General features: G+C 41.6%; 4 protein-coding genes and 1 non-coding gene across 7 annotated transcripts in view; 2 read left to right on the forward strand and 3 right to left on the reverse strand.

Moving 5' to 3' along the window:
• Positions 1-19,445: 19,445 nt before the first annotated feature.
• RBM45 (RNA binding motif protein 45) lies at positions 19,446-41,066 on the reverse strand. Of its 3 annotated transcripts, none has more exons than XM_075284008.1 (10): positions 40,716-41,066; positions 39,324-39,446; positions 37,320-37,446; positions 35,843-35,968; positions 34,414-34,593; positions 32,788-32,917; positions 31,406-31,502; positions 27,771-27,937; positions 27,325-27,532; positions 19,446-19,687 (listed from the first exon to the last, which is right to left on the reverse strand). In XM_075284008.1, exons 1-9 carry the CDS (start codon positions 40,992-40,994, stop codon positions 27,340-27,342), a joined length of 1,422 nt encoding a protein of 473 aa, XP_075140109.1. In that variant the 5' UTR covers positions 40,995-41,066; the 3' UTR covers positions 19,446-19,687; positions 27,325-27,339. The 3 variants fall into 3 exon arrangements, with proteins under 3 accessions (XP_075140109.1, XP_075140110.1, XP_075140108.1); XM_075284009.1 differs by having other exon boundaries at positions 31,463-31,502; positions 35,834-35,968; XM_075284007.1 differs by having other exon boundaries at positions 35,834-35,968.
• A 1,834-nt stretch (positions 41,067-42,900) lies between these two features.
• Positions 42,901-47,938, forward strand: LOC142216288 (cytochrome c, somatic). Its single transcript, XM_075284017.1, has 3 exons — positions 42,901-43,050; positions 45,455-45,643; positions 47,350-47,938. Exons 2-3 carry the CDS (start codon positions 45,475-45,477, stop codon positions 47,496-47,498), a joined length of 318 nt encoding a protein of 105 aa, XP_075140118.1. The 5' UTR covers positions 42,901-43,050; positions 45,455-45,474; the 3' UTR covers positions 47,499-47,938.
• A 34,821-nt stretch (positions 47,939-82,759) lies between these two features.
• Positions 82,760-419,688, forward strand: PDE11A (phosphodiesterase 11A). Its single transcript, XM_075284005.1, has 20 exons — positions 82,760-83,919; positions 150,992-151,150; positions 247,945-248,034; positions 249,988-250,128; positions 255,174-255,238; positions 263,489-263,621; positions 268,407-268,482; positions 271,309-271,376; positions 272,869-272,961; positions 276,025-276,075; positions 326,490-326,636; positions 326,759-326,866; positions 338,753-338,862; positions 343,180-343,270; positions 364,734-364,834; positions 386,915-386,992; positions 388,264-388,327; positions 392,647-392,721; positions 394,783-394,866; positions 418,366-419,688. Exons 1-20 carry the CDS (start codon positions 83,143-83,145, stop codon positions 418,549-418,551), a joined length of 2,697 nt encoding a protein of 898 aa, XP_075140106.1. The 5' UTR covers positions 82,760-83,142; the 3' UTR covers positions 418,552-419,688.
• LOC142217759 (U6 spliceosomal RNA) lies at positions 357,560-357,666 on the reverse strand. The gene has a single exon (XR_012717405.1). It is a non-coding gene; the product is annotated as a U6 spliceosomal RNA (small nuclear RNA).
• Positions 419,689-480,501: 60,813 nt separating the features above from the next.
• AGPS (alkylglycerone phosphate synthase) overlaps positions 480,502-533,522 on the reverse strand; it is a 149,755-nt gene continuing 96,734 nt past the window's right edge. Inside the window, exons 13-20 of the mRNA XM_075284006.1 lie at positions 530,576-530,652; positions 525,794-525,906; positions 517,780-517,849; positions 515,996-516,057; positions 515,043-515,132; positions 502,772-502,871; positions 502,311-502,368; positions 480,502-481,425 (exon numbers count right to left, since the gene is read on the reverse strand). Coding sequence (XP_075140107.1) covers positions 481,304-481,425; positions 502,311-502,368; positions 502,772-502,871; positions 515,043-515,132; positions 515,996-516,057; positions 517,780-517,849; positions 525,794-525,906; positions 530,576-530,652 — 692 coding nt within the window. The 3' untranslated portion in view covers positions 480,502-481,303. The remainder of the gene's footprint in view (positions 481,426-502,310; positions 502,369-502,771; positions 502,872-515,042; positions 515,133-515,995; positions 516,058-517,779; positions 517,850-525,793; positions 525,907-530,575; positions 530,653-533,522) is intronic.

Raw genomic sequence — 533,522 nt, forward strand, 5'->3', positions numbered from 1 at the left:
GACAGGGGAACTTGGGGATCATTAGAATGATTATTGGTTACCCAACACAAGACAAATATAGACAAATATACAGATAATTGTTATGGGAAGATTGACATAATATAAAGTGACTTCAAATATAGAGACTTAAAATGTGTCTTCCTATGTATATCTTAGAGTAGTACCACTATTATGTTTCATTGCATACTAATACCCCAGTGATATGGTTATATTAAATAAATACCCCCAAGGGTATTAAGGCTCTGGAGTCTGGATTGGTTTGGCGGTTTATTTTATGTTACTTATAATATCAGCACCATGGATATTATTTATAATTTATTTATCATGCTTACTTATATAGCGACATCATATTCCGCAGTGCTTTACAGCATTGACATGATATTACTACTATATGGACACTATGGATGGTATACAGAGAAACCTCTTTGAACCCAACACACCAAACAAAAAAAAAGGTCTGTTATAGAGAAAACTGACCCACATTATCCTTACCTGCACACCCATCCTTCTACTATCCCCAATTATATAATATATACCCATAATGAATAATACTCCCAAGTGCATCTTTAAATTAATAATATCCGTGTGTACCTCCTTAATAGTGCCCCTTATTAATAATGCCTCATGTGTTTCCTAATAAAAAGGTTAGTCCAGGTCATCAATAAAAAATATCAGTGGGGTTCCAATACCCAAGACCCCCAGCTGATCAGCGTGGTATCTGTGTAAGTGCCATGACCTCGTATCTGTTTACATAGTGTCATACATCTCAGCTGCCATGTCATGTAACTACAGCATCGTCCTATATATGTCTATGAGACAAGACTGTAATCACATCACAATAAACTATAAACAGAAAGTGTGTGATATAAACCTGCGCCATGGCCCCATCAAACTGCTGATCAGCGGGGATTCACTTATCTCTTATTGATGAACTATTATCATATATTACTAAAATTATATGGAAAACTCCTTATATTAAGTAAATTAATTGCCTCATTATATTCTGCCCCTGATTCCTCCTGACATAGACACTGCACCCCTAATGGCGTCTTATATAGATGATGTCGCCTTCTATTTATAACACCCCCTAATGAGCCCTTTTTTATAAATGACCAAACCCTTAGCGTAAGTTCACACTGAGTTTTTTAGTCAGGATTTTGAGGCCGTATTCTCCTCAAAATTCTGACCCATTGATTTCAATGGAAGCCGCTCAGAAAAAGAAGTGAGGTGCTCATTCTTCAGGCCACTTCGCCTTGAGATTCGGCCTGAAGACACACCCTCCTCCCGATTAGGCTCATTCATTGGGCCTAATCCGGAGCAGAGTGCACGGCTGGATGCCGCTGCAGTGCTTTCAGTCGTGGCTACCCAGCTTTTGGATCGGAACCTGTGACGGCCTTTAGTATGACAGCCAGGAGCCTATTAAAAGCTCCCAGGCTTGTCTCTTACTGACTTTTATTGCAGGTTGTGCTAGTATTTCAGTGCATTGTATTAGTGATCAGTAGAGATGAGCGAGTAGTGCTCGATCGAGTAGGTATTCGATCGAATACTATGGTATTCGAAATACTCGTACTCGATCGAGTACCACTCGCTATTCGAATGGAAAAGTTTGATGCAGAACCAGCATTGATTGGCCAAATGCTATACAGTCGGCCAATCAATGCTGGTTCTTCTCCTACCTTTAGAAGTCTCCTCCGTGCAGCTTCCCCGCGGCGTCTTCCGGCTCTGAATTCACTCTGCCAGGCATCGGGCCTGGGCAGAGCCGACTGCGCATGCCCGCACTACAAGCGGGCATGCGCAGTCGGCTCTGCCCAGGCCCGATGCCTGGCAGAGTGAATTCAGAGCCGGAAGACGCCGCACGGAGAAGACTTCTAGGAGGATCCAGCCCGACCCTCTCTGGTGGACTTGGTAAGTGTAATTTGATCGAACGTTGCCTACCCCTGAAACGAGCATTTTCCCCCCATACACTATAATAGGATTCGATATTCGATTCAAGTAGTCGAATATTAAGGGGCTACTCGAAACGAATATCGAATCTCGAACATTTTACTGTTCACTTATCTCTAGTGATCAGATGTCCTGCTCTATGTTTGACCTTTGGTTTGTTGCTAGGAATCTGCTTGTCTTCTGATTTTGGATCTGACGTCACCTCTTGGACTGACCTTCAGCTTGTTCATCGAAATCCACTAGATTTGGCTCTAACATTACCTCTCAGACTGACTTGTGGCTTATACGTTCACTCTCCTGTTTCATACTCCTGGTTTTCATCTGCCTTGTAAGTTTATGTGGGTTTTGGTTTGACATCAGATTGTAGAACCCCAAATTCCGCACAAGTCCATCCGACTTTGCAGCTTGCGCTGGTGAAAGCATCTTGGTGCCTGGGATCTATCTCTCAGCGCTGTGTAAGGGTGCATGCACACTGAGTAACGCCGGGCGTGTATGAGAGCCGTACACGCCGGCATTACAGCAGACTGCCGAACACTTCCCATTCACTTCAATGGGAGCGCTCGTAACAGCGGCGTTTACGAGCGCTCCCATTGAAGTGAATGGGAAGTGTTCGGCAGCCCTGCTGTAACGCCGGCGTGTACGGCTCTCATACACGCCCGGCGTTACGTAGTGTGCATGCACCCTAAGATTTACAAAGCAAGTTCTCTGTTGTCAGTCGTTTCCTGCAATTTCTGATATTTGCTCCAAAGACACAAAGATCATAACATACTTATCCTACATATAGTTTGTTGTGGATAAAAAATGCCTTCATCTAGCATTGTCCAGGGACAAATCAAAAAGTTTGGTATTGCTTTTAAAAGATGGCAATGCAAAACAAAATGTTTTCAATAAATGTTTTTATTAGAAAAACATAAAAATATAAATTAGGTATTGTTATAATCATACTGACCACCATTAATTATGTTATATGGTGAACTGTGCAAAATTTTACTGTAAAATAATATGCCTACATTGGAATTTTTTTTATCACCTCGCCAGAAAGAGTTACATTAGGTTCACACAAGCATTCGGAAACTCTGTACCCCATGGCTACCATGTCCTGGAATAAACAAGCACTACATTAATAGAAAAAAAGTTTTGTCCCTTCTGTTTGTGTCTATTGTGATGTTTCTGAACAAGTTACAGCTAGCTTCATTGTGAAGCTATATGCTCCCCTCCGGAGCGCTGCCACTCTGCTTCCTGTATGAACAAAAGGTCAACCTCACAACTCAAGTCTAAGGGAGTCAGACTAAGAATCTATTAGACCACATGCAAGAAAATCATTTCAAGATCCTCTCGAGGTGGTACAAAACACCTGAATGGATGGCTAGGCGTGGACTAAGCGATAATCCCCATTGCTGGAGGTGCTCCCAACAGGTCGGCACGTATCTACACTTGTGGTGGACTTGCCCAGCTATCGCGGATTATTGGTCGGATGTGACTGACCGCATTAGAACTGTCATTGAGGCACCCTTTGACCTTACGCCTGCGACACTGTTCTTGGCTCACCCGAACCCTACCTATAAACCTGAAAAAGATAAGCTCGTCACGCTACTGCTTGCTGCGGCCAAACTCCTGATTCCAAGGTACTGGCTGCAAACCGCGACACCTCCCTTGTCGCTTTGGGAAAACACTGTCAACGAGATCTCGAGGTTGGAAGAACTGCTCAGCTGGTCTCGAAGGACACATGACAAATATGTCAAGGTTTGGAAGCCATGGCATAATTACTGGAAAACAACACACCCCATCTGCGGTTGATATACCCTGAAATGACTGGACTTTTAGGTTTGTCCATAAATATGACCCCTTTTGATTTTGGCACCTCCCTCCCCCTCCTCCCCCTCCTCTCCTCCTCCTACTCTCTCTCTTTACTTCGCATGGGCGCTTACACAGTAGGACTATCTAGACTGAATCTTCCTAGGTTTACAGTTGATAGTTATGTATCTTAGGTTTGCTTTACTTAGCTTTTCACATGTTGCCGTACACGATGTATGTCATATGCGCCTTGAATGTGTTGTTAGCTATTGATGTTGCACCCTGTTCCCCTTCCCCTTTTCTTTTTTCTGTATCCCCATAAAACTTTTGAAAAACCAATAAAACTTCTTGAATTAAAAAAAAAAGAATCTATTAGACCGACATTGTGATCTTGACCTACCATTATACAGGAAACACTGTAAAATATTTTATATTCTTTGGCTCACTAACTTATCACCTAACATGGCATGTCATACTGGACACATGGATAATCATTGCAAGATCATGAAAATCCTCAAACACATGAGCATATTAATTTAATCATACCATGGAAAAAATATGTTTTGTTGCTCCTTTTCTGCCAGGCCTATGGCCATGGCTCTGGGGTGCGTCTTGGGATTTGGCCCCAGCTCTAGATTCATGGGTGAAGCACTCTACTCTCATTTACCTATGAATAAAATGTGATTTACATGAAAATGGGACCCCAAAGCTGAATATCAGAGGTATATATGGGAACTGTAGAAAGGTCTCTACAAGGTACTGGGATTAGGTTTATAACAAATTGCTGCTGACAGGTTCCCTTGAACCTTTACTGTCAGCAGCCATAGTGCTATATATACTATTTTTACTAATATTATATAGTTTCACATTGTAGTAAGAGGCATCTAAGCTCATTGTTAATATACTTTTTTTGTTGCTGGATACCAATTTTTGACCTACCTGTTGTCTCTTCTTCTCACTTCCTGTATTTCTTTCCCCCTCCCCCTATTGCTGAACGGGAAGATGAAGTCTCACAATACTTATGCAGATCAGATAATATGCAGATGCTTGTACAGAATGGACCCTTTGTTATCTGTGTGTCTACACAGAGAAATTACAGACAAGGCTTTATCAGCAAACTGCAATTAGCTGAGCTGATTGCCCTAGAGAGTGACATCACTTGTCCTATCTCATAGGTCCGTTGTTATGGTAACGCAGTGTAAACAATGGGAGGAATAAGGTCAAATAGCAGGCAAACAAAGCAGCATTTCTAAAGCAATACATTTAGGAAAAGCCTTCAATTTACATAAGCTACCAGTATAGATAGGATCCTTGAGATGGGGCAGCCCTTTAAAAAAAATTAAGTAAAAAAAATGCTTACAGTAGTTCTTTAAGTATCATGAGAAGTAAATTGCTATGTTATGTGTGAGCATTATACACATTAATAGTCTAATTCTAATATCAATAGGATTTTTTTCCGTAAATTTTTGCATACTTTGATGAGGCTTTTCATATCAGCCGGAGACACTTTTGATATCTGATATCAGAGGTTTTACTGAAAGTAAGTAGGCAGCATTTAATTCACTATAGTTATTACTCAGCAGGATTCTAATTAATTTTTGCAGTCACGTATTTATTATTGAGGAGATAAGTAATATATTGCTATAAAGTTTATTTGTAGCATTGGGTTTGTGTGAATAGATATTCTATGTGGTTTAATGTCACTTTTTTTTTAATGCAAAATGCAATAAATGTTATATATTGTCAGAATTTCTGTAGGAGTACATACACAGTCCAGTCATGTTAATGTGACCACCTATCAAAATCCAGAATAACCACCTTTGGCAGAGCGGAACGTTGCGAGACGTGCAGGAACAGAGGGGATGTTGTGATGATGTCACTGGGATGTTAAGCCATGCCGACTCCAGTGCCGTGGCCAGCTGCGTTAGGTTACACGGTTGAGCATCCATGGCCACAGATTCTCAATTGGATTCAAGTCCGGGGAATTTGCTGGCCAAGGGAGTACGGTAAACCCATCCTGGTGCTCCTCAAACAATGTGCGTACACTGCGAGCTTTATGACAGCTGGTAGATGCCATCGTCCTGAGGAAAAAAATTTCACATGTAGGGGTGAACATGGTCCGCAAGGATAGATGCATACTTGATCCATCGTGCCTTCCACAATGATGAGTGCACCCAGATGGCTGATAACACGTGCCTTCTGCGATTGGTTATTTAACCCCTTAACAACTGGCCCATAGGAAAACTACGTTGGCACTGACAGGTCCTTCCTGACTGCCCTATAGTAAAACTACGTCGGCAGTCAGAGAAGGATTCCCCGTCAGTGCAGATGTAATTGGAGCAGATTGTAGCTGTATCTGACAGCTAAGACCTGTTCCATAACCCCCCCATTGGAGGGGTCTCCGATGGGGTTTTTTTTTTAACACCTTCAGTTCCATGATCAAACATGATCATGGAACTGAAGCGGTTCCGTGATGGTGCCGGTGTTATCAGCACCCCCCGTGGCGAGATCGGGGGGTGCCGATATACAAAAAATGCAGCCTGGGGTCTGGCCAGTGACCCCAGACTGCTTGAGCCCCCCGTTACCTGGTTGATCCTACCAGGTACTAAAGGAAGCCAAGCGATGCCTCTGCATCGTTTCCTGTTACAGACTGGAGACACGTGCAGCCTATAACATTGATTCAGCAGTGAAATAAATCATTGCTGAATCAAGTGTCCTAATAGGCACACATAAAAAAGTGAAATAAAAAGTGAAAAATAAATAAAGCGTTTGAAAAAAATGAATAAAGTTATAAAGCCCCAAAAATCCCCTTTTTCTATAGAAAATGAGTTATTAAAAAAAAAAAAAAAAACTGCTATAAACAATTAAAGTGATGGATAGGACTGTGGTCAACAAGTTTTGGGCCATGAAGCCCAACTTGCTACCCGTTTAGGTGCCCTAGATGTGTTGACAGCTTCTTTTTAAGGCCCTTGAACACAACTAATAGATCCAATGTAGAAAATCCAGCATCAATTCCATGTATAAAACTTAGCCTTTATTGTAAAGTACTTTAGAACATCATAAGTTCCATATAAAATTCAATATCAAAAGTCCATGATGGCAGAGACAGAAAAAAAGGGAAGCGTCTGGCTGACGCGTTTCGGAGCGTTAATGCAACCCCTTATTCATAGCCAACTAGGTGAGTGTGCTATGTGGATTTTTCCCGGATAACACACTGACCTATTCATTTCTGTCTGCCCATGCACATGACCATGTATTACACGGATCAGTCCGGGCTGCAAAACTCATGACAGGTCCTATTCCTGCACGGTTTTGCGGCCGCGCTTCCATGGCCCCCATCAATTGAATGAAAGCAAGGCTGGTGCATGGGCAGCACACGGTAGACATCCATGCACTGGCCATGCTGTTCAATCACAGCAGCCGGTCCTGTGCAACGGGCCTTACAGATTATTATGGAGAAGGGCTTTGGACTAGCTTACGATCTACAACTTATCTCCTACATATTGTATGTACTTGTATTTGCAGTCAGACTTCTTTACGGGACCACGTACATGGGTAAGTGGTGGAAATCTAAGACACACAATGTTAGAAAGGATCTAATATTCCTGCAGTGAGCAGAATACTTTTAGGTATTGTCCTTCTGGGTTTGGCAGCTTTCATAGTAAAGATTTACGGACGTTACATGTGGGTCTTACAATGATTAATTGACATCCTTTTAGCCATTATGTCTGCTGGCGGAGCCTACATTAGATTTGTTGCCTATTAACTGTGTTGTAGAACTAAATAGCCACATATACTCTATACACATTTCACAATTCATTTGGTCAGATAGTGCTCAAGACTGACGTCTACTTCCATTCTTATTGTCATGTAGATATATTTCTTGAACAAGACGATGTTGATTTTGTGGGAGGATTTTTTAAAAAAATCTTTTATCATGGCCAGAGCTCAGCTATTTGGTCATTCCATCAGGATAGAGAATAGTCACAGATATGGCAGCGTGTCTGTCACATTAATGTTCTATGCTGTAAATTAGAGGGGTTGTCTAGGGAGGAGGATCAGGTTTGGGAGCTTCAAAAGTTGTACAAGTTCCAATCACAGCTGCTATGAGGCCCAAAAGCTAAGTGATACCTAGGGGGAAATTTGTGATAACTATAGATAATGGATAGACATGAGCGAGTACTGTTCGGATCAGCCGATCCAAACAGCACGCTCGCATAGAAATGAATGGACGTAGCCGGCATGCGGGGGGTTAAGCGGCCGGCCGCCGTCAAAGCGGAAGTACCAGGTGCATCCATTCATTTCTATGGAGTGTGCTGTTCGGATCGGCTGATCCCAACAGTACTCGCTCATCTCTAATAATGTAAGATGTAAAAAACTCAACGCACCTCCATTACTTTACTGGAACATTTGAACACCTACATGTGATTTGATGTCACAGTACAGGGTTAAATCCCTCTACGGCATCACAGCACAGGGATTATACCGTGACATCAAATCACATGTAGGTGTAAGGGCTAGTTCACACGTAAAAACCACCTGGCTTATTTTGGTCCTGTAAAAAACACTTCCTAATTAGGAAGCGTTTTTTTTTTTACCTTGAGACATTATTTGGAAAATGCCAGGTGGTTTTCCCCTCCCCTAAAGTGAATGGACTGTGTGTATTATCCCTGTACTGTGACATCACTGTGTGTATTATCCCTGTACTGTGACATTACTGTGTGTATTATCACTGTTCTGTGACATCACTGTGTGTATTATCCCTGTACTGTGACATTACTGTGTGTATTATCCCTGTACTGTGACATCACTGCGTGTATTATCCCTGTTCTGTGACATCACTGTGTGTATTATCCCTGTACTGTGACATCACTGTGTGTATTATCCCTGTTCTGTGACATCACTGTGTGTATTATATCTGTACTGTGACATCACTGTGTGTATTATCCCTGTTCTGTGACATCACTGTGTGTATTATCCCTGTACTGTGACATCACTGTGTGTATTATCCCTGTACTGTGACATCACTGTGTGTATTATCTCTGTACTGTGACATCACTGTGTGTATTATCCCTGTACTGTGACATCACTGTGTGTATTATCCCTGTACTGTGACATCACTGTGTGTATTATCCCTGTTCTGTGACATCACTGTGTGTATTATCCCTGTTCTGTGACATCACTGTGTGTATTATCCCTGTTCTGTGACATCACTGTGTGTATTATCCCTGTTCTGTGACATCACTGTGTGTATTATCCCTGTACTGTGACATCACTGTGTGTATTATCCCTGTACTATGACATCACTGTGTGTATTATCCCTGTACTGTGACATTACTGTGTGTATTATCACTGTTCTGTGACATCACTGTGTGTATTATCTCTGTACTGTGACATCACTGTGTGTATTATCCCTGTTCTGTGACATCACTGTGTATTATCCCTGTACTGTGACATCACTGTGTGTATTATCCCTGTACTGTGACATCACTGTGTGTATTATCCCTGTTCTGTGACATCATTGTGTGTATTATCCCTGTTCTGTGACATCACTGTGTGTATTATCTCTGTTCTGTGACATCATTGTGTGTATTATCCCTGTTCTGTGACATCACTGTGTGTATTATCTCTGTACTGTGACATCACTGTGTGTATTATCTCTGTACTGTGACATCAATGTGTGTATTATCCCTGTTCTGTGACATCACTGTGTGTATTATCTCTGTACTGTGACATCACTGTGTGTATTATCCCTGTTCTGTGACATCACTGTGTGTATTATCCCTGTTCTGTGACATCACTGTGTGTATTATTCTTGTACTGTGACATCACTGTGTGTATTATCCTTGTACTGTGACATCACTGTGTGTATTATCCCTGTTCTGTGACATCACTGTGTGTATTATCCCTGTACTGTGACATTACTGTATGTATTATCCCTGTTCTGTGACATCACTGTGTGTATTATCCCTGTATTATCCCTGTACTGTGACATCACTGTGTGTATTATCCCTGTACTGTGACATTACTGTGTGTATTCTCCCTGTACTGTGACATCACTGTGTATATTATCCCTGTACTGTGACATCACTGTGTGTATTATCCCTGTACTGTGACATCACTGTGTATTATCCCTGTACTGTGACATCACTGTGTGTATTATCTCTGTACTGTGACATCACTGTGTGTATTATCCCTGTTCTGTGACATCACTGTGTGTATTATCCCTGTACAGTGACATCACTGTGTGTATTATCCCTGTACAGTGACATCACTGTGTGTATAATATCCCTATACTGACATCACTGTGTGTATTATCCCTGTTCTGTGACATCACTGTGTGTATTATCCCTGTACTGTGACATTACTGTGTGTATTCTCCCTGTACTGTGACATCACTGTGTATATTATCCCTGTACTGTGACATCACTGTGTGTATTATCCCTGTACTGTGACATCACTGTGTATTATCCCTGTACTGTGACATCACTGTGTGTATTATCTCTGTACTGTGACATCACTGTGTGTATTATCCCTGTTCTGTGACATCACTGTGTGTATTATCCCTGTACAGTGACATCACTGTGTGTATTATCCCTGTACAGTGACATCACTGTGTGTATAATATCCCTATACTGACATCACTGTGTGTATTATCCCTGTACTGTGACATCACTGTGTGTATTATCTCTATACTGTGACATCACTGTGTATATTATCTCTGTACTGTGACATCACTGTGCGTATTATCCCTGTACTGTGACATCACTGTGTGTATTATCCCTGTTCTGTGACATCATTGTGTGTATTATCCCTGTTCTGTGACATCACTGTGTGTATTATCCCTGTACTGTGACATCACTGTGTGTATTATCTCTATACTGTGACATCACTGTGTGTATTATCTCTGTACTGTGACATCACTGTGTGTATTATCTCTGTACTGTGACATCCCTGTGTATTATCTCTGTACTGTGACATCACTGTGCGTATTATCTCTGTACTGTGACATCATTGTGTATATTATCCTTGAACTGTAATATCACTGTGTGTATTGTAAATTACAGATTGCAGCTGATTTGGGCTCCATCAAGGGATCAACCGGTAATTTATGGGGGACTCTTTTTGGTAAGTAGTCTATGAGAAATAATAGCATGGTAGGGATCCTTCTTCTTCATTCACAAAGCATTTAACTGGATCTGAGTCCTAAAAGTCCTTGGGGCCGGCACCACTACAGGGGGGTCTCTTTTAAAGCGACAGAATGTCACCCCTGTGTTTGATCTAAGGATAGCATGTGAAAGCTATGGAACATATGAAGGGAGCATTCTGCCGCTCCTGTCTCCAGAGACTGACAGAGTATCGTCATCTCTATTATAATACATCATATTTTCTGTGTCCTTTGGCTATGAGTATAGATCTAGAGATGTAATAAGCTAGAGACCTAATACATATTCATATATGACAGATATACGTTACAGCTAGAAATAAGGAGATAATAAAAAAGTAGGGGCTAAATAAATGGCTTCCTGTCTGCTCACACCTGTTATCTATACTATTAACACCCTAGGATATTAAGGTTATTAGGTAGAGTTGCTTCATAACACAGTGCCACCTGGTGATGGAAATATAGAAAGCAATAAACACTAAAGACTAATGGGAGCATAGCTTGTATTTTTGGGGGGACACTATGAAGCTAAATGAAAATTTTAACTTCCTTCCATTTGCAAATTCCTAAATCTGCGGAGGCACACATTTTTTCGGTATTGGACTTCCCTCTTGGACTATTTTTGTCCAGTGACCCTCTTATTAGGCTCCTGACATTCTCTAGACTAGGGAGTGGATCTCTTATCTCTGTTACCAAGATCTGACGATGAGCCGCACAGTGACAGTAAGGAGACGAGGCCTGGGAGGGAGTCTAGTAATGGCACATCTACGTCCTCCTAACTATTCTTACTATCGGTAATCCTTATATACAGAGGCCCACAACCAGTGGTTGCGACTAGAAGCTCGCATAACCATGGCACATCTTTGGTGCATCTTGTTTGGACTAAACATTTTCCACTTGTTAGACATGTCAAAAAGTGGAGTTAGGTTTAAATGCACAATAATGCGACAAAATTGTGCCATAAAATTCTGGCTCATAATAGGAAAAAAAAAATGGTTGTGTAAACTTAGACTAGACAGTCTAAATATATACCAGACTTATCATCCAGCATCAGTCACTGTGATAAATTTGGCAAAAATTCAGACTCCCTGTCTAAGTTTACACTGTCTAGTAATAAATCTAGGCCAGAGTCAGTAACGTCTGTACAGATAGATTTAGATGTGTCTGTAAGTATAAGTCCACTTTTATAATGTACAGATGTTGCAGAGGTAGGGCCCCTTCACACGGCGTAAGCGCGTCAGTCATTTAGACACGTATACACGTGTCCGAGCGCGGTGCTTCAAAACAGAGCCCATTGATTTTAATGGGAAGAGCGTGTATATGCCAATATACGCATGCTTCCCATTGAAATCAATGAGCTCTGTTTTGAAGCACCGCGCTCGGACACGTGTGTACGTGTCTAAATGAGCGGCGCACTTACGCCATGTGAAGGGGCCCTTACCCGACTTCTGTAGAGTGATATCTTATAACAGAAGACAACAAAACACAATATAAAGTCATTGAACAATGTTTTTTCCAATGATTTCATTGTTTTTTCATGGTCTTCTTTGATAAGGTATCACCCAGCAGCGGTTTAACTAGTTGTAGAAGTTTGTGCTAAATCTGCTACATCTGTATATGTCTATGGTAGAATATATATATATATATATATATATATATATATATATATATGTTTATTTATTTAACACATCTGAAAGAAATTTGCACCAAAAAAGACATGATTTGCCACATATTTACTTTAGACACTTACTAACCAAATTTTGGTGCATGTTCATGTTTTGCCAACTACAATGATAGGAGGTGTAATGTTAGAATATTTGTTTATATATAATTTATATTATGTACCCATAAATAAAACATATTTCTAAACCCAGGAGATATACATATACTTGTTCCTTGCGCCGTGTCTGTGATTGTTTCGGCATCTCAGCAGCTCGCTGGGACAGCATATAATGAGCGTGTTGTTGGTGTTGTTGATCCGCCTGCTCCGGCGTTTTGGCTGCTCTAAGAGCCGCTTGACACCTAGCTTGCTCAATCCCCCTCAGCTCAACTTGAGGAGAAGTCTGTTTACTTCTGGCTACCTTCATAGCTTTAGTTTTTGGAGAATTGTGCGACACATTAGATTTTCCCAGCATGTTTAAAATTGGGAAACTGCCAATTTGGATTAAAGGGGTTTTCCCATCTCAGTGTCTCAACATGCTGACTAGTGTGTCTGCTTCTCACTTCCTGTATTTGTCTCCCTCTGGCTGAATGGGACACAGAACACTTATGCAGATCAGATATAATGCAAATGCTTGTACACAATGGACTCAATGTTAGTTGTGTGTTTACATAGAGAGATAACAGACCTGGCTTTATCAGTAAGCTGCAATTAGCTGAATTGTCCTGCTGGCAAGAGCATTTTAATATAGTATAGTATATTAACATAAACGGAACGGATCAACGTGATTTAGTTTACAGCAGCTCAGAACCGAGAGACTGTACCATATACAGTACAGTCTTCCTCGATTCCGAGCCACTGCTCACTAAATCACGTACTGTACAGGGAGAGCTGGCAGCTTGCGTTTATGCGGGTGCTTACTTTTTCTCATAGGAATGCATTGGCCATCCTTGATTGGCCAGTGTACAGCATTCGGCCAATCAACGCTGACCAGGAGGCGGAGTCTAATATCAGACCACAAAGGAGACTGCTGTGGTCCGATCTAAGACTCCGCCTCCTCACAGATGAGCCTCCGGCAGAACCAGCGTTGAATGGCCGTATGCTGTACACTGGTCAATCAACACTGGTCAATTCATTCCTATGAGAAAAACTAAGCTCCCTTGTAACAACAAGCTGTCAGCTCTCTTCCGATGAGCAAGGACGAGCCTGCTGCAGAACCAGCGTTGATTTGCCGCAGGTTCGTCCTTGCTAGTCGGGAGTGCTGGCAGATTTCTGTTATGAGGGAGCTTTACTTTTTAGCTCATCTCTAGTCGTAGCCATGAACCGTCATAACCCGAGGACTACCTGTATACATACAGTGAATATTTACAATTATGTATAAAATGTATTCAGACATCTCTGTAGGCATTTATGTAATCCATATCTCTATGTACCATGCTTATTAACTCTCCCCCAAAATGTCTAGAAGGCTTCCTTAAAGAGGAGATGCCTTCCAATCTGATGGAAGGCGGGAAAATCTCCTGGGCCCAACAGAATTCACAAACCTGCTGGTATCTCTCTAATTCTATATGTGACAATTTATGTGCAGGTCACATCCCACAAGGCAGCATGGCCAACACACTGTTGCGCATGTCATAAAATAGGGTGTGATGGGCACAAAAGGCAGGGCCAGCTTTCGGTTTGTGTGAGCACATCATTGACAGAGCTTCAGTGTTTTTTCTAAGGCGGACCTACTGGAGTGGACTGTAATACAATCCATTCCATATAAGTAGATTCAGGCATCAGAAAGTAATGTGGAATTTGAGGTGGACATCTGTCTCGGAGTTCTCTTTTTTTTTCTGCCCCCCAGTCCACTGTAGTGGACGCACTAATATTTTATATACATGTAGGGCAGGAGATATCCTTCTTATATACTCACTGTTACCATGCCATCTGTAAGGACTTGATCTCTGGGTCTTGTCTGTAGGGGGGGGGATCCAACATATATCGGTAAAATCTTAGTGTAGAGAGCCATCCAAATGAGGTCACTGTGATGTGGCAGATGGGCTCGCAAAATTTAACAAACTCTGTGCTAAGAACCTCAGATTTGTAACTGTAGTCAGTGATACATGAAAGTGAAGTCAAAGAATTTTAGCATTGAAATCTCCGCACCAGAAACATAATCTCACTTGTCAGAACTGGGTCTACCACTTTTGAGTCTGTTATTCTGACAGATACAGATGGTGTACCCTCCTCACACACAGTGAGCCTATCTAGAGAATGATGAGGAATTGAAAACCAAGTCCTCCCCCTTAGGCTCTATTCACACACTTAAAGAGGACCTTTCATGGTTTGGGGCACATGTTCCATATACTGCTGGAAAGCCGACAGTGCACTGAATTGAGCACACTGTCGGCTTTCACGATCTGTGCCTCGGGTAAAGAGCTATCGGTCCTGGTACCGTGGCTCTTTCCAGTCAGAAGGGCGTTCTTGACAGTCAGTCAGGAATGTCCTTCTTCAAAGCAGCGCCTATTGCGCTGTACTGTGTGAGCGGGGAGGAACACCCCCCTCCCTCTGCTCACAGTGCTTTTCCATAGACGAATATTATCCGACGGGGAGGGGGCATTCCTCCCCGCTCACACTGTACAGCGCGATGGGCGCTGCTGGGGAGAAGGACGTTCCTGACTGACTGTCATAAACGCCCTTCTGACTGTAAAGAGCTGCAGTACCAGGACCGCTAGCTCTTTACCCGGGGCACAGATCGGGAAAGCCGATAATGCGCTGAATTCAGCGCACTGTCGGCTTTCCAGCAGTATATAGAACTGCCTGTGCCCCGGACCATGAAAGGTCCTCTTTTAGTGTAGGTTGGATGTATGAACTAAGAAATGCTCAGTCTTCATTTATATGCCCAACACATTCATAAATAAGGCTCAGCTTCCCAAGGACCCACACAAAACAGAAGCTGCCCCCACTTTTAATCTCCACAAAAGTCATTTGGCCCCACCCAAATTGTGGGTTTTAGTTGACACAAGTCTAACATGTACAGCACCTTTATACAGCTCATAGTGCTGTACGGGAGTGTATATAATACACAGCTGCACTCTTCTTGATATTCAGATTAGATCACCCGTACATGGTTTCCATTATAGTAACGTCTTTGAACCTATAAGGCATACTTGGATCGTTGGTTATAATGACCGGTAAATATCCATGGCATATATTTATAATGCTTATTATGACTACATTGTAGGGTTTATCTTCGACAGTCCGTACATTTTAATAAAGACAAATTGGAAAAGACCCAAAATATTATTAGCATTTTACGGTAATGAGTTGTGGTATAGAGAATGGTTATTAGATTATTTATCACTGTCATGGGAACCAATACAGCCACCTTCTATGTGATTACTTATCATGTGCTAAGTGGACCTAAAAATATCTCTATTAATACATGAAAATTCAGGCATTTGCTTTATAACTCTCCAGAAAACCCATTTCTCATTTAGGGAAGTCAGCTGTCACTGTAATAAGCGTTTGGCCGAAAGCTAATATGTATTAAAAGATACCTGTTGAAATACGTACAGGGTCTTCTCTGCCTGTATACAGTAAACCTGCATACATGGTGTCCTATTAATTTTTATGTCTGAGGTTTGGGATATGTACAATAAGGAGCATTCTGTCCCCCACCCTTTTGCATCCATCACTACTACTACTGGTTTCCTTACATGTAATTCTACCATAAGCAACTGTTAAACAGCAAACATATAGCAGAGAAAAGCCTAAATATTGGGGATGCTAAACTGCAAATCCAGGTTATAATAAAGTTAATAAGATCCCTGACACTACAAGAGATCTTGACGTTGCTCACCATCTATAACTAACACAAGCAGCCAGAAATAGATACAAGATGACAGTAGAATCTCATTACATTGTAAGCAGAGATGCTGAGGACTCTTTTCAGGGCAGTGTCTAGAGAAAGCTATGTGCAAGCTGCGAGGAGAGACCAACCCCTCCCCTCTTCATTCACTGTGTGATGAAAACCAGCCCATCCTTTTGTAAGGACGAAACTTTCCTATTAACAGGAGCAATTTGGCTAGAAGGGGGAAACCTAGTGGCAGAAACTCTAGAGAGGTTTTCAGACTGTGGATAAGAGATAACGTGCTCAAGTGGGAAACCCATTTAAACCATATCTGACCTTTCTACAAACTTTGCATAAATGAACTCTAGAACTGAACTGAATAGGGAGGAAAGAGTAAGCTGCTGCCAGATACCTCTATCCAATGGTTTGTGGTTTCCAGTTTTATTACAAGAGTATGACGGAGTGTCTGTATGCTCTTCATATGCTGAGGTTTATGTTCTGGTCCCAAATCAAATGGATTCCATGATATACAGTATGTGAAAATCAGTCCAAAGCAATACAGATACAGAGTAACTATTTTAATGTGACAGCATTGTATTTATAAAATGCATACAAACCTTCAAACCTCAGCTCATCCTGAGCCAATGCTCTTCCCATGGTGAAAGTCTACTTACAGTGCATTATTCCCAGTGCCGCCACTTATGTCCCATCCTTCAGCAGTGTGCTTGTAGGATAATGCCTCTTCAGGTCCTCACTGTCTACACTTCAAGCTCCACATCTTACAATGATGTGACATGATCTCTCTTTAGCTACATAACAGTGATATTTCTGTCATTTTAGGTACAATGTCATTATGAACAAGTCACGACTGTGTCAGACTCCAGAGATTTCTCTGTCTGGTATCAGTACAATGGCAACAAGAGGTGAGTTGAAGACTTTAATACGTGTAAGAGAGCAATGTAGCTTTGTCCAATCTTTGTTCTATAACACACAAAGTGCTTACACCAATTTTGGTGCACCACCGATTTAGTCATTAACATGCCTGAAGTTAGGACTATTTGGTATCCTTGAACATTTCATCCACACAAAAAAAAAAAAACCAATAGATTTTGGGATAAGTATTAAAGGTCATATCAGTTTATGTAAATTCAAGAGTTTTTCTAAATAGATTGCTGCTTTGTTTGACTGCTATGTGAAATTATTCCTCCCATTGTTTACACATTGTTCCCTTGGTCCATGTCCTATATCTGATAACACAGGTTGGGAAGATGAATCACTGCTCTCTGGTGGAGCTGAGTTCCTGAGTTCTCCAGCTGCTCTGCTGTTAGGACAATCAGTTCAGCTATTTGCAGTTTGCTGAGAAAGGTTCGGACAGTCTCAGATTTATTTAGAGGAGCTTTCACATCCTCATCAATGTGTGCGGTATTACACAGTCCAGTCATATTAATGTGAGCACCGCCTACTTTTGACGTCAACATTAAAAAACCATTCGCAGAAGGCACGTGTCATCAGCCATCTGGGTGCACTCATCATTGTGGAAGGCACGATGGATCAACACAAGTATGCATCTATCCTTGTGGACCATGTTCACCCCTACATGCAAAATGTTTTTCCTCAGGATGATGGCATCTACCAGCAGGACAATGCAATGTGTCATAAAGCTCGCAGTGTACGTGCGTGGTTCGAGGAGCACCAGGATGAGTTTACCGTACTCCCTTGGCCAGAAAATTACCCGGACTTGAACCCAATCAAGAATCTGTGGACCACCTCCATTGGACGAGCTGTGCGAGGGGGCGTTCCTCCCCGCTCCACAGCACAGCGCGATTGGCGCCGCGAGGCAGAAGGACGTTCCTGGCTAGTGGTCAGAAACGCCCTTCTGACCATAGAGCACTACGGTACCGGCACCGTAAGCTCTTTACACCGGGCACGGATCGGGAAAGCCGACAGTGCACTGAACTCAGCGCACTGTCAGCTTTCCGGCAGTATATAACACTGCATGTGCCCAAAAGTGGTGAAAGGTCCTCTTTAAGGAAAAGGGAGGATTTCACAAACCAGACTGGAGTTAATGTGGAGGCAGTTTCAACAGGCTGAAAGGTAAAAGTGTTTTTTCTTTCCTTTTCCTTGAAATTTCTTAAAGAGCCCCTGCAGACCGCCCCTCTGCTGCATACACAGAGTGGTTTAGTAACCTGTGCTATATAACTAGGAGCAATATGTAATGGAAATCAGCTCTCCATACTGCCAACCAAATCAGCCTGGATCGGTCTAGTGTTTACAGACAGCAGCCAATCAGAACACCAGCCTAAACCAATGAAGAGACAGGGGGTGTGGTCAGACTCTCTCATATTCCCTTGTAGGCATGGTAGTAAAGGTGTAGTCACAGATCACAATAAACTGCAGGGACAAACAGGCAAGTCATTTTTGGGCACCTGCTTTCCATAATTAAATCATGCACCAGTGTGTGCCAAATAATTTAGCACACACTGGAGCGGGATTTTGTTTCGGCTGGTACAGCAACCAACCTTTGGATCTTACTTGTAAAACATCTGGATCAAATGTGGCGGTTTTGTGTAATACCTGTAGCTTTGGTGCCCAAAATATGGATATCGTCTTCTCTACTTGAAAATCCATCTACTTGTTCACCATTTCAACTACCCTATGTAGTACTTGGTGCTGTTCTTGCTTTTCTATTGTCACAAATAATGTAAAAGGGGTATTCCAGTTTGGGGGTAATTTGGTGTTTTGCACAGCATGAACCACTCCATTCACTTAAATGGGGAGAGGAAGAGGTAGTCAAATGCTTACTCACCTATCTACAGCAGACCCATTCAGATGAATGGACTGGCATGAACTCCAGTATCTGGAGCTCCGGCTGGAACTGGTAGGTGTCCCATCGGTGGGACCATCACTGATCAGCACGTTAATCCCTATTCTATTCCATAAATATGGGGCTAACCAGAATACCCCTTTAATTCTATTATACTTGAATTATTCTGATTTGTAAAATGTGAATAGCGTCTTACACACACGAATAAAAACGCAACAAATCTCATTTTGTTTTATTTCATAGCGTAAATCAACAGTACACACAATAAAAGAAAAATAACAGTTGTAGATGCACTGTACTTGTTTTAAAGGGTTTAAAAATTAGCTTAAAACATTCGATATCAGATTATTTCGGTCCGCGAACAAACAACGCACAAAAGTTTCCTAAACCAGTACATAAAAGCTGTCTCCTGTCACGTTTCAGTCAGTCAGGTGAGGGTCATGTCATAATTTAGTCTCTGTTCTGTAAAAAGAGCACAATACAATTATGAAAACAGTTATCTGAAGAAAAGTCATTGAAAATCATCAACCAAGGACTACATACAATAACCGTCTGCAGGGGCATGAGATTCCAGATCGAAGAGGAGAACAAACAGGCATTCACCCTAATACCACTGCTTCTAGTTGTAGAACCATGTGGGCACCATATGGTGACACCTATCGGGATCTCATGGTGCTACATGCACAGCTTTGCTGGATTTTCCTTCTGCCCAATGGTCTCACAATGTAGAAGGCAATACCCGTGGCCATTAGTCATGGCAGGTGGATGGTGTTTTGGCCATGAGCACTTTCTGCAACATAGAAACCCAACCTAATACCCCATGCAACCATAGATAAAAGTAGGGACCTGTTCAACACTATGGCCCCAAACACACACCCGTAATTTTTATGGATGTGTGTCAGGGCTGTATATGAGCCCCGATCAGCTCGATCAATTCCTTGTGTATACGTTAGTAGCATGTGGATATCTATCACAGAGTCATCTGTTCTGTTTTTCCTGACCTGCACTGCACATGGTTATGTGCATGGAGCATTAGAGTTGACCTGAATAGACTGGTCTGTCCATCAGATATAAGCGGAACTGATCTAATGGGGTTGTCCAGGGAGTAGGTAAATTCTTATGGGTTCTATTTGGACAATACCTTGGGTTTCCAGGCTGGTTCCATTCCTGTGTCACATGATCAGAAGCAGCACCTGGCATCAGATTCGATCACCCTCCTTCATCCTCTGCAGATTAGTTGCCTATACAATGGGGGCTGGTGTTACTAGTATATGATATGATATAGTCTTCTGGCCTCCACAGTATAGGTAACTAGCAGCGAAAGACAAGGGAGTGAGGAGAGGCTCAGGTACTGATTCTGATCATGTGATCCAGGGTCATAACCAGCATGGAAGCCCAAGGTATTATCCAAACAGACCTGGCAAAATTAAGTACACTATCCCTGGAGAAGCCCCCAAGGCTGAGGCCACAATACTATGCAAAAGGCATTATTTTCGGCTTTTGAAGAATTTTTTTTCTTTAAAGCTGCAGTTCACCACATAGCATGTGATACTGTGATCCACAGACTCTCTGGGCCGCCATGACCTCCATTTTCTGGTGTCATGCTCTGGGATGGCCGTCCAGCCAGTCAAAAATTCGGCAGGGACCCAAGTAGTCTGTGAAGCAGTATGGCAGGATATAATTGAGAAGTGAGTAACCTTTAATTATTTTAACATGTCCCCTCTTATACACTTAGTTTTCTGTGGCAGGAAAGCCCCTTTAGACCTCATTCACACGGGGCACGGGACCACATATTTTGGTCCTGATTTTGATGCAGGAAGCCGCATCAGAATTGGACCAAAATGCGCCCGCCACGACTGTCGTGGCTTCCCGTTCCGAAGTAGGCTCAAATGAATGGGCCTAGTCCGGAAGGTGCTGTCGCGAGGCGGACTCCGGGGCTGACTCAGCCGCGGAATCCACCCGAAGAAAGGACAACTCGTTTCTTTTTTTCCGTGAGCTGGGAGATACCGCTCACAGAAAAAAAGGAAGCTAGTGGTCTACACATATCTCTATTGTGAGGGGGCGCATTCTGAAGTGGATTCAGCGTCAGAATCCGGCCCCTCTTGCCCCATGCAAACGAGCCCTTAAATAAGTACTCATATTTCCAACTGCAAAAAACATACCTAGATAAAAGAGTTTATGGGTTAATGAAGTAAATACATTATATAGATCTCTAAATTCTTAATATTCTCAGAATGAGATTTTATATACGTTCATATGTCCACAGTCCTAAGATCAGCTCGGAGACTTAACTTGCAGAATTTTCTTAAAAAAATAAAACAGATACAATAGCCCATCTTCCTTTATCCTGCGCTACCTCTTGTGACATAACGCAGGTTTTCGAGAGCAGTCACATCGTGTCATGACTCTGTGAGGATGCCATTATAACCGCTTACTTACAATGCCTGCCGCACATTTTGTATTACTGGCTGCTTCTATTTCCATTTACAGGCAGATTCTGACTTGGCATGCTGTTATCTGTAAAAGGTTATCCTGCACCAAGCAGTTACACATCCAGCTCACAAAGCTCCCATGGATTAATGGTTATGTCACCACAACGACCGGGGCTAAGTGTCTTATAACACTACAGCTAAAAGGGATCTCTATGAAAAAGATTTCCTAAATCTAAAAAAATACATAAAATGCTATGGTTGTCATATACATTTTAGGAAACTAATCATGGGCGTGTTATACAATGCTAAAAAGTGCGCTGAATTCAGTGCCCTTCCATAGCCTTGTACTGTCAGGGGGACATTCCCTCATAGCCAGGCCCAGCTAGAAGGCTGAAAGGCTAGAAGGCTAAAACTAACGGCACGGATAACTTTGCAACTAGGACAGGTACCAGCACATGGTGATGAATTTAGCGTACTCTCAGGTTTCTAGCAGCCAACCTTTTCCGCCGTGTGAACTCTCCGCGCGGCTAGCCGTGACGGGATGCCGATGCAGTGCACCGGCATCCCGCTTCAGATTAGGCCCAAATGAATGGGCCTAATGGGGAGTGAGTCTCGCGCCGCGGACGTCATGGCTGTCTCAGCCACGTATTCCGCCTGAAGAAGGGGCATGTAGCTTCTTTTTACCACTAGCAGAAAAAAAAGCGATGTCTCCCATTCAAATGAATGGGAACCTTTTTTGCAGGTGGATTTTGAGGCGGAATCCGTGTGTGAACAGACCCTAAGGCTGCTGGTGGACAGTTAGAATGTGCAGCACCGCTTCTACTCAAGTTAGGGCTTGTTCACACAGGGGAAGTGACCGCATATTTTGGTCCTGATTTTGGGCGGGAAGCCGCATCAGAATAGGACCAAAATGCGCCTGCCACAACTTCTGACAGTCGCGGCTTTCCGCTTTGGAGTAGGCCCAAACGAATGGGCCTAGTCTGGAGGGTGCTGTTGCGAGGCGGACAACGCAGCTTGATTCGCCGCGGAATCCGCCTGAAGAAAGGGCAGCTCGGTTCTTTTTTGCGTTGAGCGGGAACACACCGCTAGTGCAAAAATGAATGCTAGCGGTCTACATAGACCTCTATTGTGAGGGGGTGGATTTTGAGGTCAAAATCCGCCCCTTCTTGCCCCGTGTGAATGAGCCCTAATATTGGCGGCGCAGCAGTCCCATCCACTGCATAGTGGCTGTTCCGGTGAACTGCAGCGACTGTCCTATTACAACCTGGAAACTGCTAAAATAGTAGATGGGTGTGGAAACAGGCCGGCAGAGCACATACCGATGACCTTATCCTGTGGGATCCTATAGGTCACCAGTATGAAAATTGGATTTGGGGCCTGGCAACCCCTCACAAACACTGTCAAAAATCAAAAAAGTTTAGATTTGCTTGATGGTGTTGCACTTTTTATTCGGCCCTTTCTCACTGCTTCAAGGGGTAGCCCAACAGGAAAAAAAACTTGACGAAATAAAAACTTGACACACCCAGTATATGTCTGCCAGTCACTGACTACTACTGGAGTAAGTGACCTACCTCCACCAGTGACTAGCTGAGGAGACATATCTGACATTGAGACGGGACCAGCAAGGACCTAAAAGTATCTAAATTGAAGCGGTGGGGGATTTGTGAGAAGAGTACTAGTTTTCTTGGATTTTTAGCTTAATGTGAACCTGCTGGACGCCCCTTTAATTGGATACTACTAGATTTGTATCCAATGTGATGGCTGAACTGTGGAAGTAAATCGTACAAGATTTTGAGCTAGACGTAGTTAATTTCAGGAATTTCTCTGTAAACTGGCATACGGTGTTAGGTTATTAACCATATCACGTTATGTATACAATCCTCAGAGAATGATGGAATAGAGTCCTGCGTCTTGATGGTTCTTCTCATTCCCACTGTGTGAATCACAAAAAAACCCTGGCAGACGGTAGGGAGGGAGTGCAGCGAGAATACATTTCACTCTACCAGTGCAAAGACTGAGGCTATGCTGCAATTTTAGCCAATAAGCAAACCTCCTGCTGATCTTGATGGTATCTTGAGGAACAGCCAGAGGAACACACTCTATGTATATAATGCGAGATGCACATAAACCATGTACTTTGCTCTACGGGGATGTGCAGAAGTTTATACTTTAATAAATAATTAGAAAATAACAGGAATGCTATGTTACAGGCAATAATGTGCCAAGATAAGGCAGACAGCTAGGAAGCGGGGGAACAGGGAGATCTCTCCTCTTACTCACAAGTCTGTCTAGCGGCAGAAGAAAGCCAGCTGGTCTAATACAATAATCAAGTCTATGTAGTAAATACACCACATGCCGCTCCAACACATACCCTTACTGGGGTAAATCACCAGCCAGGTATAATTGGTTTGCAGTTATTGTTCATTATTTTTAATACAGTATTTACTCCGACCCTGTCGTACTCTTCATTCTGTCCCTTTTTTTTTTTTTTTGCTCTTTTAATTTTTACGGTTGGAAACAGCCTGCACAGTATTGTAAGCGGCCATTCTTCTTGTGGCCAGTGGGCATGCGCAGTCGGCTTTGCCCTAAGCCTAGAAGTTTGAAGCCAACCCCCGGAAGAAGACCTGTTCCTGAAGAAAATGGAGGCGGCGCTGGACATTTCTCTCGCAGCATTGGGGACGCCCCCAGTGCTGTTTGAGCGCTGGGGCCCGCTCCCAGTGCTGCTAGAGAACTCATTTGCATACCGACAAAAAACAGATTATATACCGAACGGCGGCCCGGAGAAGACATCTACAAGTAGGAGACGAATAGCCTTTCTTAAGACTATTCCTACACGTTAGGGACAAAAAAATTACTTAATGATAGGATCCCTTTAAACGCCTATTGTGTAGACAGGTGATAAGTTGAACATTTTGTACAACCCCTTTAAATATCACGAAACGGTCTCTGGTCAATAAGGGTTAATGCTCCGCTAACATAACGTCCTAACCATAGATTGGCGGAGGTCAGACTCCTAGGGTGGCAGCACAACAGCTGTTTCCCTGCTGGAATGAATTGCAATTTCCATGCTATACTTTTAATAGTAATGACTACAGCAGTTGTCCCATATACGTGCTTGCACCAGCATGGCAAAAACACTGATCTGCTGGGGATGGCTAGCCGTTGGACCCCTGGTGATCTAAAATCTATGTCATATTAGGTTTTAAAAAGCTGTTTTAAAGGGTTAAGCACAAACATCTCCCTGGCACTGCAGTTCTAAAACCACAGTATACCATGCCAGGCCTACAAATTCCCACAATCCACTAGAGACCCATTACCTCATATCAAACAGTAAAAATAGCTACTGTTTCCAAAACCAGAATCTAAGGTTCTGCAAGCGATTAGAAATGACAGACCACAAAGCAGCAAACAACCTGTAACACGGATGCTGCATGTAGGCCGGAGCCTCCCACGTGGTAAGCTACTAATTGGGATATAATGGTGACAATCAGAACGTGACGCTACGAGGCGGCAATCACGACGCTCCTCGACAAATTGCTGGCTGGTAATTGTTAAAGTGCCCAGGAGAAAATGACAGCAATGTAAAATAATTCTGCCAAGCTGGAACCATAAGAATGAAATGCTGACTGAATGCCAGGGCGACATGGGAGCTAAATGCTCTGCTAACAAGATACCTACTGAATTATTTCTTTTCATTCTTGAAAGGACTGGAATAAGAATCACGTTCTTTGCATTTTATGGGGTTTCTATGGTTTTATGCATATAGGGGAAAAAAAATTAAAAAAACCCAAAAACCCTGACTTACAGTGTTCTCCATCTCCAATATACTGGGGGAAATTTGCTAAGCTAAAATGACCAGAATTCTGGTTTAAGGTATGTCAAAAAAATTGCTCTATGTGTGGTACACCACATTTATGACCGACAAGAGGCGTGGCTTAGCATGAAGAGGGTGTGGCTTAAAATGTTATACTAGGTACCACAATTTTGATGCAAAATTCTGGTACACAGATCATTGTCCTGGACAATCATATACAAAGATGTCCAAAGATATTTAATTTCTAAAGCAACCCTGCTAAAGAAAACTGACTATAACATTCACCATGTATAGCGTACTTACCTGGGCCCTCCTTTTCTCTATTCAGCTCCCTGTCTGTTCCGCTGTCACAGACTCGGGTGATAGACGCCTTGCTGAAGGCTCAGGGTGTATGTCTGTGACTTACAGATAGTGCTACAGAAGAAGTCACTGGCCATTTTATCATAGAACAGACGAAAAGACAAACAGGGGAGCAGAAGGAACAGCACAAAAGGCACTATGTAAGTCCACTATACAGGTTTAATATATGGTCAATTTTCTTGAGCAAGTTGGGGGGTGTTAAATATTAAATACTTTTGGCTATATTCACACAGACCCGTGAAAACTGGTCCATGAGATTGTTGGATGTCCCGGGAGAGAGACTCCTAGCATTATAAGTAGGATGTACTGGGCAATGAAGAAGCACCCTGGCAGTGCAAGAAAATACAAGTGCAATGGGGGCATCTACCTGAAAAGTAACATTGTTGGATACAGCAACGTGTGGGCTCTTAAAGGTGTGTGGACACGAAAGCCCCTTATTAATAGCACTGGATTTATCACACGGCATCAGCTATTATGATAAATCGGGTGCTTTTTAAGCCCAACTTGTCTTCGTATGGTATGTATGATCTAAGAATAAGGATCAGTGAAGTCTTTCTGTTTTTGCTGCTGGAGAGCATCACAAGAGACAGGTCTGTTTACGGCAGGCATTGGCATAGAGATCCTTAAGAGTGAATATCACAACTATTATAGGGCTCAATTTTCTAGTGGAATTCTTTTCCCCTAAGAAATCTATGGTAACACCCCCTAATAAAGATTCCTAATGAAAGCGTTTTTCCCCCAGCAGAGACATGTATGACATACTAGTTTAATATACCATTAATATTTCATAAGTTGGGGCTCCCCAACATCTAGTTCATCGTTCAAAGCAGGCCGAAGGCTGTAAATAGACCATGCGTTCCCTTTGCGGTTTCTGTAATACTTATTACAATGGAGAAATCTCCCTGGTAGAAAGAAGGGGCTAGACGTCAACCAAACATTTAGTGTATGTCACATGGGACATAGATGCTGCAGATTTCCCATTGTAGTGTAAGTCCTCAGCAAAATATAAAACGTTGTGCATATGAAATATGCAATAAAGTCAATTAATGTTGTGGATTTTTTTCTGTTGCATATGGATGACATTTGCTTAAACCTCATCCACTCTGCTGCTGATACTGTAAATGCTGAGGATTTTATGGATCTGATTCCATAGTGTCAAAGCCACAGAAAATACATCCCCATGTGGACATACCCTTGTAATATATCAATCTGGGGTGCCAGATGTGTCTTTGGTAGGAAATTGGTTTAATGTAGTAAAACAAGCCCCAATTTCTATAATGCTCAGAACACAGTTTAACAGGTGGTCGTCTTGTATATAGGTAGCATGTATAGGTGTTAAGTAGAAATCTTAACAAAAATAATAGTACAAAGCATAGGCAACATCCATTTCTCCTTGCAGTGTAAACCATATAGTAATATGTGGAAGTAAATTTTATTTTCAGTATACAGTAACTATGGAGGCTCCAGAACGGGCACCCTGCATTGGTACTTACCTGAGATTTATAAATTCAGTATGTTCTCTGTCTCTTGTTAGACTCATCTTTTGGAGAATCTGCCTGCATCACTTTCAGCTTGACGCCATTGACCATCTTTCCATGCAGAACAGATATGGCGTCATTTGCGCTGTAGACTTCTGAATATCTAGCATACGCAACGTTTTTTCCCGGGACAATGTAAACTTCTATCAGATTCCCAAAACGGCTGCAACAAAGCAGTAGGATTATTATTTGTATTGAAATACAGAGCAATAAAGGAAGGGTCTTAAAGGGGAACTCCAACAAACGGCATGTGAAAGGCCCTAATCTGTCCTGAAAGCGTGAAAGTTTCAGTGAAGCACTATAGCGGATGGCACATAGATGTAGTTTGTGACTAGTCGCTTATATAATCCCTGCGTAAGAATCAGTAGCAGGTACTATAATGGGCAGAGGGCCATACATACCAGAAGACATCTTCCATCACATCCAAGCTCAGAGGGTGAGGGTTGAACACAATGAACAGTCTCTCCTTGCAGTGAGAATCAGCGGGAGCCTTCTTTTTGTATGCTGGAAGGGTAGCGTCTGTCTGAAGCTGAGAGGCAACAGGGGAGGCATATGGTCGATCATAGGCCTGCAGACAAAACAGATTCACTGTGAAAACCCTGCTGAATACTGCAGCGCTGAGCAAGCATGTCAAACATAAAATACACTGAGACTCAAAACGTGCATCCTAAAATTTAACCCTGTACAGGTAACCTGTCCCTTTGTCCGCACTGCTGGTTATACTAGATAACTATCTCCGCATGACTATTTCTATTTTTATGTTGAATTGTTCTCTAATAATTAGGAATAAAATAAGAATCCAGGGTGACAAAAGGGTTAATCAATTATTAGGGAGTTAGTCAGTCTCCTCAAACATCCTCTGATCACAGAGAGATGGTGGGGTAGCATCGGATACCGGGCCCACAAGTCAAGATGATCATTTGGAATCTGTATGCGTTTTTGAGGATCAAATTGATCACCGTAAAACACCTTAGAGGCCGGTTCCATTCAGGCTCCCTACAGAAGATGATACCGAGTCCCCAGTATTAGGGTGGAACCAAGCATACATTTTATGGAGTTTGGGAAGCGCTCTGACACTAAAACCAACAAAGCACATGTCTACAAAGGGTTTAAGCAACAAGAATCATCCACCGATAGACATCTTTGTCTATCCAGAACGGTAATAGGTTTTTCCCAATAGTGAGTTGCCCAGATATCAGATTTTATGGCCAATCCTTGGTATAAACAATAAATATTTGATAGTGGGAGATCGCCAGCCGGCTTCCACACAGATCAGCTATATGGGGCTGCTTCCGGCACCCCTATTATACAACGCTGGGCCAGGCGCCATCACTACAGCTCAAACTTAGGTTACTTCAATGAGAGCTGAATGGCAGTATCAATGCCCTGCCACTATATAGGGTGCAAAGCCAACTGCTTTTGTCCCCATTCTGTGTTTAGCACGGGTGCCAGAAGCAACCCCATATAGCTGATCAATTCGCGACCCTCATTATCAGAAATTTATGGCTAATGCAGAAATAGGGCTAAATGGAATCAAGATGGTATAAAAAGATTTGCAATGTATTTCAATCTTTGGCACGGCACATGCATCTTTGTTTAGCAGTTTCGATGCCATGAGAAACATCCCCTCGCAACAATAGCCTCTGCTGGCGACACATGTGAATGCACAAGCGCCTCTACTATCTCCATTCTGCTCAATAGGAGATCCTAACCTATGGACGGGAACACTTTTTTGAGCAATGCCATCCATAACAGAGAATTTTCATGTTCGCAGTTGTGAATAGCAGCTTCATAGGGCAGAATGAGTACGTTTTTACACAGAGGCAGGGGGGCAGTCTGTTCTATCTTTATAGAGGGTGAAGCATTCACAGTATAAACGTCTCATACTAAATGTTAAATGTATTCACTGCCAGTAACAAAGACTTCATGAATATCAGTGTTATGTCCAGCCCAAGCAAGTGCTGCTTATTTTCTTCTCAAGAGAACAATCTCACCAAACAGAATAATCTCCCTTTTTGGATATTTTGCAAACATTTGGTGACATTAAAAGATTTAACAGTGTAAGGGAAAAATAACTAATGATTAGAAGGCGACAAGTGTCGTGTAAAGAGATTCATAAGAATAGGAAATGGAAGATATTGGACATAATCTGATTTTAATTTTATAAGGGGCTATGCCATGAAAAGTAACTACCCTCTATCCACACGATAGTGGATAAGTACCTGATCGGTGGGAGTCTGACCGCTAGGACCCCACAAATCCGAAAAAGAGGGGTGCACAGCCAGGCTGAATGTTGGCGTAACTGGGGGTGGACGGTGCACCCAATCACTTCAATGGAAAAGAGTGCTGTACTTTAGCTATCTTGGGTGCTCCATCCACCACCAGTCATGCCTATTTTTGGCCTGGCTGTGGTCAGGCTGAATATGCAGTGGAAGGAATGTACCCCCCACTCAGGAGCGGTGGATGCCTCAGCAATCAAAGCCAGGTATTGATTTATCCCATGGACAGAAGATAAATACTTTTCACGCCATAATAAATTGATCTCCCCCTGGTGTGAAAATGAGCCTGTGTGTAGTTCAATGTTACTTAAAGAAGACCCTTCACCATCTGGGGCAAATGTGTAATACACCGCTAGAAAGCAGACAGTGTGCTGAATTCAACGCACTATCGGCTTTCCCGTTCTGTGCCCCAGTAAAGAGCTATTGGTGCTGTAGCTCTTCACCATCAGAAGGGCGTTTCTGACAGTCATTCAGGAATGCCCTTCCTCACAGCAGCGCCTATAGTGCTGTACTGTGAGAAGGGTTGTTGCTTACCGCTGAGTGGTGAGGCGTTCCTCCCCGATCTCACAGTACAGCGCTATAGACGCTACTGTGAGGAAGGGCTTCCTGACTAACTGTCAGAAACGCCCTTCTAACAGTGAAGATCTACGGTACCGGCACCGATAGCTCTTCACCGGGGGCACAGAACGTGAAAGCCAATAGTGCGCTGATTTCAGCGCATTGTCAGCTTTCTAGTGGTGTATTAAACCGCATGTGCCCCAGATAGTGAAAGGTCTTCTTGAATAACGATGATGTCAGCAATCCATAAAAGAATAAATCTTTATAGTATCTGGTTAAAAAAAAAAAACACATTGTGCAAAGTTTGAGTCTATTAAGAGACCACTTGGGAAGTGCAAGGGCCAATAAAGATTCACTATTTTACGTAATGCTGATGTTGAATGACGAAGGTGCCATTCCCATTCCTATCCTTACCATAAAATGATTTCTAATGTGAAGTTATGTGCTTCTCTCCTGAGCACTGACCTATTCGCTCCTCCGAGGCACAGAATGCTTTCTGTATGAACAGGAGATTAGATTATCAATGCAGGTCTATTAGAGTTACATTCTGACTTTGACCTCCTGTTCATACAGGAAACCATGGGACAGAAACTAGTAACTGTGTAAGATTTAGAGAGTGGAAAGTTAGACTAGACAGTCTTAAGCTGCTCCAGATTTTATAAATGTGTCAAAGGCGATTTAACAATACGGCCCATTTTTAGACTGTCTCAACTAACTTTATGTCACATTAGTTGTCTTAGTATCTGATAAATAAATGCGCAAAAATCTGGCACATTGTCCAATATTGTTACGCATTGTTACACGTATTAGGCTGCACTACCTTTTCCGATGACTCCCACCCACTCATCAGAGGCACAGAAACTGTTAGAAAGTGTCTAAAGCACATAGAAAATAAGGTGTCAGGCATGTACACCAGTTTTGCTGTTACGCAACTTTACACCAGAATTCTGATGCATAGATTTCAGCTTATATGTCCTAATGTGTGCATCAGAAGAGTGAAGAGGATATCCGTGCTCCAGAGGGGAGCATACAACTTCACATTAGTTCTCACTGAATAACTTACCAACTAAATTACACTAAACACAGGCTCAAATTGTTTATCTTCTATCCTGGGGAAAGGTGAGGATTTATAATCTTGCTACGATGTCATGATGACAGATTATAATACTATCTATAGAGATACAGATTTAAATACTTACAGCCCCTGTTGGTGGGTATTGTTGTGCAACCTGGGCACCCCAAACCATTGAATTTACCTGAGCAGCCACCATGTTGGAGGCCATTTTTTTAAGAAGTCTGGGAAGAGAAGAAAAGGAAAAAAAATAAATTGGCATTAGTCCATTTTTTGAGGCAGAGAAACTTCTGGCTGCCTGCCGACACCACTAGGGGGACCGGATTGCATATAGTGTGAGAGTTTAATGTACAACAAGTATGCCATAATCATCAAAGCTCCCTCTAAAGGTGGAAGAAAGTAGGAAGAACAATGTGTACTGACTGCTATAAAATATATTTTAAATTAATCTGCACAGAATTCTGAATCTACAGTATTTTTCAGATGATAAGACACATCTGACTATTAAAAGCACAGAGGTCCTATTCTTCTATATGTGAATAAAACCACAGATTCCCATGCCTGTTGTGCTCCATTTAATTCTGTAGGACTGCCAAAGATAACCATATGCTGTTACTTTGGCGATCTTTGCCAGTCTCACAGAGATAAACAAAGCACCATGGACATGAAAGACTTTTGCTCTATTCATCCACAGATGAACAAGACTCCCCTTCTCAAAATCAGTGACCCACCAGACACCACAAAATAAAAAAAAGTGTCTATAGTGGGACATACAGTTAGAATATACTGTCACCACAACCTGAGGGGATCATGGCCTTCTGAAATCCAATGTGATTGGCAAGACTGCACTCCCTTCTAAGTTTTCATGAACTTTATGAGGTTAGCCATAGTCATTGACTGGTGACTGGAAGTGCCTGTAGTGAACAGTAACATGAGGACTGATGTGCTACACCATCTTTATTCTTAGGACTACTGGTGGTCCACAATAATCAGGTCTGCACGGATCATAAGGTAATGGCATTTTGCCAGGATATGCCATCACTTTAAAAGATGGAAATACTCCTTTAATAAAACAAGCAACGATGACAGTCCATGGGCAATACTACCATAGTTAGATCACATCTTACCTCTTAAAAGGGATTTCCAGCTTTACCAATTGATGAGCTATCCTGTGCACTGCTTCTGCTTCACAGACTATGTGACATCATGTTCATTAGTCACATGACCCGTTTAAAGCTCAGTCTCAAGTGAATGAGGCTGAGCTGAGATACCAAGCACAGCTGCTATACAAGTGTATGGTGCAATGCTTGGTAAGTAATGTAGAGGCTTCAGCGCTAACCAGAATGTAATGTACTGACCATCGTCAAGATCAAGGATTGGTCATCAGTTGATATTGATATTGCAGGGGATGGACACACTGGGTGTGATATGGACCTCACCTCATATAATGACAATAGCAATTTGCATTCCTGGGAAAATACTGGATTGTCATTTCAGTAATATACTCACTCCGTGCCATCACCTCCATCATTTAGATAAGTCACACCAAGCCGATTTCCAGGAGGATATTCAAATCCATGTAGCTTGAATTTGGCATATATTGCAGATGAGATATTCTGATACTGCACCACTGCATGCGCTGCCCAAAGAAAAACAACAGGTAGATGTACAAACAGAAAAAAGATGGTTTTCTTGTACTTGCATGTCGAACATACCAATTCAACGCAGTAAAGACTTATTGAAGCCAGATTTTAGTGCATACTATCATTAACATACCTCAGGGGGTTTGTATATCCAAACACAAAGTGTGACCCTCTCCAGGGCTGTGACACCCCATCCTGCCATATGTGATGCTTTTATGTGGTATAGGGAGATGGAAGTCAATGACATGAGGACATTGTCAATAGAACCAAAACCTTAAAAAAACTCTGGGCCAACGTACTTACCCTGTGGCAATGGCATATATCTGCATGTGGCCAGCTAGCATTGATTCCCTGGCGGATAGTGGCACATTATGTATCGGGTCCCTGGTGGTAAATGGAACAATAAGCATCTGGTGCCTGCTGGTTAGTGGTACAATCAGCATCTGGTACCTGGTGAACAGTGGCACAATCAACATCTGGTACGTGGTTGTTAACGACATAGTCAGTTTTCGTCCCTGGTGGTAAACAGTACAGTCGGCTTCCAGTCCTTGATGGCCAGCAGTATTGTCAATGCCCACTATTGCCGAAGGTCAGTAAGAAGGTCAATAACTAGTTTGAGGTGGTCATCTGTTCAATGAGGCTTTGGTACCGAGTGACAAAAACAAAAGAGCCATTATATTTTCCCTGGTAGTGAGGGGCAAAATCAGCTCCAAGTGCACAGCAGAGCATTGTCGATTCCCATGCTGCTTAGTGGTACATGTAATACATGCTCCCTGGTAGTCAGCAGTACAGCCAGCATCCTATCACTGATGGTCAGTGGTATAGTCATCGGTGGGTAGCAGGCGATCATTGGATGTGGTCTCAGGTAGTCAGCAGTATAGTCAGTAGCAGTTATTATCCACAACCTGGATCTTCAATTGTACAGTCAATGGCTGTAAGTGCAGCAGTCAGTATCCGATTCCTGGTCAAGGCATAGTCACTGCCTGATCCTGGTTGGTCAGTGGTACAGTCAGTCTGATACCAAATGACCAGTGGTACAGTCGGCATACAATTCCAGGTAGTCAATGGTACAGTCAACTTCTCTTTATCTGATGGTCCATTTCAAAGTCGCAATTCCCGGTGATCCAATAGGGTGTGTCTTATAGTGCCAATCCAATGGAAGGGGGTAGTTGGGAGAATTCAGTATCTTGTAGTCTACCGAGACAAGATTCTGTCCACTAGCAGATATAAGTCCAACACAAGGCCGCATAACCCTATCATTGTTGGGCCCAGCACTGCATGTTCTGCAAGCAACACCGTTGTCTAGTCACAGTACCGACCTCTGTGGTCTATACTTCCATGCCACTATGCTGTGATTATTATTAGCTCAGTTTTACAACTACAGCCACCTAAAGCTGAACACTTTCAACAACTAGGAATACATAATGTGATCTAAAGCTAAAAGGATAAAACAAGAGCAGCTTTCTCCAAAAGACAAATAAAACATCCTTACCAAATGTTGCATACATGTCCCGCTGGACTTCACAAAACTCAAGACCTGGAATAAGATCGAATAAACTGTACAGCTGATCCTGGACCAAAGGAACCCGTGACACAACCGTCAAACGTTTGGAAACACCTTCCTGGTTTCTTGCATCTGCAACCTTGTCATAAGAGGAATAGTCATATTGTTCTGAAAAGCAAAAGAAAAGGACAAAACAGTCCGTCAGTATTTTGCTATGCATCATACAAGCTTACACTTATACACTACTTTACCTTGATCCAATAAAGGGGTATTCCAAACTTGGAAATTTATAGCATATCCACTGAGAACCAAACCAGACTGGTGAGGTGGACACACACATGCAAGATTATCTCCATTCACGCCTAAGGCCTCGTTCACATCTGCGTTGGTATTCCGTCCGGGGAGTCTGCATGAGGACCTTCCCGAACGAAATACCAAATGCAACTGCAAGCGCTGTGCCAGTGAAAGCACACGGACCCCATAGACTATAATGGCGTCCATGTGCTTGCCGCCAGATCTCTGCACAGAACATGCAGACAGGAAAGTAGTTCACCATCTACTTTCCTGCCCGCATGATTCGTGCGGGCAGCGTGCGGCAAGCACACGGACGCCATTATAGTCTATGGGGTGTGTGTGCTTTTACTGCACAGAGCTTGCAGTTGCATTCGATATTCCATTCTAGGAGGTCCCCATGCAGACTCCCCAAACGGAATACCGAACACAGATGTGAACGAAGGGTAAGGGAGCTAGAGAAACAGTCAAGCACCCATAGAAAACAATGAAGAACACAGCCCCTGGGCCACTTCTACAATTCTCTTTCTGCAATGTCCTTATGAGATGGCTCACAGAAACCCTGACCTCCACATAGAAGCAGGCCCAAGAGGTGTGACTCACACCTACATCTATCCTATGAAAAAGCCATAAAGGTACAAGACAGGTATACCCCTTTAAAACATCATGCAGCATCACAGTACAAAACCACTGGGAATAATAGGTTCCCTTCCGTTATAAATCCCCTCTCATACATTGGAAAGTATGGATAAGGAAGAGCCAAAATGTCATCACGGGTTGTCTTTGCTTTAGACAATGCGAGGAAACCTGACAATTTCCTTGTAGCACCTCCACAAGGGAAGTCAGGCATTGCTCAACTCAAGAGTCTGCCTATGTAATGCTGCATATCCTCGTACATCCTCCAGAGAAAGAGATACTTACTGCAGCCACTTTCCACCCTGGCCAAGATCCTGCACAAGAATCAGAGATCCCAAATAAAATGTACAGATTGGTTCCACGGAGCAAGAAAGTGACAGCCAATAAATATGAGAATAAAGAACAAAAATCTTCTGTATATCCTCATGCAAGGAGCAGCATTGGCGACTATTATTTCATCAATCACTACAACAATACTAACCAAACTGACCGTAAGAATACATAGAAGGTGAAGGGTCATGCATTAGTGCCTCTGGCTGCCGAGAAGAACTGTGGTAGTCTAGGGATTCTGATGTGGAACCTTTGTTTCTGGGTTCTGCCAGGATTGCTTTGTAACCTACAAAAGTAAATGAAAGTATTAGAAATGTATCACAATTATGCATTAGGATCACATTCAATGTCCTGCCAAACACAGGAGACGCCCCATTCTCTCCCCATCACCATTCTGCTAGGTGATCAGGGATCCAAATGTGCCACGTTGCCTGCATAGTATATGGGACAGATGCACGACACAAGCCCATTCAATCTATCACATCTATATTTGCATTTGTAACACTACAGGTCTCAGTAGTAATAGGACAAATCCAGGAAACCTGCTGGCTGTCAAAGGCATATGTTTCCAAAAATGTGCATCAGTGGGACCTGATAATGAGTGTACAATTAACTACAAAGATAAAATTACTGCTCCTAGTGTCTGAAAAATTATCCAGGATTATACAAATCTGCCAAAAAGAGTGTTGGCACCCGTCGCCTCACTGTGTCTTGTATTAAAAGTCGGTCCGATTCACTATAAGGAGGAGATCCAACACCAGACACAACCCAAGGACAAGTGTGACATTATTTTTCATAAAAGTGTCATATTATTCTGATTCTGAAAACACCTTACAAAAGGGACTTCTCACTACTTATGACCAATCCATAGTTCAGGTGTCTGATCACAACGGGCTCCGCCAGTCACAAATGCCGCCATATGAATAGAATAAACCTTTCTTATGAGGAATCAGGTCAGTCATTGCCAAGTGTGTGATCTGACTATCATATGTTCTATCATCAGTTTTGTGGAGTGACATGGAGCAAGGTATATTTAGGATAGCTATAATAGTGAGGGGTGGTCAATACATTATTTTATTTTGTGATGATAGACTTATTCTTAATGCATTGGGTCTTTGGTAGCTCTGTATGGTCTTTTTTACTCTCTATACAGATCCGTAGCACTATAGTATTTCCTTTCCGTTTTATTTGCATGCAACTCCTTGCATGTTGGTGGTGTTTTGAGGTACACATTAGAGATGAGCGAACACTGTTCGGATCAGCCGATCCGAACAGCACGCCCCTATAGAAATGAATGGAAGCACCTGTGACGCCGGCCGGCCGCCGGCAAAGTCAGCATCACAGGTGCTTCCATTCATTTCTATGGGAGCGTGCTGTTCGGATCGGCTGATCCAAACAGTGTTCGCTCATCTCTAGTGCACGTATAGTAATTACTAGCAGATCTACTATCCCAGTCATTCTATAGAGATGAAAGGAGCCGTGGCCACTTATACTCACCACCACGTCACATACACGAAGCATGCAGAAGAACTTTTAGGCCTACGTTCTGGGAGCCCGAACAATGAAGGGATAAAAGTCGCTACGGGATAACCCCTTTATATGTAGAAATCAAAATACAACCACTAAAATCCACTTACTTCTGTCACAATTTTCAATTGCCAAGGCAGCATGGGAAGGCTTCTGGAAGCGCACATAGGCCAATCCTTTACTCTCCCCTGTGGTTTTATTTTTAATAATTGAACAGTATTCTACTTGACCATATTCCTGGTGAAAGAGAAAAATGTGTGAATTTGAGAAAGCAAAAATCCAGAAGACCCATGAATATAGCGTCAGGAGTCTGTTGTGTAGTGGCGGTGTCATGTGTCAATTATCAAAATGGAGTGAATGAACAGAAAAATGAAAAAAATCTAAATCCCATCAATATTTGGTGTGACCTTTGCCTTCTATCAATTCTTCTAGCTACATTTGCAGACAGTTTTCGAGGGAACTTGGCAGGGAAGTTGTTCCTGCCATCTTGGAAAACTAAGCACAGATCCTCGTTATCCTTGCTCCAATCCTTCTGTGTCCTCATGTAATCACAGACACACTGGATGATGCTGAGATTCAGGCGCTGTGGGGGCCAAATCATTACTTCTAGGACTCCTCCAAAAGGCAAAGGTCACACCAAATATTGATTTGGTTTAGATTTTCTTTTCTTCAGTCACTTTGCATTTGTTACACTATTAAAGGGGATGTCCTGGCTTAATTTTTATGGGGTTTTTTGGCCTATTCTCAGAATAGACCATAAATACCTGATCGGTAGGGGACTGGGTGCCAGCACTCTGACCGATCAGCTGTACAGAGCCTCTCCTGTACACAATACAGTGCCGCAAGCAGTAAGCTCCGTCTCCTGTATAAAGTGGCCAGGTGCCATTGGTGTAGCTCAGCTCCCATTGAAGCCGAGTTGCAGTTATGATACTCGGCCATTATACAATGGACAGAGCTTTCTGGCCCCGTTCTGTGCACAAGACAGATTCGGCATAGCTGATCTGTCTGGGGGTGACTCCCGGCCCCCTATTGATGAGATATTTTTGGCCTACCCTTAGGTCATAAATTAAAAAAGCCAAGACAACTCCTTAACAATATTTGTTACTATGCATATTTCTACACCTGCCTAAAACTTACACACACTGCTGTAATTCTCCTGGCAATTTATTTCTTTATATGCAGCACTGCTTCATGTTCTATTACCAGTAGAGATGAGCGAGTACGAACAGCACGCTCGCATAGAAATGAATGGACATAGCCGGCACACGGGGGGTTAAGCGGCCGGCGTGAAAGCGGAAGTACCAGGTGCATCCATTCATTTCTATGGAGCGTGCTGTTCGGATCGGCTGATCCGAACAGTACTCGCTCATCTCTAATTACCAGTAGTCCCTTGGGTTGCCAGCAACATGAAAGATCTGCTGAGTCTTATCAGAACTAGGTCTGCTCTGTGACAAATGACATTGCTGCTGGCTATAGTCACTGCATATGGGACTGTTAGGCAGAAATTTACATTGTCATCATATAGAGCATGGGTAGGGAACGTACGGCTCTCCAGCTGTTGCAAAACTACAACTCCCAGCATGCATACTTCCTCTGCTGTTCTTTGAACTTCCATGAAAGTGAATGAAGCATGATGGGAGTTGTAGTTTCACAGCAGCTGGAGAGCCGAAGGTTCCCTATCCCTGATATAGAGGGATGCTGAATGTATGAGAATTTATTGTTACAGGGGTCCAATTGCCATCTTTTTAATTATGAGTCATCTAAAACTATGTTCATACTACATTAGGATATAAAGATTTTAGATTGTCGCTACTGTGTGTGTGTATGGGGGGGCGGAAGTAACATGAAGACTGACATATAGATTCTACTTAATTCCTCAAAACTCAGGTGCCATATATAATACGGTGGCCTGTCACCACAGAATGTGGAATCATCTGTCTTGGTACACTAAATCGCAGCTGTTCTCTGCTGATGCCCTTGTGGAAGGTCTGACTTTACCTGCAGGTTATTACTTGTGCTTCGTCGCCCTATATAAATGAACTACTATACGGTGTCACTTTACATTATGATCAGGTGCTGAGAAATACATTTATGGTGCAACTCCTATAGCGTACCTTAAACTTGTTTTTAACATCATCTTCTGTATACGATTTAGGGATCATGACAAAGATTCTGGTCAACTCTTCATCTTCCACTTCTCTGTGACTTGTGGATCCTCGTGACTGAGCTATAAATACCTAAAACACGTGTTTATTAAACAAGGTACAAAGATTCCTACAAATTATACAAGAACCCCTGAAATGTCCCCAAAAATAAACTTTGTAATGCACTAACTTAAAACTGTGCTTCAGACCCCCATTACTGCTGCTCCATTCCCTTCTATTGGACTGATGTGGCACTGTATGTCCCATAGAAGAACAAGGGGTTCTTCCAGCCCCTAAATGCATGATTTCATATTGGCGTCTTACCCTTAGTTCACATCTGCATTTGCTAATCCGTTCGGGGAGTCCGCATGGGGACCCCCCCCAAACACACTGGCAAGCGGTGTGCAGTGAAAACACACAGACCCCACAGACTTTAATGGGGTCCGTGTACTCTCCTCACGAATCATGCGGAAATGAAAGTAGATCACAATCTACTTTTCTGTCCGCATGTTCTGTGCGGACTCTGTGCAGAGAGCACACGAACCCCATTAAAGTCTATGGGGTCCGTGTGTTTTCACTGCACACCGCTTGCCAATGCGTTTGGTATTCCGTTCGGGTGGGGGTCCCTATGCGGCCTCCCCCGAATGGACTACCAACGCAGATGTGAACGAGGCCTTAGCAGCCACAAAATAGGTAGTCAGGATTTGAGCTGTGCAGGGTACGGGTGTCAGACGCAGATCAGCTGCTCCGGCAGATGCAACAGTGGACAGGGAGCACGTGAGTTCTTGCTTTGATTCAAGTAATAGGAGAAGCAATAGTAGTAATAGGAAAAGACCTGCAGCTCCCAAGAAACCACCGCTATACAGGGGAAGGGGCTACATCCCTGCTCCTAATATTTATATAGAAAGGGCCTGCACACGCTCCCTGTCCACTGCAGCACCTGGAAGCTGACAGGACAGCCCATCGTGCAGATACTGGTTATCAGACCCCAGATATCATATACTATTGGTCAATCCTGTGGATAAGTTGTATATTAGGCGCCAGAAAATTCCCTTGAATGGAATGGCGGCCATAGTTGCAGGCTACAGCTCCATTCACACATTTGTCCCCTGATGTCAGTCATAAAACCCCTGCACACATTGTTTATAATCTGGCTGGTTGCAATAAAACAGTTTACCAGGAGAAGCCAATCAGATTACCGCTTAGATGTTAACGTTGTGACAGAAAATGTTATCTGAAACCTGATTGGTCGTTGAATGAAAAGCTATCAACACCGGCAACCAATCACGTTTCTCCAGAGCTGACTGTAACATGAAAGCTGCGCACTGATTGGTTGGCGTGATTATCTCCTCAGCTATGTACCTTGATGGGCTTGGCGTTGTCGTTGAGGCAGCGGCCGTGCATCTCCTCCCGGGCCCGGCACGCCTGAGAAGACTTGGCGTACTTCACGAAGGCGATGCCTTTCGACTCCTTGGTGTGTCTGTCCTTCACCACCCAGATGTCCTGGATGTCTCCGAACTCGGCGAATTTCTCCCGGATGACATCCTCGGTCAGTAACTTACTGACGACCAGGAACACGCGGCTGTTAGGGGGATCATCCAGATTCCAGGCTGATGGGCGAAATCCGCTGCTGTCCTCCATGTCTTAGGTGAATCCTCAGCCACAAACAAATCACCGTTACGGCTGCGCTGCACAATAAACCCTGCCTCTTCCGGCGACTTACTTCACTAGACGTCATACATCCGGTTTCGCTTTGCTTAGAACAGCGGCCTCTAGTTGTTGGAGGCAGTACTGCATGCGGCAGAGTTCTAACATTCCAATGGCATACAGAGTGATATTGGGCTTGTTCCTCAGTATTGTACTTTGGGAAGACTTCAGAGGGTCACAGGCATAGAGATTATTGCAGAAATAGTCCATGTGTACACTTCACACTTCTGTCAGGGATTTATGTTGTATGTGACCAGAAAAATAGTGCAATGTATATCCCTATCCTTCCTGTCAAAATAAGGCCCTGTTCACATCTGCTGCAAGAAGTACTTTTCTATCTGCATGATTCGTGCGGACACCACACGGAAAACACACGGAACCCATTATAGTCTATAGGGTCCGTGTGCTTCCATTGCTCACCGCTTTCTAATGCGTTCGGTATTCCGCTCGGGGTTCCCCAAGCAGACTCCCCGAACGGAATACTGAACCAGGCCTAAAGGTATGTTCACACAGAGTTTTTTACAGGCTGAAAATATCTTCTTCAGGCTCAAGCGCCCTATAGCGAGACACAATAAAAAGATGTTTTGGAAAAAAAACCGTGGTGGAAACACATTCCTTCTTCCTGCTGCATTTTTCACAGAAAGTCCACAAAGAAATAAAATCTGCTACACTTCCCGCGTCGTTCTCAGGCCCAAAATCCGCCAATCCGCTCCCCGTGTGAATGGGGCCTTAAGGCACAAAAATGAGCAAAATAAAATACAGCCTTAACAACTGGAGGCGGACATTAAACGACATTTCACGTGGCTCAGTGGTGAGCACTGCAGCCTTGCAGCATTGGAGTCCTGGGTTCGAACCCCCCCAGGAACAACATCTGCAAGGAGTTTGTATGTTCTCTCTGTGTTTGCGTGGATTTCCTCCCATGCTATAAAGACATACTAATAGGAAAAAGAAAATGTACTATATGGGGCTCACAATCTACATTAAAATAGAATAAAAAAATAAACTACATTTCGCCTGCTCCCTCCAAGCTGCCTTCAGGAAGCAGGCGAAATGTAGTTTAATGTCACCCTCCAGCTGCCCCCACAGTTTAATGTCTTTCTCCAGCTGCCCCAGTGTTGCCCCCAGTTTAAAGTCCCCCTTTAGTTGCCCCGTTTAATGGCCCCTGGTTTAATGTCCCTCTCCAGTTACCCCAGGTCAATGCCCCCCTCCATTGTAGGCCCCCACAGTATTAACATGTGGCTATGTAGCCCTAGCTTCAACAAGTCAAGTTGCAATCGCATATTTCTATTGATGTCTGTGATGGAAAAAAAGCTTTGTGTGAACCGCGACCACAATCCAATATAAGGAAAATATCTGTTTTTGTACCATGTTAGCCAGTGGATAGGAAATATAAACATTTTATATCACAATCCAGCAGTACAGAAGTGTAGCATTTTGTCTGTTTTTCATGCCGTTTCTATCCACAGTCATGTGATTACAACATAATAGAAATTCTTTAGTAAACTAGCGCCACCATAGCCTTCAGGCGATCAATGAAATTACAAGCGGTATTTTACAACGAATTTTTCTTGTTAAATCCATTTGTATTGCTTTATAACCCAGATATAACTGTATATAAGCTCCTCTGTCTGCTCCAGCCGTTACTACAGCTCTCGTCCTTGTCCTGCTGACACTTGTAGTTCTCTTCACCTTTTCCGGATATCTCGTAAATTTCTATTTAAGGCAACGTTGAAGACGGTTCCGCCCCCTGCACCGAGTCTACCAATCACCGCTCCGGATATGGAGAGCAGTCTAATATGCTAGGATAACGTGCGCGGGGCGTGGCGCCCGGCGAAAGGACTGCAGTGACGTCAGCACGGTCTCCGGCGTACGCTGATTGGCTGAGGACCGCAAGGTTATGTGACGACTTCTTGGGGTCACGCTTGAGGTGGTCGTCGTGAGAGCCATAGCAGAGTCACCCGTGGGCGCCGACAAGTAACCGAAAAGTCCGGTGAGACACAGTGGGAGAGGGTTCATAGGGACTGGGTATATGAATGGTGGGAGGAGGAGGCGGCCATACATATTGCATGCACCGCACCTCATGTAGAGACAAGTGTGCTGCACTGGAATATTAGGATTGTGTTTTGGATAATGTTTCTGCTGCATCTGGTAAAAAAGAATCCCCAAAACTTTGTAAATTGTAATAACTTGTATAGCCGTGTCTGAGGGTTTACGTGTGATGTCATAGGTTTGATGTCATATGACCACGTGTATAGCTACAGCTGCTGTATCAGATGGGGTTGTACCACTGGGAGGGGGTAGACTATGTCAGGAGTATATACTCAGGTATGGGATATGGTGACTATTTAGATGCACCAGGTTTTTATGGGTTACACGGATGACTTTAAGTAATAACAGTGTCTGCCTAAGATTTATTGGATCTGCTTGTAAGGCCCAGTTCACATCTGTGTTCAAGGAATCCACTTGTGGACCGACCCCCCCCCCCCCCTTCCCTCCCTAACGGTAACCTATACACATAGAAAAGCAGTTACCCGGGAAAACACGTGGACCCCATAGACTATAATGAGGTCCGTGTGGTTTCCATTAGTTTCCCGCATGAAACGTGGAGAGGAAAGTCCCTCTACCAGCACTTTTCTCTCCATGTTTTGTGCGGAAACCACAAGGACCCCATTATGGGCTCTGTGTGTTTCCTTAGGTAACCGCTTTTCTATGCGTATAGGTCTCTGTTTGGGGGACCCCCAAGTGGAATCCCGAATGCAGGTGTAAACCAGACCTAAGATGCATATTGTATTTTTTTTCCGGTATGTGAACATGCCTCAAAGACAGCGAAGGTTATATGGCAGTACGAGTAAATAATACAAAGGCAGCATAGGTTATGGTGGTGGTACATGTTACAGAAGCAGCATAGGTTATATGGTACCAAGGCCGCATAGGCTATATGGCAGTATATGGTACCAAGGCAGCATAGGTTATATGGCAGTATATGGTACCAAGGCAGCATAGGCTATATGGCAGTACATGGTACGGAGGCAGCATAGGTTATATGGCAGTATATGGTACCAAGGCAGCATAGGTTATATGGTACCAAGGCAGCATAGGTTATATGGCAGTATATGGTACCAAGGCAGCATAGGCTATATGGCAGTATATGGTACCAAGGCAGCATAGGCTATATGGCAGTACATGGTACGGAGGCAGCATAGGTTATATGGCAGTATATGGTACCAAGGCAGCATAGGTTATATGGTACCAAGGCAGCATAGGTTATATGGCAGTATATGGTACCAAGGCAGCATAGGCTATATGGCAGTATATGGTACCAAGGCAGCATAGGCTATATGGCAGTACATGGTACGGAGGCAGCATAGGTTATATGGCAGTATATGGTACCGAGGCAGCATAGGCTATATGGCATTGCATGGTATGGAGGCAGCATAGGTTATATGGCAGTATATGGTACAGAGGCAGCATAGGTTATATGGCAGTACATGGTACGGCGGCAGCATAGGTTATATGGCAGTACATGGTACGGCGGCAGCATAGGTTATATGGCATTGCATGGTATGGAGGCAGCATAGGTTATATGGCAGTATATGGTACAGAGGCAGCATAGGTTATATGGCAGTACATGGTACGGAGGCAAAATAGGTTATATGGCAGTACATGGTACGGAGGCAAAATAGGTTATATGGCAGTACATGGTATGGAGGCAGCATAGGTTATATGGTGGTACATGGTACCGAGGCAGCATAGGTTATATGGCAGTACATGGTACAAAGGAGATTTTAGGTTATATGGTGGAATAAAGGTAGCAGAGGTATATGGTGGTATATGACTACATGCACATGACAAGAATAGGATCTGCTCCAGAATCTATGGATAGTTTCCACAGTCTGGACATTGATCAGTAAAAACTCCAGGTGTGTATGGGGTCATAGAAATGAATGGCTACGTATGCTACATTGTATGGAAAATAATTACAGTCGTATGCATGGGCTTTATATTTCATCATTGGAAAGGTGTAGAAAAAATCTCATCTCTGCTTCCATCACCATAGAGCATCCTAGGAGGTGTACAGTATGTCCTGTCTATCTATATCTGACGTGTAGCCTCCACTTATGTGGGTAACCCTCTGTATGGCATTGCAGGCAGTCCTATAGACGTCTGCATTGGCTGTATTATAGCTCTTTTCAACTTGAAGTCTGTACCCTGCTAAAATACCGCACTGTGCATGAGGTTTGGGTGCATTCAAATGAACAGATAGCGTAAGGAAATAAATTGTCTATATAATTGTCTTTTATTATTGGCCTTACACACTTGATACATGTTGGCAATCCCTGCAACCTAACATTTATGGGTTATTTCTGAATTTTAATTGTCTTCTTTCTTTTCAGAGTCCTTATCCCAACTCAATATGGGAGATGTAGAGAAAGGAAAGAAGATATTTGTGCAGAAGTGTGCACAGTGCCATACTGTCGAGAAGGGTGGAAAACACAAGGTGGGACCAAACCTGTGGGGACTGTTTGGTCGTAAAACAGGCCAGGCTCCAGGGTTTTCTTACACTGATGCAAACAAAAGCAAAGGTGAGATACAAGTGAAAGCTCGCTCTCCTCTGTCTTGTCCTTGCAACATTTTAGAATAAAGGGGCCATTGTTTTATATGTTCTTATTATTTTATAATCCTTTGACATGTCAGAGGTTTTTGTAAGTAGGGGCCTGGGTGCTGCACGCTCTGTTCTTCTCAGAGAGAGGAACAAGCAGTGTCCCCTTGTTTTGGGATCTAAGGGCGTTTTAACACCCAGATCTCTATATCAAAGGGTTTTTAACATGATAGATATCTTCTCAAGTCCTACTCTATGGCTTTCAGGCTTCTGTAGCAGTTGGAAGTCCCAATCATTTCAATGGCATCTTCCCAGGTGTGGCAGATGCTTTTGAAGTATCACTATGCCAGATTCTGGAAATATCTGATCGGTAGGATTATAATCTTGAGAAGACAACTCTCTTATTAGGGCTGGCCAATTATATCTTAAATGAAAATTGTGATTAAGTGTTGGACGAACCCTGCAAGATTCATCTTGTGAGGTCTGATCTTACGGAAACTACTATTATTTAAGTGTGGGGTTTTAAGAACCCAGCGTAAGTAGAGGCCCCGGGGAGGTGAGGAAACATAATAAAACCAATGTTACTAACTTCTCCTGGTATCCATCGTGACTCCCTTCTGCCATCGGTGCCTCTCTGATTTTAGAGACCACTGTTTGAGCCACGTGACATCAGCTAGAAGCGCCAGAGACAGCAGGGAGTCGTGCAGGAGGACAGGAGAGATGAGTAATAATGTTTTTTATGTTTCTTCACCTCCCCTGGGCCTCCGCTTATTATACTGTGGGGTCTCTTCAGATAGACAATAGTAGCAGTTTTGATTTGATTCAGTCTGAACAAAACTGCAAATATTGAATTAATCGACATGAACAGAATGAGGCCACTGCTTAAAGGGATTCTACCACTAAACCAACATTTTTTTCTAATTACCACGTCGGATTATCCTTAAGAAAGGCTATTCGTCTCCTACCTTGCTCAGTCGCCTCTGGCCCGCCGTTCTGTAGAAACACTGGTTTTAACCGTTATGCAAATGAGTTCTCTCACAGCAATGGGGGCGGGTCCCAGCGCTCAAACGGTGATGGGGGCGTCCACACTGCTGCCAGAGAACTCTCTCCAGCGACGCCTCCGTCTTCAACAGCAACCGCGTCTTCTTCCGGCTGGGGTGACACTCCACTCAGTACACAGTACGCTCCTGTAGTTCTAGAACTACAGGAGTGTACTGCGCATGTGCGCAAGAGCAGAGTGTGACCCCAGCCAGAAGAAGACGCGGTTGCTGTTGGAGGCGTCGCTGGAGAGAGTTCTCTGGCAGCAGTGGGGACGCCCCCATCGCCGTTTGAGCACTGGGACCCGCCCCCATTGCTGCAAGAGAACTCATTTGCATACCAGTTAAAACCAGTATTTCTAACGAACGGCACCGTGGAGACCACGTCTAAAGGTAAGAGACGAATAGCCTTTCTTAAGGCTATTCCGACGTCTAAAGCACAACAAAAAAAACCGATTTAGTGGTAGAATCCCTTTAATAAATCCTGGAAAACTGTGGGGTTTTGTTTTGGGGTTTTGTTTTTTTTAACTAGAAGATACATTTTAACTTTTTCCTTCTATCTATCTATCTATCTATCTATCTATCTATCTATCTATCTATCTATCTATCTATCTATCTCTAATAATTTGCTATTTCTCTTTGGTTTTCACAGGAATTGTTTGGGGAGATGATACTCTGTTTGAATATCTGGAAAACCCAAAGAAGTTTATTCCTGGAACCAAGATGATTTTTGCTGGCATCAAAAAGAAACAAGAGCGTTTAGATCTTATTGAATATTTAAAGAAAGCCACTTGTGAGTGACGTGTTTAGCTGCAGAGATTCCCTTTTAAGCCATGAAAACTACACACTCAGATCATGTCATTGTGGGGGTTGTGACGGTCATCTAGCAAGCTAAAGTATGGTATTTATGGGGAAAGGATTCACCACTGCGTGGACCCTGTGTCAGGGCTCACACAGTCTGGTGATTCCAGGTTTGTCTCGAGCCTTATTTTATTTTTTTTTTCGTCCTCTGGTTAGGATTCTAAATAGAGAAGGAAAATTGTAAACTTCTCTCTTTAAGATCCACGTGTAGTTTTGGCTTACAAATACATGAAAAGCGTTAGAAAAGCGCATTGTGAGAACTTAGTGTCAGTGTTATGTATGTTTGACTGCAGGGATGTTTATGGGAATCTGTCATTAACTAATATATTTATGAAACTGATTTTATTTCACATATAAATGATAAATTACTACAAAGGAAATCTCTGTCCTGTTCTCTTATTCATTTCCTGTTACTTATAGACTTTTCGGTCCCTGGTCCCAAGTCAGAAGGGGTTTCCAACATCCTATATAATAAATCATTTCATTGTATAGATCATAAAAAAGTTTTCCTTTTGCATACAGTTACAATATTAGCCAGTCAAGAGTTGCAAGTAATACGGCACCACCTGGTGTTCGAAGTGCATAGTAATGTGTATTTCCTCCTAAGGGGTGCTGGTATAAGCCGTGTACAGTCACTCTGTCTGCAGCTAGGTCTCTGCATAGAGATTCAATGTTCATCACAGCCAATAGAAATTTTCTGCCCTCTGTACCATAGCTGTATCGGTAAGTAGACTTCTACAGCGGTAGAATATGCAAATCTGACTTCCTTGATGTGATTAGGATGCCAATGCCTCAAGTAGGCACACCAATAGAGGGCGCTGACTGAGTATGTGCAAGTTTATCTTCCATGATGTAATTAGGAAGACAGAGTCTTAGTCAAGCAAGCCTATAGAGGGCGCTCTCTTTAACATCATGCCGACCTTCTCAGAGGCCTTTCTTTGCAATGATGTTGGGATTATACCAGATACAGTCTTCTCAGCCAAGGACAGCTGCTTCGATGTACTTGCATCTTGTCAGCTTGGCGCAGAGAGGACTGATCTGGTAGAGGTGAGAGGCTTAGACAGGGTTAAGGGGATATCATCACTCCATAGGGAGAGACCACCATATAGGGGTAGTCAAACTTATTCTGTTGACAGCTTTCCCAAGTACACGACTGGTCTGTTATCGTTTCGACAGACCAGAGCAACAGAAAGGCAATGCTAGTGTGAACCTAACCTATGTTGACCAGTCTCCTTCATTTGGGGCTGATCAACCAGGGGGCGGAAATCCATAGAATGAATGAGCCCCAACATGACGAAATAGAAACATGAACACAAATTATCCAGTCTAAAGATCAACTTTTTGACAATGTCGTTGGTTGGCATCTGTTTCTCTGGTTCTTGTCATGAAAAGGCACCACGTGTTGCAGAAAGGGAGTTTTTGGCCGCTGGGGATGCACAAATGTTAAAAATGCTGTGCTTTAAAGTCTGAGCAAGGTGAATGGAATTTCATTCAACCTTACCCACAAATTTCTGGAAAACATGTTAATTTAACAGTAAAAAAAACAAGTAAATCAGGATCTTTCATCCATGCGAAAATGATTCTCAGATATACACACCAAGGTTATGGTAAAATACAAACCTGAAGAATAAAGAAAAATGTGCTCCAAGCCCCTTTTGTTTTATTTCAGGAAATTCACTAATTTAGGCTGGATTCATCTGTGAAACATGATCCATGTATTGATCGGATTTACTGACCTGAACAATGTGCAGACAGGGGGACTCCTAGCATTCTAGTTATATATGCTGGTAGGAGTCCCTGCCTCCCAGCGACATACTGTTCTGTAGTGATTACGGTAAGGGACAGGCACATGGCATTGCTGGAGGGTGCCAGACATCACAGAGGAGGCGGAGACAGAGGACTAGATGCCTCTAGGAGGCCCTAAAGAGGTAATGATGGGTGAACCTTTTTTTTTTTTTTTTTTTTTCACTCCTCCCTGCACTTGCACCTGTTATACACTGGATCTGAAGAGCCCCTAGAGCAGTATTGGCGAACCTTTTAGAGACCAGAAACCACAAAGCAATCACAAAGTGCCAACACAGCAATAATGTGCAGAACCTCAATTGTGGACAATTACAGGTCCCGCAAAATATAGTTGCGTGAATGGGGCTTTACAGAGCTTTCGATTATACAGACAACGTTTACTGCATTTGGTATCATTTTGAAAATTAATGTTCACTATTTACATCGTACAGATGTTTTATAGGACTGTGCAATGTTTTTATGAGCTGTAATAATATCATGTCTGTTATAAAACAGTTACTGTGTGATATAAATGGGGAAGGGCCCCCACACAGTCCAATCTGCTCCACAGTGGCCCCCACACAGTACAATCTGCTTCACAATGGCCCCCCACATAGTACAGTTTGTTCCACAGTGGCTACTATACAGTATAATCTGTTCCACAGTTGAGTGCCACCTCTGGCACCCATGCCATAGGTTCGCCATCACGGCCCTTGAGTATGTCATTTTTTCACTTTATTATATCATTAGCTGTATTTGCCTTAAAGAGCTAGATACTGCAGAGATAGGTTCCTGGGAACCCTGGCAGTGTTATACACTATGTTTTATAGATAGGTTCCTAGGAGCCCTGGCAGTGTTCTACACTATGTTTTATAGATAGGTTCCTAGGAGCCCTGACAGTGTTCTACACTATGTTTTATAGATAGGTTCCTAGGAGCCCTGACAGTGTTACACACTATGTTGTATAGATAGGTTCCTAGGAGCCCTGACAGTGTTCTACACTATGTTTTATAGATACAATAGGTTCCTAGGAGCCCTGACAGTGTTCTACACTATGTTTTATAGATAGGTTCCTAGGAGCCCTGACAGTGTTCTACACTATGTTTTAAGCCAATTTAAGGTACGGTTCATTCCAAACTTGATCAATGTGAAATTATTCTTGAGAGGTTTACCCATCACTACTGAGAACCCATATACGATGGGTAGAATTTCCAATATTGCTCATTCATCTCAAATATGCAGGGCTAGAAAATGGCTATAACCAGAGGTGCATTATACCATTAGCGACTTTTGACCACATGTAACAAGCTGGTGAATAATACAGAAATGGTTTTATCGTTTAAGTGAAATAAACCCACCCCTCCCCCATCACTACTATAAGACACTACTGAATAATTGAAGAATGATAAAGGACAGCATCCTATTAATGGGCTAGGTTGGGGCAGTTCACTCTAAATGCAATAAAAAGGCATTGTTAAGTTTGTTGCTGGTCACATTACTGAAGCTGGTAGTATCTGAAATATTTATTATAAACCTGGAACTACTAATATAAATGTCACAGGAACTAATGATATTGGGAATGTCTCCGCCAAGCTCTGCAGGTTACACTTAATAACTACAACATTGTAATACAGCAACCACTGCAGATTATGCCCATAGAATGCTTTGTTATATGCCATGGTGTAACCATACACTATACATTGGTCACAAAGTACCGTAAATAAATTACTATATTGTATACTTGTTTTGTGACGGGCCATTGTATAGGAAAGCGCAGTGTGTTTTCCTATACAGAAAAAAATAGATTTAGCCACGTATTTTGGCCTGAGAATCCACTTTTTGGGTGAGCCATATCTACAGTGTTAGCCAAAAGTATTGGCCCCCCTGCAACTCTGTCAGATAATACTCAGTTTCTTCCAGAAAATGATTGCAAGCACAAACTCTTTGGTATTAATATCTTCATATATTTTGCTTGCAATGAAAAAACACAAAAGAGAATTTAAAAAAAAAAAAGTCAAATCATTGATCATTTTACACAAAACTCCAAAAATGGGCCGGACAAAAGTATTGGCCCCCTCAGCCTAATACTTGGTAGCACAACCTTTAGACAAAATAACTGCGAACAACCACTTCCGGTAACCATCAATGAGTTTCTTAGGATGAGTTCACACTGAGTATATGCCAGCTTATTCTGAACGTAAAACACGTTCAGAATCAGCGGCGTATAAAGCAGTTCCCATTCATTTCAATGGGAGCCGACATACGAACGCTCCCCATTGAAATGAATGGGCTGCATTTTTCACTACGAGTGCTCGCGTGTACGGCTCGGCATGAGCAGAGGTAGCCGTACACGCCGGCACTTCCCATTCACTTCAATGGGAGCGCTCGTAGTGAAAAATGCAGCCCATTCATTTCAATGGGGAGCGTTCGTATGTCGGCTCCCATTGAAATGAATGGGAACTGCTTTATACGCCGCTGATTCTGAACGTGTTTTACATTCAGAATAAGCTGGCGTATACTCAGTGTGAACTCACCCTTACAATGCTCTGCTGGAATTTTAGACCATTCTTCTTTGGCAAACTGCTCCAGGTCCCCCCTGAGATGTGAAGGGGGCCTTCTCCAAACTGCCATCAAGAGATCTCTCCTCCCCCACAGGTGTTCTATGGGATTCAGGGCTGGACTCATTGCTGCCACTTTACAAGTCTCCAGTCCTTTCTCTCAAACCATTTTCTAGTGATTTTTGAAGTGTGTTTTGGGTCATTGTCCTGCTGGAAGACCCATGACCTCTGAGGGAGACCCAGCTTTCTCACACTGGGCCCTACATTATGCTGCACAATGTGTTGGTCGTCTTCAGACTTCATAATGCCATGCACACGGTCAAGCAATCCAGTGCTAGAGACAGCAAAGCAACCCCAAAACATCAGGGAACCTCCGCCATGTCTGACTGTAGGGACCGTGTTCTTTTCTTTGAAGGCCTCTTTTTTTTTCTCCTGTAAACTCTATGTTGATGCCTTTTCCCAAAAAGCTCTAGTTTTGTCTCTTCTGACCAGAGAACATTCTTCCAAAACGTTTTTGACTTTCTCAGGTAAGTTTGGCAAACTCCAGCCTGGCTTTTTTATGTCTCTGGGTAAGAAGTGGAGTCTTCCTGGGTATCCTACCATACAGTCATATCTAGGGAGGTTAGCCCCAGTGCCATGGGCTTTAAACTTCTTGATGACACTTCGCACGGTAGACACAGGAACATTCAGGTCTTTGGAGATGGACTTATAGCCTAGAGATTGCTCATGCTTCCTCACAATTTTGCTTCTCAAGTTCTCGACAGTTCTTTGGTCTTCTTTCTTTTCTCCATGCTCAATGTGGTCACACAAGGACACAGGACAGAGGTTGAGTCAACTTTAATCCCTTTCAACTGGCTGCAAGTGTGATTTAGTTATTGCCACCACCTGTTAGGTGCCTCAGGTAAGTAACAAGTGCTGTTAATTACACAAATTAGAGAAGCATCACATGATTTTTCAAACAGTGCCAATACTATTGTCCACCCCCTTTTTTATGTTTGCTGTGAAATTATATCCAATTTGGCTTTTTGACAATTCTTTTTGTGGGTTTCCATTGAAGACAAATTAAATGAAGATAATATCAAAGAGTTTGTGCTTGCAATCATTTTCTGGAAGAAAATGAGTATTATCTGACAGAATTGCAGGGGTGCCAATACTTTTGGCCAACACTGTATATGGTATATATTCTAGGTTCTATCCCCAGGTGCTACACTTAGAGCTCAGACATAATGTGCACAGAGCCGTATTGTTTGCAGAACTGTGATTTCATTTCTAAAACTATATTTTAATAATTCATTAGTAAGACAAGATGCGTAGTTTTAAATATTACATTGTCCTAGTCGTCTCCTTTTGGGCTTATTTACTTGTGGCAGATTTATTACAGAAATTTCTTCAAATGAAAAAAAGTTATGTTTATCTGAATAGGCCATCCTGCAACAATTTCTGCAACAAATCTGGTAGATAAAAAGTATCTGTGAATATACTTTTAGGCCTCTTGCACATGACAGTGACGTTTTTGATGGATCTAACGTACGTTAAACTTCTAAATTACCAAAAATCTATATTTACCTAGATAGTTGTAGTAGTCATGTGACCGTCCCAGGCACACTTTCTGATTTTTCTGGTGACATTCCGTTTCCGGAAATGGAACCTCACCAATACTAGAACCCCATCATACTAGCCTCACTTCCTGTCTGGATCTTCTGGGCACGGAACGTCTCATGTTCAAGGTCGTTGGCACTCTGGCTCCATTTTGCAGGTGGCCAGAACCTCCTCTTGTTGTCTACCCATGCCTGTGCGATAGAGCCAAAGTGCCTGCCACACAGAAGTCATGATGTCCTGTGCCCAGAAGGTCCTACCCAGAAGACAGGTAAGTATAATAAGGTGAGGGATAAGTTAGCCAGTGCTACCATGTTTCCCCGAAAGTAAGACAGTGTCCTACATTCTTTTTACCCCCAAAAGTTCCACTATGTCTTACTTTCGGGGTATTTCTTATATTGGAAAAAAAATGACACGGGTTGATGGATTGAAGCGGCGGCACGCAAGGAGTTAAGCGGCGGCCGCCGGCCGCTTCCATACATTGCAATGGGAGCGTGCTATTCAAATAGTATTCGTTCATCTCTAACTTCAATTGTAACTTCTTACAATTGAAGTTAGAGATGCGCGAATACTATTTGAATAGCGCGCTCCCATTGCAATGTATGGAAGCGGCAGGCAGACTTTGCCGACGGCCGGCGCTTAAAGGGATTCTACCATTAAAAGAAGTTCTTTCCTCTGACCACGACGGAATAGCCTTAAAAAAGGCTATTAGTCTCCTACTTTTTGCCATAGCCAGCGCCGCCTTCTTCCTGAGCTGCGTCCGCCCCGTCTGTGTTGTTTTCTTTGGGCGTCATGGATGACGCTTGCGCAGTCGGCTCTGGCTGCGAGAGCCTGTTAGAGCCGACTGCGCATGCGTCATCCATGAGGCCCAAAGAAGACAACACAAAAGGGGCGGACGCAGCTCAGGAAGAAGGTGGCGCTGGCTATGGCAAAAGGTAGGAGACGAATGGCCTTTTTTAAGGCTATTCCGACGTGGTCAGAGGAAAGAACTTCTTTTAATGGTAGAATCCCTTTAACTCCTCGCGTGACGAGCGCTTCCATTCATTTCAATGGAAGTGTGCCATTGAAATGAATAGAAGCGGCTGGCACGCGGGGGTTAAGCGGCTGCCGGCAAAGTCGGCTTTCAATCACATATAAGGCGCACCGGAGAGCGCTGCGCCTTATAGTCCGGTGCGCCTTATATATGAACCTAGAAAGGACTATAAGGCGCTCATGGGTAATGCGCCTTATAGTCCTGCCTAGGTTCATATATAAGGCGCACCGGACTATAAGGCGCAGCGCTGTCCGGTGCGCCTTATGTTTACTACAGTATGGCTTACTTTTACTTTTAGACATTTACTATGTCTTACTTTCGGGGTACGTCTTACATTAGCCCACCCCCCAAAAGTCCCACTACGTCTTACTATCGGGGGTGTCTTACTATCGGGGAAACACGGTAGTAGTAGGTGGACTATCTAGGGAAACAGGGAGGAGGTGTGACTGAGGTAGGGAGGGGGAGGGAATCAGCTGTAAGTGAAACGCTAGGTCATCACGGTAGTTATAGGAAAACAGAACAGGAAGATGCCCCTGTAAACAAATGCAGCAACCCAGAAATTACTCAATACTGCTTAAAGGTATTAGGTTAATAAGTGCAACCAATTGATAGCGCTAACAGACCTTTTTTGAAAAAAAAAAATTGCCCGGAAAACCCCTTTAACTGTCAGTGGAAAAAAACTGATGAATTTCATAGTGGTTTTTTTTTTTTTTTTTTTTACCCAACCCACTAATCATCCTTTTAATGGACATGAAACAGATGACAATCCTTGGAGCTCCTTCCAGCACTGTCCAGTCCATTCATGTCGTCCATCAGAAGTTTCCGCCGCACGTATCTGCTGAGGCCAATTAGCAGCATTAGTGAAGGGCACGTTATGTCACTTCCTGTGATGTCCTGGGTTCTCTTCCTGAGGTCACTGATTGGCCTCAGCGGTCATGTGATCAGCGGAAGGCATCCGGGACATCACAGCTTCGAGAAGACAGCCCAGCAGAAGGATCGGACCGAACTGGGAGGACACAGGGACAGGTGAGTAGGATTTTATTCATCTCCCCGACCTATTTTTAATATATTTTTTTTTTTGCCTGGACAACCTCTTTAAGCTTGTACTAGGACTCCAACTGTGACCTGCTAGAAAAATGTTTGACAGGCCGCATTTCACAACACAGCCACAGGGTGGCCACACCCACATATAGATTAGACGTTTGGTGACAGAGTATCACCAAATCATGTTTTTTTTTCAAAAGCTTCCCATCTTGGGTGGTTCACAGTCAACAGATTGCTTTTATGTAGTTGCAAGATGAGATTGTTATAACTTTGCTTACTGAAATACTCATTGTATCAATGATCGCAGACCTATTAGTATTACTGAATGTCACAGATGTCCGCTGTCATGTCACATTAGTATCGCTGCATCAATCTGCCCATCTGTATGACACCATGAAATAGCAGAAATAATCTGACATTTAGATCAAGGATGATCTGAAAGATGTGCTCATCCTGTGGCCCGATGCAGGCTATGCCGTAACTTGCTTTCCTGAGCTCTTTTGATGTCACTTGGGAGATTTATGGAGAAGCGTTTCCTCATTCCACCTCCTGTCTGTTCACTTGGAATAAATCTGTTTCCTTAATGGGCTGTGAATGTAAAAAATAGATTCACGTCATCTCAATATCCACAAATCTTAACTGGATTTCATTAAACTAAATTGATTTTATTATTGATTAACCAGCGGCCTCTGTAATGGCTGTTACACAACATAGACCGCACCAAACTACTGCCATAAAGTGAGTAATGCAGTATATAAGCGCTATGCTAGAGTGTGTACTGATACATATTGTATATTTGTTGCTTTAAGTTATATACGAATCATGATGTTTTGCTTTTTGGGTTTTTCAGGGTTTTTTTTTCTAACAGAAGTTATCTGGTGTTTGCAAACATCAGCGTTAATCTACACGGGGAACGAGATGCACCATATTGAAAACTAAAGGCCATGATATCATCTGCACTTCTACACATTAGTTTGTGGGATAATATAACATCAATTTATATTGTATTTATATTATAGAGCAATCTGGGTCTCTTCTCCATATACCAAGTGGCTGATGATGATGATAACAGCTGATTGGCAGGTTTCAGACCTTACCAATCTGATATTGATGACCTATCCTAAGGATTCGGTAATTGATATGATTTGCCTGGTATACCTCTTCAAGGCTAAGGCCACACGGGCCGGAAAATGCCGCTTATACGCTGCGGGAACAACCGCGGCGTGAACACATTGCAGTTCTTCCCGCAGCGCTTTGAACAGAAAGTTCACAGAGTTTTCCTCCATGGACTTTCTGTTCCAATTATATCTACGGGGAAGCCGCCGGCGTTTCCGTAGATATAATTGACCTGCTGTGATTTTCAAAACTGCAACGGTTTTGGAAATCGCAGCGTGTCTGCGCTGCAATTTTTTCCACAAAGTGTGGATGGGATTCGCATGAATTCCATCTACTTTGCAAGTACTGTAAAACACCATGATTTTTCCTGTGGCGTTTCCGGGCCGTGGGGGCCCCGGCCTAAAGTGGTTGTGCAAGACCTAAAGATAATGATAGGATAGGTCATCAGTATCACATTGGTTGGAGACTGACACCCAGATCTCATCCCAATCAGCGGTCTTGGCCGCTGGAAGTCGTATGCTAGGTATACAGCCAGAAGAAGCTCTGCTGCTATTCAAGTGAATGGAGGCCCAGCCACTATGGTGTATGGAGCTGGATGCAGTGTATGGAGTCATGTACACTTTAGAACTGCAGCCCCACTTCCATTCACTTAAATTGGGACTGAGCTGTTACCAGCCTTATATCTAGTATATAGTTTCTGGTAGCCAAAGCCATATCCTAGGCATAGGGGCCACTATATCATAATATACTGTATGAGGGCTACTATGAGACATTGTATTGTGTGGAGGGCCACTACAGGACATTATACTGTATGAGGCCACTATGGAACATTGTACTACATGGGGGGCACTATGGGATATAACACCTCATGGAGGACCACTGTGTGACTTTATAATATGTGGGGACTGCTATAGGACATTATTTTGTTACCGAAATCCTTGGCCTGAATGGAGGGAGGGGGGATGCACTTTCTGAACAGCCTGAGGCTCAAGGTACCCTTAATCTATTCTGGTGGTAAGTAATAAAAGCAGTTTACTACTCATTCCTTAAACATTGCTGAAAGTGGGGGCCATTATATTATATGTAGGGATGTTGTGGGGGGCCATTATATTATATGTAGGGATATTGTGGGGGGCCATTATATTATATGTGGGGCACTGACGGAGCCGTTCTGCTGAGTGTGAGGGCACTGAAGGGACCATTACATAATTGCAATTATTGCAATTGTTAATGAAGTCTTCAAATAAAGCCTTATTTTGTTATCATTCATAAGTGATCGCTATTTTGGGGGTACTCAGTTGAGACATCTTCTTACTTGGGGGTGCTTCACTCAAAGTTTGAGAACCACTGGTTTAAGACAATCTGAAGGAGGTGGATGTATCATTGTCAGAGTCTACAATCATGAGATAACTTGATAACTGTAAATCTCGAGAACTTATCTCAAGATTCAATTCTCTGGTAATACTGAAAGAGGAGTTGTCATCAGTTAACCAATAAGTCGTTTTAATATTGATGGAATTAGGGTATATTAGCCAAGTGTGTAGTGACACTGCATGAGAGACCACCCCCCAGAGAAATCCCAGTATTACCGCCCACTTGCCTAGTATACTCTGATATGCACAAACACTAACAGGGCCTTATATCTTTGGAATGGCTGAATGGATTTGGATAAACCAAACACAAAATGTCTGTGGTGACAGCGCTTATTACATGGTGTATGTCAGTGGGCTATTCAGACCTGGTAACGGGTCCTCTACAAATCTGAAAAAGCCACCCAGATCTGGAACAAGTGTCCTTGGACAGATAAAGATCAAGATGAAAAGTATACTAGAATGAAGGTAAGTAAGATGGCAATATTGGGAAGGAATGGAAGAGCTAGCAGTCCAAAACCTACCACATTATCTGTCAGATGGTGGACAAAGGCATGTATAACCATGAATTCTTGGAACTGGGTCACTGGTATATATCGATGTGACTGAGGAATTCTGTAATGCAATAAGCTATATTTTGTGCTCCGATTCGGGCAAGTGTTGCAAAACTGATAGAATGGTGCTTAATGGTATAGCTAAATGATGATCCGAAACACTGCAAAAGTAGCCTGATCTCAATTAACCCACACAATTGACCAATTTGGGTAGGTACTAAACACTGTATACAAACACAGCTACTATTAAAAGTAAACTGCAAAGGACAAAACATGTGAGCTGCTATGATACTGACGTATTTGCAATTGGAAACGTGTCAGTGAGATAGATGCTTGGTCTTTGTACTTCCACTTTATACCATGCTGGTGGACTTAATAGTAGCGATAGATAGATAGATAGATAGATAGATAGATAGATAGATAGATAGACAGATAAATAGCTATATGGTGTAAATTTTGTGTGTTGTGCAAAGGCCCCAGATTTTACTTGTGTTTCACTGTCACTTAAATCTGTTAAAAAAAAAAAAAAAAAAGCAATTCTCTACATTACTATTCATTGAATGTGCAGATGGCCTGCGATGGCAAGTCAGAGTTTCTAAATGTGTTAACCGGCTTCCCTGGATTGTGTCACGATTCAAATATAATGTCAGTCCTCGCTATTCACACAGATTTTCAGAACAATATGTTCCAGTGTGGATGGCGGGTGGGCATGTGTCATGGCACATTTTAAATTCTGCAAACACATGGCACATGCAAAGTACACAAAATATTGCTTCTCTAATGCATCTCCTTCACCAACAATTTGCAGCAAACCGTGAAAAAAAGACGTATTTACCAACAGCTGTGAATATGAAATGTGCATGGAAGCAAAACATAAAAGGTATAGTAATATCAGCATTTGACAATTAGAATAACATGACATACATGGCATTTTATAGCAGTGTGCACACATTAGTTAAATGGCCACTAATTTTTCAGACAGCTTGGTATCATTTCATAGAACATAAGATTTTGTATCGAAATATAATGCGCTATGTTAAAATGTGGCTTCTTTCTGCCTGAAAAACCTGTTCCTGTCACTGGGTATCTCCTTTCTAGCTAATGTGCAGTTTACTTTGTTGTTACCAAGGAAGTCTGTCCATAGATACATTCTATTATGTTTTGTGTGTAGATCAGGTGTAGGGAATAGAGATGAGCGAGTACTATTCGAAATGGCCATTTCAAATAGCACGCACCCATAGGAATGAATGGAAGCAGCCAGCGGCCGGCCGCTTAACCCCCTGTGTGCCGGCTGCGTCCATTCATTCCTATGGAAACGGGAGTTTCGAATAGTACTCGCTCATCTCTAGTAGAGAACCTTCGGATCTCCAGCTGCTGTGATACTACAACTCCCAACATGCTCCACTCACTTCCATGGAAATTCCAAGAACAGCAGAGTAAGTATGTATGGTAGGAGTTGTACTTTTGCAACAGGTTAAGAACCATACGTTCCCTACCCCTGCTGTAGAGGGGCATTCTTTTTTTCTCTTCACACAGTGAATGGAAAGGTGAGGGGTTGATTTTTTTCACATCCTGCACAGACATGTCTACAAACTGTTGCTGTGTGCAAAAGACTGAGGATTCTGCAAAACTCACAATTTACAATGTGAGAAAAGTCTTCTATGTACTTGTATCTACTTGTGGCTGCTTGTGTGATTACAGATGAGGTGATATTCACAGACAGTAAGCAGCTTTACAGACTGTCCTGGATCTTCTATTTTATGGACACTTGGGCTTTTCTCAGGGGTTTGTTTGCAAATATAAAGTTAGTCCTTGGCAAAATGGCAGAATCTTATCAGCAATGAATGGGAGAGTGTGGTATACTGCTCCCTGGCACAGAGACAAAAGCAAAATATGCTTCAGCAGTAATGTGATTATTAGCAGCAGAAATAGCACTCATATATGAAAGCTTATACATTCATAGATGAGACTGGCTAGCAAGGTCCCGCACATATTTCAACTTTTCATGAGAACTCAAGTACCCTTTAAGGAATGTAAATCTCTTTTGACAATTCCTATGCCACTGGTGCCCATGCATCCAAGCCACATGCTGGTGGAGTGAAGAAGGAAGAGGTAAAGCCCCAAGAACTGTACAAAACACAAGGTTTACTAAAAGAAATGCATGGGATAGCTGATAGGTCCTACTTGGCATTGTATGTGATAAATATGTGAAGTTTAGTTACTTAACCCCTCTGTAATCCAAATTCTATTTTACAGTGTAATTTCCTGATCCCTATGTAGTAGGGAATTGATATATTTCTGTACTTCTTTTTTCATCTTATGAGGATTAAAGTTGCCAGTGTATCATGAGATGGTGACAGTGACTGCAGCAATATAACATCTGCATAAGTCATGTCCAGAAGGCAACAATAACAAAGAAGCAGTAAAAGAACAGCTTGTGCTACCAACCTGCCAAGATGGCATTCTGGAGTAAACAGTAACTGCCCACTCTTATAAGCGGAGAATACCCAGTAAAGATAACCTACCAAAATCTTCTCTATAAAGTGTGAATATATTTCCATCATAAAGACAATATCATACATTATGTACGGTAAGGGGATCTAATATTTTACCATGAATCTTTCTTGCTATTTATACAAAGGCTTCAGTGTCATCAATTCCATGATAGCTTACTGACTGTGAGCTGCGAGGGTTTCGTACTGTTCAATTCACAATTTCTGCACCATTTTCTTGCTTTTAAGCCAAAATCAGAACCTATACAGAGAAAGGCATAATGAAAAAAAAAAAAAATGGTAACTCCGGCCTCTTTTGGACCACTCCTGGTTTTGGCTTACAATGCTGATATGTGGAGCAGAATGTGCGGTGTGCCATCAACATAGTGGAACATTTATCCCCACCCACTTCCAATTTGATTCTGCCCATTCTCATCAATTTCTCTTTGTTGTTATGACCCCACATTATAATGTTCCTCTCTGTACCCAAATAGTATAAAGTCCTCTTCCAGCTGCCCCCACAAAATAAACTGCATCTCCTGATGTGCCCACAAGTTAATTTCCCCTTCAGCTACTTCCACAGTTTAAAGTCGTCTTCAATTGCCTGCCTAGTTTAATGTTCCCCTCAGGCTGCCCACACAAGATAATATCCTCCTCTAGCTGCTCCACACAAGATAATATCCTCCTCTAGCTGCTCCACACAAGATAATATCCTCCTCCAGCTGCTCCACACAAGATAATATCCCCCTCCACTTGCCCCAAAGTATAATGTCCCCCTTCATCTGCCACCACAGTTTAATAACCTCCTCTAGCTGCCCCCAGTTTAGTTTCTGCTTACCTCTGCCCACACAGTTTAATATCCCTCTCCAGCTGCCCCCCAATTTAATGCCCCTGTCCAGCTGCCCTCCACAGTTTAATGACCCTTTACTGGTTCCCTTACAAATATTCACATTGCCCTGTTCCCTTGCTTTTCTTCAGGGATCTGCATATGCAATGTAAGTGACATCACTACATTGTGCCCAATACTCCTGTAGTAGAGACAGGGTCTGTCTAAATGGTGAAGCAGGGAGCAGCTGGCTCCCTGCTTCACCATTGTATTCAAGGCATCTATGTCCGGAGGAGGCAAATGGGTTGAAGTCGGGATATACCTCCCGGCAACTCACATAAAGATGCTATGCACCCCTTTGTAGGATTCTGCCATGTACATTCACTTTTATTTTTTATCTGGGGCCAACGGCAGGTTATAGACACTCCTGCTACCACTATTCACATGTATTTTCAATTGGGAGGTTATATCCTGACTAGAGATGAGCGAGTACTATTCGGATCAGCCGATCCGAACAGCACGCACCATAGAAATGAATGGATGCACCTGCTACTTCTGCTGTGACGCCGGCCGGTTAACCCCCCGCGTGCCGGCTACGTCCATTCATTTCTATGCAAGCGTGCTGTTCGGATCAGCTGATCCAAACAGTACTCGCTCATCTCTAGTCCTGACCCTTCAGGTTACGTCGTATTCCTTCATTAAACTTTTCAAGCCATTTATTTCAGTTTTTCTCGTCTATCAGCTTTTATATGGTGCACAATACATAGTAACGACACTTATCCTGTATAAATCAGGAATATAATACAGCATGTGACAGATCTGTATAGGAAAAGGATGAAGTTTGGGATTCGTATTATTGTAACTAGTAAAAATCAGACAAGCACTTCATATTGGTGACGCAAAAGCAAAGCCGCCTGCTAATTTATCTGGTTTTGACAGGTTAATTAAAACCTCCTTAATTGGTTCTATAATTCCTACAATTTACTCAGCTCCACTTGTTGGTAAGGACGGCAGCTGTTTCATTATGTTCCTTTCTGTACACATCTGCAAGAGAAATTTACTTCTGAAATTTAGCTTCCTGCTTCCTAAGTGTCTCACAAAACGTACATGATAACTCTGCAATTGTTATTCTCCGCATAACGTACCCAAACAAGTGCGGCCATACATAACAAGCTAAGATGAATTACTCTGGATCATCAGACTTATATCGGGTCCAAATAACAATATGGTGGTTGGAGAGGACTCCTTTTACAGATTAGTTTTTTCCTCCAAAAGTTTTATCGTTAAGTAAGTCAATGTTATTTAAAGGAGTTGTTGCAACTGTTCTACACATTTTTACAAAAAGCCCCCACATTTTCATGTTCATCCCCTTCCAGGTTGCCCCCACCGATTCATATTCTCCACCTGCCCTGGTTGCCCCAACAGTATCATGTGTTCCCCACCCTCATGTCCGCCTCAGGTTGCCTTCGCAGTCTCATGTCCTCCCACCTCCAAGATTGCCCCTACAGTATGTCCCCCACAGTGTCATGTCCACCTAAGGTTGCCCCCACAGTATCATGTCCTCCTAAGGTTGCCCCCATAGTATCATGTTCCCCTAAGGTTGCCCCCACAGTATCATGTCCTCCTAAGGTTGCCCCCATAGTATCATGTTCCCCTAAGGTTGCCCCCACAGTATCATGTCCTCCTAAGGTTGCCCCCACAGTATCATGTCCTCCTAAGGTTGCCCCCATAGTATCATGTTCCCCTAAGGTTGCCCCCATAGTATCATGTCCCCCTAAGGTTGCCCCCACAGTATCACGTCCCGCATGTTTCCCCCACAGTATCATGTCCCCCCTAGGTTGCCCTCACAGTATCATGTACCCCCAGGTTACTCCCACAGCATGTCTCCTCACACTGTCATGTCCCTCCAGGTTTCCCCCCACAGTATCAAGTCCCTTCACCCCTCAGATCGCCCCCACAGTATGCCCCCCCTTCATATTGCTTCCACAGTTTCATGTCCCCGTCCCCCTCGCTGTATAAAATCAAAGAAAAAAAAAAACAAACCTCAACACTCATCTTTCCCAATTCCTAAATCTTCTATCTGGTCCTGGAGTCTTTAAAGAGCAACAGGCCCGATGTAAGTGATGTCACTACATTGTGTCTCCTGCTCCCAGGACACCAGGAGGAAAGACAGCCGCCATGTGGTGAAGCAGGGAGTGGATGGCTCCCTGCTCATTATTGTCCGCAAAGTAAGGGAAGCCCACATACACTGTGCACACAAATGCAGGACTGTCCTTCTCTCCAAAGGGGGGCCCCGCTACCAATAGTACAAGTGCACCATTGGCCCTATGGTGAAAGTGACCCTGTGCAGGACTGCAGGAGTTTTGTTAGATGAATACTGGTTAGATGAATACGGCCACAGGTCCAATGACTTGAGCTATGGGTCTGTGACACTATAGGTGGGGGCTGGAACAGGATTTTCACCTATAATACAGTCCATAGAATATGGAAGTATTTTAGCCATGTGCATCCATCCTTAGTACTCTAACTTGTGATATGCAGCCTGCATGTACCTACAATATGAGTAATATAGTGCATATACCCATTTACTACAACTGGCAATTTGTATAGATTTATACTTTTGGGTGAACAGACGTTTTTCCCTCCGTAACATTTCCATATTACAATAGTTTTGCATTGCTTTTACGTTTGCTTTCAGAGCAAATCTTCACGATCTGTATTTTTCCAAAGACTGGCAGCTCTACAGCCCTGGCTTCCTGAATGAGCTGTGCAATTCAATATGAGGGATGTTCTGTTGTTGTGAAATGATATGCTGATATGGATCTTGTTGCCAATCGGTCTATTGGAACTAGAGGGTTGTTAGCTTAAAACATTTGTTCCAATTAAAATGCTTTTCTTCATATGAAACCTTTGCCAGGACTTGTCATGACACACATGCTCAGAGCTGTTGTTGCAGTTTGTTTCACTGTAACCCCACCGGTACAGCCAAGAGCGTAGAAGCCTGTCTGTGGATCCTGCTGCCAGAGCAGCCGCGTGCGTTACGTGCCCTGGGCTCATCTTTGAACTTCATGGCATGTACTCTGGACAATTCTCACTGATGTAAGTTGTCAAAGGCCTGACTGGTAGCATTTTGCAGGGAACAGAAGACATTCGATGGAAAAAAAGCGTAGTCAACAAATATCAGATCATCGGTATCCTCCACGCTGCTCTGAAACATCAACACTGTTCAAATGGCAAATCTAAAGAACGGAAAAAAAAAACTAAACTTATAAAACTTATAAAAATGTATTTTCTCCGAACACAAAAAAATGTTCTAGTCAGGCTTAGGATAGGAGCGAAGAACCACTGTCTTACAATTGGATTTGGCTATGCAAGATTGAGGGAATTTTTTAATTTTTTCATTCAAAAATGTTCCTCATGAGGGTCTGGAGGAGAGAAAGTTTCACCAGTAACATAGAAGGCTATGGATGTTACTGCCCTGGATGTGGTGATGGTGGATTCATTGGGCAAGTTCAAACAGGGGCTGGATGTCTTTCTCAAACAGAACAATATTACGGGTTATGGGTTCTAGATTTTGTTAAAGAGGACCTTTCATGTCCTCGGGCACATGCGGTTTTATATACCACTAGAAAGCCGACAGTGTGCTGAATTCAGCGCACTGTTGACTTTCCTGTTGTGTACCCCGGGGCTGGAGATATCTGTGGAGTCACCAATAGCTCTTCACTGTCAGAAAGGCTTTCCTGACAGTCTAGCCGGCCTATGAGGAAAGCCCCTCCTGACAGTACTGTCCACATCCCTGTACTGTCAGGGGGGTGATCCTTACCACCCAACCATGACACTGAGCTGTTAGGAATGTTTTCCCCCTCCTGACAGTACTCATCCAAATGCACTTTTGACAGTGAATAGTTCTCAGTAACTGCACCAATATTTCTTCCCCTGGGGCACATAACGTGATAGCCGAGCTGAATTCAGTACACTATTGGCTTTCTTGTGTTATATGAAATCGCATGTGCCCAAGGACATGAAAGTTACTCTTTAAGGACAAGTTTATCCAGGGTTGGACTTGGCAAGGAATTTTTCCCCCTGACATGGGACAATTGGCATAAGCCTCTTGGGGTCTTTTACCTTTTCTGTATCAACACTGTAGGGTTATAGGTTGGACGTGGTGGACTGGTGAAACTCATCTACTATGTAACAATGTATTGCATGCATGGAATTTATCATAGGTTGCCGAGGTGTTGCGCTTTTGCATCATTGCACTGTTTTGAAGCATATGAGGTTGGCTGGGTGACATGGTTTGAAATGAGGTATATATGGTCACGCTCCAACGCTGTCATACCATCCGCCTGTTGAAATGCTGAGGACGTGGCCAGCATTGCACATGTTCCTGCACTTTGTGAATATTTTCCGTAGAGAGAATTCCACTGCTTTTCCTTTGCCTTTGATATAAGTGGCCAAGGAGTAGCCGCCAGTAGCAAGCACCGAAGGCTAGCAGGTCGTGTTGCAAGGTTTCAGGATCAACAATCAAAAGTCTGGTCATGCAGAGCCGAGGTCAGGCCTGGCAGAGTCCATGCAATACAATATGCAAGGCACAACAGAAATGGTGAATGTTTCTGTGTCCAGACAAGTAATAGTTAAAATCCATTTTATCAAAAAGCATTAAAAACATATGCCGTGCAGCAGATTCTATGATTAAGGACAGCATGACTATCGTCTGAAACGCATAAGATGGGAGGATTTACTGTCTGGCAGTCATAGGATGTTTTCTTTTGCTGTGCTCAGTGTATGTTTTTAATGCTTTTGAATAAAATGGATTATTAACTATTACTTGTCTGGACGCTGGAACAGTCACCATTTCTGCTTCGCCTTGCCCAGAGCCGACCTGGAGCATAATGCATTGTTGCATACGGGGACTGTTGCCAACGTTTTACCACCATATTTTTGGATTTGGTGAAATTACATCTTTTTACCTTTTTTGTACAGATTAAGAAGACATGCAATAATTCATAGATACAACACAGCTTGCATAAGAACGCTTTGGTAAGGCTGAATGAATTGAGACAAGTAGGTGACTACTACAAATGACAGGTTATAGCGGATAGGGGATGTCAGGCTTTACTACACTGACCATAAAAGGCATGTAATGTGAATGTATGTGTAACAAGAATGTATGTGTGACGCGTATGCAGGTGTGTAATGTGAATGTACAGTATGTGTGTGTAATAAAGATGTAGCAAAGATTAACTGACAACTCCTTAACAACACATAACATTAACCCAACTTTTTAATACTTTTTGTTGTGTGTACAGAATGGGAGGGTATAGGGAAGGGCCGCACAGAATCTTTACTCGGCATGAAGAAGTGCCCGGGTTACACCTCTGCCCTATGGACACACAGTCCTCTAGGTTCAATTCAGTGTATGAAATTTCTTCAACTTCACTGACTAATAAAGATTGTCACCAGTGGCGTAACTACCGGGGAAGCAGCGGAGGCAGCTGTCACAGGGCCCGGGACATTAGAGGGCCCGGTGACAGCCGCTACCACTGCATTTTTTTTTTTTAATAGGCCATTACCGGCTGGAGTTACTCTAGCCAGTAACGGGCCCTACTTATTTACCGATCCTGGCAGAGGCTGGGATCGGTAAGTGACACATCATTATTATACACAGGGATCTTTTCAGACCCCCGAGTATAATGATCAGAGGCCCGGGAGAGGTAAGCGAACATAACAAACAGTGTTACTTACCTCTCCATGCTCCGCAAAGGCTTCGGGGCCTACTTGACCGGGGCCTGCATCCTTATGTGTCGCAACACAGGGCCCCGGTCACATGACGTCCCTGACGTCATTGAAGATAGCCGACAGCGGGGAGCGCAGGGTATATGTTTGTATCCCCCTCTCAGTCTCCGATTATTAATGGGTGTCCACAATGGAGCATAATACTGGGTGATGGGGCCACTATGGGGCATAATACTGGGTGATGGGGCCACTATGGGGCACAATACTGAGTGAAGGGGCCACTATGGGGTATAATGCTGTGTGCAAGGGTAACTGTGGGGCATAATAGTGCGCACAGGAATCGGGGGGGGGGGGAGTCAGGGTCTTTGGCGTTGGTCGGGGGGGAGGACCCATGTCAAAGGTTCGCCACGGGGCCCTGACATTCCTAGTTACGCCACTGGTTGTCACATATATTAATTTAGTTTCCAGGTAAGGCTGGGTTCACACCTGCACCTGGTCTCCTCTTGGGGATTCTGTTCCCCATTCCACTTGAAAAATGCAGAGAGAAAAGCACTGCAAACAGCACTTTTCTCTCTGTGTTTTTCGCCTTTTTTGGGAAGAAACCCAGCGGACCACATTATAGCCTATGAGGTCCGAAGGTTTCCAAAGGTAACCCCTTTTCAAGCAGATTAGGTTTCCATTCGGGGGGTGCCCTAGTAGACTACGAACGGAAACCCGAACGCAGATGTGAACCTAGCATAGATAGCTCTTCTTCTTCATGAACGTCCTCTTTACGCATCTTCTACCGGCTCTGGTGGTCAAACTTCTAGGCCTCGGGCCTTGGGCAGAGCCAACTGCGCATGCCCGCACCACACAGTAAGCGGCCATTTTCTTGTGGCCTGTGGGCATGCACAGTCGAATCCCTTTAATTTATTTCACAATATGCAAATGAGCAATCTGGAGCACTGAGGACGTCACCATTCCACACTGATCTGATACACCCTCCTTCCCCTCTCCCTTCTTCAGAGATAAGACCAGGGAGCTATGCTGAAATCTCACCTAATCCCTGTGATCTCACATTCGCACTGGCGTATTAGAGCACTTTGATGCATATCTGCTTGGAGCAACAGAGCCGCCCTCGGTGCTCCACATTGTTCAGCTAAATTAATATCTCAATAACATACATTTTCATGGGAAAAAACTGATCCTGACCTATACTGTATACAGTGTTGCTGGTCTACTAGGCTTTGCCCATCAAAGATAATCTTTCGCTATTGATGCTAACCAGCAGTAGTACGCCTTCAGATTGGGGTTCTGAGCAAGGACCCCCTTCCCCTTTATATAATAGGAGATATAACAAGTTTATACAACATACGTTAAACTGTTGAAGAAAAAAGCCATTAGCAGTTTAGACATGGCGTACACTTTAGAGCTGTAATCTTCCACAGGATTATTATGCAGTGTATGTGCAGCAAATGAATGTTTATTCATTGTTATTCATGGAAACTGCTCGCATAGAAGGGCTATTCTTATTTCCCTCTGGTAATTAATTCTCCAAGTTATTTTTGACTTGACAAAGTTGGCGTCTCGGCAAATGATTACATTCCTAGCTTCTCCAAGACTTTTGTGTTGTATGTTCAATTACTATTCTAATTAGAATCATTTTCTTCCAGTGACTGCAGAACATTTATGAATGAAACGCTTCCGCTAATACAAATATTTACATTTCAATGTGGCGACATACTTAAAATTCAAGGTTTGCGGTGATACCATTTTTTACCTAGAAGACAACAAAACTAACAGTAATTCTTAAAGAGGACAGAATGCGCTAATGTGGTTCCAAGATCTGCCGTTGGTGTAACACGTTCTAGCCTACGGTCTGGGATTATTGCTTTGTGGTTATTATTACTGCGAGCTCTAGCTCTTGTAATGGAGGCGTCTGGACTCTTTATTAGCTCACATTTTTCATGGTAGGAAATCTATTACATATTCAAGTCATAAAATATAAAAAACAAAAAAACTTTGCAAGTTTTTTTGTTTTTTATATTTTATAACCACTGGCTAACACGGTACCAAAACAAATATATTCAAGTCAGAAAGAAAAGTTGAAATAGTTCATAAACCAATAGAATAAGGTCATAAAAACAAGAAATAATAACATAGATTTTGACACATAAGTACGATGTATCCAACCTTAGCTCAAAATTGGTTAAAGGTGTTTTCCAAAAGTTGAATACTGATGAAGTTGATGTTCTTAGCCTGTTAAGAAGAAACAGTGATCAACCAAGTGCCACTTCCACTTCATGCAGTTGAGATGTAGGAGTCTTATGTGTCAGATAGGACCGAAGAATAAGTCAGCAATATTCAGCTCTTGAAGAATCCCTTTAACCCCTTCCCGCCGACGGCATATTTCGATTTTCGCTTTTGACTCCCCTCCTTCCAAACCCCATCACTTTGTTATTTTTCCACTCTCAGAGCCATATGAGGTCTTAATCTTTGCGAGACAAATTGTTCTTAATGATGTTACCATTAATTATTCTGTACAATGTACTGGGAAGTTGGGAAAAAATTCAGAATGGGGGGGGGATTTGAAGAAGTGCATTTGTGCGACTTTCTTATGCCTTATTTATGTAACAAGAAATATGTTATTATTTCTTGTTTTTATGATCTTATTCTATTTCAACCTTTCTTTCTGACTTGAATATGTGATAGCTTTCCTACCACAACCTTGATTTATACATTTACTCAAAGTCATGAGCATGGAGTAAGCTGGTAACATCTTTGCCCGTCCGGGCTTTGGCGTCATCATCCAGTCGCATGCTGCGGCGCAGGAGACGTGTTCGGCTGTGATTTCTTCTTTTGGGTTTGTTTTGCATTGTCTGAACACTGTCCTATTCCTTCACCTTGTTAATTGATTTCCCACCACACTCATCTCCTTCACCTTCATTTCCCTCTGCTCCTCTAATAGTTAACTTAGTCTTGCACTGTGATTGACAACCTGCCTTCCTATCAGATCCAGGGCGGTTTCATCCTCCCTATTTATTCTTGGCTCACATTCACATTGGTGCTTACTATTGCCTTGTGCGTGCTGGCTTTCTCTTGTTGTTTATTCTTGTATTCTGATTCTTGACCTCTGGCTTTCCCTATTGACTACTCTTTTGGATATCGATTTTGACACTGCGTTGCTCGCCTGTTACTGACCCCCTGCTAGCTAACCTCCCTTGTTGTTGTTTGTCTTGTCCGTGCTTTGTGTGTCACATATTTAGGAAGGGCTCGTCTTCAAGTTGTTGCCTATTACCTAGGATACGATCAGCAAGCAGGAAGGGAAAGTGGGGGCTTCCAGATCAGGGCTCACTGTCTCTTGTGTCCCTTCCTCCAGGGTTCATTTACAGCACTGGGGAACTGCTGTCTGGCACTTCCCTAACAAAGCTATCATTAAAACACATTTTTTTCTGCCTACCACGTAGGAATAGCCTTAAGAAAGGCTAGTCTTCTCCTACCTTTAGATGTCTTCTCCACGCCGCCGTTCGGTAGAAATCCAGATTTTCGTTGGTACGCAAATTAGTTCTCTCGCAGCACTAGCGCTCCGCCTCCATCTTCTTCTGGAACTGTCTCTTCACGCGTCTTCTTCTGGCGCTGGTGGTCAAACTTCTAGGTCTCGGGCAGAGCAGACTGAGCATGCCCATAGCCACAAGAAAAATGGACGCTTACAAAGTAAGTAAGCTGTTATTTTCTTGTGGCCTGTGGGCATGCGCAGAGAAGACATCTAAAGGTAGGAGAAGACTAGCCTTTCTTAAGGCTATTTCTACGTAGTAGGCAGAAAAAAATGTGTTTTAATGATACGATCCCTTTAAGTCCTATGATGACTAGTGTCTCTGATATCCATAATCCCGCAAAATTACAGGAAGCATTTCCACAAAATTGATGCCTTCAATATGCAATTAGATTTATTGAGCAACAGGTACACAAACAGCGAACCTGCCCAATCTTCCTCAGACAACAATGAAGAAACACATGGGTTTTGCTGGCACACTTACTATACCATAAAGTTCTACAGTCTCTGTTTCTTAGCCAGGAGACTTTCATGAATAATGATATTGTTCATTGGCATACTGGCTGGCTTCGTCTCCATAAATTAATAAATATTACCGTAGTTAAGTGTCTGATTCATTCAATTCTTTTTTTTCATACCACATGTACTTACAAATGAAAGATGTAGAGAGAGAAATTATTTGTAGCGTCTTGCGGCTGTGGCTTTACCACTATACAGGAATACAATTCCATGAATGCAGGTTGCTATGAAATTGTCTATAAGGCAGGACCTGGCTGATTTCAGAGAGTACCCCCACCAATCAGCTACCTAAATCCTACATTACACTGGGAGACAGAGTCTATAGTTGCACAGGCAACTTCACCAGCGCCCACCGTAAAGCCGGTTGGTCTTTGCAGGATCCGAGGCCCATGTTATTGCCTCAGAAGCTTAGTATAAGAAACAGATGCCATTACAATCTGAAATCAAAACCAGAATCCACAGCAATAGTACAAGTCAAACCAGGAAAGCGGAATCAAAAGAGTATCTAGGTCGAGGTCAATCCGAGAGTTCAAAATCAGAAGACAATTGAGACGTAGTCACTAGAGATGAGCGAACAGTAAAATGTTCGAGATTCGATATTCGTTTCGAGTAGCCTCTCAATATTCGACTACTCGAATCGAATATCGAACCCTATTATAGTCTATGGAGGGAAAATGCTCCTTTCAGGGATAGGCAACGTTCGATCAAATTATACTTACCAAGTCCACGAGTGAGGGTCGGGCTGGATCCTCCGAGAAGTCTTCTCCGTGCAGCGTCCCCGCGGCGTCTTCCGGCTCTGAATTCACTCTGCCAGGCATCGGGCCTGGGCAGAGCCGACTGCGCATGCCCGCACTACAAGCGGGCATGCGCAGTCGGCTCTGCCCAGGCCCGATGCCTGGCAGAGTGAATTCAGAGCCGGAAGATGCCGCGGGGAAGCTGCACGGAGAAGACTTCTAAAGGTAGGAGAAGAACCAGCATTGATTGGCCGACTGTATAGCATTCGGCCAATCAATGCTGGTTCTGCATCGAACTTTTCCATTCGAATAGTGAGTGGTACTCGATCGAGTACGAGTATTTCGAATACCGTAGTATTCGATCGAATACCTACTCGATCGAGTACTACTCGCTCATCTGTAGTAATCACTTTTGAGTCCAAAAAAATTAACCGCTTCTGCAGAGACATAGTAGACCCAGCATCATGGGTTCGTCAGAAGATTCAGAGACAGACTCTATGGCAGGCAGAGTATGTGGGCAGAATAAAACACCATTTTCATAATTGCCCAACAAGTCAGATAGCTAGTGACTTGGTTTCCTCTAATGACGTAGGTTGAGGATAACTAGCCAAAAAGGTCTTTGAGATTTACAGACAAATCTTGGTGATAAATTACAGACCATTTTCTGAATTTGGAGCAATAGTTCTCAACAGAGAGCGTGCCTTGGCAAATTGAATGAAGGGTCGCTTCAGCCTTGTGATCAGGTTCATCATCTAGGAGATCTAAAGCTACCAAAAGGCATCCACAGAATGCAGGGGCGTAAGGATCCAAAAAAAAAAAACACCGAGTCTGAGGATCTCCCTGCAAGAGAGATATGATGATTCCTATAGGTTGTTGTTTCGATTCAGATTAAGCCAGGAGAATGTAATGAAAAGAGCAAACATATCCAGCCCGAGGTCAATCAAGAGTTCACAGTCAGCAACAAAATCAGAAGTTAAGTGAGTATCTGCAAAACAATCATATGTCAGTATAACAGCAACAGGTATAAACAGAGCATAAGACCTTCAATAGAAAGTATTAAACTAATAGCAGGCAACTGGGAAGTACAAAACAGACTAAATATCTCTCCTCAGCTTATGGTGGGGTCAGTGTCACAGAAAGCTTCATATGTTATAATGGTAATCTTAAAGCAACAGTAACAAGTATTGTTGCAGTGAGGAGAATGCACACTAAGGGCTTGTTCACACAGCGGAAAAGTTTTCTGCCGTGTGGCTTTTTGGCATGGCTAGCCGCGACGGGATGGCGATGCAGTGCATCAGCATTCTGTCGTGGCATCCCGCTCCTGATTAGGCCCAAATGAATGGGCCTAAACAGGAGCGTGTCCTGAGCCGTGAATGCAGTGGCTGACTCAGTCGCAGAATCCGCGGCAAGATAGGTCATGTCACTTCTTTTTTCCGTTACTAGCTAGTGTGAAAAAAAAGCGAACGGCTCCCATTGAAGTCAATGGGAGCCATTTTTGCAGGCAGATTTTGAGGCGGATTCCACGTCAAAATCCGCCTGCAAAAAACTCTGTGTGAACCCTAAGAATCCTAAAACACATACTTTCTATTGTTTGGTACTTATCAGAAAGCCAGTCATGATTTCCTTACTGTGACTGGCAGTGGCGTAACTAGGAATGGCGGGGCCCCGTGGCGAACTTTTGACATGGGGCCCCCCCCATCCCAACTGACGCCGAAGACCTCGACCGACCCCCTCCTCCGCACTCTATTATGTCCCTTAGTAAGCCCTGCACACAGTATTATCCCCCATAGGGGCCCCTGCCCACAGTATTATGTCCCTTAGTGGCCCCTGCACACAGTAGTATGTCCCTTACTGGCCCCTGCACACAGTATTATCCCCCATAGTGACCCCTGCACACAGTATTATCCCCCATAGTGACCCCTGCACACAGTATTATCCCCCATAGTGGCCCCTGCACACAGTATTATCCCCAATAGTGTCCCCTGCACACAGTATTAACCCCAATAGTGTCCCCTGCACACAGTATTAACCCCAATAGTGGCCCCTGCACACAGTATTAACCCCAATAGTGTACCCTTCACACAGTATTAACCCCAATAGTGGCCCCTGCACACAGTATTAACCCCAATAGTGGTCCCTGCACACAGTATTAACCCCAATAGTGTTCCCTGCACACAGTATTAACCCCAATAGTGTACCCTTCACACAGTATTAACCCCAATAGTGGCCCCTGCACACAGTATTAACCCCAATAGTGGTCCCTGCACACAGTATTAATCCCAATAGTGTTCCCTGCACACAATATTATGTCCCTCTGTGCACACCTTCTTTAATGACGTCGGACGTCACATGACCCGGGAAGCATGCTGGGTTCATGTGACGTCAGAGACGTTAGACAAAGTAGGACGGAGGCCTGGCAGGATCGCGGAGAGGTAAGTAACAGTTTGTTATGTTTATTACCTCTCCGGTCCTCCGATCATTATACTTGGGGGTCTGCAAAGACCCCCGAGTATAATGATAGTGTTTGTGGGGTCCGCGGTGTCACTTGCCGATCCCGGACCAGCCAGAATTTCCAAGTGAATAGGGCCCGTAACGGCCTATTTTAAAAAAAACCGCAGCAGTAGCGGCTGTCACCGGGCCCCCTAATGGCCCCGGGCCCTACGATAGTTACTCCCCTTGTGACTGGGTTATCATCTAATACATGTAGTGTTCTGACAAGTACTGGTTTCATGGTTATATCCATTGGAAACCTATCAAGACAAAAGACTATCTCCACTAAGATTGTTAGAGAAAATCTTTAAAAGTCTGAAAATTTTTAATTCAAAATTGTTTACAAATTGAAATATGGTTAAAATGCAGCCGCCTATTATGTGAGGATTTAATCCTGTATACCTGTTCTGACTGTTTACAATGTAGATATGTATTCATGATGGGAATTTATTATGTTGTTCACAGTAAATATAGTAAAGGATTGAAAGTAACCTTCTAAGCTCAAGAGAGAACCAGGTTTCAACCATGGATCTCTAGAGGTTTCCTCCACAGGGGTTTTGTCGTCTCCTGAGCGCTCAAGGATGACTCTTTCTGAGTCTGAGGTTTGCCATTTTCTGTCTTCTTCATAGTTACTGACCTGATTTCTGCCTAAAAAAATCACATTTGAGACACTGAATTAAAGAATAAGAAGTCAATTGCTAGTAATGGATTGCAGTGCAGCCAGGACTATGTTATGACCTGTTACAGCTATACCTGTGCTTTGTGGAGTTGTGTGACTTGTGATAAAGCTGTGACCCTTTAATATTCAATAATAGGTTTTGTGTATTTATTTATATCGGGACACCTGATATCTTCACCATCGGGGAACATACCAGGAAGGCCGACTTTCTATTGGTATATAAAACCAGTGGTGTAACTATCGGGGTAGCAGGGGTAGCGATTGCCACAGGGCCCGGGACATTAAGGGCCCGGTGTCAGCCGCTACCGCTGCGGTTTTTTACTTTTCTTAATGGGCCAATACCGGCTGGAGTTACTCCAGCCGGTAACGGGCCCTATTTACTTATTGATCCTTGATCCTGGCAGTGGCTGGTATCGGTAAGTGATGCCGCTGGCCCCACAAACATCATTATTATACTCGGGGGTCTTTTCAGACCCCTGAGTATAATGTTCGGAGGTCCAGGGGAGGTAAGGGAACATAAAAAATCATGTTACTTACCTTTTCACGCTCCGGGCTGGTTCGGGCCTACTTCTGGACGCTCCCTGACGTCACTTTACCCGGGACACGGGTCCTGGTCATGTGACATCCCGGACGTCATTGAAGAAGGCTGACACCACCGAGGACTGCAGTGGAGCTGGAGATAGGTAAGTAACATTGTTTTTTATGTTTGTATCCCCTCTCGGTCTCCGATTATTATACTCTGGGGTCTGAAAACCCCAGAGTATAATAATTGTTCATGGGTGGGGTATAATACTGTGTGCAGGGGTCACCATGGAGCATAATACTGTGTGCAGGGGCCACTATGGGTTATAATACTGTATGCAGGGGCCACTATGGGGCATAATAGTGTGTACAGGGGCCACTATGGGGCATAATAGTGTGTACAGGGGCCACTAAAGGGAATAATAGAGATTTCAGGAATGGGGGGGGGGGTTGGTTGGGGTCTTCGGCAGGTGGTGGGGGGGGCATGTCAAAAGTTCACCATGGGGCCCTGCCGTTCCTAGTTAGGCCACGGTATAAAACTGCACATTGATGAGGACATTAAAGGTCCTCTTTAATTGGTTATGATTCGTTTTATTAGGGAGTCAAGACCACTACTATAGTCACACACAATATAATTTGCTCCGTCACAACTAGGTATAGTGTACTTGTAAAGAAGCCGCCCAGCAAAAACACGTTTTTCTATCACTGCACCACTCACCTGGTTATCTACCACATTCTGGACTCTTATGTATATTGTACTCTATGGAAAACGAGTAAGTACAGTCAGTATTCACAGTCGTGAGAAGCTAGCCATAGGGTCTGCTTTTACTAAAAGCATTGTCACTTTAAGAGGCCATGATTCTGCATTCTACCAATAGATACCGTAACTACTTTTAATAACATTTAATATAATACTTGTCCCAATCTTTGGTTCCCTCTACGTTACGCTCACTAGCGTAGTCACCCTTCCATTTATATTAAATATTACAATTTTTTCTATTGCCCTGTTCCCAAGCAGAGATCAATGAAACTGAATGGGAATACAATTATTTCTACGTCTCAGACTATAGTGAGTAAGCCCACCATCTCCATTTGTTTCTGCTGTTTATTTCCATTGTGTATAGTCTGACAGAAAATCTTTGGGATGGCAGAATAAAAATGGAACTTCTCTATTCATTTTTTCATTAGTTCCCAGAAGTGACATTCATGGACAATTAACCATAAATGCAACAATTACTGTCATGGTGTTTGGTGAATGAGAATCATTTTTTGGACTATTGAAACCAATTTCACTGGGTCTGATACAGGATTGGATCATAGCCGAAGATGAATGATGATCACTTCAACTGCTTAAAGGGATCCTATCTTTGAAACACATTTTTTTCTCATTAACATGTCGAAATAGCCTTAAGAAAGGCTATTCTTCTCCTACCTTTCGTTGTCTTTTCCGTGCCTCTGTTCCGTAGGAATCCCAGTTTTTGTCGGTATGCAAATCAATTCTCTCGCAGCACTGGGGATGGGCCCTAGCACTCAAACAGCACTGGGGCAGTCCCCAATACTGCAAGAGAACTCTCTCCAGTGCTACCTCCATCTTCTTCAGCAACGTCCTCTTCACGCATCTTCTTCCGACACAGGCTTCAGACTTCTAGGCCTTGGGCCTTGGGCAGAGCAGACTGCGCATGCCCACAGGCCACAAGAAAATGGCCGCTTACACAGTATTGTAAGCGGCCATTTTCTCATGGTGGGTGGGCATGTGCAGTCGGCTTTTCCTCAGACCCAAGGCCTGAAAGTCTGAAGCCTGTGTCGGAAGAAGAGGTGTGAAGAGGACGTTGCTGAAGAAGATGAAGGCGGCACTGGAGAGAGTTCTCTCACAGCATTGGGGACGGCCCCAGTGCTGTTTGAGTGCTAGGGCCCATCCCCAGTGCTGTGAGAGAACTCATTTGCATACCGACAAAAACCGGGATTTATACAGAACTGCGGTCAAAATATAGTCCTTTTCAGACCCCAGAGTATAATGATCGGAGACCCAGGAAAGGATGCAAACATAAAAAACAATGCTACTTACCACTCCCTGGCTCCAGCGCACTCCCCACTGATGTCAGCCATCTTCAATGATGGACGTCACATGAGCCAGGCTTGCATCGCTCCGCATAATGGTGCAGGCCCAGTCTACATGACGTCTGGGACATCACCAAATAGGCCTTAAGTCTTCCAGAGTGAAGGAGAGGTAAGTAACAGTGTTTTTTATGTTCCCTCACCTCTCCTAACCCTCTGATCATTATACTCAGGGATCTGCAAAGACCAACAATGTTTCTCTAGCTCAATAAAAAAAAATATTCGGTACACCAGGCAGTCTCATTTCTGTAAGCCCCTCCACCACAAATACAGTTAGCACTTTTGTCTCTGCATTCAGAACGTATAGATTTCTGTTTTGCCACTTTTTTGTCTGTTCAGAACAGATTTGTTCATCCTCCTTATGGCAGAACATGTTTAGCAAACTTTACTAAACCAACTGACCAAACATAGAAAATGTGTGACTGGTGCCATATGTTGGATGGATATTTGGAAAATGAATGCATTTTAGGTGGGTGGTGAAAATCATTTTGTACTGAACGGAGATCGGGTTATTATAAATGTAATATTAATATGGCATGTACAATGATATATAGGATTCAGCTAGTGGCTACCAATATCTCTCACTAAATACTCAAGCAAATAGACAAAGACAAATACAAGACAAGACAAGATAGACAAGACAAATAGACAAATGTGATATCAATTTAGTATTGGCAAGGGAGGTTCGGCCATGAGGGGTCACTCTGATGGCAGTAACTAGACCAACAGAGTAATGCCAGTGGTATAGATCTCCGAATTAAAGTTAAAGAAGGCGAACAAATCACCAAAATACACTAGAAGTCTACAAAAGCGTATATAGAAAAGTTGACGCTTAGCCTATGCAGTACTCTACATAATTTCCAGCCAGATTTTACATGTAAAACAATGGCAATTGTGGGGGGCCACACGGTGGCTCAGTGGTTAGCACTGCAGCCCTGCAGCGCCGGGCCCTGGTGCTCAAATCCCGCCAAGGGCAAAAAACCATCTGCAAGGAGTTTGTATGTTCTCCCCGTGTTTGCATGGATCTCCATCCCATATTCCAAAAAAGACATACTGATAGGGAAAAAATGTACATTGTGAGCTCTATGTGGGGCTCACAATCTACATTAAAAAAAAAAACAATGGCGATTGTGGATTTGCATTCACACAGTACTGCAGGAATTTTTTAAATGTTCAGAAAATTTCTGGCAGAGACCTCATATACAATTGCATTTACCGAACTTTCCAAAATGTCATAACAGATACAGACACAGTTGTCTTTAGCTTTTTGTTAATATGGAAAGCATATATGGCTGCACTGTACCAACACAGCCATGATAGCTCTGTATCACTGCTGGAGTGTTGAGGCAATGTATTACCATCCGAGTCTGGGGGCAGGACATTGTCTAGAAGATTGCTCTGATTAGATTCCCAAACTACTGGACCCCAGGGACTATACACGTTACCAATAGATCACCAGGGACAATTAACTTGTCCACTAAATTCGGATGGATGGATGGATGGATGGATGGACGGATGGATCGAAGGAAGGAAGGATATTAGGTGAGAAAGAAATAAGTAGAAGGATGGATGGAAGGAGTGACAAAAGGAGAGAAGGAATTTAAGGTAAGAAGGAAATAGCTTGGCTCTATTCCATGATTATGCCACTAAGTTTCAGAAAAAAAGTGGCATCGATCTACAGGGAGCTACCTTCCAAAAGGCGGTGCTAGAGCAAGATCCTCTTTTCCACCAAGGAGCACTTGTTTGCATATCCCTTTTCCAGAATTCTAATCAGGGCATGCATGGTCTAATAAGTTCCTGTACGTTGCAAAGTGGCCTATTTTAGGAAAATTCTCCTTAAATAGACATAGTACAGCTTCTGAGCCACATCTAAGACCTCTCACGCAGCCAGTACCCTGTTTTGCACTGAGCAGAGGCAATAACCTTGAAACGGCTGACTGCAGATTCTGGTTTGGCTATATTCCCACTACATTTCAGGAAAACCAGGCATTGATCTATAGGGAGCTACCTTCTGAATGGTGGCACTAGAGTAAGTTTCCTTTTTTCCCCATGGAGGACTTATTTGCATATTCTTTGCCCATGGAAGGAGAAAAGGATGGAAATAAAGAGAGGAAAGAAGGGAGGAAGGAATAAATGAGTAGAAGAAAGTATGGATGGAAGAAAGTAAGCTAATAAGCAAAGAGAGAAAGAAATAAGGAAGGAACAAAGGAAGGAACCAGTGAAAGGAAGAAAAGAGTAGAAAGAAAAAAGTAGTGGAAGGAAAAAAGGAGTGCAAGGAATAAGTGAAGGAAGGAAGGCGAATATCTACAAGGTTAATTTAGTTGCTATGATGTATTGATAAAATAAATGAATGACACATCTCTTATGATGAACTTCCACAACCTCTTCCTTAGAGGACAGGTGTCTGCAGTTATCACTATTCTGGCGTCTTGTCTGTTTCCTATAATCTGTAGATGTGATTGTTTAGATCGGTGTCCTGAGTTCACTGCTTTGTGACACTGTAGCAGATCCAATGATGGAATGCAAACAACTCCTGAATTCTCCAATTAGGGATGGAAATAGATTGCCCCCCAGTCATGCAACATGTAGTGAGCTCTGTTCTGTTTAATGACAATGACATCAGGCGCAGGATAATTAGACTGTAAAATGGGTCAGCCACGTCTTGTATTATTCTCTTGTATCTAAATCAGTATATAGAGAAAAATCATATTTCTAATATCCTGGTCAGTGTTTTGTACGGACGACATATGGCAATAAACTAGAATGCTTTCTCCAGAAATGAGGGTTCAGTACAAAAAAAGCGCTAGTTACATTTTTAGTCCTGGTTCACATAGGACATCTCTCTGGAGCTTTGCTCATACAGTAGTTTCCATGTTATGGACACTGTTTAGTTAAGTGGGGCCTTAGTTTAAAAGAAATTATGTGACTTACATATTGATAACTTGTCCTTAGAATAGGTCATCAATATGTGATCTGTCGGTGTCTGATGCCCACGGCCCCAAAGATCAATTATATCACATTGAAACCCCTTTAACAGCCCCAGATCCCTCAATTTGAAGACAGAACATTAGATACTTGCTTTGTAAATGAGTGGGAACAAGTATAGTTTAATTTTTTTATTATTAGTAGTATTAAAGGGATTCTATCACTCAGACTGTGCAAGCAGCCATTTTCTCGTGGCCTGTGGGCATGCGCAGTCTGCTCTGCCCAAGGCCCGAGGTCTAGAGGTAAGAAGACGCCGCCTGAAGAAGAGGCTGAAGATGACACTGCTGAAGAAGAGGAGTCGGTGCTGGAGAGAGTTCTCTCGCAGCATTGGGGATGCCCCCAGTGCTGTTTGAGTACTGGGGCCCGCCCTCAGTGCTGCGAGAGAGCTCATTAGCATACCGACAAGAACCGGGATTGTAGGCAAACGGTGGCACGGAGAAGACGACGAAAGGTAGGAGACAAATAGCCTTTCTTAAGGCTATTCCGACGTGGTACTTAGAAAAATCATGTCTGAGTGATAGGATCCCTTTAATAATTGAAAAAGGATTTTCAAAAAATACAAAATAGAAATACTGTGACTACCTCAAAAATCAAAGCATCAAAAACTAAGGATATATGAAAATCCCAAAATAGGTATCTAAAACTCAATACTGGAATAATACCCCCCCCCCCCCCAACGGAATACCGAACGGATTGACAAGCGGTGAGCAATGAAAGCACATGGACCCGATAGACTATAATGGGGTCCGTGTGTTTTCTGCACGGTGTCTGATTCATGCAGAAAGAAAAGTAGTAGAGAGGAAATTATAATCTATGGGGTCCGTGTGCTTTCATAAACTCACCGCTTGTCAATACGTTTGGTATTCCGTTTGGGGGTCTCCAAGCGGACTCCCCAAACAGAATACCAAATGTAGATGTGAACCAGACCTAAAATATAATACATGTTAGTAGAGGCAATGGTAATAAGCTTAGCAAACTAAACCAGCAAATCCAATCAGTATAGATCAGAAGACCATGAAAATCACAAAAAGACAAGAGACACAATGTTTATGTCAATTTACAATTTATATCATCAATATACACTTTCACATTGTAACTAAATATTTGCAACTATAATCTGTATACAATCCCTTTGTTGTAACTGAAATCTGCAGCTTCAGTACATCTTTTGCAAAACTGCACAAAGCTTTATGATAGCAGAAGTATTATGTAAGATGATGCCTGAAGAAGATACTAGAAAATCATGGTAAAACACAAAAAACAAACTTGTGTTATTTTGATACACCTTTACAAATATTTGTAAGTAAAATCAATATACAAATCCTATGATACTTCCAACAAGAACAAGGTTCCAATCTTAGCAGTGCCCAATCTGTAGTTCATATAAGCTACCACTAGGGGGAGCGCTTACGTTCCAGCTGCTTGTATGCCTTATGTTCTGCAAGTATTCACTCTGCACAGGCAGAAGGAGGCAGCAGTACAAGGGTTAACGTTAACCTTTTCCTGCACACACGCTCCACCCGGAGCTATTTGCATCACTGGGAGGTTCCATGGCTGCTGGGTGACACCTACAGGAGCAATCTGCTGCTTCAGTACATCTTTTGCAAAGCACAAGGAGAACACGTCTGGATTCCTAGGATTATAGCCTGCTATTGCACAAAGCTTTATGATAGCACATGCACTATGCAAGATGATGCCTGGAAAGGACAACTGGAAATATTAGTTATATAACATTGTAACCATTGCATTAAGTTAGGGAATCCCCAGGAAGACTGTGCAGGGGATTGACTGGGAAGTAGCAGGTGCATTGTGACCTCAGACATTCCTCACAGCATGCTTCTGCAAACTTGAAGTCTACCTTTTTGAAATTTGGTTCGACCAAAGGAGGTGACATTGCCGAGATGTCAGAGCCAGAGTTGGACTTCTCCAAAGTGGAAAGTTTCTTGGACAGCCATCCAGATCTTTTTGAGGATTATCTCATCAGGAAAGGGAAGCACTACATGGTGGAGAAGTGGCTGAAGAGGAACCAGATGTCCAAAACATCTTCTAATTCTAGCACTGATGACAAGAGTAGGGAGTGTTGGGGTAACAGAGGAGATGGCTTGCAGAGGAGAGCATCTCAGAAGGAGCTGAGGAAAAGTTTTGCGCGATCCAAGGCCATTAATGTCAACAGGACCTACGATGAACATGTCAACTCCAGAGCCCAGGAACCCTTGACCAGTATGAGGAGAAGAGCCTTGCTCAGGAAGGCCAGCTCCTTACCACCCACCACTGCTCACATCCTCAGTGCACTGTTGGAATCCAGGGTCAACATCCCCCAATACCCATCCACTGCCATTGACTATAAGTACTACCTGAAGGAGCACAATGAAAGGGAGTTCTTCCTGGAATTGGTGAAGGACATATCTAATGAGCTTAACCTCACCAGTCTTTGCTACAAGATCTTGATCTTTGTGTGCATCATGGTGGATGCTGACAGATGTTCCCTCTTTTTGGTGGAAGGTTCAGCCAACAAGAAGAGTTTGGTGTCAAAATTCTTTGATGTTCATGCAGGTACCACTCTATTGCCTTCCTGCAGCACGGACAATTCCAATGAAGTGCAGGTACCCTGGGGAAAAGGTATCATTGGTTATGTTGCGGAGCATGGAGAAACAGTCAATATCCCAGATGCTTACCAGGTAGGTTAATATTTCTCACCTGATGCCGGTGGGGTGGGGTGGACATCATATGTTGGACTGTGTAGGAATCTCACTAAATGAGATGTTTGATCTTATACACTTCTTGACTGTCCTCATACTGGACTCCAATGACATCTGATGACTCCTAAACCCTTGTAGTCAGTCACTAGTAGCATTTCATGGTAAATCGGTGGTATACACAAACATATTCCGTCTCTGGTTGACAATTTGACAACTTTGGATCCCCACTATTGTTCTCCTATAACAGCTGGTTCTTACTTGCTAAGATGTTGATCTTCATGTTTCATTGGTCCAGCAATATACTGAAATAATAGAGTCTATGTATCTGTCTGACATAATATTAATGTGTATGCACGCCACTTATCTGAGTTACAGGGAAGATCACTTCACAATTTAACCCCAATGGTTGCCCTGGTGTACTGGGAAATATCAGGGCTCACAAAATTACACAACACTACATTAAGATGAACTGATTCCATTCCATCCTCCGAGATATGGCCTGGTTTCACACTCCATGCTATCAGAAGATCTTATCTTTGTAGTATATTACTTTGCATTATTTGTTTGCCGTTATTTTCTTCATCTTTTATTGTTTTGCCTCGATCTATATTATATTTGTTAAAGGGGTGACCGGAGATTTTAGAAAATGGTGTAAAATAACAAAATAATCGGTTCACACCAGGTAAATCCCCAGTGCTACCCATCCAGTGGTCCCCTCTAGTCCTGCCGATGTCCCGTTACAAATATTATTCACGTGACCACTGCATCCTATTGCTGACCTCAGAGGTCATGCTTGCATATACGTCATGTCTGCAGTGATGTATATGACCGGCAGGGACCACCACAGTGGTGGCGCTGGAGTTGCGGGATAACTATTAATTGCTTTGCTATTTTGTATAATTTCCTGGAATTTTTATAAAATCTAAGACAACCCCTTTACACTGTAAAAATAAAAAGCACTGTATTTTGTACTGGCAGTTCCGCATTGCATATATAAGACCACATATTAGTCGCAATAGTGATCACAACTGCTATGAGGCCCATATGCCGAAGGGGCCCACAACTCACGTCCATCATGCTGAGTAAACTTCTTTGACCTCCATTTTGATTTCCTTTGATGGTTGGCAGTCAGTACATTTATTACCACTGCCCTCTAATGCACTGAGAGGAAGATAAGATGATACACAGACTTTCACTGTCAGAAAGGAAAAAATGGATTCTATGGGGGAGTCTGTGGCACTAGACAGACACGGTTACTGTATGGGGGAAGATCACTGATTGGAATGATGGGATGCCTATGTACACAGACATGTGGGTCCAGATAGAGAAGGAAAAGGAAATGTAAATGATGTACATGGATCGACACATGGGAGGGAGCTGATGGTTGTCAAAAGTGGTGCAAGGGGCCCAGCCAGGGATTGTGAGCCTTTACTTACACCCCTGTGCAGAGGTGTAACAAGCAGCTATTGTGTTTCTTCCTAAAACAGAGAGAAAATGCACCATAGTAATAACACAGGACAGTGATAATACACACAGTGATGTCACAGTGCAGGGATAATATACACTGATGTCACAGTACAGGGATAATACACACAGGGATAATACACACAGCCTTCTGTCCATAGTGACGGGATTGATATTGCACTTGAAAAAGGGCTGCTAGCCCGGAACGCGTGGTGCCTAATAAAGTTGTCTTCCATTTATCAAAAAATTTGGTGAGCGCTGATTCTCCGCCTGTCCTCCGCAAAAGCTGGTCCTTCCCTCTACAATACACACAGTGATGTCACAGTACAGGGATAATACACACAGTGATGTCACAGTACAGAGATAATACACACAGTGATGTCACAGTACAGAGATAATACACAGTGATGTCACAGTACAGGGATAATACACACAGTGATGTCACAGTACAGGGATAATACACACAGTGATGTCACAGTACAGGGATAATACACACAATGATGTCACAGTACAGGGATAATACACACAGTGATGTCACAGTACAGGATAATACACACAGTGATGTCACAGTACAGGGATAATACACACAGTGATGTCACAGTACAGGGATAATACACACAATGATGTCACAGTACAGGATAATACACACAGTGGTGTCACAGTACAGAGATAATACACACAGTGATGTCACAGTACAGGGATAATACACACAGTGATGTCACAGTACAGAGATAATACACACAGTGATGTCACAGTACAGGGATAATACACACAGTGATGTCACAGTACAGATATAATACACATGATATCACAGCACACATATAATGCAGTGATGGCATAAAAGAGAAATAGAAAATAACAGGCATAATGCAGAGTGGGGATAAAAAGAATGAGACTGATCCTATTTTCTTTAGCCCCCATAGTTATCCATAACTGACCTTATGTCTGAATAGAAATGAGCCCCTTAGATGCCCCTATGACTGCTCCCCTAGCAGTTTAACCCCTGACACCACAATAAAGGGTATTTACCAGTAAGAACATTCACCAGTGAATATAAATCCCCACATCTGATTCTGGGAAAGCTGAATTTCAACCAATATAGTTGTTATTCCTTCCATGTAATGATTGTAATTCAGCTCTCCCAGTGTGCTGAATGGTTAACTTGTATAGACAAGTAGAAATCTATCTCCTGTTCCTATATTGCTGAATATGTAGGACCCCTGTAAAAGCAATATTGACCACCATACTTAGCAGAATATTTTGCATTGAGGGTCATGTCAAGGCTTTATACTAGCCAGTGATTTTCCTTTATTTTCGGGATCATTGCCCTTTAAGTCAGATTGCAGTTTTATCATTCTGTTGATGCTGCTGTTGGCTAAGCTTGCTGAGCTGATAAGAAGTCTCATTACCAATTCACTGACCCGGTGTTCTTGGGTGCTGCTTCACCACTTACATAGTGTAGAGGTGTCATGTGCTTCGTGACTTGCAGTGTAGCCAGAAAGTATTTGCACCGTCTGCAGACCATTTATTGAAGCATGCAATGCTAGGAAAGCTGCAAATCTTCCTGCAAGTAAGAAAGAGAGCGAAAATTGCAAAAATTGCTTATGTCTTTGATAGTTTTTTTTTTGGGTGGGGGGAACCAGAAGGCACCCCGTGCACTGATGTGTAATGCGACTGTATAACCCTCTATACTTCTGAAATATGGTGTACCATATGATTCTTATGTATTTCTAAATGTCTCCATATAAAGTCACCCAGCGGAATAATATGGGCCAGTACCATCTATGGCCGCCATATTGTGGGCCTGTCTCATCCAAATCCATAATATGGCAATATACATGACACCTTGTTGGTGCTCATGTATATTGCCATATCACGCCGCTATATATACGTGTAAACCTTCTGCATAGGTTTTATATTGTATGTGATGCTCAGTAACATCATATATTATTAAAAAACACTGCAGCAGTGAAACATCTACTATATTACAAGAGAACATAACAGCGAAATATCACATTCCAGGAGTCAGGGCTACTTCTTCTCTTAGGGTATATGGACAGATGACCAAGTTTTTGTAGAAATTCGTGTGACAGTCCCATTCATGTAAATGGGGTTGCAGAAGTACACGTGTTTGCTGCCAAAAAAAAAAAAAATTCATTCAGAAAAATTAGAACTGGCAATAATCTTCTCTGTTTAACTTTACTATATAGAAAATTCTGAGTGTTCTTTTTTAAGGGTAGATTCATATTTTGCAGAATTTTCTGAGAATGTCCCATTCATCAGAATTGAACGTGCATTTGCTGCCAATACAACCCCATGCAGATGAATGAAACTGGTTTTCACTTTCTGGAGTGTAAAGATGTTCCCTTTCAGGTTAGGGCCACGTGGCGATATCATTTGTGCAATTAAGAATCACATTAAAATTGTGTTTCATGACTTTAAAGCAATGCAATACAATTTTGTAGCGATGTCATACAATGCAATTTTGTAGCGGTTGTACAATGCTATTTTGCAGCAATGTTGTGCAATGCAATTTTGCAGCAATGTCGTGCAATGCAATTTTGCAACGATGTCGTACAATGCAATTTTGTAGCGATGTCGTACAATGCAATTTTGTAGCGGTCGTACAATGCAATTTTGCAGTAATGTCGTGCAATGCAATTTTGTAGCGATGTCGTACAATGCAATTTTGTAGCGATGTTGAACAATGCAGCTTTGTAGCGATGTCTCTGCAACATGGCTGCATCAGTGATTGCTTGTTTATCAAAAATATACATAAACTTTAGGATTGTAATAAACTGTCTACACAAGCACAAATACACAGAATTTTTTTTTAAAAAAGTATTAAAAATGTTAAAAAAGGATAGTATGCAAAATTTCAGCTAAGATTGTAAAGGTAGCAGTTGTAGTCATGCACGAGTCGCTGTCACAGGTGATACAGTTGATGTCTATGAGAGCATGTGTCGCATATGACGTTGACCTGTGACAGAAAGTTGGACAAGGTTGGATTTTTGTCTCACTGTTGTGTCTCATGCGACACCATACAAATGAAGCTTTGGATTTTTTTGGCGACTTTAATGTGATTTTACGTCGCACGGCAAATGTCACCATGTAGCCATAGCCCTAATGACCATAACTCCTTTTGTCATGTCGTACCCCTTCAGTTGGTTGCAGCGGTGCCCCTGATTGTGTTAGGACTCGGGGGCAAAATCGCTGTGTTCCTGCTACATGTGGCCCCGGCCCTAAGCTGCTTTTGAGGCCCCAAATCAGTTCTAAATTCACCATAACAATGTAACCTAGGTCCATCCTTTACATTTCCGAGAGCACCAACACAGGAAGAAGATGGGACAGACACTTTACACCTCAGTTATTGGGGGGGGGGGGGATTTATTAAGATGGGCGTTTGTTTTGATGATTATAAGCTATTCCATATTAGTATCAGATGTGCCAAAATTATTCCGACATCCACAGCTATTAGTAATGGTGGGCATCCCATGTGGCCCATCCACCAAGAGCTGGACTCTACACCAGTTAGTGACAGGCGTATATTTCAGCCATTATTTGCACACGTTCCCCTATACAACATCTATCTTTGGAAAAGCATTTTTGGTGCAAAAAATTAGATTTTTATTACACATTTTGTTAAATCTCCCCTATGACAACTCTATAAAATGCACCTTTTTAAGCACATAGAAGTCACAGCTGTAGTGGTGTCATGGGTGACATTTTAAGGCATCCTATATCTTTCTATTATTTTACTTCTTCTTAAACCCAGGATTCCCTCTAGATCGAGATACCAGGCGTTCTTGGCTTCTGTACAAATCCACCTACTGCTTTTGGCAGAATCAGACTTTTTATTTCATATTATACAGCTCCCCCGTACATGAATAAACAGGATGATTTTTATAAAGTCAAGGCAATGTGACCCAAACAGTCATTCCCCCGTGACTTAAAGTGATCTTACCATTAAGACTGGCAATAGATATAAAAGTCAATATGGTTTATAACGTTTTATTATAACGAATTAACCAGTTACAGAATGAAGCATAACATGAGCGTAACTATACGTTGTGGTATTAAATGGATTATCCAGGCTGAAAATCTTGAAGACTTATCATATCGGATTTGTCGCGGTCCGATCCTCAGTGCAAGAGGCAAAACTTGAAGCTTCTGAACCCCAGTTCAAAATCTATAATGGGGTCCATTTGCTTATGCATTAGGAGGTGATCTGTAGTACCGAGTCTGGCCACTGCACAGAGAACAGGGCTGTCTGCTTCCTGCTCCATTCTCTGTATATCAGCTGCTTAGAACTTGAGTGTCAGGTGTCAGACCACCACTAATCTGATATTGATGACCTATCCTATATTTTTATCCTGGACCACCAGTCCAGAGCTTGCTCTCCTCTGTACAGGATATCAGTCTTCACTGGGTGACTTCCTGTGAACTTCAAAATGACATCAACATTTATTAAAGTCTTCCTGGCCCTCATATCAAAGCTCTAAACTCCTTGTTCCTCAGTGTCCTTTCAATGTATAGAGTACTGCTGAGGATATCATTCCTGCCCTATCTAAGCAACCATCAGGGCAGGAATATAATAGGATGCAGTTTTACACTGCTCTTTCCTCCTGCTTGCAAGAGATGACAGGGAGAAGCCTAACTGTTAGGATAACTGATACAGTTCTAAGGCAATAGTGAGAACCAGTACTACCGTATTTTTCAGACTATAAGACGCACTTTTTTCCCCCCAAATTTCGGAGGAAAATGAGGGTGCGTCTTATAGTCTGAATGTGGGTGGAGGAGTGGGTTTGCAGCATGGCCGCGCTACTGCCACCGATGGTTTTCTTCAGCGGCAGTAGCGCGGCAATCTGCAGGCCCCGGCAGCTAAGACAGTCCCCGGCATCTGCTGTAATAGACCGGCGGATGCCGGGGAGTGTCTTAGCTGCCGGGGCCTGCAGATTGCCGCGCTACTGCCACCGCTGGTTTTCTTCAGCGGCAGGAGTGTGACAATCTGCAGGCCCCGGCAGCTAAGACACTCCCCGGCATCCGCCGGTCTATTACAGCAGATGCCGGGGACTGTCTTAGCTGCCGGGGCCTGCAGATTGCCACGCTCCTGCTGCTGAAGAAAACCAGCGGTGGCAGTAGCGCGGCCATGCTGCAAACCCACTCCTCCTCCACAGGTCCCGGCAGTCAGTTAGCCCCCCCCACTGGCCCCATACCTTTAGTGATGCAGGCCGGCTCCTGCACGGCGAGGCCGCAGGAGCCGACCTGTTCCGATGACAGCCGGGAGCCTAATGAAGGCTCCGAGGCTTGTCATAGATATATATTACTATCGCGGCTGGTCTATGACCCTTCGCGATAGTAATGTATAGAATCTCCCATAGACGGCAATACACTTGTATTGCCGTCTATGGGACTTGCAATCAAATGATTGCAGGTTCAAGCCCCCTAGGCGGGGGATAATAAAATAGTAAAAAAAAAAAACAAAAAAAAAAAACACTTAAAAAAATATAATAAAAAATAAAATAAATAAAAGTTCACCTCCTTACCCTAGAATACATATAAAAGTATAACATTACTGTGAAACATACATGTTAGGTATCCCTGTGTCTGAAAATGCCCGGTCTACTAATATTTTTATGTACAGTGAACGTCAAAATCAAAAGTGCTAAACTGCCGGGTTTTTCTCTCTGTTTTGCCTCTGAATTAAATAAAAGGTGATCTAAGCAATAAACATTTCCCAAAATGGTATAACTAAAAAGTACACCTGGCCCCACAAAAAAAACCACGCCCTATACATCCCCGTACAGCTGCAGGGTCACCTGTCAATGTGGCCTTGCAGCTGTTCCAAAACTACAACTCCCATATATAAAATATTTTACCATTTTTTGCCTGAAATTTTTTTTTCCCTATTTTTCTCCTCTAAAACCTGCGTCTTATAGTCCGAAAAATACGGTAGATACACTGATCAAAATGATAAATACGGCACCTCCTGGGCTGAACCAACTCCGACCGCACAGTGATGTTCTCCAGAACCCCAGATGGTAGGTATAGACTATACTCCTAACACTAACACATGCAGGAGGTAGGGGACACAGACTGAAGCTGCATCATGTAAGAACTCACCGTGACTCTAACCCTTTTATCACTTGCTGCCCTTAGGTACGATTCAGTGCAGATCGATTACAATGTGATGAGATTCCATTCTCATTCTATCTGGAAGGCATCATGTGAATTAGCAGACCCATGTCACTATAAAGGCAAACAGTTTTTGCTTGAGTGCTTCCTTAATGGCCGGAATGTTTCACTAGTACTCCTGTCACCTCTGTCTCCTGAGAAGAAGCCAGGATTTTAAAATGCCTACCATAGGATGGGGCATTGTTGAAGGATCTCATACCTCTTACAAAATGTGTCCAGATGGATCAAAGATTGTAATAGTCATTTAAGCTATTGGTCACTTAAAGGGATTGTCCAGGCAAAAACATTTTTTTTAAATCAACTGGGCGTGTGACAAAAAAACAAAATCATACCTTTCCCAGGTACTCTGGTGCCTTCCAGCACGGTCCAGTCCTCGTAGTCCATTGTTGTCTTCCGGGGCAAATCAGTGACCTCAGCGAAGGGTATGTAACGTCACTACCTGCGATGTCCTGGGGTCTCTTCCTTAGGCATCCGAGGCCGCTAATTGGCCAACCATTCAGAATATTCCTGTATTTCTAGAACTAAGTGATTATTTATTTTGTGCCTTTGTGAAATTGCAGATTTTATTTAGAATTATTACATATTTATTTTGTTTTTATGGATTTAAAAATTCATGTAGTCAGATAATAAGAAATCCTCATGAAATTTGTAAAATAATCTGGGATTATTGTCATCAAACAAGAAATAGCGCTGAAAGTTTCCGTGCATCATGTATTAGTTAAAGGTGAAACAGTCACAGCCAGTAAATCTCTCCGGGACAATCTCATTTATTATATTTATCTAGCAGTGACGGAAGAATAGACTCTGATTTTTTAATGGATTTTTATGGATTCCTTCTATTTATTTTAGCATTTGAGGACATGTAGATCTGATAGCCGTTTCCATATTGTTCCAGGGCTTCTCAAACTTTTTGGACTTGGGTGTCACCAGTCAATCGATTGTGATGCTGGGGCCTTGCCATCAAAGATATATTACTATGGAGTGCCAAACAAGTGCCACGGCAAAGCGTATATAATACCCATAGCTACACCAAATACCACATTGCAAGAAGTGGCAAATACCTCTCCTGCTGTGCCGAACAAGATACCTAATCGGAAAGGCTAAATACCATAATACAGCATTACTGGTAGCAGAATTGCCCCCAAACGTTTCCCGCTCCTAATAGCAGGTGTAGTCTTACCCTTACCACCTCTAGCCCATTGGAAACCCCAAATTAAACCTTCCAAACTTGCAGCAAATTATTCCCCAATTCTACATCTCCTACACTGTCAGTGCCCCCATAACTAGCTGATTCCTCCAGTACCGGTCTATGATGCCTCCAGCTGAACTGCTCCTAGGTCAGGGACCTGTAGACTCTTGGTGGTGATGTCATCAAAGGTCCTTCATTCCTTTAGAGTTCCTGCTTTGTGCCTAAGCTGACAATAGTGGGGACCTCCGCCTCACCAGCTCGTGACCTGAAATGTTCTGCAAATCCTAGACTGGGTATACATACTGTATGCATCATAATTTTCAGATTACTGTTTTATCAAAGGAACATAAATATACAATGTCAAAGGGCAGGATCTGTCACAGAAAGGACACCAATGGTACCTGATAGACCCTATTTTCTTATAATGGGGTTCAACGCTACATATTTCTGGAAATTGTAATGGAGGTCTGCAACGAAGACCCTGAAGAGGTCAGATTAGTTTCCAATACATAATATTCCACCAGAATTTAGTAGTATAATGTAATGCAAGGACCCTTCCAAACCTATGCTTGTACACCTACTGCTACTTGCTTTTATGTAAGAGAGGGTAAGGTGAAGAGATAACTTCTTTGTGAAGGGATATTCCAGTCATAGCAAGTCTACAGGGTAGGGAGTAACTTGCTAATCGATGGGGCCATAACCTCTGCCCTTTCCCCCCCAATCCTGAGAACTGGTGTGTTTTGTATTAATTGAGCAGCAGGTCAGAAATACATACCGCCGCTTTGTTCATTTCAATGGGAACTGTCGAGATAGTTGAGTGCTGTACTTTGCATACCCCCACAAATCATAAAATGATGACATATCCAAGCAATGAGAACGCCTCTTTAAAAAGCACCTTTCCTACCTCCAAAAAATCCAACTCTTTTCATCAATTAATACCGGCACAGTTGAAATTTTTTCTCTAGCCCACATCATTCTTGAGCAATCGATGCTGTTAGTTTTGGTGCCTAATATACTCTTTAGTCTCAGGAGGGCAGTGTCAGGCAGGAGCAGATAAGGGGTGTGATTCTGAGCTCTGACACTGGCTGCCTCTGATTGGAGATCTGTATTACACCCCCTGCCTGACACCGCCCTTCTGACATTACAGAGGTTAAATAGCAAATCAGGCACCAAAATTAACTATGCTTGTTGCTCCGGAATGGTGGGGGGCTAGAGAGAAAATTCCAACTGTGCTGAAATCAGTGAAGCAACGCTTATTAACAGATGCTAGTAACAAGACTAAGGCCTGGTTCACATCTGCATTCGGTATTCCGTTCAGGGAGTCTGCTTGGTGACCCCCCCCGAACGGAATACAAACGCATTAAAAAGTGGTGAGCAATGAAACCACACAGACCCTATAGACTATTATGAGGTCTGTGTTCCTTCCACATCATGTCTGCTCAAATCATGTGTAGAGAAAAGTACTTCTTGCAACACTTTTCTCTCCACATGATTCGTGCGGAAAACACATGGACTCATTATAGTCTATGGGGTCTGTGTGGTTTCATTGCTCACCACTTTTTAATGTTTTTGGTATTCCATTTGTTGGGTCCCCAAGCAGACACCCTGAACGGAATACCGAATGCAGATGTGAATCTGGACTTAGTGGAGGTGGTGAAAAGTCCTCTTTAAAATATTTCTTCAGCATTGGCCCATGGAAACATTCCTAGTTATAGTCAGAGACTGAATGTTCACACCGGTGCACTTTGCTACAATGTATCAGCAGGATTCCAGAACACAACAGTGATTTTACTGCTGCTAAGTTTAGCCGAGATATATACATAGTAACAAAGCATTTTCTCATTATGATTAGATAGAATGACATCTCTCTTGTTTGCTGCGGGATGAAACACATGGTTATGACTACAATGGCGTGTTCTGTAGTTCTCGCTTACTTAGCTCTCCACAATAGATTTAATGCAGTTCATTCCAGAGTTTAAGAAACGCCTGAGGGATGTTTTCTCTTCTTCCCCTAAAATGTAATTAAAAATTATTATTTCTGGGTAAATATGTCAATCCCTGCACATTGGCTGTTGTCTGAAATATGTAGTAGCATTTCCTTTGGCTAACTGAGGACACAGTCAGATAGTAACATATCAATAAACCTTTATAGTTTCTAACAGCCTGGAGAAATAAACTCTTGTGTAATATTAGTGAATCTTTCATAATAAAACAGCTATTCACATGGATTAAGTTCTGAAAATTACATGGGATCAAGCAGTGCAGTGAAAGTATGTGCCCCTTATTACCGCTGCCTAGAGTTGTATTGCTCAACATTGTGGTTCGCAAAACATGGCAATAAAGTATTATTGGCTTGGAGTCATATGACGATACTACATGGACGGCACAGGTGAAATAAACATCTCTACCAGGATGGCAGTACACTTCTGTATTGTGGCTGGTGAGATTTATTGGTATGCTTCCCATGCGGTTAAAGGAGTTGTCTCAATAAGACGTCTTTCAGTGACCTTGGTAAGTATTAGTCCAATACTCACCAACCCATCCCATTCCTTCCTTCTTCAGGTCATAGCCAGGCCAAGGGCAGTGGGGTAATTAATAGAGATGAGCGAACAATAAAATGTCCGAGGTTCGATATTCGTTTCGAGTAGCCCCTCAATATTCGACTACTCGAATCGAATATCGAACCCTATTATAGTCTATGGGGGGGGGGGAATGCTCGTTTCAGGGGTAGGCAACGTTCGATCAAATTATTACTTACCAAGTCCACGAGTGAGGGTCAGACTGGATCCTCCGAGAAGTCTTCTCCGTGCAGCGTCCCCACGGCGTCTTCCGGCTCTTCATTCACTCTGCCAGGCATCGGGCCTGGGCAGAGCCGACTGCGCATGCCCGTACTACAAGCGGACATGCGCAGTCGGCTCTGCCCAGGCCCGATGCCTGGCAGAGTGAATGAAGAGCCGGGAGACGCCGCGGGGACGCTGCACGGAGAAGATTTCTAAAGGTAGGAGAAGAACCAGCGTTGATTGGCCGACTGTATAGCATTCGGCCAATCAATGCTGGTTCTGCATCAAACTTTTACATTCGAATAGCGAGTGGTACTCGATTGAGTATGAGTATTTCGAATACCGTAGTATTTGATCGAATACCTACTCGATCGAGTACTACTCGCTCATCTCTAGTAATTAATGAAATAGTAGGGCTGAGGAATTTATTTTTTTCCCCCTATCAGTATGTCTTTGGAGCATGGGAGGAAACCACGCAAACATGGGGAGAACATACAAACTCCTTGCAGATGTTGTCCTTTTGCAGGATTTGAACCTAGGACTCCAGCGCTGCAAGGCCACCGTGCTGCCCACACAGAGGAATTTGAAGCTGAATTTGTCAGGCTGCAAATTTCTGATTCATGAATTGAACCAGATTTTGGAAGCTGATTTTGAAAATTGGCTCTAAAATCTGCATCACAAACAGCTCCAATGTCTGCCCCCCATTAATTCCAAAGGGAGTTTCAGGCAGATTCTACCAGAAGAACAAACAGGATTCTTCATTTTTCTACAAGCTGTAAAAATCTTCTGGCAGGCAGATTTCTGGTGGAAGGTGGAACTGATTTTGAGGTAGAATCTACCTCTAAATCAGTTCCAAATTCTTCAGTGTGAACATACCCATAACTCTCCCCTGTTATGGAGGGACTATCTGAGGGGGCCATTGTACTGTATGCTGACACTTTTAAGATCCATTATAATTTATGGAGACATTGATGGGGGCCCTTGTAATATATCGGGAAACTCTTAAGAGTCTTTATAATGTAAGGAGACACTGAAGGGGGGCATTATAATGTAACGGGACACTTTATGGGGCTATTATAATGTATTGGGACTGTTATAATTTAATGGGGGTAGTGATGGGGTTCATATAAAGTGTATGGCCGGATTAACCAAAGAAATAACTGTGGGTGAAGTAAGCCAAACCACTGTGCTTGTGGGATATGTCGAAGTGCAGCGCATGTTAAAGTATACAGAGGGTGGATGAACCCAACGCCAATGAAGAGCCAAACCAAGATTTGTTAAGACCACCCCATGCACAAAAAGAGAAAAAACGGTCAAATCTTATTTTGCTGGGACTGGTCAACTTTCTTTTGTGCAGCGAGTGTCTTCCTGCGTTTCCTGGAAGAAGATAAGGGAAGAAAGGATCACACATGATTGTTCCTTCAAAACAAGAAGCTGCCACCAGAGATGTCTGAAGTGCCTTACTCTACTCTCCCTATTGAAAAAAACAAGCATATGCATGAGTGTGGAGAAATCGAAGGTAGTCAAACATTTGGTGTACAGACACCCACAGACTTACAGTATATTAGGTGTATGAAACTAAAGATCTGAAACAGGGCAAAGTCAGATCTCAGGCCTTGGTAAACACTGAACAGTATGACGCACGGGGATGGGTAAAATTGGGGCTCATTAAAGTACTGGGTAATAGGTCTGTCTAAATGGACCGGTCAGTGGTCTCCAACCTATCACTCTCCATTTGTTATGAAACTACACCGTGCCTTGGCTGTAAGTCCTTGTCAGAGTTGACTAGAGAGCCCCAGGTTTCTGACCCAATCTAGCAATTTTTTTTTTTATCCTACAATTTTATGCATTGTCCCATATAATTTCCTTCCTATGATTAGTGTGTAAGTATCAGCATGTGAGTACGATCCCGCTACGTAAGTGAAGAAGACTTCACCTGTAATAGATGCCAGTTTATTCTCGTAAACAATACTCAAGTGCACCATTTTTTTTAGGAATCGAATCGTAAGAATTCTAAGTGGTTTTCTTCCACTTTAGTAACATAAACGGTTCCACATTATGGGTGAAGATTGGCTTGTATTGTGCACGCCAGGCAGGATAAGAGCTATGAATGACTTGATAAGCATAGCGCTTCACAGTCAACAGCCTCGCAAGACAAAAGCTTCTTGTGATTGATTGCCATTTGAGAAGATTGTTGTATGCTTGTTTTGATTAAAGCATTAAGGTTGTTGACTTGCCTGCCGCGCTCATCTGCTACCTGCGAGCTCGACGTAGCTGGCGTAGTATTTAAACAAGAGAAGACCCAACAAGTTTAAAACAAACAGGCTTAACGAGGCCGCGAGCGATGTGCGAGGACAGGCGACAGATGTTCCTTTCAGATCATTGTTAAGAGCGCATAATACAGCACTTTAAAAATTAATAGAAAGGCACGGGATGATTTTGTCACTGTGGCTAATGGTGATGCAGGTGTGTGATTTGTCATTTAAGGATCTGTTTGATCATCAGCATAATGCGAAAAAAGGAATGAAGACGGGGTAAGAACATTCTGGAAGGAACATGATGCCTACATTAGGCATTTCGATGGCAAATCATACTAGATTGTGGGATCTTGGTTGTTTCGCTTCTTCTTTATATGTCCTTTGAGAAGCTGACAGGCAGAGTGCTGGAGTCCCAGTATATCTCCCCCAGGTTTCTTACCTATGTGTGGTCCAGGGCAGGTCTTGAGTAGGCCTCAGCCCCCAGTGTGGGCCCTGGGCTTGATAATGGGCCATAAAAGACTGCAGAACCTGCACTTCAGGGCAGTTCCTGAGAGCGAGAGGAAGTGCGTGGGTCTGTCCTGACGCTGTAAGGGTATGTTCACACGGTGGAAAATGGATTCCGCTTGTGAACATACCACGTGGTTAGCTGAGACGGAATGCCAATGCAGTGCACCGGCATCCCATCGCAGTATTCCGCTCTGGATTAGGCCCGAATGAATGGGCCTAATTGGGAGGGAGTCTCGCGCAGTGGACGCCACAGCTACATAGTTACGTAGTAGATGAGGTTGGATAAAGACATCAGTCCATCAAGTCCAACCTATAACCCTACAATCCGTACAGTGTTGATCTGGCTGAGTTAGCTGCAGAATCCGTTGCAAGATAAGTCACCTTGCTTCTTTTTTCCTCTAGTAGCTACTGGAAAAAAGAAGCGAGCGGCTCCCATTGAAGTCAATGGGAGCCATTTTAGCAGGATGATTTTGAGGTGGATTCCGCTTCAAAATCTGCTGCCAAAAAACTCTGTGTTTACTAGCCCTAAGTCTGGTAAGACTGTACTGGGATTTTTGTTGATTCATATGGCTAGTAGTAAGCCACACGTACAGTTAGTGCTTCTTGTCTAGTGAGTGCTCAGACGAGCAGGGTTTTGTTTCAAATTTTTGCCTGAAGTTAAGGCTGTATTTATTTTGCTCCTTTTGTGCCTGACGTGAAGGTTTATTTATTTTGCTGTTTTTTTTTTTTTCTAAATAAATCTGTCAGCTACAGTTTTTGAGTCCCTGTCTCTGACTGGTTGGGTACGCACCATTGCTGATACCAAGCTACCTTCCCCACAGTCCGTATTAATACTGTACTTAGCACTTGGATATAATGTTAGATATATCTTTATATAGCTTGCATTGTGAAGATATAGCTGTTTTTGTCAATATGCAAATGATCTTTTGGAGCAACATGGGTGTTGTCATTGCTCCAAAGAGGTAAGGGCTAACCATCAGAGTTAATTTGTATATTGACAAAAACAGTGCTATTTCAGCAATGGATACACCAGCTAGGGGAAAACATTGATTGACGTGACCTAGCCAGGGTATCATCCTATAATTGAGCCCATTGGTTTCAATGGGGAACATCGTGAACCAAAAACAAACCAAAAACGTTTCCATGACTGACAGTGTATTTATGGAAGTGCTGATTCGGCACCATACCAGGGTAATATTTGGGAACACCCATTTATATTTAGCTAAGCCTGCCAAAATTAAATAACCACTGTACTTACTCAACAAACATTGCATAACCCAATAGTTCAAGCAAACATAAAAAAAAGTAATAATATAGCTTATTAAAGAAAAATGTCTCTATTTCTACTTGCAGGTTTCTTTTGTAAACCTAGTCTAACTCACAATTGGTAAGTGAGCGCGGGAGCTAGCAGCATGTCAACAATGCATGGAGGTACAAAGGAGTAAAAACAGCATGATCTGTGGGGTCCCTGACAGTAGAGCCCCACCAATCTGAAATGGATGGCCTAGCTTCAGGATAGGACTTCAATTTTTTGAAAGTAGATAACCACTTTAAAGGCAGTCTATGACCAGGGTGAAGCATATTAAATCAGAAACATGTATATATAGGCCAGGCTCTCTAAATTCACGACTTTGTTGCTGAGATAATAATTTATTTCACAATATGTAAATAAGCAATTTGGAGCACCAAAGATGGCTTCACACAGATTTCTTGATTTCCTGATCTTTCTATTTCTTTGCTAGGTGTATTTAGCTGCATTATAACATGTATTTGCAGCCCAGTGTTTCTAGATCTGCTATAGTGTCATGATTTGGGGTTTTCTCTATTTGTTTGCTGTAATACACTGGTGGTAATGTGAGAACACTCTCACTCAAAGAAGATAGGAGAGCAATGTGGAGTGTATCAGTTTAGAGCAACAGAGTCACCCTTGGTGCTCCAGACGGCTCATTTACGTATTGTGAAACAAATGAATATCTGGGCAATGGAGGCACACATTTTTACAGTCAAGTGAGCCTGACCTATCTAACTGTGTTGCTGGTTTATTATGCTTCACCCTGATGACAGACTCTCTTTAGGGTTTCTGTTTGTATCTACTGCTGTAACATATATGTTAGATATATAGCCACAATACAATGCTTATTTTTCGATGATCTGTTCAGAGGTCTAGAAGTCTGAATCTTGTCTTCTTGATTTTTAGGGTAAGATTTTTTATAGGGGATTACTTGTTAAGCATCTTTCATAACTCCAGATTACTCATAATGAGACTAAACATGCTCTTTGCTTTGGTTCTGCAGTTTTTCATTGCTTTGAGTCGCACAATGCCTATTTTTAATATCGTTCCTTCTCTTTGTACTGAGCCTTGATTAACATTCCCAGGAATAGATTGAAATGGCAGAATAAGGCCAAGAAAACAAGCAAAAAGAGGTTTACGTATTTAGATTTAGGTTGTTTTTTTACTTCGAAACTTGTGCTGCAGAACATTGTGGCAATACATGATGAATGTTACTATAGCACTTGAGTAATGGTATGTGTGCAGTATTGATCTACCTTCAGAATGTCTTTTCTGTTTTGTAAGGACATATTTATACTCTAACAGTGAGCTATCTGAATATTAAAAGTATTTTCTGGTCCAGAGGCTAATTTTGATGTTTATAAACTTGCCCATAGGATAGAATAGAATAGAATAAAATAGAAAAGAATAGACTATTAGATTTGTGACCCCACTCTGATCAGCAGTTTTAGGTTACCTCTGGTTCTGGAAGTGTTGCAGTACAGACTACTGCCTCCGCTTAGGTATCCACCATGGCTTTCAGTGGAGACCAGAACAGTTGATCGGTGCAGTGTCTCATGTCATGAGTTGTGACCACATAAGTTGATTGGTTAGTTCTTAGGAACCAAATACGGTATATAACGGACAGTTAGTCTTGGGTAACCAGACTCCCCTGCACACCGAGGCAAAAAGGCACTGAGCATCCAACGCCCTCCAATAGAACCAGGCCCCAGAGGTCTTTGCCACAGCTCCTGATGGTGCAGATGGACTGGTAAATTCTGAGACCCAGAAACGTAGCTGACCAGAGAACGTCACATGCACAGCGCACCCCAAGTTACAGTGGAACTAGAAAACCCGAAAACCACTCACCTAGGTGGGTGAAGAAACAGATGAAGCTGGTCAGCGGCATTGAGTGCAATCACGGGAGTTCACGTGGAGATGGCAGAAGCATAAGCTAAGGTTCTTATACTGTAACGGATCCATGACTGAGGACTCTTTGTACATCCAAACAAGAAGTCAGTGCCTAATGTAGCTGAAAGATTTTATACTTTACATGACTTCTGTAATTCATGTTGCATCTTGAAGTAAGTGGCTTCCAACGTGTCATTTGGACATTGTCCCCAAAGGTCCAGAAGACAAGCTTTTTTTGAAAGTACCGTATATACTCGAGTATAAGCCGAATTTTTCAGCCCAGTTTTTGTGCTGAAAAAGCCCCCCTCGGCTTATACTCGAGTCAGCAAAAAAAAAAATATATATATTTTTTTTTTTAGGGGGGGGGGGGGGGGTCTATGGCCAGCTATAGTATCAATGTATAGAATCTCCCATAAAATAGTGCAAACAAACAAAAAAAAAAAAAAGAAGATAAAAAAAATAAAAAAAATAAGAGTTCTAAATCACTCCTTTCCCTAGAATGCATACAAAAGTAGAAAATGACTGTGATACACATACACATTAGGTATCCTGTGTCTGACAGTGCCCGGTCTACTGAATATAGTGTATCTGCAGTGCTCCTCTTCCGTCAGGAAGGGGTTAATAGGAGCACTTCAGATACCCTATATTCAGCCAAACTGAATTCCAAGTGGGGGAAGAAAAAACAGTCCTCAAGCTCAGGGAAGTGGCAGACAGACAACCAAAACACCCCCTCCCCTTCCCCAGCATCTACTGCACCCAAAAACTCCGACCATTTTAATTTTTGAAATTTTCCAGTAGCTGCTGCATTTCCCCCCCTCGGCTTATACTCGAGTCAATAAGTTTTCACAGTTTTTTGTGGTAAAATTAGGGGCTTCGGCTTATATTCGGGTCGGCTTATACTCGAGTATATACGGTAACTTTGGAACCAGTTTCTTGCCACCTGGTTTTATGGGTTAGTTCTTAGTACCAATATGGACAATGATAACAATGTTTATGAAACAAATTAATATGAATGTACAGATGTTCTTTATAGGTACATGGTGAGCTCCTCCAATAGTAGCCTCAATGAGCCCCTATATAAAATTGGTTTTGTGCCACCCACTGGTCTTAGTCTTTGAAGTTTTCACAATAAAATAAGTTGTTGATCAGGAACAGTATCACTAAAACACATGGAAGCGAACCTAAAAGAGAGTCCATATGAACAGTGGCCAAGATGGCGTCATGGGGAAAATAAATTATATGTGCTTAGGCTTTGTTGGACAGTCGGCAGTGATTGCTGAGCCCAAGAACAAAGCCAAGCACCATGGAACTGTGAATAAACCAGCAATGCTCAGTACTTGGATGAAAACCAGGAAGAATAGCCAAAAACTGTGTCTAGAACAAAAACCAGAGACAAACTCAATAATTGTAAGGTGCTGCCCACAATAGGGAACCATTATGTAAGTCAGATGCCATGGCTCGGAAGCCTAATAGAATTCCAATGACTTTTAAGAATCTCTTAAAGCCGTAAATCATTTGGAATTTTTCAAATCAATTACAATATGGCTGAATAAAGGTGCAATGTTACAACTATGTATATAACAATCGCAACGCTACTGCTCAGGTATATGTAGTCAAAACCGAGACAGTGGGAACTGGATATATTTTCCTGAGCCATTCAATTTTAAGGAGTCTAATTCACAAAGCAGACCTCAGGCTGTACAAGAGGAGAGCTATGGACCGTTCAGTGGTAAGTGATAGACCAAGAGAAAAGGTCATTTCCTACAAATCCTCTGGTGGAATAACAATAATGCTGGTCATCTATAAAAACTACCACGGACAACATTGTGGAATAACATAGCGACAAATACTATTATACTCTTGAGGTACAATGGAGAGTTTTGGATATTTATTATCAACTGGTTTAAGATGAAGAATTGTCATCAGTGTAGACAAATATTCTGGTTTTAACCCATCCTCGAGATCCGCCATCCTATGGGACTTTCAACATGGCATATCTAATCATGGTTAGTTTTCAGATGCCTTGGATGCCTTAGTCGATTGCAATGGGTTTCGTTATATTGCTTCAGATAGCTGCCCTTCGGAGTTGGTTACTATGACAACTGTGAGCCTATTGAAGTAGTAGTAGTAGTGGTTGTAGTACATTTCTGTTATATGTTGATGCTGCCGGAGGTAGTGTGTATTATAAGTGAATGGATTTTTACAATATATTCTAGTATATTGTATGGGTGGACCGGGGGCGTAACTATCGAGGTAGCAGCGGCTGCCATAGGACCCGGGATGATATGTAGGTAACGGGCCCTATTTACTTACCGATCTTGGCTCCTGCTCACGAACGCAGGCGCTTCCCCTTCTGCAGAGGTGACTGTGATCAGGAGCCGGGATTGGTAAGTAAGGCCACGGGCCCGTGAACTCCACAAACACTATCATAGTACTTGGAGGGTCTTTTCATACTCCCCGAGTATAATTATCAGAGGCCCAGGGGAGTTGAGGGAACATAAAACACACTGTTAGTTACCTCTCCTGGGCTCCGGCAGGCTTCAGGCCTACTAGGTGACGACCAAGATGTCACTTGGGCTGGGCTTGCGTCCTTATACGTCTTGACGCAAGCCCCGGCTCAAGTGACGTCTCTTCCATCATTGAAGAAGGCTGACATCTGCAAGGAGTGCGCTGGAGCCAGAGAGAGGTAAGTAACATTGTTTTTTATATTTGTGTCCTCCCCTTGGGTCTCCAGTTATTATACTCTGGGCTCTGAAAAGATTTTTATTGCATTGCAATTGGATCTAATTTTGCGGCTTTAAATTTACACAAATTCATTGAGTTGCTTTATTTGGATTGTTTTTTTTTTTTGCAAAGCTTACAAAATTTACCATTTACCTAAGTGGATTCTCCTGTACTGCCATATACTCATATGCATCCATCTAAAAGAAGATCTTTGCACTCTGTTATCAGGTCACAGCAAAGGTGATAGACAATATCACTCCGTATTCATGTCCATTCTCACTGTATCATGCCCCAGATAGCTAAGCACTGAGCATGCAATGATGACACAGACAGTGAATTTTTCTCCTGGTGCGCCTTTATCCCTGGCATATAAGTTTTAGAGCCCTTCAAGCTCTTCAAGCATTAATACGTAATCCAGAATTCTTATTGTTATCACTATAATGTAGACACATCTGATGGCTCTAGTGACCTTCACAGGTATGTGACAACTAAAGATATATCTTGTGATTGGGTCTCCCTTTGTTACCTAGTAGCTGTAATGTACTACGGTTATATTTCTATAATAGGAGGGAGCTATTCTTTGCAAAATGTGGCTGCTGTGGAGGAATATACATTGCAGTACATAGTTTATAGCAGAATACTGATCTGCAAAGGGTCGATGTACTCACAAGATGGTCTAGTTAGCAATACAGGCATAGAAGCCTGGTTTATATTCCTGTCTAGGCACATCTATGTTCTCTTTTCATAGGATCATTTAAATGTCTCCTCCGTGTTCTCGAATGATCCTTGACGTGTTCACCAGCAAGTCGCGCACACATCACATAGACTTGGATTTCCCTATCAGACAGTTCAGTTACATCTCAGGTTAGATTTTATTATGAATTGTAAAATAAAATGTCAGTGTATATAAAATTTAATAGTACCTATTATTAAAAAAGTCATAGTTTAATGCCAAAAAGTTTTTTTTTTTAAACTGTAATTTTTAGTAAGATTTTACAAATGCTTATATATAAGATATAAGCAACAGGGTAAACGCCCAAAATCCAAAAAAAAAAAAAACAATGTGGAAGGGGGCATTAAATAATAAACCAAGAAAAACAAGTTTGAACAGGGACAAATAAAACATCAAACATGACATGGACAAGGACAGGGAATGAGGAGAGGGGAGGGAGGGGGTAAGGAGATCAGAGGCCATGGAGGATGCAGTACGAATCCCATGGGGATCAGATCAATTGGAAGGGATCCATTGTTCTATGGAGTGTGGCAGTAAAATACTCTAGGCTTTGCACATCATTGACATGGGTCACAATGGTGGGACCAGTAGGGGGATGCACACTCTTCCAGTGGAAGGCTATACAGTAAGCGTTTTAGGCACAATGCAAAGAAATGACAAGAGCCTGGAGGACTTTTTTCCAAGGTTTAAGGCAGATTAAGTAGGTAGACCAAAGGATCCAGCAGGAGAAAGAGGTCCTCAGCTATCACCTTAACTTCAGTCCAAAAAGCACAGATCAAGGGGCAGCTCCAAAGACATGATATAAGGTGCCTTCTTCAGAGAGACATCTCCAGCAGGCTCTGGAAATGTGGGGGTTGAGGGTGTTTAAGAGAACCGGGGTTTGGTTCCAAAACATCAGCAACTTATATTGGATTTCACGGAAGGTACAGGTGGATGGTTTAGCAGCACGTAGCCATATAATCAGCCATTATACTGGGCTGGTAGTGCCAAAAAAAGGTATTGGCAAAAACCAGTAGTAATGGAACAGATCTCCAACAAACCCCACACAGGGGCTTATCATGGAAAGGATACAAGTCCCTTATACTATAAGGCTGTAGTACATCCACAGTTTCCATGTTATAGAGTAGGCTTTCATAGAGTCTCTATGGATCGTGGAGATTTTCTCAAAGGTCATCAGCTTAGTGACCTTACCTTGACCTGGACCTCAGAAAGATGGGGGAGGGGGTCAACAATTCATGGCTATATGTATTCAAGCTGTTATACAAGTGGTGGTTTATCTGATAATAGCGAAATAAACAGCTTAGATAGTAAGGTGGCTCTCGAGAAGACTAAGATAATTTGAGACCAACATGATGCTATGGTCCACCATATTTGGAGACAGCTACCGAGCATACTCTTGAAAAGGCAATGTTTTGGGAAAGAATGGGTACCCTGGTTGACACCATGTATATGCTATGTAATAAGGGAAGTTTTGGCCATGTTTACTTGATAACTTTACTTTCCCGGTGCTACCTCTACAGTGTACAGACCCGAATCAGCAGATCGGAGCAGGGTCCAAGTGTCAGACCCCAACCGGTCTCATACTGATGACCTATCCTGTGGCCAAGTTATTAGTATCCATTACTTTCAGATCCTGGACAACCTCTTTAAAGCTTTATCCTGAGCCAAAGCGAGCATCAATCCCACAGTGCACGTAACCCCCGGCTTACACCATGCATGCTTAAAGTGTTTTCATTAACAAAAAAATTATTAATGTTCCCGACTATTTTTCTGCCGGTAACATCGGATTCATCGCACGTTAACAAGAACTAATTCTGTTCCTTGTTATATTAGATGTGACTTTTTGAGGAAATGCTAGATCCGTCTGGAGGAAAAAGTTAAGTAAATCAATCTAGTCTATATAGGCGTGATAAAATTATTATCCGGTTTTATGAGGTTGTACACCATGCCATGCGATAGTAATTGAATTGTAGATGGCGATATAGGCTGCAAAGAATTATAGTCAATAAACAACTTAAATAACAATAGACCTGATTTATAGACAGAATTAAGAGGCTGCTTTGCATAAAAGTACGTTTATTGAATTTTTGCAATGACTGACTCCATGCGACGCGGCTTAGCCATACAGAGGTAATAACGTTCTCGTGATTAAGTCATTTCCAGAGCTGTAAAGAAATCTGAAGATAGTCTTACAGTCTTAACATAATGTTATTGCGGACTGCGCTAGATTGAAGATTAACACATTTGATGTAGACCAATGTTGTTATTAAATCGGATGGGTCCCTGGGCAGATAATGTTGGCTCTGCACATATATCAAACACATGCCCAGAAAGGTTATAGAGATGTCGTTTGCTGTATTGCCAGTTGAGAAGAAAGAAACAATTTACTGTTTGATATTCCACTAATGTCATTGCTTTGCAATGACATCCTACTTACTGAAGGGCAACAAAATTTGAGGACAATCTGTCTTTTAAAGAGCCAGTTTCTGATCACCGGTACATTAAAGGGGACCTGTCACGTAAAAAATGCAGTTTGATCTACAGGTAGCAGAAGGAACTGATCAGATTGATATAATAGCTCCGTCGGAAAAGATTCAGTAGAACTAATAATTATGTCCCCTTAGGGGTCTTAAAGGGAATGTGTCACAGAAAAAAAAATTTAATTGTAAATTTTAGGATTTTTTTGGGAAGCATTTCTCACAGTTTGGGAAATATTAAAAGTAATACAATTTTTTAAATATCTTCTATTGTTGGCCACTAGAGGGAGCATCATCTGTGTACTGTGCCAATGCACATAGCCCATAGGAGAGTTAGAATGGAAGTAGACCCTATCTCCTATGCTGCTCAGTATTAGAGATGAGCGAACACTATTCGAAACTGACGTTTCAAATAGCACGCACCCATAGGAATGAATGGAAGCGGCCGGCACGCAAAGGGTCTGCAAAGTCTGCGTGCCGGCTGCTTCCATTCATTCCTATGAGTGCATGCTATTCGAAATGGCAGTTTCGAATAGTGTTCGCTCATCTCTACTCGGTATCAATTGTGACTTAATGTTCTCCTCCATAAGTTCCTCATTGAGGGTCCTGCCCACTTGACATGGATCTAGTAGGGGAAATGTCTCGGATCTGGGCATGTCAGCTATTAGTCTGCCTGCCTGTCCAGTACAGATGACACATCCTCTGCCTCAGCATTTTTTTAGTGCAGAGAAGGTATGCGTCATATTATGTCAATATGCTTTTCCTAAATTCAACCCTAACCCGAACCTGTCTGGTTTGACCTGGGCACAGGATGTGGTGCCCAATACTAACAGTCACAGGAAGTGAGATGGACACAAAATGGTCCTTAATACTAACAGTCACAGGAAGTGACATGAACATGGAAAGGTCCCTAATACTAACAGACACAGGAAGTGACATGAACATGGAAAGGTCCCTAATACTAACAGTCACAGGAAGTGACATGGACATGGAAAGGTCCCTAATACTAACAGTCACAGGAAGTGACATGGACATGGAAAGGTCCCTAATACTAACAGTCACAGGAAGTGACATGGACATGGAAAGGTCCCTAATACTAACAGTCACAGGAAGTGACATGGACATGGAAAGGTCCCTAATACTAACAGTCACAGGAAGTGAGATGGACACAAAATGGTCCTTAATACTAACAGTCACAGGAAGTGACATGAACATGGAAAGGTCCCTAATACTAACAGACACAGGAAGTGACATGAACATGGAAAGGTCCCTAATACTAACAGTCACAGTAAGTGACATGGACATGGAAAGGTCCCTAATACTAACAGTCACAGTAAGTGACATGGACATGGAAAGGTCCCTAATACTAACAGTCACAAGAAGTGACATGAACATGGAAAGGTCACAGGAAGTGATATGAACATGGGTGTTGCCTAAGTGAAATCCTTACTGAGTATAGCTAGCTGTGTAAGGACCCTTGATGATGCCACCACAGGTTCAAATGCAAATAAATACAGGTTATGCTGAATATTTCTCTATAAAGCTGTATATCACTCTGTTTTGCTTATCCTTGTCGATAGCAGGTGATTCTTTTTTTGCAGCGCTATTGTGCTACAGCCTGTTATGTGGGGCCATAGCCAAAATCTGCATCCAAATCCATTGTATTGTGGACTTGAGCCATGGCCGTACCTGCCAGAGCACTGTTATAGGCTACGCTCGCCACCCATCCCTAACATAAAGGTGTCAATGTGCGAGCAAAGGTGAAAATGTGTGCTCCGACAGGCATAACCCTATCCCATATGCACACAAATTGCATACAGATCAAAAGATGATTTCCTCTTTAAGGCCAGTGTCCCATGTGGCGTAAACGGCATGGTTTGCCTGTTGCAGAAAAATCTGGGAAAAATCTGCAAAACCCACGGTTTTGGAAATTGCAGCATGTCAATTATACCAATGGAAACACCGGCAGTTTCCCTACAGGTATAATTAAAGCAGAAAGTCCACCGAGGAAACCTCTGAGAACATTTTGTGAAAGGCGTTACGGGGAAAGCTGCAATGTGATGCTGCCACAGTTTTTCCCGCAGTGCTTTCTTTGCTGCGGGAAGCCACGTGGTGCCTTAGCCTTGGTGTCCTTATATCAAGGACACAGGTTTCCCTCTTTTCTGCTTTTACTAATCTGCCCTTCTCTCTGCATTGGAAGACATATTCTGTGTTTAAATGTAACTTTTAGATCTCTTCTATGTTTGAGAAATCATACAAAACCTTAATGAAAATGGATAAAAAGTTACCGTAACTTCCTCGGCGAGATTGCATTTTGATACAATAACCACCATATTACGAACAGTCCTTTCAGTAGCATAGAAAGGGTTTAGAAGTTATTTAGGTTGTGGTAGACTCCTTAGACATATGTTTATAATGGTTCATATTCTTAAGACGACCCCAATAGCTCTACTTGTCGAAGAAATTACAACAGTGCATGTTCAGATTTCCTTCTGACAAGTAGAGAACCAACATGGAATGGATTAATGCATAGTACCAAACCAAAACTGGCAGAGTAAAGCTAGGTTCACACCTGCGTTGGGGTTTCCATTCTTTGGTTCCACTTGGGGGCCTGAAAAACAGAAACCCAATCCGCTTAAAAAGCGGTTACCCGCAGAAACCCACAGACTCCATAGCCTATAATGTGGTCCGCCCAGTTTCCACCCAAAAAATGGAGAGAGAAATGTCCTACTTGCGGCACTTATCTTTCCGCATTGATTACATTGAATGGGGGACGGAATCCCCGAACGTTCACCAAAGGTAGGTAACCATAGCCTAAGATGTACAGTACATGTGTGTCCGTCACAGCTTGAGTCACTTGGTGGGCACAACTATCATAGTAATAAAAAATAAGGGGCTGCCGCCATATTTCTATTGAGAAGTTTTCGTGTTCTTTATCCTTACAATATTATTTTCCTGCAAAAAGATGCGTCTGGATCTCTCCGTGGTGCAAGATATAATAACCTGAAATAGAGTTCATTGTGAAGCTGTGAAGATCTTCCTGAAAATTCTCTCTTCCAGGGATTTTTTTTCACAGCTGCTTGAGTGTGTGAGCAGGAATAATTTTTAGCACTTGAATAAAGACAATGCCAGGATGATTCAGAAGATTTCAGTTTGCTCAGAAGATTGAAATGGTTCATGCTAATGTGGAGTTTGACGTTCTGCTTCTTCCAGAACATTTATGACATTGAGATATGAGTTTGTGGTCTTGTTTTCTCCGTCTACCATATCCTTGAAATGTCATCCTGTAATGATTGTCCAATGGACATCTGTAAATACTGGTCAGGGTGGTTATGTAAATGAGTAGGCTATAGTACAGGGGTGCCCACACTTATTCAGCATGCGAGCTACTTATAAAATGACCAAGTCAGAATGATCTACTACCCACTGCCCAGCTGACAAGATAGGTCCTAGCCTCTCTGCTGCCTGAGGCAGACAATCGAAAGACGCACCCCCCTCCCCCTGGAATGACCTGGGGCACAGATTGTGAAAGCAGACAGTTCCTCTTTAATCCTAGTAGGCTTCGGGCCTATATGGTAATGCCCAGACATCACGTGTTCTGGGATATTACCATATAGGCCCGAAGCCTGCTAGGATTACCATCGGATCCCGGAGAGGTAAGTAACATTGTTTATTATGTTTCCTCACCTCCCCTGGGGCTCCGATTATTATACTCAGGGGGTCTGAAAAGACCCCCGAGTATAATAATAGCGGCAGTGGGATCGCGACCTTGCCCAGGCCTATTCACTGCCGGCCTCCGCGGCTTATAGTACAAGGGAAAGTGGGGGCGGCAGTGAGCAGGTACGGGGGGGTTGGTAAATAGGCCGCTACCTGCTGAGATAGAGTGGCCACACATTCTACTCTATGGGCCCCATCTAGATAGTTAAGTGCATCTCTGTCAGTCCCATAAAATGTAGACCAGTAATGTATATGGGTGACTACCCCATCATACAGACGAGGTACATTGATCCATTTTTACTTTTGGCTAAAAGAAAGAAGCAGCCATAAACCACCCTTGAGCGATTTTCTTTTGTCTTTGCTCTAGCTTTGATTTCCGGGAATACAATGTACATGCGTTGAGAATTATGTTGCATTGCTTTATTACTGTTTGCTGTTGGATGTCTTTGCTAGATAAAAACTTCTAAAGATAATAAATGTGTTCATTTCAAGCTCTCATTGTGCTATGAAGAATAATTTCTATAATTTGCTTCTGGCATGTTGTATATGCCGGTCGCTCTGTACATATTATAATAAATATTAAACTACTTTATAACTGCTTTGCAGAAGGTGAGACGGTGACTATAGTGATTTAGTGAGACACTAAAATGTTAGATTGTCCCTACTTTTTTTTTATTATGAAATGCCACTGAGACATGTCAGGAGATGTCATCTTCTCAGGGCTGTGTGCTGGGACCTCCACCAGATATACATAGGGATCTGCATCAGCCGAATTCAGCATTGCTCTATGCCTTCTAAATATCTCAGTCACAAATCAGACAATGGATTAAAGCATAGACCATGACCGGAATACCAATATATTGGTTATGGTCTATGCATGTAATAAAGCAAAAGGGTAAAAGTAAAGAAATATGGTTGTCCTTGTCAGTCTACAACAATGTCTGCATGATCCTGGAAGAAACAGGTCAGATTAAAGGGATCCTATCATTTAAACTCAATTTTTTTCTGCCTATCACCTAGGAATAGCCTTAATAAAGGCTATTCTTCTCCTACCTTTCTTCTCCGCATTACCGTTCGGTTAAAATCACGTTTTTCGCCGGTATGCACTGGGGGCGTTCCTAATGCTGCGAGAGAGCTCTCCAGTGCCACCTCCATCTTCTTCAGGAATGGGGTCTTCACGCGTCTTCTTCTGGCCTCGGGTGTAGGGCAAAGCCGACTGTGCATGCCTGCCAGCCACAAGAAAATGGACGCTTACACAGTATTGTAAGCGGCCATTTTCTTGTGGCCGGCGAGCATGCGCAGTCGGCTTTGCCCTAGGCCTAGAAGTTTGAAGCCAACGCCGGAAGAAGACACAGGGAGACGCTGTTCGTGAAGAAGATGGAGGCGACGCTGGAGAGTTCTTTCGCAACATGGGATATGCTCCCAGTGCTGCGAGACAACTCATTTGCATACCGGATAAAAACAGGATTTTAACCGAACGGTGGCCCGGAGAGGACATCTAAAGGTAGGAGAAGAATAGCCTTTCTTAAGGCTATTCCTATGTGATAGGCAGAAAATATATTCTGCTGTACTGTATCACAGAAGAATACAAAATTGGCTCCTTGTAAGCAGAGACACTTTAACCATAGGGCAAACAGGGCACTTGCATCGGGCGTTATGGTAGCGAGAGCCCCCTTTGTGAACCACCATTGAGCAGGACAGTGAGGGCTCCTTGAGGGGATACTATATTGTGTTTAGCCCTTGAGAGGGGCATTAAATTAGACTAAGATGTTGATGGCCCAATAACAATAAAAAAAAATCCCAGGATTAAATTAAAAAACAAACATTCAACAGATTGAGATGCCATAGAAATAAGCAGATGATATTTGGCTTACGCTCAGGCTCGGATTGCATAGTTCTAACAAATGGAAACCAGTGATCTTTTGTCTACTCCGTTTGTGACTTCAGGGCTTCCGTACCCAATTCTGGAAATGACTTTTTCCTTGTGCTACATATCTGCTATGAGCAAAAAGAACAGAATGGGAGACGATCCAAGGCTGAATCACCAGTTTCAGAGCCTAGAGAAATCTGTTGATACAATCTGTTAAGGTATTCGTTCTTGCAAACTTCAATGTAGTATGTAAATACGAAGTAGTATTGGGCAATGTTAATAGCATTCTAAGAAAAACATACATTTTTTCCCGTGCGAGTGCTTCGGATTGACATGACTTTGAACTCTTTATTTCAGGACTGGTAAACGTAGCGTGTACTATGGCAGCAGTGGAAAGCTCCCTGCGGAGAAGAATTGCTTGCTCTTATACACAGCGACAGCGGGCAACTCTTATCCTCCAATTATGTAGTCAGGCTGTTAGTTTTCGTGTGGCAAGTATTTTAGAAGCAATTAGCTTGAAAAATAATTAAGTTCTGCATGTGCGGAATTGTTCGCCATTCTAACTTGCTTCCAAATATTGTTATTTTGCGGTAAATTCTAGCAGTAATGGAATTTGTTGACTTTTTTGTAGCCAGTGATGGAATTTTTGGAGGTCGGAGGCAGAAAACCAATTATTTCACAACTCATTTCTGACACTTGAAAATTTTCGCTGTATGCAATGTTTAAAGGGAAGATGACGACTTTCAATGAGGAAATGGTCATTTATATGTCGGTGTTACATTAGTTTGGTCATTCCTCCTACAGCCATGTTAAATTCACCTCGAAAAATGTGCAGAAAAAATTATCTCCTTTTTCAGCTCCGTGCTTCCATAATGGCTGAACTGCCGAGCCACAAAAGACCATGGAGAATATATTTCTAGCAGAGTAAGGCTACTCATCCCTGTGGTCAGATTTGCAGCGGGTGGCGAAAATCTATGGGAAATTGGAAGCTTAAAACGTGCCGCCAGTTGTGAATCGCGAACATAGACTTACAGCTGTTTAACTTTTGCATGGATAAAGGGGTTGTACGGTTGTTACCCACCCAAATTCCACAAAATTTTCAAACAGATTATTGTTGGAGGTCTCAGAATTTTATCAATCTAATATTGATAGACTATTCTAAGGTTAGGTGACTATGATGGCGATCACCCTTCCTTCGTAGAGATGAGCGAACACTGTTCGGATCAGCCGTTCCGAACAGCACGTTCCCATAGAAATGAATGGAAGCACCTGGCACGTACACTTTGCCGGTCGCCGTGCCGGGTGCTTCCATTCATTTCTATGGGAGCGTGCTGTTCGGAACGGCTGATCCGAACAGTGTTCGCTCATCTCTATTCCTTAGGATAGGTTATCAATATTACATCAGTGGGGGTTAAACAGAACTACCATCTACCGGATAATTAAAGGGGCTATGTTTGGTCTGTGGCCTCTTCACTGTTTACGAATCACAGCACCAAACATTGTACTGTTTTAGTATTGCAGTCCATGTGAAGTTGTGATGTCACTGGCCTGAGAACCAGAAGTAGGACCCACCCAGCTTATCGGCGGAGGTTCCAGAACTTTATCAATCTAATGTTGATGTCTATGCTAAGCAGTATCATTGTCCTAGAAAACCTCTTTCGGCTAAGGTTCTGTGGAGCCCTGTGTGGGACAATCTGGCCAATTTATTCTTGCCCCAAATATTTCAAATTTCACGTTTAGTTTTTTTTTGCCCATTTGTACTAATTGGTCAGAAAGTGACGTTTTTATGGACACGGGATGTGATAAATATTTGCAGAATGTAGAAATGTTGTAACCCTGAATAAACAGTTCTTGCCAATGTTATCGAGTGCATCAAATGAAATGCACAGAAGGAAACCTGGCAGATAGAACAGATTATTCCGCCCAAGTTGTGTGACATTCCAGCAGGTGCTTTTATTCTGGGATTTCTCTTTTCCCTTCTCCCCTGCTATCTATGACTCATGCACTACAGAGACTGGCAGGCAGCCAGCTGTCTCCGAAACTACAGAAACATTCATGAAGCAGCAGATACAGGTACCCCTTGTACCTGGAGAATTACTGCTGCATCTTATTGTTGGTCCCCAACTGGTAATAGTAACATTAATGGAAGTATCATATGATTCATTGTCATCTCCACTGAGTACATAGGGGTTGCTTTATTATGCATATCATAACGTCCCCTCAGTTCTCTCTTTGAGTAGCTTGTACCCACACAGCAAAGGTACAAAAACTGGTACCCAGAGTTAAGATATTCATAGTTATCTCCTCCGAAAATGAATCATTCCTCTCTTGTTCACGTAGAACTTTATAAAGGAACAGGAAAAATATACAATCATGGCCAAAAGTTTATTGTTCATAGGTTCAAAGGTTATTCGACAAATTTTAAAAGCTTTTTTTCATATAATAGGTAGGAAGTACAGTTTGCAAAGGATAGCGTGTCATGGTTATTAATGTAGAGGTCATACTTACGTATGCTTAATGATTGCATGGACAGTGATGGAAATCCTGGATTGTCTACAGCGACATGCTAAGATTGCCTGGCCCTCGTTCACCAATTCCTAAAATGTCACCAAGTCTACCTGTACAAAGAGTATCTGTATGAAGTACAATGTTCCATGCCAGGGTTGAGTTAGGAGCCCAGCTGGCTCAGTGGCCCAACAGGGGATTGACTTGTTCACCCATCAGCCAGTTTGAGTCTATGTTCAAAGAAGAAAATGCAACCTCAGTATAGATATTGGGCTTAGAATCTAATGTTAGCACTGATCACAAAGTATGGTTTTCTATATGAATGTGAAATACACAGATGGACGAGATTGTTGGTCGCCCTTGTTTAATGAAAGAAAAACCCACAATGGTCACAGAAGTAACTTGAATCTGACAAAAGTAATAATAAATAAAAATTCTCTGAAAATGAACCAAATGAAAGTCAGACATTGCTTTTTGCTTCAACAGAATTAAAAAACAAACAAAACAAAAACTCATGAAACAGGCCTGGACAGAAATGATGGTTCCCTTAACTTAAAGGGATCCTATCATTGGATAACATGTAGGAATACCCTTAAGAAAGGCTATTTTTCTCCTACCTTTAGATGTCTTCTCCGCACCGCTGTTCGGTAGAAATCCGGGTTCTCTTCAGTATGCAAATGAGTTATTTCGCAGCACTGGGGGGGGGGGGGGCAGCACTCAAACAGCACTGGGGGCGTCCCCAATGCTGTGAAAGAACTCTCCTGTGACGCCTCTTTCTTCTGCAATGCCCTTTCCCTGTGTCGTCTTCCGTCCTGAGTTTCAATCTTCTAAGCCTCGGGCAGAGCCGTCTGCGCATGCCCGGGCCACAAGGAAATGGCCGCTTACACAGTAAGCCGGTGTAAGTGTCCATTTTCTTGTTGCCGCTTGCACAGTAAGCTGGTGTAAGCGTCCATTTTCTTTGTGGCCTGGGCATGCGTAGTCGGCTCTGCCCAAGGCCCAAGCCCTAGAAGATTGAAACCCAGGATGGAAGAAGACACAGGGAGAGGGCGTTCCAAAAGAAGATAGAAGCGTCGCTGGAGAGTTCTCTCAGAGCATTTGGGATGACCCCAGTGCTGTTTGAGCGCTGGGGCCCGCCCCCAGTGCTGCGAGAGAACTCATTTGCATACCGAAGAAAACCCGGATTTCTACTGAACGGCAGTGCGGAGAAGACATCTAAAGGTAGGAGAAGAATAGCTTTCCTTAAGGCTATTCCTACGTGTTATCGAGAAAAAAAGGATATCCAATGATAGGATCCCTTTAATATTTTGTTGTACAAACTTTTGAGACAATCACTGCAATGAAATGATTCCTATAACGGTCAGTGAGACTTCTGCACCTCTTATCAGGTATTTTGACCCACTACCCTTTAGATGACTTTTATATACTATTTGTCCATATCCATATTTACAGAATGTTTAATTATTATTATTATTTTTTTTTTTGCATGGGACCAAAGTAAGTATAAGGTGTATGGCCGAGCAGCAATAGGCCAGAAGTAACACTGATATTGTGGTTACTCTAATCCTACAAATGGCACATCGGATTGGCTCGCTGTGGGCACTAAACCTTGCATTTACTTGGAGAAGATGTTTGTTTTTTTCCACTGCTGGAAGGGGCAGTATTAAAAAATAATTTTTTGTACATGATTTGAGTAATCTTAAAAAGATGGCTATCCATCAAGTTCTACCATTGGAGGGCAGGGGGAATATAACCATTTACTCTATTTTTCTCCTATTGACCCATGGTCTTCTTGCTGTGGATTAAGCAAAAAAATGTGAACTGCAAAAAGAAAAAAAAATGGCATTCAAGTTACGAATGACAGGATAATGATGGCGAGGTATTATTTTTGCAAATTGCGGTTGTTTTCACCATTTCTATAAAAGATACATTTGCATCGAGGCATGAATTACAAGTCAGAGACATAAGCCACCTCGAGGACAGGCAGATGCTGGGCCGAGTTACAGCAACCTGATCTTTATCAATTATTGCCTTCCTCTCTATTATCTGCAGCTTTTTACAAAGCCATTAAAACGTCTTGTCTGTGCTGCAGTACTTACATCAGATACTAGGAGGACATTGGGACGTTTGCCTTGGAGCAAAACGGCTTTTGAAAAGTGGCAATAAAGTTATATTTATTGCAATTTATGGTATGATGTCATTACTGCTAGCAAAATAATAAAGACAGATGCGGATCCGTCCACCTTCTGCTGTCTTTGTCTTTTTGACACACGTATATTCAGTGCTTAAAGGAACATTGTAATCAAATGAGAACTGGAATTTGTTACCACGTCCAAGATCTACTTTGGGTTTTCCTAGTCACAAATATAACATTATATACATATATAACTGTGTATACGTGGTGTGGTAGATATATTTTACTTGGTCACTAACTTTATAACTCCTGCCACTAGGTGTCTCCTTCCTTACTAATTTTCAGTAGTCTCCCTGTTACTAGGGAAGGTCTGTCCTTAGAAACTCTTTACAGGTTGGATCCTTAATATTGACACAAAGAACTGCTCTGTGGTTCCTGGATAGATGCTAGAATGGGGTGGGTAAAATTAGGTGCTGCCTTTTATGCCGTAGATCCAGTAGGTGGCACTACTACCTGTGACTATAAGTAGAGGCACCACCTACTGTATCCACATGAAACCAGGTGTATTAGGGTTGCATAGTTAGCCTCAATTTAATTCAATACCCCCCAAAAATGCCAAGGCTCTGGGTTTGAATGCTGTGATGGGCTGGCAGGTGGAGCCCACCACACCGTACAGCTAACACTCCCAGAGTCGAGGCAGCTCCACCTACTGGATCTCACTGAACTAAGTCCCCAATGGCATGTCTCAAGTGCTCTAGAGAAGTCTATGGAAAACTCGGACAAAAACACATACAAAGCTTTGATAAGGTTTTATTATGTAACTTTTGAAGCCAAAACAAGGCTTTGTCTTTTTACTACTTTTATGACCTACACCTTTTTGACTTCAAAAACAGCAACAAAAGAAACCTGAAAAAAATGAGCAAAACCTGCATGTGTGAACATACTCTAAAATGTTACATTTATACAACCTTGCATCGTGCAGCACTAAAAAACACAAATGATAAAAGCAATTGGAAACAGCATTTACAAAAGGATCTGCGGTGTGTGTAAACAGCCTTATATATTCCTGACAGTATTCATAGAACAAGCGTGACCTTAGCGCATATGAAGAATACCGGAACAAAACTTTAAAACTTTTCAATTATGTAAAGTAAAATCCTTGTAACACTGGGTAAGTTCCCTTTGAGTTCATGGCGATGTTTTTTATCTTATAATGTTGGCGTTGAATTCATGTGCCTAGGGAACATCCTGTTGTGAGAATGTAGCTAAACTGGTTCTGGTTTCTGATCAAAACTTATAAAATTTTATTTGTTTTTATAATAGAGCTCAGTTATTAAGGAGTTTCCAACCACAACCAATCAGGTTTCAGAGTTGTAGATTTTCTTATTTTATTTAGGAAATAACTTTATCTCCCAATCTGCATCAACTTGGCTCAGACCATAGATTGTACATCAACAGTATTATACCAAGGTTAGAGCTGTGTATCGCAAGCCATACAGTCTCAATACTTAACACTGAACCTAGGGTTGTATTCAGACAAGTCAATGTGGGATCCATTGGTTTAAAAATTCCAATGGATCCCATCATGGCAATAGCTTTTCAAGAAAAATCTTTTGGAAAGTTCTTTACTCCCTAAGGCAAGGCTAAGGCCCCACAGGCCCTAAATGCAGCGCTAAAGCGCTGCGAGAACAACCATGACGTGAACGCATCGTGGTTCTTCCCAAAGAGCTTTGAACAGAAAGTTCACAGAGTTTTCCTTTGCAGACTTTCTGTTACAATTATATCTACGGGAAAGCCGCTGGCATTTCCGTAGATATAATTGACATGCTGCGATTTTCAAAACCGCGACGGTTTTGAAAATTGCAGCGTGTCCGGCCCGTGGGAGCCTGGCCTAAATAGGTTTAGATCAAATTTTTAGTTTATTATATGGCTCCCATTTTTAGCTCCCTTGTACACAACTGTATGGATAGCCAGTGTGCTATCCGGGTTTTTCCAAGATAGCACACTGACCCATTCATTTTTATGAGACCGTACAGATGACCGTGAATTACAGAGTCACGTGTCCTTGCCGACAGTCCAGACTGCAAAATATGGAATAAGTCCTACTCCTGTTCAATTTTGTGGCCCGGTTTCTGCAGCTCCTATTCATTGAACGAAAGGTGCTGCAGAAACACGGCCAGTGCCTGGGCGGCGCATGGATGACATTTATGTGTCCCGTGTGCGCTGCCCGTTACGTTCATTCATGGCAGCATGGTTAGCACATGGTTGTGTGCAATCAGCTTAGTAGTTAACCTGTGAGAGATAGACCTAGCTTAACACATTTTATGCCTAGAGTTCCATTGTTAGAACTCAAAAATTTCAACGTCCGGCATGAATTGGTTAATGTGCAATAATAGATTGCTAGGATTGGAACAGACTGCCATTGTTCCAATCCTAATAATTCTAGATACAATGCAGACAGTAGTTTTTGAAGCCTACATGATATAACAATTATCTATCTAGGTCTCCAATATTCCACATCTTGAATAATCTCCCATTGTCCACTGCTGTGTAGCATCTCTCTGGTTACTTTGTAAGGTTTTATAATTGATACAATTCATTCAGTCCTTTATAAAAACACAATATCTACTGACAACAATGGAAAAAAATGCATAAAACAATCATGGAATCCACATCCTGGAATAAATTGAGTAGGCTCACTGCCCTAAATAAATCTAAATATATATATATATATATATATATATATATATATATATATATATATATATGTATAGTGGGTTTCCTATAGCAAATACCTGTTGTTCATACAGGGGCTAAAGAGTGAAAACCAGACAATGCTATCAAATGTATCCCCAAAGTTAAGTTAGTTTATTGGCACAGTGGGTCCTCACCTCCCGTGTTACAGATTGGATAGCCACTTATGCCACACTATGAACTTTTCATGCAATTGTTTAGATAGTGCAGCAGACAACAGAGCAGAGCATCATATAAGTAAAACTTACTGTTAACTGCAGCTGACATTATATAACAGTGCTGAACATCATAGATGTGAATAAAGTAAAACTTACCATTAACTGCAGCAGACATGATATAACAGTGCTGAGCATGATAGATGTGAATAAAGTAAAACTTAGGGGGTGTTCACACTACCGTCGGTGTCTGACAAGTAGTGTCCGCTCCTAGTGTCCGCTCAAAATCTGGCATGGACATTAGGAGCAGACACTAGCTGTGTCCATGACACCTGTCATTTATTTAAATGGGCATCGGGTGTGTTCTTTTGCACTCCGTGCCCTTCCTTCCATGTCCGCATGTAAAGATGTCCGACTTCTCAAGCGGACAGAAGAACCCTACATGTCGGGTTTTTCTGTCCGCTTGAGAAGTCGGACATCTTTACATGTGGACAGGGAAGGAAGGGCACGGAGTGCAAAAGAACACACCCGATGCCCATTTAAATAAATGACAGGTGTCACGGACACAGCTAGTGTCCGCTCCTAATGTCCATGCCAGATTTTGAGCGGACACTACTTGTCAGACACCGACGGTAGTTTGAACACCCCCTTACTGTTAACTGCAGCAGCACTTCTGTCTCTCCTTCACTCTTAAAGGGCTCCTTTTCCTGCCTCCTTTCTTTATAGACTTCTATGGGCAGCTGTAATCCAATCCCTCTGTAAGTTGGTAGTTCTTTTTTTCCCAAGACGGATTTAGCAGAGAATTAAGAGTGAACAGTTTAGGAGGGAGGGGAAGAAGGAAAGGAGACTGGTAAGTGGAGAAAGAGGCATTTTCTCTAGTAAGATATATTATAAAGTTTTTGATATTCACTACTAGCATAGATGTACACAGTCTCCGCATAGTAAGAATTTCACTTTCATTGTGGGCATTATGAATTTATAAGAAGTGTGGCAACAATATCACATAAATCATCTCTTCCATAGAGTTCTGTAATAGATCTTTGTATAACGAAGGCTGTAATTATATGGCACGCATATCTCACATATGTCTGTAACATTAAAAATTAACCATTTGGTCACTGTTACTTGTCACCTCTCTATACTTCCAATAGTTTAACTTGTTCAATTTAATAGTAGAATAGAGGAGCTGAGAGACGCGTTTAGTTGCTGAAGGTGATATGTAAATTATTTATGATCCAGTTTCCCTGCTGTTGTGTAGTTGCATTTTCCATTAGTGCATGAACTGTAACAAGTAACTGCCAAGGCTAACTGATAATTGTCTGAGTGTAATATTCATTAGTTTTCTGCAATCATCACCCTACGGCTGCCAATCCCAGAGGACAAGAAGTCCGCTGCACAGCCATTCCTTGGATAAATAGAAGGGAATCGATGACTCTGGGTTGGTTTTACATTGTAAATTCTAGGCAAGTGCAATATTTACAGAACATGTAGATCTGCAAATAGAGACTAAGTTCCTCGGCTACCAATGTGAAATCTGTAACTTCCACCCACCGTAAGCCATTTATAATATGGTCTTCTGTAGGCTTGAGGTCCCAGCTGTGTCTGCTGCAGTACATACAGTATCTCTGTACCCTCAATTACTGCACCTGCCTGTCAACCCCTAATTTAATCGAAAGAAATTTAAGAGTACATGTCTAAAATTATGTAAAGCGTTCCTATTAAATAGTAATTTCCCCCTGAATGGCTCTTTTATTCTGCACACTTTGTGGGCAATGCCGCAAAGGACATTTTATGAGCACTTCTGATTTTTTCTCCTTAGAAAAGAGAGGCTTAGATTTCAAGTTCCATGCTGTATGACTTAAAGAAGCACTCTAGTTAAAGAAATTTTCCCCCGTGATCAGTGGTGTAAATAGGAATTGCAGGGCCCCGTGTTGAACTTTTGACATGGGGTTCCCCTACCCCAATGCCGAAGACCCCTACCGACTGACCCCCTCCCTCCCGCATTTCTGCACGCACTATTATGCACCATAGTGGCCCCTGCACGCACTGTTATACCCCATAATGGTCCCTGCACACAGTATTATGCTCCATTGTGACCCCTGCACACAGTATTATGCCTTATAGTGGACACCCATGAACAATTATTATATTCTGGGGTCTTTTCAGACCCCAGAGTATAATAATCGGAGACCAAGGGGGGTACCAACATAAAAAACACTGTTACTTACCTATCCCCGGCTTCGCTGCACTCCTCGGTGGTGTCGGCCATCTTCAATGATGTCCAGGAAATCACATGGCCCTGGACGCAGGCCCCGGTCATGTTATGTCAGGACTATCAAGTGAGTGTAGAGAGAAATGTGCTGCCCAGTGTCAGAAAGCTTGGTTTCAGTCACAGGTCATGGATCTTGCAACAGGCTAATGACCCAAAACAAACCGCTAAAAACACCCAAGAATGGCTAAGAGGAAAACACTTGACTATTCTGAAGTGGCCATCTATGAGCCCTGACCTAAATCCTATTGAGCATCTTTTGAAGGAGCTGAAACATGGCATTTGCAAATGGAAAGCTTTAAATCCGAGGCAACTGGAGCAGTTTCCTCATGAGGAGTGGCCCAAACATACCTCCTGAGGGGTGCAGAAGTCTCATTGACAGTTACAGGAATCGTTTCATTGCAGTGATTGCCTCAAAGGTTGTGCAACAAAATATTGAGTTAAGGGAACCATCATTTCTGTCCAGGCCTGTTTCATGAGTTTTATTTCTAAAAAAAATTCCATTGAAACGAAAAGCCTGCCCTCAATGCACCAAATACCTAATTTGCATAAGACTTCTTTTTCTCCAAATCTACAAAAGTAACATCCATAATAGAGGTAGGTAGTTTATCACTGTAATGTGCTTTTTAATATGGTGTTAGTCGTTAATCTGCTTGGTGGAGGGGGTAGACTCCCTTTAAATGGCTGAAAAAAATCACACTAAAAAACACACACTCAAAAATCAAGGTCTATTTTATAGATAGTGCATGCAATAAAAAACAGTGTTTTCAACAGAAACCGTTCTTGGAAAATCCTTTACATAAAACATGATCTGACAATTGGAAGAGATATTCAATTAGTGGAGTGAAAGCGGACATCTGACCTTTACAAATCAATGAGTGTCCTTTCCAATGTGTCCACACTAAACCTTTGACTAAGTACTGTAATATAGCTCTTTATATTGCCCTCTGGATTTTGCAGACTGGACTGCACCTTGACAGTATATCTAGACTCACATGCCGATATGCTTACTCTCTGCTCATTATTTATACATTTAATCAATTTTACACCATTGCATTTTCCACAATAGCTAAGCCTACAATTGTTCACTGTTCAGTGGTCCATTATATTTTTGCAAGGTTTGTCCAGGGTGTACAAAAAATTGTCTAACTGCGGGGAATAGGATAAAATTAAAAAAAATAAAAAATGCTATACTCGCTTCCTCCTTCTCTTCTTTACTTCCTTTTTACATGAGCAGGTATATAGCATCTGCTCATGTAAAATGAAATCCAAGATGGTGCACAGAGCAAGCGCTGTACGCTCAGCCACTTTGGTGGGTCAAGTGTACAGTGCATGCGCTGTGCGCCATCTTGGACTTCTTCTTGCACGAGCAGGAGCAGTATGCATGCTCATGTAAGAAAGAAGTAAAGAAGAGGAGGAGGAGGTTTCAACTATAATCATGGATGTGGGTCCAGGCCGATGATGCGGGGGTCCTCGGAGCACAGTGGAATGCCCCAGTGCTCCGTGAACACTAATTTGCATAAGAAGAAACCGTCTTTTTCATGAAAACGCTGGCAACATAATTGAAAAAAAACCATATTCCTACAATAACCTGTCTAAAGGCTAAATGAAGATGGGTTTAGTTAAAATAAAAAAAAATCTCAATGATAGACTCCCTTTAATAATAATGTTTTTTATTTGGATCCAACATTCTTCGACGTTTGATCTTGAGTTCTATTTTTTATCAGATTTTGCAATTTTGTACTCACCATCACCTTGTAAAAATATATCATCTTATCAACATGAAACCAGATCCTTGTAGAGATGAGTTTTTGTAAGGTAAAAGGAGCTTTCCTCAAGTAATTACCTCCGATATCCAAGCAAATGTGTTTCTATACCTAAGGATGATTCCTATCTTTGTGTTTTATAGCACGTATCACTTATCTCTGACGCACTAGAGTGGCTTTCCCGGTTGCTAAGCCATGCAGCACAATGTTAGGCTGATTTGTTACTCTACAAGTCATTTTATTTTTTGCAGCGTCTTTACTTTCCTATTAGAGTGCACTTCTTACATAAGCTGCTCTTGCCTTGTTTTCAAGGCAAGATGTCCTGAGCATGGGAACCGTGGTGGTGACCTCAGTGGTTAGCACTGCAGCCTTGTAGCGCTGGAGTCCTGGTGTTCAAATCCCACCAAGGGCAAAAAACCATCTGCAAGGAGTTTGTATGTTCTCCCCGTGTCAGTATGGATTTCTATCCCATATTCCAAAAAAAGACATACTGATAGGGAAACATGTACATTGTGAGCTCTATTTGGGGCTCACAATCTACATTAAAAAAAAAAAGATTTCCTGAGCATTTTCCCTTCACTTGCTGCAGCCTCACTGGATTCATGGATGTAACTGGTGACCCTTTATCTCAGATGTAATAATTGCCCCCCCCCCCCCATAGACTTCCATGATTGGGAGCCTTGCATTTTATTATGAGGAATATTAATTTTTCATTCCCATACATGGTATTTAGTTCTATCTCCTGAAACTCTGAGTATTGTAACTTTAGGGTTGTTATTAGGCTAATTTGGCACCATTTAGCCTATGAAGAATATAGTAGTACAGGTCTGTCATCTCATCGATGGTTAGTTAAGGCCTCGTTCACATCTGCGTCGATAATTTGTTCAGGGGTTCCCAAGGGGAACCCCTGAACAGACTACCGAAGCATTTGCAAGCGGTGTGTGGTGAAAGCACACAGATCCCATAGACTATAAGGCTGCATTCACACGGAGTAAACGCTGGCGTTTTTTGTGTGTTTTTTGCACATAGCGCCGCGTTTACGCCGCGTAGCGTCGCGTTAACGCCGCGTATACGCCGCGTTAACGCCGCGCTATTTAGCGGTGGCGTTGCCCGGCGTTAACGCGGCGTAAACGCGGCGCTATGTGCAAAAAACACACAAAAAACGCCAGCGTTTACTCCGTGTGAATGCAGCCTAATGGGGTCCATGTTCTTGCTGTGAGATCTCCGCAGGGAACATGTGGACAGGAAAGTACTTCACAATCTACTTTCCTGTCCGCATGACTCGTGTGGAGATCTCACGGCAAACACACAGACCCCATTACAGTCTATTGGGTACGTGTGCTTTCTATGCACACCGCTTGCAAATGCGTTCGGTAGTCCATTCGGGGGGGTCCCCATGCGGACTCCCCCGAACGGATTACCAAGGGTAAGGCCATATATTCCCATGACCATGTCCATTTCTCAACTGTTAAACAGACAAATATGTCATTTTTTTGTATCCGTTACATGTCTGTTTGTGCATTTTTGATGACCAAGTCCCATCCATTTTTAATACGATGTTAAAAATCTAATTATTATTATTGTGTTTTTAAATTTTTTTTTACCCAACCAATTGATCCATTTAACCCTTCTGGCTGCAGCCATTCTTTGATTTTTTTATTTTCTGTTTTACTCCTTGTATTCCAATACACTCTGAAAGTCATTTCAGGGCTTCATTTTTGCATTACAGATTGAATTTAGCAATGTTACCATTTATAGTCCATATGATATTCTAGAAAATTGTAAAAAAATCAGAATGGGCTGGAATTGGAGAAAAACTGCAGTGAAAAATGGACTCATAGACTTCAATGGGGACCATGTGGCTGTCAAAGCATACAAGTATAGAACATGTCAGTTTTTTTGAGTGCTTCTTATGTCCATAAAAAAACCAATGTATTTGCCATTAAAAAACAACCATCACATGGCATAAGGGCTTATTCACATGAACATCAAAAATCGTCTTGTCACATACCTGATTTCAGAACATGTTACCATATTACCTGCTGCCATTCCAAAATGCCAACATTTCAGACAATCACAAGTTACAAAAGGTTTTATTTGCCAAGTTTCTGGCTAAAAAGCTGCACAGGCCTTCTGACTTCTCTCGGCCTAGGGATACTGCAAGCATAGTGTAGTTTGCTTTGGCAGCAGGAAAGGTTTCCAGGCGCAGATCTTCAGTATACAACAATTTATAATAGGAAAAGCGGTGAACCCTACAATGGATTGGAAGTCATGAAAAACAATCCGATAACTGTACGAGACTGTATTATTGTGTATACAGTGCCGGGATTTGTTGTAATTGCTGGAAATCTGGCGATGTACTGAGTATGTAGACAGTCACACTTGACTTTGCATGTGTTGAGGCCGTGCTAATGTCATAGAAAGGTGAAGCAAACTCGTGTTCAGACAATGCTAAAGTGGTTGTAATAGAATACAGTATTAATTTAGACTTAAAGGGACCTGTCATGCCAAATTTACAGTCCAACCTGTGGGTTCACAGTCCAACTAGCATTTGGGTTTCTGATGTTAGGGTCTCCCATGCGGACCCAGTCTGCTTAAAAAGCGGTTACACATGGAAACCCATGGACCCCTTTATATTATAAGACAGAATTTTTCTCAACGCCAATTTTAAGCAGATTCTGCAGTGGAGTCTTCTATGGAGTGAATCCATTCAGAGTAGGAGTAGTTGAGCAAATTGATACATAGCTTTATGGGAAAATATTCTGAAGAATTAGTCATTTCATCATATAGATCTGTGATTACTCTAGGCCGGGGCCCCATGGGCCGGAAACGCTGCGATTTGGCCGCGGCGCAAACGCTGCGGGAAAAATTGCAGCATTTTACAGTACTTGCAAAGTGTATGGGATTCATGCAAATTCCATGCCCACTTTGCGGAAAAAAAATCGCAACGCAGACACGCTGTGATTTCCAAAATTGCTAAAATGGAGTTCCAGAAAGTCACAGAAAACCTCCTTTTATAAGATGACCCTCTGCCATCATTACCTATAGGTGTCAGGTTGGAAAACTCCGTAAGGCTAAGGAACCCACGTAACAAAACACAGCAAAAAAATGCTATGGCGTACGCTTCGTAAGGGTTTTTCATTGCATTTTATCGGAGTTTTCCTCTGTCCTTTTTGCCACTATTATACCTATATGGAAACGCCAGTGTTTCTTCAGGTATAATTGACATGTTGCAGTGTTCAAAAACTCAGGGGTTTTTTTTAAAACGCAGCTTTTACAGAGCGTTTTTTTTCCTGCAATGTGTAGATAGGGAAAAATAACCGTGTGGTCTTTATACTCTGGCAAAACAACACCATGTGCAAGCCAACAGTCCAAGCAGCATCAGATAGGACGTGTCCTATTCTTGTTCTATTTTGCGGCCTGTGCTTTCTTGGCTCTTTTTTAATGAAAGGAGATACAGAAGCATGGTCCATACACAGGCTACACATGGGGACATCCCTGTGACCCTTGTGTGCAGCCAGTGCTTTTAAATCATGGCCAACCGGTTGCAGCACGGTCATCTGCAACCAGCCTTAGACTATGTTCTGCTGCAGGATGTCCTCTGCACTGCAGACACTCCACAAAAGACCCATTTGGTTATATCTTTCAACTGGTCCTGGTTAGGGCATTGCAAAGGTTGAAAAGCGCTGGTAAGCATGCAACACATTTCACTTGCTGCATGTTAAAAAAAAATTGCAGCTGAAGACACTCAGCAGTGCGGGTTTGGTTCTGCAGCGTGTAGATAGGATTTCTTTAAATCCCATCCATTACACTGCTGCTGTACTTTGCTGTTGTACTTTGCAGCAGTTGTGCAAACAATTTCCCAGTGACTAGCCCACTGTAAATATGCAACGCATTTCCCCGACCTAAGGAAGGATTCATTTAAGTAGCCATACAGACTGTAAATGCAGAACATTCCTATAAACTCCACCACATGATCATATTGGGATTGTAACGGAATGGAAAGAATTGTAAGTCATTTGTAATGAGTAAAAGTAACAAGCGGCGCGTTGATAGGATCAATGCTTTTGATTTACCATGTGTCCGGATTAATCCAGCGCGCTTCTAAAACTCTAGACGCAGGAAGAAACTGTAACGATTATGCGGCTCTTAGAAATGCTCCTTTGGTTATTGATCTGAATTGAACCCTGGATAGAGGCTGCTAGAAAGAGACGGCATTATTAAAAATCATTTATCTTGTTTATAAGCTCTATTAAGGAAATGGGCAGCTACTAGGAGCTCCGCATCTCGTCTAGGCGGAGGCCTCCTAACAAGCTGGGCAAGCTGGCAAGATACTAAACCTTATGGGAATGGCCGAAGCGAGCCTTAATATGCTTTAGGAAATGATGTATGATATTCGGATATTCTCATAGTGTTGTGTTCTTTGTAAACGTCATAGTTTTTCTTCTTATTTTTATATAACCCATACGTCTATCCTATACGGAATATAAAGCAAACATTATATATATACCATAAAAAATGTTAGAACAAACTAAAACAGACCCATGACCACATGAAGATAAAACTGAAATGACACTCGGGTTGATCATATACACTGCTATATTAAACTGGTATACAGGCAATTGACCTGACCTCCGCATCCGCAAACAGTTCTCGGGAAATTCAGGAGATTGTTATTGGATATATTGGATATTCAGTCACACGAGGGTCCTTTACTTTTGTACCCTGTGGACTGTATGCCCTGACATACAGCTTTTAGTGTTGTGATCTCGTGGATCGGCCCAATATCTCTTTTGATTTGGCTAAAGAACTGGATAAATTAGACCTAGGGCTGGGTTTTTTGATACAAACACAATAGACGTGATATTATTCTGTTTCTTCTTTCCAGCTTTGCCTATATAAACTGAAAGTGTTACTCTAGCTTAGGCTGGTTGCACACAAGATTGTGTTACTGAACGGCACAGTTGGCGCACAGGCGGTACATGGATCTTTTCTGTGTCCCACCCGTGTATCGGCAATGCTTCCGCGGCCCCATTGATTCAATGAATAGTAGCTACGGAAGCAGTGATGTGACTAGGAATGGTGGTGCCCTGTGGCGAATTTTTGACATGGAGCCACCCCAAGACCACAACCCACCCTCGCATTCTTTCACATAGTATTATGCCCCATAGTGGCCCCTGCACACATTATTATGCTCCATAGTGGCCCCTGCACACAGTATTATCCCCCATACTGGCCCCTGCACACAGTATTATGCCCCATAGTGGCCCCTGCACACAGTATTATCCCCCATAGTGGCCCCTGCACACAGTATTATGTCCCATAGTGGCCCCTGCACACAGTATTATCCCCCATAGTGGCCCCTGCACACAGTATTATACCCCATAGTGGCCCCTGCACACAATATTATCCCCCATAGTGGCCCCTGCACACAGTATTATGCCCCATAGTGGCCCCTGCACACAGTTTAATGTCCCATAGTGGCCCCTGCACACAGTATTATACCCCATAGTGGCCCCTGCACACAATATTATCCCCCATAGTGGCCCCTGCACACAGTATTATGCCCCATAGTGGCCCCTGCACACAGTATTATGTCCCATAGTGGCCCCTGCACACAGTATTATGCTCCATAACTAGAAAAATAGCTACAGCCCTCATCCAAAGTGACATACAATTCAAAAATAGGTAAAAAACCTTGTGCACTCACTCTGTCCGTTTGCTGGTTGCTGTGAATCGTGGAACCTCAAGACCGGTGCCAGGAAATCTCTCTTGGCTGAGATGAGGTCAAATGGAAGCAAATTTGAAGAAAATCCAGGACTGCAGTCAGGTATCCGTATAAAATAAAACTTAACTTTTATTGACTTGTAGTTGCTACATTAAAAAATCTGTGTGCAGCAATAGGAGTAGCAGAAGCCAAACTTTGTCTGCTTTCGTTCCTGTTTCACTTGCATCTTATCGCATGTATCACAGATGTTGCTTAATTAATTAACTTCCTGTCTATGTGCAGATGGGAGGGGCCTGGATTTTATGTGTGTCTCTTTTATTTTTATATAAGATTGCAGCATATTACAGCTCTGTGGCTTCTGCTACTCCTATTGCTGCACACAGATTTTTTAATGTAGCAACTACAAGTCAATAAAAGTTAAGTTTTATTTTATACGGATACCTGACTGCAGTCCTGGATTTTCTTCAAATTTGCTTCCATTATGCTCCATAGTGGCCCCCTGTACACAGTATTATGTCCCATAGTGGCCCCTGCACACAGTATTATGCCCCATAGTGGCCCCTGCACACAGTATTATGCCCCATAGTGATCCCTGCACACATTATTATGCCCCATAGTGTCCCTTGCACACAGTATTATGCTCCATAGTAGCCCCTGTACACAGTATTATGCCCCATAGTGGCCCCTGCACACAGTATTATGCTCCATAGTGGCCCCCTGTACACAGTATTATGCCCCATAGTGGCCCCTGCACACAGTATTATGCCCCATAGTGGCCCCTGCACACAGTATTATGCCCCATAGTGATCCCTGCACACATTATTATGCCCCATAGTGTCCCTTGCACACAGTATTATGCTCCATAGTAGCCCCTGTACACAGTATTATGCCCCATAGTGGCCCCTGCACACAGTATTATGCCCCATAGTGATCCCTGCACACATTATTATGCCCCATAGTGTCCCTTGCACACAGTATTATGCTCCATAGTAGCCCCTGTACACAGTATTATGCCCCATAGTGGCCCCTGCACACAGTATTATGCTCCATAGTGGCCCCCTGTACACAGTATTATGCCCCATAGTGGCCCCTGCACACAGTATTATGCCCCATAGTGGCCCCTGCACACAGTATTATGCCCCATAGTGATCCCTGCACACATTATTATGCCCCATAGTGTCCCTTGCACACAGTATTATGCTCCATAGTAGCCCCTGTACACAGTATTATGCCCCATAGTGGCCCCTGCACACAGTATTATGCTCCATAGTGGCCCCCAGTACACAGTATTATGTCCCATAGTAGCCCCTGCACACAGTATTATGCCCCATAGTGATCCCTGCACACATTATTATGCCCCATAGTGTCCCTTGCACACAGTATTATGCTCCATAGTGGCCCCTGTACACAGTATTATGCCCCATTGTGGACCACCTATGTATAATTATTATACTCTGGGGTCTTTTCAGACTCCAGAGTATAATAATTGGACACCCAGGGGAGAATACAAACATAAAAAAACACTTTTACTTAGCTCTCCCTGGGCTCCGCCGTAATTTTTGGTGATGTCAGCCATCTTCAGTGATGGAACAAACGTCACCTGATTCAGGCCGGCATCGTAACGCATAATGACGCTGGCCTGGGCCACATGACGTCTGTGATATTACCAAGTGTGCACGAAGCCTGCCAGAGTGTAGGAGAGGTAAGTAACTGCATTTTTTATGTTCTCTTACCTCTCCTAGCCCTAGCCCTGAAAAGACCCCACCCCCGAGTACAATAATAGTGTTTGTGGAGTCCTGTGTACCGCTGCTACCCCAGTAGTTATGCCTCTGCGCAGAAGCATGCCTGCAAAACTGGACAGGAATGGGACTTGTCCTGAGTTTTGCAGCCTGGACTGTCAGCCCACACATGGGACAGTCTGTGCGTTTCTTCGAGAGAAATGATTGACCAGATAGCAACGTGGGGCCTCAGCTTAAGACTCCATTCAGATCAAGTTTTTTTTTCACATCCATTTGGCATATCTGTTTAACATATCTCTATGTAAATGGGCGCCCATCCATTTCCATCTGATTTTTGCATATGCTAAATGGATGTAAAAATCATGATCTGAATGGAGCCAGGTATCTGAATCAAGATAACAGAAGTACAGATAAAGGTTTTCAATGACTAAGGGGCTATTTACAGAATTGTGTTCTGTTCAAGAATATGGTCCATGTTCAAGGATTGTGTCTCTCCCAGTCTGTAGATGAACAGGAGGCATCGTACAATCTTCTCACACCACTTGATCAGACTTTTGAGGTTCTATCTGGCTTATATGCGCCTCTCACATGTCACAGATTGGGGCTAGGTGCTTAAATATGTGATCTTAGAGACATCTGCTACTTCCTCGGTAACCTTACAGATTGTCCTTCTTGGTATTACAATTTCATTGCCAAGGAGAGTATATTCCGAGTGCCATCACAATTGTATCTCACACACAAAGAGGCCTTTAATAAGAGCAGAAATCTACCTTTGTGTCCACGAACCAATGAAGCAATATAGAGATAATCATCTTTGTATCAATATGCAAATCAGCCTGCAAGATATTTTCAGCTTTTGCCTGTGTCATAGCCGTCTATAGGCAAATCGGGAAAATCAATCCTGACCCCGATGCACTCGTAGGCTGCTTTGCATATCCATAAAAAGATGATTATCTCTATATTGCTTCATCAGTATGTGCCCACAAAGGTATTTTTCTGCACCTATTAAAGGACCTTTCATTAACTCCAATTCTTTACATCCTTTAATTGATTCCAGCACAGTTGTTATCTTTCCTCTAATCCCCACCTTTCCTGAGCAAAATCAGTGCAATTAGTTGTGATAGCTGATGTGCCAATTAGGCTCTCAACTGTGGGTGGGGGTAAGAAGGTGCTCTTGAGCAGACAAGAGGGTGTGATTTAATACTTTGACAGTATTGCCTTGCTTGCTTCTTCTTGAGACCACCCACTTGACAGTAGAAGACTATTTAGCATATTAGACGCCAAAACGAACTGCACTGATTGCTCAGTGACATTGGGGGCTAGAGAAAAAAAACCCAACTGTGATGGAATCAACAGAGTGATGACTATTAAAGGGTACAAGGAACTGGAAAGATGGTGAAAGGACCTCTTTAAAGGTCCCTACACACCACTCCTATTGGTATGGGAGGCATTTTGGACCCAATACATTCACTTTTAAAGGGGCTCTATCACTGGGAAGTCATTTTTAACTAATCACATCCTTGCATAAGCTTTAGAAAGTCTATTCCACACCTACCTTTAGTATGTAGATTGCCTCAGTGGTTTCTGAATAAGTCAGTTTTTATTCATATGCTAATGAGCTTCCAGCCAGCACAGGAAGTTCCCAGCAGCACTCGTCTCTGCTATTATCTCCTATGTGTGTGCAAACAGGAAGCTGAGTCATCATCAGCAACAGCAGCAGCCTGTGCTGTGCTCATAGGAAACAATAGTAGAGGAGTGCACAATGTATCGTGCACCAGTCTAATTAGCATATGAATAAAAACAGACTTATTCAGAAACCACTGAGGCAATCTACATGCTAAAGGTAGGTGTGGAATAGCCTTTCTAAAGGCTATGCAAGGATGTGATTAGTTAAAAATGACTTTTCCCAGTGATAGAGCCCCTTTAATCTGTTGTTGTAATTTTCCATCAGTTTGTTGCTTACTATATTGGCTAAATGATATCTGACAGAATGTGCCGTCTAATAAATATCATGATTTTGATCACGCTCTATGTATTTAGCATTTACCAGCATGACTTTTGCAGGAGCCTCCTGTGACATGTGGTGTCTCCTTGTTTTTTTCCTACGTCTATTGCAAGCACAGCAAGAAAACAGAAAATCTGCCTAGTAATGAATTATGTCAGGCTGATGATGTAAAGAATCATATGGCACCAAGTGATATTTTACAAGAAAAGCTCAGGTCATGTAGACCAAGTGCAACTTGTCAGAAACCAGTGTGAAATGTAACATTATCCAGTGCCCTAACGTCTACATTCAGCTATTCCCGTCTCATATGTTATGTAAGAAATGACAACTTTGTATCAATCGAGTTGCTGAAACTTTATTAAAGGCTTATTTTAGTTTTGTTCACTCTATTCACTGGATAGGGGACAACTACTATTTTTAGCTGCCTAAAATATCAAAGAGATGCTTTGTCTGACATTTCTATGTGTATAGGCTCCTTAAAGGAAACCAGTTACCCAAAAAATGTATATCATATCAGCTACAGTGTGGGGTAGGAGACACGATGTTGAGCGCTATCATATTTTGGACAGTCCAATAGTTGCACCAGTACCTTGAAAAAAGTGCAGCACACTCATGTAGTTCTATGGAGAACCAACTATAGGGGGACATTAAACCGTGAGGGTAACTGGAGGGTGACATTAAACTAGGGGCAACTAGAGGCCCATATGCCCCCCTCCAGTTACCCCCATGGTTTAATGTCCCCCTCCAGCTATAGCTCCTCTACAGACCTCAATCATAGCAAAATAAAAATACAGAGTGCACCCCTATTAGTAAGCGGCTACTTGCAAAGCACAGCTGCAAATTGTGGAAACGGTCAGGTGCTCAGTAATATTACTAGGACATGAAGCCTCCATGCAGAGTTTCGCCTCCCGTCGCTCTCCTCTTAGGTAAATATTGTATTACGTCAAGGAGACAGAATAAAAAAGGGATTACAAGGACTGCCTGATATCAGATTTGGGATTAACTAGAAACTAGGAAAATGAAACTGTATGCAGCTTCTCAGATGCCACGGCCAGCGTTTGCAGCGGGAAATAATTCCAGTCATCCTATTTATTTTTTCACCCGACACTTACGGCTCATGTACACTGCTGTTATATGGCTTCCGTATTGCTCTCTGGGGACTCAATACTACATTTGTATGCCAACAATTTTACACAAAAGCTTATGAGCCCTTGGAGGAGTTTGAGGCCAGGGTCCAAAATGCTGCATTTTACATATGTGCAAAGTGGATGAGATTCCGGCTAATCCCATCCATACATTGCAGAAAAATATCCACCATGGACATGCTGCAATTTCAAAAACCGCTGCGTTTTGTAAATTACAGCATGTGAATTATACCTATGGAAGCAATGGTGTTTTCCGTAGAAGAAAATTGTGCAGTGGGAAAAACAGCGATGCATTTCTTTGGTATCTTTTCCCGCAGTGTTTTTTGGCTACGCTTTTACAGTCACAGCAAAGTAGATGGGATTTTAGTGACTCCCATCCCCACTTTCCAGGAAAATACCCATAGCAGACACCCTACGATTTCCAAAACCGTTGTGGTTTTGCAAATTGCAGCATGTCAGTTATACTTACGAAAATGCTGGCGGTTTCAATATAAGTGTAATTGAGGCAGGAAGTTTGCAGAGGAAACCACTGCAAACTTTCTGTGAAAAGCACTGCAGGAAGAAACGTGATGCGTTGATGCTGTGTTTTTTCCCGCAGCGCTTCTTTCCCGTAGCCTAAAAAATCTGTCAGGAGGATTTATGCCCCCAGCCAACACCATTGTCATGTATGAGCATAGCTGTGTGTTCATTCTTATTCTTTATAATTAGCTAGTGTTTTCAGTCTTTCTGCATTCTTGAAGAGGTAAGTGTACTTAAGCGCTGGAAATGTTGTGTACAAATGACTTGAACGGATGACTCCAAGAAACTACAGACTTGAGTTTCTAATGTGGATAATGAGTTTCTCGGAATCATCTGCTCGAGTCTATAGTCATGGTGACCGTTCTCTAATAACGCCCAGTCTAGCTTGATGTCCCTTCATCGGGGATGTGTCATCACAATCCAGTCTACCAGAAAAAATATGACTTTACTCCGTATGCAGATGAGCTGTTCATTGCACCTTTGGTGTGACCAAGTCTGCCCAAGGAGCCGTTTTTGGCTGTGGTTACCAAACAGCCCTCCCAACTATCATAGAGACTGACATGTTCCAATATGTGAAAACAAGCAATGCACCGAGCAGATCGTTTTTGCCGATTGTACCGTCTGTTAGGGGAATCTCCAATTAGGGAGACTGTCGCAGCAGCTCGCTGGATACAAAACCAACAGCAGTCGCCTTGGCTTAGTTCACACGTGAAAAAAGCCTAGCTGATTTTGTCACTGATTTTTCAGCGTCGCTTTTTTTGGACACTGTTTTTTGCATTGGACCCTGTTTTTGACGCTTTTTCAGTCACTGTTTTTTTTAAGCTTTTTTTTTTTGCATTACAAAAAAGTACATGATAAAAAACCGCTAGCGGTTTCAGTCACTGTTTTTGCCAAAACAGCTGCAAAAATAAGCGACTAAAAACCGCTAGCGTTTTTTTCAGTGCCCCATAGACTCCTATTCATTTTTTCAGGCGTTAAACGCCTGAAGAAAGGTCATGGCGCTTCTTTTTCTGCTAGCAAAAAAAGCTAGCAATAAAAAAAGCTAGCAGAAAAAAAAAGCTAGCAATTCACATAGGGCTACATTTTATGGAGGCTGATTTGGCCGCAAAATCAGCTGTCAAAATCAGCGTCCATGTCCCCGTGTGAACTAGCCCTTAATAACAACCGGGAAGGAGTAATGACCAAACAATATGACCAGCCTGGCGTCGCTTCAAGAGGAGAGTATTGTGACCCCAAAACGCTAGTGGAAGCGTAATGTTGTAACGTGTCTTCAATAAAGGATCAAACACTCACCAATTTGGTTCTAGCACAGTGGGTTTTTTTCTGGCATACTCTCCGCTTGAAGGGACGCCAGGCTGGTCATATCGTTTGGTCATGTTCCAATATGTGGCGAACACATAGATGATAATAATTACAATGGAACATCATATCCATGCAGATTAAAAGATTTTTCTTAAGATTGCACTTTGACACAAAAGGATATGCTTGCTGTAACCAATAGCCGTTACAACAGATAGAAGTGATTTAGGAGTGATTTTGGTGATGATAGACTCACTTTTTAGCACACCTTTTCAATAATGCAGATACTGAACTGATCATATATATATATATATATATATATATATATATATATATATATATATAGAACACTAGCAGGAGGACCCAGCTTCGCAAGGGTATATTTCATTTTTTGTTTGTGTAGTGGCCCCATAAGAATTGTCCAGTTTAGCACTGGTGTATTTTGTATGTTGTTTGTGTGTGTGTCCATAAGTGTCATGTGATCATGTGTATCTCAATTTGGATATCAGTGAAAAACCTGCAGTCAGTTGTTATGTACATCTGGAGTAAAGCTGTGCGAATGTGACCTTGTATAACAGTGCCATCCACAGGGCCCTGCCTCGTTAAAGCTGACATACAGCAGTGAAGAAGAACCGCTGGATTCCTAAGGAAACCAAGAGTAAAGCTCTGATGTGTGATACTGTGTGCTGAGGCACGTATCTAATTCTCCAGCATGTGGGAATGTGTGCTGAGGCGCATATCTAATCCTCTGGCGTGCGGTACTTTGTGCTGAGGCGAGTATCTAATCCTCCATCGTGTGGTACTGTGTGCTGAGGCGCATATCTAATCCTATGATGCGTATATCTTAGTTTGGATATCAGTGTGGGATTGTGCATGTGGAGTGACCACGTGTATAGCAGTTGGAATATGAGTGAAAGAGTTGTATTGGCTAATGCCAGACATTGTTTTGGGAATACTGTATCTCCGGAATGGTACATCCAAGAGAGTTGAGGCCCAGTCTAAAACCTTTTCGGACACCTGATGTATCCGTATGCCAAATTTGGTGAAAATCGGTCCAGTCGTTTGGTCACACATAAAGAACAAACAGACAGATAGACACTCATATATATATGAGTATATATATATATATATATATATTCTGTCTTCCAATTAGTATTTGGACACTTGTGGTAGAATAGAAAAACAACATTTATCATATTCAGTAGTTGGTAGACCCCAGCAGATGCTTCCTTATCGATGGTATTGAGTGGCACAATACACCCGGATGTCTGGTGAAACTCCTGGTGTATGTGAGCCATCGGTTGGGTGCGGTTTCTCTGGCCAGCACTCGTCGGTCTCTATCTCCCAGTTTCGGGGGTCTGCCAACTCGAGGCACATTTCAACAATCACTGTTCACCTTCCACTTCGTAATCACATAGGCCACTGTCCATTTTGGGTAATTCAGTTTATTTGCTATGTCCCTTAAGGATCGACCATTTCTGTGGTACCCCACAATTACCCCTTTCTCGAAATCGGACAACTCTGCACTTCGTGGCATCTTGCATGTGGCTAATGGCAATGCCCTAATGCCAATGCTGTTTCCTATTTAATGACGGAAGGAGTGATGTACATCACGACCGCAGGTATCTTCATTTGCATGAGTGTCCAAATACTTATTGCTAGACAGTGTATAAGAGAGATATGCGGACAGCTATTTATATACACTATCAGGCAGGGGTGGCGGTTTGGAAGATTCCATTTAATCTAGAGAATTATATTTCTTAGAATATTCGGTCGTCTTACATAAGGTGCCCAACATTTTGTGCGTTAAGGAAATACTTGAAATATATTATTGGAAAGAGATCACCGTGAAGTAGGGCTAGACAAATGTCAGAAGCCAGGTAGACATTTACTGCTGGGTTTTTGGATTGGTTGTTAATTGATGTCTGTAGCCTGGCTACTAAGAAAACCAATTTGGCCCCTTGAGTTGCACTGGGTACTCTGTTGTTCAGGTCCACCAGGGACCCCAATGATGAAGAGCTGAACTGGTCAAACAGTGGTTGCCCATATGGAAACCGCTGGCCCCGATTGACTACAATGGGTTCTGCCGGTTGCCTGCCATTTCCATACTGAAAACGGCAGCAAGAAATACATGCACTGAGGACTTTTCTCTCCAGTGATTTCTCGGTTTCTGCAGCGGAGTCTACAATGGAGATTTCAACACAGTTATTAGATACACCAGAAATCAGCAACCTTTGTTCCTCTAACTATTGTAACACGTGCACACATGCTGAGCTTTTCACAGAACTCCCGCACAAGTGAATGGGCATGCTGGAAGTTGTAGTTTCACACCAGATGGAGTACTGGGGGTTACACCTAGCACAGACTAGCCAGTTGCATGTCAGATGCAAAACCTGTATACCTTAATATGCACATAGAGGTGTACAGTACAGTATGGCTCCATAGATGTCAGATGCTGCAATGATCTATAATGTACATGGATGCAGGAGGAATGAGGGGTCTTTAATAACAAATCTATTTATTAATACAGTTATGGCAGAATGGAGAATCGTGTATGTCACTAAGCCGCATAGACTATGATTAAAGTTTTGTGCATTCCCGGGAGTGTGGAACCCTGACTTTATCGGCTTATCTAAAGGTAATTGAGGAGTAATTGTTATGTGTACTACAAGTGCTGGGAGATATACTGGAGTGGGCAGGGATCACCTCGTAACTGTGTAAATGTAAAAGTTTGTGGAGATCCCCTGTAATAATACAGTAATAGCGGCCTTTGCTAATGGATTTATATGTGCAGGTTTTCATAAAGATTAATTCTGAGCTCTGGGTGAGATGAATATCAGTAAGAACTTGAGTAATATGGTTTTTATCTGGCCCGGTCACATACATAAAATGGAATTACAGACTGTGCTTCATTTGTAACATTTGGTTTGCTGGGCAGATGTCTATTGGAATGGGGTCTGGTGGGAGGTACGTACATCACATGACACCGGGGTCCTTTCCATTAGCGGCGCTGTTCACAGGCAGCAGAGATGAGTGCCGATCTCTGTTGATGGAGGTACATAGTGGCGGTTAGACCAAGGTGGAGTTGCATATAATGCATTACTTAGACGATTTATAGCATTGCTGTGTGCTGTATTTATTGCTCTGTGTGTGAAACTGTTATTTAATAACTGTATGTTGGTATTATTTCAGCTGCATATAGCAGTAATTCATTAGGCTGTTAATCTCAAAGATAAAAAATGACAAAAACACCGAGCAAACCGTAGTGTAGTAATTCTTGGATTATGGTATATTTCTAGTTAAGCAAAGGAGCTCACCTTGGAGGGTTGTGGATCTGAGCCACAACACTGTTTGCAAATGTCAACCCACAAAATGCTTCTCCTAGGTCGAGGCAGCAATGTTCCTAACACCTTGTAGGTGTAAATGATAGGGGTGGAGGACCAACAACTCAGATTCGGTGGGAATCCAGGAGTAAGGAACTGCGCTCTCTTGTTTGGTAAAATAGCAGATTCAATTTTATTTACTTCAAAAACTCTCACACAACGCGTTTCGGGTGCTATACTGTGCCCTTCTTCAGGTATATTGGTTTCTACAATTAAAATATAGGTACAGCACATGTCTGAGCAATATACATTCAAATGCATAAATACACTTAAAAATATAAAACTGCATTTAATATGCATCAGAAATTTGATAAAACGTAACCTTTGAAATATGTAAGCACCCTTAGAGACTAAGGTTCAATTGATCCAAACCCAGTCTGCCTATGCTTTTTCACACTGTGTCTCAAATACTCCGCACCAGCATCCTCTATACCATATGAGGCAATGGGTAAAACTTACTGCTCTGTTCAGGAGCTACCCCCCTCTCTATTTGTGCTAAAATCCAGACTACAGTCTGCATAATCAAATGCCATTATAAAGGACCCATAAAAGCACATACATAAATAAGAAGATTAAATGTCAGTCTTACCTTCCGCTGCTGGGCTGATACCTTGACCGCCCGGCGGAAAGCAAGACCATTTATACCATTGGTGGGAGTGGTGAAAAGGAAGCTACTGCTTCCCGCGCGGGCACATGTGCTCTAAGGTGCACGTGCGCCCGCATCGGACAGATGGATCGTGTCCGTGAAACCACCCGGCGCATGCGCCCATCTCCTTGTTCTGCGCATGCGCCCGCTCCGGTAGGTGCGCATGCGCACTGAAACCGCTCCCGCAAGCCGCCCGATGTGCAGACAGACCACCTAGGGCAGCGAGTGCGCAAGCGTCCGATGCGGCCGCTTGCTGACTCGATTAGAAAGCCGATCAGATACTAGTTGTGATGGCTTAAAAGAATGAATGAGTCTGACTATCTATGAGTGGTTAAAACAAATATAGACACCTTGTCTATAATAGAAGAACCTTGTGAATGAATAAATGGGTCTGGTTCATCTGTAGATAATTAAAAAATAGTTAAAAAATAAATAAACAACTTGGTGCAACATAATACAACCAATTATGGATAATTTTATACAAAGGGATTACCTAAAATCAATAAAACTGGATGAAACACTTGTTCAGCCACAAAATAATATGTCCTATGTGGCACTCCCCCCCATGCTATCACCAGCAGCCACCTACCATATTAGGGAAACCCCACGCCCCATCCACCAAATCAAGGAAACGACCCAATATGGCAAGATCTCCAACTATTACAGTCCGGTGGGTCAAAAAAGGAAAAACAGGACCGCAGCTTCCAATGAAACAAGTGAGCATTTTTTAGGCGAAGGCGGAGAGGCTGCAGAGGGGGGAGGAGAATCAATAAAGGATCAAACGGCGGTCAGTCCTCAACACAAGAGGAACAAAACATAAAATCAAATATTTTTAATCTATCTAGTCAGGTCCTGTCCAGGGCAGATGAGAGCCTTCTATCCAAGGGGCTCTCTTTTTGTCCTGATCAGGAGGTAGACGATCTTGGATTATTCATTGATCTAAACAAATACATTCGCAAGCTCACCTTAGCAAGACACTTTGAAATGGTTCCACCCAAACAGGGGAATGAAGATACTACTTCATTAAAGGAAACCAACAATAGCGATCTCTTACCAATAACAACGAATCTTAAACCAAAAAGCAAGTTCTATCCTCTTCATCATAGAGGGAGTAACATTGACACTTTCTATACATTAGTGGCAAATGAGTTCCGGAATAACATTAAATCTAATACCCATTCCAATAGTAAGAAGAATCTCACTAAAGAGGAGAAACAGGCATTACTTTCCCTGAAAAAGAACACCAACCTAGTAATAAGGAATGCGGATAAGGGGGGTGGTGTGGTCATCCAAGACAGGTCTGATTATATACGGGAAGCACAACGTATCCTCTCTGACATAACCTATTATTCAAAACTTTCAGAAGACCCAACCTCTGAACACCTTACCGAATATTACATTCTGATTGAGGAAGGCTTCCAAACAGGGGTTTTAACAAAACGTGAAAAAGAGTACTTGTGGGTCCAGAACCCCACAATCGCTCTGTATTATCATCTTCCTAAAATACACAAGTCCTTAATTGATCCACCGGGACGCCCAATAATTTCAGGCCTGAACGCCATCAGTAGAAATCTCTCGGAATACATAGATTTACAATTACAGCCTTATGTAACCAAATTGAATTCCTACCTTAAGGACTCCCCCTGTCTTATTAATCACCTGTTACATGTGGTTTGGAAGCCCAGCTATAGATGGCTGACACTTGACGTGACTGGCTTATATAGCAATATTCCACATAAGGAGGGGCTAGAAAACATAGCCCGAATTCTAGGTGAGGATCCAAGGATGCCTCCATCCCAGAAAGCTTTCATTTTAAAAGGTATAGAATACATACTGACACACAACGTGTTTGAATTTGAAGGAGAAATCTTCCTACAGACGACAAGGACCGCCATGGGTACCCGGTTTGCACCGAGTTATGCGAACCTGTATATGGGAGGGTTCGAGGATCATTATATATATGCTGAATCGAAGTGGTCTGTCGACATAGTGTTCTATAAGAGATATATAGACGACCTCATATTAATTTGGGACGGATCAGAATCAGAATGCAATCAGTTCTTGACAGAACTGAATCTTAATACGTGGGGCCTAAGATTTACGGGTTCTTCCAACTCAACAAGTATAAATTATTTAGACCTTACATTGAGATGTGAGGATGACCGGATAGTCACCAGCACATTTTTTAAGAAAGTGGACTGTAACAGTCTCCTTAACTATCACAGCCTACATCACCGTAAATGGAAGGACAACGTGCCCTATGGACAGTTCAGGAGGCTGAGAAGGAACTGCACAAAAGAGTCAGACTTTCAGATTCAGAGTACTATAATGAAAGACCGATTCATAGAAAAGAAATACCCTAAGGGCCTAATACAGGGAGCTCTAGCTAGAGTAATTGATTTAACACAAGAAGAATGTCTGCAGCCCAAAAGCAAAGAAACAAAGTCTGACTTTAAACTTAATTTTTTAACAACTTTTAATGGTCAACATACAATGATAAGGAAGATCTTAAGGAAATATTGGCCAGTTTTACGAGCGGATCCTTTTTTGAAAAAGATACTTCCCTCCAACCCGTGTCTTACCTTCAGGCGGGCACGTACGTTGAAATCTATACTGGCCCCCAGTAGACTAAAGAAAAAAGATCAGGCCAGTGTGAACATCCATGTAGCTACGAAACCTTTAGGAAGTTGGAAATGTCAGGCAAAAAAGTGCAAGTGTTGCACCACTATTATTCATGGTGCAAAAAATATCTGTAACACAAGCACGGGAGAAATTTTCAACATTAAACACCATCTCTCATGCAATTCAAAGTTCATCATCTATGTCTTACAGTGCCCTTGCGGTCTACAATATGTAGGTCGGACCATAAGAACACTTAGGGAGAGGTTAAATAAGCATCGGTCAAATGTACTCAATAAATTCGAGAAGCACAGTATATCAAGGCACGCTGCCCAATATCATAATGGCGAGTTTAAAGATTTCACAATAGTTCCGATAGATCACATTCCAGACACTTATCATGATAGGTTTCAGCTTCTCCGCAAGCGAGAAATGTTCTGCATTTATCGCTTCAACACGTTGGTTCCGTCAGGGTTAAATGAGGCATTGGAGGATATCACCAAGTAGGATTTGTGAGAGCCTCAGATATACAGGCAAGCTATAAATACCTGCCGACAGCAGGGTCGTTTATTGTCATTCTTTACTAGGGGGGTAGGGAGAAGAGGTATTTTACTTAATATTGAGACCATGTATGGGGCCTTACAATAACTGTCACAATGTATGTTGTAATTACCATCTATAACCCGGATTTGTTATTTGGATACATTGTGTCAGTAGAAATACCATCTGTGATCCAGTGTTTTTTGAGTAACTATTGGTAATGTGTTTTCTTCTGGGTGATACAATTTTTCCCCCTTATTAGTTTTATTGATTTTAGGTAATCCCTTTGTGTAAAATTATCCATAATTGGTTGTATTATGTTGCACCAAGTTGTTTATTTATTTTTTAACTATTTTTTAATTATCTACAGATGAACCAGACCCATTTATTCATTCACAAGGTTCTTCTATTATAGACAAGGTGTCTATATTTGTTTTAACCACTCATAGATAGTCAGACTCATTCATTCTTTTAAGCCATCACAACTAGTATCTGATCGGCTTTCTAATCGAGTCAGCGAGGGGCCGCATCGGACGCGTGCGCACTCGCTGCCCTCGCGCGGGAGCGGTTTCAGTGCGCATGCGCGCCTACCGGAGCGGGCGCATGCGCAGAACAAGGAGATGGGCGCATGCGCCGGGTGGTTTCACGGACGCGATCCATCTGTCCGATGCGGGCGCACGTGCACCTTAGAGCGCATGCGCCCGCGCGGGAAGCAGTAGCTTCCTTTTCACCACTCCCACCAATGGTATAAATGGTCTTGCTTTCCGCCGGGCGGTCAAGGTATCAGCCCAGCAGCGGAAGGTAAGACTGACATTTAATCTTCTTATTTATGTATGTGCTTTTATGGGTCCTTTATAATGGCATTTGATTATGCAGACTGTAGTCTGGATTTTAGCACAAATAGAGAGGGGGGTAGCTCCTGAACAGAGCAGTAAGTTTTACCCATTGCCTCATATGGTATAGAGGATGCTGGTGCGGAGTATTTGAGACACAGTGTGAAAAAGCATAGGCAGACTGGGTTTGGATCAATTGAACCTTAGTCTCTAAGGGTGCTTACATATTTCAAAGGTTACGTTTTATCAAATTTCTGATGCATATTAAATGCAGTTTTATATTTTTAAGTGTATTTATGCATTTGAATGTATATTGCTCAGACATGTGCTGTACCTATATTTTAATTGTAGAAACCAATACACCTGAAGAAGGGCGCAGTATAGCACCCGAAACGCGTTGTGTGAGAGTTTTTGAAGTAAATAAAATTGAATCTGCTATTTTACCAAACAAGAGAGCGCAGTTCCTTACTCCTGGATTCCCACCGAATCTGAGTTGTTGGTCCTCCACCCCTATTAGGCTGTTAATGTCATGGCTATTTATTATTTGCATGTGGATGACGGCGACACACTTTAGACCATTGTTTTCTTGGCAAATGAATGGAAGTTTTATATGAACAGTGTATTGTACTATTATATATATATATATATACACATACACAATATGTGATCAAAAGTATCCGGATACTTGGCTGAAAATGACTTACAAGTTCATGGCGCCCTCCATTGGTAATGCTGGAATTCAATATGGTGTTGGCCCACCCTTAGCCTTGATGACAGCTTCCACTCTCGCAGGCATACGTTCAGTCAGGTGCTGGAAGGTTTCTTGAGGAATGGCAGCCCATTCTTTGCAGAGTGCTGCACTGAGGAGAGGTATCGATGTAGGTCGGTGAGGCCTGACACTAAGTCGGCGTTCCAAAACATCCCAAAGGTGTTCTATAGGAGTCAAGTCAGGACTGTGTGCAGGCCAGTCCATTACAGAGATGTTATTGTCGTGTAACCTCTCTGCTACAAGCTGTGCAGTATGAACAGGAGCTCGATCGTGATGAAAGATGCAATCGCCATCCCCGAATTGCTCTTCAACAGTGGGAAGCAAGAAGGTGTTTAAAACATCAATGTAGGCCTGTTCTATGATAGTGCCACGCAAAACAACAAGGGGTGCAAGCCCCCTCCATGAAGAACACGACCACACCATAACACCACCGCCTCCGAATTTTACTGTTGGCACTACACACGCTGGCAGATGACGTTCACCGGGCATTCGCCATACCCACACCCTGCCATCGGCTCGTCACATGGTGTACGGTGATTCGTCACCCCACACAACATTTTTCCACTGTTCAATCATCCAATGTTTACGCTCCTTACACCAAGCGAGGCATCATTTGGCATTGACCTGTGTGATGTGTGGCACCCAATCACCTGACCACGTTCGAAGTCAGTGATTTCCGCGGAGCGCCCCATTCTGCTCTCTCACGATGTCTAATGTCCACTGAGGTCACTGATACGGAGAACCTGGTAGTAGGTGGCAGCACAATGCTCCTAATATGAAAAACGTATATTTTTGGGGTGTCTGGATACTTTTGATCACATAGTGTATATATATATATATATATATATATATATATATATATATATATATATATGGTGCGCCTATTTACATACTATGTGACTGTACATTATATCCATTCATTCTTTTATGTGGTTATGCCATTACACTATGCATTCGCCTTTGCAAAAAAAAAAATGAAAAATTTTAAATTCTACACAAATTAATTTTACCAGTAATAAGCTTAGTGGTAGCGACTACATGTAACTTGCCTGCTGTAAAACAAAAGACTAATGAGAAAAAGAAGTTATACTTGAGAATAAATCAGTCTGCGGAAGACGCGGAACATGTCAGATAAATATATCTCCCCAACTGCCAGCTTTTCGGCAAGTGATTTTATTTTAATTTTCTTCAAAAAGATAATTCTGATAATGAACGGCTAATCTAATGATGATCAAATTTAGACTTAGAAATTAATGCATTTTCAAATGTCTTGTCTACAGAGCACTCGTGAGACTGAACACTTTAATTATCAATGTGGGAATACAGAGTAAACTCCTCCACTTCTCTGATGAACATCAGCAATCTCAGCTAGACCGGGCGATTAACATTCTTATAAAGGGAAAAATGGATTTGTCTTAAAAAGAACGTGACTAAAAGTTCTTTGGTTGGTAGGAGAGTAGCGCGATAGACCTAGAAAGATAGGTAGATAGATAGATAGATAGATAGATAGATAGATAGATAGATAGATAGATAGATAGATAGGACACAGCAGATAGATTTTGTAGATAGATGGATAGGATTGATACAGTAGATAGATATTTTTGATAGATGAATAGGATAGATACTGTGTATAGATATTGTAGATACAGAGATACAGTAGATAGATATTGTAGATAGATGGATAGGATAGAAACTGTATATAAATAAATAGATAGATGGATAGGATAGATACTGTAGATAGATATTGTAGATAGATAGATGGATAGATACTGTATATAGATATTGTAGATAGATAGGATAGATATAGTAGATAGATATTGTATATAGATGGATAGGATAGGATAGATACTGTATATAGATATTGTAGATAGATGGATAGGATAGATACTGTATATAGATATTGTAGATAGATGGATAGGATAGATACTGTATATAAATAAATAGATGGATAGGATAGAATAGATACAGTAGATAGATATTGTTGATAGATGGATAGAATAGATACTTTATATAAATAGATGGATAGGATAGAATAGATACAGTAGATAGATATTGTTGATTGATAGGATAGGTATTGTAGATAGTTAGAAACAATAGGATAGTTATTGTAGATAGATATGATAGGATTGTGTTGTATTGTAAGTATGTAGACAAAGTTGACCCTACATCAGGACCCCCACAACTGCACCTCTCTTTGGTAAACTCTACAGGCACCATCCACAAATGCAACTGCACCTTTTGTATTACTAATTAAATGTTTTGATAGATATGACAGAGATTTGATATACATACTGTAAGCCGATGGCTGGTCAGATAATGGAGGGGGTGTACATCTCACCCAGACTACTCAGGTGGGTGAGATGAAAAACTCCAGAAAGTCTGGTTCTCAGCAGACAACTTTTGTCTGCTGAGCGTTATTTCAAGTTCTCTCTATTGGGGTGGATTTTTTAGGAATTGCAGGTAGGTTGGCAGTGGGACCTGTTATTCCAACCCCCTCCAGTCCACACATTGTGGATGTTTCTGCAGCAAGTCAGCTGCTGAGAATTGTCCTCATCAGTGAGGCTTAAGAGGTCAGCTCCAGCAGCAGACTTTGGACAGAGCTTGGCTGGAGAGCCAGCAGGAAGGTCAGACTGTTGGAGCTGTCCTGGTTGTTGCAATTGACTGTTGAGTCTGCTATTATAGGTAACCTACGTTGAGTTAGAGCCTAGCCAGGCAGGTATTTATTTTTGTATTGTTTTCTTTTGGTGCTGCACTGTTTCTTTTGGAGTGAAAATAAAACTCTACCTTTTTTTTTTTAACTAAAAATCTGGACTTGTGTGTCTATGTCACCCTACCTAGCAACCCCAGACCCTGACATTACATAGATAAATAAACAGATATATCCATGGAACAATAAACAAACATGCAATGGATGAAAGGATGAATGAATGGATAGATAGATAGATAGATAGATAGATAGATAGATAGATAGGCAGACAGATGAATAGATGGGTATGTACGATTGGCAATGTCCGTAAAGCATTGTAGAATATACCTGCGCTACATATAAGTAAGATACATAAACAAAAATAAAATGTATCATTCTTACTTTATAAAATAAAGATCAGTTTCATCAAAACTCATATCTGTTAATAAAATTATAACATAACAATATAAACAAACTTTACAACTCTCCTAAAATTTTTGGACCACTTGAAGAGCATGAGTATAAATTTAATTTACTTATAAATGAATGATTATGGTCTGTGGTTCCCCCACATGTCTTATCCCAACACAGGAGCACTGTAGCCAGTCACTAGCCACGTCACAGATGCCAGTATGTATTGTCCAACATTACGTTATTAATGTAACAGATACCGAAGGCGAGCTATTTATTGTCACTTGGGTGGCAGAGGATTTATAAGCTCATAAGAAGGTGACAGTTTTTCAGAATATGGATTTAGTATTTATGACGTGTTTGTGCCTATAGTTCTATTCTATATTTCTTGTTCTTTTTCAATTTTGGGGGGTTATTTTCAGTTTTGGTTATTAATAAAGGTGGGCATGTTGTCTCATACACCGATGGATTTTACATGTATTGTGATAGTTGGAAACAAGCCGGCTCTTCTATTATTTTGGCATAGCATAAATGACTAAGAATGGAGAGAGAAGGAACTGAAAATACTTTGAGCAGAGGCTCCAAATTCCATATGACGGACTGACTCACGCTCCAGTAAATCAGAAGAAGTATTTTTATAAGAGGTTTCCAGGGATTAGAAAAACTGGGCTGTTTTCTTAAAAAGAACAAAAAATAAAGTAGTTCCACATTGTCCATGGGCTGTGCCTTGTATTACGACATTGAAGTAAATGGGGCTTAGTTGAACTACCGCAGACAACCTGTGGACAGAAGGGGCACTGTTTTTGGAAGATATAGATTGTTAAGATGACCAAGTTATGACATTACGTTCTTATGAATTCTCTAATTTCTTATCATTATTTAATAATTTTCTGTTCTTCAAAAGATAAAGTGTGAGGCCATCTTTCTTAGAGATAAGTTCTTGTTCTTCTTGATATTCAGTGTAAAATCCCATCAGATATCCCAAAACACATTAGTATGGAGGCACGAAGGACTGTCATTGGCATTTGGTGGTAGGTTTCCCCAACAAATAGCAGATTTTGGAAAGGATGGGCATGGCCGGCCAGACATGTAAGTTCCATTACAGATACACCGCAGTTGTATCACTAAAAACCTTGCTATTAGGTTATACTCTTGACAGATAGGCATATATTGTAGATCTACATTTACTTAGGCTGATGAACCTGAAAAGTTGCCAAAATTTGGCCTCAAACTGCCACATTTTTGGTGCACGGTGACATATCTAGGTCGCTGATCCCTGCTTTTCACTTTTTTAGACAGAAATATTTCAGTTAGTGAATTACAATTTTTGTGTTTCAAATATATGAGAATATATGAGAATGTACATGTAGTAATAATAATAATAATAATAATAATAATAATGAATTTTATTTATGTAGCGGCAGCACTTTACAAAATGTAGGGTTAAAGTATAGACAAGATGAGACATTACATAATAATAATAATAATAATAATATATATATATATATATATATATATATATATATATATGTATAAAAAGATGCTAAAAAGCGATGAAACACCAAAGGCGAACCTATTCTCCAAATATAGCTTTGTCCTGAATTGGGTAAGAATCACTATTTGTAGGGAATGTTGTGTGTATTAACATGCTAAAGGGCTTTGGCTCCCTCCCATTTGTGACTCGAACCTTAAGGCTTGAGTTTTTGTTGCCTTTTTGGTGCACATTTTGCTGTGGTTTTATGAGCCCAAACTAGGAGTAGATTCAGTAGTAAGGAGAAGTTTGGGTTTCCTTTATATTTCCTCTGCCTTTCGAATCCAATCCTGGCTTTGGCTCACAAAGACAAAGCAAAAATTTGTACCCAAAAAAGCAATTTAATGGGGGAAATGTGTTATTCTATGCTAGTTTTTTTTTTTTTTTTTATCTTAAAGAGTTGCAAACCTTGGATCTGAGATTTTTTTAAATGGCAGTTGCAACATAAATTGTCACCAATAGTGTTTTGTGCCGCCCATCTCATCTTGTTCATTGTGTTGATAAATATTCTTCTCTCTTGTAGGACAGAAGATTCAGCGATGAAATAGACAAACTAACTGGATATAAGACAAAGTCTTTGCTGTGTATGCCCATACGGAATAGCGATGGGGAAATTATCAGTGTTGCTCAAGCGATAAACAAGACCCCTGGAGGAGCGCCATTTACCGAGGATGACGAAAAAGTAGGATTGACTTTTCACAAATGAAACTCTTTAATGAAATTTATTAGTAACACTTTATGGTTGTTCTTGTTGCGTTTTTATTTTATTTGTATTTGTGGGGTCTTACACATGTACCAGCCATAGTACATACAGTATCATAAAACTACAATATGTATATAGACTCAAACCTTAGCAATGGCCATAGCCCAAAGTGCATATACATATACCAGTGAGATGTGGAGGGTGAGTTGATTTGTCTTTAGGCTGAATATACATGTTGTGGAAAAGCTGCATTTTTTTTTGTTGCAGATTTTGCTGAGCCGAAGAAGGGAGAAGTATAAGTGGTTCTTTTAATGTCCTGTTGAAGTCAATGTCGGCTTTGGTTCAATAAATTGCAGCACAATTTGCAACGATAACTGCAGCCTTTCTGCAACGTGTGGCTTCATCCTCAAAGAGGACATTCCACGTTCTCGTGCACATGCGGTTTTATATAGTGCTAGAAAGCGAACAGTGCGCTAAACTCAGTGCAAGTCAGCTTTCCTGTTATGTGCCCCGGGGGAAGAGATATTGGTGCAATTACCAGTATCTCTTCACTGTTAGAAGGGCATTCCTGACAGTCTAGCTGGGAACGCCCTTCCTGATTAGTACTGTTTGTAGCCCTGTACTGTCAGATGGGGCGTTCCTTACCACCCAACCATGACGGTGAGGAACGCCCCCCAGTACTAGTCTATGGACAAGTACTGTCATAAGGGGATGGAACTCTTGGTCAACATGCTTTTTAGGACCAAAGGAATCAGAGTCTAAGGATATGTAAACATGGCAGATAACCTATGGTAGACCCCCAAGATTGAGCTTTTGGGTTTCTGCTGCGAATACTGCTGCAGGCTTGCAAACTGATTGTGTGTGGCCACCTGCATTGGTTTCAGTTTTTTCTGTGTGAGCGTAAAATTGGATGTGTCTGTCACTAGGTCTTAGAAGCCCAATGACATACATCATCTAATTGGGGCTCTCAATCCATTCAGCCATTCCAAAGATATAAGGCTTTTTAGTGTTGATGCAACACTAGGATATACTAGCCAAGTGTACGGTAACACTGTCGTTTCTCTGGGTACGGGGTCTCCATGTGCCAACAGTAAAAGGGCTTATATCATTGGAATGGATGAATGGGATTGGTTAACCAAACAACCAAAATGCTCAAGGAAACAGCTCCTATTAGGTGAAGTCTGTCATTGAAAGGACAACCCCATGTTCAATACAGCACTCGTTATGGGGGCTAAATCCTTTGAAATGTATGTCGTATCCATCTAACAAAACAGATAAGCAATATCCTTCATTCTTTGTAGCAGATCTCAAATCTGGCTAATAGGGATTGCATATAGGGTCTCCTCTCTGATACTCTCTTGTATCTTGATAGGGTTTATAACTTTGCAGGCCAGACTTACTTGGGCGTATATAAACTGCATATACTGCATTACACTTACTTTCACTGGTCTGTGGTTGATCTTGATACTCCTCAATAATAAAACCTCCATGCGTGTTATTCTCATCCTTCTTACAACGCATTTCAGTAAAAACGGTAACTTTGGGGCCATTAGGAGACGACATTAACTGGTGCTATTGATTCTCAAATGGCACGGGATGCTTCATAGTGTAAGAGCTCCTTGCTCTGGAGAATGGGCACAGATTTGTTATTTTCATGTTCACTTGGAGATAGAATTAGCTACACAATGACAAAGGTGATTGAGTGACAATAGGTAATTGTCCTTAGCGGCAATCCCAGTGTATCCTATTAGTCTATTGTAAGCCTATGTAGACCGAGCCATCATTATATAGATTGTAAAGTGTAATATTGATCCTATAATGACCGCTTCTGCAGAATTTATTATATTTCTAAACAATTGTATTCCGCCGTTTGTCTAAACAGTCAGGTATGAGATATATATATACGCATTCACTGACAGTTCACAGACTACTTCTGGGAACAAGCATACAAAAGAAGAGTAGTAACAATGTGAGGAAGGCTATAATTTTCCCTAACGTGTAAATGAAATCCACAGCAATACAGGAAAAATATTGCAAAAACATCACATACCTTTCTATGGCTGAGCTGCAGTAATGCCAGTATACCGTGTACAGAGCCATCTGCTTCCAGCTGCATACATTGTATAGTATTGTATATGTAGCCAGTTGTGCATAAATACCTATAATTTGATCTATGGTTATTTTAGGTATAAGTTACAACAGTTTCCTTGCAAAAATTCTAATAGAGTTTTTGGGACTAAAGTGACCTGATAAATCTGACTTGACATTACAGCCATTTCTGTTGACTTGTAATGCAGTGACGATGTGCAGTGTCTAACCAATGCAGTCAGTTTCTGGCCTCAGCAGTGATATCTGCATGTATGACACAAGACTGCTGTGATATGTACATGTACAGTATGCCATTAAAGATTTGTTTAGTTTCAGGTGGCTAGGGTCCAAAATTAGTTTCAGTTCGAAAAAGTTTGGTACGAACCACACCTTAAATTTGCACGAAACATATTGTACAAAACTGTCAGGTCTCCTAGGAACCTATCTGTAAAACATAGTGTAGAATACTGTCAGGGCTACTAGGAACCTATCTATAAAACATAGTGTAGATCACTGTCAGGACTCCTAGGAACCTATCTATAAAACATAGTGTATAACACTGTCAGGGCTCCTAGGAACCTATCTATAATACACAGTGTACAAAACTGTCAGGGCTCCTAGGAACCTATCTATAAAACATAGTGTAGAACACTGTCAGGACTCCTAGGAACCCATCTATAAAACATAGTGTATTACACTGTCAGGGATACTAGGAACCTATCTATAAAACATAGTGTATAACACTGTCAGGGCTCCTAGGAACCTACCTATAATACACAGTGTACAAAACTTTCAGGTCTCCTAGGAACCTATCTATAAAACATAGTGTATTACACTGTCAGGGCTCCTAGGAACCTATCTATAAAACAGAGTGTATAACACTGTCAGGGCTCCTAGGAACCTATCTATAAAACATAGTGTAGAACACCGTCAGGGCTCCTAGGAACCTATCTATAAAACAGAGTGTATAACACTGTCAGGGCTCCTAGGAACCTATCTATAAAACAGAGTGTATAACACTGTCAGGGCTCCTAGGAACCTATCTATAAAACATAGTGTATAACACTGTCAGGGCTCCTAGGAACCTATCTATAAAACAGAGTGTATAACACTGTCAGGGCTCCTAGGAACCTATCTATAAATTGTTCAGTTTCATTAAAAAACAGATAATTTGGAATGTTCGGGTCGATTCTCTACGTGTCATCACAAGTTGGGAAACATTAGAGCAGTGGTGCTGAAATTATCATTTAATTGTGATATCCTGATGTGTCAGGAGGGTTTTGATCAATTAGTTTTTCCTATCATAGACATACAGTATATAGTATAGTGGGCTACACAAAGAATAAAATAAGTGGATTATAATCCTTATTAATCCCATGGTTCATTGTAAATACTGTAGCATTTTCCTCGATTTTGCATTTGCATAAATCTGACATTTTTTGAAATTTTTGCAATCGTAAAATTGCAATGTAGAAAAAAATCTATATTTTATAATCCATCGACACATTTACATGGGCAGCAATAATATGCATTATTTCGTGGCAATCTACCTTGATCGAACTGCAATGTAATAACCATGGATCCCTGAATAGTGTATTCTATATGGATTAGGTAATTACTCATTATATGGCTCTGTGAATTGTCAGCCTTGTGCGTATCGACATACCGTGTTTTGTAATGCAATTGTAGTAAAACCAGAGAAGTAAAAGGTTCAGATTTGGATCCTCTGCGATACTTCAAAGTATTATCAAGTGAGTGCACCCGATATGATCAGCGCACTGGTGACACCACATTGTCTTGTATCCTTGACAACGATTGACGTTTGTAAGACAGAATGTGAACACACCTACAGTCATTTGTGATCATTTCAGTGTGAAATATATGACAACTCTGCGTATTTAGCACTTGTATTTCTTCACTGAAACAAAAGGCTTCTTTATTTTTGGAAAGAATATTCAATATACGTTTGTAGCTACTTGACGGCTTCATTTATGATTTGATTGTCGCTTTTATGGCTTTTTATACGCAGGTATCAGGGTGGAATTTGTCTTTGCCTTCGTAATGTCGCAGGTTGCAAAGAAAGACGTTGGATAACACAATGGATATCATTTATCACTTGCACAATTTTTTTGCAACGCGCTTTTTTTACGCCTCATCCTTCTGTGGGCGGGATTTTCCAAAAAGGTGCAATGGCGTCGTAGATTTTGTCGTAGATTTTATACAAAACTGACTTTGTGGAAATTGGAATTCCAATGCTGTTTGATGTCTTGAGCTTTTTTACGTTGCTCGTGTGCATTCATACTTATTTTGTGTGGCATGTTGTGTTGAGAAAAGTGATTGAAAGTAAGCAATACCACTTTTTTTTTTTTACAAAAGCTCAAGATGACGGGGGAGTGATCTTGTCGAGAAAATAGGCCTAAACCATCAATAAATCATGGCAAGCATGAGAAACCAATAAAAATGGCGCAAACGAAGCCAAAAAATTTGCAAACGCCTTGATAAATGACCCCCATTGTGTTAGCAGTAGATGAACGCCCGAGGCAGTGTGATGTAACATAAGGTTTTTATTAAATCCTTCCTTCTATGTTGTTTTACACTGATCTACAATTTTGTCATTCTGTCATTTGTCATGGAAATATGACTTCAGTTATATAAGAAATCAGTTAAAGGGTTTTTAGAAAATTGTAGTAAATTAATTTTCATAGACACAATTAATAAATTAATCATCATTTAATAAAAGGTCCATAGTGAATCCCCTATTCACCAAAATGGAGAGCAGCAACCAAGAGCATCCATCACTCGGGAGGACCTGACTTCTGTTTCATTGGACAGACAACGCACTGATATTAATGAGCACTGTGCAGTGGTGTAACTAGCAAAGACTGGGCCTGCAGCAAACTTTTGACGTGGGCTCCCCCCAGCCCCCCACGCGATGTCTTGCTCGTTCTTGGCCTCCACACAGTGTAACACGTGATATAAAGTCTCCTTTACCGATTCCCACATTGTGTAAAGCCACCTTTACCAGTATTAAGCCCCCTTTACTGGTGCTCACATGTTATAAAGCCTCCTTTACTGGTGCCCACATGGTATTAAGCCCTACTTACCAGCTCCCTCATGGTATAATGCCCAATATACTTGCTCCCACACTGTATAATGCTCCCTTTACTGGCCCCCATATGGTATAATGCCATATTTACTGCCCCATACATGGTATAACGACCTTTATACTTGCCCCACACAGTTTAAGGAACCTATTACTTATCCCCCACATATTGCCTACTTATTGGCTCCCATGCAGTTTGATGCCTCCTCCACTGGCTTCCACACAGTAAATGCTCCCTTTTCTGACTCCCCACACAACATACATCTCCTTTTTGGCCCCATGAAGTATGTGCTCCCTTTACAGTTCCCCCATACAGCATGTTCCACCATAGTGACCTTAGGCTGATACCTATGGGGTCCACAACCTTAAGGATCCCAGTTGTCCCCCTACTATTTTTTTTCATGTTTCTTTAATAGGCCGATACCTGCTAGATAGAGATGAGCGAACACTAAAATGTCCAAGGTTCGGAATCCGATTCGAACAGCCGCACACTGTTCGGCTGTCCCAACGGATTTCGAACCCCATTATAGTCTATGGGGGGTACGCAAAATTCGATAAAATTATACTTACCAAGTCCACAAGTGACGGTCGGGCTGGATTCCCCTTGAAGTCTTCTCCCGGCGCAGCGCCCCTGCGGCGTCTTCCGGCTGGAATTCACTCTGCCTAGGCATCGGGGCCGAGGCAGAGCCGACTGCGCATGCAGGGGCATTCCCGCGCATGCGCAGTCGGCTCTGGCTAGGCCCCGATGCCTAGGCAGAGTGAATTCCAGCCGGAAGACACCGCGGGGACGCTGCGCGGAGAAGAGTTCTAAAGATAAGAGAAGAACCAGCGTTGTTTGGCAGAATGTATAGCATTCTGCCAATCAACGCTGGTTCTGCATCGAACCATAAACTTCGAACAGCTAGTAGTGTTCGATCGAGTACGAGTATCTCGAATACCGTAGTATTCGATCGAACACCTACTCGATCGAACACTACTCGCTCATCTCTACTGCTAGATTATTCCAGGTTTTAGCTACCATTTACTTCCCGATCCCCAATCTTGTTCAGCATCAGTGACATAATTTGGGGTGAACAGGTGCCCCTGGAGGGCTGAAAGGAAAGTACATGTGAAGATGGACATGGGCATGAATGATGGATTAATCTAGCAGGGAACTGCCTGTTAAAAAAATTAAAAAAATTAAAAAGCAGCAGTGAGCTGACATGGCCCCATAAGATTGTGGGCCCTATAGCCACAGCTGCTATGGCAGTAGTTCCACCACTAGCCATGTGTAATGCTTAATTTCACCTCTGGTGATGCTGCAGAGACATGAAACACTGGCAGGTTCACCATAGATTCCGGCTGATCCTTGAGAGTCTCAGCAGGGGGTCACATCAGTTTATTGTCAAGGAAGCTTTCATACATTTCTTAGAAAAGCCTAGAGCTGACTGGTCCCAAGACCTTGTTGATAAATGATACAACCTTATTATTTTATTATCTGTCAGAGGAGAAGATTGCATGTGCAGTAATGCAGAGAACATCAGCAGGGTGTGCAAGAAATGGAACAATTTTCCACTTGGATTGTAATTACCATGGTTGCGGTATCCTTCAGTGTCTGCCCCATTGGTTGGGGAACAAATAATTCCATCTGTCAGCTGTACCAAGTGGGATGAGCAATGAATTAGTGGATGAATTAGGCTAAGGACTCTTGTAGCAAAACACAGCTAAAAAGTGCAACAGAAAAAGAACTCAGCAGATATGCCACAAAAAATCACACCGCACTGGCATTTTTTATTGCTTTTACGCTGCATTTGTGCCTCCCTCATATAAGTCTATGTGAAAAATTCTGCGTTTCTGCAGGTAAATCAGCATGCAGGGTTGTGGAGTACAAGTCAGGACCAATTTTGGGTGTAGAGGGAACAAAGTTACCAACTCTAAGGCTAAGGACCCACAAAACGATACGCAGCAGCGGGAACTGCGGCGGGAACGCATCGTGGTTCTTCCCGCAGCACTTTGAACAGAAAGTTCACGGAGTTTGCCTTCGTGGGCTTTCTGTTACCATTATATCTACGGGAAAGCTACCGGCGTTTCTGTAGATGTAATTGATATGCTGTGATTTCCAAAACTGCGCCAGTTTTGAAAATCACGGTGTGTTCGCACTGCGGATTTTATCGCAAAGTGGGCTTGGGATTCACATAAACTCCAATCCACTTTGCTGTTACTGTATAATGCCGCGCCCACTGCAGCTAAATTGCGGCGTTTCCGGTCTGTGGGGCTCCAGACTAACTCCTTCTTCAAAATACATCTGTGATTATTTCTAACTATTAATTATATTGTATAATGTATTATATTGTAAGGTTAATTAGATACATGGTATATTGCACATATATATATATATTTTTAATTATAGAAATTCAATTACAAGCTTTTAATATCTAATTTTAATTAGAGGAACTTTTCTCTTCTGATCGACAGCCCCAGAGTTGGAGTCAGGCTGAGCCTGTTCTGCTTCTAGCGGAAGATTTCAGCAGCCTTTTGTATTGACTAAAGGACTGGAGTAGGGCCTCAATCTGATAGAATAGTGTTATTGAACTTTGCACACTCTGAAAGGTCAGATGCTAGTTAGTTTTCTTTATTAATTGAGTGGCAGTGGACGTCACGTTTCGGTCATGGTCCTTCGTCAGACGCGTATGCTGCCTTAGCTCAGTGCTAATAGGAATGTGGCTATTCCGCCATGTTAATGGCACCATGTTCTGCTTATGAATGATACCTTTGAAGCTATGCTTGGCTCGTAGAATGGAAACCCTATCCAGTTAAAAAGTGGTTACCCTGACTATAATAGGGTCCTCCGGATTTTCACCTGAAATCAGCATTGAGAAAAGTCCTGCTTGCATATTTTATACGGAAGGAAGACCAAGTCTGCAAATGGTCACCCAACGCAGGTGTGACCATAGCCTTCGTGGTTTTGGCCTGCTGACCCTACAGTACACTTTTTCACACCATTGCTTTTTCTGTAATGTGGGGATGACTTTAATTAAAATCTCATAGACATTGCCAGGCTATAAAATTCTGCATTTCTGCAACCTGAGGAATCAGCCTCAAGGCTCTAGTGTTTGTAGTAGGACAAGAATTTGCTAACCACTGAGCCACCGTGTGGCCCCTAAAAGCAATGTAGAGTTATTTTATCATTTCATCAGATCACTATACAAAGCCTGATCCTTCACAGACTTGGATTATCAGAGAAAGCTTTGTGTAAATTGGATATCGGCAAGGAATGCTGGGAGATTTCAGCACTGAAGCCTGCAGAATTGTGAATACAGCTTCAGACTGTAATACAAACTGTAACTCAGGATTAGTAGAAGAAATACAATTGATTTTAATTTAATATTTAATCTATGATTTGTGATTCCCAGACTGTTACAATTTTCTGTTTGATAGTGAGTCAACTGTTACCAACCCAGAGACTTCAACCTGGGAGAGTCCTTCACAGGATGAGTTGCAAATGCCAGGTCACAACAAAAGTAGGAAAAAATAAAAAAAATAAAATAAAACATACCAGGGAGGGGTATGAGGGGAGTGAACAAGGTAACGTACCAAATGTGGGCCCAGAGAGGGGCCTGGAGGACATCATGTGTCAGGACTTTAGTAGAAGGGCCTGAGATTCACAATGTAAGGTCAGATGTAGATGCAAAGACATTGGTAATACTAACGCCAGTGGTGGGGGACCACAGTCAGAACTCATAGTCCACCGCTTTAGCCCTGGAGGGGGTCCAGAGCCCAGAAGCCTCTGATACTCTGCAGAACGTTGGAATTCCAACCAATGAAACCAAGTTTTGTTAAAGGCCTCACCCGTGTCATGCAGGAAGGAAGTGAGGTTTTCCATTCGTATAATCTCATTGACCTTCAAAATCCAGAGGAAGAGAGGAGGAGGTTCTATTCGCTTCCAAAATTGTGGAATGCAAGTTCATGGCACTAGGAACAGGAAACGGAGCAGCGAGCGGTTATAGGTTCCCATCGGAGACTCCTAGTGGTAAAGCACAAACAGAGCAGGGCCGTCTCAGTAATCTGCAAAATGATCCATTTAACACTATCCCAAAAAGGGGAAAGCTCTGGACAGGACCAGAAGACATGGAACATGTCGCCCTCTTGTCCACTTCTCCAGCACATCGGGGAGACCTGCGGGAAGAACACATGTACCTTTGCAGGGACCCTATACCAATAGAAAAATAAATTAAAACTGGCATATGCGCTCCAAGAATGTAGGTTTCCTGCAATTTTTTTTTTATTAGGTTTTAGAGAAAGCGTTACCGAAATGTGGCATTGTATTTCAATGGCGTGCATTGCTTAGAGATAATAGCATCATTTTGCAGCTTTCATTCATTGTATAAAGTTTTAGCGGGTCAAGTTTTAGACTTTTGTTTTCTATATTTTTATTTCACTCTCATGCAATGTGAGAAACAAATCTGCATGAGAACAGTGTGTCACTTCCAATCATAATAAATCTCAATGTACTACTGTCACAATATTATTTTATTGGAAGCCTGAATAATCTCACCATCACACTTTAATGCTTTGATCGTTTTCCTCCCCCACATTCTTATACAAACTGCTGGAAATATTACATTACTTGTGAATATAAAATCCGCAGCTTCACATCTTCCAGTCTCTATGTCTGTCTCTGCGTCAGTCCCGAGACTCTCTCAGGTTGTTTGTATATGTTGCCTCCAAGGAAGGAAGAATCTTATGTGACAGTGAGATGCTGGTTATGGTATTTTGTTGAAAAGCTGAAGTTTAGTTTTTAAGCTTGAAATTTGCTGTTCACTAGTAAGTGAATCCTGCTGAAGTAACTGCAGTCTGTAAACCCAAGCTCACACTTACCCTTGCTTCACATCTACGTTTGGTAATCCATTCAGGGAGTCCACATGGGGACCCCCCAAACGGACTACTGAACGCATTGGCAAGCAGTGTGTAGTGGAAGCACACGGACCCCATAGACTATAATGGGGTCCGTGTGATTGCCGCGCGCTGCCCGCGGACAGCCATGCGGACAGTAAAGTAGATTGTGAAGTACTTTCCTGTCCACATGTTTTCCTGCGGAGATCTCACGGCAAGCACATGGACCTCATTATAGTCTATGGGGTCTGTGTGCTTTCAATACACACTGCTTGCAAATGCGTTCGGTAATCTGTTCAGGGGGGTCCCCATGCAGATGTGAACGAGGCCTTAGGATATGCTTACACGTTGGAATTTGGAGAAGAATTTGAAGCAGTTTTCCACCTCACTTTCCTCTCCAAACTCCAGACGGTTGAACCTTTGGAGCTTCAGCTTTCTGCCATGGGTTTCTTCATTAATTAGCTTTAGGTTGAGGCCACATATTATAGAGAACCTTCTTTTTTAGTTGTAGATTTTGGGACTTTTGTTTCTTTCTTTCTTTTTTTTTTTTTTTTTTTTTGAGCCAAAGTGATTTTTCTTAAGCAAAAACCGCTTAAAAAAAGCCTCACAATTGATTTAAGTGGGGTTTGCTTTATGGATTCTTTCTCAAAATCTGCCTGTAAACATTTTTTGGTGAACTTACCTTTACTAACAAGAGGCCCACTGGCACTCTGTTGCCCTAGGTCCCAAAATCTAAAGCCACCCGGGATAGTCAAGAGGCAGAGACCAGGTCAAAATAACAAGCTGAGACACTGTTGAAACTGTAAGCATACAGGTACAGGACGGTAGAGAACTAGGAACATTTGCTCAGACAGGGTGTGCCAGGTGAAGCTGACTTGTATGCCTGCAGACTGACAGAAATAGGTTTGGGAAGATTTATTGGCACATGCAATGGCCCTTAAGGCTGAAACCCCACTTTGCTAAAAACGCCATGGCATACTTTGTTTTACCGTACCCGAAAAGTGAATGGGATCCTGACTAATCCCATCCACACATTTTAGAATTTTTTTTTTTATGAAAATCGTAACATGTCTATTATACCTGCGGAAACATTGGCATGTATCCCTATAGGTATAATAAGGGCAGAAAGTCCGCAGAGGGAAACTCGGCAATAGCAAAGGTTATCTTTATATCAATGGCTATATTTGTGCGTTACCTGCTCCTTTCTGGTCTTCAGCAGTGTCATATAACCAGAACTCGGACTCTCCAACTGACACAATGTCTAATGTATAGACCAAATGTCGATTTGTCTATTCATTCCTATGAAATTCACATCAAGGTTCTCATAGGAATGAATGAAAAGCTGACTTCCCATGCACACATAAGCTGGTGTATCAGTCGGAGAGCCTTATTTCTGGTCACATGACACAGTTGAGGACCAGAAGGAAGGAATAACTAGCCACAGATAAGGAGATCTCCACGACAATTTGTATCATCTTTCTATCAGACCATACAGTAGAATAAAGAATTGTGTGAGTGCTAGTGATGTAGCACTACAATACAAACCAAACTCAGATACACAAGAGTTGGAGGTTCATCACTGCATAAAATATTCAGCAAATTACAATATAGGAACAATCCAGAGAAAGGTGACCTAAGACAGGGTTTACAACAATACAGAATTTCTTCAGCTAAACACACAAAAAAGTAGAAAATATAAGAAAGGTCAAGTAAATGTTGCTGGAGAATCCGAGTAGAGCGAACCTTGAAAGGTCACACTCATCAAAGACACTTTTTGTAAGTAAGACCTTTTAGTGGACGTATGCTTTTATTTGCCATGGGTGCTCAGTGTCTGTTGTGCTATCTATGAGCCGGTGAACGTCCTGCTCTTCACTGAGATTCTGCTTTATTTCATTAGCTGCTTGTCTAGATACGATAAGCTGAGCACAACAGGGTAGTACTAGGTCATTCCGAGGAGAGTTTGGCAGGACTACAAGATGTAGATGAAGCAGTAGAATATTTTGCTGTTGATATTTGCACTTGTTGTTGCAGTGTATGGTAAAATAATTGGGTGAATTGTACTTTAAAATCTTATTTCTCACTCCATCTCTTATATTCTGCACATGGCTTAGAACATGACTCATGAACTCGAAAAGGCATGTTCGTAACCCAAATTATTGGCGGACATACAACAGTGCTAGACTCGGTTCTCATTGGTGTTCTTTGATCTGTTTAACAGATACACTAAAACATATCCTAATATATATATATATATATATATATATATATATATATATATATATATATATATATATCTTAACATATAATATGTAATTCCAACATAAGGGCACTGATTTGTATTCCAATTGACTTTAGTGTTAAAGGGAGTCTACCACTAAAACCCAGTATATCAACCCAGACACTAATTCACAAAGGGAAAACACTGATTCATGTGACTGTAACCTATCTATCTGTTTAAGGACAGTAATTAATGTAAAACAATATAATGTATCAAAAGTAGTATTGCCATCTTAAAGGGGTATTCCCACGTCGCATACTCACCAGTCTTTACTGCTGTAAAATCTTCTTTCTTCCTGGTTTCTTGCATCATTTGGTGGGCGGGGTTTCACAAGCAACCTGCCGTTTAGCTCCGACCCCAAATTCGTGTGTAGCTCTGCCCACCCACAGTGGACTATGAAGTACAGGCAGCAGCAACTCCATTCTGTGTTACATACAGAGACTGCCTGTCTCTGCCATAATGAACACAACTGAATTAGCTAGCCTGATAACTGGGAGAACAGAAGAAATGAAGGCAGCTCCTCTCCCCTATCTGAGAGCAGGAAGCTAGGTCACGTGGTGTAGACACAGGAATAGCTAGAAACACAGGCTCGCTCCCCTGCACTTAGCCCCTCCTCCCTCCCCCCTGAGAGCAGCAGATACATCACTTGACTTTTGAGCAGATAAGTCAAGGGCTGTGTCAACAATGAATTGAATAAAGTAAGATAGTGGACAAACAAAGCAGTTTTGCTGAAGCAGTGTATTTAGGAAAAGTCTTACATTCACATTAACAAGCAGTATAGATAGGATCCTTGTGATGGAACAACCCCTTTAAGGATCCTATTTATACCGCTAGCTTATGTACATTTAAGAGTTTTCTTTTAGCAATGCTGCTTTGTTTATCTGCTATGGTAGATTATTCCTCCCATGGGTTACACATTGTTTCCATGGTGCACAGTCTGTATTTGATAAGACAGGAAGGAGCTATGAGTCAATGCTATATAGGGGGCTGAGTTCTCTCTCTGTTATGTACAATCTGTGGTCAGGACAATCAGTTCAGCTAATTGTAGTTTGCTGATAAAGGCTTGGACAGAGTGAAATCTCTATTATTGTAGTCAAAATAGAAAATATATTGCATTTAATGTTTTGTAAAAGTAGATGGTACCATGTTAATATAGCATAACAAAATATAGCGCATGGTTACAAAAACATATATGAAACAGAATTGATAGAGGTTCACGCTGTCGTCGGCAGCATGGTAAAGAAGAGGAGGAGCGGAGCAGACTGATACAATGCTCTGCAGGGAAAGTTTCTCTATATGTATCATCTATTCATTTATATCTGTGCTTATACTGTGCGTAGGAACAGTCAGCTTAGTGATTGACAGCCCTCCATCAATGACTGTACAGACAGAGATAGATGTCAGTCACTGATAGGGCCACCCATGGCCAGAAAAAGCAAAGCTATAAATGTATAGAATACAAGTTATACAGAATCTTTTCTGCTCTATAACATGCTGCTGCAGATTGGTCTGCATTCTCATGCTGACATGGGGTTGTCCAAGATAACCTTTTTTTTTAATAAGGAGCCAGGAAAGGTGAAAGAAACCCATACTCCTGTCCCTGGTGCTATGCTGCATCTCCAAGTGTGGTCTGGTCCCACTGCTTTAGTGTTTTCTTCCAGTGGAAGTCCCCACTGTCCCCACCCTACTGTTACGTCCCGTGTCCCTTTCCTCCTTGACCCAAATGACCATTTCTTCTCATACCATGTCTCCAAAGACCAACCTACTTCCACCACCGTGATGTAAATACAATCTCATAGGGCAGGTGGAAGGTCAATCTCAATCTTCTTAAGAATGCAAGAGGCCACTCGCTGGACCTGTCCTCTCTTAAATAGCTTGTTTGCCTGCCTATCATTGCTTTGACATAGCTACTCAACCCCTTAATCGGCTTTCCCTTTCTGTGCCCCCGGTGAAGAGCTATCGGTGCCAGTACCTCGGCTCTTCACCATCAGAGGGGCGTTTCTGACATTCAGTCAGGAACGCCCTTCCTCACAGCAGCGCCTATAGCACTGTACTGTGAGAGAGGTGAGGACGAGTACTGTGAGGAGGGGAGGGGGCGTTCCTCACTGCTCTCATAGTACAGCACTATAGGCGCTGCTGTGAGGAAGGGGCGTTCCTTACTGACTGTCATAAACGCCCTTCTGACGGTGAAGAGCTACAGTACTGGCACAGATAGCTCTTCACCCGGGGCACAGATCATGAATTCAGCGCACTGTCGGCTTTCTAGCGGTATATAAAACCGCATGTACTCCAAGTGATGAAAGGTCCTCTTTAATAGATAACTGTTCACAAAGAGCTTCGACATTTCAGCCATATTAATTGGCCTAAATACAAATATTCTACAAGTTAGGATTAATATGCGATTGTATCTGAATTGTGTTCCATCATATACAGGACTGTACAGTAGAGAGATAGAGACTATTGTAGAATTGCTTTATTATTGGGGAGGACTCTTGTTGCAGCCGTTTGTCACATTCAGTACAAGGTGCTTTTTGCTATTGTTGTTGCCAACAAGGTTCCCAGATATTAGTGCCCGTGACCTTAGTAGCGTGAGCCAAAGTCACAATGCAAAGTGAAGCCTATCTGCTTGCTGAGAACGTGGTGGGCCTGCCTGTAATCTGGACATACTCCTGTTACACTGAGCACAGAATAGCTTCCATGTAGAAAAGCAGAAAACATTTTTCCACAACAATGTCCTTTTATGTGCAGAGGAAATTTAATCGTATTGATTGCAATGTGACGTTGCCCATATGCCATCCCATCAGGCCACGGACGCTGCCAAGTTGCTGGCTCTTTGTCAGGTTTGTCTATTCATGTGCTTACACAGGAAAGGTCAGCCATTTGCAGATCACATTGATGAGATGTAATTGTCTGTCTGCATTTAAAGTTACTGAGACTTGTCCAACATCAAAGTAATTCTAGAATCCTATTTACTAAATGTGTCATATCAATAATGCATGTGAACAAATGAAAGGACATGACTGGTTAATACCGTTGGTAAAAACGTCATATTGGGAAGGGGTTTTAAATTTTAAATTTTTTGCTAATAATGGGTTAATAAGTGCACTCATATACCTTTAGCAGTGTTTTGAGTGATTTCTGTGTTTCTCTGTGAGCTCCTGGAACCTTTTCCATTTGTTCAAATGGGCGGCTTCCTGTCCTGTTTTCCTACAACTACCATGATTCCATGCTCTTCACTCAAAGCTGACTCCCTCTCTCACTCCCTTCCCCTCCTTCTAATACCCTCACTCTTTCTCACTCACACCCCCTCCCTGTTTCCCTAGCTAGCCCTCCCACTACTCGCCCTTCCTAACCAACTCAACCAACTCAAAAAGCGTAAATAAACCTTTGGATAACACTTTATTTTCTGGAAGTATTTCTGCCATTAATATATTTTGTAATATGTTTTATTAACTAATGTTGGCTTTCTATGTGAAAGCCTGCGTTTTTTCACTCTTTCCTTGCTTATCTCAGGCCTGGCTCACATCAGCGTTCGGTATTCTGTTCGGGAAGTCCGCTTTGGGACTTTGAAAAAATAATTTAACCCATTTGCAGTGTTTATTTGCAGGACAAAACATGTTCTTCTGCCTGGACTCCCCTCTATAACCAACAGAACACTACCCTTGCCACTCCTTCCTGTGCCGCCATGTGTAGTGCGCTGATCCTCCCACTGCTATGATATCACTCATCCTATGTTAGCAGCACAATCAGTGCAACAAGGAATTAAAGGCCCGCCCCCAGTGCACCAACTGGCTCATTTGCATAAGACTTTGGAGTTGTTTTTCTCCAAATCTGATATGTAACAGAGATACGGTGTGATGTGCTTTGTAACATGGTAATGGCAGTTGAATATTCCCTTTAAGCCTACAATCTCTGACCAAATGACATCAGCGCCATGGGTCACACTGTACATTATCCTTGATCATTGTGTTAAAACCATCCTAATGTCAGAGACTGATGGAGAGTTAGAGTAAGTTTTGCTCCTTACTTTTTTTTTTTACTGTATTCTGTATGAATAGATGGCGATTTCTTTCCCTATCCGGTACCAGCGTGGGTGACCCCCTGGAGAGGCGCCATCCATCCAAACTAATATCTCATTAGAATTCTGGATTATGGCTATGATCTGCTCATAAATTTGTGCCACATAGTCACTTATGTTATTTCTTAACCACGATCTGCTGGATTTATTCGATTGAGATTCTTCTGGTAAACTTTAAGGGGATAATATATGCCAAAGATATAAGGTGCCCCAAAAAGAATATTCCTGTTGGTAAACGTGAGGCAACTCTCTTTCCTGGGATGGCTAAATTCCTGGAGATGGATCAACAATGTACCTTAAAATTTGCAAATGGTACATAATTTTGGGTTGTTTTCTATTGGTGTCTATGATGCACTAAGTACTCTTCTATTCACTGTGCATGACGTACGGTATATTGCGCTTGGTTTTCACTTTGCAACTATGTAACTTTTAAAACTCACTAACTAAACATTGGATGGAGCTGAGATTACCAGTGTAGGGCCTTATCAGTGGGCTCAGAGTCTTTAGATCCGAGTTTGAGCCAGGACCAGTTTTGGGTGGAGTTGGAATTTCCTCTACCAGTATGGCTCCTATGTGGCAAGATTGTAAGAGTTATTAAAAATATTTTTTTTAAATTAAAATAACCCCTCTTTCCCTAGATCTCAAATAAAGATAAAATGAGCAAATGATGCATCCCCACACATTAGAACGTCTGGGCTACAAACATATAAAAATATTTTTCTATATGGCAAATGGGAAAATAAATCAACATGGCCAAATCACCATTTTTTCGCAATGTCACCTGTCATAAAAATGACCAAAAAGGTATAGCTAAAAAGTACTCCTGGCCCCTCATATAAAGACGCCCTATGCATCCCCATGCATGGAAATGTAAAAAGTTCTAAATGTCAGTATGGAACTCCAAGAAATTTTTTTTTGCTAAATTTAGCATTTTTTAAGGAGTTCAAATGTAAAAAATCTAAATAAATTTGGTATCCCTGGAATCATACTGACCCTTAGAATACAGATGACTTATTATTTTGGCTGGCTAGTGAATGCAGACAAGACAGGATTACACATCTATAGATAACATCACTGACCCATCATAACATCCACTAATGTCAATAGGTGGTTCTACCTCTTCCCTGCACAGAGCACACAAAAAACTCCAAAAATCTGCATGTTGACAGTTTCCATGTAGCGGTTTTTGAAACTAGAAAAAACATAGAATACTATAGGTGTGATGAGTGTCGTATCTGGCTTCTACACAGTCCAGTCACATTAATGTGACCACCTGTCAAAATCCAGAATAACCACCTTCAGACCGCTGCGAGACGTGCAGGAAGAGAGGGGAATGTTGTGATGATGATCACTGGGATGTTGTGCCATGCCGACTCCAGTGCCGTGGCCAGCTGTGCTAGGTTACGCGATTGAGCATCCATGGCATGAACAACCCGATCGAGGTGGTCCCACAGATTCTCGATTGGGTTCAAGTCTAGGGAATTTACTGGCCAAGGGAGTGCGGTAAACTCATCCTGGTGCTCCTCCAACCACACACGTACACTGCGAGCTTTATGACACGTCGCATTGTCCTGCTGGTAGATGCCATCATCCTGAGGAAAAACATTAGGGATGAACATGGTCCGCAAGGATAGATGCATACTTGTGTAGATCCATCGTGCCTTCCACCATCATGAGTGCACCCAGATGGCTGATGACACGCGCCTTCTGCGATTGGTTATTTAAAATTGACATCAAAAGTAGGCGCTGGTCACATTAATATGACTGGACTGTGTATATATCCAGTGTTAAACTTTGTCTCCCTTTTGGCTTTTTTGTTGGTGCTTATATTTTTAGTTCGTATTACTAGTACAGGACGCAGAAATAAGATTTCTTGTAATGGGTGATTTTTCTTTGAATTATATATAGAAAAGGGTCATTTGGTTGTCAGTAAGATCATTTATGCTGAAACAAATCTTTAAAATTGCAAAATGCCACATCCGTAAATTTCGTTTATGACTATAAAGGTGACATTGAAAGTTTCCGCCGTAAATTTATTCCACTTTTTATTAGAATGACAAGTTAGAAAGAAGTGGGAATCTGATTATGGCAATGGAAGAAAGAATTCTGTACATTCAGAAGTGTTGTAATGACTGAGGGCGGGTTCACACCTGCGTCCGGTCTCTGCTTTAGGCAAGCCTGCTGGGTTTCCATCTTCTAACCCGAGAAACTGGACAGGGGGTGTAAGCCAGGCAGTCAGTTTCCAAATCCAATCACTTGAGTGGGTTTGCAAAGTGACTGCACGTGAACATTTTGTGCCTGTCCACGCCCAAACCGTTTTTTTTTAAATTGAACACAAAGTCGGACATGCAGGACTTTGTGTCCGGTTAACCTCCACCCCCCCAGCAGACTCCATTAAGGTCAGCTCACATGGAGTTTTATGGCGCTGATTTTGACACTGAAGAATTCCGCGCTGGAAAAAACATCTGGCTTTTTTTATGTGTTTTTTGGCGAGTTTTATGATGCGTTTTTTCCGCGCATAATTTTGCCTCCATTATTAGACTAGGCAGCCCACTGGGCATGGCCAAGAAGCACATCCCTTTATATATTCAGTAGCTATTTTAGCTTGAAGTGGAAAAGAAGAGGAAAATGAGATGCCGATTCAAGTCCACTGCCGACATATGCCACTAGTAGGGTTGAGCCGATCTTGAGATTTCAAGATCGATTTTAAAATCCGATTTCCGATCATTTTCCAGCCGATCTCGAGCCTGATCTCGATCGTGAAATTTGCTCGATCGCCGATCAGAATCCGATCCTTTCCGAACCCGATCCTCAACCCTAGTCAATGCTTCTCTATGGGAAAAGTCACTTTTAGGGTTGAGCTGATCTTGAGATAACCTCCGATCTCGATCCCGCTGGAAAAGATCGGGTCGGAATTCCGATCGCGATCGTGAAATTTACTCGATCGCCGATCGAAATCCGATCTTTTCCGATCCCGATCGCTCAACCCTAGCCACTAGTCATGTTGGTGGCTGTCAGTATGTTGTAGTTATCACCCCGGACCAGCCCTTTTAGGATGCGGCCAAGAAAATGGGCGGATTTGGGTTTTGGGCGTGGTTTTTGCCAATTCCAAGTCAAAATCCGTGTCCAAAACTGCAACGCGGGTTTTCCTCCTCCCATTGACTTACGTTGGTTTTTTCAGGTGGAATCCACCTGAAGAAAGGTCATGTCGCTTTTTTCCCCCACTAGCGGAATACATAGAACTCTATTGGGAGGCGTTTTTTGGAGGTGGATTTTGATGTAGATTCAGTGTCCAAATCCACGCCAAAAAACTCAGTGTGAACCTACCCTATGAGTTGCAGCAAAAAAATTCCTTCATGCAGGATTATTTTTGGTCAGCAAAATACCAGGCACCAAAATGTAAGCCCAACAGACCCCATCCTGCCAATGGGTTCTTTTGGTCTCCTTTGGTTTTGGTCATTTTATACATCTGGTACTTCCATTATTCTTCTTATTCTGCTCCTATAACACAACAATGGAAGCCGAAGTGACTACTTTAACTGGATTTTTTCAATGGCTTTTGTATTCTGCAATAATATGTCACGCTGTAACATAACCTGCCATTGAATTGAATGCCAGACGGAGAATAGTATTTGCTTAGTGAAGTTCATGTTTTCTCCATCTGTATCTGTGTATACTTTATATAAAGCTTAGGTTTTCTATTCTTTTGTATGCTCCAAGCACAGTCAGTTATAGAAATTGTTACAAAAATATTACCTTGACAATTCCTAGAAAGCTACTAGTCCGGGATTGTCAGTCATTTTTTTTTTTTTTTTTTTTTTTTTTTAGAAATGTGTGAAAACCAAATAAAATATTTTCATATTTAACTAATTTTGTTCTAAGTACATGTACCCTGAGGCCAGTGATTGGCTGCACCAGACCTGTCAATGATGTATGTGACGTCTTCGCAGCAGGAAAGGCAGAAACCACTGGAGTGGCAGGAAGTATAGGCAAGAAAATGTTATCTCTTTATTTAAAGGGGATGTCTGAAATAAATTGTTTGTACAAGCAAAAGCTATACCATTTTCTGTATACTTTTTTGTATCAATTCCATTTGGTTTTCCAGATCTCTGCTTGCTGTCATAAATACTGTATACTTCAGTGGATAAAAATCAGTCCATGGTCATGTGATGTACAATCCATGGTCATATGATGTACAGTCCATGGTCATGTGATGTACAGTCCATGGTCATGTGATGTACACTCCATGGTCATGTGATATACAGTCATGGTCATGTGATGTACAGTCCATATTCATGTGATGTACAGTCCATGGTCATGTGATGTACAGTCCATGGTCATGTGATATACAGTCATGGTCATGTGATATCCAGTCCATGGTCATGTGATGTACAGTCCATGGTCATGTGATGAACACACAGGTGCACAGCTCATTACCAGGCAGGTGTCTGAATACTGGGCTGTGACTGTAACGAGCTGTGCACCTATGTGTCCATCACATGACCATGGACTGATTTTTATCCACTAGAAGTAAGAAGAATGAACAACAGCAAGTAGAGATCTAGAAAAGATAGATAGACAGATAGATAGATATAGAGTATAATCAGAAACTGAGCAGAAACCATATGGTCCCCATTATAGTCTATGGGGTCTGCGGGTTTTCCAGGTAATCGCTTTTTTATTTGTATAGGTTTCTGTTCGGGGGGCCCCAAGTGGACTCCGTGGACGCAAATGTGAACCGGGCCTTAGTATATATTTCCCATTCCTGTTGTAGCTACTCTTCGTTTTGGCTGTAAAAGCTACAGCAAATTCTGCAATATAAAGAGCTGCATATCTACAACGTGGAGCCTCCGCTGTACTCTCAGTCCTTATATTTATCTCTTACCTATACACTTTACATTCATTCTAGAAATGATGATGTTTTTTGTTTGACTTTATTGATTTTTTTTCTCTTTACCTAACCCCCTATACCCACCCATCTTAGATCTCCACTGCTTGTGATTTTATTGCAGGCACACAGTTAAAGGGGCCATACAATATGATAATGCTGACTTAGTCTAGGACTCCTCTGTACACAATAGCCACATATTGGCAGCACCATGTTTTAGTTGAACTAAATCGATCTTTGCATGACTCTGTACATAGGCGATTGTCTCTATAAAGGTTTTTCCTGTGTCATCACATCTGAAAAGAAATAAATTGAGAGTATTGATAATGAGTTTGTACGGTCAAACCAAGGAAGATATATTTGACCACAACCAATAAGTCGATGCACGGCTCTTTTTTTTACGTCCTCCCTACCTCGTGCCCTGTATACGCATAATTCTGTCATGTCCCTTATTGCAGACAGCACTTTCTGCCTGTTAGGAATGTAATAACATGATTCTTAATTTCAGTATTCCCTGGTGCTGCTTTGCATTTAGTTCAGATACATGTTTGCATTGTAAAGATTGCAGGCATGCAGCATGCATGTGAACTAATTGCAGCGCAGTATATGTATTTCACATGTGACCGGATTCACACTGCTGCAGCAGATTACCAGGTCAGGACTTCTTGCACTGTGTTTCTCTTTTATTTTGCCTTTCTTTCCAGCTCTATTATACTCAACAAAGCAAGATGACTGTATCCACTCTTCTTAAAGTGTATTTGATACCCCATTTAAAGATATTGCAGATGAAAGAGATCCAAAAGTTCCATTGAAATGCAGTAAGCCTTATTGTACAACCCACGTACCCTGGCATCTCTATCTCGGGTGCCCTCCATTGATTGGAGCCGTATCTTTTGTCTGCCCAATTCTCTTACATGTATGTTTCATCTTGTAATAAAGTAAGTTTTACCTGTTCAATTTTTTAATGAAAAAACAGATGACCCTTGGGGCAGTAAAATATACAATAATGGGGACAGGATGGATGAACAACGGAAAATAATGAAATCAGTTGTATAGTTATTGGTAACCCCTAAGGCACGACCTTAGATGAAGTGATGGTTTCCATTGGGATAAGTGTCCTATCTTTCTAAGTAATGCATGTTGTAAGAGGGGGGAAGGGAAACGACAACTATTCTGAGCATATGTTTGTTTCAAAAAATGGTTGCCACTATTAGGATAAGGCACCAAGTAGCGGACCACCAGGAAAAAAGCGCTACAGGGAAAAGCATGGTGCGAAAAAGCTGGGCAGGACAATGTCTACCGTTGTGTAGCATCCCTCTTCATTTTACAACAATGTGTGCTTATCCGGGAAGTGAGGAGGCCAATTGCAGGAGTTTTGGGAGAGGAACGTTCTTCTCAATAGTCCTGGGTCTTTTTTCCTGGAGTTTTTGTTTCATAATGAACCAAATGTCTCCCCTTAAGCACCAGAACTCTTCTTTCATTACGCCATCTTGTTGTGTTAGATACAGTATGCATACCTCTCAACTCACAGCTCCCCAGGTTAATGTCTCCCTCAATCTGCCCCCACAGTTTAATGTCCCCCCTTCATGTGCCCCAGTTTAATGTCCCCCTCCATCTGTTCCCAGTTTAATGTCCTCCAGTTGCCACCAGTTTCATGTCCCCCCCACAGTATCAAGCCCCCCTTGAATTGTATATATTTTGTATTGTATATTCTTGAATTGTATATATTTTGGGCTGAAAGTAATTTTTTGTATTTGGGTATAATCAAAAATTCTACTTTGGCTTCTATAGCTTCCATGTATAAGCACTACAATACAATCTGTAGCGTGCCAATTCTTATGTAATCTGTCATGCCGACTGTCCCATGGTTCCTTCTTCAGCTCTTTTCTCAACTCTTCTGAACAAACTTTTGGCTGAGGCCCCAATTTGCAGAATCGCACAGTGAGTTATTGCCAAAGAGCTCAATTTTTGTTTCATCTGACCACAGCACCTTCTCCCAATCACTCTCGGATTGGTCAGATGAGACCAAAATTGAGCTCTTTGACATTAACTCAACTCACCATTTTTGGAGGAAGAGGAATGCCTATGACCCAAAGAACACCGTCCCCACTGTCAAGCATGGAGGTGAAACATGTTTTGGGGGAGATTCGATGCTAAGGGCACAGGACTAATTCACTGCATCAATGGGAGAATGGATGAAGCCATGTACCGTAAAATCCTGAGAGACAACCTCCTTCCCTCCACCAGAAAATTAAAAATGGGTCGTGGCTGGGTCTTCCAGCAGGACGATGACCCAAAACATACAGCCAAGACAACAAAGGAGTGGCTCAAAAAGAAGCACATTAAGGCCATGAAGTGGCCTAGCCAGTGTCCAGACCTTAGTCCCATAGAAAACTTATGGAGGAAGTTGAAGCTCCGAGTTGCCAAACGACAGCCTTAAAATCTTAATGATTTAGAGATGATCTGCAAAGAGGAGTGGACCAAAATTCCTCCTGACATGTGCGCAAACCTGACCATCAACTACACAAACCATCTGACTGCTGTGCGTGCCAACAAGGGTTTTACCACAAAGTATTGTCTTGTTTGCCAGAGGGATCAAATACTTATTTCTCTATGCAAAATACAAATACATTTATCAAATTTATACAATGTGATTTACTGGATTTTATTTTTGATATTCTATCTCTCACTGTTAAAATTAACCTACCCTTAAAATTATAGACTGTTCATGTCTTTGTCAGGGGGCAAACGTACAAAATCAGCAAGGGATCAAATACTTATTTCCATCACTGTATACATGGAAACTGTAAGTGCAAAGACAGCAATATTTTTAATAAAACCCAATTAACTTTTTTTTTTCAGTACAAAATACATACAGTTTAAGAATAAAAAAAAGCGCATTTAAGAATACATTGGCTGTTCCTTCACTAAAGTGGTTACTTTGATTTGAGGAGAGAAGTGTCTTGCCCAAACCACTTGTCTCAATAACTCACTGAGTCACTGGGGGCAGCATCTTTTCTTTACAGGTTTTGAAAAGCAAACATTGGAACAAAATTGCTAGGTTTCTAAAATACAGAGCAGCGATCTTGACTTATGAGGATTATAGGATTTGCATCTGCATTTTTGCATTTACATTGAACATTCTTAATGTTTATTGTGAGTGTAAAAGAGATCTTTCCCATAGAAGAAAAAAAAATCTACATGAAGGCATCATAGGCAGAGGCACAATATAACGTGATGAATAAAAATCTTATTTGAAAAGATGTTTTATACCTGAAATCTGAAAAGCTCATGTCACCCCGCTCACAAAGCAAGATTCCTGTTTAATAAGATTTCACTTTGGTTACAAAGTAATAGTAGCTTGTATATTCTTGGGCGTATAATATATAATAGAATACAAAGTGTTGCATTTCTTTTAACTATCTCATAATCCTAACAGGAGCCTAACATTTGGGGGGCCTCGAAGTCATGGTGCAAAGAAAATGGCCTAATGAGGCTCTACAAGGTTTAACTATGGGCTCACTGTTGTGCAACCAACCAATTTCAGACTAGGTTCCCTTGGAGAGTCTACCCTCTGTCTACACCGGACATTGTCATTCTTGCACACTTAGAACATATGGCTGTAACACTATATTTCTGGTAATATGACAGATACCATGACGGTGGTACTTGATGAACCCAGTATTAGGCCCATTGCATATGACCATGTGCAGTCCACTGGCCGTGATTGAGTTGTATGTCCAGTGCACAGGAAGAACATAGATGTCACCTGCGTACAGTCCATGCACTGGCTGTGCTTCCGCGGCCCCATTCGTTCAATGAATAGGGGTTATGGAAGCACCGGCTTAAAACCAGACATGAATAGGACCTGTCCTGAGTTTTGCAGCCCAGATGGTCATGTCTGTGGGCCAACAGAAATGACACGGTCATGTGTAAGGGGCCTAAGTCAATGGAATCTATTGGACACCATTGGGATACAATATGTTGCTGTTCCATTGATTGATAGGTGTTGGACAACACTCTTGTCCATGTAATGTATGTTTAGCGCTCAGAGCATTGCCTAGACTGGATACAATTGTAACCAAACTAAATCTTCTCTGCCAGAAAACTCCTGATGAGGAATCTATAGTGAAAACTGGAACTTTTAATTTTTGGTGTGGCTAATCTCTACTTAAGCTGGCCATAGGCATTTTGGATTGTTCATCTGCAACAAACATAGGTCGATTGTTTCTACAAATGACTGTTCAAAAGACACAAATAACAGTGAACGTTCCATCGAACATTCATTATACAAATAAAGGTTCATTATGAGGATATTCGCCCCACCCAACAAGGTTTCTGACCAGCCCATAAATTGAAAAATACGTGCCCAAAATCCAAAGTTCGCCCATGGATTTGTCAGTCTAGCTCATAAATAAAAGATCACAGGCAACAGATGGCTGAAAAGAATCCAAAACCGCTGATTTTGGTTTTGAACAACTTTAGTTGATGGCTGGCTGTATGGAATAAACGTTCGTAGGTTTATGGATGAACAATTGTTTGTTAAATGTTCAAAATCTGCCACAGTAACTCTCATGTGTATGGCCAGTGTTACGTAAAACTGGAATAATGTTTTATCCATTGGATGGTTCTACTCAGTGCCTGACAACTATATCTATGTATACATTCACACCTGGAAGACTGTGGTTACTTAGTAGGACTGTCCACTGGTGTCCTAAGCCCAAAAGGAGTAAACAAAAGGTAAAGGTGTGGTCAAGGACCTGAATATAGTTAATTGATATAGATGACCTAAGGATATGTCTCCAGTAAGAGATCAGTTGGGGTTCACCACCTGGACCCGGGATATGACCTGGCTCGGGATATGGCCGGAGGCAGGTCTCTTCCTGTTTAAGTGAATGGGAGCATTGCTGCAGTTCCAGGTGCACCGTTACAGTACGTATTACGTATAGAGCTCTGTACACTATACAGCTTCTGGTCTGTACATTGTAGTGGTGGCATCTGGACCTGCAGCCTTACCATTCAGTTGAATAGAAGCAAACATACTTCCACCTGTATACCTAGTATTTGGGTTTTGGAGACTGAAGCCGTTGATTGGGACAAGGTCTGGGTGCTGGACCCTGACCATTCTGATACCTCTAAAACATGATGGTCTTTGATATGTACAAGGAATTACAATGACTACATGGTGTAGAAAGACATACTGCAATACAATACCTAACATCATTAGGCTCCATCCAGAATATTAGTTATAAGAATGATCAGTTTATGATGTGTAACCGATACTCCTGCCATTGCACACTCTGCATTTATTTTATACATCTGATACTTATTGTTCTTTATTGTACGGTATACATTTGTTATTGGGACGCACGGTTATATCATCTAAATGAAATATCTTCATAAAAGGCTCGGAGATGTTTTAGAGATTTGATTTTAATGTTGTGTCCTTTCCTTGGAGTGACTGTCAGACTGTGTCCTTGTTACCAAAATGTTATTACGGATAGCGGGAAAATGAATTCCATGTTGAAATGAAACAGATCCCATTACAACTACATTAAAAGAAATTAGGTTAGGAGCTAATATTGTTGGCTCATTAGAGGACTGAAGATAATAAAAAGAAAAAATATCTGCCGTGAAACTTTTTCCCATTGTGGAAGACAACACAAACATTAACATGTTGTAAAGATAGTAAAGGTGCACTGTGTTATGTGCATAGGGGACTAATACTCCATAGCCAGGTAGGGTTCATACACAGTAGTTTTCATGAAAAGTTGTAATATGTGTAGGGTCTTGCTGGGGAAACTGTTCTCTGGTGGTATACGCTTTTATACCTGGTATGCTATCAGTTTTTCTGCTGCTATTAGCCCCATTATAGCTGCAACACATTTTACATTTGTCTCTGAAGCAGGGGCATGTACAAGAGCAGTCTCCTATCCATTACGACTACTACTGTTGATTTCTTTACAAGTAATTTTGCCAGAACTAACTGTAAAATAGCGAACAAGTAGCTGAGAAAAGCCCAAGAGAACATAATATAGAAGTTCCAGAGACTGGACTGTCAGATCAGGACAAGATCCCTGAAAAAGTGAAATCTGAGCACAATAAGGAAAGCAGCCTGATGTATAGGTCTACCATCCCCATAACAATAACAGAAGCAGACAGAAGTAGATACAAGTTCATAGTAGATGTCTTACATTGTAATGTGTAAGATACGGCAGAACGGTTTCAGTCCAGTGTGCAGAGAAATTAGTTTATAGATGTATATGGAAGCTGTAAGGCAGAATAGCCCCTCCCCTACATTCTCAGTGAAGAGACCAGTCCGTCCCTCCTCACATCACTCACTGTCAGTCTGTCTTAGTCTGCAGTAACTAAGCATGGAACTTTCCTAGTAACAGGGAGTGAATGGCACACTAACTTCTTCTGTATTATTTATTTACCGTAATACATATTTTATGTATTTTAATTGGTGTATTATTTATCTTACAGACATTGTAGTCACTGTCCCATAGAGCGCTCACAAGCTACATTCATACCGTTTTGAAATTTTGCCACAAATTAGATTTTCTTTTCCCCAGCATGTTTAAAAGTAGCAAACTGCCAATTTGGATTAAAGGTGCTTTCCCATCCAGTGTGTAATCACTGCCTGGAGCTGATCAGATAATATGCAAATGCTTGTACACAATGGACTGAGGGTTAGCTGTGTGTTTACATAGAGAGATAATAGACCTGAATTTATCTACAATTAGCTAAGATAATGCTGCTGGCAAGAGCAGTTTAATATAGTACATGAACATAAATTCATAACAGTCATGAAGCCATGTTATTAACCGGGATAAAAAGTAGCTTATGTGTTAAAGGAATTATATCATTAAAATCTAATTTTTCCATAGGAAAAGAAAGGTTATTCTTCTCCTACCTTTAGATGTCTTCTCTGCGCTGCCATTTGGTATAAATCCCATTTTTCATCTGTATGCAAATGAGTTCTCTCGCAGCACTGGGAGTTTCCCCAATACTGCAAGAGGAATCTCCAGCGTCGCCTCCATCTTCTTCAGGAACGGTCTCTGTGTGTCTCTTTCCGGAGCTGGGTTCAAACTTGTAGGCCTCTGGCAGAGCAGACTGAGCATGCCCATGTCCACAATAAAAATGGCCGCTTACACATTAAGTAAGCGGACATTTTCTTGTGGCCTGTGGGCATGCGCAGTCAACTGTGCCCGAGGCCCAGCTCCGGAAAAAGATGCGCAGAGAGGCCGTTCTCAAAGAAGATGTAGGTGGTGCTGGAGAGTTCTCTCGCAGCATTGGAGACACCCCCAGTGCTGTTTGAGAGCTGAGGACTGCCCCCCAGTCCTGCGAGAGAACTCATTTGCATACAGACGAAAACCAGGATTTCTACCGAATGGCAGCGCGGAGAAGACCTCTAAAGGTAAGAAAAGAATATCCTTTATTAAGGCTATTCCTACGTGTGATTGAGAAAAAAATGTGGTTTTAATGATAGAATCCCTTTAATAAGGTTACAAACTAACTATGTGCCAAATTTCATCCAAATCCGTTCAGCCGTTTTTGCGTGATCAAGTAACAAACACACAAACATACAAACTTTTGCATATATATATATATATATATATATATATATATACACACACACACACTAAATAGAGTACTTGAAGACAAACATGCTAATATGTGCATGTATTATATAGTGAATGGTTTTAAGGGCATTGTGCACTGCTGCCTCATTTTCCCTGTGGGGGATCTGCATTGTATCTGAATACTTTCTGTCCACTTTCCCACATATAACAAGCCTCAGTGCACTTTGTGATCATATTATCATCCAAGGACACCTCTAATAATAAGTAGTTGTCCAAAGTGGATATCCTCTTCTGAAAACACTGATGGATAATAGCTGACTTGGTTTCTAGCTTATGCTGTTGTTATTCAGTAGTATATAAAAGTTTTAACCTGGTGGATCACTAACGCATTATGGTCCCGGTTTTTAGGACTGTGAAATACATTGTTAATATAAATATAAAAATACATAAAGCATCAAGTTCTTCAACAATGAACTTTGGAGTAAAATTTGTAAATGAATATTTATTATATGATCTGATAGATGTCTTATATAGAAATAGTCCCTAGAAATAGCCTAAATCAGGGTCTAGTCCATGATATATGTTAGATTAATGCTGAGTCAGCTAAGGGGGCATTCACTTGATGTAACGCAGCGCTGATTCTGGCACAATAACGTGCGTAAGAATCAGCGCTGCAAAACAGTATCCCATTGACTTCAATGGGTTCCGTTTAATGCGCGTAACAATGGGAGGGTTTTTAACCCATTGCTTTCAATATGTTAAACGGAACCCATGGAAGTCAATGGGATTCTGTTTTGCAGCGCTGATTCTTAGGCGCGTTATCGTGCCAGAGTCAGTGCTGCGTTACTCCATGTGAATGCCCCCTTAAAGTGTATGGGAGTGTTGTGATCTCAGATGAGCAGATAAACGGCTTTGGGTGGGGCACATTGGAATAGGGAGAGGCTTCGCATGCGACACTGTGCACCAAATATACATCAACGTTTTGGTGAATTTTTTTGTTAGAAACAAAGCCAACTATTAAGTTGTATAAAGCAAGACTAAAACTACCCCACATTTAGACAGTCTTAAACTCTAGCACAGTTTAAGACTGTCTAATCAAAGCCTAAATTCACACGACCCTAGTCCAAAGAAGCCCTTTTTGCAATTGGGGGGCACCCGTTTTCACAGATTACTTATACATTTGAGTGTTTCGTGGGACCCAGGAAAATAGACAAAAATAGAACAAGACCAAGAGCTATTTTTTGATGGTCTATTAAAGGGATTCTATAATTAGAATCTCTTTTCAGGTAATACCACATCAGAATAGCTTTAAGAAAGGCTATTCGTCCCCTACCTGTATAGTTCTGCTCCGCGACGCTATTCCGTTGATATTCCTTTTTTTCCCAGCATGTCAGTGAGTCTCCAGACAGCACAGTGGGCTTTGGGCAGAGCTGACTGCGCATGTCTGCAGCCTTTGTACAGCCAAAGCCTGATAGCAGAGCCGATTTAGTATGCGCAAACGCAGGCTCGGCCCGGCGATGACAACACAGAGGACGTGATGAAGAGGCGTGACTGAAGAAGATGGAAGCATCACTGAAGAGTCTTCAGACAGCACAAGGGAATGCCCTCTGTGCTGTTTGGAGACTCATTTGCATACCGGGAAAAACCGGAATATCAATGGAACAGTGGCGCGGGACAAAATTATAAAGGTAGGATTAGAGTAGCTTTTCTTAAAGGGTTATTCCCACGTCGCATACTCACCAGTCTTCACTGCTGTAAAATCTTATTTCTTCCTGGTTTCTTGCGTCATTTGGTGGGCGGGGTTTCATATGCAACCTGTTGTTTAGCTCTGCCCCCAAATTAGTGTGTAGCTCCGCCCACTGTATAGCGTGATCCTATGGGGCGGCTGAAGGGCCTGTGATGTCATCAAAGGTCCTCAAACACTATATGCACAATACTGCCTGTCTCTGCCATAATGAACACAATTGAATTAGCTAACCTGATAAATGGGAGAACAGAAGACAAGTTCAGAAATGCAAGCAGCTCCCCTCCTCTATCTGAGAGAAGGGAGGTAGGTCACATGTGTGGTGTAGACACAGGAATAGCTAGAAACACAGGCTCACTCCTTACACTTAGCCCCTCCTCCCTCCCCCCTGAGAGCAGAAGATACATCACTTGACTTTTAAGCAGATAAGTCAAGGGCTGTGTCAACAATGAACTGAATAAAGTAAGATAGTGGACAAACAAAGCAGTTTTGCTGAAGCAGTGTATTTAGGAAAAGTCTTACATCCACATTAACAAGCAGTATAGATAGGATCCTTGTGATGGGACAACCCCTTTAAATCTATTCCGACATGTTATTATCTTAAAAAGGGATTCTATTGTTGAATCCCTCTCTATTCTATTGTTGAATCCCTTTAAAGTCATATGAATATCTCCCTTGTTAAAAAACGTCACATGGACAATTTTCAATGTCTAAAACTTACACAATATTATTTCATCTGGTTTACATGGTTTATAGTCTCATCCACGGGGCTTCTGATGTCCTATACAAATTACGGAACTACTGTACATTTCGGATTTCATTACGCCGCAGTCTTCAGTTTGACACATTGTATGTGGGAGGTCATACTTCTGAATTAACCAGTGACTTTCCAGTAGAACATTCTTATAATTAGTAGATTAACAAGCTTTTCTCATTATTTCATTAATAGATGTTAATTAACTGCAAAAAATGTTCAGCAATAAATGTAGCAGATGGATCATTGTGGAAACATCCCGTCCCTACTATGGTGACGATAATGTCATATCATGAGCCATTTAGATTTACCTGGTGCTACAGATGTGCAGATCTCTGATACTGTCTCTCAAGAAAACAAATTAAGTTAATCTTCTAGTGTGTGGATCTGAAGACTTAATATATATACCTAATATAATATTCTATATAAAATCACCTGGAATTACTCAGCCTCATCCCCTAATAGCCCACATCACCCAGTGTCCGAGATTCCTTTATACCTTTTGCCTGCAGATTTTGGTCCATTATTGCTGACTGTTTCCTATTTTTGACTACAGCGATGTCTGTTTTGTATCATGTGGAAAAAACTGCTGATGACCTGACCTTTTTCACATAAAATTTTGATTTGCAGAAACCATACAATAAAGAAAGCAGAGAATAATCACATCATCTTAGGTATCTGGCTGGGGTCCCCATAATACCTTTTAAGTGGCCTCTATAATAAGGGACAGCAAATCATGAGGGACTATAGGTGAGCAGGTCAGAGATCAATGGTGACTCATAGGCAGTATAAAAAATCCAGCTGAGAGGGAAAGTTTTCAGTTTTGTGGGGAGCGATTAGAGAGATAGGATCTCAGACAGAATGAGAAAGGTAGGAAAAAATATACTTATAATACAGTGTGGGGATTAGTGTAGTGTTAGGCGTAAATAAGAAGACTTTGATATAGATAGGATATACAGTAGCTAGGATGTATAGATAGTGATAGAGAGATAGGAGTCACTATGTCTGTCTGTAACCCTGGGTAAAAAATATGCAAATCTATTCTCCAGGATGTAATTAGGAGAACAGTGCACTCTGTACTCCGCCCTCTAGAGGGCAGCATCCTTAATATCATGCATGACTCAGTTAAAAAGTCTACTATCATGATGCGGATTTAATTGCCAAATTAGTATTTCTATTCCAAAAGGAACAGATTCCCAGCAATGGACAGCGCTGTTTCGGCCTATTGGGTCTCCTCAGCATAGCGCAGGGATACTGATTTGGCAGAGTGAGAAACTATAGACCAGGGTCAGGGGATAATCATACACATCAGGGAGAGTGTGTGCCTACATAGGCAGTACGGAGACTTACAAGTCCTTCCTGCTCCGCTAGGGATTCTCAGTAACCCTATAACCCTGTGAATCAGTGAAATGATGTACTAGTGTTACTGTGTTGCAACAGATCTAACAATCTCAATCACATTTCTCAAAACATTCATATACAATCTGTACTATGTCCAAGACCACGAGCAGTCAACTCATACTACGTGACACAATTTTTGTATATATCTGATGTCATTTGGTTTTGTTTTTCCATGACAAATCCTTGTGACTTTACACATACTACCTCTTTAATTGATTTTTTTTTTTCTAAAAGTGAAATTTTACACGTAAAAAGGTCCTACAGTGCGGTGAGTTTTTAAACAGGATGTCTATTACCACTATAATCCGTTTAGCCACAACCAGATCAGTTACTGTCACTTTACCATTACTAAAGCTGTGTGGGAGTAAGAGAGCTAGAAAGGGGTTAAATATAGAGATGAGCGAACAGTAAAATGTTCGATATTCATTTCGAATAGCCCCTCAATATTCGACTACTCGAATCGAATATCGAACCCTATTATAGTCTATGGGGGGAAAATGCTCGTTTCAGGGGTAGGCAACATTCAATCAAATTATACTTACCAAGTCCACGAGTGAGGGTCAGCTGGATCCTCCGAGAAGTCTTCTCCGTGCATCGTCCCCGCGGCGTCTTCCGGCTCTTTATTTACTCTGCCAGGCATCGGGCCTGGGCAGAGCCGACTGCGCATGCCCGCACTACAAGCGGGCCCGATGCCTGGCAGAGTGAATGAAGAGCTGGAAGACGCCGCGGGGAAGCTGCACGGAGAAGACTTCTAAAGGTAGGAGAAGAACCAGCGTTGATTGGCCGACTGTATAGCATTCGGCCAATCAATGCTGGTTCTGCATCAAACTTTTACATTCGAACAGCGAGTGGTACTCGATCGAGTACGAGTATTTCAAATTCTTTAGTATTCGATCGAATACCTACTTGATCAAGTACTACTCGCTCATCTCTAGTTAAATAGAGTCCTGGGAGCCCTCAGAGTGGCTCAGAGGTTAGCACTATTTCCTTGCAATACAGGGATGAATCCAGCCAAGGTCAACAACTTCATGGAGTTTGTATGTTCTCTCCATGTTTCCATGGGTCCCTTCTCACTCTCCAAAGACATATTGATAGAGAATTTAGATTGTGAGCCCTATATGGGTCAGCGAGTAATGATAATGTCTGTAAAATGCTCTGGAGTATGTTGCTGCTATAGGACCAAGAAACAATAAAAATTTTTTAGCAATTTGTCTGCACTTGTGGTTCAGAATGAACTAGTATCAAGGCAAGTGTTCCACATAAACTGGGAGTTACTATGGAGTACCATTGTCATTCTCTTTGAGTAGGGTTGAGCGATCGGGATCGGAAAAGACTGGATTCCAATCGGCAATCGATTAAATTTCATGATCGCAATCGGAATTCTGATCCCGATCTTTTCCAGCAGGATCGAGGTCGGAGGTTATCTCAACCCTAAAAGTGACTTTTCCCACAGAGAAGCATTGACTAGGGTTGAGTGATCGGGATCGGAAAAGATCGGATTCCGATCGTTGATCGAGCAAATTTCACGATCGGGATCATCTGGAAAATGATTGGAAATCGGATTTTAAAATCAATCCTGAAATCTCAAGATCGGCTCAACCGCATATTTCTGTGTAATAAAAGTATATTTTATGCAAGTATATCCATGAACCAGAATACTTGTCTGTGACTGTGAGACATCACAGAAGATTTGTTGCGGACAAGTGGACATGATAATTAACCATTTAATGGGAATAGGCTCTTCTAAAGAGTAGTCCTTGCGTTGTCGTCTTGAGAAGGGAAGGTGGCGTGGTTAAGATTGTGTGTTTACTTCTAATTACATATTTATGTCTCCCGGGGATTATCTGCGCTCTGCTTCATAGTGAGATAATCCATAAACATTGATTATTTTTCATCTCATAAAAAAGTAAATCATTTTACAGCTAATTAATATTGTCCTGTAGGCACCTAGCAAGTGGAAACATACGACGAAAGGTCAGCGTAGCCCCTTCTATTAAATCTTAAAATTAAACCCTTTCCATCTCTTAAAGTGGCAGTACTCTTACATCAGCTCTTGTTTGGCAGGCAGCTATTCCTCCTGTCTATGTCATATACGTGTATACTTTCTATGGCTGAGCATGCATGTGTTCTCAGTAGTGGGAGAGGAGAGAAATTGGTCACTGACAGACACTTCTGAGAGAAATCTACCCAAGTGCACAAGTGTCATGGTATATAGGAACAAATTATAGACTTATCCTTAGACATATTATTAAACATCCCACACTTTTAGCTTACAATCTATGAGGTAGAGCGGGTGACACAAGAGGTAGCAGGGGCGGCATTGCTTATACAGTGGTCAGAAAATCTGGAATAGAGGTTACTGTCATTACACAAACATGAAACTGTATGAGCCGTCACCAGTCGTGTCCTTTAACATGCGGATGGTGCCTGGACATGTAAAGTTAGCCTGAAATGGCATCATATCATGTAGGGTAATGTGGGAGCGGGGACAGAGGAGGGTTACATTTTAGGGATTCTAATTACAGTACGGAAGAGTTTACGTTAGAACTTGTGATAGGCCTGTCTGATAAGATGTGTCTTTAGTTTGCGCTTGAAGCTGTAGAAATTGGGAGTTAATCTGATTGTCCGGGATAGAGCATTCCAGAGAAGTGGTGCAGCTCGGGAGAAGTCTTGTATACGAGCGTGGGAGGTTCTGATAATAGAGGATGTAAGTGTTAGGTCATTGAGTGAACGGAGAGCACGGGTTGGGCGGTAGACAGAGATGAGGGAGGAAATGTAGGGAGGTGCAACATTATGGAGAGCCTTGTGGATGAGAGTGATAAGTTTATATTGTATTCTGTAATGAATAGGCAGCCAATGTAGCGACTGGCACAGACCCGAGGCATCGCTGTAGCGTCTAGACTGGTTTGTCCATTGATAACATTCATAAATGTAATTGATAAAAAAAAAAAAAACATACGAACAAAAGAGGAACAAAGGCAAGTGTAATAACAAGTGAGATATATAAAACATTTTCAATTAAAATTTAAATACATTTGTATATAAAATCCATATAAATATTATACATAAATATATATATATATATATATATATATATATACTGTATATATTATACATATATATTTATATGGATTTTATATAAAATGTATTTCAATTTTAATTGAATATATGTTTTATATAGCTGACTTGTTACTACACTTACCGCTCTTTTGTTTATATGTTTGATTTTTATCATTTGCAAATTTTACTATCTGCAGAACTGAAGCATAAATTACACTTTTTTAAAATAAATAGATAAGAAAGTTTTCATTTTTATTTATTATGCAGAATTCACAGTTTAGTTCATTTTCCAAATCTATGTTCCAAAAACCACCCCAGACACTGGCTTAACTGTTCGCTATGCACGGCAGAGATAAGTCATGTCGCTTTACGCATGTCTGTGGAAGTTTCTGCTATGGCTTCTTATGATGAATTCTCATTATAAAGAATGTGGAGAAAGCAGATGCACATACCCTTGACTCGCCATTATGTAGCGCACACGGCGCATTCTTGTGCAGAAATATGTAGAGCAGAAGGACATTGCTATAAATGGCTGTTTCATTCAGAATTTCCAGGTATCTGCAGTGTATAACCTCACAAATATATGGAAGTGCGAGTCCTACAAAGCAAACAGCCTTCCATGCTTGAGTGATTCTAACAATGTCATATATGGAATTTGTGTCATTATGGTGATTTGTGTAACATTTTGACATTTGCAGCATAAAAGAAACCATAGACTCAAAAAAGGAAGTTAAACTGTTGTAGAAAATGGATGTGCAAAGAGAAAATAAGATAACCCCTAGGCAAGATTTCATGATGCAGAGCATGAGCCTAAGGGTATGTGCACAACACTGTTTAGTAAGGGCGTCCATGATTCTGTCTTGCCCTATGTTTAAGACCAGACCTGGCAAACACTGAGCAGGGTAAACCTTTGCAGAAGAGGTCATAGACCGGTACAGAAAAGACAAGTGTTGAATATTCATGGTGCCCTTTCTTATGTCAGGTATGTTGTGCTTTCCTCATGCCAAGTAGTAACAAACCACAGGTATCAAGTTTGCAAGTGTTCACAATGTGAATCCCCAATTTTTACCATCATATAAGTTTTTTCATGTGATAATTAAAGGGGTTGTCTCTCTGCTTCTGTTGTGGCAAGTTCTGGCACATGAGAGAAAGGGGACCAGGTTATAACAATGGCGCATGAACGCAGAACCAGCATATCAAGCCTGGGTTCTGGTGACCCTAACCTATCTATCTGCAGGGCTGGGGTGATATGCTGGTTCTGGTGACCCTAACCTATCTATCTGCAGGGCTGGGTTGATATCCTGGGTTCTGGTGACCCTAACCTATCTATCTGCAGGGCTGGGTCGATAAGCTGCTTCTGGTGACCCTAACCTATCTATCTGCAGGGATGGGTTGATATCCTGTATTCTGGTGACCCTAACCTATCTATCTGCAGGGCTGTTTTGATATCCTGGGTTCTGGTGACCCTATCCTATCTATCTGCAGGACTGGTGTGATATGTTGGTTCTGGTGACCCTAACCTATCTATCTGCAGGGCTGAGTTGATATGCTGCTTCTGATGACCCTAACCTATCTATCTGCGGGGATGGGGTGATATGCTGGTTCTTGTGACCCTAACCTATCTATCTGCAGGGCTGAGTTGATATGTTGGTTCTGGTGACCCTAACCTATCTATCTGCAGGGCTGGGTTGTTGTGCTGGGTTCTGGTGACCCTAACCTATCTATCTGTAGGGCTGGGTTGATATGCTGCTTCTGATGACAGGCTCCCTTTAACATAACTGTCACACTGCTGCATTTTAGCATCTGCAATTCTATACTGCGCATAGTTCTGAATATAGAGGATCATAGGATGATGTAAAACCCACAAAAGATACAAATTTAACCCCTGGCAACTACAGTAGTTTCTAAACTAAAATATCTTACACACTGTGTATGCCACCTTTATGGTGGTGCACATTATGGCATTATTTTTCCCTAATAGCAATACATGTGGCAAAAATACAGTACCACAGTGATAGATAGACCATGCCGCCATTCATATGAATAGGGACAGAAAAAAACCCTGTAAAAAAACTAAACAGAAACAGGAAACGGAGAGATAAAGTATAGACCCTCAAAGTCAATAGTGCATGAGGGCTAAGTCTGTTCTAAAACGCTGACTGTCTTGCTGACTCCATACTACATTAACAAGCAGAGTAATTTCACATTTGGCTGAGCTTAAAGGATTTATTCCCATCTAATATAGTGATGGCATATTGCTGGGATCTCTTGTCTGACCTCAAGTTCCCCTTCAGTAGGACTCATGGGCATGATCTGGGCACCATAGCGCGGCCAAAGATGGTGAGGGTATGTCCCTTCATTCTCAAGGTGATAGGGGCATAAAGATGAAACCCCCAACTATCACGAATCTATATGAAATGTAAAATAATAGCAGTGCCCTATATAGTATCTGTTACGACGGTCTTGTATAAGAGAAACTACAGAGATACAAGAATGCTAAGTAGAGACCACCAAGGAAACCTCCTTCTTCGTTGGCCCTGGCATTCGCCTGACGTCACCAGGTGTTGGCGCCACCCTAATGTCTTATTAGTCCATTCTTCTATGGCCTTGGCAACAGGAATAATCTCAGTTCACTGTGACAGCCTGTCTTGATATAGCCTGATTTACCATCCAAGGGCTGGAACCTTTGTACATCGTGAAGTTTCCATCCATATTGGTTAAATCATTCTAATCATGGTGACAAAGTTAATGATAAAATATGTTCGGCATTTAATATGGACAGCATTTCTGTGTAGTGTAAATTCAGAGCAACCTTAACAACCCTTCTGACTTTATTATCCTTATATTGTCAGTCGGAGATGTTCTGACAGAGTTTCTTATCATCAAATCCATTTCCCTCCGGAAAAAGCGTAAAGGATCATATATAGCGCCTATTAGAATGCATCCTGTGCGGAAAGTGCTGAGCTGGCGGCTCCGCTAACGAGTTTAATCAACCTCGCGCCTTGTTAAGCAGTTTCACCCGGCAAGTTTTCTAGTAGTCAGTAAATCCCGACTCTCTTGTTTTAGCCATCATACTGTACATTTCTATCCGTAATGGAAGACGAAAGTGCCCTTTGCATCTGGAAACAGAACGCAGTTTAAGATTTACTGCAGCAAGCGAATCTTTAGTTTTTGTTTTTTCAGAGTTCTTGTGCTCATTGGCTCCAACTGGTAAAATTGCAAGATCGGCATTCATTTAGGTCCTGCATTAAGAATTTCCTGGAGATGCCTTAAAAAATTACAACAGCTACTGTTGATCCCAAACAGAAAATATTGTATGACGGAAAAATTGGGACATCCAGTGAGTGGTTTTAACTGATTTTAAGATTTGATACTTTTCAGTTTCGTAATGTTACCATTACCACATCCTCCAGGCTCTAAAGGGTTTAATTCTAGAGAATCGGCCCATGTGTTCCAAAAGTTCCAAGCTCAATCCAAGCCCTAAAACCCTTCCGTCATCCAGGAGTCACTAGTATACTCTGGGGTCACTTTGGATCCCTATGTAGGCCCATGAAAGGTGAGGAAACATGAACTGTTATATTTACCTTGTCTACGCTGTTCTAAGCTCCCTTTGGGTCTTCTTTGGTGGTCTTATGGCCTGTTCTGGCCTCCTGTCTGATATGGGTTGTTGGGGGACTTCTGAAGCCTTTGATTGGATTATGTTAAAGCGTCAAGATGTCAGCACGCCCCATGTAATTGATGAGGCCCAATCTTGGGTTTTAGCAGTCCACCAGTCAGGAGGCCAAAGGAGGCCAGAAAAGGAATTTGAGACAGCACTAGATGCTGTGAGGGAGCCCTGAAGAGGTGAGTATAGTATGTTTCTGCCCCTCCTCACGCTCCTTTTGAAAGGAGGACTGTTCATAGAAATTCTTCCTTGCTCATAGATACTGACCAGTAGGGATTCCTATCTTGAAGGACATTGGATGACTACTCTTCCAATGGAGATTTGTAGATTTTTTTTTTTTTTTTTTTTGATGGACATCTTTTTGGATACTGCCATCAGAGTGGAAGGATTTCTACAAATCCATAACAGCTCTACTTTTTCTGTAAATCTTATAGGTAAATTTTATACTTATTGAGTTATTGTTTAATATAGAGGTAGGCGAATCGACTCGTAATAAGTAGAGATGAGCGAGTAGTACTCGATCGAGTAGGTATTCAATTGAATACTATGGTATTCAAAATACTCGTAATCGATTGAGTACCACTCGCTGTTCAAATGTAAAAGTTCGATGCAGAACCAGCATTGATTGGCCAAATGCTATACAGTCGGCCAATCAACGCTGGTTCTTCTCCTACCTTTAGAAGTCTTCTCTGTGCAGCTTCCCTGCGGCGTCTTCCGGATCTTCATTCACTCTGCCAGGCATCGGGCCTGGGCAGAGCCGACTGCGCATGTCTGCTTGTAGTGCGGGCATGCGCAGTCAGCTCTGCCCAGGCCCGATGCCTGGCAGAGTGAATGAAGAGCCGGAAGACGCCGCGGGGACGCTGCAAGGAGAAGACTTCTCGGAGGATCCAGCCCGACCCTCACTCGTGGACTTGGTAAGTATAATTTGATCGAATGTTGCCTACCCCTGAAACGAGCATTTTCCCCCCATAGAGTATAATAGGGTTTGATATTCGATTTGAGTAGTCGAATATTGAGGGGCTACTCGAAACGAATATCGAACCTTGAACATTTTACTGTTCGCTCATCTCTAGTAATGAGCTAATTTTGGTTTTACGAAACCAAAGAAATGGAGATTCATAGTTACATAGTAGATGAGGTTGGATGAAGACACTGGTCCATCAAGTCCAATCTTAGGTGAAATAAAATGACCACCGCATTGTACTCTCAGGTCTCTTCAGACCCCAGAACATAATAGGAGGAGGCCCAAGGGACATGAAAAAAATAATGAAGCGCACTCAGGATACACATTTTAATGAATTTTTGGCAAAGCCGGAGAACAGGCAGATAATATCAGATACTGTAAAACTGAGCTTTTCTGCAGAGAATACAGTCTTGTTATAGTGTAAAGCAGTTTTATTCAAGCTGCAATGTGCTTGGGGTCGCACCGCTAGACACGATGTTCTTATAGAGTTGCCATGACTGTGATGTCCCTTGAAGTCTCCTTTGCTCCTTTTCTGTATGTTTGCACTGAACTGTCTCTCCGCTGTGAATAAGAGGCACTGGGTTATATTTCATCCTTTACTAGCTACAGGCACAGACCTTTACTGTATCATAATACATTCTGCCTAATAAATATTTTACAAAAATTCACTTGTATTGTTCTTTTTTAAAAAAGAAAACAAAAAACATTACATTTTTATTGATTTTAGAAATTTTATAACAACAAAAGAAGTTAAAAGTATCTTAGAATGCAAATATGTGACTGACCAAAAGAAAAGGACATTAAGTACATACGGTCATGAAGAGAACCATTGTCATGTTAATCTTTAAAAGTAGAGACACAATGTCAAAGGCACATAGGCATATTTATATTACTTTCTAGGAAATATACTGTCAGTAATTTAAAACATAGAAATATGTAGACTGTATCAAATGTAACAATAGAAACTAATGTAAGGCTGAGGCCCCACGTTGCGGAAACGCAGCTTCTTCTTTTGCAGATTTTACTGCGTTTTTTTTTAGCCAAAGTCAGGAGTGGATTGAGCAGAAGGGAGAAGTATAGCGGTAAGTTCACACAGGGTTTTTTTGGACTGGAATTTGAGGCAGAGTCCGCCTCAGGTTCTGGTCCAAAATACGGGTAACTGCGATCGGATGCCGGCATCCAGTCACGCACTCCGCTCCAGATTAGGCCCAAATGAATGGAGTGTCTTCAGGCGGATATCGTGAGGAGAATCCACCTGAAAGAATGAGCATGTCGCTTCTTTTTCCGGGAGATGGAACAAACAGCTCCCGGAAAAAAGAACTGACCATCTCCCATTGATTTCAATGGGAGCCATCTCTTTGGTCAGGATTTTGAGGTAGATATGGCCTCAAAATCCTGACCAAAAAAAACCCATGTGAACTTACCCTAAGATCTTCTATATATATTTTTTTCTTATTCCTTCTAGATTTGGCTCAAAAAAAAAAAACGCAGCAAAATCTGCAACAAAAGAAACTGCATTTCTGCAATGTGGGGACCCAGCCTAAGGCCCGGTTCACATCCGCGTCTGGGGATTGCACTCCCCTCGCCGCATGAAAAATGATGCCGCATGAAACCTGAACGCAGATGTAAATCCTATGTTACATGTAATCCAATTGTCTCAAAACTAATCTTATTATTCAAGATAAGGAAGTTGAGACAAAGGGAAAACTGCATATCCAGATTCTTTCCAAATGTTGCCTCTGTTTTGGAATTTTTTGACTAGTTGTCTACTAATAGCCATTGTATGTTCACATGCATATGATGTGTTAACAGATTGGGTAATTTCAGCCATGTTTTCCATTTTTCTATGTGTATTTGGGAAGGTTTCTGTTCCTATATTTGTAGTAAAACTAGTTCAGGCGTAATATGGAATGGGTATTTCAATGAGTTCTTATTTGCTTGTTGCAGTACTTGTTTTTGGTTCTAGTAGGTTGTGCTAATAGAACAGTTGCACCCGGGGCTTGCTGTCATGGGACCCCCCATGATCATGAGAATGGAACCTACATGTTCCTCTAAGTGCTCCAAGTACAAGTTTGGCCATCGCTTCATTAACATCTATGGTGTTGCTGGAGGTCCCCAGCATTGTATTTACATAAAGCAATTCGGGAAAGTTCTGGGCTCCAATACTCCTGATCATTAGAAGTCACTGTTAATCACCCAGCAATCATTATTCCTTGTCCTGTGTATACAGTGAAAAACCCATTTAAGACCAGTCTGCCACAAAAGAAGACACCAGTATCTTAAATAGCACGGGGTAAATTTTGCAGTAGAGCCCAGGAGTTTCAGAATATGTCTCTAGTAATCATTAGGCTTCATGCACATGACCGAGCATGCAGTCCTTTCTGAGGATTGTAGGGCATGTCTTATCCAGATCCATGAAATGGAGTGGAACTGTGCATTGAAATCAATGTAAGGCAGAATGATACTAAGGAAATGATACTTAGGTTCTAGCTACTCTGCGCAGAGACTTTGTACGGTTTCAACAGGTGGGGGGATTGGTCCAAAGTACATCTCGTTGGGTCTCTAGACCAAGTATACCAGCATTTTTGCTATTCAGTAACCATATAGTGGTATATACTGGTATTACACAGGGACAGGGAAGGCTGGGGGGGTGGTCAGTAGGTGATGGCAGAGAGTAAATTGTAGTCGTATGGTCCAGGTCGTCAACAAGAGGGCAACCCAGTACAGTAGGAAATCCAAATGTAACGTCAGGCGGGCCGATTCAGTAACAGGAGCAGTAGTGAAGTACAAAACAGAGTTCAGGGAGCAGAGATCTAGAGGCAAGCCGAGGTCATTAACAGGAGCAGGCCCGGTATGAAATCAGGAGGCATAGGCAAGATCAAAGGTCAAGGCAAAAGGTCAAAAACACAGGCAATTAGGACAAGACGAATGCTTACTACCAGGATACTAAGTTCAACTGAATTGCCAGCGGCGGTGCACAGCTAGAGCCCTCCTTAAATAGGCTCCGGCCCGACGCTAGGCTGAAACTGAAAGCCCCCCATTCGGCTCAGAAGGAGACCGGCAACCCCCACACACCGCTGCGGAGGTTCTGGCCTCCCTCCTGAGACCCGGAAGTGGGGACTCAAGAGCGCAACAAGGACAGGGCCGGCAGCCTCCGCACGGCCCTAACCACAACACATCACTTTTATAGAGACCTTCATTCTGAATCATTGACCGAGTTCCAAATGTCGAAGACTAATTTTTTTCATATTATATAAACTTTTTGGAGTTTCTCAAACTTTGTATATCTAGCCTGAAGTTTATCATAAGCCTGAGAGATGCAGTTTTGAAGTTCTGTAAATTAAATCCTATATGGAACACATTTTGCGCATTTCTGCCTCTCCAGGCGGATGAGGCAAACAGATGTGAAATGGTAAACAACGGCGGCGAATTACATTAGAAGATTCTAAAGTATTATGAAGTATTGCTATTTTAACCTAATGTTTTTGTGGGAGAACATTGAAAAATGAATAACAGAACAAAAGTACGTGTGCGGACTGGTAAAATCTGACTAGTGTACGGCTTGCAGAATTACAGCATTGAAACTCTGTTGACATCTTTTTTTAGATACACTTGAGAAAGAAGAATTTCATTTTTGTTATTTTTGAAAACATTGTGTGGTATGTATTACGGAATGTATTATTAGGTAAGATTATTTGTTACACAGAGTGCACATTACCAGGATGATACTACAAGAACATTCTCTGTACAATGGGTACAAGTACAGATAAAAAGTACAATATATGGAATGTGCCAGAAAACCTTGCCAATGACTCCTGCAGGATAGTAAGGGAAATCTGTCAATGTGTTAAAACTCAAAAACTATGAGAATGGTAGGATAAGTGAAAAGATGATTCTAAAAATTTAATTTTCTGAATAATCTTATGAATGATTTGTGTAGTATGTGCTAATATAGTGTGATCTGGTACCACATCGCTGCTTTCCTCCACACACTCCGAGGTCAATAGACAGAGATTATGGAATATCACTCTCTAAACCTCCTCTATTTTATCAGCAGACCAATCTTGTGCTCCAGAGGGTATTCTGCATCCAGTGGCGTAACTAGGAATGGCGGGGCTCCAAGGTGAATGTTTGACATGGGCCCCCGAACCCGACTGACCCAACCCCCCCTCTGCGCATGCGCACACACAAACCACATTCCTATTCCTGCACACACTATTATGCTACATAGTGGCCCCTGCACACAGTATTATGCCCAATAGTGGCCCCTGCACACAGTATTATACCCCACAGTGGACCTTGCGCACAGTATTATGTCCCATAGTGACCCCTGCAAATAGTATTAGGCCCCATTGGTGACCATCCATGAACAATTATTATACTCTGGGGTCTTTTCACTGGGAAGCATTATTACTTGTCTGGCAGTCACTGGGGGCATTATTCCTTGCTTACGTGCCACTGGAGGACATTATTACTTAACTGGGGACCACTGGAGGACATTATAACTTGTATAGGCCACTGGAGGACATTACAACTCATCTGGGGGCCACTGGGGGACATTACAACTCATCTGGGGCCCACTGGGGGGACATTATTCCTTGCTTGACAATTGCTCTTCACTCTTCCTGATCCTCGCCTCGTGGCTACTCTGAAGGGAGCCATGGATCAAAATCCCTCCTGAAGAAGTAGAGACTTGAAATTGGGACAGTGGGACAGCACCTAAAATGCAGGACAGTCCTGTATCTTGGTATACTTGGTGGCTGACAAGGGGTCTCTTACAATTTGTCAGAAATATCTAGGAATTGATTTCCTGCATGTAAATTCCTGATCGTGTACTGTTGAATTTTCTCTGGGGATAAAGCAGGGCCGGTCTGATTTAGAGACATCACATCAAACTCATATTTGGTCTTCTGGGTTTCTGGATTTTGGTTTACTGTTGAAATGTCCAGTAACTATTACAGGAAGAATTTTCAATTTTTTATTTTGATCATTGTATAATGAAAGTTATTACAAGACCATCATAATTGTCAGTCTGTATCTCTAAATATACTTGTCATGTTATCAGCCTTTACTGTATATTTAGAATAAAATGTTCGGTTTTAGTGGCATGAATCAACTAAATCAACTGAGCTTAGTTTTGCAGGACAAACTAGAGCGGAAAACTATAAAAAAGAAACTTGTTCCAAATTCTATATTTAGACTGAGACAGAAGTTCCATGTAGAAGCTGATGTGTTTGTTCCTTTTATTATACTGTAGCAGTAGTATAGCGTTCCTATACTAAATATGACAATCAACCTCTCCCCCAGTATTTAGTTTATTGCAGTGTTTCCTAACTTTTTCAGACTCGGGGCACCCCAGGAAAAAAAATTCAGTGGGGCACCGTTACCAAATCATTTTTACCAAAAGAACCAAAGCTGGAACTGCATGTATTTTCCTGTTGCTGTTTTGATGCAATTGTAAATGTATTACAACTGCACCAGGTGAATACACCATCCTATATTTTCAACCCAGAACATACAATAATTCACCTTTTACCATCACCAAGCTTCCTTAGTGGTCTACATGGTTCCGAGCACCCCTTAGACACCAAATAATGCTCCCCAGTGGTCCCCAGAACCTTATAATGCTGCCCACTGGCTTCCAGTCAACTAATAATGCTCTCCAATGGCCCCTAGACCCTAATAATTCTTCCCACTGGCCCCCTTGACAACTAATAATGCTCGCCACTGGCCCCCAGGCATGTAGTAATACTCCTCAGTGGCCCCCAGGAAAGTAGTAATGTTCTCCAGAAGCCTCCAGGCAAGTAATAATGTCTGCCATGATCCTCAGACATGTAATAATGTCCTAAGGATTCCCATGTAGTTAAAAGGAGGCATGTGGCTATTTTACCAGCGGAATGTCACGGCACCCCTGGCGGCAGTGCCTTCAACCCACTACCGCCACCAACGGTACCCGCGCTGGGCCGCGCTATTCCCTGTCTCCAGGGGCACTCTACTTACCTGTTCTGGGGACACCACCATAGGGAGGAGTCAGGCATTTCAGAGGTTGGTTTACAATATTTCATCATTATCTATGGGATAGTAGCCAGCACCTGCTCCCATAAGAGGTTGCCTACAGCCCTCTGGAGGACTCTAATACCATCCAACTGGACATACACCAGCCAAGGTCTACTCCCGCTACTTACCCTACTCTGTACCCTCGATTATGTTTATCTTACCGCTACTTACTGAGCTCAATAAAGGCCAATATGGCCAAAACGTGGCTCGACACTCTGTATACCCACGTGTAGCACAATGCCTTTGTTAATCGAATAAAAACAACATATTTTTTCCATCTATTTGGATCCTTTTGATTACGGTTTATTGTAATGGGGAGGGTGCGATGTTACCTATTAATTTATGACTATCACAGAGGGGGATCTTCCCCTGTGACGTCGATCTCTCAGGTCTTTCTGCCAATTTTTCTCCTCCTAACCATGGTCTTGTGGCTTTAGAAAATAGGGATTGGGGTGCCCTTATTGGCGGCCAGTGGATAGTGATCATTACTTTTGACTGGAATACCCTTTTAACTCTGTCTATGCAGAGGATTTAAAGGGATTGTCCAGAAATTGAACAAACCCTATGGAGACCAGGGAAGGTGTAACATCAAAAAAATATACTCACCTGTCCCTGGCACTAAGCCCTCACTGTTTGAAGTCCTGCTGAGACCAATCAGTGGGGGGCGCTGAAGAGGGACAAGTGATGTCACTCACATATGTCACCCGTTCCTCATCAAAGCCTGCTTGGTCCAATAATTGGTCTTAAGGGTTATGTGGGGCACAGGATTCCTCCGCATGGGAAATGTTCTTACTTGCTTGTTTCGTTGTGTCTCTACTTTATTCGTGGTGCTTTGTCTTCCACACAGTTACAGTTGAACAGAATAGTCCCATTATTTTCTAGTGCCATCTGCTGGAAACATTGCAACTTTAACTTGAATATTCACTATCTCAGATGTTTTGTCTTAGGATCCAGTTTTTAACAATGACCTACCGTTAGATTTAGTCTATTTTGGTATGTGAACTTGTAAATCAGCATATAATACATATATTACAGTACGGTGTAATATGAAAATGTATATTCTCTCGTATACATATCTATCTATCTATCTATCTATCTATCTATATATCTATCTTTAGATAGATAGATAGATAGATGTTCTCTCTTTCAAATATATACTAGAAAATTTACCTTAATACAGCGCAATATAATTCACTCTGCAATATCAGATTAATGGGAACCCAACAACTGTCGTTCGGCTAGTCACACGGCCTCTTATTATTATTATTATTATTATTATTATTATTATTATTATTATACAATACACGGTGCAGTGCTCAGCATGAACTGAAGAAGCCACAGTGCTTGTCTGAATGCTCTTCACACTGCTGATCAGCAGGGGTGCTTGGAGTTGGGCTGCACCAATGTGTTATTGAAAAGCTATACTAAAGGTAAGTGATCAATGTTATAGTCCTAGGAACACCCTTTAACAAATTATAATATTCCTCTGATTAATCATAGTAGCAAATTTTGTTAGATCTTTGGGCTTAGTTTTAGAGTATCCCTATCATAATAGTTACATTTTATGTACATTCCTTTTAAGAATGAAGAATCTTGTAAATGCCGAACCTTGAGAATCTAGTTACTGCCCAAATAAAGAAAATTTCCTCTAGTAGCTGTGAGTTAGTGATGTAACCTGCAAAGGACATACAATATATACTAATGTAGTGTTGATATAATAAGTGCAATTATAAGACTTGGATGACACTAAGTTCACTTTAGCATTGGTTGCCTGTTGTTCTGGGGCATTAGAGGATCAGAACAACGGTCAGGCAGGCAGTTAAAATGGTGTTGACCTTCGGAGCCTGATGGACCCTTTGACTATAATGGGGTCCCTTGGGTGTCTGTTATTATAAAACTGAAACCAGCAGATGAAAAGGCATGGGTGTGTAGGAATTTCGTGTCTGCTGATTTCAGGCGAACATTGCAGTAGAGTCTCCAATGTAGACGCTGGCGTGAATGTGGCCTATGTATAACCTAATGATCACACATACACATTGCTGCTCCATTACAAAATATAGGACAGACTATGATATGATATGGAGACTTGACTGTCTCCATAAGACAGTCCTATAGAGAGCATAAATCAGTCCTATAGAGTCCATAAGACCTATAGAGTGTCAGCATTTCAGCAGGCGTTACTGATACATTGTAGCACAGAGAAGCATGCTGTTTCCATTATGCCCAACCGTAGAGAACCGTCTGTCAGTGATGTCATAGTGAAGTAGGGCCAGGAGATAAAACCTGATTAGGGGTTCGATTTACATATAAGTGAGGGTTCCAGAGGAGGGACCCATATATTTCAGACATTTATGGCATATCCCTTTAATTTTTTATTTTTTTTTTACATTTTTCCCTTATTTTATTCCTAGACACCTCTATCCACTAGTCACATACTAAATCCGCAGCTGACCATGTAGTAAGTGCCATATTCTATGTTAATCCAGCCCGACTCTCCAGCGGTTTAAGGAAATAACAAGTACACTCCTGTGTTGTTCCACATTGTATTTTAGCTTTGCTTTTCCTGCAGTTCTGGCGATGACTGCAAAGTGTAAAGCTCCGGCTCCATAACAATGGCTGTAATTATTTGTGAGGGTAAAGCAGAATATAGTCAGACTGTAACGTCTGAAAAGTATTCTCTTGCTATTCTCTGACAGCTATCTGCAAGCAGTGTACAAACAAGAACGCTAACTTATTTCAGTGTGTTGGAGGGAGGCGTACGGAGCATCCTGCATTGCCTTGGGCGCCGGTAGCTTGAACTACTAATTAGGTTGAGAGATTACTGTGTTTCCTGCAGCTTTCTCATACTGAACAACTGCTACTTAGCCTCTCCTTGAGAATACGCACAGCTAGGACTCTTCCAAAATTCACTCTCGGAAATAATGGCTCGAAGTGTGCAGGGTATGTCACAAGACTTACTCCTCTGTAACTGGAAGCTCCTGGGTCCCTGATCAAACAAACATGTAATGGGGCCCCATACCTACATGATGCCATTTAGAATAGTGGTATACTTTATGTGGCAGAAGGACTTTTGGGACCCCCAAGGCTTATGGCTAATAGCAACAGCTACTGCTACACCCCTGGAAATAAGAAAAGAGATCAATTCAGTCTAAGGCCTCATTCACATCTGTAATCCGTTCGAGGGAGTCCGCATGGGGACCAACCCCCCCCAAACGGACTACCGAATGCATTGGCAAGAGGTTACAGTAAAACCACACGAACCCCAGGGTCTCCGCATGGAACAGGCAGACAGAAAAGTAGTTCACAATCTCCTTTCCTGTCCACATGACTTGTGGGGAAAGCAAACGGACTCCATTTTAGTCTATGGGGTCCGTATGCTTTCACTGTACACCGCTTGCCAATGCGTTCGGTAGTCTGTTTGGGGGGTCCTCATGCGGACTCCCTCGAATGGATTACCAATGCAGATGTGAACGGGGCCTTAGTGTGGTGAAGGTACTCTGTGGGTCACTTCAGCTTATGAGATGGTTGGAAGCTGCAACCACTGCGACCTCAATAGTGATGGCAGGACTTATGGGCCCCCTAAGGCTCTTGGGCATGGGTACGACTGAACCCCCTTCAATTACACCCATGCTTCTGATAAGTTTTAAATTACATCACATATTTCTTGTTTTTAAAGGGAACCTCCTTATGGAGCAATGGTTTAGTGTCCCAAATATCTCTCCATTAAGCCTCTCCATGCCCATAGTGTTTAAAAAAAATCCCTAATACTAACCATGAGAGCAGTCCAATGTTCTGTTCTCGCGCAGTTCCATAAAGCCAAAGCAGTATGTCAGCTTCATTTTATAACTGCACATGTGCTATTCCTTGTCCAGTCAGATATGTACAAGTACTAAACTACTGGTCCTTAAAGACATATATATATATGAGAGGTTCCCTTTAAGATCTAAAAGGATTCTCCAAAGAAAGGATGTACAATAATTGAACTTATTAATATACTTTCTTAATTAAATCTGTATCAATGTCCATGTTTCAGCATCTGTCTTCTGCTCCATAGCTCTACTTCCATGTTAATAATGCCAAAACGTGGGAGGTTCTTCGCTCTGCATGTCAGTAAATGACCACTACTTTAAGAGGGCCTTTTACCAGCAACATAAACTCCAAGTCCTCTAGGTGCTTCCTTTAATAGGCACCGCCCCACTGATTCCAGTGCAGCTGGAATTTTCTCTCTAGCCCCCACCATTCTCGAGCAATCAGTGCCATTAATTTTGGTGCCTGATATGCCAATTGGTCACTTTATTGTCAAGTAGGTGGTCTTGGTCTAGAGCAGACATGGTGCTTTAGTACTGTACACCTCTGAATGGACAGACCAGATACATAGATGCAGCTGTAGCCGCATTCTGTCCCCCGCCAATGTTGCTTTCAGTTCTCTGTAAGTGAAAGCACTGACTAATTTCAGCTGTTTTTTAATTACTGGGTACAGAGTAACAGCAAATCCGCACAGCCAGACATTAAATCCAGCTAAAATTAGTTGGCATCTTCACTAAGTGAGAAGTGAAAACAACGGGCCTTGGACTGGGTGTGACTGGAGGCACATTCCCAGTACACCGTCTACACAACCCATAACATGTCATTTATACTACCTGGTGAACACCTTAAAAACTACATCCCCCTAAATTTATAGAATTTATAGAAAACTCCAAAACGTAAAAGTTCTGTCTGGATGGAGCCCAAGTAGATAGAGGTCGTAGGCCATGCCAGGACTCCGGCGTCAGTGAAATAGAAATCTTCCCAGTCTATCAGGGTCATGTTTGCAGGTCTCTAGTAATGCAGGTCTCCATTATATGCAGCTTTCTTGACATGGATCCAGTAATTGTTTCTTTCACACTTCACAATCTGTAAATGAATCCGAAAGAAAAACATCACAGAACAGAACGAGCCTCTTGTTACTTTTTCTAATCACTTTCTTCCCTTAGATATGTAATTTAACCCTTTCATGACGCAGGCTACTATGGGTGTTAACGCTCTGCAACTTTTTTTTCACATTTTCCATCTAAACCTTCCAAAGTTAACTTATACAATGTGAGAGCTTGTTCTTTGCACAATGAGTTGTACTTTCATCTAGCATGATTTTGGGGTACATGTAATGTTTCCATGAGCTTTTCTTAATGTTTTTGGGGAGTCAGTGTGAAAAAAACTCCCATTTTTGCATCTTGTTTTTACAGCATTCACTCTGCATTAAAAATGAAATGGCAGCTATGTTTGGTGGGCCAATACGACTACGGCGATACCAGATTTCCATTGGTTTTCTTATGCTTTACTGCTATTTTTCGAAAATAAATTAAAGACCGGGATCTCTGTATTCTGACATGTAAGCGGGATATCCATTTTTCAAGGACTCAGAAACAAAGTGTTGAAAATGAAACAAACTAAAAAGTTGATCTGCCTTTCTACATATTAGTCTATGAAGAGGAGAGAGGGAAGAAGATACTTTGAGAAAAGACGTTCAAGTCTAACATAAAAACACAGTCAGATTGAAGGAGCAGGAGCTTAAAGGGGTAGTCTGGGGAGTTCAAGTTGACTTATCTGGTTTGGATCCAGCCACATCACAACCCCTGGGTCATGTTGTCAGAAGCAGCATCCTGAGCCCCGGATTGTCGCCCCCTCCCTCTTTTCTCAATCCGACAAGTAACACAGGTGTCATCATTACATGTAGCGCTGCCTTTCATCATTATAAATAGCAACATCCTTCATCATTGTATACAGTGCTATATACAGTGCTGTCTCTTATCATTGTATACAGTGCTGTCTCTTATCATTGTATACATCGCTGTCTCTTATAATTTTTAACTGATGTACAACAGACTGAGATCCCTTTTCCTTCTGTTAAAGATGGTCAGTGGGTTGGGTCAAAAAAGAAAGTCCAAAAATGTCATGTTGTGTCAAAGGGCTTATTTACAAAACCATGATAAATAGATTTGCAGGCGCCATTTTAACAATGTCCATTTTGAAAACACATTGAATTCATTGTGTCTATTCACATATCCGTTTTTCTAACATTTCGTTTTTCAAGGTCATCAAACAGCTGACATGCACTGTCTTTGTCCATTAAAACAGAGATAGTGACATGTGAATAGACCTCTGCAAAATCATGGGTTCTATAATGACCTTGTTTCAAAAAATGGCCATTGCATGGCCATAATTTACTGCCATGTGAATAAGAGCCATCTATGTACATCCTATTCCCATCTCTAAGACTTTTCTCGAGCTGCAGCAGTGCTGTGGAATGCTTTACCCCGGACAACAGGGCCGGCGTCAGCGCACGGCATAGTCCGGCAAGTGTCGGGGCCCACAGAGCCTCTGGGGGCCCCCCGGCACTTGCCCGTCCTAGCACTTGCCTGTCCCGATTTCAGCTCATCGGCGTCCGATGGACGCCGATGAGCTGAATAGGCGATTAAAGCAGGAGCTGTGACAGCTCAGCTCCTGCTTTAAAGCTGCGGCCCGGCTTGCGTGTGTAGGCGCGATGACATCATCATGCCTACACACGCAAGCCGGGCCGCAGCTTTAAAGCAGGAGCTGAGCTGTCACAGCTCCTGCTTTAATCGCCTATGTGAATGGAGTGAGAGCGGAGAGAGGAGCGTCGGGGGAACGATGGAAGGTGAGTGTAAGTGTTTGTTTTGTATTATATTAAGGTGGAACATAATGAAGGGGGCCCATGAAACTGGGGGGCAAATGAAGGGGAGGGGGGGGAACGGCATAACACTGGGGAAGATGAAGGGGGTGGGGAGAGAATGGCATGAAACTGGGGACAGAGATGGAGGGGGCCCAATGAAACTGGGGGGCAAATGAAGGGGAGGGGGGAACGGCATGACACTGGGGAAGATGGGGGGTGGAACAGCATGACACTGGGGCAGAGACGGGGAACATGAAACTGGGGGCAGATGAAGGGGGAGAACGTGATGAAACTGGGGACAGAGATGGAGGGGGGACATGAAACTGGGGCAGAGGAAGGGTGTATATGAAACTGGGGGAGAGATGGAGGGGGGCATATAATTTACGGGTGACTGTAGGAGAAGTATACTGTGTGGGAGCACATGATAAATGAATGAGAATGGGCGGAGTCAACATAAAAGTGAGCGGAGCCAAATTTGCTGCGGCGCTACTCTATAAAAGTTGGGAGGTATGGCGTTGGTGATGCCACACTCCTGCGTGACGTCACTCGCTTCATCTGCGAGGCACAGTGTCTCGACTCCCCCGCCTCCTTTACAAGGGGGCCCACTGAGGCTCTGTCGCCCAAGGGCCCATAAAAACTTGGAGCCGGCCCTGCCGGACAATCAGATTAATTCCCAACTACAGCAGATTCTAAACTGTCCTAACATTACATCTGTTCAGACGGCTTATCACATGGTCACGTTATAATACATCTTCACACACTATACTAACATTTCTTATCCTATTCCATCTTTCCTACTCTATTCCTCAGAGCCAGACCCCTGCATCTCGAAGTTACCCAGTACTCCATGCACTTAGTATCTGTATATTCACAGGTACCAGCTTGTGACAGGCTCATACAGCTCCAGTTATATGACCTTATTTATTACAAGATGGCTGGACCATTGAACCAAACAACCCCCTGACCTCTTATGTCTCCCTACTTCCTCATAGATTGTAAGCTCTTGTGAGCAGGGCTTTCACTCCTATTGTTTGATATGTTTATTTCTTTACTATTATCTGTTCATGTAAATTGTAAAGTGCTGAAGAATATGTTGGCGCTATATCAATAAAATTATTATTATTATTATTATTATTAATAATAATAATAATAATACAATTTTAACAAATGCTTATTTTATATACATATCATGCAATTTTTTTCCAGCAAAATCTCACCCTATAAACTTAGCCTAAACGTCTCTACTGATTAATATGGTGAAAACGCCATTTGTGAAATTTTCAGATACAGTAGCAATATTTTTCTAGCATGCAAAGATTGATACAAGCTGACATCTATATAATACCATGCCGTTTACTGTAAAGCAGAACATCTAGCCATAAGCATCCTATAGGATTATTGAAGCTAACATTAGCTCATGCATCTGATGGATCAAATTGTTTAAAGTGACAAAACAGCCCCTCAGGTGCTCCGGACAGGTTTTCCATAGATCTTTCTATGTCGGAGAAGCTACACGGCCTGGGCTTGGAAACTGTTAAATGTATCTCTCATATATTTGTTTTCAAATCTAATTTAACCTACGGCGGAAAGTGTCCTCATCTTTACAATAAGCACAAACAAATCCAGAGCCCCGAGGATCGGATAATGTTCTGTTAATCAAACTGTCACATTTCCCATAGACGCAGAGCTTGTGCATTTGTTAGGCAGAGGTTTCGAGCTTCTCCTTATGCTATCACATGGTGGGTTACTGCACTAGAATGACATCCATGGAGTCATCTTTATAGGTGATCATGTGCCCATAGGGTAGTGGTCCCAAAGATTTTGTTGATATCCCCACATAACCACTGTTATTTTAGTATTTATTATTTTAGCTGTATTTCTTCCCCTTTTAGCAGGGAGAAAGTACAAGGCTGCAGTAATTCAAGTCTCCTCCAGAACTGACATGATGCAAATATTTACTAAAAACAGTAACTTAAAGGTCCATTCACACGGAGTAACGTGCCGTGTGATGTGGCACGTATACAGCGTGTGAGACTTTGCGCGCCGTAAAAGCTCCCATTGATTTCAATGGGAGCCTGGATCGTATATGCCGCGTTATTTTGCAGCCGTGATTTTGCGGCCGCAAAATAACACGGCGTATACGATCCAGGCTCCCATTGAAATCAATAGGAGCTTTTATGGCGCGCAAAGTCTCACACGCCATATACGTGCCACATGATGTGGTATATTACTCCGGCTTTTGACCCCTTTATTGTTTACCAGTCATAGTTCCTTGCTTTTAGGATAAGCTGGTTTTGCAGCTGAGGTTTAGTTCACTCTGCATTTAGTTGTTTTACTTTAATCCTAATAGAAATACATGTAAGGTGGTGCTAGCAATTGGAAGTTACAGGGAGTCCTTCAACAGTTTTTAGCATGTGCAGTTTTCTCCCTGTCCTTCTCTTTTTCATGACCACCCCTCAGCCAACAAATGGCCACCATCCTACTGGAGGCATTTGGCTCTGTTCTGAAATCTTGCACAGTTGTCATCAAGCGCATGTGCAGCCCTGTCTCTTCTTGGCCACAGTGTTCCAGACAGTACTGCGCCTGCGCCTGACACTAGTTGCATGTGATTCCCAAAAAAAGCTGAGATGAAGGCTTCAGCAGGAATAAGATAGCAAAAGGGAAGGAGGTGGTGATGAAAAAGAGAAGGGCAGCGAGAACAGTTGAGAGTTGTTGCACTAGTAGAATTGGACATTGTCTTGGTGCATATTTAGCGCATGTGCATAGAGGATGAACCTGGCACGTCACAGAGGCACAACATTGGGGTAGATTTATTAAACTGTCTAAAAGTAAAACTGTCTTAGTTGCCAACCAACCGATCACAATGCAGCTTGCATTGTTAAGAGCAGAATATAACATGAAAGCTGCCATATGACTGGTCTTATTTTTAGACAGTTCCGCCCCATTATGTTTCTAAAGCTGATGCCTTCCGCTACCCCTACACAACACTGCTCGTAAAGGGTTAAATATAAACGGCAGGCAAAGCTTTTAGCCATGTGATACCGTGTGCCAAACTGTCTCATAAATGTAAGGGTTTGGAACGCGCTTCTTATTTTGTGTTCTGAGTGTGTAGTCTCTATATAATTTTATGCAGGATGTACAAGAAAAAAAATCCATGTAAATCCTTTAATTATACTTCAGCGTTGTAGGAGTTTGTAATAAAGGAAAATCATATAATCTTTAAATGGAAAAAAATGTAGCTGGAACAAAAAGCTATGACAAGTTAAGGTCCCCTGCTTAGAAAATAAGTATCTTGGCAAGGTTTTGTTAGTAGAACATTAGTATTTGTCATATTGCATGCAGTGATATTGTAATGTTAATACATAATACCTATATCATTTACACTGTTGTGATCCGCTAATGTTAGAAGTGAATTGGCTGAGGGCTGAATGTAATACAATTGCACCCCTGCATCTGGGCATTACTGGTTATTATCCCAGGGCAGACCTTGTTTCCTGTTTGTTAGTGGCGGTTGAGGAGCTGAGCTTGTAATGGGCTTAGTAGATACTGTATCTGACCATTAAGAGTGGTGATATTACGTCACATCTATTGCTACTGATGTGTCCACCTTTATCTTAGCTAAATTTGGAGTTGATTATGACAAATAAAACTTGTGATTATTTTACCCCTATTCTGATTAATGGCGATTATTTCGGTCATGCCCCCATGATTACGTGTTGGGCGAACCAAGCAAGATTCAGACATAGAACTAACTGTCTGGCAAGACCTTGCAGATATTTCAACTTCTCATGAAAACTCAGATACCCTTTAACTAGGGCTTGGCAAATAATCGAAAAATAACCAAAACCGAATGTCAATATGAGTGATAACCCATGTGATTTTGTTCACTTCGCTTATTTCAGTTCAATTACTACAATATTTGCAGTATAACTGATGTTATACTTTGGTGTCTCTGGGGTCTCAGACTGCAATAAGAAGAGGGCCAGGGGATGTAAGGAAACATAAACAGTGTTACGTCTTGTTTCACAGTGATAACTAAGGACGGAAGTTCTCTAGTAACATGGAGTGAACAGCAAATTCGGTAGAAGGAGGTACTTAGTGGCAGGAACGTTAAAGAGGGTCAGGCAGAAAACAGCAGCATATTTAAATAAATTGCTTTACATTTTTGTTCTGAATCACATGTTCTTGTAAATGAAATTAAAGTTAGAGCCTCAGACCATTTGAGGACTCAATACAGTATCTCAAAATTAGGGTTGAGCGATCGTGTTCGGAAAAGATCGGAATATGATCTTTTTAGGTGGGATCGAGATCATTAGTATTTCCCACAATGCTTTGCTTAGCCTTCACACTGAGTATATAGTGTATACTCAGTGTGAATGCTCCGCTGCGGTTCCATAGGAATGAATGGAAGCAACCGACACACAGCCTTAACCCCCTGCGCGCTGGTTGCCTCCATTCATTCTAATGGGAGACTAAAGTAACATCTCTAGTAGCTACTTACCTCCAGAGATGGCTGCTCCGGTCCCGGTGTTCTTCTTCACCTCGCTGCCGCTCCTCGCTGCACTTCTCGCCTCTCTGCCCCGCCTCCCAGGTTAGTGTTTAAAGAGCTAGGAAGGCGGGGCTTGTGGCTTAGGAGAGTGTGGGCGGGTACAGGGCGGGGAGACACTCTCCTAACCGCCCACACTCTCCTAACCTGGGAGGCAGGGGGCAGCGAGGTGAGAAGAGCAGCGTGGAGCGGCAGCGAGGCGAAGAAGAACACCGGAGCAGCCATCTCTGCAGGTAAGTGGACACCAGGGGGGACTAAGTAGCCAGAGGATTAAAAAAAAATCCTCTGGCTACTTAGTGATTCACTACACAGCGTGGATTCTAACTAATTCTAATTAAAGCGTTGAATTGTTAGATTCCATGCTGTATAGTGAATAGGATTGCTTTTAAAATCCGATCTCCGATTAATAAAAAAAAAATCCCATTGACTTGCATTGGGATCGGAATTGGGATCAAGGTCGGGTTCGAATGAAAAATGATCGGAAATCAGATTTTAAAATCGATCCTGAAAAGTCAAGATCGGCTTAACCCTACTCAAAATGCTAACAAAAGCCAGGATAGTCTGCAATGCATAGCACAACCACTGAGAGGTCACAGATATAGCATAGACAACTTGTCACAGAACATTGCAAAATCATGTTGTTTTGAAAAACTGATCATCTTGATTCCCACATATCTAGACATGTTCAGCTAAGAGGAAACATAAGGAAGGAAACATCTGTGTATGTTTTTCAATTTTGAATATGTATATTTAGGTAATTACCAATGGTTCAGTTTGGCCTACAATTAAAGAAGGTCTGTCAACTCTCCTTAATTATCTAATACTTGCTCTGCTCAGCTTGGCTTTCCTCTCTGGAATCCACAGGGGCAGAATTTGGCCAAGACTATGAGACAGACTGCCTCAAATTCCTTTCGAAATTTGTGGACCTTGCATTTACTCAGACCAGGTTCAGTTTCATCATTGATTATCTTCTTTGAGAAGACAGCCCTCTTAGAACACCAATTTTAAAGTACTTTTGAGTGGTCATCTCAAAGAGGTTTCACTGTAGTTTTCAAGTAAATGTATGCATAAATTGACTTTTTGATTGTCACTTGTCACCTTGTCAGTTTTGCCAGTGTGTATTGCTATACGCTATACACCAGAGTGTATTGTATACGCAGTTAGCACCGATTGCAGTTCTGATAAGGCATTGATTAAAGGGAGTTTATCATTGGTATTTTTACATTTTAACTAAACCTATCTTCATGTAGCCTTTAAAAAGACTATTATAGGCATACCTTTTGTTTCAATTAAGTTGTCAGTGTTTTCATTAAAAGGACAGTTTCTTCTTATGAAAATTAGTGTTCATGAAGCACAGAGGGCATTCCCACTGTGCTCCGAGCACAGGGTCGGACTGGCCCACCGGGAACCGGTGAATCCCCCAGTGGTCCCCGAGCCTTGACTATCAGTCCTCGTTTTCCCAATGAAGATGCATTGGCCAGGGGCCCGATCGAGATGTCAGGGGCCCTGGTCAATGCATTTGCATTGACAAACTGAGGACTGATAGTGGTCCGGGGCCGAATCTGTAACCTCGGGGCCCCAGGCTGCCGGCAGCACTTGAATGATTAAAGATGGCTGGCTGCCGGCAGTTGCCCAGGACTCACACACAGGGGCCTCCTGCCAGTGGTATACTTTCCCTATTAATATAGGAAAAGTATACATCGGGAGGACTGAGTATACTCTGTGCAGCAGCTGCAGCTTCCCTTATCGCTACCATCCAACTCTCTGTGCAGCCGGGACTTCCTCCCCTCCCAGCAGTGAGTCATCGCTTATCGAAAGGAGTAGTCTACAACCATGCCGCACTTCCTTCTTCACAAATGTGAGTATATTCTTTTTTTTTTTTTTTTTTTTTTAGTAAATGTAATAATTAGGGGGCATTCACACGGAGTAACGCCGGGCGTGTATCACAGCCGTACACGCCGGCGTCACGGCAGACTGCCGAACACTTCCCATTCACTTCAATGGGAGCACTCGTAAACGCCGCAACGGAGCAACGGGGACAGGTGAATGTGCTTTTTATTTATTTATTTTTATTTTCCATCTCCCGCCCAGCACAGGGGTTGCTCCTGGATAAATCTTTAAGGGAAAGTTCACATGGGTTTTTTTGGTCAGGATTTTGAGGCCGTATCCTCCTCAAAATCCTGACCAAATAGATGGCTCCCATTAAAATCAATGGGAGTCTGTCAGTTTTTTTTCCGAGAGACGGAAAAAGAAGCAAAATGCTCATTCTTTCAGGCAATATAGCTTCGCGACATCCGCCTGAAGACACTGCCTCCTGACTAGGCTCATTCATTTGGGCCTATTCCAGAGCAGAGTGCGCAGCTGGATACCGGTGCAGTGCACCGGCTTTCAGTCGCAACTCCCTGGCTTTTGGATTGGATCCTGAGGCGGCCTCCACTTTAGGTTCGAATCCAAAAAATCACGTGTGAACTTACCCTCAAGGATTTATCCATCTTTGTAATATTGATGGCCTGTCCTTAGGATAGGCCATCAATATTACATCTGTGATGATACAACAACCAGGAACTCTGCAGATCAGCTCTTCCAGGACAGCATGGTTACAGGTAATGGTAAGGGCTAGTTCACATAGGGGGCGGTACAGCGGGTTTTGGCACCAAGAGTGACATGGTGAGAGCCGTGTCACTCTCAGGTCAAGATCTGTCTGCCATGACTTTCGCGGTCGCGGCTTTGCCCCCCCCCCCCCCCGGCCGGCTCAAATGAATGGGCCAACTCCGGAGGTTGCTGCCACCAGGCGGATGCGCAGCTCACTGAGCCGTGGAATTCACCTGAAGAAAGGGCAGCCCGCATTCTGCCGCTCATGGAGAAAAGAAGCCTGGCGGTTTACATAGACCACCATTGTGAAGTAGCAGAGTATGACGTGGATTACGTGCCAAAATACGCCCCCTCTGTGCCCGTGTGAACAGGTCCTAACATTTCTAGGAGCCACGCTGCTCACATTCCATACAGTCTGTAGCAGTGGGTTTAGGTACTGTAGTGGTGCACATCATACTTGCACTATTATTAGAAGGTAACTTTCTTCTTATGCAAATAATGTTCACAGAGTACAGGGGGCGTTCCCACTGTTCTCCGAGCACCCCTGCGTCATTGACCTGGACTTGCATACCCACCCCAGTCTTGATTGTAGTTGAAGCCTCCTCTTCCTCTTCTTTACTTCCTTCTTACATGTGCACATGTGCTCCTGCTCGTGTAAGAAGAAATCCAAGATGGCACAAGGAGCAGGCGCCGTTTGCTCAGTCACTTCAGCAGGCTGAGAATCAAGAAGGTGATGGGGATGCAGGTCCAGACCGATGACTCGGGGGTGCTCAGAGTACAGTGGAAATGCTCCTTGTGCTCCGTGAACACTAATTTGCATAAGAAGAAAACGTCTTTTTATGAGGATAAAAACACTGTGGCCAGAAGTTTCTTCAAAATGTATGGTCAAAAATGAAACACACTACATATGGTTAATTTTGGTTTGTGGGATGTTTTGGGGACAGTGGATTTTTTCTAAAATGCTTGATGCTGGATGGTGCTCTTTCTAGTATTTTTCCCATGTAAGACTTGGAAAATGCCAGGACAAATGCACGCATAAAGTGGTACTAAATAAGAAAAAATAATGTTGCAATAAATGCATTTCAATACATCAGCAAATAAGATTATGTGAATGAGCCCTTATCATGGAATGGAACAGTAGCTCAATGGTTAGCACCATTGCTTTTCTAGGTGTCCTTTGGTTTGAATCTAGCCAAGGGCAACATGTGCATGGAATTTGTATCTTCTTCCTATGCTTGCACAAAAATATACAGATAGGCAAATTGGCTTCCTGTTACCCAACTGACCCCTGTGGGTGTTGGCGATGAGCACCTGTATGGCAGCACCTAACTCCACAATGCACCCTGCACTTTGAGCCCATTGCATGAGAATAGCCCAATATTACGTACAAAGAACTATTTCTCAGAGACATCGATGTGACTGATGAGAGTTTCTCCATTTATTACCACTGATGGATCAGAATGTCAGGGCAACACTTAGCAATATACATATATTTTTCCTTTAGATCTGATATGTCAGTTCCTGTGTTCAAGGTTTAGTGGTAATACTAGAACATATCCTACGTCATTATTACATCCGGCAGTCGCCTTATGAATGAAAAGCAGAAAACACGATTTTCATCAATACTAAACAATAATGACTCCGCTTATAACCTTCTTCGACGCACTCGGAACGGTTTCCTGCCTCTTTGTATTATCTCTTTTGTTATGGCAACAATTATTTGATTCCGATCTCTTGAAACTGTTCTGAAAGTCACATGCTTCATTCAAGTCAAGGACAAGTTTATTATCACAAGTATTTCCTGAAGCCTTGAACGAGGAAATACTCTGCTCAAAGCAACTTATATTCCCAAGACTCACCTACATCTAAGAGAAAAGTAAGTCAGTCTCACCGATTTCAGTGGGACCGGCTGACTATCTTATATACGCACATAAGCGCCATAGCCCGTTCCACGGTTTTAACAGTGGCGCTAGGGTACTGCACCTTATTACTTGAATAGGAACAGCACTGCTTCCAGCTACAGACACAGCAGTAGCTTGATTGGCAAACTGCTGATCGGCACAGGATCCAGGTGTTGGAACCCTGCTGATCAGATACAGATTTTTTATAGTGTAAGTAATGTGATCTTGCTGAATAATGTACAGCTCATGGCTGTGATACAATGATTAAGAGTATGTCCATATTGCAGACACAATGATATGGATCACTAGTCTATGTCCGTACGATGTCTGTCTTATCAAGTGGATTTACCTGAAATCAATGCCCTGACCTATAGATGTCCACACAATAGTTGTCTTTTTAGCATTTGAAGATCTAGAGACTGTCCATGTTGTGCTAGAGACTGTGTCCATGTTGTGCTAGAGACTGCTCAGTGGTTAGCACTGCAGCCTTGCGGCGCTGGAGTCCTAGGTTCAAATCCTGCTAAGGGCAACATCTGCAAGGAGTTTGTATGTTATCCCCGTGTTTGTGTGGGTTTCCTCCGGGTACTCTGGTTTCCTCCCACACGCCAAAGACATACTGATAGGGACTGTAGATTGTGAGCCCTATATGGGAAATTGACTGTCAATGTCTGTAAAGCGCTGTGGAATATGATGGCGCTATACAAGTAAGCATAATAAATAAATAGCAATAGAGACTGTGTCCATATTGCATTAGAGACTGTGTCCATGTTGCAATAGAGACAGTGCCCATGTTGTGCTAGAGACAGTGGCCATGTTCTGCTAGAGACTGTGCCCATGTTGCAGCAGCTGATGTCTCCACAATTTTGACAAAAAGAACTAGAAGAGAACATCAGTTGTAGGAACTTAGTATGAAACTGACTATGTTGTGATACCCAATAAAATATATATTTATAATGTACATATATATAGTAAATTTGTTGGTTCACAGAGGCCGTGTTCCAATCTTCCCTGTGGCATATTAGCTGAAAAGTTGCAAATCTGCAACTTTTTCCTGATTTTGTATACCAGGTTCTTGCATACATAATAGATTCCCTCAGTGTGCCGAACGCTTAGCGATATGTATGCCCAGTTCCTATACATTATTTCAGTATTGTTCTATGTCTAAGATTTATTATATAGAAATTGATATCGTTAGATTAAGACACCTCACTGTAATAACACGTTGCAGATGCTCCACAGATTTTGGTAAAATAATAATACAAGGCGTCAGAAAATGAATGTTTAAAGAATGCGATGGAAGTGTTCGAAAATTCAGATTGAACCTCATCTAATGAGCACAGGGAAGACGGTTCACGCTCGGAGAAAAAGTACTTCAAAGTTGTCACGAGTAGAACTTAAAGAATCCCTGTGCCTGAATCTGCTGGGGCTGAGAGGCAGAGAACTGACACAGGAGAGAACAAGAACATCTACAGCAAGATGTAGCCAGCCTTCCGCTATAATGAAGACAGACACATGGATATTACATAGAAAGGCAGATATTAGAGATAGATAGATAGATAATAGATAGGAGATAGATAGATAGGAGATAGATAGATAGATAGATGATTGATAGACAGACAGCTAGATAGATAGATAGATGATAGATAGATAGATAGATAGATAGATAATAGATAGGAGATAGATAGATAGATAGAAAGATAGATAAAAATGGCAGAACTCCAAGAAGTTCAAAAAGCAAAAACAAGTGTCTTTATTCAAAGTCGTGATGTTTCAGTCCCATCTGGAATCTTTCTCGCTGACCTTAACCCCACAAATGAACTCCCACCCTATTACTCAGGATTGCCCTAAATCAGGCCCCATAGATATTCCCTAAATGCATATTTTACCCCCTGGGCATAGGGACCCATCTCTAATGGTAAGTATCCAAGATACAATGAGGGCATATCTACCATCCCAAAACTACAGCTGAGGAGAGGCAAGCTGTATAGTAAACTTCTACACTAGCTGCCTATTAGTACTGAGCTATTTGCTCCTTAGCTGTAGGCTAACGCTGAGCGATGTGTCATAAATATGGCTGTAAAGTGTAATCCTTCTGTCAAGAAAATCAACTTCTAATCTGTATAAAGACCTGCTTGGTGGACTTGGACCAAAGCATTCCGTGCAGGAGAGAAAGTATATGCACTTCAGAAAGGGCTTTTTGTGCCCAAAATGCGTTGTGCCTTGTTCAATAAAGAATTACGGGTAATACATTCGCCTGTCGCTCATGCTTTGACCAGAGAGTGTGGTTCACCTTTCCACTGTTTTTGCGTATAATATTCCAACTACTTCATTTCTCAGTGTCCTGTATTTCTTTGACTCTATATCTATGTTGGTTTTTATACAGGCCTTTCTTCATGGGCCCTGCTCGCAGCAGCACCCTCCGGACTAGGCCCATTTATATTGGGCCTACTCCGGAGTGGGAAGCCGTGACTGACAGTCGCGGTAGGCGTATTTTGGTCCCAATTTTGACACGACTTCCTACGTCAAAATCAGGACCAAAATACGCTATTCCTTGCCTGTGTGAACTAAGCCTAAGGGGTCCAATCCTCTGGGGCTACGTAAGACGTTTTTGTCCACCACCGTACATTTTATCAGGTACAGCCACACTCCAGATGCCCCAAACCTCTCATTTACATATGGAGTAAAAGTTGATATTCTTATAAGTAGTATTGCATTTTCACAGAAAATAGTTAATCACTATATCATAGCTTGTCAGTGGTATGGAGGCCATTTTGTGTCGGAGGACTTCCATAAAACGATGGGCACTATTTTGACAATGTTGGCATTATATATTTATTGTAACCCGGAGATGACTAGCTCAGAACATATTATAGCTCATGCACATCACGCTTATGGTGAATCTTCCCTCTGCCTGTTCACATATGAATGTCACATACATAAGAAGTGCCCGAGATTATATTTCAGACTATGAATTTCATTTTTCAGCAATGTGCGTAGGTGTGTGTCAGCAGTTCACAAGACACCGCACTGCCTGGGAAAGTTGTGGCTTACTTCCAGCGCAGCCCACACACATTGGCATTTCTTCTATGACTGATCATATACGATAGGAAACTACAATGTACTAAACCCCGAGTCTCCCTGTTGTGCTTTTTTTTTAACGCTGTGAAGCACTAGGCAACCAGAAACTGTTATCTTACTACACATACACTAAATAAGGATAGAAATTCACAATATTGCAGATGAATAAGGAATACAATTACATATATTTCATTGAAGATTTACAGATACCGGAAGTATCCTGATGTGCAAACTGTGAGCTAAAAATAAGTATCTGCATCAATGGGTGTCAGAGCGAGATGATCCTATCATACAGTATGCATGGCAGTTTGGTTTGTCTTTCTACTTGCCAGGTATGGCCGGGTCAAGATTCATTCAAAGACAGCCATATCACAGATGATCAACCCTGATGAGCAGATAGATAGTTTAGGGTCACCTGAATCAAATAGTGGTTTCTCCTTGTGAATCGGGGTCTCTGTTGGCAAGATATGGCCTTTCTTGGCAATGTGGGAATAAGCTCTTTGGAGCAACGACAACACTCTTGTTGCTCCAAAGAACTGATTTGCATATTCTATCTATATTCTATCTATCTATCTATCTATCTATCTATCTATCTATCTATCTATCTATCTATCTATCTATCTATCATATATCATCTATCTATCTATTTATCTATCTATCAATCATCTATCTCCTATCTATCTATCTATCTATCTATCTATCTATCTATCTATCTATCTATCATATATCATCTATCTATCTATTTATCTATCTATCTATCTATCTATCTATCTATCTATCTATCTATCTATCTATCAATCAATCATCTATCTCCTATCTATCTATCTATCTATCTATCTATCTATCTATCATCTATCTATCTTTGATCTGGGTTGATAGACTGGGTTCTGGTGACAGACTACCTTGAACAGGTTGCAACTTTTTCGCTAGGTTAGCACCCAAGGGGCCAAAAAAAAATAAAAGCCCAACCTGCAGACCTAATAGACTAACATGGGGTTCCCCGGGTTTCCACCAATTCACCCCAAGTTCAGACTGTGCAGTGCTTACAGAAATTGCAAGACTGAATAAATATGGAGTTTTGGTAGACAAGTCAGGAGAAGGCCTCTTCTTTGTAAAAAGAACATGGGAACATGGTTTAAATTTCAAAGTTCCATCTAGACCTAACACCAACTGTCAATCATGGTGATGGAGGCAGGGCTTAGGTTTGGGAAACAACAGGGGTATGTGCCCCAGCTACTGAATGCTAGAGGGGGAGCAGGTCAAATCATTTTTCTTTGGTTAGAGTATTTAAATAAATGGTTAGGGTGACTGACTTATTTTTACGTTGCCTTGATTGCAAGATAGTTTACCTTCTGCTCACATGGAAGGGTGGTGATATGGACTTCTTTAGTACCTACAGGACCTGGGCACCTTGAGGTCATTAAGTCAACTGTGAGTTACTCTGTATACTAAAGTATGTTAGAGTCCAATGTGTATCTATGGAACTGTGGAAACCTGGCCAAAACTGGGTCAACGAACGGGATAACAATCCCAATCACACCAGAAAATAATCCTACCGTTACAATGATCCAGTCAAAGCCTAGACCTCAACCCAAGTAAAATTCTATGGCAGGACCATAGGAGAGATGTGCATAAACAGACGCCCACAAACAAAAAGAAGAGTGGGTCAACATTTCTCCAAAACAATGTTGTTTTTTTTCTTAGACCATTTGCCAGTAAGGGACTAAAACAGATGATAGATTTCCCATAATGCACTCACATGTCATGGGAAATATCCTTTATGTAAATCGCCTCTTTACAATTTCACAGTATTTTTTTGATGGATATTTTTTGAAAATCTCTCTTGAATTAAACATGCATGCCTCGTATCAGTATATACATGTATCTTTTACAAAATTTTTATAAATTTTAGGGACAGATTTGCTAATGCTAGGTAATAGGTATTCAGCCAACAGCTACTGAAGATGTATGACCTAGCTGTAGATTAGTGGATTAGCAAAATACCATTCAACAATGGTTGGATTGTTAGGTCTGCCCGATATATAGTACATTGACTTGACATGTTCCTTGCAGATTTTTATTAAATATAATGTAATAAATTTCAGCATGAATGACAAGTGTTGTCATAAAAAAACATTGAAGAGAGTGGAAAAACAATTTGTCAAACCTAAGTTGGCAAGGTCTGTCCTCTGGAAGTGTAAGCTGGCAGAAGAAGTGCATGCAGTTTCTAAAAGGCATTTGGCTGATTAGGTCAAATCTATTTTTACGTCTTCATTGGCATTCAGCATACAATAAAAGTACTGTAGAAATACATTAGAGGACGGGCTGCTGGGGTGCATTCAATTTTTTGTTCCAGGTGTGTAGCTGTCTCCTACACAGTCCACTTTTAATTTACACCTTGAAATAAAATTTTACTTTGTATGGACCCCATACTATACAGCTGATGATCTATTGACTATACATGATGACCACTGGGGTTGTTTAGCATTCTTTTATAGTATAATTGTGTAAGAATAACAACCCTGGAGGCTTTAAGAAAGTCTGTGGCTGGTTGGTTGTTCACACATGCTCCCGTGACTTGGAGGCAATGGTTATAAGTGGACAAACAGCTTGACAAGAACCTTAGCTTACATCTAAAATGATGGACACCAATGGACAATAAAAGATGGAATTGACCATAATAGGGTCAATTGTGCCTCAGTTCTGGTGTCCATCATTTTGCCATATGGAAAAGTCCTACAAGTACAACTTTTTTTGTCTGCAATTCCGTGATACGGAGCTTTCGATGCAGATATTTACGGAACTTATGAAGATAGTGGAGTGTTGTACTATATTGAATGGAGCAGCAGCATTCATTTATGGACCATTGCCCCATTTAAAAGATCCCCTTTTCTCATAGTTAATGTGGACCCAATAGTACGATACCCAATGATAGAAATGTACAACCACAAGTATCATACCAATAACAAAATGTCAATTTGATTTAGAAAAGTAGAACATTGATAATCCTTGGGCTATACTCATGGATGTAATAATTTACAGCATTCCCTTTTTGGGTACTGGTAGAATAATAAAATCTATGGTGGTCCAGTGGTTGTAATAATGCCCCTGGTTCTCTAATGGCTACTTGTGTCTTTAGTTTCCATGGTTGTATCTACTGCCGGTGCTTAGGGTCCATTCACATGGAGGAAAATGGTGAGGAATTTGGTGCGGAATTTCAGCGCTGAAAAAAAAGCCTCCCATTGACTCTAATGGGTTCCTTTTTCTGCTAGCAGTGTGAATGGACCCTTAAAAGGATTTTCTGGGCTTAGGATAAGTCATTGATATCAGATTGATGGGGGTCCAACACCTGGTATCCTCACCAGTCAGCTGTTGTCAACAGCCACTGGAGCTGAATCTATACAGTATATGAAGATAGAAATAGACAGCTCCATCCACTGTGTAGTGGTCATTCAAGTTACTACAGCTCAACTTCCTTTTAAATGAATGGGAACTGAAATTCAGTAACCTGGAACAACCACTACATAGTGAAATGGAGCTGTCTGCTTCCAGCTCAATCACCCCATAGTTCTGACGCCAGTGGCTTCATGTATCAGCTAATAAATAGTGCTGGGTGTTGGACCCCAACCAATCTGATATTGATGATAAATAGAGATGAGCGAGTAGTACTCGATCGAGTAGGTATTCGATCGAATACTACGGTATTTGAAATACTCGTACTCGATCGAGTACCACTCGCTATTCGAATGTAAAAGTTCGATGCAGAACCAGCATTGATTGGCCGAATGCTATACAGTCGGCCAATCAACGCTGGTTCTTCTCCTGCCTTTAGAAGTCTTCTCTGTGCAGCTTCCCCGCCGCGTCTTCCGGCTATTCATTCACTCTGCCAGGCATCGGGCCTGGGCAAAGCCGACTGCGTATGTCTGCTTGTAGTTTGGGCATGTGCAGTCAGCTCTGCCCAGTCCCGATGCCTGGCAGAGTGAATTCAGAGACGGAAGACGCTGTGAGGACGCTGCAAGGAGAAGACTGCTCAGAGGATCCAGCCCGACCCTCACTCGTAGACTTGGTAAGTATAATTTGATCGAACGTTGCCTACCCCTGAAACGAGCATTTTCCCCCCATAGTCTATAATAGGGTTCGATATTCGATTCAAGTAGTCAAATATTGAGGGGCTACTCGAAACGAATATCGAACCTCGAACATTTTACTGTTCGCTCATCTCTAATGATAAACTATCCAGTCTGGAAAACCCCTCTAGACCAAGTCCCTACGTAGTCTTCATGACATTCCTGGTGGCCCAGTGATCTTTCTAAAATTCCTGATGGCCCAGTAGTCTTCACAACATCCCTGGTGGCTCAGTGGTCTTCACAACATCTCTGGTGGCTCAGTGGTCTTCACAACATCCCTGGTGGCTCAGTGGTCTTCATAATGTCCCTGATGGCCCAGTGGTCTACATAAGAATTCTGGTTGTATAGTGGTTACCTGTATTTTCCATTTCCGTGGCTGTGTTTGCCGCCTGGAACACGGTGCTATCAAGGACTGATGTTGTTCATCATTTTTTTCTGAACCAATGCCCTAACCATAATTCTAAAGCACAAAACACCTATTTGTTTTAGAAAAGTAGGGAAAAAACACCAATATCTGTGTATCATGGAACAAAGGAGCACTTTGGCCTGTGCCTTCCAAATAAATCATCCTGCAGCATTTCCTTAGGTGACCGGGCTCTGAAATCGACTTTTATTTTTACCATCTATGGGGTACGGTACTTATTTTCTTCTACAAGAAAGAAATTGTAAGAACAGTATGAATACATTACGCTCTCAGTGGGCTCTCTCAACATTATGCTTTTATCTTTCTCTAGGCTTATGGATTTTAGAAACTAAGACCTTAAATGTAGACATGATAAAAATAATTTTCCTTAAATGTGCGTGATTACCGTTTTTTATTACCCTGGCACAGTAGGTGGGTTGTGGAAACTGAAGATTTTCATATGTAAAATATTATAATTTAGCATAATTTAATGTACAATCTCATTTTTGGGTAACTTATCCATTCATTAGGACATAAGCAACATACGGTAATCACTTTGTAACATGGGATATATCAGCTAGCAATAATGTTCCTGCTGATGGCCGGAAGAAGAGCTGGGGGAGGGGAAGGGATTCACTATTCACTCCTCTGTATGCCCTGCACAGTATGTTGGGAAGCTTAGAGGATGCTGGGTCCGCATTTTATGCGGACAGGATTTCCATTTTTCAGGTCCCCATGCTAGTTTTGATAGGTTACCAATGGACATGACCATGAATGTGGGAATTTTCTACGGTCTGGAAGAAACCCAGCCAGGTTATCTGGTAGGAACACTACAGTACATATATCAGAAGAAACTTGTCAAGAATAAGGACATCATGGTTGGGTGTCTGATAAGTCCCAGACCGTAGAAAGCTCCTGCATTCATGGACATATTCATTAGCAACCAATGAAGACAAAAGACTGTCACCACTAAGATGGTTAGAGATAATCTTTAAAACTCTGCAAAATGTTTGACTATTTTTATGCAATTTTGTTAAATTATTGATATTTTCAATCATTAATTGCATTGTCTACTAATGTACGTGTATATATGGTTATGTTTATGAAAGAAACATTAATAAAACTTTGGACATCTTTAGAGAATTTTTTTTTTTTACTGTATCTACTAGAGATGAGCGAACACTAAAATGTTCGAGGTTCGAAATTCGATTCGAACAGCCGCTCAATGTTCGTGTGTTCGAACGGGTTTCGAACCCCATTATAGTCTATGGGGAACAGATACTCGTTAAGGGGGAAACCCAAATCCGTGTCTGGAGGGTCACCAAGTCCACTATGACACCCCAGGAAATGATGCCAACACCTCTGGAATGACACTGGGACAGCAGGGGAAGCATGTCTGGGGGCATCTAACACACCAAAGACCCTCTATTACCCCAACATCACAGCCTAACAACTACACACTTTACACACTCAATACCACCTCTCTGACAGTAGGAAAACACCTTGAAACATGTGTATTTGGCACTTGCAGTGAGGAGAGCTTGTCACCAGCAGTGAATTTGGCCCTTGTAGTAAGTTGAGGTTGGCACCAACATTTGTTTTGAAAATCAGGGTGGATTGAGCCTCTAACCAGCAGAGTTTGGGCAAATTCATGGTGGAGGGAGCCTCTAAAAACCCCAGTTTGGACCAATTCATGGTGGAGGGAGACTCTAAAAACCCCAGTTTGGACCAATTCATGGTGGAGGGAGACTCTAAAAACCCCAGTTTGGACCAATTCATGGTGGAGGGAGCCTCTAAAAACCCCAGTTTGGACCAATTCATGGTGGAGGGAGCCTCTAACCAGCCCAGTTTGGACCAATTAATGGTGGAGGGAGCCTCTAAACAGCCAAGTTTTGGGAAATTCATGGTGGAGGGAGCCTCTAACCAGCCCAGTTTGGACCAATTCATGGTGGAGGGAGCCTCTAAACAGCCCAGTTTGGGCAAATTCATGGTGGAGGGAGCCTCTAACCAGCCCAGTTTGGACCAATTAATGGTGGAGGGAGCCTCTAACCAGCCCAGTTTGGACCAATTAATGGTGGAGGGAGCCTCTAACCACCCCAGTTTGGGCAAATTCATGGTGGAGGGAGCCTCTAACCAGCCCAGTTTGGACCAATTAATGGTGGAGGGAGCCTCTAAACAGCCCAGTTTGGGCAAATTCATGGTGGAGGGAGCCTCTAAACAGCCAAGTTTGGACCAATTAATGGTGGAGGGAGCCTCTAAACAGCCCAGTTTGGGCAAATTCATGGTGGAGGGAGCCTCTAAAAAACCCAGTTTGGACCAATTCATGGTGGAGGGAGCCTCTAATTAGCCCAGTTTGGACCAATTAATTGTGGAGGGAGCCTCTAACCAGCCCAGTTTGGACCAATTAATGGTGGAGGGAGCCTCTAAAAAACCCAGTTTGGACCAATTCATGGTGGAGGGAGCCTCTAATTAGCCCAGTTTGGACCAATTAATTGTGGAGGGAGCCTCTAACCAGCCCAGTTTGGACCAATTAATGGTGGAGGGAGCCTCTAACCACCCCAGTTTGGACCAATTCATGGTGGAGGGAGCCTCTAACCACCCCAGTTTGGACCAATTCATGGTGGAGGGAGCCTCTAAACAGCCCAGTTTGGGCAAATTCATGGTGGAGGGAGCCTCTAACCAGCCCAGTTTGGACCAATTAATGGTGGAGGGAGCCTCTAAACAGCCCAGTTTGGGCAAATTCATGGTGGAGGGAGCCTCTAACCAGCCCAGTTTGGACCAATTAATGGTGGAGGGAGCCTCTAAACAGCCAAGTTTTGGGAAATTCATGGTGGAGGGAGCCTCTAACCAGCCCAGTTTGGACCAATTAATGGTGGAGGGAGCCTCTAACCACCCCAGTTTGGGCAAATTCATGGTGGAGGGAGCCTCTAACCAGCCCAGTTTGGACCAATTAATGGTGGAGGGAGCCTCTAAACAGCCCAGTTTGGGCAAATTCATGGTGGAGGGAGCCTCTAAACAGCCAAGTTTTGGGAAATTCATGGTGGAGGGAGCCTCTAACCAGCCCAGTTTGGACCAATTCATGGTGGAGGGAGCCTCTAAACAGCCCAGTTTGGGCAAATTCATGGTGGAGGGAGCCTCTAAAAAACCCAGTTTGGACCAATTCATGGTGGAGGGAGCCTCTAATTAGCCCAGTTTGGACCAATTAATTGTGGAGGGAGCCTCTAACCAGCCCAGTTTGGACCAATTAATGGTGGAGGGAGCCTCTAACCACCCCAGTTTGGGCAAATTCATGGTGGAGGGAGCCTCTAACCAGCCCAGTTTGGACCAATTAATGGTGGAGGGAGCCTCTAACCAGCCCAGTTTGGACCAATTAATGGTGGAGGGAGCCTCTAACCACCCCAGTTTGGACCAATTCATGGTGGAGGGAGCCTCTAACCAGCCCAGTTTGGACCAATTCATGGTGGAGGGAGCCTCTAAACAGCCCAGTTTGGGCAAATTCATGGTGGAGGGAGCCTCTAAAAAACCCAGTTTGGACCAATTCATGGTGGAGGGAGCCTCTAATTAGCCCAGTTTGGACCAATTAATTGTGGAGGGAGCCTCTAACCAGCCCAGTTTGGACCAATTAATGGTGGAGGGAGCCTCTAAAAAACCCAGTTTGGACCAATTCATGGTGGAGGGAGCCTCTAAACAGCCCAGTTTGGGCAAATTCATGGTGGAGGGAGCCTCTAACCAGCCCAGTTTGGACCAATTAATGGTGGAGGGAGCCTCTAAACAGCCAAGTTTTGGGAAATTCATGGTGGAGGGAGCCTCTAACCAGCCCAGTTTGGACCAATTAATGGTGGAGGGAGCCTCTAACCAGCCCAGTTTGGACCAATTAATGGTGGAGGGAGCCTCTAACCAGCCCAGTTTGGACCAATTAATGGTGGAGGGAGCCTCTAAACAGCCAAGTTTTGGGAAATTCATGGTGGAGGGAGCCTCTAACCAGCCCAGTTTGGACCAATTCATGGTGGAGGGAGCCTCTAAACAGCCCAGTTTGGGCAAATTCATGGTGGAGGGAGCCTCTAAAAAACCCAGTTTGGACCAATTCATGGTGGAGGGAGCCTCTAATTAGCCCAGTTTGGACCAATTAATTGTGGAGGGAGCCTCTAACCAGCCCAGTTTGGACCAATTAATGGTGGAGGGAGCCTCTAACCACCCCAGTTTGGGCAAATTCATGGTGGAGGGAGCCTCTAACCAGCCCAGTTTGGACCAATTAATGGTGGAGGGAGCCTCTAACCAGCCCAGTTTGGACCAATTAATGGTGGAGGGAGCCTCTAACCACCCCAGTTTGGACCAATTCATGGTGGAGGGAGCCTCTAACCAGCCCAGTTTGGACCAATTCATGGTGGAGGGAGCCTCTAAACAGCCCAGTTTGGGCAAATTCATGGTGGAGGGAGCCTCTAAAAAACCCAGTTTGGACCAATTCATGGTGGAGGGAGCCTCTAATTAGCCCAGTTTGGACCAATTAATTGTGGAGGGAGCCTCTAACCAGCCCAGTTTGGACCAATTAATGGTGGAGGGAGCCTCTAACCACTCCAGTTTGGACCAATTCATGGTGGAGGGAGCCTCTAACCACCCCAGTTTGGACCAATTCATGGTGGAGGGAGCCTCTAAACAGCCCAGTTTGGGCAAATTCATGGTGGAGGGAGCCTCTAACCAGCCCAGTTTGGACCAATTAATGGTGGAGGGAGCCTCTAAACAGCCCAGTTTGGGCAAATTCATGGTGGAGGGAGCCTCTAACCAGCCCAGTTTGGACCAATTAATGGTGGAGGGAGCCTCTAAACAGCCAAGTTTTGGGAAATTCATGGTGGAGGGAGCCTCTAACCAGCCCAGTTTGGACCAATTAATGGTGGAGGGAGCCTCTAACCACCCCAGTTTGGGCAAATTCATGGTGGAGGGAGCCTCTAACCAGCCCAGTTTGGACCAATTAATGGTGGAGGGAGCCTCTAAACAGCCCAGTTTGGGCAAATTCATGGTGGAGGGAGCCTCTAAACAGCCAAGTTTTGGGAAATTCATGGTGGAGGGAGCCTCTAACCAGCCCAGTTTGGACCAATTCATGGTGGAGGGAGCCTCTAAACAGCCCAGTTTGGGCAAATTCATGGTGGAGGGAGCCTCTAAAAAACCCAGTTTGGACCAATTCATGGTGGAGGGAGCCTCTAAACAGCCCAGTTTGGGCAAATTCATGGTGGAGGGAGCCTCTAACCAGCAGAGTTGGGGGAAATCAGGGTGGAGGGAGCCTAGTATTAGCAGAATTGTGCAACGCTTATGGTGGATGAGTATGAGGATGCGGAGGAATTGGAGAGGTTGAGTACAGACATGGAGTTTCATGTTGGGGTGCTTTACACAGGTGGGCACAAAAATGACGGCTCTACCCAGTGGTGGTTCATTTTTATCAAAGTGAGCCGGTCGGCACTCTCAGCTGACAGACGGGTGCGCTTGTCAGTGATGATGCCACCGGCTGCACTGAACACCCTCTCAGATAGGACGCTGGCGGCAGGACAGGACAGCACCTCCAAGGCATATAGGGCAAGTTCAAGCCACAGGTCCAACTTCGACACCCAATACGTGTAGGGCGCAGAGGGGTCGGAGAGGACAGGGCTGTGGTCGGAAAGGTATTCCCGCAACATGCGCCTATACTTCTCACGCCTGGTGACACTAGGACCCTCCGTGGCGGCACTTTGGCGAGGGGGTGCCATCAAGGTGTCCCAGACCTTAGACAGTGTGCCCCTCGTTTGTGTGGACCGGTGAGAACTTGGTTGCCTACTGGAGGAACTGCCCTCCCTGCCGCCAACGTCACATGCTGGAAACATCTCCATCATATTCTGCACCAATTGCCTGTGGCAAGCATTGATGCGATTGGCCCTCCCCTCTACCGGAATAAAAGACGAGATGTTGTTTTTATACCGGGGGTCAAGGATAGCAAAGATCCAGTACTGGTTGTCCTCCATGATTTTGACAATACGCTTGTCGGTTGTAAAGCACCCCAACATGAACTCAGCCATGTCTGCCACAGTGTTAGTTGGCATGACTCCTCTGGCCCCACCGGAAAGTTCAATCTCCATTTCCTCCTCATCCTCCATGTCTACCCATCCGCGCTGCAACAATGGGACGATTCGAAGTTGCCCGGAAGCCTCCTGTATCACCATCACATCATCGGACAACTCTTCTTCCTCCTCCTCCTCCTCCTCCTCCTCCATTAAACGCAGTGAAGCGGACAGATGTGTGGACCTACTCTCCAGCTGTGACGGATCGGATGCTATCCCTAACTCCTCTGTGTGATCTGAGTTATCCCTGATGTCAATCAGGGATTCTCTCAGAACACACAAGAGCGGGATTGTAAGGCTCACCATCGCATCCTCAGAGCTCACCCTCCTTGTGGACTCCTCAAAGACCCGTAGGATGTCACAAAGGTCTCTCATCCATGGCCACTCATGGATGTGAAACTGAGGCAGCTGACTTTGTGGCACCCTAGGGTTTTGTAGCTGGTATTCCATCAAAGGTCTCTGCTGCTCAACCACTCTATTCAACATCTGAAACGTTGAGTTCCAGCGTGTGGGGACGTCGCACAAAAGCCGGTGTTGTGGCACATGCAGGCGTTGCTGGAGAGATTTTAAGCTAGCAGCGGCTACTGTCGACTTGCGAAAGTGGGCGCACATGCGCCGCACTTTCACCAGTAGCTCTGGAACATTGGGGTAGCTCTTTAGGAAACGTTGCACCACTAGGTTGAAGACGTGGGCCAGGCATGGAACATGTTGGAGTCCGGCAAGCTCCAGAGCTGCTACCAGGTTCCGGCCGTTATCACAAACGACCATGCCTGGGCCCAGGTGCAGCGGCTCAAACCATATTGCCGTCTCATCGAGGAGGGCATCCCTCACCTCGGAGGCAGTGTGCTGTCTGTCCCCCAAGCTGATCAGCTTCAGCACAGCCTGCTGACGTCTACCAACGCCAGTGCTGCAACGTTTCCAACTCGTAGCTGGGGTCAATCTAACAGCGGAGGAGGAGGCGGTGGCGGAGGAGGAGGCGGTGGCGGAGGAGGAGGCGGTAGAGGAGGAGGAGGAGGAGGGGGGTGTTCTTCTCGTGTCCCTGCCAGGAATGTTAGGCGGGGAGACGAGGTACACCGGGCCAGTTTGGGAAGCAGTCCCAGCCTCAACTACATTCACCCAGTGTGCCGTCAGTGAAATGTAGCGTCCCTGTCCGCATGCACTTGTCCACGCGTCGGTGGTCAAGTGGACCTTTGTGCAAAGCGCGGAACTAAGGGCCCGCCTGATGTTGAGTGACACGTGCTGGTGCAAGGCGGGGACGGCACACCGGGAGAAGTAGTGACGGCTAGGGACGGCATAGCGAGGTGCCGCAGTTGCCATCAGGTCCAGGAAGGCGGGAGTTTCAACAAGCCGGAACGCCAACATCTCCTGGGCCAGCAGTTTAGCGATGTTGGCGTTCAAGGCTTGCGCGTGTGGGTGGTTAGCAGTGTATTTCTGCCGCCGCTCCAATGTCTGAGAGATGGTGGGTTGTTGTAAAGAAACGCCTGATGGTGCCTTTGATGGTGCAGGAGAAGGAGATAAGACAGGACCAGGGGAGGATGAGGTAGAAGTCAACAAAGTGGCGGAGGCAGATGAAGTGGTGTCCTGGCTCGTCCTCTGGAGTGCATCGCCAGCACAGTCAGCAGTGGCAGTGGCAGAGGCAGAGGCAGAGGCAGTGGCAGTGGCGTGAACGGCAGTCGGCCTTTGTCCTGCCGTTGCTGCCTGCCACTGATTCCAGTGCTTGGATTCCAAATGACGGCGCATTGAAGTGGTGGACAGGTTGCTCTTCTCAGAGCCCCTAATCAATTTCGAGAGGCAAATTGTGCAGACAACACTATATCTGTCCTCGGCGCATTCCTTGAAAAAAATCCACACCTTCGAGAAACGTGCCCTCGAGGTGGGAGTTTTTCGGGGCTGGGTACGAACTGGAACATCTTGGGAGATTCCGGGTGTGGCCTGGCTTCGCCTAAGCTGCTGACCTCTGCCTCTGCCTCTAGCTACCCTTTTTGGTGCTGCACCTGCCTCAACATCCACACTACTTTCCCCGCTTGACATCCCCCCTGTCCAGGTCGGGTCAGTGTCCTCATCATCCACCACTTCCTCTTCCAACTCCTGTCTCATCTCCTCCTCCCGCACAATGCGCCGGTCAACTGGATGCCCTGACGGCAACTGCGTCACATCATCGTCGATGAGGGTGGGTTGCTGGTCATCCACCACCAAATCGAACGGAGATGGAGGAGACTCTAGTGTTTGAGCATCTGGATACAGATGCTCCTCTGTTAGGTTCGTGGAATCGTGACGTGGAGAGGCAGGTTGAGGGACAATGAAAGGAGCGGAGAACAGCTCTGGGGAGCAGGGACAGTTTGGGTTATTGTTCTGTAAAGCTTCGGAATTTTGGGAGGAAGGAAGACAAGACTGTTGGGTAATAGGAGGAGAGGAGGCAGAGTCTGACTGGCTGCTGGACAATGTGCTGTAAGCGTTCTCTGACAGCCATTGCAAGACCTGTTCCTGGTTCTCGGGCCTACTAAGGTTTGTACCCTGCAGTTTAGTTAATGTGGCAAGCAACCCTGGCACTGTGGAGTGGCGCAATGCTTGCTGCCCCACAGGAGTAGGCACGGGACGCCCTGTGGCTTCACTGCTACCTTGCTCCCCAGAACCATTCCCCCGACCTCGCCCACGGCCTCGTCCACGTCCCTTTCCGGGAGCCTTGCGCATTTTGAATTCCTAGTTAGAAATTGGCACTGTATACCAGTAGTAAAAATTGTGGGTGCACGTAACCCCAATATATTCTTTGAATTCCCAGTCAGACACTGGCACTATATGGCAGTAGCAAGAAATGAGGGTATTTGTATTCCCAATATACTCTTTGAATTCCCAGTCAGACAATGGCACTGTATACCAGTAGTAAAAATTGTGGGTGCACGTAACCCCAATATATTCTTTGAATTCCCAGTCAGAAACTGGCACTATATGGCAGTAGCAAGAAATGAGGGTATTTGTATTCCCAATATACTCTTTGAATTCCCAGTCAGACAATGGCACTGTATACCAGTAGTAAAAATTGTGGGTGCACGTAACCCCAATATATTCTTTGAATTCCCAGTCAGACACTGGCACTATATGGCAGTAGCAAGAAATGAGGGTATTTGTATTCCCAATATACTCTTTGAATTCCCAGTCAGACAATGGCACTGTATACCAGTAGTAAAAATTGTGGGTGCACGTAACCCCAATATATTCTTTGAATTACCAGTCAGAAACTGGCACTATATGGCAGTAGCAAGAAATGAGGGTATTTATAACCCCAATATATTCTTTGAATTCCCAGTCAGACAATGGCACTGTATACCAGTAGTAAAAATTGTGGGTGCACGTAACCCCAATATATTCTTTGAATTCCCAGTCAGAAACTGGCACTATATGGCAGTAGCAAGAAATGAGGGTATTTATAACCCCAATATATTCTTTGAATTCCCAGTCAGACAATGGCACTGTATACCAGTAGTAAAAATTGTGGGTGCACGTAACCCCAATATATTCTTTGAATTCCCAGTCAGAAACTGGCACTATATGGCAGTAGCAAGAAATGAGGGTATTTGTATTCCCAATATACTCTTTGAATTCCCAGTCAGACAATGGCACTGTATACCAGTAGTAAAAATTGTGGGTGCACGTAACCCCAATATATTCTTTGAATTCCCAGTCAGAAACTGGCACTATATGGCAGTAGCAAGAAATGAGGGTATTTGTATTCCCAATATACTCTTTGAATTCCCAGTCAGACAATGGCACTGTATACCAGTAGTAAAAATTGTGGGTGCACGTAACCCCAATATATTCTTTGAATTCCCAGTCAGACACTGGCACTATATGGCAGTAGCAAGAAATGAGGGTATTTGTATTCCCAATATACTCTTTGAATTCCCAGTCAGACAATGGCACTGTATACCAGTAGTAAAAATTGTGGGTGCACGTAACCCCAATATATTCTTTGAATTACCAGTCAGAAACTGGCACTATATGGCAGTAGCAAGAAATGAGGGTATTTATAACCCCAATATATTCTTTGAATTCCCAGTCAGACAATGGCACTGTATACCAGTAGTAAAAATTGTGGGTGCACGTAACCCCAATATATTCTTTGAATTCCCAGTCAGAAACTGGCACTATATGGCAGTAGCAAGAAATGAGGGTATTTATAACCCCAATATATTCTTTGAATTCCCAGTCAGACAATGGCACTGTATACCAGTAGTAAAAATTGTGGGTGCACGTAACCCCAATATATTCTTTGAATTCCCAGTCAGAAACTGGCACTATATGGCAGTAGCAAGAAATGAGGGTATTTGTATTCCCAATATACTCTTTGAATTCCCAGTCAGACAATGGCACTGTATACCAGTAGTAAAAATTGTGGGTGCACGTAACCCCAATATATTCTTTGAATTCCCAGTCAGAAACTGGCACTATATGGCAGTAGCAAGAAATGAGGGTATTTGTATTCCCAATATACTCTTTGAATTCCCAGTCAGACAATGGCACTGTATACCAGTAGTAAAAATTGTGGGTGCACGTAACCCCAATATATTCTTTGAATTCCCAGTCAGAAACTGGCACTATATGGCAGTAGCAAGAAATGAGGGTATTTATAACCCCAATATATTCTTTGAATTCCCAGTCAGACAATGGCACTGTATACCAGTAGTAAAAATTGTGGGTGCACGTAACCCCAATATATTCTTTGAATTCCCAGTCAGAAACTGGCACTATATGGCAGTAGCAAGAAATGAGGGTATTTGTATTCCCAATATACTCTTTGAATTCCCAGTCAGACAATGGCACTGTATACCAGTAGTAAAAATTGTGGGTGCACGTAACCCCAATATATTCTTTGAATTCCCAGTCAGACACTGGCACTATATGGCAGTAGCAAGAAATGAGGGTATTTGTATTCCCAATATATTCTTTGAATTCCCAGTCAGACAATGGCACTGTATACCAGTAGTAAAAATTGTGGGTGCACGTAACCCCAATATATTCTTTGAATTACCAGTCAGAAACTGGCACTATATGGCAGTAGCAAGAAATGAGGGTATTTGTATTCCCAATATATTCTTTGAATTCCCAGTCAGACAATGGCACTGTATACCAGTAGTAAAAATTGTGGGTGTATATAGCCCCAATTCTATTGCTAGGGGACTTGCAGGGTATTTCTGGGGTGAAGGTGGGGGGGCACACCGTTGGAACGGGTATCGGGGTATATATCGGGTATACGGGAATACACTGACAGTGTATTCCATTCAGGATCCTGGGAAAGCTGGGTTGCGGCGATTGAGCCCGTCAGTGCCACGTTACACTGACAAGCTTCTCCCTGGAATTTAGCTCTTACAAGAGCTGTTGGTTGTCTTCTCCTTCCTATCCTAGCCTGTCCCTGCCTACCCAGAATCTAAGCCCTAGCTAGCTGGACGGAAACCTCCGTCCTCGGTGAATTGCAAGCTCAGAATGACGCGAAGCTGGGCGTCGCTGTTCTTTTAAATTAGAGGTCACATGTTTTCGGCAGCCAATGGGTTTTGCCTACTTTTTTCAACGTCACCGGTGTCGTAGTTCCTGTCCCACCTACCCAGCGCTGTTATTGGAGCAAAAAAGGCGCCAGGGAAGGTGGGAGGGGAATCGAGTAATGGCGCACTTTACCACGCGGTGTTCGATTCGATTCGAACATGCCGAACAGCCTAATATCCGATCGAACATGAGTTCGATAGAACACTGTTCGCTCATCTCTAGTATCTACCAGAAATAATATCCATTTACAAGCAGTAATACATTGTGTAGGGACCATTCATAGTATTTGTATAGACACTGATCAGAAGTATAGCGGCAATGCTAGGAGCCCCAGCCGTCATCACAAATCACCGACCATCACTGCCCACCTAACACAGGGATTGACATTTGCAGTTAGAGGTGTTATTGGTTTGCTTGTGTGGCTGTTAGCAAGCCACACATATATTTTGTTTATTTTTACTGTTTAGTTAGTTGCTCGGACGAGCAGGATTTTGTTTCTTATTGTTTTTCCTAGAGTTAAGACCACATTTTGTTTTGCTCATTTTGTGCCTGATTTATTTGTTTTCCTGTTTCTTTTTCTAAATAAACCTGTTTCCTGCATATTTTGTGTCCCTGTCTATGACTGCTTGGGTCAGCACCACTGCTGCTAGCGAGCTACCTTCCTCACAATATATACATATACAGTATATTACATATACAATATATATATATATATGTTGTAAGCTAAGTAGAATTTGCCAGCTCTTACAGAAGGTTTAGACAAGCTTTTAGAAAATCCAGTCCTTGTGAGGGTTTTCATCCACTCAAAGTGTTTCAAAGAGTTACTGTATAAGACAACAACCTTGACTTTCTGTAAGTAAGGTGAACGGTCCATTGCTCCTTGTGTTCTGCAAGATAGCAGACATGGCATGACTCATCTTCCTCACTTATTACCATACTATCTGTCAACTTTAACTTCACCCATTAAGTTTATGTTTCTGTATTATTTATGTCTGTCATTTTCAGCGGATGTAAGTTCTGAAAAATGTGGTGAAACAATGATGCAAATTTAGAGACACAGATGTTGTTTACAAGCAAAGGGAATAACTCCCTGAGGCTGGTAAAATAAAAAGGCAAAAACTGGGCCACAAGATGTTACCAAGGTCCCATATCTCAAGTGATAAATATTGCTACAAGTGAATGTATTTTTTACCGTTCATATGGAGAGCCCTAGAAGAGCGTAGCTCTGTAAATTCTCCTTTAGTAAAGTGGAGATGACCCATAGGCAAACAAGGCAAAAACATTATAAATTCTGGCAGGGGAAAAGAACATTATTCACTATGGCACCAAAGACTACTGTAAATACTAAAGGGTATCGGGGATTAAATACGTATTTAAGTATTTGCTCTTTTTTTCCCTGTGAAGATCAAGATACGTATCCACTGTGTCACAAGGGGGATGTCCCTTTGTAGTTCCCATTGCACCAAACAGATATGTGCAATAACAGAATCAAGCTTACTACATAGATACAATACCAGAATCAAGCTTACTACATACAGTCCTATGAAAAAGTTTGGGCACCCCTATTAATCTTAATCATTTTTAGTTCTAAATATTTTGGTATTTGCAACAGCCATTTCAGTTTGATATATCTAATAACTGATGGACACAGTAATATTTCAGGATTGAAATGAGGTTTATTGTACTAACAGAAAATGTGCAATATGCATTAAACCAAAATTTGACCTGTGCAAAAGTATGGGCACCTCAACAGAAAAGTGACATTAATATTTAGTAGATCCTCCTTTTTCAAAGATAACATCCTCTAGTCGCTTCCTGTAGCTTTTAATCAGTTCCTGGATCCTGGATGAAGGGATTTTGGACCATTCCTCTTTACAAAACAATACAAGTTTGATGGTCGCCGAGCATGGACAGTCCGCTCTCAAATGATCTGAAAACAAAGATTGTTCAACATAGTTGTTCAGGGGAAAGATACAAAAAGTTGTCTCAGAGATTTAACCTGTCAGTTTCCACTGTGAGGAACATAGTAAGGAAATGGAAGACCACAGGGACAGTTCTTGTTAAGCCCAGAAGTGGCAGGCCAAGAAAAATATCAGAAAGGCAGAGAAGAAGAATGGTGAGAACAGTCAAGGACAATCCACAGACCACCTCCAAAGAGCTGCAGCATCATCTTGCTGCTAATGGTGTCACTGTGCATCGGTCAACAATACAGCGCACTTTGCACAAGGAGAAGCTGTATGGGAGAGTGATGAGAAAGAAGCCGTTTCTGCACGTACGCCACAAACAGAGTCGCCTGAGGTATGCAAAAGCACATTTGGACAAGGCAGCTTCATTTTGGAAGAAGGTCCTGTGGACTGATGAAACAAAGATTGAGTTGTTTGGTCATACAAAAAGGCGTTATGCATGGCGTCCAAAAAAAAACAGCATTCCAAGAAAAACACTTGCTACCCACTGTAAAATTTGGTGGAGGTTCCATCATGCTTTGGGGCTGTTTGGCCAATGCCGGCACCGGGAATCTTGTTAAAGTTGAGGGTCACAGCAGATTCTTGAGAATAATGTTCAAGAATCAGTGACGAAGTTGAAGTTACCCCGGGGATGGATATTTCAGCAAGACAATGATCCAAAACACCGCTCCAAATCGACTCAGGCATTCATGCAGAGGAACAATTACAATGTTCTGGAATGGCCATCCCAGTCCCCAGACCTGAATATCATTGAACATCTGTGGGATGATTTGATTCATGCTCGGCGACCATCAAACTTAACTGAACTTGAATTGTTTTGTAAAGAGGAATGGTCCAGAATACCTTCATCCAGGATCCAGGAACTGATTAAAAGCTACAGGAAGCGACTAGAGGCTGTTATCTTTGCAAAAGGAGGATCTACTAAATATTAATGTCACTTTTCTGTTGAGGTGCCCATACTTTTGCACAGGTCAAATTTTGGTTTAATGCATGTTACACATTTTCTGTTAGTACAATAAACCTCATTTCAATCCTGAAATATTACTGTGTCCATTGGTTATTAGATATATCAAACTGAAATGGCTGTGGTAAACACCAAAATATTTAGAACTAAAAATGATTAAGATTAATAGGGGTGCCCAAACTTTTTCATAGGACTGTAGGTACAATACCGGAAACAAGCTTACTACATAGATGCAATGCCAGAATCAAGCTTACTATATAGATACAATGCCAGAACCAAGCTTACTACATAGCTACAATACCAGAATCAAGCTTACTACATAGATACAATACCAGAATCAAGCTTACTATATAGATACAATGCCAGAACCAAGCTTACTACATAGCTACAATACCAGAATCAAGCTTACTACATAGATACAATACTAGAATCAAGCTTACTATATAGCTACAATACCAGAATCAAGCTTACTACATAGCTACAATACCAGAATCAAGCTTACTACATAGATACAATACCAGAATCAAGCTTACTACATAGATACAATACTAGAATCAAGCTTACTATATAGATACAATACCAGAATCAAGCTTACTATATAGATACAATACCAGAATCAAGCTTACTACATAGCTACAATACCAGAATCAAGCTTACTATATAGATACAATACCAGAATCAAGCTTACTACATAGCTACAATACCAGAATCAAGCTTACTACATAGATACAATACCAGAATCAAGCTTACTACATAGCTACAATACTAGAATCAAGCTTACTATATAGATACAATACCAGAATCAAGCTTACTATATAGATGCAATGCCAGAACCAAGCTTACTACATAGATACAATACCAGAATCAAGCTTACTACATAGATACAATACCAGAATCAAGCTTACTATATAGATACAATATCAGAATCAAGCTTACTACATAGCTACAATACCAGAATCAAGCTTACTACATAACTACAATACCAGAATCAAGCTTACTACATAGATACAATACCAGAATCAAGCTTACTACATAGCTACAATACTAGAATCAAGCTTACTATATAGATACAATACCAGAATCAAGCTTACTATATAGATGCAATGCCAGAACCAAGCTTACTACATAGATACAATACCAGAATCAAGCTTACTACATAGATACAATACCAGAATCAAGCTTACTATATAGATATAATACCAGAATCAAGCTTACTATATAGATACAATACCAGAATCAAGCTTACTATATAGATACAATACCAGAATCAAGCATACTATATAGATGCAATGCCAGAATCAAGCTTGTGGCATAGATACAATACCAGAATCAAGCTTACTACATAGATACAATACCAGAATCAAGCTTACTACATAGATACAATACCAGAATCAAGCTTACTACATAGATACAATACCAGAATCAAGCTTACTACATAGATACAATACCAGAATCAAGCTTACTATATAGATACAATACCAGAATCAAGCTTACTACATAGATACAATACCAGAATCAAGCTTACTACATAGATACAATACCAGAACCAAGATTACTACATAGATACAATACCAGAATCAAGCTTACTATATAGATACAATACCAGAATCAAGCTTACTATATAGATACAATACCAGAATCAAGCATACTATATAGATACAATACCAGAATCAAGCATACTATATAGATGCAATGCCAGAATCAAGCTTACTATATAGATACAATACCAGAATCAAGCATACTATATAGATACAATACCAGAATCAAGCATACTATATAGATACAATACCAGAATCAAGCATACTATATAGATGCAATGCAAGAATCAAGCTTACTACATAGATACAATACCAGAATCAAGCTTACTATATAGATACAATACCAGAATCAAGCATACTATATAGATGCAATGCCAGAATCAAGCTTGTGGCATAGATACAATACCAGAATCAAGCTTACTACATAGATACAATACCAGAATCAAGCTTACTACATAGATACAATACCAGAATCAAGCTTACTACATAGATACAATACCAGAACCAAGCTTACTACATAGATACAATACCAGAATCAAGCTTACTATATAGATATAATACCAGAATCAAGCTTACTACATAGATACAATACCAGAATCAAGCTTACTACATAGATACAATACCAGAACCAAGATTACTACATAGATACAATACCAGAATCAAGCTTACTACATAGATACAATACCAGAATCAAGCTTACTACATAGATACAACACCAGAATCAAGCTTACTACATAGATACAATACCAGAATCAAGCTTACTATATAGATACAATACCAGAATCAAGCATACTATATAGATACAATACCAGAATCAAGCATACTATATAGATGCAATGCCAGAATCAAGCTTGTGGCATAGATACAATACCAGAATCAAGCTTACTACATAGATACAATACCAGAATCAAGCTTACTACATAGATACAATACCAGAATCAAGCTTACTACATAGATACAATACCAGAACCAAGCTTACTACATAGATACAATACCAGAATCAAGCTTACTATATAGATATAATACCAGAATCAAGCTTACTACATAGATACAATACCAGAATCAAGCTTACTACATAGATACAATACCAGAACCAAGATTACTACATAGATACAATACCAGAATCAAGCTTACTATATAGATACAATACCAGAATCAAGCTTACTATATAGATACAATACCAGAATCAAGCATACTATATAGATACAATACCAGAATCAAGCATACTATATAGATGCAATGCCAGAATCAAGCTTACTATATAGATACAATACCAGAATCAAGCATACTATATAGATACAATACCAGAATCAAGCATACTATATAGATACAATACCAGAATCAAGCATACTATATAGATGCAATGCCAGAATCAAGCTTACTACATAGATACAATACCAGAATCAAGCTTACTACATAGATACAATACCAGAATCAAGCTTACTACATAGATACAATACCAGAATCAAGCTTACTACATAGATACAATACCAGAATCAAGCTTACTACATAGATACAATACCAGAACCAAGCTTACTACATAGATACAATACCAGAATCAAGCTTACTATATAGATATAATACCAGAATCAAGCTTACTACATAGATACAATACCAGAATCAAGCTTACTACATAGATACAATACCAGAATCAAGCTTATGGCATAGATACAATACCAGAATCAAGCTTACTATATAGATACAATACCAGAATCAAGCTTACTACATAGATACAATACCAGAATCAAGCTTACTACATAGATACAATACCAGAATCAAGCTTACTACATAGATACAATACCAGAATCAAGCTTACTATATAGATACAATACCAGAATCAAGCTTACTACATAGATACAATACCAGAACCAAGCTTACTACATAGATACAATACCAGAATCAAGCTTACTATATAGATACAATACCAGAATCAAGCTTACTATATAGATACAATACCAGAATGAAGCTTACTACATAGATACAATACCAGAATCAAGCTTATGGCATAGATACAATACCAGAATCAAGCATACTATATAGATACAATACCAGAATCAAGCTTAAGGCATAGATACAATACCAGAATCAAGCATACTATATAGATACAATACCAGAATCAAGCATACTATATAGATACAATACCAGAATCAAGCTTATGGCGTAGATACAATACCAGAATCAAGCTTACTATATAGATACAATACCAGAATCAAGCTTACTATATAGATACAATACCAGAATCAAGCTTACTATATAGATACAATACCAGAATCAAGCTTACTACATAGATACAATACCAGAATCAAGCATACTACATAGATACAATAACAGAATCAAGCATACTATATAGATACAATTCCAGAATCAAGCTTATGGCATAGATACAATACCAGAATCAAGCTTACTACATAGATACAATACCAGAATCAAGCTTACTACATAGCTACAATACCAGAATCAAGCTTACTGCATAGATACAATACTAGAATCAAGCTTACTATATAGATACAATACCAGAATCAAGCATACTATATAGATACAATACCAGAACCAAGCTTACTACATAACTACAATACCAGAATCAAGCTTACTACATAGATACAATACCAGAATCAAGCTTACTACATAGCTACAATACTAGAATCAAGCTTACTATATAGATACAATACCAGAATCAAGCTTACTACATAGATACAATACCAGAATCAAGCATACTATATAGATACAATACCAGAATCAAGCTTACTATATAGATACAATACCAGAATCAAGCATACTATATAGATACAATACCAGAATCAAGCTTACTATATAGATACAATACCAGAATCAATCATACTATATAGATGCAATGCCAGAATCAAGCTTACTACATAGATACAATACCAGAATCAAGCTTACTATATAGATGCAATGCCAGAACCAAGCTTACTACATAGATACAATACCAGAACCAAGCTTACTACATAGATACAATACCAGAACCAAGCTTACTTTATAGATATAATACCAGAATCAAGCTTACTATATAGATACAATACCAGAATCAAGCTTACTATATAGATACAATACCAGAATCAAGCATACTATATAGATACAATACCAGAATCAAGCATACTATATAGATACAATACCAGAATCAAGCTTACTACATAGATACAATACCAGAATCAAGCTTGTGGCATAGATACAATACCAGAATCAAGCTTACTACATAGATACTATACCAGAATCAATCTTACTACATAGATACAATACCAGAATCAAGCTTACTACATAGATACAATACCAGAATCAAGCTTACTATATAGATACAATACCAGAATCAAGCTTATGGCATAGATACAATACCAGAATCAAGCTTACTACATAGATACAATACCAGAATCAAGCTTACTACATAGATACAATACCAGAATCAAGCTTACTACATAGATACAATACCAGAACCAAGCTTACTACATAGATACAATACCAGAATCAAGCTTACTATATAGATACAATACCAGAATCAAGCTTACTACATAGATACAATACCAGAATCAAGCTTACTACATAGATACAATACCAGAATCAAGCTTGCTATATAGATACAATACCAGAATCAAGCATACTATATAGATACAATACCAGAATCAAGCATACTATATAGATACAATACCAGAATCAAGCTTACTATATAGATACAATACCAGAATGAAGCTTACTATATAGATACAATACCAGAATCAAGCTTATGGCATAGATACAATACCAGAATGAAGCTTACTATATAGATACAATACCAGAATCAAGCATACTATATAGATACAATACCAGAATCAAGCATACTATATAGATACAATACCAGAATCAAGCATACTATATAGATACAATACCAGAATCAAGCTTACTACATAGATACAATACCAGAATCAAGCTTACTATATAGATACAATACCAGAATCAAGCTTATGGCATAGATACAATACCAGAATCAAACATACTATATAGCTACAATACCAGAATCAAGCTTATGGCATAGATACAATACCAGAATCAAGCTTACTATATAGATACAATACCAGAATCAAGCATACTATATAGATACAATACCAGAATCAAGCATACTATATAGATACAATTCCAGAATCAAGCTTATGGCATAGATACAATACCAGAATCAAGCATACTACATAGCTACAATACCAGAATCAAGCTTACTACATAGATACAATACTAGAATCAAGCTTACTATATAGATACAATACCAGAATCAAGCTTACTATGTAGATACAATACCAGAATCAAGCTTACTACATAGATACAATACCAGAACCAAGCTTACTACATAACTACAATACCAGAATCAAGCTTACTACATAGATACAATACCAGAATCAAGCTTACTACATAGCTACAATACTAGAATCAAGCTTACTATATAGATACAATACCAGAATCAAGCTTACTATATAGATACAATACCAGAATCAAGCATACTATATAGATGCAATACCAGAATCAAGCTTACTATATAGATACAATACCAGAATCAAGCTTATGGCATAGATACAATACCAGAATCAAGCTTACTACATAGATACAATACCAGAATCAAGCTTACTACATAGATACAATACCAGAATCAAGCTTACTACATAGATACAATACCAGAACCAAGCTTACTACATAGATACAATACCAGAATCAAGCTTACTATATAGATACAATACCAGAATCAAGCTTACTACATAGATACAATACCAGAATCAAGCTTACTACATAGATACAATACCAGAATCAAGCTTGCTATATAGATACAATACCAGAATCAAGCATACTATATAGATACAATACCAGAATCAAGCATACTATATAGATACAATACCAGAATCAAGCTTACTATATAGATACAATACCAGAATGAAGCTTACTATATAGATACAATACCAGAATCAAGCTTATGGCATTGATACAATACCAGAATGAAGCTTACTATATAGATACAATACCAGAATCAAGCATACTATATAGATACAATACCAGAATCAAGCATACTATATAGATACAATACCAGAATCAAGCATACTATATAGATACAATACCAGATTCAAGCTTACTACATAGATACAATACCAGAATCAAGCTTATGGCATAGATACAATACCAGAATCAAACATACTATATAGCTACAATACCAGAATCAAGCTTATGGCATAGATACAATACCAGAATCAAGCTTACTATATAGATACAATACCAGAATCAAGCATACTATATAGATACAATACCAGAATCAAGCATACTATATAGATACAATTCCAGAATCAAGCTTATGGCATAGATACAATACCAGAATCAAGCATACTACATAGCTACAATACCAGAATCAAGCTTACTACATAGATACAATACTAGAATCAAGCTTACTATATAGATACAATACCAGAATCAAGCTTACTATGTAGATACAATACCAGAATCAAGCTTACTACATAGATACAATACCAGAACCAAGCTTACTACATAACTACAATACCAGAATCAAGCTTACTACATAGATACAATACCAGAATCAAGCTTACTACATAGCTACAATACTAGAATCAAGCTTACTATATAGATACAATACCAGAATCAAGCTTACTATATAGATACAATACCAGAATCAAGCATACTATATAGATGCAATGCCAGAATCAAGCTTACTACATAGATACAATACCAGAATCAAGCTTACTATATAGATGCAATACCAGAACCAAGCTTACTACATAGATACAATACCAGAACCAAGCTTACTACATAGATACAATACCAGAATCAAGCTTACTATATAGATATAATACCAGAATCAAGCTTACTATGTAGATACAATACCAGAATCAAGCTTACTACATAGATACAATACCAGAACCAAGCTTACTACATAACTACAATACCAGAATCAAGCTTACTACATAGATACAATACCAGAATCAAGCTTACTACATAGCTACAATACTAGAATCAAGCTTACTATATAGATACAATACCAGAATCAAGCTTACTATATAGATACAATACCAGAATCAAGCATACTATATAGATGCAATGCCAGAATCAAGCTTACTACATAGATACAATACCAGAATCAAGCTTACTATATAGATGCAATACCAGAACCAAGCTTACTACATAGATACAATACCAGAACCAAGCTTACTACATAGATACAATACCAGAATCAAGCTTACTATATAGATTTAATACCAGAATCAAGCTTACTATATAGATACAATACCAGAATCAAGCTTACTATATAGATACAATACCAGAATCAAGCATACTATATAGATACAATACCAGAATCAAGCTTACTACATAGATACAATACCAGAATCAAGCTTACTACATAGATACAATACCAGAATCAAGCTTACTATATAGATACAATACCAGAATCAAGCATACTATATAGATACAATACCAGAATCAAGCATACTATATAGATACAATACCAGAATCAAGCTTATGGCATAGATACAATACCAGAATCAAGCTTGCTACATAGATACAATACCAGAATCAAGCTTACTATATAGATACAATACCAAAATCAAGCTTACTATATAGATACAATACCAGAATCAAGCTTACTATATAGATACAATACCAGAATCAAGCTTACTATATAGATACAATACCAGAATCAAGCTTACTATATAGATACAATACCAGAATCAAGCATACTATATAGATACAATACCAGAATCAAGCTTACTATATAGATACAATACCAGAATCAAGCTTACTATATAGATACAATACCAGAATCAAGCTTACTACATAGATACAATACCAGAATCAAGCTTACTATATAGATACAATACCAGAATCAAGCATACTATATAGATACAATACCAGAATTAAGCATACTATATAGATCCAATACCAGAATCAAGCTTACTACATAGATACAATACCAGAATCAAGCTTACTATATAGATACAATACCAGAATCAAGCTTACTACATAGATACAATACCAGAATCAAGCTTACTACATAGATACAATACCAGAATCAAGCTTGCTATATAGATACAATACCAGAATCAAGCATACTATATAGATACAATACCAGAATCAAGCTTACTACATAGATACAATACCAGAATCAAGCTTACTATATAGATACAATACCAGAATCAAGCTTATGGCATAGATACAATACCAGAATCAAACATACTATATAGCTACAATACCAGAATCAAGCTTATGGCATAGATACAATACCAGAATCAAGCTTACTATATAGATACAATACCAGAATCAAGCATACTATATAGATACAATACCAGAATCAAGCATACTATATAGATACAATTCCAGAATCAAGCTTATGGCATAGATACAATACCAGAATCAAGCATACTACATAGCTACAATACCAGAATCAAGCTTACTACATAGATACAATACTAGAATCAAGCTTACTATATAGATACAATACCAGAATCAAGCTTACTATGTAGATACAATACCAGAATCAAGCTTACTACATAGATACAATACCAGAACCAAGCTTACTACATAACTACAATACCAGAATCAAGCTTACTACATAGATACAATACCAGAATCAAGCTTACTACATAGCTACAATACTAGAATCAAGCTTACTATATAGATACAATACCAGAATCAAGCTTACTATATAGATACAATACCAGAATCAAGCATACTATATAGATGCAATGCCAGAATCAAGCTTACTACATAGATACAATACCAGAATCAAGCTTACTATATAGATGCAATACCAGAACCAAGCTTACTACATAGATACAATACCAGAACCAAGCTTACTACATAGATACAATACCAGAATCAAGCTTACTATATAGATATAATACCAGAATCAAGCTTACTATGTAGATACAATACCAGAATCAAGCTTACTACATAGATACAATACCAGAACCAAGCTTACTACATAACTACAATACCAGAATCAAGCTTACTACATAGATACAATACCAGAATCAAGCTTACTACATAGCTACAATACTAGAATCAAGCTTACTATATAGATACAATACCAGAATCAAGCTTACTATATAGATACAATACCAGAATCAAGCATACTATATAGATGCAATGCCAGAATCAAGCTTACTACATAGATACAATACCAGAATCAAGCTTACTATATAGATGCAATACCAGAACCAAGCTTACTACATAGATACAATACCAGAACCAAGCTTACTACATAGATACAATACCAGAATCAAGCTTACTATATAGATTTAATACCAGAATCAAGCTTACTATATAGATACAATACCAGAATCAAGCTTACTATATAGATACAATACCAGAATCAAGCATACTATATAGATACAATACCAGAATCAAGCTTACTACATAGATACAATACCAGAATCAAGCTTACTACATAGATACAATACCAGAATCAAGCTTACTATATAGATACAATACCAGAATCAAGCATACTATATAGATACAATACCAGAATCAAGCATACTATATAGATACAATACCAGAATCAAGCTTATGGCATAGATACAATACCAGAATCAAGCTTGCTACATAGATACAATACCAGAATCAAGCTTACTATATAGATACAATACCAGAATCAAGCTTACTATATAGATACAATACCAGAATCAAGCTTACTATATAGATACAATACCAGAATCAAGCTTACTATATAGATACAATACCAGAATCAAGCTTACTATATAGATACAATACCAGAATCAAGCATACTATATAGATACAATACCAGAATCAAGCTTACTATATAGATACAATACCAGAATCAAGCTTACTATATAGATACAATACCAGAATCAAGCTTACTATATAGATACAATACCAGAATCAAGCATACTATATAGATACAATACCAGAATCAAGCTTACTATATAGATACAATACCAGAATCAAGCTTACTACATAGATACAATACCAGAATCAAGCTTACTATATAGATACAATACCAGAATCAAGCATACTATATAGATACAATACCAGAATCAAGCATACTATATAGATACAATACCAGAATCAAGCTTACTACATAGATACAATACCAGAATCAAGCTTACTATATAGATACAATACCAGAATCAAGCATACTATATAGATACAATACCAGAATCAAGCTTATGGCATAGATACAATACCAGAATCAAGCTTACTACATAGATACAATACCAGAATCAAGCTTACTACATAGATACAACACCAGAATCAAGCTTACTACATAGATACAATACCAGAATCAAGCTTACTACATAGCTACAATACCAGAATCAAGCTTACTATGTAGATGCAATAACAGAATCAAGCTTACGGCATAGATGCAATACAAGAACGAAGCTTTCTACATACAGTAGATACAATACCAGAATCAAGCTTACTACATAGATACAATACCAGAATCAAGCTTATGGCATAGATACAATACCAGAATCAAGCTTACTACATAGATACAATACCAGAATCAAGCTTACTACATAGATACAATACCAGAATCAAGCTTACTATATAGATACAATACCAGAATCAAGCTTACTATATAGATACAATACCAGAATCAAGCTTACTATATAGATACAATACCAGAATCAAGCTTACTACATAGATACAATACCAGAATCAAGCTTACTACATAGATACAATACCAGAATCAAGCTTACTATATAGATACAATACCAGAATCAAGCTTACTATATAGATACAATACCAGAATCAAGCTTACTACATAGATACAATACCAGAATCAAGCTTACTACATAGATACAATACCAGAATCAAGCTTACTATTTAGATGCAATAACAGAATCAAGCTTACTACATAGATACAATACCAGAATCAAGCTTACTACATAGATACAATACCAGAATCAAACTTACTATATAGATACAATACCAGAATCAAGCTTACTATGTAGATGCAATAACAGAATCAAGCTTACGGCATAGATGCAATACAAGAACGAAGCTTTCTACATACAGTAGATACAATACCAGAATCAAGCTTACTGCATAGATAACACTACAGTACAATAACTAAACTTATTGCACAGATATTTTAACAGAACCAAGCTTACTAAATAGAAATGGTGTCATAACCAACTGTCTACATCGATAAAAACATAGAACCAAGCTTACTACATAGAAGCAATAACAGAACCAAGCTTACTACATAGAAGCAATAACAGAATCAAGCTTACTGCATAGATAACTGTGCCAGAGCCCAGCACACTGCATAGATATGACAGAACAGTCAAGCGTACTACATAGATACAATATCAGAACCAAGAGTGCTGTAATGCCAGTGTTCTGCCATTGCTGGTGTACCATATCAGTTGCAAAACTACCTTTAGTTCACACCGTGTGGCTCCTGACTCTCCAGGCTGCTGCGTATTTGCTCATTCTGCTGTTCCTGATCCAGACCATGGGGCGGACCTGGTCTCTCTCTTAGCAACTCTCTCTGAGAGTTAATATGTACACCTATGGATCCTTCAGGTCATCCCTTAATGCTCTGGACTGTATAAACCTGTTCTGAGCAACATCAGTTCTTGGTTGCTTGCATTGGTCACATGTCTATATTGGGACATTGTTATTGCCAGAATAGAATTGGTAGTTGAGTATGTACTTCTGCAGCCCTGGTAATGATTAGTTCTCATATCTCCATGGTCTGCTATATAGTAATGCAGAGACTGGTACAGACAATGTGAGCAGAATAAAAACAATTTGCAATATATAAATAGTTTAGTGATATGGCATATATGTATTGTATAGACATAAAATGTTCTCTTGTTTCTCTTTGATAGGTTATGCAGATGTACCTTCCATTCTGTGGCATTGCCATATCCAATGCCCAACTTTTTGCTGCCTCAAGAAAAGAGTATGACAGAAGCCGGGTGAGTATCTAGATAATATTGTGGTGGATCTTTGATAGCTCTAACACACATAAGCACTTTGAAGTGAACCAACCACAAAAAATGAAGTGCAATCTGCAAACAGCATGTTATAGAATAGGAGGAGCTGAACAGATTGGTATATAGCTTTATTGTAAAGGTTTCAGTATAGCTTGTTATTTATTCATTTAAATCTGTTCTTTTTGGACTTAGGAGTCCAGTGGGCGGTCCTACTTTGTGATTGACAGCCTTCTCTGTATGATTGTGCATACATAAATGGCAGTCAATTACAAAGTAAGGCACCCACTGGACTTCTAAGCCTAGAATGAACAGATTTAAAGGGGTATTCTGGTGATTTGAAGCATACAAGATAACATTGTTAGGGATCTGACAACCAGGACTGCCACCAGTGTAAAGCTGACACCTACAATAAGTACTGTGTTCGGACTGGAAGCCAACATCACCAAACTTCTTGGTTTATCAACCCTTCAAGAAATTGATTCCAGGTTGAACAGTTCAACGCTTGATTTTCATCACATTGCACATTAAAGGGGCTCTATCAGAAAAATTATTCTGTATGAGCCCCACTTATGCGTGAAAAGCATATATGTAAATTATACTTAGTGTGCACACTGGGCGGTGATGCACAGTCTGACGTCATCTTCTGGTACGCCTTCCTCTTCTTTCTTCTTCTTTCGGCAACGCCCTCCGGTCCTGGCTCTTCCCCGGCTTCATCATACTCTTCTTCCGGCGTGATTGGTCAAATCCAGCGCGTGTGCAGTATCGCTCCCTCCGGAGCGCTACTGCACACACTCCAGCACCATTTTTTTAGTTCCCCGCCGGAAGAAGAGGAAGATCAAGGCTGGGAAGAGCCAGGACCGGAGGGCATCGCCAAAAGAAGAAGAAAGAAAAGGAAGGCATACCAGAAGATGACGTCAGACCGTACATCACCGCCCAGCGTGCACAATAAGTATAATTTACATATATGTTTTTATGGTTTTATTTTAAAACGGAGGGGGGGTTTAAAACAAGATTAGCGGTGCCTGAATAGCCTTTTTAAAGGCTATTCATGCATATGTGGAGCTCATACGGCATAATTTTGTTGATAGAGCCCCTTTAAAGATTAGAGGGAATCTGTCAGCACTGTGTTAACCAGGGATCCCCATATTCCTTATATTCAGGAACAGTCCGCTCACCCCACCCTCAGTGGTAGACCCCCAGTGATAGACTGCTGGACAGCTTTCTCCACAGTAAAAAAGCTGCCAGTCAGCTGCAAAAGGACAGGGGGATCCCAATACTCATCAATATGAGGACTCCACATCATTGAGAGGACTCTTGGCTTTCACTGCATCTGATACAGTGTGAATTTAAAGGGATTATTATTTATTGATAGTATAGAGGTGTTATTTGTTTGTCTTGTCTGTGATGTAAATGAGGAGACTGCTGTAAAGAAAACCCCGACAGCATTGGCAAGTGTCAGTCTAGTATTAGGCTTAGTGGCCAGAATTGCAGGATTTAGTAAGTTTTTAAACTATAGATAACAAAAATTCTTAAAAGCATGTTTAACTTTAAAGCTTGGTTCAAAAAATATGTAATTTTCTGGTCACACCTTCCCTTTAAGGCTCAGTTCTCTCGGATTTGAGTGGAATCTGCTCCGGATTCGGGGGTGGAATCGATCCCCAAATTTGGAGAAGATTCCTCCCGAATCCAAGGCAGAGACGTGGAAAAAAGAAGGGTCCTGCTCGATGTTGCTGTGGATTCTGCCTGCGGGGTCCGCAGCTCAAGGCTCAAGATTTGCATGTGAAAACAGACAATAGGATATAATAGGCAATGCTAATTCATGGTGACATCCACGTCCCCCAAAATAGAACAAATAGTATAATGTGTAATTCATTTACATTAAGACTTTAATATTGTTCCATCAGCTTCAGTGAGACATTTCATCATGTCATGCAGGCTTTGCTGGAGGTGGTGAATGACCTGTTTGAGGAACAAACAGACCTGGAGAAAGTTGTCAAGAAAATTATGCATCGGGCTCAGACGTTGCTGAAGTGTGAACGCTGCTCTGTGCTGCTTCTAGAGGACATCGAGTCACCAGTGAGTTGTCTTCCAAGCTCAATATCATTCATAATTAATGCATCAAATAGATGACACAGACGTATTGTACAATGCATGCCATTGTCTTCCTTTTACCTTTATTACATAGGACGCCATTGCTTTCCATTTCCTTCCAATCACTGGATCTGTAGAGAAATCTGTTTAATCTGGCTCCAGTGACTTGGGATAATCCCAACAGCCAGGGATCCCTTCCAACTCTTAGTAAAATAAACTGGAAATGCCAAGTTGTATAGACCCTTGTATTGTATATTAGGAGACAGCGTTAGGCGTGTTACCGCGGCACTGGGCACTCTACGTTTGTCTACGTTACACACTTATAGTAATGGATGCAGAATAAAATACATTAGCAGTGCCGTGTATAATACACAGGAAAGAACAAGATTATTTTAAAAAAAATAAAATAAAATAATATAAGTGCCAATGCAAGGAGTTGCGCCAGAAGGCATGCAATGTCTAGCGCAGTTTTTTCAAGACAAGTGACAAAATCTTAAATTCTTACCATGCATTTTATGGTCTTGCAGTCAGTAAAAAAAAATATTGTTCAAATAATGAATAGATACAAAACAATAATACAAAGGATATGGACCTAGAAACTCACCATTAAGACAAGGCCCCACGTTGCGGAAGCGCTGCTTTTTTGGTTGAAGATTCTGTTGCCTTTTTTGAGCCAAAGCCAGGAGTGAGCAAAAAGTAGACATATAAGAGCTTCCTATATATCTCCCATATCCTGTTGTAGACATTCTTGGCTTTGGCTCAAAAAACTGCAACAAAATCTGCAACAACATTTCTGCAACGTGGGGCCTCAGCCTTTAAAAAAACGATAACTACACCCGTTCATGAAGAAACCCATAACTATACGGAAATTCTCAAACAGACGCATAACTTATAACACGATATACAGATATTTCATCACACATGATAAAAAAGATATACATTGGGTTCACATGGGGGAATTCAGAGCTGGTTTTGAGGCAGATTTTGCCTCTCATTGTTTTCAGTGGGAAGCAATGGCGGTCGTTTTCCATAGTCCATCTCTGCTTTGTACAGAACCATAAATGGGCTTCCATTCATGGGTCAGAAGAATCTTAGTTTTCACTTTCTGAGCAAAAAAGTGGGAGGCTTCCCCCAAATACCAATGGTATCTTCCTCTAAAAGTATTGCTTTTACATACAATACCCAATGAAGCCTATATGGCAATTCTTGGAGGTTGTATGTATGCTATACTGGGCAAGCCATTGAGAAATTCTGTAACGGCTCTCAGCACACAGATCTGCTATATATAGTATATTTATATATGACCCATAATGATAAGAAATTAGAAGATAGTTACATGAAATATTCATAGTTCTCTATTGAATTCCATTGCTTTAATATTTAAGAGTCTATTCACAGAATATAAAACAAGATTTTTGTGTACATTTTATCTTATAATGCCGCTACAACACTTGTACGTGATTGTGTAGAACTTTTGTCACTTCTTTTTATTATTTTTATAATTATTTATTTTTTATTTTATGTTTGATATTATGTTAATTTATTTAATATAGCACAGTATATGATAAAGTCGTAGAAAAACCATACAAGCATGAGAGCGCTAACTAATTAAATGGAGTTTGTGACATTTTTGCTCTATATTTTATTAAACAAGAAATTTGGCGTGATTCTAATATGCCTGGGTATCGGTGCATTACACAATGGCATTTATTAATAAATAATAAGAGGATTTTTGATTACAGGAGTTAGTTAATTGTAGAGATTCTTAGGAGGCTTCGCATTATTAAACCACTCATGTCGTGACTTATTACTTTAAGGAGATCTGTTCCCACTCCTGACATCTCTCTTTTAGTAAGTTCTGGTATTTACTTTGAAATTACCAATTCTACAACATCTTTCCTTCAAAGTCTTGTGTTCTCGTTCCTTTGTTATTGCGCTTGACGTCTTGAAAAAAACCTGACAACTGGGTGTTACCATTACCTTGGTCAAAGGGGTGTGTCTAAAATGGTCAGCCCCCATTGGTCCATATCAGACTGTGTAAGGACCAGGACTTGGTAATTGGAGTCAGAGTCAAGACCAATTTTGGTAATAAGTTAACAACTCTAGCTTTTAACTACAATGATTAATTATTTTTAATAATGTTATACAATTATTAATATTTAAGAGTTAATTAGATACATAGTTTGTTGAATATTTACTTTCATAGGAACTTAATGAGTTAGAGCGGGTTCACACCTGCACCCGGTCTCCGCTTTGTGGGTTTCCATCTTCTGCCCGAGAAACTGGACAGGAGACGGAAATACGGTAGTCAGTGTCCGCCTGTGAGCGCCTTCTGCCTCTCCACGGTGAAACAGTTTTTTTTTAACCAGACACAAAGTCCTGCATGTCCAACTTTGTGTCCGGTTAAAAAAAACGGTTTCTCCATGGAGAGGAAGAAGACGCTCACGGGCGGTCACTTTGCAAACCCATTCAACTGTCACACGTTCAAACCCTCAACACTTCCTGCCGCCTCCAATTCAAGAACATCCACTGAATCCGCTCCTTCCTCACCCCTGAAACTACTAAGACGCTTATCCAGGCCCTCATAATCTCCCACCTAGATTACTGCAACTCCATTCTCCATGGACTCCCAGCAAACACCCTTGCCCCCCTCCAGCCCACCTTAAACTGCGCTGCTGGCTTAATTCACCTCTCCCCCCGATCTTCATCAGCTGCTCCCCTCTGCCAGTCCCTCCACTGGCTACCCATAACCCAGCGAATTGAGTTCAAGCTACTAACATTAACATACAAAGCCATCCACAACCTGTCCCCTCCATATATCTCCAACCTAATCTCCCGCTACCTGCCCACACGTAACCTCAGATCCTCCAATGACCTCCTACTCCGCTCTGCTCTCATCCGCTCCTCACACAACCGTCTCCAAGATTTCTCCCGTGCATCCCCCATACTCTGGAACTCTTTACCAAGACACATAAGACTGACCCCCACAATCACAGGCTTCAAGAAGGCCCTGAAGACTCACCTATTCAGGAAGGCCTACACCCCCCAATAACATTATCACCACACCACCATCTGTACAGTCTCCCCCTCTCCTTCTGTCTCTACCCCCTTCCCTCATAGATTGTAAGCCCTCGTGGGCAGGGCCCTCTACCCCACTGTGCCAATCAGTCACTGTTAGTTTATATCTGCCTGTATATTTTGTGTACTGTATGTAACCCCCAAATGTAAAGCACCATGGAATTAATGGTGCTATATAAATTATTATTAATAATAATAATAATAATCATCATCATCTGAATGAATTTGAAAACTGACTGCCGGATTCCGTCTCCTGTCCAGTTTCTCGGGCGGAACACGGAAACCGAGTGCTTATGACTGAACACGGCTTTGAGCCATTTGTGAAGGAGTCGGAGTCAGAGCAGGAGTCGGACGGTGGAGAAATAGGAGTCAGAGTAGGTGGTTTGGCCCATCAACATCGTAGCCCTAGTAGGGTTACACCTCAAGCTGGTAGCATTCATTTGACAATTTATTACGAAATTTCTAGGAGGAATAACAAAGGAACAGTGCAATGCAGAGCTGTATGAAAAAGATCCTCAAGAATTATTATTATATGAGGAATACAAGTATTGATGGAAACTCATGTCGTAAGTGGAAATCAGTCCTCCTTAAAGATTGGGAGCAGAGTATTTATTTTAAAGGAGTTGTCTGGGCTTATTTTTTATGGCCCATCCAGAGAACCAGTAAGGGATTGAAACCCGGATTGGACTGATCATCTGTACGGAGCCACTTCCGACACCAGTCCAGTACACAATACGGGGCCAGAAGCAGAAAGTTCTGTCCTTTGTCTAATCAGTGGGAGCTGAATGGACGGACCTTTCTGCTTCCGGCCCTATATTGTGTACAGGCCAGAAGCGGCTCCATACCGCTGATCTGTTATGGAACCCCTACAGATCAGGGATTTATAGCCTAAAAAAAATAAACTCAGACAACCCCTCTAATTGTGCCAGTGAAACTGGAATAGAATTCATATACAAAAAAATGTTGAGAGTATTTACATGTTCCATGAATATTGGTCATTAACTTGTTTCAATAAATTTGCATAAATTACCAATGTCCTTAAGGCCGTGGCATTGGCAGAGCTCACACAACAGCAGTGTATGGTCCATGGAGTACCAGCCTGATAAATACATCAAACCTAGGACCTGAGTCAGCTCCACGTAGATGGCAGATGTTTTACAATTGTTATTTAAAGGTGACATAGACAGGGGGTTATTGTGACTCCATCACCCAAGGGGGATACCCTGGTAACTGGGTCGCCTGATCCTACATAGAATTTATTTGTAAAAAGGTTCTGCCTTTAACTACAATCATACTACAGCCACAGGATAGGAGATAGGTGTCCAATTACTGGGACTCCCAGCATTTATGAGAGTGGAGATCCCAACAAGCCCAACGTTAATGGAACAAGGCATGACCAATCCTTCAATCACTTCTATAGAATTAAAAGACTGCTGTACATGGTAATATATGTTAGTCCACTAAAAGTGAATGTAGCTATGGATGGTCATACATGTGCTCCACTGCCCCAGTCACGTATCTTTGTGGTCACGATTAAAGAATTTCTGGAATATTCAACTCTGGGACCCACATTAATCTCGAGAACAGGTGTCCGTATCGCCGGCCCCATCTCTATGCCCCATACATACATATGTCTCTCTTTTCGCTTCAAGGGCACCAAGGCTAGCCTATTCTTGGAAGTACCTTAGAGGTTGTTACAATAGATCCTGTTCTCGAAAAATCGAGACCCTGGGACCTGAATTTTTGAGATTATTAGGACATATCCTATACAGTATCTCAAGGAGCACATACAATTCTACTTATTGAGAGTCTTACCCAAGAGAGCAAGCTGTTCAACAATACACTAGTGATGTAACTTATGTAGGATCGTTTTCTTTATTCAAATTTATTTATATTTATTTAAATTTATTCAAATAATATAATAATTTTAACTCTGATTTGTTCTACTGCAGGTGGTGAAATTTACCAAATCATTTGAGCTGCTATCTCCTAAATGTAGTGCTGATGCAGAGAGCAGGTAAGCCCCATTGGTTCCATGTAACAAATGTATTGTAACATAGTGTTCTCTGTAAAAAATGGGGCAGATTTAAAGAGCTGTGAGGCTCGTGATTGGTTGCAACGATCACAAGAATGATGAATGAGAAGTAGGATTGAGCCGTTCTTGAGATTTCAAGATCGATTTTAAAATCCAATTTCCGATCATTTTCCAGCCGATCTCGATCCCGATCTCGATCGTGAAATTTGCTCGATCGCCGATCGGAGTCCGATCTTTTCCGATCCCGATCTTCAACCCTAGTCATTGCTTTTCTATGGGAAAAGTCACTTTTAGGGTTGAGCCGATCTTGAGATAACCTCCAATCTCGATCCCACTGGAAAAGATCGGGTCGGAATTCCGATCTCGATCGTGAAATTTACTCGATCGCCGATCGGAATCCGATCTTTTCCGATCCCGATCGCTCAACCCTAATGAAAAGTCATTCCTTCCAGGGGGAAATGAAAATGGTGGAACCTGAACTGCAGGAAATTCAAAGGTTAAACAATGTTTTTTGTTATTTTGTAAAGATTCAGAAAATCTCAGATAGCCCATTTAAACTAGACTTAATGTACCAGATAGATCACAATGGCTGATAATATAATACGGTTCAAAACTTAGGGGAGAATTACTAAGCTAAGTAGGGCAGAATTCAGGCTAAATTTGTGCCAAAAACTGGCCCAGGTCTTGCATCACATGTATATTTGCCCCAGTGTTGTGTGACTTTATGCCACTTTTTGGTTGGCTTATTTGACACATGTTTTTGCTCTAAAATGGTGGCAACATTTGGCACATCTTAAGCAACATCTCTTTCCACTAAATCATCAATTTTTTGTCATGTTACAGCCCTTGGTCAAATCAAGTGGGAATCATTTAATAAAATGCATATATACGTTAAAATTCTGGTGCCTTTAAATCTAGAAATCCATCTTACTGTATACAGTGTGTTAAAGCATACCTCCAAGTACAAAACTGGTCTTCATAAATGAATAGTGCATGTATATATAAGAAACTTTGCAACATAACATGTTTCCTTGTCCACTTATTAAATGGTCACTAATTTTTTCGAGAATTTACTCTCATTTAATATAACATATTATTCTAGACCAAAATGTAATGCACTTTATGTTGATGTTTTCTGCTGTTCACGCTCTCATGCTAGGGAAATTCCTTCTTTAGAAACCAGAAGGTTCAAGATGGGAGTGGAGGGGGAACAGGTTTCTCTTCATAGCCTCTGCATGTTTACACATAGCTTTCCCTGCCTGTACGCTGCACAGAAATGAGTAGGGTTGAGCCAATCTTGACTTTTCAGGATCGATTTTAAAATCCGATTTCCGATCATTTTTCATTTGAACCCGATCTCAATCCCAATTCCGATCCCAATGCAAGTCAGTGGGATTTTTTTTATTAATCGGAGATCGGATTTTAAAAGCAATCCTATTCACTATACAGCATGGAATCTAAGAATTGAATGCTTTAGTCTCAGTCAAGACATCCAATAGACTCTGTCTTCCTAGTTACATCATGGAAGACAGACTTGCACATTCTCAGTCAGCGCCCTCTATTGGTGTGCATACTTGAGGCACTGGCTTCCTAATTACATCATGGAAGTCAGATTTGTATATTCTTACCAGAAAAGTAATGAGTATATTGGGTCAAGACCTCCATGTCTGTCCAGCTCCCCACCATTTATACAATGTGGCTAGTGAGGCACAAAACGGCAGGCACCCAAAGGGGAAAAAGGGAGCTACAATAAGCTGGTTATAATTTCCTATGTTTATTATATTGTGAAATTACGGTGGAATTTTGCTCTAGGTCCCTATGTGTACAATAATGTCATTTTTCCCGTACTGTTATGGTTAACTGACCACATGTATGAGGCTAAACCAAGATGTATTCACCACTAATCTGCCCGGGCTAATAGCAATGTACACATCTTTCAGAGCAATGAATTTCATTACCAGTCTGTCGCCCTCAGTGTAAACACATTGTAAGCTCTCTGTTTCTGAAGAGCGCTTCTCTGCTTGGTTTTTCATGATGTTACACAAAATGTGAGCGCTCATTGATTTCCATTACAAAACTGTAAAGAGCTTATAAAATATTTATATGTTTTTGTTCTGTCAGACTGCTAAGTACTTCCAGAATGTGTTGTACCCAGGACGCTAAAAGAAATGGGTATATGTGAAATCGGATAAAATTCCCAGTGCTTTTAGTTACATAAACATTGGCTTGCAGCAACTTAAAGGAGCATCCATTACTGTGCAAAAAGATAGAACCACAAGATAGATAGATAGATAGATAGATAGATAGATAGATAGATGATAGGTAGGTGGATAGATAGATAGATAGATAGATAGATAGATAGATGATAGGTAGGTGGATAGATAGATAGATAGATAGATAGATAGATAGATAGATAGATGATAGGTAGATAGATAGATAGATAGATGATAGGTCGAGAGATGATAGATAGATAGATAGATAGATAGATAGATAGATAGATAGATAGATAGATAGATAGATAGATAGATAGATAGACCAACTCCGATCTGCACACATTTAGGGTGCAGATAAAAGCTCATGGACCCTGGAGCAAGAGTTTAGGTGGGCCATCTATTTCCTCACCCCAATACCAAAGCCCTGACCAAACCAGCATCCAATAGAAGAAATACAATCCAACAAGGAAATATATTTATATATTTTAGTCCTTTAAGTTTTTTTTTTTTTTTTGTTATTTCATTATGGACCTCCACTCTCCTTATTTTAATATAGACCACCCCCCATTTTAATGACGACCCTCTCCCCATTTCATTACAGACCCCTCCCCCACTTCTTTGTTTTTAGCAGTAAAATGACACCATGCTAGAACCTTATAACGCCCATTAAAAGTCATTGGGGTCTATTGGGCGTTTTTGGAACATGCTGTTATACCGGCACTTGCAGAGTTGTAGCTAGGATTTCCTTCACTGTGTTTAATTTTTGGATCTACCCCCAGCACTTAGCCCCTAGGGGGCACATGCACCTGTACCCTTTCCCCCATCTTTTTTGGGCACTTCCTTTGGATAACCGCCTATTATAATAATACATTCATTCAATGTTTAATCTTTGGTTTCATTCACTTTCTAAAGACAGGAAGCAAATTTTCAATTAGACATAATACGTCTTGGGTCTTTCACAACCTTGTTGGTTTGGGCATCCACAATGACTTAAATGATATATAAACACAATAAAAAGTGCAAAAATCATAAAACTTTGGTTCTTTTGACATTGTGGGTTGGTAATAGACTCGAAGCTGTTTTGAAACTCCATTGGGTCATTTATAAATCTTGTGCGCTGAAAAACTACAAAACAAGAAATAGGTGAAAACGTTCAGATGTGGTTTTTATAAATGTCTCCCGTGTGGGTTCCTGGACTTGTTGTGCCAGGCCTGAGCGGCAATAGAGCAAGTGCTTTTTTATTTACTGTTCTCCTTATTTCCCCATAAATACAGCATCAGCGTTATAGCCGTGGGCAGAACATTTTGGCTGTTTATTGATTTTTTTGCTTATATTTTATTTTCCTTTTATGACTGAAATAAACCATAGTAGTAAATTAAAACTACATCATAATATATATGACCAAACATTGCTAGGACAAAGAGTTTTATTATCAAATTAAAAATACAGTACAATGGTCCTTGGACTAGAAAAATTATTGGTTTGGAGCATTATGTGACACATGTCCTTAAAGGGGTATTCCCAACCGGCTTGGTCACCAATCTGCATGCTGTGTGCTCTCTTCACTTCCTGGTTTTCTCAGTACATTGGTGGGCGGGGATTCACTTGCTGTGGCTTTAGTACCCCCTTACAAAATAATGACCCCCTTAGTGCCCCCACATAGTACCATGCTCCAATGTGATCCCCTGCTAACTGCGTGTTCACAGGCTAGGTGTAAGAAGCCTGTTGGCAACTCTGCCTTCTTGCCCCTGCATAACAACAGTGGCATAGACATACTTGTGTTACTCCACTGTGAGCAGTAGGGATATGTGCTGATCCCTATGGACACTAGTATAATATATCAGTGCAAAAAGGTGCAGATATCAGTCTCCTGTAAGTATCTCTGCTTACATGTGCCAGTGCCACCTCGGAGTGGAGTATTATCCCGTAGTAGTGTGTGACAAGGTAGGTAGCGCCTGTGCCACCACTGCTTCCCCTATTGGTACGCCACTGTACACATTAAGAAAAAACACAGCATGCAACACTGTTTTTACCAGTAAAGTGAAACCAGGACAGAACCTGGTAGCCCCCATTAAAAGTCATTGTGGTCTGTTGGACATTGTTGGAACATGCTGTTATACTGCCACTTGCAGAGTTGTAGCTAGACTTTTCTTCACCAGGTATAGTTTTAGGGTCTAACTCCTCATCTAAACACCCCCAGCACTTAGCCCTTAGGGATTACATGCACCAGTACCCTTTTCCCCATCTATCTTCTTGGGGACTTCATTAGGTAACGTCTCATGATAATAATACATTCAAGGGCAGCAGTCAGATATCAGTCTCCTGACCATTGTCAATCTGAAGGAGCGAGGAGGCCGGGATTCAGACAGCTGGTGGCCGCAGTCCAGGTTCGGACCATGTTCTGAAAGTTGAGTATCCTACACTATGGTCTAAGGGGTACTGAAAGGAGAACGTCCCTCTATGATGTCCATATGTCGTAATAAGGAATATAAACTGAACTTGTCCTGATGGAAGAATAGGGTTGAGCCGATCCTGACTTTTCAGGATCGATTTTAAAATCCGATTTCCGATCATTTTTCATTTGAACCCGATCTCGAACCCAATTCCGATCCCAATGCAAGTCAATGGGATTTTTTTATTAATCGGAGATCGGAATTTAAAAGCAATCCTATTCACTATACAGCATGGGATCTAACAATTGTTAGAATCCACGCTGTGTAGTGAATCACTAAGTAGCCAGAGGATTTTTTTTAATCCTCTGGCTACTTAGTCCCCCCTGGTGTCCACTTACCTCCAGACATGGCTGCTCCACTGCTCCACTGCTGTTCGCCTCGCTGCCGCTCCAGCTGCAGTCTTCTTCTCCCTTCGCTGCCCCCTCCCTGCCAGGTTAGGAGAGTGTGGGCGGGTTAGGAGAGTGTGGGCGGATACTAGGAGGGAAAACGTCACGTCTTGCCGCCCCGTACCCGCCCACACTCTCCTAACCCGCCCACACTCTCCTAACCTAGCAGGGAGGGGGCAGCGAGGCGAAGAAGACTGCAGCTGGAGCAGCAGCGAGGCGAACAGCAGCAGAGCAGCCATCTCTGGAGGTAAGTAGCTACTAGAGATGCTACTTTAGTCTCCCATTAGAATGAGTGGAGGCAGCCGGCGCGCAGGGGGTTAAGGCTGTGTGCCGGCTGCTTACATTCATTCCTATGGAACCACAGCAGAGCCTTCACACTGAGTATACGCTATATACTCAGTGTGAAGGCATTGTGGGAAATACTACCGATCTCGATCCCACCTAAAAAGATTGTGTTCGGAATTCCGATCGTGATTTTTTCCGAACACGATCGCTCAACCCTATGGAAGAACCGTTTTAAGCAGTACTTTAAGATATGATGGTGAGTTCAACAACCTACATGGTCAAAACAAGTTATAAGATAAAAAATGTTACCTAAAAATATTAGTCATGGTGACATTCACGCAAAATAAAAAGTTAAAATTTCAGATCTCTGCTATTTTCTTTTATCATCTCTCCAATACTGTAATATTCAGTTTGTAGACTTAGTTAACAAGTGTCAGGTTTTGGCATATGGATCTTCCCCCTTCTCCTGCTACTCTGTCCTAATGATGCGTTCGAAGTGCCGATGATCAATGTGTCCTGCAATTCACAATAATTCTCGCAGCTAGCTGCGTTCTTCATCGAGCCGAGTAATCCAACGCTAAGAGTCCTGTCCTAATGATGTCCTTTCACTGGTCAGCTGTCTTCTGTCTCCACTCCTGTTCCCATCATATGAAGGAACATCCAAAGTAGCACAGACAGGGAAGTAGAAGATGAAGAGCGATGACAAGTTTTCTTCAGTCTTCTAAATTCCTTTTCGATAATTCTGGCACATATGTTGTCTTATACGGAAAAATTGATATGACTGAATCAGGTAATACACATAGTGATCCTACCATAGTCAACAGGTTTAACATTTAATAAGAAAATTTAATAAGAAGATTTGTGTAGTAGATTTATTGTATCTTAGAACTTTTCCTATCTTGTCTTTAATCATTTTCTATCTAGATTAGTTTCTTCATTCATGACTGAGCGTGTTTAATACAGAAAAGTAGGCACATTGGAATTTAAAGAGGACCTTTTATGTCCTCGGGCACATGTGGTTTTATTTACCGCTAGAAAGCCCGTTACGTGCCCTGGGTGAAGCACTATCGGTCCATTTACCGATAGCTCTTCACTATCAGAAGGGTGTTTCTGACAGTCTAGCTGGGAACACCCCTCCTGACACACCAGGGCCCAGGAGCCTTAGGGGGCCTATAAGCACTGACACCAGTATTGAGATTGCAGCTTCCATCTGGCCCATAAGCCAAGGAGACCCACAGATTACCCCTAACCACATTAAGGTTGATTAAACTCCTTAAAACCCGTAACCATCACTATCAAGAATTCACTATAAGGATGAGGTAGGGGGGCCCGGACAAAAGATTGCATCGGGGCCCACAAGACTTTAGTTATACCACATGTCTAGCAAGATGCAAATTTTTTAGTTCAAGTTAGATTCACCCTTAACCTGTTAAGAATCCCTACATGTGTCCATTGTATGAACAACTTTATTCCAAAAATCATAGCATAGACAGAAGTGCGATCTGCTCCGGGCTTTTAACACCACTCCATTATCAATGTGTTTGCTACAATAATACTAGACAGCTTGCTAGAATTTAGTCATGTTCTTTTTAGCATTTTAGCAAAATGTCAAGACGCTGTTACGAGTACTTAGGTTCAGCTGTTTAGGACTTAGGTTGTAGCCGGTTACAATTATTAGTAATTCTGCTGAATTCTGAATTTGAATCTCTAACAGACAAAAAAATGACAAATCTCTATACTTTAGATTATATGGTATGTTAGGTGCTGTCCATGGTGCTTATGCACAGCGTCTAATTGTATCGTCCAAAGTTAAAGTGAACGAGCCGCTATATGAAAATCGATGAAAAATGTATTATGTCATATACATACAGGAAGGTAATGCAATAAATACAAATTGCAATACCCTCATTTTTATCAATATCAAGATCATATTGTAAAGACCGTTTTTCCTGATATCAGCAGCAGTCTGCAGGATTTGGAATTTTTAACCTTATAATTTCAAGGTTTTATAGAAAACTTGCTCACTTTTCAGGTAGAGTTACTTTCCCCATATTAATCTAGGATGATGGGGGATAGAAAAGGCACTCAAATAATTCCTGCTTCTTTTACCATTGCTAGGTTGTAGATGAGAAACTGCTAGTGCACAGAATGAGGCAATAAATCAATTATCTTACTGACAGGAGAGTCCTACTTTAAGTGAAAGACTGGATTCTACAGGCACCAGAATGTTAAATCTCATAATTTGCTGAACTTAGAGTGTGAATGGAGAAGGTCATGGAGTAGCATTTGTGTCCAGCATGTCATCCTTGACAGATGAAGGGGCTAGTGGAATGTTGGGTGGAGGTAGAAGAAGTCTCGTTACCAACAACAACACGTCAGTGTAGCCAAACTTAGGGCTATGGTCAAACAAGGAACGATCCGGAGTACATGGAAGGATCGTACCTACACTTTTCCTTATGGGGAAAAAACGTGGATGAGGGTAAAGCGTCCTCAGCCTTTATAAGCAGGCTTTGGTAACATGGGGGTAGAGCACTAACTCCACCTTCATACCAGCTCTCACTCTCTTCATTTTGACACTTGATATTTGTCATGCATATTCTATGTTCTTTTAACTTTGTTTAACTTTTGGACTGTAACCTATCTATTCATTTGAATTAAACCTTCGTTTGCTGTTTTAACCACAAATTGGATTGGACTCCAGCTGCTTCTTGGTATCACCGAAGTACACCTCTTGTCTCATCAGTCAAGTGGTGTGGGACGTTATTTAACACAGAAATATATCCTATATAGGATAAATAGATTAGTTTTTCATTGTATTCAGTAATATTCCCATTTTCTATCTTTCTCGATTTAGCTACTTTTTATTACAGATGTTTTCCTGTTTTTCTTTCTTAGTTTCAAAGACAGCTTGGAGAAATCTTCATACTCTGACTGGTTAATAAACAACAGCATAGCTGAATTAGTTGCTTCCACGGGTCTTCCAGTTAACATAAGTGATGCCTATCAAGACCCTCGCTTTGATGCAGAGGTAAGTGAGTTATATCAGAAGGGGGCTTGGACAGTATTTTCCGAAGCCCCAGATTTATTATAACATTAGACAAGCTATAGCAGACATATATTCCATTTTCTGTAAGGTCCGGTTCACTCCTGTGTTCGGTATTCCTTTCGGGGAGTCTACTTGGGGACCCCCCTGAACAGAATACCGAATGCATTAAAAAGCAGTGAGCAATGAAATCACATGGACCCCATAGAAAAATAATTTGCAGAATTTTAAAGATTTTTTCTAACTATCTTAGTGGTGACTAGTGGGTCGAGACTATAGTGGGGCCCATGTGTTTTCCAAGCGGTGTCCACATGAGTCATATGTAGAGAAAAGTACTTCCATTCAAATCAATTAGTTATTTATATAGTACAGAAAATGTCCTCCAGAGCCAGGAATGCTATTTATAAGGGTAAGTTCACACAGGGTTTTTTTGGTCAGGATTTTGAGGCCGTATTCGCCTCAAAATCCTGACCAAAAAGATGGCTCCCATTGAAATCAATGGGAGCCGGTCAGGTGTGCTTATTCTTCAGGCCGTTTCGCCTTGCGATTCGGCCTGAAGACACTCCCTCCTCCTGACTAGGCCCATTCATTGGGCCTAATTCGGAGCAGAATTCGTGACTGGATGCCGGTGCAGTGCGGAACTTACCCCATGTGAACTTACCCTTCCTGTTCTCCACCCTGGATAAGGATCAAAAATAAAATACCAACTCTATAAAGCTTTTCAGGTAACTGTAGTCGGATTTGGAAAATTCAGATCTGAACCGTAATAATGTATTGTGAGGGTTGTCAGTGTATGACAGATTTGTTTAGTTTGTGTCCCTAAGAAGAAATCCAAATCTACAATATTCAACGACAAGAGGTAGATTAAGAACCGTGGACGGTCGGACTTAACATTGATTAAGAAAATTTGAGAAAGGTCTATAGGAGCAATTTTAGGGAAACTGAGAAAATGAATGTCACCAGTAATTGCAGTTTGCCCAAAGGTAATGTCAGGAAGGCAAACAGCATATGACATTTTCTAGAGATGTAGATGCTAGCCTTCAAGATATGCTAAGTTAGCCCTTCAATTGTGAAGGAGTTAATTCAGCTGTCTCTTCTCAGTATCATATATTGCTTTAGTCTGTGCCAATATGTCGCTCTGCATAACTTTCACAAGAAAAAGAATAATGTGTGATTTATGTTTTAAAGGGCAATAATTATTTTCAGAATCTGTGTCAGAAAAATGTTCAGCTTTTATCCTGAATTGTGTGGCCTTGTCTTCTGCATGAAATCAGAGAAATCTAACAACATTGATTCAATGGGAAATCTACACCCACTCTTACAAGTGCTCATATAGTCAGTTGTATCTGTGACTAGTGGCAGTGTGCTAGTATATTAAACTTAAAGGAATATTCCCATCTGATAAAGCTAGAATATTCCATCATGAGTCCCACTGCTTGGATCCCTACCAATACTGAAAATAAAGGGTGTTGCATTGCATCTCCTTCACTAAGTTTTCATGCACAGCAACTGTTTGACTACTCTCTTGGATTTTGATTCTGTACTGCATTGCTCAACTGTTACCAGACCCTTGGCTAGCTGACCTCCCTTTGTTGTTGTTTGTCTTGTCTGAGTTCTGTGTGTCACATACATAGGAAGAGCTTTGTTGACCAGTTGTCGCCTATTGCTTAGGATAGGACCGGCAAGCAGGAAGGGACAGCGGGATGTTTCAGCTTAGGACTCACTGTCTATTGTGCCCCTCCCCCCCAGGGTTCACCAGCAGCTACTGGGGAATTGCTGTTCTAGCAATTTCCTTACACCTTATCTCTGAATATTCCTCCCCATTCATCCAGGCAAAATTGGACAATTCCCTTTCACTTTTAATTCAGCTGGGAGCAGTGAAATAATAAAGAAAAATGCATACTAACCTCTCCCCGATGCTCCAATGTCTTCCCAGTGTGTCCCAGTTCTTCTGGTCCAGTGGTTTCTCCTGGAACTCTTTCGGAGTTCACATGACCACTGAGGCCAATCAGGTGTCTCAGCAGGCCTCAGGAAGAAACCTGTGATGTCAGAGGTAGTGACATCGCATGTCATTCGCTGATTGGCCTACATGGGCACATGACTGCTGAGGCCAATCAGTAGCTTCAGAAGAACTCCGGAAGAGACCCGTTCAGCAGAAGGACCAAAACGTGCTGGGAGGACACTGGAGCATCAGGAACTGGTGATTATGAATTTTTAAAGATTTTTTAAATTTTTTGAAACTTTTTTAAAAGTTAAAAGGGTTGTCCATTGTTGCCTGGACAACCCCTTTAATTGCTAAAATTTGTATTTATTATGGCTGGTTGAAAAAAGTTTTCTTCCATGGGTTAACAATAGCCAATATTTCATAAAGAAATAAGTTCCCTACTAAGAATTAGGAAGATGGGGCTACTTATAGGAAAATAAGCAATGCTGAAAAAATATTTGATAAGCCACAGAAGAGCTTCCAGTTGCCTACTTAGGTCTTAGTTTCTCGGTAAAAAATCTTTATTACACTTGAGTTCATTGTTTACATGGGAGAATTAGCAAGTCATTGAGCAATGTATAAATAGGATACATTGTATCCCTGCACCAACCCAACTGTTCAAAGATTCGCACATCCAATGCACTTTTGCTTATTGATGCCCCTAAGGACCGTAGCCAGGAAGCATTATTATGACAGCCATGATGGGTGACCTAATAGATAGTTTAACCTTATGTTTGTTGGAGATTTACTTGGGGGGGGGGGGGAGTTCTGCAGTATATCTACATCTTTTATAGAGATGTATTATAGATAAAACTTCATACTGCTTCTTCTAGCTGCATTGTAAAATATTCATCATACCGCAGAATGAATAGTCAAGACAAACATTGTTCCTCATACATGCCCCTAGAACTTTGTTTCGGCTGTGATAACATGTCAGAGCAAATTATGTCAACGGACGCATTTCTTATGTAAATCCCATTGCGAGCAAATGCTCTGGTACAGGAGAAGCTTTACATTGAGTAGAAGTGACTGCTTAGTATGGCCATTGATATTTTTGGGAAAAGTAACTTTTACCTATTCTTGTTATAGCCAGTTAGGATTACTCTGGCGGCTTTCTCATTATATGTTTGCATTGCATTTCTAAAAATGGCTGATTTTTTTTTACTTAAAGGGGTTGTCCAGGATCTGAAGATTTTTGATACTTTAGTTTTTTTTGGGAGGTCCAACACCTGAATCCATCAACTGATGTATTAAAGGTAACTCAGCATGATAAATATATTTATTAGAATATATTACAAAGTTTATATTCATGTATATAAAGTTGTTTTATAGTTGGAGGTATTCCTTAAAGTTATGACTATGTAGAAGAATTTGAGCTCTGTATTAAAAAAAAAAAAATTCTTAGAACTTATTTTAACCCATTCAGATAAAGAAAAAAATTGCATTAAAGGTACACATTCGATTTAAAGGGGAAGTCCAGGATTAGAAGATAGTGATCAGGCCAGTACCCAAACGCCAAACCAATCAGCTTATGTGGCTGCTGGAAGTCATATACTAAGTATACAGCTGAAAGCAACCCTGCTGATTCCTGTTCAAGTGAATGGGAGCGAGGCTGCAGTTCCAGGTGCCACCACTACCCTTTACGGACTGGAAGCCGTGGTGCTTGGAACTGCAGCCCTATTCCCATTCACTTGAATAGGAGCGAAGCTGCTTCTTCCTATATACTTAGTATATGGCTTCTGGCAGCCGTATCAGCTGATTGTCTCAGGGTTTGAGTGTCAGACCAATCAGTATAAAAAATCTAGTACTGCTGGACCTCTCCTTTAAATTTAATTTGTACTCTTAAATGCATTTTTTTAAAAAAAAAATTCCGAATGGGTTAAAATAGTTTTTAATCATTTTTAACATATTATTCTAGAGATAGCAACTCATTTTTTTCTAATACAGAGCACCAAATCCTTTGTATAACTTTAAGGAGTACCTTCACCTATAGAATATCTTTTCATAAATGAATAGTACCTGTGAATATAAGAAACTTTTTAATATAATTTAATAAAGAAAAATGCTTTGTTGTCCATTTATCAGGCTGAGTAACCTTTAATACCGAAGCCTATGGAGATGGGAGGAAAGAGGATGAGGCTGCTGGAAAATACATTCTGTTATACTTAAGATAGCTTTTTTGACTACTATATCTAATGAGATAAGGCTTCGCCAGTGTACAAAATAAGGCAAAAAAAAATATAAGCCAGCAGCAGCCTCCTCTTCCCTCTTTCATTTTTCCATAGACTTCTGTGTATGAAACGGAATAAGAATTTGGGTGCAATTACAGATAAGAATCCAAGGGAAGGGAAGGAGAGAGAAATTTGCTGTGAGTTTGGGTGAATCCCCTGTAAGTCTGTGCAGTGCAGAGCGTAATGATGACTTTCGGTGGTCTTTTTATAGACTGTCTGTCCAAGGGTTTAAGAATTTTCATGGAAAAATTCAATAAATACATAGATAGTAGGGAAACAAATCAGACAGTAGACACGAGACCTCCTAAAACCCATGTAGCCACTGTCCCCACTTCTGTCTAATCGCATGCATTAGAGTTTCTTCACGTTCCAGGAATCAGACTCTTGTAGTGTAAGATAAGAGGCTGAGATGAGTCACTAGACAGTAGAATAGAGTGCTATTGCTAATACGGACTGCATCTCAAAAGGTCTTGGATGTGATATGAAATGTTTATGTAAGGTGAAGATGAGAAGTGCGCCGTCCGCTCACGGCTTTCTTTTCGTTTTGCGTCCTAGGCTGACCAGTTCTCCGGGTTTCATATCAGATCTGTGCTGTGTGTTCCAATATGGAATAGTAATCATCAGATAATTGGTAAGTGGTCCAGATAAGAGGAGAACCTTTAACCACTCACGTCATGAGGTTGATCAATTACACCCTCTATGAATGTCAAATATGGGCTTATCATCCATTTTAGTATTTTAAGCCAGTAATTCATGTATTACCAGATATATCAGGTGCATAAGGTTAAATACAGATATAGCAGAGCTGAGGTTGTCCCTCAGAACAGCTCACTGTTATGTGAAGATGTCTAACTCGTGATTTTATATATAGGTACAGTCCTATGAAAAAGTTTGGGCACCCCTATTAATCTTAATCATTTTTAGTTCTAAATATTTTGGTGTTTGCAGCAGCCATTTCAGTTTGATATATCTAATAACTGATGGACACAGTAATATTTCAGGATTGAAATGAGGTTTATTGTACTAACAGAAAATGTGCAATATGCATTAAACCAAAATTTGACCGGTGCAAAAGTATGGGCACCTCAACAGAAAAGTGACATTAATATTTAGTAGATCCTCCTTTTGCAAAGATAACAGCCTCTAGTCGCTTCCTGTAGCTTTTAATCAGTTCCTGGATCCTGGATAAAGGTATTTTGGACAAACAATTCAAGTTCAGTTAAGTTAGATGGTCGCCGAGCATGGACAGCCCGCTTCAAATCATCCCACAGATGTTCAATGATATTCAGGTCTGGGGACTGGGATGGCCATTCCAGAACATTGTAATTGTTCCTCTGCATGAATGCCTGAGGATTTGGAGCGGTGTTTTGGATCATTGTCTTGCTGAAATATCCATCCCCGGCGTAACTTCAACTTCGTCACTGATTCTTGAACATTATTCTCAAGAATCTGCTGATACTGAGTGGAATCCATGCGACTCTCAACTTTAACAAGATTCCCGATGCCGGCATTGGCCACACAGCCCCAAAGCATGATGGAACCTCCACCAAATTTTACAGTGGGTAGCAAGTGTTTTTCTTGGAATGCTGTTTCTTTTTGGACGCCATGCATAACGCCTTTTTTTATAACCAAACAACTCAATTTTTGTTTCCAAAATGAAGCTGCCTTGTCCAAATGTGCTTTTTCATACCTCAGGCAACTCTATTTGTGGCGTACGTGCAGAAACGGCTTCTTTCTCATCACTCTCCCATACAGCTTCTATTTGTGCAAAGTGCGCTGTATAGTTGACCGATGCACAGTGACACCATCTGCAGCAAGATGATGCTGCAGCTCTTTGGAGGTGATCTGTGGATTGTCCTTGACTGTTCTCACCATTCTTCTTCTCTGCCTTTCTGATATTTTTCTTGGCCTGCCACTTCTGGGCTTAACAAGAACTGTCCCTGTGGTCTTCCATTTCCTTACTATGTTCCTCACAGTGGAAACTGACAGGTTAAATCTCTGAGACAACGTTTTGTATCCTTCTCCTGAACAACTATGTTGAAAAATCTTTGTTTTCAGATCATTTGAGAGCGGGCTGTCCATGTTCGGCGACCATCAAACTTAACTGAACTTGAATTGTTTTGTAAAGAGGAATGGTCCAAAATACCTTCATCCAGGATCCAGGAACTGATTAAAAGCTACAGGAAGCGACTAGAGGCTGTTATCTTTGCAAAAGGAGGATCTACTAAATATTAATGTCACTTTTCTGTTGAGGTGCCCATACTTTTGCACCGGTCAAATTTTGGTTTAATGCATATTGCGCATTTTCTGTTAGTACAATAAACCTCATTTCAATCCTGAAATATTACTGTGTCCATCAGTTATTAGATATATCAAACTGAAATGGCTGTTGCAAACACCAAAATATTTAGAACTAAAAATGATTAAGATTAATAGGGGTGCCCAAACTTTTTCATAGGACTGTATATATACTGTGTTTTCTTCTGTTTTATTTAGTTCTGTCTTCATTTAGTTTTAAGAAACTCTTTCATCATTTTCTGCTCCATTTTTTTCTGAAAAGCAATGATGATCCCCAATTCCATCAGATATTAATTTGCAAATAGATCTGCTGTAGCCTTTAAAAGAGCGGATGTATATACAGTTGTATATAGCGCAGTTGTGCACAAATAGTAGAACCTAATAGTGACTGCTCTTTTTGCATGATTTTAAAGCGTACCTCCATGTATAATACCACTTATCAAAAATGAATAGTACATGTGAATATAAGAAACTGTAATATATCTTATTAAAAAAAAGGAAGTTTCCTTCTCCATTTATCAGGTTTAGTTACTTTTTGCGGAGACGGCTATGGAAAGGGGAGGGAGAGGAGGAGGCTGCTGGAAAAGACTCATTCTGCTACACTGTGAGTGACACTTCCATTTCTCAAGACAATATGGAAACTCCAATGAAGAGAGTTATCCGCGCTTCTTCGGGAAGATATGATGCTTTGTTATAGGCTCACAAACACAACGCATTTCAGAGACCGCGTCTACTTTTTCAAGTGTAAATGAGACAGAACCGATCTGTCAAGACAAGACTCTGCACTGCACAGAATGTGGCAATATAAAATAACAGCCTCCTCCTTCTTTGTGCGGCTAAAGATGGGTAAGGGTGCTATAATACTAAGAGATAAAGGTGTTGCGCAGACAGATAAGTGGACAAGGAGCAGATTTCTTTCACAAGATATATTACAAAGTTTCCTATGTGCACATTTAACATTCATTCATGAAAAAAGGTTTTATGATTCTTAGGTACGCCTTAATCTTCTAGTCTAGCATATATGTCACCTTGCATAGATAGTCTTATGTTATAGCATAGCACTACTTCTATACTGTCTATAGGAAAATCGAAACCCAACCTGATATGTTTATTGGTATGAATTTGTATTCTGCAGCCTTCACTGTATGTATATTTTTAGGTGTAGCGCAAGTATTGAACAGATTGGATGGAAAGCCCTTTGATGATGCTGATCAAAGACTGTTTGAGGTAAGAGTAAGCAATATTTTTCCAGGCTCTGTATACAATGCTGTGGATACATTTGCACATTTCGCAGGCTGCAGCTAATACTGAGTGCATGAAAACGTTCCATGAATTGTAATGGAAGGCCTTTACATACTTTTGATCTGCGGTAAAATGCACACAGGTCTTAAAATATAGGAAGGAGCGCCAAAGCAATTACAACAAAAACTGAGTGTTAATAATCTGATGCTATCACCCTTGGTAGTCTTTGTGTGATCTAGCCCTGATCTGCTAAACATGGCATAGTGTACACGTATGTATAGCACATTACTTAAAGTGTACCTCTTAATTATGAAACAACTTTTTACAAATGAATAGTACTGGTGAATATAAGAAACTTTGTAATATATCTTATTAAGGAAATCTATTTACTTCTCCACTTACTAAGCTGTTCTTCTCCTTCTCCTTATCTCCATATAAGTCTGTTTGTTTACATAGAATCTGTATCTCACTCACAGGAATCTATGGAGAGGGGAGGGGGAGGAGGAAGCTGTTCATTGATTTATTGTTTCATACTGTGCACTGGTAGCCTCTTATCTGTTACATAGTAGTATTAAAAGAGCTACCTTACTCACAAAATAGCAGAGTAGGTATAAGGTAACTCAGCTATATATATCGAGAAGGGAACATATTTCTTAAATAAGATATATTGTAAAGTTTCTGATATTCACATGTACTATTCATTCATAAAAAGGTTGTTTTTTTTAGAATTGGAGGTACATTTTAAATATGGCCACAAACTAAAATGAAATCCAGTAGAAAAATTTTATAAATTCATTCTTACATCCACCATGTAAAATAGTCCAAGTTGCCTTTCCCCTGCAAGTGTAGTCCCATAGACATTAATCTGCACAGAAAACTTCTCAAGTTATTTGTCAATTTGACTCAAAAATCATGCTATGCCATTGTTATATCTGGTCTACAAATAAGGTTGTAGAACAAATTATTGGGCATTGCCATAATAACCATATAAGAACCTTAGCTATTTCTCCTAGTATATGCATGCCCAGCTGAGCGAATGTGTATTCTAAATGGGGAGGGGGGGAAACGTCACTGATGACCTCTCTGGCAGGGTCTACAACAAATGAATTGGGCATGTTGACATGGAACAGCTCAATCCTTCTCTTCCCCGACATCTGGCATTATGGGAGAGTGAGGAGGCCCCTATTATGGTCAGCTGCTTCCAACTAAATCGCCAGTTACTGCTGATACTACCCTATGGCCATTTTTAGGTCACCAGATTCTCCTAGGGCTCAGTCCAAGTGTAGTTGTACACCTTCTTTAAGGATGTGGACATATAACTCAGTAAATATTTGAAAAATTGGATTTTGGTATAAAAGTCTATTTTTTTGTGTACAAAGTTATTCTGTATAAGGGAATATTGCTCATAATATAATGCCTAAGTTGTCCTACAATGCAAATTGTATTCATTGCTTCTTTACGTCTTGTGTTGGTTTAGGCTTTTGTTATATTTTGTGGCCTTGGAATTAACAACACGATAATGTATGACCAAGTAAAGAAGTCATGGGCAAAGCAATCGGTGGCTCTGGATGTGAGTAGTCTATAAGTAAAATCTCTAGATACAGTATGTACATAGGTGTATAGTATGACATAGATGACATTGAATTATACCTGTCCTCATGCAGATCTGCTCTGTGTACAACCCTATCTTTCTTTCAATGTGCACCATTGCCTTCATTCTGGCACAAGCAATCTTGTAGAAAACACCTGCTGATGCCCTCCATTTTTGGATAGATAATGTCCGAGGAGGCGGGCAAGGGGTGGGCTTAATAATCTCCTTCCTGCTATGGACAAGACACAGCAGGAAGATCCTGCTTTAATCAGTTGTCATATATACATATATACTCTACTACAGGACTGTTGCAGATTCATCATGATTTACTATGGAAACTGTCATAAATTATGGCTCGACTTAATACCATACTGTAGTTTTCTGGGGCATGGAGGGCAGGAGATGTGTCTAATTTATTAAGAGGGATAAGCAGGGGCTCCAACTTGGTATTAGTAATGCCAGTGTTATTGTTTTTAGAGAAAGCGCCTATAATAATGGATGCCAAAATGAAATTTTTGAGGTCCAAAACCAATAGTACTTTGTGTCGTGCTATATGGTCCAAAAACAACAATACCTTGTGTAGTGCCATATGGTCCAAATCGAATAATACTTTGTGTAGTGCCATGTTGTCCAAAACCAATAACACTTAGTGTAGTGCCATATGGTCCAAAACCAATAATACTTTGTGTAGTTACATATGGTCCAAAACCAATAATACTTTGTGTAGTTCCATATGGTCCAAAACCAATAAACTTTGTGTAGTTCCATATGGTCCAAAACCAATAAACTTTGTGTAGTGCCATATGGTCCAAAACCAATAAACTTTGTGTAGTTCCATATGGTCCAAAACCAATAAACTTTGTGTAGTGCCATATGGTCCAAAACCAATAAACTTTGTGTAGTGCCATATGGTCGAAAACCAACAATACCTTGTGTAGTTACATATGGTCGAAAACCAATAATACTTTGTGTAGTGCCATATGGTCCAAAACCAATAAACTTTGTGTAGTGCCATATGGTCCAAAACCAATAATACTTTGTGTAGTTACATATGGTCCAAAACCAATAATAATTTGTGTAGTGCCATATACAAACTTGACAACTGCATGTCTTTCTCAGACAGTTGTTACCTGCCTGTTACTCAGGGATGGTTCTTTGACATTGGGCTCTATATGTATGAACGGTTTTCATAATATCCTGACCTATAAATTCATTAGTCAATAGCACATTGTCACTAGCTATATTTTTGGCTGTGCTTTTTCTGTCTCCGTGCTCTGTCCTTAGGGATGATGTTGGTCTGGAAGGCTATCTAATAAAGGGTGATTACTCTTTCAGCACCCAGCTGTCTGATATCACATTAAAGTTTGCTCTCTTCTGCCCTAGGCAACCACTAAAACGGCACAGTTTCCTTTGCTAAACTGAATTTATAGAAGAGACACATAGAAAAGAAGTAATTATCTGGATTTCACAAAGTGACTTTTAACTTTCTAGAACATGCTTTAAAATGATGACGGGTGATCATTATAAAAATGTTTTTCTTGAAATAAGATCTGATTCCACGACTTTATCCTAATGGCCCTATTAGAGAAGAATAAGAAAATGCCTTGTTATATGTATCTAAATGACCATTAGTGAGTTTTTGCAATGGGAAAAAAATATTGGAAGGTGTTAGTCATACTTCTGAACTCACATGAATTCACAGGCCAATGAAAGACTGTATTTGGTATATTAAAAGTGATGACTGATGTAATATTCGACCTCTGGATTCAATATGATCCTTCTATTTACAAGCAAAAAGGCATCAAACATAAAGGGTTATAATTAGAGATGAGCGAACAGTGAAATATTCGAGATTCGATATTCGTTTCTTGTATGTAGAGCCTCAATATTCGACTACTCGATCGAATATTGAATCCCATTATAGTCTATGGGAAAAAATGCTCGTTTCAGAGGAAACCACTATTTGACTAAAGGAGAGTCACCAAGTCCACAAATAGCAGGAGAGTGTTTAGGAGGAGCGCTGTGCAGTTAAAGCGCACGGACCCCATTATAGTCTATGGGGACCGTGCGCTTTAACTGCACAGCGCTTGCAGTTGCGCTGATAAAAAGTAAGCTCGCTCGTAACAGCAAACTGCCAGCTCTCCTGACTAGCAAGGATGAGCCTGCAGCAAATCAATGCTGGTTCTGCAGCAGGCTCGTCCTTGCTAGTCAGGAGAGCTGGCAGCTTGCTGTTACGTGCGAGCTTACTTTTTCTCATAGGAATGAATAGACCAGCGTTGATTGGCCAGTGTACAGCATTCGGCCAATCAACGCTGGTTCTCCGGAGAACCAGCATTGATTTGCCGCAGGCTCGTCTTTGCTAGCCGGGAGAGCTGGCAGCTTGCTGTTATGAGGGAGCTGACTCTCTTTCTCATAGGAATGAATTGACCAGCGTTGATTGGCCAGTGTACAGTGTACAGCATTCGGCAAATCAACGCTGGTTCTGCCGGAGGCTCGTCTGTGAGGAGGCGGAGTCTAAAATCGGACCACAATGGAGACTGCTGTGGTCCGATCTTAGACTCCGCCTCCTCACAGACGAGCCTCCGGCAGAAGGTCATGTGAAGTAGTCCTAAGATGACAGAAGTCCCAAGATTTCAGGGGTTATCCATTCCATAATAACTGCTTGCAAATTCTGCTGATAGCCAAGTCCCCTATTGGTTTCCCTATCCTGGTGTCTAGCTATGACATTTGGACATGCTCAATGTGACCACTTCAGTAGACCTCATTGTCTTCTGCTGCAGCCAGTGAAGAAAGGAACTATTGACAATGGAGCAGTGAGACTTGGGAAAACTCGGAAAATTGACTATGACTTGAAAACAGTCTTTATGGACTGGACAATTAAGGAGAGCACAATAATCCACTTATGAGACAAACAACATTTTAAAGAGGGTCAAAGAGCCTAAAAAGCTTCAGGTTTCATCTTGTTTTGCACAGTTGATCAATATGATGCTAAAAAATCGTTTGTAATAATGTAATTGTCATTTTTTCCCTTTTTTTATATAGGTTCTTTCTTATCATGCAACATGTTCAAAAGCTGAAGTTGATAAATTTAAGGTAAGGTATGCATGTCTACCTGTAGTTGTGCTAAACGTACTAAGCAGTGTATCATACCCATACTTCTGCATCAAGACCAGGGAAATGCTCCGCAGCACTAGAATTTCTTGATAAAGATTTGTCAAGCTTTATTGTATTCAGATACAAAAAATACAAACTGGGAGCCCAGGCATTTGGTGTATACATTAGAGATGAGCAAACAGTAAAATGTTTGAGGTTTGATATTCGTTTCGAGTAGCCCCTCAATATTCGACTACTCGAATCGAATATCGAACCCTATTATAGTCTATGGGGGGAAAATGCTCGTTTCAGGGGTAGGCAACATTCGATCAAATTATACTTACCAAGTCCATGAGTGAGGGTCGGGCTGGATCCTCCGAGCAGTCTTCTCCTTGCAGCGTCCCCGCGGCATCTTCCGGCTCTTCATTTACTCTGCCAGGCATCAGGCCTGGGCAGAGCCGACTGTGCATGCCCGCACTACAAGCGGACATGCGCAGTCGGCTCTGCCCAGGCCCGATACCTGGCAGAGTGAATTCAGAGCCGGAAGAAGCCGCGGGGAAGCTGCACGGAGAAGACTTTTAAAGGTAGAAGAACCAGTGTTGATTGGCCGACTGTATAGCATTCGGCCAATCAATGTTGGTTCTGCATCGAACTTTTACATTCGAACAGCGAGTGGTACTCGATTGAGTACGAGTATTTTGAATACCGTAGTAATCGATAGAGTACTACTCGCTCATCTCTAGTATACATTAATCCTTATTCCCAGTACTTGGTATATATCTATACAGATGTGCCCTCCTTACTTTTCCTCTTGGATGAACATAACCAGATAGATGTGTCACAATAATAACCAGGTTTTCAAGACATAATTTTGTGATATTCTGTCAGTAAGTGTTATGCTATAAGTTTCTATAGCATCTTGAGATAATGCTGTCTCTTCCTCTGACTTCCTGTTTTAACAAACTGGTGGGCGGCTTTGACTGTTTGATGAACAGGACACAATATTGACTTTGCCTTTACTATGAGAGATTATTATGATTACTAGAAATCTAATATGCAGATCAAATATTGTGCACAGTGAATGTATATTACATTACACAGGCTTGTATTGAACACTTACCATGATTCCACAGAGATTGAACTCAGTGTTATATTTGTGTTTACATAGAGAGAAAACAACACTGTCCGAACCTTTATCAGCAAACTTTAATTTGCTGAACTGATTGTACCGATCGCAGAGCTGTATATAACAGAGGGAACTCAACCCTCGCAGAGAGCAGTGACTCATAGCTCAGTCTTGTCTTGATCAGATACAGGGCATGTCACCATGGAAATGCTGTGTTAACAATCGGAGTAATAATCTAACATAGCAGGGATATGAAGCAGCATTTGTACAGCAGTGTATATAGGAAAACTCTTGAATTTACATAAGCTAGCTTTATAGATTCTTGAGATGGGAATATCACTTTAAGCAAATTCAGGCTGAGTTAAGGATGGACATACATGGCCACCAGTAGCTGTCACGTGCTGCCTGTTAAAGGTTGTGCTAACATATTGCAATAATGCAAAAGTATGAAACCTGCAAAACCTACACCTCTTTCCCTGTAACATATACAGGTGGGTGAGATGAGAAAACTCCAGAAAGAACATTTCTCAGCAGATAACTATTGTCTGCTGAGTGTTATTTCAAGGTTCCGGTTACTGGGCTGGATTTTTAGGAATGGCAGGTAGGTTGGTAGTGAGACCTTTCATTCCTCCCCACTCCAGTCCACACTTTGGGGATGTTCTGGCAGCGACTCAGCTGCAGAGAGTCTCCTCGTCAAGGAGGCTTAAGAAGCCAGCTCCAGCAGCAACACTTTGGCAGAGCTTGGCTGGAGAGCCAAAGAAAGAGGTCCTATTTTTGGAGCTGTGTCCTGAGTGATTCTACTGGCTTTTGATTTCTGTTATCCTAGGTGAGGTAACCTATTCTATGTTTAGTTAGAGCCTAGCCGGGCAGGTATTTATTTTTGTATTATTTCCTTTTGTTGCTGCACTGCCTTTTTTGAGTGAAAATAAACTCTACCTTTGATTTGGACTACAGAAACTGGACTTTTGTGTCTACGCCACCCCACCTAGCAACCCCAGACCCTGATGACAATATATATATATATATATATATATATATATATATATATATATATATATATACCATTTCATCCTAAGGGGTTCAAAAGGAATATTGTATGGGCACAGCAATGATTTATTACTAATATTATCATTTATTACTTAAGCAGCTCACATCTAATATTCCTGCCAAAATAATATGTCTGCTCTAAATGTAACTATATAGACCCTGACATTTTACATGAATATAGTTATAAATGGAGGCCCGCTGACACGGTAATGGCAAACGCATTATTTTCTACAAAATACAAGTGGCAATTCACAGTTCTTGTAACTTTACAAAGTTTCTGTTCTGTTTCTCTTCCTTTTTTAATTTTCTTTCTTCTCCCTTCCTTGAAGTATTCATAAAAAACCAGGGCAATTTTAACCTGTCTAAGATTGCATCTAGTTATCTCAATGCTTTGGGCTTATCTGCGGGCAATTCTTAATCCCTACTGCTCCATCAGTAAATGGAGAACCCTGAATAAAATTATTCCGTTTTGCTATGCATGACGGTTTCACTAGATTCGAGAAAAATGCAAAAAAGGCAGCGATTCTGAGGGAGACGTCCGTAACAAGGGGAAGGGGAGTGAAGTTATAGGAAGGTAAAATGTGAAAAAGAAAAAGGAGTTTAATTCTTTCCATATATTGGAATGCATTTTTGTAATAATAGTAATACAAATTATAATAATAGACATAATAATGATAAGAACCATGTGTATTTTTTTATTTAGACATACTGGAACAGGTTCTCTTACCCAATAATTTTTCTTTCTATATTTTTGGGGGCAATCAATTTAGAGTCCTATGCAATATTTTCTGCACTATGGACAATAATGTGCTGTCCTGTCATTTTTTATCATGACTGTTATATTGTTGTGATTGTCAAAGAAGGGGTAAAGTGAAAACTTTTACCTTATGCTATATCCTATTATATAGCTACACCATTTCAATATAAAATACTCCTGGGTGCCACAAAAGGCAACACAGGAAAGGGGAGAGGTTGTACAGCTGAACATTTTGATAGAGTTAACAAATATGAATATTTATTAGGGGTTCTGCCCTTGTCTAGCCCACTTAGGCTAAGTTCACACGGGGGGGCGGTGGGGCGGATTTTGGCACCGAGAGTGACACGGGGAGCCGCGTCACTCTCGGGTCAAAACCCGCTTGCCACAACTATCGCGGTCGTGGCTCACCCTCCCCGGAGTTGGCTCAAATGAATGGGCCGACTCTGGAGGTTGCTGCCGCCAGGCAGATGCCATGGCTCACCGAGCTGAGGAATCTGCCTGAAGAAAGGGCAGCCCGCTTCTTTTTTCCATGAGCTCATGGAAAAAAGCAGCCTGGTGGTCTACATAGACCACCATAGTGAGGGGGCGATTATTATGACGTGGATTACGCGCCATAATCCGTCCCCTCTGTGCCTGTGTGAATGGGCCCTCAGATTGCAAGATTTAGCAGCTGATCATGTGACCTCACGTACTTTGCTGAATCTGAATCCTTTAGACTTATTCAGATACAAATCACCCCTTAGACTCATGTCAGCTGGTTAATCTTATTCATGCACAAGTTATCTATAGAGGAGCAATTCCCCAGTAGCTGCTGGTGAGCCCTGGGAGGAGGGGCACGACAAGAGAGTGAGCCCTAAGCTGAATCCTTTCCTGTCCCTGCCTACTTGCCTCAACTACCCTAAGTGGTAGAGGGCAACTTGTCGACAGCCCCTTCTTAGATATACGTGATGACACAGAACTAAGGCAAAACAAAGAAAAACAAAAGGGAGGTCAGATAGCCAAGGGGTCGTTACCAGTCGAGCAGTGCGGTATAGAATCAAAATCCGAGAGCATAGTCAAAGGTAAAGCCATAGGTCAGGAATATGTGTAGAGATAACAACAGCAAAGAGAAAATAGCCAGCACACACAAAGCAATAGCAAATGCCAAGGTGAATGTGAGCAAACAATAAATAGGAACGAAGAACCTGATAGGAAGATAGGCTGGGAGAAGTTAGCTGAAATCACGTAACTTACAATCCTAGTAAATTGCATAAAAAGAAATATCACGGTACGTCTACAGGAAACCTAATATTACCTTTACTGTCTTCCACCCAATTAACCCATGGTTATTAAACAGGGAGCAGATCCGGAGCATAGGCCATCAACTGGATAATAGCGGTGAGATATAAATGTGCTGTGTGTATCAGAAATGTAATTATAGGATTTTAGCAAAGCAAGGATATGAGATTTGGTGTGAAAAAATTGGAGGAAGAGATTAAAATATTCCCTTTTTCATCTGTTATACAGCTTTTATAGCTATATCTATAACTATCAATCTAACATAGATGTCTATTGATTTATTTGTTTGCCTGTCTAGCCATTTACCTTTGTCGATCTGTCTATATACACTATTTGGGTAAAGGCATGTGGACACCATGCAATGTTGAGTTTAGGTGGTTTATCCTCACCCATTGCAAACAGATGCATACAGCACACATCCGTTCCACTCCAGATTAGGCTCAGATGAATGGGTCTAATCAGGAGACAGTCTCGAGCAATGGACCCCGCAGAATCGACTGCAAGATTGAGCAGGACACTTCTTTTTTCCATGTCTCTGCCTCCCACTGATTCTGGGAGGAATCTGCTCTGGATTCGGGGGACGAAATTCCTCCGTGTGAACAGTGAAGTGTTGCCCTAGTCAACCATAAGTCTAGATTCACACAACTGTGGTAGAAAACTACCATGAATAATATACATTTTTCATGGCTGCTTTACACCTGAAGAGCACCCATTTTCATGAATCCCATTGAGGGATCCATGAAAACAAACAAAAATACAACACAACCTATTTTTGACAGTCCGGCTGGAATGGCTGAGGTTCCTGTACCTGATGAGGTCAATCACTAGCCTCTGCATTCACATGTGCCGTATTGGTGATGCCTTTGCCGACACGTCACCAGTACCCCACACATGACCAGCAGTGAATAGAGGATGTGTCACCCAAATGGCGTACTGGGGTATGTATAATCTTTCTGCCTATCTAAGAGGAGGATCCTAAGGAAGAAGCCATTGCTAAACCCTGAAATCCAATATGTCACTCCCTCTAAAGTCTACCGTCATGGTTCAGTTGGTGTGCCATCGGACACGCTAGATCATTTAATGGTTCCATCAAAATTATTATACTATACCAACCTTTATTGAATATGTATGAGAGCTTTAGATCTCTTGTATTCAAGTTCATTTATGTCTCATTTACATCCCACATGCTACTTTCCTCTCTAGGGTAATGTTCTCTGAAGACAAGTGTTTGCTTTATGAGGTTAACGTTACAAGGACAGAGAAGATATTTGTTTTCTGCTGCCAGTTTAGTCTGATGTCTCCTAACCAGAGAGACCATGCTATAACTAGTCAATACTGTATGGAGTTAAAAATATCTGGGCATTTTGCACTGGGAGGATAGTATGAGATGTGAGTTCATTTTTTCAGATCTGCCAGAGTCTAATGTTGCTTGTTAATGTCTAAGGCTTTCACCTCCACTGCCTGGTCACATTGGCTGCCTGCCTGCGTGGGTGAATGAAACTCCCAGAGGAAGAGCTCATTAAGAAGTCTCAGCCGCTTCTATAGCACAGGATCCAGCAGTGACGTAGTCCTGCATATACATGCATAGGCTGTCAGGCTGCTATATACCTACTATGAATACAGGCACTCCTATAGAGAATATGTCATCCCTCAGTTGGATGTTATCTTCATTGGAAATCGCTATTGTAAAAAAAGGTTTTGCAGTGAATATGCCATCTCTCCTGTCTGTTTCGGTAAAAACTTATATTAAAAATTTTGGAGCATCTTTTCCTGTAACTGTGTTGTGATGTTCCTCTGTTATTCCTCCTAGAAATGTTTTACTAAATTGACATCTGGGTATTACCTAAATTTCTTCACTGATGCCCCCAACACCCAGTTGTCAATTTATTCATTTCTTACTATCACATAGTGATATTTAGATCTGTACATACACACACATACAGTATAGACACCTTAGCAAATACATTGAATCCTCTATTCTACTCAAAATCCCATTAAAAAGTGGTCTACTCAATGGGAATAGCCACTAAGTATTGTACAGCCGTGGCCAAAAGATCTGAGGCTGACACAAATTTTGGTTCTCATTCAAATGGCAGAGCCCCGCAGTTGGGGGTAAAAAACAGGACTTGCCAAGTGCACATCAGAAGTTAATCTGGTCTCACGGATCCCTCATGGACATGACAATATTTCCATTGTTAACTCTTATTTTTCAAGACTTCTAAAATTCCCCTGGCATTTCTCGGTATCAGCTTGTGGTCCTGACTGATGACAACTAGAGATGAGCAAGTAGTATTCCATTGAGTAGGTATTCGATCGAATACTATGGTATTCGAAATATTCGTACTCGATCGAATACTACTAGCTATTCGCAGTAAATATTTGATTCAGAACCAGCATTGATTGGCCAAATGCTATACAGTGTATAGCATTCGGCAAATCAACGCTGGTTCTGCAGCAGGCTCGTCCTTGCTAGTTGGGAGAGCTGGCAGCTTGCTGTTACGAGGGACCTTACTTTTTCTCATAGGAATGCATTGACCAGCGTTGATTGGTCAGTGTACAGCATTCGGCCAATCAAAGCTGGTTCTGCTGGAGGCTCATCTGTGAGGAGGCGGAGTCTAAGATCGGACCACAGCAGTCTCCATTGTGGTCCAATCTTAGACTCCGCCTCCTCACAGACGAGCCTCCGGCAGAACCAGCGTTGATTGGCTGAATGATGTACACTGGCCAATCAACGCTGGTCAATGCATTCCTATGACAAAAAAGAATCAGCTCCCTCATAACAGCAAGGTGCCAGCTCTCCCAACTAGCAAGGACGAGCCTGCTGCAAAACCAGTGTTGACTTGCCACAGGCTCGTCTTTGCTAGTTGGGAGAGCTGGCAGCTTGCTGTTACGAGGGAACTTACTTTTTATCAGCGCAACTGCAAGCGCTATGCAGTTAAAGCGCACGGACCCCATAGACTATAACACTCTCCTCCTGCTACTCGTGGACTTGGTGACTCTCCTTTAGTCGAATAGTGGTTTTCCTTGAGACAAGCATTTTTTCCCATAGACTATAATGGGATTCGATATTCGATCGAGTAGTCGAATATTGAGACTCTACTTGAAACGAATATCGAATCTCGAATATTTCACTGTTCGCTCATCTCTAATGACAACCCGACAACCCATTCTTGCCTTATCAGTGCTTGGAGTTTATCACAATTTGTGGGTTTGGTTTGTCGCTTTAAGAATTGACCACAGGTTCTCAAAGGGATTGAGATCTGGGGAGTTTTGTTGCCATGGACACAACATTCCAGTGTTTTGTTCTCCGAGCTACTTGGTTATTACTTTTTCCTTGTGACATGGTGCTCCATCATGCTGGAGAAAGCCTTGCCCATCATCAAATGGCTCCTGGACCATTGGGAGAGGTTGCTCTTGGAGGACATTCAGATATAATTTTGTATTCATGGTAGTGTTCTTAGGCAAAATTGTGAGTGAGCCCACTACCTTGGATGAAAAGCAACCCCACACGGAGGGTCTCCAGTTGCTTTACTGTTGGCATGACCCAGGATTCATGGACTAAAGTGGGCAAAGTTATTTTCTCTGATGAAGCCCTCTTCAGACTGTTTGGGACATCTGAACGAGTGACTGTTCAATTGTCTGGACGGCTCCTCCACACATACAAAGAGCCTGTCCAGAGCGTAATGAGGATTCACTAGTCAAGCCCCCATACGTAAACATCAGGTCAATTTACTGAAGGTAGATTTTCTAAAACTCTAGACATACTTCTGGAGTGGAGCATTAAACAATACACGTTCATGTATCCCTGAATACAGATATATATACTGAGGTTCTTAGCGCACAGTTTGGTAAAATGTGCGAGTCCATCTGCCATGTCACAGCGACCTCCTTCAGATGGGTCCTTACTCTAAGACTTTACTTATATAATAAATGCTGCACTCCCTGTATAAACAAGACCCCAGAGATGAAGTCCTTATAGTCTGCACTATAACAGTGAGTATATAAGGTTATCTCCTGCCCTATCTATAAAGTGTTAGTGTAGGAATCCATCATTATGATGCCATTAAATGGTCAATGGGCTCTATATACACAAACGGTATATAGAGATCCTTACTACATTATTATATGTACTCTATATACACACTAAATATATATATATATATATATATATATATACACTGCATATATTCAAATGTAGACAACATTAGCATGATTCAGAAAATGTTAACTTCACATTTATCGCAACCAATGCTATTAAATTAATTGGTGTGTAACACATTAGCTGTTCAGTTGATGTTTGCTACATATATATGTATGTACAGTACACAAACTATATATGGATATACTTATTACGTAAGTGGACACTACTTACAGAAATATATATATATATATATATATATATATATATATATATATATATGCGTATACAGATGTAGCAGAATTATCGCGACTGTCTGCCCTTTTCAGGCTTCGCTCCCCAGTAATGAATATCTGGAAGCCTCACCTGAGAACACCTCGGACCAGGGAGAAACCCGTAGTGGACTGGTGGTGTGGATTGGAAAACTTCCACTACCAGTGCAGGAAATGCACAACTATATAAGTTAAATAAGTAGCCCTAGCCAGAGATTTTATTAAGACTGGTGCACAGAACACAAGTTTTAAATAGGCTTTTCAGAACCTAGCAAAGTTGGATACTGATGTTCTATCCGGCTACTGCAGCTCTGCTACAATTCACTTGAACAGGAACTGAGCTGGTTGCAGCCATATACCTGGTATTTTGCTTCCATTAGCTGAAACATATGTATACATATGTATACATACATACACATACATATATACATTATGCATGTAAATGGCATTACTTACAAACATGTCTTAATGCATGTAACATATATTCTAGCACAGCTGGCTTAGTAAATCTCCCCCACAGTATAAATGTCTAAATAAATATACTGTATATAGAGACACCTATTATTGTAAGTGGACAATACACAGACTTGACTCTCAGAGGGACAGAGAGTAGATTTTTAGAAGAGGACAAAACTTACAGACTAGATTATATATAGTACGCACCTTAGGGTAAATTCACATCAGTGTCGTGTGCCTCTGCACCTCCAACACAGATTTGAATTTTGCCTTGCACATTCTGTATATAGAAATATGTAATACATAAGTGCAAGCTATATATACTTACATATAAATACAACATATATGGTTAATTATTAGAGATGAGCGAACACTAAAATGTTCGAGGTTCGAAATTCGATTCGAACAGCCGCTCACTGTTCGAGTGTTCGAATGGGTTTCGAACCCCATTATAGTCTATGGGGAACATAAACTCGTTAAGGGGGAAACCCAAATTCGTGTCTGGAGGGTCACCAAGTCCACTATGACACCCCAGGAAATGATACCAACACCCTGGAATGACACTGGGACAGCAGGGGAAGCATGTCTGGGGGCATAAAAGTCACTTTATTTCATGGAAATCCCTGTCAGTTTGCGATTTTCGCAAGCTAACTTTTCCCCATAGAAATGCATTGGCCAGTGCTGATTGGCCAGAGTACGGAACTCGACCAATCAGCGCTGGCTCTGCTGGAGGAGGCGGAGTCTAAGATAGCTTCACACCAGTCTCCATTCAGGTCCGACCTTAGACTCCGCCTCCTCCGGCAGAGCCAGCGCTGATTGGCCGAAGGCTGGCCAATGCATTCCTATGCGAATGCAGACTTAGCAGTGCTGAGTCAGTTTTGCTCAACTACACATCTGATGCACACTCGGCACTGCTACATCAGATGTAGCAATCTGATGTAGCAGAGCCGAGGGTGCACTAGAACCCCTGTGCAAACTCAGTTCACGCTAATAGAATGCATTGGCCAGCGCTGATTGGCCAATGCATTCTATTAGCCCGATGAAGTAGAGCTGAATGTGTGTGCTAAGCACACACATTCAGCACTGCTTCATCACGCCAATACAATGCATTAGCCAGTGCTGATTGGCCAGAGTACGGAATTCGGCCAATCAGCGCTGGCTCTGCTGGAGGAGGCGGAGTCTAAGGTCGGACCTGAATGGAGACTGGTGTGGAGCGATCTTAGACTCCGCCTCCTCCAGCAGAGCCAGCGCTGATTGGCCGAATTCCGTACTCTGGCCAATCAGCGCTGGCCAATGCATTCTATTAGCTTGATGAAGCAGAGTGTGCACAAGGGTTCAAGCGCACCCTCGGCTCTGATGTAGCAGAGCTGAGGCTGCACAAGGGTTCAAGCGCACCCTCGGCTCTGATGTAGGAGAGCCGAGGGTGCACTTGAACCCTTGTGCACCCTCAGCTCTGCTACATCAGAGCCGAGGGTGCGCTTGAACCCTTGTGCACACTCTGCTTCATCAAGCTAATAGAATGCATTGGCCAGCGCTGATTGGCCAATGTATTCTATTAGCCTGATGAAGTAGAGCTGAATGTGTGTGCTAAGCACACACATTCAGCTCTACTTCATCGGGCTAATAGAATGCATTGGCCAGCGCTGATTGGCCAGAGTACGGAACTCGACCAATCAGCGCTGGCTCTGCTGGAGGAGGCGGAGTCTAAGATCGCTCCACACCAGTCTCCATTCAGGTCCGACATTAGACTCCGCCTCCTCCAGCAGAGCCAGCGCTGATTGGCCGAATTCCGTACTCTGGCCAATCAGCACTGGCTAATGCATTGTATTGGCTTGATGAAGCAGTGCTGAATGTGTGTGCTTAGCACACACATTCAGCTCTACTTCATCGGGCTAATAGAATGCATTGGCCAATCAGCGCTGGCCAATGCATTCTATTAGCGTGAACTGAGTTTGCACAGGGGTTCTAGTGCACCCTCGGCTCTGCTACATCAGATTGCTACATCTGATGTAGCAGTGCCGAGTGTGCATCAGATGTGTAGTTGAGCAAAACTGACTCAGCACTGCTAAGTCTGCATTCGCATAGGAATGCATTGGCCAGCCTTCGGCCAATCAGCGCTGGCTCTGCCGGAGGAGGCGGAGTCTAAGGTCGGACCTGAATGGAGACTGGTGTGGAGCGATCTTAGACTCCGCCTCCTCCAGCAGAGCCAGCGCTGATTGGTCGAGTTCCGTACTCTGGCCAATCAGCGCTGGCCAATGCATTCTATTAGCCCGATGAAGTAGAGCTGAATGTGTGTGCTTAGCACACACATTCAGCTCTACTTCATCAGGCTAATAGAATACATTGGCCAATCAGCGCTGGCCAATGCATTCTATTAGCTTGATGAAGCAGAGTGTGCACAAGGGTTCAAGCGCACCCTCGGCTCTGATGTAGCAGAGCTGAGGGTGCACAAGGGTTCAAGTGCACCCTCGGCTCTCCTACATCAGAGCCGAGGGTGCGCTTGAACCCTTGTGCAGCCTCGGCTCTGCTACATCAGAGCCGAGGGTGCGCTTGAACCCTTGTGCACACTCTGCTTCATCAAGCTAATAGAATGCATTGGCCAGCACTGATTGGCCAGAGTACGGAATTCGGCCAATCAGCACTGGCCAATGCATCCCTATGGGAAAAAGTTTATCTCACAAAAATCACAATTACACACCCGATAGAGCCCCAAAAAGTTATTTTTAATAACATTCCCCCCTAAATAAAGGTTATCCCTAGCTATCCCTGCCTGTACAGCTATCCCTGTCTCATAGTCACAAAGTTCACATTCTCATATGACCCGGATTTGAAATCCACTATTCGTCTAAAATGGAGGTCACCTGATTTCGGCAGCCAATGACTTTTTCCAATTTTTTTCAATGCCCCCGGTGTCGTAGTTCCTGTCCCACCTCCCCTGCGCTGTTATTGGTGCAAAAAAGGCGCCAGGGAAGGTGGGAGGGGAATCGAATTTTGGCGCACTTTACCACGTGGTGTTCGATTCGATTCGAACATGGCGAACACCCTGATATCCGATCGAACATGTGTTCGATAGAACACTGTTCGCTCATCTCTATTAATTATATACAGTATCCTATTAATATTATAAATGTGAAAGTTTGTGAGTTTGGATGTTTGTGGGTTTGTGTGTTCGGATGTTTGTTAGTCAATCACGCAAAACCCGCTCGACCGATTTGGCTGAAATTTTCCACAAACATAGTTAATACACCCTATTGCGCAATAGGCTACTTTTCGTCACAATAGCGCACATAAGTTTTTCCCAGGACCCCCACAAACCCCAAACTCACATCACCATCTCTGCAATCTCATACACTTTGGACCATAGCAAGCCACAAAATTCATATTACCCTCTACAGCCTCGCCCCTCACCCCACACAATCACATATACATATACTTTACCACTTTGCCCCTCCCCTTAACGATACTCCAGGAGGCGCTCTTTAACGCTCCGGAGCAGCCATGTTTGCCAACCCCCACCGCTCTGACAATCCGCGACACCGCCCACCCATGTCAATACCCCTAGGAGGTCTAATAAATGCAAAAAAAAAGTTTAAAAAAAGTAAAAAAAATATTAAAAACAAAAAAAGTATTAAAAATTCAAATCACCCCCCTTTCCCTAGAACACATATAAAAGTAGTTAAAAACTGTGAAACACATACATGTTAGGTATCCCCGCGTCTGAAATCGCCCGCTCTACAAAGCTATACAAATATTTTTCCTGTTCGGTAAACGCCGTAGCGGGAAAAATGGTCAAAAGTGCCAAACCGCCGTTTTTTCACTGTTTTGATTCTGATAAAAATTTGAATAAAAAGTGATCAAAGCAATAACATTTCCTGAAGATGGTAGAACTACAAAGTACACCCGGTCCCGCAAAAAATGACGCCCTATACATCCCCGTACACGCACGTATAAAAAAGTTACGGCTGTTGGAATATGGCGACTTTTCAAAAGAAAATTTTTTAACAGTTTTGGATTTGTTTTTAAGGGGTCAAAATGTAAATAAAACCATATAAATTTGGTATCCCTGGAATTGTAACGAAACACAGAATACAGGGGACATGTCATTTTGGTTGCACAGTGAACGCCGTAAAACCAAAGCCCGTAAGAAAGTCGCAGAAATGCATCTTTTCTTGAAATCCACCCCATTTTGAATTTTTTTCCTGCTTCCCAGTACATTATATAGAATAAATAATGGTGGCATCATGAAGAAAAATTTGTCCCGCAAAAATTAAGACCTCACATGGCTCTGGGAGCGGAGAAATAAAAAAGTTATGGGGTTTAGAAGGAGGGGAGTCAAAAACGAAAATCAAAAAATGCCATCGGCGGGAAAGGGTTAACTTCAAATACTTCTGTCCCAAAGTCACTATGTAAAGTTTCTCACAACACCGTATATATAGCAGCTCAAATACAAAGTAACTGCAACACAAAAGTCTCACGGATTCTCTGAATTACAACAAAAACAAGATACACAGTTACATTTCATATCCCATCCCTTATACACAGTACGAAAACCTTACCCATGCCTGTATATACCCACTGCTACAATCACCGCAGACAAAGTCGCGGGTACCAGCTAGTGTATATATACAGTACACATTCAGCATGTAGAGTTATTTTCATTAGGACATGTATAATTCATATAAATAAATCACACATGGACATTACATACATATAGATACATCACACACAGATATTACATACATACATTACGCATAAACATACATTGCAAATGGACATTACATACATATATATGGATTTCACATAGACATTACATACATATACATAGATTACACGTGGACATTACATCCATAAACGTAGATTACACGTGGACATTACATACATATACATAGATTACACGTGGACATTATATAATTGGGACATGTCACTTGTCTCAGTTCTGCAATACGGCTTGGTGCACCATTTGCCCTATGGTTAAAGCAGCCTTGGTTTGTGGTATTTCAGCTCAACCCTGGCCAGATGTGGCGCTGTTTCTGGAATAAACATGTTTTTCTAATCCTGCACTACTTATTTTGGCCTGCAGGGCACATATGTAGAGATGCGATAGCTATAACAAGGCAATACGTCTCAGTCGGTAACCAGTGTACATGATCTCTGTGCAGATCTTACCATGAAGTGCATTGTATATTCATAAACATACAGTTTGCTCACTTGAAGCCGTTTGTGAATTGCTTTTGCAAATACACATCCCCTAAAGACACTTTGCACATTACTGTGGGAAACTTCACGTGTTATAGGGTCAGTGATCAGGTGACGTGTGTCTTAGGTGGCGTGTTGTAAAGGCTTGCGTGTTGCCACGACTACATAATGCTGCTAGGATACCTTATTACATGACCTGTCATTTGCAAAATCCGATGCTTTGGTGCTCGTCTTCACCATTATAATGTGTTTACACAATACATAGAAAAGAACAATGACAAGCCAATGATCAGGTTGTAATGGGCGATGCAAATGTATAGTCCTGGAGATGGATAGGTACGAAGGAAAACAAAACATAGAAGGGTAAGGGGTTAAACACAAATGGACACAGTGGGGGAAATTTATTAATTCGTGAAAAATCCCTTACACTCAGAACTGTGGTGTCAGAATCAGAGTCGGGATCAAATCCAAACTTTGAGTTTAAAAGACAAATAATATATTTTAATTATATTACACAATCATTATAATCTATGCATCTAATTCATTATGCCGTATCAATAATTGGATAATATAATTAAAATAATCATTTTATTTTGAAGCCAGAGTTTTCGTCTCCCGACTCTGGCCAAAATCGGTCCCAACGCAACTTCTGGCATCGTATTCAGCATGTGAAGCTTAGTCTAGTATTCCTATAACAAGAGTCAGCCACAGTCCCCCCAAAACAGCGCCAGCCACGAAGCTTGCCTAAGAGATCATGCTGCAAGACAAATCCCATTAAATTACAGTTTTATGCAGATTGTGGCATTCAGTCATAACAAATCAAGTTCTTTTAGGCAAAAATATGACATCCTGCAGTGACTAGTGCATTGCTGTCTCCTTATGGAATTTACATAAAAGATGCTCCAAAGTTTTACTTTCTTCTATATACAAAAGTATAGCATCAGGAGACGCTAATGTAAATGGATAGAATTAGGTACAAGAGCCCTCTAGTGGTCACAATGTGTATAGTTATTGTGTAACTGTCAATAAGACTAACTTTACTATTATTATTATTATTAGAGATGAGCGAACACTAAAATGTTCGAGGTTCGAAATTCGATTCGAACAGCCGCTCAATGTTCGTGTGTTCGAACGGGTTTCGAACCCCATTATAGTCTATGGGGAACAGATACTCGTTAAGGGGGAAACCCAAATCCGTGTCTGGAGGGTCACCAAGTCCACTATGACACCCCAGGAAATGATGCCAACACCTCTGGAATGACACTGGGACAGCAGGGGAAGCATGTCTGGGGGCATCTAACACACCAAAGACCCTCTATTACCCCAACATCACAGCCTAACAACTACACACTTTACACACTCAATACCACCTCTCTGACAGTAGGAAAACACCTTGAAACATGTGTATTTGGCACTTGCAGTGAGGAGAGCTTGTCACCAGCAGTGAATTTGGCCCTTGTAGTAAGTTGAGGTTGGCACCAACATTTGTTTTGAAAATCAGGGTGGATTGAGCCTCTAACCAGCAGAGTTTGGGCAAATTCATGGTGGAGGGAGCCTCTAAACACCCCAGTTTGGGCAAATTCATGGTGGAGGGAGCCTCTAAAAACCCCAGTTTGGACCAATTCATGGTGGAGGGAGCCTCTAACCAGCCCAGTTTGGGCAAATTCATGGTGGAGGGAGCCTCTAACCAGCCCAGTTTGGACCAATTAATGGTGGAGGGAGCCTCTAACCAGCCCAGTTTGGACCAATTAATGGTGGAGGGAGCCTCTAACCAGCCCAGTTTGGACCAATTAATGGTGGAGGGAGCCTCTAACCAGCCCAGTTTGGACCAATTAATGGTGGAGGGAGCCTCTAACCAGCCCAGTTTGGACCAATTAATGGTGGAGGGAGCCTCTAACCACCCCAGTTTGGACCAATTCATGGTGGAGGGAGCCTCTAAACAGCCAAGTTTGGACCAATTCATGGTGGAGGGAGCCTCTAAAAACCCCAGTTTGGACCAATTCATGGTGGAGGGAGCCTCTAAACAGCCAAGTTTGGACCAATTCATGGTGGAGGGAGCCTCTAAAAACCCAGTTTGGACCAATTCATGGTGGAGGGAGCCTCTAACCAGCCCAGTTTGGGCAAATTCATGGTGGAGGGAGCCTCTAAACAGCCCAGTTTGGGCAAATTCATGGTGGAGGGAGCCTCTAACCAGCCCAGTTTGGACCAATTAATGGTGGAGGGAGCCTCTAACCAGCCCAGTTTGGACCAATTAATGGTGGAGGGAGCCTCTAACCAGCCCAGTTTGGACCAATTAATGGTGGAGGGAGCCTCTAACCAGCCCAGTTTGGACCAATTAATGGTGGAGGGAGCCTCTAACCACCCCAGTTTGGACCAATTCATGGTGGAGGGAGCCTCTAAACAGCCAAGTTTGGACCAATTCATGGTGGAGGGAGCCTCTAAAAACCCCAGTTTGGACCAATTCATGGTGGAGGGAGCCTCTAACCAGCCCAGTTTGGGCAAATTCATGGTGGAGGGAGCCTCTAACCAGCCCAGTTTGGACCAATTAATGGTGGAGGGAGCCGCTAAACAGCCCAGTTTGGGCAAATTCATGGTGGAGGGAGCCTCTAAACAGCCCAGTTTGGACCAATTCATGGTGGAGGGAGCCTCTAACCAGCCCAGTTTGGGCAAATTCATGGTGGAGGGAGCCTCTAAACAGCCCAGTTTGGACCAATTCATGGTGGAGGGAGCCTCTAACCAGCCCAGTTTGGACCAATTAATGGTGGAGGGAGCCGCTAAACAGCCCAGTTTGGGCAAATTCATGGTGGAGGGAGCCTCTAAACAGCCCAGTTTGGACCAATTCATGGTGGAGGGAGCCTCTAAAAAACCCAGTTTGGACAAATTCATGGTGGAGGGAGCCTCTAAACAGCCCAGTTTGGGCAAATTCATGGTGGAGGGAGCCTCTAAACAGCCCAGTTTGGGCAAATTCATGGTGGAGGGAGCCTCTAACCAGCCCAGTTTGGACCAATTAATGGTGGAGGGAGCCTCTAAACAGCCAAGTTTTGGGAAATTCATGGTGGAGGGAGCCTCTAACCAGCCCAGTTTGGACCAATTCATGGTGGAGGGAGCCTCTAAACAGCCCAGTTTGGGCAAATTCATGGTGGAGGGAGCCTCTAAAAAACCCAGTTTGGACCAATTCATGGTGGAGGGAGCCTCTAACCAGCCCAGTTTGGACCAATTAATGGTGGAGGGAGCCTCTAAACAGCCAAGTTTGGACCAATTCATGGTGGAGGGAGCCTCTAAAAACCCCAGTTTGGACCAATTCATGGTGGAGGGAGCCTCTAACCAGCCCAGTTTGGACCAATTAATGGTGGAGGGAGCCTCTAACCAGCCCAGTTTGGACCAATTAATGGTGGAGGGAGCCTCTAACCACCCCAGTTTGGACCAATTCATGGTGGAGGGAGCCTCTAAACAGCCAAGTTTGGACCAATTCATGGTGGAGGGAGCCTCTAAAAACCCCAGTTTGGACCAATTCATGGTGGAGGGAGCCTCTAAACAGCCCAGTTTGGGCAAATTCATGGTGGAGGGAGCCTCTAACCAGCAGAGTTGTGGGAAAGCAGGGTGGAGGGAGCCTTTAACCAGCAGAGTTGGTGGAAATCAGGGTGGAGGGAGCCTCTAACCAGCAGAGTTGGGGGAAATCATGTTGGAGGGAGCCTAGTATTAGCAGAATTGTGCAACGCTTATGGTGGATGAGTATGAGGATGCGGAGGAATTGGAGAGGTTGAGTACAGACATGGAGTTTCATGTTGGGGTGCTTTACACAGGTGGGCACAAAAATGAAGGCTCTATCCAGTGGTGGTTCATTTTTATCAAAGTGAGCCGGTCGGCACTCTCAGCTGACAGACGGGTGCGCTTGTCAGTGATGATGCCACCGGCTGCACTGAACACCCTCTCAGATAGGACGCTGGCGGCAGGACAGGACAGCACCTCCAAGGCATATAGGGCAAGTTCAAGCCACAGGTCCAACTTCGACACCCAATACGTGTAGGGCGCAGAGGGGTCGGAGAGGACAGGGCTGTGGTCGGAAAGGTATTCCCGCAACATGCGCCTATACTTCTCACGCCTGGTGACACTAGGACCCTCCGTGGCGGCACTTTGGCGAGGGGGTGCCATCAAGGTGTCCCAGACCTTAGACAGTGTGCCCCTCGTTTGTGTGGACCGGTGAGAACTTGGTTGCCTACTGGAGGAACTGCCCTCCCTGCCGCCAACGTCACATGCTGGAAACATCTCCATCATATTCTGCACCAATTGCCTGTGGCAAGCATTGATGCGATTGGCCCTCCCCTCTACCGGAATAAAAGACGAGATGTTGTTTTTATACCGGGGGTCAAGGATAGCAAAGATCCAGTACTGGTTGTCCTCCATGATTTTGACAATACGCTTGTCGGTTGTAAAGCACCCCAACATGAACTCAGCCATGTCTGCCACAGTGTTAGTTGGCATGACTCCTCTGGCCCCACCGGAAAGTTCAATCTCCATTTCCTCCTCATCCTCCATGTCTACCCATCCGCGCTGCAACAATGGGACGATTCGAAGTTGCCCGGAAGCCTCCTGTATCACCATCACATCATCGGACAACTCTTCTTCCTCCTCCTCCTCCTCCTCCTCCTCCATTAAATGCAGTGAAGCGGACAGATGTGTGGACCTACTCTCCAGCTGTGATGGATCGGATGCTATCCCTAACTCCTCTGTGTGATCTGAGTTATCCCTGATGTCAATCAGGGATTCTCTCAGAACACACAAGAGCGGGATTGTAAGGCTCACCATCGCATCCTCAGAGCTCACCCTCCTTGTGGACTCCTCAAAGACCCGTAGGATGTCACAAAGGTCTCTCATCCATGGCCACTCATGGATGTGAAACTGAGGCAGCTGACTTTGTGGCACCCTAGGGTTTTGTAGCTGGTATTCCATCAAAGGTCTCTGCTGCTCAACCACTCTATTCAACATCTGAAACGTTGAGTTCCAGCGTGTGGGGACGTCGCACAAAAGCCGGTGTTGTGGCACATGCAGGCGTTGCTGGAGAGATTTTAAGCTAGCAGCGGCTACTGTCGACTTGCGAAAGTGGGCGCACATGCGCCGCACTTTCACCAGTAGCTCTGGAACATTGGGGTAGCTCTTTAGGAAACGTTGCACCACTAGGTTGAAGACGTGGGCCAGGCATGGAACATGTTGGAGTCCGGCAAGCTCCAGAGCTGCTACCAGGTTCCGGCCGTTATCACAAACGACCATGCCTGGGCCCAGGTGCAGCGGCTCAAACCATATTGCCGTCTCATCGAGGAGGGCATCCCTCACCTCGGAGGCAGTGTGCTGTCTGTCCCCCAAGCTGATCAGCTTCAGCACAGCCTGCTGATGTCTACCAACGCCAGTGCTGCAACGTTTCCAACTCGTAGCTGGGGTCAATCTAACAGCGGAGGAGGAGGCGGTGGCGGAGGAGGAGGCGGTGGCGGAGGAGGAGGCGGTAGAGGAGGAGGAGGAGGGGGGTGTTCTTCTCGTGTCCCTGCCAGGAATTTTAGGCGGGGAGACGAGGTACACCGGGCCAGTTTGGGAAGCAGTCCCAGCCTCAACTACATTCACCCAGTGTGCCGTCAGTGAAATGTAGCGTCCCTGTCCGCATGCACTTGTCCACGCGTCGGTGGTCAAGTGGACCTTTGTGCAAAGCGCGGAACTAAGGGCCCGCCTGATGTTGAGTGACACGTGCTGGTGCAAGGCGGGGACGGCACACCGGGAGAAGTAGTGACGGCTAGGGACGGCATAGCGAGGTGCCGCAGTTGCCATCAGGTCCAGGAAGGCGGGAGTTTCAACAAGCCGGAACGCCAACATCTCCTGGGCCAGCAGTTTAGCGATGTTGGCGTTCAAGGCTTGCGCGTGTGGGTGGTTAGCAGTGTATTTCTGCCGCCGCTCCAATGTCTGAGAGATGGTGGGTTGTTGTAAAGAAACGCCTGATGGTGCCTTTGATGGTGCAGGAGAAGGAGATAAGACAGGACCAGGGGAGGATGAGGTAGAAGTCAACAAAGTGGCGGAGGCAGATGAAGTGGTGTCCTGGCTCGTCCTCTGGAGTGCATCGCCAGCACAGTCAGCAGTGGCAGTGGCAGAGGCAGAGGCAGTGGCAGAGGCAGTGGCAGTGGCGTGAACGGCAGGCGGCCTTTGTCCTGCCGTTGCTGCCTGCCACTGATTCCAGTGCTTGGATTCCAAATGACGGCGCATTGAAGTGGTGGACAGGTTGCTCTTCTCAGAGCCCCTAATCAATTTCGAGAGGCAAATTGTGCAGACAACACTATATCTGTCCTCGGCGCATTCCTTGAAAAAACTCCACACCTTCGAGAAACGTGCCCTCGAGGTGGGAGTTTTTCGGGGCTGGGTACGAACTGGAACATCTTGGGAGATTCCGGGTGTGGCCTGGCTTCGCCTAAGCTGCTGACCTCTGCCTCTGCCTCTAGCTACCCTTTTTGGTGCTGCACCTGCCTCAACATCCACACTACTTTCCCCGCTTGACATCCCCCCTGTCCAGGTCGGGTCAGTGTCCTCATCATCCACCACTTCCTCTTCCAACTCCTGTCTCATCTCCTCCTCCCGCACAATGCGCCGGTCAACTGGATGCCCTGACGGCAACTGCGTCACATCATCGTCGATGAGGGTGGGTTGCTGGTCATCCACCACCAAATCGAACGGAGATGGAGGAGACTCTAGTGTTTGAGCATCTGGACACAGATGCTCCTCTGTTAGGTTCGTGGAATCGTGACGTGGAGAGGCAGGTTGAGGGACAATGAAAGGAGCGGAGAACAGCTCTGGGGAGCAGGGACAGTTTGGGTTATTGTTCTGTAAAGCTTCGGAATTTTGGGAGGAAGGAAGACAAGACTGTTGGGTAATAGGAGGAGAGGAGGCAGAGTCTGACTGGCTGCTGGACAATGTGCTGTAAGCGTTCTCTGACAGCCATTGCAAGACCTGTTCCTGGTTCTCGGGCCTACTAAGGTTTGTACCCTGCAGTTTAGTTAATGTGGCAAGCAACCCTGGCACTGTGGAGTGGCGCAATGCTTGCTGCCCCACAGGAGTAGGCACGGGACGCCCTGTGGCTTCACTGCTACCTTGCTCCCCAGAACCATTCCCCCGACCTCGCCCACGGCCTCGTCCACGTCCCTTTCCGGGAGCCTTGCGCATTTTGAATTCCTAGTTAGAAATTGGCACTGTATACCAGTAGTAAAAATTGTGGGTGCACGTAACCCCAATATATTCTTTGAATTCCCAGTCAGACACTGGCACTATATGGCAGTAGCAAGAAATGAGGGTATTTGTATTCCCAATATATTCTTTGAATTCCCAGTCAGATAATGGCACTGTATACCAGTAGTAAAAATTGTGGGTGCACGTAACCCCAATATATTCTTTGAATTCCCAGTCAGACACTGGCACTATATGGCAGTAGCAAGAAATGAGGGTATTTGTATTCCCAATATATTCTTTGAATTCCCAGTCAGACAATGGCACTGTATACCAGTAGTAAAAATTGTGGGTGCACGTAACCCCAATATATTCTTTGAATTCCCAGTCAGACACTGGCACTATATGGCAGTAGCAAGAAATGAGGGTATTTGTATTCCCAATATATTCTTTGAATTCCCAGTCAGACAATGGCACTGTATACCAGTAGTAAAAATTGTGGGTGCACGTAACCCCAATATATTCTTTGAATTCCCAGTCAGACACTGGCACTATATGGCAGTAGCAAGAAATGAGGGTATTTGTATTCCCAATATATTCTTTGAATTCCCAGTCAGACAATGGCACTGTATACCAGTAGTAAAAATTGTGGGTGCACGTAACCACAATATATTCTTTGAATTACCAGTCAGAAACTGGCACTATATGGCAGTAGCAAGAAATGAGGGTATTTATAACCCCAATATATTCTTTGAATTCCCAGTCAGACAATGGCACTGTATACCAGTAGTAAAAATTGTGGGTGCACGTAACCCCAATATATTCTTTGAATTACCAGTCAGACACTGGCACTATATGGCAGTAGCAAGAAATGAGGGTATTTATAACCCCAATATATTCTTTGAATTCCCAGTCAGACAATGGCACTGTATACCAGTAGTAAAAATTGTGGGTGCACGTAACCCCAATATATTCTTTGAATTCCCAGTCAGACACTGGCACTATATGGCAGTAGCAAGAAATGAGGGTATTTGTATTCCCAATATATTCTTTGAATTCCCAGTCAGACAATGGCACTGTATACCAGTAGTAAAAATTGTGGGTGCACGTAACCCCAATATATTCTTTGAATTCCCAGTCAGACACTGGCACTATATGGCAGTAGCAAGAAATGAGGGTATTTGTATTCCCAATATATTCTTTGAATTCCCAGTCAGACAATGGCACTGTATACCAGTAGTAAAAATTGTGGGTGCACGTAACCCCAATATATTCTTTGAATTCCCAGTCAGACACTGGCACTATATGGCAGTAGCAAGAAATGAGGGTATTTGTATTCCCAATATATTCTTTGAATTCCCAGTCAGACAATGGCACTGTATACCAGTAGTAAAAATTGTGGGTGCACGTAACCCCAATATATTCTTTGAATTCCCAGTCAGACACTGGCACTATATGGCAGTAGCAAGAAATGAGGGTATTTGTATTCCCAATATATTCTTTGAATTCCCAGTCAGACAATGGCACTGTATACCAGTAGTAAAAATTGTGGGTGCACGTAACCCCAATATATTCTTTGAATTCCCAGTCAGACACTGGCACTATATGGCAGTAGCAAGAAATGAGGGTATTTGTATTCCCAATATATTCTTTGAATTCCCAGTCAGACAATGGCACTGTATACCAGTAGTAAAAATTGTGGGTGCACGTAACCCCAATATATTCTTTGAATTCCCAGTCAGACACTGGCACTATATGGCAGTAGCAAGAAATGAGGGTATTTATAACCCCAATATATTCTTTGAATTCCCAGTCAGACAATGGCACTGTATACCAGTAGTAAAAATTGTGGGTGTATATAGCCCCAATTCTATTGCTAGGGGACTTGCAGGGTATTTCTGGGGTGAAGGTGGGGGGGCACACCGTTGGAACGGGTATCGGGGTATATATCGGGTATACGGGAATACACTGACAGTGTATTCCATTCAGGATCCTGGGAAAGCTGGGTTGCGGCGATTGAGCCCGTCAGTGCCACGTTACACTGACAAGCTTCTCCCTGGAATTTAGCTCTTATAAGAGCTGTTGGTTGTCTTCTCCTTCCTATCCTAGCCTGTCCCTGCCTACCCAGAATCTAAGCCCTAGCTAGCTGGACGGAAACCTCCGTCCTCGGTGAATTGCAAGCTCAGAATGACGCGAACCTGGGCGGCGCTGTTCTTTTAAATTAGAGGTCACATGTTTTCGGCAGCCAATGGGTTTTGCCTACTTTTCTCAACGTCACCGGTGTCGTAGTTCCTGTCCCACCTACCCTGCGCTGTTATTGGAGCAAAAAAGGCGCCAGGGAAGGTGGGAGGGGAATCGAGTAATGGCGCACTTTACCACGCGGTGTTCGATTCGATTCGAACATGCCGAACAGCCTAATATCCGATCGAACATGAGTTCGATAGAACACTGTTCGCTCATCTCTAATTATTATTATTATTATTATTATTATTATTACTATTATCATCATCTTTATTATTTTTATTTTTTTCAACAATTCTTTATTTATAACAGTAAGACAGGTGCAAATGACAAATGCAAGCATTGAAACATACCGTATATACTCGAGTATAAGCCGACCCGAATATAAGCCGAGGCCCCAAATTTTACCACAAAAACTGGGAAAACTTATTGGACTCGAGTATAAGCCTAGGGGGGGAAATGCAGCAGCCACTGGAAAATTTCAAAAATTAAAATGGTCGGAATTTTTGGATGCAGTAGATGCTGGGGGAGGGGAGTGGGTGTTTTGGTTGTCTGTCTGCCCCTTCCCTGAGCTTGAGGACCGGGAGTTTTTTCCCCCACTTGGAATTCAGTCTGGCTGAATATAGAGTATCTGCAGTGCTCCTATTAACCCCTTCCCAGTGGAACAGGAGCACTGCAGATCCCCTATATTCAGTAGATCGGGCACTGTCAGACACAGGGATACCTAATGTGTATGTGTTTCACAGTAATTTTCTACTTTTGTATGTATTCTAGGGAAAGGAGGGATCTAGAACTTTTATTTTTTTAAAGCTTCTTTTTTCCCCACTATTTTATGGGAAATTCTATACATTGATATTGCGGCTGGGCATAGACCCCACCCTCCTAAAAAAAAAAAAAAAAAAATTTTTTTTTTGCTGACTCGAGTATAAGCCGAGGGGGGCTCTTTCAGCCCAAAAATTGTGCTGAAAAATTCGGCTTATACTTGAGTATATACGGTACAGGAAGAGACATTATTATTTTTATTATTATTATTACTACTATTATTTCTAGATAATTCTAAGATTGTTATCAAGTTACTGCTATCAGTCTCTTCAGAGAACTTACCAAAAGGTTTGTCATTATTGCACTTGATAAAGGGAAATCCTACCCGAAACGCGTTGAGCCCTGTGCTTTTCAATAAAGAGATGTGGTTTTGCTTCTACAGCTGACCTGGGATTCCATTATTCCCAAGAGTGCAATTGGTCCATGTTTTGGGTCTCTACACCCTTGCTTTTCTATACAGTACGAAGAGTGTCTCTCTGTCTGGAGGACTTGGCATGTCCATGCATTACACAGTCTGAAATTGATAGTAATAGTAATGCTGAATTCCTGCACATTGTACAGCTGTAACCTGTAACTTATTGTCAGATGACCCCTTTTACGATTCTTAAAGCCCCATGCACACAGGGCAATCCGGAACGGAAAATCCGATCTATACATCTCCTAGTCATCAGATGGCTTCCGTGCGTCCTATTGATCTATAATGCATGGCGACCCTAACTCTTCGCTGTTCTGTAGGGTATATAGTATAGGACAAAGTGGCAGGGACGCCAAGCATTATAGATTACTAGGATACGAGTAGTCCTGTCTCCTGACCAGGTTAGATGGGGAAATCCAGCTGATGTACAGAGTGGATTGTCCTATGTGTATGAGGCCTTGAAGTGAACAACATTTGGCTGCTAGACTATAATCCTATGGCAATAACATGAAACTAAACTATTTCACTATTGCGTGTTAGTAAAATCTAACAATACGATGTTCCTGATAGGTTTGTACAGCAATTTCTGAAAGGCTGCAACTCACAACATAATCACCACATGGCCATATATAGGCTAGACAGCTTGTGAAATATTGTTTTGAAAAGCTAGTCATCTAGTGACAATTATAACAAGACAAGTAAGGATACATCTACTTTATACCATTGTAGCCTTGTATACAGGACATTCCGCAGGTGCTTTGATGTACAGATACAAGCCCCTCCTGAAAGATCACCCAGAATCCGTGTTCCAGATCTTATGCAAAGTGACGATTATTGTTGATCTGTAAGATGTTAACCTAATTGTGCAACTAAGAGTAGTGCAAGACATATTAATATTTAATGACGTTAATGAATTATGTATTGCCATGTGATATCTTCCCATTTGTAGGGCAGACATCACACAGGAGGATTGTGAAACACAAAATAATGAATCACCTACTTCAGAAAAATGTTTGATTTCAGGACCCGGAGTTAGGAATATATTCCCTTACGACTGATCGCTCAGCAGCGTTGGCTCCAATAATGCAAAAAAAATAGATGATCTGATTTTACTGTCACATTTTAGCAACTTTCACCTAATATCTTCACCCATATTATATACCGGTATATATTTGATATAATGCTTATGGCATTAAAACATGAAGATTTTAGGTTGTAATGCGGGCAGTGTCCCAGTCTGGTAACTTATGGCGCTCTGCAGTATTGGCTCGGTGTATAGGTTAGCACAGTAGACTGCAAAATTGTTATTCATAAGAACTATTGGACCGTTCCTGTAAAACGACTTCCTTATCAGCACAGAAACAGACTTCACAATTTTTACTTACTAATAAAACATGCAATTATAGTAGTGTGAATGGGAGCATATAACAAATTAACCCGATATCACATTAACCGGAATGTGTGACTACCATTACCTTATATAAGCTGCATACAAATGTGTGTAATATCTGTGCTTGCATTGATCCTTGCCCGTGGCAGCTATCTAATGTGAATAGTCAATTCCGCTGTGTGGGGAAGGTAATTCGGTAGGAGCAGTGGTGCGGACCCAACCAGTTAGGGACGGGGACACAAAGCGGCTTATTTAAGGAAAACAGCAAAATAAATAAACCTTTACATCAACGTAAAATACAGTCTTAACGTCAGGCAAAATAACGTCAAACAAAATTCCTGCTCGTCTGAGCACTAACTAAACAGAAAATACTAACTGTACATGTGGCTTACTACCAGCTACCTGACACAACCAAAAATAAAACAACTGTATCACAAGGCTCTCCATGTCAGGACAGACCCAGGTACTTCCTCTCCTCCCAGGATCTGCCCTGAAGTGCAGGCTCAGCAGGCATTTATGGCCCAGTAACAAGCCCAGGATTCACACCTGGGGCTGAGGCCTATTCCAGAACCGCCCTGAACCACACATAGGTCAGGAATCTGGGGCTGATATAGCGGGACTCCAGCACTCTGCCTGTCACTTGCTCACAGCTGTTATTTCTCTTGTGCCTTCAGAGTTCCCCCTATATAAAGTGCTAGTATAGTTCCTCCCTTAAATTTACATTAAAAGTACCAGCAGCAGAGCGCTCAGTGATAAAGAGTGCCAGCAGAGTACCCCCAGCAACAGAGCGCTCAGTGATAAAGAGCGCCAGCAGAGTACCCCCAGCAGTAGAGTGCTCAGTGATAAAGAGTGCCAGCAGAGTACCCCCAGCAGTAGAGTGCTTAAGGCCCTATGTAGCAGACTGCAGCAAAAACACTGCAGGAAAGACCTCGGCGGCAATGCATCGCGTTAGAGAAACCGCTGGCGTTTCCATTGGTATTAGTGACATGCTGTAATTTCCAACACCACAACTGTTTTGGAAATGACAGGGTGTCCACTGTGTGTATTTATCTGCAGGGTGGGGATGGGATTTGCTAGAATCCCATCCACCTTGCTGTGACTGTAAAATGCCATGTTCTTTTCTGCACACCGTGGTGTTTGTGCAATGTTGGGCCCCTGCCTTATCCCCTTTTATAGGCCCAAAGCCATGTTTTTAGCATTTATCTTGGTTGGAATTTGTTTTCCAAATGATCGGCTTTCCTTTACTAAGGCAGAGAAATAAAGGTAACCAGTAGTGATGAGTGAATCTGAATCGCACAGTTTCAGTCCGTGCTGAATATCATGGGTTCGGGAACCCAAACGTCAACGTTAAAGTTTGGGTTCGGCTCACCCATAAAGCTGGGTGATTGACTGCTGAGTATGACTGTGTATACTTTATATACTGTGTAGACTGCTGAGCAGCCATCAACCAGCTTTAAACCCACAGATATCACAGATATGTCCAGTATGGGCATGGCTGTGTTGCCCAGGTAGGACATGTGACCCCTCTGTAAAAGAAGTGGAGTCACAGTTCCTGTTACCATTCCAGCTAGTTAGGCTGGGTAGGGAGAGGCTGCAGCTGGAGATGGGACTGGCCTGGGCTAAATGTAAGAATTGTCACTTACAGGGCATCGAGATATTGAGAGGAGCCGGATACTGTGAGGGACAGTCAGCATAGAAATAAGAATTGCCCTTTTCAGGGCAGTGACAGTAAACTGTGTGTACCCTCCTATACCGTCCCCTAGCACAGTAACAATAACTGTGTGTGTACCCATACTGTCTCCCAGCCCTCTATCCCTTACTATCCCCATTATACAGCCATTTTAGGTCTCCAAATTGGGTCCCAATTGATTTCAATGAGGTTCAGGTTTGGGTTAAGTTGGGGAACTCGAACCAAACTTTTGGGCAAAGTTCAGTCGAACTCATCGAGCCCAAACTTTGATGGATTCACTCATCACTAGTAACCAGTCAGCTCCATTATGCAGTATCAGATAGTTGCAGAAATGTTGCATTGGATCACTCAGCCATTGGGGCTTGCAAGGATTCCAATAATAATATCATTGCAATCAACTACAGGAGGGAGGGAAGCCTTGTTCACGTACTTCCCTCTGCAAAACAAGTGCAAGATGTTAGGATACAATCCTATTAATATTATAAAGGTGAAAGTTTGTGAGTTTGGATGTTTGTGGGGTTGTGTGTTTGGATGTTTGGATGTTTAGATGTTTGTTCCTCAATCACGCAAAACCCGCTTGACCGACTTGGCTGAAATTTTCCACAAACATAGTCACTACACTCGATTGCGCAATAGGCTACTTTTCGTCACAATAGCGCACATACGTTTTTCCCAGGACCCCCACAAAACCCAAACTCACATCACTATTTCTGCAATCTCACACACTTTGGACCATAGCAAGCCACAAAATTCATATTACCCTCTACAGCAGAAGTCAGCAACCCCTGGCACACATGCCAAGAGTGGCACTCCTGCCATATTTCACTGGCACACCAGCAGCACAGGACCTGCAAGAGTTAAATGAAGTCCCTTAAGTGCTCTGCTAGAGCTCAAGCATAAGGACACTCCCCTTTGAGAGGGGTGCAGGAAACCCAGGGGGTGGAGCTTAATCACTCAGGTCTGTGCCTGCTATAGTGGTCTGCATCCTGCCAACATTCCCCAAGGAGAAGAGGCAGCTGCAAGCAAAGTGAAACTGAAAAACACACAGGTACATAGGATTACTGTTCTCATTAATGTCCGGCATTTGGGGTTATTAGTTTAGTCTTAGTAACTCCATGTACCTCACATTAATAGGAATAAACCCCATCATGTCCCTCATGTTAACCCCTGTGTGCCTCACATTATTAGGAATAAACCCCATCATGTCCCTCATATTAACCCCTGTGTGCCTCATATTAATAGGAATAAACCCCGTCATGTCCCTCATATTAACCCCTGTGTGCCCCATATAAAGGTTACTAATATGTGAGACATATGGAGGGACTAATAAAAAATCTCAATAATGAAGATACTTAACTATTACCTCCAAGTCTCTCACATATCAGTAACTCTTACACAAGGGTTAATGTAAGGGACATGATGGGGTTAATTGCTATTAATAAGAGGCACATGGAGTTACTAAACTGTCATGCACATGGACAACTTTATGTGGCTTGCTCGAGAGTATCCCGTGCCCAAAACTTACATGTACTGGCGGAAAATAACAAATCATACAATGTCGTATATTGAAGTATATTAACCTGAAATACTTCTGTCCCAAAGACACTATGTACAGTTTCTCAGAACACTGTATAGCAGCTGAAATACAAATTACATTCAACACAAAAGTCTCATGTATTCTCAGAATTACAGCAAAAACAAGATACACAGTTACATTTCATATCCCATACCTTATACACGGTACGAAAACTTACCCGCGCCTGTATATACCCACTTCTACAATCACCGCAGACGAAGTCGCGGGTACCAGCTAGTCTTACATATAATAACATGCATTATCCGTATCGGTCACTTCCCTGCAGGTGCCCATAGCAGCAGTAGCTGACAGTCTTAATGGGATTTGCCATGAACATAACCTGACATAGATTTGTAGGCAATTAAAAGTTAATCAGCTTTACAGCGAGAAGGTCCAATGACTTCAGGGTGTTTTGTGACGCAATCCGCGTCTGGCTTGATATACATCAATGATGCAGATCATGGGGCAACCACAAAAATAAAGAGACTTGAGCATTGCTCTTTGGCCATGTCAATCACATAGAAGGGAGTGAAAAACAGCACAGCAGGGCCGAGCAGTCTGGAGTGACTTGATCACGTTAATAAATTCCACTCAACACTATGTACAATATATATATATATAATATACAATATAGAAATAACCCAACATCATCACAAAATAAATGTATCTATAAATGTGACAGAAACTATTTTTTCAAGTTGCTTTACAGTGAGTGTTAAATAAGTATTTAGCAATGCTGACACACACATCAATATGTTACATCTGACAATCCGAGACTGCTACATTGTATATCACACTGACATGTTACATCAGCTAATATTGTGTAAGATACAGATCATCGGGAGGCCTACGCTAGTGAGATCATCTGGCGGCAATGCCTGTTGAGGATTCATTTCTGTATGGCCACAGTTTTCGGCCGGCTCTCTTGTCGGTGTCTACACAGGCAGAAGGAATATTCTTAATGAGTTTATCTGGAGTCTTTGTGATAGTCTGGATAGCAGAGCTGGAGACGGGGAAATGTTCCTTGCTGACCTGGCAGGTTACTTTAATGTAAAATCACAGCGTAAAATCAACAAGATTGCAATGTGAGAACCTACATCAAACACACAAAATAATGCCGCATGCCAGTGCTGCAGCAGAAACGCATGAAGGTCTCTGGCCACTGATATTAGAAATAGGGCTTGTTTACTGTCCAGAAATAACAACACCGCTGTCCATGGGATGAATCTGATATTGCTGGTGGCCATTGCATCCAAGACCACAGGTTTTGAGCCTCTGTCTTAAATTTACCTAGAGATGAGTCCCATGAGTCTTATCGAACTCCTCTGCAGTGCTTCCCGTGCCTGCACAGATGTTCTGAGCAGCAAAATAAAACTTGGCTCACTGCGTATGTTATTGGCGCATGCACACTGGGGGTCTGACGCATGCGCACTGAAGACAAGGTGTTAGGCAGTTCTTTGCTTACCCACTATATTCATCTCTATCTGCGTTCTGTGCTAACGGCTTAATATATCAGAACCATACCAAAATTCCATGACTGTCCCATTGAATCATAGATGGTTGGGAGCAGAGGCATAACTTGAAGCTCCTGGGCCTCGGAGCAAAATCTGTAATGAGGCCACCACTAACCAAGTGCTATCTATAACACCGGTGTCTTCTTAAGTTGTAGAGAAGCCTATAGCTACCTCTGCACCCCCTATAGCTACAGGTATGGTTGTGAGGGTTGAGACATCAGGGGATAGAAGCTGCTAGCCTGAGGCATACTATAGAAATACACCCCCCATCTTTGTTTGTGTGAGGGACCTCCCTAATTTGTACATCCCCCAGTGGTAGATCAAAAAATCTCCATATTTGACCCCCATATAGTATAACACCAACCTTTTTTTTAGCCCACATATGACAAACAACCCCCTTTTTTTGACCCAATTTTTTCATGCGAGACTTTATCCACCTGGCTTTATTATGTGCACCTGCATCTCTTATGATTGCATTGCACATACTACAGTCTAATGCATTTTCCAATAGGGTTTTATTTGAAAATTCTCAATCATTCTGATCCTACTGTATATCAGCACATTCTGCAGCCGTGTTTGATAAATCAGATTTACAGATCTGGAGGTTGGAAAACAATAACAGGCCAAGCGAGCAAGTACGGAAAAAAAAACAAGGTATTTCAAGGACAAATGCTGATTACTGAATTAATCTGCTAGAGCGAAACGAGAACACAGAAATTTATAGGCTTGCTGACCTGTGCACCAATCGCTTCACAATCCGTGCCCACACACTGCAGAGCACTGACAATTCTCGTATTGAACGGAGGTGTCTGAGTAGTGGAATACTGAGTTATCCCATATTGTCAGTCTGTTTATATCGTAGAATAAAATTCATGAATGCATAGAGACTAAAGCGTTCCTATAGTTTAGTGTTTGATATGCTGTACTGTATTCTATGCAATGCTCTAGAGTTGTGCACACAAGTATCATAAAATAAGCCATGCTAGTATCTCCTGCAATGATTGCTGTCTCTCTACTATAAGTTCCATGCATTTCATAGACTGTTTTAGTAAAATATGATCCTTGTAGTGAAAACGCAGCTTTTACAATACCTGCAAAGGCGATGGCATCCTGGCTAATCCCATTCACCTGTTGCAGAAAAAAATTCTGCAGTGGAACTGCTGCAATTTCAAAAACATTCATGTGTTTCGCAATGTGTCTAACCTGCTGGATTTCTTGTATAGATGTAATAGGGGCAGAAAGTCCGCAGAGGAAAACTCCACTGCAGTCTTTTCCACACTTTTTTTTTTTTTTTTTTTTTTTGCAGTGATTCGCTGCATGGGGCCTCAAAGGGTTTTGATGGTTTATGCAAATTATTTGCACTGCCTCCTAGGGGCCAAAGAGGAGGTGGACATGGACAGGAGCATCGACTACAACCTGTTGGAATAATAGAATAAATAGATAGTGGCATAATGTGTTACTGTATTGAGGGAAATATGTGTATGGATCTGTCTACTGTCTACTGTGGTTTTTGCAAAACGTGGTATAGTGCATTATTTAGTAGTTTGCATAGATACAACTTTGCAAACTTTAGCTATGCTTATGTAGACAGTATGTATACAGTATGTAAACATTTTTGCACATTACTTTCTTGTCATTGGATATTGTTCACTGAAATAAATAGCAAATGTTATATATATCATACAAATGTAGCAGAGCTGAGTTTGTTATTTGGCACAAGACACGATGATATATTATAGTGTGTTATTGTGTGCTTTATGCAGGACTGTATTTAGAATTATTACATAATTCTTACTCTCTTTGCATCTGAAAAGGGTGAAATGAAATATTTTGCCCTGCTTATGTTTTCCATCTGCTGTTTCAGCCTGTTATTGCTATTTTTGACAAGAGCTCAAAAAATAAGAACGTGTGGCTTTATCTAACATACACGTAAACCTGTTCAATAGTAGTATCATTAAAAAAATTGCTTTAAATAAAAAGAATATAAAATTTAATATATGTTTTATTGACATGTCACAAAGAAAAGTATCGGAGCTCCCTCTTATGGCTTTCAGGGTAACTGCATGGCACTGTGAGTGGGATCTACCTTTGTTAGTATAGAATTAAACTAAGGTCATGTAACAGGTTGTATGGAATTGAATGCAGCAAAAAGATACAGAACAGAGCTGGAAACCTTTGTGGCTTATCATAGGCGGGTTTTAGGTTTGTACCTTTTGTTGCAGCTATTTATTTCTCTTATGTATCCTGAGTCTACTCCAAGTGGAGGCAGATGGAGATCTCTTTCACTCGCACAGATGTAGACATTTGTGGCAGGTACTAAAGGAATCTCTTGGGCTAGGTACTATTGAGGTACTTGTGGCCGGCCTGGATTAAAGCACCAAGGGTTGTATTGATGGCAGGTCTGGAATAGGATACATTTAGGCATCTAAGCTTGAAGCTGCTGTGGCTTACTTTTAGGAACATTGGAGCCAATAAAAACTACGCTGCACATCTAACATTTATCACCACTAGGAATGCAGAAAGGTATTGTTCATTTCCAAGTTTTGGAGGGGATGCAGAGAAATATGATAAAAATATATTCATAGAGTGTAAGCCCTTGCGGGCAGGGCCCTCACCCCACTGTGCCAGTCGGTCACTGTTAGTATTATATCTACTTGTATATTCTGTGTACTGTATGTAACCCCCAAATGTAAAGCACCATGGAATTAATGGTGCTATATAAATAATAATAATAATAATAATAATTAATAATAATAATAATTAATAATAATATATTTCATTTTGTGAATGGGAATCCATGCGAGAGCCAAAGAGCATCGTATTCAGGCATTGGATTGTATCGCCCTCTAGTGTTTATTCCAAAAAATACATGACAATTTTCATCCTAGTAGAGGGTTCCAACTAGTTCTCTGCCATAAACCTCTTTTGCACTTTGACAACGCCTATAGATAATATACCAGAAAAAAGCAAATATAGCAGGATGTTTAATCACTGCTAAAAACCTTATTTTACTCTCATTCTCCAGCCGTGCATTTAGTGCTGTGCTTGGAAGCCTAACAAAGCGTTTCATAGGAATGTTATACTAAACTAATTACATACAATTGTGATAATATGAATTAACCCCAGCTTATGAAAATACAAAGGAATACTTACGTGTCACTTATAGTTTAGAAGTAGTTATTTGATCTTCATTACATAGACCAGCTCTATGCAGAACCTTTGTTTTTATTCTGCCTGGGCTTTATTTGATGAATGCTCTGCAGCTTCCAAGATTCCTCTCCCTTTTCATAAACATTGTATCTATTTACAGTGTCCTGCATACCTCTATTACACAAGGTATAGCACAGAACTGATAATGAGACTTTGCTCTATTGTTCTGTTGTTCCTTCACACTTCATTGTCTGCTGCCCAGCATGTGAAACATGGTTACTCCAGAGAGAGGGTGGCGAGAGCCAAGGCACACGTGATGTGTGAGGCCCTACCACTGGTAGGAATAGATAACCATGTGTTCAGAGTACACAAGTTGGGAATAAACAACACAAACATAGTCCTATTACCCCTTTAAATAAAGCTCTGTAATTATGATGTAATATTGTGGTTGCTGATATAATTTACTAAATTGATTTGCCCTGATAACATCATCATAATGAAAATTGGCACTGAAAAATTGATGAAATGATCATGCGACTACAGTCAGGGACTGGACTGATTCATGAAAATTATCTGTTTTTTGATGAGATTTTCTTACGGTCCATCAAAACGATATATGGTTATGTGAATAGTCCCATAGCCTCTTACTCTCATTTGAAAATGACAGCGTGTTCACGTATTAATAGTGCCTTATGAGAAGATTGCATAGCCCTCAAAATGAACCCTGTATATGACAGGCTACTAATCTACTCCCCTGTTTGCAGACTTTCCTAGAATCCAGTGACTTCACGCTCCACGCTCTTACCTGCACTTTGGTGTTTCAGCACTTTTCTTCTGCTCATATCGCAACTTTATTTCTTACATTTATAGGAGCAGGTTCAGTAGTATAAAAATGCTAACACTGCATAGTCTGGTGGGAAGGGTGTTCATAGAAAAATCAAATTTGGGAACTTCCGTCTGATACAGATCAGCCCATCACTTCTTACGCTACAATAACATGTACTGTGTGTACAAGATTTGCAGCTTGCAAGTACTTCCCTTGTTCCTCGTCCTTCCCTTCAGCAGTATTATCACAGCAGTGATTGTGTTATTACAGTTTCCTGTGGTGCCACCAGCCATAGGACTGAAACCTGCCATTGAAACGCCTGTCCTTCAAATGCCACTTTCTGAAGACATTTGGACAATGTGCATTTTAAGCTGAAGCTGTCCTCCTGTGAATATTTACAGGTCTATAGAAACATTATATTCTACATTAGCAATGTATGGTGCTATTGTGTGGGTACTAAGGGAAGTTTATGGAAGTATTATATTTGTAAGGTATTTTATGATTGTATTTTTAGCCAGCACTGGAAATTTTGGCCACAATTTTTTATAGTACTAGTCCTGGCCCCCAGAGCTGTGGAGTCGGATGAAATCAAGATCAGTTTTGGGTGGAGGCAGAGTGTGGGTTGGAATTGATAGAAAGGTACCAAATTTTAAAACAATGAATACATTTGATGTGTCAGTAATGTAACACAATTTAAGGGGTTGTACCCCTAATGACATTTATTCCCTATCTACACCATGAAACTCTGTCTGTGAAACTTAGTTCTTTTAAGTGATGAATTTCCTGGTCTAACCAATGCTGGGAGGGGGTCTATCATGTTAGAGTCCCTACCACTTAACAACATCCCGCCCATACTCTAATCACCAATGGACTTTATATAATACTGGGGCAGGGACTCCTAGCAACATAGATAACTATATTATACTGTATACATGTCCAAGACTTCTTCAGCAAACTCTAATTAGCTGACCTGATTGCCTGGATTTTAGAGCAGTAAGGGCTAGTTCGCACGGGGCAAAATGGTCAGGATTTTGACGAGAAATCCACGTCAAAATCCTGCCACCTCCCATTGAAATCAATGGGGGCTGGTCATTTCCTTTTTCAAGCTGCCCTTTCTTCCGGTCGGAGTCCGCCTCACGACACCACCCTCCGGACTAGGCCCATTCATTTGGGCCTAATCGGGAGCGGAAAGCCGTGACGGAATGTGTTCACGTGGAACCCCATGTGAACTAGCCCTAAGTGACTGCACTAGAGAGCACAGAGTGAGTCACCTGAGATCAGATAATAGGCCGGGTGCTTTGACAATGATGTGTAAACAATGGGAGGAATAATTTCACATAGCAGTATAGAGAGGATCCTTGAGATGGGAATACCCCTTTAACGTAAATTATACAGCACAGACCAGTGGTGCAACTAAAGCCTTGTGGGCCCAGGTGCAATCTTTTGTCCGGGGCCCCCTACCTCATCCCTACAGTGAATTCTTGATAGTGATGGTTACGGGTGCTAAGGAGTTTAATCCACCTCGGTGTGGTTAGGGGTAATCTGTGGGTCTCCTTGGTTTATGGACCAAATGGAAGCTGCAATCTCAATACTGGTGTCAGTGCTTATAGGCCCCCTAAGGCTCCTGGGCCCCGGTGTGTCTGCACCCTCTGCGCCCCCTCAAGTTACGCCCCTGGTACAGACAATAACAAAGGATATAATAAAAAAGGAGAATAAAGAGGAAAAAATGGGGCACAACAAGATAGAGACAAGGTAGGAAAGAAGGGAGGGAGGGGAAGGTAAACTTGTCATCTTCTCACGATAGGAAGCATCTACCCTGTCAAAGTCAATTGGTAGTGACTAGATAGAGAGCAAGCTCTGAGTCAAGGGGAATGGAGTGGTATATTCCACATATGGAGAACAAATCTATGTATTTATTTAAAAGGATAGATAAGAGTTTTTCATTTATCATGTAGCAATTCAACCTGCTCTTCACGCCAGTGTCTAAGGTAGGCTTCTTCTAAGCTATTGTTTGCTTGGTTGCCAGTTGACAAGTCCTTGAGGGGATTTTCTCAATGTGTTTATTTCTTAATACTTTCCAAGGGTCTTTACGTAAATTGAGTCCTGTTATGGATTGAATGACGTGAAAACTTTTTATGAAAAATGTTTTTACCTTGGGAAAGAACCACCATATGTGAAATATACCCCCTGGGGAGGGGAATCTCTGAAAACACAGCTTTTTCGCTACAGATGTTTTTCTGCAACGTGTGGATGGAATTAGCCAGCATCCAATCCACTTTGCAGGTGCTATAAAATGCAGCGGTTTTGTAACGTGGGGCTTCAGCCTTACATGAGTGTGTTTTGGGCATTCTTGCATGGTGATTCCCAAATTTGTCACCGCTGTTCATATAGGTTGGAGCCAAAAAATCCACTTCCTTATTTAGCAACATAGAAGAGATGAGTACAGAGTAACAAATTAATGAGGTTAGTATAGGTTCTTATGCTAGGTTCACACTAGTGTTCGGGTCTCCATTGTTCGGAACCACATGAGAACTTGAAAGATGGAGGCCCTGTCTGCATTGAAAAAAATGGTTACCCGCAGAAACCCACAGATCGCATGGACTGTAATGAGGTCTGCTAGGTTTTTACCCGATTTCTGCCAATTTTGTATTGAAACTGGTGAACAAAAAAGTCTTCCTTGTAAGACTTTTCTATTTTAAGTGGAAACCGGCTTTGGAGTCTCCTATGAAGACTCCAATGCAGATGTGAATCCAGCCTGAGACATCGAGGATCTTTGATAACAAGGTCATTTTAAATGAGTTAACCCCTCCAGTTTCTAGAGATGCGATAGCGATTCCAGCTTTCTTGAAGGAGTCTAGATTTACGAAGAAGGGGTAGGTAGTTCTAAGAACAAACAGTCCTATAGGAGTTGGTCAAGCGAACCTCTGGGTAGTTTAGATACTCAGTACACTATTAGGGGTAGTTCACACGGAGTAACGTGCCGCGCATTCAGGCATGTATACATGTGTCAGAGCGCGGCGCTTCAAAACAGATCCCATTCATTTCAATGTGTGCCGGCATATGCGCGATACACATTGAAATCAATGGGAGGCTTTGTAACCAATTGATTTCAATGTGTATCGTGCGTATGCCGGCATAGATTGAAATGAATGGGATCTGTTTTGAAGCACCGCGCTCTGACATGTGTATACGTGCCTGAATACGCGGCCCGTTACTCTGTGTAAACTGCCCCTTAGAAAGAGTGGTTAGACCAGAGCACACCTACAATATTCTAAGCGGATCTAAACTTTTTTTTTTATATAAATCCATAGTTCAGGTAAAGATAAACATTGAAACTATTTTGAAGGTAAGATCCGCAGCTCTTGTTCGTTGATAAAAAATAACTTTTATTGCTTCATTTAAAAATTGGTAAAGACACCATAACGTACAAGTGAAAAAAGATTAGAAAAAACATGAAAGTGAATTAAAAACCGCAATAACTACATATTAGGCTGACTGACGCGTTTCGAGACACAAAAACGGTCTCTTATTCATAGTCTTGTGAATGCCCTAAACAAGTGAGACTAGAACTTCCTTATATAACCCATATGTTACAGGTGTGGTTAATTAAACTTCCTCAGCAGAAACGCCTAATCCTGTCTCAGGAATGACGTAAATAAATTTATTCGTAAAACATGCATCTTGTGTATTGTCCTTATTATTAGTGTAAGCTGAAGACCTTGTATACACTTACATAGATAGAAATTTTCTTATTCAACAACAAAATATCCTAAACATGTCACTATAGTACATTTATAGACCAAAAATAATCATATGACGATGCAACAATATAAACAACTATAAACCATAACATAGGCTAAATGATACATTATTCACAATATATTCATGCACGTATATTGACTGTTGGTAACGGTATAAGTGATATATCCAAATAAAACACTATAGGACTGCGTACCTATATAAATCCAAAAGGCCGCTTGTATAAGGATTTCAAGAAACGCTACATGCAGCCCCTAGTTGAGGTCTATCGTCATATACATCGTTTTTACTATCCCTCATTCATAGATTTTATTTAGTCACGTGATGTAAAATGACCAATCATGATGCATTCTATATGACAGTATGTTGGAAAGCGACCTCTAGCGTCTCTTTGTAGTATTGAGTTAATCACTACCCCTCATTCAAAGATTTATTGTGGTCACGTGATATAAATTGACCAATCACAATATATTTCTTTGATCCTGACCTGGGGAAGCGACCTCTAGCGTTCACTACTAATATTAGGTTCGCCCGACAAAGCCCGTCCAAGCTTCAACCAGCCAATCAACAACCAGGAAACCACCACAACCCACTCCCACCCACCAATGCAAGCACAAACCACACCCAACCACACGCCAAGAGGTAAGTGCAGTAGAATTATAAAGTTATAAAATATTGAACGGGTTTGAACAGATCAGATCAAAGTTAATAAATTGTAATAATAGAAGTATAGGGAACATGTACCTAAAAGTAAAACAGCAAGAGATGCATATAATTCCCTACTTGAATTAGAGTTAGAGGTATATATCTAAATCTTTTTTAATAAATTAGCGACAAATCCGATCTCATATTGAGGCCCTGTGGTTGTCTGCTGCCGAACCGCAAGATCCACAGGGCCTCCTTTTTAAATAGGAGCTCCTTAATGTTACCACCTCTGGGAGATGCTTGGATCTTATCTATACCCCAAAATTTTAGGGTGGAGACTGATCCCTTGTGTACCAGAGCGAAGTGCTTTGAAGCCCCCGACATGCCTTCTGATATGCTTTTGCTGCTGTCTTTGACATGCTCTAAAATTCTATTTTTTAACGGTCTCATTGTACATCCGATGTATTCAACTCTGCATTTCTCGCACCTGATGCAGTAAACAACCGCATCAGTGCAGCAATTCATGTGTGAATAAAACCTGACATTGTAATTGGTTGTTAAACTAGACAGGCTAGTGATATCATTTGTGTATTTGGATTTATATAGGTACGCAGTCCTATAGTGTTTTATTTGGATATATCACTTATACCGTTACCAACAGTCAATATACGTGCATGAATATATTGTGAATAATGTATCATTTAGCCTATGTTATGGTTTATAGTTGTTTATATTGTTGCATCGTCATATGATTATTTTTGGTCTATAAATGTACTATAGTGACATGTTTAGGATATTTTGTTGTTGAATAAGAAAATTTCTATCTATGTAGGTGTATACAAGGTCTTCAGCTTACACTAATAATAAGGACAATACACAAGATGCATGTTTTACGAATAAATTTATTTACGTCATTCCTGAGACAGGATTAGGCGTTTCTGCTGAGGAAGTTTAATTAACCACACCTGTAACATATGGGTTATATAAGGAAGTTCTAGTCTCACTTGTTTAGGGCATTCACAAGACTATGAATAAGAGACCGTTTTTGTGTCTCGAAACGCGTCAGTCAGCCTAATATGTAGTTATTGCGGTTTTTAATTCACTTTCATGTTTTTTCTAATCTTTTTTCACTTGTACGTTATGGTGTCTTTACCAATTTTTAAATGAAGCAATAAAAGTTATTTTTTATCAACGAACAAGAGCTGCGGATCTTACCTTCAAAATAGTTTCTGTGTTTCCTCTTCCTCCTCAAGTCCGGGAGAAATAGATCGTGCACCTTGCTTCGGGATATGGTGAGCTTTTACATTTGACTTTATTTGAAAGATAAACATTGTAACCTACTTTATTAAAGAGACGTGCCTGTGTCTTTACTTGTTTTCTTCCTTCTCCCACTGATCCAATCTGTACTATAAAAGTCTAAAAAGGAGGGGGAGAAAGAGGAGAATTTCTCAAAGCAGAGAGGCATCGGCACTATAGAGACAGTTTTAGTTCACAACACAACTGGGTTATTAAAAAATGACTATCCAGCCTTCTTCTGACAGAAATGACTCAGTTAGTGCTGTGGATGACCTCATATCTCTGTCTCTCCCCATCTCTTCTTCATCTGTCCCTTCTCCACAGAGTTCATTGCAAGATGACACTGTATGTGTATGGAAAATCATTCAGATAAGAAGTAAAGACAGGAGTAGTGGTTAAAGGGATTGTCCAAAGTAAACTATTTTTGGTATGGAGGCCGAGAAAGTTGAAAAAAATTAACTCACCCATGATCACCAGTCCCGGTGCGCTGGTGTCTGCTCCAGGGTCTTCTTCTGTTAGAAATCCTCACCACACATGACTGCTGAGGTCAATCAGCAACCTCAGTGGCCTAAGGAATGGACACGGGATGTCACAGGTGACATATGCGAGTGACGTCCCGGTTCCTTTCCTAAGACTGCTGAGGCCGCTGATTAGGACTTTGCCCGAAACAAGACTCTGAAGCATCAGGACCGGACTGCAGTGTAAGACACAGGGGACGGGTGAGTATATTTTTGTTTTTCTCCTTCCCCAGCCTCCTTGCCAAAAACAATTCATCCTGGACAACCGCTTTAGGTTATGTTCACATGGTGGAATTTGCATTCCGCATGTGAACATTATGCGCGGCGAGCCATGACGGGATGCCGGTGCAGTGCATTCTACTCCGGATTAGGCCTAAAAGAATGGGCCTAATCAAGAGGGAGCCTCGTGCCGTGGACGCCACAGTTGACTCAGCCGCAGAATCCGCGGCAAGAAGGGTCATCTCGCTTCTTTTTTCCGCTACTAGCTAGTGTAAAAAAGAAGCGAGCGGCTCCCATTGAAGTCAAAGAGATCCGGTTTTGGCGATGGATTTTGAGGCAGATTCCATGTCAAAATCCGCTGCCAAAAAACTGTTTGTGAACTGACCCTTAAAGACATAGGTGCTTTTCTTTCATGAAATACGTTGCAACGTTTATCCCCTTTACCTTCACCATGGATTTACTGTATGAATAACTAAATGAAAGTTTACTTACACTATAAACTGTATAAAGGTCCGCAACAAAAACATGTATTTCCATATTGATCTCTGCACACTGATTCAGGTACAGTACATGTCTATGGGGTTATTGTTTAGTCTTGACACCTGTACAGTACATTATTTTGTAACCTCTCACGTTTGCTAGTCTTACATGAAACATACTGCCACCCACCACCATCATCAGCACGGACCTAAATCTACTTAACACGCCAATCCTGCTGATATTATTTATAATAAATGTTCTCGCAGTTTATGTAAAGCGAGCAATGGAAAGCATTTGTTTCCGCGGTGTATACATTTACATACTCATGTATTGTTGTATAACTGTACAATAAACCAAGCCGTTGTACCAGGAGTCAGGAACATTTTATGTAAGCACAGTGGGGTTCTGACTCCGCTTAAAAAGACGAAGTATGGAACCCCACACTTCAGCAGAAAATGACTTATGTGCAGTTAATGTTCAGGCAGAAACAGAAGAGCGTTCTTCTGTAAGGCGTACCGCTGTTTCAATGGGAATTTCACTTTTCATTACAATTGCAGTATCTAAACAAATACTTGCCCCAGGGCTCGAGAATGTTACAAGAACACAAAGCAAATTGGAAACCACAAGTACAGGGAACATATCATCTGTCATGGCATGAGGTGCAAAGAATCATTACTTATCATGCCTGTTGTCTTTCATTTTACTTACTGTTGTGTTGTGAAGGATTATTTTGGAACCCCCGAACGCCTTCAGGTAAATGCTTGGCCCCTGACTAGGGGTAGCAATAGCTCAAGCTATGCATGTTACAGTATTAACCATGGACACTAGGGTGTTCACTTATGTAGGTTACTGAGGCCCTATATGATTTAGCCCTTAAAGGGTTAATTGGGATTATAAATTTTAATGCCTGCAGGAGGGAAAACTGATACCTGCATTCCCCCCTGTGTTCTGCTCCTGTGTTTGTATACAGGATGGCTGCAGCGGTGATGTCACATCGATGGGGGACTGCATTAAATCCCCATTTTCAATATGCAGCTGAGAGCAGGTTTTGACTGCAGTGGTCCCATCGAAGTCACAACTGCAGCCAATAGCCAATCCAGTGCAGTAATGGAGGGGATAATGTAGGTAGCAATAGATGCAATTTTATTTTGTATGCTTCCCCTGCTGCCTGCATGTACTTTATAAATTTTGTCACTAGAACCCAGAATATCAACCCAGCCCTGCAGATAGATAGGTTATAGGTTAGGAGATATTGCTGTTTTCGTCAATATACCAATGAGTTCTTTGGAGCAGCAATAGACCAAGTCACAATGGGGAAAACACTGATTCAGGTGACACTAACCTATCTATCTGTGAGGCTGGGTTGATATGCTGGGCTCTTGTGACCGACTCTTTTTAAATCCCAGAAACGTGCAAAAAACACACACATACAACATACAATATATACAGCATGTACACATACACCGTTACATACACACAATGCAAACACAAGTACATTACTGAGCAGTTTTTCTGTCTTTGGTTCTTACAAAGTTGTCAATTTATTTATACTTTTCTGGAAGAAATAAAAAAGAAACCATGTAACACAGTTATAAGAAAATATGATCCACAATTGTTACTTTTTGTAGAATATATTTATTTACTAAAATAGAAACCTAATGGGTGGGGGAAACAGTAGTCTTTAAAGCTTCATACTTCTATAAAACATGTCTTCTGAAACTTGTTTGCCTTGCTGCATGGATTACAGGGAAGAATATATTTGCCAGTAACAATTTCTTGTGTGCCTTTATTTAAGGGACAAATTAGTTGTACATGCACACTTTCAATGTCATCTCTTTAAAGGGGTTCTCCGATCTCAGTCTTTCAGCCAGGCTGCATGCAGCGTCTGCTTCTCACTTCCTATATTTCTTCCCACACTCACCCTCCTGCTGAACTGGACAAACAACACTTATACAGATCAGATAATATGCAGATTCTTGTACAGAACTGACTCAGTGTTATCTGTGAGTTTACATAGAGAAATAACAGACTGGGCTTTATCAGCAAACTGCAATTAGCTGAAGCGGCAAGAGCAGTGAGCAAGTAACGTCACTTGTCCTATACGTCTGTGGTTATAGCAACGCTGTGTAAACAATGGGAGGAATAAGTTCATATATGAGGCAAACAAAGTAGAATTTCTAAAGCAATATATTTAGGAAAAGTCTTCAATTTACATAAGCTACCAGTATAGATAGGATCCTTGAGATGGGACATCCCTTTAAGCTTTTAAAATGGATCCGTCCAAAGAAGGACAACAATGGATTCCGAAGGGATCCAAGAGGCTACAATGGGGTGTGAAGGTTATCTGATATTTTCTGCAGGACTTTGTTGGATGAAAAAGTCATGCTTGCAAGACTTTTTTTGTCCCCAATTTCAGGCTCCAGTGCAGATATGAGCATAGTCTAATTGACAATGGCTTACTTATTTATTTATTTTTTACTATAGCAAACAAACTGTATAATACTGTAATGACTTCAGTGATAAGAATGTCATACAGAGCAATGATATGCTAATGGTGCCCATAGACATTGTAACATATAATGTCTATGAGGTCTGTCAGGTTCTTCCCTGAGATCTACTGTCAGGGGAAACATAGATGGGACAGGATGGATTGCTCTTAAGACATGTTACTGTTTCCCCTGAGGTATCGCTCGCAGACACTCATCATCCTAAAGCTCCATCCACAAACTTGACAATTGACAGTGTATATTAATAGAAGAAACGGTTATTATTTTAGATTTTGGTCAATGTATACCTAAACCTAGGTTGTGTATATACGCAATAGTATAATGTCCGTGCTACGATATTGGTAATCTGTAATCTCATCTACATCGTATTGTCATAGCGAACATTACGACTATTTTTGTACACCTGACAGCTACACCTTACGCTTCAACTACTTGTTATTTATGTATTCAGCGTGGCAGATTTACTTCTATAAAAGTATATTGAAACAGAGATCTCCGCCTTCTGTTGTTTGCTTTGCTGTGACATTTTATTTGTACAAAGCAAATTTGATGAGAAGCAATGATACAAATATTATATTTTATTGCCGGTGTCTCAGCATATGTAGATGTGCTTCCCTGAATACAGAAAACCTATGATTGATATCTCTTTGGCAGGTTCTCAGGTAATTTTGCTCGACAAACATCTGTTATTTCTGTTCTTTGTTCTATACTGAGAGATGAGAGGTAAAAATAATACAAATAATCCACCACACGGTGACATACTTGCTCTACGAAAGAAGCAGGAACAAAGAATAGCAGATCCCGGGATTTGCTATTAGTATTATTAATAAAAAAAATATTAATCATGCAGTATATTATGGTTTAGCACATATGGTACTTGCTACAGTGCATATACAGTAATAGCTATAGTACATATGTATTAGTGGTTATTGCAGTGCATTTAGATATACCCAGCTGTAGTGGATATATAGTAGAAAACATTTAAAGAATAAAATAATATAATAAAAATAAAATAATAAAATGTCTGCTATAGTGCATGTATAGTAGAATCAGCTATAGTTCATATACACTGTATTATAAGTGCAGTGCATATATAAAGTGCCAGTCATAGTGTATACAGTATATACAATTATCCGCTATTAAGCCTCTGTAATACACAGTCCAGTTATATTAATGTGACCACCACCTACTTTTTGACGTCAGCGTTAAATAACCAACCGCAGAAGGCACGTGTCATCAGCCGTCTGGGTGCACTCATCATTGTGGAAGGCATGATGTATCAACAGAAGTATGCATCTATCCTTGTGGACCATGTTCGCCCCTACATGCGAATGTTTTTTCCTCAGGATGATGGCATCTACCAGCAGGACAATGCGACATGTCATAAACAGCGCCGCACCTCCCATGAGGCAACCTGAAGCGACCGCTTCAGGCAGCGCTATGCCAGGGCCCCGGCGGCATTTTTGCTTACCTAATCCTAATCCAGGTTTAGCGTCACCGTCACCGAGCGGTGGATTGGGGATTCTTAAAAATGTAAGAAAAATTGACTTTATAGACCCCAGACTATAATAACTGTTTGTGGGTGATGAACCCTAATAAAAAGTTCACACATTTAGACTAATATACAGTTATGAAAAGAATTAGCAGTGCTATAAAATCTACACTCCACCTTAATGTCCTCATTGTTGTTCCTAATTTTTACGAAATTCACATCCACTAAGGAGGCAATCTGTCTTGAAAAAGTAGAATCCAATCTCTTATGACCTGAGTCTAGAACTTAAACAGATAATGATCAAGATTTTGAGTAAAAAGGAAATCACATTTAGACAAATTTGCATATTTCATTTTAGCGAGTTATGTAAATGTGACCAAAGAACCCTGTTGCTATAAATGTACAATTCAGAAAACTCAGTTTATCTGGTCCAGGGATGATTCGATTACTTTTTTTACTTAACTATTTCAGGACTGGACCATTTTCCCTGGATCAGGACTGGATACATTTGGTTTTGACGGCTATAACACTTTTTTTTTTTTTTTTTTTTTTTTGCTTTGGGTTATTCTAATTATTTTTGCGTCTTTTTTCGGTGATAAATTTGCTTTTGTTTTTATGTTTTTATTTTTACGTATTTTCTTTATTTCAAAATCGGAGAAAATGTAAATAAAAAAGAGAAGTGTCTATTTTTCAATTTTTTTCATGTTTTTTTTTTTAATAGCTCCAAAAATATATGAAAATAGTTTTCCCTCTATGTTACAGTGATTTTTTTTTTACATAGGTGATTCTTATTGTGTTGCTGGGGCGGGGTTAGAACCCGTGACACAGGCTGGTAGTGGCAGTGTTATGATAGTGTCTCTGGAGTAAATAATAGAAATTGCAGGAACTGGCTGACAATCGAGAGCAGTAGAACTAGCTGTTTAAATCTCATACAGCCCTTAGAGATAGATCCCGGGTACCCAAATGCCCTCACCAGCTCCATCTTTGAAGTCACAATCTGAAGTCAAACCAAAACCCACAATAAACTTACAACCCCCTGGTTTTGCCTGCCTTGTATCAGGAGGTGAACATGTCCAAGCCAAAAAAGCAGTCCGAGAGGTAACATCAGAGCCAAAATCAGGAGACATGTAAGGAGCCAAAAAGCAGTCTGAGAGGTAATGTCGGACCCAAAATCAGAAGCAAAGCACATTTCCAATTCGGGTGTGTTCACATATATATGGCGCACCTATCAGTTTCCCTATGGGATCGGTTTTCTATGGGATCAGTTTTCTATGTCATTAGTTCTGGCATTGTATGGTGCCAGATCTGTGCCTCAGCCTTCCGGCTCTCATAAAATTTCTTCAACAACAGATGCAATCACCACAACTGAACCTGAGCAGGGGTTGCTTTCCTGGGCTCTGCAGCGCCTCCTGTAGGTTCTGCAGCCAGAACCTCCACTCATCTAGTAGTGAAGCTGGCAATTGCACCCGATTATTATGTGGCAGACATTTTTGTGCATCCAAAGCGAATCACCATTTGTTCATTTTCTTTAAAAGAAAACAAAATTTGGAATATTCAGATCGAATCAGTTTTGTTAAGATCTGTTTCTCCCATGTCTAGTCCTAGATTGTGCGGGGAAAATCCCAGGTTTTTAGTGTATCCCATCATCCCCATGGTTAAAAACTAGCGTTATAAATAGTTAAAATTCTAAGGTCAGCAGCCTCTCGCTGTAATTTGTAAGCTTTCTGATGAGAACGACACACAGGAACATCATTATCCACCGACACAGTGTGCGGCACCCAGAGCAGCCACTTATCATTCTTCCATTCTTGTATTGTCTATCGATGTCTCATAAATCTGTTTACAATTCGAGGTATTCAATGCGGTGATAATTTATATGAATGGATTATACGTTCTGCTTTCAGCAGTACATAATAGAAAGCCCGTGTTTTACAGTCACATCATGCGCTGGTGGACTCTCTCACACACGTACACACTTAAAGCATAACAACTTTCAGATAACTTTTGATTTTCTGGCAGTCATTGTGTCATAAATAAATTGTGTAATATATATTAACAAAATTTGGATCCTTTCTGTGAAATCCTGCATTTCTATACTTCTGTATTGAGAGCTGTTTCTGCCTCTCACTGAATGTTACTGTGTATGGAGTACAGAGTTGTGTAACACAGATGTAATAGAGTTGACCCAAACTTCTACAATTAGTAGTTATCTTATCACAGAAGAAAACAAAAACCAATGAAAAGTTATTAGAAATTGCCCTCTGGACTCCTAAGCCCTGAATATGCCAAGGTTTAAACTGGAACTTCTCTAGCAAAACTAAATATCGATATCGCTCCTTTTCACCCTGTGTAAGTACCTTGGTTGAGGACTCTGGTTTGGGCTCAGGTTCTGGTTCTCCAAACTGGTGGTTCAATGTCCCACTCCCCAGCAAGTCTTTGCCCCAGTATGACCTAAATGTCATGTTTCAACCAATGTGGGGTCATACCACAGGAGGTACCAAAAACTAAGCGCCAACCAATACAATACATAGCAATAACACGGTGCATCCAAAACTTTGGTACAACAATCATACATCGGATAGTAAAGTCAACATAATACCTACTTAACATTGTTGAACAGGGACTGCTAACCTGTCTTGGCCATTAATGGTCACCTAACTAAGGTGATAACTGAAGTAGTTGTCCTTCAATCTTCTACATTTCAAAAATTGCAAATATAGAACCTATAGCCTGTGGCGGGCCCATACTGTACCACTCTATGTGATCGATTTTTTTTTTTTATAATGTATTCACTATGGAAAATATTGTGCATTCTCCAGTGTTTGCATTATTATGGAAGTTTTATTATCCAAAAGCATTGATTTTAGGGGACATGTGATGCATTTTTATAAATTTACATTAGATTTGTGTTTCTATATAGTGTAGACGTAAGGGGTTTTCTCATCAACAACAGAGATGAGCGAGTAGTATTCGATCGAATACGACGGTATTCGAAATACTCATACTCGATTGAGTACCGCTCGCTATTCGAATGGAAAAGTTCGATGCAGAACCAGCATTGATTGGCTGAATGCTATACAGTCGGCCAATCAACGCTGGTTCTTCTCCTACCTTTAGAAGTCTTCTCCGTGCAGCTTCCCTGCGGCGTCTTCCGGCTCTGAATTCACTCTGCCAGGCATCGGGCCTGGGCAGAGCCGACTGCGCATGCCCGCTTGTAGTGAGGGCATGCGCAGTCGGCTCTGCTCAGGCCCGATGCCTGGCAGAGTGAATGAAGAGCCGGAAGACGCCGCGGGGAAGCTGCACGGAGAAGACTTCTCGGAGGATCCAGCCCGACTCTCACTTGTGGACTTGGTAAGTATAATTTGATCGAATGTTGCCTACCCCTGAAACGAGCATTTTCCCCCATAGAGTATAATAGGGTTCGATATTCGATTCGAGTAGTCGAATATTGAGGGGCTGCTCGAAACGAATATCGAAATCTCAAACATTTTACTGTTCGCTCATCTCTAATCAACAACATAGCATCCAAAGAACAGGACATAAATGTATGGTCGCTGGTGGTCTGACCTCTTTGACCTTCACCAGTCATAAGAGCTGGGGTTCCCAAGTAGGTATGGGCAAACTGTACGAAATTTGTTTCAACAAATTTTTATTTTTTTTATGTAGATTGTGAGCCCCACATAGAGCTCACAATGTACATTTTTCCCTATCAGTATGTCTTTTGCAATATGGGATGGAAATCCATGTAAACACGGGGAGAACATACAAACTCCTTGCAGATGGTTTTATGCCCTTGGCGGGATTTGAACACCAGGACTCCAGCGCTGCAAGGCTGCAGTGCTAACCACTGAGCCACCGTGTGGCCCCTCTTGTTTCAACAAATTTATGTGAAGCTCAACTCTCCAATTTGTGTTGGGTTGAACTTGTTCAACAACAACAGAAGTGCTATTATTATACTTTGGGGTCTCCTCAGACCCTAGAGTATAACAAGTGGAGGCCGAGGTGAGGTGAGTACATATAAAACACAGGTATAATCTCCCCTTGCCTCATCTCTCTTGGGCATCCAGTGGTCCCCAGTGTCTTCTTCAGGCCTCTTCCAGTGTCTGCTTGAGTATAACTGAGTATAACTAGTTTTTTACTCACCTCCCTTGGGCCTCCACTTTTTATCCTCTGAGGTTGGAACCCCCAGTGATTACACAATTGTGTTTTAATAAAGGGTTTTTATGGGAAAAACCTTTCCATAATTTGTATTTCTGCTGTTATCTTTTTCTGTCTCTAACAGGTTGAGATATACACCAAATATTTGATTGCCAAGAACCAGACTAATTTCTAGAAGAAAAAATGAAAATACCGTAAATGTAAATATTGGTAAAATCCAGTGAAATATAACTGTGTTCTCTCTCATTCAAGGCAGCCAACATCCCCTTGGTGTCAGAGCTTTCTATCGATGACATCCATTTTGATGACTTCTCCTTGGACGTGGATGAGATGATTACGGCGGCGCTGAGAATGTTTATGGAACTGGGAATGGTTCAGAAGTTTAAAATTGATTACGAGGTAAACATCTGCTGCGGCGCCTCTTCTGTGCGGCATGGGGTTTGTTCTGTACACTGGTAATGAGATCCTCCGCCATACACAGCAGTAACTACACCGCTCTTTGTGCCCCTTCTGTTTTTTAGACCTTGTGCAGGTGGCTTCTGACAGTAAGGAAGAATTATCGAATGGTTCTCTATCACAATTGGCGGCATGCCTTCAACGTGTGCCAGCTGATGTTTGCCATGTTAACTGTAAGTACTGGAGGCCTGAAATATTGTCTTGCGTCTGTTAATTTTTGTAGTAATAAATTATTGTGACTGACAACGATAGTTAACCCCGAAAAGTCTACATTAAACTTTCATAAACTCATGGCAACATTTCAGTATTTTGGAGGCGACTGTTTTATCCACCTACAATAGATTTTCTATTGGAAACTGGAATGAAGAATAACATCATTGTAAATGTGTATTAAAGAAAATGTTAACCCAATGGCCTCATCAACCATTCCGGTGCACCAGTGCTCTGGCATTTAAAAAATTGCACCTTATTGTATAGATATATTTTCAATTCTTAGTATAATGATTTGTAGGTCCTGCATGGACCAAATATACAAAAATGAGAATACTGTCTATGGGACACTCAGTAATGTACAAGTAGCGGGGAGAAAATGTATCAAATGGGCTATCCAGGAAGGGCGATTAGCTGTTTGGGGCCACTTTGCATGTCTATGATATACAGTGCACAGAGCCAGAAGCAGTTGCCTCTGTGCCCCATATACTGGCCCAGCGGTATTATTGCAACTCAGCTCTCTTTGTCTCAAACAGGTAACTTGTGTTGAGCACTTTGTGGACTCTACCAATCAGAAATGTATATGATATTTTGTACATAAAAAGACTTGTTTTAAACAAATTTACCCCAAAGTGGTCAGCTAAATGAAATACCTATTTCTTTAGTTATTTACTGTCTGCACAGATCAGTTTACAATGAAGTTTATGGAGAGGGGAGGAGGAGGAAGAGAGAATGATGAGACTGTCTACAGCATATATTGAGTCATAATCCAGCTCTATTGTAAAATAAATCGGTCACTGTATAGTCTCTTATCTCGCTACTGCCTTTCTGGCTCCAGAATCTGTCCTCTTCCTCCCCATGCCCTCTCTATAGACTTCTATTAAAGCTGAACAGACTTCCCTTGATCAAATCTATACACAGGAAGAGGGAAATAAGTGAATGTTTCTTTAATAAAATATATTACAAAGTTTGCTAATATCACCTGATTTATGAAATTAAAGAAAAATTTTAACCGTTTTGGTGCGCTTTAAATGCTTTGGGATTATATTGGCAACTGTGCCTTACTAAGAAGGTGAATGAATGCAGATTATATAGTAATTATTTTATGTCATACATTCTCTTTTCATTCTGATTCTGATTGCATATTATATTTATATATACCCTGTAATGTTTGCGGTGATGCGATATGACACTTAGAACTTCCTCCTCTTCCAATTATCTAAGATACTTTAGGATGGAAGCGGAAAGCATGTTCCAGGTGGGGCGGGCTGGAATTTATCAGTGTCAGGTCCAGCCTGCTGGATCATAACTCTATGGAGGATTTATTTAGTCTCCAGGCTTTCTTGGCACATCACACACAGCTGCACAAGTTCCATCCATCAGTATCACCCGGTCTTACTGAGACACTATTTTACATTTCCATTAGTTAACCCTAAACTTCTGCTAAATGTAAGTTTGTAAGCTCAATGGGGTCATTTATCAAGCCAAGCGATTCTGGCATTAAAAAAGTTGCAAAGGAGAGTTTGCGAGATTTTGCATTTTTACAAAACGCAAAAATGGGTGGACAAGTGGGTGTGGTTAGTCTTTCTAGTTGTCTATATATCAGATTTATCAAATAGGGAGTTACAGCCGTCTCTCTCTCCAGTAAGGGGTGTCATGGAAAGTGAATCCCAGTAAAATCTTAGGACGGAAATGTTAGACATATAGATATGACAAATATTTGATAAATTTGGGTAAAAATTTTGCCAGCGCTGCCGCTTACTTTGGTTGAACTGGCTTTGAAGATTCTAAAGATCTTGGTTATGGCACATAAAGGGCATCATTCTCTGACTGTCATACTGTAAAACTTCAAAGAGGAAAAAAGCAAAGAGTTTCCCTGAAACAACTCATTTAAGGCTATGCTCACATCTCCGCCAAAGTCTCTGTTGCAGATCCCTCAAAAATTGCAAGACCAAAAAGTTCACCAAGCCTGAATTTTTCAGTTAAAAATGATGGACAAGTGACAGACACCTGACGAACCCTGTTATAGTCATTGGGGTCAAATTGGGCGCCATTTGTGCCTTTCAAAGAACGAATGCAGTTTTCCAGTCTCGGACCAAAATGCAGTTATAGTGTTACAGAGAACTCCAGGACACCATGTGATAGCACCCTTAGAAAAGAAATCAAATCTTCCTATGAGAAGAAAGCTATGCCAGGAAGATGGCTAAATTGTAAAATAAATGGGTTTTCCCACAAAGTAAGTTAAAATGCAGGTCAGTGGGGGTTGGAACTTTCAGAACCTCATTCGCCCCCCAGTTCGTCCACCCAGTGGTCGGGCATTCTGCTCTCCACTCCATTCATTTCAATGGGAATGCCAGAGATGGTTGGGGACACTCCTATTGGAATAGAACAGGGAATGAAAGTCTCCCTTTCCTCTGATCAATTCGGGTCTGAGCAGTCAGACCCCCACTCATCTATGGATAGGGGATAACTTGCTTTTGCAGGAAAACCTTGTTAAAGAGGACCTTTCACCATCTCTACCAATACTAGTTCTTAGCATTTAGGCACCGCTCCTCCCGGCACAGTTGGAATTTTCTCCACCATTCCCACGTAACAAGTACAGTTAGTTTTGCCACCTGATGTGCTATATAAGCTGTGTAATGTCAGGTGGGTGGTGTCAGACAAGGGGCGTGATACAGAACTCCAATCAGAGGCAGCCAGTGTCAGAGCTCAGTATCACACCCCTTGTCTGCTCCCGCTGACACCGCCCTCCTGACGATACAGAGTCTAAATAGCATATCAGGCTCCAAAACTAACAGCATTGATTTCTCAGGAATGGTGGGGGGTAGAGAAAAAATTCCAGCTGTGCCAAAAATCAGTGGAGAAGTAGCTATTAGAAGAGCTGGACTTATTGGAGGTGGTGAAAGGTCCTCTTTAAATCATCTACCCTTTGCTTTAATATGCTGTATTGGTAAAATCCCCTCTTTATTATAATATAATGTCACTATTTGTATTGTCTTTACTGTATTATCCATGTTTTCCATCAGACTATATAGAATCACATTTAACTTTGGCTCCCTTGTAACACAAGACACGCATTTTATAAGCTACAGTAGACAACAAATGTTGATATTATAGTAACCTTAAAGGAATTTATATCAAGCAACAAACTACATAATACTTGGGAATAGCATAATTAAAGTGGCCAATGTAATGGCTAATAATTAAGATTTATATGTAAAGAGTCAGAGAAACTTTACACTCCTGTACTTTGTCTGCAGTGATCCAGACAACAAGGTCCTCTGAGTATACGTGTCGTTGGCCGAAAATCCAGCTAAGGAATAGTCTCATGCATATCCTCATACATAAGATATAAAGAAACATCTGTTTGGGAGATGAATTATCATCTGTATTCTTCATGAATTGTTGTCTCCTCCTGGTTTACAGTCATTGGGTACTAGTATCTGCTGATTTACTAGAATGTGCTGTAGAACTGACAAGTAGCGATAGCTGAGATGTGCAGAGGGCATAAAATATCTATGCAGCCATCATAAAATATTAATCCCCATGGCTCGTCCCTGGGACCACTCAATAACAGAGTCGCTGACTCAGCCTGGCAGAAACAATGATCATTTGACAGGTGTAAAAACAATTTGACATGGGATGGTGACTAACAGATCAAGGCGTAATTACACATGTCTGGCTCCTTCTCCACCCTCGCCTCTCACTCTCACGGCAGGGCTGAAGCTTGCAAGGAGGCTGTAAAACTTAATGCTCTGGAGGAGTTTGCATTGATTTGTCAATTGCTAAGTAGTTGTGCAACCCTTTCACACTTCATGAGTGCTTTGGCAGCTTGACAAATGATTGTCATGTTAAAACCGTCAGGGATCCTATATGAGAAATATGGCGACTGTCATATAACTTTATGATTGGACCAAAAGAACAATATTTACAAGGCCGGATAATTACTGAATATAAGTTATTGACCTCTGTGTTGCTGTTGTACAGAACTCTGATAGATATGGTGGTAAATGATATAAAAGGGGTGTCTCAAGTTCAACTAAGTCTTCTCTATCCTTCTGATTCCCTCTCGAATCTGTGATAATTCAGTCTTAAAGGGACACATAACACATAGCACTGTCAACCTCGAAAAAGGGAACACTGAAATAACACATCCTAGATCTGAATGAATGAATTCTCATTGAATACATTGTTCTGTACAAATCTGACTGTGATAACAACAAAATTACACAAAAATCATCAATGGAAATAAATTTTATTAACCAATGGAGGCCTGGATTTGGAGTCACCCCCAAAATTAAAGTGGAAAACACACTACAGGCTGATCCATCTTTTATGTAATGTCCTTAAAGCATGTCCAAATGAGGCTGAGTAGTGTGTGTGGCCTCCACGTGTCTGTATGACCTCCCTACAATGCCTGGGCATGCTCCTGATGAGGTTGCAGATGGTCTCCTGAGGGATCTCCCAGACCTGGACTAAAGCATTTGCCAACTCCTGGCACTACCAGGAGACAGGCCAGTACACCAGGAGACGTGGAGGGGGCCGTTGGAGGGCAACAGCCCAGCAGCAGGACCGCTACCTCCACCTTTGTGCACTGAGGAACAGGAGGAGCACTGCCAGAGCCCTGCAAAATGACCTCCAGCAGGCCACAAATGTGCATGTGTCTGCACATACGGTTAGAAACCAACTCCATGAGGATGGTATGAGGGCCTGACATCCACAGATGGGGGTTTTGCTCACAGCCCAATAAGGTGGCATTGTGGCATTTCTTTGGAGGGCCACACAGCCCTTCATGTGCTCGCCAGAGGTAGCCATTAGGTACCGAAATTAGATCCTCAGAACCATTTTGAGACCATATGCTGGTGCGGTTGGCCCTGGGTTCCTCCTAATGCAGGACAATCCAGACCTCGTGGCTGGAGTGTGTCAGCAGTTCCTGCAAGATGAAAGCATTGGAACTATGGACTAGCCCGCCCGTTCCCCAGACCTAAATCCGATTGAGCACATCTGGTGACTCCAAATCCAGGCCTCCATTGGTTAATATATTTGATTTCCATTGATGATTTTTGTATGATTTTTTTTGTCATCAAAATATTCAATTTAATTTGATTTAATATTTAAATCATTCAGATCTAGGATGTGTTATTTGAGTGTTCCCTTTATTTTTTGAGCAGTGTATTTAGCATATATCAATACATTAATAAAGATTAAAGTGTTGTGATAGGGTCTGTGGGCGCCTCTTTTAACAGTTTCCTACCTGGCCTCCGTGATAGGTTGTTCACTATTCATCCATTTCTGCATTGTATGAATATACCATGAAGGTGAGCATGTACATATCTGCTGTTTTAAGAAAACCTTGCTGTTTTGGGCCTTAAATATTGTTGCTCACATAGAGGAGCGTTAGTATCCAGAATCCCTGTTTCCCTATTTTTCCCCCCTTACCCTTTGAAATGATGATTTGCATTTACATGAAGATAAATCCAGACAAATAGGTTATGGCACATTCTTAGCTGAGATGTGTCTTGATAACAATTAATAGAAACCAAAGATGTTTGATAACCCTAAGAAGCTCAAATACTCACCCCCCACCCCCATACGCGAGACTTCATCTTGGAAAATAGCGCTTTACGTCACACGAGACTTCAAAAACCCTAGAAACCAACGGGGTATTAAGGTGTAAGGTAATGATATAAAGCTGGTCCAGGATAATCCCCTTATGGTAAGGAGGGTGGCTAAGGAAGGTGAATAAAAAAAATACTCCCCTATCCTCGATGTGTTGGTGCCCCCCAGCACGGTCTGGTCCTGCTGGTCCGGAGTCTTGTTTTGGCAGATGTTCCTGCTGCTGCTAATTGGCCTCAGCAGTCTAAGGAAAAGACACAGGACATCACAGGTGACATGTGAGTGACATCCAGGTGCCTTTAACTTAGGCCGCTGATTGACCTCAGTCGTCACATGCTATGGGGACTTACATTACGCCAAAAGAGCAGGACCGGGGACACTGGATGACCGGGGAATGGTGAGTATGTTTTATTGTTTTGTTTACTTTCCCCAGTCTCCTTACCAAAAATTGGTTATCCTGAACAACCCCTTTAACTGTCTAATTCAAAAAACCACTGCAATGTAATCTTAAAGGGAGTCTATCAGGTTCCCAATGTCTCCCAACCAATAATAGTGCTGTGTAGTGGCCTTTAGCAGGAGCAGAATCCTACCATGTGGCCACAAATCAATCAAGCATTGTGGGCATGACCATCTTTTTATTTTACTGATGTGCAAATTCATCAAGGAGGGGGACGGATTTGCCAGATTTACCTACAAAAATGTCAATCACTGCTAAAAGACCAACAGTGAGCTGCAATTTTAGAAGAATCGGTTGGCAAATCAGGCCCTATCCCGATGAACTTGCATGCTTAATTGGTTTGTGGCCTCAAAGGTACGCGTCTGCTCCTATGAAAAGCCCTTACACGGCATTTTAAGGCCAGGTTCATGGGGTTTTTTGTACCAGATTTTGAGGCAAAGGCCACCACAGAATCCGGTCCAAAAATTGGCTAGCCAGGACTGGATGCCTGTGCAATGCATACAGTGCACAGGGGCCTAGCCGTGAGGGAGTATCGCGCCACGTACTCTGCGGCGAATTCTGCCCCGGAATCCACAATAAGAAAGGGAATGTCACTTCTTTTTTCTACGAGCGGGAACCCGTTGAATTCAATGGGAGGCGGGTTTGTTTTTTTTATGTAGATTGTGAGCCCCACATAGAGCTCACAATGTACATTTTTCCCCTATCATTATGTCTTTTTTGGAATATGGGATGGAAATCCATGCAAACACGGGTAGAACATACAAACTCCTTACAGATGGTTTTATGCCCTTGGCAGGATTTGAACACCAGGACTCCAGCGCTGCAAGGCTGCAGTGCTAACCACTGAGCCACCGTGTGGCCCCTTGGAGGCGGGTTTTTTGAGTCAGATTCTGAGGCGGATTCCACGTCAAAATCCGGCCCAAAGAACCTTGTGTGAACCCAGCCTTATTGGTTTTAGACCAAGAAGGTTGTCACCAAAAATCAGACAGGAGGAAACTTATCAAACGTTAACCAAAAATGTAGTCGGGTACAAGCTATGGTCAGGATTCAGGAGTAGAACCACAGCTAACAGGCAATGCAAATAGACTAGGCATGAACAGGTTCAGGAACTAGGCAGAGGTCAGAACCAGAGTCAATATTAATAGCATAGCAAAGTGAAGAGAGCTAGTAATGGATCAGACATAAAAAGGGTTCTCCTACCGTTAAATTTGATGGCCTATCCCAATAGGACCAATAGACCTAGCTGCCACCCCTCATTGGGGTACAGGGTAATGAATTACACCAAGGATACATGTATGCATGGTCTACAGAATCATGTAGACCATTGAAAGTAATCGCCACTAGATTAAGCTGAACAACCTCATGGTTTTTCTTCAAGACTTTGATATGGAGAAGATAGATATCCCATGAGTGTTGTCCGGTTAATATGCAGTTATATGGAAAATCAGAAACATCTTATTAAAATCCGTGTAATAAACACGCTTTACCTATATGATATATAATCTGCCAACCTTAAAGAAGCTAAGAGAAGAATCCTGGAGAGAAATGGATATTGCAGGAGTGGAAAGTAGAATAAGAATGAGTTATAATTCATGAGTGAAGGATCTTAAAGTGAGTTATGAAGGTCATTCTCGTCTATGGGAATGAATTGCGTGATATGGCGATAACCTACTTTTATGCATTATGCCATAGGTAAGGGAAGGCTTTAATTATCCTTTTTTATTCCCCGAGATTTGAATACATAAAGGAAGACGCCGAGACATTTCTGAGAGAAAATCTGTTATTTTGCAATGTAGTGTAATGATATAAGAAAACATATTTATCCTCTGTAGTGAAAGCTATTAAACATGTGTCGGATCTATGGCAGCAAAACTCAGATTTATGCTTCACTTTCGCCTTCGTCTCTTTTAATGATTATTGTTCCGCTTTTAAAGTTGAAACATTTTTCATTCTGCTTTAATTTTAGTAGATATATTCATGGTGGACTGCTTGAAAATCTGCCCGCAAAAAACTTATCGTGAACTTACCCTTACAGTGCTATATGTACAACATGGCATGGGTACCAAGGCCCTATAGCAGGTAACTTGAGGGGGTACAGAGAGTTCTGGGGGTGCAGAGACAGCAGTCACATTCAGGTCCTGGGGCCCATAAGGTGTCCCTTTCTAATATGAGGAGACTAGGGTTGAGCCGATCTTGACTTTTCAGGATCGATTTTAAAATCTGATTTCTGATAATTTTTCATTCGAACCCGATCTCGATCCCAATTCTGATCCCAATGCAAGTCAATGGGATTTTTTTATTAATCGGAGATCGGATTTTAAAGGCAATCGTATTCACTATACAGCATGGAATCTAACAATTGAACGCTTTAATTGTTAGAATCCACGCTGTGTAGTGAATCACTAAGTAGCCAGAGGATTTCTTTTAATCCTCTGGCTACTTAGTACCCCCTGGTGTCCACTTACCTGCAGAGATGGCTGCTCCGGTGTTCTCCTTCTTCTTCGCCTCACTGCCGCTCCACGCTGCTCTTCTCGCCTCGCTGCCCCCTGCCTCCCAGATTAGGAGAGTGAGGGCGGGTTAGGAGAGTGTGGGCGGATACTAGGAGGGAAAACGTCACGTCTCCCCGCCCTGTACCCGCCCACATTCTCCTAAGCCACAAGCCCCGCCTTCCTAGCTCTTTAAACACTAACATGGGAGGCGGAAGCAGTGAGGCGAGAAGAGCAGCGTGGAGCGGCAGTGAGGCGAAGAAGAAGGAGAACACCGGAGCAGCCATCTCTGGAGGTAAGTAGCTACTAGAGATGTTAGTTTAGTCTCCCATTAGAATGAATGGAGGCAGCCGGCGCGCAGGGGGTTAAGGTTGTGTGCCGGCTGCTTCCATTCATTCCTATGGAACCGCAGCGGAGCCTTCACACTGAGTATACACTCCACTCAGAATGAGCGGAGCGTATACTCAGTGTGAAGGCTAAGCAAAGCATTGTGGGAAATAGTAACGATCTCGATCCCACCTAAAAAGATCGTGTTCGGAATTCCAATCGCGATCGTGAAATTTTCTCGATCGCCGATTGGAATCCGATCTTTTCCGAACACGATCGCTCAACCCTAGAGGAGACCAGTACTATAGAGGATACATTATAGTTGGGGGTCTGGTACAGATTTTGCATTGGAGCATCGGAGCTTTATGCTACACCTCTGCCATATAGCAACGTTTGCAACATCTGGTTTACATAAAAAAGATCTAGATCTTCATGGAATAAGTATTATATTCACATTTCCGATGCATTTTTGCCATATCCATGACATAGAACTTTATTTCTACTGTAGGATTTCTACCTGTATCTAGTCATAGACCCTTGTGAAGATATGTCCAGCCGTTTCCTATTAAGCCCAAGTGTTTCCTATGGTAATGTCCCACTTTATCACACTTGGAGATCTGTTCGCCGCTTCTTCTGATCTCCAGGGCTTTTAACACGAGCTGACATCTATCAGCGTTCTCTGTGCAGGTGCAGCGAGATGAGATTTATTACAATCAATATAGGCCTTCCCTATAGACTTCAACAAAAAATGTAACATATTTAATGCCGCAATGTGTAAGAGGTAGCTGAGGGCATATACCGTATAACACTGGTTCTGTGTAACATGGATGCTGCTTCTAGAACGTACACAGGCAGCCATGTTACTGCTGCATTGTGTTATGGCAATAGACTAATAATACAAATAACTTACATAGGTCAGTGACCACAATCATATACTGCATAGCGGCATTTTTTTTTTTTTAAAAAACATTTTCACTATTCCTATTCATATCACAGATAGGATTTCAAGAGAAGATAACACCTCTATAGATAACACCACATAACCATTATTGCATCCACTACTGATAGATGTCACAAATTGTCTACCCCTAACGCCACCTGAATTTATCCTCTGTGCACCAATCACAAGGATATTCTCCCTAGTCTGAATGGAGCAATGGTCAAAATGGTGTGCCCCTGCTCCATTTATTTCAATGGGACTGTTGGTTGACACATTGGGACTGTTGGTGACACATCACATTGGCCTTAAGTGAAAATCTTAGAAAAGACAAATACTTAAAGATGTTGCCCAGTTTAAAGAAACAGTGTCTTAGGGGTAAAATTTGCAATTGTTGTTCAAGTGCACCATTGATTTCACATTGACGCACCTGACCGCTACAGCCAATGACTGGTCCAGGTGAGGCCAGGGATTTTCTGCAGTAGTCACCTGTTGTCGATGTGAGATGATCATTGTAGATGGCAGACAAACAGAGCTGGGGAGTCATGGTCTAGATAAAGAAGGGACACTGGCAGGTAAGTATACTCTATCTACTGTTGAAGGCTGAGGCCCCACGTTGGTGTGTTTTTTTGAACCAAAGCTAAGAATAGCTACAAAAGGAATGGGAAATATATAGGAAGTTCTTATACTTCTACCTTCTGCTCAATTCACTCCTGGCTTTGGCTTAAAAAACTGCAGCAAAATCTGTAACAAAAAAGCTGCATTTGCACAACATGGGGCTTCAGCCTTATACCGTTCAGTTTCCATCACAGTTTTTTAATTGGAGTCTGTCACCAGAACCCAGCCTTGCAGATAGATAGTATGTACCAAGAAGAGAAAATGTACAGCGCCAAACACTAATCGTTTGATACTGTGGTGGAGATAAATATAATTGTACACAAGTAGAAAGGCTCACCTTCTGTGGTTGTGAAAACAGCTCACAACCACTATGTAGACTTATAGATGGAGTCTCCAATGGATGGCAGGACCCTCCTCTGGTGAAATGGAATCCAGAAGCAGCAGTGAAACCTCTCTTACGCCAGACCAATGGTGATTGCGTCTAGGATATCCAAGGGTAGACAAAGAAGATGGCAGGAGGCGTGCTGGTCCAAGTCAATTCATTATTCAAACATACAACACGTTTTGGGTTGAGGGTGGTCAACCTGAAACGCGTTGTGTGTTTGAATAAAGAATTGACTTGGACCGGCACGGCTCCTGCAGATAGATAGGTTAGGGTCACCTGAGTTAATCCTTGTTTTCCCCTATGAATCAGGGGCCTCTGTTGCTGAGTTATCACCTTTGGTCAATATGCAAATGAACTATTTTGAGCAATGAGGATGTTTCTGAAGAGGTAAATAGCAACACCCTCACTACTTCACAGACCTCATATGCATATTGACAAAAATGGTAATAACTCTGCACTGATTCGCAAGGTGGAATACACCATTTCATTCAGGAAACCCTAACCTATCCTTGGAGTTGACTTGATATGCTAGGTTTTGGTGACAACCCCCCTTTCATGGTGAGTTGATGAAAATCCCTTGCCAGGTCAGTACTGATACTCTGGTGGTCCCTGCCGGTCTTGATTTCTACACCATGCATGCATGTGAGTGCTGCAGCTATACATTGGCTTCAGTGCTCAGGTACATTCTGGTGCCATAGCTGAGGACAGTATATGCAGTGTATGTGCCCCGGGATTTGATACATAGAGGAACACCAGAGCATCAGTGCTGGAGCTGCAGTGGATTTAACAGCAAAGTGATGTTCGTTCCTTTCTTTTGTAACATTTTCTGAAGTTGGCTTCATTTCTTCAGCTCTCGGTCACCTCTTTACATTATTTAACAGTATACATCTGCTTTGTAACTACACTCCTATGACATTTTTTTTCTAGGAAGCAAGAAAATAAAGATATTTAATCCCCATCAGCTGAGATTTCTCAAGTCTACTGCATGCAAGAGTTACAGTCTTATTTCTTTTTAATTTGCAGACAGCAGGGTTCCAGGAAATTCTGACCGACGTCGAGATACTGGCTGTGCTCGTGGGGTGTCTATGTCATGATCTGGACCACAGAGGAACCAATAATGCCTTCCAGGCCAAGTAAGTTCATCCATTGTTACACTGCGCAAAACTTAATGAGCAAATCTTTACACTCTGTTCATTGACGTCTGGATTTATATATAGGAATATCCATTTTTATGCTCCGTGAAGAAAGCCATCTACTGCGGAGTAAACACATTACGGGAAATGATGCAACAGCTCTTCTCGCTTTAATTGCTAGTTTTCTTTCATTTCATGCTGTCGACTGTATTTTTCTTGTATAAGCAGGTCTCCTAAATTTAAGGGCTCGTTTCTGCACATTATCTTAAAGGGGTTTTCCAATACTTACTCATTGATGACTTATGACTGTCTGTCTCGGTTATGCGGCGTTCACACTTGCACCTGACCTATCCGCCATGATTCCACCTAAATCCCCGGAAAAGCTGCTTGGGCCCCAAGCAGTTTTTCCGGGGATTTATGCGATATCATGGCGTATAGGTCAAGGCGCAAGTGTGAACGCTGCATTACATTTAGGCTGAAGTCCAAAAAGGTAGCAGATGCAATTGGACAAAACCCAACTTGAATATGTCACCAGTAATTCCATGGTTATGGAGGTGACATCTTTGGTAATCTTTTGGCTTGTGCAGTCATTGACAGTCACGGGGTTTCGTCCATCTGCAGCAGCGCCAACGTGGAACGCGGTTTGAGTAAATGCAGGCCAGAGAGTGCAAAGCTTTTATGGTCTGCAGACAGAAAAGGGTCATCAAAACCACAGCAAAGGAAAAGTGACCCTTGTGATTGATCTCCGCCATTGTGCTAGCTAATATTTTTGACTAGAATTGTGGAATTATACTGTCCCAACAGTCATGTTTGTCACCCAAACATAAAGTATTGGAGTATTTGTCATAGTACTTTGGGTAGACCTGTACTCTGGTCGCTTTACCACAAGTGTCATCCTCCGACTCCCCCCACCATATTATAGCTGCCATGCTGATTAAATATCAGGATGGTGCAGCTTTTCAGGACGCCCTCCAGGGAGTCTCAGTCTATTTGTTTCCAACTATAATCTCTTATACTCATTTCTGGAGAATGAAAACCCATCTTGTCATCATAGGCTGGAATCCAGAAGTGAAATAGTAAGGCCAATAAATCTCTTGTGACAGTCCAATCCTATTCTCCACCCCCTCACAACAATTCTCCATTTCATAATTACATTCCTTAGTACTTCTGCTGCCACGTTTTAACCGTTTGTGCCGTCGGCCCTTGACCCAATTATTGTCTACACTGCTGTAGTATTATGGAGTTTGGCTGGATTCTCAGCATTGCTCCACCACCATCATACAGGAGCGAAATAAGAAGGAGAACGGAGCAGAACATGACAAATGATAGCACTCATCCACCGACACGTCACCGTTATCCTTATAAAACAGAAAATTGGAGATGGTTTTCCTTCATTTTTTATTTTTCTCATTCGTTCTTAGTTATTTTTTGCCTTTTTAGGTAGTTTATTTTATGCTCTTTGATGGAAAGATGAACTAATAAAGGAATTTCTTTACTTATCTCACCCATTACCTGAAACCAAGTCCTAAGGTAAAGGAGGCCATACATCTTGCCATTGCGTTTGGTATTCCGTTCGGGGGCATCCCCATGCGGACACCCTGAACGGATTACCAATGCTCGTTTCAGGGGTAGGTAACATTCGATCAAATTACACTTACCAAGTCCACGAGTGAGGGTCGGGCTGGATCCTCCGAGAAGTCTTCTCTGTGCAGCGTCCCCGCGGCATCTTCCGGCTCTGAATTCACTCTGCCAGGCATCAAGCCTGGGCAGAGCCGACTGCGCATGCCCGCACTACAAGAAAATGGCCGCTTACAGTCAAAGCGGCCATTTTCTTGTAGCGCGGGCATGCGCAGTCAGCTCTGCCCAGGCCCGATACCTGGCAGAGTGAATTCAGAGCCGGAAGACGCCACGGGGAAGCTGCACGGAGAAGACTTCTAAAGGTAGGAGAAGAACCAGCATTGATTGTCCGACTGTATAGAATTCAGCCAATCAATGTTGGTTCTGCATCGAACTTTTCCATTTGAATAGCGAGTGGTACTCGATCGAGTACGAGTATTTCGAATACCATAGTATTCGATCGAATACCTACTCGATCGAGTACTACTCGCTCATCTCTAGTCATGTCCCCTTATGTAAGGAGGAAGTGTACATATTGCACCATAAGGGTCCACTTATGATTATACATACCCTTAATAATATAATAATAAAATTTTTTTATTTCTATAGCACCAACATATTCCGCAGCGCTGTACAATTTGTAGGGTTCAAATACAGACAGATACATAACAAAGAATGTCATTTCACACAAGCTGATTTATAGCTTTTCGGACTTTTTTTTTTCCAGTCGATCACATGATCACGGAGTTGATCACATGACAAAGAGTAAGAACATCAGGAGAATAGGCTGAAACAGACGTCTCCTGGTCAAGCAGTATGAAAAGCTCAAAACTGGCACAGTGGGGACCTGGTATTTGTATGAGCAAATTGACCCTTCTGGTGCAATATGTACACTACCAGAAGTTCATCCTTCCCGCATAACCCATTTTAGTGTAATATTTCCATCAATTCAAGTTCTTATCATCTGTTAATAGCTGCTGCTCCACTGATTCCAGCACGGTTGGAATGTTTTCTCTAGCCTCCACCATTCCTGAGCAACAAGATCAGGCAGTTTTGATGCCTGAGGCTAGCCCGTCCGCTGAAACAGCAGTTTCCTGCGGACTATAATAAGGTGGGCCAGGTGTCTGTTGGGTTTCTGACGTTTATATACTGAAACCTCCATACAGGACTTTTTTCTCAGTCGATTTTCACACGAGTTTGGAGACTCTGATGTAGATGTGAACCTAGTGCTATTTAAAGTGTAACCAAACTCCTCTTTCACTAGATGCCAAAAGCAAGTTTATACATTTTGTATTGTCTCGATATAACTGTTTGAAGTGACCCTCCCCAGTATCATTTTCTCTACTTCTTAGGGCTGGTTCACATCTGTGTTTGGTATTCCATTCGGGGAGTCTGCTTGGGGACCTCCCGAACAGAACACCGAACGCATTAAAAAGCGATTAGCTAAGAAACCACATGGACCCCATAGATAATATGGGGTCTGTGTGTTTTCTGTGTCCTGTCCGCACAAATCATGCAGAGAGAAAAGTGATGCTTGAAGTACCTTTCTCCGCATGATTTGTGCGGACACCATGCGGAAAACACATAGACTCCATTATAGTCTATGGGGTCCATGTGGTTTCTTAGCTAACAACTTTTTAATGTGTTCGGTATTCTGTTTGGGCGGTCCCCAAGCGGACTCCTCGAATGGAATTCCGAATGCAGATGTGAACTGGGCCTTACACAGTCCTGTACTCCATACACAGTAACATTCAGTGAGAGGCAGAAACAGCTCTCAATACAGAAGCCAGGGCAAGAGTGAGAAGATACAGGATTTCACAGAAAGGAGACAACATTTGTTTATAAGGTATATTACAAAATGTATTTATGACTGCCAGAAAATCAAAATTTGTCTGAAAGTTTAGTTACGTTGTAAGCTGTGTAATGTCAGACAGGGGGTGTAATTCACATCTTCACTCAGAGGCAGCCAGTGTCAGAGCTCACAATCACACCCCTTATCTGCTCCTGCCTGACACTGCCCTCTTGGCAGTGCAGAGTATAAATAGCATATCAGGGACCAAAACTAACAGCATTGATTGCTCAGAAATGGTGGGGGCTAGAGAAAAAATTCCAACTGTGCTGGAATCAGTGGAATAATATTAAATGATGTGAAGAACTGGGCTTGTTGGAGTTGGTGAAAGGTTCTCTTTTGATGGTGTGGTTTTGGTGCATTTTTATGCGTGTATCTTTATATTTTGGTTTGCTTTATGTTCTATAGCAATCTACTGCATGAAAACCCAGCCTAACAGTATTGCAAATAATATATATGTAATCTTGCATTGAACATCCCTAAGACTTTTTCTTTTTTCCTTTTCTACGGTTGGGACTTCTCCGATGCCATTGTACTCTTATAAGACAAGGCTCATTCGGCCATACCGAGACAGCATGCTAGAACTGGGCTATATATAAATGCTCTTGTTATCTACTGGAATTCTTTGTTAAACTGTAATATTGGTTTTTCGCAGCACTTTGTACAAGTCCTCAGGCATGCTGATATCATGGGTCTGTATAGCATTCTGTTCTTGGCAAGGACAGTGAACACTGAGTCATCACCTGTCACTTCTCCGGCTCATCTAGATTGATGAAATCAGTCTGATACTGACTTTGCATGACACGGTGACAAGTGTCATTGCGCTGATATTCTCTCTTTCTTACTTTCAGAAGCGGCTCAGCCCTGTCTCAGCTCTACGGAACGTCAGCCACCTTGGAGCACCATCATTTTAACCACGCTGTCATGATTCTTCAGAGCGAGGTACACAGATAATTGGGAAGTTGGGTCACATTTTATAGCAGTAAGCTGTAACTTGTATTTACTCTAGAACTTGTGAACCAGCCAGAAGTCAGTGATCTGGGATTGCACATCTGGTAATAGAGAAAAATTAAAAAAAAAAAAACACTTATTTTTTGACAAATTTTGTGATTAAAGGGGTTCTCCCTAAAAACCACTTTAAGATTTGTGGAGGTGCAACATATGGAAAATATTGATCTCAAGAATAAGTCAGTACTAACTCCATGGTGGAGATGATGGCAAATGTAAGATCGTACTCCATTGAAAAGAGTAGACACGGTTTCAAAGGAGTTATCAAAGAATAGATATTGATGGTCTGTTCTTAGGATAAGTCAACTTTGTCAGATCAGTGAGTATCCAATGCCGAGCTCCTCCACTAACCAACTGTCATGACCAATCACCAGATCAGCATTGTTTATGGAGCCAGAAACAGACAGCTTATGACACTCGGTGTGCCCATGTCACTGCTGAAGCTCAATCACAGGCCTCACCACTGACCCTGGGTGCATGATGTCACCAAGGGGGTGGAGAGAGAGCACCAGATGCCACGTGGAGGCCCGTAAGAGGTAACAGAAGGTACGTATTAATGGGAGGGTTTTTACACCTCCTCTGTGCCTGTACCTATTATACTAATATAATAATGAGTATAATAATGGCACTTTACCGTTGACATAACTTTGGCTGCGTTTGCCTTGTAGAGCTATAAATTAGATAGATAGGTTCCAAGGAGCCCTGACAGTGTTATACACTATGTTTTATAGATAGGTTCCTAGGAGCCCTGACAGTGTCATACACTATGTTTTATAGATAGGTTCCTAGGAGCCCTGACAGTATTCTTCTACACTATGTTTTATAGATAGGTTCCTAGGAGCCCTGACAGTGTTCTACACTATGTTTTATAGATAGGTTCCTAGGAGCACTGACAGTGTTATACACTATGTATTATAGAGAGGTTCCTAGGAGCCCTGACAGTGTTCTACACTATGTATTATAGATAGGTTCCAAGGAGCCCTGACAGTGTTTACACTATGTATTATAGATAGGTTCCAAGGAGCCCTGACAGTATCATACACTATGTTTTATAGAGAGGTTCCTAGGAGCCCTGACAGTGTTATACACTATGTTTTATAGATAGGTTCCCAGGAGCCCTGACAGTGTTCTACACTATGTTTTATAGATAGGTTCCCAGGAACCCTGACAGTGTTATACACTATGTTCTAAGCCAATTTAAGTTGTTGTTCATACCAAACTTCTTTGTCTCTAAACGATTCTTGGACCCGAGCCACCCAAATCTGAAACGAATCCTGATTGGTTTGCCCATCACTAATTATGATTAGCCCACTTATGCATATAAAGAAATACTAAATATTGCAGGAAACTTTAAGTAGGTAATACTAGCTGCACTCTATAGTGATTGGTTCGCTTTCAGTTTGGATACATAATATAAAATTGTCATTCTTCAATTGCATTTCTTCTTTGGTCCACCAGATGGCAGAAAGCATCTTATATTTCTGTTTCCTACTGATCAGATGAATGGATCTAACAATGTAGTGAACTTGATAATCTTGGTATTTCAGACCTGTATAGTCATATGAGTTACATTTTGTTGATTGTAAGCAAAAATCAGAACTGGTTGTAATACCCAGAACAAGTGCAAATGTTTCCTTTATACCTTATCTCTACCTAGTCTATACTTCTGGTTTATCTTACAGATACTGAGCAAAACACTGACATGTGAATAAGTCCTAAGTTTTTTAATTAACTAAAGTAGTTTGAAGAGGATCTTTAAAGGCAGCGCTATAAGAACAGCTACTGTCATGGGCTATGCAAGTATTTACTAAAATAGACATATCCAGAGTGCTGATAGACCCTCCTTAAACTGTAATAGGGTGACATATACCCTATAGCTTCAGTGTCAAAAAACAATCTGGTTTTGAGGTTCTTTACATAAAACATCGAGGCAATGCATAAAGCCTATTGACTAATAACATATTATAAATAGAATATAGATGCGGACGCAGAGCAAATAATATTTCATGTGATTTCTGTAGTCTGCATCTTCCTTGCACTCTAAATAACAGAAATGCAGCCATCACACAGACTGTATTACCTGGACCCAGGCACGGACTGACCCACCGGTGAACAGATTAATTCACCACTGGGCCCCTGAACTAGGTGGGCCCTCAGCTCACACTTGCATCGTAACGTACACGTATGGCTTTTCATTCAGATACTCATATGCATAACAACCAGGCTATGCTTCAGTGTAATAGAAATGGTAGAATTTGGGTCCCTGAGATGAGATCTAGGTGCAGAGTCAGACCATACCGTGTTCTTCATCATCACATTGCAGGGTCCCCAGTAACCAGTCATTTTGTTGCTACCTGAATCCTGTAGCTGTGTGGGCACATATCTCTGGCCCCCAGAATGAATTTTACTAGATGATCTGAGATACCCCAGTCGAATACTGCCTGGATCCCAATCTGCACTGGGCAAATTCTCATAGACTTCAGTAGGGGACACTCTGCTTATTTGATGCCACTTCTCCATTTGGTCTCCGTTACACGGTAGGCAGCAGCTGCTTTGCCTTTCCAAGCAGGGATCAGGGCGCATCAGTCACACCTCAATTACTGCAAGTCCTCTGGATGTACCATGAATGTCTCAAGTAGGCATTTTTAACCAGTTGCTGACTGCTCATTGACTATAGACATCTGGACAGCTGCTCTTTATTCACATGACACATGTGACGGACATTTTTAATGATGTTGAGAATGGACAAGTGTTTCCACCATATCTGAAAAAAAAAAAACAATCAGTTAAAAAAACAGCCATGTTCTTTAGTTGTCCATTTAAGGGACACTCGGACCCAGTAGAAATTAATTTGTGCAAAAAGTCCCCAAAAAATGGACTGATGTGTTTGTTTTCCACAGTATAGTTGTGTGAATATAGTCACATGGTAGGTTCACACCTGCGTTCGGGTTTCTGATCTTTGGGTCTGCATGTGGAACCGATAAAACTGAAACCCAATCTGCTTAAAAAGTGGTTACCTGCTAAGATCCATGGACCCCCTTAGACTATAAAGGGGTAGGTTGGGTTTCCGATGAAAATGGTGGAGAGAAAAGGACATTTCTATTCAGCTACTTTAATCAAAATGGGGGACGGAATCCCTGAACGTGGGTGTGAACCTCGACGTGGTCTGCAAAAGTGAACGGAAAAAACTGTCATTACCTCGTCCACATCACAGGTTCTAGCCCTATCCTTGGCAACCCAAAACTATGTGTCACCTCTATAAAAATTACTGTAGCAGAGATGGAGAGCAATTAAAAAAATATATATTTTAGAAACACTCTATGCTATGAAAAGTCAGGAAAATATGAAAAACAGACACATCCCCTCCTTTTTTTCATAACATTTTCCCAAATATTAAAAAAAAGGAAAAAGTATGCAAAAATAAAAATAACATAAAAATAAAGCCCTATGTATCACCAAAGAAAGACAAAAAAATTATATGAATGACCCCAACAAAAAAGCCTGCATATATTAAAGATCATGAAAATGGGTCTGGTCATGAACAAGGGAAAATGGTGCGGTCATGAAGTGGTTAAACTGTTGTAACGCTGCATGTAGTTGCTTCACTTGGACACTAGATGGCAGTATTTACATTCAGAATGATCCTATTGTCTTTATACTGTTGTCCATGTGTTAGTCGTTCACTAGATGGCGCTATAGATTGACAATAAAACTAGAGCAGTGATACCTGCATTCGATGTACAGTATAGATCGGTGGTATATACTATGTAAAATATACTTAATTACTTATCAATAAATCTAAGATTATTTACCCATGATATACGGTCATAGTGTAGCGCTATTACTTAATAGACGTAAGGGAAGAATGTGCAAATCTGTCTTCCATGATGTAATTAGGAAGACAGACCCTCAGCCATGCACCCCTATAGGGGGCGCTCCCTTTAACATCATGACTGACCTTCCAGAGGCCTTGTGTTCACAATGATGCTGGGATTTTACCAGGTTCAGTATCTCAACTGAGGACAGCCTTTTCGATGTGTTTGCATCTCTTCAGCCCGGTGTAGAGAATACTGACCTGGCAGAGGTGAGAGGCTATAGACTCCACACACTTAATAGACGTATGTAATATATCAGTCATTTTCTGTATATTACTGCATAAAGACCAGTGACAAGTCATAGGATACATGTACTTATACTATTACATGAGCATATGGAGTTCAGGTTGAGCAGTCATTTGTATATTTTGTGTGCACTATAAGGAGACTTTTATGAATATTATGTAATAGCAGTAAATACGGTTTGTTTAATGAACACATTAAAAACAGATTGTAGCCGTATACATTCGCATAAAATCTGCAATAAAACTATATGGTACGGTCACTTGCCGTTATAACAGCATCTTCTTATTGAGCCTATTTATCACAGGAGCGAAATCTGAATGTGTACAACTGCAGTGTAAAGCATGGGGGATGCATATAACATCTGAGTAGATAGGAGGTGCAGTAGATTTCACACTACTTTAAGACAAGCTTCTGATATTGAACATAGATGTGTTGTAATAGGGCAAAAAGTTGGCAGCACTTAATAGGGTTGTGCAGGCTAAAAATATGTATGGCCTATCCTAAGGATGGGTCATCGATACCAGATTGGTGGGGGTCCGACACCCGAATCTCTCATCGATCATCGGACCTGGGCAGTTAATATACAATGTAGAATGGAGCATGAAGCAGGCAGCTCAGTGCTCTCCATAGTGGTCCGACCAGGCTACTACAGAACAGCTCTTCAATTTGATCTAAACTGCAGTGACTCAATTCCACCACTACATGGAGAACAGCGCCGTTTGCTTTTTGCTTAAACCAATCTGATATCAGTGACCTGTTTTTAGAATAGGTCATTAATATTTCTAGACCTGACCACCCCTTTAAGGTAATAAATCCTTTTGTTCCTCCTGTAGATAGGACTGGCCAGAGGTGTCTGTTATCATGCCTCTCTTTATCTGTGGAGGCTCCTATGGCTTGAATTAGCACAGAGTAGTAGACTTAGACAGGGCGGGCGTTAGGGGGGACAAACTATGAAATTGCCTGGAGCCCTGTCCCCAAAGGAGCCCCCAGGATTTGTTGGCTTGACCCGGAGGAGCTCCACTGCTGTATCAGCGCGCTGTGCACACCAATACTGCGTAATCCTATGACAGAGCAGAGAGCTGAAAAGTCCCTGCTCTGCCATAGAGAACCATCGGTAATTCATGCGACGTCGCGGTGCAGGTGATCTGTAGACGTCATTGCATCGCACCCCTTGTGCCACTACTACAGGAAGAGTCTTTGGCTACTCTGCTCATTGTGGGAATGCGGTAAGGTGAGTACAAGAGTTATTGTTTTCTGGAAAGGGAAAGCGATCACCCGCTAAGTGGGCAAAGTATTATCTATAGGGGGGCTAAAATCTATAGTGGGGGAACTAATACATATAATGGGACTAGTATTTACAATGGCGGAACTATTATATGTAAGGGGCACTATTATAAGAGAGCAATTATTATATATAAGGGGGGAGTTATATATAAGAGGGCTACTATAGGAGAGGAACTATTAAATATAAGGAGCGCTATTATAAGAGAGGAATTATATCTAAGGGAGGACTCTTATATATAAGGGGGCTATTGCAGGAGAGGAACATAGTGTATATAAGGGGAGACTGATATACTGTATATAAGGGGCCATTATGTATAAGGAAGGAACTATTATATATAAGGGGAGACGGTTATATATAAGGGGCTATTGTGTATAAGGGGGGAACTATTATATATAAGGTGGATTGTTATAAAGAGGAGACTGTTATATATAAGGGGACTATTGTAAGAGAGGAACTATTATATATAAGGGGCTAATATTTATACAGGAGGAACTTAGTAAATATAAGGGTCCATTCACACGGAGGAAAGTGTTGAAGAATTTGGTGTGGAATTTCAGCGCTGAAAAAAAAGCCTCCCATTGACTACAATGGGTTCCTTTTTCTGCTGGGGACTGTTATAGCACTGTTACCTGGGGACTGTATAGCACTGTTACCTGGGGACTGTATAGCACTATTATCTGGGGACTATATAGCACTATTATCTGGGGACTGTATAGCACTGTTATCTGAGGACAGTATAGCACTATTATCTGGGGACAGTATAGCACTATTATCTGAGGACTATATAGCACTATTATCTGGGGACCGTATAGCACTATTATCTGGGGACTGTATAGCACTGTTATCTGGAGACAGTATAGCACTATTATCTGGGGACTGCTATAGCACTATTATCTGGGGACAGTATAGCACTATTATCTGGGGACAGTATAGCACTATTATCTGGGGACTGTATAGCACTGTTATCTGAGGACAGTATAGCACTATTATCTGGGGACAGTATAGCACTATTATCTGGGGACTGTATAGCACTATTATCTGGGGACTGTATAGCACTGTTATCTGAGGACAGTATAGCACTATTATCTGGGGACAGTATAACACTATTATCTGGGGACAGTATAGCACTATTACCTGGGGACTGTAATAGCACTATTATCTGGGGACTGTTATAGCACTATTATGGGGGGACTGTTATAGCATTATTACCTGGGGACTGTTATAGCACTATTATGGGGGGACTGTTATAGCGCTATTATGGGGGGACTGTTATAGCACTATTACCTGGGGACTTTTATAGCACTATTATCTGCAGACTGTCATAGCACTATTATCTGAGGACAGTATAGAACTATTATTTGGGGACTGCTATAGCACGATTATCTGGGGACTGTTATAGAACTATTATCTGGGGACAGTATAGCATTATTACCTGAGGACAGAATAGCATTATTATCTGGGGATTCTTGTAACACTATTATCTGGGTACTGTTATAGTGCTATTATCTGGGGACTGCTATAGCACTATTATCTGAGGACTATATAGTACTATTATCTGGGGACTGTTATAGCACTATTATCTGCGGACTGTTATAGCACTATTATCTGCGGACTGTTATAGCACTATTATCTGAGGACTATATAGTACTATTATCTGGGGACTGTTATAGCACTTGTATCTGGTGAGTCTTATAACACTATTATCTGGAGTCTGTATAGCACTATTATCTCAGGACTGTATATTAGAATGATTCCTGATTATAAGATCTGATACAAGCTCGTGGTGGGATTTACCATAGAAGAGTAGGTTCAAGAACCACATAATATAACCTAAATTTAGAAAAGAGGGAAAGGCCAGGACTACTATTTTTAAGTATTGTATTAAAAGAAAAGTGAATATAAACTCTCTATCTCTAAAATCACTGCTTAACCCAGGATTCACAGAAACAGCATAGATCTGAGCTACGCTGTGTCCATAATTCCCATAGAAGTTATTGGGACTTGCAGAAACGGCGTAGAATAGTGAGTTACACTATTTCTGTAAAACCCGACCATAGTGTAAAGTCTTCTAAGCAAAGTTGGAGCCGGGTAAGTTGTAAGGTGGGAGATGCATCGATCTATGGCATATCCACGGGTTATTAATCAGATATAAGCCCTTATGTTGATTCTTCAAATTAGGGTCTAGTAGCCAAGTGGGCATTGACGCTATGGATTCTCTCTGGTCATAGTCTTCTCTGTAAGTCATGCAATGTTACCACCCACTTGGCTAGTAGACTCTAATTTGCATCAACATTATAAGGGCTTATATCTTTGGAATGGCTGAACAGATTTAGATAGAGAACACACCAAAAAACTCAGGGTGATGGCACCAATCAGATGATTTCTGTCATTGAGCTTTTCAGTTCTGGTGAAAGGTTCTCTATGTCATTAAAAACAAGGGGCAAAGTAGGTAGACCACTTGGTCATTTACATCAATCTTCTTTAAGGTCAGTGACAGCTGAGTGCCACAAGGGGGCAGCATTTTAAAGAACATGAGTGTTGGGCTGCTTGGAAGGCGTCAGATGTTTGTAGCATGGTGTTATAATATTCAGCAGTGATATTTATCTGCAGACGCTTCCTATTTTTTATTTGTAGACTTCTTATTACGCCTTAAATATTTCACTGCCTACACGTTGCATACTGTTTAATCGTAGCAGGAATCTTTTGTTTCCATTCTCCGCCATAGACTCGTAAACATCCCATTTATGCAAAACCGCTTCAGGGAATCAAATGGCTGAGAGTTGTTTAGTGCAAATGTTCCAATTGATTTAGAACAGCGACACCGCCACCACGGGCTGATAAAAGTAGGAATTTACATAGATAGCAGTGGGAGCAATGCATCACACAAATAAGAAGCTAATAGGACAATACATTAGTCTGTTGGGATGCCGTGTTAAACCGACACTTAAAGAAATGATGTGTTTTACGGCTGATCGGATATGTATTCCCAGTATGAAGAGCTGCGTTCCTAATGAAGTGTCAGTGCTGGACTGGTGTCAGCATCTGGGCTGGAGCCAAAGGCCCAGGCATCAGCCAGGGACCTACAAGCTGGATGTAAAGCCTAATGTTCTACAGCAATGGTTATCATGGGACTGGCAAGCGTACAGGGACGCAAGACCGTTGCAGTTGCATGCCGGGGAGTTGCATCCTCATTTTGTAAATATAAAGTCCCATTATACTTTATATAGTGTCTGCGGATTGCTCCTATTATACAGCATCACCCTGTTCATCTTGTAAGGGTGACAACTAGTGCCTGATAGAAACCGAGACCTGGATCCATTTGGTGTAGGTGAAGCAGAGGCCACCATAGGATCTCACTCAAGAGGTCCACTATCTAGAGCCATCATTTAAAGGGGCATACCTGTTAGGAAGTTGGACCACATTCATTGCCAGACAAGGGGTCCTGTGTTCCCCATATCCCGCAGCTACAAGATGATAGTCTAGTGGAATTGCACAGGGTAGCGGTTCATTGTGCACCCTGACATTTCATTCAAAGAATATGGCATATATGCCAGCTCTCCCAAAATGTCTGGGAGGCTCTTGAAATAAGGGGTGATATCCTGGACTCCAGAAGAGCTGAGAAATCTCCTGAATCTACAGGTATCGCTGTTATTGTATACAAGATGAGGGCACTTTATCTGTCGGTCATAAGCCACGAAAGGGCATGGCAAACACAGTTTTGCACAGGGTATACCCAAGTTGCATCCCCAAAATAGTCTCCTACAGAGTTTATGGCTTTGGCTTGTAGTTGGAATATTGATGCAAGGTAACAAAGAAAAAAACTTTAAGTCAAATCTGAGGTCAGGGCAGTCAGCGTTCATTCAATAGGGGTATCCAGATGCGGGTCAGGGCTGGCAGCGATCACAAATCAAATCAGCTGGTCCAAATCTAGTTATAGCAAAAAATAATCACCCTACAAACTAAAGGTTTCTGCATGAAAAGTTTTTGTGCATTGGGATTTGTGATATGTTCAACAACTATGGCAGAAAATGCATATGGTTTATTGCCGATTGCTGTGGTTTTGCAGCAAGTACAGTTAAAAAAAATTTGACACAATGGAAAACTGCATCTTAATGAGTTGTAAAGATTATATATAGAGATGAGCAAACAGTAAAATGTTCGAGATTCGATATTCGTTTTGAGTAGCCCCTCAATATTCGACTACTCGAATCGAATATCGAACCCTATTATAGTCTATGGGGGCATTCACACGGAGTAACGCCGGGCGTGTATCACAGCCGTACACGCCGGCGTTACGGCAGACTGCCGAACACTTCCCATTCACTTCAATGGGAGCGCTCGTAACAGCGGCGTTCACGAGCGCTCCCATTGAAGTGAATGGGAAGTGTTCGGCAGTCTGCCGTAATGCCGGCATGTACAACTGTGATACACACCCGGCGTTACTCCGTGTGAATGCCCCCTTTGGGGGGAAAATGCTCGTTTCAGGGGTAGGCAACGTTCGATCAAATTATACTTACCAAGTCCACGAGTGAGGGTCGGGCTGCATCCTCTGTGCAGTCTTCTCCTTGCAGCGTCCCCGCGGCGTCTTCCGGCTCTGAATTCACTCTGCCAGGCATCGGGCCTGGGCAGAGCCGACTGCGCATGCCTGCACTACAAGCGGACATGCGCAGTCGGCTCTGCCCAGGCCCGATGCCTAGCAGAGTGAATTTAGAGCCGGAAGACGCCGCGGGGAAGCTGCACGGAGAAGACTTCTAAAGGTAGGAGAAGAACCAGCGTTGATTGGCCGACTGTATAGCATTCGGCCAATCAATGCTGGTTCTGGATCGAACTTTTACATTCGAATAGCAAGTGGTACTTGATCGAGTACAAGTATTTCGAATACCATAGTATTCGGTCGAATACCTACTCGATCGAATACTACTCGCTCATCTCTAATTATATAGAATACCGATATAAACAAATCCATAGCATTTAGGATAGGGATACACAACAACTTTGGTCGTGATTCCCATCATGCGTCACCCTGCAACTCCTACACTAATGTTAATGAATGAAGTTGCATGGCGACCCCTAGTGTACAAAGACAGCAACTTCAACTTGAATATTGATCAACATTTATGGGGCAGTTGCGACACCTTAGGGATAACAATGTAAATCCATTCACTGACATTAGTGAAGGAATTGAAGGGCAATCCAGTGATCTATGGTTATAGGATGGAAGTCACTGCCAAAGTCACTGTGTAATCTTAGCCTTACCTTGAATGTCTCCTCCAGTTTCATAAAAATTACAGATGCACCAATTTTTTTACTGATCATACCCTAGTTTTATAGACTGTCTATAAGTTTGCAGATCAGTTATCAACCCTGTTGGAGATCCTAACAGGACCCTGGGCGGCTTGGTGCAGGTATCTGGGGCAAGGGGCAGGTTTGCAATCAGGGTCGCCATGTACAAACTCCCAATGATAGTAATGCACATATACTATGACCTACACTCATACACACATGTGCATTTAAAAACAGAAATATATCGGAGAGGTAAATTTCATTTATTCCTATTGAATTAGAAGGATTTTTTTCAGTTCAGCAGAATTTAAATAATACACGATGACTTGAAGACCCGGAGCCGAATGCGTTTCTACATTTTAAAAGAGATTTATATATTGCAGCAGGCTAAGAACGTTATGTTGTAAACTACTTTGCCTTATGTTGTAAAGGGTGATTCTGAACCCAAAAGGCTTATTTGCTATCATATTTCACATTCATAGCACCAACATATTGGGCAACATTGTGTAATGGGGCAGCACGACTTTCACTTAAATCATCAAAATGTATCCCAGCACTTCCGTCTCTATAGGACAGAATATTTTGGTCCCTTTGGTCACCAGGACTGGATAGGCTTAGCAAAAAAATTGAGGCTGGTCTTTTCACACAGTCAGTATTTGGCATCAATATTGGTAAGCCAAAACTAGAAATGGAACCTACACAGAGAAAGCCAATAATAAAAAGATTTGCACATCTTCCATATTTTGGTCCCACTTCTGGTTTTCGCTTACTAATACTGATGCAAAATACTGACCAAATACTGAGCATGTTAAAATGGCCTTATTGGAATATAAGGTGTCCAAGCTAGGTTTCATCCCTGCAGTATGATCATTCTTGAAATGTTGCAGATCTTTGTCACAGATTTTACCACTATCAGTGTAGTAAGGATGGAATCCGCTGTAAATCTGCAGCAAAATCTACATTACAGACCTACGGATACAATTCTGCGGTATCTTGTCTTACCTTTAGCCCTCCTCAACTAAATAAGGATGACCCCACAAATGTGTTATAGGTAAATCTTGCAATGTCTTACATGCAGTTTGATGCAGATTTGTTGCAGTATTGAAATGCGATGCAAGGGGTGAATCTAAAAGCCCATGGTCAGGCAGCAAATTATTTGGCGGATTTGTTGGTAACATAAGTTTCCAGTATGTGTGAGATGCCCTAAGAGATGCAAAATTGTAATACATGTTCCTATGCTAACCCGAGGCACAGGTTCAGTTCTCTGCCCTGTATCTAAATATATAAAAGTGGCTTTTAGGTCCCCAACTCCCATTCTACTGACCCCGATTGCTCCCCATGGCTATGCCCCTGCCAAAACTAACTAATCAATGCTGCAACCAATGGTGCAAACCACTGACCACTGTGTTAGTATGATACGTTGGGTTCCATGACCCAAAGACCTACTAGAGTAATTCCTTCTTATGACCCTTGTATATGTGTGTGACCTTGTGACCTTTTTTGTGCTGAGTGTTATTATTCTAAGGCTATGTTCACACTAGTGTTCCAGGATCCATAAGAAACTCCATCCCAGATTTCGCCTAAAAGTTCTTGAAAAAAAAGTTTTCAGTATAAAATTGGCAGAAATGAGGTGGAAATCCAGAGGACTCCATTAAAGTTGTTGTTCCCAGTTTTCAGTGTGCAACCATTTTTTAAGCGGACAAGGTCTCCATCTTTTGGATCCGCATACAGACCTAAAGGACGGAAACCCGAACGCTAATGTGAACCTAGCGTAAGGCTATGTTCACAAAGAGTTCTTAAATGTTGAATGTGACTTGGAAACATATCAGGATTAATGCTGAAAAGCTCTACCTCCAGTTGTTAAAGATGATAGTCAGTGAGAACTGAATACAGAAGTGTCCTGCACTATCTGGCTGCAATTTGCTGGAAACACTACCCTGGAAGGCCAAATAGTATGGAATCCATGGATTTTGTGCATGCCTTCTCAATACATGGAGGAGAGTAAGATGTTTCTAGATGCTTATGGTGGCTTATCTACCTTAAAAGTAAAGGATCGGGCAGGTTAAATCCAACTACCCGGTGACATCTTTAATAGACTTTAGATCAGGGGTAGGGAACCTACGGCTTCCAGCTGTTGCAAAACTACAACTCCCAGCATGCATACTTGCTCTGCTGTTCTTGGAACTCCCTTGGAAGTGAATGGAGCATGTTGGGAGTTGTAATTTCACAGCATCTGAAGAGCCGAAGGTTCCCTACCCCTGCTTTAGATGCTCAGACTATCCCATAAAAATCTTCTGGTTCCGATCACATTCCATCAATGGTGGTGGCCATCTTTTCTAGATAATTCCCTCATTGTGTAGCTTCATGTTTTCATTGTGGTGACACTTCAAAGTCACTTCTGGAGCAAGGAAATGAGTAGTGTAAGCCCACTGATCTCTGCAATGTGCCAGCCCCCACCCCATCCCTACCCTGACTGCAGCTCATTGGCTTTGTGTTGGCTGCAAACCGGACCCTAGCACTCATAAGCATTAATAAAAATTAATGAGGTTGCAAGAACATTTGATAATAGCTGAACTCCTAATGTTACTTGAGAATTAAAAATAGTAAAGGGGGGAAAAATCTGGAATTGACATTGACCGTGGCATCTGTGTTTCATTGCAGCCTGGTAAATTGGCAGCGGCGGTAGTGGATTTCTGCATGGAAATTCTAATTGTTTTGCTCAGTTCCTTCCAGCAGCACAGAGGCAGAACTCGCAGCTACTCCATCCAGAATATATTTAATTTTATCAGCATCCTTTATTCGGCCTCTGAGAATCCGATCAGAATTAGTTGCGATGTACGCCAATAGCTAATCTAGTGGAATGGAATTAAAAGTAGCACTTGTGGGGCAAATGAAATGTATAGTTCTATCTGCTGGAGCTAGACTTTATGGACTACAATGAAGCCGTAAACTAGGGAAGGAGTTAAATAGTAGTAAACTTTGCCTAAGCGAGTGCTACAGAAGAGAGAGATAGATAGATAGATAGATAGATAGATAGATAGATAGATAGATAGATAGATAGATAGATAGATAATATACAGTATACCTAACCATATACTTTGTGCCCATTTATTAAAGGGGCTGTTCAGGATAACCTGTTTTTGGTAAGGAGGTTGGGGAAGGTGAAAAAAAAAATACTCACCTGTCCCCGGTACTCTGTTGTCTCATGTCATGGGACAAGTTATAGCTATACCTGCAGCATATTCTCTGTGGTTTCAATTCTGGTGCACAGGACCTCCAGTGGTGTGCCTGCACCAAAACACAAAGTTGTGAGTTTTTTTGTTTTCTTTTATGTAGATTGTGATCCCCATATAGGGATCCCAACGTACATTTTTTTTTCCTATCAGTATGTCTTTTGTAGAATGGGAGAAAATCCACACAAACACGGGGAGAACATACAAACTCCTTGCAGATGTTGTTCCTGGTGGGATTTGAACCCAGGACTCCAGCGCTGCAAGGCTGCAGTGCTAACCACTGAGCCACCGTGTTGCCCCCGAAAATATGGAACGCTTCATGAATTTGCATGTCATCCTTGCGCAGGGGCCATGCTAATCTTCTCTGTATCGTTCCAATTTTAGTATACAGTATGTGCTGCCAAAGCCAGCACCCAAAGCACAAAGTTATTAAGACTGGCGCTGCTCACTAAGGGGTTGTCCAGGCTAAACCATTTTTGGTAAGGAGGCCTGGAAAGGTGAAAAAAACATACTCGCCTGTCCTTGTGTCTCCCATCGGGACCTGGTCCTGCTCTTTCAGTGTCTTGTTGTTTTGGTGGAATTCCCTGCCGCAAGTGACTGCTGTGGCCTAAGGAGAGGACACAAGGAGTCACATACACTCACCGGCCACTTTATTAGGTACACCATGCTAGTAATGGGTTGGACCCCCTTTTGCCTTCAGAACTGCCTCAATTCTTCGTGGCATAGATTCAACAAGGTGCTGGAAGCATTCCTCAGAGATTTTGGTCCATATTGACATGATGGCATCACACAGTTGCCGCAGATTTGTCGGCTGCACATCCATGATGCGAATCTCCCGTTCCACCACATCCCAAAGATGCTCTATTGGATTGAGATCTGGTGACTGTGGAGGCCATTGGAGTACAGTGAACTCATTGTCATGTTCAAGAAACCAGTCTGAGATGATTCCAGCTTTATGACATGGAGCATTATCCTGCTGAAAGTAGCCATCAGATGTTGGGTACATTGTGGTCATAAAGGGATGGACATGGTCAGCAACAATACTCAGGTAGGCTTTGGCGTTGCAACGATGCTCAATTGGTACCAAGGGGCCCAAAGAGTGCCAAGAAAATATTCCCCACACCATGACACCACCACCACCAGCCTGAACCGTTGATACAAGGCAGGATGGATCCATACTTTCATGTTGTTGACGCCAAATTCTGACCCTACCATCCGAATGTCGCAGCAGAAATCGAGACTCATCAGACCAGGCAACGTTTTTCCAATCTTCAATTGTCCAATTTCGATGAGCTTGTGCAAATTGTAGCCTCAGTTTCCTGTTCTTAGCTGAAAGAATTGGCACCCGGTGTGGTCTTCTGCTGCTGTAGCCCATCTGCCTCAAAGTTCGACGTACTGTGCGGCGTTCAGAGATGCTCTTCTGGCTACCTTGGTTGTAACGGGTGGCTATTTGAGTCACTGTTGCCTTTCTATCAACTCGAACCAGTCTGGCCATTCTCCTCTGACCTCTGGCATCAACAACGCATTTCCGCCCACAGAACTGCCGCTCACTGGATGTTTTTTATTTTTCAGACCATTCTCTGTAAACCCTAGAGATGGTTGTGCGTGAAAATCCCAGTAGATCAGCAGTTTCTGAAATACTCAGACCAGCCCTTCTGGCACCAACAACCATGCCACGTTCAAAGGCACTCAAATCACCTTTCTTCCCCATACTGATGCTCGGTTTGAACTGCAGGAGATTGTCTTGACCATGTCTACATGCCTAAATGCACGGAGTTGCCGCCATGTGATTGGCTGATTAGAAATTAAGTGTTAACGAGCAGTTGAACAGGTGTACCTAATAAAGTGGCCGGTGAGTGTATATTCGAGTGACATCCTGGGCGCTAAGGCTTCTGTTTGGCCTCAGCAGTCACATACTGCAGGGATTTCCGCAACACCAAACCCCCGGAGCAGCAGGACCAGACCGCAGTGGGAGACAAGACTCAGAACAGGTGAGTGTTTTGGGTTTTTTCCACCTTTCCAGGCCACCTTAACAAAAATGGCTTATCCTGGACGATCTCTTAGTGAGCAGAGCCACAGTTAAAAACTTTGTGCATTGTTGCAAGCGGTAGCATAATTAGAAATGGCGGGGTCCCAAGGCAAATATTTGACATGTAAAATACCCCTCCCGAGTAAAATGATAGTGGTGTTTGTGGGGTTCACTGGGCCACAGCCTCACTTACTGATCCCTTCTCATGATTACAGCCGCCTCCGCAGAAGGGAAAGCGCAGGCGGCCATGAGCATAAACCAGGATTGGTAAGTAAATAGGGCCCGTTATCTGCTGATGTAATGGCAGGTGGGGCAACACGGTGGCTCAGTGGTTAGCATTGCAGCACTGGAGTCCTGGGTCCAAATCCTGCCAGAGACAACATCTGCAAGGAGTTTGTATATTCTCCTTGTGTTTGCATGGATTTCTTCCCATACTCCATAGACATACTGATAGGGAAAAAATGTACATTGTGAGCCCTATATGGCAGGTAATGGCATATTAAAAAAAAAAAAAAAAAATCTGCAGCAGTAGCAGTTGCCGTTGTGCCCCCTAATGTCCGAGCCCTGTGGCTGTTACCCCGGTAGTTACGCTCCTGGGTGCAGGCACACCACTGGAGGTCCTATGCACTGGAGTTGAAACCACATTGAAACTGGCGTAGGTATAACTATAACTTGTCCCACTTTTCTAGTGTGGGCTATAATAAAAAATTTTCTGCCCTGCTTGGCTCCCTTTTTTGAAAATCGGGTGCCGCAAAACAAAAAAAGTTGCAATTTTTTACGCAAAAATACAGGCATATTTGACAAAAATTGTGACTTCATCTTGCCTTGTATGCCAGAAAGACATTATAAATACAGTCTGTGTGTCAATGCCTACAGATCTGCCTGCTGTTAAGAATAATCTTGTTTGTACCCCAAAGTTCCCAATCCTTTCTGATCACGCCCGATCGGCACAGCTAAAGGGCCCATTTCTAGAGAGAGCAATACTGACACAGGTGGAAGAGAACGGGAATGGATCTGTTTAGTGACATCAAGCAGAAATCCTGAAAATGGTCAGGAAACTAGGAATTTGATGAACTTTTTGTTTTTATGTAGATTGTGAGCCCCATATAGGGATCACAATGTACTTTTTTTTTGTCCTATCAATATGTCTTTATAGTATGGGAGGAAATCCACACAAATACAGAGAGAACATACAAACTCCTTGCAGATGTTATTCCTGGCAGGATTCGAACCCAGGACTCCAGCGCTGCAGTGCTAACCACTGAGCCGCCGTGTTATCCCAGCATGCTGTAATATTGTATAGACATTGTTCCACAAGAAATTGCGCTGCATAACTATATCAAATCTGAGTTAAACATGGACACCTCCATATGAAGATTCAGTACTCCCCTCACTGATTTCATTCACCTCCATATGAAGATGCAGCACTTACCTCACCAATCATATTCACCTTCATATGAAGATGCAGTACTCACCTCACCAATCTAGTTCACATCCATATAAAGATGCAGTACTCTCCACACTGATCTCATTCACCTCCATATGAAGATGCAGTACTCACCTAGCCTATCTTGTTCTCCTCCATATGAAGATGCAGTACTCACCTCACCAACTGTTACCTCCATATATAAATGCAGTACTCACCTCAGCAATCTGTTACCTCCATATGTAGATGCAGTACTCACCTCAGCAATCTGTCACCTCTATATATAGATGCAGTACTCACCTCACCAATCTAGTTCACCTTCATATGAAGATGCATTACTCTCCTCACTGAGCTCATTCACCGCCATATAAAGATGCAGTACTCAGGTCACCGATCTGTTACCTCCATATGTAGCTGCAGTACTCACCTCACCAATCTGTTACCTCTGTCCCAACATTGTCTGACTTTCTTTTAGTCTCTGCTTCCTGTTCCTTTCCTCATACTCTGGTTCACTTAGCCAATCATTAGCCAAGGTGGGTCACTATATTGATTTTGACCCCTTTATATTAATGTCATGGCAATCAGCTGATCACCACAGGTCCCACTTTGTTGGAGAAAGTCTTAGCCAACTTCTGCAGGTGACGTGGTATTACATGGAAAACATTTAGATGAATGGCGGGGGTATTACAGCTATTGAACCAGGTCGTGGTGCCTGAGGAGGCCCAACATAAAACAGCAGTAACATAAATGGCTCAGGGTATTGTAGATGATGTGGACCCCAGAACCCAGGAACTTCCATATATGCCTCTGGCTACTGGTATACAGATTCATCCCTTTATATCCTCACAGTTCTATTCATTATATAATAACTATAACTTAAATGACTATTAAAATTTCAGTGTCATATAATCTTTCAGCAATGCATGATACATAAAAGGGAGGCAATGATGGGGCTGCCTTACTTTTTAGGCTGATATACAGTATCTACACTGTGGTAGGTGACTATTAGATATAACATCTTATACAACGATACGTGGATGCTGAGCAGTTATAGCTGATGTTATAATTCATTATAAGTCATTTATCTGTTTAATACAGATATTATTTTCTAGCAGAGCCATAACAAAGAACCTTGAATTGTATTGTCATGACACAGCATCCACCACTAGGTGGCAGAGTAGTCAAAGCCTAGGACTAGCCCTGATTGTATAGAGCAGGGGCTGAGTTATGGAGAAATCATTGGCAGAAGGAATGATATTACATAGAATAAGGCCTGCTTCTGAGGATGCACAGCAGATTTATGAAGCACGAATGCCTAGTATTACTCTCTGCGAGCGACAGCCCTGCTGCTGACTTCACACATCCATGTGTCTAAGTTCTATCATTCCTTCTCCTCCTTATCGTTCTATGCTATACAAGGCCGCTTTACTATTTACTTTGTCATTATGTAAATTGATACATTATAGTAAATTATAGGCATTTTATTATTTTCTTTCTTCAGTTCCACATTTACTCGTATTGTGTTGAATATCCCCAAATGTAATTTTGTTGCTAACAAATTTCTGAAAAGCTAAAATGTTCCTATAAGACTAAAGTGAATGGAGAGCCGGGGTTATTTATGTACTAGGAGCAATAGGAACGGAGACTCCTGGAAATGGGGCTCATTAGGAGTCTGTGATGGTTCAGTGCTCTTAGGTTACTGGTAGTCACTGGTGCAGTGTGGGAATGGCTGGGTCACTAAGTAATGCTCGTATACCTACTATGGTCTATGTAAGATATAGCAATAAAGGTTAGGAGTGTACAGGGTTTAATCTGAAGTTTATCTATCTCTCTATTTATCCATTCAGCCAATCACCTATTTATCTACAGTCTATCTGTTAACAATCACCTAAGTATTATCTATTCTCTATATATTTATGCATTATCTATCTATCTATCTATCTATCTAATAATAATGATACATCTTTATAGTGTCTATATATTCTGCAGCAAACTTTACAGGTCTTGGGGTTTCTTGTACAGACAAAAAAGAGATCATAGTGTAATCTGTCTCTCTCTCTCTCCTCTTATCTATTTATCTACTATCTGTTTAAGCATTTAACAGATCTATGTATCTATCTACTATATATTATCTTTCTAGCTAGCTCTTATCTATCCTTCTTATTAATTATGTATAATCTATCTACAGTATTTTCACAGTATCTGTCTGTTCTCTATCTATCTCTCATCTATCTATCTGTCTGTCTATCTCTATTTCTATTTCGCCCTCTCTCTCTTTCCGTCTCTTTATGGTACAGGAACTATCAGGCTAATTTTTTACTGACACCTACTGGACCATCTGCTAACCTGATAATCATAAAATATGACATTTGGAATACGACATCCTGAAACTACTACTACTACTACTAATAATACTACCGCTACTATTGATAATAATAATACTACCACTACTACTAATAATACTACTAACTACTACTACTACTACTACTACTAATAATAATAAAAATAATACTACCACTACTACTAATAATACTACTATTGCTACTACTACTAATAATAATAATACTACTGCTACTATTGATAATAATAATACTACCACTAATAATAATGATAATACCGCTACTATTGATAATAATAATACTACCGCTACTATTAATAATGTTAATAATACCACTACTAATAATATTACTACCGCTGCTACTACTATTGCTAGTAATACTACAACTACTATTGATAATAATAATGTTAATAATAATTCTACCGCCACTACTACTAATAATACTACTACTATCGCTAATAATAATAGGGTAAGGGGGTATCGTCACTCCTTGGGGAGAGACCACCTGACTTCCTAATTACATCATGGAAGATAGATTTGCATATTATTCCCATAGTCCCTTGCAAAGTGGAGTGCTAACGGCTTAATAAGTCTCCACACACCTATATGGTGGTCTCTCCCCAAGGAGTGACGATACCCCTCTTACCCTGTCTAAGCCTCTCACCTCTACCAGGTTAGTCTTCTCTGCATCGGGCTAACGAGATGCAATAACATCGAAACGGCCGTCCTCGGTTGAGAGACTATAAAGGGGATAAACCCTGCATCATTGCAAAACAAAGTCCTCTTGGAAGGTCGAGCATGATGTTAAAGGGAGCAGCCATTATTGAACCATATCACTGAGATTCTGTCTTCCTAATTACATCAGGGAAGACAGGCTTGCACATTCCAGTGACCGCCCTCTATTGGTTTGCAACACTGAGGCACCTGACTTCCTAATTACATCATGGAAGACAGATTTGCATATTCTTCCAATAATAATAATAATTAATTACTGCTACTACTGCTACTGATATTCATAATATGGCTACTAATACTAATACTATTGCTAATAATATTACTACTACTAGTGCTACTATTTCTTCTACAGCTACTACTACTACTACTATTACTGCTACTATTAATACAAGTACTACTCACATTACTACTACTGATACTACTACTACTGATACTATTACTACTACAAGTTCCTTCACTTTCGACTACAGAAAAGCATGACCACTAAACTATTTCTATTGACTGCAGTTCTGAGAGGACGGCCATATTCTTAGGAATTCTTTGGTCCATGCGGCCATTGCCCCCAAAATTTTAAGACCAGTTGATAAACTCATCGACTACGGTTTCTCGAATGTTTTCTCTGTGGCGGTGTGCTAATACTGGTCTGACATCTGACCAAGGACCAGAACTATCATCCAGGAAATAAGTAGAAAAAAGTGACTGACAACTGCTTGTAAAACATCTCTTGCTCCACAAAGTGTGGTTGTGAGATTGTAGTTGTGCCATTATTTTACATGTAATATTGTAGCGCACTAATACTATTATAGAGACCTGGGTATTACCTTCAGGAGAATGTTCTTACCTCTTTATATGTGTTCTTATATGTATGATGCGAGTTCGCCGTGTCCTTCAGAGATTGACTTACCTGTATCTTTAGTTATTTATTTTTTGTAGCTTTTGTGTTGCAGGGACACAACATATTTGCCAACTTGTCCTCTCCGCAGTACAGCGACCTCATGCAGCTTCTGAAGCAGTCTATTCTCGCCACGGACATCACACTCCATTTTGAGTACGTATGCACTTTCTTGACTTTTTTCATCCGAAGTCATTTGCTTTTTTGCTTTTTCTTTATAAAACGACTTAAATTTTACTTTGACAGTTTCCTTTTACAAAATTCCTGATATAATCTCTTCACGCCAGAAGATGGCGCTGCTGAGCAGCCTTTGGTTGACCTCATAGGAGTGAAATTTAAAGGGACCGAGCTGCTGACGTCCTATAAATGATCGACTTATATCAAATATAGCAAGCTTTAGATGTGATAGGGTAGCAGCCGGCAATGACTTATTATGTGCTGTGTACAGTATACTGAAAAGAGTAGGAATAGAGCAATTCATGCTGTCTGATGTTTCCTAAAATGGGGCACTCCATCTACTTCTGTAGTCAGATAGAACCAAGTAGGGTGCCCAGCTATAGGGGTCAGGCATCACATAGTGTGATAGTATAGTATCAAGTACTGCAGGCTGCAAACCTGATAAGTGATGTTAGATATATGTGTGCTTGATATTGTGTTACTGTGTTGTATTACGTTGCTAAAATGGCCATCACATGTCTGTTTTTCGCAGTCATGTGAATAAGTCCTTAGGCTAGTTGCAGACGACGGTGATTTAAAAACACTGGCTATACATGGGGGACCCTGGGACTTCCCTGTGTGTCACCCGTGCTTTCATTAAATGAATAGCAGCCATGGAAGCATGGACCGCAAAATAGGACAGTAATAGGACCTGTCCTAACTGATGTGGCGCAGACTGTCAACCCGCTCACAGGACGTGAGTACGGACCCAGAAAAGAAGGGGTCTCCGCGAAATACACAGACAGCACCCTGATCCACAACATGGTTGCTTGCAACCGGCCTTACCCCTCGTTCACATCTGCATTTGTATTCCTAACGCATTTGCAAGCACTGTGCAGTGAAAGCACATGGACCCCATAGACTATAATGAGGTCTGTGTGCTTGCCGCCAGATCTCTGCAGGGAACATGCGGACAGGAAAGTACTTCACAATCTACTTTCCTGTCCACATGATTCGTGCGGGCAGCACGTGGCAAGCACACGGACTCCATTATTGTCTATGGGGTCCATGTGCTTTCACTGCACGCCGCTTGCAAATGCGTTCAGTATTCAGTTCAGGGGGGTCCCATGTGGACTTCCTGAATGGATTACCAAACGTAGATGTAAACAAGAGGTTAATCTGTAATGGTTATCTGAGGTTCCATAATGAATCTCTGAAACCAGCCGAAGTCTGAATTAACGTCTTAGCTTATAGGGGCAGATTTACTACATTCTGGGCACCACACTTGTTTTGTGTTTTAGATACAGTTGCACCTTGTTTGACAAGAGGGTATGGCTTGCTGTGATGGTGTCATGGTTTAACATGCATCAATAGATGGCGCAATTCTGTTGGAAATCTTAAACAGAATTAGCAACTCTGCTCCATTGCTGTTATAGAGGATTCAGTTGTGTCCTTAACACTTTTGGGTTGCAGATCACCCTGATGTTGAGATATGGTGACCTGTAAAAAACTCCCCATTTAATCATTGCATGTTCTTATTAGGGCCCCAGAAAGCCCCACACATTAAATACCTTACAGCTATTCCTCCCAAACACCCTGTAGAGGGGAGTAATCTGCTTCTAGACACCTCTGGCCTTGGATAATCTCTTCTGAGATGGATCAGACATGTAAATTTCAGTATACCCAATTGTGCCCTCTGCTCTATACATGTGATACATAAAATCTGGAGCAGACAGAATATAGCTTTCAGGTATTTATAATCTTCCTAAAAATGAGATAACCTATTGGATTGTCGAATGGTTACAGAGAGCGACGCTGACCCTCTGCCTGCATTAGCACTTACGTACAAAGACCATAGTATACTTACTTCTTCAAATACTAGCCAGCCCTAAAAAATATCACCTTGATATTCATAGCGACATTCCACATTCTACTGAAAGAGGCGGATATAAGTTTTATTTTTATTTTTTTTACTTCTCTTTATGATGGATAGGACATGAATCTAACACCTGTAAGAGGAACATGTCTAATAATAGACTGAAACTTCCTATTTCCCAAGACAGTATTACAATAGAAGATAACACCTCTATGGATAACACTACTGACCCACCATTGTGTTCACTCCTGACAATACACGATGTCACAGAATTTTTTTTTCTCCTCCCTGCACAGAGCATGTCTACACTAGGGTTGAGCCGATCTTGAGATTTCAGGATCGTTTTTAAAATCCGATTTTCGATCATTTTCCAGCCAATCGCTATCGCGAAATTTGCTCAATCACTGATCGGGATCTGATCTTTGTCTGAACCCTAGTCTACACTCTAAACTCTGCCATAGACCGCAATGACCTGGCACAAGTCTATTGTTACTTATGGCCATGACCATGCCGTAAAGCATATCAGTAAATGCTGTTAACAGGGCAGAGAAAAAGCTCAGGCAAGATGGCTGCCCAGAAAATAGAATTTTAAAAAATCTATAATCAGAAAATAAAAAGATTTGAAAAAATTTAAAGATTTCACTATCTGGTTTTAATAAATAAATTGTGATTTATGCCTCTTAATAAATTAGGTGCACAGTAGATCAAGACTGGCATACGTAATACCAGTCTTGATGAATTCCTGTTGAAAAGTTAAACCCCATACACATTGCAGGAACGCTGTAGTCCAATTTCTATATTTCACTTTGGATGTGACATATATGTGATCTAACTGTTATGAGACTACAACACCCAGCCTGGCTTCACAAGTATACGCTGAGGGTTGTGTTAATTTTTGCATCCAGTAGTGAGTGACAGGTTGCAGCGTGGAGCCCTGGAGGATAGCAGGACCGTATAGTGTTAGCATTAAGGCGAGAATAAAGCGTCTTGTTGCACTTTGTTTGATGGTGCATACCAAGGACTGTGCTGAGGATGTAGGCACTACTTAATGTGAGATCTACATGCCTCCTTCAGCTCACCATTTATCCGCCTCTGAGGCTCTTAATGTCCTCGTCATGCCATGAATCCGAATGAGAGAAATTAATTTTGTTTTGTGCTTATGACTTTCAATCCTATTAGCGGCATTTGTAATATGCATTTGTGTCACATTGCCGCTCGCCCCAGCCTCGCAGCATAAGCCTCTTTTATTCTCTGCCAGCAATCTTTGTATTAGCCAGAGTAATGAAGAAAAAAGCTCAAAATTCAGTCTGAAAATTGCAGCGATTTGCTATGTGCTGAGACAGCCTGTTTGTCGTTTGAGCGGTTTTTACATTACACACATGGATTATGCCAATGTCAAATCATCATTCAGTTGTTCGGTCGGAGCAAGATTATTCATTTCTGGGGGAAAAAAAAAATTCCCGGATATATCCGCACACACCTAAACAGCTATGCAAAAATATATTTGTTCTGGAGAAATAACAGAAATACGTTATGACTCGGCTGTGCTAAAATATACAAGGATCAAGGTTGCTGTTTTATTGGTGTATTAGTATTGCTTTTAAGAGCTACGAGTGGGTTTGAGGGCAAAAAATTGGATATTTTTCCTGGAGAACGAGGCTTATAAAAGTGCTATGTATGAAAGAGCTGCTAATATTATTATCACAGGTGTATCTACTATGTGCTATGTAACAAACGTATCTACTATGCAACAAATGTATCAACTATGTAACATGTATCTACTATGTAACAAATGTATCTACTATGTAACTATGCATGTAAATGTCTCTAGAAGAGCAGGAAGGGATCAAGAAACACCTACATGTACTGTGAGGTTCTTGCAGATAGGTGACAAGTTGCAATCCCGGGTCAATCCCTTTAGAAACCAATATACAATGATCTCCCCCTAGTCGTGGCTGCAAACAAGTAGAATTTTATATTTTAAAGAGGATTATGGATATTGCAACGACAACTGGAGTGATAGACCAAACCTCCGACTCTGATGCTTCTACTTTTCCCCAGCTGACTCCGACTCCTTTATAAATGGCTGACAGCAATGGTCAGTGTGAAGCTCCTCTAATTCTGGAAAAAAATAGTGATTGAATTCCTATTAAACTAAATATGTAAAAAGCTATGGATCTAATTCTATAGTATTAAATTAATAATTTGATAAGCAAAAATAATCATTTTATTTTGAAGCCAGAGTTGGTGAGTTTTTTCTGAATTCTGGCTCCAACTCAATGACTCCAACTCGGTTTCCACCACCTACAACTGCTAAGTAGGGTTGAGCGATCGGGATCGGAAAAGATCGGATCCCGATCAGCGATCGAGTAAATTTCACAATCGCGATTGGGTTCCGATCCTGCCCAAAAAAGATCAGGAACGGAATTCCGATCCCGAGCGTCAACCCTAGTAGTTAGACAAGTCAATATACAGTAATGGAGATGTAGCAGAGCTGAGTATATGGTAAAGCAGCGACGAAGCAGAAGAGTGAATAGTAGATAGTATCTACTCTTCTCTTTCCTCCCTGCTGTACCGTATACTGGACTCTGCTACATCTCCATTACTGTACGTTGACTTGTCTATCTACTCTTCTGCTTCGTCCCTGCTTTACTGTATACTCAGCTCTGCAGAAGCACGACACGAAGCAGAAGAGTAGCCAAGCACAATTCGTGGCAGCCCATGAGATGCCACTTAGAGAAGCTGGGCGCTTGAGTTATGCAAAAAGTGACATTTCCCATAGAGATTCTCTGTGTAGTGATTAAAAACCAATGTTTTATGGCCATTTAAGTGTTCCCTTGCTCTTTCTATGCATTCTAAGAACTTGTATGTATTTTTTGGTAACTTTCATAGCTTTTGAAAACGATCTTAGAAAAAAAAATTCCCATTAACTTGCATTAGGATCAGAATTGGGATCGGCTGAAAAATGATCGGAAATCGGATTTTAAAAACGATTCTGAAATTTCAAGATTGGCTCAACCCTACTGCTAAGTTATCACTTATCCTGATCAATGGCGGCCTGTCTGCGGACCAGTGATAACATAGACCCCAGTGGTCAGGCCTCAACTGATCACCTGGCCTAGGACCCTGTGTTCCCTGGGGATCCTACATAAACAAAGTGAAAGGTTCTACACTCTATTAAACTCTGAGTACTTAGCTTCTCTTCAGTAGTGCCAACCTCCACCTATCCCATAGAATTTAAGGGGGTGGTGATGCACATGTGTGACTTTCTCCTCTATTCATACAGGCACAAGGATCTCCTGTTTTCATGAATGGAGGAAGTCCCAGTAGTTGGATCCCCACCAAATAGAGAATTATTCCCTCATTTGTGATGACCAAGATTATGGCTGTAAAGAGAGACACATATGAAGATCTGTAGCAGAACAATCCCCTAGAAATATAATGATAATCACTAATAATAACAATAATTTATATAGCACCAACATATTCCGTAGCATTTCACAAGTCAACGTATTATATCCGTATTATATACAAATTAACATATATAAACCATACGCGTGATAGCCCTGCTCGCAAGAGTTTACAATCCACAAGAATATGTTATGAATTAATAGAATGAGATTTGAAAAAAAAAAAAAAAAAAGAATATGTTATGAATCAGTGAACAATTCTGAACATGGAAAATTGATAATTCACATAATTTTGTATATGATTTTTGGCATTTTTTACTTTTTTACATTTTTTTGTAAATATTTTAGGATTTATTTTAAATAGTTTTTTTTCCAACATCAACCAATATATATTTACTAAAGTTTCAAGGAATTAAAGGAACTTTAACCAAAAGGTTCCATTCTCATTAAAACTATGAATATCCTTTTAGGTTTTATAGATGTGTACATAGGAGTTAGCGGAATTGTCTCACATGGATAGAGGTATGTCACTGGTGGCCTGAAAATTGGACAATCACTGATCTATGAGACGTGTCAATCACAGTGACAGGGGGTTATTGCTTGTGCTTTTCTATAGATTGTGTTGCCTGGTGACAATTGTTACATTGTAGGACTTATTGTTTCCACTTCTAGTCTTGGCCTGTAGTCAGGCATTGCATCGTACATGTCTATATAAAACTGCAATGCAAGGTAACTTATGTGTTGGTTCCTGCATTATCACAACAGGCAAGGGTATATGTACCATAGGGAAAAGTAAAAAGATGGGTCCCATGCCCTTGGTAGCGAGCCTTGTAAACGTACACAGGGTTCAACCTCCCCAAAAACACAACCACAAGCCATGAGATGATAATGAGGGGAAACAATGTCTGGGATCTCCTGCCGTAACATGAGGAAAATCCTGTCCTAAAATCAAATACCATGAAGGCACATAATTTGGATTTTGGTCATGGGCTATGCTTTAGGTGTTGCATGTCCCTGACATGACGAGAGGTTTGAGTATAGGATTCCCAAAGCTCCATCTCCTTTATTTTGTCACAGCCTTATTTTGACGTCGACCCCTTCATAAATGGCGCAGCCATGGTCAGACAGTAATAGTACATTTCTTGTCACTCATTATGAAGCTAGTGATTGAATTCCTATAAGAGTAAATATGTAACAAGCCCTGTATCTCATTAATTATACAATATCAATCATTTCTGACTCCACCCAAAACAGCCCTACTGTAGGTTTTGGTCCCCTTTGGCCATGGGCCGGTGCCCTCCTGTTCAGGTGGTGGGATGGATAAGCTGTCCCTTGTTCCCATCCCATGCAGCTTATCTTATAACTAGGAAATTGCCCATTTTGCATAACCGTCCATAAATACCCTGAAATATTTTACATCTATATGTTTTATATTAAACCAGCCCTGTATTGCTTTGACATATTGCTAGTAATCCCCGCTTGCAGCCAGGGAGCCTTGTAGTTTTCTGTGATTGAAGCTGAAGTCTGCCTCCGCTATCAATCTGGAATATATATATATTAAGGCAGAAAGTGATTTCTCTTTTTTATCCAGTTTCAAACGTTGTTTTTTCTAGACCAATTTCTCCTAAAATAGCATGTTTATTTGACTTTTTCTGCTTAAAATATCTGCTTAAATTCCTGTTCTCGCTGCCATTAATATCACATGTCAGGATGACTTAATTCTAGTCATTTGGTATCAATCATGAAAAGTTTAAATAGATTTGATACATCCCAGGAGTCCCTGTGCGGTAAACACACGGAGCGCACAAGGATAGTCAATGTAAACCCTTTGTAAGGAATCCAAGGAGAATTCCAGTGGATATAACCACAGTCTGACATGGAGAGCTCATAGAATTAACCTGGTGTGTATCATCTGAATGACGCTGTAAGAATTCTATCCATGTGTGCATTATATCATTAATAATATCGTATAGATTTCTGTACAAAGTGACTATTTTCTATACTGTATGCTGTATTTACTAATATGTCAAAGTGAATACTCTACATTATTGGTAGTATTGCAGAAATGTACTACCGTGTTTCTCGAAAATAAGACTTCCCTCAATATAAGACCCAGTGCAATTTTTTACAAGATTAAATATAAGGCCTCCCCTGAAAATAAGACTTAAAGGCAGTCATTGCTATATCTATCAAACCTCACCCCCCCACTAAACATTAACCTTATCTGATCAAATAAAAAAGCTCTGACATTGTGTTTGCTGTACAAAGCACATGTAAAGGAGAGCATTGCAGCCACTGCTGCCTCCAGGGACCCTTGTGCACAGGTGAGCTTGAAGAGGCCTTCCCCCGCCGCATATGATGTCCCCGGTATACACAGGAGAGCCTGATACCGCCACTGTGCTGCATCCATTGTCCCTGTATCAGTACCACAAATGGTGGAAGCAGCAGCCTCTCCCAGCTCATCCCAGAGCTGCAGGGACAAATAAGACAACGCAGCAGTGGCAACAGGTATCAATTTTTTTGTTCAACAATAAATGTGAATTCTTGTTCATGAAAAAATAAAACAACCCCTGAAAATAAAACCTAGCGCGTCTTTAGGAGAAAAAATATTATAAGATGCTATCTTATTTTCGGGGAAACACGATAGTAGAAATTTGGTGTAAGTGGCCACAAGAAAATGGCTGCAGACACGCACAGTCAGCTCTGCCCGAAGGCCAATGGCAGAGCTGACTGCACATGCCTAGGATTTTCCATAACAGTGCAGGAAGAAGATGCAGGGAGAGGCATTCCTGAAGAAGAAGAGGCTGGCGCTGGAGATTTTTCAAGCAGCATTCGTTACGCCCCCAGTGCTGCAAGAAAAAACATTTGCATAAAGAAGAAAACCTGAAATATCACAGGAATGGCGGTGCGGACAAGACTTGTTTATTTGATCAAAAAACGCTAATGTTTAGTGGAGGGAACGGGGTGACGGCTGTGGCAATAACTGCCATTATGTCTTTTTTTCAGGGGAGGCCTTATATTTAAGCTTGTAAAAAATTGCACTAGGACTTATATTGGGGGATGTCTTAGTTTCGAGGGAACACGGTAGTACATTGCTGCATTACTAATAATTGACATATTAGTATAATACAGCATACAGTATAGAAAATAGTCACTTTGTACAGGAATCTATACGATATTATTAATGATATAATGTACACATGGATAGAGTTCTTACAGTGTCATTCAGATGATACACACCAGGTTAAGGCTATTCCTATGTGTTAATATTAAAAAAATGGGATTCAAATGATTGAATCCCTTTAAGGTTTAAATGCAATTGTAACCCCATGCCTGTCCTGTGGCAATCTAGGACAAAGTACAAAAAACCAGGAAAAGTAGTCACAAGAGTTTTTCCAAGTACACCACCACATTAAGTTTCATAAGAATATATATATATATATATATATATATATATATATATATATATATATATATATATACCTGTATACTGTCACATGAGTTTCCCTGGCATAGGTGTAAACTATAAGTGCTAATAAAAGATGTAATGTGTATTTACTAACACATTCCAGCATGTTCACACATCCTTACTCCTCAGAGTAGCGGAGACACTGTGAATTTTTTCCAAGCTGCCTTCAGATCCATTATTGTTCAGTTTTTCTCTGTGCCTTAGTGAGACAGGAGCACACATTGTGATCAGGCACAATGCCCATTAGACAGATGGGCATGAGCGCAGGCAGCCAGCAGCCCATTTATGTGTGAATGTTAAGGGCAAGATTCCCAGCTACATGAATCCTAATGGCTCCCCATTGTGTTTACAAGCCTATGGTTCAGGAAAAATGCCATCACTAAAATCCATTCCAAGTCTTGTTAACTGTTTAAGGAGGAATATAAATTTCATAGCTTCAGGGAAGAAGTTGGCTGGAATGATATTATTATAACGCACCATGATATCGGTATAGTGACATGCTTCTGCGGGTCGTGATGATCTAACAAAGTCAGAAGTTGTGTTTGCCATGAGATGGGTTCCAAATGGATTGTCAAAAGGTATCACATTGGGAGAGTAAAGAAAATGTAAAAAAAATGACCCCAGTTAGATGATATTTCTCTTCAAGATAACAACTCATTGGTCTGTCATGTACATGTGTATACTTACATGTGACGACCAATGTGATTGGTCAAAGCCATCACTGAAGGTTCAGATATTTGACCCAGAGATAGACCAACTCCTTAGCCTTGTGCACTTCCAAATGGAATGTGTATTAAAAAAAAACAACAAAAAAGTGCACTAAAGAAGACTTTACCATCTAAAGAATAACCACCGTCACCAACTCCAACTCTTTCCATACTTTAATAGGCACTGCTCTTTTGATTCCACTGTAGTTGTGATTGTCTATCTCGCCATCACCATTCCCATTTTTGATTTCTGCTAATTTAGGCACCCAATAAGTTAACTAGGCTATTTACGGTCAAGAGGGTGATCCCTGGTTGTCTTCTCCACCCACTTGAACTTAGAGATCCTAATTAGCATATTGTAGAATGAAACTAGTAGCATCTATTGCTCAGGAATGGTGGAGGTAGAGAAAAAATCCAACTCAAAATCAGTGGGGAGCTATTTAAAGGGGTTGTCCCATCACAAGGATCCTATCTTTACTGCTTGTTAATGTGGATGTAAGACTTTTTCTATATACATTGCTTCAGCAAAACTGCTTTGTTTGTCCTCTATCTTACTTTATTCAATTCATTGTTGACACATGCCTTGACTAGAGATGAGCGAACAGTGTTCTATCGAACACATGTTCGATCGGATATCAGGGTGTTCGCCATGTTCGAATCGAATCGAACACCACGTGGTAAAGTGCGCCAAAATTCGATTCCCCTCCCACCTTCCCTGGCGCCTTTTTTGCACCAATAACAGCGCAGGGGAGGTGGGACAGGAACTACGACACTGGGGGCATTGAAAAAAATTGGAAAAAGTCATTGGCTGCCGAAATCAGGTGACCTCCATTTTAGACGAATAGTGGATTTCAAATCCGGGTCATATGAGAATGTGAACTTTGTGACTATGAGACAGGGATAGCTGTACAGGCAGGGATAGCTAGGGATAACCTTTATTTAGGGGGGAATGTTATTAAAAATAACTTTTTGGGGCTCTATCGGGTGTGTAATTGTGATTTTTGTGAGATAAACTTTTTCCCATAGGGATGCATTGGCCAGCGCTGATTGGCCGAATTCCGTACTCTGGCCAATCAGTGCTGGCCAATGCATTCTATTAGCTTGATGAAGCAGAGTGTGCACAAGGGTTCAAGCGCACCCTCGGCTCTGATGTAGCAGAGCCGAGGCTGCACAAGGGTTCAAGCGCACCCTCGGCTCTGATGTAGGAGAGCCGAGGGTGCACTTGAACCCTTGTGCACCCTCAGCTCTGCTACATCAGAGCCGAGGGTGCGCTTGAACCCTTGTGCACACTCTGCTTCATCAAGCTAATAGAATGCATTGGCCAGCGCTGATTGGCCAATGTATTCTATTAGCCTGATGAAGTAGAGCTGAATGTGTGTGCTAAGCACACACATTCAGCTCTACTTCATCGGGCTAATAGAATGCATTGGCCAGCGCTGATTGGCCAGAGTACGGAACTCGACCAATCAGCGCTGGCTCTGCTGGAGGAGGCGGAGTCTAAGATCGCTCCACACCAGTCTCCATTCAGGTCCGACCTTAGACTCCGCCTCCTCCGGCAGAGCCAGCGCTGATTGGCCGAAGGCTGGCCAATGCATTCCTATGCGAATGCAGAGACTTAGTAGTGCTGAGTCAGTTTTGCTCAACTACACATCTGATGCACACTCGGCACTGCTACATCAGATGTAGCAATCTGATGTAGCAGAGCCGAGGGTGCACTAGAACCCCTGTGCAAACTCAGTTCACGATAATAGAATGCATTGGCCAGCGCTGATTGGCCAATGCATTCTATTAGCCCGATGAAGTAGAGCTGAATGTGTGTGCTAAGCACACACATTCAGCACTGCTTCATCACGCCAATACAATGCATTAGCCAGTGCTGATTGGCCAGAGTACGGAATTCGGCCAATCAGCGCTGGCTCTGCTGGAGGAGGCGGAGTCTAAGATCGCTCCACACCAGTCTCCATTCAGGTCCGACCTTAGACTCCGCCTCCTCCAGCAGAGCCAGCGCTGATTGGCCGAATTCCGTACTCTGGCCAATCAGCACTGGCTAATGCATTGTATTGGCTTGATGAAGCAGTGCTGAATGTGTGTGCTTAGCACACACATTCAGCTCTACTTCATCGGGCTTAGCACACACATTCAGCTCTACTTCATCGGGCTAATAGAATGCATTGGCCAATCAGCGCTGGCCAATGCATTCTATTAGCGTGAACTGAGTTTGCACAGGGGTTCTAGTGCACCCTCGGCTCTGCTACATCAGATTGCTACATCTGATGTAGCAGTGCCGAGTGTGCATCAGATGTGTAGTTGAGCAAAACTGACTCAGCACTGCTAAGTCTGCATTCGCATAGGAATGCATTGGCCAGCCTTCGGCCAATCAGCGCTGGCTCTGCCAGAGGAGGCGGAGTCTAAGGTCGGACCTGAATGGAGACTGGTGTGGAGCGATCTTAGACTCCGCCTCCTCCAGCAGAGCCAGCGCTGATTGGCCGAATTCCGTACTCTGGCCAATCAGCACTGGCTAATGCATTGTATTGGCTTGATGAAGCAGTGCTGAATGTGTGTGCTTAGCACACACATTCAGCTCTACTTCATCGGGCTAATAGAATGCATTGGCCAGCGCTGATTGGCCGAATTCCGTACTCTGGCCAATCAGCACTGGCTAATGCATTGTATTGGCTTGATGAAGCAGTGCTGAATGTGTGTGCTTAGCACACACATTCAGCTCTACTTCATCGGGCTAATAGAATGCATTGGCCAATCAGCGCTGGCCAATGCATTCTATTAGCGTGAACTGAGTTTGCACAGGGGTTCTAGTGCACCCTCGGCTCTGCTACATCAGATTGCTACATCTGATGTAGCAGTGCCGAGTGTGCATCAGATGTGTAGTTGAGCAAAACTGACTCAGCACTGCTAAGTCTGCATTCGCATAGGAATGCATTGGCCAGCCTTCGGCCAATCAGCGCTGGCTCTGCCGGAGGAGGCGGAGTCTAAGGTCGGACCTGAATGGAGACTGGTGTGGAGCTATCTTAGACTCCGCCTCCTCCAGCAGAGCCAGCGCTGATTGGTCGAGTTCCGTACTCTGGCCAATCAGCACTGGCCAATGCATTTCTATGGGGAAAAGTTAGCTTGCGAAAATCGCAAACTGACAGGGATTTCCATGAAATAAAGTGACTTTTATGCCCCCAGACATGCTTCCCCTGCTGTCCCAGTGTCATTCCAGGGTGTTGGTATCATTTCCTGGGGTGTCATAGTGGACTTGGTGACCCTCCAGACACGAATTTGGGTTTCCCCCTTAACGAGTTTATGTTCCCCATAGACTATAATGGGGTTCGAAACCCATTCGAACACTCGAACAGTGAGCGGCTGTTCGAATCGAATTTCGAACCTCGAACATTTTAGTGTTCGCTCATCTCTAGCCTTGACTTATCTGCTCAAAAGTCAAGTGATGTATCTGCTGCTCTCAGGGGGGAGGAAGGAGGGGCTAAGTGCACGGGAGCGAGCCTGTGTTTCTAGCTATTCCTGTGTCTACGCCACGTGACCTAGCTCCCTGCTATCAGATAGAGGAGAGGAGCTGCTTTCATTTCTTCTGTTCTCCCAGTTATCAGGCTAGCTAATTCAATTGTGTTCATTATGGCAGAGACAGGCAGTCTCTGTATGTAACATGGAATGGAGTTGCTGCTGCCTGTACTTCATAGTCAAATATGGGTGGGCAGAGCTACACGCTAATTTGGGGGCGGACTTGTACTGTGGGGGGGTTGTTCCTCTGATCCTAGTGATGAAATAGACTGTAAAATCGGCCCTTCTGACCGTAGAGAGATATCGGTGCCGATATCCAGCACCAGGGGACTTACGGGGAAAGCTGACTTTCTAGCGCTATTTGATACCGCACATCTATGAGGATGTGAAAGGGTCCTCTTTAGAAGAATATTCTCATGGCACTCATGAGAGGCATATATTCATCTCTAGGACCTCCTCCACCCACCTATCTTGAGAATGAGGGTCTTCTGATCTTCCTTTTTCGGTTACTGAGAACGGAGAGTTGACTTCATAAGTGTGACTTTCTCCATTCATGTTGTGAAAATAGCCGAGGCTGCCAAGGGATTTTTCGAGACTGTTTATAGGATATTATGTGGATGTGCCATAGACATCTGCAATGGGAATACCTCTTTAATATTGGCTAATGGCAGCAATAGAAGCACTGTGTACCTTTACAATAGGTAGTAAAAGGGTAAATAAAAGTGCTAAAGATATTTCCAATTCTCAGCTTTCTTTTGCTGTCTATATTGAAATGTCAAAAGTGTTTCATATCTGATGCTCAAGACTATAACATGTATTATGAATACTAGGAAACCATGCCACCTACCCGACAAGAAGATATGGCCTGGGGACAGGACAATAATTGAAAATGTAGTCAAATAGGCCACCCCAAGATTGACTATCACATGGCTAGCGCACATCCTACCCTTCACCTGTTCTCGTCTCTAGCTGTATTACATGGGGAGCAATTGGGAATTTCTATCTATGTAAAGTGCATCTATCCCCTGCAGCACTGTACAGCGATAATGGAATCGCCTACGTCATTCATATACACATTAAAACAAAGGGTAAAGAGAATGAGTCCTTCAGAGTAAACTATCTACCTGACAGTCTAGTCAAAGCGATGTAGACAAGAGAGAAGAACGGAACGACTAGAGAAGTTACTAGACCTGGTGGACAAAGAGGACAAAGCCCCACCAACAAGACTCCACTTTGAGACATCTGAGAATGACTTCTCTAAATCCCTTTATCTATCGGATATAACTTTAAATATGTTCTTCATAAAATAGAAGATGGCTATAAATGTGTCTCCGTGGCGGTATGAAATCTGGAACACTTTTCACGCATGAATCCCACCGGAGAGAAATCTCTTGGCTTGCATTTAACAGTTAATGAATCTTATTTTTTTTTATACAGTTTGGATTATCCTTTGATCACTAGATAATACTCTATAAAGCTGAGGCCACACATTGCAAAAAAGCGTTGCGTTTTTGTTTTTTTCAATTTTGCAGTTTCGTCTTATAGAGCCAAAGACAATTGTGGCTTCAAATCTTAATCTACTAAATACACCCCTGGCTCGAAAAACTCAGCAAAATCGACAACTAAAAATTCTGCTTTTCCACCAGGTGTTCCCCCAGTCTCACTATATGTATAATAATACAATTATAGAATGTATGTATAAAATATATAAAAATGAGACAATTTGGAACAGTTGTCCTATACTGACAATTATGACCTATGCTTATTAAAATAAGATCAGTGGGGGTCCGACCTCTGGGCCCTGCACCGATCAGCTGTATTCACTGTGTAGTGGCCAGTCACCGCTATTACAGCCTAGTATCCATTTATCTGATGGGTGTGAAGACTAGGTAATTTGTTTCCTAATCTTCAGACACAGGGCAACTGGAAAGAAAATTCTTGTGAGCCTCAGCCTGATCCCCTCGCCATCTTTGTCCTGTGTCACTGATCTCTACTCTGCATATACTTCAGAGAACAGAATAGAGATGTTAAAGGTCAGCTGACCAGAGAAGATGAAACGCCTCCACTGGTTCTGTCCACTTCACTTGTATGTGACGTCACTGTTGCCCTCAGAACCACAAGAACGGGGCTCTGTCGGAAAAGGATAGGTCAGCAGAAGCTGGACTATCCGGGGACGGCTGATCACATGACTTCCTATAAAAGCAGATGAATTCCAGGGAAAACAAACATATTGGTGAATGTCACAGCGGGGGTGTGAGTGCATGTTTAAGATATGCAAATATTCCTGGAAAATCACTTTAAAGGGAGTCTGTCACCAGAACCCAGCGTATCCACCCCGCCTGCAGCTAGGTTAGGAAAATTAGCTCTGTGGAGCAACAGCAACAGCTTTGGTGCTCCAAAGAGCTTATTTGCATGTTGACAAAAATGGAGATATTTTGGCAAATGCGGCAGTGATTCACAAGGGGAAACAGTATTTGATTCAGGTGATCCTTACTTATCTGTCTGCAGGGCTAGACTGATATGATGGATTCTAGTGACAGACTCCCTTTAAAGAAGCTCTGTCACAAAGTATAAAATACATGCATATTTTAGTAAAACATACGTACATACATACATATAGTACATACATACATATCTATTACATACATCATTTTGTTCCCACTTTTTTCCTGAGCAATTTGGTGTTTTTATTTTTAACATCTGTCCACCCATTCAAAAACTACGGCCCCTGGAAGGTTACATGTAAACTAGATCTTAGTCCCCAAGTGGGCGGTAACCTTTAGTTCAGCCCATAGAAAATAAAGGTTACCGCCCACTTCGGTATTAAGAGAGCTAAATTACATGCTATCTTCCAGGGGCTGTATCTTTAGAACAGATTTACGGATTTTAGAAATAAAAACGCCAAAATGATCAGGAACACAGAGAGAATCAAATTACCAATGGCATTTAGTATTTTCTACTCGGTGACAGATCCCCTTTAAATGCTGATATTAAAGGCGTATTCCTACGTCACATACTCACCAGTCTTCACTGCTGTAAAATCTTCTTTCTTCCTGGTTTCTTACATCTTTTGATGGGCGAAGTTTCACATGCAACCTGCCGTTTAGCTCCGCCCCAAAATTCACATGTAGCTCCGCCCACCCACATTGGACTATGAAGTACAGGCAGGAGCAACTCCATTCTGTGTTACATATAGAGACTGCCTGTCTCTGCCATAATGAACACAATTGAATTAGCTAGCCTGATAACTGGGAGAACAGAAGAAATGAAAGCAGCTCCTCTCCCCTATCTGGGTGCAGGACCTAGGTCACGTGGTGTAGACACAGGAATAGCTAGATACACAGGCTCGCTCCCTGCACTTAGCCCCTCCTCCCTCCCCCCTGAGAGCAGCAGATACATCACTTGACTTTTGAGCAGATAAGTCAGGGCTGTGTCAACAATGAATTGAATAAAGTAAGATAGTGGACAAACAAAGCAGTTTTGCTGAAGCTTTATATTTAGGGAAAGTCTTACATCCACATTAACAAGCAGTATAGATAGGATCCTTGTGATGGGACAACCCCTTTAAGCTATGTGAATTAAGAAGATTTTTTTTTGCCCTTTCCTATACTGATATGGATGCTATAAGCCAGATTTTATCAAATGGGGCTCAGTATTGCTACTTTAAGGGCATTATTCATAAAAAATACTAGAGAAGACTCTTGGTTTGATTCTATAATCGGATTATGAACCTTTTTTCGTATGCTCATACTTATCTTGTGCATGATACACTCTTCTCATTATACATTATATGCCTATCTCTGAAGTCTAGATCGGGTAAAAACTTCTCCCACATAATAGATTTCCAATATGGCCTAGAAATATCTTGTACACACAGATATTTGAGAACCATAGCAATTCCCATAACCAGCGCAGAGAGAATTCTTAATAATACGTGGGTGTAAAAGTAAGGAGTGCCGAGTGGCTTTAGTACAAGCATGTAGTAAACTTGTAAGTCCACAAATCATCATTAAATCACATCATTATAATCAGATTTTTTAATATAAAGTACGGTGGAAATGCTTCGCGGAGAATCTATGTTTTATCGGTAGGGCTTAATGCCGGCAAAGGCTTCTGCCACAATTGCTTGTTTACATGGCTAGACATAGGGCACAGGAGACATACTTTGCGCCACCATATTAGTCATTTTTGTATGAAGTGAGACTGTTCAGGGGCTGCTTGCAATTTGGTACAAATGAGCCATGCTCATTTTAGATGTCAGAGGCTGCCAGATGGGCTTGACAAATGTGATACTTGCACAGGTTCACTGGCTATAGTGTAAACCAATTCAGAGAGGAGAATAGCTGTTCAAGAACCCTTAAAGTATCCTGCGCCTTAGAAGCATACACGTTGTCGAGACCATAGCTTTATGTTTTAATATATAGATAGAGTCTGCATCGGTAACATATATACATGGTGAATTACATAGTCCTTCTATGTTACGGATGAAGAAGCACAAATGAATTTTCTTTGAAGGTAGTAGGCTTTAAGTCTGGGGAAAATACGCTTTCTTTAAGGATTTGGTCAAGCTTGACTGTTCTTACATTTGGTCTTGTTATAGTTTATTTAGCTTACAGATGAATGTCCAGGACCGGGTTCCATTATTGCACCCGCTATAGCTTGCTTTAATGTAAATGAAACTCTGAGGCTCAAATTTAGTAATAAATATAAAAGTAAAGCTAATAATACTAACTGGATGATAATATATATAGTAAAAATGATATCATGTAAGGCAGAAGATGACATAAAGGCATCATATGCTAGAATGTATATAGAGTCTATATGTGAAATACAACTCCCATAGTAATCCATTATGTGGCCTATACTCTACCTCTAGTGTTATACATGGGGTCAATATGAATCCCTGGGAGAAATCGGGATATATTTCATTGCACGCTATATGAAAGTTCATGTAGAAGTATTGTTTCTGGAGAGAGTACAATGTCTCATACTGTACATCAGTCCCATATTGGGTTCATGAATATCTTAAGCCGTGTGCATGACCTCTTTGTATGATAGTCTCCAGTACAATGTGGAGGCACCATGTACCAGTTCTATATGGGGTTCATGAACACATGAAGCTATGTGTATGACCCCCTATGTATAGTAGTCTCCAGTATGATTTGGAGGCACCATGTACCATCCCCATATGAGGTTCATGAGCTCATGTGTATGACCCCTATGTGTAATAGACTCCAATAAGAAAATTTCTGTATCAGTTGAAATGTTCTAGTTATTTATAGGGGATCTTTGTCATATATAAACCCCTATAAAGAAGTGAGTTACTCAAGCAGACTTAAATGCTTTAGATCTTTCTATTAACTAAAACCAGGATTGGTGTCCATCAACGACTCCAGTGTTGGATATCAGCAGGTGTCCCCTTAAAACAACTGATGTAATTAGATCTCCTATATTTCTTAGTTTTTAGTGGAGTGGAGTCTGTGGGAGAGACCAGTGGTGGTACCTGACATGTGGCCACGTAGGTAGCCAAGACCACAGCATACTAACAGCCTGGTGGCGGGACCCAGGAGGTGGGACTTGGGACCAGGTGAACAGATTTTGCCTTCCCGTATTTGTCCAGGACGGTTAAGAGCTATGGTATGCCCATTCTCCAACTATGTGACATCACATGACATAACCTAGCACTGCAGTCGATGACTGTAACTAGGGCTTATTTTTGGAAAATGGCTTACATTTCAAGCCTACTCCACAAACCCTGCAAAGTCAAACCAGGCCTAATTTTTGGGGTAAGGCTTATTTTTGGAGAAACAAGATATTTTATTAAAGAAATGTGTTCTCCACTTACGGGGTTGTTTTCTGTCTTCTTCCCTTCAGAGTCTTACCTCTAATAGTGCCTGTATCCATTTCCGGCCTCAAACATAGAAGTCTATAGAGAAGAGGGAGGAGGAGGAGCATACTGTCATGTTAATTGATTTATTGCATCATTCTGTACACTAAAGCATTGTCTAATAGCACCTGTATCCATTTCCGGCCTCAAACATAGAAGTCTATAGGGAGGAGGAGGAGGAGGCTACTGTCATGTTAATTGATTTATTGCATAATTCTCTAAACTAATTGTCTTAGTAGATATGGTGGAGTTAAAAGCTTAGATACAAGCTTAGATACAATGTATAGCAGAGTTTAACAACTGTGGTATGTGTCTGTCTTTTCTAGCCATCTCTTCCTCCTCACTCTTTTGTCTCTATAGACTTCTTTGTTAGCCTGATAAATGGAGATAGAAGCATTTTTCTTTGATAAGATATATTGAAAATTTTCTCATTTACCTGCATTATTCATTTATGATGGATGTACACTTAAAATGACTTGTTTTGCTCCAGGTAGGTGCTAATGGTGATCATACAACTTCAATAGCTTACTATTAAATAACTATTACTCCTAGCCAATAAGAAAATATTGTGGGATGAATTAAAAAAAAAACACATTTGACCCCTTTATTCTTCGTTGGTACATACTGAGAGATAGTCTGCCAGTCACAAACATCATATTGCTGAAGGATGTGCAAAATGTGATGGGGAAGCCTTTTACATGATATCTCTCTGTCCATTCCCATATTGTTGGTTTACATTACAGTCTTCCTGCAGTCATTAATTTGTTGCCTTTTTATCATCTGAGAACAATCTAATGTATGTCCTAATAATCTATCGTGCCAAGTGATTTTAGCTTAAAGCTGTAGGCATCCATTTATTGGTATTACTGCTAATGTCTCCATTATGCTTAGCCGATTAATTCTGTGTATAAACCCTAATTAATGTTCTGTCCACATTATATGAGAACCACCTATGTATACCACACTTGGAACCTGTCCCAGAAATATTTGTTTTGTCAGATGTTCATGTTTTCACTCATGTTGGAGCCTTATGCTGAATGCCAGTTGCAAAATAGTAAGAGGAAGCAAACTCCATAGACAATCGATGCCGATAAGAAGATACTTAAGATGTTCGATTCAATGCTATTCACTTACAGCTTTTATTAAATAGAGTCTCAGTGATGATCCATTCTTATATAATAGTCGGGGAGTACGTCATGTAAAAATGTGCTAGTCCAAGACACCGTTGAGGTTAAAGGGGTTGTCCGGTGCTTCTTTATAATGTCCTTTATGATCCTATAAATGTGTCCGAGCCAAGTGATAGAGCAGAATCTCCTATATTTTCTGTGCATTACTATTAATACTATGGTGCATACACTTTAAGCTGCACACAACTAGGGAGGAATCCTGAAAGATGTCTAAGACCAAATCCTACCAGTTTTATCACATCCGTCCCGGCTGAAACCGTTTCTTTTTAATTACACCGCTAGTGATTGTAAATCATTAGTTTTAAGCCACCACTTGCAATTAACATCTCCATACGTCATCCTGTGCCCTTTTCTTGCTATTATTAGACTTGCAAATTATCACCAATGGAATACCCCGAGCCAGGTGATATAAAAGTGCAAATGACAAATTGCCTTTGCTTTGTAAAAGTTCAGATAATTGATTTTGTAAAATAGGAACCACAAAACTTCAAATGAGTCTATCTAAGCGCCTTGTATTGTGATTAATGGGATGTAAAACACTATAGGGGAGATTTACTAAGGTGGGAATTTACACTGTCCAAAGGATAAACTGGGCAAGTGTTTACTGTAGATTAATAAGTAGCATTGCCAGGGTTAGTTCTTGGGTCACCTTGTTTGTAGTAGGATTGTCATCAGTCGTAAAAAGCCTGATTCACATCTGCGTTCGGTAGTCGGTTCGGGGAGTTCACTTGGGGACCCCCCCAAATGGAATACCGAGCGCATTAAAAAGTGGTGAGCAATGAAAGAACATGGACCTCATAGGCTATAATGGGGTCCGTATGTTTGCCGCACTGTGTCCGCACGAGTCATGTGGTATTCAAGAACTACTTTCCTCTCTTATGACTCATCCGGACATCACACGGAAAATAACACGGACCCCATTATTGCTTGCATTCATTGTGGTGTAAATGTGGTTTGGCTGTAAATCCCATCCCATATTACGAAAAAATACAAGCAGCAGAAATGCTGCAATTTCCAAAACTGTTGCAGTTTTGGAAATTGTTGCATGTAAATTATACCTACAGAAGTGCCAGCGGTTTCCCTATAGGTATAATGGAAGCAGTAAGTCCGCAGAGGAAACCTCTGCGAACTTTCAGTGAAAAGCGCTGCAGGAAAGCATTGCTGTTGCGATTTTTCTTGCAGCACTTTTCTTCTGTGGCCCACCTAGCTCGAGGCTAAGACCCCACGCTTTTTTTGTTGCAGATTTTGCTGCATTTTTTTGAGAATGGCTACAGAAAGAACAGGAAATATATAGGAAGTTCTTCTACTTCTCTCTTCTGCTCAATCCACTCTTGATTTTCGCTCAAAAAACACAAAATCTGCAACAAAAAAGCTGCATTTCCGCAACGTGGGGCCTCAGCCTGACTGTTGGGACTCCACTGTTCATTGAAACTGCTAGAGTAGGGTACTCGGCCAATACTTCCACTTCATTCTTCACAGTAGTTGGACCTCCCACCATTTAGCAAATTATCCCCTATCTTTTGGATACTGAGTTTCATAACTTTTTGTTGCCAGAATACTTTTTTATGCTTATCTATCAAGCTCTCTCTCTAGTATTTGATGTATATTAGTACACATTCATTATATTATGATATATTGATACAGGATACCATTATTTTGCTTCATCTTTACCCTTAGGTTAAGGTTAGTTTTGCAAGAAGTTGTTTTTAATACTCCATAATGTCCCATAATTTTTCAAAATGATCATTTTACCTGATTTTGCACCGGTGTGAGGTCTACTTACTAGTTTCCAGCAATGCATGAGTTAACCGTTTTACAATTTTCTAAAGAAGAATGACAATTTCTTTCCTTGTCCACAGGGAGGACGGTATGTTACATTAAAGCCAAAATCTGATCCATCTTGATAAATTGTCATGATAACATTGTCAGGTGCAAGTGGCAAACAAATCTTGTAACATCACATCCTATAAGAATTTCTATTTTTACATCTCTGATCCCATTAACCCGCCCGTGTTTTGTATTTTTCAGGAGGCGAAATGAGTTTTTTGAACTGGTCAGTAAAGGAGAATACAACTGGAATGTTAAAAACCACCGAGTCATATTCAGGTGAGGGGAACGCGATGCTGGGTTAGATTTGGATTTTTGGGAAATATAATTTTTTTATATTTTAGAAGAAAGATATTTAGAATCCTATGGAGTACATAAAAAGAATAAGAGAAATATGACAAAGTCAATGTGAAATATTCTAAGTAATGATCCAGATTTATCATATTCTGTGACCTAGTCAGAACTGGAATTCTATGCCATGTATTCCTAAAGGAGCGTATGATTTATAACAAATAAGCTATGTACATATCAAATGAATGGTATTGTAATAATTTGTGGCAAACCAGTGTTACTGGAAGAGGATCAATTGGGGTGAGCACTGCCGCCTCCTTACAAATAGCACTGTATATATTCATATAGCACCTGTGCTTTGTTTCACAGTTCATCCCTTTCACTTGAGCTGTGAACAAGCCATGTGACCAATGAACGTGATGTCACATGGCCAAAGAACTGATCCATGGGGGTATGGGGGTCCCAGGTGTTGGACTCCCACTGATCTTCAGTTGATGACCACTGCTAGATACCTTTGGTAACAAGTTATCTCCCCTTTAAAGAAAGGGATAGGGAATGTCAAACTCAACATGCCCAATACGTCCCGTCCCCCCCATGTCATCTCTTGCATGACAGTTGGGACATTCCCATGAACATCAGTCTAAAATTTTCCAGGACTTACACATAGGACTTAGATGTGATGGTTGGGGATCCATCACTTGGCCCCCTACCAATCAGTTGTGTGATGAGGCTGTGTTGACTCTTCCCTATGCCAATATCACATTTATCTGTCACATGGTACATGAGTAGTTTGGACCCATTCAAGTAGATGGGGCTGTGCTTCACTACTAAGCACCGGCCCTAGCATATGTATGTATGTGCTTGACATTCAGTGGAAGAGGCTGCAACGCTCGCCTAAATGCTACTGCCTCGACAACCAGCTAATCTGCTCTTGGGTATTGGACCCCCACTGATCCCATATTGATCAGCTATTGTAAGGACAAGTCTTCATTATGTAAGTTCCTTAAACATGTTTAATCCAATGTGTAGGGGAAACCTAAGATTCTAAATGTTGCCACTGCCATTGATAATCATTGATGGGAGAGAAATTTCCATTATCTATGGTCTAAAGGTAAGGCGTTTGTGCCCTACATATATAATATTAAGACAATGACTTTATTCCTGGCTTATATAAGGTTTCTTTACTACCATAAAGCCAGAGGTGATAGGTACCAGGCACTAGCATAGTATGTTTGCTTTGATCTTCCCCTCTCTTTCAGATCAATGCTGATGACAGCATGTGACCTTGGAGCCGCAACCAAACCATGGGAGATCTCAAGACAGGCAAGTGGTGATTTATTGCTGGGCAAGGGAGGAACATGCTGATGGGACAATATTACAAGGGCTCCAATGACTTACAAAACATCACCATAAGAATATAACCCTTGTGGTTCTGTTCACCATAAGGACGAAGGACTCCATACATTTACAATAGTAGTTAGATTTCCCTGGAACTTAATAGGTTTCCCTTCTTTGTTTTTTCCCACGTCTTGCCACATCTCCGAATTCTCCTTTTTCAGTTATGTTTTACACAATAATAGGACGGAGTACAAATATGATATTGTTATATGAGGATGTGTGTCTGGCAAGGAGCGTGCTGCTTATTCTCGTCAGTATAGGAAGACATTGTGTCTATCTTCTTTTTATATTGCAAAGTGTTCCTATTGATGGACAGAACAGTATGGTAGTGTGTGCTTCAGGGAAATTCAATGTCTGGCGTGCATGGTGAACAACTAGAGTGTATGGAGTCAGACTCTAATATTGGCTTCATCACCAGTCGGGAAGTTTCATCTGCCATTCATTACCATAATAAAAGGTCAAGTATCCATGCAGTTCTATTGGGGTGATCAAATTGACAGTCAAAAACCCAATGAAAACCATTTTCAGCTTTAAAGTTATATCTATTATCCAAATTTTTTGTTAGGATATTGTCATTATTCATATACATCAGTAGATCAGTTACCTGTAGGGCTCAGGTTATGGGTCTTATTGCAATTGTATCAATTAGGTCTATAGCTATGGAACCAATCTGTATTAGACAGAGCTTAAACCTGGTACAAAGAGCATCTCGTGCTGTCGAAGACCCTACTGGTCTATATCTATGCACGTCTAGGTTGTAGAAAGCCATTTTACACCAGATCTTTTCTATCCAAAACCCTTAAAGGGATTGTCCCGTCTTTTGATATTGATGACCAGCCCTCAGAATTCAGGAGGTCAGTAACATCAGATTGGTATGGTCAGACATCTCGTAACCCCACAAATAGCTTATTCTTAATTCTTATTCTTATAGTAGAGTTGGAAGGGACCTCAAGGGCCATCGGGTCCAACCCCCTGCGAGTGCAGGTTTTCCTAAATCATCCCAGCTATATGTTTATCCAGATTCCGCTTGAAGATTTCCATTGATGGAGCGCCCACCACCTCCCGTGGCAGCCTATTCCACTCTCTCACTACCCTCACTGTCAGAAAGTTTTTCCTAATGTCTAATCTGTATCTCTTTCCCTTTAGTTTCATCCCATTGCTTCTTGTACTTCCTTGTGCTAATGAGAATAGGGTAGATCCCTCTGCACTGTGACTACCTTTCAGATATTTGTAGACTGCTATTAAATCTCCCCTCAGCCTTCTCTTCTGCAAACTAAACAATCCCAATTCTTTTAGCCGCTCCTCATAGGACATGGTTTGCAGACCTTCCACCATTTTGGTTGCTCTTCTCTGGACTTGCTCCAATATATCGATGTCTTTCTTGAATTGAGGCGCCCAGAACTGTACACAGTATTCCAGGTGTGGTCTGACCAGGGAAGAGTACAGCGGAATAATGACCTCTCTTGATCTAGATTCAATGCTTGTCTTAATACATCCCAGAATTTTATTAGTCTTTTTTGCAGCAGCACCGCACTGTTGGCTCATGTTGAATTTGTGATCTACTATTATGCCCAAGTCCTTTTCCCCTATGCTATCACTTAGTTCTATTCCTCCCATACTATATATGTTTTTTACATTTCTGTTACCCAGATGTAGAACTTTGCATTTGTCCCTGTTAAATACCATTTTATTCGCCTCAGCCCATTGTTCCAGTGTGTCTAAGTCCTTTTGAATACACTTTCCTCTCTAGTGTTGGCTATTTCTCCTATCTTCGTATCATCTGCAAATTTTATGAGTTCCCCAATAATTCCATCGTCCAGATCATTTATAAAGATATTAAAAAGTACTGGGCCCAGAACAGAGCCCTGCGGCATCCCCGCTTTTGACTTTCTTCCAGTTCAATGTGTAGCCATTTAGTATTACTCGTTGTGCCCGATCTGTTCACAGCAGATGCCAGACAGAACTATATAGTGGATGGAGACTGGAGCAGACCATTATGTGGCCAGGATACTGTAGTTCAGTTTCCATTGACCTGGCCAGAAAACCATTTTAGGGTGGCCCAAATAGGGAACCAGTGTCTACTAGACAGATCTTAAGACAGCTAACAAGATTATCGTTTGCTGTGGCGGACCCGGGTGTTTTGTGCATTATACAGACAGTCCATTTATTTCAAAAAGATCTGTGTAATACCTAAAGGGGTTGTCCTGTCCACAGAGTAGGGGTAATTTGCTAGTCGGGAGAGGGACAACTGCTGGTTCAATGCCCAAATGTATAGTAACCAGTAAAAGATTTGATCACACTACTTTGGTTCATGCAACTACATCCATTAGTGTCAGATGTCACCCATATATTTAGATTTTCTGATCATTTATTTTTTGGGGGTAACTGCTGAAAAGAACTGAACAATATTTCCAGCAGTCCCGCAGAAGTGAATTGAGGGTCAATGTGCATATGTGACACGCTGCTGCATTTATAGGGTGCACACTGGACTGGATTAGTGAAGGTGCTAGTGGTCAGACCCTCATCGGTCAGACAATTACCCTCTCTCCAGTGGACTGGATAATTACTGGAATACCTTATCAGTCCTCTCTGCGCCAAGCTGACGAGATGCAAGTACATCGAAACAGCTGTCCTTGGCTGAGAAGACTATATCTGGTATAATCCCAATATCATTGCAAACAGAGGCCTCTGAGAAGGTCGGCATGATGTTAAAGGGAGCGCCCTCTATAGGCTTGCTTGACTGAGACTCTGTCTTCCTAATTACATCATGGAAGACAGACTTGCACATTCTCAGTCAGCGCCCTCTATTGGTGTGCATACTTGAGGCACTGGCATCTAATTACATCATGGAAGTCAGATTTGCATATTCTTCCCATGGAATACCTTAGTAATAGAGATGAGCAAACCAGTTTGGAACAAACCGGAATTGCCCTGAATTTTAGAGCAGAACTCAGTTTTTTTGGTTAGGCCCATAAATCACTGGTAAAAAAAACCTCTTAAAACTCAGTTTCTGATAAAACGCACAAAAAAACACTGCGCAGGTACCTAGTGGATTACGATTGATAAACACTAACAAAAAGAAAAACAAATCCAATGAACTGCTCATTTTAGGGGGTTGTGATCAAGTCACAACTCCCTTATGAGTGCAAGAATCAGAAGACCATTGCAACAGGGGTAATTGCCAGACCTCCGTCACCAAGACTTGGATAACCACAGCATGATGGACTGGAAGTGTATCAATACCAAAATGGAATGGTACCAAAAAAGAATAATCTGCGCTTACCCAGTAGTCTTAAGACAATCCTTTATTGAGCCACAACACAACGCATCTTGTCCCTTGCTCAGATGTACAATAGGCAGGTACCATTCCATGTTGTTATTAATAACACTTCCAGTCCATCATCCTGTGTTATTCTCAGTTTCGGAGAGTGTCTTCCCTCCGTAGTGGCATCTGGCACTCACTCTGGGTCCTCTTCTGGCCTCTTGGGTATCATTATGGCCCCATGGGGACCATTGAGGCCAGTGATCCTCTACATTGACTTGATGCGAGTAGACTGGATACCCCTCTACTCTTTAATATACCTTGTGGGGGTTCAACATATATATTGAATGTTTGCTATTGTATTACACCACATTTTACAGCTTATCACTGGAGAGACATGGGCACATGGCATGGACATGACTTCACGTTTTTTAACTGCTTGACTTTGCTGCTTTTGGAAGTGGCTACAAAGTCAGAATGGTTGCATGTGGTGGGGGTAGCAGTTTGGTTTCTAAGGGCCTGTAAAGCAAAAAAATTCTGGTGTTCTCATTCTTCACCTTTTCATGAGAAATCGCAAGGAATGCAAAGCAAATAGGGTGCTGTAATCTTTTCAGCTATCAGCCACCCCGTCTTTCAGCCGCCTTGTATTCTCCACTATGGAGCTACCGCAGGCACTGTCACATACTGACATTGATGGATCAGTTTCTGCATAGTTTTAAAATTTGAGGGCTTTCCATTCATTCAGTCAAATGTCTTCCTCGGCCATCACATCCTGAGGCTAATATGAATGAATACAAAGAATACTGATTAGCATCAATAGCGGGAGCCAACAGAATCAGATTCAGCCATGCATATTTACAACGGAAGGTTTTACACAAGAACAAAGACTTGGGAATAGTTGGAGTTGAGAAATTGTGCGTTGGAAAGGTGCCAAACAATATTGAATTGGAGCGGTCTATAATCTGATCTCTTCTACTTTTAGGTGGCCGAATTAGTGACCAGCGAATTCTTCGAGCAAGGAGACCGAGAGCGATCAGAGCTCAAACTGACGCCTTCAGTAAGTGTCGTATGGAGTGTTGTATCCACGTCCCATCCCATATATGTTCAGTAGAATACATATGATAGATATACTGTATATAGAATGCAATACAAAACATTGACCATAAGGCATAATAAGAGAATATCTCCAGATATAATAATATTGTGATTGGAGATTCCATATATGTTGATATATACTGACTACTGGTCAGTCCTCTTTCATGGTCAATGGATTTCTACAACTTTTTGGAAAAAATAAAAATCTATTGACTAATACAATAATTCAGTTGCACTGTGTGCCATTAGTTTAGAGGGGTTGCTCTGGGGGCTGGGGTGAAACACAGAAACAAATACTCTCTAAACCCAGGGCCTCGGTTTGGACATGTCTCCCACTCCCTCCTGTCCATAGAAGTCTAGAGGTCGATGTGACCACAACAGCCAGTCATTGGCTTCAGTGGTCATTTGTCAGATACCAGTGACCTATCAGCAGTGGCCGTGGACTGGACACAGCAGTCACTTGAGTCTCTGCGTTTTCAGAGCAGGCAGTTGCTCTAGGTAGGGGTATGTGAGTAGCATTTCTTATTTTTATTTTACCCCCAACCCCACTGAGTTTTATCCTGAAAAACCATAGGATAGACCATTGTTATCAGAATGCTGGAAGTCCTGAGAGTCGTTGAGAACAATTTGAATGGGTTGTGCTACCCAGATGAATCCTGCAAGAGGCACATGTGTAATACCGCACACAGCCACTATAGAATGGATGGCACTGTGGTTGATAGTGAAGAGGCTGAAATGCTCACCTTAGGCCTGGTTCACATCAGCGTCCACATGGGGACACCTTCGAATGGACTACCGAACACATTGGCAAGCAGTGAGCTTATACCCACGCCCCATCCCATATCTCTTTAGTAGAATACATATGATAGATATATATAGAATGCAATGCAAACATTAACCATAAGGCATAATAAGATAATATCTTCAGATATAACAACACAGACCCCATAGACTATAATAGGATCCATGTGCTTTCTACAACACTCGACCGGAGACCTTGTGGAAAGCACACGGACCCCATTATAGTCTCTGAGGTCTGTGCGCTTTCACTGCTCACTATATTACCGAAAGCAGATGTGAACCAGGCCTTAGTTCTGTGGCTTTTACAAACATCTTATTAGGGGAGTGCCAATAGCTGATGTGATATTGATGTCTTATACATTCCACCACCTTTATACATTGATTTGACCAGGGTCTCTATCCATCAATTAATTCCTGGCTAGGATTAATATCAGTAACTGTGGACTGTCTGTGGACATCATTTTCACAGTCTAAGGTCCTGGAAGGTGTATTTTAGTATTAGTACTAGATATGGGTACAGGTATTAGACATGGGTGACAGTTCATCAATAGCAGATGTTGAATCTACTTTGAAGACTACCTTACATGCCTGTAAATATCCTGGAATGTCACTTAAATTTAGGAAGAATCCAAAAATTGTGTATTCGTGAATGACTCTAATAATCCATCGCACAGGCAGGGAAGTTATGATTTGGGGGGGTTTTTTCTGCGCGCACTTATTACCAATTCATAGAATAAGGAATACGTTTCTGATCACTGGGTGTTTGACCATGGATCCCCAGCTATCAGGAGAATGGGGGACCTCAGTATACACTCGGTTGTCCAATATGACCAACTCTCCACCGCCATTTTGGCAAGCCTATACAAGTGGATAGAATGGGGTCACATATGTACACCACAGCTAGCTTCACCGATATAGAGCATTGTGGGTAACATTTGACCTCAATTTTTATGATTCCTGGGGGTCCTGTACATAGGGGGTAAATGTCATTACTGGGACAACCCCTTTAAGGTGTTAAGTTGTACCTTGTCTGAGTGTAGGGGTATTCCTGAGATTGAAAAATATAATTTAATAGCATCTCCAAAAAATGCATGTTACATACAGCCGCACTACGGGGAGCTCAGAAGGTTACTGTACAGTGTTTTACTATTGACTTCAATGTACATATAGTAGGCAGTATAAAAGAATATGACTCTGAACAGCTAATTTTCTCCTTTTTCAGGCCATTTTTGATCGTAACAGGAAAGACGAGCTTCCTAGATTGCAGTTAGAATGGATTGACAATATTTGTTTGCCTTTGTATGAGGTAAGTAGATTATACTGTGGAGTTCTGCACCATAAATAAAGTGGATATGACTCCTAAGCTATGAGCATGTCACCCTAGATATTAACAATTATTTCTAATGAAGTGTACAATTTGGAGCAAAACATTTCACATTATCAAACCTAAAACATTTAAAGGGGTTATACAGCAACCAAAAATTTTCTGGAAGTACATACATGCGGTGCTAAATACTCACCATTCCCTTGTGCCTCCTTTGCCTGGCTTTATTTTACTTGCTGCTCCTTGTATTACTGTTATGTACATGCAGTGAATCTATGGATAAACTACATTTCCCATGATTCATCTGCCTGCTCTCTCTCTCTCTGTATTGCTCACTTCTCCACTCTGCCCTGCAATTAAATCACAGGTAATAAATCACTCCCACATCGGAAGTCATATGATGCTGTGATGTTTCATTTGCTGCCTGAACTGCTCACGGGGAGGGGTTGTCCTTACAAATGGTTTATGCACAAGCTATACAACCTCATGCCATAGTCTTTCCCCTGATTTATTCAAGTTTTATTGAACGTTTTTGAAAAATTATTAATCATAATTGTGTTGATGATGTTAACAATAATCTTTATTATATAGCACCAACATATTCAACAACATTTCATAGGGTATAGTTAGAAGCACCTATTACAGATCTGTACTTCCATGATCTATTGCCAGAGTTTGAGGATGACTGAAGAGAATGAGATATATCCAAACAGGGTTGGACTCACTCTATCCAAGGGCTACATATCACCAAGATGGATAACGGATGGATGGATGGATAGATAGATAGATAGATAGATAGATAGATAGATAGATAGATAGATAGATAGATAGATAATGGATTTAGTAAATTTAACATACTGAATATCTTGAACCTCCCTCCTGCTGAAAAACTGACTATACATTAAACATGTATAGTGTACTTACCTAGTGCCCTCCGCTTCACTGCTTTCATAGTTCCATTTGGCTAGCCATTTGATAAAATGGCCGCTGATTTCCTCTGACAGTGCTGACTGTAAGTCACAGACACGCCCCCTTAGCTTTCAGCACTGTGACTATCACAGGGTATTGGAATGGGGGGGGGGGAGTGTCTGTGATTTACAGACGGCACTCCAGAAGAAGTCAGCGGCCATTTTATCACGGAACGGTTGGGAAGCCGAATGGAGCTATAGAATTACAGAGGGCACCAGATACTGTAAGTACATTATCCATCTTTAGAGGGGTATTCGCATGAACATAGTCGAATGTAAATGTATACATAAATAAAAGTTAAACATTTTGCAAATATAAGTAGTTTAAAACTCTACAGAGTGTTGAAGATTTTCTCTAACCATCTTAGTGGTGACATCTGTTGTCTTCATTGGTTGGCAATGGATATCGCCATGAATGCAGGAACTTTCTATGGTCTGAGACTTGTCAGGAACCCAGCCATGATTTCCCTATTGTAGCTGGGTTATCAGACAGGAACACTACATGTACGAGAAGCTATCCTGGTCACAATAAGGACATCATGGCTGGTTATCAGGAGGACGCTACATGTATGAGAAGATACCCTGACAACAATAAGGACATCATGGCTGGTTATCAGGAGGACACTACATGTATGAGAAGATATCCTTGCCACAATAAGGACATCATGGCTGAGTTATCAGGAGGACACTACATGTATGAGAAGATAACCCGACCACAATAAGGACATCATGGCTGGTTATCAGGAGGACACTACATGTATGAGAAGATATCCTTGCCACAATAAGGACATCATGGCTGAGTTATCAGGAGGACGCTACATGTATGAGAAGATAACCTGACTACAATAAGGACATCATGGCTGGTTATCAGGAGGACACTACATGTACGAGAAGCTATCCTGGCCACAATAAGGACATCATGGCTGATTATCAGGAGGACACTACATGTATGAGAAGATATCCTTGCCACAATAAGGACATCATGGCTGATTATCAGGAGGACACTACATGTATGAGAAGATAACCTGACCACAATAAGGACATCATGGCTGGTTATCAGGAGGACACTACATGTATGAGAAGATAACCTGACCACAACAAGTACATCATGGCCAGTTATCAGGAGGACACTACATGTATAAGAAGATAACCCGACCACAATAAGGACGCCATGGCTGATTTTCTGACCTTAGCATTCATGGTCATACCTGTTCGCAGACGATCAAGACAACTTGTGACCACAAGATATTTAGAGAAAATCTTTAAAACTCTGCAAAATGTTTAATTTCTTCTATCTGCAAAAATGTTTAACTTTTAACTATCTACAAATTTAAAAATGGTTGTGTTCATAGGAACACCCCTTTACTGTACACTTATTATTTTATTTTATTTTTTTTAGCAAGGTGTAGGGTCACCAATGATATTGGATTCCCAATGAGTGTCTACTGCAATGTGTTGGGAAGTCTGTTGATCACAAGAAAATGGATCTTATTTTTCTTTTTTTAAATTAATTTATTTTTTTATTTCTGTCTATTAGTAGTTTGCAGTAATTGTAGAAAACGATTTTGTTAGTTACTGAGAGGGCAGAACATAGGTCAGAGCATATAGGAGATCACATAAGGAGCTGAGCAACAAACCTCTCCTCAGTCAACTCCTACCAAGATTTCCTAAGGGGATGTATTGATGTCAGCGACTCGGCTCCTCTGCAGTCCCTACACCACGCTGTGCAGCTATTAGCATGATGCTCAACTAAAGGCAAAACGCAGCAGCAGACCTTGAAGTCAGTGTTGTTAATGCCTTCAGGGAAATTGGAAAGCTGATGTCACATTATCAAGCTGTGTAATTTCTCCTACATAAAAAGCCATACTTTTTCGCGCTTTCGCGTTCTATAAAGTGTGTATTCATTATACAGTAAGATACAGAAAAATACGTTTCACCTTATTTCTTTTCTATGGATATATTCTGTGACTTTTAATATTTTTGATGTATTTTGTATATTAGGCTTAGGGGTGAACAACTGATTCTTTATGTTGCTCTTATAAAAAAATAATATTTTAAAATTTTTGGGGCATGAATGAATTGTAGAATTAAACGAAATACACAGTCAAGTTACCTTATTATGACTACCTGCTACGTGGCCCATTAAGGAAGTGACGTGTCGTGGGCTGGTTTGGTGGATATATAAGTTATGCGATAGCCTGTCGGAGCGCCTACCGATCACTGTGGTCATGGGTGAATGGGGCAATTCATAAGAGTTGCAAAAAAAAGTATGATTATTGGCTTTTGGACCAAGGATGGAAGGATTTCTCCAACAATGCAGCTTGCTGCTCTGGTGAAAGTGTATCGTGAGTGGACAAATGGCACTATTGGTAATAACTGGCGAGGAAACTGTGGAGCACCAAGTACCAATGATGTAAGTGATACATTTCGGCTATGAAGGTGTGCAAGGGCTGACCAGCATGCTACAATGGAGCAGCTCATTGTGAGAATGAACCAGGGGGGGGGGGGTGTAAAGCAGCAGATCAGTGAGTCTGCTGGGTATATCAGTAAAAAAAAAAGGATCAATTTGCACTCGAGTATCAGAATTGGACCATCCCTGACTGGCCAATGGTTACATTCCGATGCTTTCATCGAACAGATGGACATTGACGTGTACAGTGCAAAACATCAGAGAATAGGCACTCTATAACCATTGCTGGAAGAACACAAGCTGATGGCACAGCATTATGGTCTTGCTTTCTCTGGGCCCGGTTATCCATGTGGAAGGTACTCTGAACCGGTTTGAGTATGAAACCATTTGTCTTCTGGGATCTGCCAGTATGATTGTGCAGCATGTCACACAACTAGAAATGTCTGACAGTGGTCTGAACAGCACAACCGAGACTTCCAATTGCTTCTTTCGGCTAGACTTGAGTCCAGTTGAGTATCTATGAGACCATCTCGATCATCGTGTTCTTTGTAGGGAGCTTCCCCAATGCACCCTCCAGCACATGGTGCCATCCTATAGGCAGCAAGGCTCATGATATCTGAAGCAATCTACCAGTGATAAGGTCAAAGCCCTGTTTATGACTAGTTGACCAATAATCCCGAGTAACTGTCATTGTCCTAATTGATATGAGCTAAGAGCTAGCAACGAGGTATTGCTAATAGATGCAAAGGTTGGTATTAACTCCTCTCTTAGCAGAGGAATGTGTGCTGACGCACTTTTTATTAAAAACATAGTAAAAAAAATAGTAGCAGAGAAAGGAAGTGATATAACAACAATGCAAGTTCTCATATTCATTCCTTATTGGTATGGTACATCTCAATCAGACAGAAAAAGTTTAAGCAGTTCTATATATAGCCAGCTGCTCCCGCTCCTGTGTGGTATCCTTGGGGAGATGTCTACTGGCAGCAAGCCAAGCATTTGTTTTTCTTGCACCCATCTTGGATACAGGCGCCATCTTATCATAGAACATTATACCAGTTTCAAGCATAAGTAACTATATCTAGCATTCAGCTTTTAAGGATAACAATGTTTTTCATACATTACATGATTATAACCGTCACACCAGCAACTTATTGACTCAGTCCCAGTCCGTCTTGCTGCTTTCTGTGCTGTACATGGAAGTTACTCTGGATATTAGCTGGTGGTCATAATAATGTGAGTTAATTCTGTACATTCTTCACATTGTGAGGATTATATTAGCTACTCCTAAATCTTCTCTGTCCAGTCTTATTAGACTACTAAATAGCCCCCTCTTATTGTTGGCAGCCATGATATGACCTCACATGCAATTCTGACCAACATGGAAAGTGATTGTTCTGATCCCTCACTGAAACTCCCCCTATAGACTCATTCTAAGACAGATACATGTTTTTATGTAAACTTTCCTGAAAATTAGCAGAAATAAATCCAGAAGCAATAAGAGAGATGCAATAAGATTAGAGATGGGCAAACTACTTTGTTCTGAGCCATGTCCAACCCCAATATTCCAGATTGTTTGGTTTTTAGTGAAGCTGAACAAACAGGTTTGTCTCGGATGGACAATAGTTATTATAAACTTGGTTCTCTTTAGAGGTGGAGGCGACAAAAAATTCAAAAACTCCCCTTCTCTCACCTCTTTTGGGCCTCCTTGAACCCCTGATTCTCTTCGGGTGACATGATTCACATGGAAGTAAAGCTGAAGCCTGTGATTGAGCCACAACGGTCATGATGTCATGGTGCTTGGCGTGCTAATGTGACTGCTGTAATCTGCCTTTGACCCCAACCACATGGCATCACTGAGGCAAAGAGAGCACTGGATTCTGAGAGGAAGCCCAAAAGTGGTGAGGGGAGGACGGTATAAATATTTTTTTTTAAATTACATCCCCCCTTGGCCACCACCATTTATAATCTGGGCTCTGAAAAGACTCCGTACTATATTCATTTAATTTGCAGATCTATCTGAACTCGGGCTTGAAACAAATCTGAGACACGAATCGGAAAGAAAACGAATCTTGAGAAGTTGACCCTTCTCTAAATACGGTGTGTTATTTCATTATTTCTGAGAGAATTTATTATAAGTTAAGAGTCGTTCCAAGATTGAAATGAATTGTCTATCCAACTACTGGGACCTCCACCGGTCATGAGAATGAGGTCCCTTGCCCCCGATGAATAGAGTGTTGGTCTAGTATACACACTTCTTCTTCTAGATATGGCAGGTGACACTTTGTTACAAATTTTGTATTAGTGTCCGGTCTGTTCAGTCTACCCCTCTGGACCATGTTACCTTATAGCCCCATGCCAATAGATATCTCACTATAGGTGGACATGTATTTATTATAATGCAAACAATGCTATACTTGTAAATACGAAATATTCTTACGAGTATGGCACACATACTCCTCGTGGTCATCTACATATATAGAGTCCCAGAACTTCTTGTTGACTCCCCTACCTTATAAACTCATACATATGACAGTGTTTCTCCAATGTATAGCATAAAAATAGATGTACAGTCGAAACCACATTGAAAAATGATGGACTCTCCGATGACATCAACCATTTGAAACAAGAGGAGATATATTAGTTGGGCGCCCGTTATTTACTGCGCTCTCGAATAACGCGCCTTTCCCATGAATATAGTCCAAAGTGTGACAGGAAAAGGTGGATATGATTTCTGCAATGAAAATGACACAACCTGAGATGCACACACAAGAGATAAAATGAATAACAATTCAGACAAGTTAAGATGGAAAAGATAGCAAAGAAAACAGACTGGAAGACACATTGAAAAGATGATGAATGGACGACTATATTGCCTTTCTATTTTCAGGAAAGATAAATAGCAAAATATACTGCATCAGAAAGGAAGTAAAAACTATGATGGATGAAGCACTTCAGCTTCAAAGGAGACTTAAACATATTAGAATCCTGTGGCAATCCTGGATATGGCCAGGTAACGGCGGGAAGAGGAGCTCTGGATATGAGATTAATACCTCTGGAAAAGATTCCTTAAGAGCTTTTACTAACGGAGGAGCAAGACATTGATTGCTGCTCAGTATAAATGCAAGCTGCAATAGGTTCTGGCAGCTTGGATTTCAAGACATCATCCTTAAAAATATAAGATCGCTCCTGAAATGTAAATGTATTCCTTGTCACATTATTTGGCCATTGACTCTGATCACATTAAACTGGAGCAAAATTTGCAAAAATGCAAAATGGAAATAAAAGGGTTTTTTTTAGGATGTAATGATTTGACATTAAAGTAGCGCTCCACGCCGGTCAAAATTGATGAGTAAAGGGGTTGCCTGGGGAGGAATAAAGCTTACCAGTACAATCTATGTACTTCTTCTGGAACGCCCTCTCCCTGTGTCTTCTTCCATCCTGGGTTTCAATCTTCTAGGCCTCGGGAAGAGCCAAATGTGCATGCCCGAGCCACAAGAAAATGGCCGCTTACACAGTAAGCTGGTGTAAGCGGCTATTTTCTTGTGGCCCGGGCATGCGCAGTCGGCTCTGCCCAAGTCCTAGAAGATTGAAGCCCAGGACGGAAGAAGATACAGGGAGAGGGTGTTCCAGAAGAAGATAGAGACTTCACTGGAGATTTCACTGGGACGCCCCAGTGCTGTTTGAGTGCTGGGGCCCACCCCCAGGGCTGCGAGAGGACTCATTTACATACCGAAAAAAAAATCGGATTTCTACCAAACGGCGGCGCAGAGAAGACATCTAAAAAGGTAGAAGAAGAATAGCCTTTCTTAATTACGTGTTAGTCAGAAAAAAATGTTATCCAATGATAGGATCCCTTTAAGTTTTATTACTAACATATACCCTGGTCCCTTTGGAGCACTGAGGTTACCAGTGTGGAGGGCAGCTGGGGAGGCCAAAACTCTATCCTGCCTCCCTTGCATCTGTTCCAACATTCAGTGACATCACTGACTTCCTGCTGTATGGGCTACAGGCACATAGAGTAGAGCGGAATCAGTCATATGACTGAGAGTCAGAGCATCACCAGGGGAGGCAGAGGAACAGGAGTTCCGGTTTCCCCAGCTGCCCTCTACACTGGTAACTTCAGTCTTCAATAATGAATATTAGTAATAAAGCTTAACCAGTAAAGATGATATACTGGCAAGCCTTATTACTCCCCAGGTAGCCCTTTTATTTCGTTAATTTTGCATGGAATGGGGTGCCCCTTTAAATTCAGCTCCAGGGAGGGTTGTAGTGTATATTAGTAATAAAGCTTAACCCCTTCCCGACATCCTTACTAGTACAGCGGATGGCGGTGTATAAACATGGCAGCCGGGTGGCCGCCATAGCTGCTGGATGTTTGTTGTTTTATACAGCAGATACACAGCGCTAATGCCCACGATTGGTGCTCGTTCCAATCGCGGGCATTAACTCCTCTGATGACACGGTCAAAGCGATCTCATTCCATTTCTATAGCAGACGAGAGTCTTGAGAAGGCTCCCAGGCATGTAATTCAATACTTTCTATTGCAGGCTACTCTATGTAGGTTGCAATAGAACTGCTGGGTTTTTTGCAATGCAATGCAAAAACATAAAAAAGTGCAAAAAAGTATAAAAAAAATTAAAAAGTTGTAAAAATTCAAATCACCCCCCTTTCCCTAAAGCACATATAAAAGCACTTAAATACTGTGAAACACATGCATTATTTATCCCTGTGTCCAAAAACGCCCGCTCTACAAATCTACAAAAATATTTTTCCCGTACGGTAAATGCTGTAGCCGGAACAAAAGTCAGACGTGCCAAACCGCCATTTTTTTTTACTGTTTTGCCTCTGATAAAAATTTGAATAAAAAGTGATCAAAGCAATAGCAATTCCCCAAAATTGTATAACTAAAAAGTACACCCAGCCCCGCACAAACAGAGACCTATACATCCCCATTCAGGGAAGTATTAAAAAAAAAGTTACCGATATCAAAATATGGCAAATTTTAGAAAAAAAATAATTTTGGCACAGTTTTGGATTTTTGTTAAGGGGTTAAAATGTAAATAAAACCATATGAATTTGGTATCCTTGGAATCGTACCGAAATATACAATATAGATGACATGTCATTATGTCTGCAAGGTGAACACCGTAAAAACGAAGCCATAAGTAGATTGCACAAATGCACTTTTTCTTTAAATCCCCCCCCATTCTGAATTTTTTTCCAGCTTCCCAGTACATTGTACAGAATAATTAATGGTAGCATCATGAAGAAAAATTTGTCCCGCAAACATTAAGACTTAATTTGGCTCTGAGAGTGCAAAAATTAAAAAAAAAAGTCATGGAGTTTGGAAGGGGTGGAGTCAAAAATGAAAACCGGAAATTGAAAAATGCCCATGGTGGGAAGGGGTTAAGCAGTGCAGGGAATTCACTGTGAAACTTTTATCACTCCCCGAACAACCCCTTTAAGTTATGCTTAGTGCTGCTGGGTTTTAAGGGGCAGTGCATGAAAGTGTCCTCCATTACCTCTGCTCAAATTCGATGAAAGACTCCGAAATCTCATAAATTCAATTCAGTACAATATTGCAACATGCTAGTGAAACTCTTGACCGATTGCAACTCACAGCACAACTCCACAGAGGTACATGTAAGATATCACAAATTCAGGTTGTGACGTCCATATCTGGACATGAAAAGGTAAAGGAGGACACATCTATATGATATATGTTCCTTTAAGAAAAATCCCAAAGCAGTAACAAGGTTACTATATATATGAGATTGAGACTTTATCAGGAAGGTTGGCAGTAGGACTTATAAGTAAATTGGATGTGTAGAATGATGAGATATGAAAAAGTCCTGCCCAAAAAATTACGCAGCTGATTAATGATCCCCATTGTATCTTTCATGGGGGTTCGGTTCCTTTTGTTGCTACATCCGTAAAACTTCTGTATGTGCATTTACAACATATTGATGCATGTCGGGCCTGATTCCTGCAATCTCCATTGTAACGTTTTATTCAATTCAACACCAGGAAGGTCCATTCAATAATTAATTAGAGGTTTACTACATTTCCTTCAGCGCTTCGCGTTTCATTGCAGAAGTTATAGCACCTCTCATTCTGTATGCATAGTGCATGGGCTGGCTGCCTAAATCAAACTACTTTTATTGTGGAATAAAGTTCAGGAGGAGGCCAATACATTTCTGGGCACGACTTGTTAAAACAGCAGGACTGTGAATTAAAACACTGCAGATTCCTGCCCGGGACACGCACTGTGGAAGTTTAATCTTTTCCTGATATATGGACAGAGTCCGTCAGACCCTAGAGTGCCATATAGACTAATTCTTCAGATGAGAAACAGCCCGTTTTGCAGATATTGAGGCAACGCTCAATCCTCAATATAGATTTTCTACTGGATAAGAAGATATATATATTATTTAATATATGTGTGTGTATATATATATATATATATATATATATATATATATAAAATTTTGCAGGATTTCACCCAAAATATATATAATCCCCCCCAGTGGAGCTAAAATGGCTTTTTGTAAGTCTCCATACGCCTGAGGAGGTGGTCTCTCCTTAGGGAGTGACATTATCCCCAGAACCCAAAATATATAAACATATTAGGTGTTCACTATCTATTGTCATGGTCTTGCTATAAATTTTCTTCACATTATTTATACCTAATATCCATCATCCATTTACAATACAAATCTGTTTTCAATGTTCTTATACATATTGAGCTTTAATGGCCAAAATTGATTATCATCCTAATCCTCAGTGATACCAAAGATGATTTCATGTCTTGGACAGACTTCCTGAGTCTTTGGTCCAAAACACAAGGTTTCTCCTCTGATGCTCTTTGAATCCCTATGTCATGTTCTGTCCTCTCTGACCTTCTGCTAGTTAAAACATGGGGTGCGCTCCTAGTTTTAGGAGCACCAGGCTAAATAGTATGACATCATCATAGTCAAAAAGTTTTAAACAATCTTTTCTCACCCTACCCTTGGTCCCACGCTTCGGATTTGTTCCAGAGGCCTTGTTCGCTCCGCTCTCCTCCCTAAGGATTCCGCCCTTTTTCCAGTGCTGGGCAATCCTGCCTTTCCACCTGGAATGTTTGACCGAGGTTTCGTAATTGGCGCCGTCATGGGATTTTCCGTGCCTGTCACTTCCAGGACGCAGGGGGATGGACTACACTTCTGAATTCCCAGGCCCCTCCTGAGCTGCCCCCTTTGGATGCTTGGCAGGGGATGCAACTTCGTCACTTTTTACATTCTCTCCCTGCTCCTGCAGAGTTCCGCGTCGAACCTACCCCCTTGGAGAAGATTTGTGTTGGTGCTGGCCCCCTCCGCCACTCCCTCTCGCTCACGTACCGGATCCTGGTTGAACCTCCGGAGGATTTTGTTCCGCCGTTCTTGCTGAAATGGGAATCTGATTTGTCCCTTTCCCTCTCTCAGGAGCAGCGTAGGCGCATTTTTCGCCTTTCTCATACTCCTTCCATCAGCTCTCGCCACCAGGAGGCCAGCTACAAAATCTTGTCCCGATGGTATAGGGTTCCTACGAGACTCCATGCTATGTTTCCTCAGGTCTCCCCATTATGTTGGCGCTGTGGCGACGAGGAGGGCACGTTGCTACACATTTTTTGGTCCTGTCCTGCCCTTTCGTCCTTCTGGGAGGGGGTCAAGCGGATAACCCTCCAGCTTACTGAAACTTCTCACCATTTGGGCCCTGCCCTGTTCCTCCTTAATCATTGTGAGTCTTCTGCACAGGTCCACACAGACTGCATTGCATCCAAAAGAAAATTTAGACTAAATATCTAAAATGCGTCATGTATCTACAACTTTTTTAGTCTTTTTTATCAATTTCAGAATTTTTGTTATCCTGAGAACCTCTAGTTCTAAATTTTAACCTTTTATCTATAGGATATTATTTTTTTATAGTACAACTATTTATCCTGATTAAACATTTTATTAGCCACATGCATTTGTTATGTGTGTTGTTATGTTTGATATTAGAATGGGGTGCCGACAGCTCACCAGTAAAATTCAATCGGAGATAGATTGTACAGCTACAGATAAACATTACCTGACATCTGTTTGCAAATTCCTAAAATTCTGCCGACATACTTTTTTCTTCAATAGGGGCTTGCTGCCTAGTCCTTCCCTTTGATAGTTATTGGTCTTGGGGCCTTGTCGGTAACGTGCTGACTAGTTCTGGTCTTGAATAGGTCCTCCTATTGGTGTTATCTGAGGATACATGCTTACACAGCCATGGGAATCCAGTGGCAGCAAGACACTACAAGATAATGGGTGTTTCGAGGCATCTACAGCAATGTCAAGAAGGTGGGGACCAAGTAGGGGAAAAAATCTGGTTATTCTACCTGTTTGTCTAGATGACATCTCTCTTCCAATCAATGACAATAAAGTAGGTAATTAGTTAAACTATCTACTCAGGTCTAGTGAAGAGCCTGTGCACAGCTTATTCTAGGTTCACGTCTCTGCTTGGGTTTCCATTCTTCGGGTCATGCTTGGGGACCTGAAAAAATAAAAACCCAATCCACTTAAAAATATAAGATAAGATAATTGTTAAATAGCCCCACCATGGGGAAATTCAGTGTGTTACAGCAGCATGGATAATACAGTAATATATTACAAGAAAAATAACACATACAAGCTCATAGCAGATAGAAAAGATACTATGAGTCAGAGCAACTAAAGGGAAAAGAAAGACTCAGGATCATTTAGTTCTCTGTGCGGAGTGATCTCCGCTTAGCCCGGTGTTGATTATACAGCCTGACCACGGTTGGGAGGAAGGACCTCTGATAGCGCTACTTCTCACACTTGGGGTGAAGCAGTCAGTCACTGACAGTACTGTCCTGTCCTGTCACGGTCTCAAAAAGCGATTACCTGTGGACCCTACAGATACTAAAGGGGTGTATCGCATTTCCACCCGATGGACCCAAAAAAAAATTTCCAAGCGGAATGGGGGACAGAATCCCTGAGCGCTCATCGACCGCAGATGTGAACCCAGTCTTGTCTGTATGTAATATAATGAGTGTATTGTTCTGTGTACTACTTAAACATGGACTGGAGGTCTACCATGTCTCAGAGACTCACTTGAGGATTCACCATTGGAAGTCTGGTGGCATTCTTCTGTTATTCATTTTAGAAATGCATAAATAAATTGACAATTGGGTGTTACTATTTTTGTTGTCAATGGGGTGTGTCCCTACCTCACTATCAACACTGATTATAGAGTAGAAGCCTGGGAAGGAACACATCCTCAACTTATAGTCACAAATTATTAGAGAGAATAACAGTAAAATTTAGACACTCAGAATAGAAATTAAATTCTTAGAAAAGACGTCATCTCGCATGGAGTACAATAATTTACTAAAACCGACATGTCAAGAGAGCGGACAGCTCCTCTCTACTTACACGTAAAAGTTACTCTCCATTCTTCATGGACCTGCCATTTTATATTGCCCTGACGCGCTTTGGTTGGCTTTGTCAACCCCGAAGACTAGACAAATAAATGTATTGTGTAAGTTGAAACAAAAAGTTGATATAAAAGCAGACACTGAAAATACCAAGAAGGCGTTCCATCAAGATTTCTTCCTCATAAGCTCGGAGAGCTTGTCAGAGCTTATTCCAGACGTAATCATCATTACCGCGGCTCTTCACCCGGTCTCATACTTTATGATGATTTTGTTCTTTTTAGAAAGTTCAAGAAAATTGTTTCCATATTTCAGAAAAAAAAAATCTGAAAAGTCAAGGAACATTTCTGAAACATTTGGAAACCGTATGAAATTCATGCGTTCTTTCCACATAACACTTCTGTAGAACAGGTTAATATTGGGAACATGTGGACTGGGTAAACTTAAAGCAGCAAAGAATATATAAATCCCTTTGGTATTCTTGAGATGTTTGTCCCTCGGCTTAATTAGCGATGTTTCCAATGTAGTAATTATTATAGCAGTCATTTTTGAGATGTCAAGATCTATAGTAAAAGGGGTTTCTGAGAATAAGTATTTTGTGACATGCCTACCTTATTGAACTGCTGCTCTGGTCCCTGACACTATTCTTCAAGAGTCGCTGCCTCTCCAATATCTAGGTTTTTTGCAATGTGACCAAGGTGACCAGTTGTGGCCAGTAGAATGAATACAGAAAGAATCCTATTAATAATGCAATCACTCGGGCATAACTTGAGGGGGTGCAGAGGGTGCAGTCGCACTGGGACCCAGGAGCCTTAGATGGCCCATAAGCACTGGCATCAGTATTGAGATTGCAGCTTCCATCTGGCCCATAAAACAAGGAGATCCACAGATTACCCCTAACCACACTAAGGATGATTAAATTCCTTAGCACCCATAACCATCACTATCAAAACCTCGCTGCAGGGATGAGGTAGGGGGCCCCGGACAAAAATTGCACTAGGGCCCACAAGGCTTTAGTTATGCCACTGCAACCACTACAAACGAATATATATCTAGCATAGAAAATTGGAGCCGATTTATTAAGACCGATACTTTCCAACAATCTTTGCCCCTCTGGAGTTTGCACCTAATTTATAAACTGGTGCACACCTTGCCATAGTGTCTGTGCACCCAATCAGAAATCCATGCTGACTCCATGCTGGTGTAGAATTTCAGGAATCTGCTAACCCAGAACACTGGCATAAATGGTGATAAATCTGACTGCTCCTTTTGCCCAAGACCCCTGTAACAGGTCACAGTGTAAAAGTTCGGCGGGAAAAACCACAGCGTCATCTTGGAGTTTTTGATGGGTGGTACTTCAATTTACTGACACACAAGCCATGAGATATCAGCACCATAATCTTTAATTTTCTTCTATATCAGTATCAGAGGTAAACCTATTAAAGCAACCGTCATAGCATCATTGATCTATTGAGTACCAGCAAAGAACAATGAAATACACAATTATATTCCTGTATAAGTCAAATACTACTGTAAGTCATCTCATATTATATGACCTGTTGGCGGTGTGAAAGACATTTTTAGACTTGTCACGTAGTAAGGATATATATGAGAGCTCATAAGGAGTTCTATAATACTTTAATTAATACTAAAGCTCCATCCAAGTAGAGGGCACAAAGACTGTAAAATTATATGGATGGGACCACTCAACCCAATAAAAGGAACCATATATGCTAAAGACGTCTTGACTAAACTGCATTTATGGTACACATCACTGAGCTGTATATATAATGTCAGACACTCGAACAAAATCTGACTGGTAGTATCTTTATTGTTCAGCCTGGTTCCCCGGGGTTGTCTAATCTGGAAAATAGATTCTCCAGTTTGGTGTAGACTTTTATTCCAAAAAATTTCTTATGACTTGGAGTTCCAGGGCAGGTTTGTTATAGATTTGGAATCTACCAAGTAGTTTACGGCTAACTGTTTTAAAATTAAAAAATAAGATTAAAACTGAGACAAAAATAGACAAAATGCGGGCCATGCTCTAAATCTTACAAGCCTCAAATAACCAATGATCACTTGTTGTATGTACATTACATTATATACATGTGACTAGAGATGAGCGAACAGTAAAATGTTCGAGATTCCATATTCGTTTCGAGTAGCCCCTCAATATTCGACTACACGAATCGTATATCGAACCCTATTATAGTCTATGGGGGGAAAATGCTCGTTTCAGGGGTAGGCAGCGTTCGATCAAATTATACATACCAAGTCCACGAGTGAGGGTCGGGCTGGATCCTCCGAGAAGTCTTCTCCGTTCAGCATCCCCGCGGCGTCTTCCGGCTCTGAATTCACTCTGCCAGGCATTGGGCCTGGGCAGAGCCGACTGCGCATGTCCGCACTACAAGCAGACATGCGCAGTCAGCTCTGCCCAGGCCCGATGCCTGGCAGAGTGAATGAAGAGCTGGAAGACGCCGTGGGGAAGCTGCACGGAGAAGACTTCTAAAGGTAGGAGAAGAACCAGCGTTGATTGGCTGACTATATAGCATTCGGCCAATCAACGCTGGTTCTGCATCGAACTTTTCCATTCGAATAGCGAGTGGTACTCGATCGAGTACGAGTATTTCGAATACCGTAGTATTCGATCGAATACCTACTCGATCGAATACTACTCGCTCATCTCTACATATGACCAATACCATGTTCCAGTTTTGGGTTCCTGGAGATGACTTTGTTATCTCCAACATGAAGCAATCTTTACCTTCCTCCTGATCAACACTGTAGGATATGTTAAACCCGATGGTTCTGTGTCTTTATGTAAGTGGTTTTTCCAATGAACATCACCAGATCTAAATTTTGTAGAAAATTAAAAGATAACATTTTTGCAAATATAAATAATAATTTTGCAAAGTTTTTCTCTAATCATCTTAGTGGTGACATCTGTTGTCTTGATTCTAGTCAGCAACAGTGATGCCAGTATATGGCGCAGTGACTTACCTGTCTCTGTCTTCTGATATTCTACCACAAGTAGGAATTTCTTAGGAGAATTTTGACAGGAAATGTCTATTTGGCATTAATTCCTTCCCATCGCAGCCAGTTTACAATTTTAATCTTTTGTTTTTTATTCCCCTTCTTCCTCAAGCCTTATTTTTTTTTCCATTAATAGAGCCATATGAGGGATGAATTTTTGCAGGGCAAATTGTACTAATAATGGTACCATATAATATTCCATGTGAAGTGGGAAAAAATTCAAACGGTGGAATTAGAGAAAAACTTCATTTGTGTGACTTCGTTTTACATTGGAAAGCACAAAAGAAATATCACCGAGCCAGTCCTCGTGTTATACCATTTCGGTACGTGACAGCATCACACTCAGAAATGCCTGCTCACCTCCTTAGGTTAGGAGGTCACAACAACCTAATAGCAAGTAGAAAATAAATCAGTCCTTCCGGCAGGGCAACAGCTGGAGATCCGTCGCTAAAACGTCGAAACAGGAAACCAGAATGGACCAACCAAATCCAGAAGGATCAGGCATTTTTGTTTTTAGTCTATCTACAAGTTTGTAAATCAGGCATTTTTGGACACAGGGATACTAATGTCTATGTCTTTTATATTGTTTATTTAATCTTATATCTGATCTAGGGAAAGGGGAGTGAGTTGATCTTTTAATATTTTTAAATATTTTTTTACTTTTTTATTTTGTTTAATTTTTATTTTTAGACCCACTAGACATCAGTAATTAAATACACTGCAATACTAATACATTGCAATGTATTGTGAGATTACTACACTTCTATTACAGGCTGCCCTGCGCAGCCAGCAACCAATGGTGAGGGATCTGATGGGAAAACCCCTCTATACAACTGCCGGATACCTCAAACATTGCTTATACAGTATCAGTATGTAAATACATCCTCCTTGATGTAAAAAGAAAAACTTGCTGTAGTGCAACCTTTTACAAGACAGTCCCCTATAGATCAATGCCTGTTTTTAGAAACCTAGTGATTAATTGGGATTATAGACAACTAAACTGCATTTATGGTACACATCACTGAGCTGTATATATAATGTCAGACACTCGAACAAAATCTGACTGGTAGTATCTTTATTGTTCAGCCTGGTTCCCCGGGGTTGTCTAATCTGGAAAATAGATTCTCCAGTTTGGTGTAGACTTTTATTCCAAAAAATTTCTTATGACTTGGAGTTCCAGGGCAGGTTTGTTATAGATTTGGAATCTACCAAGTAGTTTACGGCTAACTGTTTTAAAATTAAAAAATAAGATTAAAACTGAGACAAAAATAGACAAAATGCGGGCCATGCTCTAAATCTTACAAGCCTCAAATAACCAATGATCACTTGTTGTATGTACATTACATTATATACATGTGACTAGAGATGAGCGAACAGTAAAATGTTCGAGATTCCATATTCGTTTCGAGTAGCCCCTCAATATTCGACTACACGAATCGTATATCGAACCCTATTATAGTCTATGGGGGGAAAATGCTCGTTTCAGGGGTAGGCAGCGTTCGATCAAATTATACATACCAAGTCCACGAGTGAGGGTCGGGCTGGATCCTCCGAGAAGTCTTCTCCGTTCAGCATCCCCGCGGCGTCTTCCGGCTCTGAATTCACTCTGCCAGGCATTGGGCCTGGGCAGAGCCGACTGCGCATGCCCACACTACAAGCAGACATGCGCAGTCAGCTCTGCCCAGGCCCGATGCCTGGCAGAGTGAATGAAGAGCTGGAAGACGCCGTGGGGAAGCTGCACGGAGAAGACTTCTAAAGGTAGGAGAAGAACCAGCGTTGATTGGCTGACTATATAGCATTCGGCCAATCAACGCTGGTTCTGCATCGAACTTTTATTCCCCTTCTTCCTCAAGCCTTATTTTTTTTTCCATTAATAGAGCCATATGAGGGATGAATTTTTGCAGGGCAAATTGTACTAATAATGGTACCATATAATATTCCATGTGAAGTGGGAAAAAATTCAAACGGTGGAATTAGAGAAAAACTTCATTTGTGTGACTTCGTTTTACATTGGAAAGCACAAAAGAAATATCACCGAGCCAGTCCTCGTGTTATACCATTTCGGTACGTGACAGCATCACACTCAGAAATGCCTGCTCACCTCCTTAGGTTAGGAGGTCACAACAACCTAATAGCAAGTAGAAAATAAATCAGTCCTTCCGGCAGGGCAACAGCTGGAGATCCGTCGCTAAAACGTCGAAACAGGAAACCAGAATGGACCAACCAAATCCAGAAGGATCAGGCATTTTTGTTTTTAGTCTATCTACAAGTTTGTAAATCAGGCATTTTTGGACACAGGGATACTAATGTCTATGTCTTTTATATTGTTTATTTAATCTTATATCTGATCTAGGGAAAGGGGAGTGAGTTGATCTTTTAATATTTTTAAATATTTTTTTACTTTTTTATTTTGTTTAATTTTTATTTTTAGACCCACTAGACATCAGTAATTAAATACACTGCAATACTAATACATTGCAATGTATTGTGAGATTACTACACTTCTATTACAGGCTGCCCTGCGCAGCCAGCAACCAATGGTGAGGGATCTGATGGGAAAACCCCTCTATACAACTGCCGGATACCTCAAACATTGCTTATACAGTATCAGTATGTAAATACGTCCTCCTTGATGTAAAAAGAAAAACTTGCTGTAGTGCAACCTTTTACAAGACAGTCCCCTATAGATCAATGCCTGTTTTTAGAAACCTAGTGATTAATTGGGATTATAGACAACCCAAAACATCTCCTTCATCCCTCCGACAGCTGTTATTGCCCCTTATCAATGCGAAGCAGGGTACTGCTTTGGCTGGGTGAGAAGTAATAGGTTTAAGAAGGGGTACTATGTTGCCTTATTTCAGTAGAAAAGTAAAAATTAACACGAAAATTCGCCCATGTGTAACTTTTTATATCTGCTGAGGTGCCCACTTGGACTCATGAGATCTAAAGTCTATGGGGGGATTATTAGGGTGTAACAATAACTTAACATCCCTATAAATTTTCCTAACATAATGAGTTAATTGAAGCATATGAAGACATCAAGGGGGTCATATTCTGCTTAATAGTTTGGTTTACTGTGAAACGTTCATTAGATTTCACGTTGTCAGCAGCCTGCCCTATCTGTCTACATTTTAATGGGTCATTTAATTTACCCCAGGCTAAAGGACATTTTATTACCCACATCCAACAGTTCTACGTTAGCAAGGCATGGCCATTATTAGAGAAAGCGTTCAACGTGTCCGTCTGCCAAATACTACGGGGTGGTCAGTTCCTTACTAAAGCATGCCAAGGGTAACTGGCAAAAAGGGCATAAATGAGACGCAGAATGCAATGGTATTAAAGTCAGCACATTAGTAATAAGGACACTTCCCCAAACGTGTCATTCGCTCAGCAGCCTTTTTGTTCTATTACTTTTCTATGGAATGTCTCACAACTCATCCGCCTAAATCCACTTAATAGCAAAGCAGCAAGGTTGTGAAGTCATGTAATGTAAAGGTATAAAGTTGTGATTTTACTAATGGATCATATGACGAATTGTACTGTAAAAAATCTCTCAATAGGGTGACAATACATAAGGCACGCCGTTAAAAAGACGAATGAGACATCAATATGCGTGCCACTCAACAAATAGCAAAATGGAACGTAAAACCGTAGGCATAGAACGAGGTGTCGGAGGAAGGCGATTGGACCCAACTCAAATAAACTTAAATGGCTTTAGAAGTAAACTCTAGGATTAATTGAGATCCCAGGCAGGTGCTAGAAACATAATTCAGTAAATGATCAAGAACATGCCAAGGAAGAGAAAAATGTGTTGCTTTTCAGATAATTTCCCAGAAGCTTCATAAAAGAAAATTGATTACAGAAATTTAATAAGTACGGCAGAGTTAGAGATGTAGTAATCAAATGAGTTTTTAATTAGATTTCAGGTACAAAAAAGGGGTCATTCTAATTTGTGTACTTGGTGTAAAAAACACACTTATCTGGTTATACGTTCCTCTTCAAGGGGTTTCAATTGGATTGTTCAATTAGAACGGGCAGGGTTGGATGAAGATTATCATCTAAATGAAAAGCTTTGACCTTCGGCAGGTGGAGAGTAGGATTTATAGGGTTGTAGTTTTTGATTGTGGTCTTGCTGTTCATGGAAGCGTGTAGTTGGTTTTACGATATATGTATATTTAGGCAAGCAGTACAATGATTTTAACCTGAGCTTTCTTATGAAGTTGTACTTGTAAGACTTTCCAGAACTGCACTTGCACAAAAATTTGAAATACCGTAATGAGAAGGTTATCCACATTTTAGAAAAAGAGACGTGGACTGTACTTCCCAATGTTAATCTATGCTTCTCAGCAATATGTACAAAAAAGAGGGTCTTACGCTAGATTCACACCTGCATTCTGGTATCTGTTTTGGACTCAACACAAATGGAGACCTAATCTGCAGGCTATAATGAAGTCCGCCAGGTTTCTGCCCAAAGAATTTCCACCTGATTCCGGGATGGAAAGATTTTTATCAAGGTATATAAGCCCATTAGCCACTTCGCAGGTGACCTCTGTATAACGGACCCCTGCAATTCAATACAGCATCCAAAAAGGAGCAACCCAACAGTCCAACAAAACTTCTGCTACCGGACTCTGGGCCACCCCACCCAACGACACAATACCACATCAATGGCAGCCACCATGTGTTCCTTATTCTTTATTTTAGCAGTTGGCGAGAGTCTTAGCACCAGGACACCATCTATCAAAATGAATGACATATGAGAAGTCAACAGTTATTTTTTATGGTTCACTTCTGGACTTATAAGCAGAGAAAAAGCAGCGGTTCACATCTGTGTTCGATATTCTGTTCGGGGAGTCCGCTTGGGGATCTCCCAAATGGAATACCGAACGTATTGAAAAGTGGTGAGCAATGAAAGCACACGGACCCCATAGACTATAATGGGGTCCGTGTGTTTTCTGCGTGGTGTCTGCACGGAACATGCGGCGAGAAAAGTACTTCACAAACTACTTTCCACTCCACGTGACTCATGCGGACACCACGCGGAAAACACAGACCACATTATAGTCTATGGGGTCCTTGTGCTTTCATTTCTCACCACTTGTCAATGTGTTTGATATTCCATTCGGGAAGTCCCCTAATGGACTCCCTGAATGGAATACCAAGAGTAGATGTGAACCAGGCCTAAGGCTCTGTTCTCACGGAGTAACGCACCACTCATTTAGACACGTAAACAGGTATCAGAGTAAGACGCTTCAAAACAGATCCCATTGACTTCGATGGGTCCCGGCTTACACATTGAAATGAATGGGAGGCTTTGTAACCCATTGATTTCAATGTGTAGCGCACGTAAGCCGGCAGCGCCTCACTCTGACACGTGTTTGTGTGTCTAAATCAGCGGCGCGTTACTCCGTGAGAACGGAGCCTTAACGTTTGCAACTGTTTATTTACTTCATTAAGTATCAATGTAAACTTAAAGTGTCCAGATTATACAGAAATATAGAAATTGCTTAATACAATTCCCAAATAATACCATCATATACAATACAGTAATGGTTTATGTATAGCTCGCCATCGCCTAGACCCAGCCCTGTGATCTGGACAGTGGTTCAGTTGGCCCAATGGCTGCATATAGCAAGCTGCATTACAGTATTTCTCTGTATCTCAGTCTGATGGATGATTGATGGTGAGCCTTGGAGACTATGAGTGATGCCTTGTCATCCTGCTTGCTATTGCTATCAGTGTACCCTGGAAGCACTCTGGTGGCACTTGTGGCATTTCTACATTTTAAGGTTTTTAGTGATTTTGGCTGGCATCAGTTTTCCGCTGTGCTGGTGTTTAATGACAATTTATCAAGTCATTACTCCACCATTAATTAGGCAGTAATATGTTATTGAATGAACAATAAAAATTCCATCTGGTAAGATGAATGGGTACTTTTCAGAGCATGGTGAAGATCTAAGCGCTTACATCAGAAACCTGTATGCAATTTTACAATAAAAGAAATTATTTTCGATGTTTAGGATTTCAGGGAAATTTTTAAAAGGATATTTAAAGGACCATTATGCTGAAATATAATGTCATTTGTAGAACAGTCTTTGCTTGATAAAATATTATTCCTGGTCTTGAAGGCACTTAGAGGAGTATTTTAGTTATTTCAGCTCACTGTTATCCATATGTGATCAAGGGTCCTGCTCCTCCATCTGAATGGACAATCAGGTCAATCATGTGGGGGACCCGAGCGAGAGAGAACTGTCTAAAACAACAGTTACCCATGGACATTGGCAGACCCTTTGTACTATAATGGGTCGCGCCGGGTGTCCACCATTTTTCTACTGAAAGCGGTGGAGAGAAGAGTCCTCCGTGCAGGACTTTTCTCTCCAGTTTCTAGTGGTTACTACAGTGGAGTCTCCAATGCAGATATGAACTTAGCCTGATGGTAAAAAACCTATATTTTAAAAGGGGTTATCCAGTTTAGGATGCCAATTTTCACATACAGTACCCTAATACCGTAATTTTTAGTTAATAGAGTGGGGTCCCCTGTTCAGTAACATTGGGGCAAATTCATCATTCCAGCTTTTTGATGATGTTGAGGTGCCACAAGGCCCTCTCCTGTTCCAAACATGCGCCTTAAGACATGTCTCATCTGGCATTGGGTAAGTGTGGCCTTTTTCTGCAATACGTTTTTTGTATATTATATCCTTTTTAGTAATATGTTTACCATTAACTAGCCTGCAACATCTGCCACAGGTTAGTGCATTAAAACTGCAAAACCTTAAAAAAAATTATTTCGTGAAACCGCCCTACCATGATTTCCCAAATATTAGTTTATTGCTGGTGATCCCAGTGAAGAGGGAAACTTTGATCCGCTTTTTGTCAAGGAACTCATCTAAAGATTGGAATTGTTTGCCTTCCACGTCTTGCGGGACCTGTTGCACCCTTTTGTCCATGTTTCTCTACCTCATCCCTACGGCAAATTCTTGATAATGATTGGTACGGGTGGTAAGAAGTTTAATCAACTTTAATGTGTTTAGGGTAATCTGTGGGACTCCTTGGTTTATGGGCCAGATGGAAGCTGCAATCTTAATACTGATTCCAGTGCTTATGGGCCCTGGTGCAACCGCACCCTCTGCAACCCCTCAATGTATGCCCCTGAACCTAGACTTCAGATAGATAGGGTAGGGTCACCCAGATGAGCTCTTTAGAGCAATGAGGACATTCTTGTTGTTCCTCAAATGTAAAGCACCATGGAATTAATGGTGCTATATAAATAAATAATAATAATAATAATAAAATAATAATAATAATAATAATTGTTCCAAAGAGGTAAATGCCCCAAAATAGATATTTACAAAAACAGTGATATCTCGGTAAAGGAGGCACCAATTCACACTGCTTGATTCCAGTCACTTAACCTATCTACCTGAGGGATTGGGTTGATATACTAGGCTCTGATGACAGATCCCCTTTTGGAAGTATAAGTATAAGCCATAAATAAAACAATCCTGGACAACCCCTTTAACTTAGTCCACTGACATAGTTCTGTTACATCTTTGCAAAGTTACTTATTACTCCTTATTATTACTTATCATATCTTGTCTTTGTCTTGTTTTTTTTTTCCCTATACTTTACAGTCACTTGTGAAAATGAATGGAAAACTAAAGCCTATGCTGGATTCAGTGATCCAAAATCGTTCCAAGTGGGAAGAACTGCACAAAAACAGACTGGTGTCCCAGGGAAGTCCTTCGCCCGCCACCACCTCCTTCCCCACGCCTGCTTCCTCGCCTCAGCCACCTATAGAGTGTCTCCTGAAGACTTAAACCCGCTAGAAAGCTGCTGCTACACGTGAGAGTCACATTAAAAGGCTGCCATAAGCTTAGCTGTATAATTGAGTTACCGCAGCCATGCTTTTATAGATGGAGAGCGAATGGTCATGGCTTGGCTTTTGCCTGGGAGCTCAGTGGATTGAAGACGGAAGGAACTGTGGTAACAGTGAAGCGATATACTGAGGAGCCTCTTGGATATCTTGCTGTCTGAGACCATGAACGGCACTCATTCACGCTTTGCAAAATGTTAGCTGCTGCTGCTGTAACGTGGATGGGACAACGGTAGACTTCAACCTAAACTTAATCCATGCAGCGCAGTGACTCCAATGCACAATATAATCACGCACCACTAAGCTAAAGCAGACAATGAATAACACATACTTTTTTTTATTTAGTGTATGCATCTCCAATGTAAGTACACAGAAGAAAGTCGTGCCTGCCTGGTGTGTTTTATGTTTTACTTTGCACTTGCATTATTTCAGAACCATGCTTCTTTTTTCTTTTTTGGTTCCACCTGAAAAATGAATGGGAAACTCCAATGGCAGCTTATTTTCACATTGCCCAAAGACGAAACAAACTATGCAGATAAATTCTATGATTTCAAACCAATTTAGCTATTTTCTTGTTCTCTTTTATGTTTTAGGTTATATATATGCTTACCTAATGTTTAGCTATACAGTAGGATTATATCGCAATTGCAACCCATGTACAATATGATCTACATGTCATGTATCTCGAGACTTCTAATCCGTCAGACTACATTGAGATGCGACTGTTACTTGTCAGCTATAGAAATGATAATGGGTCAGAGTAGCTTCACACTAAACTTTGTCTACCTCCTTTTCATTGCTGTCTTTGCTTAAGATCCATGTTGTCCTGTCAATAGTAGGTCAAGCACCAAGACCGATGCGTGACCGTAGATCGGTGAACCTCACATTTGGTGGGTCATAGTGGTCAAACACATTAAGGTCTGCAGTAGGTAACCACAGTCATCCTTCATTACCAATGAATCCTTCCTTTCAATGGTAAAGCACAGATACATCTTCACATAAATATTGACCTTACAATTTATCATAAAATATAGAATTCGCTTGTAGCCATAGGTTCAAATAACCCTCGAAGAAAGTGAATCACCAAAGAAGACTTTGTAGTCATATATTTTATCGGAGTAAAGTTCATTATATTTATAGCCAACTATTTTAGATATATATTAGGGATAAATCGAACCTTTATATGTAAGGAAACTATTAGCAAAATTGCAAATAGTCTTATCACTTTTTGAAGATCCGGTTTGTATAGCACTGAGATGGAATGTGAGACACAATCCATGAGCAAAAGAGTTTTTCTAGGAAAAAAAACAGACCCTATTTTCTAGTGTCAGATAACCCTTGTAATTTAAGGGGTTTTCACACAAACAACATTTGTTTCTATAGACAGGATATAAGATAAGCGTCTGATCATTGACTGTCCGCCATTGGGAAACTCCAATAAAAGAATGTTGGTCCTAGAGTTGTGTTTGTGAATGTAGTGCAGTGTCCATACCTGACCACTTCTCCAATGGCTTATCCAATGGGATGTCAATGGCTGACATCCCATGCGTAGTGAGGTCAATGCGCACTACCTCCTCATTCACCCAGGGTACTTGTGGACCCTGTTCTCGTGGGTGGCGGGGGTGCCATTATTAGGACACTCAGCAATCAGACACATTCTTTATCCAGTAGATACAGCATGTGTTGGTCATAAAACAACCTATTAGTAATATTATATATTGAAACCACTGTAGGGATGGACATGACTAATGGAAAATAAAAGACTATTTTTGTTACATAAGAGTCATATACTTGCCCACTGCTGAAGGCATACTCCCCTTACTCAGAAACTAACTCAATGGATACTAAGGGTCTTCTATATAATGCGCAGCATTGTGCCCATCTATGGCACTAGGAATCAACAACCATTTAAGGCTTTCCTCTCTCCAGGTGAATCTGACTTTATTGATATTAAAGTGGTAATCCGGGCTTTTTAAAAAATAAGTAAATGAATTAATATATTATTAGTAGGGGGTGACACCGGCCCCTTGACCGATCATGTATATGGAGCCGTATATGACCTCTGTCTGCTATATAATATAATGCTATAATAAGATAATTTATTAGCCCCACCATGGGGAAATTCAGTATGTATGGATAATACAGTAATATATTACAAGAAAGAACATGCACAAGCTCAGAATAGCAGATATAAAAACATACTAGGAGTCATAGCAACTAAAAAGAAAAGAAAGACTCAGGATCATTTAGTTCTTTGTGCGGAGTGATCTCCGCTTAGCCTGATATTGATTATACAGCCTGACCGCGGTTGGGAGGAAGGATCCTCGATAACGCTCCTTGTCACACTTCAGTCACCGACAGTGCTGCCCCAGTGCTATCATGGTCTCACAAATGGGGTGGGAGTTGTTCTCCAGCTCAGTGCTGTCACTGTCAATGGGAGCTGAGCTGCAGTGAGGGCACCCAGCTATTATACTGCTATACTGCAGCAGATGGGGCTTTCTGCTATCGGCCCCATATTGCTTCCAGCGCCCTACCGATCAAATATTTATGACCTATCCTGAGAACATATGACATTTCTACTCCTTCATGATAGATGAAGCACAACAACCATGAGGTAGGACAGATCCCAAGAAGAGTAATGTTAACCTGAATCAAACAGTTCATGATCATATTAGTATTTCAGCATGCCATGAGTTTGTATTGATGTATATACAACACAGTAAAGGTCGGCTCATCATAGACGTTGGTATCGAGGATTGTCTCCAATATTGCATCGTGCAGCTGTGACCTGTGTTGGTTGTTAGATTGAAATACTGTGCCCCTTGTCCTGAGGGCGTTGCTTGCCTTTCTTAAGGTAATGCTGTGGCAATAAAAGGTGTCTGTTACTGCTGTCGTGTTGTAACAGTGAGGCAGTGGGGTCCATGGCCATGAGGGTTAACCTTGGCAGCAGGGATCCAATGGTCTACCAGGTCAATGTGGCAATTTGCCATCAGCAGATTCCATGCAATGCTGCGCCCACTAGAACAAGGTTACCATGAAGTGGTTAGTAGACTTGTGCATTTTCTTGAAAATGTTACAAACCTGTATCTTGTCTCATTGAAAGGGTTTTCTGGGCTATCCTGAGCACCACTTTACAGGCCATGTCACGTCACATGCATCAGTCACAATGGGCTGATCTGGGACACCAAGCACAGCCGCTGCTCTAGTGTACGGTGCTGTGCTTGGTAAGGCAGCAGATCTGAGGCCACATAGTACGGTAGTTCTCAATATTATCTGCAGGTAGCTGAGGGAGACCTCCTGTTTACACAGCAATCCATGCTAGGAAAAAAAAGTCACAATGATCGTGTGACTTATTGAAGAAGGTGAAAGAAGGGTAAGGAAAGACTCTGTGAGTAGACAGCTATTACTATTGAGGGGATGGTCTTTCAGACAATATAATAAGTAATAACTGGAGTCTCCCTTTAGTATTGATATATTTCTTAAGACAATGATTCTTAAAAAGCCAAGTAGACCAAGTGGCTCAGCACTTCCTTAATGTCGCAGAGGTCACACCCCTGCAGATCGGATATTGATGGCATATTCTTCTGATAGGCCTCCATCGTCTTTGATGAGCCAGTCTCACTTTTCTGGCACATCTAGTATTTTATCGTCTCTAATACAGGCGACCACACAATATAAAATGACTTATATACTCCGTCAATACAAGCAATCCGTCTATTATTTATATTGTAGCCATAAGATATACATTGATCGTAGGGCAGTATTTTCACACCGTCCCATAATCAATATATACTTTATTGTCTACTAAGGAACGTTAAAGATGATATAAACTATATCTAGACTGTGCACCTACTTCCATATTCCAGGATAATCTTTCTTCTATTCTGTTTGCAGTTGTGACATGTTATATTTGCAGTAGAGGCGCATCCCATTAATCAATATGGCATGGTTCGTATGTGTATCGATTCTGTTTTTTATACTATGTAAATATGTTTATACACAAAACATATATATATTAGCATTATACATTTTTATGACTGTCCTCATTCACTATATAGGTTATCACAAGAAGCAAGCACTGGTCAAAGTCCCGCCATCTCTAATCGTCCAGTGCCACATCTCGTTTATATTGTTGGGTGCAATTTTGCTTATTTGTTACTGTTGTGTACAGTATATTGTATAAGCTACAATGTATTCACATGGAGTATGTAAAATCTAAGAGAAATGTATGACATTCCATCAAATGCCCGGTGTCTGCATAGGTTTTCCACTTTACGTATAGGCTCATCGGCCTTCCCCAGCAAAGTGATCTCTGGATTTTGCACTGAGATGTTGACAACTGGAAAGACATGACGTAGAATCTAACCCATGACATACAGCAGAAGACAAAGATAAGGTTGTCAAGCTTACCGTTCAGCTCAGGTACACATTTGTGTGTGATAAGGAATCTTCCGTCTGCCATTTTTTACCATTAGAAAGCCTACAGATATGTTCCTATTTGCGATCTGCACTATTTGTATAGATGTCCGTCAGATAGTTCTTAACAAAGCCACTTTTAGTAAATCACAAAGAGATTTTCAACTGCAGCCGGCAGTGCCTACTAGCTTAGAAAATTCTAGTGTCGTGATGTGAGTCAAATTGCATTACAGGTTTGGATTTTGCTTTATCCAAATCTGGTACCTTTCGGTCGGGTTCCTCTAAGTTGATTGTGTACACGTGTTGGCAGCCATTTTGTTGAGCTAGACATAAAAGTGTTTTGTGTGCCTCAGCGTTATTATGGAATGAGCAAGCTTCATGCGGTGAGAATACATCGCAGCAAATCAACTGACCGTGCTTAATATATAACCACAGACAAGCCTAAAGGTTATTTCAATATAAAATGATAGACTCATCATGTGCTTCCTTCTATAAATATAATACAATTAAAAATTGTCAGGCTTAATTTTGCATTCATTGCACTGTGTGTGGTCTCTGCAGCACTTTGGGTATAGACAATATAAGACGCAGCTCTTTCTGCCTTGTTCCCAGCAGATAGTCTCAGCATAATACCAACCTAGCCCCAATCCTGCATAGGCATAGGTTAGGGTCACCTGAAACAAATGTTTTTCCCTTGCGGCCTCCGTTGCCAAATATTTCTGTTTTGTCCATATGCAAAATGATCTTTTTGGAGCAATTAGGTGAGAAAACTGTAATATCTTGGCAATGGAGGCAACAATTCACAAAGAAAATCCTTAACCTATCTATCTGCAGAGCTGGGTTGATATGCTGGGTTTTGGTTTCAGACTCCTTTTAAAGAGGACCTTTCACCGCCTTCACCAACTCCACTTCCTAGCACCACTCCACTGATAACTACATCATTGACTATTTTTCTCTAGCTCTCGCCATTCCTGAGCAATCAATGCTGTATGTTTTGTGCCTAATATACTGGTTGGGCTTCTACTGTAAGGCTTCGTTCACATCTGCGCCGGTAATGGGTTCCCCCACCGGACGGACTACCGAATGCATTTGCAAGCGGTGTGCCATTGAAAGCACACGAACCCCCTTAGACTATAATAGGGTCCGTGTGCTTGCCGCAAGATCTCCGCAGGGAACATGCCAACAGGAAAGTACTTCACAATCTACTTTCCTGTCCGCATGACTCATGCAGAGATCTCGCAGCAAGCACACGGACCAAATTATAGTCTATGGGGGTCACTGCACACCGCTTGCAAATGCGTTCAGTAGTCCGTTCGGGGGATCCCCGTGTGGACTCCCCAAATGGATTACCGATGCAAGGGTAAGACTGGAGCGCACAAGGGGGTTGTGATTCAGAGCTCCAGAGGCGGACATTGATGTGAAGGTGGTGAATGGTTCCCTTTATCCGCTTTATAATACACTACACTACATAATACACTACATCCTAAAAAACCACTAAAACAGAACGTAAATAACATCTACATAATAAAACCCTGAGGCCTGAAAGTTGATAAGGAAAATTTGGTTGGATCTGGCATATCTATCCTTTTCAAGTAAGCTACCACGCCAGGCATCATTCCTAAAAAAAATCTATGATTAGCCCACAATTTGGCTACCTCCACAGTGCATGCACTCTTATCATTTTACTTATAGTAGGAATTTATGTTGAAATCTTCACGTAGAAGCAACCAGAACAGGATACATGAGAAGTTCATTGCAGTCACAGTATATTTAGCTATGGGTACTCACAGGTGTTCATAGGTCAGTGCTAGTGTTGCACTGTGACAGTACTCGATATGTGAATGCCGCTTGAGTTCTCTTTTTTGCAGGTTTATTCGGTTTCTTAAGACCCTTCCAGTCTGAGTTTGAATGTACGTTCTATTCTGCATGTTGGACATTGCAAGTTCTAGTTCTATAGTTATATTGTTGTACACCTCGATTATCATTCTACACGTGTGTGTCGTCCTATTCTGCACACACATTAAATGCATATCTCACAGCTATCTAACATGCACCTTCTTCTCCCAACATAACCTGACTTGTGGTCACGGTATATTACAATTTCTGGATATTATTGTGCCACTAAGTTTGTATCTTCTTTTCTAGATTCAACACCACCATTTATGTTCTATTATACTTTGTTAAATTCAGTCTTGTTTTTCAGCATGTTTTGAAGATGACATTTATGGCTCTGTTTTTATTTGTTCTTTTCTCATACAAATAAAAAAAATCACTGTATTTTGCTTGGTCTGCGGTTCTTATAGCTAGAGAGCTGTAAAATATTTAAAGGGGTATTCTGGAACTATGGTGCATTCATTAAACAAGTTCAAAGAGGGCCTGGATGCCTTCCTTGAAGAGAACACTATAACAGGTTATGGACTCTAGATTTTAAGGACACGTTGATCCAGGGTTTTTATACTGACTGCCAGATTGGAGTCAGGAAGGAATTTTTCCCCCCGAAATGGGGTAATTGGCATGAGCCTCATGGGGTTTTTGCCTTCCCCTGGATCAACACTGTAGGGATTGTAGGGTTATAGGTTGGACTTGATGGACTGATGTCTTCATCCAACCTCATCTACCCTATCCCTAGCAGATTGCAGATTGGAAGCGATCCAGCTCCAAACACCAAGTCAATCAGCCATTTGCAGGATCCACTAAACATCTGATCATGGGGGTGCTACGAGAATTCTTCTCCGTGCCGCCGTTCCGGTGATATTCCTGGTTTTCTATGTATGCAAATGAGTCTCTAGACAGCACAGGGGGCATTCCCCCTGCAGCCAAACAGCATAAGGGGCATCCCCTGCGGTACCTGAAGACTCTCCAGCCAACGCCCTTCTTCCTCTACAGCCACACGTGAACTCCTGCGTCTTCTTACAGCGAGACTTCATGTAACGGCCACAGAAAAATGGCATGCATTATTGGCCATTTTTCTGTGGCTGCATGTCTTGGCCATTTTTCTGTGGCCAGTACATGAGCGTACTGTGCATGCGCACTACACTCATGTAGTTCTATAGCATACAGAGCATATGGAACATGCTCAGTAGTTCTGTACTGAGATCACTTACGCATTGTATGCTGGTGTAGAACAGTCTCTCTGGAAGAAGACGCAGGAAGATACGCGGCTGTAGAAGAGAATGACGTCATGGGAGAGTCTTCAGGCAGCACAGGAGACGCCCCCTGTGCTGTTTGAGCGCAGGAGGACCATCTCCTGTGCTGTCGGGAGGCTCATTTGTATACAGAGAAAATCAAGAATATAGCCAGAATGGCGGCGCAGAGAAGAATTCTTAAGATTGGGGAAGAATAGCCTTTCTTAAGGCTATTCTGATGTGCTGAAAAAAGGGATTCTAATGATAAACATCCCTTTAAAATGCACCATATTGACCACAGGACTAGATGATAAATCTGGTAGCAAGTTTATGCTTCCTCTTAGTTTTCTAACTTTGCACCAGGGTTTCACTCCATTATTTTGATGCAATTCTGGTGCACATTATCGTATTCTGAGCTACATCTCTTGCCCAAAATCCTTATTAAATATGCTTTGGAACTGGTAGATTCTGTGTCTTATCTACATATACATTATAGTTGTGATAGGGCTGCTATATAGATATTAAAATCCTACTAATATTATAACTGTGAAAGTTTGTGTGTTTGGATGTTTGGATGTTTGTTCCTCAATCACAGCCAAATGGCTGAACAGATTTTGTGAAAGTTTGTGTGTTTGGATGTTTGTTCCTCAATCACAGCCAAATGGCTGAACAGATTTAGGTGAGATTTCACACATACCTAGATATTCACTAGGAAGGACACATAGGCTACTTCTTAGGTCCCACACTCACCCGGAATCCCGACCGCGACCGGTGAAAGTTCTCTCCGGCTCTGACGTCATCGCAGGTCTTTCAGCGGGGCTCCGAATGGTTGGCTGCAGTCTGGGGGTAGGCCGTAGGGGAAGCCGAGCGGCCTGATACGTTGGTGGCATTGCCTGGGCGGCACCAGTGAGCAAGTCCGCACCGGAGAAAATGGCGGCTTCTCCCGGCTCCAGAGCGACGTCGCAATGTCAGCCGGCAGCGTAGAGCCGGCATAAGTTGTGGCCGTGTCACTACACATTCGGCAGAAGGCCGCATCAGCACCAGTAACTTGCCGTCTAGAGGAACACACGCTGGAGAAAGGACACGTACCTTGGCACCACCTATTCGGTGAGTACAGCGGGCCGGGGGCTGTTCGCCCTGTGCCTGGTCTGCAAATACAGCGCGGCCTAGGCTACCATGTCGCAGGGCTGAGACTCCCTGTCGCGGGCTCTGAGTAGGGGTTATCAGCTGCCATGGTTAGGGGCTTTCACAATGCGTGGAGATGGGGGGAGGAAGGGGGTTGGTGGTGTATAGGGGGGATGTTGGAGGTTGAGGGGGGGGGGGAGGGGGGCCAGGGGCTCAGGGGTGGGCCCGCAAGGAACTGTGGTAAGGTTGCACCAGGGGGTGCTTTGCGTGTCTTCAACCGTCGGGCGCCATTGTCGCAAGCCGCGGAAAGGGGCCAGTGGGGCACGCGGGCAGGAGTGGAGGAAGAGGGTGCTCCATGGAGGGGGAAACTCATGGGCGCGGGTGCGCGGGTGCGCAGGTGGTGGATCGCACAGGGGGTCAGGGGGCCGCGGGCGAAGCCGCGGGTACTCATAGTGTATAATAAAATGACTCCAGCAAGTAACAGCTTATTTTTTTTAAATAAAAGGCCACTTGAGGGTTGAGGGGCGCTATGGCTGCTATCCACTGTATGAGTATGGGTTGTATTAGTGACATCAGACTGAATGTAAGGGGAGGGAAGAAAGAAGTCGACAAATGGAGAAATAAGCATGTTTCTTTCATAAGCTATATTACACAGTTTATTAAATTCACTATTGATATGCTTTAATACAAATTGTACCCAAAACTAAACATTGTGTTTCGGCAGCAATCTCCCTTTAAGAGATTACTGAGCAGTTTAACTGGTCCAACTTTCTGTGCCAACATCAACCTGGAGTTTGTGCATTTATTCATTCATTTGGTTTGGGAACTAACTGCATTCCATCTGTCTCTGCAAAATGTTACATTTCCAAGCCAGTTCAGTGCAGGGAAAATATAGGGGAATATGTGGCAGAAAGTGCGGTACCAGCTCACTCCATATGCCCGGCTTTCTACAATATTACAAATGTTTACTGGCATAAGAAATGGATGAAGTGAAATGATCATGGCGACACTGTAGGACAAAATATTCAGTTTGGAGATTTGCATTCGCTTTTACTGCTGACTGGCGGGTAACAGGCTATGTATATACAAGGAAGATTTTTCCCTTTGGTTTGTTAATTAAGGAATGAATGATTCCGACTAAGGGTGGGGATGAATATGCAGATAAAGTGAATGCCAGTGCGGCGGGTGTTGCCAGAGGCCACGGCTATGGCGACAGATGGAATATTGCTTTGGAGTTCAATGCTCTAAATGTAAGAGTGACACAGTGGAAGTTAAGCGACTTCTTCGATTGTATTGTTCTGTTTGTCTATGTGAAATCTACAGGATAACAAATTATCATCAGTCTCATGGAGAGAACACTGGTCGGCAGCAAAATTGCTTTGGAATATATGTATCAGCCCATAAAATTGATAAATTTGTGTACTTTTCTTGAGTTTGGGACATGCAAAATTATCAAAATTCTGTAAACACTGTTTAGCATGTATTTTTTAACCTATTCCTACCTGGTGCCATTCCTCGACACATTTTTGGGTATAATATATTGATGACCTATTCATAAAATAAGTCACCAATGATTGGTTGGGGTCTGAAACACGGAACCCCCACAGATCAGCTAGTTGAAGAGGCCACAGCATTCTACTACAACTGTTGTACCTTGTGACCACAGAACATGATGTCCTTGGCATAGAGAACAGGCCCGGCACCATTTTTTCAGGAACAGTAGGGACTAGAGAAAAATTTCCAACTGTGCCAGAAGAGTGGAGTATCACCTATTGAAGGATACAGAGTTGGAGTTGATGGAGGTGGGGAAGTATGTCTTCACTGCTATATAATACATTGGCATTAAAAGATGTTACAGTTTGTTATAATACAAAATGTGAATTTAAAACATTACAAAATTTATTAAAGTTTAATCAAACAAGCAGAGATGTTCCACAAATGTTGGTTGTCCAGATGTTGGATTACGGCGCTGTGACTGTAATAAGCTGGGCACCTATGTGCCCATCACATGACCATGGACTGATTGTCCACTGGACGTAGTCCAAATGAATGGCAGCAAAAGGAGATTTAGAAACTGGATAACCCCTTTAATAAAAAAAAAAAAGTGAGTGGACCTGTTTTTGATAAATGTCCTTCTTTTCAGGTCCTCTTGGACGGACATGTCCATGTATATGTGTTCTGAGATGACTGGCTTTTCTAGACAACATAATTTTGTGCTACTCTCTACTATGTGTCTATGTGCAGCCAACCAGTGGTTGTTTTGTGAATTGCAGTTTGTCAAGGGTTTTTCTAGCACTTCGTGATATTGAATTGGTATTGAATGAAGACATCTATAGTTTCCTTATATGTTACATTATCTTTATGTTTACTTTAATTTATGAGACATCAAAACCAGAGTAAATCCTATTCTAAGGTTGTTATAAAATGTTCTGCTGTATGTCAATAAGTAATTAATAAGTCATTTACATGTCATTGTAATATCAATTAAATAGGAACCAATTAGAAGTTATTTAAGGTTTGTAGGAGGTTCATTACAAATCAGGAAAGCCATCTATCAGGATATGCTCGGCAATAATTAACGGAAAATATATCGGGATGTGAAGGAATATGAGTCCTAATACAGAAAGTTATCAGCTAATGATTAAGATGAGAAATGAATCTTATCACTAACCTAATGAAGTCCTTTAAGATATACAGTATAAACATGGAGGGCAGTAGATTTACATTATTCATAGAAAAAATTACACTGCATTGCTTTTTCCCAACTCAGCTATAAAGGGGGAGCAGGAGAACGGCGCACTATAAGTCCCCTTAAAACCTTCTTGTGAATTGGGCACCAGTGTATATTTTTGACCGATGCTTCATTCCTCTCTGTGGGACTACAGGCACTGCTGAAGTTGACCGTCCCGGCAGCCCTATAGAAGGGAATGACATGAGACCATGCACCGTATTAATGGATGCAGCAAATCTTATTGACATATTTGGTCAGGTGTTTCTTGTAACGGTGCGTTTCCACATTCAGGTTTTTGAATGTAGTCCTTGAAGTCAAATCTACGAATGGGATTAAAAAATGGGATAAGTAGTTCATGTCCAATATAGTTTCTCCCGTTGATGACCCATACTTCGTTTTGACTTAAAAAAAACCCTGAACTTGAAATAGTGGGTTAAAAAACCCAAAAAACATCAGCCATAACATTAAAACAGACTTATGACAATAGCCCCTGTCAAGGTACGGCTATATTAGGCAACACTTTAGTTCTTGAAGATGAAGTTAGAAGCAGGAAAAATGGTCCAAGGGCAGACAAGTGGTACCTGGGAATAGGCTCATGGGCACCCAAGGCATAGTGATGTATAGTGATACGTCTCTGATCCATGGAGGTTCTACATCATACAAGAATGAAAGGATTTGCTCCTAACATAGTGTCAGATACCACAGGACACTTTAAGAGTTTTTGGGACACCCTTGATTTGATAGGTCAGGGCTGATTTAGAGACACAAATGGATCTACATTACTAAAAAAAAAAAAAAAAAAGTATGGAATGTATAATTTTACATGGATTACTAATAAAATATGATCTGATTGTTGTCTAATTCACAATTATATTAAAAGACAATCTAACTTTGGACATGAACAATACAGTTGTATGGTATTAGTTAGCATCCACAGTGCAGGGGAAAAAAGTAACTGAATCCATGAATTTAATAGCCTGTAGATGTGACAGTCATGTCCACCAAATGTGTCCTGTAGCTGCAAATATGATTTGCCCAACTTTGAGGAGGAATTTTGGACTGTTCCTCTGTTAACTGTTCTTAAAGGGAGTCTGTCAGCAGTAAATTAGTTGTAAACCTAATCCCATTACACTGCGGAGGGGATTCTACAGTTTCCAAATATGCCTCTGTCATTCAGCTTTGGAGCACCATTTTCATGTAAATCAACATTGTATGTACAGTATATGCAAGTGCTTTAGGTGTGTCTTAGTTTGCCTAGACTTCATCTCAAAAATCTCAGAAAAGTCACTTTCCCTTTCATTTGCATATCAATAAAGTAACAATTTACATGAAAACTGAGCTGCAAGGCTGAAAAACAGAGGCATATTTGGAAACTGTAGAATCATTTCTACAAGGTACTGGGATTAGGATTATAACCAAGTTACTGCTGACAAACTCCTTTTAAGTTCATCAGTATTTCTGGGATGCCTTGTGTGCAGAGCCCTGTTCAGGTCATACAGATCCTTGTCCTTTCTTACCATGTCTCTTGGCTGGATATGTCAATATGTGTATCACAAGTTAGGCCTCGTTCACATTTGCGTTGGTAATCCATTCGGAGGAGTCAGCATGGGGACCCCACCTAAAGGACTACCAAACGCATTGGCAAATGGTGTACAGTGAAAGCACACGGACCTCATAGACTATAATGGAACACGCGGACAGAAAAGTAGTTCACAATCTACTTACCTATCCGCATGACTCGTGCAGAGTCCATATGGAAAGCACAAGGACCCCATTATAGTCTATGGGGTCCTTGTGCTTCAAGAACTTGTTACTATGTTAAACACTTTTCTAGAAGAATTTTGGGTAAACTATGGGTTCTCAGACAAACTTGACATGGGCCCAGGGGTGTAACTACCGTGGTAGCCATGATAGCGGCTGCCACGGGGCCTGGGACATTAGGGGGACCGGTGGCAGATGTTCGCCTTGGGGCCCTGCCATTCCTAGTTACGCCACAGCATGGGCCTCAATTCTTTGTACTACATTTTATTAGTAATCAGTGTAGAAAACCAGGTCATTTCAAATAGTTATTTCACTTTTTCTTGGAACTGTACACCATAGAACTCGGGTGGTGTTAATTAGAGATGAGCGAACACTGTTCGGATCAGCCGTTGCGAACAGCACGCTTCCATAGAAATGAGTGGAAGCACCTGGCACGTACACTTTGCCGGCAGCCGATCGCCGTGCCAGGTGCTTCAATTCATTTCTATGGGAGTGTGCTGTTCGGAACGGCTGATCCGAACAGTGTTCGCTCATCTCTAGTGTCAATGTTATGGCTGGTCATGTACGTTGCTTGTTTTGTGTATTCTTTCCAGTTCTGAGCCCCCGGGGTTCCCAATACTCCTGTAGACTTTATCTAGTATATGGTGACCTTTCCATTAAGTTTCCTCCTGGACGTGTCTGCATATATGGTAAATTCAGATGAAATATCATAAATGCCTCCTAGGAAACCTACTAAATACCAAACTGTACATCTCTATTAAATAACTACAAAGAGGAGTATTACAAAAAATATCTGTATATTAGCCCCATTTTAAGATTATGGCAGTGAAGTCCTAAATAGTGTGCAAACCAAAGGAGGAACAGTAATACAAAGCAATATTAATATCACAGGTATAACCAAACCGTGAGCATGCATAAATCTTCAGTTCAAGCCGAATACAGCGGCACCCTTCTGTAAGAGTCACTGGCGTGTCAGACAGCTGGTATTTTGCAGCAGAGCTATAAACATGGCCACGTATCAGAACCTCTCTGTCAAGAAGAGAAATATCTGTGAAAAAGGGCAAGTGGTTTTCGTAGCACTTGAATGATTTGGTTGTGGAGGGATCAGAATCCGTGGACAGAGATGAATGTTGTAACTGCAGTGTTATAGGTAATGAGCTGCATAGACATTCATAACCCTCTGCTAATCCCACAGGATCCGAAGATGGCATACAAACTGATGCAAAGCACGTTCCCATCGCTAGACACAGCGTGATGTACCCACCGCACAGCGTGATGGTTTCTATATAACAACCTAGGAAAGATAAGCATAAACTTAAAGCTAAACTCTGGTGGGTTCTCTTAGCCTTAACTGTAGACTTGTCAGGTCTTTACTAAGTTATTATGTTAGCAATAGACAAGTGTTATAGAACTACAAGTCTCAATATAGCCTTTTATTCCAGAATCAAGCTGCACATACGCTGATATAACAATCCGATCAGTTATATGCAAGTTGACCATAAAGCAGAGGGAATTAAAGTGACCCTAACCCTTATTTAATTATTATCATTACTAGGTGCCCTCCTTTCCAGCCACCATATGCCCCTTCCAAAATTGGCTTCTTCAGTCCTCTATCATGAAATGTCTTCAGGGATGCCATCTATAATTCACAGACATGTCCTCCTTCACCCCCACTGACACAGAATAAGCCAGCACCAATGACATTGGCAATGTGTACATCTCGCACTTCTTTTTCCCTCAGGCTGGGTTCACACTTCTTGTTGGAAGCTGATTTTGAAGCACTTGCCTTAAAATCATCTCAAAAAACACCCCAAACGGTCCGACACTTCATGGGATGCAGAGTCATCTCCACTGAAGCATAGAGGTGTGATCACAGGCTGATCAACCCCTGGTCAGAGTGTGCAGGCCTCATTGATACTATGGCAGAAAATGCTTTCTTTCCTAAGAGTATTTTTCTAAAAAAGCAATGTGAACACAGCCGCAGGCATTGTGGAAGATGATTGCATGCAGAATCGGTTGCAGAGCTGATGCAGCCTGTGCAGAGCTTGTCAGTGCAGGAGTATCTTCAGCTCTGTACAGGCTGCAACTAGAGGCGTAACTATAGGGAGTACCAAGGTAACAATTGCAACTGGGCCATGGAGCCTACAACATAAGAATTTTATATTCTTATCATATTATAAGAATATTATAGATAGCTCAAGATAAGTAGGGCCCCATTACAGATTTTAGCACTGGGGCCCTGGCATTTGAGTTTACGCTCTGCCTGCAACTCAAAATGATGGTTCCCTTTAACTCTATGTCCATGCAGACAATCCAACCATTGCAAAGATAACAACCTATAACAAGTAGCCTTTCCCTACTTATAATGAACCATATCCAGTCATCAGTTTATTAATAAGCCATAAGAACATGTTAAAAACCATTAAAATATACCAAGAGTAGGAATCAAAAAGAAGGGGTAGAGGGCACAGCAATATCAGGGCAACAATAATTCAATAGTAAACGCATGCAAAAGAAAAAAAATATATAAAAATTACAAAATACTATCATAATAAATATCAATATCATATATTTTACACTAACCAATAGTGCATATATCTGTCTATTGTTATATACCGTGCTGTGGCTAAATATAAGGACACAGAAATGCTGCACCTGGGGTATACAGGGAAAGAAAGTGTATACCCCAGAGTATGCTGTGACCTCTACTTCTAGCCCCAACACGCGTTTCGCCCAGCTTCCTCAGGGGGCTGCATAAACATATATTCGGAAATGTTAGATCTGAACATCAAAGTATCAGACCTACTTTTATCACTGAAATTCCAGGGCTCAAAAACACAAATACTATAATAAAATGACGCAATGCAGATATGGGAAATAGCCTATTTGTCCTTGAAGGGGTTAACCATATAATATTTTATAGTGTGATTCTACGTGTATATACTTTTCAATAAATGATATTAAAACATCTGCTATTTTTTACCTTCCTCCAATTCCCATTGTCTTCAAATGTAGCGTAACCTAATAAAACAGAGGTCAAAGAAAAGGACTTTTCAGCCAGAAATCCGCTCCACAGCCTAATTGTCATTCACTAATGAAAAACATTATAGGGTATAAATTTACTGTAAATCACTGTCACATATGTGCTCTGATAAACATTCTCATTTTCACGAGATTACCATGAATATCCATTAATGCTGTAAATATTAATGATACATTACGCTAACACAATTATATGTCTGAGGTCCGGAGTTCTCCTCAGTGCAGTACAAGATCCAGGTGGAATGATATGAAATATGTTCCGCATCATTAACTGGAGCAGAAACAGTACAAAGCAATCTAAATGACACATACGCAGGTTATTAAGCACTGCATGGTGTTAGTTAAGGCTCCACAATGAGACGAGAACATTCAGTAGATATGGAGAACTAAAAAAAAAATCAGCTTTCTTGTAATCTTGTTAAAACTAGTTTGGTTTTGTGTATTATTGATATGTGTTACAATGTTATACTAAAAAGATGTAATTAATAAAAATATAGAAAAAATATAGAAAAAAATATATATATATACAGATGTAGCAGAGTTAAACCAAACTTCTGCAGCGTGACATCTTATCACCAAAGACATCAAAAACCATAGAAAAAAACTTCACATCTGCATCCGGGTTTCCATTCTGGGATCCAGCTTGGGAGCCCCCCTGATCCGAATAAAAAAGCAGTTACATTAGGAAACCTGCAGACCCCATAGACTATAATGGGGTCCATGTGGTTTCTGCCTGTAAAGGGCGAGAAAGGGCTTTTATCTCCACATTTTTCAGGCAGAGAGGGTAACGGAATTCCCAAATATAGTACAAGCGCTGGTGTGTACCCATCGTCAGTAACTTGTAATTGCTTTTTGTTATGTTCTGTGATAAGATACACCGCAGCAGTTTACCATATTGCTGAAGTTTGGGTGAGGCTACTATCACACCAGTGTTGGCTCTCCGTATCAGGATTGCATTCCATTCTCCGCTTGAAAAATGAGAAAAGCGCTGCATTTTTCACCCTTTTTGGGCGGAAACCATGTAGACCCCAGTATAGTCTATGGGATCTATAGGTTTCGGCAGGTAACCACTTTGTTTTAAGCGGATTAGGTTACGGAAACCTGAATGCAGATGGGAACCTAGCCTTGCTACTTTCACATCTGTATTTTAGATACACCATATATATGGTACAAATACGAAATAAATTTTTTTGACCCACAGTAACCAAAGTTGCAGGGGAAAAAAAATCCTTAAAAGTAGAGACCAAAATAGGAGCTCTTCAATTCAACTTCAAGACATCTCCCTGGCTTACATTATACATCATAGTGTAGCTCCACTTGCAATTTGTGTCTGATCCGTGTGCCGTCCATGTGCCAAGTCTTGCTGCCAGCTATTTATCTGAACTGTCAGGTGGTCCTTGTTTTCATTTGCATGTCACAAGTTGTCCAGCAACTTATATCAATAGTCAGCAGCAACTGCTTTCCCCTGCCCCCTGCCTCCAGCTAATACTTCCATGTGATTTCTTGACTCCCAGTCACATTGACAGAGAGTCACTTCACTGGCTTGTTTTCAATCATATCAGGAGTAACCACAGTGACATAGCTAATGCAGGGACTCTTATGTAACTTTAGGAGTCCCTGCACAAGTTCATTCTGGCACACAGGATCTTTGAGATGAGGCAGGATTCTATCTCATCTCCAGGTCCCCTATGCCAGAATAGAAACCAGAGTTTATTTACCATATAAGATTGAGAAGACTGTGAGTATAAGTTTATTTTTTTATTTTGCGAGGGGACCTGAAAAACAGGAGATTTTTAGGAATCCTGAGTGAGTTAATATGTAAATTGTAATATATTAATATAAAATTATTAGGGCTGGGCAAACCAAATTGCTTAAAACTGGATTCAACCCCAAATTTCCAAAAGTTTCACCCACAAAACACGATTATACTCTGGGGTGTCAGAAAGAAGATAGAAGAAGATGCTAGAGAAAGCTGGAGTCCGCAGATGTGGCCAGGAGAGGTTAAGCAAGGTGTTTTCTATTTTGCCTCACCATGGGCCCCCACTTATTATATTGTGGGTTCTGAGGAGACCCCAGAGTACAATAATAGCACTTCTTATTCTATTCAAGTTTGTTGCAAAATTATCCAAAGGGCTAAACCTCTTGAAAATTTGCAAAACTAAGCTTGTGAATCAGTGGCTTAAATAGGAACGGTAGGGCCCCATGGCAAACTCCCCGACCTCAGACCACAGAGTATAATAATCGGAGATCCAGGAGAGGACACAAACATAAAAAACACCATTACTTACCTTTCCTGGGATCCAGCGCACTCCTGGCTGATGTTGGTCATCTTCAATGATGGAAGAGACATCACTTGAGCTGGGGTTTGCGTTGTGATGCATAAGGACATAAGCTCTATGATTAAAGTTTGTAGTGTTAGAAAATATATTCATGTAAGTCACATCTTTATTCACAAAGGCACGTCACAGCACAGACTTAGAAGTGAAGACGATCTAGAATTGTTAACTCATGTAAACTTGGGAGTGCTAATAGGTTCTCTATAACTCCAATGACTCTCATCAGAGGTTGTTCAGAGAACTTTCCTTTTCTTCTTTACCTGAGCCAGCCCACCATGATAACTTCTCCTTTTGATTGCACAGTTTGCTCCATTGATTTTGTCTGAGGGTATGTTCCCAATGCTACCTGTAGCATTTCATTGAGTAGTTCAGAAGCCGTTCTCTGCATCATCAAACAGACCAAAGAAGTCCCAAACTGACACAGGAAAGATGGCTGCTCAGTCCTTAAGATGGCACAAATGGATGAAGGAGTAAAGAATTCCCATTCCAAGTCTTATGAAATATATGTTTAATTTGCTGAAAATTCTTTTTAATGCAATACTTGCCTGCTCTTCTGGAATGTCCAGGAAATATACTGGATTTCCAAAAATGCAAGGGCAAGCGGCAAAACAGCCCCATTAAAGCAGCTTTGTAAGTTATAAAAAATGTAATGAAAGCAGGGACTGAGCTAAAATAACAAATAAACCTATACCTACCTGCCTGACCCGCTGCTGTTTCCGTGCTCATGGCCTTGCCACTGGGATTTGTTTACAGAGCTGCAACATTGAGGTGTCCGGATACACATTACTAGCTGGTCTCTGGTGGCCCTGCACTAACAAGGGTACGCGTGACACTATATGACATTGGTTCCTATAGAACACAATAGATCTAACTGTATGTTTAACCACTTAATGACAGGCCTGTTCTAGTAACTCTTTCTGGAAAGGTGAGAAAAAATAGCAATACCGTCATTGTCTTTTTACTCTTCTCTGGGTCAATACGATCACATTGATACCAATTTTTTAAAAATTTTATTAATTTTGCAAAACATAAACACCTTATCTAATTAATAATGATTTTTCTATCACTATTTTCTAAAACTCCATCTGTCATTGGAATTGTATGAGGGTTTTTTGGTGGGACCATCTGATGTTTTCATTGGTGCCATTTTGGGAAATATAAGACATTTTGGGATGGGTGGAATTAATGTTTTTTGAATTTTTTAAATAATACTTTATTTTTGTACACAATTTTGTAGTTCCCATAGGGGAAGTAAATTTGCGATTTTGTGATTGTTTGTATAATACATAGCACTACTTGTCATGCAATGTATTATGCGGTCTGTCGCATCCAGGAGCATTGTTAGGCAGTAAGTAACCTAATATAAATTGGCGTGGTTTGCAGATGAACTGGGGTTGACTTTATTGCTAACGTCCAGAGGGCACATAAAACTGCAAGGCCATTTACAATAAGCTATTAGCTCATATTCATGTGTGGAGTGCACAAACTGTGGACTGTTTGGCCACATCTCTGCTGTGCTTCAGTTATGTGGAGGCCAGGACGTGGACCCTGCCCAGAATGCAACTCAAAAGCAGTGAGAAAAACTCCTTGCAGGATGTTCTGGGAGTTGTAGTTCCCCTACAAATGGAGAAGAAAAAGAAGGCTAGTAAATCAATACATCACCAGGACACATACCTATTTGTTTGGCCTGCTCTTTTTCTAGTCTTTATCACTTCTAGAGCCGACACCTGTGGGAAAAGGCTGTTCTGCAGGGTCCTAATGGTCTATGATGTAAGAGCTCAGTGGAGGTCCAATACCCAGGGCCCCTGCTGATCAGCTGTTTCAAGGGACCGTGGTGCTTTTGTGAGTGCTGTAACCCCTTTGCTATTTACATTGCCCAGTATGTTTTATAGTGACCATTCAATGTAATTACAGCCTATAACAACATTGCATGACTACTATAAAACAGACGGCGTATGATAAAAATAGGGAAGGAACCACACAAAGTGTAATATGCTCCCTAAAGTGGCCCCACAAACTATAATAGGCTCCTCATAGTGGCCCCACACAGCATAATAAGCTCCCGAGAGCCCCCACCCCCCAGACAAATATGCTCTGGAAGCTTAAAGGGGCTCTATCATTGGGAAAAGTCATTTTTAACTAATCACATCCTTGCATAGGCTTTAGAAAGGCTATCCCACACCTGCCTTTAGTATGTAGATTGCCTCAGTCCATTTTTATTCATATGCTAATTAGACTGGTGCACGATACATCGTGCACCTTCTTTGCTATTGTTTCCTATGGGAGGCTGCCTGATGATGATGATGACTCAGCTTCCTGTTTGCACACACATAGGAAATAATAGCAGAGACGAGTGCTGCCAGGAACTTCCTGTGCTGGCTGGAAGCTCATTAGCATATGAATTAAAAATGAATTATTCAAAAACCACTGAGGCAATTTACATACTATAGGTAGGTGTGAAATAGCATTTCTAAAGGCTATGCAAGGATGTGATTAGTTAAAAATGACTTTTCCCAGTGATAGAGCCCCTTTAAGCTGTTTTAGGAGAACCCCACAATATTTGGTTCTATGAATATTAGTCAGGTTCGTTTTAATGCTATTATTATTCACTGGAATCTCCTCAAACTCCGGAGTATAATACATGGAGGCAAAAGCTCTTCTACATTCATGTTCCCTAGAACAATATTGGTCACTGTGGATAACAACACTGCAGGGAAGGTGAGCCTAATAACATACATGTGGGCCTTATAGAAGGCGTTTCGAATGGATGGTCGCTTGTGACATAACTAACAGAATAAGCACATACACCTCCCGGAAAAAAATAATCTTAAAAATTCTCAGCACTTCTCAGGGCAAGAAAAAAACTGCTTCAATGTACAAAATAAAGTTTAGCTATGATTGTAAATATCTTACAATAATGATTTACATTCATACTAGATATAATAATGTCTTGTCCATGAGACACGGAGCAATATTCATGATATTGATTATTTTAATGGGGTCAATCCACATAGTAGTGTAAGTTTGGTAAATACCACAGCCTGTAAATGTATATATGTTGCTGGGGTTCTCTGCTAATCTATAACCTTGTTCTTTGTCATTGTTTGTCAGTAGTAAAATACCATTATTATTGATACCTTATCTTACTGTATACGTGGGCCGACAGCCTCATTATACGCCATTGCCAATGTGGGAATCAAAGGCCTCATCAATCATGTGGGGTGCTACAATGTCATAAGGTCGGCACGTCCCATATGATCGCTCTTGCCCAATCACAGGCTTCAGGAGTGACCCCCTGAGGGGCCTGACGTCATCCAGAGGCTGGTCTGAAGAGGATGCCAAGGAACCACCAGAGGCTGCCAGGATGTCCAGGAGAAGTAAGGTAAGATGAGTACAATAGTTGGGTTTTTTATTCACTTCCCTAGGTCTCAACTCTTTCAGGAGTTTCCAGAGTAATGATAACACTTCCATTTTTGCCAAACAAGTTTGTCCCGAAATGAGCAGAAGGCCCAAATCAAACAAATATTTGTCTAAACAAATTATGAGATTCGTCCATCTCTATCTGTAACCTGTAGTGAGATGGTTTGCCAGCTAAGATATATGGATTTGGGCTTAGAGGGGTCCTTTAATGACTATCATCCTATATGTCAATCGATACAGTTTTTTGCACTTCATATCAAATTTCCCACGAAGTTTCATATCCACGTAATACATATTGTCAGTGGCTTAGAAAAAGCTTGAATATCATTAAAACAATATACTTCGATCCTGATGTTACTTATTCCATCCAGAACAGACAAAAAAATATTTTCCTACCTTGGAAATCAGAGCTGTAGTAAAGTCAATACAAAGTTCCCAACTGCTTTATATAAAGGTGCATTAATCAGATAACGTGTAAACAGATAATTCTGGAGACTGTCACTGGAGGATTTGCCGAAATGCTGCGGAACAGGCAGAGATCCAAAGAGTAATAGCAGAATAATTGAAAGTGGTTCCTGCCAAAGAACTAAACCCCCAATAACCATGGGATCTTTAGATACTAAAACATCTGATTTTGTAGAAATGTGCTACCGTAGGTCACGCAGGCGTTACACAGCTGAGAAGTATCTTACATCTATCTTATTCTATATTTATGGATGCTATTCACATTGGGTATCAAAGAGAACTTGTCTCCGGGTCAGATATATTTGACTGAGATGGATGTTGTCTTCTACATAAGCAGTATCGAATATTGCACTTGAATAGGGCTAAGATGCAATACCAGATATCTCCTGTGGATAAGGGTGGTGCTGTTTTTGTAAGGAAGGTTTATAGGGGGTCATCAAATAATATAATTTTAGCTAATGAGAGTATGTAGAGCAGCCAACTACACATGCTCAGTTTTTATTGGAACTTCTATAGAAGTGAATGGAGTGCCAATACGCGCCATTCACTATGGCCACAGAACCAGTGAGAACAAGAAATTGGGGGTTCCCTGCTCTGGAAATGGGTAAAGTTCCAAGGGATGAGCCTGGCATATATCAGAATATATGTCTGCGATGAGAATACCACATTTACATGGAGGCACATATATCTTGTAGTTAAATATTATCATTAACAAGCTGTTTCCGTTTATTCACAGGATAGGTGATAAATGTGTGATCACTTGGGGTCACACTCTTGATCTATCTATCTATCTATCTATCTATCTATCTATCTATCTATCTATCTATCTATCTATCTATCTATCGGTCCCAAGCCGCTATACTGGAGCAATTGAGGAATGGTTACCCATAGTACTGTCCTAATCAAAGTCTGTAAGAGTGAAGGGTGCCCCAATAATCATAGAATCATCACCTATCCCCCATTAATAGGAATAGAGACATACCTTTGCGGCCATAAACTGATGAAGCAATGCAGAGATAATCATCTTTATATGGTTATACAAAACCAGCCTGTAAGTACAGCAGGGGCACACTTTATTTTTCAGTTTAATCCATAGAAAGCCACGTTGCAAGCAGAGTCTAAAATATCAATCATGGCTAAATGGGTGACTTTTAGCAGGGATTCTAAAGGAAAACGGAGCACTTGTGGCTGTCTGTAGACCTGATAGATAAGACAGAGAACCTTTTGCCACCTCCACCAGCTCTTTGTATCCTACAATAGATGCAACTCTACTGATCCGGTGGGAACTGGAATTTTTCCTCTAGCCTTTACTATTTCTGAGCAATGTACAGTTAGTTTTGGAACCCAGTATGCTAATTACTGTCAGGTGGGTGGTCCTGGGCAGAGGAAGACAAACAGGGATCTTCCATCTGACAGTAGAGAATCTAATTAGCATATAGGGTACTGAGAGTAACAGCACTTGGTGCTCAGGAATGGTGTGGGCTAGAGAAACAATCCCAACTGTATGCCTATTAAAGAATATAAAGAGTTGGAGTTGGTGGAATTGGTGAAGGGTCCTCTTTGACACTACAAATTGCCTGGATATGATCCTATATCACTTAGGTATTGCTCAGTAATACGACAGTGAGTGGATCCTATCACTTTTTATTTAATTAAAATTCTGTATGGATCCTAGAGGAGAAACCTCTATATGAAATCAGAGTCGTATCAAGTTATAGCATGGCCCCTATAGACTAACATAACTTTCATAGAACACATAGAACTGTGATAGGATATGGTAATTTGCATATAGCCCTATCTGTATACACCACCTTTGCATTGTAACAACCATGACTTTGCAGTTGATTTGGGACTACAAGTCTCATAGTAACTTGCTGAGAAACGCGCCGTATCTAAAGTTCAGCACTGTTGTTCTAGAAGAAAGACTAACATTTCTCAGAAGTGTAACTCCAAGTAAAGAAAACTAATTTTACATAAGAAAATAGAAGTGGTGAATAGTCCATCCATCCTCCCACTGCATTCTCACACGGTTAATATAAGCCTCCTCTAGCTGAGCCCCTACCAAACCAACAATATCTTCTCAAGTGCCAGACAATATGGTATCCAAAACTCCCAGCTCTACTGTTCTGTGTCTCCATTGCCCACAACATCAATCTTAATTTACAGTCTGTCATTTCTTCAGTGTCTGTTATTTGTACCGTGCTGCAGAAAATGTTGATTCAACAGCAGGCCAGAGGCAAGATGACTGCCAAAGTAAAACAAAAATTAAAAAGGGGGGAGACGAACAAAACTGGAAAGAAAGTCAAAGTTTTGCAATAAAAAAAGATATAGGAAAGCTATTCATCAAAAAGTCCCCGAAGCAAAGTTGATTCTAAGTTGCAAACTTTAGCAGCCAAATCTAATTGCAAAAATATGTTTAAATAGCAGAAAATGTATCCAACTGATAAACCCTGGGATAGCACGCAGATTATTAACCATTGCAGGAACTAATAGGAGATTTACAGGCTACGAGTAAAAAGTTAGGAATCGTACGGTTGGAATCACACATGCAGTTTTTGTAGCAGTTTTTGAGCCTTGGCCAGAACATGATCCAAGACGAAGGATAAATATACAGCAAAGACTGATATCTCTCCCCTTCTTATGTCAAAGACTGTCATGAAAATGTTTATAGTATGTTTGATCAGATCTGTGTCCCCTTGCCTGAGCTCAAATGTGGAAAAAGGGGTTGTTCAGGATCTGAACATTGTTGATACCGATGGCCTATCCACATCATAGGTCATCTGTATCAGATCGATCGAGGTCCGACACTCAAATAAGCTGATATAGCCATTGGAAGCCATGTAATAATTATATGGCCCAAATCAGCCCTATTCAAGTGAATGGGAGCAGGATTGCAGTTTGAGGGGTCACCTCTACAGTGTACAGAGCTCCATATACTGCATACACCACCCGTCTCCGTACGCTGTACCAGTGGCGTCTGTATCTGCAGCCCTGTTCCCATTCACTTGTCTATGGCCTCTGGTGGCCACATCAACTGATGGGTTCAGAGTTCACATGTTGGACCCTGACTAATCTCATACTGGTGACCTATCCTGTAAATAAGTCATCAATATCAAATAGCTACAGACCCTTTAAGGACTTAAATTTTCATCAAACCAACTAAATACAATATTTGACATTCTAGCAAAAGCCTTGACAAATGTGTAACACAACACCAAAGAATATTTACGAGACACACTCACGATCCCTTGGATGAAGAAACTGCCCAGACCTCCGAAAGGTTTCCTCCGACCAGGAAATGATCCTTATAGGAATACTTGGCAAAAAGAAGGAGAATCCAGCAAACTTTCTTCTGGATAAAAACTGATTCTTTTCTTTATTTAAATAAACATATTAAAAATGTGTATATTCCAACGGGATGATTAGATGTGAAACATAGTAGTTAGGGACTGACGTGTTTCGAACTTAATGCTCTTAGTCGTAGTCTGTGACTAAGAACGTTAAGTTCGAAACGCGTCAGTGGTACTATGTGCAGAGACATGTATCTAATCCTCCAAAGTGTGGTATTGTGGGAAGAGGCGCGTATCTAATCCTACAGCATGTGGAACTGTGTGTAGATGTGTGTATCTAATCCTATGGCGTGTACAACTGTGTGCAGACGCACGTATTTAATCCTCTGGAGTGTGGAACTGTGTGTAGACGCACGTATCTAATCCTACAGCATGTGGTACTGTGTGCAGACGTGCTTATCTTATGCTCTGGTGCGTGGAACTGTGTGCAGATGCGCGTATCCAATCCCTCGGCGTGTGGTACTGCGTGCAGACGCTTGTATGTAATCCTTCGGCATGTGGAACTGTGTGCAGATGTACGTATCTAATCCTTCAGTGTATGGAACTGTGTGCAGAAGCACATATTTAATCCTCTGTTGTGTGGGACTGTGTGCAGACGCGTGTATCTAATCCTCTGGCGTGTGATATTGTGTGCTGATCTGTGTATCTAATCCTCTGATACATGTATCTCAGTTTGGATATCAGTGTTGTATTGTGCATGTGGAGTGACCGTGTGTATTGCAGTTGGAATATGAGTGAAAGACTTGCAGGTTTGTATTGGCTAGAGGGGGGGGGTTGGAATGCTGTATCTCAGCAACGGTACATCCGAGTGAGTTGGAGTCTTGTCTTAAACCTTCCAGGATACCTGAAGTATCTCTGTACCAAATTTGGTGAAGATCGGTACAGTCGTTTGGTTTGCAATAGAGTACAGACAGACAGACAGACAGACAGACAGAAATTCATTTTTATAATATCGAGAGAAATAAAAAGTAATATGCTTCAGTGTTGGGAATGTCAGATTTCACACAACACCATGGCACAAGTCATCAATCATGGTGTTAGTTATATATATTAGAGATGGGCGAACTGATTCCTTTAGGAACTAGATTCGACCCAAAATTTCCAAAAGGTTCAGGTTTTCCCAAATGTGAAATTTTTGGGGTTCATCACCCATGAAACACTATTATATTCTTTAGTCTCCTCAGACCTCCAAATATAATAAGTGGTTCATGTGGGGCTCATCGACACTCCAATGCTAAGACCCGTGATGTGAGCTGGAGGCCAGTGAGGCAAGGTGAACTGTTTATTACCCTCACCTCCTCTGGACCACCACTTAGTATATTCTGGGAGAGGAGACCTAGAGTATAATAATAGAACTTCAGGTTTAGTCCTAACAAGTTCAGCCCAACGATCTGGAGTTCTGCACTTCATGAATATACATTGAAACAAATCTCATGAGGTTCGTGTGTGTGTTAAAGTAATCTCTACATGAATGAAGTCAATGATTCCCAACAGGATATTGCCCAGAACATCACACTGCCTCGGTTGGTCTGAATTCTTTCCATAGTGTGTAAGATGGCTGAAGCCTGATGGTTTTTCATCTGAACTATGGACTACCTGTAGGGTCTGTTGCATTTATGATGTTGACCATGCTATATCTTTGAAATATCCTGTAACTGTTGTGCACTCTTGGGCCATTTTGCAGTGGTAAACTAGAAGTGGGGAAAAGTGACATTCATAAATTGCATTCAGAACTGTATAATGGGGCAACAGTATGGAGCAGCCTTCAGACTATGGAACTTTGGATACTCTGACTACAAGTGTCTACTAGTCTGGTCGGGGGTAGTGAGAGTGACCAGTCTATGCTGGCACTGAGAGAGAGAAGGGATACATGGAGACGTGCCGGAAGAGTCTATAGAGACCACTCAGACTAAAGCCAAAGGACACTACAGAGTGGTGTAAACAAGTGAGTACTGATCTGTGAGTGTGTACAAACCATGGCCTAAGTCAAAAATGGAGTTAAGCTGTAAAATATCAAAGGAACACACTGAGAGACTGTGCTGTGACTGAGAGGATGTAGTGGACTGTAAGGGACTGTAGTGGACTGTAGTGGACTGTAGAGGACTGTAGTGGACTGTAGAGGACTGTAGTGGACTGTAGGGGACTGTAGGCCATTTGCTCATTCTTTGTATTATATTTCTTGCTAATGACAAACACCCATTGTGTTAAATTCTACAGAGGATTGTATATTAGAGACTGCGTTCTGTCCTAGAACTCTGTTGTAAGTTGCGTTCTTAACCACCAAGCCATTTGCCTCTGGTAGGATCATCATACTAGTTGCCTGTTTGTGAGTAAATCCTTGTTCAATTTTGACTGTTATATCCAAAGATAATTATATGGTCTGACCCCCTTACAATGATATCCTGGTGCATCACTTCCCCAGGTAAATAACACCCACACATTCCTGACTATCCAGAGGGTGTTAACAAAAACGTGAGATTCATTGGCCCAGGCCAACTATTTTTATGGCTACATGGTCTAGTTCTGATGCTCACATGCCCATTGCTGGTACAGTTAGTGGTGGACAGGGGTCAGTACAACCGGTCTACAGCTGCACAACCCTATACTCAGCAAATTGTGACACATTGTGTGTTCTAACATATTTCCCTTATGGCCAGCATTAACTTTTTCTGCAATTTGGGCTACAGTAGCTCTCCTATGAGTTCAGACCAGACACACTAGCCTTTGCTCCCCACTCACATCAATCCTTTGACCACGTCGTCTAGCCATCATAAATGACCACTGACGGAACCAATGACGGAAGAAAAAGTCATGAATGCAGGACGTTTTCTAATGTTATGGAAGTAAAAAAAAACCTGATAGAAGATCGTGTCCGTCATATTGTTTACATTAGAGTCAATGGGAACGGAAAAAGATGGAGGTGACTCTGTGTCCGTTACTCTGCTATAGTTAATGTCCGTTGCTGTTCTCCTATGACAGATAACAGCAACAGATATTAACAAAAGGTAATGTGAACATAGTCTAACACATCAACTTGAAGAACTTACTCTTATTTAATATATCCCACCCCTTGACAGATAATCAATTGATTTTAATGTTATGGCTGATCGGTGTATATACTATATGCATGTGTATGATCCACTATATATGCACCATGTCTGGATAATTTCCTCTTGATCTATTGTTGCAGTATACCTTTAATTTGCATTGGGATGATTAATGGTGGACTGTGTCTGTATGTAATGCATGTGAAGGGAGCTTTCCATTATCATGACTCCTGGAAAAGTTCCCCTTTAATTACAGTCAATCTCACGATTAATCACACATCAAGTATCAATACAACATCCAGCTATAGTTCTGCGGGCCGGGGTATCATATTCTTCTATGGAATTGAATACCTTCACATGCCGTCCACCTCCCACTCCGGGTATTTGCATGAAATATATTGCATGGTAACACATATTATTCTTATATATCACATTGCAGGTATAGCCATGACAAGGACACACCGCCACAATGTATTGCAACAATAGACAGTAACATTTCCGGTCTTGTGATTTTTAATGTTTTCAAGGCTCATTTTTCACAGATGTAATAAAATAAGAACCAATAAGAGAGCCCTTGCACATAAAATCTCACCTCATGATGTAGCATATTCTAAAATAACTCCGGAGATGTTTATTAGTCCTGGAAGTCATTAACATCTCTATGTACAGTGCCTTCATTGCCCCATACCTGGGAAGTAATCTGCATGATAATGTGGATGCTAATGAGGAGACCATAATATCAATGGGGCGCATGGAAGTGAAGCTCTGGTGGGGTTCACATTTACTTGTATATTATGGGATTGTATGTTAAGCAATTTCCTAATATAATACATTTACTGGATTTGTTGGGATAACAAATGGAAATAGAGGCTCATGCACACTGAGGCTATAGTGCTCCTTTACTGCAGAGGCTCATGTGTAAAGGCTTGCAAATATAGCTTCTCTGAATAGGAATTGTAATGGATTATTACAATTTTTTATGTAGGATTTTATTAGGAAAAAAAAATCTGTTTGCCTTTATGATACTAGACTTATACAGAGGTCCAGCAGATAGCAAATCTATTAGGGCGCCATACAAAATGCATCAATAATACGACCATATGAATGACTGCTAAGAGTATGTTCACATGGCGAAATTTATGCAAGCTGAAAAATTCAGCTTCAGAAAATTGAAGTTGAATTTTTCTACTTGACAAAATTCTGCTCCGGAATTTGCAAATTCCCTACCTGCTAGGGAATTTCTTCCCCCTTTTTACTTCAGGGGAATTTATCAGGCGGAATCTGCCTGCAGATCGAACATGATACTTCTTTTTATTTTTTTTATTACGGCTTGCAGACACTGTCACGAATACATGGGGGCTATAAAAACACAAGCAATTCCAAAAAAATTGTGGTGGGGAGTTCCATCTGGAAATATTTGCACTGCAACTAATCTGTCAAAAACTTACAATGCTATAAAATAGCAAATTGAATTGGATATATTATCTTACTATTGCTCACTGCTGCCATAACACTTCTTCTCTAGTGCCCCGCCGGTCTCTGCTCACCGGGCTCCAGTGATGACGTGCCAACACAACCACTGGGGATAACTCATGGCACATACGGCAAAGGTGAAGGACAAATGCTGAGCGATATGAGTTTCAGTTCACAGTATAGAGGAGCTCTGGAAAAGAGGCTCAGGAGACTTTATAAATGATACAGAATTGTGTAAAAGTTTTAGGCAGTGTGAAAAATTGCTGCAAAGCAACACTGCTTTCAAAAATAGAAGTTTAATTTTGTCAAATTACAAGTTTAAGCGAATGAATAAAAGAGAAATCTAAATCCCATCCATATTTAGTGTGAGGAATCCTGGAAGTGATGATATGGCCCCCACAGAGCCCTTACATGAAGAAACAAGATTATTTATTTCCATTGCTTACCTGTACAGCACCATCATATTCCCCAGCACTTCAGAGATATCAATCACTGTCACAATCTACATTACCTATCAGTAGTGTGTGGAAGGAAACCCATGCAAACACAGGGAGAACATACAAACGCCTTGCAGATGTTGTCCGTTCCAGAATTAACACCCAGGCCTCCAATATTGCAAGACTACAATGCTAACCACTGAGCCAACATGCTCCCTGAAGGATTGGGGCAAGCCTGCACCCACAGAAGATCTGTGCTTAGTTCTCCAAGATGGTGGAACAACCTCCCTGCTGAGCTCCTTCAAAAACTGTCTGCAAGTACTGAGAAGAATTGATGGAAGGTGAAGGGCAAAGCTCACATCAAATATTGATGGTATTTAGATTTGTCTTTAGTTCATTCACTGCATTTGTTAAAGGGGTTATGCGGTTTTTGAGATTGGTGGCCTATCCTCAGTGTAGGCCATCGATATTAGCTCTGTGAGTTTCTGATACCTGACACCCCACAGTACCAAGGTGGCTCCGGAGTGCCACATTGATCACTCACCATACAGAGTGTAGCGGGGGTGTTGATACTGCCGTGCTGCACAATAGACTTCAATGGGAGAGCGCTGCAGTCCCAACACTCATACCAGTGATCTGCGGGAGTCACCAATACAGAAATGTATGTCCTCCTGTATAAAATACAGCGAATATGGAAAATCACATTTTTAGACCTGCTGCAGTCTAGTGAAACCTGAAACGGCCATAGTTGCTATCACCGTGGTGCTTTTACACTTGATATCCAAAATAATATTATTCATTAGATTTTTTTTATGTTCTCCGTCTATAAGAAAAAAAATAAATAATAAACTTCATGGCGAATAAGAAAAATGCCTCGAAACCTTGCCGGTGTCTACCTATCGTAAGCCCGCAATGCAGTATAGCGAAAGTTGAGGATTTGATAAATCACGAAGAGAGAAGGTGAAAACTTTCACAACTGGTGTTTAAGAGGAAATATTCATAAAGGATTTCTCAGATTTATTAAAGGTGTCTCCTTTTCACAAACTGATTACTGTGTAAATCTCCAAATTAACCAATTTCCCAGAAACGTGCATGTGAAAATCAATAAACACCAATATTAATGATTCCTAAGAAGGACTGTTAAAGCTGATATACACCCGCCGTCTCGGAGAAATGACTCCGCTATCTATAATACACATTTTATATCTTTTTGCGAGTTCCACCTTTTGTCTCCAACAAAGTCATTATACGGAACAATCAGGAGACGCCGCATGTGGTAAATGCTAAGTCATTCCACTTTAGTGCCGCTATATTGGTTAGAAGTTAACAACCTGCCTCGTACTAGTGACGGACTCATTTAGACGTCAATAAAATGGCACATCTGTTTTAGAGCCTTTGGTGATCGGAGGGCCCTAAATGTGGCATCTTGTTAACTTCCAGCAGTGGTCCGTAACTCGCTCACTAAGCGGCGTGTAAAGTGTTAAATCCACGCGTCACGAGAAATTATTGAGCGAGATAGAAGAGTGACGGGAATTTAATGGCGCACTGAAGGCAGAACGTGTACGGTGAGGCGGATTTATTAAACTGGCCCTAGCAACTAATCAGAGTGCAGCTTTCATTTTTCAAGAGCACTGTAATAAAAGTAAGCAGAACTGTGATTGGTTGTTACGGGACAGTTTGTCTTTCAAAGGGGTTTTCTCACAAAGAGAAAACTGTAGGGCCGTCCTCACGCTACAGGTTCAGCCTGAGCACAGCGAGCGTGACTGTGGGCAGGACTGATAGTGGACAGCGGTCCCATTGACATGAAGGAACTGCCGGAGACTGCGGAAGCACGCAGCTATCTCTAGCGATCCCATTGAAGTAAACAAGGGTTGCCTTCCCACCAGGTTAAATGTACAGCGGGAGAAAAGTTCTGCAGTTTTTGCTTTGTGAGATAACCCCATTAAAATAAAAATAAAAACTGCCCCATAGCAACCAGTCACTTAGCATATGGTCTGACTGAACGTGGCCAGGAATGGTGGTGGACAGACTCCCATTCACTTCAATGGGTGCACCATTGATAGCCGAGTGCTTCAGCTGTCTCTGGTCGTCCTAGAGCTGACAAGTATAATATTAAAGGAATACCTCATCGCGGAAAACATTTTCATAGGGCCTATGTATAAAGAAGTGAGAGACCTCCCTCTATCACTGGGAGTCGGAATTTAAGCTGCTCCACCAATCTAAAGTATGATGGGGCTGTTCAGTTGAATGGGACATAGCTGCACATGCAACACCTTAGTATGATGGTAGATATTGTTCCTGGTGGGATTCGAACCCAGGACTCCAGCACTGCAACGCTGCAGTGCTGACCACTGAGCCACCATGTTGCCCCTAGTCCTGATTTCATGTACTGTCCCACTATCCCAGGCAGCGGGAACTAAGTCTCTGCATCAACCCCCTATACTGCTAACAGCTTGGAAGCAGGCAAAGGCATGAGGTGATTTCAATGGGTTTCGTTTAGCGCGCTTGACACATTGAAATCAATAGGAGGCTTTTTAACCCATTGATTTCAATGCGCTAAACGGAACCCATTGAAATCAGTGTTGCGTTACATTGTGTGAATGCCCCCTTATATTGTGAGGATCACAATAAGGGTTACATTATAGCAGGGGCAGGGAACCTTGGCTCTCCAGCTGTTGCAAAACTACAACTCCCAGCATGCATACTTGCTCTGCTGTTCTTTGAACTCCCATGGAAGTGAATGGAGCATGATGGGAGTTGTAGTTTCACAGCCCCTAGCCCTGCATTATAGTGTAGGGGTTCACAATAATGGGGCAATATTGTGTGAGAGTCACAATTAGAGGGCATTATACTCTGAAGGTCACAATGTATACAGTATATTGTGAGGGGGACACAAGGGGCATGATACTGCGTCAAGGCAACTAAAGAGGTATTACATTTTGCAAAGGCACAAAACGACATGAACAAGCTTAAAGGGGACACAAGTGGGGTTGGGGCTGTGGCTTATGATACCTAATTTTGTCATTGCACACTGGACATTCTGGAGGTTTTGTCCTTTTTCAGTCCTTTGAAGGTGGAAGGTATGGAACATGGAGGAGGAAGCAGCGCTTGCCCACACATCGTAGACCCTTCCAGCACTTGACAACAGTCAGACCCCACTGATAAAATGGGCCATCAGTTTTAAAGAACTGGAAAAACCCCTTTAACTTTGGAGGGGAATTGTACTAAATGCACTGTTATATATGAATGAATGGAATGTATTGTACTCCGTCAGCAGTCATATTAGGCTGGGGAATGACTGCTAGTAAATGTATATTCTCCAAGTGAACATATCTTGGTGCTTTAGTACTATATTTCTTTAGTCTACACTGGCAACAATCCTAGTCCTGGAATCAATCAGCCGAATAGAGGAAACGCAGGAAAGTAAAAATCAATGTAATCTGCAAATGTTACTAGATATGTAATTGTATTGAATGATACATTTCTTCTTACCGACTTTAGTCTACAAATGATGCAAAGCCCATGAGTTATACATTTTCTGCCAGTAAGGAACGTAGGGGCCAATGTTAGGAATCGGATTCTTAGTGGCAGCTGTTTATTGAAGCTTCGGGTTGCACCACACATATGGTAACAGTGTTAGTCATGTACCCCATGCCGAGGCAACTTCAATGAATCCCATCATGTAAAAACAGGTCTTTTTATCTTGCCAATTCCTGTCCCTTCGATACAAGGGTAGACGCAGAACCAGAGCATGTATTACAAAAAGAGTCTCCAGTAAATACCAGACTTGCACGACCCAGCTTGACTTTGGCGTATTTACTGTATTTTTTAAATAATGGTTTACTTTGCCAAGTATAGAGACCCCAATTTTTTTTTAATCATTGCCCTTTATTCCAAAACATTCTTCTTCGCTCCAGTACCCCAGTCCAATGTAAATATCCCACAGGCTTCTGGGTGGCACTTACCCCTCCCGCTCAGGCAATTATTCATATACTTGTCACTAGGTTTGTTGTAGCTGCCAAATTAACTTCTTGATCTGTGAAATGTTTGGCATGAAGTCCAAATGTGAAATACTGTAATAGGGTAATGAAGAAATTTCACGTATATCTGAGAGATTCATATAACCCCTTCCTGCAAGTTGACGGACATGTATGTCATAAGTAGGAGGAAATTCCTGGTGGATGACATTAATTTGGTCACATAGGGATAGAAATTGTGCCCGTGTAATTGTCAATTTCAGGATTGACAGTAATAAAAAATATACATAAAAATAGTAGGTTTCATCACACTGATACAACCCATACAATAAAGTAATAATGTCTATTTAAGTAAAAGGAGAATTTTATGAACTAATATTTAGAAACAATTCAGATTGTTGTTACATGAGCTTATATATAGCCAAAAATTACAAAAAAATTACTACTTGCCCCACAATAACAGATGGCCTCAACCAATCACATATTTTGGCTTTCTCCATTATAATTTGTGGGCAGACCGGCCAGACATATTAGATAGGTGTCAGCTATGTCTTCTGATCTCGCTGCCCGTATACATGCATGCTCAGATCAGATGGCATCCATATCTTCTTAGCAGTAAAATGGGAATAAAAATTGCTGCTAGAAACCAGTGAGAATAAAAGGGTAAGGGTTCACGTCTGTGTTTGGATTCTGTCCGGGGGAGTCCGCATGGGGAAGCCCCTTAACGGAATACCGAACACAATTGCAAGTGCTGTGCAGTAACAGCACATGGACCCCATACACTATAATGGGGTCTGTGTGCTTACCGCCAGATCTCCACAGGGATCATACGGACAGGAAAATAGTTCACAATTTACTTACCTGCCTGCATGATTCGTGCGGGCAGCGCACGGCCAGCACATGGACCCCATTATAGTCTATGGGGTCCATGTGCTCTCACTGCACACCGCTTGCAGTTGCGTTTGGTATTCCCCATGCAGACTCCCCCGAACAGAATATCGAACGCAGATGTGAACGAAGGGTAAAAGGCACATTGAAATCCAATTTCTAGGGAAAACTTGGGACACTGCAATATACAGTAGGGAGTTTGTTTGACCTTCTGAAATCTTTAAACTGCGCATGAGGGAAACATTAGGGCCATTATACAGAGTGTGGGGCAAAAGGCAACCATTATAGATTATACTGTATATGGTGCAAAATCGGGGCATTATAATGTATATGAGCAAAGGGAGGCTATTTTACTGCGTGTGAGGGTAGAGGGGAGTTATTTTATTATGTGAGAGGGGAAGGGGGCTATTTTATTGGACAAATGGAGATCATTATACTGATTGGGGATCACAAAGAGGCCCGCGGACCTCCGCCTGAAGACACTCCCTCCTGACTAGGCCCATTCATTTGGGCCTTATCCAGAGCGGAGTGCTGCGACTACCCGTTTTTTGGTCTGGAATCTGAGGCGACCACCGTGTCAAAAAACCCCGCCTAAACTCAGCCTTAAAGCCAAAGGATGTCGGTTATTGGTGCAGGTCACACCCGCAGTCTTCCACTGCAATGCAAAAGTTGAAAGTTATGAAAGACCTACAGCAGCTCCAATAGGGTTGGAAACTACCAATAGCAGACGTCATTTGCGTCGGCAGCTTCTGCAGGATAACACTAGGGCCTCATGAGTTGTGCTGCAATGGGGTCCACTGAAGCGCTGTCCTCCAAGCCTGGAGCTGATCCTGTGGAGCACAGACAGTTATTTACAGCAATTTACAAAACAATTTCATATACAACTTTCCATCTAAAATCCACGGTCTGATATTCTTTTCATTGACAAAGTTTTGTCTCTTTTCCTTCCATGCGGCAGTGAATACCTACCATTCCCCAGCCCTGAATACATGGCAGGCACTTCTCCAACTGCAGAGAATTTAATAGGGGCAAATTTAAATAAACAGAGACTTTTCTCAGCTCATTGCTCACTAACTTACTGCACCGCACTGACAGCTCCGGCTTCTTAATTTGTCTGTTTCTTTTTAATTGACCAGATTAATTATTTCCACCTTGCCATTTGTCAGGGAGGTCACTGCTCCTTCTCACTGCGTTAATAAACTAATTCAGTTATTGTTCTTGTAATTAAGGATGTGAGTTACAGGTCACAGTTTTAAATTGGTTTGGTGTACGATAAATTCACTTTTTATTAAGCAGGAAAAGCCTGGCATCGCTTCATATATTCAAAATTGGGTTTTAAAGGGACACTAAATCTAAAATATACACATAAAGAAATGGAAAAGTTTGAGCTGGGAGGGAGCTTGCTGCATTAGAAACCTGCTGCAACTGTTCTGTGTACAGGGAGAGACCGTGCATGTGTCTGGTGGCGCCATACAAAAAAACCTATAAGCTGATTCCTTAGAAATACTGGTTTTTACCGGTATGCAAATGAGTTCTCTCGCTGCCAGAGAAGCATCTCCAGCGTCGCCTCCTTCTTCGTCCGCAGAGTCATCTTCAATGTCTTCTTCTGACGCAGGCTCGTAACTTCTAGGCCTCGGGCCTTGAGCAGAGCAGACTGCACAGGCACACAGGCCACAGGAAAATGGCCGCTAACAATACTGTGCAAGCGGCCACTTTCCCATGGCCTTTACGCCTGCACAGTCTGCTCTGCCAGAAGTTATGAGCCTGCACCGGAAGAGGACATTGAAGATGACGCTGCGGATGCAGAAGGAGGCGGCGCTGGAGACGCTTCTCTGGCATCGGTGGGGATGCCCCCATTGCTGTTTGAGAACTGGGGCCCTCCCCCATCGCTGCGAGAGAACTCATTTGCATACCGGTAAAAACTGGTATTTCTAAGTAACGGCGCAGCGGAGACCACGTCTAAAGGTAAGAGACCAATAGGGTATTCCGACGTCTTATCCACAAAAAAAAAAAAGGTTTTAATGGTAGAATCCCTTTAATATAGTCTCCAAACCTCGATCTTATTTCAGAAATTCTACAGAATATCAATAATCCATTAAACATTTCAAAAAGATTTTTTTTATTAAAAAAAAAATATATATATCATTCTTCTCTACATACACTCTATAGCCACAATGACAACAAGCCATAATGCTGGGTGAATAATGCCTGACGTTAGGTTCACAATAGATTTCGGCTCTGTTATGTTTGTTCGCATGGTGTCTGCCAGGTTTCTGCTGGCTTCAGTATGAAGTCCTTCGGAGACTCCAACACAGATGTGAACCTAGCACCCCCAAAAATGTCTAAACCTGCGCCTGATTATACGGCATTATACGGCAGTCTCCTTCTAGGCTTGAATCAGGGCATTAGTGAGTCTGTGGTGCTACTTGGTGTTGTCAAATGCACCAATTCCTAAAGTCCCAGTAGTTCTCAATTGAATCCAGGTCTGGGGAACATGAGGGCCAGCTAATGGGATCAATACGTTTGTCATGCATGAACTGCCTACACAGAGGCATAACTTGAAGCCCCTGAGTGCCAGTGCGAAGTATGTAATGGGGCCCCCACTTACCATATGCTGTCTATAATACTGGTATCTTATGCTGTAGACAGGCCTTTTGGCCCTTGATGGATTACTACCTCTGAACCTCCTATAGTGACACCCCTAAGGCTACCTAAGGCTAGACATTATCCTTGCTGAGGAATTACCCAGGACCCACTTCACTAGTGCAAGGTCTGACAGTGACTCTGGGGAGATCATCCTGGTACCTAATAACAGTTAGGTGCTATTGGTTATTATTATTATTAGGATTATTATTATTTATTTATAGAGCACCATTAATTCCACGGTGCTGAGCATTATTATATTAATTCCATGGTACTGTTCCTTATTATATTAATTCCATGGTGCTTTACATTATTATATTAATTCCACGGTGCTTTAGATTATTATATTAATTCCACGGTGCTTTACATTTGGGGGTTACATACAATACACAAAATATCCAACCAAATATAATATTAACAATCACCGACTGGCACAGTGGGATAGAGGGCCCTGCCCGCGAGGGCTTACAATCTATGAGGGAAGAGGGATAGAGACAGAAGGAGAGGGGGAGACTGTACAGATGGTGGTGCGGTGATAGTGTTATTGGAGGTTCTAGGCCTTCCTGAATAGGTGAGTCTTCAGGGCCTTCTTGAAGCCTGTGACGGTGGGGGTCAGTCTTATGTGTCGTGGTAAGGAGTTCCAGACTATGGGGGATGCACGGGAGAAATCTGGGAGACGGTCGTGTGGAGTGCAGCTATTTTGTGAAGGTTTGTGTGACCCACTAGACCATAACTCACCCACAATCCAACCACTGATGCTGGATGTTGTAGAGAGGACAACCAAGGCATCTTCAGAGATTTTCATGTTTCTCACATGTGATTAGTGTGAACTGGCTTTTATCTGTGAAGAGAACGGGGTGCCAATGGTGGAGCTACCAAATCTGATATTCTCTGGCAAATTCTGCACATTGGTGGGTTGTCAGTACAAGTGCCATTAGAGAATGTCAGGCCACAATGCCACCCTGTTGTAGTATGTTTCTGACAGTTTGGTCAGAATTACTAACACCTTTTTATAGGGCTCTGGAAGTTCTCCTTCTGTTCTTATAAAGGAGCAGTTCAGTTGATGCCCTTTATCAGCTCTGTCTGGCTTTCCTTGTGTCCACATGTCCTGATATTTGTTCCAAGCTCTTAAGGCTGCTGGGAGACAGAGCAAATTGTCTTGCAACTGCAAATCTAGATGTGCCAACCCAAAAGAGACAATACTGTCCTTTGTATAGCTGAAGAAGAAACCAGCTTCCGGTTTCCACCTAAAATCTGCTTCCCATTCATTTCAATCAGAGGAAGACTCAGATTTTTTCCTCTAGATCAGGGGTCAGGAACCTTTGGCTCTCCAGCTGCTGTGAAACTACAACTCCCAACATGCTCCATTCACTTCCATGGGAGTTCCAAGAACAGCAGAGCGAGTATGCATGCTGGGAGTTGTAGTATTGCAACAGCTGGAGAGCCGTATGTTCCCAACCCCTGATCTAGCTGATCTTTTCAATATTCAGGCTAAAGCTCCATGTAACGGGCTGCAGCAAAAAAGAGCTGCGGGAAGAACCATGACGGGAAGGTATTGTGGCTTTTCACAGAAAGTCCACAGGCTTCCTCTGCAGACTTTCTGCTTCCATTATACCTATAGGGAAACCGCCAGGGTTTTTGTAGGTATAATTGACATGCTGCAATTTACAAAACCGCAGTGGTTTTGGAAATCGCGTGTCTGCTGTGCATATTTTCGGAATGTGTCTGTAAAAGATCATGGGTTTTTTTGCGGTATTTCCACCATGGCCAAAACGTAGCACTTACGCCTTGTGGTCACCTAATGACTCCCATTGAAGTGAATGGGAAGCAGAAAAATTCTGAATTGGCAAGCTTTGTGTCAGATTCGGTGGCAGAATTTGGTCAAGCTGAAAAATTCATCTTCAAAAACCTGAAGCTGAATTTTAAAGCTTGCCCAAATTCCCCATGTGTGAACATACCCTTATACTTCCTACCTGGAAAGATTGATATCCCTGAAGTTGACTTCACTTGGGGTTATACTGTTACTGTATATTATATTATATTATATTATATATATTATATATGGGGTTATACTGTGATACTTAAATGCACCTTTATTTTTCAGAAGTAAATATATAAAGCTAGTAAAGATAAAACAATATATTATGTAATAACAACAATAATAAGACTAATAATAATGATACAATTATTATAATGTAACATTGTAATACTAGTACTATAGCAAAAAGCAACAAAATCTAAAGCAGCCCTTCTTGTACAATGTGTATATTGACAACAGTGTGTTCCTCGGCTCACTTTGGGGGATGCCATCCATATCAACCTGATATTACAATATAATAGAAGAACTATAATATAATAAAATTGGAATATAATTCAGATAGGTATTTCCCATTATCTCCAGGTGCACAAGTCCTCAAGGATTTGACCAACACAATCCACGGTTACAGCTGAACACATATTTTTCCTTATTACCAGCCAACAGGGAACCCTATAGCTTGTGAGGCAACCTGGATGTGATTAGTATGGACTACTTGACAGATCCATGTGAATTAGGGATATTGAATCTACCTACAGATTGCTGAAAAACTAATATTATTCTGTATATGAACATGCTGTGGACGTCCATGGACATGTTTTATATCTATTGTCACCCTTACATGTAATGAAATGAGTAAGACTCCTTTACCCTGTACGAAGGATGAAATATAGCAATAACAATCTTATATTTGCTTTAAACCTTCTGGAATGTTCTTTTAAGATATGATTAGATTTCATTTTCTTTGTATTATACTCTCTTATAGTTGCATAAAACCATGTGGTCTCTATGAGCTGCTATGGAGAGATTCTTGGTGGTCGGCTGAATCATTCTCAGAGCATTGCTGAAAAAAGTTACAAAAAAATTCAAGTTTTATGCAGTAAGCTTGGATGGAAATGGAATATATTGGCATGGGAAGCGATCTGGAAGATAAATGGAGAACGGCCTTATTGGATGTACTTACGGAACGATTATGTGATGAGAGAAGGTTGGCATGGAAAGTTATTCTGGTCATCACATAGCATCACTTAGGTTCACCTTAGCATGTGGATTTCCGTCTTTGAGTCCGCTTGGGGACCTGAACAATGGAAACACTATTGCAGTGATCAAAAGTTTTCTGTGTACACCCTGATACAAGGAGAGCTGTCAATCTGTCAGCAGGACTCTCACTGGCTCTCCTAGGAGTCCTATCAGGACTTACTCTGCACTTTACTGACAAATCCTGCTCTAAATCATATAAACATATATCAAGGAGGTAAAATTATCTCCTATCATATTTTGCTCTTAAATAAGCAGCAATAATAACCTGATGGGTTTGCTTCAATATACTGTGCATGTATAAAAAAGGTAATAAATTAGAAATCCTGCTCTAAATCATACAAACATATATCATTCAGCCTCTTTATATCATATCCTGCTCTCAGATGGGGCAATATAACTCACCTGCTCGAAAGAAGATGAAGTCTGTTTAGTGCAGTATAAAGAAAGCTCATGTGCACCCCCTAGTGGTGACTAAAATAAGCAAGAATTTAATTTAAAGGGGTTCTCCCATCTCAGTCCTCCAGCCAGGCTGCATGTCATGCCTCAAATTCTGCCTCCATACAATGGTGGTCTATGCAGAGAGCTATAGCATTTTTTTTACTTTAGCGTTTCTTTCCGTTAGGCGAAAAAAAGAAGTGACATGACCTTTCTTCAGGCGCTTTCCGCCTGAAGAAAGCAATAGAAGTGAATGGGATGCGAAAATTGAGCGTTTTTTCTCTGCGCGTTTTTTCGCATAAAAATGTGTCACTTTTTTTGCAAAAAACTGCGCGGAAAAAAACGCGATGCATTTTTTGCGGCTGATTCTCTTTACAGGAGGGAAAAATCGCCTGTCATTTTTGGAAGCGGTTTTAACAAAACCCGCTCCACAAAAAGCGCGGCAAGGTCCAAAAAACGCTTCCTAATTAGGAAGCGTTTTTTTCCGGGACCAAAATAAGCCACACGTAATTTACGTGTGAACTAGCCCTTACTAAGCTGTATGGCCGTAGTATATATTATTTTTATTTATCTATATACAGATGTACGTACATCCACCAAGTCTGAACTTAGGATTTCTGAGAATCAAATATCTGTAAAGATCCACAAAACAATCCAATTGACCCTTATACATATTAAATTCTATGATGGTGTTCTATGCGGTAAAACCATAACAACATAAGCAATGGTGTCACTCCAGGAGTTTTGTGGTTCTACCTTATGTGTCCTGTAAAGTCGCCGCACGATCGTAAAAGCCTGTACACAAATCACATTACCTGAAACATTTTGATGACAGGACATTAAATTATACCCCTGATTGAGGAACATTGCTTTATACTAAAGATTTATTAACTTTGCTATTTATCACGGCAGCGTCCTTGATATGATGTATGGAGACTTGGGGTTGAACAGATTAATTGCCTCTTTTCATTAGCATCCTTAAAGACTTCCTATGAACTATTTGTGATGCAATCTGCAAAGATTCACTTTTCATGGGGATTTGGCGGACGTGGAACCAACAGAATATTGGTAGCGGAGAGGTCATTCATTATAAGTGCAGACATCCTGAACATACAACATAATATGGGGAAGAATTTTTACTCTTCAGAATGTTTAATCAGGAAATTATGCTAAGGCCTCATGCAGACTACTATATTATGGATGTGTGTTGTACTCATCAGTAGTACGGTGCCTCTAGGTCCTTTGTGTTTAATGGTTAAAGGGTTATTTTGGTAACTACAAGTTCTTTCCTATCCATAAGACTGGTGATAACTGATTGGTGGGGGTTCTAACAATGGTACCCTCTCCAAACATGAAACCGGGGGTCCTAGGTGTCCCATATGAATGGAGTGGATAGTGTTGCATGTGCACTACTACTCTTGTCAATTCTGAGGTATATGGCCAAGTACCCTACCTGATTTAGAGATGAATTGAGCAGGTTACATATGTCACCTGCCTCTCCATTCATATGGGACACATGGGGCTTTTTTTTATCAAAAGAGTTCTCATATAGATAATAGATAACTTGTAATGACACAAAACACATCATAACATTGATAACATATGATTGGGTCCAGTGTTTGATTTCTAACCTTTGGCACCTATTCTAATCAGCCCAATAAAGGGGCTGCATTATCACTCCCCCTGAGTTATATTCTGGGGTCTGAAGAGACATTAAAGTATAATAATGTACGTGTCACTTTGATATAACTTTGGCTGTGTTTGCCAAAGAGAGCTAGAAATTGGATAGATAGATGATAGATAGATATGATATAGATAGATGATAGATAAATAGAGAGAGATAGATAGATAGATAGATAGATAGATACAGTAGATAGATAGATAGATAGATAGATAGATAGATAGATAGATAGATAGATTCCTAGGAGTCCTGATGGTATTCTACACTATGTTTTATAGATAGGTTCCTAGGAGCCCTGACAGTGTTATACACTATGTTTTGTAGATAGGTTCCTAGGAGCCCTGACAGTGTTCTACACTATGTTTTATAGATAGGATCCTAGGAGCCCTGACAGTGTTATACACTATGTTTTGTAGATAGGTTCCTAGGAGCCCTGACAGTGTACTACACTATGTTTTATAGAGAGGTTCCTAGGAGCCCTGACAGTGTTATACACTATGTTTTATAGATAGGTTCCTAGGAGCCCTGACAGTGTTCTACACTATGTTTTATAGATAGGTTCCTAGGAGCCCTGACAGTGTTCTACACTATGTTTTATAGATAGGTTCCTAGGAGCCCTGACAGTGTTCTACACTATGTTTTATAGATAGGTTCCTAGGAGCCCTGACAGTGTTCTACACTATGTTTTATAGATGGGTTCCTAGGAGCCCTGACAGTGTTATACACTATGTTTTATAGATGGGTTCCTAGGAGCCCTGACAGTGTTATACACTATGTTTTATAGATAGATTCCTAGGAGCCCTGACAGTGTTATGCACTATATTTTATTAATTTAAAGTATGGTTCATACCGAACGTGTTCATCCCAGAAGGAACCAGGGACCCTAGCCTCTGAACCTCAACACAAAATGAATTTTGAGGGGTTGGCCCATCTCTAGTCATCAGTGCTCTAGTCTTAGAGAAGCCCTATATGGCCTTATGTACCAAGCAGAACAGAATGCAGAAGGCAAGTACAGAGCCTTGGGGATGGTATTTGTTGCCCTATCATATTTTGACAAGTGAATTATTCTTTAGAAATACGTCTTTGGAAATGGAGAATACCTTCATAATATGGCTTGTTATACAGAATGAACCTTCCTTGCATAGTGTGAATTTGGCACAGTAGGCATTATCCTCCTCTTCGAGTGTCCTATGATATCTTAGTGCAACACATACATTAGGTAAAAGTATTAATAATGACAGCATCATTTGTAATGTCATACATAAGTTTTCTTTACATAAGAAACAATGAGGCCTGGGCTCCTCTGCAGGACCTTGCTGCACTTGTATCACAGTGTTGGATTACCTTTAAGAAAGCAATTGATGGACTCTCCTGTCTTGAAGTTCTATTAAGACGTCTGAAAAGAGTTTGGTGGCAAAGCCTAAAACAAATGAGACCGTGCTGGCCACTTATCAAGACATGACAGTCCTACCTGGCCAGTAACACGGTGCATGGCAGCTGGATTTATTACAGAACATATACTATAACTTAAGCTCTAGTAAATAGAAGTACTGTACTTGTCAAGAGGGAAAAATGACAACCTAGTCTGATATCAGAAGTTACAGTAAATGATCCGGATAATTCAGATGACTTGATTACACTACAGTGAAGTTACGCTTTTGGAGCCACTTATTGGACTTATTGGTGGTATCAGAAAAATTAGACTCTATATACATGTATGTAAATAATATCTGCTAGCCCCGATACCATTTTTTTTTTGTTACTGTATACTTGACCATACCACAGTACTATTGCAGTATGGGAAGCCTATAGAGCTTATGCTAGGTTCTCACATGCATCAGGGCTTCCGTTCTTCAGGTCCGCTTGGTGAAGCAATTTCCCATGGAAACCCACAGACCCAATATACTATAAATGGTCTACCAGATTTCCGCCTGGATTCCACCAGAAAAATGTGGTGAGAAAAGTCCTTCAAGAAAGACTTCCTCTCCACATTGTTCAAGTGGAATGGTGGAGGGAATCCCCGATCGGTCACCCAATGTAGGTGCGATCATAGCCTTAGATAGCCCAGGAGAGGTGATAAAACATAACAAGAAGTCTTACTCATGTTTCCTGGGCACCACTGTAGTCCATCGGAATGTTCTTCGAGTCTCTTCCGGCCTCCTGATAGACATCAGCGTCTATCAGTGACTACTGATTGGGCCTCAGCAATCATATGGAGTGTGCCAATGTGATGATGCTTAGACTCAAGCCAAAGGAGATGTTTACTCACCTCCGCTAATATATAATAGTGGTTCATAGATGGTGACCCCTAAAAATTTTGGAAAAATTGATAATGAGCCCAGGACATTACAAACTGGTTTCCACATCCTTAATGATGACACATTGTCTTTAGAAGTACCTTTTTGGTTGACCATATAGAGATCTAGCATCTCTATAGACACAACATATTGTTATTACTGGTAACTCTTCACGTCCCACATCGCAACCTAAAAAGCTCTTAAATGATGGCCATCAATCAGTGGTTGTCCAAGTGGCAATGAGTCAGGCGAGGCGAAGATAGTCCCCCATCATGTGTAGTTAGCTCCACGTAAACGGCTTGTATTTATCACCCTGTATTTGTACAGGTGCCGTGTGTTTGCCCTGCACATGTTCTGCGGGTAACCAGCTTATGCCGAACACAAACATCTGACTCTGCGCGGCCTTTGTATAGCGCAATAAATATTACCTTATGAGCAGTGGTAATGTATATATAATGTGTGTACAAGAGAAAACAAACAGCACATATTATGGGAGGAACAAGGTCAATTAACATGTGCGTCTTAATTGCTTACGTCTGCTTGCCTATTAATTAACAAATGTTTTTGAATATTTTTCTAATTGTCTCATAGTGTTGGATTTGCATCGCTCATGTGACTATTAGAAAAATCAAGTGGAAAAATATAAGTATTTTAGACTGTGTGAATTTAGGAAACGCTAAAACAGGAATATTTGACATCATACATGAGATATACGAAGATATTTACATGGTCCATAGTATTTAACTTTGATAACCAGATTAACCCATTAAGAACATAGGGAAGTTTGTATGTCATTGCTTGTAAACTTTTTTCATTTTTTTCTTTCTCCAACTCTCCAAAATTCATAACTTTTTATTTTCTATCAACATAGCTAAGTAAGGGCTTATTCTTTGTGTGTCGAGTTATATTTTTATTTGGGGAACATATAATAATAATAGAAACATTATTTATATAGCGCCAGATCTGCCCGGCAGGTCATTACGATTATGCCGATACCATATTTGTATTGATTTTATTACGTTTTACCACTTTTACAAATAAAAACATCACTTTCTGAAAATGAGCGATTTTCCTTTGGTCACCACATTCTAACACCTAAAACGTTTTTATGGAATTGTGGATGGAGATATGTCAGGGCCAGTGGTGTAACTAAAGTCTTGTGGGCCCCGGTGCAATCTTTTGTCCGGGGCCCCCGACCTCATCCCTACAGTGAATTCTTGACAGTGATGGTAATGGGAGCTAAGGAGTTTAATCCACCTTAGTGTGGTTAGGGGTAATCTGTGGGTCTCCTTGGTTTATGGGCCAGATGGAAGCTGCAATCTCAATACTGATGCCAGTGCTTATGGGCCCCTAAGGCTCCTGGGCCCTGGTGCGACTGCAACCACTGCACCCCCCCCCCCTGCATGTCTGACTTTGTGTCCGGCTAAAAAAAAACACTGGACACTGGTGGTCACCTTTACAAACCCATTCAATTGAATGGGTTTTAAAGGTGACTGCCGGGTTTCCGTCCCCTGTCCAGTTACGCTGGGACTGAAGATGGAAACCCGACGGAATGCAGACACCAGACACCGAGCACAAATGTGAACGCCCCCTGAGATTGAAAATTGAGTGTCCCCCTCTACCCCACGGTTGTATTCACCTCCATTTTTTATCAATAACACATAGGAATAGCCTTAAGAAAGACATCTAAAGGTAGGAGAAGAATAGCCTTTCTTAAGGCTATTCCTACGTGTTATTGAGAAAAAATGTGATTTTAATGGTAGAATCCCTTTAAACTATATTTCGGCCCTCGAATGGTCCGAGGGACAGTGAACTGGCTCACTGTTTAAAAAGTTTGAGGACCCCTGTTCTAGATTATCCTTGTAGACGTGTCGCCTTGTAGTTTTCCTCTGCACCAAGCCCTATTCGGGTTCGGCATCACCGCTCAGAATTTGAAAAAGTTCTGTATACTCGGCAATAGTTTCCAGTAGTCCCAGGATAGGGGGGCACTTGTGAATTACCTATCAAAACGGTTCATTACCATTTTCCTGCAGAAAGTGCAAGTGACGGCATCTTAAAATAATTAAATCCTTCCAAACATTTGTGTTCCATGTAAGTTATTGCTGTGTAAATGAGACTGTGTGTGTTTGTCTGGGGTGCATGGCAACTCCACTATCATTATTCTTGGGTATGGTTTGTATATTTGAATTAGGTTTGATGAATTCTGCTTGTGGGAAATCCATGTGGTGTAAAGTGTTAATCGCACGAGCTAAGCTATAGAAGGTTTATGTCCAGTTAGACATTTTATCATCATTTGTGGTCCCTGAATTACCGAGACCCAGGATCTGGCAATAGATCAGAACAACGGCATCATCTGTTTTGCTTGTTTTCTTGCTTTAAAAACTATTATTTTTATCGATTTTTTTTACCGAATGTATACATTAGGGCAGGGGTCCTCTGTTTATGAAAGGCAAGGTGTGGATGATGATGACCTCCGAATATATTGAAATATTGGCCCACATTTACTAAAGGTTAGTACACCAGTTTTCTGCCATAGTTTGTATCATTTGTATGTACAATTGGATTTATTATGTATTTTGTCCGTAAAATCCGACTCTTGGCCACGCTCAACAGCTTTTTTTTCTACTCGAAAGTAGGTATGGTTAATAAAAACCATATAGGAAAATCTGGTCCCATATATCAAATACATACAGTCCTATGAAAAAGTTTGGGCACCCCTATTAATCTTAATCATTTTTAGTTCTAATTATTTTGGTGTCTGCAACAGCCATTTCAGTTTGATATATCTAATAACTGATGGACACAGTAATATTTCAGGATTGAAATGAGGTTTATTGTACTAACAGAAAATGTGCAATATGCATTAAACCAAAATTTGACCGGTGCAAAAGTATGGGCACCTCAACAGAAAAGTAACATTAATATTTAGTAGATCCTCCTTTTGCAAAGATAACAGCCTCTAGTCGCTTCCTGCAGCTTTTAATCAGTTCCTGGATCCTGGATGAAGGTATTTTGGACCATTCCTCTTTACAAAACAATTCAAGATCAGTTAAATTTGATGGTCACTGAGCATGGACAGCCCGCTCTCAAATGATCTGAAAACAAAGATTGTTCAACATAGTTGTTCAGGGGAAGGATACAAAAAGTTGTCTCAGAGATTTAACCTGTCAGTTTCCACTGTGAGGAACATAGTAAGGAAATGGAAGACCATAGGGACAGTTCTTGTTAAGCCCAGAAGTGGCAGGCCAAGAAAAATATCAGAAAGGCAGAGAAGAAGAATGGTGAGAACAGTCAAGGACAATCCACAGACCACCTCCAAAGAGCTGCAGCATCATCTTGCTGCAGATGGTGTCACTGTGCATCGGTCAACAATACAGCGCACTTTGCACAAGGAGAAGCTGTATGGGAGAGTGATGAGAAAGAAGCCGTTTCTTCAAGCACGCCACAAACAGAGTCGCCTGAGGTATGCAAAAGCACATTTGGACAAGCCAGCTTAATTTTGGAAGAAGGTCCTGTGGACTGATGAAACAAAGATTGAGTTGTTTGGTCATACAAAAAGGCGTTATGCATGGTGTCCAAAAAAAACAGCATTCCAAGAAAAACACATGCTACCCACTGTAAAATTTGGTGGAGGTTCCATCATGCTTTGGGGCTGTGTGGCCAATGCCGGCACCGGGAATCTTGTTAAAGTTGAGGGTCGCATGGATTCCACTCAGTATCAGCAGATTCTTGAGAATAATGTTCAAGAATCAGTGACGAAGTTGAAGTTACGCCGGGGATGGATATTTCAGCAAGACAATGATCCAAAACATCGCTTCAAATCGACTCAGGAATTCATGCAGAGGAACAATTACAATGTTCTGGAATGGCCATCCCAGTCCCCAGACCTGAATATCATTGAACATGTGTGGGATGATTTGAAGCAGGCTGTCCATGCTCGGCGACCATCAAACTTAACTGAACTTGAATTGTTTTGTAAAGAGGAATGGTCCAAAATCCCTTCATCCAGGATCCAGGAACTGATTAAAAGCTGCAGGAAGTGACTAGAGGCTGTTATCTTTCCAAAAGGAGGATCTACTAAATATTAATGTCACTTTTCTGTTGAGGTGCCCATACTTTTGCACCGGTCAAATTTTGGTTTAATGCATATTGTACATTTTCTGTTAGTATAATAAACCTCATTTCAATCCTGAAATATTACTGTGTCCATCAGTTATTAGATGTATCAAACTGAAATGGCTGTTGCAAATACCAAAATATTTAGAACTAAAAATGATTAAGATTAATAGGGGTGCCCAAACTTTTTCATAGGACTGTATATTATTCTGCACTCTACCATCAGGCTTGAGTTACATTTACTGTACAATCTTGAAAGGGTTTTGTGATTTAGACATCTCTCTATATAAGGACCCGTTGGGGATCACCTGACTGCCATAGGTCTCACAACTGTAGTTCCTTGGATATTGTTGTACAGGGAATGTGGGCCCACATTGGCATTATGTTGTTGTTAAGACGTGGTTCACACCTGTGATTGCTCTACATTCAGGGTTTCCATCCCCAAATCGGCTCAAAAAATGCAGATGGCGCATATTTGCAGCCATTTTCTTGTGGCCGCTTACACGAGCATACTGTGTAAGCAGCCACAAGAAAATGGCCACAGACATGCGCAGTTGGCTCTGCCCGAAACACAATAGCAGAGCCGACCACGCATGCCTAGGATTTTGAAGACCAGGCCAGAAGAAGACACGGTGGAGAGGTGTTTGCAGCATTGCAGCATTTTCTGTGGTATGCAAATAATTTGCATACCACAGAAAACTGGGAATATCACCGGAACGGCGGCGCGGACAAGACTTCTAAAGGTAGGAGAAGAATAGCCTTTCTTAAGGCTATTCCTACATGTTAGTCTTAAAAAATGGGATTCTAATGATAGAATCCCTTTAAGCAGATTAAGCTTCCATTCATCTACTGCTTTTCAGGTTCTGAGGTCCCACCACCGTTATGTTTGTTTTATAATAATGGTGTCCTCTTCTATTGCCTGGACTCGATACAACGACTACTCATCCATCTCCAATGCCCCTTTTCCCCTTAACTAAAAGCATTAGAAGTCTGTTACCCAAAATTCTGGACATAAAAGGATAAGGATTCATGAAATGGGGCTTTACTGGAGGTATATTTAGGATTACTTCCCCGTTAATGAGAATGTGAGTCCTTTCACCGTGTTCTCTATTCTTCCTAACACCGTGGCACAGATAGAGACACTGATGCTGAGGAGTGTGTGATTTCCCCCTCCCTCCCCCTGTAGAGTTTGCCAGAGGTTCTCTCCTCTCTTTGTACATTGATACACAGTCTGTGTGATTCACCTCCTCATCACTGCAAACAGCTTGTGGGCACACCACTGGTACCCGCACCTTGGGCACATGCCCTGTAAGTTAGACTGATCTTTAGAATACGCAGAAAGACCTGAACAGCCCAGGATTATGTGACTTTTTGTTCTTTTCCACGGACGTCACATTATATCCATCACATCTATAATTTCCCTATCATACCTTCATGTTTTATCTTTCATTTTTCCTTTATACAAAATCAGACAATCTCCAGAAATGATCCCGCCACATTAAGACGTTCCTCCAAATGTATTTATCTCCTTGGCGTTTCTGAAAGTTTCCTATCAGATCGCTGTCTCCTTCCTGCTGTTGAGAGATATATATTAACACCTTGTATGGGACTCAGTGAAAAATGTCGGCGGAGGGAACAATAGTAGAAAGAGGGAGAACATTAATGAGACGGACGTCCTAAACTTGTGGCTGGTGAGTGAGATTAATAGGCAGGGGGACAGAGATGGTTTTGACGGAGGAAGCAATGGCACGTTTAATTTCTGATTTAATCTGTTATTGTAACATAAAAGCCATGCACGATAACAGATCAGTCTACCTGCAGTAAATAATAACCCTCTTAGAGGCTTATGGGCTCCTGTGGTCCTTAATGTCACTAAAATCCTGTGATGCATCTAATAGTCTAACTGTGCACAGCCAGCATACATTACACTTTATAATAGATGTTATGTGGAAAAGCTCAATTTGTCTTGTTTTTTTCTCCTCCATCCACTTAGAGTTTACCTAAAGGAGTTTTGCTCCAAGCCTAATCCACATAATGCCATTTATACACTGCTTCATACAATGGAGGGGATGATAAATCTGAAAGGATTTGCCTTTACCCATCATAACACCCTTCACCAGCGTTCAGTGAGATGAGATTTGGGGATTTAGTAGGACTCTGATCACCTGAGCTAACATTTCCTCCTTACAGGTCTGCATTAAACAATGGATATCTCCACAATGCTCTCAAGGGTTGTCAGAATATGTGCTGATGCTTAAAGGGGTTCTCCAAGGAGTTTATATTTCTTTGGGATGCCTTGTACTCATAAGCCTGGGAGCCTTCAATAGGTTCAGTCTTCAATATATCTTAGTCAGCTTTGACTGAGACTGTAATGTAGGTTAAACGCAGTGGCGTAACTAGGAATGGTGGAGCCCCATGTCGAACTTTTGACATGCCCCCCCCCCAGACCAACAGTGAAGACCCTGACCAACCGACATCCCCCTGCACACGCTATTATGCCCCATAGTGGCCCCTGCACACAGTATGATGCCCCATAATGGTCCCTGTACACACAGTATGATGCCCCATAGTGGCCCCTGCACACACAGTATTATTACCCATAGTGGCCCCTGCACACACTATTATGTCCCATTCTGGACATCCATGAACAATTATTATACTCTGGGGTCTTTTCAGAGAGACCTGGGGAAAGGGGGAGAGATACAAACATAAAAAAAGCCACTGTTACTTACCTCTCCCTGGCTCCGCTGCACTCCTCACTGATGTTGGCCATCTTCAATGACATACAGGACGCAGGCCCCGGTCATGTGACGTCAGGAAGTTATTCCAGCCAGTAACGGCCTATTAAAAAAGAAACAAAAAAACGCAGTGGTAGTGACTATTGCTGGGCCCCCTAATATTCCAGACCCTATGGCAGCTGCTACCGTTGCTACTGCGCTAGCTACACTACTGGTTAAAAAAATAGCAAAATCTGCGACAAAAAAAAGCAGCTTTTCTGTGAAAAGGGGCCTTTAACCTAACACTGGGTTGGTGTGAGAGGAAGAAGGGACAGAGAAGAAACACAACACTGCCTGGAGCTGTGTGCTGTCAGATCTATGTTGATAGCAGCAGCACAGCCACCTATATAGAGCAGTTGCGCAGACCTGAAAGGAGAAAATAGTAGGATATTTTTAACTGAGTCCATTTAGGTGCTTAATTTTGTGTTTAAGAAGAAAGTGACTAATTCATCTATGTGAAAAAATTCAATAATAACATGGCTTTTACATCTAGTCCTCACAATCGACTTTTTGTCTTATAGAAATGTTACTACCTGCAGTTCTTCTGCGGTTTGGTCACCTCTTTCCTGTAAGGCTATATTCACATGAGCTTGAACAATGGCCATGTGACTTTAATTTTTTTAATGGATGTCATGCTGTAGCGTTAATTTGAATATCAGTGAATGGGGGCTATTCACATGACCGTTACTTTGATGGTCCATTGTCATGTCCTATATTTGGTTGTTTTCACAGATCCCTCCATACACTGAAATGTACTAAGGATCTGTGAAAATGAGCGACCCTTGGGTGCAAGATGACCTTAAAAAAAGTCCATTTTGCACCCCTTTCTATAAGATTTAGTCTCGATTCAGTCATTTCCTAGTGTTCATTTCACTCAGTGTCTTGTTGTACATTTTGCGACTTTAGTTCTGTCTCTGGGTCCCAGCGCTCTTCTGCCGTTTGTATCAGGGTCCATATACCAGACTAAAGTTTGTGTTTGAGTTCTCTTTAGGGTTGTGGAGTCCAGTGGTGGTAAGATTTGTGTTTAGAGATGTATCTATGGAAAGAGTCAGTGAAAACTAGAGTTCTGATCAGTTGTTGTCTTGTTATTTAATCATGTATTCATATGCCATCCACATCATTTGTTTCATCATTTCATCGTCTTACTATCCTTACCCTCATCCATTTGTTCCATCATCTATCCTGATCTTCATCCGTTTGATCCATCATCTGCTTACCATCAACATCCTATTCTGGTCACTTACAGGTGAGTTCTTACATGCTTGTATTTTTGTTCCTAGAGTTATGATGTCAGACATGGGCCTTTGTGGTCGCTTGTCCAGTAAATTTGAGTGACAATGGCTGGCCAAATTCAAAGACTAAGTGCTAGCATTGAAGAGATCACACCAGAGAACATGCATTGGTATAAGCTCCTCTCTTAGCCTCAGCAGTGCACACAGAGAGACCTTTACTCAACATGTGCAGATTTTTTATATCCAGGAAGTAAACAACAGCAAGCTCTATCATGAGTCTGATTGGCTGGTCAGGGTATCCGCCTCCTGTGACATCAGCTCCAGGGCACTACCTCCGGGAGGGCAGTGACCTTCTGCGATGCCCCCTCCTGTGATGTCACCCCTACTGTAACTTCCGGGGATAACTAAGTACACATGAAAGGGAACTACTATAGGTAAAATCCACTTTTGCCGCCTAGTGTTCAGGCTGTGCTGCTACAAGAGGTCTTTGCATATTTGTCCTGCTACAAGAGATCACTTTTCAGCCACTGCTATATACAAGTAGAATAGTAAAGTACTTTCTTCACAGTCCTGTCCTACAAGTATCAAGTCACAGCCGCTCCACTGAACTGAATCCTCCAGATCCGTAATTCTTGTCCCTGCTCCTTCTGCTGATTCACTGCATCATACACAGCATGCCGAATTAATTAGTATTCACTTATCCATTAATACTGGATTTCTGCAGGCCAACCGCTGAGCAGGATGATATAATTAGTATTTGTTTTACTAATGTTTCTGCTATAATTTCCTATGAATGCAAACAAGATGTTTACCCAACAATATAGAGTTTGGCATGTATTTTCTAACAATCCTTTATCACCGAAATTAATTGTTATGTGCATTAGAAGAATAACATTGCCACAAAGTTACAGCAAGTCAAATGCTTCTGCAGAGGCTGTGACTACAGGCACATGGGCACCACTCCAACTTGTGAGCTCAGGTCTGTTCCCTTTGTACTCTGCATATCACTAAAGTCAACTCCATCTGCTTCACTGAAGTACACAATAGTCCCGGGGGATGAATACAGTTCACAGAGGCTGAATAGAGGGCGTTACGGCAAACCTGTTACATTGACAATGCAATTTGTAAGCAGCGAGATATAGAACCCAAGAAGTTTTCTTCATTTAGATATTTGCTCATGGTCATTCTTTACTTACATGGTCACTAACTTCTCAAATAACTTACTTTTGTTTACTAGAGCCTGTGATTCTGGACTAAAATGTAATGCATTTTACTGTATTTTAAAAAGTTGATGTTTTCTTCCTTAAATCTTTTCTATAGTTCCTAGTAATTTGCTGTTCTCTCCCTGTAACTATGAAACTCTGGCTTTAGAAACCAACAGGCTGAAAGGGGCTCTGTCATTGGGAAAACTCATTTTTAACTAAGCACATACTTGCATAGCCTTTAGAAAGGCTATTTCACACATACCTTTTGTATGCTAATCGCCTCAGTAGTTTTTGAATGAGCCTACTTTTATTCATATGCTAATTAGCTTCCAGCCAGCACAGGAAGTTATCTCCATGCACTCCTCTCTGCTATTCTATCCTGTGAATGCTGCTCAGAGTCCGCAGCTTCTTACAGTGAGTAAAAGGAGACTATCTACTTATGACTAGCTTTAGCTATTGTTGGTGCGATATTAGTCTCAGACAGTGGGCAGCTTCTCTTCTTGTGTTCATATTTATCTTTTTCTATGTCAGTGATCTTTTCAGTTACATCACAACCTGCATTTGCAGTCCCCTGTCCCTTGATCTCCTATATTATGGTCACTTGAACTTTTCTCAGTTATTTGTTTGCTACTCTACAGTTACTTCTGGCAGAGTTACAAGTAAAGAAACCAGTAGTAGTAATAATGGATGGAAGAGGAGGGACAGAGGGACAGGGACTGTATTGTACAACACCTGCCTCCGAGAGAAATGCAAAATATTGCACAGCCATATTGGAGCTATTAGCAGCATAAGAATGACAGCATGTATGAAAGCTTATACTGCCAGAGAACAGACTGCCCAGTAATACTCAGGTACTCTTTAGGAGTCACATGGGTGTTCCTGCTCAGCGATTGTCTGTTTAGCTTATCTTTTCCACCAAAGCTATACAGTATATGAATCTACTCAGCTCCATGTCCAGCACTGTCCCTATATTTACACTGAACTATAACCCATTTACAGATGTAGTTTGCAAGATAAGGGAGGGAAATTACATGTTATTCATCCCTACAGCGATGTCAAACATTTGGTAAAGGACATGAAAGGATGGGGGGGGGGGGGAGAACCAATATAGCTATTATTATTATTGTTTATTTATATAGCACCATTACAATACAATCTACGAGGGATCAGTTATCACAAGGACCACTCTGACTTCTTTCACAAGTTTCCTTCTTCTTCTGATGTATTGAGGTACAGTTTTGTATAGGCAGTGTCTGAGTAACATAACACAACCTCCGAACCCTAACAATTGATCCCATGGCGATCAAAATATTTGGATATTATTTATCAGCCATCAAGAATTATCATTCATTTTATTAGAATACTCCTTGAGTACCTTTTTCACAACTTTTCTTTAGATTCACCATCTGACCAGTGCAAAGAATATACGGTATATCCAGAAAAATGACAAGTAGAGATGAGCTCCATAGGAATGAATGGAAGCGGCCGGCGCACAGCCGGCTCTTAACCCCTTGCTGTTCGCCCAATCCCATTCATTCCTATGGGAGAGAGGTATTAGAAACTATGTTTTGAATACTATTCGAATCAACTCTAATGACAAGTAGATCTACGTATTATTCACAGATTCTGAATAATCTTACCATACACAGCTTTTTAATTTATTTAACCCAGCATGCTTGGAGTCTGACTTTTTCCTATTGATTTCATGAGAGGGCAATAAACGCCACAAAAATACCCCGATTTTCTTTTGTATACACCATTGTAAACACCATCAGAATGCAAATCAATACAGGCAGTTTTTATTGGTCTCAAGCCCCCCCATACACATTCATAAAGAAGTGTCATGGACAAACTTTGTGATGTTAGCCTTAGCCTAAAGCCCCACGTTGCGAAAATTCAGCTTTTTTTCCTGCAGTTTTTTGAGCCAAAGCCAGGAGTAGATTGAGCAGAAGGGAGAAATATAAGAACTTCCCATATATTTTCCATCCCTTTAGTAGTCATTCCTGGCTTTGGCTCAAAATAAAACGCATTAAAAAAAAAAGCTGTGTTTCCGCAACGTTAGGCCTTAGCCTTAAAGAGCGTTTTGGTTTGCAATAACAATATTGTCTAGAACCTGGATGTCTAACATGTGGCCACTAAAGCAGCTATTCGCAGCCAGCAACCTTGTCCTCGGGTCTGCTGATCCAGTTAAAAAACTTACCTCTCCTATTCCCAGTACCTCGTGTGTTCTGTTCACATGGTACAGTGCTATGTGGAGTCTGTCACTGCTGTGGTGCAGTGCCTCTGGGGCAATGTGGGCCACAGGCTGGCAGCAGGGGGTTGCTGTTCAGTGCCGCACCCATTAGAATAGGGGTCCACTATAAAGAGGTCGCTGTGAAGTGGCTAGTGGGCTTATACACCTTGATCGATATGTATGAATCAATATGTATAAGATTGGGATGTGCCTTTTTTTTCTTCTGGGATATTTTATTCAACAATAAATTTGCATTGTATATACAATATGAAAGCAATGTGGGCCATCTTTTTTTTTTCTGTATTTGGCCCATGTAACTGGCTGAGTATGAGACCTGTTCTTGTAATCCAGTTTAACAACTTTTAGGGGTTGAATACTTTTGCAAGACCCTCTGTAGGAATGGAATCAAAGACATATGATTGGCTTTCAACATTCTGTTGTAAAAACATATCTCGTGTTAGGTGAAGGTCACAATCTGTAATATGGTCTCCTTTGGGTCCTTCATTAAGTCCTATATTTCTGTCCTGACCTCTATAGAAGCCAGCATGTAACTAGGGTACTAATTGGGGTCATCAGCAATATGGCAAAAAAAGGGGGCAATGTGGAAATTCGAGAACAAATGTGCTGTCTCAGATGAAGGGGTCTGGAGTGACCTTTTCCCAACAGTAACATATGTAAGGAGCTGTGATCAGGGCGCAGGGCTCTCGTGTTCCTGTTTATACAATGTGACCTGCTGATATTTACAGCTCAAAGTGAATTGTGTCCCAGAGGCGCAATCCTGATCGTCAGCTGCAGAGCTCCAAGACGGCACTAACAAATGCAAGACTTCTAGCTTGATCATAAAGTACAGAAAGGAAAGGATTTGCCAAAATACAAAAAATAAAAATCTGTGAACAAAAAGATCAAACAAAGATGACCACGTATAGCCGTGTATGTAACCTACAATGCAAACAGTTGCAATACTTAGTCACCGAATGTTATACTGCCCACCGATCTTAAGACTGTAAGTGGATATAATGCATCATAAAATGCTTTTAGGGCTATGGAGTGATAGATGTGGCCGATCTGAGATAATGTTTCTTGGATACATGGTAATTATTGTGCGCCGGGATCTCAGCATTTACATAATCACGCAGAGGTAAACTCCTCTGGTGCACGGGGAGGCCTGTCCTCGCCTATAATAAACTAGCCATACATTTTCATAAATCGTGTTGTATAACCTCTTTTGTTATGGGATTAGAGGGAGTATCCTGACGGTGAATGTTTTACCAAGCTCTAATGACTACATTAGTCAGGTGAAAAATAGTTACATTTTGTTACATATATTTAATTTTTTTTTTTAGTGTCCAGATCACCATGTATGTTTAAAAAAAAAATTAAAAAAAAAATTAAAATTTTCAGTCTGACCTCTGCGTCTCATAATAGGTTGCCACTTCCTGTTCTGTAGAGATCAATTTTCAGTAGTCATTTTCTTATGTTACACCTATACATAAAAGAATACAGGATTCACCATTTATATAGGGATGTTCACAGCTCAATCTGACCACACTTCTTGGACAATGGCCTTTGCACTGGTCAGAGAATGTCCACAACAGTCCGCCATAAAAAGTCAGTGAACATCGCCAGACACGTGGCTACTGTAAAGCATCACTCAAAATACTGTAAGGTAAGATGGCTGCCCCAACAATCATAGAATTAAAAAGTAAAAAAAACCAAAAAACTGGAAAGATAATTTTTTAAAAAAATACTTAGTATCTTGTTTTTTTTGTGCATTTTTTAAAAAAAAAAAAAAATATATATATCATAATATATTTTTATGGTATAGCTTCCCTTTAAACAACCATTAAATGATGTATTTTGCAATAAAGTATCATGGCTGGTCTTCATGATTGACAGCATTCCCCATCAGTCACTTGATCAGGTCCACCCACTGGACTCCTAAGGGTAAGTTCACACAGGGTTTTTTGGACCAGAAGCTGAGGTGGAGGCCTCCTCAGGTTCCGGTCCAAAATACGGGTAGCTGTGACTGGGTGACGGTGCACTACACCAGCATCCAGTTGCGCACTCCGCTCCGGATTAGGCCCAAATGAATGGACCTAGTCAGAAGGGAGTGTCTTCAGGTGGATGTTGCCTTGCGACATCTGCCTCAAAGAATGAGCATGTCGCTTCTTTATTTCGGGAGCTGGAACAAACTGCTCCCAGAAAAGAGAACTGATCGGCTCCCACGAATTTCAATAGGAGCCGTCTTTTTGGTCAGGATTTTGAGGCGGATACGGCCTCAAAATCCAGACCAAAATACCCCATGTGAACTTACCCTAACCCCAGAATGAGCAGGTACAGAATAATTTTCCACAAGTATATATCAGCTCTTCTGGATATCTAACATACTTCCTCCAATACAGACTGAATTTTTATCATGACATGTTCCCTTTAAAAAAAAGGGAGGATAAACTGTGATAATCTTTAACTACCACTAGGAGGGCATATGAGATTTCTCCATAGGTTTAAATCATATCAAGGCCACCAAATTCTATATAGTAAAGCCCTTTAACTCCCCTGGATGTGGATGCAGACATTATAATGTGTATATATATATATATATATATATATATATATATATATATATATATATATATATAGTCTATATGGGGGATCTGGAGCTCTGTATCAGGATATTGCAGCTCCAAACACTAAAGATTACAAGATATTTTAGAAAAGTAATAAATAACATCGTTCTGGACCGATTATTACTAAAAACCATGCCATGTGGCGTCTCTGCAGTCTCTACCGTTACAAGGCTAAAATATCTACAACTCTGATCATCCGGAAAATGCTATACCTTGCTATCAGATGTCCTTGATGCCGGATTAATGGAATTTCTGCTTTACAGCTCAGTATAGACTATATAGGGATGTGCACTCCTTTTATTACACTGCAGACACAGTTACAGAATTTAATATTGAAAAGAAGTCAAATCTGTTGCAAAAAAAAATAAAAAATTCTGTATTTTTCCAGCTTGAAAAAGGAGAAGACATAAAACTGAGTTGAAATAAAGCCGGATGACATCACTGCCCTTCGCGTCCTCATTAATACAGAATAGAATAGTAACAAATCGCACATGGCTAACCTTCAGTCCTATATTATTACATAAAAAGCCAACACAACAACAACAATATAATAAAGCGCCGGCCATAAAACCTTTACCCCTGATAAAATGACTAATAAAAAATAAAGACAGCAAGGCCGTTCGGGTGAAAGCATTAATTTTATGTCAAATTCTGTAGTGAACATACAATATGAAGATGTTAGCATCTCTGTACAAAAAAAGGATTATGGCTAAGTCAGGGATTTAACCAGCTCACTGCTCAATGTGCTGCAGAAGTGAGAGAGTTAAAGAGCAGAATCCCATCATTACAACAGAACTCCGACGGGCCCATGGAACAGAGCGGAGCGAGAACGAGCAGCCAAATCGGAGTGATATGAGTGAGGAGGCATATGTTCCAGTTTTATTTGCCATCTGAAAAAGAAATGCAAAGCTGCTTAAATATTTAATGTAAAAGAAATGGATCCTCAAAAAAAAAAAAAAAAAAAAACTCTCCAAGACACAGGGAGCGCTTTCGTAAAGCTTGATGGTGTTAATGCGGTTTTCTTCCCAGGAGACGGGCTCATAGGAGGCAGGGAGAACAGCTGTTTCTGCAGACACTTCCAAGCATCAGACTTTGTCTCTCGATAGGGATGCTTTTGCACAGAGCAGCTGCCACCCTCCGACAAGGAAATGAGGAGCAGCCGCTTTGTGCATCCTATCTGCAGATTGTTATGAAAAGCCTTTATCACTAAGTAGGTAGTACAGAAGGCGGCCTATGTGCCAGCGAGGGGATTGTACAGGGAGGGGATGTGCTCTCACTTTGTTCTCAAAATAGCCAACCTATTTCCTTCCACCTGTCTCGCAATGTTTTGTTCATGACAATTCTCGGTTCGGTTCTAACTCTAGTGGAAACATTAACTTCCAATATAAGAGGGTTTTTGCAACAGTAACGGTCGCGGAGTAAACCTCTACGGCCACGAAAACAGCGCCACCTTGAGAGCAATCTAGTAGTTAACTTTGAAGTGGTTGTCGGGTTAACTATTTAGCAAAGGGGCATAATGGGTTAAAAAAAAATTATATATATATATATATATATATATATATATATATATATATATATCGAGTAGTATTCGATCGAATACTACAGTATTCAAAATACTCGTACTTGGTCGAATACCATGCAATAAACGCATTTTACGTTTACCACGGGTTATTCGACAGCGCACGAGTATTTCGAATAATGTAGTATTCGATCGAATACTACTCGATTGAATATTACTCGCTCATCTCTAATATATATTATACATATAACCCAACCTCACATACCCCTTCCCACTGCCTTCTGAACCTTATCAGGTCCCTACTGGTCTCTACTTTCTTGGCCCATTACCGGTTAGGAACCCTGTCTCTGCCAATCAGTGGGCACTTCCTGTTTGCCATGACGGCACCAGAAAGTACAGATCGGCGAAGACCTGGTGAGTGGAATGGCAGTGATGGATGATCGGTAAGTTGAGTAACGCATTTAATTTTTTTTTTTTTACCCCTTTTGTCCCTTTGCTCAAAAATTAACCCACTGGAACATCCCTTCAGGCTGTGGCCAGACGTTGGGGCAAAAAACTACATTTTTGCCTCAATTTTTAGAGCCAAAATGAATGGTTCATATAAAGATATCCCTTATACTTCCCCAATCTCACTCCTGGCTTTGGCTCAAAAAATCCGCAACAAAAAACATCACTCTCGGAGGGCGGGGCGAGTATATATTTATAGATTATCTAGTGGTTAATCTCCATTAAGAAGTATAAGTGTTTTTAGGAGAACTTCAGCTGATACAGAACCTCTTATTTGCTTATGATGTGAACTATTTACTCTCAAAAAATTGGCCTTGTGCAGCAAAAACATATTGGGATAAATCAATGTCTTGCTTGACTAGCTTAAGAAATTGCGATTTGCTCTAAACGGCGGCACGCTATGCATTTCTGGCCGGCTGAGACAAAGTGAATTTTCAAGCCCTGACAAGCGAGGGCACGTTAATGTAACATATGTCTGGAGGGTCAAGAGCAGTCGGCAAAAGTGCAGCTGTCCCCCTTCCCCTCCCCAATACAGATTGCCAAGTCCAATTCTTAGCGAGAATCTTCCTAAACATTGTATCTGACAAAAGGACATTTGATCAACACAAGGAATTTTTTTTTTTTCTTCTTCTTCTTTCACTTCGTCACATATTTCCTTCGGGCTTCCGCCTCCTTGGACAGCGCTGGTTCATTGGGATCTCTGTACAGTATTAAAACATTTTGACGCAAAGACAGAATTACAGATAGGGCTTTCTTTATAAAAGGTTTCGGTTTCCAAAGATATTGTTGGGATCGACGTAATTCTTGACAGATTGGAGCATTCCCATCCCGACGTGTGAGATGCTGTCCTTCAGCCAGTGCTTTCGCAACTTGCCCACTGGAAGACAGGGGGAAAGAAAAAAAAAAATAATTAAATAAATAAAAATAAATGCTTTGGTATACATTCATGATACAAGAAGCCAATCAATCTTATGACCATGAATGAATAAACACGGGGTGATAAATGCTTTTATTCAGAAATGAGAAATGTTTTCCTTTATTTGATTTATTGAGCCCACCAGACTATCAAGCTCATTAAGTTCGGTGTATTCCCAAAGGAAGACGGCATTCAGCATCGCCTGCTTTCTCTGCAAACTGCAAAATGTAGATGAGGCTTAGGCGGGGATTAGGGGTTGCTTAGCAAATAATGAAATGGGAACCACATTTATTTCCAAAGAACTAAAATCTTAATCTAATGATCTGTTTAGGAAAAAAAAAATAAAAATGCACATAGAAAGTCAAATCACCATCTTCAAGTAAACTCTCCGGTGGCTTCAAGACATTTCAGAAGGGCAAATTACACTTAACATGATAAAAGGTAAAAATTACATTTAGTGAAGACTGTTAAGACCTTTGGAAACCAAAACATGTAATATAACATAAGAAAAAAAAAATTAGGAATGAGCAGAAATTTTAACCATCATTAATCTGCAAATCTGATTTTTTATTTATTTATTTTGATTTAATTATTTTTATTTATTTTTATTATTTTAACAGCATATGCTATAGCATAATACTTCATGGGGCTCTGGTCAAATTGGCATCTATTCAATTTTTACAGGCTGATGTGAACAGAGGTTTTACATGACCTATCCTGACAAGTCCCAATGGCTTTACCAATACTTTGCCATTTTTTTTTCCCCCAAAGAACAGTTGGAAGGAATAATGCTAATGTGAACAGAGCCTAAGAAAGGAGATCCAATTTGCTTTATTTTGGGATCAATGTTTTTACCAACCAATTACTAAAAACCTATCCCATCTGCATTGTGGTAATTTTGATGTGAAAAATACTAATGCGGATTAGGTCATTCGTGTAGTCACAAGTACAGATATAAAAAGAGTTAAATAGTATTATTTGGAATAAAGGTAATAAAATTGATGTGTTTTTTTTTATTTTTTATTTAGGAAAACAATTTGTGGCTCCGTGAGTCATGACAATACTATAACTATCGGCATCAATTTCAATTTTATATGGTACAATATTTATTATAATGATACTAGTATTACCCATAAAAGAAAGGCCTCGGATAAAAAAGTACAGCCCCCCCACAGTGGATAAAACCTCTGCGTCTAACTTTTCCTCTGCAGACTTTCTGCCCCTATTCGGGTCCATTCACATGGAGGAAAATTACACTTTATTTGGCACTGAATTTTCAGCTCTGGAAAAAAAAGCCTCCCATTGACATCCATGGGTGCCGCTAGCAGAAAAAAAAAGCTAGCAGAACCCATCGAAATCAATGGGAGGCTTTTTTTTTCAGAGCTGAAAATTCAGCGCCAAATAAAACGTCATTTTCCTCCGTGTGAATGGACCCTTATAGCTGCAGAAATGGTGTCTTCCCTATAGGTATCATTGACATGATTTTCAGCTTATCTACTGCAGATTTTTTCTGCAATATGTGGATGGGATTAGCCAGAATTCCATGCACTTTGCAGGTAGTGTAAAGCGCAGTGAGCCCCGTAGTCTGAGGTCCCACGTTGCAGGGAAACACAACTTTTTTTTGTTGCAGTTTTTGTCACGTTTTTTTGAGTCAAAGCCAAGAATGGGAAATATATAGGAAGATCTTATACTTCTCCCTTCTGCTCAATCCACTTCTAGCTTTGGCTCAAAAAACAAACAAAATCTGCAACAAAAAAAAGCTGCGTTACCGCAACGTGGGGCCTTAGCCTTTAGGTTATATTACAAAATATCCCCCATACAAAAAAAAACAAAAAGTTAAGTAGAAAATAAAAACACCATGTCAGCACTGGTAGAGCTAACTTAGGCCTATTTTTTGTGGTATATCCTAACAAACCTAACGTGGCGCCTTCCACATAAAAAACAAAACAAGAAATTCATTCTCACTCACTATATATATAATCCATAAATATTAATATTTGTGTATTAGAAAATATCAACTGAAGTAAAAAAAAATCTAAAAAGATTAAAAAAAAATTATAGAATTTTCAGATTTTGTGTGTATTTATCTATTGGTCTAAGATCCATTTAAACACTTGGTTTGTTTCCTGATAATCCTTCAAGCCGCAGCCATTGTCCCGCACATCAGTTAAAGTGATGGAAAGCTATCTTTCGGAGGAGTTAAATTCACGTAGTCCTTGTGCTCAATTCTCAAGCCATCAACCTGTCATTATTGTAACAAACGATACAAGCGCGTAGTAACTTTTCAAGGCATGTTTGTTTAGGACAGGAGGCATTAGGCGGATGCGCTACTCGGTTTTTGCAAGTTTTTTTTCCCCTTTACTGTATAACAGTCCTACATTACCATCTATTAGCTGTTACCTGGAATATTAATTTTAATACAACAAGCCAGAATTTCCAATAAGACATTACCTGTAACAGAACTATTCTTCTTCAGGTGTAATATCATTTAGATTTAATATCAAACTAGAAGTGCATGGGTGTAGGGGGTGCAAGGGGGGCATTGTTACCTTGGGGTCTCTACACATGATACTGAAGTTGGGGCCCTATTAGGGGGCATTCACATGGAGGAAGTTGGCACTGATTCTGGCACGATAACTCGCCTAAGAATCAGCGATGAAAAAAAGACTTCAATGGGTTCAGTTTTCCACGTGGAACCCATTGAAATCAATGGGATCAAGTCTGTTGTAACACGGCAGATCTGAATCAACACAATAACAGAGGACAAGACTGCAACAGGTTGATGGAGGAATCCGTGAAGAACACAAAAGCTGAAATATATTCTATACAGCAGTATAACAACAGTACACATGTAATAAAACACATATAATGTGTACATGTAGTAATAGTACATTACACTGCCATATAATAATCCATCACCTCAGGGTTATGAATTATGGCTAGACCTGTAAATCTACACATCTAGCCATTTCATATCAAAGTCTATGTTCACATCTATGGCAAAGGCCCCATTCTGCACAAAATCGGTCTAGAATTGCGGACAAAAAAAAAAAAAAAAAAGTCCTATAAGTAAACAAAGGATATGGGATAGAAACCATTGTAGTCAATGCAGTTCCGTAGAATCAGTTAATAGACTGATCAGTCCCTACAGTTTAGTCTGTTCTATTCCAACCAAGTTTCTCTGAAAATAAGGCCGGGTCTTGTATTATTATTTTTGCTACAAAAAGAAGAGCTTAGCCTTATTTTCAGGGTGGGTCTTATTTTTCAGGTATTGGAGCAAATCAGAATCTTTTCAGTTTCACTTGAGACAAACCTTGTAAAATGGTTAGGTTTAGTAACTAACTTACATTCACTGCTGATGGTGCCGGGTCAGTGGGTCTTAAACTTACTTGAACCCTCTCTAAACACTTGTGTGGCAGTGGCCCCGAGCCCGCTCTTATCTCCTCTCCTTTACACTAAGGGGAGGCGCTGTAGTGGAGCGGCGGTGTCCGTTATGCCCTGTGGTGGCAGGAGGTAGCGAGGACTTGTCCAGGACGGTTGGGGGCTATGATATGCCAATTCTCCGTGACATATCCTATTGCTGGAGGCAACGACTGTAACTAGAGCTTACTAGAGTAGAAATTGTATTTCAAGCCTACTCCAAAAACCCTGCAAAATCAAGCTATGGTTTATTTTTGGGGTAGGACTTTTTTTTTTTTTTTTTGAGAAACAGGGTATGAAGGAAAAGACAACAAGTGTAAATAACACTGACGTGAACCCAGCCTGATATCTATTTAATATATAATATCTATCTTATCAACATGTGTGATCATCCTCTAGGAGGCAGTAAAGTGTAGGCATAGCCATGCCTCTTTCCCATGTGACCACACCTCTTTTCCTCATGACCACGCCTCTTCCATCACTCTGCATGGTCTGCTAAATGTGCATGTGGGTGCCGAGGCTACTACTAATGACGGAGCTTCCTGATGTTACAAATATAAAATGTATATGAGGACTGAAATTCAGCAGGTATGGGAACACCTGTCCTGCTAAACGGAGATCTACAAACTCTTCCAGTCATCCAGGAACCAACTCCTTTTTACTAGAGCCTCCTGAACATTTGAGAAACTTTGGAAAGTATCAACTATCCAATATCTAAAATCCATCAGTGATCTAATGTCCACCTTTTGCCTATATAATATCTAGCATCAATCTATATGTATCTACAGAGGTGGAAAATTTAAATATTTAATATGTTACATGCCAAGATTAAGCAAACTCAAATTGACAATAGTACAGTGTGCACCGCATTGGGGCATATTATATTTATCCATAGAAGTCTGACACTTTTCGGTCTACATTTGCACCGCCATTTATGGGGCACAACATGTACTACATATTTATGAACAGTGTGCGGCAGAAAGAGCAGAAGAGTACGATAGACTACACTGTTGAAAAATGTGCACCAAAATGGGCGAAGTTTAAAAGGGTCTCACTTTACGACACACTTATGAAAAAAGAAAAAAAAACTAATATAGCGCAGGTTTTCTTGTGCAAAGTAGACAAAGTTTAAAATGGTGGAAACTTTTTATTTTACGACAATTTGCTTTGTGCACAACATATGTCTCCTCAGTAAGCCCGAGAATTTGTGCCTGCTTAGGTTATGCCAAAAATTATAGGGTTATTGATGTGTGCCAAATATTTATCCCTTAGTGCAAAAGTTTTAGTTTTTTTTTTTTTTTTCACCTAAAATATTTAGCACCAAATATTTCTCTGCCAATGAAGCGTGGAACTTTTTGTTGGATGTATTGGAGTCAGAATTTTGGGGCTTCTGGAAACTCTCAATCATAATTACATCTAATACTATGAAGGGGATTTATAGTTTAAGGCAATGTAAAGTTCAACAGATAAATATGCCCTATTGAATGAAAGTTTGCTGCATCATCTATGTATTCCTCTATCTATTTACCCATATATCTTTCTATATTCTTCTATTCATCCATCTATCCTTCTTTGTACCTGTGTATCCATCCAGCTACCCATCTATCCATGTATCTATCTCCTATCTATCTATCTATCTATCTATCTATCTATCTATCTATCTATCTATCTATCTATCTATCTATCCATCCATCTATGTACCTGTGTATCCATCTAGCTACCCATCTATCCTTCTATATACCTGTGTATCCATTCAGCTACCCATCTATCTATCCTTCTATATAGCTGTGTATCCATCCAGCCAACCCCATCCATCCATGTACCCGTGTATCCATCTTTCTATCAATCTATCTTTCTATATACCTGTGTATCCATCCAGCTTCCCATCTATCTACGTTCCTGTGTATCCATCCTTCTATCCATTTATATACCTGTGTATCCATCTGGCTACCCATCTATATATCCTTCTATATACCTGTGTATCCATCCTTCTATCCATTTATATACCTGTGTATCCATCCAGCTACCCATCTATCTATCCTTCTATATAGCTGTGTATCCATCCAGCCAACCCCATCCATCCATGTACCAGTGTATCCATCTTTCTATCCATCTATCCTTCTATATAGCTGTGTATCCATCCAGCCAATCCTATCTATCTATCTATCTATCTATCTATCTATCTATCTATCTATCTATCTATCTATCTATCTATCTATCTATCTATCTATCTGTGTATCCATCCAGCTACCCATGTATCTATCCAACCATCTATCTATCCATCTACCCATCCATTTCTCCATCTATGTACCCATGTATGCATCTACCCATCCATCCAGGTCCCCATATATCCATCTTCCCTTTGTATTCACATACAAGCCCGATAAATCTACCATTTATTGAGTATATTGTGTCCCATACAAACCAGTCACGGTGCGTTTTCATGTTAATCTTCCACTTAATAAATGAGTCTCTCCATTGTTTCTCGTTCTCAGAGGCTGAATTATTATAGGTAGATAAAAGGCAGAACATAATCTGCCTGCTTTTCTCTTACTGCTGTCTGTAATATAGCTGCAGGGAATATGTCCTGTGGTTATAGATGCAATTGTCCTGAAAATACTTCAAACAACTGCACAAACAAGATGGAGTACATCAGAGCCACAGCGGGGTGTCCGGCAGCCAACGTGCCTGCCTGCTCATCCACCTCAGGAAATACAGCAATTCCACAAGGAAAGCAACCAACTTGCGAGCAGCCACCAAACGGCCATTGCATATTTAATGAAGTCGCTCGCCAAGTGCTGGAAAACAGAAGGTGCTTGGAGTGCATCATTAGTTCTGTCAGAGCGATAATTTACACATCTATCTTGTCAAATTTTCTATGGTTTACACTTTTACTAGAATAAATGTAATGTGCATTTGATTAGCAGAGTGGAAACAAAGAAGGAGGGAAAGGAGCAGAGATGTCCCCGGATCTGGAGAAATGTGCACGGTGTGATATAGGTAGAGCTATTGTCTCTGGATTGTGGGACGTCTAATGGAATGTGGATAGAACGAGAGGAGCAGAAATACGACAGCTCATGTATTATACCCGCGACACACTCACTTACAATTACAGGCGTTTGACTATGTTCACACAAGGGATTGGCTGCTTTTCAGCCATCATTTTTTGCAGCAATTTTTCTTGACATAGTTTGCGTATAAATAACACAAAAATGATGGACAAATGCCACGAGTTCACTAATCGAGTTCCTAACTCCCGACCCCCCTATAAGTAGATTATATCATACCGCCCCTATATTGAAAACCTCCAAAAATATTTTCCAGTATGTCAAATTTCTACCAATGAAAAGCAGATCCAGACATTTCAATGTGTATGCTGCAAACTCCATACAGATGAAGGGGATAATTTCAGAAATTTCTAGGGGCAACACGGTGGCTCAGTCGTTAGCACTGCAGCGCTGGAGTCCTGGGTTCGAATCTCACCAGGAACAACATCTGCAAGGAGTTTGTATGTTCTCCCCGTGTTTGCGTGGATTTCCTCCCATTCTAAAAAGACATACTGATAGGGAAAAAAAATGTACATTGTGCTCTCTATATGGGGCTCACAATCTACATTTAAATAAATAAATAAAATCAGAAATTTCTGCAACAGATCTGCCACGTGTCAATGTACTCCTTACACTATGTTAAGATTCATGCCCATGTGTCCATTGTTCTGGTCTGTCGGGGGATCAGAACAACGGACACACGGACCGCTAAACCATTGGACAATAACGGTGCCCAACAGACATCATTGGCTACAATGGGATTAGTCATCCATTCATTTGGACTCCCGGCACTCTCTTGTCCGCCAATGTTTGATGGTTACTGTTACGAAGTCTCTGATGCAGATGTGAACTCAGCCAAAGAGGTTTCTGATTTTAGGTTTAGCATTCATATAGAGCAAAGGTTACATTCTCTCTATTCTCTCTTCCTTATATAAAGTTACACATTTTGGAGTGTACCATACTTGCGCTAAAAATTGCAACTTTTTACTTTCATGCCACTTTTAACATATGTTTAAAAATGGGCGGGGTGAGGAGGGGCGTGGCCCATCAGCTAGCGTGATTATCGCGGCATATCGCTTCGGATTAAGTCCAAATGAATGGGCCTAGTCGGGAGGGAATGTTGCGCCGCGGACATCGGCGGCAAGAAAGGACAGCTTGCTTCTTTTTTCCGTTCGCAGAAAGAAACTGCTCATGGAAAAAGGAAGTGAATGGCTGCGATTAAAGTAAATTAAGATCCATAATAATTTACCGTATATACTCAAGTATAAGCCGACCCAAATATAAGCAGAGACCCCTAATTTTACCACAAAAAACTGGGAAAACTTATTGACTCGAGTATAAGCCGAGGGGGGAAATCCACCATTGCAGATAAAAAGTCTGGTCATGTGCATTGCAGCTTAGTAACTCCATGGGCATCATAGTAATAGCAGTTAACCCCATCATGTCCCTCACATTAACCCCCTGTGTGCCTCACATAAGAGTTACTGATATGTGGGACATATGGAGGTAATAATTAGGTAGCTTCATAATTAAGGTTCTTCATTAGTCCCCTCATGTGTCTCACATATTAGTAACCCTTATATGGGGCACACAGGGGTTAATATGAGGGACATGATGGGGTTAACTGTTATGAATGTGAGGCACATGGAGTTACTGAAACTAAATTAATAACCCCAAATGCCTGACAGTAATAGGCAGAGTAACTAAAGGAAGGTCCCTGTGTGCGTCACGTTACTGTAGCTTCCTCTCCTCCATACAACAGACATCTTCCATAAGACACAATGAATCCTGGCCACTCATCTGCAGGGGAGATGCTAAATCCTAGTGTGCTAAAGGACCTCTGATGACGTCATGACCATGTGATCGGTGTGGGCGGAGCTACTTGGATTTAGACTCATCCTTATCTGCAGATGTTACATACCAGTGGCTACAGGACCTTTGATGACATCACAGTCACGTGACCTCATGACAAGCCAATCACAGAGCAGTAGCACTAAAGGACCTTCCCCTTCCAGTTTTCTGTGCTCCATGGACCCTGACTCGTGTATAAGCCTGAAAAATGTGCTGAAAAAGTCAGCTTATAGTAGAGTATATACAGTAATACAACATAGAAAAGAACTAAGACATTGCCAAACGCCTAAATCATGATTTTATTACTTTATATTTATCAATTAAAAAAAAAAAAATTATAATTAAAAAAAACTACTACATAAATGACACAGGTACGTACGCCTTATAGGTCATATAGGTGCAACTAGTGGTTTCTTTATAAGCAGCTCTAAACAAAGCCCATTCACAAAATTATTTGCAATAAACAATGAACAATGGAACCACCAAATTACAAAAAAAAAAAAAAAAAAATGTAAATAAAATACTAATCCTACCTAGAGTGCAAAAAAAAAGGAATCTTCAATCAGGTTACACACAATATGATTTGAAACAACCAAATAAAACATATTTGTATGCTAAAGTAGGTGTAAATGTTGTATTTTCGGTGACCAAAGACTGATCAATTAGGATCACAAAACATGGTTTTCCCTATAGAAAATACACAGCCTAAGCCCAGAAAATGGTTAATTTTGATAATGAGCGCGGACAACAGTAATAAATACAAATTACTAATACATTCATTCATCTTCATTCAACTCTCGAGGCAAAAAAAACCACTTGAGAAAACAGGGTCATTACTTTTATCTGACGCCTATTCATTATTACAGCCATTGATTACTTGCCAATGATTATAGGTCTTGGCCACCACCCGAAGATCAACTGTAACAATTCATACAATGGACAAAGGCTACCGATCTGTGCAGGACCCCGACCACAAGATTTGTTAATGGGACAATATAAATAAAAGCTGGGAACCTGGAGATGTATATATATATATATATATATATATATATATATATATATATATATATGTATATATATATATAAACAACCTTAAATACATTAATAAAAAACCCAAAAACTCGTGTTTTTTTTTTTTTTTTTACTTTAAAAAAAAAAAAAAAAAAAATTCTGTCGTTGCCATTCACAACAATTCATGTTACGAGAATTGAACGTTCACAGCTTCAGTACTGAGGTACTTTCCCTGGTTCAGAATCGGACACATTTTTAGTTTTTTTCCGTACATGCAGATTTGAGGCCTATAACTTTTTTTCCATTTGAGTTATTCAAATAAATTTGCGTCTTTTTTTCCTGTGATAAATAGGGCTTTATTTTTTATGGTTTTTATATTTTTCCATGTTTTTTTTTCCTTTATTTTAATATCCAAGAAAATAACAAAAGGTAGTGGAAATATTTGTTTTGTTTTTTTTTTTCATTTTTCCTTAATTTTTTTTTATAGCACAAATTACTACCTAAAAGCATTAAAAAAATTATTAAAAATAGTTTGCATCTCAGTTATAGTAATTTTTACTTTGGTAACAATCAGTGTTGTGTTGCTGGGGGCGGAGCTTAGAGGTAAAACTACTATAGAGGCATGGTATTGGGTTTCACTTTATTTGATACCTGGTGCCATCCATAAAAGACCTTTGAAAGGGCATTTTAACTTTTTTTTTTTTTTTTTTTTTTAATTATTATTATTTCTCCTCTATCTGGGGCTGACATGTACAGGAGGAGCACGGCTTTCTATGTTATATGGGTCCTCTAGGACCCAGAAGCCCTCAGAGTTCCCAGCCCCCTTAGTGATTTGGTCAAAGAGAGCCGCATCACAGCTGTGCACTCAGCGGGCTATCCTAAGGATTGTGGATCAGTATTTGTGGAGAGAAAAAAACACTGTTTTAATTTGGTCATATCCTAAAAAAAATTCTTTAAAGGGATCCTATCATTCAGACGACATTTTTTCTAAGTACCACGTCGGAATAGCCTTAAGAAAGGGTATTCTTCTTCTACGTTTCGTTGTCTTCTCCGTGCTGCTGTTCGCCTACAATCCCAGTTCTTGACGGTATGTAAATTAGCTCTCGCAGCACTAGGGGTGTCCCCTCTCTCCAGCGCTGCTGCCTCCTCTTCTTCAGCAGCGTCATCTTCAGCCTCTTCTTCCGGCGGTGGCTTGTAACTTCTAAGGCCTCCGGCCAAGCAGACTGCGCATGCCCATAGGCCACGAGAAAATGGCCGCTTGCATAGTATTGTAAGTGGCCATTTTCTCGGGGCCTGTGGGCATGCGCAGTCTGTTCTGCCCGATGCCTAGAAGTAAGAAGATAAAGCTAGAAGAAGAGAATGAAGAGGCCATTCCTGATGCAGATGGAGGCGGCGCTGGAGAGACTTCTCTCGCAGCATTGGGGCTGCCCAAAGTGCTGTCTGAGCTCTGGGGCCCTCCCCCAGTGCTGCAAGAGAGCTAACTTCCATACTGAGAGAAACTGGGCGAACAGCGGCGCGGAGAAGACGACGAAAGGTAGGAGAAGAATAGCCTTTCTTAAGGCTATTCTAACGTGATACTTAGAAAAAAAATGTCGTCTGAATGATAGGATCCCTTTAACTATAAATAAAACAGTTCGATAATCAAAAAATATTTGTTTTTTTTTATTTTAAGTTTTATAAAGCTCTATTTCTGAATCGCAAAATAAATTAAAAAGAAAAAAAAAAATACTGCAAAAAAATTTAAAAGGCAAGAAACCACCCACTAAGAATACAAGATATTTTGAAAGTGGAACAATATACACGACGTACGATATTAACAGATGCAACAGGCTGATTTACCTCTTCCCCTTAGACAAGGAGAGCAGAATAGTCAGTACATTTATCACGAGCAATGATGACCTTTATGTTTTAGATATTAAATTTCACTACCTCCTTGACTAACTGGAAATTGCCCCTGTGGAATACGATAGAATCAAACAATAGCTATAAAGGCTTTTCATGAGTTTAAGTGAAGATTTTAGTTTGTGTGGAGAGGGAAGGGGGGCTTCTCGGGAAGCGTTGGGAGACGTCCCCCACCAATTGTGAAGTCATTCCAACCGCACTGACACCACTTGAACTAAGAACAAAAATATAACTGCAGATAAAGAGGATAAAACACAAACCTAAGTGGTGAAGAATAAATCAACAACGCCCCTTGTAAAACCTTCAAAGGATTCTATAGTTATGAGGTCAGCCTAAAAAGCATTCCTTTAAGACGGACCCTCGGTAAGACATTATTGTAAATAAAGTTGCATTGAGTATGTTTTCTCATTGATCAAATCACATAATACTATATAGAGAATCATTTACATTATATTAATTATATTTTAAAATAAAAAGCATAAATTGAATTTTTACAGAAGCATAAACAATTACAACTTTGTTCACAGTTTTTATTCTATAATGTTAAAGGGATCCTATCATTTAAACTGAATTTTTTTCTGCTTATCACTTAAGAATATCCTTAAGAAAGACTAATCGACTCCTACCTTTAGAGGTCTTCTTCGCGCCGCCGTTCCATAGAAATCCCGGTTTTCACGAGTATGCAAATGAGTTCTCTCAAAGCACTGGGGGCAGGCCCAATGCTGCAAGAAAACTCTCCAGCACCGTCTCCATCTTCCTCAGGCCTAGAGCAAAGCCGACTGTGCATGCCTAACGGCCACAAGTCAATGGCCGCTTACGACGCTGTTTGAGTGCTGGGGCCCGCCCCCAGTGCTGCGAGAGAACTCATTTGCATACCGGCAAAAACCGAGATTTCTACGTAACAGCGGCACGGAGAAGACATTTAAAGGTAGGAGACGAATAGCCTTTCTTAAGGCTATTCCTACATGATAAGCAGAAAAAATTCAGTTTAAATGATAGGATCCCTTTAATGTGCCTACTTATCTGAATATGTTTTTTTGGACACATGCTGGGATTTGGGTTCTTTTTAAGCAATGGTGGGTTCTCTCTGTTATATAACAATTTGGCCTGTAATTGTAAGGCTAAGGCCCCAAGTAGTAAGCCACCGCAAGAAAAAAAAAAAAAAAAAAGTGTTGCGGGAAAAGTAGCAGCAGCACAGCATGACTTTCTCCCCACAGCATTTGTAACAAAGTCAGACTTTCTGCTGCCATTACACCTATATTGAAACCCACGTGGGGCCCCGGGCCAAGGCCGTTTTCGGACAGTCATAATGTGGTCTCAGTTTAGCGTCAGTGTTACGGGCTTGATAACTGAACCTCTTGCAAGGTTACAGAACCCTATGGGGTTGAAGTCTGGTTCAACAGATCCCAAAGGAAGGATGAGGCCACATAAAAGCCATCTGAAACTAGAGTAAATGTATGTTGGAGCTACATAAATTAAACAAAAAACACTGCATTGTGCCAGTTTATTTTTAGTTTTAAAAAAATTCCTTATTTGAAGTCATCAAAATTTTTTACATTTTTTATACTTCGTACGTATATGCACTTTTGCTTAATGTCTACTTTCAATCTGTTGAGAAACCAAAAAACTACAAATATGATGCTCCAAATGTTTTATTTTTTTTTAAAAAGTGTATATAAAGGTTTATTTTTATAGTGAGGTCTCAAAAACTTTGTCATAGCCAAGACAAGACACCCTAAACATAATACACTACGTACCTATAAACATACTGTAAAGGAATATTATTGCTTCAATAGTTGAAAGTCATGTCATGTGATAATTAGGGTTGAGCCGATCTTGAGATTTCAGGATCGATTTCGAAATCAGATTTCTGATCATTTTCCAGCCAATCCCGATCGTGAAATTTGCCCGATCGCCGATCGAGATCTGATCTTTTCTGATCCTCAACCCTAGTCAATGCTTCTCTATGGGAAAAGTCACTTGCGGGTTAAGCCGATCTTGAAAAAATCTCCGACCTCGATCCCGCTGGAAAAGATTGGGTCGGAATTCCGACCGCGATTGTGAAATTTACTCGATCGCCGATCAGAATCCAATCTTTTTCAATCCCGATTGCTCAACCCTAGTGAATCTTTTATATTAACATCTCAAAGTTCTTGCAGTCATTCCATAAGATCCTTCATTGTTACTTCCCAACTGTTATTAATCATATAGGTAATAACCTGCTTTAGGTTATCCTTTCAGGGAGTCCAACCCGAACGGACTACCAAATGCACTGGCTAGCGGTGTGCAGTGAAAGCACACAAACCCCATAGACTATAATGGAGTCCGTGTGCTTTCCGCACGGTGCCCGCACGAATCAAGCAGACATGAAAGTAGGTCACAAAGTACTTTTCTGTTCCCATGTTCCGTTCGGACATCACACGGACCCCATTATAGTCTATGGGTCTGCGTGCTTTCACTGCACACCGCTTACTAATACTTTTGATATTCCATTTGGGGGTGTTGGGTTCCCGTGCGAACTACCTGAACAGATTACCAAATGCAGATGCGAACCAGGCCTCAGTCATATGCTGGACTCACAGATGCTCAATTAGCTACTGGAAGCAAATTCACAGCACAATTTGTATGTATTACATACGAATTTTGATATGAATTTCATCCTAGGCATTGTAACAGGTAAAATCCACGGTGAGGGTCTGCAGAATCAAAATTGCATGACAAGACAAGTTGTGCACTTGATATCAATTCGATTTTGTTGCAATTTCATCAAATTCTGCTACTGTAAAATTTTGCAGACATTGCAAATCAGAAAGGAAAAATTAAAGTTCTTAAAAAAAAAAAAAAATAGCAATATTTTGAAACTTTTTATACAAAGAAATGATGTGCTCTAAATGTATTTCAACCATAATAGACAAAAAAAAAATCCAAAAACAAAAATAAGCCCCGAGATCTTCCACTCTCCCAATTCCTGGCTCGGTGCACGCAGAACGCCGCAGTAAAGACTGAAGGCCGAGCGGCTTCTCACTTACAATAACAAGCGCTGGGAAGTTGAGTTAAACAGCGTTTAGACTTCCCCATAGCCCCAAGTCTTAGACTACATCTGTTTTCTTTAATACACAAAACCAGAGTTAAAATAGCTCCATTTATCACGGCATGATTGTAGGCAGACAAACCAGCCTGTCTGTTTCTAGATAGTGAAAGCAACTGTTATTAATCACAATTACAGGGCCCGCAGTACAAGAGAAATAGCAGCAATATTCGGACCCCCCTCTTTATTTTTGCCGAAACTCCAAAGCTTGGCTAAGAATGTCAGGCCACGTCCTGGAGGTCAGTAAATAAAGAGGATTTCATGTTGTTAATTCAGAGCAGCAAGTTCATGTGCCACATGTTAGGACCAATCCAATTTTCATTACCTTCTGTGCATGAGCTAAGGAGCAAGGCTTAAAGACGACCAGTTTAATTTAGGTAATGCCCAAGAAAAAGTTCTACAAAAGTTTCAAAAACTTTTCTCAACTTTTTTCAGGATAAAACATCTGGGTATTCTTTCACAATAGCTCAAGATTAGAGATGAGCGAACACTAAAATGTTCGAGGTTCGAAATTCGATTCGAACAGCCGCTCACTGTTCGAGTGTTCGAATGGGTTTCGAACCCCATTATAGTCTATGGGGAACATAAACTCGTTAAGGGGGAAACCCAAATTCGTGTCTGGAGGGTCACCAAGTCCACTATGACACCCCAGGAAATGATACCAACACCCTGGAATGACACTGGGACAGCAGGGGAAGCATGTCTGGGGGCATAAAAGTCACTTTATTTCATGGAAATCCCTGTCAGTTTGCGATTTTCGCAAGCTAACTTTTCCCCATAGAAATGCATTGGCCAGTGCTGATTGGCCAGAGTACGGAACTCGACCAATCAGCGCTGGCTCTGCTGGAGGAGGCGGAGTCTAAGATAGCTCCACACCAGTCTCCATTCAGGTCCGACCTTAGACTCCGCCTCCTCCGGCAGAGCCAGCGCTGATTGGCCGAAGGCTGGCCAATGCATTCCTATGCGAATGCAGACTTAGCAGTGCTGAGTCAGTTTTGCTCAACTACACATCTGATGCACACTCGGCACTGCTACATCAGATGTAGCAATCTGATGTAGCAGAGCCGAGGGTGCACTAGAACCCCTGTGCAAACTCAGTTCACGCTAATAGAATGCATTGGCCAGCGCTGATTGGCCAATGCATTCTATTAGCCCGATGAAGTAGAGCTGAATGTGTGTGCTAAGCACACACATTCAGCACTGCTTCATCAAGCCAATACAATGCATTAGCCAGTGCTGATTGGCCAGAGTACGGAATTCGGCCAATCAGCGCTGGCCAATGCATTCTATTAGCCCGATGAAGTAGAGCTGAATGTGTGTGCTAAGCACACACATTCAGCACTGCTTCATCAAGCCAATACAATGCATTAGCCAGTGCTGATTGGCCAGAGTACGGAATTCGGCCAATCAGCGCTGGCTCTGCTGGAGGAGGCGGAGTCTAAGATCGCTCCACACCAGTCTCCATTCAGGTCCGACCTTAGACTCCGCCTCCTCCGGCAGAGCCAGCGCTGATTGGCCGAAGGCTGGCCAATGCATTCCTATGCGAATGCAGACTTAGCAGTGCTGAGTCAGTTTTGCTCAACTACACATCTGATGCACACTCGGCACTGCTACATCAGATGTAGCAATCTGATGTAGCAGAGCCGAGGGTGCACTAGAACCCCTGTGCAAACTCAGTTCACGCTAATAGAATGCATTGGCCAGCGCTGATTGGCCAATGCATTCTATTAGCCCGATGAAGTAGAGCTGAATGTGTGTGCTAAGCACACACATTCAGCACTGCTTCATCAAGCCAATACAATGCATTAGCCAGTGCTGATTGGCCAGAGTACGGAACTCGACCAATCAGCGCTGGCTCTGCTGGAGGAGGCGGAGTCTAAGATAGCTCCACACCAGTCTCCATTCAGGTCCGACCTTAGACTCCGCCTCCTCCGGCAGAGCCAGCGCTGATTGGCCGAAGGCTGGCCAATGCATTCCTATGCGAATGCAGACTTAGCAGTGCTGAGTCAGTTTTGCTCAACTACACATCTGATGCACACTCGGCACTGCTACATCAGATGTAGCAATCTGATGTAGCAGAGCCGAGGGTGCACTAGAACCCCTGTGCAAACTCAGTTCACGCTAATAGAATGCATTGGCCAGCGCTGATTGGCCAATGCATTCTATTAGCCCGATGAAGTAGAGCTGAATGTGTGTGCTAAGCACACACATTCAGCACTGCTTCATCAAGCCAATACAATGCATTAGCCAGTGCTGATTGGCCAGAGTACGGAACTCGACCAATCAGCGCTGGCTCTGCTGGAGGAGGCGGAGTCTAAGATAGCTCCACACCAGTCTCCATTCAGGTCCGACCTTAGACTCCGCCTCCTCCGGCAGAGCCAGCGCTGATTGGCCGAAGGCTGGCCAATGCATTCCTATGCGAATGCAGACTTAGCAGTGCTGAGTCAGTTTTGCTCAACTACACATCTGATGCACACTCGGCACTGCTACATCAGATGTAGCAATCTGATGTAGCAGAGCCGAGGGTGCACTAGAACCCCTGTGCAAACTCAGTTCACGCTAATAGAATGCATTGGCCAGCGCTGATTGGCCAATGCATTCTATTAGCCCGATGAAGTAGAGCTGAATGTGTGTGCTAAGCACACACATTCAGCACTGCTTCATCAAGCCAATACAATGCATTAGCCAGTGCTGATTGGCCAGAGTACGGAATTCGGCCAATCAGCGCTGGCCAATGCATTCTATTAGCCCGATGAAGTAGAGCTGAATGTGTGTGCTAAGCACACACATTCAGCACTGCTTCATCAAGCCAATACAATGCATTAGCCAGTGCTGATTGGCCAGAGTACGGAATTCGGCCAATCAGCGCTGGCTCTGCCGGAGGAGGCGGAGTCTAAGGTCGGACCTGAATGGAGACTGGTGTGGAGCGATCTTAGACTCCGCCTCCTCCAGCAGAGCCAGCGCTGATTGGTCGAGTTCCGTACTCTGGCCAATCAGCGCTGGCCAATGCATTCTATTAGCCCGATGAAGTAGAGCTGAATGTGTGTGCTTAGCACACACATTCAGCTCTACTTCATCAGGCTAATAGAATACATTGGCCAATCAGCGCTGGCCAATGCATTCTATTAGCTTGATGAAGCAGAGTGTGCACAAGGGTTCAAGCGCACCCTCGGCTCTGATGTAGCAGAGCTGAGGGTGCACAAGGGTTCAAGTGCACCCTCGGCTCTCCTACATCAGAGCCGAGGGTGCGCTTGAACCCTTGTGCAGCCTCGGCTCTGCTACATCAGAGCCGAGGGTGCGCTTGAACCCTTGTGCACACTCTGCTTCATCAAGCTAATAGAATGCATTGGCCAGCACTGATTGGCCAGAGTACGGAATTCGGCCAATCAGCGCTGGCCAATGCATCCCTATGGGAAAAAGTTTATCTCACAAAAATCACAATTACACACCCGATAGAGCCCCAAAAAGTTATTTTTAATAACATTCCCCCCTAAATAAAGGTTATCCCTAGCTATCCCTGCCTGTACAGCTATCCCTGTCTCATAGTCACAAAGTTCACATTCTCATATGACCCGGATTTGAAATCCACTATTCGTCTAAAATGGAGGTCACCTGATTTCGGCAGCCAATGACTTTTTCCAATTTTTTTCAATGCCCCCAGTGTCGTAGTTCCTGTCCCACCTCCCCTGCGCTGTTATTGGTGCAAAAAAGGCGCCAGGGAAGGTGGGAGGGGAATCGAATTTTGGCGCACTTTACCACGTGGTGTTCGATTCGATTCGAACATGGCGAACACCCTGATATCCGATCGAACATGTGTTCGATAGAACACTGTTCGCTCATCTCTACTCAAGATATTCTTAGCACCGTAGTCCTAGGAGCCTTGAGATAGATCATGGGAAGTTTTTAGGTTAAGTTTTTGGATCGGAACCTGAGATGGAGGCCGCCTCAGTTCCGATCCAAAAACCGTGTAGCTGCGACTGAAAGCTTCCAGCTGCACAGCGTTTCTGACCCTTAGGCTAAGGCCCCACATTGCGGAAACGCAGCTTTTTTTGTTGCAGATTTTGCTGCATTTTTTTGAGCCAAAGCCAAGAATGGCTACAAAAGGAATGGGAAATATAAAGGAAGTTCTTATACTTCTCCCTTCTGCTCAATCCACTCCTTGCTTTGGCTCAAAAAAACGCAGCAAAATCTGCAACAAAAAGAGCTGTGTTTCCGCAATGTGGGGCCTTAACCTTAAAGGGGTTGTCCAATAAAAAAAATTTTTAAATTCAGCAGCCTTACGACCCGGGATGTCTCAGGTGACAGTATATGAGTGACATCTCGGGTCTTTTTCTTAGGCCACTGATTGGCCTCATCGGTCACGTGCGGCGAACAAGTCCTGGGGTTGCTGTGGGACTGGTCAGCGGCCTGGGACACTGGAGCACCAGTAACAAGTTTTTTGTTTTTTTTTCCCCTCACCTGCTCTGGCTTCCAGGAAAAGAAAAAATGTTCCTTGGACAAACCCTGCGTTTTACAGTACCTGTATAATGAAAGGGGTTCGGACTAATCCACACATTGCAGAATCAAATTAAAATAATTTCCAGTGGAAAATGTGCATTGGAAAATCGCAGCATGTCAATTATACATGCAGAAACGCTGGCGGTTTCCGTATAGGTATAATTTGGGCAGAAAGTCTGCAGTGAAATACTTTACGAAAACGCTACAGAAATCTCTGCAATGCGTTTCTGCTGCAGCTTTTTTTTTCCCTGCATTTCACTATGTGGGGCCTTACCCTAAAGGTGTTTTCCAATTTTGTAAAGTGGTTTCATATCTTTTAATGATGGATGGGGACCGACCTCTGAGACCCTCATCGATTCTAAGAATGACACGTTTAGTGTTGTGCCCACTTTCCATGTACAGCAATATCCTATCCACTTTATAAAGCTGAAGCCACATATTGCAGAAAACCTGCAAATTTATTTTGCATTTTGATATCAAAACCAAGAGTGGCTTCAGAAAGAATGGGAAGTATAGAGGAAGCGATTCTGCTTCTATCTTCTGCTAGATTAGTAGGGTCTTGTAGGTTGGACCAGCAGAATGAAGACACTCTGGCACTTCTGAAGATGTGGCTGGGCCTGGTAGTTCAGCCTCATATACGGCAGGCAATGTGGCTTATGCTCTTCTGATTGGCCAGCACCTCGGGGTACAAGACCCCACCAATTACACATGGATATGGACAGACAGGCAATGTATATTCCCTAAAAACTCCTTTTAAATGAAAAGGATACTCATCTTAGTCATTCATGACATATCCATGGAAATCCATAGATGTCTGACAGATATGGGGCTCACCGACCCCTGCCCTGCGTGCTGCCATGTCTGCTGTAAGTGAAGCAGCCCATGGGAGATATGAATACACCCGAGCACATGTGCAGTCTGTATTACTGCCATTACCTAAACGTCATCCTAAAACCCAATCCAGAAGTCTGTGCTGTGTTGACTGCAGTCCAGGAGAACATCTGGATTAAATGGATATATCAGAAGGAAAATAAACCCCTGCATGTTGTTAATGTGACAAAACCTGCACATACAGTGTGATCAATGTCTTATTGTTTTTGTAACGGCTGAGTTAACTAAACCAAACACTTTGGTAGGGGTCATTTACAAACTCCTCAATGATACCGCCTGCAATTACACAGACTATGGTATACGGTATACTTCCATTGTTCATCTGGATTCTGTTAAAGTGACATTCACGTGTCTCTCATTATGCAACTTACTAAAATAGTAATTAGATTACACTATATCACTGTAATGTATCTGATACTCATTCTTCTAGGTACTGAAACCTGCCAGGTCCAATACGGTGCGTCCAACTACTACAAGCTGCTCACTTACTACAGGTTATACCAGGGTTTGGCCTTAAGATTAATAGAATGCTGGAAGCATAGAAATAATATACGGTAGCCCATACAACGAAAATCAGACAAATAATCGCTAAAAAAAATGAAACCAAAAACAAAAAAAAACCGGTCTACAACATCTGATTGTCGGGCAGTAACCTTAAAGAGAACCTTTCCACCCATCATAGTCCAGTTGTTAACCTCCAGTAATAGATGTCACTCCACTGAATCCAGTGCAATTATCATTTTTCCTCTAATCCTCTCCATTCCTGAGCAATCTGAGTTTTTAGTCTCCAAATGTCCAAGTTTCTACCAGTGTCAGGCAGTGGCCATAAGGATTTTGGTTACAATAAGACACTGGCATATACGTGACATGTTTGGCACAACTCGGCACATCTTGGGGCTAAAACTATGGCACAGCTGGACTGTTTTCTGTAGCCCTCGCAGTTCATTTCAATGCCTCATGTGCTACGTAGACTCTCTACTGTCTCTACTAACCATCTAGACCTAGACGGCGGCATATTCCAATGAACAGATAAGACTTTCCAGTTACTGGACAGAGCTCTCAGTAGATGAGCTACCAGACACCACATGACATGACAACCATTAGAAAAATGGATTATTAAAGATAAACCTAAGCGTTACCTCCATGGTGATGTGAGAGACTTCCCCCGTTAGCAAGGATCTCTTCCCTAGCAGCAAACTGTAAGAAAATAATAATAAAAAAAAATATTGATAGGATTACTATAAAGAATGTGCCATAAGTAGTTCTAATCTAGCAAGCACATAGAGAAGAGTCCAGTGGTATCCGACACCTGCGCAATATAATACACCCTCACCAACCATGAATCTCTGTCCGCTCCTGTCGTTTTATATTTACCAGCAGTCTCTATAGGACATAAAAAGTCCTCAAAAGAGAACCATATACTAAAAATAAAAAAACATCAGTATGTAAAACAGGCTCCTCATCCGACGCTCAGAAATGACAATGTGACACGCTAACAGATATGCAACAAAGGGTTTAAGAATTTATAGAGAAGTACAAGAAGTCATTAACATGTACTAGATCAGCATACGATTTTGTGCTAGCGCTCTAAGTACATTACCTCAATTTCTTCATAGACATGAACAGGGTCACTTAGGCCTCTGTAATTGAAAGCAAAGTAGAAATATACACAGGCACCGGCATCGTAGGTCTGCGTCACCCTGCAAGAGAGGAGAACAAAATGTTTATATAGTGTATGAGGATGACAGCGGGTACCCGTGACATGTATTATGTGGCTATATCAGGATCGTGCAAGCTTGCAGCGATCTAAGACCAACCACTCTGATACAAGCAGTCTTATGTAACAAAGCGTACGCAAAGACTAAAGCCAGTTTACACCCAACAGTAGAGATTACTGGCTTTTCCATTTTTGGGGGAGCCTCGGATTTATTTTTCACTCTCAGTGAAACCGTTTAAAGGCTTGTCCAAGGTTAGAAAAACATGGCTTGTTTCTTCCAGAAACTGTGCTAAACTAGGCCATAAACTGTTGTATTGCAATTCAGCTGAGCTGTGATTCCAGGTATATACCATGTTGCCATCTATGAAGGAAAGCCGCCATGTTTTTTTAGTAATATAGATGATCAATGTAAAAATTCACATCAACTGTGGACATCTGACCAATGATCTAACATGTATAATAGATCTTCAGTTCCCTGACACAGCATGTGTATACCACCAGACTGAGGTCCCTTGGATCCACCAGATAAAGTGATTTTGGGATGTCTGCCATCCAAAAGCCCCTAGGAAATAGACGACAGAACCCTTCAAATGTGGGCGTCTTCTGCGGCTTCAGTGGAGGATCCCCTGGCACTCTGCTGGTACAGTCGAACACTGTTTGTGCAGTTAAGATGGTCGAACACAAGATAAAAGTTGGATAAAATGACTGATTTTACCATTTTGGCCAGTGATGGTTTCCATAATTTCACATAAAAAAATTGTGATCATCCATGACAGAATTCTGTTTGCTGAAACTGATGTGTATTGAGCTGGATATTTTCTGGAGACATTGGTGGAAACTAGATGTTCATGATGTGACTGCCAACATGCCCATGCACCTTATGTTACTATGGGATTATCTATCTGCCACTTTAGTCTGCCAAATTGCTCATTGTTTGTTCATTCGTCCATCAGATCATTCATATATTTTTTGCAACAACAAAAAACCCACATCTGGACTTCAACCACGGTCAAATCTACAGGGAAAATCTTTCCGAGGCCCCGGCAGATGTGCACACAGGGCCCCGCGCACTAAGCACAGCAATAAATAAGGATCCTGGTTATGAATTTGCTGTTACGGATGCATGGCATCAAAGGTCAGAGGTTATCTAGGTTTGTCTAAATATAACAAAAGGAGCTCAATACAGTCCACAGGGCTCTGACATAGTGATTGGTGTCCTTTATATATGCACAGAGCTAGCGGTACATAAATAGTGTATCCTGACAATGTTATTTAGGATTTTATGACCTATCCCTAGGACTGGGCCTAGCTGGGGCCCATACCAATCAGCTTCCAACACTTGCACTATACACAGCATGGGACTGTTGGTTCTGTGCCCCCTATAGTGGCTGGGTGCCGGTATTGCAGCTCAGTTCCCAGTTGAAGTCAATGAGTACAGGTATTGACCCGCCACCAAACAGATATTTATGGCCTATCCTAAGGATAGACCATAAACTCCTAAACTCTGGGCTTGTAATACACATTAGATCAAGGTCTGCTGAGCCTGCAAATTTCTAATCTGTATGGGTCCTCCTGATCCTCACCCAATGGTAGAAATCAGGTAGAGACCGTATGAGCAGTTCAACGCCAATGTGCTCGGATATTGGAGAGATACCATAGGTTGTTACCAGAGCCAAGCATGCATGTGTATTGTGCGGTATTAGGAGGACTCGCTGTCAGTTAAATAAGCATTTGATTTACAGCACAAGAAGCAATAAAAACAGGATGAAGACACATTCCTTAAGAAAAAATACCAGGCTCTGTATAGCCAGCTATGGAAAATACTTCCTTACAGATCTATATTTAGATTTGCAAATATGAATCTGAATTTTATCGGCGTCAATAGAATCCTATATTCTACGACTCCTCGGCCAAAACTATCAAAAGGAGGATTGAAAGCAGTGACTGCTGTGTAAATCAGATACACAGAGATACACAGATCCCTGTAACACAGCCTATACACAAGAATAAAGGATTCAGTATTTCTCTTGCTTGTGGAATCCACTGAGCGGAGAATGAATGGCTGACCCGCTGCATTACTCTTGCTGAAAGACTGAATGGTGCAGGAGCTATTAAATTCCAGCTGTTAAAACATATTCATAAACGTGAAAGAGCAGAAGTCATAGCCAGTGTTCATGCTGCATGTGACATAGGCGCGATCTACGCTACAGGACGTCTCATCATCCCTTATCTAGGGGGTAAAATGAAGAAGTGAATAGTATACAAGAGATACATTTATTATTGCCATCACGTCTGGGGGAAGAAAAGATGGATCTTTAAAGATACAATATTTCATGTTACATTTCATAGATTGTCAGATTGGTTTTTACTACGGGCAGAAGTTGTCAGTGCAAAATGATACGGTTCTATGAAGAGGCGAGTAAAGCCTGGGCAGAGAGGAAGCTGTGGATATAGCACTGACAATGTCTTTCCTAGACTCTTTAAGGTGTTGTCCAGGGACTCTTTCATAACTGAGGGGGCGTTCACACTTGCTCCCGGTGTCTGCCCTGTGCCACTCCACCAGGTTTCCATCCTCAGCCCCAATAAACTGGACAGGGGACGGAAACCCAGCAGTCAACTTTAAAATCCATTCATTTGAAGGTGTCCGCCAGCGGCCTCTGCGCGGGGAAACAGTTTTTTTTTCCCACCCTCCATATCGAAATGAGAGAGAAAGGAGAATACAGAGCAACTGGGGTTAGGTGCTGGTTCCCGGGTCTAATCACATGATCCATGGTTAACCCAGAACCTCTTTCCAACATCTAAAATCCCCTGGAGCAAGAACCCCTTTAATGGGTGAAATAAGGTCTATAATTTGGGAAAGTATAGTTTACAACTAGACTGAAGACCATCTGACGCTGGGTTCACACCTGCGTTTGGGGTCTCCGTTCTATGGTTTCCGTCTTCTGCATGCCAGAAGACGGAAACCATAGACCGGGTCCGGCCGTGCGCGGCGGTGAGCGCTTTATGCTCTCCGCCGCGAAACCGGATTTTTTTTATCCGGACACAGAGTACTGCATGTCCGACTCTGTGTCCGGATTATAAAACCCGGTTTCGCGGCGGAGAGCCTAAAACGCTCACCGCCGCGCACGGCCGGACATCTCTCTCACCCATTCAAATGAATGGGTGAGAAAGCCTCCTGCAGGTTTCCGTCTCCTGCCTGTGTTTTAGGCAGGAAACGGAAACCTAAAGTATGGAGACCGGGCCGCAGATGTGAACGAGCCCTGAAGGAACATATCCAGAGAGTTGTGGTCAATGATTTCTACTGTGAATGGTCCCTGGGTATAAGTGGTGAACCACAAGGTTCAGTGCTGGGTCTATTACTCAACTTCTTTATTAAAGGTACAGTAGATGGGATTTATAGCATGGTTACTATTTTTGCAGAGTACACTGAGATATGTAGTATAAAAAGAATGAGCTGGACAAGGAGGAAATTACCCACAGTAACAACCCAACCTCCATGTCATTCCAAATCCAATGGAAAAAAAGATATAATCTGCCAGGACCTTGAAAATGGAGATAGTCTATTGGAGCCATCAACAGAGCACCACGTATCAACTTTTTTCAGGATCGTTCTCATGAATCCCAGGAGTCGATACAAGATATTCTCCTTTTTTAAGATGCTGTTCCCACATTTACTGATCGTCTGGGCAAACAGTCTAAAAATGTAACTCAAAATGTCCAGCTCACCCTTTGAATGTCGTCGTATCCCTGGGATGCACGGACCAGGTGGATGTTACGCGTTCCATAACATCGTTCCTTCCTCATGGCATGAGGAAGGAACGATGTTCCAAAACGCACAGCCTTGCTATACATTGTATCCACTCCAATCCATTGTATATATGACGATTGTTTTTACGGATGAAGAATAAAGGTTAAATTTTATCAAACTACCACCTGGTGAATGCTGGATGTACAGTACAGACCAAAAGTTTGGAGATTTCAAAAGAGTTCAAAGAGTTTTCTGTATTTTGATGACTGTGAAAATTGTAGACTCACATTGAAGGCATCAAAACTATGAATTATCACATGTGGAATTATATACTTAACTAAAAAGTGTGAAACAACTGAAAATCTGTCTTATATTCTAGGTTCTTCAAAGTAGCCACCTTTTGCTTTGATTCCTGCTTTGCACACTCTTGGCATTCTCTTGATGAGCTTCAAGAGGTAGTCACCGGAAATGGTTTTCACTTCACAGGTGTGCCCTGTCAGGTTTAATAAGTGGGATTTCTTGCCTTATAAATGGGGTTGGGACCATCAGTTGTGTTGTGCAGAAGTCAGGTGGATACACAGCTGATAGTCCTTCTGAATAGACTGCTAGAATTTGTATTATGGCAAGAAAAAAGCAGCTAAGTAAAGAAAAATGAGTGGCCATCATTACTTTAAGAAATGAAGGTCAGTCAGTCTGAAAAATTGGGAAAACTTTGAAAGTGTCCCCAAGTGCAGTTGCAAAAACCATCAAGCGCTACAAAGAAACTGGCTCACATGAGGACCACCCCAGGAAAGGAAGACCAAGAGTCACCTCTGCTGCAGAGGAGAAGTTCATTTGAGTCACCAGCCTCAGAAATCGCAGGTTATCAGCAGCTCAGATTAGAGACCAGATCAATGTCACACAGAGTTCTAGCAGCAGACACATCTCTACAACAACTGGTAAGAGGAGACTTTGTGCAGCAGCCGGCCTTCATGGTAAAATAGCTGCTAGAAAACCACTGCTAAGGACAGGCAACAAGCAGAAGAGACTTGTGTGGGCTAAAGAACACAAGGAATGGGCATTAGACCAGTGGAAATCTGTGCTTTGGTCTGATGAGTCCAAATTTGAGATCTTTGGTTCCAACCACTGTGTCTTTGTGTGACACAGAAAAGGTGAACGGATGGACTCTACATGCCTGGTTCCCACCGTGAAGCGTGGAGGAGGAGGTGTGATGGTCTGGGGGGGCTTTGCTGGTGACACTGTTGGGGATTTATTCAAAATTGAACATACTGAACCCGCATGGCTACCACAGCATCTTGCAGTGGCATGCTATTCCATCCAGTTTGTGTTTAGTTGGACCATCATTTATTTTTCAACAGGACAATGACCCCAAACACACCTCCAGGCTGTGTAAGGGCTATTTGACCATGAGGAGAGTGATGGGGGCTACGCCAGATGACCTGGCCTCCAGTCACCAGACCTGAACCTAACTGAGATGGTTTGGGGTGAGCTGGACCGCAGAGTGAGGGCAAAAGGGCCAACAAGTGCTAAGTATCTCTGGGAACTCCTCCAAGACTGTTGGAAGACCATTTCCGGTGACTACCTCTTGAAGCTCATCAAGAGAATGCCAAGTGTGTGCAAAGCAGAAATCAAAGCAAAAGGTGGCTACTTTGAAGAACCTAGAATATAAGACAAATTTTCAGTTGTTTCACACTTTTTAGTTAAGTATATAATTTCACATGTGCTAATTCATAGTTTTGATGCCTTCAGTGTGAATCTACAATTGTCATAGTCATGAAAATACAGAAAACTCTTTGAATGAGAAGGTGTGTCCAAACTTTTGGTCTGTACTGTATATCTTCTTCGTTCAAGAATTGAGTCTAAAAATGTGCCAGATTTATTGCAATGGCTGACACGGATGACATTTATACCACCTTTTAGTTGGCTTACATAGATCCATAATTTTCCAACATAATTTTGGCACATTTTAGCCAGATGTTTTTTTCTCTGAGAAGCTTCAACGACAAGTCCAGCAAGTCAAAATATTTTAGCCCAAACTAGATGCACCAAAGATGCATCACATTGCCCCAATAGTGAACCACATTTAAGTCATTGTCTAGGCCAGTGGTTCTTAACCGAGGTTCGATCGAACCCTAGGCCCTGTGCACGGCTCATTTTGTGTACCAGTAAAAAAAAAAAACCATATACCTATGTCTTGAATTTGGAAAAAAAATATCTGATTTATCACTAAAGAAGGGTTCGGTGAATGTGCATACGAAACTGGTGAGGTTCGGTACCTCAAACAAGGTCAAGAACCACTGCTCTAGTCAGATCCACAATAGTAAATCTGGGACTTTGTATTTTTGCTATCAATGTGGATAAATATAAAGTTCTGAATCTAAGAACTAATAATCTGCCTACATCATACATCCTGGAGGGAGTAAAATAGAATTACTTATAGGGAAGGATCTGGGTGAACTTGTTGAGCGTAGACTAAAATAACAGCGTGCAATGCCCTAATCTAAGGAAAGCGGGAAATAGTCATGAATTAAAAAAAAAGGTATAGGATTACTACTTTACAAGGCACTGAGAACAGCTTCAAATGGAATATGTTGTCCAGTTCATACAAAGAACAGCATAACAAGAAGATTCTCAGCTATGGGGAAGGATTACATGATTAAAAGAATTAAAGGGGATGTCCAGGCAACCTGGAAAACTTAAGATGGGCTAAAATAAAATAAGTGCTACTCATCTGCCTCTAGTCATCTGCTCCAGCGTAGAGTCTCCAGTTCCATTTCATACCTGAACTACCATAGGCTTCCAGTGGTCATTGGCCTAATGTTGGATACCATTGACAAAAAAGCAGTAAAATCGCAAATACCCAACTTGTGATCGCCAATTTTACTTCCAGCCCATCCAGTACGGGCATAGCATTGTACTGACTATAGAACGCAGGATCCCGGGTAGGTATTGTTTTTGGTTTTATTTTATCCCATCCCCTGCCACAGTCTGCCTGGAAAGCCTGTATAAATGTATTTAGTGTTGAGACATCTAAGGGGGTACAAGATTAACCTGTATACGTATATAGATGACCAGTACAAAAAAATATGGTGAAATGTTGCATTGTGTAAAAGCTCCTCAAAAGAAAGGGGGCACTAACTCAGTCTATAGGTTTACTCTGTAGAGGGGACAAGGATTCTTTGGTCACCCCAGGAGCTGGTCACAGCAGGAACAGCTTCAAAAAAGGCTTAGATGTCTTCATACAATAAGACATTAACTCCTATACAAATGTAGAGACTTCTTGTTTCCCACACTCCCTCCCATCTCTTGGTTGACCTTGATGGATATGTGTCTTGATCTTAACGGTATGGTACTAAATATGTAACTATGTTGTGCACCCCTAATATGAAGCAATTGCTGCCTTACAGGAAAATGTCATCTTCTTCTGGATCAACACTATTGATGAATATCTGGAACCTGTTGGCTTTCTGTATACATGTCAGGGATGTTTACTTATCACCAACTCACAGGATAAATGATAAATGTATGACTGTAGGGTCAGCAATGATCAATAGAAAGGGCCGATGTCCCATTTCCTCAAGATCACCATTCCATTCAAACTTATCATTGGGTAGATTGAAGCCGATGGATAATCTTCATCGTGAGAGTGGAACCCTATCCAGATCTTGGCATGGATGTTGAACATGCAAGGTGAACGCAGGGTAACATTTCTATAGTAAGTTATTTAAAGGTGTCTTCCAGCCACAAACTGAATTTTCATACAGATGACCACAGGATAGGTCATCAGTTTGTAATCTATGGGATCCAACACCTAGACCCTGCACAGATCATCTATTCTAGCAACCTCTGGGTCTCAGAAGCCAGAACCTTAATGTAGATATTTTTCAGTTCTACAATTGAGCATTTACACTAAAAACATTAAGATTTTATACACAATACCCACATAATGATATAATACACATCTTTGACAACCGCTATTGGGTCCTCTGGGAGATCGCACCCGACTGATCAGGCATTACTCAGTGCATTCTGCAATCATGTAGACAGATCCCCAAAGAGTTGAGTACTTGGGAGTTCCCACCTCTATACCAGACCTTCTCCTTACAACTGGATCTAATTTTAGAATGATCAACATAAAATGGAAAAAAATCTGAATAAAATATTGTATAAGACTCCACAGTAACAGGGAAAGCTTGGTGGTGACGGGACCGGCCACAGCAGGCAGTTTACATTAATGCCACATAAAAGTATATGGGGTTTGTAGATTTGGACAGACGTAATCTCTAAATATACCTGCTATTTATTTAGACACTGGGACCGCAGTCTGCAGTAAAGGCTGAGCTCATTTTATTGATCTTGCAAACGGACGGACAAAGCGTTTATACAGGACTTACAATACATAATTCTTTACATAGTATATAGGACTTACACATCTTATGAGTGGATGGCATATTGCTACCCTTCATTCTTATGATCCTGAAAAGGATCAGGACTCTGTAGCCGTGTTGCCATTTCCCCATGTACAGCGGTACACTTGGCTGGGTGCACCCGTTCAGGTAAAACGTGAAGGCCCCCAGTGATAAATCCACACTACAGACCCTTCTTATTGGAGGTTGGTTTTCACCAATCATAAACTGATGGCATATCCTGCCCCAATATAGGAGTTGGTCATGGGACAACACTTACCTCTATCCATAGGATAAGGAATATAAGATTTTTTGTCATTTTGGTGGTCTCGCCCCTGTGATCCCCGCCAATCATGAGAACAGGACTAAGATGGGAATACCCCATTACTATAATAAGGTTGCAATGATAGAGAGTCAATGTAACTTTTGTACAGCAACCTTAATTCCAAATCCCCAGCTAAAGTGAGACGGGCCTCAATTATTAAGCCGCTCCAGCCCCTTATTAATTCACTTGCACTGCCATGCAAAAGTGTCGTGCGCAAAAGATGCAACACATCTACACCAGGAACTGGCATAGGTGGGATAGTAACTTACTCACAATGTGTCTTAATTTAGTCTTCAGTACTTTATTACATTGGATTAAGAGGTTCCTTGAAGTCGATCCTTGTGTTCCTCCATATTGTGTGCAACACGCACAGCTACATATTTAAAGATTAATCTGCAGTAGTCGTAGTAGTAGGCTGTGTTCAGGTTTCCATTCAGGAGGTCCACTTTGGGGCCCTTGAACAGAAACCTAATCCGCATAACAAAAGGGGTTACCTGTGGAGCCCATAGACTATAATAGGGTCCGCGTGGTTTCTGCCCAAAAAGGGCGAAAAATGCGGGGGGGGGGGAAATGACTACTTGCAGTGCTTTTCTCTCTGCATTTTCCATACGAAGAATGGAACGGAGTCCCCATATGGCGTACAAGCGCTGATTTGAACCTCGCCTCAGACTTCATGCACATGACCTATTTTGCAAACAGAATGTCTTCTAGGTCCGTGTGTGCTTCAGATGGATCTGAAAAGAACCTGCTCTAAAAATATTGTAAAGGAATGGAAGGCGCATGGATTGTACACTAGGACCTGTACATGAAGCCTTCAGCAAGAATCTGCTGACTCCATAGACAAGATACTGGTAAAATTTGTAACCTTTTCAGGGGTACACCGTAACGCTTGTAAAATGTAAAGAAAAATAGACCGGTCATAAACTCTGCGCCAAATTTGCAGACTATTATTATACAGTATTACAGCACAGGCTTAGTCTCAGACACCTTCCAGGAAGCGAGCCAGGGAGTATTCCTCAATCTGCTTGTGTTTCAATTGCGTGTGGCCAAACACGAAGGCATAAAGTTTACATAAGACCCATAACAACCCGAGTTTACTGTAGAGGGGACAATACGAAGATTTACATCCTTCCAGGCTGCCCAAGGATTCCAGAAAGAGAGATAATCAAGCCGAGTCTCCCCATAAACATGTAAAGACAAAGCAGAGAATATGTTTGACATTTTTGTGCTAAGGAATTTGCTTTACAACCCAGGTCTTGTTTTTGTTAGCATTGCAGCGTGAAGATATATGCCCGGCCATTATCCCATGTAGAGGGAATAGATAATAAAGACACATTTGCAACGCACCACCAAGAAAGTTTTAAGGGCATTTCCTCAGATGTCGAGGCTTTTAAGCGATCTGTTCTTCATCTTTTTACCACATCCTTCAATTATTTTCTTTACTTCTAAATAAAATCTACAATTCTGTTTACAGCTTTGGAGGTTTTTTTAATGGCCAAATTGCTAACAATTTAATTTCGCTCATTCTAGTAAAAATAACATGTCAGCGAGAGATAAAAATGTTACGTTGTTGGTATAAAACAAAATATAAAACTTACTACGGTTCTCCCTTCCAGTGTGCCACTCCAATTTTAGACCCATAAAGCACCAGTTGTAGGAATTAACGGGCGCACGATAACGCTTTATTTTTATTATATTCGTCAAAGGAGGGGGGGTTTCTTTCCAAAGTGCTTGGCCATGAAATGTTACTGGGAATCTGGAGTTTCAATTTCAGGATTTAAAAAAACAAAAACAAAACTTTTTTCCTTTGTTTTGATTTTTAAACAGAATGAGTCGGGTCTCCTGGTGTAATGCCGGAATTCACCATCAACTAACCATTTTGGATCATTCATGATTATGTGCTTTTAGGTGTTGTGTGCCCCTCTATTACTCCTCCAGGAAAACTATAACTAGATGACAATTTGGGATTACTGTTATCCTTGTCAGGAGGTTGTATCCTTATGCAGTCTGACACTTTCACTTCCAAAATTGTATGTATTGACACATCTTGTGGACAAGATAAATGGTGTGTGTGTGTATATATATATGAGAGAAAGACATATACATATATTTACACACGCGTGCACACACACAGATATACATACACTCAGTTGGTAGTTTAATGATACTTATCCAGAAGGAATAATAGAGGAACAATTCTAAGGGAAAAAAAAGAAGCTCAAATACAATTGCCGTATATACTCGAGTATAAGCCGACCCGAATATAAGTCGAGGCCCCTAATTTTACCACAAAAAACTGGGACAACTTATTGACTCGAGTATAAGCCGAGGGGGGAAATGCAGCAGCTACTGGAAAATGTCAAAAATTAAAATGGTCGGAGTTTTTGGGTGCAGTAGGTGCTGGGTGCTGGGGAAGGGGAGGGGGTGTTTTGGTTGTCTGTCTGCCCCTTCCCTGAGCTTGAGGACTGGGTTTCCCCCCCCCCACTTGGAATTCAGTCTGGCTGACTATAGGGTATCTGCAGTGCTCCTATTAACCCCTTCCCGACGGAACAGGAGCACTGCAGATCCCCTATATTCAGTAGACCGGGCACTTTCAGACACACGGATACCTAATGTGTTTGTGTGTCACAGTCATTTTCTACTTTTATATGTATTCTAGGGAAAGGAGGGATTGAGAACTGTTATTTACTTTATCTTTTTTTTCACAATTTGATGGGAGATTCTATACATTACTATTGTGGCTGTGGGGATAACGTCACTCCTTAGGGAGAGACGTCCAAAGAGACAGAAACGGTGCCGTCCGCAGCTGAGAAACTGATTTGGTTATAACCTCGCATCATGCAGCAAAGGCTTCTGGGAAGTCGGGCATGTTGTTCAGGGTTGCTTGCTATAGAGGGCAGCAAACAGAGGCACTATCTCCCTGTTTACATCTTGGGAGACAGATTTGCATATTCTCCCATATTGTGGCTGGTCATAGACCCCCCTCCTCCCCCACCAAAAAAAAATATATATATTTTTTTTTTTTGCTTGACTTGAGTATAACAGAAAAACAAAAACTGTGCTGAAAAATTCAGCTTATGCTCGAGTATATACGGTATTTACTGAAGCAGACATGTTAGAAGATTTAAAAGTACTTCTTTAAGGGATGGTCTTACGAACACCGCTTAAGCCTATCCACAGGATAGAGAATTGTTGAGCATATGACCACTGGGAACCTCACCAATTACAAGAAAGGGGTTCCTGTCACCCCCCCCTTATTAGAACAAAATGGTCGACAAACCTCCGTTGCCAATCCAGTGCTTGGCTATCTTTGACAGGCCTACAGACACTGAATGGAACAGAAGTGAGCATGCACGACACTGAAAAGGGGGTGAAACAAGCCCTCTGTTGTCATGATTGGCAAGTGTCCGAATAGTTAGTCCCCCACAGATCAGACACTTATTCCTTATCCTGTGGACAGGGAATATATGTTTTCATGTGCGGGATGACTTTAATCTCATCATACAAATTTGTTAGACCTTGCAGGTTAATTACTCTCTACAAAATAAAAGGTTTAATTTTTTTTTTTATTGCAACTTCAGACATCTTGTAAGAAATCCAGCTGCTGCTGGGGACTATGGAAGCACATTGGTAACTACATGGTACTGAGATCGCAACACCTCAAAATCCACATACCTGCAAGTCGAAAATGGAGGGAACTGCACACCTCTTTCTTTGCATTCTCGAACAATCCTCTCCTTAACGTTCCGACAAAGATCTAGCACCCTTGATTTAAGAAAAGAAAAATCATTTATTGCAACTATTTAAAGGGGTGTTCCAGGATAAAAATAGTGATGATCTATCTTAAAGATGGGTAATTAATATGAGACCAGGGAGGGTCTGACAACAGACAGCTCTCATGAAGCTGTTCTCAAGGGCTAATACACATGGAGCAGACAGTGCTGTTCCCTCTGTAGTGCCAGACTAGGTTACTGCAGATCAGTCATGTGGCAGTGATTCTGTTCAGCCAGTACACAGAGAACAGCGCTGTCTGCATCCTGCTCCATTCTCTGTAACAGCCGATCAGTGTAGTTCCTTAATTGCAGCCTACATAGGTGGAGGATACATGTCAGCATCCCAAAGCTATTCCTTGTAATGAGATTCATTTTTATGTCAGTGCAAAATCTTGTATATCTAGGCTGTGAAATACAGAGGCGTATATTAAAAAAGACTTGCTGCCTATAGGAGTAACATGGTTTCTGTGGCATATTTTCTCTATGAATTCCTTACAATTTTCAAGATATCGGCTTCCAGTCACTCAATAGAAACCCTCAGCATAAAAGGCAGTGTAATCTGAAGACAGGCTGTTCTATAGTAGGAGTAGCTGAGTAGATCTATCTATCTATCTATCTATCTATCTATCTATCTATCTATCTATCTATCTCCTATCTATCTATCTATCTATCTATCTATCTATCTATCTATCTAGTTTTGTGGGAAAAGATTCAGAATAAATGTCATTTATTGGTCCTAACCCTCCCTCTAGGACTACTACTTCTCTTTGGTACCTAAAGAATGGTTTTAGTACTGCGTATTATATGAAGCTGTTCAATAGATCTGAGCATTTGATAGGTGACGCAAAGTCTTACCTGTCCCAAGGAACAGAGGTCTCAAATGACTCTCCTACCAGATAATAGTCCATACCAAGGTCCTACAGAACATAAACCACAAATTCTGTGTGTTATTAAAAACATTCATTACAAAATGGATGAAGAACGCATTTAACAAAGTGCAGCATAGATATGTTGTGTAACTACGTACTGTACTACATGTGTGATCTCAACATGGACTGGCGCTAGGAGCACATTATGGGGCTTGTCCCTCGCTGCGCTGATGATCATCCAGGTTCATCCCCCATATATCAGATACTGTTTACCCCATAAGCAGGATGGGTCATCAGTATCAAAAAGGCATTTGGGACTGGAGAAAAAACCTCTTTAGGCTAAGGTCCCACATAGCAAGACGCTATGGCCTTTAATACACAGTCCTGTCACATTAACGTGACCATCGTCTACTTTTGACATCAATGTTAAATAACCAATGGCAGAAGGCACGTGTCATCAGCCATCTGGGTGCACTCATCATTGTGGAAGGCACGATGGACCAACACAAGTATGCATCTATCCTTGCGGACCATGTTCACCCCTACATGGGAATTTTTTTCCCTCAGGGTGTCGTCATTTACCAGCAGGACAATGCGACGTGTCATAAAGCTCGCAGTGTATGTGCGTGGTTGGAGGAGCACCAGGATGAGTTTACTGCACTCCCTTGGCCAGTAAATTCCGCGGACTTGAATCCAATTGAGAATCTGTGGGACCACCTCAATCGGGCTGTTCGTGCCATGGATGCTCAACCGCGTAACCTAGCACAGCTATCCACGGCACTGGAGTCGGCATGGCTCAACATCCCAGTGAACATCACCTCAACATCCCAGTGAACATCACCTCAACATCCCAGTGAACATCACCACAACATCCCCTCTCTTCCTGCACATCTCGCAGCGGTCCGCTCTGCCAAAGGTGGTTATTCTGGACAGGTGGTCACATTAATGTGTCTGGACTGTGTACTATTATATATTGCATAAGTGACTTGTTTCCTAATATCGGAGAATCTACCATTACAAAAAACCATATAGAGACTGGTTCACATCACATCAGTGTGTACGCCAAGAAAAGCTTTGCCTGTACGTGTTAGGCATATCCATAGGTACAGCAGCCAAAAAAGGGTTCTTTGACCTCTGTTGAACCTGTGCATACAAGGGACCATAATGGTGACATATCCTACTGCACATGTATACTGTAGAATAAGTAGAAGTCTTGCATCAGTGATGTAAATCGGGAGATTCTTCTGACATATGACAAACAGAGGCTGATAAGATGTTAACCACAAGGTAGACCACCAAGTCACAACACAGGCGTTGCAGGCATCTTCAGAGTATACCTCTACGCCATCATGGAGCCATAGCCTTAATACGTGTGTTGTGTGCTCCAATACGCGATCGTATGTAGAAAGTGCAGGTGATGAGACATTAATAAATTGTGCATTAAATCTCCCGGAATCTGTTAGCCATTGCGGACTGGATAAGTACTATATAATACACTAACTCCTCCATTGACCACTCGCCTATCAATCGCAAAAACATCTGCACACCCTGAACTAATACGGCTTTATGCGAATTCTATTGGCAGAGAAAGCTGGAAAAGAAAATGACAGCATCTGCTTGAAGCAAAAAAAAAAAAAAAAAAAAGACAAAGCCGTGTAGCAAATTTTAAAGGGATCCTTTCTTAAGCTCTCAATATTCCTTAGGGTCAGAATATGTCAATATTCACACTGGTGACCAGACAAAGAGGGGAGGAAAATAGATGCGACCTACCCGAAGGTAAGCAATGACGAATGTCAGCATGTAACCTCTCTGCCCATTATCTTCGCCTGCTGCCAGACCTCTGCAATTGTAAAGATGGTCAATGATTAACTGAGTATTTATGCACAATCGTTACATGCGGCAGTCATAGTATTTCAATGGAAAAAAATACACAAACACGGTTACAAAGCGGAAAACAATGACGTCCGACTTAAGGCACTCGGGGCCATTAATACAATGTAACAATATATTTTGATGGAATTCTAAAGACTTTCCTTTTAATCACGAGCCCAGATAATTTATCAAGTTTCTCCTTTGAACCCTGCAAAGCTTACACGGCCAGGAAGAGGTTCATTTCATCTGACGTAACCGAGTCTTAAACTTCCTTGGATGTGAAACAGTATTTTGTAGCTGACTTTTCAGTCTAATCCTGGATACATTGCCAAAGCAGAAGACAACATATGGTATGGCGATAAAACATGGCAATACAAGGTTCATAATAATGTGTTTCTTATGTTGTAGGTACAGGTTTTGTTTTGGCCTCTAAATAGAAGATTTCCTGCACATTGGGATGTTCCTCATTTTTATACACAGAGGGTTACAAATAGAGATCATTGCATATAACAATTATCCATCAAAGGGTTGTCCACAGAATAGGTGGTAAATAAGATAAGATAATCCTTTTATAGTCCCACAGTGGGGAAATTTCAGTATGTTACAGCAGCATAGTAATACAGATACAGGATAATACACAGTACTATATTATGGAAGCAGACACATATGCTGAGAAGAGAAGATATACTAGGAGTCCATAGCAGCTAAGGAACAGAAGAGAAAGAAGGAAGACGTCATAATCATTAGTTCTCTGTGCGGAGAGATCTTCACTTGGTCTGATGTAGATTATACAGTCTGGTCGCGGATGGAAGAAAGGACTTGCGATAGCTCCTTCTCACACTTGGGGTGAAGCAGACGGTCACTTACAGTGCTGCCAAGTCCCATCATACATGGGGTGGGATTTGTTCGCCCGCATGGAGGTCACCACGGACAGTATCCTTCTGTCACCCAAATAACCAACTATTAAGGCTCTGTTTACACTACAGTCATGAGTGCAGTTTTTATTAGAGTTCTTGGAGGCCTCCAAAGATCAGACATCCTTAACGTAATCTAGATTTGACACTTTTCTATTTAAAGGGGTATTCCTATTTCAGGTATTCATTGCATACCCACATGAGATGCGATAAACACCAGTTAGCTGAGGGACCCGCACCCACCTTAAGAATGGGGGTCCTCCAGCAAGCGTGGCTCTATCAGTCCACTCGTACAGGAGTTATGCAAATAGCTAAAGCTACGTTGGAGTGTCTGCTAAAAAAGATAGAGGATAAAGTCCTGCATGGAGAACTTTATCCTTCGATGGTTTCAGTTTAAAACTAATAAAACCCTGATAGGTCCCATTATGGCCAATGGGGTGCGTTAGGCTCTGTGTGTTAGTGACTGCCACTCTGTTCTTCTGGTGTGTCGGAGGACCAAAACGACAGAGAGGCAGTGATCACATGAACATAGTGTAAAACAGTGTCCTCGGCTATTTTAGGAACTACCCGTTTGGTTATTTTGGGAACTCCTGTACAAGTTAATAGAGACAGACCCGGCCAGCACTCCATGCCAGGAGACAATCTGGTCATACATTTTTAAGAAGAAAGATGAATGATCTTTTGGGGAACATTCAAAAGATTTTTTTAGTCCATCTATCAGACAAAAATATCACACCCAGCAGATTTCTTTCCGGGCAATGATTCTCTGTCATTGGTCGCCCAACAAACGTTATGGTTGAAACTATCCATTTTTATCAACTTTAGGCCAGGTTCTCACAATGTATTTTGGCACGTAATGTGGCACGTAGACAGCGCGGGAGCTTTTGCGGACCGTATATGCGGCACTATTTTGCAGCTGTGATTTTATAGCAAAATAGCGCCGCGTATACGGTCCCGGCTCCCATTGAAATCAATGGGAGCGTATATGGCCCGCAAAAGCTCCAACGCCGTCTACGTGCCACATTACGTGCCAAAATACATCTTGTGAACCCGGCCTTAGAGTAATGTGTATGGGCAGCTTCAGTTGTAGAAGCTTTAAAGAAAACAACTAGAACTGGTAGTCAGTATCAATTCATTTCAGATCCTGGACAGTGTTTCGCATTATCGTCCGCTTTTGGCTGTATGTCAAGACTTTTCTCAAGCTGGACCAATTCTCTGGAATGCGCTACCACCGACAAACATACATTTCCAATATCCATAATGTCAAGAGTACTCTAAAAAGCACATTTTTTTCAGTCCAGCTACCATCTAGAATATTACCCAGAACCCGACCCCACAAAACCCCCAAGGATGCTGTTGAGATCTGTACATCCATAGACATTGGCTGGTGACCGGCTGATGTAGCTTTATAAGTACAACCCTGTTTTCACAAAAGACGGTCAAGACTATTGTCCAGATTTCCTCAGACTGTAAGCTTTTATGGGCAGGACCCTCACCCCTATTATTTAATTTACTTAGTTTGTTACCCTGTAATGTCCAATTTGGTCTGTTCAAATTTTAAGGTACCACAAAAAGTTGTACGTTAACATTAGTCAATTATTCATGTCCCACAATATACATTCTAGAATATTAGGAATGGATCCGAAATAATCCGGGAACGTAGCTGACCAAGAATGTGGTCACGTGAAATAAATATATATTTATTAAATAAAAACAACAGATAATTATCTTAATTACTGTGGAAATGTGTGGCCTCTTTGTGATTGATCTCGTGTATAATTGCCTTCCCGCCGTGCAGTCTTTCACCCCTAGTGACACAAAATGATTTCATGATGTACAAGTGGCTACACATGAAGGATGGGAAGAGCGCTGGATCGGTGTCACTGAGCACAGATCCATCAACTCCCTTCCTCTTCCTCATCCCCTAATGATGGACCAATGTACAAAAAGTAAAATTAAACATAGGCTCAGGCCGAAACACCATCAGGACCTAGATGGAGTGTCAAATTTGGATACTCAATGGAAAATTGGGAAAGGGGGGGTGTAAGAAAAGGCAGGCTGAACAAATGCCATTTTATTTGCTGTGCTTTCCATCGATCAGCCATGTAATCCATCAAGGAAGACGGACAGAAAACTCCCCGTCATTACTCAGCCTGTTACCAGAGTGAAATGTTTTCTGTCCCTTTGTAGCAGCACAAAACAATTAGTGACAGGGGGTGGGCTATCCGCCATTTATCAAATCTTCCTGATTACTCTGTTTCCCCTCTAAAACACAGGAGTCTAAGCTTGGAGTGGACAAAAAAAAAATTAAATATTAACTTTCCTCCATAGTTATCCACAAGGAAAAAATATCAATCAACAGAGGAGACTGACCACTAAGCCGAAACACATAGGGCTGATAAATAGCTACAAGACGACACTTACAAGACACCTAGACACTTCCATATACAAACACAGACTGAAGACACATTCAGTTATACCTGAAATTGGCAGCCGACACTATAAACCATAACGGTTGTGTAAAGGGGATAGGGGGGTCTGTCCAAAATGGCGGGTAATAAATTAGAAAATGGACATAGAAAATTAATGAATTGTCCACCGTATTAACACAATGAGTCCAAGACTGAGCCCTATTTTGTTTGATCTTGATTTTTGTCAATTTTTTTTATTTTTATCAAAATTTATTCCACGTCACTTTACAGACACAGTCGTCACTCATTGGCCTGAGAAGGGCTCACAATCTAAATTCCCATGATTACGTCTTTGGAGTACCCAAGGGAAACCCACACAAGCATGCGGAGAACATAGAAACTACTTGCAGATTTTGACCTAGGTTACAATTGAACTCAATACTCCCGTACTGCAAGGCCACAGCATTGACCACTGAGCCACCATTGATGCCCACAGGCCATTTACACATAGTATAAACCACTGGATGCAGTTATGGCTAAGTTCACATCTGCGCTGAAGTCTCTATAGGAGACACCATGTCAGTGTCCACCTGAAATTGGCAGACACCCAATGGACCCCATTAAAGTCAATGGGATCCATACAACCTGATTGACAATTGTTCTGGTCCTTTGGCGGACTGGGTCAATAGAGAGCCTAGTACCGACGTGAACTTAGCCTAAGGCAGGTTTATAGATTTCTTTAGCATTCATTTTATACATAATTTTACTTAAGCAACATGATCTGAATTTAATGACAGGTTCACTCATAGCAGAAGCACTCCTCTCTTGGACCAACTAACTAAAGCTGGTCAAACACTTTGCACCCCCACCTGACCTCTTCATTTCCCATACACAATGGCTGAGTATCTTTATCTTCTGAATGGCACGACAGAAGATGACCATTACTGGACACCAATGGACAGAACAGTAACTTGAGGCTCCTGGGCTCAAATTCACAACCTGTAATGGGGCCCATAATGACCTAGTGCCATTTAGAACTGAGGTGTATTTTATGTAGGAGAATGACATTTGATGTGCCCTCAGGGTCCAGGGCCTGGTACCGACTCCTGCCGTTGTAACCCCTATAGCTACAGCCCTGCCACCGGCGGCAGCTCGGACAAGAAGAAAGGGCATGTTGAACTCCAAGTGACCAGCCCCTCCCTCACTAAATATCGGTCATCAGGAAAGATGTTGGAGACCACAATACCCATTAGATGGCCGATGGGGTTGTCCAAAATTAATGAAATTTGTCCAGTATTAGACAAACATAGTAGCTTATCAATTAATGTGACCGATACCGTAAACAACCTGTAGACAGGTGCAGCACAATTTTTAGAGATGGTCATGTTTTCTAACCTGGGACATCCATCTAATTAATGCGTATGGTCAGCTTTACTTGAGACATTACGACTGCATCTATAGGAAACCATTAACAATTTAGCATGTTTTTTTGGAGAACAGTGGGAAATCTAAGCAACCATGGAGAATGTATGAACCCCAAGTAGATTCAGACCACAACTGCTGATCCACGTTGATGGTTCATCCCGTCTAGTAGAACTAAAGAACACAAAAAATATGTATTAAAGGGATCCTATCTTTTAAACACATTTTTTTCTCCAAAACATGTCAGAATAGCCTTAAGAAAGGCTAATCGTCTCCTACCTTTCCTTGTCTTCTCCACGCCGCCGTTCGCCCGCAATTCTGGTTTTTCTCAGTATACAAATGAGCTCTCTCGCAGCACTGGGGGTGTTCCCAATTCTGCCAGAGAGCTCTTCAGCGCCGCCTCCATCTTCTTCTGCAATGAGGTCTTCACTGCATCTTCTGACGGCGTCTTCTTACTTCTAGGCCTCAGGCCTAGGGCGAGCCGACTGCGCATACCCACCGGCCACGGGAAAATGACTGCTTACAATACTGTGGAAGTGGTCATTTTTCTTGTGGCTGTGGGCATGCGCAGTTGGCCCGCCCTAGTCCCGAGGCCTAGAAGTAAGAAGATGCAGTGAAGACCTCGTTGCAGAAGAAGATGGAAGCGGTGCTGGAGAGCTCTCTGGCAGCATTGGAGACGCCCCCAGTGCTGCGAGAGAGCTAATTTGCTTACCGAGAAAAACCGGGATTGCAGGTGAACAACGGCACGGAGAAGACAAGTAAAGGTAGGAGACAAATAGCCTTTCTTAAAGCTATTCCGACATGTTAGGGAGAAACAAATATGTTTAAAAGATAGGATCCCTTTTAAAAAAAAAGCTAATATATATATTTCTGATCTTTAATATAATTTTATTTTTACAAAAAAAATGCAATGCCTGCCAAAAAGCCATACAGAATAAGATATAAAAAAGTATAAAGAAAAAAAAATAATAAAGTGGAATATAAGTGGAAATGTCAGCATAAAATCTTCCCTCCATATCCGTAATCAGAGTAACCTTGTTGATCGGGGACTGTACTGTGTGAACACACTTCGCTACTGACAATTAATATTCATTAGGCATTGCGCAGAGTGTTCATTGCCAGCCTCAGCTGTACTCTCCACAGGGAAGGGGAGCTATATTTATGATATTGGGCGAGCTCCTCTCCCAAGCAGAAGAGACCAGGAGGTCACAGTAGACCAATGAAATAATTTGCCCCACAGCAATGTCTCCCTTGAACGCTTTTACCTCTGATCTCATGGTGTTGATTAATGAAGCAATGGTGTCACAAGACCGATACACCAGAGCGACAAGAGAGAGTGAAAGCGCTCACCCTTGTAACACTGGATGTGACACAGGACAAATGAATGTACGTTTAATACATTTCCAAAGCACGAGCGAGAAATCATGCCCTAAGCGTCACAATGCTTAATAGCGTGCAATATGCATATTCTCAGATTTAGAGCACTTAATACAATCTGTACCGCGGCTTCCGACAAGCAGGTCATTACAATGCTCAATAGGAGTCCATATACATTATTGAAGGAACATTTTCCTTTGCCACTGGAGTTCAGTTTGGTAACACACTGCGTGCGGGAAATACCATAGGGTGATTAATGCAGTTTCCATAGGATATAAATCTTTGCCTATGTAGCTACAGGGATGGTAGGTCGCTTCTTATGTTGTCCTGTTCATATTATACGTACCTGCTTTATACCCATATGATCCCTGCCTGTAGTTTATGGTGTTTGGCAATGGGTATAATATACCTAAGATTGGCGCCATCCACATCTACAAAACAATCTCCGAGTTAAGAGTGTGTCTGTCTCTCTCTCTCTCTCTCTATATAACACATTTAGTTTATGAAACAATCTATGGACCACCAGGATGTGTCAGGTCATGTAATAACAGTCCAATATCTTAGCCCTTGTGTCTCCCTACTTCCCTAAGCTCTTGTGAGAAGCGGCCTCGCTCCTATTGTTTGATATGATCATTACTTTGTTACATTATAATGTCTCATATTGTCTGTACATGACCCCTCTGATTTGTTAAGTGCTGCGGAATAGGTTGGCGCTACATAAATAAAAAAAATCATGAAATAATCCTGAATAGCGAACTTTTTTCTTTGGCACTATCAGTTTCAAAACGACCGACAACCAACAGACCCCATTATAGTCAAAGGGGTCTGCCAGACTCCATGAGTAACCACTGTATTAGCGGTCTACCTCTTTGTTATTTGGGTCCCCCACACGACACTAATGTGAACCTAGCGTAAGTCCCGAAAAAAAATCCAGTGACTGAAATACTATGAAGATAAATCTGTAACAAACTATAATAATAATAATAATAATAATAATAATAATAATAATAAAAAAAATAAAAAATTACCATTTTATTTTGAAGCTTAAGTAGGTAATCTTTTTCCAACTCCACCCAAAACTGGCCCCTATTCCGACTTCCCAGTCCTGGGTAGGGGATAACTTGCAGGTTGGTGGACTGACCCAACCTCGCAGTACCCCTGACCCGGAAAAACAGAGGTGTTTCGCCCCCATTTGTAAGAAAGCGAGAGTTGGGCAGTGTTTGCACTTCTCCATTTACTTAAACGGGAGTGCTAGGGGATAGCTGACGTATCACACTTGACCATCTCCGGCACTCCTGATACATGTACTGTCCGATGACCACTCCATTCAGAGATGGGGACGAAACACCTACTGATTTGGAACTCCCTACCTATACTGTGGCTAGTGGATAACTTGCCCAGATGGGACAAGCCCTTTAATGGAAACATCCCAAATTTTTCCACCAATTTCACACCAAGTGCTTTTTTCCCATTAATACAGTACTCTATAATATCCTATGTGATCCTGCTGATGCTTCCGAGAGAATGTTATAGAGCAGATTCTCCTCTACATTCTGTGTGCAGTATATGGCAAACATCCTAGCAACTAGGGGACCACTGAGAATTACAGATTGAGCCTGAGGAGGGGAAAACCGTAAAATGCAACATACCAGTCATATAATAGACATAAATAGCGCTATGGTCACAGACAACGCACAGTTTAGTGAAAAGTTAGGAACATTTCAAGTTTGCCTAGAACGTTCAATTCAAAATATAAGAAAATAATAAGAAAAAACTGAAAATACGCACCCAAACTTTGCAGCTATGTCGTACACTTGCTTCTCATGTTGCAGAACTTTCTCACGATCGCCTTCAAACAACAAAGTTGCAACACAAAGCTGATTTGGATCAAATCCTTTAAACTGCAAAATAAAGCAGCAGAATAAAAACCTGAATTCTAAGTAAACATATAATAGATAAAAATGATTACTATGACAAATGGCAAGGGAACCTGGGAAAAAGATGTAAAATCCGTAAAATCTGGAACTGAGAAGGCTTTGTGGACTAAGGATCCTTATACATGTCCGTATTCTGTACAGATCAGTGTCCGGGCTGTAGAAACCGTCCCCAAAACTTGAAGCAGCTTCTATCCCTGCACAGATTCCATCATATAATTGTATAGGGTCGTAAAAGCCCTTTTTTGGACTTGTGATTATGGATGGCATAAGGCTGCCATATGGACATGTTTCTCTGCAGAATACAGACAGTAAAAACCACTACGGCCAAGTGCAAGTAGCCTAGCAAATTTCTTGGCACACGGTCTGCTTCACCTGTGAATAACTTATCCCTGTATTTGCAATTATTATTATAAATGGCTTTTCTAGAATGTTCATATCTCATCAAAGGGAGTCTGTCAGTACAACCCATCCCCCATATAGATTCAGAAATATAGATTTAGGTGACCCTACCCTAACAAGGTTTTCCCCTTGCGATTTGTTGCCTGTGTTGCAAAGACATCACTGTTTTTTGTCAATATGCAATTCAGCACTTTAGACCAACAAGAGCATTGTCAATGAGTTAAAGAAGACCTTTCATATCCTTAGGCACATGCGGTTTTATATACCGCTAAAAAGCCGACAGTGCACTGAACTCATTACACTGTCGGCTTCCCCATTATGTGCCCTGAGGCTAGACATATTGTTGCCATTACCGATGTCTGCCCACTGTCAGAAGGACGTTCCCGGCAGTGTAGCTAGGCTGTGCGGAACGCTCTCCCTGACAGTATTCGTCCATAGCCCTGTACTGTCAGAGGGGGCGTTCCTTACTGCCCAGGAATGATGCTAAGCTGTGAAGAACTCCCCCAGTACTAATCTATGGATGAGTATAGTCAGGGGGAGGGAAGGGGCGCATTCTTCAAAGCTTAGCGTCATTGCCGGGCAATAAGGAACACCCCCTCTGACAGTGGGCAGAGATCGGTAACGGCACATATCTCCAACCCCGGGGCACATAACGGAAAAGGCGACAGTACGCTGAATTTAGCGCACTGTTGGTTTTCTAGTGGTATATAAAACTGGACATGAAAGGTCCTCTTTAAGCAGCCATGTCCCAATTCTTCAATGAGGTCATTTGCATATGGACAAAAACTGCAACATCTCCAGTAATGGAGGCAACGATTCACAAGGCGGAAAACACTGATTGACTGAGGTCCATCAGTCTTAAACATTTACATATGTTGCACCAAAGGCCACAAGCAGCACATATGATCGTTGCGTCTGCACCACAATCCGTGTAACCATTTTACTAAAATCACAAAAGCTCTTGTTATAAATAAGGAGGTGCATGCGGGACAAGCAACTAAATGGTTAAAAGCAGCTGACGACCGGCAAGTGTGTCTTGGAAAAGTCACCCAATTTGAGGTGGTTTTTGTAGCAATGGTTCTCAATCATTTCCCTATCCAGTTTGTCTTTAGTCTATGATATTTGGCCTTACTACTTGATCCCATAAGAATTCATGAACATTACATCCTCCTCCCATCCTGTATTAGCGAGTCAGGTCACTTTAAGACACAGCTCTGCTAAGCAGAATCTCTTATACTTTTACTCAGATCACGGAAAACCCTGGAAGAATCTGTGAAAGTATCGCCAAGCACTGGGAGGGTTTCTACATTGTCTGCCAAAAAATAAACCAAGAATAAACATGCAAATCTGCTCCCAAGACTAACATTTCTATCCGTACTTTCTACAAATCGCTGCTTAAAGCCATAAAGTGGAAGAGTGCAGGGCTTTAATTAAATAATAAGATGGGAAACATATTGTGCCATCTAAATATTTTAACAAATTTGTAGAAAAATATAATCCTTAAATTTAGAAAAAGAAAATCCCAAATGAATTTAGCCCATCAAAAAAAAATTGTAGAGATCCATTATCTCCATTTGTACTATGTGGTGTTCTGGATAGTTATGGAATGTTTAAGGTTTTATAGACAGACAATGGAGTCCACTTACAACTACCAATTATTTATAACCTATAAACACATTTGCTTAGGGTTCAGCGATCGTGTTCGGAAGAGATCGGATTCCGATTGGCTATAGAGAAAATTTCACGATCGCGATTGGAATTCCGAACACAATCTTTTTAGTCGAGATCGGTGATTATTTCCCACAATGCTTTGCTGCTGGCCAAGCGTTGTGGGAAAAGTTAACAATGTTAGCCTTCACACTGAGTATACGCTCCGCTCATTCTGAGCGGAGTGTATACTCAGTGTGAAGGCTCGCTGCGGTTCCATAGGAATGAATGGAAGCTAATGGGAGACTAGCTAACATCTCTAGTAGCTACTTACCGGCAGAGATGGCTGGTCCGGTGCCCGGTGTTCTCGGTCTTCTTCACCTCGCTATCCCCGCCTCCCAGGTTAGTGTTAAAGAGCTAGGAAGAAGGTGGGGCTTGTGGCTTAGGAGAGTGTGGGCGGGGAGACGTGACGTCTCCCCACCCAGTACCCGCCCACACACTCCTAACTTTGGAGGCAGAGGGCAGCGAGGCGAAGAAGAACGAGAACACCGGGCACCGGACCAACCATCTCTGCAGGTAAATGGACACCAGGGGGGACTAAGTAAATTAAAAAAAAAAAAAAATCACTACACAGCGTGGATTCTAACAATTAAAACGTTCAATTGTTAGAGATTCCATGCTGTATAGTGAATAGGATCGTTTTTAAAATCCGATCTCCGATTAGTAAAAAAAATCCCATTGACTTGCATTGGGATCGAGATCAGGCTCGAATGAAAAATGAGTGGAAATCGGATTTCAAAATCGATCCTGAAAAGTCAAGATCAGCTCATTACCAAATGTTTTAGAAAACATCTGCTCTAGGGGATTAAAAAGTCTATAACAAATGCTAACCTAGGGAATCCTCCTTAACTTGTCACCTACTCACAGGATACATAAGTGCCTTATTGGTGGGAGTCCAGGGGTCTGGAGCATAAGAGCAGTAGACCCTCGTTTGAATGAAGCAGCGGTCAACTATGTGCATTGCAAATCCAGCATATGGGGCTATCAAAAGTTGGCTCAAACACATGCGTGTCCTGCACTCCGTTTGCATGATTGTCGGGGGTCCCAACAGTCTGACTACTATAGATCAAGCATTTATAACTTGTATTAATATGGATAGGTGATAAGTTGCCATCTTGGGCAAACTTTCTTTATCTGTTTGAAACCCCCCCCCCATTAATATTTAGTCAAGTTTTAGGAAACTATAGAAATAGGGGTTACTCAAGTTTTTGGTGAATAACTATTTCATATATACAGTTTGGCTTAAAGGGAGTCGATCACTGCTCCCATAGTGCTGTTGATGCAGTTAGCAGAAAAAAAAATACCTAAACCTTTCTTATTTTTCAGAGGCCCAGGGATGCGGAGGAAAAAAAGCACTTTTATTCTTTAATCAAATCAGGAGCTCAAGGGGAGTTTTCTTCAGGCTCTGAGCACTGCTGCATCATCACTAAACACACCCACCCCGCATTCAGCTCCTTCCCCTGGGCAGTGCAAGGATCTACTGACACTGGGAGAAATGACAATGTGCAGTGGGAGGAGCTGAATGCAGGATGGGCATGTTTAGTGCAGCAGTGCTCAGTAATAGAAGAAAACTCCCCCTGGGCTCCAAGAGCCATATTTGAATAATGAATAAGTGTCCGTTTTCTATGCATTTATTAGGCTCTGAAACATAAGTATGTTTGTTTTTTGTCTTTTAAAATTCTGCTAACACCATCCACAGCACTAGGGGAGCGGTTTAAAGTAAATGGGGCCAGTAAAAGACTCTCTAAGTGTCTGTTCATATGGCAAACTTCTGCCTTAGATTTCTCTTTATTTTCTGGCCCTCTGGCTTTCACTAGCTGCTCAGCCCCAGGTTTATGGTCCCACAGTCTCTGGAGCTGATCAGCTGTGGAATCATTGGTAAAATTCGCTTATTTTTTCAGTGTCCTGCTTCGATCTCTGCTTCCCAATGTCAAACCTAGGGTGGAATTTGGTGGAGATTTTGGCACCTTGGGGTGCTCCTCAAACATATGATGGCTTACTAGACCCAACCCACAGTCAAGGGTGGCTGTTTCTAACTTCAGATTAAGCTGTTCAACCCAAATCTGAAAAATCTCAAAACTTTATTTTCCACTAAGCAGGGAAGCATGCCGAGGATCATTAAGTTCCTTAAAGAGACATGCAACAAGGCCACAACATGCCGCATGATTGATATGGAGCTACATAAGTTACTTTACCCCCAAACCCGTCCTGCAGCAGGCAGTGTCATGGTGCACATGTTGCATGTATCAGTGTGCAGTCTGTAGAAATCTCCTATGTGTATAGACTCACTATAATTAAAATGCTACAGGTTGGTCTTTACATTTAACAGGAAGCCTTTATGGGCTCAGCAGGATAATAAATGTTCAGAATTCAATGCTCAGTCACGGGTAGTTTAATATAATACCGCCAGATACTAGAAGCTGTATGCGCCCCATGTACATGCTACCGATAATTTGCAAAAAGCCTGGCTGGCGTGTAAAGAGAAAAAAAAAAAAAGTTTCAAAGACACACAAACAAAAAACTGTACCTTTGTGATGTAGAATTTTTTTAACCCATCCAAAAATGAAGTAAAAATTGAGGCCACCTGAGGTTTAAGAGCATGCCCTGTAAAATAAAAATACATACATGCACAAATAAATCAAACGGAAATGAGTAAGCGGCTGTGATGAACGTTCAATGAGATTCAAGCTCAATTGTGTCATTTTTTTGGGGGGGGAGAATACAGAGGTAAATGCCATTTCATTGTCAGGCTGGGATGTCATGTGCTGCACTCAAGTAGGTGCCTGGCCAGGCCGACAATGAAAGGGTTAATGTAAAAGCGGCTTCTTGCTATAGCCATGCCAACTAAGACCTCGAATGCTCATGGTGGGAAACGAAAACCAGACGTTCATACAACATAAAATATCCTATGGCTACTGCATAAAGCTGTAGGAGTCATGTAAACACCGATAAAACAGGATTTGGCAGCAGATCCTTGTGCTTGTCTTTAGACATTAGGTAAAATCGAAAGCGGCGGAGAGAGGGTGATGTATACGTCTTATTAACTACACAACAGGCTTAGGTATATTTAGAAAGGCTATAAAGGTCGCAGCATACTGTACATGGTTCGATCAACCTAAATCTGAACAGTGGAAATGTGGCGTACAGTATACAGTCAGTGACAAAAAAATAATACACCTAGTTAGAAATGTAGGGGTGCTTAGAAACTCAGAATGCAGCTGGATATGTCAATTATTACAGGTCTTGCCACTATAGGACATAAAAATGTCCATAGGCTCTCAAATGCTACTTTTGGGTAGTGTACCTCTTGCTGATTTTTAGAAATGCCTCTATGATGCATGTGAAGACATTTTTCCCAATTCACAGACTTTACGAGGGGAGAGCATGACTGGATTGAGAGACACAGGATAGTCATTTCAAAGTTGCCCCACACCTGAAATGGGGCAATCGGCATGAGCCTCATGGGGTTTTTTTTTGCCTTCCCCTGGATCAACACTGTACGGGATTGTAGGGTTATAGGTTGGACTTGGTTGGACTGATGTCTTCATCCAACCTCATCTACTATGTAACTATGTCCAGTTGGCAGAAGTGGTTACATGAGGGCAGGTACACACACAGTGAACAGGCCTAGAGAGACCACCCGTATAGAGGATCATATTTTGTTTGCAAGCACCAGCAGCTCCCACAGTTTCCATGCCCCCCATCCAGATAAAAGTGTCACCTTCACTGCGCACCCATCTCCAGGTGCTTAGCAGAAAGAAATTTGGTATTATTACATCAATTATGTTTCTTAATGACATTCAGCCATCGTTGCCTTGGTTTGCATTGGTGTTGTGAATGTGACACCTGGACTGCTAATGTATTGTCTTCAATGATGAATCCAGGTTCTGTTAGTGATCCATTGACAGGTTCAAATATAGAGACCTCAAGGTCACTGCTTCAAAGCTTTTGCTGGGGAGCGACAAATTTCCCCAACTTCTGGTATGATGATCTGGGAAGCCATCACATACAAGTAGTCAAAGGACATGAACAGCTTAGAGATATCTGCAGGACATCCTGTGGCCACCTGTTGCTACTCATGGTAGAGATTCAGATCTGTTCAGCAGGATAATGCTCGCCCCCAACCAGCACAGGTTTCCTACGAATTTCTCCGCCAGGTTTCAATATTTGCTTGACCTGCCCAGTCACCAGATTTATCAACAATCGAACATTTTTCGGACCAGATGGGATGCCAGCTTGGGTAACCTATGAGCGAGCAGGACCTACAGACCTAGCTTTGATATTTGTGGACAAATGTGCTGCAGGATACCACAGCCTGTAAACCTTCATGCCCAGCCAGATCTCATTTTGTATCCAGGAAAAGTTGGCCCAAAGGGTTATAGAGCCTCATTGCAACTGTACAGTTTTCCCCAATAAACTCATCCTTGCACTGTAATATTACAATCACATGAAAGTGTGTGTGTGTGTGTGTGTGTGTGTGTGTGTGTGTGTGATTTATCACATTCACACATGAAAAGTTTCATTCTAACAACTCACCGCTCCATTCACCTCTATGGAATAGACTAGGATACAGCTTAGTACAATGCTCAGTCAGGGCGGTGGTCACAATTACATACTACTGCTCCATTCACGCAGGGTCTAATGTTTTAGTGAATGTGAGACGTACCAGGAGTCAGCCATTGTCCTCTATCCGGAGTATAAGTTTTCTTATTGGAAAATAACCTTCAATGGCCTCAAGTCTTTTCCTGACGTACCTTGGATGTGTCCCAATCTTTATATACTCCTTGTACTGAAGCCTTATATAGGTTTGAGCATCATTTTAGAGAACCGTTTAGTACCACTTTCCAATGCTGGACAGTTGAAAGGCAGTGTCCCCTGGCCCCTAGTTATACCCCTGCTTCAGGGAGATCTGGCGCTCTATGACCAATGATATCATTCGGAAAGTTTTGTAGCTTTTTTGGGTTGTGTTAAAATAGTTTTTGAGCAGGACAATGACAAACATTTGCAATGCGCCTTTCACTAATAGCGGAGGGAGCATTGTAGAATATGGAAGATAGTGGCTGCCATACAGACACTCATCCCCAATACCCACAAGAGTCAGCTGTTTGTATGGGAAGCCAATTTACCCATCAGTATATATTTTGGCATGTGGGCGAAAACCAATGCAAACAAGGAGAGAACATACAAAGTCCATGCAGATGTTTCCCTTGGTGGGATTCGAACCGAGGACCCCAGCGCTGCAAGGATATACTGCTAACCAGTGCTCATTGTGGGGCTTCTTCACTGGACAACCCTTGGCAGAGTCTTATTTCAGCACAGTGGGTCAGTGCAGCTCTAACAAAAGCTTTCTATCTCGATACACATGACAATGCTAACAGTCCTGCCATACGGAGAGCATTTCTGCTGACACGTCGGTGCTCTCCTACATATTACATGCTTTATTTCCCTGAAGTCCATTTGCCTCCTCAATCACA

The sequence above is a fragment of the Leptodactylus fuscus genome, chromosome 8, assembly GCF_031893055.1.
Source record: "Leptodactylus fuscus isolate aLepFus1 chromosome 8, aLepFus1.hap2, whole genome shotgun sequence".
Lineage (NCBI taxonomy): Eukaryota > Metazoa > Chordata > Amphibia > Anura > Leptodactylidae > Leptodactylus > Leptodactylus fuscus.

Bases quoted from the DNA above. Each gene is read 5' to 3' on its own strand.
- RBM45 (XM_075284007.1), bottom strand. From the start codon at position 40,994: ATGGAGGACAGCAGCGGATTTCGCCCATCAGCCTGGAATCTGGATGAT. The intron at 32,918-34,413 runs GTAAGGATGTTT...TTCTTTGGGCAG, and splicing joins GGACATGTATGCAACATTTG to CGCATGCAGTGGTGCAGTAT. The intron at 27,533-27,770 runs GTATGTATGGCC...GCTTTGTTGCAG, and splicing joins GTGATGGAAGATGTCTTCTG to CCGTTTTGGGAATCTGATAG.
- LOC142216288 (XM_075284017.1), top strand. From the start codon at position 45,475: ATGGGAGATGTAGAGAAAGGAAAGAAGATATTTGTGCAGAAGTGTGCA. The intron at 45,644-47,349 runs GTGAGATACAAG...TGGTTTTCACAG, and splicing joins TGATGCAAACAAAAGCAAAG to GAATTGTTTGGGGAGATGAT.
- PDE11A (XM_075284005.1), top strand. From the start codon at position 83,143: ATGTCAGAGCCAGAGTTGGACTTCTCCAAAGTGGAAAGTTTCTTGGAC. The intron at 248,035-249,987 runs GTGAGTATCTAG...CATGTCATGCAG, and splicing joins AAGAGTATGACAGAAGCCGG to GCTTTGCTGGAGGTGGTGAA. The intron at 326,867-338,752 runs GTAAGTACTGGA...TTTAATTTGCAG, and splicing joins TGATGTTTGCCATGTTAACT to ACAGCAGGGTTCCAGGAAAT.